Source organism: Alosa sapidissima, chromosome 1 (assembly GCF_018492685.1).
Source record: "Alosa sapidissima isolate fAloSap1 chromosome 1, fAloSap1.pri, whole genome shotgun sequence".
In the NCBI taxonomy this organism is placed as follows: domain Eukaryota; kingdom Metazoa; phylum Chordata; class Actinopteri; order Clupeiformes; family Clupeidae; genus Alosa; species Alosa sapidissima.
Genome location: NC_055957.1, coordinates 55,408,611 through 55,911,659, shown reverse-complemented (window position 1 = coordinate 55,911,659; position 503,049 = coordinate 55,408,611). Strand labels below are relative to the sequence as shown.

The 503,049-nt window shown below is 40.5% G+C and overlaps 5 protein-coding genes and 8 long non-coding RNA genes across 23 annotated transcripts in view; 5 read left to right on the top strand and 8 right to left on the bottom strand.

The window, feature by feature from the left end:
* Positions 1-24,574: 24,574 nt before the first annotated feature.
* Positions 24,575-386,551, bottom strand: hfm1 (helicase for meiosis 1). The gene is made up of 37 exons (XM_042091457.1): positions 386,247-386,551; positions 376,605-376,710; positions 369,306-369,381; positions 335,675-335,716; positions 326,689-326,759; positions 326,470-326,602; positions 325,934-326,085; positions 311,313-311,390; positions 299,615-299,764; positions 299,328-299,528; positions 276,758-276,846; positions 276,605-276,648; positions 276,197-276,298; positions 248,530-248,675; positions 248,290-248,384; positions 227,582-227,715; positions 227,440-227,487; positions 215,788-215,868; positions 215,605-215,696; positions 203,591-203,697; positions 203,466-203,513; positions 203,252-203,349; positions 202,559-202,693; positions 197,892-197,977; positions 172,392-172,475; positions 131,383-131,540; positions 131,141-131,244; positions 114,590-114,799; positions 111,790-111,867; positions 111,577-111,701; positions 98,074-98,138; positions 97,771-97,874; positions 80,635-80,826; positions 40,903-40,969; positions 40,789-40,816; positions 25,168-25,247; positions 24,575-25,071 (listed from the first exon to the last, which is right to left on the bottom strand). The coding sequence occupies exons 1-37, from the start codon at positions 386,549-386,551 to the stop codon at positions 25,005-25,007; spliced, it is 3,981 nt and encodes a 1,326-aa protein (XP_041947391.1). The 3' UTR covers positions 24,575-25,004.
* Positions 133,149-134,234, top strand: LOC121714041. The gene is made up of 2 exons (XR_006033019.1): positions 133,149-133,237; positions 134,122-134,234. It is a non-coding gene; the product is annotated as an uncharacterized LOC121714041 (long non-coding RNA).
* LOC121713873 (zinc finger protein 862-like) lies at positions 192,864-196,705 on the bottom strand. 3 transcript variants are annotated; one of them, XM_042099026.1, is made up of 7 exons: positions 195,592-196,705; positions 195,158-195,497; positions 194,805-195,053; positions 194,375-194,640; positions 194,161-194,299; positions 193,663-193,982; positions 192,864-192,899 (listed from the first exon to the last, which is right to left on the bottom strand). In XM_042099026.1, the coding sequence occupies exons 1-6, from the start codon at positions 195,747-195,749 to the stop codon at positions 193,695-193,697; spliced, it is 1,440 nt and encodes a 479-aa protein (XP_041954960.1). In that variant the 5' UTR covers positions 195,750-196,705; the 3' UTR covers positions 192,864-192,899; positions 193,663-193,694. The 3 variants fall into 3 exon arrangements, with proteins under 3 accessions (XP_041954960.1, XP_041954873.1, XP_041955045.1); XM_042098939.1 differs by lacking the exon at positions 192,864-192,899 and having other exon boundaries at positions 193,543-193,982; XM_042099111.1 differs by lacking the exons at positions 192,864-192,899; positions 194,805-195,053 and having other exon boundaries at positions 193,543-193,982.
* A 5,964-nt stretch (positions 386,552-392,515) lies between the features above and the next one.
* Positions 392,516-397,117, bottom strand: LOC121720264. Its single transcript, XR_006034474.1, has 6 exons — positions 396,997-397,117; positions 395,691-395,784; positions 395,074-395,146; positions 394,437-394,551; positions 393,448-393,536; positions 392,516-393,351 (listed from the first exon to the last, which is right to left on the bottom strand). It is a non-coding gene; the product is annotated as an uncharacterized LOC121720264 (long non-coding RNA).
* A 277-nt stretch (positions 397,118-397,394) lies between these two features.
* LOC121720270 lies at positions 397,395-399,561 on the top strand. 2 transcript variants are annotated; one of them, XR_006034476.1, is made up of 3 exons: positions 397,395-397,714; positions 398,224-398,289; positions 399,341-399,561. It is a non-coding gene; the product is annotated as an uncharacterized LOC121720270 (long non-coding RNA). The 2 variants fall into 2 exon arrangements; XR_006034477.1 differs by having other exon boundaries at positions 397,405-397,640.
* A 1,214-nt stretch (positions 399,562-400,775) lies between these two features.
* Positions 400,776-402,515, top strand: LOC121720256. The gene is made up of 5 exons (XM_042106251.1): positions 400,776-400,864; positions 401,026-401,645; positions 401,729-401,738; positions 401,796-401,889; positions 401,935-402,515. The coding sequence occupies exons 2-5, from the start codon at positions 401,177-401,179 to the stop codon at positions 402,085-402,087; spliced, it is 726 nt and encodes a 241-aa protein (XP_041962185.1). The 5' UTR covers positions 400,776-400,864; positions 401,026-401,176; the 3' UTR covers positions 402,088-402,515.
* A 3,352-nt stretch (positions 402,516-405,867) lies between these two features.
* LOC121723913 lies at positions 405,868-406,275 on the bottom strand. Its single transcript, XR_006035077.1, has 2 exons — positions 406,174-406,275; positions 405,868-406,005 (listed from the first exon to the last, which is right to left on the bottom strand). It is a non-coding gene; the product is annotated as an uncharacterized LOC121723913 (long non-coding RNA).
* Positions 406,276-406,319: 44 nt separating this feature from the next.
* LOC121723921 lies at positions 406,320-410,341 on the bottom strand. 6 transcript variants are annotated; one of them, XR_006035082.1, is made up of 7 exons: positions 409,591-410,338; positions 408,438-408,488; positions 407,553-407,646; positions 406,888-406,976; positions 406,710-406,790; positions 406,503-406,585; positions 406,320-406,376 (listed from the first exon to the last, which is right to left on the bottom strand). It is a non-coding gene; the product is annotated as an uncharacterized LOC121723921 (long non-coding RNA). The 6 variants fall into 6 exon arrangements; XR_006035081.1 differs by having other exon boundaries at positions 406,503-406,790; positions 409,591-410,341; XR_006035080.1 differs by having other exon boundaries at positions 406,336-406,585; positions 409,591-410,331.
* Positions 410,342-411,542: 1,201 nt separating this feature from the next.
* On the bottom strand, positions 411,543-442,759 carry gtf2b (general transcription factor IIB). The gene is made up of 7 exons (XM_042110092.1): positions 442,648-442,759; positions 425,505-425,611; positions 425,257-425,390; positions 422,985-423,131; positions 418,170-418,299; positions 416,826-417,107; positions 411,543-412,313 (listed from the first exon to the last, which is right to left on the bottom strand). Exons 1-7 carry the CDS (start codon positions 442,662-442,664, stop codon positions 412,180-412,182), a joined length of 951 nt encoding a protein of 316 aa, XP_041966026.1. The 5' UTR covers positions 442,665-442,759; the 3' UTR covers positions 411,543-412,179.
* A 26,993-nt stretch (positions 442,760-469,752) lies between these two features.
* Positions 469,753-472,604, top strand: LOC121723933. Its single transcript, XR_006035087.1, has 8 exons — positions 469,753-470,023; positions 470,187-470,258; positions 470,361-470,481; positions 470,762-470,963; positions 471,448-471,607; positions 471,813-471,923; positions 472,046-472,129; positions 472,501-472,604. It is a non-coding gene; the product is annotated as an uncharacterized LOC121723933 (long non-coding RNA).
* An 11,937-nt stretch (positions 472,605-484,541) lies between these two features.
* ca8 (carbonic anhydrase VIII) overlaps positions 484,542-503,049 on the top strand; it is a 108,781-nt gene continuing 90,273 nt past the window's right edge. For both annotated transcript variants that reach the window (XM_042110110.1, XM_042110101.1), the window contains exons 1-3: positions 484,542-484,983; positions 485,891-486,082; positions 486,267-486,391. In XM_042110110.1, the coding sequence (XP_041966044.1) occupies positions 484,908-484,983; positions 485,891-486,082; positions 486,267-486,391 (393 nt within the window). In that variant the 5' untranslated portion in view covers positions 484,542-484,907. The remainder of the gene's footprint in view (positions 484,984-485,890; positions 486,083-486,266; positions 486,392-503,049) is intronic.
* On the bottom strand, positions 493,365-493,788 carry LOC121723915. The gene is made up of 3 exons (XR_006035078.1): positions 493,739-493,788; positions 493,521-493,591; positions 493,365-493,394 (listed from the first exon to the last, which is right to left on the bottom strand). It is a non-coding gene; the product is annotated as an uncharacterized LOC121723915 (long non-coding RNA).
* Positions 494,063-495,820, bottom strand: LOC121723940. 2 transcript variants are annotated; one of them, XR_006035096.1, is made up of 4 exons: positions 495,546-495,820; positions 494,680-494,748; positions 494,413-494,539; positions 494,063-494,298 (listed from the first exon to the last, which is right to left on the bottom strand). It is a non-coding gene; the product is annotated as an uncharacterized LOC121723940 (long non-coding RNA). The 2 variants fall into 2 exon arrangements; XR_006035093.1 differs by lacking the exon at positions 495,546-495,820 and having other exon boundaries at positions 494,064-494,298; positions 494,680-495,116.

The following is a 503,049-nucleotide window of genomic DNA, read 5'->3' as shown; positions in this document are numbered from 1 at the left end:
TCTCTAGACTGCAGTCTACAAGTAGGCCTACTAACATCACTTACAGAAGGCCCATGTTAACGTTGGATCCTCCGGGTTGGTCTGAAGACGCAGCTGTGCGCCATGTCATTGCCATTGGACTGAGTTGGACTAAGTTAACACAGAGTTTTCTTTATTTTAATTTCTTATTTATTTATTTTATTACTTGTTCATTTTTGTTTGTTGTCTGTCTTGTATGTATACCGTTAGATGTCTCGGGTACGCTGGCGATTACGCCGCTCCATCAGGAATCTTTTGTCTTGTGCGTCAATTGTAATTTTGTAAATTTGTTTGTTTGTCTTGATGTCGCGGGAACGCTGGCGACTACGCCGCTCAGTCCGGCATCTTTTGTCTTTTTGTTATGTGTCGTGTTTGTGGAGCGCTTTGTGTTGCACTCTGTGCATGTTAAATGCGCTATAAAAATAAAATTGACTTGACTTGACTTGACTTGACTTGACTTGGAATGGCTGAACAGTTAAATAGTTGGATAGTTTAAATTGTTGAATTATTTAATAGGGAATTATTGTAGTGAGGACTTTTATTTTGAAACAGTTGTGGGCAGAGGAAACAGTTGGCGGGAGTCATAGTGTCCATTGTTTATAAGTGAGTATTGTTTATGATACTGTTTAGGCTGAGAATAGTGGTCAGCTAGCCTGACGAGCCAGACCCACATTAAAATGTAGGGTCTGGGCACTCACCGTTGGCAGTGCTCAGTCCGAGGGGCAGGATAATCGGTTGTCTTTCAAATTCCCTCTACACGCAATAGGACAGCGCTATGAGTCCCATGCGTTTTCCCACCAGCGGAGCTAGTTGGCTAGTTCAAACTAGTTCAAACTTCTTTGTTTTCAAGTAGCAGTGAATTCAAGCCAAACCGTTGCAACTCTGCCATTATTATGTTAAGCCCGCCTTAACGTCTCTATACACGATTTGATTGGCCTGATAGAAGTTTAATTTTTCCAGCTCACAAGCCAACGGAGAGTTGCTAGACTAGCCCTGGCAGCAAATGTAATTTCTAGGCTAGTGGTTAGCACTATCACCACCAGCATGTGTACTGGTCTGTTGGCCTTCACAATAGTTTCTTCAAGATAGCAACATCGCAAGCAAACATAATAATAATAATAATATTATAAATGTTTAGAAACACTGTTATTTATTCATTCTCCATTCATGTTTAGATCCCTAATCTTAAAGGTTGTATCAGCAATTGCGGGGTAATGTCACTTCTGTTGACATTGAAACAAAACAGAGAGCTAGCTAGCTACTCCCTCCCCCTCCCTCCCATGCAATTGATAATCTCCTAAACGCACATCTCATCGGTGATTGGTTGGAACACTATTTATTTTGGTTTTGAGTGGTTGGGAGCATTCTATTGCAGGGGCCTGTTGCACAAAAGCAGAATTAAGACATCCGGGATAAGTTACTGAGCTGCGCTCAATGAATCCAAAACAAGAGCGTACAGGCTTAATTGGTTGCACAACGAGCAAGCCAGGATGAGCAGACACGGATTCATCAAGCCAGGTGAAACCTATCTTGGATAAGTCCGCGCTCATGGCTCCCTCAAATAGACCCCGCCACCGATCACAGATTCACTGATTCACCATGGCAACTAGAACGGCTTCATTGCTTCTTCTACGGTGTGAAGTAGGTAGATAGCCTTCTCACAACAGCAACAAACAGCAACACCTCTGTTAAGGAGAATATTGCAACTAGTTCCGCGACCACCACGCGTGAAATGGTTAGGCACTCCCGTGACGTCACATTGTCGCATGACAGGTCGGGAATGGCGAGTATGTAAAAGTTAATTAATGATCACAAACGTTTAAATAATGACAGTGGGTCTAGGTATATGTGATAGCAATGTGTAGTGGGCAGTGGAATAACTATCGGTTTCCGTTAGACTGCTGACTGAGATAAGGGATGAGATGAAATAGATCCTGGAACTTAGCCTGGTCTGGAGCAGGCTAGCTCCACAGAATAAATCACCATGGTGATTTATACCATAACATATCCTGCTGCCCCCTATCCCACTTTTGTGCAACTGGATCACGGATAAATTGAGCCAGGATATCCAAGATATCCCGGCTTAATCCCTTATCCTAGTTTTGTGCAATAGGCCCCAGGTCTATTGTTTTTGTGTATAGATCTCGGAGCCAAGGCTGCCTACAGAGACGTATTTTTTTGACAGCCTGCTTATGGGGCGGGCAGCTAGCGGACTGTGAGGAAAGATTAGATGAATGTGATCATATATGTTTGGGCCTGCAATCGCTGATACAACCTTTAAGTGACAGACTAATATTTTCCCCTAGTTTATGAAATTCTTACGTTGTGATTTCAGAATACTGTAAACTTTTATTGAGGTAAATTAGCTTTTTTTGCCAGATTTTCTCAAAGCTTGCGAATGAGTCAAGTTGATATGAAGACTGATGCCATTGTGAAAAGCTCAGCAACTCTCTCAAAGATGTCATCCACTACAAGAAGAGTTTGCAGGCGTGCTATGAGTCATTATGACAATGAAGTGGGACAGCGCCTTGGAGATGAAAGGGAGTTTGTTGCCATTGATGAAAGCCACTTTCGCCATAAACTAAATGTATCAGGACTGGCTTCCAATTTGTTCATTTAAAACTGTCTGGTACACTTTTTTGTTATACCATGGTATCATATAGAATTAAAATAGGTAATATAACACACAAACAGACAGTGAGACATTGAAGGCCAATCCAAATAGTATGCTTATCAGACTGGGCCCTATCTTTGGGCCCAGACAGCAGTGCACAAAGGTTGTGTTGGCCAGAGGTGGAAAAAGTACGAAAATATTGTACTCAAGTAAAAGTACCAATACCTTGATAAAATATTACTCAAGTACAAGTTAAAATACCGATCTGAAAATGTACTCAAGTAAAAGTAAAAAGTAGTTAATCTAAAATGTACTTTAAGTAAAAGTTACTTAGTTACTTTTTTTTTTTTTGGGGGGGGGACCAGAACAACCAGTTTTACCAAAGACTTTCTAATGAGGAGATACAGCACTCAAAAAATCCTCCATAGTAATGCATGGGGTTAGTTTGTAACGCCAATATGGCAGTTGTCTACACATCATATGTCTACACATATTACAACCCTTCCGCGACAAAACGTCGACATGTGAATACATTGAGCCAATCATGTGGTGTGTTGTAAAATACATTGAGCCAATCATGTGGTGTGCTGTGAAGACATCGTGGCAATCATCTGTTGTGATCTCGCTGCTGGAGCAAGATTGGTGTCGTGAAGCCTTACGCACACGCATTTCTGCTGGAATAGATGCACGATAAGTGCCCAAAAAGTGTTGCAATATGGCCGCCGAGTGGAGGTACTTGCCTGAAAAGGACATTGAGAAATGGAGATCTATGTGAAAAATCACCGGAGTTCTCCTTTAAGTTTGAGCAGTAGTTGATTTTCAAAGTTAGTTGCACTCATCCTTGGGTCGCTTTGCAGTGAACAGTAATCCAGCACAACTGAAAAGCCCCTCACAGGCAGCTGAGGCAGGCAGGCCAATATTGAGTTGCAGAGAGTTTTTTTAATATTTGGAAACGAGCAGAAGGTTCAGCAGATTAAAGGGCGTCGTACTGGGGGGGAAAGTGGGAAGTATAGGGCCCCAATGGAGGAGAGGGCCCGTGAAAAGTGGAATACAGGGGGCACAACATTTTCACCAGGCATTAGTAATAACTCAGGTAATCCACACATAAAAAATCCAAACAACTCCATAAGTAGAGTCATGTAATAAAGTGGAATAACACAGGGGAAAAGTATTGAACACGCTAAGAAAAAGCACTAAGGCAAGGAAAGGGAAGGAACGAGCTGGAATCTGTATAGAGAGTAGTTATCCTTTCTATCTGTGCAAATTAATATAAGCTTGGTTAGTAGCCTACATATTGATGGGCTATAAAAAGGTTTTTCATTACCAAGGTGTCACACAAGAAACATTTCATGATGGATAAAAGCAAAAAGCTCTCCCAAGACCTTTGCAACAATGGGCCAAAATCAGACCTGATACTGCGACCAATAAGTTTTGTCATACAGGAAATGTCTTGAAGCTGTCTTTACAAACAAAGGCTTTTCCACAAAGTATTGAAGAAATTTCAGTAGGCACGTTCAATACTTTTTTCCTGTGTCATTCCAACTCAAAACTCTTATGTTTGGATTTTTTATATGTGTGTTAATATAATGTGTGGTGAAAATTTCGAATAGACTCACTGGAAGTTCAGGCTAATTACTGAAAAGAAAATTAAGCGTTCAATACTTATTTCCACCATATATTTATTTTACCTGAATATTTTAACTTCCAAATTAAATGTCAAAATGAATGTCAGATGAAATTTAAAGTTTGACTGACTGGATTTTGTATACAAAACATGGTGAAAACTGTGTAAGGTCACTCTCACTCTCCCTTGCTAAAGAGCTAAATGGTTTAGTCCGCCTGCACGATTCAGTAGTCTCTTTTGTTTATTTAGTTGAGCATCGCTAGTAGTGGACCGCTAATTGTTTTGCTGCTGGTGCAATGTCTTTCTCCAAGAAAGCCAAGTCAGGTTACTAAAAACAAAGGCCAAAACAGGAAAAAGAGAGACATCAAAATGAGGGGAAACAACTGCTAATAAACTTCTTTCCAAAGAAAGGTGAGCACAAACGTCAAAACACGAAATCCCATGGTGTTTGCTTAAATATCTCCTCAATCATTAGTGCTAAAACGAACTGAGACAACCGATTGGAATAGCGAATATACACTTTCATAGGTTAGGCTAATCTGATGCATTTCGTGATCCAGTCTCCATCACTTTCAGAAAGACTGCATGGCGCCAGCTTGATTCATGTCCTGTTGTAGGCTACATGCTGATCATTATCACTAGGCTAGTGGTTTAGGGCGCGATTTTTTTCTCTCCCTTTCCGTTTTCATTAGTCTTAACTTTTTTTTTACTCAAGTAACGGATGGGATTTTTGATGTAGCGAAGTACAATACTTCACTCAAAATGTAATCAAGTAAAATTTAAAATACCGATTTTATAAACTACTTAAAAAATACAAAATACACAGAAAAACGACTCAATACAGTAACGTGAGTAAATGTATTTCGTTACTTTCCACCTCTGCCAAGAGGTTACAATGGCTATGGGCCCTATCATGACAGTCAACAGCACGGCGCAAAGCGTATAATCATCACGATGCAACACTATTCTACTTTAGAATATTGTACACTATTGTACACGTATTGTACACTATTGTACACGCACCAAAGGGTGTGGCAATTAACGACCTAAGGAGGGGTCTAGCTCAGGCGCGCCTGCAGGTGTAGGCCCTACGTCCGTACGCACTGTGCGTACCATCAGGCTCAACAACGAGAGAAAATTTCCCTGTGTGTGTGTAATGTGTATTCACACCAAATTGGCCCACCATACCTTCCCAACTATACACAGTATCCCATTAGCTGCCATCAGACTATTTACAATTTTCTATTACGTAATTAGAGAACACGTACACGTGTACACCAACACGTTGGTGTGCGTACCATAGCATTAATTCCTGCAGGCGCCCCTGGTCTAGCGCATTATCTAAAAATCGCTCTTACACTACCTAAAACGCATTACGCCACTGACCAAGAAATACCTGGTCAGAAATCCATGGCGAGTTGTTTATATGTTATTTTAAAGGGACACCAGGCAAGCCTGATGCTTTTTCTCTACAAAACTCCCACACGCTCGGTCTGAAGCTCTTTTCCTTTTTGTTTGCATTCTTCCGTCAAGGGTTTTCGCTGCTTCTTTATATATTTAGATATAAAAATATTATATGATCACACATCATATAATATTTTTATATCTGAAAATGTTCAGGGCTCCAAACTTTCACATATCCCCTGTATCCCCTTCACATATCCCCTGTACTATAAAAGTTCAATAAAACTGCAGCTTTTCGCCATTGACCTATGCACACATAATTCCAATTTTGACAATGTTCCACCACTTGGATTTTCATGGACTTTTGGTATGTGATATGGGAAGGTTTCATGAACTGAATACAACAGGTATTCCACTAAAATATGCTTTACTAAAACCAAGCAGAGTATAGCCTACACACATCTGCACTTGTGTATTATTTGAAGTCATTGTCAAAGTGAAACTAACTTCTCCGTGGTATCATAGTCAATGACAAAACAGTTATACACAGTTAAATACTTTTACTATTGACTGACAATATGTTACCATTGACAAAATAGCCTGAAAAAGGCAAAACTTACCCCAATAGTGTTTAAATAAATAAGAAACCTAAGGACATTTATCCTGCAGAGGAGTTGCTTACATCTTGTGACTTTGCAAATGATGGTGAATAATTACTCATTGTGGGACGTATTTCCTGATATCTTTATTATAATTATGTTCCCCATTGTAATCGTGTAATTTGTAATGTTTTACATGGATGTGCGCTGGTGCACGTTCCTGTGGACGAGAAAAACAGGGTGTAATTGTGCACTCGCCCATCACTGTTGATAATAAAGGGACACCAGGCAACGTTTAATTACTCATCTTCGTAAGTCGGTATATGGTTAAAAAACTCTCTCGGCCGCCCTATACTGCCTGTAGGAAGAATATTCCGCTTGCAAGTTCAGTGTATCGTACCCGCCGACCGAAGCAGGATCAGTTTACATCCTGCATCCACAGCACATGGGCAGGCTAACGAAACGCGATTGTTGCAAACGTGTGTATAATGGCAGAGCCGGCGAAGAAGCAGCGAAAACCCTTGACGGAAGATGCAAACAAAAAGGAAAAGAGCTTCAGACAGAGCGTGTGGGAGTTTTGTAGAGAAAAAGCATCAGGCTTGCCTGGTGTCCCTTTAAAATAACATATAAACAACTCGCCATGGATTTCTGACCAGGTATTTCTTGGTCAGTGGCGTAATGCGTTTTAGGTAGTGTAAGAGCGATTTTTAGATAATGCGCTAGACCAGGGGCGCCTGCAGGAATTAATGCTATGGTACGCACACCCGACCCATCGCCCCCCCAGCAAATGAAATACGCGTGGACAATATTTGTCCGTTTCCCGGTTTAGCCGTGCATTGGTCAGCAAAAAAATAGCCTACATAGTATAACAACATCCACATGCATGCAATAATACAACAACAACGTCTACTATGACCTATTCATTTGGACAACTTGATACAGCCCTATACAGGCTAAAGTTACCTTGTTTTGTTCTTGACGTCTGGCTTCAAACAGCTGTAATGCAGTCTAACGTTCTGACAAGCACACCAATTGCCTACCTTGTTCTTGCCCATCTGGAATAACGCCTCTAGCTTTGCTGCCTCCATACTTTCTGTTGTTTAAACTTGTGATCAATCATGAGTATTGAATTAGTGAATTAGCTCAACATTGTGTGCTGATAACCATATATAGATAGATAGCCGAGTAAAAGAAAACAAGTAGCCTACGTATCTGCATGCATATTGTGTCTCCTGCTCAAACAAAATGTGTGCGCGTTAATTTTTATAAGTGTTCTCTAATTACGTAATAGAAAATTGTAAATAGTCTGATGGCAGCTAATGGGATACTGTGTATAGTTGGGAAGGTATGGTGGGCCAATTTGGTGTGAATACACATTACACACACACAGGGAAATTTTCTCTCGTTGTTGAGCCTGATGGTACGCACAGTGCGTACGGACGTAGGGCCTACACCTGCAGGCGCGCCTGAGCTACACCCCTCCTTAGGTCGTTAATTGCCACACCCTTTGGTGCGTGTACAATAGTGTACAATACGTGTACAATAGTGTACAATATTCTAAAGTAGAATAGTGTTGCATCGTGATGATTATACGCTTTGCGCCGTGCTGTTGACTGTCATGATAGGGCCCATAGCCATTGTAACCTCTTGGCAGCCATTTTGGTGGCCATCTTAAAAATGACCCCTTTCTCTTCATAAAAAAACCTTTTGTATCAATTTTTTTGATGTTGAACCCTATATTGACCCGCCTAAAGTTACTCTACTTGCACTGGATCATCTTCCTGAATGTCAATATTATCACAGGTGTGGGCAAATTTCTAAGTCAGCACCAGTCAGAGGCTACATTCAATGTTTTGCACTTTTATGTCATCACATAACCAAAAGTATTGGTTTTACCAAAAATAGTTGTCAATATTTTAAACTACAAAAATACATACCTATAAAGTATTTTGATACAAAATACGAAGCCATTTTATTCAACCCAGTCAAATACAAATTACGAATATACGATATATGTTTGTATTTGAAATATGGAATACATGTACCATAAATACTGCTCATCCCTGTAGGCATCACTTGTTCTGAGATACCATGTTTGGTTCAGGAGATATAATGAAGAATATAGGTGTAATTCAGTTATAGTGGAACATTTAATGGTTGCCACGGCGACCATTAGGGTTTTTTGATAATTTTTTTATATCTGAAAATGTTCAGGGCTCCAAACTGTACAAGTTTACCAAGTTTCATGCTTATATGAAAGAATTTGACCTAATTTTCACATATCCCCTGTACTATAAAAGTTCAATAAAACTGCAGCTTTTCGCCATTGACCTATGCACACATAATTCCAATTTTGACAATGTTCCACCACTTGGATTTTCATGGACTTTTGGTATGTGATATGGGAAGGTTTCATGAACTGAATACAACAGGTATTCCACTAAAATATGCTTTACTAAAACCAAGCAGAGTATAGCCTACACACATCAGATACAAATATATTTCAGATATAAAGCATATTTTAGTGGAATACCTGTTCCATACGGTCTCGCATGCAAGCAGATTCCTTCAAATCCGCCGCTGATTATCAAAATATCGATGCGCTTTTTGAAGTCGCACTGCTTGCTGTTAAAGGGAATGACAGATGTCACTCTCATTAGTTTAAAGGATGTTACGCCCAAAACACACCCATGACTAATTAAGAAACATAAGATCCACCTTTTTGTCGGACTTTTGAAAACAAAACCACACCCAATGTGGACTGGACAAACCCCTAAGCTATTTGCTAGTGACCATGTGTATTAGACAAGTATAGCCCTATATCTCAATTACTATTCAGCTCACAGGGGTGAATCTGAGGACAAATGATGGTCAAATTAAACAATAATATGATTTTAAAATGTTAACATTGAACATTTTTGAATGCTCTAGCTTTTTCAGCGATATATTAAAATCAATGTGTTTTAATACAGAGTAAATGCAATACAGGAATATGTACCATGTCCAAGGCATGGAGGAAGATAATACTTAACTGGTATTATATCTAATCTAGAGGGCATATGCTTTTAGAAAATATATAGTTTAGGGTGGTTAATCTGTTTTCCCTGGACATTATAGGCCAAAATGTATCCACTTTACACTAGATTCAGCTTTACAGAATAGAGGGCAATGTATTGTGGAAGGAATGGAGGAAGATGGGATGTCTGAAATTGTGTAATATCTCTTCTAGAGGGTATATGCTTTCAGAAAATATATAGTTTAGGGTGTTTAATTTGTTTACCCTTGACTGTACATGCCAAAATGTATCCACTGTACACTAGATTCGCCTTTGCAGAATAGAGGGCAATGTGTTGTGCATGGCATGGAGGAAGATGAGACACGTCTTAACTGGTGTTATATCTCATCTACAAGTAATATGCTTTCAGAAAATATATAGTTTAGGGTATTTAATCTGTTTTTCTTAGACAGTATAGGCTAAAATGTATCCGCTTTACACTAGATTCGCCTATACAGAATATAGGGCAATGTATGTGCATGGCATGGAGGAAGATGGGAAATATCTTAAATGGTGTTATATCTCCTCTGGAGGGTTTATGCTTTCAGAAAATATATAGTTTAGGGTGTTTAATTTGCTTTCCCTAGACAGTATATGTTAAAATGTGTCCGCTTTACACTAGATTCGCCTATACAGAATAGATGGCAATGTATTGTGCATTGCATGGAGGAAGATGGGACATGTCCTAATTGGTGTCACATCACTTCTAGAGGTTATATGCTTTTAGAAAATATATAGTTTATGATGTTTAATTTGTTTCCCTTAATAGTGCAGGCCAAAATGTATCAGCTGTTCACTTGATTCGCCTATACAGAATAGAGGAGTATGTATTATGCATGGTATGAAGGAAGATGGGACATAAGTTGATTAATGCTATATTTCATGTACAGGGCATATGCTTTTAGAATATGTATAGTTTGGGCTGTTCTATTATTTTGGTAAAACCATGACCCATGCATAGGCATGCATTTTAATTATTAAGCTTAAACTATATTAGTATAGCATGCACCTTTTGCCAGACGTCAACAGTCACCTCTTTGGAGGCTAGCTGCAGTTATCTGCACCTTTCTGTCGAATTTGGACATTATCATGTCCATCTTCATTTTTGCCTTTATAATTTTCCTTCATTCATTCACTTACATAAACATACTGTGCTGTCTGATTACTGTTTTAGCCAAAATTGTGCAAAGTAAAGAGGCATCATACAGGCCCCTCTGATTGGACAGACAGTCTCTCAGTCAACCCCCGGGCAAGATGTCAATTACTATAAGTCTATAAGTCTTGGAAAATGATGGACTGATACTTTCGTGTGATAGGCCTATACTGTATATGATTCAGTGGCCTCTAAATCAGACCACCAAAAACACTTTCCTAGGCTAAATAATGCTTACCTATGTGTTTGTACAACTTTAACATTGTGGAACACTTACATGCAAAAACACACTGGCTCTATTTAAAGACTCAACAACCATTTCCATTGATTCAAAGGGCCAAAATGTAAAAATAGACACCAATTAGCAACAAACCAGTCTGAAATAAGCCTGAGAAATGTACTAACCTTTTTGAAAATAAAAGAATGTTCCTCAACAATGCAATATTCTAAAATTCCATGTTAAGTTAGATGGGGTCAGATATTCTTTAGAATGCTTAACATTCTAATTACAGTTTTGTCAGTATTTGCTGAAGGATAATGCATAAAACAACCCTCATTTTAACATATTTCCACCAACTGGATTTTCATGGACTTTTACTATGGTGTTTAGATCACCAATTGAAATATAAAAATGTGAAAATAAATTCTGTTGCAATTAGTTTTGGGTCAGACCTTACTTTGCCTGGACTATAGGCCTACAGCTGTCTGTAACAGTTCATATTGGTAATGTGATGATAACCGTAAGCAGCTAATTAAAGACTTTAGGTGGTCATGTTTTATAGCGGACTTCTACTATTTGTAGCAGGGGCACTGTGGTGTCAACCGCCAGCTATGGAGACCCATAATGGGGAAATTCTACTAGGCTACAAAGGCTACTCGCGGGCTCTGTTGTAGCCTAATGACCGGTTTCCACTATCTCCTGGATTGTTGACTTAACTGTGAGGTCTAGAAGTCAATCGAAGCACATCACAGCGACAAGCTCCCAAACAATTACAACACGTAGACCTACTGTTGGTACAAATAGGCTACTGCGTATTAGTAGTATCGCCTAATACCCACCCAATACAATAAGGTTCCCTCTAGCGCCCGATGGGCCTCACCATATAACCCACGCGCACACCAATGATGCACACAACGAGGTAAGCTTTGATACGGACTATGAAACGAGAGACATAAACAGTGTCGTTCACGATGCTCAGCTTCTCAGGTTATGTAGCCCAGCTCACACCGTTCGCGATAAACACCACAGCTCTGCATACACTTGGACCTCAACAAACACTCAAAACTTCGCCAAACATTCAGCTGGACGATGTTGGCAAGGGGCCTGTACAAACACACACAATCATCTGCTCTCCCACCTACAGCCTACCTAACGGGGCTATAACCAGGTGCACTGCAATCAATGAGATTCCCTCTACGTCACTACAAGCGACACACCTCCCGACGTCATTCCCGGGGATACCTCATGTCACCACACTATGTTTTTGTGCACACAATTTAAATTTCTTGGAGCCCACGTTTTAATTATTTGTGGGTGCGTTTTAGTAGATCGAGATCTCGAATATAGGGGAGACCGGGGACAGTTGCAACAGGGGATGGTTGCAACATGTCAATTTTCTCCAATCAGAAACAAGGTAGAGTGATGACACTCACACTGCATATGCTCAGTTGGATGCCCCCCTTAGCAGAGAAAAAGCAAGGAGATTCCTGAACTGCTCCAGGATTTATTGTAAAAAACTGTTTTTTAGGTATGAAAGTATTTATTTTCTTGAGCTTTGTTTCTGTTAAACTGCTGTCACTGTTTTTGTGATTCAGCTCAAACTTATATGATTTAAATGAGTGATATGTTAACTTTAAGCTACTATGGTTAGCATGTGTCAAGGTCCCCTTGTTTAGCTAGCACATGAGGTTTTATCATGGCTGACAGGAAAGGGGACAGTTGCAACAACTGTTGCAACTGTCCCCGTACAGTCCCGTACAATACATAAATATGATCATATAAAATATATATTTTTAAAAACGTGTTTTACATGACAATAATCTAAATAAAAGTGAATTGCCTCCCAAATTGTTCCATTCTTCCTGTCACTAAAGTCCTACTGTATTTTATATCAATTTCAATATTTGACATCTGCACATAAGGCCTACTCATCTAGACAAATCTATAATTGTCATCTTATCAAAGCTGGTGAATAAATAACACTAATATTATTGTAACTTACATAACTTGTATTTACATACAAAAATAAGCATTTTGCTGCACTGACATATATTGTAATATATTGTATTTTTAACATGTTGCAACCATCCCCAAACAATGTTGCAACTGTCCCCGGGCCCGGGGTCAGTTGCAACATCTGACTCCTTACATTCAAATGCAAATTGTGAAAAATGTAGATTCTGTAATTATCTTTAAATGGTTTAGACTATTAACAGACATATGTAAGTGTATTGTATAAAAAATTGGTTTGTCTAATCCAAACCGTCTCTGAGTAACAGAGCCAAATGCAAAAAGCATTGCAACTGTCCCCGGTCTCCCCTACTATAACGTGCTCGTGTTTACATGTGTCAAGACAATATTGAGTGCACGTTTTACAAATTGTGGCCACGTTTAAGTAGATCGTGCACACAATGTTCTATAACCATGTTCACAAATTGTGCTCTCGTTTTAATAAATCGTGCCCTCGTTTTAGTAAATAGTGCACTCATTTAATAAATTGTGCCCTCGTTTTACTATGCTTAAAATGAGAGCTCAATTTAGTAAAATGAGCTCACACTATGGTAAAACGAGAGCACAATATAGTAAATTGTGCACACGATTTAGTAAACCGAGCGCACAATTTAGTAAAACGAGCGTACGATTTAGTAAAACGAGTGCACAATATAGTTAAACGAGGGCACAATTTAGTTAAACAAGAGCACAATTTAGTAAAACGAGCGCACAATGTAGTAAAACGAGCGCACATTCTCTCAACATGCAAAACATTTTGCGATGACCCCTCTAGGGCTCCGTAATGAAGTGTTTGAAATGGTGTTATATGAAATGCAGAGAAATGGACATCCTGTTTGTTTGGGGTCCGAAATGAATAATATTACATGCGCTACCAAATGTAAATAACGTTCGATTTTTTTTGCTTGAGGAAAAAGTTTGGCAGCTGCTAACATGAACATGAGAATACATGCCTAATAGCTAACGCTACCTTTTTGTAGTTAATGTGAGCTATCATTGCAAAGTTATTAACCACTATTCTGAGTTTATTTGATTCATGGGCTTCGCATGAATTCTGTCTCAAAGTGTTAGGACAAGGAGAGTTTCATTGAGATAAATTGGTTAAATTTTCTACTCTATTCACTCAAGCTTTATATGATTAAAAAAAAAAAAAAACAATAACTGGTTTTACAGTTGCCAGACGACATGCTGAATACAAGCGTGGATTTTGTGACACGCATTTGTGTTTCACCTAGCCTACAGACTGGGATGGCGCAGGAGCTGGTGACTTCAACCCACAGTCAGAACCACCAGTCACCAAGCATAGCTGCTCCTAATGGTATGATGCTATTTCCTATTGCCACTACAGTGAGCATATTTTGTCATTCATTTTAGAAACGCCAGGTTGACAATGGGTTATGAAAGTTAATAACAATTAAGTTACTCAAACTTGTTTCATTTTCTTCTCTCCAGACATTTCCCATTCTAGAGCAGATGGTTCTGTACAACCTCTCCTAAACTGGTATTCCGCAAGATGCAGCACGGAAATAGGAAAAGGCCACTCAATGACTTCTGATACAAAGACATCAAATGGTAGGAATATTCCATCTTTAGTGTTTTGCTACCCCTTCTGTAATTTTTTCGCTTTCAAATGACCCATCGTCAGTCTTCAAATCAGAATCAGGCTTTTCTAACTGGAAGCAAGACGGTGGCTTCAAAGACCATTCCAAATCAAACCATTGTAAAAATAGTTGTTGAAAAAATTGTGTAAATATGATGTAGTTGTTGCTCACATGCTATGTGTGTGTACTGTGCGTGTGTGTTTGTTTTAATGTACGCAAACTGGCAGTGAAAGTGGTTTCTCTTATCAACAAAAGGGGAAAGAGTTAAAGTAAAACTTGTTTAATTGAACGAAAAATGTGTGTATGATGATGTATGATTTTTGTTTAAAATATCAATGTATTTCCACTGAAGTGTCTATTATATTATAGTTTTATATTGTGTTTTCAATGCACATTATAAATAAATGGGAAAATTGTTAAGAATTGTATTGGCTTTTTTGTTTTTTAGCATTTAGCATTCAAGTATTTGAACAAGGTAAGACTGGTGAAATGTATGCACCTTACTGCTGTGATGTAGTCTAGTTAGCTGTAGTGGGTATACTGTGATCAACCCCAAATATTAATACCTATCCTTGTCTGTTTTAAGTGGGTATACTGAGATGGTGATGCTTTTTAAGTGGGTATACCAGAGACTTTCTAATGAGGAGACACAGCACTCAAAAAATCCTCCATAGAAATGCATGGGGCTAGTTTGTAACGCTAATATGGCCATTGTCTACACATATCCCACCCCTTCTTCGGCAAAACTTCGACATGTGAATACATTGAGCCATGTGGTGTGATGTGAAGACATCGTGCCAATCATGTGTTGTGAACTTGCCGCTGGAGCAAGATTGGTGTCGTGAAGCTTTGCGCACGCACATTTCTGCCGAATAGGATGCCCGATGAGTGCCCAAAAAGCGTTGCAATATGGCCGTTGAGTGGAGGGACTTGCCTAAAAGGACTTTGGGTATACTGCGTATAGTCCTGCATATCACGTAGACTACGTGCCTCTGCCTTACTAAACAAGGGATTTTCTGTGTATTGATGTTGACCGGTTCTTGGCCCCTCAGTGTATGATGTGGCCCCTTTGTGGCCCCTGTCTCAGAAATATCCTAGAACCGCCACTGGGCTATTATGACTGGCCTGCCCCCACTGCTAAAAAAAATCTAGAGGTCACGGTCATCTCATTTATATGGTGGGAACATCAAATGTAACAAGTAGGCCTATAAGTCAGAAGAGCTACATATGCGACTGATTACACATTATTTCACCTGAACAGTGTTTGAATCATGGGCGTAGATTTAGGGTGGGACGCTAAGGGTGTGTCAACGACAAGTTACCAGGACTGTCTGCCAACACATACCTTGTATCCTTGTATCCCCATAAAAGGGCAGAGTAAAACATTTTGATATTCCCTTTGCCCTTCAGCATGTACATGTTTGCCCCTTTTTGTGGTTTGTAGATTTGTAGCTTGAATTTCCCCTTGGGGATCAATAAAGTGCTATCTATCTATCTAGATCAGCTATGCCACCCAAAAAGAAGAAAGGGGACATAATTAATAAGCTTTTTTCATTATGCAGACTCTAAGTAGGCAAAATAACTAGCCATACAAACTGGTAACCAGGCTTTCATTTTACTGTGTAAAATAACATTCGCTGTTAGGATATTACCCAGGATATTGTCACAGCTAAACCTAGCTTCTGTAATCTTTCAACCAAAGTTAGGAGTCATGTTGAATAAGGGTGTGCCGCACGGATAGTCGCATAGGCTAGCCTATATCACAGAATATAACTCACCATCACTGACGGTTAATTGGGCTACCAATCTGGCAGTTGCAATAAACAATGGATCCAAGACATTTTCCTGTTCCTATATTCTGTTTATGTAGGCTAATGTATTTGTGAATGTAGCCTGCACAATGCAAAGAAATAAAAGATAAACTATGGTGCATTTCCATACTCATAGAAGTGAACATTGCGAGACACCAGATAGCCACTACAGATACCCTAGCGACACTCTAGTAACCACCTCAAGTACCCTAGCAACCACTTCCATAATGACACCCTAGCAACCAACATGATTACGCTAGCAACCAACATAGCAATCACTTTTGATAAAGCAGTAACCACCATAATTACCATAGGAACAACCTAGCAACCATCTCAAGTACCCTAGCATCAATCTAGCAACCACTTTTTATAGCATAGTAACCATTATAATTACCTTAGCAACACCCTAATAGACATCAGAGGGTGAGGGTGAACAGTGAGCTCTCCAGTGAGTTAACATCATCCACCTGATCCCCACAGGGATGTGTCCCGTCTCCTCTGTTGTACACCCTATACACCAACAACTGTAGTAGCCATCATGACAATAGGCACATTATCAAGTTTGCTGAATACTCAGTTATTGTCAGCCTTCTCAGTGCACATGATGGTCCAGTGATTTTGTTGCCTGGTGTGAAAATGCCTTTCTTCATCTAAACATTACAAAGACTAAGGATATGCCCATTGATTTTAGATGTCTTCCCAATTTCCCCTGCACTAGTGTTATCAAGGGCCAGGACATCAACATGGTGCCATGTTACAATTACCTGGGCACCTTGATTGATAATCAGCTTAAATTTGACCTGAGCACTGCTTCTGCACTGTGCAAGAGAGGCCAACAACGACTCATTGCACTCAGGAAGCTTGCCAAATCCCAAATGTTCAAAACATTAATTATATTGTTCTATAAAACATTTATTGAGTCTGTCCTGAAATTTTCTATCAGCTGCTGGTATGGCAACCTCACTACCAAGGATAAAAATGCGCTTTCAAAAATTGTGAATGTGGCCAGCAAGTGGGTATGAAGTTCAGTAGCCTTTAATAAAGATTTTTTTTAAAAAGCCATGTCTATTTGCAAGGACACCACTCACCCTCTGTATCTGTACAGGCACTTAACTCAGCTAAGAGGAGGTGATAGCCCTTGTTTTTTACATTAGTGACTCCCCCCCCCTTTATCTCTATCTATTTATTTAATCTTTATTAGTATTTATTGGTTTTTATTTTTATTTTTATTACTTGTATTTTCACTCCAACACAACTCTGCAACTATTACTATACTTATTATTTTACTCAGACTGAAGCTGCTGTTTTCTTATCAGTGTTAATTGTGGTGTAATCTGAGTACCCAGAAGTTCGCATCATGCTGAACGAACTTCTGGGCCAAAACCTTCACAACCGGAAAACAGCTACTTTCAGAGACTAGTGCGAAAAAGCTGCCGATACAAACGTAATTGAAGCATGTTTAAAGTAGATTTTTGAATAAATTGAAGTTCGTAACAACAGTTGCTTTAAACCTCTGTAGAAGTTGTCTCATTTGCCTAAGCAAAGGCTAACCAGAGATGGCAACAAAGGCAAACTAAACGCCATCGTTTTGGTTATTAGTTCACTGGCGGCGGTATTTTCATGAAAAACCCAGTACATGTGCATACTTACAGTGGGTCCAAGTTCAAAATTGACACTTCATTCACGATCAAGGTGATTCACGCAGCTGGGTGAAATGTAAGTACAACTCCAGCCGCTTGGGGGCAGCATAGTCCGCTGTGGCGTTCTGCGGACGAACCAGACAGCAAGAGGCTGTGATTGGCCGAGCAAGGGCTGTGATTGGCCGAGTTTTCAGTTTGTTTCTCTGTGTTTTTAGCAGCCCCTGCAACATGCTAGTCCACTGTAGCCTACAAGCTTTGTACATAATGTTAAACATAGCTTTGGATTCAGTGGCAAGATTTCTTAATTGTACAGTGCCTGTCTCTCAGTAATGTTTTAAAATGAGAGCTTCGTCAGCTGGCATTAGACTTTATCGGCAGTCATGAGAAGTTCGCTTGCTAACAGAACATAAATATGCTGCCCAGAAACCTCGTGAATAGTTCTGTTTTTTTTTTACTACACTAACGAGGTTGAAATATAGCCTTTGTCTACAGCATCTCCTTAACAGTAATGTTAACAAAATGACAGCATTCATATGACAAAGGACAACGAATTCGGTCACTCAAGACTGTGCCACAGCAACCAGTGTAGGCTACAGTCCTACCCAATAGGCCTACTCGATGTCTGACGGTCGAGTGGGTTAATGCACGTATTTCCAGAACAGGTCTGCAACTTTCAGGCAGTTCTGAGTTGAATGGGGTGCGAGGCCCTGTGCGAACTTGACAGATGCAAGGCCCTTTTCACTTACGTGCATGAAATCATGCGATAGCTTACTTTACACATAGCCAAGGCTACCGTCGGTGTATTTTAATAGTAGCCTAGTCTAATAAGCTACATCAGCTTGTATTTAAGAGGGGAAATTCAATTGTATAGCCTATAACATTAGCTGAGTCACATATTTGGCCATATGGTGTTTATCATAGGCTACATCACAAAACCAAATAGTGTAAGAAAGGCGAAACACTTTAACAGGGGGAATTAATTGGGCATGAATCATTGTGCTGAACGGTATTTGTCAATGAGCAGTAACACACACGGCACTCAAACTATTGATAAGATGTAGGCTACTGGTCTGTAGGCTAACATTGGACAAATAAATGACACTGACTCGCCATATCCTGACTCAGGAAAAAAAAAAAATTCTTGCTTTGCCGCAAACTCAGCAATGAAATCATAGGCCAGTTTGCAGGTAGCCTATAACGTCTTTTTCAATTCATAGAAGGGAGAGCCCAGTCTCTCCTGTGACATGGAGGTGCGCAAATAGTTTTTAATAGCTTGTTCAACTTCAAAAAGCTTTGTTCACCCGATGCCAGTCACTGGTCGCAATTTCAAAGTTCTGGAAGCTTCGTTCAATCTTTTTAAGTTTTAAGTGCAGTAGGCCCATATCTGCCCCCTTTGGAATTATATCTCGAGCCTATTATAAGGTCCAGTGCGTTATGTCCTGGGATTCGGACGTGCTCAAAAAGAGAAGAAAAAACACTTTTTTATAGATGGTTATGAGGAGCAATATGAGAGAGAAATTTGATGATCATTGATCGTTGTTTTGGGACGTTAAGCCTTTTCCATAGGCGTCAGTGAAGGAGATTGAAGAATGCCATTTTTTATACGAAAATATTTCTTAACTTCAAAAATTAAGATTGAAAAAAGCTTTGTTCGAAATCAGAGACATTCCCCCGCCCTATTTTCCCCTGAATCCAGGCGTATTCCTCTAGACTAACTGTGGTGTGATTTATGTTGTATGTCCTTCACGTGATATCTTCCTGCTGCATCCAAATTGCCCTTTTTGGGACAAAGAATAAACTGAACTTAACTGAACTAAACTAGTAACCACCTTAAGTACCCTAGCAACTATCTAGCAACCACTTCCATAATGACACCCTAGCAACCACCTTAGCAACCAACATGATAACCCTTGCAACCAACCTAGCAACCACTTTTTATAGCATAGCAACCAGTATAATTATCCAAGCAACAGCCTAGCGAGTTCATTTTCTCCAGGTAGGTCCTCAGGGCTCTGACCAGACACAAGTCCATAAGCCATGGCTCTTCCCGCGAGGCATCAGGGCAAAAAGCGGACAGCTCGATGATCCTTGATCTCGCTGAAGAGGACAGGATCTTCGGCTGATAAAAGGGGTTGGGGTGGAAAAAACCTTTTAATCATCCACCACAAATTGTAGGCAGGCAGGGCTAACCAATGGCACGGTGAGGTCACTTACTTACTCATGATGTCCCGCCATCACCTCACGCCCTGCCCCCGCCTGATGCCTCCTTGCCTGTGCCTGTTGAGGTGTCCATGACCATGGCATTAAGGAGGTGGTCATCCCCCAGCCCCCACACCCCCTCACTACCATCGCAACACTCACCTCCACCATCACAGGCTACCGTACCCCCACCATCACTGGATATTGCACCCCCTCCCCCACATGGCGACCACGAACAATGAGGTGACGACTTCAGTCAACAGCCATCAGACACACAGACCCCAGATGCACCCCCCCCCCCCCCCATCATCACAGCAGATCAGGTAAGACATCAACTGAAGAAACTTCGCCCTAGAAAGGCAGCCGGGCCTGACAGACTGTGTCCAAGGCTACTCAAGGCCTGTGCTGCTGAACTGGGCGAGCCACTGAAGCACATCTTCAACTTGAGTCTCCGTCTCGGACAAGTTCCAACACTGTGGAAGACATCATGTCTCACCCCCGTCCCTAAGAAGCCACACCCTAGTGAGCTTAATGACTACAGGCAGCTGTGGCCTACTGGTTAGCGCTTCGGACTTGTTACCGGAGGGTTGCCGGTTCGAACCCTGACCAGTAGGCACGGCTGAAGTGCCCTTGAGCAAGGCACCTAACCTCTCACTGCTCCCCGAGCGCCGCTGTTGTTGCAGGCAGCTCACTGCGCCGGGATTAGTGTGTGCTTCACCTCACTGTGTGTTCACTGTGTGCTGAGTGTGTTTCACGAATTCACGGATTGGGATAAATGCAGAGACCGAATTTCCCTCATGGGATCAAAAGAGTATACTTATACAGGCCTGTCGCTCTAACATCACATGTGATAAAGACAATGGAGCGGCTGGTCTTATGTATGCTCAGACCCCAGGTACACCATGCACTAGACCCCTTACAGTTTGCATACCAGGAGAAAGTGGGTGTGGACGATGCAATCACTTATCTTCTACACAGGACACATTCTCACCTAGACAAGGGGAAAAGTGCTGTGAGAATCATGTTCTTTGATTTCTCAAGTGCTTTTAACACCATCCAACCCCTCAGACTGGGAGACAAGCTCTTGCAGATGAGTGTGGATGCTTACCTGGTATCCTGGATTACAGATTACCTGACGGAGCGACCACAGTTCGTCAGACTGAAGAACTGTCTCTCTAACACTGTGATCAGCAGCACCGGAGCCCCACAGGGAACTGTGCTCTCTCCAGTCCTGTTCATCCTGTACACATCGGACCTCTGCTACAATACCGAGTCATGCCACATGCATAAGTTTTCTGACGATACTGCAATTGTGGGGTGTATCAGGGATGAGCAAGAGGAGTACAGGAGCCTAGTGGAGGACTTTGTGCAATGGTGCAAACTCAATCACCTTCAACTCAACACTTTAAAGACCAAGGAGATGGTGGTGGATTTCCGCAGGTCTAAGCCCGCTCTGCTACCAGTCTTCATTGATGGGGTTAATGTGGAGGTGGTAAGCACCTACAAGTATCTGGGTCTCCACCTGGACAATAAACTGGACTGGTCAGCCAATACTGATGCACTCTACAAGAAAGGGCAGAGCAGGCTGTACTTCCTGAGGAGGCTGCGCTCCTTCAACGTGTGCAGCAAGCTCCTCAGGATGTTCTACCAGTCTGTTGTTGCCAGCGTCCTCTTCTATGCAGTGGTATGCTGGGGAGGAAGCACAAAGAAGGATACTGGGCTGGTAAGGAAAGCTGGCTCTGTAGTGGGAGCTGAACTGGAGTGCATCACTTCAATATCTGACAAAAGGACCCTGAACAAACTGATCAACATTTTGGACAATGAGTATCATCCACTCCACAGCACTATTGCAAAGCAGAAGAGCCTGATCAGCTGGCGACTTCGCTCACTGCCTTGCACAACAGACAGACTGAGGAAGTCTTTTGTCCCCAGGGCCATTAAACTGTTCAATGCTTCACTTAAGGGAAGAGGAGAGATAGACTTCCTTGCATAGTCTGTCTGCCTCTCCACCCTCTCCATATTTGTGTACTGTCTGTCCACTAGCCACTTTTTACTGCTTCACTGTTTGAGTGCTATATTAGCACATATGCATAACCCCTCCCTCCATCCCACACTTATGCATAACCTCTCCCTCCATCCCACTTAATATATCTATATATATATATATATATATAGATAGATAGATAGATAGATATAGTTTTTTTGTATTACCTTGCCTACTCTCTTACAGTATATGTCCATATTTATTTTATGCTGGTCTCTAGACTTATTCTTGCACTGTTGGACTTACTCATTTGCACCATCACCATGACACTCACTCTCACAGAGCACCTTACCTTACTATGCACAGAGAATCACAGGCTCAGTCCCTGCCTCAGTCATTGCAAGCGTCTCATGCTAAATCACCCACTATGTGGTTACTGTTTTAGACTTGATTTAGATTTAGTGTTATTTAGTATAATTTGTATTTTAGTATATTCTTTATCTTCTACTGTCCTTATTGCTTGTTGTGTTTTTTATATTTTATACTTTTAATTACTTTTTCTGCTGTTAGTGAATGTTGTGTGTGGATGTATGTATGCTACTGAGACCTTGAATTTCCCCTTGGGGATCAATAAAGTAAGTGTGTGTGTGTGTGTGTGTGTGTGTGTGTGTGTGTGTGTGTGTGTGTGTGTGTGTGTGTGTGTGTGTATCTATCTATCTCTCATTGGCTCTGTACCTGTACTCTGCTAAATGACAATAAAGTTGAATCTAATCTAATCTAATCTAATCTAATGGATTGAGTATAAATTGTACATCTACACTCTCTATTTGGCCTTGTCTGCCCTGTATGCCTGGGTGACTGACGGCAGAGATCTGTGTAAGATATTATCTCTGCTTCCTGGATCTCTGGTTCATCAGGAACTAGCCTCGGTTAAGTGACGGTCTATGTTCCTTGAAAGGAGAGCAGTACCCTCCCATGTGGGATGGATGCCGTCTCTTTTCAACAGTCCAGGTTTCCCCCAGAAGGAACTAAAGTTATCTATGAAGCCCACATTGTTATTGGCACACCACTATAACAGCCATCGGTTGAGGTCTGAAATTCTGCTACGCATTTCATCGCCTCTTCTAATGGGTATTGGTCCAGAGAAATCTGTTGTGCGAACCTGCGCACAGAGATAAAGTTTTGTATGGTGATCTCCAATTGACGCAATCGGACATCATTAGTGTGGATGACTATTTACGCTTAGCTTTAGCCAGCACTTTCAAATTTGATTCGATGTCGTTAGCTCGGGCCCCAGATATAGATTTTACTAGCATCACATTTCGTACAGTAGATGCGCCAATGACCAGAGTAGCAGGTTTTCCCGAAGCTAGCTAAAGGGGAGAATCTATTAGAAACGTGAATAGGTTGGTAGTTAGCAGTGGGCTTCCTTCTTTGGATTTAGATCCAGGTGAAAGAAGTTTAGTGGACTTCTTTCGTTTGGATCTAGCTCCCCTAACAGTCACCCAAGAGCTTTCCCTTTGCAGCAAGGGGGCTGTCATGGTCCATGTATGCATCATGTAATCCTTCTGCCCCATGGTATAATGTCACAGAGAAGGAGATGAGGACCTTAATTGGTTTTAATATATTGATTGATCATGTCGTGTCAACTGAGAAAAACGGGGTTTTAGGTTCTCAAACGTCACATTACGCGCCAGAAAATGCTTAACGTCATGTGAGCGCCCTATGTTTACAGTTTGTTTGGCTAGTACTGATTATGGATGCTATTAAGGTGGTACTCATTTTTACGTTTGTGCAAACGCTTTAGGCCTGTTTGCATTTGCAAATATAGTTCAAAAGAGAAATAGGAAGTGATTTGTTTCTGTTGTTGCTAATTTCGGGATTCTGATTGGCTAATGTGGGATTGAGCTTTTCCTTACACAGCTGATTAAAAAAGCAATGCAACTGATCTCAGCTTCAAAACAGTTTAGGCTAAGGCTACAGCACAAACATTTCCATCTATAGATAAAAATAAGTCTAACCTCTGAATTTGATCGATGCATTTAAACGTTAAAATATACACAATTTTCTTACGGGGGACCATGCTCTCGGACCCCCCTAGGGGTGCAGGGGTCGTGATACTCCTGGTACAAATACATGGCAGCTGTTTTGACTGACAGAGGTGACCAAGATACTAGCAATTCTTGTCAAAAAAAGTATTGCTACACCACGATACTCAATATATTGTCCAACGGTGAGTCACTTTTCCCTGCTGCACAGACACTGGATATCAGGGTTCCCCCACCTGCTAAATACCACTTTAACCACTGCTAGCAAACAACATAGCAACCACTTTATTTAGCATAGCAACCACCATATCTACCCTAGATAAATAAATGAAGAAGAAAAATAAATGTGTATACATTTAAAGCGCTATACCGTGGTAAGAAAAAATCCATACTGTTCCAGCCCTATTGTGAACACCATTGAAATTCAAGTCAATAATTAATAAAGATTTATGAAGTACTAAAGTAAATATACATAGAACAGTGTTTTTTAGCCTTGGTCACTCTAGTGCTGAACTTTGTCCACTGTCATCAGTGGTCATTTTACGTAAATAAAAACTAAACAAGACAGCAAGCAAAACAAATCTCACAATGATAATTAGTGAAAAGATTTTTTCAATACAATTATGCAAATGTATGGCATATTATGCAACTTGTGGTATTTTCCCCCTCCAACAATACAGAACAGAAGATGTAGTCATTTACATTGTATCAAACTACAATTTGATTCACGTTCAATACTTAACAAAAAAAATTATTTTAATCATAGGATAACATTCATGAGAAAAGACAACAATTAAAAAAAAAATGCATATGTCAGTGTTTACTTTGTTAATGGACTAAGTTATTCAGTCATTATAAGACAACTAAAATTAGGGCCTAATGTGATCTCTTGTAAAAACAAAGGGGGAAAAGCCTAGTATAAAAATATGAAAACATACTAGCTTTTTGAAGAAATCTTAACAACTCCAGGGGTTCACAATAAAAGTAAAACAGTGGTGTAAAACAACCATGTTGGTGGTAAAATCTAAAGGAGTCCATCAAATATTCCAAGAAAATCTTCAAATTCTGTGCAGTCATTATCGCCCAGTAAGCTGAAATTTTGTACAAATTAATTGTTAACTGTTGCTCTCTACATTCCCTAAGAAATGTTAAGCTGCAAATATGTGAGTTTCCAAAACAGGATTTACCTGCACTTGATGCCACCTCCTTTGGTCCTCCTCTTTGTAAAGAAATTCTGCGTTCCATTACGGATATCATTTGCATGATTCTGTAAGAGAAGTACTTTTTATTGAGCATATGATACAAATGGACTATCATTATATTGTACATTCCACACAGAATAATTTAGTCATATATCATATAGTCGATTAAGAGTCAAAAATTTGTTTTTGGAATTTATTCTATTTTTGCAACAATTGATAAAAATAACTTGTAAGAAACTGGACTTCAACTTTGGGTCAGTTACCACAGTAACTATTTCTGTGAACCTAACCTGCTCGTTACTAGGTTATCTTTAGCAAACTCAGTGTTTCTCCAGATCTCATCCCTCCTGCTAAGTATAAGTATAGCATAAGTACAGTGGGCATTACTTCAAATTGGCCAGCTTCCCTCAAGGTCCGCGCGTGACATCACGCAACTTTAATTTGTATTTCTCCAGTGACGCTGCAATGATGCTGCAACAACCCAAACAACCGGCAGATGGCTCTTGTGAGCAGGGTGTCTCGTAAAAAGAAATGGAGCCTGGAAAACCCTACACAGACTTCACTACAGAGTTTAGCACACTGGTTTAGAAATAATTTAATAGCCAGAAATATGCCTGCCCTGCCCTAATAAAGAAATATTTGGTTAACTGCGAGTGAATCCCGTTTGCAGCCGTAGAAGAAACGCAGGACGAATTAAACGTTCCGGTTTTTACTGAGTGCAATATGATAGACAGACATCATTTAAACAAAATATAGAGCATATTAACCTCCATTGCTCAGCTAAATGCCTTCCTGTTATCACGGAGTAACAGACGATTTTTGATGGTCACAAGTTTACTTCATTAGCGGTTTATTTTTTTGATTATTAAAGAGTGTTTTTCATTTAAAGGTTTGACTTCATGCTTATTCAGTAGAACATTTAGTGCTCTCCCCAATCCCAGATGTTCACATTGCATGTTTGTTTGTAATGGATGCAACCAGGCTACGCGCTTCACCATGGCGGCAATGAATTGCAGAGATGGCAAAAGTACTCACTTCCCTTACTCAAGTAGAAGTAGAAATACTTGTGTTAAAAAATACTCTGGTAAAAGTAGAAGTACCGATTTAACTTCTTTACTCAAGTAAAAGTAACAAAGTACAGGCTTGGAAATGTACTTAAAGTATAAAAGTAAAAGTAGTCTTGTGAATGACAACCATTTTTTATAACGGTACCTGGACCACACAATGTTACTAGAGTGCAAGAGTGCCAGTCTATGACTATAACTATGATTTCCGTGATCACGGTAAGGTGGACTGCACCATGCGGTGTTAGATTTTTAGAAAAGGCATTCAAAACATGTTTGATGATGGTGGAGGTTATTGTCCAATGTTTATAACGATACAAGTGGCATTAAGTGGTTCATAGGGTGTTGAGTGTATATTGTTAATGATGTTTTATAAACAAAGTTCGGGTGGAGCCTTCGGGATGATTGACAGCAATTAACTCACCCACTGCCGCCGCAGGGTAGGCCTATTTAAGCCGACCTCCTTTTCCATACGTCACACGCGCCGACGTTCGCGAAATCATTCAGTCTGCGTATTGTTCGCATGGACAAGACAGCTCTCATGGAACTGGAAATCCACCCAGCGCCAGCAAGGCGTTGACCCTACCCACTGGACAGTGGCTCGCATCCGCAGCACTCTCCATTCCCGCGGCATCACGTTCCGTATGTCGGATAGGAAGTTCCATCTCCTCCGCCTTCTAACGCAGTTGGATAACCCGGTCTTTTCGCCCTCCCGCTCCCTCACTTTGTTTTCCTCCCCAGACCAGGAAGCAAGCTGCTCCTTCTGGCATCCCGACGCGGTTCCTTCCGCCGGCCATTCAGCCGGACGAAGCACACACCACCAGCCACCTCGCGAACCGGGCACGCCGACAGCACTTTCCGGCACCACACGCTTCAGAGCGTATCATTCCGCTGCTTCAGCCACAGCCACTGCCACGTCAGCGGCTCAGGCCCATTCCCGCCGCATCTCCGCCGTATTTCCGGGTCCAACCCCACTTCTCCAGACGGCCCCGGTAGCGACAGCGTCGCTACTCCCCCCCACTCCTTCTTTCCCTCCCCCATCCACCTCCCCTAGCCAGGACTCGGTCCAGGCCTGCCCCACCTCCAGTCGTTCCGACGACTGCTCCCTCCCTCCCCCCTCTCCCCCCTCCCCTTTCCATTCCGGGAGCCACGTCTGTACAGCACGCCTCAACTCACGAAGCGTCAGTTCGAAGAGTCACCTCACTAGCTCCCCATTTCTCTTATGAGTTAGCGAGCACCTGGTCTCAGCCGGCGCCGATAGCGACAGCGTCGCTACTCCCCCCTAACCCTCTTTCCTTCCCCGTCCCACTTCCCGCGACCCTGTCCCAGGTTGCTCCCCTTCCGGTCGCGTCAGCGACCGCTCCCTCCCTCCCCCCTTTTCTCCCTTCCCATCTCTTCCCCGGCTCCGCGCTAGACCAGCCCGCAGCAGCGGGTCATCAGCACTCAGCGAGTGCTTCGGACCACGACGTCCCGTTCCGGCAGCAAAACTATTCTTTAGCCACAGCACAGGCCCTGCCACCGCCTCCTCACGCTGCAGCATTCGAACTACCACCCGTCACAGCGTCCACCAGGAACCTCATCTTGTCAGGTGCAGACGTAGACCTTTCTACCATTCTTCCCTCCCTTCCTATTCCCTCTCATAACCGGGATCTAGTTTGCGGCGAACTGGTTTTTCTCTAAAAAATTCTGGCCCAGCATCAAAAACCCTGTCATTTCCCGAGTTCACCGTAGCTTTTACCAACTACACAGAAGTCGTCTGTTTCGTGTTCTCCAGTCGACGCAAATGACTAAGCTAAATGACTACCAGGCCATCATCGCCGGCCTAGCCGTATCCTACGGTGGAGCTCATTTTCATACGTAGGCTACCACCGGCTGTTTTCAGCAAAATGCGCTGCCAGAGTCGGCCTCTGGAACTAAAACCCCTACTGGGGCGCGCTCGATATGGAGCTCCATAACCACGTTTTCCTAGGACTTAAGCCATCTTGTCCTCTCTGCAATAGCCCCAGTCACGGCGCGGTCGAGTGTCCACTAGTCAACTCATTCCCCAGGGCCGCCCTTTCATCTCGCATCTCCTAAACTGCGCTCAGCAACCCCATCTCTCGAAGACGTCGTATCTCTAGATGCCCAGTGTCTGGCCGATATCAAACTCTGGAGGATGTTTTAGACGAATGGAATGGTCTGTGCATGTTCTACGACGACTGCCAATCATCTCCAGAAGAGCTCCAGTTGTACACCGACGCAGCCCCCTCAACAGGCTTCGGAGGTTTTTTCAAAGGGCGCTGGTTTGCATCCCCGTGGCCACTAGAGTTCAGAGAGCTAACAACTGGAAACGAATCGTCAGCCGTGTTCGAACTCTACCCCGTAGCCATCACGGCCCTACCTGGGGGAATGAGTGGACCTCCAAGAGTGTGATAATCCACAGCGACAACGAAGCCGTAGTGCACGTCATTAATAACTCGAGCTCAAAATCGCCTGCGCTTTTCCCTCTTATTAGGCGTCTAATCTGGATAGCAGCCAGCTACCAGCTTATTATAAGAGCCGCGCACGTCCCCGGTTGCCACAATGGAATTGCTGACTCTCTCGCTCGTCTTAAATTCCAGAGATTCAGAAGCTCGGCTCCAGAGGCGGACCCGTACCCTACTCCACTCCCCAGCTTTTCGGAGACCATCTTCCCATAAACCACCCCCTCAGCTATCTTCAGCCCATCACGGCCGACCTAGCCCTTCAAGCCCTCGCACCCAGGACCATGCAGTCCTACTGGACTGCTTGGTCGTGCTTCAAACAGTTCCACGCAAAGCACTCACTACCATTTCCCAGTTTCGATGCAGTCACCATATCATCATTTATCACCTACACCCACACTTCACTCGGGATCAAAGTTTCTTCCATTAGAGTCTACCCTAGCTGGCATTCATTTCTTCTACAAACGCCCCCACGGCTCCGAATGCCCCTTCTCCGACACCAGGATAGGCTTGTTAATTAAAGGTATCCGTAGGCAACATCCAGTCCCCCAAGACTCCCGCCTTCCCATTACCTCAAGCATTCTCGCCACCCGCCTCGCTACCCTTCGCAAAGGGTCATGTCACCGCATTCCGATTCCACCATCTCCGTTATGTTTCTACTGGCTTTTTTGGGCTGCTGAGATGTAGCGAGTTTACATGCCCTTCGTCTCTCTTCATTCCCGATGTCCACCCGTGCATCGCAGATCTAGAGCAGCTAGACCAAGACACCATTCGATTTACCATCAAACAGAGTAAAACCGATCAGTCCCGAAAAGGACACTCCATATCCATTTAACTCCGCCTCAGATCTTCAGCCTTTCCAATACCTATCTCACTACATCTCATATCGGTCAGCTCAAGCTTCGTCTACTAGCCCGCCCTTCGTGTCAGACGAAGGGCTACCCATCACTCGCCACAGATTCCAGACACTCTTAAAAACCATTCTAGTCAAATCTGGTTTTCCCGCGGATCGCTACTCCGCACACTCCTTCAGGATAGGAGCTGCCACAACAGCTGCGCTCAACGGCTTATCGGAGCAACAAATTAAAATACTGGGCCGTTGGTCCTCGGATGCCTACCAGTCTTTCATCCGCTCCAATCTAGCGGATTTACGACTCGCTCAGCAAGCACTTATGTAGTTGGTAGCGGCCTTTCTCTGTGATCTTTTGGGGTGCAAGCGGTCATCGCTCTATCGCGATATCCGCTCCAGGCACTCCAGGACCACGGACAGCTACCTTGCCAAACACGCACTTCTCCCATACATTCTAGTCTAGCTGAAGCAATCATATAGAAGGGCGAACTAGTGAAATGATGTTTTATAAACAAAGTTCGGGTGGAGCCTTCGGGATGATTGACAGCAATTAACTCACCCACTGCCGCCGCAGGGTAGGCCTATTTAAGCCGACCTCCTTTTCCATACGTCACACGCTCCGACGTTCGCGAAATCATCCCCCCTCCTCCCCCTACTCCTCCATTTCACCAATTGCCCTGTTACTCATCCTCCTTACACAGGGGGGTGCAAGCGGTCATCGCTCTATCGCGATATCCGCTCCAGGCACTCCAGGACCACGGACAGCTACCTTGCCAAACACGCACTTCTCCCATACATTCTAGTCTAGCTGAAGCAATCATATAGAAGGGCGAACTAGTGAATTGTGGATAATAGAGTAGTGTGCCTTTTAAATGTAAACAGTTGTAATTGGTGAATAAACTCTTTTGAGAGGTGGATAAACTGTAATAAGAGGTGGATAAAGTATTTCTGAAATTTCAGAGGTGGGTAAACTGCATTTAGCCTCCACTATATCCCTGTTCAAGCCCCGATGCTGCATCTACTTATTGCTAATAGGCTACAGTAGGCTACACTGCAGCTAGAAGTTAAGCGGCAAAAGCGAGAAGAGGAGGAGGGCACTTTTGACTAAATTTAATTGAGACATACTATTACGTGCTAACGTTAACGTTACTGCCATCAAGCTGCAATGATTTGCCACAAATGAATGCCTCCCAAATCTGTCGAGTCATCTTTGGTGCGTCAAGTGCAACGTATATTCCCATCCACTATTGATTATGCGAATAACGGTAACTCCACTGAAATTATTTGAAACTAAAGTAACGAGCCAGTTTTGTGAAATGTAAGGAGTAGAAAGTACTGATATTCATGTTAAAAATGTAAGGAGTAAAAGTAAAAAGTCGCCTCAAAAATAAATAGTAAAGTAAAGTAAAAATATCTGAAAAATCTACTGAAGTACAGTAACAAAGTATTTGTACTTCGTTACTTCCCATCTCTGAAGAATTGTTAACAGACATGAACCAAGACATATAACCCAGCAGCAATCTATCTAAAATAACACATACTTGAAGTACCATTCATGATATGTTATTGAAAATATTGAAGTTGTGGGAAGTCTAGATAATTTAAGCTGTAGGATGTTTAATTCGTCCCCCATGCTGTTTCATTTGTCCCAGCCAGGAGGGACGAATGAAACAAAAAACACGTTCGTCATAGTTCGAATTACAGGGGGTACTGGGGGGTACTATACCCCCCAATGAAGACCCAGTACCCCCCAAAGAGACAGAAATATCAGTTGTGGAGGTCAGATAATTTTTCTGATATTGTGAAAAAATATCATTACCGTTACAATACAAGTCAACTCCTATTTTCACTGTAATAACATTTTAATGTAAAGCGATTTCAGACACCCCTATTGTGGACCGTACCATTTTTAAACACCGTGGCGCTAGAAGCAACTGAGATGGAGAACGACTTTCTCAAGCAAGTGTCAACATTGAATGACAAAACGCTAGGTAAATTCCTCCAGTAGGCTAAATTCGGTTTGCTGCTGACGTGCATGGGTAAATGTAAGTTGCTAGCTGACGTCTAGCTTGTTGAAAATGTGTTATTTTACAACCTTCATTTATAAACGTGTTTTGTTCTTTCATAGCTCATGTCACGTCTTTATATTACCGGTAGGCCTATGCACAAGAGGGTCTGATGTAGCTAAGCCTACATAACATCAGTGAAACCTGTGAAAACATAAAAAGACCCAAGTAGCTTAGAGTAAATAGCATGTGCTAGTATTTGAATTTGTTTTTAATTGGTTGGTATTGTTTTTACATTCTATTATTTCATATGTTTAGTTTGATAAATGTAGTTTCATCTGAGAACTCTGATACTATCTTAATGAAACTAGGATTTTATTTTATTCAAAGAGACACTATGAGGAAAAGGAAATGGCACACATCAGGCACTTTTTTGGTGCTAAAAGAGTAAGCAGGAAATATTAACACTAAGATCTACAAACAATTACATTAAAAGTGTAGGTGCAGTTAGGTTTTATAGCCTACACTGTTCATATGTGTTAAGGAAAGGGGTGCTCAGCAGACAGGAGAGGCACAGGATGAAAGCCGTGAGCAGGCCACAGGGAGACGACAGGATATATAAGAATGATGAGATATTCTGTAGCCTACTGTTTGTCGCATGTTTAGACCGTGTATGTGTGTTGCACAACACATGTTGCACTTGGCGATCATGGTGGGGATTGATATGGTAGTGGACCATGATGGTCAAAAGTGAAGGAGCAGTACCCCCCAATTATGGTGGGGTAATTCGCACTCTGTTCGACTTCTCCTTAAATAACTCTTGAACGGTTTTGTTCAGAGCTATACATGCATATGTATTTGACAAAGGACAGATGTATGTTGCTAGTGACAAAATATTAACTTTCAGTGTTTTATGATGTCTTTGTAAATTATGTTTAATTAAAAAGTGTTTCATTCGTCCCGGTTCTCTCCCCTATGCTCTGGCTCATAGGCGCCGATACCGCGGGTGCTCCATCGCTCGAGCACCCACGTGTGCCAGCTTACAGTCCCGGCTAAATTTACATTAATTTAAAATCAAACATCGCAGTTGATGTTAAATTCAGCATCTCTCATAATGTGATTGGCTATGTTGCTGTCAATCCCCTACTCCAGTGGTTCTTAAACTTTTTGTCTGGCGACCCCACAAAAAAGTATGGTGAGGTCTGGCGACCCCACTTTCCCCAAACCCATTCTAAGTCCTTACTCAAATACCCCCCTCAAACGTTAACAACTAAATCAAGCAAAAACTAGAAAGCAAAGTCATCTTACTCCATATGAACAAGAACCGAGAAAACCAAACAATCACGATTAAACAAGTGTAGGCTGCCGCCATATCAGATCAGAGCGCTATGTGCGTAGCGCGCGCGCACACACAAGCACGCACACATACCAGCATTAGGCCTACAACGTTACATTAATTATATTTATGGCGATAACAATAATAGTATTTTTTTATTTCCCTTTTCTGGTTTACTATCTTTAACAATTTCAATGGGAAGGGTGGGCATGCTTCCGTGAACATAGCAAGTTAATTCTAGGAGGAAATGCTGCATACGGCGACACAGAGATTTTCCTCCACGGTGCTGAGCCGACATCTGTATTTTGAGATGTCGTTTCATTTTGACAGGTTTTAAGCTCTCATTCGCCAGAACATCTCTGCAAATCACACATTCTGGGTGGTCGAGGTTATCTTTAACTTGGCAAGTGAATGCATATTTAAAAAATTCTTTCTGATAAAGCCGACGCGCCGTTTGTTCTTTTTTATTCTTACCGGCCTGTAGACTTGTCCCATCTGAGGATCACGGAGTAGACGCACTGGTAGATGGCACTACTGAGCTTTTGTTCAATTTTTTAAGCAGCCACCTGTCCATTTTGGTTAGTAGGCTACCTATGTTTTTTGTTTTGTTTTACTTAAAATAGCGGGAACAAGTTGAGTTTGCATAGTGGGAGCAGATTGTTTCTATCAGCGGACCAGTAGCCCATAGGCTGAACCAGATCTCGTTGAAAGACGAAAACATTTCTCTCTCTTCTCTTAACTGCGTGTAAATAAGAAAAGGGCAGAAAAGGCAAATATTATTTCCCTTTGTTTCACCTAATAATAATTTCAGACTGAATACAGAAAATAATTGGCGACCCCACGGAAGTTTTTGGCGACCCCTAGTTTAAGAATCACTGCCCTACTCCATATCCTAACCACCAAGCAGAGGTTGGTGTGAAAAGGAAGAGGACTTTTATTTGGTCCAGTAAACAATACAAAAGTAGCCTACAAAAGTGTCAGTAAACAATGCAAAAGCACAAATGGCAATAAATGGCAATAATAAAGTGTTGACAATAATAAAATGTCCATAAGGCTAAAGGCTCTTAAATTTGCAGAGAGAATCCTTGGGATTGGGAAGTCTTGCGTGTTGTACGCAGCAATTCGTTGATCTTGTCAACACAGTCTTTCATTTCCTTCCTGTCCACATCCTGTCCATTTTGGGTAGGCCTAGGAGTTGCGTGACCAACTTTTAAACATTTCTCGGGGGAGAAACCCCTGAATCTCCTCTTACATATGACATTTCATGTCTGGGCTTAAGGGCCCTATCATGACATTCTAAAGTGCATCGTCACTCGTCAAAAGTCTATTCAAATTTAGTAGGATGTCCAGTTCACATTGGGAGGGGTTTCGTTATCAAAAGTGGAGAGCATGGCGCAACAAGGTGTTCCTAGGTTTTTTTAATCAGTCATATGGGTGTGTTTGGGGCGTAACATCATTTTAAACCAATGAGAATGACATCTGTCATTCCTTTTAACGGCGCAAAGGGCGATATGTCAAATAAATGCATCGGTATTTTGGCATTCAACGGCGCATTTGAAGGAGGCTGCTTGCGAGACCGTATGGAATAGTCATTCTTAAACCATGCTTTACTAAAACCTAGCATAGCCTTCACGCATTTGCACTCGTCTATTATTTATACTCATCGGCAAAGTGAAACTAACTTCACCAAGGCGTCAACGAAGACAGTTATATGCAGTTACTTTCACTATTGACTGACAATTGGTTACCATCGAAAACAGAGGCTGGAAAAAGCAACACTTACCCTAATATTGCTCAAATGACTGAATAAAACAACATTTATCCTGCAGAGGAGTTGCTTATATCTCGTGACCGTGCGTCTTCAGCTGTGCTCCATACGTATCTCTCGCCTCTCCCCTAATCACTTTTAACCGTCATTACCAATTTGCAAATGATGGTGAAGAACTACTCATCATGAGATGTACAGTATTTCGTAATATCTTTATTCTAATTATGTTTCCCATTGTAATCGTGCAATTTGTAATGTTTTGCATGGACGTGCGCTGGTGTGCGTTCATGAATGATAGAAGGATGGTGCGTGCACCTGCCAATATGACTGTTGACAATGTGCTCTTAAAATAACATATAAACAACTCGCCATAGACTTCTGACCAGGTGTACAATAGCGATTTTTAGACAATGCACCAGGCCCCTCCCTAGGTTGTTAATTGCCACACCCCTGGGCGCATTGTTTAAAAAATAAACGTGCAAAATACCGAATTAAACTTTGCGCCATGCGCTGGTGTGCAAAATACAGCCCTATATCTCCTACATCCACACACACCCATGAGATCAATGAGGTCATCTTACCAACCACTATTGTTAGCCACCCCTTCCTCAAGATTAAAGAGTAGGGGGGATCGTGCCTTTGCAGTCATTGGTCCTAAACTCTGGAACGAACTCCCCATTCATGTAAGGCTTTCCCCCTCAGTGCCTGTCTTCAAATCCCTCCTGAAAACTCATTTTTTTCTCCCTGGCTTTTCCCTCTGGATGACTACATTTCTCTCAATACCACCATGGCGACAAAGAGGAAAAAATATGATTTGACATTTAAGCTGACAGTTGTCAAATTTGCTGTACATAATTCGGGAGAAGCAGCGGCAAGATATTTCTCGGTTGATCCGAAGAGGGTGCGAGAATGGCAAAAACTGAGCGGCAACGTCTGTCCGAGGAAGATGGCAAAAGGGCCAGAATGCGAGGTGGAGGGAGGAAGAAGGCCAGTGATGAGCTGGAGGTGAGCGTGTGTGAGTGGATCCATAGCATGCGGGCAAAGCATCAGTCTCTCACGTAAAATGATCAGGGCCTAGGCAAAAGAAATGTATGCCACAGTAAGTGACGGCAGGGATGAGGAGAGTTTTACTGCAAGCGCTGGCTGGCAGGACAAATTCCTGAAGTGCAACAACTTTTCGGTCAGAAGACGCACTACTGTGGCCCAGAAAGACGCCAGGCACTTCATTGAGAAACTTGTGAATTTTGTCACATATACAACACGGATTAATAAGGCAAAGAAAATACAGCCGAATAACATTATAGCCATGGACGAAACAGCCAAGTGGTTTGATATGGTGAGGTCTACTACGGTAGATGCGAGAGGTGCACGCAGTGTTCCACTGAAAACCACAGGCCATGAGAAGAGCCACTTGACTGTGGTGTTGGCTGCAAAAGCAAACGGGACCAAATTGAAACCTTACGTTGTCTTCAAAGGGGGGGATCAAGGAGGTGAAATCAATGCAAAATATCAGTGGGGTGGTGGTGGCCACATCCAAAAATGGTTGGATGAACGAGGAGCTGACTGCATACTGGCTTCAGAGAGTGGTGGGAAAGCTCAACTTCGCCCCTCGTTTCCTAGCCTGGGATTCATATCGCTGTCATATCAGTGCAGCGACTAAAGCGGAGCTCAAAAGGGGCTACAACATAACCACGGCTGTGATACCCGGTGGCTGTACAAAGTACATACAGGCCCCTGACGTCGTATGGAATCAGCCTTTCAAAGCCAGCCTGCATGAGTCTTATGACAGCTGGATGTCAGGGGATATATACAAGGAGTACACCGCTGGAGGAAATATGAGGGCCCCATCTCGCCGTTTGTTGTTTGCCTGGGTATTTCAAGCGTGGGAAAAGCTGGACACGGAGCGGCTGAAAAATTCCTTTAAGGTCTGCTTATGCGCAGCGTGTGTGTGTGTTTGAGTGAGAGAGAAGAGATAATTATGTCATTAACTTCGGGATGTTGTCCTTAGGTATGTGGCCTGATAGTAGCTTCTCATATCCATTGTTTCAAAGATGTACAGCCCTGCGCATCTGGGCGGGAGCTGTTAGCGCAAGCAAGGCAGGCAGAGTTAGCGGAGGCCAGAGAGGGAGAAGTGGAGGAGAGCGACGAGGATGAGGAATTCGCCAATGAACTTGTAGTTGAGGATCGCGGTGATGATAGCGATGAACAGGGTCATTTTTAACTCATTGAGTGCCAAAAACGTAATATTACGTTTTTCCTTCCCATGCGTTGAGTGCCAAAAACGTAATATTACGTTTTTAGCTTTTTTTTTTAAATTACGAAACTAGACACTCTTAACACACCTTATATGTGATTTTGGGAACTCTGTGATGAATGGAAATGAAATATATGACGATCGAAAACTCACAATCTGTTTTTTATCTGGACATTTTATCATAACTCGGTTGCCGCTTTGGGTCGAATCAGTGACTCATGCACGTCAGCTCAAAACCAGGCCATTTTCGTGGGTCTATCACTAGGTGGCAGTCTCGCCAGGTCTTGTTGATCACTTCCCGGAAAGTTTACAGGCAACACTTCATATTTCATGAAAGACGTTATATCTCCATTTCTAGAAAAAAAACAGCGATTTTGATGAAAACTAGCCACTGTTTAGCTTGGGATTTCTCAGGAACAGAGGCGTGTAGAAATACACGGTTTGCACCCACTGAGAGCTTAAAGTCTCACCTTTTAAACGAGCCATTGTATGTGTTCATAGCTATAACACAGAATATGCTGTGGCTGTACAAAAATCATCAACAATGGTCTAGAGTGCTGGCACTCTAGGACAAAGCTTCCGAAAACAGCTTGGCATTCAATGAGTTAATCACATGATTGCAGTCGTTTTACAGGGTAGCATTCATTCTTTCTTGTTGATGTGTTTTGGGCAACAAGTTCATATGCAAGTATAAGTATAAGAAAGTTTCTATACTCTTTTGATCCCGTGAGGGAAATTTGGTCTCTGCATTTATGAAACACACTCAGCACACAGTGAACACAGTGAGATGAAGCACCTACAACAGCAGTGCTTGGGGAGCAGTGAGAGGTTAGGTGCCTTGCTCAGGGCACTTCAGCTGTTCCTACTGGTCGGGGTTTGAACCGGCAACCCTCCGGTTACAAGTCCGAAGCGCTAACCAGTAGGCCACGGGTATTGTTCAGCCCATGGCTGTCACATTGTTTCGTTTTTTTAAACTGCCAATAATCTAAGATATATTATAGTAGACTAATTCTTACATGATCTGATTTGTGAAACACATTTGAATTATAAATAAAAAATAATATGATGTGGTAACCTCCTGCTGTCATGCTTTCCGTCTATCAGCTTATGCTATTGGGTCGTTATTTCTAGGCCTACACTCAATGAACATCTCAACACTAAATTAAAGGCTTGTCTCTTATAGATGCCTGTCTCAAATCAGAGATGGGGACTCGAGTCTGAGACTTGGACTCAAGTCGCACTTAATGGCCACCTTACACCAAACAACTTTGACAAGATTTCGGAAAAATTCTTGAAAGATTGTAGTCTTTTAACTAATGCCCCCATTCAAGCTTTACTCAAAAGACTCCAATCTTTCAAGAATCTTTCCCAAATCTTGTCAAAGTTTTTTGGTGTAAGGAGGCCATAAGTTGCACAAACAGTGACTTCAGACTTGACTCGGACTCGAGCTTCAAGACTTGCGAGTCGTGAACAACCTGTAATTCATGCAATTATTGCTTTTTTAAATGTACATGTATCCATGTATTTCTATTTAATTGTATTGGTACATACGTTAGGGAAACGTAGCGGTCCCTTTTGCCATAATGTGCAATGTACATGCGCTATGTGCATGCACTCACAGATCAAAAATGCCTTGACCATGGCGACACCAAGTCCTGCCGGAGTTGTGCTTTTTTTGTCACTAGCTACTTTTGGTTACAAAAACTTTGTGCACAGTGAAAATAAGTGAACAGCTACATGCAATGTGTATGACACCAGGATAATGTTGCCGGTTCAACAATGTCAAATTTCATCAGCCATCTCAAAATGCACCCAGATAGGACTTACTGATGTGAAAGAGACGTTAAACTTAGCATATACCACAGGTGACGTTAAACTTAGCATATACCACAGGTGACAAGCTAAAAAAGTGTTGTGCTAATGCTGGGTACAGGAAGGTAGTTGGCTATATGTGACAGACTATATATTTCACCAGGTCCGAGGGCTAAAGGGATGTGTTAGCATTAGACTATATGATGTCCTAAATTCGAGACCCAATGTAAGTTCTGGATGTAAAGAAAATGAAGCTAACTCCATTAACTCATTGAATGCCAAGCTGTTTTCGGGAGCTTTGTCCTAGAGTGCCAGCAATCTAGACCATTGTTGATGATTTTTGTACAGCCACAGCAAATTCTGTGTTATAGCTATGAACACATACAATGGCTCGATTAAAAGGTGAGACTTTAAGCTCTCGGTGGGTGCAAACCGTGTATTTTTACACGCCTCTGTTCCTGAGAAATCCCAAGCTAAACAGTGGCTAGTTTTCATCAAAATCGCTATTTTTTTTCTAGAAATGGAGATATAACGTCTTTCATGAAATATGAAGTGTTGCCTGTTACTTACTTGTGTAAACTTTCCGGGAAGTGATCAGCGAGACTTGGCGAGACTGCCACCTAGTGATAGACCCACGAAAATGGCCTGGTTTTGACCTGACGTGCATGCGTCACTGATTCGACCCAAAGCGCTAACCAGTAGGCCACGGCTGCCCCCAAACATGCATGTAGGCTATTTGAATTTCTTAAAGCTGAACTGTGCTTAAATTGTTCAATACATGATTTCATAACAGGCCAAATAGAAAATATTTTTTTTAAAATATAGCCTAGATATCTGTAAATATTAAAATCAGATGATTCTGATCATATTCTATGTAATATGTCATGTTTTTGTCATGTTTCATAGTGATGCAGGTCTACTGTACCCTGGACATCCAGAGTTCTTGCGAAGCACAATGGAATTGTCTCTGCGAGACACTCTGGCAATGAGCAATGAAGCATGTTACTTTTACCCCAACATTCCGGGCTCCGTAGTTATCCAATTGCGTGCAGTGAGATTTTTAAATGCATGCTTGTTGCCGCCCCTCGAGTTGGGCCATTACATTGTTCATGGCCAGACCCTTAATCTTTCTAGATTACCAGGGTCTGGATTTTCCAGGCTAGGTCTACTGCTGTGAATAGGCTAAATACAACTTTGATAATTTTTATGTAGAATACTGTATAGTTAGGTTTGGCCTTGGTGCCCTGACGTGTGGCCTTTGAGCCCCCCGCCAAATATGCCCAACTGGCCTTGCCCCTAAAATTATGAAATTCCAAGCTTGCACATTGCAGTATTAGAATAATTTCCCCCCACTACACATATGTCAGTTGTATCATGCAGATTTTATGAGTGGCAAGCAAAATAAACATAGTTCTTAATTTGTGTTTCTTCAGATTGCAGTGCAGGCAAAAACCCCATGAAGTTATCCTACAACTGATTTTGATACTGTACTGTATGGATGGTAGCTACATACGATTTAACAATAGAGTGTTAGGGAGAAAACAGATGGCCAAAGACTTGAAACTTGACTTGACCTTGCCCCCAAAGACTTGAGACTTGACTTGGACTTCCAAAAAATGACTTGTGAACATCTCTCTCTCAAATACAATACAGTGCATTTTGGCGATTTGGGAAAATAAAAGCCTGGGCTATTATTTTTGAGTTTTACGGTACATACATATTTTTTAGTTTTTTTGCTCATGTTTGTGTATATAGTTGGTTAAAATTAAATGACAATACTTTAATCATATTGCTTAGGTTGTGCTGAAAAAAAGGATATAAGATAGTCAGTATTGCACTTTCCTGAGACCTCTATAAAGTCATTAAAACATAGTAACGCAAAAACCTGCTGGAGTTGTAAGGGTTATCTATATTCTTGGCTTTATGTGTGCCTGAAGTAAGTCCTAATGCTTTTTTCTTCCTTGTCATGACTTGTAATGTGTTTCTAGCATTAATGGAAGTACTAATCACTGCCAATAGATTTTTAATTGAAATCTGGAAAAAAAGTTACTCACAGATGGTGATGTTTTGATAGTAGCAGCACTAAGGATGGAACAGAAATAAATGTTTCACACTTTTTCTAAAGAGCATGCAGAATTACTTGTTACATTTCACATGGTTAAACTTACCATGGTGGAGCATTTGTAAAGTCTCCGACAAGCATTTCTTTTGCAGGACATAATGATGTTCGATGATCTAGAAAATAAACAAAACTTAAACTAAAACAAGTCTCATTCCAAATGCACATAATGTACATGGTCTTTTCACTCAAAATGTCAGAGCAAGTGACACAAGAGCAGTGTGGCCACTCACACCCATCCATCATTACAAGAGCAAATCCACACCAACACAGAGAAATATGTGTTAACCCTATGAGGCCTGATCTATTTTAGGGCATTCTCACCATCTTTAAGCAATAAGCCCCGAGAGGCTCTGGTGAAAATTACAAATGACGTGGAAGCAAAACCGGACTAAGATGTGTTAACCCTTAGAACCCTAAGCTGTTTTTAGGTCATTTTCACTACCTTTATTCATAAGGATTTATTCTGGTCATTGTAAGTGCCACACACACATATTATATATTGTTTTTTTTCAGCATTTCATGTATTAGTACTAGCATTGATTTTATTTTGATTTTTAAAGAATTAAAATATAAAAATCATATTATAAAAATTCTTATATTTTGACCTATATCTCACCACAGCAAGCTCATAGCTCTACATGCATTTCATGTGTGTGTAGGGCAGGCTGTCCTGAAACGGGCAATATAATTGCCATGTTGGAGGGATACTCTGGGGCTGAGCCATTTACAGAAATATGTGGTGTGTGATTTACGGAAATAAATGCCATTTTTTATTTAGCGATGAAAAATGACCATTCTGCGCTCCATATCTGTGACACGAACTGATCTGACCGGACTTGACCCAAGTTTGCCTGTTAGCATGTGTGACTATGGTGTATGCACTCATGATGATTCTCAACTTTTTACTGCATTGCCATGAACAAAGTAAAGGCAAAAAAAGGTGTTTCTTTGTTGAACAAATTGGGATGCAATGTGAGCCTTGAATTGGATGCCATGCAGGAATCTCGCTAGGATCTTGCTAGGATCTCAAAACCGGATTATGAACATGTTTTGCCATAGAGAAACACACGATAGCATTGGATTATAAACATGCTTTGCCACAAAAACAGACAAAAACGTGGGGTAAGTCCAGCTATATGAAGTTATTATTTTGCTGTCACTTCGTCTGTTTTATAATCCAGAAGGATGTATTTGGTATGAAATGATAGCTGTGTCTCCTCTTTCATCTAACATACGTGGCATATATATCCGATCACGGGTCCGCGAGTAATTACTCCGAGAGTAATGGGTGTGCAGCGTTGGTTTGCGTTAATATTTTGCAGTCACTTCGTCTGTTTTTATAAGCCAGAAAGATCGATATCCATGGTACCAATGGATAGCCCTGTTTCTCCTCTTTCATCTGATATGCTTGCCATATCTATGCGATCACGGGTTCGCGAGTAATTCAAACGAGAGTAATGGGTGCGCGGGTGAACGCAGAGAAGTATAGACTTTAAATATGATGCAATTTTATTTAATTTCATGATTTTTTTTAATTTTCATACTTGATCGTACAGGCAAGTGCGTAGTCTCTTTGGAAAGCCCCACTTCTTCTGTCATAAAATAACAGTGTGTTACGAACATTGTGATGAACAGTCGCGGAGCAATGTAACAGAGAAGAAAGGGTGGGTTTTTTGACGCACTTTGCATCAATCGGGTTCTAAGGGTTAAGAAAGGGAAACGTTCCCAGGTTTATTACAAGCCGGCTCGGAGGAGAAACATGAAACAAGTTGCCTCAAGTCACCTCACGATTGTCGTTTCTCACAGCCTTATATTCTGTTAGCAGGCCCTCTCTCTGCTCCAGTGAAAAAGTTCAAACACGCCCCGGACATATGCGTGCTTAATTGGCGCCGACCACCTATGGTGAAGTCTGCCATAAGACAAAAGCTGGGTCGTTGTACATGACAAAAGACTTGATTTGCAAATGGTCGAGGTGTGTCTTCACCAAGCACAGCAGTTAATGCAAATATGAGGGAGACAGGCTGATTAAGTTAAAATTACATTTGTATAGTATCTTCTTACAAATAATTTTTACTACAAGGCCGTTCTATATTGTGAATATAGCACAGCTGAGGGGTGTGTTAGGGAAGGGAGCGAAGCAAAGCTGAGTGCCGTTAAAACAACCCTCAGCTGTGCTATATTCACAATATAGAACGGCCTCTCGGGGCTTATTGCTTAAAGGTAATGAGAATGCCCCGAGAAGAATAGAATAGTTCCACCGCTTGTAGATTCTTAATGGAATTGTTGCTCAGCAACTTTGAGTTGTAACCGTTATGCATTCTAAGCACATTAATATAGAACAATGGAAAGGGAAAATATACAACGGCTTCGAACACAGTTCAACCAATCATAATCAAGGACCAGAACTATCCGTTTTATAATTAGTTACCGGTATTTATCCTGGTCATTGTAAGTGCCATTCACACATGCTATATGTTGTTTTTCAGCAGAGTCTAGGCTACCCAAATCTCACCACAGCAGGCTGCCAACTGGACATGACTTTCATGTGTGTGTGTGTAGGCCAGACTGTCCTGAATTTGGCAATATAAGAACCATGGTGGAGGGAGACTTTAGGGCTCAGCAATTTACAGAAATATGTGGTGTGTGGCTTACAGAAATAAATGGCATTTTTTTATTTAGCGATGAAAAATTACCTTTCTGCGCTCCACATCAGTGACACAAACTGATCTGACCTGACTTGACCTGAGCTGTGTGTTTGAACCTGCCGCTATTCTGAATGCAATTCGTGTCTACACATCCTTCTTTATTGTAAAGTGCTGTATCACTAGGAGCCACACCCAACCAGGTCAGTGTAGACATTAATTACATTCAGAATAGCTGCAGGTTCAAACACATCTGGCTCCACAGGAAACAAACAAGCTCACAAACAAGCATATAGTTTCAGCTACACACACCAAATTTGGTAGGTGTATGTAACTCCCCAAGACAAACATTTTTTGTATATACATTGCATTAGCCATGCCCAACAGTAAGTGAGGTAATTGAGATTTTGTGCATTGTGGACATGATCAGTTTTTACACACTTTTCCTAGATGATTGATCCAATTCATGTCAAAGTTGGTATATGATGCCAAGATGTTCCTGATTCTAAATTGTGAAGCTTTTTTGATGTCTTTTTTTATATATATGGCAAAACTATGAATTTCAATACCCTGTCACATTCAATAATTGTGTCATAAATTCACCATGCATTGCTTGACATGGCTTGAATTTCACAAGTTATTGAATACCATGGTAATGAGGATATTCACATGCCCATAATGCATATGTGGCATACGCAACAGAAAGAATGACAATTTCACTGATGTCACATGATCAATTTTAACATATTCCTCCTAGACGGTCAAATTCATGTGAAATTTGGCAAACATGATGCCAAGATGTTGCTGATGTTAAAATACGAAGGGATTTTTGAAATATGAAATAATGGTAACACTTTATATTAAGACACACATATTCACCATTAATTAGCTGCTTACTAACATGTATATTAGTAGCATACTAGCCATTTGTTAGTCATTATAAATCACTAATTTATACCTTATTCTGCAAGACCTTATTCTACCCTTACTAAACTTGAAATATGAAATAATGGTAACACTTTATATTAAGACACCCCACCCCACATCATTAACAGTGCAACACTCACCCCCACTATCACTGGATATTGCACCCCTCCCCCACATGGCTACCACGAACAAAGAGGTGACAACGACCTCAGTCAACAGCCATCAGACACACAGACCTCAGATGCTGCCCCCATCCCCTCCCTTTCCCCCCTCCATCATCACTGCTGATCAGGCTATCGCACCTCTTCCCCACATGGTGACCACGAGCAGTGCGACAACAATGGCTTCAGCCAATGGCCATCAGTCTCTAGCCACACGACAACCCTCACAGAAGCACCCCTCCTCCTCCTCACCCTCCACTCCCCTCATCCCCCCAATCATTTCAGCGGATCAAGTAAGTTATCTTTTAAAAAAACTCCATCCTCGTAAGGCAGCCGGGCTTGACAGACTGTGTCCAAGGCTGCTCAAGGCCTGTGCTGCTGAACTGGGGGAGCCACTGAAGCACATCTTCAACATGGACTCTACGTCTCGGACAAATTCCAACACTGTGGAAGACATCATGTCTCACCCCCGTTCCCAAGAAACCACACCCCAGCGAGCTTAATGACTTCAGGCCTGTCGCTCTAACATCAACAATGGAGCGGCTGGTCTTAGGTATGCTCAGACCCCAGGTACGCCATGCACTAGACCCTTTACAGTTTGCATACCAGGAGAAAGTGGGCGTGGACGGTGCCATCACTTATCTTCTACACAGAACACATTCTCACCTAGACAAGGGGAAAAGTGCTGTGAGAATCATGTTCTTTGATTTCTCAAGTGCCCTCAAGACTGGGAGACAAGCTCTTGCAGATGGACGTGGACGCTCACCTGGTAACCTGGATTACAGATTACCTGACCGAGCGACCACAGTTCGTCAGACTGAAGAACTGCCTCTCTGACACTGTGATCAGCAGCACCGGAGCACCACAGGGAACTGTGCTCTCTCCAGTCCTGTTCACCCTGTACACATCTGACTTCTGCTACAACACCGAGTCATGCCACATGCAGAAGTTTTCTGATGATACTGCAATTGTGGGGTGTATCAGGGACGAGCAAGAGGAGGAGTACAGGAGCCTGGTGGAGGACTTTGTGCAGTGGTGCAAACTCAATCACCTTCAACTAAACACTTCAAAAGACCAAGGAGATGGTGGTGGATTTCCGAAGGTCTAAGCCCGCTCTGCTACCAGTCTCCATAGATGGGGTCAATGTGGAGGTGGTAAGCACCTACAAATATCTGGGTCTCCACCTGGACAATAAACTGGACTGGTCAGCCAACACTGATGCACTCTACAAGAAAGGGCAGAGCAGGCTGTACTTCCTGAGGAGGCTGCGGTCCTTCAATGTGTGCAGCAAGCTCCTCAGGATGTTCTATCAGTCTGTTGTGGCCAGCGCCCTCTTCTATGCAGTGGTATGCTGGGGAGGAAGCACAAAGAAGAAGGATGCTGGGCGACTTGACAGGCTGGTAAGGAAGGCTGGCTCTGTAGTGGGAGCTGAACTGGAGTGAATCACTTCAATATCTGACAAAAGGACCCTAAACAAACTGATCAACATCTTGGACAATGAATATCATCCGCTCTACAGCACTATCAAAAACCAAAAGAGCTTGATCAGCTGGAGACTTCGCTCACTGCCATGCACAACTGAAAGGCTTCGCTCACTGCCATGCACAACTGTTCAATGCCTCACTAAAGGGAAGAGGAGAGATAGACTTCTCTGCTTAGTCTGTCTGCCTCTCCACGTCCATGTTTTTTGAGTACTGACTGCCCACTACTGCTTACTACTGTTTTACTACTCTTTTACTATTGTACACAGCCTAATGTTTTCACTACTGTTTTACTGCTACACTGTTTTTCATGCTATATTAGCACACATGATCAATGGCTGCGGTCAGGCTTCTGATACAATACTGAATGAAAGGATGGCTATAACCCTATTACCTCAACCTGTTCTTGCACTGAAATAGTTTTTTATTTTACCTTGTCTACATTACACTTGCTCTCCTATTTGTCTATATTATTTATGCTGGTCTCTAGACCTTACTCTTGCACTGTTGGACTAATGTTGTACTTCTTTTTGCACCTTCACCATGACACTCACTCTCTTGAGCACCTTGCCAGGCAAACATAGCTAAGGACTATGGTTGGACTACTGTTTGCACCTTCACCATGGCACTCACTCCCTTTAGCACCTCACCAGTCCTGGCCCTGTCACTACAAGCGTCTTATGCTTGATCACCCTCAAGCACATTGGACTTTCTTAATTGAACTTATATAGTGTATTTAGTATTTAGTTTTGTTAGTTTTCTTATCGGTCTTATCTTCTACTGTCTTTATTGTACAGTGGAGTTTAGTTATTTGTTTATACTTATACTTATGTTTACCATTTCTGTTGTAAGTGCATGTTGGGTGTTATGTCTGTATGCTACTGAGACCCTTGAATATCCCCTTGAGGATCAATAAAGTATCTATCTATCTATCTATCTATGTAGGAGCCGCATTTATGTTTTTTATATCTTATGATTATTTATACTTTTTCCGTTTTTCTGGGTTTGTGAGACTGCACCCTCTACAGGTGGTGATGGTGCCACCCGATAAATTTACGCTGGTAGCGCATGATGAGGAGAAGGCGGGCCAGCGCATACAGTCATTGACCTCTGCTCGGCTGGTGGAACGCTGCTGCAAACTCGGCCTGTGTTTGGCGTCTAGGCCTTTGAATTGCTGCCTGCTTATTCAGTTTACCACAAAGACTTTATTGCAAACCATTGCATTTTTATTTTGTATTTTTGTTTATTTACAATAAATTATCGACAACAGTTAAGTCAAGCTCTCTCTTGGATTACTTGGATACGAGTTGTGAGTCTGACAATGCACCACCTGCTTTCTCCTGTGGTTGAAAACAAAGACAAATGGAAATAAGATAATATAAGAAAACTGTTTTTCGCCACTACAATACGTCAATGACTTGGTGTGGATTCTTTTTGAAGAAAACTTGTGGAATTACTCGCAACGGAGACAATAGGAAATGTCGGCCTAACGCGCGGAAAGCTGAAGAAAGAAACATTTCGTTGGAGGTATGTGCGTCCAAATGCTACAATATTGAAGATTTTTTCGTTGGACAATGATGTTTAAAGTATGTAGAAGCAAGTTGGACTAATAACTTTTGCGAAGGATAACCGAGATTTTTATTTTTCCGAAATAATTGCGGCCCGGCCAAACAAATGAAGCGGTGAAACCGCGGCCTACTTGGAATGAGCGAGAGTTTGATTTTTGAAAAGAAAATATGAACTGCTTTTGAACTTTTTGAGTACTGATGAATTAAGCCAGGAAGACATAGTTTGTGTGATTTGCGCGCAGCAAGATCAGGGAAAATGTCTCATTTAACACGGAGAATGAACATACTGAACAATTTAATGACTGTTAAGGAGTTTATTGAGGAAGTCAAAGAAAACATGCTTAAGTTTAATGGATTTCTTGAAGAGTTTGAACAGTTGCATGCATCATACGTTGAAAAGCTTGATGAAAAGACACGTAATGAAGACGAAAAATGGTATCAGCCTCGACATTCGCAAGTAGCTGCTTTTATTTCGAACATAACAAGATGGATTTCAACCGTAGAAAATCCTACTTCCCCTAACGCAGATGAAGTCACTACTTCTGCCACACAAGTGGAGCCTTCGTTATCGTTGATTGCTGAAGAAGCAGACGCAAAACTTGAATTCGACGCACAATCGTTTAGGTCAGGTAGTTCCGCGTCTTTGCGCATTACCGCCGAAGCCGAACGAGTGGTTTTACTGACAAAAGCCTCCAAATTGCAGGAGAAACATGCTATTGAGGAGCAGGAGGAATTATTAAGGAAACGAAGAGAAACCTTGGAACTGAATGTAGAAATTGAAGCCACTAATGCGAAAATAAATTATCTGAAAGAAGCTGAAAAGAATGTGAATGCTCCTGTTCCATTTAAGTCAGTCTTAACTCACACACCTGTATTAGGGGCAGAAGCACCCGACCCTGCACAGTTGGATGATGAGCTGCTTTCTTTTCTTGAAAGTGACCCAGTAGTCAGACCAAAGGCAGACACTCAAGTTCAGTTTCCCCTGCCTTTTCCTGGTCCAGATAAATATCGCAGTAGGCATGTTTTACATCCTAGGCCCAGTCTCTATAGTGGTATTTGGCCACAGGTGCAACCCACCTCATCCTATAGTCTTCCTACTGCCACTATGTCCTCTGCCATTGCCACGATGCCCTCCGCCACTGCCACTGCCACGATGCCCTCCGCCATTGCCACTATGCCCTCTGCCATTGCCGCTATGCCCTATGCCAGTTCTTCTGGCATTCCTGCCACTACTCCAGCTGCCAGCTCAGCCCGAGGCACACAGTTTACTGTACCTCCACCTCAGCCTGGAACACCCTCCACACCCAGCTCTCCGTATGACACCCATATGATCAGAGTCTTGGAAAATCATAGTGAGTTAACGAGAATGCTGATGAAACAGCACATTTTATCCACCTTACCACAAGGTAGTATCCCAATCTTTGATGGCCAAGTCTTGGAGTACAAGTCATTCATTCACTCTTTTCAAAATATGATAGAGCGTAAGACTGACAATGACAGAGACAGACTGCAGTTTCTTATTCAGTATACTAAGGGCCATGCACAAAAACTGGTTAAGAGCTGTGAATATATGGCCCCAGATAGAGGCGATCAGAAAGCCATGCAGTTATTGAAGGAAAAAAGATTTCTTGTGCTTATTTGGAGGCTCTGTCTTGGCCACAAATAAAATCAGAAGATTCTAAATCCCTACAGGATTATGCCATGTTCCTCAGGAGCTGCTGCAATGCAATGGAAGAAACATCATACATGGAGGAGTTGGACACTGTGTCCACGATGAAAAGCATTGTCCTAAAACTGCCTTATAGGCTCCGAGAAAGGTGGCGCAACAAAGCTTATGAGCTGCAAGAACAGCATGACCGCAGGGTCAGAATTTTAGACCTTGTCTCCTTCATTGAAAAGCAGGCTCGCATAGCTGCTGACCCGTTGTTTGGTGATCTTCAAGATCAGACAGCCATTAAAGGAAAGACTAAAGCCCCAGTTAAGACACAAACCTCTAAGTCATCTGGCAGTAGCTATGTCACCAGTGTAGCACTTCCTCATAAAGACGCAAAGCCTGAACCCTCCTGTCATTTTTGTAGCTCCAAGCACACACTGGACTCATGCAAGATGTTTATGAAAAAGGCCCATAGAGATAAGCTCAGTTTTTTAAAGACCAAGGGCATATGCTTTGGATGTCTCTCCACAGGGCACATCAGCAAAAATTGCACAAGGCGTCTGACCTGTAATATGTGCAAACGAGCCCATCCAAGCACCCTCCATACTGAGCCCAAAGACAGTGCAACCAAGGAAGCTACAGGTAGCGCATCAGCTGAGTCATGTGGTCATATAGGGGCCGGAGACCAAGACAATGTGCTCTCTATTGTTCCTGTCAAAGTCAAGGCAGCAAAAGGCAGCCAGGTCATAAAAGTGTATGCACTCCTGGATCCTGGTTCTTCTGCCACCTTCTGTTCTGAGGAGCTCATGTCACGTCTCCACATTAGGGGCAAAAAGACACAAATTCTTCTGCGCACAATGAATCAGGAAACGAATGTTCCAACTCATGTTGTATCAGGTCTGGAAGTTTCAGCACTGGACAGCAACACTTTCTTGCCCCTCCCTGACACCTTTACTCAAAAGGAGATGCCAGTAACCACCAGCAGCATCCCCAAGAAGAATGACCTGGCTCATTGGACACACTTGAGTAAGGTGACTATCCCCTCCATTAGTTCCAAGGTAGAGCTGTTGATTGGCACAAATGCTCCAAACCTACTAGAACCATGGGAGGTGATTAATAGTCAAAATCGGGGTCCCTATGCAGTTAAAACCCTATTGGGGTGGGTTGTGAATGGGCCGTTGAGAAGTGTGTCTGGCGGTGGTGACTGTGAAAGTGTGACTGTGAATAGGATTTCAGTGGCGAGTTTAGAAAAGCTGTTGATCTCACAGTACAATCAAGATTTTCATGAGGTTGCATCAGAAGAAAAAACTGAGATGTCTATAGAGGACAAGATGTTCTTAAAGATGGCCAATGAGGCAATGCTGAAAGATGGGCATTACAGTCTAAGATTACCCTTTAGAAGAAATGATGTGCTCATGCCAAGCAATAGGCAAATGGCAGAACAGCGCCTCCACAGCCTAAAAAAGAAAATGAACAATTTAAACAGGAGTATACTTCATTCCTCAGTGACATCTTTGAGAATAACTATGCTGAGGAGATACCACAGGAAGAACTTGCACAACCGCCTGGAAAGGTATGGTACTTGCCACACCACGGGGTCTACCACCCCAAAAAGAAAAAAACTCAGAGTGGTGTTCGATTGTGCTGCTTCTTTTCAGGGTGTGTCCCTCAACACAGAACTACTCCAGGGGCCTGATCTGACCAACTCCCTCGTCGGAGTGATCCTGAGGTTTCAAAAAGAGCCAGTTGGAATCATGGCTGACATCAAATCGATGTTCCATCAGGTTAGAGTGGCAAAGTCTGATGTTGATTACCTAAGATTCTTGTGGTGGCCACAAGGTGACACCAGACAGACCCCGAAGGAACACTGTATGCTTGTGCACATCTTCGGTGCTGTGTCATCCCCCAGTATTGCAACTTTTGCATTGCAAAAAACCGCTGCTGACAATGAAAGCTGCTTTTCCCCTCAGGTGGCTGAGACTATTCGTCACAACTTTTATGTGGACGACTGCGCAAAGTCTGTGTCCAAGGAGTCTGACGCCATCCAACTAATAAAGCATCTCACTGCATTGTGCAGTAAAGTCAAGCAGTTACTACAGGAGCTCTGCCAGAGGGGCTTTGGATGGGATGAGCCTTTGCCACCGGCCGTATCAGAGCGATGGATAGAATGGACCAGCAGCTTGGAAATGATCAGAGGCTTCAGCATGCCACGCTGCCTGAAACCGGATGGCTTTGGGGAAACCAGACGTGCTGAGCTGCATCACTTCGCCGATGCCAGTGAGAGTGGCTACTGTTCTGTGAGCTACATTAGACAGGTGAACAAGCAGAACATAATACATGTCACTTTTGTCTTAGGAAAATCCAGAGTTCTTCCCCTAAAGAACATTACAGTGCCAAGACTGGAGCTGGCGGCTGCTGCGCTGCTGGTAAAAGTGGACAGAATGCTGAGGAGAGAGTTCCACATTGACTTGAAGCCCTCAGTCTTTTGGACGGACAGCCAAACAGTGCTAAAATACCTGGCGAATGACCAAGCAAGATTTAAGACTTACGTGGCAAACAGGGTCGCGTTGATCCGGGACAACACAGAACTGTCTCAGTGGAGATACGTGGGCACTAAGGACAATCCAGCAGACGACTCTTCAAGAGGATTGAGTGCAAGAAAATTCATGGAGCAGAGGAGATGGATCCATGCACCTGAATTTCTGTGGAAACTAGAAGAAAGTTGGCCAGTAGGAGAAGCACCGGGCCCCATGCTTCAGGATGATGAGGTTAGGAAAACCATTACTGTATGCACAGCAGTGGTGAAAACTGAAACGCCTACAGACCAGCTTATTTCTTTCTTTTCAAGTTGGATCAGGTTGCTAAAGGCAGTAGCCTGGTACCTCAGACTGAAGACTGCTTTGAGGCTGATGGTGAAAAGAAGAAAAGACCTCCCCTCATCTCAAATCGGCACCAGTTTAACCATTAAGCAAAGGTGGAGCATTAAGTTGGAAGATTTCAGAACCCACTTTGGTGGACAGCTCCTCACGGCAAAGGATCTTGCGGATGCAGAAAAGTCCATCGTCATCTTTGTTCAGAGGCAAGCTTTCTTTCCTGAAGTTGCATCCTTGCAGATGACCCCGCCTAGAGTACACAAGAACAGCCGGTTGTGCAGGCTTGATCCTGTACTGGACGGGGGCGTTCTCAGAGTAGGTGGCCGCCTGCATAGATCGGCAATGCCTGAAGAGACTAAACACCCCTGTATCCTGCCCAAAGACTCTCATGTCTCACTTCTCTTGGTAAGACACATTCACGAGCACAGTGGACACAGTGGTAGAAACCACATGCTTGCAGAGCTCCGCAGGAGGTACTGGGTCGTAAAGAGCAACACAGAAGCGAGAAAGGTGCTCTCAAAATGCGTCAAATGTCGCCGTGCAAGGGGCAAAGCAGGTGAGCAGAAGATGCCTTTGGAGAGAATTCTGCCAGACCTCCCACCCTTTACCAACGTCGGATTGGACTACTTTGGCCCGATTGAGGTGAGGCGAGGGAGAAGCGCAGTCAAAAGGAGAGGCCAAGTGAAGCACATTAGGTCCGACAATGGGACGAACCTAGTGGGTGCACATGCTGAACTGAAAAAGGCCCTGATGTCCCTCAACGAGAAGAAAATCCAAGATGCGCTACTTCCTGATGGCATTGAATGGAGTTTTAACCCCCCAGCTGCATCACACCACGGTGGAGTCTGGGAGAGGCTCATAAGATCCGTTCGGCAGGTACTCAACTCCACTCTGCACCAGCAATGCATCGATGACGAGGGCCTTCATACCCTGTTCTGTGAAGCAGAGGCCATCCTGAACAACCGTCCTCTCACCACAGTGTCCTCAGACCCCCACGACCTGGAACCATTGACCCCAAATCATATCCTTTTACTGAAAACCAATCCCATTCTGCCCCCTGGACTCTTCCTTAAATCTGACCTCTATGCCAGACGCCGCTGGAAACAGGTCCAGTATATGGCCGATCTTTTCTGGCACCGATGGACCAAGGAATACCTTCTTCTGCTTCAAGAAAGGCAGAAATGGATGGATGTGAAAAAGAATATGAACATTGGAGACGTCGTCCTGGTGGTCGATCCCACTGCTCCACGAGGGTCCTGGCCATTGGGCAGAGTGTTAGAGACGAGACCTGATGGAAGAGGCCTGGTCCGGTCTGTGAAACTTCAGACCAGACTTCAGTCCTGGAGAGGCCAATAACCAAACTGTGTCGCATCCTTGAGGCTGATGAAGGACCATGATGTTCCTGATCAAATTACAAAGGAATGTAATGTATGCCTAGTTTCTTTACATATACAGAATTAAGTGCTAAGTTATTAATTATGATGGCTCTGTTTATGGCTCCTTTTTTCTATTTATTTAAGTAATTGATTCTGTAAGAACAATTAGGGGCCGGAGTGTAGGAGCCGCATTTATGTTTTTTATATCTTATGATTATTTATACTTTTTCCGTTTTTCTGGGTTTGTGAGACTGCACCCTCTACAGGTGGTGATGGTGCCACCCGATAAATTGACGCTGGTAGCGCATGACGAGGAGAAGGCGGGCCAGCGCATACAGTCATTGACCTCTGCTCGGCTGGTGGAACGCTGCTGCAAACTCTGCCTGTGTTTGCCGTCTAGGTCTTTGAATTGCTGCCTGCTTATTCCGTTTACCACAAAGACTTTATTGCAAACCATTGCATTTTTATTTTGTATTTTTGTTTATTTACAATAAATTATCGACAACAGTTAAGTCAAGCTCTCTCTTGGATTACTTGGATACGAGTTGTGAGTCTGACAATCCACCACCTGCTTTCTCTGTGGTTGAAAACAAAGACAAATGGAAATAAGATAATATAAGAAAACTGTTTTTCTATCTATCTATTCACCATTAATTAGCTGCTTACTAACATGTATATTAGTAGCATACTAGCAAGACCTTATTCTACCCTTACTAGACCATTAATTAAGAATTTCTCCCATGTACAGTGGGCATCGCTTTCAAATGACCACTTCATTCGCGCATTACGCGGCGTGAAGCTGCGAGAAGCTTTAGTACCACTTTCAGCCACTGTGCGTCGCTCTGCCACTGTACATCGCTCTGCCTGCCGTCCCTTACATAATTGTTGCCGAGAGTAATCCCAGCCTACGAATTCAATAACAAAATAAATCATGCATAATTAAACATTACCTCGATTTAGGCTACTTGGGTATGGCTTAAGGCTTGACTACACGAAAATCGAAATCGAAATTTGCCGTCTACATTATTGTCAGTGTTGGGGTTAACGCAACTACACAAATCAAAACAGTGGTGTGATAATTGAGCTAGTAGAGAAATAACTGTTCAGAATTAATCTGTAGCCTTGGGTAGGCTTCTGCAGAAAACAATGTTGTTGCCGATTTAATACTATCTGGCGACGTTTTTAACAGGCTACGCAATAGAGGCTTAGACAACTATGACCCACGTTTTGGTTTTGTAAATTAATTTGCCCTACTTCTTGACTGCAATGTAGTCAATTGACTGCTTGACATGTCATTTTTATTTTTCTGTAAACAATTACATCTGCTTTATGCCGCAGAATTACATTCATATTTGGCTGACTGCAGACGTGCCACTTCCCTCCCCATATTCCAATATTAAGATAGTAGCCTATACAAAAAGCACTTTATACTATCATAAAAAAAAAATAGTTAAAACGAATAGCTATTTGCAATTTGACAAAACACTGGTCCTCATTTTGCGAATGCGAGGACGATATGAGCCTGTTGCATTTGGTTAGATGTCCGAGTCACACATAATGTTTGAAAACCACTGGCTCGTAATCACAATAATTTAACACACGACAGTTGGATAACCTACTTCATCATGTCCCCATGCCTACATTTTTGTGAGTAGCATAGAGATCGTTAAAAACAATAAAGTATGGCTCTCCGTTTGGGACATCGAAAACTTTTTTTAATTTTTAATAGACTACCGTCGAAGATGCTGACTTACAAAAGCCTCGGGATAACACGTTATCTCCACTATCATCAGTCATGCCCCTTGATCAAAGTGGGGAATGAAATAAAAGTTTGATAACCACTGGCTTAACAAGTTACCTGCAGTCCAGAACACAGAATCTATTGCAATATTCTGATGATCGGCGATGATATCTGCAAATGTTTGTTTTCCAAAGTAAGAATTTCACTTCACCATGCACCTTCGACAATACCTGGCCTACCTGGTATCATTACAAACATTATTCTGTGTCCTAAAACTGGCATATTTTATGGCATTGTGTCATGTAAGTTCGTTGCAAAATCTAGAGAAATGTGTGAGGTGGTCAGCGGGGGACAATTGAGACACACATTGGATTGTGTTATTACTTGAACATTCCACACTATCCACAGCTGTGGTAGGCCTATCAGGGGCAGGAGGATTACTGTCAGCGCAGGCTTTATATAAAATTCTTCAACAGAAGGCCTCGAATGTTGTCTTGTTTGTGGAGCGCTTTGCTTCGCTTCTGTAATTTCGGCTTCATTGAAAATGAGGGCTTCCCTCAATGACCCTCCGAGAATAAATAAAGGTTGAATGAATGAATGAATGCAGGCTTGCCCAAAATAAAGGCATGTGGTTTGCGCAGCCTACAGTAAATAACAGACCCGCCAGAATGTGCGTTATGATGCTTTTTTACGAGCAAGATGTTTTTGGTACCCTACGCACACTGCATGTTCTTAAATAACAATGATCATCAGTAATATTCGACCATTAATTTGGGTAAATGGGCAAGCGTGACCACCTTGATTGGCTGATTGGCTGATGATTGTAACGCGGGCATGATTCCAAACACCTCCCTTACGATGATGAGTGACAGGTCTCAGAATGCGTGCGCTACACAAGGACGGATGATGAATAACTGGGGCCGTAGGCTATTCACAAAGGCTTTTATCTTACTACTAGGAGTAGGCTACTCCTAAATCGCACTTAAAGATTTTAGATTGGAGTTTTCTCTTAAAAGTTATTCACAAAGCCTTTCAGACAACTCCTAAACTAGGAGTGAGTCTTCGTGGCTATGGATGACGTCATTACTCATGCACGAGCTTGACTGAAGTGACCACCTTGATTGGCTGACGATTGTAACGCGGGAATTCCAAACACCTCTCTTCCGATGATGACTGACAGGTGACAGGTCGGAGAATGCGTGCGCTACACAAGTAGTGTGAAGGACGGAAGATGATTAATAACTGAATAAAAAGGCCTAGCCTAAATGAATAAAGAGTAAGGCAAAACAAATAGCTTAGTAGCCTAATGAAACATAGGCCTATGGATTGATGCAGTAGCCTACCTTTGCAACATTTATTAAATTAATCTGTCACCATATCCCTAGGCTACGTTTGCAAAGAGGAGAACATTTTAATTTGATTCACAATGAAACGTTACATTTCATTTCCATGTTAACAATGAGTAGTTTGTGTTGTTGTTGGTGGCGTTATTGCATCCCTTTTATGAATGCAAAATTGTTCCCTCGCAATTGGAAGCTCCTGTTGCTCATAGGCTATTTCAAAACATCGCAACGTAAAATGCCACAAAAAAGCTGTTTATGAATAGGTCTTCGTGAGTTAGGAGTCCTCTCGACTTAAGCTGTCCCAGACTTGGTGCTACTTTTAGGTCTAAAATGCTTCGTGAATTACTTTTTGTGCAAAAATTAGGAGTCCTAAAGTTAGGAGTGACACGCCCATTATTTTTAGGAGTTGCTCCTAAATTCGCCAGTTAGGAGCTACTTTTAGCCTTAAAATTCTTTGTGAATATGGCCCCTGAATAAAAAGGCCTAGCCTAAATGAATCAAGGCAAAACAAATAGCCTAGTAGCCCAATGAAACATACGGATTGATGTAGTATCTTGTAACATTATTAAATTATTCTATTACTATGCCTACGTTTGCAAAAGAGAACATTTTAATTTGATTCACAATAATGTTACATTTAATTTACATGTTGACAATGACTAGCCTAGTTTTGGTTGTTGTTTGCGGCGTTATTGCATGTTAGTTATGCCTACAATGCAAAATTGCTTCCTCGCGATTGGAAGCTCCTGTAGCTGCATAGGATTTCAAAACCGCAGGTTTGTGAATAGGTCTGTGAGTAAGGAGTCCTCTTGACTTCTTTTAAGCTGTCAGAGGTGGGAAGGTGTGATTTTTTGGGGGAAGGGCCGGATTAACTGGGCACAATTGTCTGATGGCCCCCCTTCCCCCCAGCCAACGTGAATCGGGTGGTTAGTTAATAGGCCTATCGTGAAGATTTTTCCTGCCATCTAAGGCACGAGCGCATCTGTGAGGCCAAGCCTCACCAAGTAGCTCGTTTGTTTACAACTAACATTCCATTTAATTAAACTGCTTTATAGGCTATGCCGAAATAGTTTTCAACATTTTGAATATTAGTGTCGGGTGAATTGAAATGTTCTCAAAGTAGCCTTATGGCTGAAAGCTGCTTGGGACCCCCCCCCCCCCCCCTTCCTGCACTCATTGTTTCAAAAGGAGTAATTTTGGCTTTGTCAGAACTGAAGAGCTGTGGACGGCACGGCACGGTATGCCCAATGAAAATAAATTAACGCAAAGCAACACAACACAACACAGACCCCGCTTCTCTCGCGTCAGTCACTGACATGAACGAAACACAGAACCCGCTTCTCTCACGGCAGTCACTGACAGTAACCTAGAATAAATGCATGGGGAAAAACACTTCCCCATGACAAAGACATCGTAAAACACTGAAAGTTAATATTTTGTCACTAGCAACATTCATCTGTCCTTTGTCAAATGTATTATGTTCCAAGTACCCTATGCGTAATTCTGCTTCATAAAGTTGAACAAATACATTTGCTTATTTCACAGAAAAATATAAATAGCCAGTCTACAGTGCAGAGTTGGTAAGTTATGGTAGGCCAACTTGCAGTGAACATACAAAGAGGGGAAATTATTTCTCTTGCAGCTGAGTAGCCTCAGGTGCGCACGTAGACATAAGGCCGAACATACAAGCGCCAATGAATCGTGCTCTCACGGCAATCGCGCCGTTAAACTTAAATAGGTTAACATCACTCTAAGTTCGCCTTCAAGCAAGGAAAACGATGATTTGAAGACATCTGTTTCGTTGGAAGGGCAATGGGTAGCAACAGGGCAACACAGAGACAGGCCCGATGGCAGGGCTGTTATGAGAGTATTAAAATATAGGATATTCTACGGGAAAACATTAAAACGGCAAGACAGCGGGGAAAGTTAAAATACGTGATAAACACGGAAAAAGTTGGCATGCATTGTTTCGGTCCCCGTGCACAGGGATTATTTGTCATACTATTAATCACATATGATTATTTGTGAAATTGTGCAAACAGGCGCAACACATTTGAAAAGGAAGGACTGGTAGCATGCAAGCTCACGGGAAAGATTGATTTAAGAATGTTATCACAAAGTGTGTGGTTGTGGCGCGGGCGGAAGACAATTGGCAGGGGAGGGTCATGTCTTTTTTTAACAATTCTGTCGGAGGGTCATTGAACAATTCCTAGCAGGCAAGAGAGGGTCATGCAAGTTCCAACTGAAGCACTCAAAATTCCTCCGGTGGCCCCTTCAATAAATAACGATCAGTCCCTAGATTGCTGCTGGGCTATATGCCTATCTCGCGGTTGCATCCATTACAAACAAACATGCAATGTGAACGTCTGGGATTGGGGAGAGCACTAAATGCTCTTCTGAATAAGCACGAAGTCAAACCTTTAAATGAAAAACACTCTTTAATAATCCAAAAAAATAAACCGCTAATGTAAACTTGTGACCATCAAAAATCGTTTATCGCTCGTAACTCCGTGATACCAGGACGTAACAGGAAGGCATTTGGCTGAGCAACGGAGGTTAATATGCTCCATGTTTTGTCCAAATGATGACTGTCTATCATCGTTGCACTCGGAGAAAACGAATGTTTCATTCGTCCCCGTTTCAATCGTCCCGGTTGTACCTACTCAAAACGCAGATAGAACCTTATTATTCTAAGGTAGCGAAATAGCGTTCAGCATGATTCATGCCCAATTAATTCCCCCTGTTAAAGTGTTCGCCTTTGTAGTTTGGTTTCGTGATAGCCTATGATAAACGGCTTATGGCCAAATATGTGAAAACGTTAAAATACAGTAGGCGATAAACCCGGAAAAAGTTGACAGTGATTTTTTCATAATCACTTTGGAGGCTCATAGAAAAATGTATTGCTGGCGAGGGAGGGTCACGTCTTTTTGGACTAATGCTCCCCAAACTCCTCCGGTAGCCCCTTAAATAAATAACGAACAGTCCCTAATGAAGTAAACTTGTGACCATCAAAAATCGTTTATCGCCTGTAGGCCTAACTCCGTGATAACAGGACGTAACAGGAAGGCATTTGGCTGAGCAACGGAGGTTAATAGGCCTACTCTATATTTTGTCCAAATGATGTCTGTCTATCATCGTTGCACTCGGAGAAAACCAGAATGTTTCATTTGACCTGCGTCTCTACGGCTGCAAACGGGATTCACTCGCAGTTAACCAAATATTTCTTTATTAGGGCAGGCATATTTCTGGCTATTACATTATTTCTAAACCAGTCTGCTAAAGTCTGTAGTGAAGTCTGTGTAGGGTTTTCCAGGCTCCATTTCTTTTTACGAGACACCCTGCTCACTTGAGCCATCTACCGGTTGTTTGGGTTGTTGCAGCGTCTCACTGGAAAAATACAAATTAAAGTCGCGTGATACCGCGTGATCCCACGCGCGGACCGCGAGTGAAGCTGGCCAATTCGAAGCACTGCCTACTGTAAGCTCCTAATTACCCCTTATTCATAGCTATTAAATAAGTTGTTGCATATGAATTATGACCTAAATATGCATGGCTCACTATGGGGCTTGTAAGGTGGTAGTACCACAAGAACAGTTATTCACCCCTAATCAGTGACGGATTAAAAAACGGCCCTGGCATTTTCACCAACCAGCGGCCCACACGGGGACGCGCACGCACAACACACCGATATAACTTCACATGCACAGGAAATAACACACACGTTTGTAGCCCCATTGGTGATATACTCTAACTTTACTAAACATAAAGACTGAACCAAGAACATGGATATATCAATGCACAACTCCAAAAAAATGAATGCAATATGAAAAATGAAAATGAAAAAAGAATAGCCTAGAATAGATCATCAGAGCAGCCGCTCCACAAACGTGTCTTAATTAACGTCATGCAGTTAACAAGGTGCGAAGGAGCTTGCTCTTCTCCGCAACACTGTCTATCACGTCATCAGCATCCAAGTTTATTACGACCTCTTTCTCTGTCGCCATCAGCATCAAGGCCTCCAAACTATCCTGTGACAATTGTGTCCTTAGGCGATTCTTGATGAATTTAAGAGTGGAAAAACTCCGTTTGCATGCCACTTGAGTACATGACAGTGTTAGTAGGAATTTCTATGCTAACCATATGTGACCCTGCAAGGCCAGTCGTCTTGTGCACAGTGCTATTTTGAGAACATCCATGATAAACAAACGGACGGGTTAAAATGTCGAATTTCACGTTTGTGCATAATTCGACAGTATACAGTATACAACAAATTTCACGGATAAACATACGTTTTGACTGTTAAACCCTGACTTTATTTAGGTGAAGATTAAACACACTAGCAGTCATTCCATTTGTCCACGCTGCTATAAGGTTTTACGGTAGAGCTAAAATGTAGCCTACTCATTACTCAATGTGCAAGCTCTCTATCGTTCTTTTATATATATATATATATAACCGAATATGAACGTGAAAGACTTGCCTTTCAGGGCACGAACGGTCAAAAGCACAAACTTTTAGAAATATCCTGGCGTCATTTTACGGACCAGAAGTTTTCCATTGACGTAGCAGTAGCACATTTTAAAAGTGGGCTTATAGCCTACACAATCTGTGTACATAGAACTTCTTCTCCCCTTACTTCCCCCGAAATACATTAATTATATTCTATAGTGACACCTTATGATCGTCCCTGGTATTAACTAGGGGGCAGAAAAAGACACTCACTCGGTTGATAAAACTGGACATAGTCAGTCATCTGCTACCGTAAGGCAAATAATAGCTGTGTCCTCACACTATCGCACGTGACAATTTACTTCAAAAGGTGATTTTCTCCTCTTCTGGCGTATCGTGACAGGAGAACCATGCCAACTTTGGATGCGGTTATCTTAGCGATACTTTTTGCAATACCCTCAATATACATATCGTTGGAAAGCGTAGTCAATGGCCGTTCATGTGAGCACATTAACTTCATTTTGTTAATTTTACCAAAACAACTGGTTTCGCCTTGCAGGGTCACATATATTGTTGTAGGCACAGGTAAAGAGGTTTAACTGCTGGAGAAGGAAATAGCAACAGATTGCACAATTCTTGCAGGTAGCACATTTATTGCTCACCAGGTTTATTTCTGTATCTTCCTCGATCTCCGCAGCATCATCAAAGTCCGACGCTCTGACTGTGTACTCGTTTAGAGGAGACTTTTTCAGGCTGTCCCAGTGCGTAGCGAGGTGTGTCAATTCCGACTGTAGATTTTCGACTGTAGCATCTTCACTAAATTTAAAGGACAATTCCGGCGCAAAATGAACATAGGGGTTAATAACACATGTGTACCGAGTTCGACTGTTCGCTGGGATTTGTTTTCATGCTAGTCGAATGTGACCAGTTTTATTGCAAACCGCAAATTAGTGAATTTCTATACCACTAACAAGACTCAAAATAGCACCACACTTACACAGTAGCATAATGAGGGTCTCTACATGTAAACCGAAGCATTGAGAACTTTGTAGGTGTACAGGCAGTTTATTAAAGGAGAATTCCGGTGTGATATTGACCTAAAGTGTATTGAAACATGATACCGAGTGTGAACGTATGTCTCATAGCCTATCTCGGCTTGTCCCCTGCACTCCAAAATCTGGCGCTAGTTAGCCGATGCTACCAAGAGCCTTTTCAATAGTGGTGCTTCGGCATCGGGCTAGCCATGCAAATAAATCACTGTTTTACACCCATTTACGAGGCTCAATGTATCTCCACACTTCATTGGTAGACTTCCGAGGGCCCTGACATTTAAAACGAGACATTGAGAACTTTAAAAAAGCACTGGTAGTTTACTTACAAGACGATTTATACAGACAGTATCTTCACGAAGTTTAGCGTTTGCAGCCATCTTGAATTTAGTCACGATAAGTCGAGCAACGAGTAAGAATTAACAGGTATGATAAGGGATCAGATTCCAAAAATAATTTAGGGGAAATGCATGGATTCCAGTTGCTGCTACTGGAAGAAACTGGAATCCATGCATTTCCACTGAATTAATTTTGGAATCTTGCGATGAAGGGCCGACAAGCATGCCGCCCCGTGATTGGTCGGCCCAAACCACCCACGAGTGGCATCTGCCCAAACAGTCCAGTCGGTCACTGTCCCTAATAATACTTATCAAAGATGCTCTTTTCAAATGGAACTAGACACTAAACCACTAGTGCTAATAGTGTACAAATAACTCATAATTAAGTCTTTGTAATGCAGAATATGTTCCCTATCTAAAATCTTTTTTTGTATTTGTGCTAACTTTGCTTCTTGTGTGCGCTGTAATGCACTTAATAAGTGTGAATAGGAGGCAACTTTAGTTTAGGGAACACATGGGGGTTAATAAGTGCCAAATTAATTGTGAATTAAATGTAAACAAAGACTCAACTTTAGAATAGGGCACATATTCTGCATTACAAGTGGGCAGCCGTGGCCTACTGGTTAGCGCTTCGGACTTGTAACTGGAGGGCTGCCAGTTCGAACCCCGACTAGTAGGCACGGCTGAAGTGCCCTTGAGCAAGGCATCTAACCCCTCACTGCTCCCCTAGTGCCACTGTTGTTGCAGGCAGCTCACTGCGCCGGGATTAGTGTGTGCTTCACCTCACTGCGTGTTCACCGTGTGCTGAGTGTGTTTCACTAATTCACAGATTGGGATAAATGCAGAGACCAAATTTCCCTCACGGAATCAAAAGAGTATATGTACTTATACATACTTCTACTATTACAAAGACTTAATTATGAGTTATTTGTTACACTATTAGCACTTGTGGTTTTGTGTCTAGTTCCATATGAATAGACCATCTTTCATAAGTATTATTAGGGGTGAATAACTGTTCTTGTGGTACTACCACTTTATAAAAGCCCTATGCTAAGCCATGCATATTTAGGTCATAATTCATATGCAACAACTTACTTAACTAGAAAATGCAATTCCAGGGAATTACAATTGCATGTGCCTAAAAGCTGCTGTGTATAACATTATATTACTTACAGTATGATTATTCAGAATACACAGTCTTACAGTATTCTTGAAAACGACTTACTTGGTTAGATGTTAGCTTAGGGTATATGACAGTCAGTAAAAATAAATGGTCAATTCAATATTGATCAACATTCTTTGTTTTAATACAGCAGAATGATACTCAGAATACACTAATGAACACTTACCAATGTAAGCTTGAAGTAAAAATCACAGTTGTGTGTATATATATATATATACACATACACATACAGAACTTGATAATGCCAATCATATTATCCTAAGACAGATCTATTTATCAGTGGTAACTCTGAACTGGCAGCAACAGCTAGAGGCCTCAATTAATGGTATTAGGTCAAATTTGATGGTGATATATACACTGAAGAATAAAAGAGTCAGCCCTTCAGATGATCAGTTTTAGACAGAACTTAGGTTAGAATCTTATTTTTCACACAGCACAGCTCAGGTCTAAAAAGAGAGGTCTAACAGCACAGCTATGTTTCACAGATGTTACAGCACAGGAATGATTCAAAGGTATGAATGATTGACAAATATGATTCACAGGTATACATGTTCTATATAGTTAATGAGTATAGTCCTCACACAACAATATAGTTCTCAGAATGTCTCAGTGTAGATCTCAGATAAGTCTCAGTATGGTTAAATGGTATGTGCACAGATATGGTTACATGTTTGTAAGAATGTATGTTAGTATGTTGCTAGCAACATTGTCAGAGATGTATGGTTGACAGGTGTGCACACAGACAGACACACACGTAATGTCATGCATGGTCATCACCACTGGTCTGGTCTGGAACCTAAAAGACAAAAGCAAACAAGTTTAACAGTTATGCCAAAACAATACAAAGAATGTCTGCAATTGTCCTAACAGTAGCCTATTCATGGCTTTCATAAGGTCCCTTTCCACAGGAGTATAATCAAGCACCAAATGCATTCATAATCTAGGTGCTTGATTGTATACACCTGTGGAAAGGGACCTGATGAAACCCATCAATAGACGAACTGTGATAGTGTTTACTTAGGCTACGTAAGAATCAGGAGCATAGAATTAAAATGTAGCCATGGCCTATTTGATACACAAACAAGCGGTGAACAACGTTACAAATTTGGTAAAAATAAAAACAGGAGCATTTGTTAGCTTTAACTAAAATGTGAACGGTGGAAGCTATAACGTTATGACCATCAACAATGAGTCACGTTATTCATGCCCTTCATGACACCCATGATGGGTTTCATCAGGTTCCTTAACACAGTATAAATCAAGCACCAGTCTGTATTCATAATCTATTCTAGGTGCTTGATTCTATACACCCGTTTAAAGTGACCTGATGTCGAATAAAATCAGAGCCATAGTATCTGTAGGCCTACTTACTTCTCTGGTTTATGTTAACGTTTAACGTAGTTAAAACGCTGCTGGTTAGTAGGCCTAATGAACAAATGTAACGTTAACGTTACATTTAGGCCTACGTTAGGCCTACGTTTGATTGTCGTTATCTATCGAAACCTACAGCTAACCGGTCGCTGTAACGTTGACGACATATTAACGTTGATTAACAGTGGGTTTCCTTACATAATCAACGTAGCAAGGTGCTAACGTCCACTAGCCTATTTCACTAATGTTAAAACGTTACCGTTACCTAACGTTATAACGTTAGTGTAGTTTATGTTTCATACATTCATACATATATAATGCTAACGTTACATAATGTTTGACGACATAAATGACTCAAATACCAAAAAACGGAACACTTACCTTGTCTGTAATTAGAGAAATGTGCCTCTGAATGAGAGTTTCACGAGCAAATAAAGTGACCACGGCACAGCAGCCGAAGACGTTCAGCAGATTCACAGCTCTAGGTAGCTTACTGTTGATTGCTTTCAGGTGGAGGTCACGTCATAATGCTAAAAGTTGCCGCCACGGCGGTCAATGTTTAACTCTATGAGAATTTCTTGCTCTTTTATCGTAAATATCTCAAAAAGTATAAAGTTCACAAATGTAAAAAGACATTGTACAATTGTCTGTTACAAGACCTTTGTAGGAGTGTTTGAATTACGTCAAACGGTTCAGTGGTTTTAGAGCCTTTGAACGTCAAATTTGGTCGGAAGAAGAATAATAACTAGAAAAGCATTTCCTGAAGGAAATACAGTGCATGAAAATGCAAAAATATTATGTAAAATATCATACAGAGTAAAAACAAACTATATTGGTTGCTAGGTAGATGAGGTTTAACCCTTTAGGCGCCAGTTTTTTTTCTCGAAACGTTCGATTTTGACATCTTCATTTCAAAAGGCTATATCTTAAAAGTGATAAGATAGAGACTTTCTGTAAATTAGAGAAATATTAAGGATGACCCAAAGTTTATGTAGAGATTAAATGTTTATATCTAATTTGCATATGATGACGTCATATGGTGGCGGCCATCTTGGATTATAGAATTTTCATGAAAAGTTGCATGTTTGAATGATAAAATGCACCACTTCTTTTCCCCCAAAATGTCCCTCACCTTCTGTATGCTATATTGCACAATACTGAATGCTCAGGTAAATAGTAAGTAGTAAACAAACTGTATAAATCATTACTAATAAATGGCAGAAACTTTGAGGCTGGCCTTTTGCTGTAGAGATTTTCCATTTACTACATACAGTAGGCACTCTGATTCCATGTATGGGGCACATATATATTATTCAGATGACACACAAACAGAAGTAGACAAGACCTGTTTAGTTCAAAAGCTCACTTGCCACTGCAAGGCACAGATCAGGAGTGAGATGACGAGACAAGACAAGAGACAATGTTAGTATTTGTTTTCTTTTTGTTGTTTTTGTTGATGTTTTTTTTGTTGTTTTTTCTTAGCTGACAAAGACACACACATCACAAGGACATGAACACACAAAAAAGAACACATGTCCTAAATGGTCAGGGAAATAGATAATCAACAGTGTAAATCATTACTAATAAATGGCTGACAATTATTTTTTTTATGTAGCAGGCCTTTTGCTGTAGAGATAATGACTATCCATATCCATATCCTATCCATACAGGGCCGGCATTCCCATCATCTTGTGATAGACTATGCATGGCCTAATGGCTCTCCTGCCCCGTGTCACCACCTCTGCTCCTGTTGCGAGCAGCATGGCCAGATCTGCCTCCCGCTCGCGTCGAGTGGAGAGAATTTGCGCAGCTCGGACTAGGCCTACTGTCATTCTCATTGCGACTCCCCACACTGCCTCTACGTTCCCCCCTAACTGTCCTATGAGCACTTCGACCTCGTCTAACATACCCAGTGGCATTAGACAAAGGCTCCATAGACCACTAACACCCTGCTGACTTGCCGATGAACACTCCGAACCCGTGAAACATTATTCCCACCACATTGGGCAAACGATTCAACGTTTGTGCTTGGTGTAAGCTAAACTATGGAGTAAACTCTCACTTTGTCCAGCTGCATCATTGCAAGGCAGGGACGCATCTGAAGCCTCACTAAACGAATCACCGTAATTTTCTGAAGGCAGATATTCCCCTTCAGAATCAGGGTCCGCGAATAGAAGACCCAACACTTCATTTCAGGTAAACTTTTTGATGCCATTAGACAATAATCTAATGCAAATACTCGCTGACGTTGACAATATCGCTCTGACAAAGTGGCCCACACGCACACTAGCTCCGGTATTTCACGCACTGATTCAATGCGCTGTAGCTAGAAAGTTTTGTTTAAAGCATGCCGTTTTTTCGACTCGGGGATGACGTATGACATGTCTGCCATCAAGTGGAGTGGAGGTCGAACGAAATATGACACCCTATTTGACTAAATCGGCCGTTTTATTCAGTACCGCATCTTGTCGAGTAAACTCGACCGTGGCGCCTAGAGGGTTAATATAGTTGGAATGACTGAACAGTTAAATAGGTGGATAGTTTAAATGGTTAAATTATTTAGGTAGATAGTTGACGATAACTGACAGTTGGAATGGCTCTAATGTTTGCTAGCAGTTATGCTAACTATGTTAACAAAGATAATAATGTTAACCAAGTTTCTATGCTAACTAGCATGCTAACAATGTTAAAATGTTAAGTATGCTAACCATGTGACTTAGCTAACTTAGCTAATCATTTTTAGCAGTTATGCTAACTAACATGCTAACTATGCTAATCATGTGACTTAGCTAACTTAGTTAATCATTTTTAGCAGTTATGCTAACTATGCTAACTAGCATGCTAACTATGCTAACCATGTGACTTAGCTAACTTAGCTAATCATTTTTAGCAGTTTTGCTAAAAATGCTAACTAGCATGCTAACATGCTAGCATGCTAACTATGCTAACCATGTTACTTAGCTAACTTAGCTAACTAGCTACAGTGGGTAGGAGTCATAGTTGATGACAAGTAACAGTTACAATGGCTGAACAGTTAAAAAGTTCAGTAGTTTAAAGGGTTAAATTGTTTAACAGTGAAATATTGTAGTGAGGACTTTTATTTTGAAACAGTTTTTGGCAGAGGAAGCAGTTGAACAGGATGTGTAGTCTTAATAGGGCCAGTTTGTATGCTTAAAGCCTGAGACTGGCAGTTGGTCCAGGTGGCCGAACACCTGCCATAGGATTCTAATTGCTTAACGGCTCTATTGTGATGTCATCAGCCCATGTTAAGTCTATGGGGAAATTTTGACTAGTTTTTAATTAATAGTTTAAAAAGTATAAAAGTTAAAGCTGAAAAATACATAGCACCCATGTCCCAAGTAAGACCTACGTAACATAGTTTGAATGAAGTTTCTACGTTAAACGGTTGAAGCTGCATTAAATGCGTTAGAAGAAGAAGAAGAACTAGAAAAGCATTTCCTGAAGGAAATACAGTGCATGAAAATGCAAAAATATGATGTAAAATATCATACAGAGTAAAAACAAACTATATTGGTTGCTAAGTAGATGAGGTTTAATATAGTTGGAATGACTGAACAGTTAAATAGGTGGATAGTTTAAATGGTTAAATTATTTAGGTAGATAGTTGACGATAACTGACAGTTGGAATGGCTCTAATGTTTGCTAGCAGTTATGCTAACTATGTTAACAAAGATAATAATGTTAACAAAGTTACTATGCTAACTAGCATGCTAGCATGCTAACTATGCTAACCATGTTACTTAGCTAATCGTTTTTAGTAGTTTTGCTAAAAATGCTAACTAGCATGCTAACATGCTAGCGCTAGCATGCTAACTATGCTAACCACGTTACTTAGCTGACTTAGCTAATCGTTTTTAGCAGTTTTGCTAAAAATGCTAACTAGCATGCTAACATGCTAGCATGCTAACTATGCTAACCATGTGACTTAGCTAACTTAGCTAATCATTTTAAGCAGTTTTGTTAAAAATGCTAACTAGCATGCTAACATGCTAGCATGCTAACTTTGCTAACCATGTGACTTAGCTAACTTAGCTAACTAGCTACAGTGGGTAGGAGTCATAGTTGATGACAAGTAACAGTTACAATGGCTGAACAGTTAAAAAGTTCAGTAGTTTAAAGGGTTGAATTGTTTAACAGTGAAATATTGTAGTGAGGACTTTTATTTTGAAACAGTTTTTGGCAGAGGAAGCAGTTGAACAGGATGTGTAGTCTTAATAGGGCCAGTTTGTATGCTTAAAGCCTGAGACTGGCAGTTGGTCCAGGTGGCCCGAACACCTGCCATAGGATTCTAATTGCTTAACGGCCGTATTGTGATGTCATAATCATAATGTTAAGTCAATGGGGAAATTTTGATTAGTTTTTAATTAATAGTTTAAAAAGTATAAAAGTTACAAAGTTGAAAAATACATAGCACCCATGTCCTAAGTAAGACCTACGTAACATAGTTTGAATGAAGTTTCTACGTTAAACGGTTGAAGCTGCATTAAATGCGTTAGAAGAAGAAGAAGAACTAGAAAAGCATTTCCTGAAGGAAATACAGTGCATGAAAATGCAAAAATATGATGTAAAATATCATACAGAGTAAAAACAAACTATATTGGTTGCTAAGTAGATGAGGTTTAATATAGTTGGAATGACTGAACAGTTAAATAGGTGGATAGTTTAAATGGTTAAATTATTTAGGTAGATAGTTGACGATAACTGACAGTTGGAATGGCTCTAATGTTTGCTAGCAGTTATGCTAACTATGTTAACAAAGATAATAATATTAACAAAGTTACTATGCTAACTAGCATGCTAACACGCTAGCATGTAAACTATGTCAACCACGTTACTTAGCTAATCATTTTTAGCAGTTTTGCTAACTATGCTAACTAGCATGCTAACATGCTAGCATGCTAACCATGTGACTTAGCTAACTTAGCTAATCATTTTTAGCAGTTTTGCTAAAAATGCTAACTAGCATGCTAACATGCTAGCATGCTAACTATGCTAACCATGTGACTTAGCTAACTTAGCTAATCATTTCAAGCAGTTTTGCTAAAAATGCTAACTAGCATGCTAGCATGCTAACTATGCTAACCATGTGACTTAGCTAACTTAGCTAATCATTTTTTGTAGTTTTGCTAAAAATGCTAACTAGCATGCTAGCATGCTAACTATGCTAACCATGTTACTTAGCTAACTTAGCTAACTAGCTACAGTGGGTAGGAGTCATAGTTGATGACAAGTAACAGTTACAATGGCTGAACAGTTAAAAAGTTCAGTAGTTTAAAGGGTTAAATTGTTTAACAGTGAAATATTGTAGTGAGGACTTTTATTTTGAAACAGTTTTTGGCAGAGGAAGCAGTTGAACAGGATGTGTAGTCTTAATAGGGCCAGTTTGTATGCTTAAAGCCTGAGACTGGCAGTTGGTCCAGGTGGCCCGAACACCTGCCATAGGATTCTAATTGCTTAACGGCTCTATTGTGATGTCATCAGCCCATGTTAAGTCTATGGGGAAATTTTGACTAGTTTTTAATTAATAGTTTAAAAAGTATAAAAGTTACAAAGCTGAAAAATACATAGCACACATGTCCCAAGTAAGACCTACGTAACATAGTTTGAATGAAGTTTCTACGTTAAACGGTTGAAGCTGCATTAAATGCGTTAGAAGAAGAAGAAGAATAACTAGAAAAGCATTTCCTGAAGGAAATACAGTGCATGAAAATGCAAAAATATGATGTAAAATATCATACAGAGTAAAAACAAACTATATTGGTTGCTAGGTAGATGAGGTTTAATATAGTTGGAATGACTGAACAGTTAAATAAGTGGATAGTTTAAATGGTTAAATTATTTAGGTAGATAGTTGACGATAACTGACAGTTGGAATGGCTCTAATGTTTGCTAGCAGTTATGCTAACTATGTTAACAAAGATAATAATGTTAACAAAGTTACTATGCTAACTAGCATGATAACATGCTAGCATGCTAACTATGCTAACCATGTTACTTAGCTAACTTAGCTAATCATTTTAGCAGTTTTTCTAAAAATGCTAACTAGCATGCTAACTATGCTAACCACATTACTTAGCTGACTTTGCTAATTGTTTTTAGCAGTTTTGCTAAAAATGCTAACTAGCATGCTAACATGCTAGCATGCTAACTATGCTAACCATGTGACTTAGCTAACTTAGCTAATCGTTTTTAGCAGTTTTGCTAAAAATGCTAACTAGCATGCTAACATGCTAGCATGCTAACTATGCTAACCACGTTACTTAGCTAATTTAGCTAATTGTTTTTAGCAGTTATGCTAACTATACTAACTAGCATGCTAACTATGCTAACCATATGACTTAGCTAACTTAGCTAATCATTTTAAGCAGTTTTGTTAAAAATGCTAACTAGCATGCTAACATGCTAGCATGCTAACTATGCTAACCATGTGACTTAGCTAACTTAGCTAACTAGCTACAGTGGGTAGGAGTCATAGTTGATGACAAGTAACAGTTACAATGGCTAAACAGTTAAAAAGTTCAGTAGTTTAAAGGGTTGAATTGTTTAACAGTGAAATATTGTAGTGAGGACTTTTATTTTGAAACAGTTTTTGGCAGAGGAAGCAGTTGAACAGGATGTGTAGTCTTAATAGGGCCAGTTTGTATGCTTAAAGCCTGAGACTGGCAGTTGGTCCAGGTGGCCCGAACACCTGCCATAGGATTCTAATTGCTTAACGGCTCTATTGTGATGTCATCAGCCCATGTTAAGTCTATGGGGAAATTTTGACTAGTTTTTAATTAATAGTTTAAAAAGTATAAAAGTTACAAAGTTGAAAAATACAAAGCCCACATGTCCTAAGTAAGACCTACGTAACATAGTTTGAATGAAGTTTCTACGTTAAACGGTTTAAGCTGCATTAACTGCGTTAGAAGAAGAAGAATAAGAAGAAGAAAAAGCCTTGGAATAACAGTACAGTGCATTTTCATGCACTGTAACTAGAAAACGCAATTCCAGGGAATTACCAGTGCATGAAAATGCAAAACATATGGTGTGAAATATATTGTTAAAACAGATGATGTGCTAATTGGCAACCAACATGATGAGGTTTAATATAGTTCAAATGACTGAACTAGGTAGATGAGGTTTAATATAGTTGGAATGACTGAACAGTTAAATAGGTGGATAGTTTAAAAGGTTAAATTATTTGCTAGGTAGACAAAGTTTAATATAGTTGGAATGACTGGACAGTTAAATAAGTGGATAGTTTAAATGGTTAAATTATTTGCTAGGTAGATGAGGTTTAATATAGTTGGAATGACTGAACAGTTAAATAGGTGGATAGTTTATATAGTTAAATGATTTGCTTGGTAGATAAGGTTTAATATAGTTGAAATGATTGAACGGTTAAATAGGTGGATCATTTAAATAGTTAAATTATTTAGGTAGATAATTGACGATAACTAACAGTTGGAATGGCCCTAATGTTTGCTAGTAGTTATGCTACTATGTTATCAAAGATAATAATGTTAACCAAGTTTTTTTGCTAAAAATGCTAATTAGCATGTTAACTGCTAGCATGCTAACTATGTTACTTAGCTAACTTAGCTAATCATTTTTAACAGTTTTGCTAACTATGCTAATTAGCATGCTAGCATGCTAACTATGTTAACCATGTTACTTAGCTAACTTTGCTAATCATTTTTAGCAGTTTTGCTAAAAATGCTAACTAGCATGCTAACACGTTAGCATGCTAACTATGCTAACCACGTTACTTAGCTAACTTAGCTAATCATTTTTAGCAGTTTTGTTAAAAATGCTAACTAGCATGCTAACATGCTAACTATGCTAACCACGTTACTTAGCTAACTTAGCTAATCATTTTTAGCAGTTTTGTTAAAAATGCTAACTAACATGCTAACATGCTAGCATGCTAACTATGCTAACCACTTTACTTAGCTAACTTAGCTAATCATTTTTAGCAGTTTTGCTAAAAATGCTAACTAGCATGCTAACATGCTAGCATGCTAATTATGCTAACCACGTGACTTAGCTAACTTAGCTAACTAGCTACAGTGGGTAGGAGTCATAGTTGATGACAAGTAACAGTTACAATGGCCGAACAGTTAGTAGTTTAAAGGGTTAAATTGTTTAACAGTAAAATATTATAGAGAGGACTTTTATTTTGAAACAGTTTTTGGCAGAGGAAGCAGTTGAACAGGATGTGTAGTCTTAATAGGGCCAGTTTGTATGCTTAAAGCCTGAGACTGGCAGTTGGTCCAGGTGGCCGGAACACCTGCCATAGGATTCTAATTGCTTAACGGCTCTATTGTGATGTCATCAGCCCATGTTAAGTCTATGGGGAAATTTTGACTAGTTTTTAATTAATAGTTTAAAAAGTATAAAAGTTACAAAGATGAAAAATACATAGCACCCATGTCCTAAGTAAGACCTACGTAACATAGTTTGAATGAAGTTTCTATGTTAAACGGTTGAAGCTGCATTAAGTGCGTTAGAAGAAGAATAATAATAAAATGCCTTGGAAGAACAGTACAGTGCATTTTCATGCACTGTAAGAAGCCTAGGAAGAACAGTACAGTGCATTTTCATGCACTGTAATAAGAAGAAGCCTAGGAAGAACAGTACAGTGCATTTTCATGCACTGTAATAAGAAGCCTAGGAAGAACAGTACAATGCACTGTAATAAAATGCCTTGGAATAACAGTACAGTGCATTTTCATGCACTGTAATAAGAAGCCTAGGAAGAACAGTACAGTGCATTTTCATGCACTGTAATAAGAAGAAGCCTAGGAAGAACAGTACAGTGCATTTTCATGCACTGTAATAAGAAGCCTAGGAAGAACAGTACAGTGCATTTTCATGCACTGTAATAAGAAGAAGCCTAGGAAGAACAGTACAGTGCATTTTCATGCACTGTAATAAGAAGCCTAGGAAGAACAGTACAGTGCATTTTCATGCACTGTAATAAGAAGAATAAGAAGCCTAGGAAGAACAGTACAGTGCATTTTCATGCACTGTAATAAGAAGCCTAGGAAGAACAGTACAGTGCATTTTCATGCACTGTAATAAGAAGCCTAGGAAGAACAGTACAGTGAATTTTAATGCACTGTAATAAGAAGCCTAGGAAGAACAGTACAGTGCATTTTCAATTTTCATGCACTGTAACTAGAAAACGCAATTCCAGGGAATTACTAGTGCATGAAAATGCAAAACATATGGTGTGAAATATATTGTTAAAACAGATGATGTTCTAATTGGCAACCAACATGATGAGGTTTAATATACAGTAGTTGGAATGACTGAACTAGGTAGATGAGGTTTAATATAGTTGGGATGACTGAACAGTTAAATAGGTGGATAGTTTAAAAGGTTAAATTATTTGCTAGGTAGATGAGGTTTTAAAAGGTTAAATTATTTGCTAGATAGATGAGGTTTAATATAGTTGGAATGACTGAACAGTTAAATAGGTGGATAGTTTAAAAGGTTCAATTATTTACTAGGTAGATGAGGTTTAATGTAGTTGGAATGACTGAACTAGGTAGACGAGGTTTAATATAGTTCAGTTCTGCATTCAACACCATAATACCGCAACAACTCATCTGCAAACTTGACAAACTGGGACTCAGTACCTACCTCTGCAACTGGCTACTGGACTTCCTCTGTCAGAGGCCTCAAGTAGTACGTGTTGGCAACAATATCTCAAGCAGCATCACACTGAGCACGGGGGCCCCCCAAGGCTGCGTGCTCAGTCCGCTGCTCTTCACCCTGCTGACGCATGACTGCACTGCAACCTACAGCAACAACCACATAGTGAAATTTGCTGACGACACAACTCTGGTGGGTCTCATCACCAAGGGCGACGAGACTCAATACAGGTTGGAGGTCGACCTTCTGACCACGTGGTGCAGGGACAACAACCTCCTGCTGAACGTCAGCAAGACCAAGGAGATTGTTGTTGACTTCCGTAGAGGTCACACCCAACACCTGCCACTGACCATCGACGGTGCTGTGGTGGAGAGAGTGAGCAGCACCAAATTCCTGGGGGTGCACATCAGTGAAGACCTCTCCTGGACCACCAACACTGCATCACTGGCGAAGAAAGCTCAGCGCCGCCTGTACTTCCTGCGGAAACTCAGGCGAGCAAGTTCTCCACCAGCCATCATGACCACATTCTACCGAGGCACCATTGAGAGCATCCTCTCCAGCTGTATCGCTGTGTGGGGCGGAAGCTGCACTGAATACAACAGGAAAGCCCTGCAGCGCATAGTGAACACAGCTGGAAGGATTATTGGTGCTTCACTCCCCTCCCTGAAGGACATTTACACCTCCCACCTCACCCGCAAGGCGACCACAATTGTGAGTGATGCAAGTCACCCCGCTCACAATTTGTTTGATCTACTGCCCTCTGGGAAGAGGTACAGAAGCCTGCGCTCCCGCACCACCAGACTCACCAACAGCTTCATACACCAGGCTGTTAGGATCCTGAACTCTCTCCCCCCTCTCCCCCCTCCACCCTTAGCTACATAACATCCTGGACTTTTAGACCCACAATGGCTGCCTTGCACTACTCCACTTGCACTACTCCACTTGTACACTTGCAACTTGTTGTTGTTGTCCTGTTGTCCTGAACACTTCTGCTGCTCTTACATAACTTGCACCACTATGCCACTTGCATACTTAGGTCAAACAAAACTACCTCAGCCATTTATTGGCCTGACTTTTGCACTATTATATTGACTGTCTACTGTATGCACAATTGCACAATTTCTACCAAATTTTGCTGCTCTTATTTCTTCATTGTATGTGCCTTCTTATTTTTACTTTTTATATTGTTTACTTGAATGTTATGTTTGTCTGTGGACCTAATTGGTAAAATATGTCTTGTCTCCACCGTGGGATAGTAGGAAACGCAATTTCGATCTCTTTGTATGTCTTTGACTTTGAATATAGTTGGAATGACTGAACAGTTAAATAGGTGGATAGTTTAAATGGTTAAATTATTTGCTAGGTAGATGAGTTTTAATATAGTTGGAATGACTGAACTAGGTAGATGAGGTTTAATATAGTTGGAATGACTGAACAGTTAAATAAGTGGATGGTTTAAAAGGTTAAATTATTTGCTAGGTAGATGAGGTTTAATATAGTTGGAATGACTGAACAGTTTCTCAGGCTTATAGCATAGAATGAGACTGTATGCTTAAAGCCTGAGAAACTGACAGTTGATCCAGGTGGCCTGGCCACCTGGCACAATATTCTAATTGCTATGATGTCATAAAGCCTGAGAAACTCAGTTGATCCAGGTGGCCTGGCCAGAGCCATATATGGTGATCCAGGTGGCCTGAACACCTGGCATAGGATTCTAATTGCTATTGTGATGCCATAAGCTAATGTTAAGTCAATGGGGGAATTTTAGTAGTTTTTAATTAATAGTTTAAAAAGTATAAAAGTTAGAAAGTACATAGCTGAAGTCACATAAGTAAGACCTACGCAACACAGTTTGAATGAAGTTTCTATGTTAAACAGTTGAAGCTGTATTAAACGCACAAAAAGCGTTAGAAGAAGAAGAATAACTAGAAATGCAATTCCAAGGAATTACCAGTGCATGAAAATGCTAAAGTTGTGATGTAAAATATCATGTATAGTTAAAACAGATAATACAGGGATGGTTACTACGGTGATGCTAGGATAGACATGGTGGTTGCATAGCTTAATAAAAGTTGATAGTTTAAAAGTAGACTGTTTAAAAGCTGAATGTAGATAGTTTAAAAGTTGTTGATAGACAGTAGATTGTTTAAAAGTTGTTGATAGACAGCTAGTTTAATAGATAGTTTAATGATAGTTTAAAAGTAGACCGTTTAAAAGTTGAAGGTAAATAGTTTAAAAGTTGTTGACAGACTGGAAGTTGAATGAATGTTGATATTCAAATAGTTTAATGGCTGTGTATAGGTAGATATTTGACGATAACTGAAAGTTGGAATGGCTCTAATGTTTGCTAGCAGTTATGCTAAGATTTTTAACTATGCTAACCATGCTACTTAGCTAATGTTTTATAGCAGTGCTAGCAATGCTAACCATGCTACTTAGCTAACTTAGCTAACGTTTTCTAGCAGTTTAAGGAATGTTGATATTCAAATAGTTTAATGGCTGTGTATAGGTAGATTATTTGACGATAACTGAAAGTTGGAATGGCTCTAATGTTAGCTAGCAGTTATGCTAATATTTTTAACTATGCTAACCATGTTACTTAGCTAATGTTTTATAGCAGTGCTAGCAATGCTAACATGCTAACCATGCTACTTAGCTAACTTAACTAGTATAGTATAGTATATATACTTTTTTGATCCCGTGAGGAAAATTTGGTCTCTGCATTTAACCCAATCGGTAAATTAGTGAAAACACAAACAGCACACAGTGAACACACAGTGAGGTGAAGCACACACTAATCCAGGCGCAGTGAGCTGCCTGCTTTAACTGCGGCGCTCGGAGAGCAGTGAGGGGTTAGGTGCCTTGCTCAAGGGCACTTCAGCCGCAGCTCACTGGTCTGGGCTCGAACCGGCAACCCTCCGGTTCCAAGTCCAGAGTGCTAACCAGTGGGCCACGGCTGCCCACAACTAACGTTTTCTAGTAGTTTTGTTAAACATGCTAACTATGCTAGCAATGCTAACATGCTAACTATGGTAATTATGTGACTTAGCTAACCTAGCTAATAATTTTTAGTAGTTATGCTAACTATGCTAACTAGCATGCTAGCATTCAAGAGAAATTGCGTACGGAAAAAGTGGTAAGCGGAATAATAATAATAATAATAATAAGTTGCCTAGGAAGAACAGTACAGTGCATTTTCATGCACTATAATAATAAGAAGTTGCCTAGGAAGAACAGTACAGTACATTTTCATGCACTGTAACTAGAAAAGCATATCCTGAAGGAAATATAGTGCATGAAAATGCAAAAATATGATGTAAAATATCATACAGAGTAAAAACAAACTATATTGGTTGCTAAGTAGATGAGGTTTAATATAGTTGGAATGACTGAACAGTTAAATAGGTGGATAGTTTAAATGGTTAAATTATTTAGGTAGATAGTTGACGATATCTGACAGTTGGAATGGCTCTAATGTTTGCTTGTAGTTATGCTAACTATGTTAACAAAGATAATAATGCTAACCAAGTTACTTAACTTAGTTAATTTAGCTAATGTTTTCTAGCAGTTTTTTTTATGTTAATAATGCTAATGCTGTTAACTATGTTAACAATCTTAACTATGTGACTTAGCTAACTTAGCTAATAATTTATAGCAGTTAAGCTAAAATACTAAGAATGTTACCATGCTAACCATGTGACTTAGCTAACTTAGCTATTAATTTTTAGCGGTTATGCTAACTATGCTAACCATGTTACTTAGCTAACTTAGCTAATGTTTTCTAATAGTTTTGTCAAAAATGATAACTATGCTGACAATGCTAACTAGCGTGCTAATAATGCTAACTATACTAACCATGTGACTTAGCTAACTTAACTTATCATTTTTAATAGTTATGCTAACTATGCTAACTAACATGCTAGCAATGCTAACAATGTCAACCATGTGACTTAGCTAACCTAGCTAATCATTTTAGTAGCTATGCTAACTAACATGCTAACATGCTAACTATGCTAACCATGTGACTTAGCTAAACTAATTATTTTTAGCAGTTATGCTAACTATGCTAACTAACATGTTAGCAATGGTAACACGCTAACTATGTTAACCATGTTATTTAGCTAACTTAGCTAATCATTTTTAACAGTTATGCTAACTAGCATGCTAGCAATGCTAACATGCTAACTATGCTAACCATGTTACTTAGCTAACTTTGTTAAAAATGCTAACAATGTTAGCAATGCTAACATGCTAACTATGCTAACTAGCTACAGTGGGTAGGAGTCATAGTTGATGACAAAAATGTGTTTCACTGCTGACTACGGTGACATCAAGCCAGGTATACTGGCGGGTATTGAGAACAGTATCAATGGTATTAAATAGTTTATGGCTATTGGTAATGGTATTGAGTGGTTTATGGCTGTTTTGTAAAACAATATTAGACAAGTATTTAGTCTTTTCTGATTTAACAGTTTTTTGGTATTTTTGGTATTTGGTATACCCGTTTGAGGCCATTGCGAAGGAAATCGTGTTTGTTTATTATTTGTTATTCAAATGTATTAGCGGACGCTTTTGACCAAAACAATGCACATAATATTTTAATCAAGGACCAAACGAAACACGACAGAGAAGTAATTCACCCCTATCTTCCCAAACTCCATGCAGTGTTTCGTTTTTATTTGGGGGGCAGGTTGCCCTCACTTTGTTTGTTTTCAGTTTTCAGAGCCGGGACTGCTTACAGAGACTGACGGTGCAGATCCACTAGCACTACACAACATTTTGTCGTGTCGCATTCCACTCTATTCCTATGGGTGACGTCAAGCGACTTTAACGCGCCCGCAAAGCATTCCGGGAAGGCAGCGCTACATTTGAAAAAAATGTTGCGCGTCAAAAAGCTGGCCGATGCCCATCTTTATGCAAATTAATCCGTTGAACGCAACGCAACTATCCAATGAAAGCACGAGGTTGTAGGTCCTTTGTCCTACCACAACCACCTAGTAGTCCATAAAACAAACTAGGATTTGGAGGAATACATTGACTGTTGGTGTTTCTGGTGAGGATTTGAGATTGCATTGAGTAGTTTAAATAAAACAAGATTTCGAAATGGCTTGCATAGTTTGTATAGGCTATTAATGTGTTGTATACTGTTAAGTACATACTTATTGTAGTCCTATTGTGGAAAAACAACGAAGTGAATATGAGCTGCTGACATATTAAACGAAACGCACACACACGACTGAACGAGGGGAGGCAGCACGACACCATGCGTATGTCGTGTCGTGCTAGCAGATAATTGCTGAATGTGACAAAAATGTTATGAGCTTGAAACTGCGTACGATCACTGACTGCACTTTAAAATTTTGGAAGATTTTTTTCTCTCTTTTTTAATATTTTGCCCAATTGATTAATTTTAACTAGCATGTACAACTAGCTTCTATCTGGTTTTACCTTGCATTATAATATATTATTATTATTATTATACTCTTTTGATCCCGTGAGGGAAATTTGGTCTCTGCATTTATCCCAATTTGTGAATTAGTGAAACACACTCAGCACACAGTGAAGCACACACTAATCCCGGCGCAGTGAGCTGCCTGCAACAACAGCAGCGCTCGGGGAGCAGTGAGGGGTTAGGTGCCTTGCTCAAGGGCACTTCAGCCGTGCCTACTGGCCGGGGTTCGAACAGGCAACCCTCTGGTTACAAGTCCGAAGCGCTATCCAGTAGGCCATGGCTGCCCTAATGATAATTTAAGTGATATTGATTACATTCTAAAAAGTTAGACCAGTCTTCCCTTGGCAAACAGAGCGCTTCAGTTATGTGCCTGGTGTCAGTTCAATTTGAGAAATGCACTGCCAAAAACAGGTAGACCCACATCCTGGACCCAGCTTGATAATACTAAAAACAGTTGTCAATGACCACTACTAGTCTGAAAGAGGTATGAAGCACATGGAGACCTACTGTTGTACAAGTGCTCAATACTGTGATGACTCCAGTCTTCCACTCCCAGGGCAAAATTTACAGAGAAAGGGTCAGATGAGGGGTGACTTCCATTGTGATGAATAGATTTGGAGTTGGCACTTTCAGAAAAATGATTGGCCTCCCAAGTTCTTGTCACAGCGCTCTGATCTTCTTGTGTACAATCTGAAACATCTGAACATTTGCAAACAACAAAATTTACATCTAGATCTATCTATATTTGTACAGGTACAGTATGTTTCTATGTGATAACTCAAGATCATCATAAATTATATTTACACACAAGGCAACCTAGTAGCATACCTAGTTCCCGTCCAATAACTTTTAGTATAACAGCAAGATTTTCAGTTGCAGAAAGCATGAAACTTTACACAGACATACTACTACCGAATCTTTATTAAATATGGTCACCAGGGAACCTCAGGGTGCAAGTGGGTATTTAATAAAATCTTCATGATGATACCATGCACCCTAGGTTCCCAGGTAATAAAAACAGCCCCACATCATCACAGACTCTCCACCATACTTATCAGAAGGCAGGGGGTTCTTTTAGAGGCAGGGGGTTCCTACCTTGAGTGTTTGTTGCCAAAAAGCTTAATTTTCATTTTATATCATCATAGAACATGATTCAAGGCAAGTCCAAGTAGCATTTAGCAACTCCAGCTATTTACATTGGTAATTAAAAGACAAGAAAGGTTTTTTTTTTCTGGCATGAGTGAAAGGGGTTATGGGAAATTCACCTTTCAGTGAATTTAGCTCAATGAAAAGCTTAGACATGCATGTTCTGTGGAGCACATTATTTGTTTGAGGTGGCTACACACTACTGGAATAGCCCTTAAACTGTATAGAAAATGTTTTCTTTAAAACCCAAAATGTATTATGCCACTTAGAGGTTGTATCAGCGATTGCAGGCCCAAAGAAGGCCCAAACATAAATGATCACATTCATATAATCTTTCCTAACGATCTGCTAGCTGCCCGCCCCATAAGCAGGCCGTCAAAAAGTGTTGCCAACCACTCAAAGGCAAAATAAAGTGTTCCAACCAATAACCGACGAGATGTGCGTTCAGGAGAGTTTCAATTGCACGGGAGGGAGGGGGAGGGAGTAGCGAGCTAGCTCTCTGTTTTGTTTGAACGTCAACAGAAGTGACGTTACCCCGCCATCGCTGATACAATCTTTAAATGCACTGAGTTTACAACCCCAAACTGACTCCTTAGATGAACGAAAATATCCATGACCTAAAAAGATCTAGTAGAAAAGCTGAGAGAACATGGAGAAGAACCAAGTTACAGGTTCACCGTTCTATTCTATTCTAAAAGATAAAAAAGCTAATTATAATAGAGCTATTTGGAATGGGAGAAGGATCCACTTCTCTAAGGTAATTGCTGAAAATAGTGGAAACTCCAGGATGTTGTTCTCCACTATTGATAGGCTACTGCATCAAACACCTTTTGACACACTCAGTCAGGCATCCTCTCTAAGATGCAAAGAATTTGCAGGCATAATACATTACATTACATTACATTTGGCTGACGCTTTTTAGCCAAAGCGACTAATAAGGGACTGTTCGTTATTTATAAACGGGGTCACCGGAGGGATTTTGAGTGCTTCAATCAAAAGTTGCATGACCCTCCCCAGCCTGCAAGAAAATTTTCAACGACCCTCCAGCAGTCTTTTTAAAAAAGACATGACCCTCCCCGGCCAATTGTCGATATCTTCCGCCCACACTGTAAAGCGCTATGAAAAGACATCGACTTAAGCAATCTTTCTAAACTCACCCTCTGCTTTCTGATCTTACACATCACACTTCACCAAGATAGTAGATTTACTCACTAACATTGTTGTGGAAACACAATAAGCATGGTAACTAAATGCACACTTCCTGCAACTGCATACCTACTTGAAATAAGTTACTCCTCTAGTAAGTATTCACATGAAATAAAACAATAAAACATTGAGACCATTCAACAAAGCACACTGGGTAATAACAAATTCAACACATGAACTTGTTGCTATGGACTTGTCTCTAGGCCTTCTTCAGTCATTGTAAAGCTGCCGAAGCTGAACATTGTCCAAAACTCAATTTCTCAGACGAGCGTCAATTTGGGAGCTTGACTACACTCCTTCTTTCTCAAATGACTTGAAAATGCCGTTTGCACAATTTCACAAATAATCACAGGGACCGAAAAATACCTAACATGACAAATTTTTCCGGGTTTAGGCCTATCATTTGAACTTTTCCCCGCTGTCTTGCCGTTTTAATATTTTCCCGTAGAATCTCCCATATTACTGTAATACTCTCCTAACATTAGTCCTGCATTCTGGCCTGTGTGTTGTCCTGTTGTTACCCCTTGCCCTTCCAGAGAAACAGATGTATTCAAATCATCGTTTTGCTTGCTTAAATGCGAACTCAGAGTGATGTTAACCTACAGTAGGCCTATTTAAGTTAACAACGTGGTTGTCGTGAGAGCACGATTCATTGGCGCTTGCAGTGTTCGGCCGTATAGGCTATGTCTATGTGTGCACCTGCCAGGCTAAGAGCCAAAGAAATCCCCCTGTATATTCACTCCAAGTTGGCCTACCATAACTTACCAACTCTACACTGTAGACCATAAACTGGCTATTTACGTATATGACCAATGTATTTGTTCAACTGTATGAAGCAGAATTACGCACTACTTGGAACGCAACACATTTTTGTTGGCAGGAGAGAGAATGACAGCGATTAACAAATTGCACTTGTTGCTGGTTACCAATAAATAGGGCCTACTATATATTTTTTTGCAAACAACAAAAACAGAAAGGATGGAGACAGCAAAACTAGAGATGGGCAGGAACAAGGTAAATTGGTAGAAATGCTTGTCAAAACGTTAGGAGCTGGATGTGTGGATGAATGAAGCACAAGTATGCTTTATAAGCATGCACACTGTTTAAAGTTAGGCTAGGCTACACGGTAAACTAAGTAAACCAAAGTTAAATTTAGCTTTTTTAGGGCTGGATAAAGTTGACCAAATGGATATAGGCTGTTAGGCGTGAATAAAGTAGGCTACTTTGTTGCTCAAACCCTTCCAACGTGGGGACGGATGTTGACATTTTCCGTATTTTGCGTGAGAAACCCGGGAAATCTCCCTTATTTTCATTGTTCAATGTTGACAGAGCTATGGAACGAATATGGCGACAGAAATCAACAATCAAACAAGCCACTTTGATTTTTTGCTGTTTTCATTAATACAAAAGATGGGTGACCCCCCCTCCTAGACAAAAAAAAGTTAGGTGACCCTCCCCTCAACAAAGAATAAAAAGACATGACCCTCCCCTATTTTCCTCCGGTGGCCCCGTTTATAAATAACGAACGGTCCCTAAACAAGGAAAGTTGCGAATTTACCATGGGCGCAGCAACACAATGTTATCACGCAGCACCTGAAAATAGTTCCTGTAGACTGTTACTCCTAGCAACAAGTTTGAGCTACAGCAGATTATTACGCAGGAATGAGTATAGTTCCATGTCAAATCAGCCTAGAAAATCGCCACGTTTTATTTTTCATTAGTCTTATTACACTTTCTAACTTAAGAGACCCGTTTTAAATAGGAAAATTACCGGAAATCGTAGTCACTTTTTTAAAAGCTTAAAAGCGTGATGCTAGCAGGCAAGATCCTAATGGTCTAATCTAATTCAATGATCTATGCTAGGCTGGAGCTAAAAATGGTATTGCCAGACTCACAGAACAGCTGGATGAACTGGAGAAAGGTAAAAATCAATTAAACCAACTCGAGGGGAGTAATTCCCCAAATGGTGGAATATCCCTTTAAAAAGTCAAATCTTGACCATACTATCCTGAGTAACTACAGGCCTATATCAAACTTACCTTTCTGAGCCTAGTACTTGAAAAAGTTCTAGCTATACCTTCCTCAACGAAAACAGTATCCTTGAAAAAATCCAATCAGGGTTTAGATCAAATCACAGCATAGAAATGGCCCTACTAAAAATAGTCAATGATCTTAGACTGGCTACTGACTCAAACAAAGTCTCAATCCTTATTCTTCTACATTTGAGTGCGGCATTCAACACCATTGATCATAGCATCCTAATTCACCGCTTTGCGGAGTGGGTGGGTCTCTCTGATAATGCTCTAAACTGGTTTCAAACCTACATTACTGGCAGAGATTTTTATATCAGTCTAGGAGATCATGTATCTGAAAAACATGACTTGCCTTTCGGTGTGGCCCTGGGGAGCTGCCTTATAATCACACATAAAAACACATACTAAGGAAAACCGCTTAGAGTCCACATCAACAGGGCCTAAGCATTTGTTAGATATGTATATGTGCAGCGAGATGCTAGAAATCCTGAGCCTGAACTTTTTTCCCTGGGAGGTAAGCGGGCCTTTAAACCAAGATATATACCCTGATCAACATAATTGTCAAGCGGGATCCAGGGGTGTGCTCCCCTGGAAGAAGATTTTGATAAATAGTCCCTTAGATGATAGATTCTGGTGACTTTTGTGGATATAAAAGGACATCATTCAGACATGAGATAAACAAACCCAATACAAGCCTATATTACAGTAGTAGCTTTGTGTAGAGCACCAGAGCTCCTGGGACCCTGGGCCTGGTAAGCCTGTTCATTAATCCATCCCTGCTTTTAACTGGTCATTTACCCGCATACTTATTGCTTGTATAGCATTGTAGGCTGCTACTTTTTATCTATGGTTGCTGGTTATCAGCACACAATAAACTGATTTAAGCTAATTCATTTACTCAAGACTTCAAGGCCATCATGGATATAAAACGTTTTTGAAAACAACGAAAGGATGAAGGGAGCAACGGATGGAGGCAGCAAAGCTAGGAGTTATTACAGATGGGCAAGGTAGGCAAAATTGTGGTGCTCGTCAAAACATTAGCATTACAGCTGGAATAATGGTTATAGGCTGATGTTAAAGCTAACACAATGTTTAAAGCCATAAACAACCATAAATTGGGACAAAACTAAAGGCAACTTTAGCCTTTATAGGGCTGTATAAAGTTGTCCAAATTATTAGGTCGTTATTAGGCGTTGTTGTAAAGATATTGCATGTGGATGTTGTATATAGGCTACTTTTTAATAATAATAATAATAATAATAATAATAATAATAATAAGCTTTATTTGTATAGCACCTTTCATACACAGAATGCAGCTCAAAGTGCTTTACTTTTGAAGCATGTAACACAATAATAGTCAGTCAGTCATTATCAATCACTTTTCGTCATTGCTGGGGCCGTTTATGATCCACTCAGCAACATATCAAAAATATAGAAAATAACATGTCATAAGACTGGCAGCCTTAACCCTTTACCCCCCACAAGCACACCTGTGCACAACTGTGGCAAGGAAAAACTCCCATATTCCAGGATCTGCTTCTGGCTGGCTGCGCCCTCCAATAGCAGCAGATGTAGAATAATTTGAAAAAGTAGTCTACAGGATAAGATGAGTTAACTAAAAGCTTTCCTGTACAGGTATGTTTTCAGATCTTTTTAAAAAATATTTACTGAACTCGCCTGCTTGATGTACAGAGGCAGGGTGTTCCATAGTTTGGGGGCATAATGGATAAAAGCAGCTTCTCCACTTTGTTTGTGGAGCACTTTGGGTACGATTAAAAGATTAGAATTGGATGATCTAAGTTTCCTTTGTGGTTGATAAGATATTAAAAGCTCAGAGATATATGAAGGTGCTATGCCATTCAGAGCTTTGTAAATAATTAACATAACCTTAAAATCAATTCTATAGGAAATAGGGAGCCAGTACAGTTCAGCCAACACAGGGGTGATGTGTTCTCTCTTCTTAGTCTTAGTTAAAAGTCTAGCCGCAGAGTACTGTATGAGTGCCAATTTCTTTAGATGCTTTTTGGGAAGACCAGTGAAAAGTGCATTGCAGTAGTCTAACCTGCTAGTGATAAAGGCGTGAATTAGTTTTTCTGCATCTTGTTGAGTTAAAAAGGGCCACACTTTGGCAATGTTTCTCAGGTGGAAATAAGCTGCCTGAGTAACTTTACTGATATGGGGCTTAAAACTTAACTCTGCATCTAAGATGACACCGAGGCTTGTTACTTTTGGTTTGACCTGGTGCGCCAAGTTCCCCAGATTACTAAGAACAATATCTCGCTTTAGTTTTGGTCCAACCAAAAGTACCTCTGTTTTGTCATCATTTAGTTTCAAAAATGTTTTGCTCATCCACTGATTAATGGAGGTTAGGCATGCAGTGAGGGAGCAAAGGCCATCTGGGTTAGTTGGCTCCACAGAAATATACAATTGGGTATCATCTGCGTAGCTGTGGAAGTTTACATTATGCTGACTTATGACGTTTCCCAACAAAAGCATATATAGGGAAAATAGCAGGGGACCAAGGCAGCTCCCCTGGGCCACACCAAAAGGCAAGTCATGTTTTTCAGATACATGATCTCCTAGACTGATATAAAAATCTCTGCCAGTAATGTAGGTTTGAAACCAGTTTAGAGCATTATCAGAGAGACCCAACCACTCCGCAAGGCGGTGAATTAGGATGCTATGATCAATGGTGTCAAATGCCGCACTCAAATCCAGAAGAATAAGGATTGAGACTTTGTTTGAGTCAGTAGCCAGTCTGAGATCATTGACCATTTTTACTAGAGCCGTTTCTGTGCTGTGATTTGATCTAAAACCTGATTGGAATTTTTCAAGGATACTGTTTTCGTTGAGGAAGGTATTTAACTGATTACAAACGACTTTTTCAAGTACTTTGCTCAGGAACGGTAGATTTGATATAGGCCTGTAGTTGCTCAAATTGGTATGGTCAAGATTTGACTTTTTAAGTAAAGGTTTCACAACAGCGGTTTTAAAAGCAGTTGAAAATATACCTGTTTCTAATGAGGTATTTATTGCCTTGAGAATAAAGGGAGCTAAGCCATCATATACTTTTTTGAGGAATCTAGTAGGGATTAGATCCAAAACACATGTTGAGGAGCCGGTTTGAGTTATAATTTTACTAAGCTCAGATTGAGTAATAGTGCTAAAGAACCTTAATTTTGGGGGGCTGTTTTTGGGTGTACTATCAAACATATTACTTGTGTTACCAATAGCCTACCTTATAGAAATGACTTTGTTTTTGAAGAAGTCTGCAAATTCTTCGCATCTTAGAGAGGATGCCTGACTGAGTGTATCAAAAGGTGTTTGATGCAATAGCCTATCAATGGTAGAGAACAACACCCTAGAGTTTCCACTGTTTTCAGCAATTACCGGTGAACCTGTAACTTAGTTTTTCTCCATGTTCTCTCAGCTTTTCTACATGATCTTTTTAGATCATGGATATTTTCGTTCATCCAAGGTGTCAGTTTGCTACAGGGCCTTTTTTTAGTCTTTAAGGGTGCCACTCTGTCAAGCAGAGCGCCTAATTCACGATTGAGAGCCTCTACCATTTGATCAATGGGATGATGTAAAATATCTAAATTTATGGAGTCTATAAGAGCTGATCAATTAGGTGACCAATGCACAAACTAAACCGGGAAACGGACAAATTTTATCAATGCTTTGAATGTTTCAGTGCGTGCACAGGGGTGTCTATAGATGGGTGTGCATAGCATTCATTCATTCCTGCAGGCCCACTGTGGCCATGCATGCACCCTTAAAATAGCATCTGAATAACGCGCCACTGACTTTAGACTAGGTTTTTCCTGGTCTGTGGCGGAATTGTTTTCTGAATCTGCAAAATAGCACCAGGGATAGTTTACGTCGAGCATAGTTCGAATTACAGGGGGTACTATACCCCCCCAATGAAGACCCAGTACCCCCCAAAGAGACAGAAATATCAGTTTTGGGGAGGTCAGATAAGTTTTCTGATATTGTGAAAAAATATCATTACATTTGGCTACAATACAAGCCAACTCCTATTTTTACTAGGAAAAATTTAATGTAAAGCGATTTCAGACACCCCTATAATGGACCGTACCATTTATAACCACCGTGGCGCTAGAAGCAACGGAGATAGACTTCTTTTACTGTCTATGGATAGAGAACGACTTCAACTTCTCAACCAAGTGTCAACTTTGAATGACAAAAATGCTAGTTAGATTCCTCCAGTAGCCTAGCCTAAATTCGGTTTGCTGCTGACGTGCATGGGTAAATGTAAGTTGCTAGCAGACATCTAGGTTGTTGAAAATGTGCTATTTTACAACCTTCATGTATTAACGTGTTTTGTTCTTTCATAGCTCATGTCACGTCTTCATACATTTAATTACCGGCTGCTTACCTGCTACTTAGGCCTACCCACTGAGGCTAGTAAAGTGGACCTTGGTTAGTTACCAAGGTTAGTTAGCAAGAAGCAAAAATTATTATTTTACATTGTAGTGATGTAAAATCGATTGTCATTTCCAAGGAGATGAACTCCAGTCCATAGCCTAGGTGTCCATTCTCATTTTATCTTGAATAAATTATTGTGCCCTTTTGAAATTAGTTTGGCACAGATCCTGTGTTGTTTTTATATTATGCACAAGAGGGTCTGATGTAGCTAAGCCTACATAACATCAGTGAAACCTGTGGAAACATAAAAAGAGCCAAGTAGCCTAGGCTAAATAGCAGGCCTACATGCTAGTATTTGAATTTGTTTTTAATTGGTTAGTATTGTTTTTACATTCTGGTTATCAGATTCTTGTAGGTTACCACTCTGTAGTTCGTCTGTGGTAGGCTAGTATGTTTTTTTTCATAGTATGCTCCTTAATCACATTAAAGATTGCTCAGGTTTCACATATCTCTAGACAATTGTGTTGATTTGACACTGACTACCATAGATTAGATTACCTAATTTAAGGACCTGCGTCTGTGGAGCGAAAATTCTGCTGTGCGTTCAAAACAAAATAGGAATGATACAAGCGCCAGTGTATGAAGTCAATTGCGCTACGTGCTACATAGAGCCCTGTTTGTGTAGGCTACACGGGTTAAAAATGTATAGGCACACAGTTTAATTTCCCTATTTTGACAATCGGCTAGCCTATACTAACAAACACATTTAATTTGAAAAAGCAACCTGGTCAGTCGCTAACAAGTGCCACTAGGCTAAAGCTCTATTAACACATCCAAAAGGGCACTGCACTTTTGCCTATTTAGGCAATTTGTTTGTTTTTGTTCTCTCTTGGGTCGTATTGACTTTTCCATGCTGGCTATAACAAGCTACGGCACAACTAAGGCTAAGCGATGTTGGCAGCAAGGGCTATGTGAGAACTGAGGAGTCTGTTTTACTATTAACACCATAAAGTTATCATATCCTACTAAACCCCACAATTATCCTGAAAATGACTCCTGTGTTCTTATGCCTTGGCGCACAATGCAACGAAGTCTGCTGTAGCTTACCATGGACAGCGCCAGTTTGACAAACAGTGCGCTGATTTTGGCAGAACCTTCCAGGCCTAAAGTAGGCCCTATTTATATAATAATAGTAATGGCCTACCCATAACGGTTACCCATTTCATTCATTTAAACCCCATACAGATGATAAAGAGAAAGAAAGGCAAAGAAAACAAGCGGGACACCAACGACGATAAGAATGTAAATTAATGATTCATGTAGTGTGTAATTTTCAGGCACTCGATTGTCACAATCAAACATATACATAAATACATCATCAATGTGATGATAAACAACAACTAATTGTGGGAACCGTCTTATTAGGTCAACAAGTTAGCAACACTGGCAACAATAGCAACACACTGGCAACTCAGCCCTCTCCATGTCGTTGCAGACCATGAACGGCAGAACAGCCTCAGGGGTGGTAAATTGTAATTCCAAGTCGTTGCACATAGCACAAAATGAAATAAATTCATCCAAAACCATCTCAGATGGTGACATGTCTCCAGCATAAAAGTTGGCTAGGTTGAGGATATGGTCTGATGCCTCATCTGTGTAAGTTTTGGGGATTCAGGGCAGAGAACAGTTTTACCAGTTTGCGAAAATCCTCGAAACGCCTTAAAAATTGTTGGAGGAGAATGTCCAATACACCCTGAATTGCACTTTGGGCTCCTCTATCAACTCATCCTCTGCCATTTAATCATGGAAGCGCTTTCGTTTCAGAGTTCTCCCCCCTGCAAAGTCAGTGTCAGATCCGCATCTCTTTGCCATATCTTGCCCCGTTTTGACCAAGTCCTCGAAAGACTGATCGGTGCGCATTTCCCTCTGCTGCGCTACACAGGAGTCAATTGGACAGCGGTGCAGATATTCGGAGAAGCTCCTCCGATGTCCACTTAATTTGTTTCTTGTTTTAATTTTGGAAATTGCCTGCCTGTCGTAGGCTACTCGTTCATGACTAAAACTGACAGCTGTTGACAGTTGGCCTTTGCTAATTTGGCAACCCAAATAGGAGGACGCGCCAGCCCATTATTAATACGCTATTCTAGAATTAATCGTGCCCAGTAACTCTTTTTTTCACAGGTTTTACGGGGTTTTAGTAATGTTGTCAAATAAGCCATTACTTTAATTCATCGTGTTTCCTTACTCTCTGACAACATATGGTGACAATTTTTGGAATGGTTACAATTTATTTTCCATTATTTCCTACATACTGGTCCTTTAATTTGAATCCGAACGAGTCCAATTTCTGAAGACCATCCGCTTCAGACACTGTTTCTGGAGACTCCTACCCTCTCCAAGGCTGCAAGATAGCAGGTAGACTAGAATCACTGCTTCAGTGGCCTGGTTCCTGGATGCCAACCTGGTGTCTAGGGTTGGGTATCGTTTGGGTTTTATCCGATACTGGTGCTAAATCGATACTTTTAAAATGTTGCTGGTGCCGAAACGGTGCCTGAACCGGTACTTTGTTTTTATTGATGACAAATTTGAACATGAAATTAAACTGTTATATTCAATTTACTATCAATATCTCATTGCTCCTACGCATAATACATTTACATGTTAAAACAGCTTGCCATGGATGCACACACAATGGTAAGCTCTGCTTTCAAGTTTACCCAGTGTAGGTGGTTTGCCATAAGGTATGCTATAACCGCTTGCCATAGAACTGCCAGGTCATGGACAACGGCATTTGCAAGCAAGCTAATCTAACAGGTACTCTACTTTTCAGTTAATTCAGTATGTTCCCAAATGCTTCAAGAAATGTCATGTCTTCCCCCATAACACGCAATAGTTTTGAACATATTAGGCTACATTATGTCGGTGTTGAAGTGTTGATTCCCAGTGCTAGTAGTAGCCATTTTAACAGCAACTATGGCTATAACACCAGTCAGCTGAGTTTAATTAGCGATAATGTACGGAGATGGTTCCGTAGCCTCTTTGACAGCTCAGTGACATCAGGTATGTAACCTGTTTATGTTTTTGCCAGCTAACTTTTAACATGATCTTCATATTCATTGTGATGCTATATGGGCCTCATGCACATGAAAGATTAATATCATGCCATTGTGTTGTTTAGAACACACTGTGAAATAGTGAAATGTAAGTTTTCACCTTACAACTTTGCTGATAACAGTTCAAATAAATGCCAGTTAGCGCATTAGCAAGGATATTGTGTAACGTATACTGTTGATGTTGTTTCATAGCCTTTTGCTTGTGTGTAGTTAGGCCCACTGCTAGATTTTGACAGGAGCTCGTGAAATCTTTAAAGTAAGCTACTTGGGCTCACGCAAGCTGTCAAACACTGTCCACTCGCCTATGTGGTGCACCCCTCTGGTTTATACATCCAGTGTTTATGTTATCTAACTGTATCTGGATGTGCTGCTATCAAAGCAAGACGTTAGAGATGGCGCATGACATGCAGTGATGCCTCGTATAAAAAATAAAAAAAGACGATTTAAGCACCGAACGAAATGACACACCGAAATCCACGTTGTTATTCGATGCAGTTACTCCCGTTTGCGCCGGCACCGGTGCCATATTAGAACCGTGTTTCGGTGCCCAACCCTACTGCTGTCTGACAGACTTTTTAGGGTCAGTACAGTTCCCTCCAGTTGCATGCTGGCATGTTCCTCCTCTAGAATCTTAAATCACGGGAGGCTGGAGGTCAGAAAGCAGTACAGCAATTCAAGTGTGCCAAAAAAAAGTTTTGCGCTGCACAACGAGCATGCTGCATCTAGAAGGATGAGATTTAAAGCTGCAGTTGGCAATATTTTTTTTGGATCATATTCACTGAAACCAACACTATGCTCCGACAGAACAACATAAATCAGCTGGTTTTAGAAAAAAAACTGCACTTCTACCTCTACCTAGAGCCTGTTATTTGTTTTGCAAAAATCCACAGCTCCCGGTTCTTCTGGTCCAATCAGAGCAGGGCTGTGTGAGATCTGACTGTCAATCAGTCTGGTGCGCACTGACGAGCACAAACTTGATGAAAGGGTGCTCTTTGGCAGTGGGGGAGAGGCATGAGAGTGGCAAACATTCAAAATTCAAGTCCCCTCAATCTGTCAGACTTGCCAACTGCAGCTTTAAGCTGTGCGCACAGCAATGAACTTAGAAAGCTTTCTGAGGGCACTGCTGTTTCACTCTTGTCTGCAAGCCAGATAAGTGGCCAGACATGGTTCTTGCCCCATCATATGCCTGGCCACGGATCAGTGCTACATCCAGACCTAATGCGTTAAGAGCAGTGACAAGCATATTGTAAAATGTCTCTGTGTTACTCTTCGAATTGGATAAAACAGACATGTCCAAGTCAAGGATCCGGCCCGCGAATGAATTATCTACGGCCCCCGGGATGATATTTGATTAGTATTAGAACCGGCCCGCAGGCCACAGCCGCCGGCTGCTGTTTTGCACACACCAATACTCCATTTCCCACAATGCAACGGTAGCCCACAAACTCACTGCGGCGCCACAAGTGGGCCTCGGCTTCATTATTCATCAGTATTCAGTCAGGGCAGATGTCAACTTTCAGCTACCCCCCTCCCCAGTGTTGTGCCTGAACACGTTCATTGAACTCAGCGAACGTGAACTGAACGTAGGCTACTGTATTAGCCTACTACTGCCTGATGAACGTTACGAACTCGTTCATTCTGGTGTCTGTAAACGGCACGCTCTTTCAGTTTAACTTCGTTGAATAGGGTGTCAGATTACAGAGCCTTCCACGCAAAAACCCGGCTAAACACACCGTAAAAATGCCTTAATACGGCAGCATGCAGGTCACCATTTGTCAAACTATGGGCCGCGGTCCGCAATGTGGACAATGGTCTGCAGCAGGCGCGCCTGCAGGTGTACGTCCGTACGCACTGTGCGTACCATCACTCAACAACGAGAGAAAATTTATCTTGTGTGTGTGTGTATATTCACACCATATTGGCCTACCATACCTTTCCAACTATGCACAGTATCCCATTAGTTGCATGCCATCAGGCTATTTACAATTTTCTATTAAATAAAGTTAGTGAACACTTATCAAAATTAACGCGCACACATGTTTGAGCAGGAGAGAATATGCACGCAGGCACGCATAGGCTACTTGTTTTCTTTTACTCGGCTTTCTATATGGTTATCAGCACACAATGTTGAGCTAATTCACTAACTCAATACTCATCATGGATATCACAAGTTTAAACAACGAAAACAGAAAGGATGGAGGCAACAAAGCTAAAGGGGGGGGGGGGGGGGGGGGGTGATGGGTGTGCGTACCATAGCATTAATTCCTGCAGGCACCCCTGGTCTGCAGAGTGAAATTATTCCCCGGGCCATCGTCTGATAATTTGCTGCTCAATTGATCAAGGCGGACAGAAAAAGAAAACAAACATTTCTGCAATTAGTAGGAAATACTTGTTTGCTGTTATTAAGCATAGAGGCATAGAATTAAGTCGTGGTATGGGCGTTTATTCAATGCATGCGTGTGCACGTTGGTAGCAAAGCTAAGCTTCAACCTATTTGAAGGCTATTTAATTATGAAACGACATTTAATAGAACGACGTGGATTTATGCAACTTCCATAAAAAACAGAGCACAGCGCTATGAGTCCCATGCGTTTTTCCACCAGCGGAGCTAGTTGGCTAGTTCAAACTTTTGCCAACTTAAAAAAGCTTATCTCGTGTCACACTGTTCGCCAACAGCAACATCCATCTTCTTTGTTTTCAAGTAGCAGGAAATTCAAGCCAAACCGTTGTAACTCTGCCATCAATCATTATGTTAAGCCCGCCTAACGACTCTATACACGATTTGATTGGCCTGATAGAAGTTTAATTTTTCAAGCTCACAAGCCAACGGAGAGTTGCTAGACTAGCCCTGAGAAGAACACGTCAGGTTCATTAAAAAGCATTTTCTATGTGTCACGAAAGGTTTCAGAGGGTGGGTTACAGTTAACACAATATACCCAAATTTCAATAGGCACAGAATGGACTTTGTATATGTTTTAGGAATCATTAGCCTACATGCTTTAGGCTACTTCAGGACATGGCCACCGTCACCAGTATTGCCACGGCAATACTACTTTTCAAAGTAGGCTAGTATTGCCTGGCAATACTAGTTTTCATACATGAGGTTACACTAACAAACAACGTCACAAAACTTATGCTGCGCTGCGCTTATCATCGAAGTGTTTTTTTTCCCATGCATTTATTCTACTGTCAGTGACTGCCGTGAGGTAAGTGGGTTCTGTGTTGCGTTCATTTCAGTGACTGACGCGAGAGAAGCGGGGTCTGTGTTGTGTTGCGTTAATTTATTTTCATTGGGCGTGCCCTGTCCACATCTCTTCAGCACAGTAGCAGCAATATGGCAACTCTTCGTTAAACTTTTAAGTGGTGTTCAATGGTGTTGCTAAGTAAGCCGAGTGAATTAGTTATTGGATGATATTAAAAAGAATCAGAATTATTTGTGGTTGACCTGGAAATTTAAACTTGGTGATCAAAAAGTTTTGGATTTCATGTTGACGGCGACTTCAGAGCATTGTTACGTTGTGTCAGTGTAAAGTTAGCTAGCCTAGTCTAACCAAATATTTGTCTTACTGCCATACAAATCTAAACCACAGTAGGCTCACGTTAATCTAATGGGCTTTGAGACATCTGTTTTGTCTTGTGACAAAGTCTCCTGGTTCAGTTGTTTCCAGTTTCATAGAAACGAGGGTGTTATATTTGCAGTAGCCTAACTACAAAATCCAACCTAATAACATTAGGCCTACCAAGGCACTGCGTTGATGTTTCTCCATTTCTTGTTCTCTTCACCTATCAGGCAGCCAGTGACATTGGAAGTGGGGGTGCAGCCACCCCCGAAGCGCACTAAGACATTTTCCATGTAGACATACCCATGGTTACACTAGGCAGGCAACTGTGCTCTGTTCCCAGAGCATGCTTTCTCTGTCTATGATCTGCAGGCTTATAGGACCTCCTCGACGAGGAGATTGCTAGTCCGCGGATAATGTGCTGCAATTGAATGGTAGCTTATGGAACTGCGGACCGAAATAAAAATAAACTAAACATATTCCTGATTAGAGAATATTTCTTAATTTACTGTTATCAAATAAAGAGACATGCAATTAGGGGGTAGTGGTGTCAGCGCTCATCCAATCTGCGCGTCTGCTGCGCAAGTAAAAGTGAACCACTGGAGATTGCGTGTGCAACAAACAACGTTATTTAAAACAATGAAGCGGGTTCTTGAAGACACGGTTTTGATTTGCCTAGGGGAGGTGTGGGCTGAAGCCAACCTGTTTGAGGGAGAGCGGTGCAAGGAGAGAATGTGTGTTCTATCCTGCGCATATCTCTACAATGAAATAATGTGTCTAGGCTAATGTATATTTTCAATAAGCAATCACTGCATGCCTATGGAAACAATAAGTCAATATATTAGAGATATCAAGAGTAACGCAGGAATGGACGTTACAGTTATTCAGTAACTGTAACGAATTACTGAAATTTGAATTGTACTTTGTAACGCGTTACCCCCAACACACAATAACGTAGACAGCTAATTAAGATATTTTTTCGTTTTGTGGAGCGGCACCGGTAGGCTATCAAAAGCAGATTTCGATTTTCGTCAACCACTGTGTGGTAGCCTAAATCAAGGTCATTTTTAATTATGCATGATTTATTTTGTTATTGAATTCTCGTAGGCTGGGATTCCTCTCGGCAACAATTATGTTTAAAGGTAGCCTCCTACTTTTTCAGAAGGGGCGGCAGGCAGGCTACTGACAAAGTGACGTAGAGTGGCAGAGCGACGCACAGTGGCTGAAAGTGGTACTAAAGTTTCACACAGATGCGCAACAGAAGTGGCCATTTCAAAGTAATGCCCACTGTACAGTATGTGCAGCTAAATTCTGGAGTACTCCATGTACCTTTGCCAGATTTGATATCCAATGAGACATCTGCCACAATCAGCTCCACTGTTCCTATGTAAGCAGCCGAACAGGCTAGTGAAGGGTAATCCTATGTCCCTCAGGACACTGTACTGCACATCGCTCATCCTTATTAGACTGATATTCCAGCCCTTACAAGACTCAATAGCAGGCTGTTATTGAAGGTCCCCCAAGCTCATACTGTGCTGAGTAAAACTGCTTTTAACCTCTATGCTCCATCATCCTGGAAAACCATACTGCAAAAAATGATTTTGACGAACACTTTGAAATTTGCTTGTTTTTAGGACAATTTTCCTTAATGCACTAGCAGAAAAAATTGCTTGTTTTCAGGATGACATGTCTTAAAATGAGCCAAACTTTTCTTAAATTAAGTCAAATGATTTCACAAGAAAGCGCTAGGTCTATTTATACTAAAAACAATACAAACTATTTTTTTTTATTTTGATATAAGATTTATAATCCTGGTTAGATTTTATTAGATAAGCAGTTTTTGCAGTGCATGCAACACACCCTTGGAATTGATTTTTTGGTTTTCTTTGGTCATTTTAAAACTTTGCTTAAAAACTATTTGGCATAGTCATGTACCTCTATCTATGTGTCTATTGTTATTGTCATTATTATTATTGGTACGGTTATCTCAAGATCTCTATTTTTTTCCATTTCATCACCTGTTTTATTCTTGTATTCCACCTACTCAACATCATTTTAAATGATGGGACTGGGGTTCGGTTCCAGCCCATGGTCATTTCCCGATCTCACCAATCTTTTACCTACTACCATTACAACTACTGTTATTAGATTATTTCCCCCCCGACACATTGTTAGAGGTTCATATTACCCACATACCTTGGTGGAGTTCAAGATGAAACATATTTTCTGCTGAAAGAAAGTCCTCTGAAAAGTCTACAGCCTGGGATCTAATTTCAGTGCATCCATGTTTCTGGTCAGATCTTTAAAAAAAAAAAAAAAACAATCAGTAAAAATCGAGTACAACAATCAATGTGAGCAATATATTATTTTCACTTGCTTGTTTCGAAAGTTAGAAACCATATGGAAATGTTTAGTTTATAAAGTCCATAACTTCATGTGTTATACAACTTCATATTTTCAGTGCATCACAACAATGGTCCCAACAGAGGGCAATTTTACCTTGAGGCAGCGGGCAAAATGTACTGTTGTACTTTTGCTGTTTCACTCCTGTGGTGCATTCTCATCTAAAACAAGATGGTTAACAAAACAGACAATGAGAAAAAAAACATTAAATATGTTAAATATGTAATGGGGGGGCTAGCAGTCTAGTTGGATGTTGTTGCCATGGAAATAGTGAGGTAGCAAGCACTCACAACAAGTTTCATGGCAATTGGTCAAAGAATGGATTATATATAACCTCACTTCCTGTTTGGCAGCGTCACTGTCCATTTTGATTGGCTGCATTAGGTGAATGCCTTCGTAAATCAAAATAGCAAGAAGTAACTTTTGTGACGAATGGACAAAATTTGTCACGTGTGTAATTTATCACTGCAAAAAAGTATATCTTACCAAGTGTTATAACCTACAGTATATTAAGATAAAAAAATCTAGTTAGTATTGCTTTTAGTATAAAGATACTTACTTTGAGCTTTCTTATAAGATTATTTGGTAACACTTTATAATAACTACACACAATTCATCATTTATTAAGCCTTTGTTACTTATTAGTTAATGGTTTGTTCATCATTGGTAATTTCTTGTTCATACATAATTTATCATCAGTAAAGCATGTGTTGACACAGTTATAAATGGTTTGTTCATAGTAAATAAGTCTATATCTAAAATATGTTTATAAATTATTGTTAATACTTAATAAATGATGCAATATTATTTTGTTGATTAAGTAATATTTCCATTGTGTACTGCGTACAGGCTTAATTGGTTGCACAAAGACCAAGCCAGGATGAACAGACACGGATTCATCAAGCCAGCTATCCACCAAGATATCCCGGCTTAATACCTTATCCTAGTTTTGTGCATTAGCCCCCTGGATGCAGAATTTTATTTTCAAGACAAACAAATCAACGGCTATTTGCTAAAAGGCATTACTGTTTATTGCAGTGTCCTCTAGAGGCCAAATGATGCCCATTTTTTGTGCGTCCTCTCAATCAATTACTTAGCCCCTGTACCAAGTTTGGATTTGATATATCAAAGTTTTGCTGAGATATGAGCATATTTCGGAACACCTATAGTAGTGCAGAACACCTATCGGAACACCTATAGTAGTGCAGCAGATTAGTAAAAAATCGTTCACTTTGGTATACAAGCATGAAATTTGGCACAGATACTCACTAAGAGCCACTATTTTGGAAAAAGGCGTTGGCCACTCAAATTCAATATGGCGGCCATTTTTCAAGATGGCCGCCATTGCTATTCAATGCCTATTATATCAATTATTCAAACAGTGATCCAAGCGTAACAGTTGACACAAATACTCTCTAACGGACATGTTAATGGAAAAAGTTGTCCCTCAAAAATTCAAGATGGCCGCAATTTTTAAAGATGGCCACCGTTCTTGTCGAATATTAATTATTTCAATTTTTCAAATGGTGATGCAAGCATAAAATTAGGCAGAAATACTCTTCAAGGAACACTCTTTTGAAAAAAGGTATGTGCCACTCAAAAATTCAGGATGACGACCATTTTCAAAATGGCCACCATTTCTGTCAAATAGTCATAATGTCTGCTTTGTCTGCCTCCTCTCCTTTGACCTGTCCGGCTAAACTGGCCAGGGATATAAAATCCCTGCCGGCATAGCTCTCAGGTTCATTGGAGTACACAAGCCTCTATACCACAGCAAGATGCAGTCCACAGAGAGGAAAGTCTACTGTTAGAAAAAGGAAGTGGCCAGTAAAAATTCAGGATGGAAACCATTTTTGAAGATGATTGCCATTCCTGCCCTTAGTTTATTGCCGCTGTTTCCAAATAGTGATACAGAAAATATGGCACAAATATTCATGTTAATGTTAAGTCCAATTTTTGGACCCACCTCCCCATACAAATATGTACAAAGATGGCCACGCCTCCCACTACTCCTCTGTCATCCAATCCGGCTCCAACAGTCCCAAGACCCTCTTCTCCACCATCAACAAACTCCTGAAACCGAGTGACATGATATCCAATGACATGATATCCACCACCTCCACATGTGATTCCTTCCTTTCCTTCTTCAAACCCAAGATTGACAACATCTATAATCAATTGGTTCACTGCTCATCCTCCTTCACCCCTGGACCTCTACCCCCCCTCCTCCAACTCTTCTTGCCAAGGCCTGCCTCCCTTCACTTTTCCCACTCATCACCAACATCATCAACTCCTCTCTGGCCTCTGGCATTGTCCCCTTCCCCCCTCAAGCTTGCTGCCAACACCCCATACTGAAAGAAACTGGTCTTGACCCAGACATCCCCAACAACTACTGGCCCATCTCAAACCTCCATTTTCAGTCCAAAACCCTGGAACGAGCTGTTGCTACCCAACTTCAAACCCACCTCAACTCTATGGACCATTTCAATCCAGCTTCCGCTCCAAACACAGCACCAAAAATCACTAATAACATCCTTCTTTCTGCTGACTACACCCCTCACCTGGTTCACATCTTATCTTTCTGACAGACAAGTTACATCTCCATAAACAACTGAAATGTCTCCACCACCCCTGTCACTCATGGTGTTCCCCAGGGTTCAGTTCTTGGCCCTTCTCCTCTTCATCCTGTACATCCTCTCCCTTGGACAGATTCTCCGCTGCCATGACAGCATTTGGGACACTAAACTTAGCTATACTATTACTACAAGTCAAGAGCTACAGTATAAGTAAAACTAAATCAGCAGACACTGAACCTCATGCTAAGTACCACAGCAGTGAAGTCACCAGTGTGTCCTGGTTGTGTAATGATGTTCACTCTATTAAACAAAACCTTCCTAACACATTACATTGAGCTATGACAGAAATGGTGGCCATCTTGAAAATGGTTGCCATCTTGAATTTTTGAGTGGCACACATATTTTTCCATGAGAACGTTCCTTGAAGAATATTTGTACCAAATTTGATGATAGCATCACCATTTGAAAAAAAAATGATGTAAGGATTCAAGAGAAATGGCAGCCGTCTTAAAAAATTGTTGCCATCTTGAATGAGGGACAAGCACCGTTTTCCAAAAAAACATTCTTAAGAGAGTATTTTCATAAAATGTTATGTCTACTCTGTTTGAACAATTGACATAATGAGCATTTGACAGAAATAGCTGCCATCTTGAAAAATGGCCGCCATGTTGAATTTCTGGGTGGCCAACGCATTTTTCCCAAAAAGTGACCCTTAAAGAGTATCTGTGCCAAATGTCATGCTTGTATACCATTTGAAAAAATATAATGTCCGCAACACTGCTATTGACTCCCAATTATTTATTGCAACGTTTCAACCCTGCTGGGTCTTCTTCAGGCAAATGATGGACACATTTGGTGAAAGGATATATATGTAGGCCTTACAATCAACTGACATACCATGTGATGTCGATTGGTATGATTGGGCCTAAGAGCCCCACTAGTCACTCAATTAAGAGAACACTTACAGGTATTACACAAACCTATACATTTCAAAAAGGGGCTTACAAAAAACAATATCCCCAAAGGAGTACATGGTATTGCTATCAACAGAAAAGAAAGAAAAAGAAGATGCTTGAATACCATAAACGAATAAACGGCTCTGCTCTCTCCTGGTTTGAATCCTACCTCACAGGACGTTCATTTGGACAGCTCACCACAGGGGTCCCCCAGGGCTCAGTGCCCCCTTCTGTTTGCTATCTACACAACCTCCTTGGGACAGATTATCCGTTCGCATGGCTTCTCATACCAATGCTATGCAGACGACACACAGCTCTATCTGTCCATTCCACCTGATGAACCCCTGGTCTCGGCACAGATCTCGGATTGCCTCTCAGACATATCTACATGGATAAAGGCACAACATTTCCAGCTAAACCTCTCAAAAACTGAACTGCTGATCCTCCCAGCTAAACCTACCATAAATTATGACATGAACATCGACTCCCTGTCTGCGCCTACCAGGACTGCAACAAATTTAGGAGTCGTTCTTGACAACCAACTAACCTTCTCCGATCATGTTGCCTCGGTCACCCGGTCGTGCCGTTTCGCACTTTACAACATACAGAAAATCAGGACTTACTTGACTCAAGACACTGCCCAACTCCTGGTACAGGCAATAGTCATCTCACGACTTGACTACTAGAACGCCCTCCTGACAGGTCTCCCAACCAGCACAGTGAAACCCCTTCAGATGATTCAGAACGCAGCAGCGTGTCTGGTCTACAACCAACCCTAAAGAGCATGTTACCCCGCTGCTCATCCAGTTACACTGGCTACCTATGGCTGCTTGCATCAAATTCAAGTCTCTAACGCTTGCCTACAAAGTAGTCTCTGGTTCTGCTCCCACTTACTTGAATGCCCTCATACTGGCATATGCTACCTCCAGATCGTTGCGCTCCACAGACAAATGACATCTAGCTCTGCCACTGGTAAGCTCAGGCCAATCCAAACTTTTTTCATCTGTTGTTCCTCGTTGGTGGAACTCACTACCAGTTCTTACTAGAGCAGGGACATCCCTCTCCATCTTCAAAAAACTCCTGAAGACCCAGCTTTTCAGAGAACATCTACTCTCGTAGCACTACTTACAACTAGTCTTGCTGATCTTAGCACTGCTGATTTTACCACCTGACTAGAACTGACTCTCAATTGTTTAAAAAACAGCACTCACGGATGCACTTATTCTTAATGTACTAGACCTTTTTTCTAATTGTCCTAGAATTGTACATGAAAATTACAGTGCTTCCTCACCACAATAATTCACTGATAAACAATTTAACCATTTAAACTATCCACCTATTTAACTGTTCAGTCATTTCAACTCATCTACCTAGCAACCAATATAGCAACCACCTCAAGTACCCTAGCAACAGCCTAGCAACCATGTTAAATACCTTAGCAACAGCCTAGCAACCACTTCCACAGTTACAACCTAGCAAACAATATAGCAACCAATGAGTTTAACCTAGCAACCAGCATAGCAACCACCACAACTAACCTAGCAACCACCTCAATTACCCTAGCAACCATGTCAAATACCCTAGCAACAGCCTAGCAACAACTTCCACAGTTACTACCTAGCAACCAACATAGCAACCAATGAGTTTTACTTAGCAACCAGCATAGCACCCACCACAACTAACCTAGCAACAGCCTAGCAACAGCCTAGCAACCATGTCAAATACCTTAGCAACAGCCTAGCAACCACTTCCAGTTACAACCTAGCAACTAATGAGTTTTACCTAGCAACCAGCATAGCACCCACCACAACTAACCTAGCAACAGCCTAGCAACCACCTCAAGTACCCTAGCAACAGCCTAGCAACCATGTCAAATACCTTAGCAACAGCCTAGCAACCATTTCCACAGTTACAACCTAGCAAACAATGAGTTTAACCTAGCAACCAGCATAGCAACCACCACAACTAACCTAGCAACCACCTCAATTACCCTAGCAATAGCCTAGCAACCATGTCAAATACCCTAGCAACAGCCTAGCAACCACTTCCACAGTTACAACCTAGCAAACAATATAGCAACCAATGAGTTTAACCTAGCAACCAGCATAGCAACCACCACAACTAACCTGGCAACAGCCTAGCAACCATGTCAAATACCCTAGCAACAGCCTAGCAACCACCACAATGTCAACCTAGCAACCACCATAGCAACCAACAGGATTACCCAAGCAACCAGCATAGCAACCACTTACTTTGGCATAACAACCAACATATGTACCCTAGCATCACTATTGCAACTATATCTGCATTATGCTTATTCTTCTTCTAACGCAGTTAATGCAGCTTCAACCGCTTAACGTAGAAACTTCATTCAAACTGCGTTGCGTAGGTCTTACTTAAGATTAAAAACTACTCAAAATTTCCCCATAGACTTAACATTGGGCTGATGACATCACAATAGAGCTAGCTAGCTCTAAACGCCAACATTAGCGGAGATGCTATTTTTTGTAACGGCAGGAATAAACACACATGGTAACAAAAATATTCGAAACATGTCTAGCTTCACTCAACACATTAACACTATGATACAGTGTGATTGTAAAGTTGTATGGTTCACTGTGTTCAAAGTCGATCTTATTACTACCCTCTACATCTTGACCAACTGATGGTTGTTATGGGAAACTAGTTAGCTGTCGTTGTCAGGGCCGGTGAGGCCAGGTGAGTTACTGTGGAACCAAAAGCAGACTCAGGAAGCAGAGAGTATATTTAGTGGGTTTTAATGACAGAACACAGGAATCGGCAGCCAGGCAGAGTGACTTGACAAAACAGTGCAAACTCAAAAAAATCCAAAAACGACAGAGGTACAGGCAGGTTTCAGTCAAAATCCAAAGTGGCAAGAAAGGCACAGTTCGGTACACAGATTGGCAGGCAAAAACACAGGCAGCAGTACAGGCAAGGTTAAGTCAAAAATCCAAGGTGGCAAAAACAGGCAGAGTTCAGTACACAGGAAGAAACACAGGCAACAGTACAGGCAAAGTTCAGTCAAAAATCCAAGGTGGCAAAAACAGGCAGAGTTCGGTACACAAGTAGTGATGTGCCCAATGAAGCGAGGCTTCGGAGCTTGTGTCGAGCAGAAAGGGGCGTGGCAGATGAAGCCCCGGTTCGAGGCTTGTTGTTTCCATAAAAATCACGTGACTGATGACAAACGAGGCCTCGGTTTGTGAGTGTGACGTCTGAAGCTTCGTTTGGGACACACACCCACTTTGAATTGCGCGAACCAGGGAACCCGCTCTAGTGTCAGAATGAGTTGTGTTATATTGCAAGAGTCAGGCGAAATTTGTGGGTAGCCCTGTTTTATATAGGATGCTTTCTCTGTTTGGGAATTTACGTTCTTTTCTTTCCGGAAAATGTCCATAATATATCATGCACATAGAAATAAAGAAGAAATAGCCTAGGCCTAGCCTAAAGCTTTGCCATTTAGAAAAATGACATTAAAACGTGTCTGTGTTGCAATCTTGTCTCAACTTCAATCATGTAATTTAAAAGCAATACAGGCTAATAATTTCTATGTAGGCTTAACAATAATGGCAACAATCATATTTTATTGTATTGAATTGAGACAAACAGAAATGCAAATTTCTTGCAACACTTTTAATGTAATGAATGAGAACATTTCGAAGCTTTGGCATTGTGTTGAACGTTGTAAGCATTCTTTTCAATAGTTCGTGGCTGCGATAATTTATGCAAACCACCAGATGTCGCTGTGTTTTCCTTGTCTTCCATGTTTCGAAGCTTCGGCACATTTACTCGGCACATTAGGGAAATGTGTCGAGTAGCGCTCGAGGCTTCATTTACCCATCACTATACACGAGTAGGCCAAGAAAAACACAGGCAGATGAATCAAAGGGGCTAGGCGAGACTCACGTGGTTGAACAGGCATAGGTTGGCAACAAAAGAACGCAAGGTCCAAGCAAAGGTTTCCAAAAGGGTTGAGTCCAAGTCCAAAAAGCAGGCTTAGGTCAAAAAACAGTAATCCAAAAGAGCATGAGCATAAGCGAGAATCCACTGTGAAAGACGTGACAAAGAGTGTTTCTCCTGGCACTGCTTAAATGCTATGGCTGACAAGGAGAGTGGCAACAGGTGTGACAGTGCAAGCACTGATGATTGGGCAGCTCCCCTGTCAGTCAACTAGGAGCCTGGACAGAGGGAAAACCTGAAATGGAGTCCAGGGACAGCAGAGGCATGACAGATCACAGACTAAGTGGGGATTCTGGGCCGGACTGTGACAGTCGTCTAGCGGAAAGTTGTAGTCCACAAAGTGCTCTCACACAAAGTTTAACCGCATCAAACTTCTACCCGCTCAATTGTAGCATTCTTTACACGAAAATAAATTGATATTAAAAATTCACAGACAACATATGTTCACATTCATGGCAAAATTCAAACAGGACCAGAAAATAATTATTATTATTCTCACATTTACTTGCATTAACGATTTTTCAATCTAGAGGTCCAGCGGGGATAGCAGAAAGGGCGGGACTTACCAGCTCTATAGTGGGTGATTAATCAAGAGGCACTTGCAATGACTGAGGCAGGGACTGAGCCTAGTAGTCCTACTGAGCCTACTCTGTGCATAGTAAGGTAAGGTAAGGTGCTCCATGTGAGTGAGTGTCATGGTGATGTTTCAAATGAGTCTAGAGACCAGCATAAAATAAATATGGACATATCAGCGAGTAGGCAAGGTAATATAAGAAAAAACTATAGAAAAAACTATATCTATATCTATATCTATATATATATATATAACTATATTAAGAAAAGGTATAAGTGTGGCCACAATTCGGCTGTGGCATGGAGGGAGGGGTTGTGCATATGTGCTAATATAGCACACAAACAGTGAGGCAGAAAGACAGTGGTAAAAAGTGGCTAGTGGACAGACAGTACACAAACATGGAGAGGGTGAAGAGGCAGACAGACTATGCAGAGAAGTCTCTCTCTCTCCTCTTCCCTTAAGTGAAGCATTGAACAGTTCAATGGCCCTGGGGACAAATGACTTCCTCAGTCTGTCTGTTGTGCAAGGCAGTGAGCGAAGTCTCCAGCTGATCAGGCTCTTCTGCTTTACAATAGTGCTGTGGAGTGAATGACACTCATTGTCCAAGATGTTGATCAGTTTGTTCAGATAGAAATAGTCTGTTCCCATATTCGCAATAATGATGCCCTGACGACTTTACATTTTGATACCACATATGTTTATAGATCGCTGAATTGGTAATGGCCAATTAAATGAACGCAACAGTGAAATGCACACAGATGCGCACTTTCTTTTGACATGGATTGCGCTTAAAGTAACTATGCAAATAAGATTAATGGAAAGGTGTGGTCTCTCAACAAACCAGCGACCAGTTTAGGCCTATTAGCAATTTAAGTTCAGAGTGAGCTGGCTGACACAGTCAGAAAAATAAGTACAGTAACGTAGGCCTAGGCCCAGGCTGCAGTAGTAATTTGGCATCATGACAGTGCTATAATATTGAATCCTGTAATATAAAAACGTGCTAACACTGTTCTCCCCTACACCACCAATCAAAACAACCACTGATCAAGAATCACTTTATTGTTGATAGGGTGGCAATTCAGTGTTTTATAGAGATCCTTAAAACGAACAGCACAGCAGAGGCTCATTCACAAAACGTAAACGAACGCAATAGGGGGAACATGGTCATATCGGCACTGTAAGGGGGCAAGCGGTACCCCGTGTGCGGGTGAGGCCAGACTGGACAGTTGAAGGTGAAAGAGGCAAGGGGCAACAGTGTCCAAAAATAGTTCTTTGTTTTTATTTTAAAAATAGTCCAAAATTGTCCAATAGTGCCAAACGCCAACAAACTAACCAAACTAAGAAAAAATGTAATAAATGTCCAAAAAGTGTCAAAAGTAATAATAGACGCTGTTAATGCTAGCTACTAGACCCGGTGCATACGGCTGAGCATAGTCTTGCAAAGCAAACAAAAAAGGCATTGGCAAAGAATAGCAGGAACTTACAGCATCACGGCACATAGCTCCTCTCCTGTCGCTCTCCCTACACAGACTGAGGTACCCCCATATAACCCTACCTGTTACCCTAAGCTTGGACCAATCAGAAACGACCGGCCCATACCATTTAAAAAAACAGTAATCATCCCCCCAAATAAAGTATTTACAATGGCCATAACAATAAAGAAATCAAAGTAAACATAATAACAATGTTCCCTCACCCACATAATATCATCACATAATCCCAAAAAGAAAAATAAACATTCATAATAAACCAAAATAGATCTGATCCCCCTACCCGAGTAGAATGCTTGTGACCGTGCTTCCGACGGCAGGTAGAAAAACACTCAAGCGGCAAGCGCGCTTTTGCTATGGAGAGGCTGGAGCTGAGAAATGGGTGAGTGTTTTGAGGTTTGTGTTTGAAACTAGGTGAGGGAAATACTGGCGAAACGTGTGTACACTAGATGTACCGCAGAGCGGTACAAAATATGACCGCCGCTAGTGTTGTCACGATACCAAAATTATGACTTCGATACGATACCTGCCATAAATATCACGATGCTTGATACTGAAACAATACTACGGCGAAATCCTAAGATATCTGGAAAAGGACTCATACCTCCTCCAAGTGTATTGAATCATTTGTGTTGAATTCGGTGCACTTTTGTAGTGTGCAGGTCAACTCTGGGTTCTAAACTTCCTACATAATTATCATTTTTATTGTCAGTAAAATAGTAGGCCTACTTTGTGTGATTAAGTCCTTTATTGTTTGTTATAGTTCATTTACAATGTGTAGTTTTGGCAATAAAGTAGCTTTAAATAGGCAAACTAGGCTAGATCAAGGTCAGTGTTGAAATTACTGCATGCAAATCACTGAATGCTATGCAGAGGGGCCTAATCTTTAGGCCATCTGATGTACAGTATAGGCTACCCTAGGCCTTCCCATGTTCATGGGATTTCTTTGACAGTTGCAAAGGTAAAAATGTGTCTTCTTAGTCTTCTTTGCGCCCAGTGTACAAGTATGACATTCCAACCACTCAGGTCTTCGTCAGATAGGCCTACACCATTAGCCTACCTGTTGCAATATATCTGTGTGCATTCCTACATTACGTCTATTTCTTTGATAACATGTTTTGCTACCACGTAACAATAAGCCGCTATTATTATTAGGACTCAACACGCTTTGGTGGTATTATATGCTGTGGGCTTTAATTAGTGCATTTCAGGTATCCTATCCTACATCTGGCCAATAATTATTAAACAAATTGCAGTCTACATGCCAAAGGTGGACCTCCTAGGCCCTACGGTTCTCGAGATATTCACAGAAAACTGTCTCCGGCCACCTACAGGCCAGTTGGTGTATAGTAACATAAATTAATTTATTGTGTGGCCCCCCCATGAACGAAATTCCACGAAACTTGGCGTGCATTCAGAGGGTGTCATAATGATCCTACACTTCCAATTTCGTGCAGTTTTAACTATGTTAGGTCACAGATACCTGCGAACACCTCATTTTTACTTTTTTGTGTTTAACTAGGTGGCGCTATACATGAAATGAGTGGTTATGGAATGGGTTGACATGGCCCCTTGAGATCTACATACAAAAAAAAAATGGTCCTCCTAAACCTTACAGTTCTCGAGATATTCACAGAAAACTGTGTCTGCCCTACCCTCCTTTCGTAGGGTGCAGTCCAGCGGGGGGGCTACAGATCAAAATGAAAAACGATGGTTCCATGCTATACATATGGGGTTACATGCCCACCAAGTTTCGTCTACCCCGGTCTTTCAGTGTCCCGGGAATCCTTGACGAAAAAAAAAAAAGAAAAAAAAAAAAATCTGACTAAACCTATATGACCGCTGCTTCGCTGCACGGCGGTCATGATAAAACATGGTAGTGGGTACCTACACTATATGTTGGCGATGGTGTTTTGTTGCAAAGTATGACGGGGGGAAAATGATTAGTGAATGTGTTTAGCTATCGCGGGCTCTGTGTTTGAAAACGCCAAAAGCGCACTGCTTCCCTAATGGTGTTAGAGCAACAAACATTTCCCGACTCCTCCCCCCAAAGTTCAAACACTTCCCCGTTGTCTTTCCCCAATCCCACAGTCATTCAATCACCGTCCATAATCACAACAATGTCCATAAACATTCCGGTGAGGTTTGTGTGTGTGTGCTTGTGAACCGAGTCTCTGTGTCTCCTCCCCGCGCAGGCAGAAAATCAAATCTGCCGCGGAAAGTATCAAACCATCGCTACTCGATAAAGAGTTCCCAGCGTAGCACGTGAGGAGGGGGAAGTCACCTCCTCACAGGCACAAACTTAGGGCTATATAGCAAGGCTATATAACTACAGGCAAAACACGGGGACACAGGCATTTGTATTCTTTAACTTAAGCCTTGTGTGCACAAGATGGAATTTTTGGTAGGCTACCCAAGCCTATTCCCGACACTTGTCAAAAATGCAATGGTCGGATTAATTAGGCTTCGGAGCAATGGACTTATATGTTGTCGGAAAAATGAGAAAAGTTGAGGTTTAAGATAATGTTCACTCACTGTGCTTTCTTTCACGTTTCTTCCTCAATAGCACTATTGCTTTATTTCTTCATTTAGAGCTAATGACAGTCAGTTGGCCTTTGTGTAAAGAAATAGGCCATAGCCTACATTTGAACACTTTCAACTCCTTGCCTATGATTACAATGAATTTTGATTAAAATACACATTGTTATGCTGTTCTTATCAATGAAGATGTCAATTTTGGTTGGTTATTACATAATGCACCATATTATTACATTTTCGCCCATTTTTTTTCCACAGCACCTGCATTTTGTAAAAACAACCGCAATATGTTAGTCTGACGTAGTCATACTCAATTCTAGTCAGAATATGAGTCTGATACTGCTCCATTGGGACATAATTATGGGGCGTGTTTCAACCGATACAGGGGGGGAATGCCTCTGCACTCAATTGGATAGACCTAACCAATCAGAGCAACGAAATAGCTTACCGTGAGGTGTAGGAAGAAAACACAAGAACCATCCTTCTTCTCCACAAATGCCTTAACAATGTCGCAATGTTGTTAAATGTCGCAATGCAACAGCGCTGTTTTCCCTTGATTAAAGTGAAACCACGAGTTTTCCTACATGTCAACTTTGGCCAAAGTTTTCAGAAATAATTGTTTTTAGTGATAAAACCTCATTAAATAATATGCATTTTCCATATGGGGTCTTAAAAGTCATGTATCCTTCTAGCCACAGCGTTTTTGTTTCAAACATAAGCCTAATCTAAGCGTGTTCAGATGACGTGATAGACCAGGCGCTATCCAGACCAGGCGATTTGATTGGTCCACCCGATCTAGGGCGAGCATACTTGCTCCACAATGGAGCAATGCCAGACCGAACTTCCCGACCTCAAATGTTGTGGGCGGGACTAAGTTCAATATGTAATAACTTATTACATAATGCGCCAAAATGTATTACATATTGCATTCAAGCAGTTTATTACATAATGCAGCAGATTATTACATAATGCGGCAGTTATTACATAATGACATGAAAATGTATTACATTTTGTCGAGTTATTACATAATGCGGTGTTATTACATAACGTGTTGTTACATACCCCAACGGAAGGGTGCCAAAAAATGGTACGGTAGGGTCAGTTGTTTTCATAAATTCTACCAATGGAAATGCAAAAAATTGTGTACCGTACGTTGTGTTCCACTTGTAGGAAAAACACTATATGTAAGTATAGTATGTATATATAAGTACCAGCCCAGGTAACACTGTCCCCACCTCTCATATCCCTCTGCCTGTCTCACCTGTGTACTGTGGTTCACCTGGGTTTTCCTGCATTAGCCAGATGTGAGAGCAGGTATTGTGTTTTTGTCCTCTGAAAATGGCCCTGGTTTGGTCTCTAAAATCTTAGGGTTAGGATTATGCTTTCCCTCCATGAGTTCCCTTGTCACATTAATGCTTTACGAACTGTTTATATCATCACAGAGTTGCATTCAGAGTCTCCAGATGGAGCTCTCTGAATAAACATACCTTTAAACGTTTGACGGGAGTTTCCATGAATGTCTCATTTCTGCTCACAAGGTCTCTGAGGTAAGATGAAAAGTGCAATACTGGTTTTACTGTTCTTTTTAGTACAACCTGCACACCCACTTTACCTAAATGAGAGGAAAAGTGCAAATGAATAAACACAAATTAATATATAAAGTATAATGCATTCAGAAGCTGCACAATCAGTGAACTCACAACAGTCATGACCACACTGCTCCTTGTTCTTACAGAAGTGGTTGCATTGTCGTTTTTCTATTTTCAGCTTTGGGGAATCTGTATCAGTGGACGAACAGAATATACAGGTGGATTGTGAAAATGTGGTAGATTTGAGATCTGACACTAATTTAAAGGTTCATTACATCAACATTCATAACAAATTCATACTTTAAAATGTTTTCACCATTATCACAACCACGGCATTACATAAAGTCAATTAATTAAACCACTATAGCCCCGTACATATAGGAGAAGAGCAGCGACATCAACCTGGGTTCTTGCCAGGATAGTGCACAGTAGACCAGAGAGATAGGGAGTGGATTTGGGAAAGTACCCCAGGATTGACTTGAACTTTGGTCAACATGCAAAAAGTTTTTGCTACCCTTTTTCTTGAGTCGAAACAAATGATCTGAGATTTCCTCTATACACTCAAAATGTTTATTTGTTCACAAATACAATAAAAGTATTAGTGGGCACTTCACCTTTCAGTTTAGAGACAAGTGCTCTGGTGGATATTCCTACAGTCAGCATTGCCAGTATGTTTTGATTTTGCTGCTATTGTTTTCGGTAAGCCCTATGTCTACTGAAAACTGGCATAACCGAAGGCTTCTTGGCAGCATGTGACGCACATCGACGTCAGCGTTTAAAACATGTTTCATTTCTTAATCACAAAGTCCATGGAAATTACCGTATTTTCTAGTAAAACTGCACATTTCATCCTAGAAATACCTAGATCTAGATAATAGAAATACCTAGCCTACCGTTTCAAACATAAGTTAAAAGGACACCAGGCAACGTTTTCGTGTTAATTAATCATGTTCGTAAGTCGGTATTATGGCTAAATGACTCATTACAGGGCGAATGAAGGCTCTCTCGCCCGCCCCTACTGCCTGTAGGAAGAATATCCCACTTGCAAGTTCGGTTTATCTTACCCGCCGACCTTCAGTCTCACAAAGTGTCGCGAGAAGCAGGATCAGTTTACATCCTGCATCCCCAGCACAGAGGTAGGCTAACGAAACGCTAGCGATTGTTGCAAACGTGTGTATAATGGCAGAGCCAGCGAATAAGCAGCGAAAACTCTTGACGGAAGATGCAAAGAAAAGGAAAAGAGCTTCAGACTGAGCGAGGGCTCGCACACGTATCGACAAGTACAGACGGTTGGGGGAGTTTCGTAGAGAAAAAGCATCAGGCTTGCCTGGTATCTCTTTAACGAGAGTGCTGTTGTAGGCATGGCTTTACCCCCTTAACAACTTGTTGCCACTTGTAAACAAAACTAACGTTACATTTGTAGCAGATAATTCGCTAGTCAGATTCAAATGGCACTTTATACAGACTATGAATGGCAATGAAAGGTGTGTGTCTACTCTGTCATTGAAACGTGGTTTCATCGTTTAAAAGTATTAACACTGTTGACGAATGATGCAGGCCTTTCTTATCTAAGAAGTTCTTAAGTGAGAAAACAAAGAAGTTCCTAAGACATACGACAGTTCTTAAGAACATATTGGTGAATAGCATATAAGAACATTAAGAACTTCTTATTTTTTTTCTTAGGAATCTACTAAAGATTTATCTTAAGATTTTTTTTGTGAATACGGCCCCAGGTGTTAACAAATTAGATCAGTGGTTCTCAAACTTTTCCTGTCATTCCCCACTTCAACCCCCACCTGACCATCACCCAGCAAAATGATAACGTTAAAATATTATTGTCACATTTTTGTTTCACGTTACATTTCCCGCCTCAGTCCCCTGGATCTGATGGTGATTTCATTTATATGTAGGCCTGTTTATGATGCCTATGTTTATGTGTGGTATGTATGTTATGATCTTCCTTGTCAAAAAAGAAAGGCATTAATAAAGAAGAAGATAACAAAAAAAGACACATTTCTGTCAGCTTGTGGCGCCCCACCTGTCATGTCTCCATTCCCTACTAGTGGGGCCTGCCCCACACTTTGAGAACCACTGAATTAGATTGTTACCTCCAGAACCTGAGTGGGCGGTGACTGTTGAGCTCTTTAGCATATTTGTTGTTTTTCTAGTATACCATGTAGAGCTGCCAGATGTGTGCAGTCATTGTTGCTGCTTTTGCTTGCATTGTTGCTGCAGCATTGTTGCTGCTCAAACTATTTGGAATGAATATCTGCCGATAATAGTTGACTGCCGATCGATCAGAACATCCCTAATATTAAGGCCATTCACAGGGTAATGAAAAATTCTATGTTAAATACATTATAAGTCTTTCATGAGGCCACCTTTGATCTGAAGTGCTGCAGGCGTGATCATAGAGCCTAAGGAAGAATATAAGGCCTTGTTCAAAACGCTAATGGATGTAACTGGAGGCACAAAAAATATTTGCACGTGAATGGGAGAGCATGGCCCTGAGTATGGCCTCACCATCATCATTGTGTGTGAATATTCTATATAACGGGATGTGCAGTATGGACACAGTAAACACAAGGTGGAAATGGGTTGCATGTGCACTGTTGCTAAGATATGTTATACTTAGCTAACTAAGGCATAGCAAAGACTGTTAGCTGACTTATTATCGAAAAAAAAAAAAAAAAACAAGACCTAAAAAGTCAAAACTACTTTATGCTGTTATTCCCATGCATTATGTTTTGACAATTGACAACAATTTAAATCAAGCACCTGGAGATAATACAAAACATTTCATAAACGGTGCCTTACTTGCTAACGTGCAAAATTTTTCACAGAGCACATTTTTTTTCTGGGGTAAAATAGAAAATATGTTATACCTTTAATAATAATACATTTCATTTACCTTTATGTAAAGCATCTGTGCAGTTCACATTGTTTGTGAGAGTTGTGGTCTGTGCTCTGTGATCTTGACTGATGACTTCTACTGGGTCATCCACAGTCATACTGGTTCCTTTCGAAATTGAGGACAGAGAACTCTCACGGCCAGAGTTTCCAACTCCAAATGGTTTTGCAGAGTAGAAAACACTAACTCTTTGGTGAATATCTAGTCCAACTTCAAATAAAAATCATAGGGCATGCATTATTGAAAGTTAATTAATTAATAAGAAAATAGACAGCATATAAAAGGCAACAACAAAGCATTTGCAAGCCATTCAACAATCTCTGATACAAAACAAAAATGAGGCCTGCCAGCCTTTAACCCGTTTACTGCCAAGGGTGAATATGTGCGTCCAAGGAGCATTATCATTGCCGCCATAACATGTAGCCAATTAAAACATTGTTACTGTGCTGTTGCTATGTTGACATGATAGTAAACATATTATAGACAGATGATGATTCATTAATATTTACAAATATGCTAATTATGTCATTCACAAACAAAATATCAAAGCTAAAGCTAACAACAATAATTTCCGGTTTTGGGGAGGATTCAAATACCATCCAAAAAAACTTGTTGTGTAGTACAATATTTTTATACAACAATCCATTTAATAAACTAGACATATCAACGATATAAAAAAAACATGGTTGTGTTTTGTTCTACCTCGGGTGAAGGTACCTCAAAAACTAAGGCCTTTTTGTCTCATATTCGGGCCAATACAGTATGTTTCGTGTGTGTGAGATGAAAAAGAAAAAAGATGCCTTTTTCTCAGAGATCAAGTGCTTTGTTTATTGCCGTTTTTGAATAACATGTAGTCTGAATTGTTCATAAATGATTTCACGAGAAAGCGCTAGGAAAACAATACAAACTAGTTTTTTTTATCTTGATATAAGAGTTGATCTATCCTATTCAAAAGTTTAAAAGCATTTGTAAAATTGGCTGCCTATTACCGGATGGCCTGGTTCGCTTCCAGAATAGGCTAGGCCAGAGATTCCCAAATTAAAACTGCCGAAGCCCAATTGCAACTCTGATGGGGGGGGGGGGGGGGGGGGTGCTGCCGATTTTGAACAGCTCACCCGGAGACTGAAGGTACAGTGGGTTCTACGCTGGCGAGACACGCCGCTCCGTCTGGCATCATGTTTTTGTTTGATTTTCTGTAATGTTCTGTTAATTTTTTGTATTTATTTTTCTAGTTAAATGTAATCACTCTTGATTTATGTTATTTTCGATCGTTTTTGTGTTATTCTTAGTCCTTTTTTCTGATTAACAAACTCTGCTGACACCATCAACGTCAAGTTAACGTTAACCAGCTTCCATTGGGCTGATGAGCGCCTTGGCTAGCCTGCCTTATGTCTCTGAAGTCCCTCATTCATCCGGATTGCTCAGCAAGGGTGCCTAACGTTAATCTGCAAGAGATCTGCAGCTGCCACGACCACCGAGCTGCGGCTGACATGCGAGCTGCCATGCTAGCATCTACCATTAGGTGCCTGGAGTCTGGATTGAGTGCTAAGGAACTCTGATGACAGCGTCAACCATGAAACAACAAACAACAAATTGTTCTTCCAGTGCTCTCCAAACTGCCAGTGAATTCTCCGGGTTGGTCAGTTATAAAGAACTTTGTTGGCGTTGCATCGGTTGTGAAGTCACAGCTGTGCGCAGTTTTCACACGGGTCATCATTGCCCTTGGACATTTTCAGCTGGTTTGGAAATTGGACTAATTTAACATGATCGAGAGAGAGAGCGAGCAGCACCAAATTCCTGGGGGTGCACATCAGCGAAGACCTCTCCTGGACCACCAACACTGCATCACTGGCGAAGAGAGCTCAGCGCCGCCTGTACTTCCTGCGGAAACTCAGGCGAGCAAGTGCTCCACCAGCCATCATGACCACATTCTACCGAGGCACCATTGAGAGCATCCTCTCCAGCTGTATCGCTGTGTGGGGCGGAAGCTGCACTGAATACAACAGGAAAGCCCTGCAGCGCATAGTGAACACAGCTGGAAGGATTATTGGTGCTTCACTCCCCTCCCTGAAGGACATTTACACCACCCACCTCACCCGCAAGGCGACCAAAATTGTGAGTGATGCAAGTCACCCCGCTCACAATCTGTTCGATCTACTGCCCTCTGGGAAGAGGTACAGAAGCCTGCGCTCCCGCACTACCAGACTCACCAACAGCTTCATACACCAAGCTGTAAGGATGCTGAACTCTCTCCCTCCTCTCCCCCCTCCACCCTCAGCTACATAACATCCTGGACATTGGACCCACAATGGCCGCGTGCACTACTCCACTTGCACACTTGCACACTTGTACACTTTACAACTTGTTGTTGTCCTGAAAACACAACACATCTGCTGCTCTTACATAACTTGCACCACTATGTCACTTTCTTTCTTACTTAGGTCAAACAGAACTACACAAGCCTTTTATTGGCCTGACTTTGCACTAGTATTTTATTGACTGTCTATGCACAATTTCAACCAAATTTTGCTGCTCTTATTTTTTTTCATTATTATATGTGCCCTCTTATTTACTTACTTTTTTGTTTACTTGAATGTTATGTTTGTCTGTGGACTTAAATTGGTAAAATATGTCTTGTCTTCACCGTGGGATAGTGAGAAACGTAATTTCGATCTCTTTGTATGTCTGGAACATGTGAAGAAATTGACAATAAAGCTGACTTTGACTTTGACTTTGATGATTTTTTTTCTGTTTTGAAATTGATTTTTTTAAAACTTTTTATTTGTTAATTTGTTTTTTGTCTGTCTTGATGTCACGGGCACGCTGGCGACTACGCCGCTCCATCCGGCATCTTTTGTCTTTTTGTTATGTGTCTTATTTGTGGAGCGCTTTGGGTTGCACTCTGTGCATGTTAAATGCGCTTTAAAAATAAAACTGACTTGACTTGACTTGACTTCTACTTTCAATTGTCCGGCTTCACGTGTGATTCTCACGTGACCTCAGAATGAAGAGCATGATGAAATCCATCCTCAGTAACAGGAGCCACCCGCTGCATGACACTGTGGTTGCCCAGCAAAGCAGCCGCAGTGACCGACTCCTCTCCATGAGCTGCAGGACTGAGAGATTCAGGAGGTCATTTGTTCCGGCCGCCATAAGAGTACATAACGGACCTGCTTGAAGAGTATTAATTATTTACTACTAATGATAGTAGCTTGTTTTGGGACTCTTTTATTTTATTTTTGTAACTGTTTTTATGAGTGTTTTGCAGTGTGAATGCTTGTTGGTAGACAACACACAGCTGCTGGACATCTGAATTTCCCCTGCGGGGATAAATTTTTTTATCTATCTATCTATCTGTCTGTCTTGTAAGCAGGGTTAGGATACAAGGATACAAGGACATTTATTGTCACATGCATATAGTTACTGGAAGTAAGAAATGCAGTGAAATTATGTCTGGTGTCAGCCTATTTGTGCATTTATGGGGGAGGGGGGGTAAAAAGTGCAGTAGAAGAGGGGTTTAGTAGATTAAGTGGCAAGGGCTGGATAAGAAAGGTGGGGGAGGATTGGGATTGGGGGGGCACCAACAAGGAGCATCGGCTTTTGCCGCTTTGAGTCTATGCGCACCAGTATGCTATGGACAACATATTTACCCAACGTTTTTTCAGTTGTTTCCACAATATTACCGCCTGATTAGCTTTAATTTAATTAAGGAAGCAGTTACGAGAAACTTTCTTCTAACAGCCGGCAGCTCTGTTTAAAAAGTTTCTGTGTGATTATCAACTGTGATGAAATGCGTTCATATTCCACTTTTTATATCATAAATGTAGCAAGCCTATCAAAAGTCTTAGCAGTCTTAGCATTTGCATCAGTAGTCCAATGGTCAATCTGTTGCTTCAATTTGTGTTTTATGTGACGCGCCGATGCTGGGTTCATGCAGTTTAAAATGTTTAGCCGACTTCGTAATTCGTCAGCTATGATGAAATTCGTTCAATAAGTTTCACTTTTCATGCCGATGGTAAGGCTTTGCAGTTGTCCAATGGTCAATTGACTCAATTGTGTTTCATGTGACGCGCCGAAGCTTCATGCATTTGCTCCAGTTGAAAATGTTTCTACGTAATTTGTCAGCTGTGATCAAATGCATTCAATAAATTCCATTTTTATGTCATAAATATAACATGCCTATGATTAATGTTTGTATGGTGTTTCTAATATAGGCCTCTCATGTTCAATCAAATTGCCTTTGCCCACCCGTTTTTTTCTTGTGTTCCATTGGAACATTTCTGGCTACGCCACTGATACAAGGATACAAGGAAGTTTATTGTCACATGCATATAGTTACTGGAAGTGAAGTGAAATGCAGTGAAATTATGTCTGGTGTCAGCCTATTTGTGCATTTACGGGGGGGGGGGGGTAAAAAGTGCAGTAGAAGAGGGGTTTAGTAGATTAAGTGGCAAGGGCTGCATAAAAAAGGTGGGGGAGGATTGGGATTGGGAGGGGGCACCAACAAGGAGCACCCAAGAGCAACAGGGGCAAGGAAAAACTCCCTTACCAAGGAAGAAACCTTGGGCAGATCCACGGCTCAAGGGGCTAACCCAACTACCAGGGGTCTTGGTGTGTGTGTTGGGGGGATGACAGGGGAGATGGGATAGTGTGCTGTGTATGTGGGGAGAGGGCAGTGTGCAATGTAGTGCATCACTTCAATATCTGACAAAAGGACCCTAAACAAACTGATCAACATCTTGGACAATGAATGTCATCCGCTCTACAGCACTATCAAAAACCAAAAGAGCTTGATCAGCTGGAGACTTCGCTCACTGCCATGCACAACTGAAAGGCTGAGGAAATCATTTGTTCCTAGGGCCATTGAACTGTTCAATGCCTCACTAAAGGGAAGAGGAGAGATAGACTTCTCTGCTTAGTCTGTCTGCCTCTCCACCCTCTCCATGTTTGAGTACTGACTGCCTACTACTGCTTTACTACTGTTTTACTACTGTTTTACACAGTAGTTTTAAACAGTTTTACTACTGTTTTAATGTACACAGCATAATGTTTTCACTACTGTTTTACTGCTACACTGTTTTTCATGATATATTAGCACACATGATCAATGACTGCGGTCAGGCTTCTGCTACAATACTGAAATGAATGGCTATAACCCTATTACCTCAACCTGTTCTTGCACTGTATGTGTGTGAGGTGATGACAGTGATGATGACAGTGATGATGTAAGTGTGTGTGTTTTTTGTGTGTGTGGGGATGGGGGCAGAAAGGCTAGGCAATCAAGGACATGGATAGATGGAGGATAAATCAAAAATATTAAATAAAAAGTTCTATGGAGATGTGCAAAAGTTGGAGAAAGTCAGATATAGTGTGAGTTCAGAGTTCGGATGGCCTGGGGATAAAAACTTCTCCTGCGTATCTCAGTTCGGGCTTTGTGACTACATAGGCGTCTTCTTGATTTCAGCGGTAGGAATAATCCATTGTTAGGATGAGGAGTCCTTCAGAATCTTTTGGGCTCTTAGGAGTACTCTTCTGGAATAGATATCTTGTAGAGCAGGGAGTTGAGTTCTTATAGTACGTTCAGCTGAGCGCACTACTCTCTGCAGAGTACTACAATTTCTAACTGTGGAGTTCCCATACCAGGTGTTAATGCTACCAGTTAGAACACTCTCAACCGCTGAAGTGTAGAAGGCCTTCATGATGGATGTAGAAACTTTGAATTTCCTTAGCTGACGAAGGAAGTAGAGTCGTTGTCTAGACTTCTTCAGAACATAGAGTGTTAACAGTCCATGTTAAGTCTTCAGTAATGTGGACACCAAGGTATTTAAAACTTGTGACTCTCTCTACAGGTTGCCCGCTGATCATTAGTGGGGTGTAACTGTAGTTCTGCTGCTGCCTTCTGTAATCCACTACCATTTCCTTGGTTTTATTGATATTTAGTGTCAAGCTGTTAGATTGAAACCACTGTGCCACCTCGTCAACCTGATCCAAGTAGAGCTGTTCATTGTTGTTACTAATCAGGCCCAAGATCACTGTGTCATCTGCAAACTTGATGATGGAGGTATGACTACTGTTGGCTTTGCAGTCATGTGTGTAGATGTTGTACAGCAGTGGACTCAAAACACAGCCTTGGGGAGCACCAGTGCTGATGGTTAATGAGTCAGATGTCAGACCCCCCACTCTAACCACTTGTGAACGGTTGGTGAGGAAGTCAAATATCCAGGGACACAGGGTGGTGTTCAGTCATAAGGCCTTCATCTTTGTGACCAAGGTGAGAGGTACTATCGTGTTGAATGCTGAACTAAAGTCAATGAACAGCATCCTCACATAATTCCCATTCCCCTCCTCCAGGTGAGTTAAGGTGGTGTGCATGAGGTTTGAGATGGCATTCTCTGTAGACCTGTTGGCTCTGTAAGCAAATTGGAAGGGGTCGAAGAAGGTAGGGAGGGATGAGCAGATAATGTTTTTCACAAGCTTCTCAAAACACTTCATCACTGTAGACGTCAGGGCTACTGGGCGGTAGTCATTCAGACATGATGGACTTTTGTTTTTCGGTACTGGAACAATAACAGACTGCTTGAGGTGAGTAGGAACTGTCTCTTGAACCAATGATGTGTTAAAGATATAAGTGAACACAGGAGCTAACTGAGCAGCGCAGGATTTCAAAACCCTGTTAGAAATTCCATCCGGTCCAGCAGCTTTTCTACAATTAACCCTCCTAAAGGCATTGCTCACATCAACCTCAGAGACACAGAAAGGTGCATCCTCATTTGCTTCACATGCTGCAGCTAGTGCAAGATAGTCTGTGTTTTTCATGTCAAAGCGAGCATAAAAAGCATTAAGTTCATCAGGGAGGGCTTTACTCACATTCATAAATCATGATTTAGTGTTATCAAATAAAGAGACATGCAATTAACCCTTAGAACCCTAAGCTGTTTTTAGGGCATTTTCACTACCTTTATTCATAAGGATTTATTCTGGTCATTGTAAGGGCCACACACACATATTATATATTGTTTTTTTCAGCAGAGTCTAGGCTATCCAGATCTATCTATCTATCTATCTGTGACACAAACTGATCTGACCTGACTTGACCCGAGTTTGCGTGTTAGCACTCATAATGATTCTCAACTTTTTACTGCATTGCCATAAACAAAGTAAAGGCAAAAAAGGTGTTTCCTTGTTGAACAAATTGGGATGCAATGTGAGCCTTGAATTGGATGCCATGCAGGAATTTGCTAGGATCTCAAAACCGGATTATGAACATGCTTTGCCATAGAGAAACACACAATAGCGTTGGATTATAAACATGCTTTGCCACAAAAACATACAAACGTGGGGTAAGTCAAGCTATATGAAGTTATTATTTTGCTGTCACTTCGTCTGTTTTATAACCCAGAAGGATGTACTTAGTATCAAATGATAGCTCTGAGTCTCCTCTTTCATCTGACATGTGTGGCATATCTATCCGATCACAGGTCTGCGAGTAATTTAAACGAGAGTAATGGGTGTGCAGCGTTGGTTTGTGTACATGACGTTATTATTTTGCAGTCACTTCGTCTGTTTTTATAAGCCAGAAGGATCGATAGACATGGTACCAATGGATAGCCCTGTGTCCCCTCTTTCATCTGATATGCTTGCCATATCTATGCGATCATGGGTTCGCGAGTAATTCAAACGAGAGTGATGGGTGCGCAGGTGAACGCAGAGAAGTATAGGCTGTAAATATGATGCAATTTGATTTAATTTCATGATTTTTTTAAAATGTCATACTTGATCGTACAGACAAATGTGTGGTCTCGTTGGAAAGCCCCACTTCTGCCCTGTCACACTATAAAGGTTTCATCTCGCTGAGATGAACAGTTCCGGAGCAATGTAACAGAGAAGAAAGGTTGTGTTTTTTGATGCACTTTGCGTCAATCGGGTTCTAAGGGTTAAGGGGTAGTGGTGTCAGCGCTATGTCTGCACAAGGAAAACCAAACCAAATCCAAAAATGGAAATAACAGGTCTTTGAATTGGCACGCAAAATTAGACTGTTGTAGGCCTATAGCCTATGTTAAAAGTTGAATGGGCATAAGTCATGACTTGTTGTAACAGAGGTAAATATCGTAGCAAATAGCCTATGGTGATGACACAGCATTGTTGTTCCCACGAGAACTGTACGCTGCTTTCCAAACAACAAGCCTTGGATAACCAGCAATGTCAAGACCCTTCTCAATAGGAACAGCTCAAGGTCTGTGCTGCTGAACTGGGGGAGCCACTGAAACACATCTTCAACCTTAGTCTCCGTCTCGGACGAGTCCCAACACTGTAGAAGAAATCATGTCTCACCCCCGTCCCTAAGAAGCCACACCCAAGTGAGCTTAATGACTACAGGCCTGTTGCTCTAACATCACATGTGATGAAAACAATGGAGCGACTGGTCTTGTGCATACTCAGACCCCAGGTACGCCATGCACTAGACCTGCTACAGTTTGCATACCAGGAGAAAGTGGGCGTGGATGATGCCATCACTTATCTCCTACACAGGACACATTCTCACCTAGACAAGGGGAAAAGTGCTGTGAGAATCATGTTCTTTGATTTCTCAAGTGCTTTTAACACCATCCAACCCCTCAGACTGGGAGACAAGCTCTTGCAGATGAGTGTGGACGCTTACCTGGTATCCTGGATTACAAATTACCTGACCGAGCGGCCACAGTTCATCAGACTGAAGAACTGTCTCATTGACACTGTGATCAGCAGGCAACAGGGAACTGTGCTCTCTCCAGTCCTGTTCACCCTATACACATCTGACTTCTGCTACAACACTGAGTAATGCCACATGCAGAAGTTCTCTGACGATACTGCAATTGTGGGGTGTATCAGGGACGAGCAAGAGGAGTACAGGAGCCTGGTGGAGGATTTTGGGCAATGGTGCAAACTCAACCACCTTCAACTCAACACTTCGAAGACCAAGGAGATGGTGGTGGATTTCCGCAGGTCTAAGCCCGCTCTGCTACCAGTCTCCATTGATGTGGTCAATGTGGAGGTGGTAAACACCTACAAGTATCTGGGCTTACACCTGGACAATAAACTGGACTGGTCAGCCAATACTGAAGCACTCTACAAGAAAGGGCAGAGTAGGCTGTACTTCCTAAGGAGGCTGCGGTCCTTCAATGTCAGCTCCTCAGGATGTTTTACCAGTCTGTTGTTGCCAGCACCCTCTTCTATGCTGTGGTATGCTGGGGAGGAAGCACAAAGAAAAAGAATGCTGTGCGACTAGACAGGCTGATAAGAAAAGCTGGCTCTGTCGTGGGAGCCGAAGTGGAGTGCACTACTTCAATATCAGACAAAAGGACCCTGAACAAACATCTTGGACAATGAATGTCATCCACTTCACAGCACTATTACAAAGCAGAAGAGCTTGATCAGCTGGAGACTTCGCTCACCGTCATGCACAACTAACAGACTGAGGAAGTCATTTGTCCCTAGGGCCATTGAACTGTTCAATGCTTCACTTAAGGGTAGAGGAGAGATAGACTTCTCTGCATAGTCTGTCTGCCTCTCCACTTTCTCCATGTTTGTGTACGTACTGTCCACTAGCCTACTGTTTTACTGCTACACTATTTACATGCTATATTAGCACATATGCATATCCCCTCCCTCCCACAGCCTGGATTGTGGCTGTACTTAATACTTATTATTTAATACTTGACCAATGGCTGTTACCTCAACCTATTCTTGCACTGATATAGTTTTTATATTACTTGTCTATATTATTCTCTTATATGTCCATATTTATTTTATGCTGGTCTCTAGACGTTATTCTTGCACTGTTGGACTTACTTATTTGCACAATCACCATGACACTCACTCTCATAGAGCACCTTACCATGCATAAGGAACTACAGGGTCAGTCCCTGCCCTATCACTGTAAGCGCCTCATGCTTGATCATCCTTAAGCATACTATGTCAAATATTTAGTTTTTTTAGTATATTTAGTATTTAGTATTTTTTATCTTCTACTGTCTCTACTGGCAGCTGGCTGTAGTTTCCAGAGTTTGTTAGCTTATGGAAACACCCACTATGGCTACGAAAACACAACAGAAGAAAATACCCTCTGCGAGAGCAAGGGCGCAAGAAGACTCATCGATGGACACTATGGTAACAGACCCTGGACCGGAATCGACTACAAAGTTACATCATACCATGGGTTGAGGATTCATCAGGGGAAGAGAAAGTGTTTGGGAAACCAGGGAAAGGGGCCTCGCATTGACTACCTTCTGCCAAAGGAGTCAAGTCAGTCGAATGATGCACAGCAACCGGACCCAAACCACAGCTTGCAGTGCGTCAGCACCACTGCCATGGAGGAAGTACCCTCAAGCACAGAGATGGCAACATTAGAGAATCCCACCCAACTTTCCAGACCCACGACCGAGAGGAGGCTGGTCGGGCACAGACCGTGTGAAATGGCCAGCTGCGGCTGACAAAAAACAATGGGAAGCAATCGACAGCAATTTGTCCCTGACCTTAGAGCAACTTAAAGGTACAGTGGAAAAGAAGTTGGAGAATATGGGGGACATCATCCACCAGTATGGACCAGAACGCTTTGGTATACAAGAAGGGGAAGGCCGGAAAAAGTCTCCAACTGTGCCAACCTCTAGAAGGCAACAAGAGATCAAGCGACTCATCCAACAGAGGAGGCAACTTCGGAAACAGTGGAAGAAAGCCTTGGAGGGGGAAAAGAAAGACATTGAAGTGCTTCAGGTTGACATTAAAAACCGATTGAAATCCCTCCGCAGAGCAGAAGACCTACGGAAACGCAGATGGAAAAAAGAAAGATCTAGAACACAGTTCTACAAAGACCCCTTCAAGTTTCTAAAAAGCCTTTTCATTAGAGAGAAATGTGGAGCTCTGAAGGCAAAAAGGAAAGACCTGGAAGATCACCTGAAAATGACACACTCTGATCCAAGACGGCATGAACAGGTGACCATTCCTCCAGACATCCCACCAATCAACTCCCCAGAACACCAGATGGAGACTGGTTCTCCGACCTGGAGAGAGGTGGAAAAGGCAGTACAACACCCAAGGGCGGCATCAGCCCCAGGACCTAATGGAGTCCCATACAAGGTGTATAAGATGTCCTGAGGTGTCTTTGGAAGCTCATGAGAACAGTGTGGCAGAGGAAGAGGGTGCCCAAAGTGTGGCGTAGGGCAGAGAGGTCCTGATCCCAATGGAGAAGAATGCAGAGAACATCAGCCAGTTTCGGCCAATATCCTTACCAAATGTAGAGGGTAAAATCTTCTTCAGCGTCATTGGTAAAAGGATGTCCGAATACCTTCAAAGAAATAAGTACATTGATACATCGGTACAGAAAGCTGGAATCTCAGGTTTTTCTGGATGCTTAGAACACTCTAGCATGATCTGGTATCAGATCAAGACCACAAAGGCCAGGAGAAAGGACCTCCATGTTGTCTTCTTAGACCTTGCTAATGCCTTTGGATCAGTGCCCCATGAACTCCTGTGGGCCTCCTTCACTTTCTTCCACATTCCGGACACCATTACAACCCTGGTCAAATCCTACTTCCAAGACCTGCAGTTCTGCTTTACCACAGCTGATTTTACCACGTCATGGCAATCCTTGGAAGTTGGCATCATGGAAGGATACACCATCTCACCCCTGGCCTTTACAATGGCAATGGAGGTCATCATCTGGGTGTCAAAATGGGTAGTGGGTGGGAAGCGGCTTAACTCAGGCACACACCTTCCTCCCCTCAGAGCCTTTATGGATGATATCACTACTCTGACCACCACTGCTCCATGTACCAGGAAACTGCTGAAGGATAAAGAGCAGATACAACAGCTACGGAAGGAAATCAGAAGTGGGCTCCAGGCCACCAACAACACTCAGCTGCCTGGAAGGTTGAAGGCCTGGTGTTTACAGTTTGGCCTTCTTCCCAGAGTGCTATGGCCCCTTACCATTGTTGAGGTCCCCTCTCAGCAGTTTCACAGAGGAATTGCAAGTGTGCTAAAATAAGACTCAATGGTGATGCGATGGTGAGGAACAACGCACCAACATTGGTGGCAGGCCCGAATGGAGACCAGCCAGTGTGGTGGAGGAGGCAGCAGCCGCTCTCAGACTTGAGGACATAGTGGGGCATGTCCAGCAGGGAAGGGGGGACCTCAGGCTAACAACTAAGCTGCCAGCCTGGAATACAGCCACGGCACCAGAATGGAGGAAATTGGTGGTGGAGGAAATAGACCGTCAGGAGAAAGCAACACGCTGGGCCAAAGCAGTTTCCCTTAGTAAACAGGGACAATGGACACGTTGGGAGAGTGTGGAGAGAAGGAGTATCAACTGGAAGGAATGAGGAGCATGGAAGCGAAGCGAATCAGCTTCATCATCAGGGCTACATAAGACATTCCTCCAACACCTAGCAATCTCCATCAGTGGGTGGGTGAAGATCCAGGGCAGGTTCCCTCAAGCACATACACTGCAAAAAATGAATTCTAACCAAGTGTTATTGATCTTATATTAAGATTAAAAAATCTATTTGGTATTGTTTTTAGTATGAAAAGACCTAGCACCCTCTCAAAAGATCATTTTGACTTAATTTAAGAAGACTTTAACTTATTTTAAGGAGTCTTATCAAGACAAATTTGCTCAACGCACTGGCAGACAAATTTGCTTAACGCACTGGCAGACAAATTTGCTTGTTTTCAAGATGAGATGTCTTAAAATAAGTCAAATTGTTTTTAAATTAAGTCAAATGATTTCACAAGAAAGCGCTAGGTAAGTCTCTTTATACTGAAAACAATACCAACTAGTTTTTTTATCTTGATATAAGATTAATAACACTTAAGGTTAGATTTTGTTAGATTAGCAGTTTTTGCAGTGTACAGACCGGGTGTAGAGTCGGCCTCACCCAGGGACGTTACACCTGGCGGCACAACCAAATCCTTAAGATCCTCGCAGCCACCCTGGAAAACAAACGGACTGCTTCTAACTCCCTACCATCATCAGCTGCGCCAAGACATCAAAGCAATGTCTGAGGCAGCTGAGACAGCAGTGGCTGTGGATAAAGAGACAAGACTCCTATTGGGCTCTGGCTTGATTGGGTGATTGGGGGGATAAACTGCGGGGACTTGATCACCCCCGTAGGGCCTTCCTCAGCCGAGTAAGTTATAATGGCCGAAACATCCAATGAAGCCTGAGGTGTACTACTGATGATGTGTCCTTTGGATCGCCAATCAAGGGAGGGTGCTCACCTGAAAACTCCACTGTATCAACTACATTACTAAGGTCAAGTACATTCTCTTGGTACGCGCTTGTACTTGGTGGATTACATAGGGTGGATTACATCTCGTCCTGTGTTTCCTGAAAAAAAAATATTGTGCAGTGGAGTTTTTTTATATTTATATACATAAATGACTTTTTCTGCTGTAAGTGCATGTTGTGTGTGATGTCTGTATGCTACTGAGACCTTGAATTTCCCCTTGGGGATCAATAAAGTATCTATTTATCTATCTATCTATAACATTGATTTCACTCTCGCTGGAGTGAACGCATAATGGGCTCACGCATTGGGCGCCCTGTATATGCCTATCGATATCTTCATATAGCCAATCTATACAAAATATCAGAAAATGGTTTTGCATTAGGCTTATAGCCTAGCAGATAATAAGACTACCAAATTAATTAAACAAGGAAACTGCATGTGTCTTTCTTTCCTCCGATTGGAATGAATGAAATTACTGCACAAAGTGGAAAGGGAAAAAAGTGTGAGATTTTGCAACATTTGTTTATGTTGTAAGAACATGAAATGAATAAATATCAGAACAAGCCAATTAGCCAAAAGATAAACGATAATGCGCCATACTGTAGCCTATAGTTGGCTAAAGTTTGTGAAATGGAAAGAGGAAAATAGCATTTAAATGTCCATTTAAATTATAGCCTAATCTAATGCACTGTTGTGCGTTTTAAATCCAAAATGAGAAGGAATGTGAGGAGACTGCTATTAACTTTAAAGAATATAGGCCTATCTACAATTGAAACTATCGGTAGGCTATCTGCAGCCTTTGCAAATGTAATAGCCTTATGTCCTGGTCTATGGATGTCTGCTTAGTTGTTGACAGCACGTTTTTTTTACAATTTAAAATAAAAAGATAAATATAGTTTTTCTGTTCACAAAATCACCTTTCTACTGCTGTCAGGCTCCATTATTCCTCCTCCTCTTGATCGGTAACGTCTGTGTCGCTATCACCGACATATTCGGCACTCTGGCAAGGACGTGCCCTCTTGCAAACGCGACTCGTGGTGGAGATGGAACTCCCTCCTCAGCACGGTGATCAGTTAGGCCTACTCTTTCTAATGTTTTGACCTGGCGTGTGGTGCCCTAACAAGACCTGGCAAGACTGCCACCGATAAACCCACGAAAATAAATGGCCTGGTTTTGACCTGACGTGCATGCGTCACTGATTCCACCCAAACCAGCTGAGTTATGATAAAATGTCCAGATTGTGCGTTTTCATGAGTTTTCAATCGTCATCTATTTCAAAGCTAGATCTGCCAGATGTGTATGATTGTAAACACGAGTTGTCACAAGAGGTAGAGAGCCTAATTTTAGGGTGATGTCAGTGTGGTTACAATTGTTTTTCTGGGTGGTTCACTAGAGCCTGCAGGTCTCTCATCAAGTATCAAGGATTGAAACCTAATCGCCCGCCACTGCTTAGATTATTATACCATCAAAGAGGGAATCCGGTGTCGGTGAGCAACTGACAATTCTCTCCCTTTCGCGAGTTTGTGAGGTGCGAGTTTCACCTTGAAATTTAAGATAGGGTTAATCGGCTTATATGTTATCTCTGATTGTCGTAATTAGGTCCGGATCTCAAATGGACTCAAGTGTTTAAACATGGCCTTCATACACGGATATAGTTCGGGTGGGACTTGTTCATACCTGAAGTAAATATTCCGGGTGGTTTAAGTAAGGGGAGGAGGTTGAAATAATTAAATATGTCTTAAAGTTAAGTATAAGTATATATAAGTATACTCTTTTGATCCCGTGAGGGAAATTTGGTCTCTGCTTTTATCCCAATCCGTGAATTAGTGCAACACACTCAGCGCACAGTGAGCACACAGTGAGGTGAAGCACACACTAATCCCGGCGCAGTGAGCTGCCTGCAACAACAGCGGCGCTCGGGGAGCAGTGAGGGGTTAGGTGCCTTGCTCAAGGGCACTTCAGCCGTGCCTACTGATCGGGGTTCGAACCGGCAACCCTCCGGTTACAAGTCTGAAGTGCTAACCTGTAGGCCACGGCTGCCCTTAAGTTAATTCATAAACTAACTTTCTTTGCATTCATTTGATTCCCAATCAAGATACACTGCTAATAATTTCTTTACATTGTTCTTATGGACTTCTGGAAAGCTCTGAAATGCAAAATAATAGAATTTTAATCATGTGATAAAATATGCGAGTAATTGCGATTAACTAAAGAAATTCAGAGATTAATCGCGATTAAGACAAAAATAATCGTTTGACAGCCCTAGTTATATGCATAAACATATCGAAATTGGTTTGACACATTGGGTTTGTCCCTCGTACCCAGTGCTAAATGGATTTTTCGAATGTGTCGAGTATCCAACGTCCAATATAAAATCAACTTTATTGTGGTTGGTGCATAATACACAGAACAGTAGCCTCCATCGGAACTTCCCGTCTTTGCAAATTAGTACCAGTCTTTCATGGACAAAAATTAATGGATGTTATAAACTATAGGTAAAGCAAGTGGACACCATCAGTTTTGCACAGCAAAGGTGTGAATTTACCCGCGTCTTACCCTTCTGTGTTCAGACATACGTTCACCCGCGTAACCTCCAGACTTAGTACTAGGGGCCTGGTAGGGTAAGACCCGGGTGATGTCTAGACCAAATAATTCAGACATTTGTGTTCATACATGCAGCCCACCCGCGTGCCATCTGGATTCCAGTGTATGTCTGAAAGCGGCTTAAGCAAAATGCACCCTAGCTAGCTCAGCCGGCAGGTATATTCTTGGGTTGCCAAATTAATCAACCAACTTTTAATGGTGCAGATACATGGCAGGGAAGTGAAGTTTGTATTACACTGATTTTCAGTTTGGGACAGGTGATGGTAACAGAAAACAGCGATTTGGGCGAAGTGAGGGGGAGTGGCTAGCGGCGAAAGCCAATGTGTGATTCTTTTACCGATATATTTAACGATATATTTTACATTTCTTATTCAAGCAACGTCAAATTTGGCACTGCACTTACTCATGCCCGTAGCAAGACACCTGCCACGTTTGAAATCAGTCTGACAAACGGTCAGCGAGATATCCGTGCCACAGACACACACACAGACGCTTCTTGCTTTATAGATAGATGAATAGCTTAGACATTTAATCCTAGGCTTAATTTCTTAATTTGAGGAGTGCCAGTCCTGATATAAAGACAAGTAACTGGATAGCCAACTAGCTGGCTAGCTAGCTAATCAACTTGCTGGTTCTGTCTGTCACACCCTCTTCACTCATCAGAACACACCCACAGAGAACTGACCATATTCAGAGCTTATTAAGTTTACGCTGATTTCCCCTCCTTTGGCAGCCCTTGCAATGCAAATTTTCCTTGACCAAGTTCCTGATTTCATAAAAACAGTATCACTGAAAATAAAAAAACACATATTTGTTAGCATACAGTTTGCACAGTATAGTTTGTCTGTGCAGTCTAGCTTGCATTTTTTCAACAACACAACTGTCAACTGCTACAACTCCACAAATATTTTTCAAACGCAATCTTACGAGAGTTTCTGGAAGAACACCACATTATTGTCACAATCTCCAATGATGACTGTAACGTAATGGTGGCTCAGAGGTGTTTTTTTAGCAATCAGCTGATCAAAATTTCTCATGTTCACAGTGACTGAAATTTCTGCTGCTGAGTTGCTGTACACTGGAAGCTGAAGACAAAAAAGAAAAGAAAAACACAAAAAGTGAAAATATGAAAAAGAATTACAATTGGCAATTCTCAATAACACAACATTCCATAAACAATGTTAATCCTCTTGGTTACTATATTTGATAATTTTAATATATCTAGAAATAACTGAAGCTCAGTTTTGAAGAGGCTGAGCTAAAGTATTGATCGTTCATCCAAACTGAACAAAATCAAGGTTGAAACAGGTTACTTGAAATTGAGCTAAAAATGGAATATTCATGTCAGCTAAAATATAAGGATCCCTTTAAAACTAAATAGTATTATGGAAAAACGACAAACTCTAAGGCCCCTACTTTAGCGATCTAAAACGAATGGTCACTAGCGAATAGCTTCATTAAATTTAGTGGCTTGTTCAGTCCACATTGGGAGTTTTGTTATCAAACATCGGGCGTATGGCGCAACAAGGCGTTCCTATGTGTCTTAATCAGACAGGGGTGTGTTTTGGGCATACAGTAACATCATTTAAACCAATGAGAATGACATCTCTCATTCCCTTTAACAGCAAGCAGCGCAACTTCAAACAGCGCATCGGTATTTTGTTAGTCAATGGGGCATTTGAAGGAATCTGCTTGCACGCAAGACCATATGGAACAGGTATTCCATTAAACCATGCTTTACTAAAACCTAGCAGAGTATGGCCTACACACATCTACACACGTCTATTATTTTGGTCGCTTAGCAATGGGGACGCTGGCTGCAAACCGCTCCGTCTGACCAAGATATATCTTCCTCCCAGCTTTCTGAGGTGGTCTCCATATGAAATCTACATCCTGCCACTTAGATGTTTTACCTGCACGCCTTTTTAAAGAAGTTTTTACCATCATCTGCCCTCTTGTATTGACCATAATTACTCACTAACCAATGGAGTGGTCCCCTCAGGTTTTAAACGTGCAATTGTGCAACCTTTACTGAAGAAACCTAGCCTTGAGCCCAGTGACCTGAAGAATTATAGGCCTATTTCTAAATTACCTTTTCTGTCAAAGATACTAGAAAAGGTTGTCCTCTCTCAGGGTTCTTCTTATCTGAGTGAGTTCAATATACAGTGGGCATCGCTTTCAAATGACCACTTCATTCGCGCATTACGCGGCGTGAAGCTGCGTGAAGCTTTAGTACCACTTTCAGCCACTGTGCGTCGCTCTGCCACTGTACATCGCTCTGCCTGCCGTCCCTTACATAATTGCTGCCGAGAGTAATCCCAGCCTACGAATTCAATAACAAAATAAATCATGCATAATTAAACATTACCTCGATTTAGGCTACTTGGGTATGGCTTAAGGCTTGACTACACGAAAATCGAAATCGAAATTTGCTGTCTACATTATTGTCAGTGTTGGGGTTAACGCAACTACACTGTAAAAAATGACACTACATCTTACTGCAGTAACACAAGTATACTTTACTTACTATAGGCTGACCTAGTGTTCTTACTAGAGTAACATTAGTAATGTGCCGAACTTGCAACAATGGGGTCTAAAACTTGAGATACACGAGTAAGCTTCACAACTCAGACCTGAGTAAACTGGACTCACGCAGTGCACACGCGCACAGTTAGCAGAGGGAGCATTCTGGATTCCACAGCCAACGGTCGGCAGTGTTACGGTGGTGCTGACTTTTGGGATGGGAGTGTAACGCAGCTTCACCAGTGACTTGCTCTGTCCGGTAAGTTTACAGTATGTATTAATGTGTCAAATGTTTACAGTATAGGTTGAACTAACAGCATTTGTGCAAAACTGTACATTCGGTTTCATTAACAGCTGGGGTAATGTTAAGTTCAACTTGCTAAGTGGCCGATATATGCGCTAGCTGCTAACAGTTTGCAGCTAACTGATAGCAGCTAGCTTCTATGCGAGTTAACACCAAAGATCTTTGTTAACACTGCCTCAGACCATGCAGAGCAGAAAACAAATATTCTAGGTATTCAAGCCCTTTGATATTTTTTATGTTATCGAAGTTATGAGGAAGTGGTGGCGCCTGGGGTCTAGAACTAGGCTGTATAAATTTGCCAATAGCAGTTGTCTTCATGAGCTCTCTTAATGAAGTTTAGTTCTAACGTTTTCTCATGAGAAACGCTTGCTAGCATGCTAAGTTGATTCAAAACGTGTAAAGATTAAACTGTGTATGGTTTACGTCGATATTCCTACTGTATTGATAAAACAATTAGGATAATTGGACTCATAACCTTACTGACTGAGAAAGCCATGGTCTTTTATCTAAAATCTTTCGTTGTGATTTAGCAAGAGGACTTACTGTAGGTTGCAGTGTGTGGAATTTGAACGAATGTGCCGTTATTGAGGTGCAAAATGGCATCCATATAATTCCAACGTATGATTGACATTTTAAATTCTATTGTGATAAATGTACTAGGCCTGAAGCAATAGAGAAAATTAAGTTGCCAAATCATAATATTTTTAGCTTAACAGTATTAATTAGGTCTCTGGAGAAATAATTTAAATTAACATTTAATGTGATAAACTTAATCAGCTGTTAAACATGGCCAATAGATGCATATTGATAATAATTTTGCCCTCTTTTTCTTTTTGCAGTTGGAAAACTGAAAATGCAGAGCAATGAACTGGACATGTAAGTTGTGCTTGTTTGGATGTGAAGTCAGAGGTCAGTTGCTCAAACACTACTGATTGAAACATGGAGGTTACACCAGAATACGGCCGAAAAAAACTGCAGAGGGTGGTGAAAACTGGCCAACGCATCACCGGTTCCTCACTCCCCTCCATCAAGGCCATCCAGGGCAAGTGATGCTTGCGTAAGGCGCGCAGTATCATCAGAGACTGTTCTCACCTCAACCACAGACTGTTCACCCCACTCCCCTCTGGGAGGCGTTACAGGTCTCTCTGCACCCAAACCAGCAGGTTCAGAGGAAACTTCTTTCCTGCGGCTGTCACCCTACTGAACTCTAGCTCTGCATCCCGGTGACAACCAACCAACTAAGCCCCCGCCAAATTCCTCCTTGCCTGTGCCTGTTGAGGTGTCCACCATGACCATGGAAACCTTGACGGGGGACACCCAACCCCCGCGGACAATTGCACTACCCTATTCCACCCATAGTGTTCTATTTATTTACAAATGTACATACTGTAATTACACTTATACCTGGCATTTTCTACTGCTCTTCATACTATTCATCCTGCACATACACGTATTCTTACTACTGTTATAATGTTACTGTTTCTGCACTACAGTACTGTTACCACACTGCACATAGCTGTATACTGTACATATATGTCTATATGGTTCATACCGAATATCCATATTTATTCTGCTAATACACTGCACATATTTATACCTAATTTATATTACTCTAAACCACCTTCTGTAAACCAACTGTATACTACTGTTTACACCGCATATTTCTTATCCTGTCTATGCACCACCTGTCTTTGTATATCAGATTGCATTTTTCTGCTTTTTTTGCACTTCTAGTTAGATGCAAACTGCATTTTGTTGTCTTTGTACTTGTACTCTGCAAAATGACAATAAAGTTATCTAATCTACACACTAGTTATCTATCTAGTGCCAACTATTTGTGTATATTCTGCAAGTAAACTTTACTATCCAACATAAAGTACCCTTTACAACTTAAAGTAAGGGTAACTCATTTAACAGTAGTAAATACAACTTTGTTTCAAGTAAGCTTTACTTGAGGGCATGAAGTAAACTTTACTAGTTGGAAGTAAGTAACCAGAACTTTAAAGTCTTAAGTAAGGATAACTTCTTCTAAGTAAGCATTACTTGTAGACATCAAGTAAACATAACTTGGAAGAGAAAAGTTTTGTTTACTTAACTTATTAGGCAACGAGTTTCCACCCTTTTTTCAAGTAACCATTACTTATTATTTTTTACAGTGTACGCAAATCAAAACAGTAGTGTGATAATTGAGCCAGTAGAGAAATAACTGTTCAGAATTAATCTGTAGCCTTGGGTAGGCTTCTGCAGAAAACAATGTTGTTGCCGATTTAATAATATCTGGCGACGTTTTTAACAGGCTACGCAATAGAAGCTTAGACAACTATGACCCACGTTTTGGTTTCGTAAATTAATTTGCCCTACTTCTTGACTGCAATGTAGTCAATTGACTGCTTGACATGTCATTTTTATTTTTATGTACAATAAACAATTACATCTGCTTTATGCCGCAGAATTACATTCATATTTGGCAGACTGCAGACGCGCCACTTCCCTCCCCATATTCCAAGATTAAGATAGTATGAAGTGCTTTTTGTATAGGCTACTATCATAAAAAAAATAGTTAAAACGAATAGCTATTTGCAATTTGACAAAACACTGGTCCTCATTTTGCGAATGCGAGGACGATATGAGCCTGTTGCATTTAGTTAGATGTCCGAGTCACGCATAATGTTTGAAAACCACTGGCTCGTAATCACAATAATTTAACACACGACAGTTGGATAACCTACTTCATCATGTCCCCATGCCTACATTTTTGTGAGTAGCATAGAGATCGTTAAAAACAATAAAGTATGGCTCTCCGTTTGGGACATCGAAAACTTATATTTTGAATAGACTACCGTCGAAGATGCTGACTTGCAAAAGCCTCGGGATAACACGTTATCTCCACTATAATCAGTCATGCCCCTTGATCAAAGTGGGGAATGAAATAAAAGTTTGAGAACCACTGGCTTAACAAGTTACCTACAGTCCAGAACACAGAATCTGTTGCAATATTCTGATGATCGGCAATGATATCGGCAAATGTTTGTTTTCCAAAGTAAGAATTTCACTTCACCATGCACCTTCGACAATACCTGGCCTACCTGGTATCATTACAAACATTATTCTGTGTCCTAAAACTGGCATATTTTATGGCATTGTGTCATGTAAGTTCGTTGCAAAATCTAGAGAAATGTGTGAGGTGGTCAGCGGGGGACAATTGAGACACACATTGGATTGTGTTATTACTTGAACATTCCACACTATCCACAGCTGTGGTAGGCCTATCAGGGGCAGGAGGATTACTGTCAGCGCAGGCTTTATATAAAATTCTTCAACAGAAGGCCTCGAATGTTGTCTTGTTTGTGGAGCGCTTTGCTTCGCTTCTGTAATTTCGGCTTCATTGAAAATGAGGGCTTCCCTCAATGACCCTCCGAGAATAAATAAGGTTGAATGAATGAATGAATGCAGGCTTGCCCAAAATAAAGGCATGTGGTTTGCGCAGCCTACAGTAAATAACAGACCCGCCAGAATGTGCGTTATGCTTTTTTACGAGCAAGATGTTTTTGGTACCCTACGCACACTGCATGTTCTTAAATAACAATGATCATCAGTAATATTCGACCATTAATTTGGGTAAATGGGCAAGCGTGACCACCTTGATTGGCTGATGATTGTAACGCGGGCATGATTCCAAACACCTCCCTTACGATGATGAGTGACAGGTCTCAGAATGCGTGCGCTACACAAGGACGGAAGATGATGAATAACTGGGGCCGTAGGCTATTCACAAAGGCTTTTATCTTACTACTAGGAGTAGGCTACTCCTAAATCGCACTTAAAGATTTTAGATTGGAGTTTTCTCTTAAAAGTTATTCACAAAGCCTTTCAGACAACTCCTAAACTAGGAGTGAGTCTTCGTGGCTATGGATGACGTCATTACTCATGCACGAGCTTGACTGAAGTGACCACCTTGATTGGCTGACGATTGTAACGCGGGAATTCCAAACACCTCTCTTCCGATGATGACTGACAGGTGACAGGTCGGAGAATGCGTGCGCTACACAAGTAGTGTGAAGGACGGAAGATGATTAATAACTGAATAAAAAGGCCTAGCCTAAATGAATAAAGAGTTAAGGCAAAACAAATAGCTTAGTAGCCTAATGAAACATAGGCCTATGGATTGATGCAGTAGCCTACCTTTGCAACATTATTAAATTAATCTGTCACCATATCCCTAGGCTACGTTTGCAAAGAGGAGAACATTTTAATTTGATTCACAATGAAACGTTACATTTCATTTACATGTTAACAATGAGTAGTTTTGGTTGTTGTTGGTGGCGTTATTGCATCCCTTTTATGAATGCAAAATTGTTCCCTTGCGATTGGAAGCTCCTGTTGCGCATAGGCTATTTCAAAACATCGCAACGTAAAATGCCACAAAAAAGCTGTTTATGAATAGGTCTTAGTGAGTTAGGAGTCCTCTCGACTTAAGCTGTCCCAGACTTAGGTGCTACTTTTAGGTCTAAAATGCTTCGTGAATTACTTTTTGTGAAAAAATTAGGAGTCCTAAAGTTAGGAGTGACACGCCCATTATTTTTAGGAGTTGCTCCTAAATTCGCCAGTTAGGAGCTACTTTTAGCCTTAAAATTCTTTGTGAATACGGCCCCTGAATAAAAAGGCCTAGCCTAAATGAATCAAGGCAAAACAAATAGCCTAGTAGCCCAATGAAACATACGGATTGATGTAGTATCTTTGTTTAGTATTTAGTATAGTTTTCAACATTTTGAATATTAGTGTCGGGTGAATTGAAATGTTCTCAAAGTAGCCTTATGGCTGAAAGCTGCTTGGGACACCCCCCCGTCAAGCAATATAACCATACAAACGCGCTTCCTGCACTCATTGTTTCAAAATGAGTAATTTTGGCTTTGTCAGAACTGAAGAGCTGTGGATGGCACGGCACGGTATGCCCAATGAAAATAAATTAACGCAACGCAACACAACACAACACAGACCCCGCTTCTCTCGCGTCAGTCACTGACATGAACGAAACACAGAACCCGCTTCTCTCACAGCAGTCACTGACAGTAACCTAGAATAAATGCATGGGGAAAAACACTTCCCCATGACAAAGACATCGTAAAACACTGAAAGTTAATATTTTGTCACTAGCAACATTCATCTGTCCTTTGTCAAATGTATTATGTTCCAAGTACCCTATGCATAATTCTGCTTCATAAAGTTGAACAAATACATTTGCTTATTTCACAGAAAAATATAAATAGCCAGTCTACAGTGCAGAGTTGGTAAGTTATGGTAGGCCAACTTTCAGTGAACATACAAACAGGGGAAATTATTTCTCTTGCAGCTGAGTAGCCTCAGGTGCGCACGTAGACATAAGGCCGAACATGCAAGCGCCAATGAATCGTGCTCTCACGACAATCGCGCCGTTAAACTTAAATAGGTTAACATCACTCTAAGTTCGCCTTCAAGCAAGGAAAACGATGATTTGAAGACATCTGTTTCGTTGGAAGGGCAAGGGGTAGCAACAGGGCAACACAGAGACAGGCCCGATGGCAGGGCTGTTATGAGAGTATTAAAATATGGGATATTCTACGGGAAAACATTAAAACGGCAAGACAGCGGGGAAAGTTAAAATACGTGATAAACACGGAAAAAGTTGGCATGCATTGTTTCGGTCCCCGTGCACAGGGATTATTTGTCATACTATTAATCACATATGATTATTTGTGAAATTGTGCAAACAGGCGCAACACATTTGAAAAGGAAGGACTGGTAGCATGTAAGCTCACGGGAAAGATTGATTTAAGAACGTTATCACAAAGTGTGTGGCTGTGGCGCGGGCGGAAGACAATTGGCAGGGGAGGGTCATGTCTTTTTTAACAATTCTGTCAGAGGGTCATTGAACAATTTCTAGCAGGCAAGAGAGGGTCATGCAACTTCCAACTGAAGCACTCAAAATTGGCCCCTTCAATAAATAACGATCAGTCCCTAGATTGCTGCTGGGCTATATGTCTTGGTTCTGTTAACAACTCATTGTCAAACGCATAGCCTATCTCGCGGTTGCATCCATTACAAACAAACATGCAATGTGAACGTCTGGGATTGGGGAGAGCACTAAATGCTCTACTGAATAAGCACGAAGTCAAACCTTTAAATGAAAAACACTCTTTAATAATCCAAAAAAATAAACCGCTAATGAAGTAAACTTGTGACCATCAAAAATCGTTTATCACTTGTAACTCCGTGATACCAGGACGTAACAGGAAGGCATTTGGCTGAGCAACGGAGGTTAATATGCTCCATGTTTTGTCCAAATGATGACTGTCTATCATCGTTGCACTCAGAGAAAACCGGAATGTTTCATTCGTCCCCGTTTCAATCGTCCCGGTTGTACCTACTCAAAACGCAGATAGAACCTTATTATTCTAAGGTAGCGAAATAGCGTTCAGCATGATTCATGCCCAATTAATTCCCCCTGTTAGTGTTCGCCTTTGTAGTTTGGTTTCGTGATGATAAACGGCTTATGGTCAAATATGTGAAAACGTTAAAATACAGTAGGCGATAAACCCGGAAAAAGTTGACAGTGATTTTTTCCTAATCACTTTGGAGGGTCATAGAAAAATGTATTGCTGGCGAGGGAGGGTCACGTCTTTTTGGACTAATGCTCCCAAAACTCCTCCGGTAGCCCCTTAAATAAATAACGAACAGTCCCTACTTGTGACCATCAAAAATCGTTTATCGCCTGTAACTCCGTGATAACAGGACGTAGCAGGAAGGCATTTGGCTGAGCAACGGAGGTTAATACTCTATATTTTGTCCAAATGATGTCTGTCTATCATTGTTGCACTCGGAGAAAACCAGAATGTTTGATTTGTCCTGCGTCTCTACGGCTGCAAACGGGATTCACTCGCAGTTAACCAAATATTTCTTTATTAGGGCAGGGCAGGCATATTTCTGGCTATTACATTATTTCTAAACCAGTCTGCTAAAGTCTGTAGTGAAGTCTGTGTAGGGTTTTCCAGGCTCCATTTCTTTTTACGAGACACCCTGCTCACTTGAGCCATCTACCGGTTGTTTGGGTTGTTGCAGCGTCTCACTGGAAAAATACAAATTAAAGTCGCGTGATACCGCGTGATCCCACGCGCGGACCGCGAGTGAAGCTGGCCAAGTCGAAGCACTGCCCACTGTATGTGATAAATTCCAGTCAGGTTTTAGATCTCTGCACAGCACTGAATCGACCTTGCTTAAAATCCAAAACAACATTCTCTTAGCAGTTGACTCTGGATCTTGCACCCTCTTGGTTCTTCTTGATCTGAGTGCAAGATTTGACACCATCGACCATAACATCCTATTAAAACGCTTGGAGGATGAAGTTGGTCTCCAGGGTTCTGTTTTGCATTGGTTCTCTTCTTATCTTAGTGATAGATAATTTTCAGTTAGTTTAGGCAATTTCTCCTCTTCCTCTGCCCCTATAAAGTGTGGTGTTCCTCAGGGTTCCATTTTGGGCCCTCTTTTATTCTCTCATTATATACTACCCCTTGGCTCAATTTTTAATAAGTATAACATTCAGTATCACTGCTATGCAGATGACACTCAGTTTTACCTGCCTGTTAACACTGATGGCATTTGTTCATTGGAGAATATTTTTAACTGTCTCAGGGCTGGATGGCAAGAAATTTTCTTCAACTGAACGAAAGTAAAACGTATATAATTATTTTTGGCCCTCCAAGTGATGTTTCTATCTTGAAAATGCACTAGGACCTCTCTCTGTAAACTGCCACAGTGAAGTCAAGAATCTCGGGGTTTTCTTTGACTCCTCTTTAGATTTTAATAAGCAAGTAAATAGTGTGTTCAAAGGCAGCTTTTTCCAGTTAGCCATTGCAGAACCATTGCAAAACTGAAGCCCTTTCTGTCCATCTAGACAAGATTATTGCAATTCATTATATGCAGGCCTGACCCACTCCACTCTCAACAGACTTCAGCTAGTTCAATATGCAGCAGCTAGATTATTAAGTGGCTCTAAGAAATGTGAGCATATAACTCCTGTGTTGGCTAAGCTGCATTGGTTACCTGTGGAGCACAGAGTTAATTTTAAAATTTTACTTTTTGTCTTCAAAGCCCTCAGTGGTTTGGCACCTAACATACAGCGATGGCCAAAAGTATTGGCACCCATGCTAAAGTTGACTGAAAAGAGGAATATAAAATCATCTTTTGTAAATTGATCTTAATGCCTTAAGTGAAAAATTAGGAAATATCTAACCTTTAAGGACACCAATTTTCTTAGTGAATGAATAATGTATCATAAATAAATAAATGTTCTTCCTTAAAATACAGGGGTCATAAGTATTCCCACCCCTATGTTAAATTCCCATAGAGACAGGCAGATTTGTATTTTTAAAGGCCAGTTATTTCATGGATCCAGAATACTGTGCATCCTGATAAAGTTACCTTGGCCTTTGGAATTAAAATAGCCCCACATCATCACATACCCTTCACCATACCTAGAGATTGGCATGGTGTTATTTCAGTTAGCCTATTAGCTGGTTTGATTTGCATTGAGCTCAATGAGCATCAAACCAGCTAATAGGCTAACTGAAATAACACGCAAGAGAGTGGGCAGCCCTGGCAAGTGCCACGTTCGAGGGGAAAGTAATCAGAGTAGTCATTATTTGTGCGAACGCGAGCATGGGGGGATGTATACAGAAGCTTTACCCATGAAATGAATGTATTCCCAAAACCAAAACTCTTCAATAATAGTCCATGGGCCAGAGCAGAAGTTGGTATCACCAATGGTGGCAAAATCTAGCAATGATTTTCGGAATCCTCTATGTCTGAGAGATATGTTTTGGTATGATAACCTTTTCTAAGTGGTAGCTTAGTTGTATTTTTACTGGCTTTTATACCCATACCCAGTACAATTCACAATACATGCCTATGTGTAGGTATAGGTGTATGCAAGTGTGTGGGATGATGCAATATGTCTTAATCTATGTTATATCATATGTAGATGCTTTTAGAAAATATACAGTTTAGATGGATAATTTAGCTTTCCATGAATTACATAGGCTTATATGCATCAGTCATACACTTTTTCACCTATATAATATAGGAGTAGATAGAGGCAAAAGACTAAAAGTGGGTGGGTCAAATCCAAACTCTTGCTATATCACATCTAGAGAGTATGGGCTTTTAGAAAATATATGGGTTAGATAGCTGAATACACTTTACACAGCTATTTTAGACCCATAACTAATAGCTTTCCATTGAAAATCAATGCATTTTAATGTAATGCAAAATACATTACAGAACTAAGGTACTGTATAGTGGTATGGAGGAAGTTGGGAGATGTTTCAATGCACATTATATCACTTCTAGAATATATAGACTTCTCAGAAAAATATATTTTAGGGTAATTAATCTGTTTTCCTTAATGATACCAGAACTATGATCGGACATGCCATGATATTTCAATTCTAAAGAGAATGCATGTAGATCCTGGATAACTATTAGGCCTAAATTCTGTTTTTTCAATTTGTCTGGAACTAGATTTGTTTTCTGAACATTCTACAGTACAAATATAAACTGCCAACTTTGTGTGTGTTGGTCAGTGTTGCCAGATTGGGCGGGTGCCCGCCCAATTGGGCTTCTTTTGATTTTGTCAGGTGGGGGAAAATCAGCTTTAGGCGAGCAAATAAAATTTTGAGTTGAATGGTTCTTTATAATCATTGTTGGGGCGGTTTTTTGCTGAAGAGGGCGGGTTTTTGAGCGTGATTGGTTTGAGTGATTTCCGCCCAATCTTGCAACACTGGTGTTGGTGTTTGCTGGGCCACAGGGCCAGTACGTGGATGGAAGCTGTTTAGTTAGGCTACAGAACAGTAGTGTCAAAAACAAATTACAAGATGAGTCCTGTTTATTTTTATTTGTGTTTTCACAAATAAAGATTCAGATGTGTGAGAATGAGTAAGGATATGACCAATGACTAGGCTACTTGTGAAAGACTAGATATAATAACTCAACCGGTCCAAGTAAGGTACTAACATCATTATCAAGCAATGATGTCTGCTGTAAACTGTAGACTTCCCCAATTTGTGTGTGAACAAAAGAAAGGACAAAAATAATATACAGAGATGTAGCCTACAGTGACCCTCGGGGACGCTGGCGAGACGCCGCTCCGTCTGGCATCATGTTTTTGTTTGTTTTTATGTAATGTTCGTAATTTTATGTAATGTCATGTTTATTTTTTTGTATTGGTTTGTCTAGTTAAATGTTTTCCCTATTTATTTACGTTATTTTTGATAGTTTTCGTGTTATTCTTAGTCCTTTTTACTGCTTCTAAGTCAGCTGAAACGTCGTTGACGTTTGTCAATTGGGAGCTTGCTATGGCTAGCTTTTGCCCTAGCTGGGCATCGGATATCCTTCCATCCATCCGTGAGCGGTGCTGCACTTCACTGTCTGGTCGAGGGGATCTCTCAGGACAGCTGGACCTAGGCTAGCTACTCTGCGAGGGATCTGCCGTGGCCGCCGAGCTCTTGCTGGCCTGCGAGCTGCCATGCCAACTGCAGACTAACGTTAGCCTAGCGGTGAGGAGCTGTAGTCTCACGGAGTAACAGACAGTCGCTGTTAGAAGTCCACCGAGTTGCGGATCTACACGATCACCCACTACTTCAGACTGTGCTTCCAGTGATCTCCAGACTGCAGTCTACAAGGCCTAACATCAACGTGATCTCCAAACTGCCAGTGAATTCACTGGGTTGATCATTAAAGAACGTTAAAGAACTTTGTTGGCATATCGGTTGTGAAGACACTCTGTGCAGTTTTCACGGATCATCATTGCCCTTGGACATTTTCAGCTGGTTTGGAAATTGGACTAATTTTAACATTACCTTTCCCCTTTTTAAATATATTTTCTTTTTTTTTTCCACTTTTTATTTGTTTTGTTGTCTGTCTTATATGTCTTGGTGTCACGGGTATGCTGGCGACTACGCCGCTCCGTCCAGCATTTTTTGTATTTGTTATTTTTTAAATGTATTTGTCATGTCTTGATGTCATGGGCACGCTGGCGACTACACCGCTCCATCCTTCATCGTTTGTCTGGTTATGTGTCTTGTTTGTTGGAGCGCTTTGGGTTGCACTATGTGCATGTTAAATGCGCTTTAAAAATAAAACTGACTTGACTTGACAGTATGTGTGAGAGAGCAGTTTCAGTTGGTAGGCTAACTGAATTTACTGTATTTGAATTTGGAATTTTGAGAGACAGAATACTGATGATGCAGTCAAGCCACAGCTCAAGCCACTGCACATACTTCACATACACAAACATGTTCTCTCCCTCACATACACTGCAAAAACTAAATTCTAACCAAGTGTTATTGATCTTATATTAAGATTAAAAAATCTATTTGGTATTGTTTTTAGTATGAAAAGACTTACCTAGCGCCCTCTCAAAAGATCATTTTGACTTAATTTAAGAAGACTTTAACTTATTTTAAGGAGTCTTATCAAGACAAATTTGCTCAACGCACTGGCAGACAAATTTGCTTGTTTTTAAGACAAATTTGCTTAACGCACTGGCAGACAAATTTGCTTGTTTTCAAGATGAGATGTCTTAAAATAAGTCAATTTTTTTTAAAATTAAGTCAAATGATCTCACAAGACAGCGCTAGGTAAGTCACTTTATACTGAAAACAATACCAACTAGTTTTTTTATCTTGATATAAGATTAATAACACTTGGTTAGATTTTGTTAGATAAGCAGTTTTTGCAGTGTACAGTACACACACACGCTCTCTCTCTCTCTCTCACTCACACACACACACGCTTCATATTATTATATTCCCTCTGCCATATATTATATATTCCCTCTGTCTCTCTCTCACACACACAGTCACATACACTGTTGCTGAGTAGGAAAAGGCCTCATTTTAGCACATCATTCATGATATATCTCTGTTGCTTTCAAATTGTTGTACATCCCAGAGAAGAGAAGCATGGCAGAAGGAAGTAGTGGTATTCAGGGGGAGTGTTTAATACATTGTTCAGATGATAAACCTTGTGGCACCTACTGTATGAACAAAGTCATGGAACACACTACTGAGAGCAGCTGAAATAAGAGCCTATCGCCCCATCCTTGATCTTGCTAAAGGTCTCCCTGAGGGTAGAATACCATCCATATTGTATCACAGAAAATGCCGTAGCATCTTTACTATGAAGAGACTGCTTGACAAGATCCTTGCAAAAGACATATCTGCAGAACCGTCTGTCACAGAGGACCTAATAAAATCTGCAAGGGAAGGTCCAACGACTTTAAGGGTTTATGAGGCCAAATGTATACAGGTGCTGGTCATATAATTAGAATATCATCAAAAAGTTCAATCATGTCAGTAATTCCATTCAAAAAGTGAAACTTGTATGTTATACTCATTCATTACTAGGGCTTTGACTTTTGCCCAAAAATCATATTCGAAGTTCGTTTGTTTATTAATATTAAAATTCGAATATATTCAAATATGTATTAATAATATTTTAACCATTAAATGTCTTCAGTAAGGTCAATATTGGTATCAAACTTAAGTTCTATATGTTCTGTCCATCAGAGGGCAGTGTATCAGTCAATGTCAATAGACTACGTGCATGAAAGGCTGAGTATTTATGCGTGTGTTAAAATTTTTATTATTGAGCAAGGGCTGCGCGATAAAACTATTAACGTTTTTCATGTGACGTATTCTAGGTTCTATAGCTTTGTTTACATCCAGCTGGTAGGCAAGGGACAAGTTGAACCCATTGAACATCGTTGTCTGCAGCTGCCTCTCAGTAGGCTACATCTCTGTATTTCAGCAATGTCAACATTTCAGGCATCAATAAAGGTGATGATGAAACGTTATCCCATTGTTCAATATTTGATAGCCTGTCACAGGAACGTTGTTTCGCTAAAATCGCCCTGATTTGGTGCATTGATCTGTATCGGAGAACCTGCATGTAGCCTAATGGTAGCCTTACTTTTTTTCTCTGTTCAAAACTCGGTTTACACGAAGACGATAGCCTTTCTTAGAAGCTGTGAAATTTGACCAGAAAGGAACATGTCTTCCTTCTGAAAGCTGACACAAAATCAAACAATATTTGATCATTTAACTTCAACTGAACAGCGACAGGTTTTGGTAGGCAGTAGACTCAGCAGACTTTAAAACGGTAGCCTAGAAGCTACTGTTATAGCCAGCGTCAGTCAGCATCATAACATTAATGGCGTTAGTCATGAATCCTGTAACATATTATATCATATAACAGCGATGGCTTATTCCAAGACGATCTGCATGGATATATAACCACCCAGAAAAACTCAGAATGTGAGTGATAAAGTTCATTAATTGTGTGAAACTTTTTATTAGTTATCCATTGCAGCATCGCCTATATTAGGCTGTTATGCTAGCTCAGCCTTTAAATATGTTGTTATTTTGGTCATGTGGACTTGATTAAACGGGTAAAGATAATTCATAAACTGCTTATTTCTTACATGACTGAAGCAGTAGCCTAGGTTCAACAGTGGTGTTTGAGGTTGCTGTGTTAAGTTGTTGTGTGTGATCGCTAAACTATTAGGATCAAATCAGTTTATTTTGACATACGGGAGTTAGCCTAAGTGACCTGTAACGTTAGCCTATAGCACAAAAGCCTATTCTGTTTTCATTTATTAGCATTTGTTGTGATTATATAATCAAATGACACACATGATAACTTGAAATAGAAGGACAGAAGATAGGTGATTGATGTCCACAAGCACGAATTTCACGAGACAAATTAGAACAAACTGTTCCGGTAAAAATAATCTTGCCATGTTTAAAATGCTGCACTTTTTCCCTTCATAGCCTGTCTCTGGCAATTCATTTTTGGATGACTGTAGATAGTTGTATTTTAGCCTACGTCTTCGTAGACAGTAGGCTACACCATTAGGCTATCTTGAGAATAAAAGACTTCACAGCTGCTAACGATCATCCTCCACAACCACGAGGATAGGTAGGCTAAACGGTCGTTCGTCGCCTTTTTGCTTCTTATTGTAAAACCAACTGTTAGGGCCTACACAAGTGGTCGGCATCCCGGTCAATATTTGATATTAAAATTTAAATTTTGAAGCTATTTGTAACTATGTGTAGCCTATGCAACCCGACTGTTGTAGGCTTGCCTACCACTCTCTGCAGTGCCTTGCCTACCATTCTTGCCTACCACTCTAGTTGTAAACAAACGGTCACATGACATTATGACGTAGGTGCAAAACCTTAATAGCAATATGTATCGCAATAGACATGTAATCGATATCAATAAAAAATACGTTCGATAGAACATTCATAATTAAAAGCAACACACACCTCCTGCCTTACGTTGTCCATAAATAAATAGGCTAAATATATCTTGCATTGTAGTATGTCAAACTCTACCAGAGTAGGCGATAGAAGTAGGCCTACCTCAACACAGACTCTCCTTGCCCTGTGCACTCTCTCTCTGTCCCTCTCAACAGGCGCATCCCTCCTCAGCATGCACATGTAATCCAAACATTAATCATGCAAGACGACTGGCTAAATTGCTATTAAATCCGGTTAGCATCATTAGAACGCTGCACGAATTTGTTTAAAACTGTTGCATTCAAATTGACTGCTAAGTTCTAATCATCTCAATCCCGATGCAAATGGAAAAGTATTTTCCAAGACTCAAACGGGCCTGTCCCAAGGAGAAAAAGTATTCATTTGAAACTTAAACACACGTAAGGAAACTGAACAGTCTAACCAGACTATGATAAACTAGCAAATTAAGCTAACGTTACTTTGTTTACAAGGCTTCAACCAGTGCTGCTTTTCATTCGGATTTATCTGCACATTTATTTATTTGAGTGTTTTTCATGATTGTTTTGCCATTTCTTTTCCCTGTTTGCTTTGATTGATAACTTAGGTGATTAAAAACAGAGGAAAGTTTAAAATAAAAGTGTCTATTATGTCTATGTGTGAGCTCACTAAGCGCGAACCAGCCAGGATGCTAACGTCACCTACAGGAGCCCAGATGACCAATAATAGCCTTGCTAATGAGCTTGTGATTTTACTTCACCAGGTGTGAAAAAAACCTCGGAATCTGAATTGAAAACAACGTTTACAACCAAATACATTTATAGAAATTATCTCCATAGGCTACAGGTTCGAATATGAGAAGATCCCTAAAATTCGTTCGAATATCTTTAATTTTTAAAATAATCGAATTATGTTTGAATAACGAAGTTCGGAGTCAAAGCCCTATTCATTACACACAGACTGATATTTCAAATGTTTAATTCTTTTCATTTTGATGATTATAACTGACAACTAATGAAAATCCCAAATTCAGTATCTCAGAAAATTAGAATATTACTTCCAACACAAAAAGACCAACACAAAAAAAGTTTTTTTTTAGAAATGTTGGCCAACTGAAAAATATGAACATGAAAAGTATGAGCATACAGCACTCAATTCTTAGTTGGGGCTCATTTTGCCTGAATTACAATGTGGCGTGGCATGGAGTCAATCAGTCTGTGGCACTGCTCAGGTGTTATGAGAGCCAGGCCCGGGGTGGGTAATCGGGAGAATCGGGAGAATTCCCGGTGGGCCACTTCACTTTTGGGCCGGTCGAGGAAAAAAATATTGACATTTGTCACGTTAGTCTAACTTCTCTTAAAGTAGGCTACACGTTCCGCATTCTGTGCATGGCACCGTTGCCACTGCATGGGTTGAAGCCTACCATGTGAGGCAGTTCTCCCCTCCCAAAAAGAGTTGGTTGGGTCCATATAGCCCGTCTTTTCCAAAAGGTTTTCTCAGATACGGATAGCCGGGCCGGCCCTACAGTAGCCATAAGCGTCAGGAAGGATGGATGGTAGAAAGAGGCCAGGACGGACTGAAACGGCCAGGTAGATGCAGCTAAATGGGCAAAGCTTCTAGATTAGGCCTACAGACAAAAGTACAAGTACATATACTCTTTTGATCCCGTGAGGCAACTGGTAAAGAGAGATAGCCTATAGGCAATGATTATTAGCAGTTATTGGGCTAATATTGGACGTTTGTAGCGTTGTCAAGCTATTTGCAAGCAACATATTAAATTACTTAAAATATTAGCCTTTTGTATCCGATTTATAGACTTTGCGGTATGCAAATATAACAAAACTGAAGTTTGATCTGTGTAGGCCTATGCGGTAAAAATTGTATCCTCTGAGCAGCATATCAACCAGTCGACCACTGAAAATGATGAGCCCGAAATTAGTGATGAGGAGGCCATGAATACAGGGACAAGTAGAGAGGATAAATTAAAGTTATTTAATGTAAGAAAGAGCAATTATGCTACATGATGAACCTATGCCTTGTTGCTTAGAAGAGGGTATAGTAAAGGACAACAATATAGCCTACCCATGCAAAAAACATGTAGCCTAAACATTAGTTCAATATGCCTCTGTGGAAGCGTGGGATAGGCTACATTTAAAAGGCTTTCTTTCTTTCTGTCTTTCTTTCTTTCTGTTTTTGTTAACTTGTGGAATAGTGGAATATTTTTTGTTAACTTCTCAGTTGAAGTGAATTATTATATAACCTTTACACATTTGTTGAACCATGGTACTAATAAAAACTACAGGATAGCAAGAGCTGAAATGTTGTTTCATTTATCCAGTTTCCACCACTATGGAAAACGTGGGCCGGTCTTGGGCCTGAAACTCCCGGGCTAAAAAGTGGCCCCACTCCGGCCCTGATGAGAGCCCAGGTTGCTCTGATAGTTTGCTTCAGCTCTTCTGCATTGTTGGGTATGGCGTATAACATCTTCCTCTTCCACAATACCAATAGGTCAGACGAGTTTGCTGGCCAATTAAGAACAGGGATACCATGGTCCTTAAACCAGGTACTGGTAGCTTTGGCACTGTGTGCAGGTGCCAAGTCCTGTTGGAAAATGAAACCTGCATCTCCATAAAGCTGGTCAGCATGAAGCAAGCATGAAATGCTCTAAAACTTCCTGGTAGACGGCTGCGTTGACCTTGGACCTCAGAAAACACAATGGACCAACACCAGCAGATGACATGGCACCCCAAACCATCACTGACTGTGGAAACTTTACATTTGACTTCAAGCAACGTGGATTCTGTGCCTCTCCTCTCTTCCTCCAGACTCTGGGACCTTGATTTCCAAAGGAAATGCAAAATTTACTTTCATCAGAGAACATAACTTTGGACCAATCAGCAGCAGTCCAGTCCTTTTTGTCTTTGCCCAGGCAAGACGCTTCTGATGCTGTCTCTTGTTTAAGAGTGGCTTGACACAAGTAATGCGATAGCTGAACCCCATGTCTTGCATACGTCTGTACGTGGTGGTTCTTGAAGCACTGACTCCAGCTGCAGTCCACTCTTTGTGAATCTCCCCCACATTTTTGAATGGGTCTCTATTAATGTGCTTGGACACAGAGCTCTGTGAACAGCCAGCCTCTTTAGCAATGACCTTTTGTGTCTTGCCCTTGTCTTGTGTCAATGGTCGTCTTTTGGACAACATGTCAAGTCAGCCCCATGATTGTGTAGCCTACAGAACTAGACTGAGGCCTAGTCCACACGTACCAAACCGATCTTTTTTACCTCCGTCTTCCCTGGAACCGTATCAAGAATATTTGCGTCCAAACGGATCCATCTCAACACGACTCAACACGTTACTTCATACCCCAGGCCTATAGGTGGCACTGTTTCTTTACAGAAATTGACGAAAACTTACGCTTTACAAACAGACAGAATAGGCTACGACGAAATGGCTAGTGCAAGGAAACCAGATTTGTTTGTGTGGACTGATGGTGAACTGTCAACTGTAAAACTAATAAACTTTATTTTACTGTTTGTGAAGGGTGCAGTCCCGTCCTTTATTTGGCTAAAGCAGGTAAGCCTTGGTTGTAGGATAGTCCGTGATTCACATAGTTTTGGCTATCACCGCAATTAGGCTACTAAACGCAAGGCTTACCCAAGTTCTAGGCTATTCTGTCGCCACATTTATAATATTGCTATAAAACCTTCGTTAGTAACAGTCAATACTTTTGCCTGCATCAAATTGCGTATTTGCATTTAGTGTGCTACCATCGGCTTAACGTGAGTTCTAAGCGTCTTTGTATGCTTATATCTGATTTAACTCGACTGTGAATGCATGTATATATGTTGTAAGACATGTAAAATAAATGAATGACACTGGCACTACGCAAAAATTAATGTAGCCTAAACACCGCACTTTCCTAATAACTTAAGTTCTCTCGCGTCACTGACAGTAACTAGAATGCATTAAAAAACACTGGGAAAAAACAGTGTTCAGTCCACCAAGTCATAAGCTATCGGTGCTGCTCAGCACCAGTTGTGATATTTATCTTACGGAGTGTAATCGTAGGTAATGTCATGTATGAAAACTAGTATTGTTAGGCAATACTATAAGTGCAAGTCCAGGGCAGCTGAGGTGTGGCGATGACATCATCGATACGCAAGCAGGATGTGCGGTTTCGCTGTCTAAACGAATTCAAACGGGCTACGGTTTCAGATTTTTCCACTCTGGGACCAGGTTTCAAAAAAGTGCGGTTTCGGGCAGTGCGTTTACAGGATTCGTTTGGACGCTCGGCGAAGACGAAGCAAAACCTCTGCGTTTAACCTAAAAAGCGTCTCCGTGTGGACAGGCCCTGAGAGACCATTTGAATGTCTTTGCAGGTGTTTTAAGTTAATTAGCTGATTAGAGTGTGGCACCAGGTGTCTTATATTGTCAATATTGAACCTTTTCACAATATTCTAATTTTCTGAGATACCACTTAGAGAGGGTTATCATACCAAATAATGTCCCTCAGGCATGGAGGATTACAAAAATCATTGGTAGATTTTGCCACCTCAGGTGATACTGATATGTGATTTTTTAGGTCCTGGCCTATGGACTATAACAGGTAAGACCACTCTACACGGTCAAATTCCTTCTCAGCATTCAATGAAATAAGCAGCTCAGGGGTGTCAGAGTGTGTAGGTGTGTATAAAATATCAAATAAGCGCCTGACGTTGTGAAAAGAATGTCTGTCTTTAACAAATTCTGTTTGGTCTGGGGAAATAATAGTTGGTAGGACAGATTCCAGACGTTTAAAGCCAGCATTTTGGCCAACAGCTTGACATCTGCACATAGCAAAGAGATAGAGCGATAATTACTGCAACTAAGGGGGTCTTTGTCCTTTTTTAATATTAGAGAGATAGTGGCCTGTTGTAATGTAGAGGGGAGTATGCCATCTCGCAAAGATTCATAAAACATGTTTAGTAAAAGTGGGGATAATTTGTCTGCAAAGGCTTTTAAAAATTCAGCAGGAAAGTCATCAGGGCCAGGGCATTTCCCATTCTGCATCAGCATTAGAGAATTTCTAAGGTCAGCAATAGTGAAGGGTCCATCCAGCCTAGATGATGCTTCAGGGTCAATGGAGGGAAGATCTAAAGAATTAAAAAAGTATTCGTACTGCGTCTCATCATTTAAACTTGCCGAAGATTATAATGTGGCATAAAAGTCCCTGAACTGATTGTTGATTATCTGCGGGTTGATAGTTGTTCCATCAGTAGTATTAATCTGGGTAATATTCTGTGACAAAGACGATTGTCGGATTTAGTGAGCAAGCAGTTTACTAGGTTTATCTCCAAACTCAAAATATTTATGACGTGTTTTTAACAGTGATTCTGCTGCCTCATTGGAAGCCAGGACATCGAATTCAGCCTTTTTTTTGAAGATCTGCGTCAGGTGAATTTACGCACTTTGACTGCAGTTCTGATATTTCATTGGAGAGGCTGATACTCTGGGCAGTGGTAACCTTTTTCTGGTAGGCGGAATAGGATATTGCTTCCCCTCGCAAGTAGGCTTTGCATGTCTCCCAGATTGTTGCTGCAGAAACATCTGGGTTAACATTGGTGGAAATAAAAAGATCAATGCGGCTCCTAATTGTTGTGATAAAGTTAGGGTCAGAAAGTAGTAAGGAATTAAAGCGCCAGGGGGAATGAGATACAGATCTGCCAGGAAGAGAGATGTCAAGAACGACTGTTGCATGGTCTGATATCACAATGGGGCTGTATGAGCATGATCTGACTGATGAGAGGAGCATATTATCAAGGAGAAAGTAATCAATACGGGAGAAAGTGCCATGGACCGGAGAGAAAAAAGAGAACTGTTTCACACTGTTATTGAAAAAGCGCCAGGCGTCAGCGACTGCATATTGCTTCATAAACGTCTGTATGACTTTAGATGATTTGGAGACAGCAGAGGGCTTGCTGGATGAACGATCAAGCGAAGTGTCAAGACAGCAGTTAACCCCTCCCCCCCCCGCCCAAGGATGAGCTGGTGAGAATTTAAGTCAGGAAGAGAGAAAAAAAAGTTTTTAAAAAAGTTACCATTGACCTGTGATAACAACAAACCGCCCATTTGTATATGATATAATGTTGGTCACGGAGAATGGTACTGATTTATGAATAAGAATAGCAACCCCCAGGGGGGCGCTGTGGCACAACAGGCTACAGCGCTCATACCATATACGGGTCTAAGTGCCCACGGGGACCCAGGTTCGAATCCGACCTGCGGTCATATCCCGGTCTCACCCCATCTCTCTCTCCCACTTACTTCCTGTCTCACTCTTCACTGTCCTATACGAATAAAGGCAAAAAGGCCAAAAAATATCCTAAGAATAGCAACCCCTAGAGCCTTACTTGAGAATGAGGAGTGGTAGAGTTGACCAACCCACCCCCTACACAGCTTAAGGTGATCAGATGGCTTAAGATGGGTTTCTTGTAGAAATGCTATTTTAGTATTTAAACATTTTAGATGATGTAATACTTTGTTACGTTTGACAGGAGAATTCATCCCTCTAACATTCCAACTAGTAAATCTTAAGGCACCAACACGATGTAGGCAAGAAGCTTAAGTTTGATGCCATATGATAGGCTTATTTTGAGGGTGTGTGCAAGGAACAGATTTGTTTACGTCGATCGCCACCAACGCCCCCCACCTGCAGCCCAGCACCAACAAAAGGGAGGAATGATCCTCTTGATGATAGACATATTGGGTAAACGAAGCAGCACGCCAACAAAAGCGAAGAAAAGTGAAAAAATACACACAATGAAACCTAATTAAAAATACATTAAACAAATACCCCTCCCCCACCCAACCCATTCCCCCACCCCAAATCCAAATCCAATTGCTGCCAGAGTCAGCAACATGGAACGCTCTGATACACTGATCAGCATAGTGAATCTACCTAACACAAACTGCGCAGTTCCGACAACACAATAAAAAAACATTAAAATGTTAACACGTTTTTAACCATTTTTACTTCAAGTGTAATATGGTAACAGTTGCATACAGGCGTAGGCAGGGGCTATGCTAGCCTAACATTAAACAATCGACCTGCTTTGGCTAATACACCTGTTTACCATAATGTAACAGTAAATCTGCATAGCCAACAGATTGTGAAATGAAAGGGGGAAAACGGACATAGCGAGAGCAATGTTGAAAACAATGTTGAGGGCATACGTTTTGAAAGAGAAAAAAAAACAGGCATCTTAGGCCTGTTAGACGGCATGTAGCCTACCTCATTGTCGCCTGTAGCCTACCTCATTTGGCAAAACTAGCTCAGACTTAGCCTACTCAGAGAGCGAGCGAGACAAACAAGCAAGTAAAAAAAAAAATAGCGTGTCACAGGCATTATCATTAGTAGACTAGAGAGGCAATGACATTGTTTAGACATTAACAGTGAAGCTTATCAGCTCATTCGCTTACATACCTTACAAGTCACACAAGTCTTACATTATCTTAGCCTACAAGTCCTGGACAAACTTGGCTGCATCCGATGCAGACAGGAGCCATGCCTTATCGCCGCTGGGCAATATGATACGGAGCCTGGCTGGATAGAGGAGAGCCGGCTTGTGTCCATGCCGGTAGAGCTTCTTGAACTCAGCACGCTGCTTTAACAAATCGGGTCTGTAATCATCGTAGAAGCGGATCTTATGGCCCTGGTAGAACAGGTCGCCTCTTTTACGCGCCTCGCGTATGACCAGGTCCTTCGTTTGGAAGCGGTGGAACCATATCATTACAGGACGTGGCCTTACTCCTGGAGCAGGCTTAGCTGCAAGGCTTCTATGGGCACGGTCAAGTTCAGGGGAAGAAGAGAGGATCTGTGAGCCAGAGCCCTCAGTGTCCTCAGGTAGGCCAATGATTCGGATGTTTTATCAGCTGTCTGACTGCTCAGCTAGTGGCTGCCTGTGGGGGGGAGCCCTCACTCCCTCCCAGGTCACTGCTGTGGCCCAGCTGAGTGCAGACAAAATGGTGGGACAGTGGGACGTGTCCGCTGCGCGTGTTTGGTCTGGGGCAACCAACATCACCCACTTCACCAACTGCAATCCCTGGTCCACGGCAGCCTCAGCAAAACTCACTGTCTGCCAGCTAGTGGCTAACCAGTTACTTGCCACCATCAATATCCTATCTGGTCTTCTTGTCTACCATAACTCAGCTCCACCTTGGATTATCAGTTCTGCTACTCCAGTCTCTTTCAACCCTTCCCCCTACTCCATCAACTCCTTACCCTCTCTACTCTGCCGCTGACCTCCACCGGCCTGAATAACAAAAGTCACTGTCTCCACGCTGCTGCTGCCACTGCTGCAAGCCAAGCCAGGATCCTTCATCATTCACGTTACATCCACCGAGGTCCTGGCCTCACTCACAATCAACACCTCCCCCACGGCTTAGCTATCCCCTCGATCTGGACTACTTCTCGACCCCTTGTCATCCCCTCCTGCCGTACTGCCAACCTCAACAACCTCCGTTCCCCCTCCCCTGCCCCTCATCCATCTCCTTTGCACTACTGAACTGTCGCTCCCTCCAATAAATCACCTGTTATTTCTGAACTGCTACTGGACAATAACATTGATCTGCTTCTCCTCTGTGAAACATGGCAACAGCCCCTGGACTACTACGCCCTCAATCAAGCCACTCCCTCCAACTACAGTTACATCGCCAAACCTCGCCTCTCTGGTCGCGGGAGAGGCATTGCCACCCTCCATAGAAAATCCCTGTCCGTCACTCAATCTCAACCTCCCATCTATCTCATCCTTCGAATACCTTGCCTTCTCCCTCCCCAACTCTATCACATCTGTTCTAATTTATCGTCCCCCGAAGCCACATTCTTCTTTTCTCTCTGATCTTGCTGAACTCTTCACTGTTGCATCCTCTCTTTCTTCCCGCCTACTACTCACTGGTGACTTTAACATCCATTTTGACCAGCCCAACGCCCCACTGACATCTGACTTCCTCTCCCTTCTTGACTGCTTCCATCTGACACAACACATTGACTTCCCCACCCATACCAAAGGTCATATCCTTGACAGTCTGCTCCTTCTCCCTACCCATATCCAACCCCCATCCTCTCCCCTTCCCACTCTCTGACCATCTCTGCATCACCTTCTCTGCCCCGCTTCCCTCACCCCATAATTCTAACAAACGTACCATCACCTACCGCAATATCAAATCAGTGGACCCACTCTCATTCTCCCAGCTCATATCCTCTGCCCTCCCCCCTCGGAACCCTCGAACCCTGTTCTCCACCATCAACAAACTACTCCAGCCGCCGGACATCAACCCACCCTCCTCCCCGGATCTCTAACTCTTTTCTTCGTGCCTTTAACAATAAAATCACCCAAATCAACTGCTCCCTGACTGCCCCTATCGGTACTGCATCCTCCAACCCCCCCTAATCTCCCTCACCCTCCCTATCCACCCGCCCCCTCCTTCTCTCACTGCCTTCTCCCCTGTTGACTCCTCACACATTTTGGATATCATCATGGCATCCAAGTCAACCACTTGCTCTCTCGACCCCCTCCCAACTACTCTAACCAAAGCCTGCCTCCCTGTCCTCATCCCCCACCTCACCACCCTCTTCAATCAGTCTCTATCCCTTGGTCATGTTCCCGCTGTCTTCAAACGTGCCTCAATCACCCCCATCCTTAAAAAGCCCACCCTGGATCCAGCCAACCTCTCCAACTACTGCCCCATTTCTAATCTGCCATTTTTCTCCAAAACACTTCAAAGTCATCAACAACCTCCTCATCTCTGCAGACTCCGGTGCCCTCAACATCCTGCTACTACTCGACCTCAGCGCAGCCTTCGACATGGTCAACCACACCATCCTCCTGGCAAGGCTGCGCCTGCTGGGTGTTGAGGGCACTGCACTCGGATTGGCTCACTTCCTATCTCACAAACAGGCAACAGTTTGTCTCCCTCTCTGGCCACTCTTCCACCCTCTCTCCTGTTACGCAGGGGGTCCCCCAGGGTTCAGTCCTTGGTCCCCTGCTCTTCATCTGCTACCTTTTCCCCCTTGGTCACGTCATCCGCAAACTCAACCTTGACTTGTTATGCAGACGACACCCAGATTTACATCAGCACCAAATCCACCCAAAACCCTCCCCTAAGCCACATTGAAACCTTTATCTCCACAATAATAATCATGGCTGACCCACAACTTCCTCCAACTCAACAGTGACAAAACAGAACTCCTCCTCTTAGGCACCAAATCCACCCTCAATAAAACTGGTCCCATCTCACTCACCATCGGCACGCAATCTTGGTGTCACCCTGGACCCCACCCTCTCCTTTGATCCCCATGTCAGCTCCATCATCAAGACCTCATACTTCCACCTCCGCCGCATCGCCAAGATCCGACACTGCCTCTCCCCCTCTGCTGCCGAATCTGTCATCCATTCATCTCCTCAAGTCTGGACTATTGCAACTCCATCCTCTCTGGTATCACTTCTTACTCCCTCCATAGACTCCAAATGGTTCAAAACTCTGCTGCTCGCCTCCTCTCCCACACCCAGTCCCGTGAACACATCACTCCTGTCCTCTTCGCTCCCCATCAAACAACGCATCACCTTCAAAATACTCCTCCTGACTTTTAAAGCCCTCCATCACCTGGCCCCGTCCTACCTGTCCGATCTCCTCACCCCCAATCGACCCTCCCGAGCCCTCCGATCCTCCTCCACACTCACTCTGATCACCAAACCATCAAGACTCAAAACCTTCGACGACAGAGCCTTCTCCTCAGCAGCACCCCGACTCTGGAACTCACTCCCTCAATCTGTCCGTGACTCCCCCTCACTTTCCACATTCAATTCCCATTTAAAAACATACACAAGCCTACGACCTCCCTTACCCACAACCATAACCATCCCCACCCTTGCCCTTTCCCCTCCTCATACCCAGTCACCCCTGCCCCTACCCCGCCACCCTCCCCCGCAACTCGACCCTCATTGTGACTGTTATTGCTCATGTCTTGTCCTGGATGTCTGTACTATTATTATTCATTCCTCATTCCACTATTGCTCTTGTCTTTGATGCTTGTGCCATTATGATTTATTTTTTATTCATCAATTCATTTCTGCTCTTGTGTGTGTGTGTGTGTGTGTGTGCGTGTGCGTATGTGCGTGTGTGTATGTGCGTGTGTGTATGTGGTACTGTTGTCCTTCTTTGTATCCCCATTCTGTAAGTGACTTTGGGTCTTTGAAAAGCGCTATACAAATAAAATGAATTATTATTATTATTATTATTATTTATTATTATCACGCGATTTAAGCTAATAGAAACAATTAATTCACATGTATTCACAGTCTCGCCCCTCCTCTTCGTTATTGTCCAATGTCTATAACAATACCAGTGGTATTACATGGTTCCCAGAGTGTTTATGAGTGTACATATATGCGTTATACATATACACTTATGTGTTATGGTTTGTATATTATAGTATTTATTTATTTTCATTAGGCTATTGATTGAGTTGACGTTGTTTATTATTGTTATTCTCCTTATGTAGTCTTAACAACTTTTTAATTGTTCACTGTTAAATTTAACTCTTGTATCTGTATGTCACTTTGGATAAAACCGTCTGCTAAATACCATAATCATAACATATTGTGAATATGGAATACAGTGTGATTTTTGAATGTTAAACGTTTTTACTTTTTTACTTAGTTTACTTGCGTTTAGCCTCCATTACAGCCCTGATTGTGTTGTCCCCCAAGGTTAAATTTTGAGCCTTATTTTATTTGCATTGTGTAACGAATGAACCTCAAATGCAGCAAGCAAATTGATTTAATAAAGTTCACGTAGCTGGTCACAAATCCAATAAACAATCCACGGGAGAATCCAAAGAGTAATCCAAGTTCAGGCAAACAGGTCAAAAAACGAGAGATCCGAATCAAATCTTAGGCTATACAGGCTTAGTAGAGTCACAAACAACAATACCTCACGTTGGTGTGAGGTGCTTCAAGTGAATATAAAGGGTGAGGTTAATTGGTGATAGTCCCAGGTGTAGCTAAAACTCCGGGGAAGCTGTGCAGGGCTGAAGTGGGCGTGTCTGTTCAGAACGTGCAGCTTGCACAGTCTCAGGTCTTACACATTGTACATGCTTCACATTTGAATCCATCTTTGAGAAATTCTATATTCAGTGTCATTTATGCAGCAAGAATACACAGGAGATATTCAATTCCTTGTGCTGTTCGTAGGGGACTTCTCACAGTGACCAATTAGCGCTAGAATTCCCAATAATTTAAACTACTAGAACTGCCAAGTTGGTCCTTTTGACCCTTAGATTTAAAATGTGATATTCAACCAGCAGGATTGCTTTTTCCTGAACGAAGTCATTGCACATGCAACTTTTTAAACGGTCAAAATGACCCGTAGTGATGACCCACTTATTTTAGCTGCAGGAAAACCCTTCAGCCATCACAACATTGCAAACATGAGTATCATCATCATCATCATCATCATCATCAACCATTCTTTATTCAGAGGAAATTGACTGAGCATTCAGTTCTTTTACAGCTATGCCCTGAGTTTACAAACAAAGAGAATCAAACAATAAAAATATAGGCGCAAGTGGCAATGGCGGGCCCGAGCACCAGCGGGCCGCAACCCGTGACATTTCGGAACCCAACAAAGCACCGACATGGTGCATTTGCGAAATGTGCATATTTGATGCGTGTGGTATTTGTTTTTGCATGTTATTTCCTGGCACATTTACTTGCTTGGCCAAGTGGAGGCGCAATGCAAGGCAGGCTCATTGGGTGTCATAATAATCATAATATATGTTAACCTGAGAAATTTCAGACCATTCATTTTAAGCAAAGAACATTTCTGATACACTTTTTGGTTGGCCAGATGGTGGCGCTATGTTAAGCATGTGAATATCAGCACAATAATAATATTTAATATTGTGTAAAGTTTCAGATCAATAAGTTAAGGTATTGCCCATTTCTGGCACATTTCCTGCTTGACCAGGTGGTGGTGCCAGCAAAGCAGGCCGATTGGGTGTCTAGATATTATCATAATCATAATATCTATTAACCTAAGAAGTTTCAGGGTGTTCATTCATATTACATTTAACTGTGACGGCATTCAGTAGTTGGCGCTGCACTACAATTACATGGCTATGAAGATGCGTCTGAAAGAGACAAATTTACCATGAACATTTTGTGATCTACAGTGCAACGGTTGAGAAGTGATCCTAAAAAGTTATTTTCATGTTACCGGATGTGGGGTGGTGGGGAAGGGGGGGCATTATCCCCTTCATGTTTGCCTTAAGGCTGTTTCATGCTTCTGCGTCGACTCCACGCAATGACTACGCCGTTGTCTCTACTGCTGTGCCGAAATATTAATCTTATTTGTTTGGCCTTTTCCTATTCTATTCTTATTTCCTTTTTCTACTAATGTCTGTATGTGTGTCTGTCTCTGTGTGTATGTGTGCTTGAGTGTCTGTGTGTGTGTCTCTTTCTCACTCTCTCTCTCTCTCTGTGTGTGTGTCTCTCTCTTTCTCTGTTTGAGTCTGTGTGTGTCTTTGTGTTTGTGTGTGTGTGTGTATACATATCAGTGTGTGTGTGTGTACGTGTGTGTGCATGCGTGAGGTGCATGTGCATTCATGTATGTGTGCAGATTTTTCCTATGTTTGCAATGTACAGGCAGGTCAGTGTTATTGTGTGTGTGTGTGTTTGTTTGTGATACATGTGAATATCATCACAATAATGATATCTTACATTTTGTAAAGTTTCAGATTAATCAGTTGAAGCATTACCAATTTCTGGCACATTTCCTGCTTGGCCAGGTGGTGGCACTATGCCAGGCAGGCCCATTGAGTGTCTAGATATCATCATAATCATAATATCTATTAACCTGTTAAGTTTCAGACCATTTATTCAAAGCATAGAACATTTCTGGCACATTTCATGCTTAGCCAGATGGTGGCGCTATGCTAGGTATCTGAATTACACATGTGAATATTATCACAATAATGATTTCTAATATTTTATACCTACCAAGATTCAAATATGTCAATATTTCTGACACATTTCCTGTTTGGCCAGGTGGTGGCGCTATGCCAGGCAGGCCAATAGGGTTTCTGGATATTCTCTTAATCATAATATCTATTAACCTGAGAAGTTTCAGACTGTTCATTCAATGCACTTTGACTTTATTGCACATTTCCTGTTTGTGTGTAAGATATTAAAATCACAACATATTACAACATATCAAAAATCAAAGTTTTTGGGAGTTACATACACCCACCAAATTTGGTGTGTGTATCTAAAACTTTATGCCAACCACAAGTTACAGTGACATAAGGGGGCGCTATGAGGTTCCTGGGCCACGCCCAGTGCCAAGGCTTTTCCCCTGTGTATTCACAGTACCTCTTGATGTGTATGTCAAATTTCATGCGTTTTCACCCATGGGAAGCACCTCTTTTGGCATCACAATTTATCATATTTTAGTCCGCACAAAATCCCAAATACCTCACTTCTTGTTGGGCGTGGCTAATGCATTGTACATACGAAAGTTGTTCATCTTGGGGAGATACACACACATACCAAATTTGGTGTGTCTAGCTGAAAGTATGTGCCAACCACTGGATCAATCACCTAAGGGGGCGCTACTGAGTCCCTGGGCCACGCCCGGGGCCAAGCTCGACTGTCTCGACTTTTCTGACTCGTTTTGAATCGCCTAACACCACTAACCACTCGGTGAGTTGCACAGTTTTGAAAATAAACGTTAAGGGTTGTTTTAGGACATGTTAGAGCATGGCTGTTGGCAGCCACTGTGAGGATGAACTAGAGTGGTGGACACCGAAATTTTGACGATTGGTCCTGTCTCGACTTTTCTGGTTAGTTTTGAATCGCCTTTGACTCCAAAACAAACCAGAAAAGGGACTCAAAGTGCTAAATACCGGAATTTTCCTTTAACTCATTGAGTGCCAAAAACGTAATATTACGTTTTTTCTTCTCATGCGTTGAGTGCCAAAAACGTAATATTACGTTTTTAGCTTTTTTTTTTAAATTATGAAACCAGACACTCTAACACACCTTATATGTGATTTTGGGAACTCTGTGATGAATGGAAATGAAATATATGACAATCGAAAACTCATGAAAACGCACAATCTGGACATTTTATCTGGACATTTTATCATAACTCGGTTGCCGCTTTGGGTCGAATCAGTGACGCATGCACGGCAGCTCAAAACCAGGCCATTTTCGTAGGTCTATGACTAGGTGACAGTCTCGCCAGGTCTCGCTGATCACTTCCCGGAAAGTTTACAGGCAACACTTTAGACGTTATATCTCCATTTCTAGAAAAAACAATAAGCGATTTTGATGAAAACTAGCCACTGTTTAGCTTGGGATTTCTCAGGAACAGAGTTGTGTAGAAATACACGGTTTGCACCCACTGAGAGCTTAAAGTCTCACCTTTTAAACGAGCCATTGTATGTGTTCATAGCTATATCACAGAATATGCTGTGGCTGTACAAAAATCATCAACAATGGTCTAGATTGCTGGCACTCTAGGACAAAGCTTCCGAAAACAGCTTGGCATTCAATGAGTTAAAGAGTGGAATTATCAAAGGGTCCTTGAATTGTTCTTTTTAAAATCAAGGAGGATGCCTGTAGCGATGCTGTCAGCTCTGCCATAAGCAGTGAATCACCTTTGCACATTTGGAAAATGTTGTTTTGCACTTTCTTTTGCACTTCAGTGTTGTATAGTTTGTATATTGTTTGTTAAAATTGCACACATTAATTCACTGTTCTTATTTGTAAATAATTGTATAGTGTCGTATATATAGCACCGTAATTTCCGGGCTATAAGCCGCCATTTTTTTCACACCCTTTGACCCCTGCAGCCTAAACAACAATGCGGCTAATTTATAGATTTTTACGGGGTAACGACCTCCAGAGGTGCTTTAGCAGGGACCGCAAGAGGGAGACAGACAGGTGGAATAGATAATGTGCCGAGGAAGATGGAAGTTTGATAGAGTTTTGAACAGTAATTTTTGTGCATCATGCATACACCCTCATCATGGAAAACAAAGGAAGACTGCTGCATATGATGCAGCTTTTAAGTTAAAGGCCATCGATCTGGCTGTAGAAGAAGGAAATAGAGCTGCTGCAAAAGCCTTCAGGGGTCAAAAGAAGATTGAAGATTTTAGAGGTAGGCCCTCGTGGTGTCTCAGATTCATGAGACAAAAAGGCCTGTCCATCAGCGCACGGACAACTCTGTGTCAGCCACTCCCTCCCGACTATGAGGAAAAAGTTAGAAACTTCCGCGAATTCACTCAAACAAAGATTGCCGAGAATTCCATCGGACCAGACGACATCATAAATATGGATATAGTACCTTTGACGTTTGACCTGCCTCTCACTAGGACCGTTAACAAGAAAGGTGAATCGTCGGTCACGCTGAAAACAACTGGCCATGAGAGAACGCATTTCACTTGTGTTCTGAGCTGTACAGCATCTGGACAAAAGCTTCCACCTATGGTGATTGGAGAGGATGGAGAGGATGACTATGCCAAAAGAAACCCTCCCAAAAGAAATCGTTGGATGGAAGGGTGGATGATGGAAAGCCTAATGAAGGAATGGCTTACATGGCTATCTATGGCAAGAGACCGGGAGGATTTTTTCACAGAAAAAAAGCATTGCGTTTTAGACAGCATGAGGACCCATATAACAGATTCTGTGAAGGCAGCCATCAAGAGGACAAACTCAATTCCAGCTGTGATTCCTGGGGGCACAACAAAATATTTGCAGCCACTCGACATCAGTGTGAATCGTGCATTTAAAGCAGCGCTCCGAGTTGAGTGGGAGGCTTGGATGACTAGTGGCGAGAAATCATTTACCAAAACTGGCGGCATGCGAAGAGCAACTTTTGCTCAAGTCTGCCAGTGGATCCTGACAGCGTGGAGCAGTGTGAAAAAAACCACGATCCACGATCACCAACGGGTTTCGAAAAGCTGAACTGCTGCGTGATGAAGAGGACAACACAAGCTCAAGGGTGGATTTGCATTGAGACGAGAGTGACGTGGAGAGCGACAACGAAAGAGAGACTAAGAAAGTGTGTGATAAAGCCATTCTGAGGCTGTTCAACTCCGACACTGAAGAAGACGACTTTGGTGGTTTTAGTAAGCAGGAGGAAGACGAAGATATTGATCAATGACTTTTCTGGTAGGTTAAAGTATTTTTTTGCTTTTTTTAACCAGTTGCCTTATTTTTAAATTTTTTTCAACCAGCTGCCACTGTTGCTGCTGTTCGGAAAAGTAAAAAAAAATCTTTCTGTGTACCATCGTTCTGTTTAAATATCTCATGTCAACGCGGCTTATAGACAAGTGTGGCATCTATATGTACAATTTTTTTATTTCTTTTTAAATTTAGTTGGTGCGGCTTATACTCAGGTGCACTCATTAGTCCAGAAATTACGGTAAATGTAGTATATACAGTGGGCAGTGCTTCGACTTGGCCAGCTTCCCTTGCGGTCTGCGCGCGGGATCACGCAACTTTAATTTGTATTTTTCCAGTGACGCTGCAGCGACGCTGCAACAACCGGCAGAGGTCTCAAGTGAGCAGGGTGTGAAAGAAATGGAGCTGGAAAACCCTACACAGACTTCACTACAGACAGTTTAGACATAATTTAATAGCCAGAAATATGCCTGCCCTGCCCTAATAAAGAAATATTTGGTTAACGACGAGTGAATCCCGTTTGCAGCTGTAGAAGAAACGCAGGACAAATTAAAGTGCAACGATGATAGACAGACATCATTTAGACAAAATATAGAGCATATTAACCTCCGTTGCTCAGCCAAATGCCTTCCTGTTACGTCCTGTTATCACGGAGTTACAGGCGATAAACTATTTTTGATGGTCACAAGTTTACTTAATTAGCGTTTATTTCTTTGATTATTAAAGAGTGTTTTTCATTTAAAGGCTTGACTTCGTGCTTATTCAGAAGAGCATTTAGTGCTCTCCCCAATCCCAGACGTTCACATTGCATGTTTGTTTGTAAAGGATGGAACCGCGAGATACGCTTGTCATAGGCGCCGATACCGTGGGTGCTCCGTCTCTCGGGCACCCACTGAAAACATCGAGCACCCACGTGTGCCAGCTTACAGTCCCGGCTAAATTTACATTCATTTAAAATCAAACATCGCAGTTTATGTTAAATTCAGCATCTCTCATAATGTGATTGGATATGTTGCTGTCAATTCCCTACTTCATATACTAACCACCAATGAGAGAGTCTCTCGTATGAAAATTCCTGACACTTCCCACCTGAAGAATTAATGCAAGGCTTTGTCGGGTCTTCAGCCCCGAATGTTTAAAATGTATATAGCCCTGAATATCATTTTAAAAGTAGTCTGACAAAGCTTATTGTTTTGTGACACAGCTAAACACTGGTACCTCATAGAACGTCTATAACATAGCCTAGGTGGTCGCAACTCACAAAAGTAAAGCAGATAGAAAGAACTCACGCAAATCTAGCCTACAACACGCAGACAGCTTTATGCGCAGGGGAGAGAGCGCGCGTGCACTGTGCTTTATGATTGTTGGCTTCTGATGGTATCTTGCTAATTCACTGAACTGCATTAGGTGACACAAATGGTATTGCCTTTATCTTATACTGTAACTCCTTGTCTGAGCGACTACCAGGCCTATGGTTTTTAAAAGTCAGATGTTCCCTGACAAAGACATTCGAAAATTAAAAATGTTTATTGACTTGAAAAATACACTAATTTTTGCAAACTCCCTTCATTAAACCCTTGAAGACATCGCGGTCTGGTGCGCTATGTAGATCGTTTCTCGTACCATTTATTTCTCAGAATTTAGGTCTACTAGGCCTACAATAACGTCATCACCAAATACATCTTTTATTTTTAGTTGATCAACCACAAAGAGTAGCATAGGCCTACTGTGCACAGTGCACTGACGACTGTAGCAGCCCAAGGTAACCAGTTGTTGTAGATGAGAGGCAACCCCTTGTTTCAGATAGCCTGGACAACATGTTACCTGGGTGTTGCCTACGTTATTAATTAATGGTAGCCTACAATAGTTAATTGATTCGCGTAACATATTAGTTGGCTCAAAGAGTAGGGAATCAGGATGGAGAGAGTCACGCGTGTGTTGCTTTTGCGGGATCGAATCCAGTTTAATGCTAGTTTTCAAAACATATATTTTTTACATGTCTTTTGTCTGAGTGGCTGTAATGTAGCCGAGCGCTCATGGCGTATGAAAAGCGACTTCAAACCGCCTAAAACAACTTGTTCGTGAATGTCTGACAACTGCTGCAGCACATGCACGCGCAAGGAAACAAGTAGGTGGAGAAACCAGAAGGCACACAACACCGGAACGATTTTAAGGCTATTTCGCAACTTTCCACCTCTGAGACAGCTGAAAAGAAGTCTAGAGGACTCCTAACTCACTAAGACCTACTTACTGTAGGCTGCGCAAACCACAGGCCTTTTTTTGGGCAAGCCTGCATTCGCGGCAGGCCTTCTGTTGAAGAATTTTATATAAATCCTGCGCTAACAGTAATCCTCCTACCCCCCCCACCACAGCTGTGGATAGTGTGGCATGCTCATGTCAGACGGGATAACATGGTAGCTGTTAAACGTTGCTTATAGCATTTTGATTGATTTGTATAGTATAAGTATATATACTCTTTTGATCCCGTGAGGGAAATTTGGTCTCTGCATTTATCCCAATCCGTGAATTAGTGAAACACACTCAGCACACAGTGAACACACAGTGAGGTGAAGCACACACTAATCCCGGCGCAGTGAGCTGCCTGCTACAACAGTGGCGCTCGGGGAGCAGTGAGGGGTTAGGTGCCTTGCTCAAGGGCACTTCAGCCGCTTCCTACTGGTCGGGGTTCGAACCGGCAACCCTCCGGTTCCAAGTCCGAAGCGCTAACCAGTAGGCCACGGCTGCCCTTAAATTTGGCACCTTAAATGTTGATTGTGATAAAGGGCACCTTGATGCGTTTTTCAGAATTGCTGTGCTTATTGTTTCCATGACAATTGTAGTTCTGTGACATTATACACGTGTGGTTTGTTTACACGGGTGATGTGGGGGGGAAGTGACTATTAACTGCTACAGGTGTTCTCCATGAACTGAACTATTACCACACCTCCTAATCATCCAAATTACGGGACCGCTGCCCAATAAAAAGTCACCGAAAACTTACCTGGCCGCTGACCCCGGGTGCCGACGAGCCGTCTCCTCACTGTTGTTGTGACCACCAATGAACCTCCGAATACGCCGCTACTGACGCCGACAACCGTGTTGCTCCTGCTGACCGTCCGATCGTTCTACGCACGCAAGTATCCTCATTCAGGGACGTTCTTTTTCTGTACCCTCTAATCCTGACCATTGGATGCTTGTTTAGAAGCCCAAGAGGCATTGTATTGAAGAGTTTGTTCTTCTCCTATCCGGACTGTAGTGTCAACGCTGCTGAACCGTTGTATCCGGGCATCTCCGTCGGAGGTTACAGCGACCAATGTGGAACAGCTGATGAGCACTCTGCGGCCTCGGCAAAGTAAAGTAATCTCCCCAAGCTATGTGTGTGTGTTGGCCTACTAGCTAGCTCCTCTGCCTGCTCGTTGGGTGTAGCTAATTATCTTGCTGGTCTTCTGTCTCCCCGAGGTTCACGCTGCACGGTGGCACTTCCGGGTTAGCGTTGCGGGCCCTCGACGTCCCTCACGCAGAAACGTGGAACCACGCCCCCACAAGGGATTCCCCGTGCTAACCACGCCCCCGGCCTGGGACTGCAGCATTGCCCTTAGAGTGAATGGGTTTTATTCGGACTATTTAATGCAGATGCATGTATTGCTGTTTCCTGTTGTATTTGAGGTGGAAATTGTGTATTTATTATAACTGTTATTACTACTATGCTATTCATTCAAGGTGCCCTTTTATTCTGAATATTTAATAAACTGTTTTGTTTTATATCTTAAATTCGCTGTTTGACTCATGCTCTTGGGATTCATAGAATGGAAGAGGGTAATTCCGACACTCACGCTTTATGTCTCCTTCTTGCAAACTAGGCCTATAGCCCAACCATTTACGTCTTCAAAAAATAACAACTTGCCAGATATGCCTTCATATCTTTGGGCTTCATTCAGCATTTTGTTCTTCCACTGGAAATGACTCTTCTACATTTGCTGCCTGCTGCATCCTTTCTGTTTGTATTGTTTAGAAAATGTTTGACGTCTTGAGTTAATGCATTAAACATTGTTTGCTGGTAACCAGCCACAAATAGCCTACAGATTCTTGCGTGCGTACATTCTCTATTCTCTCCAAAATGTGCCCGTTCTATAGGCTGGCCAAGTGCGTAATTCTGCGGCATAAAGCAGATGTATTTGTTTATTGTACAGAAAAATAAAAAATAACCTGTCAAGCAGACATTGCAGTCAATAAGTAGGGCAAATTACGAAACCAAAACGTGGGTCATAGTTGTCTAAGCCTCTGCTGTGAGGCCAAACCCATGAACAAAGACTCATTGATATCTGCAATAGTTTTTTTTTTTTGGCGAAACAAGCTCACAGCCGAACGAGTCATAGCACTGAAGGGAGAGGCAACTGGCATGTGATCTCCCCACGGGCCAATGGATGTACAAGTTTTCTCCTGTGCCTACGATATTTAATCCAGTGTTTTGTCAAGTTGCAAAATGCTATTCATTTTAACAAATTTTTATGATAGTATGAAGTACTTTTTGTATAGGGTACTATCTTAATTGCTTTATACTCAATACTTGACCAATGGCTATTGTATCTGTCTATTGAAAGTGAGAATGTGGCATGTGATCTACTGTGTACAAGCTGATCTGGGGTGCGTTTCCCGTACAACTACGGAGGTTAGCTTTTTACTAACAGGATGCATCGTTAAACTAACCAACATGTAAGTTACGACTGTTTCCCAAAACTGTCATACTTACATTGTACTGTAAGTTTGGACCATGATAGTTTCCAAACTTCAGTAGTCTGGACTAAGGTGGTTAATGACATTTAGTAGCACGTGAACGGGCACCTGCACATACTTCTGTGGCGCATTGCGTTAAGGCCGGCAGATGACAGCCGCCGTTGCACAGCAGTTACCAGTCCCCTAGCCAAGAGTTCGAATCTGGGTTCGAAGATTTTGACAACAATATTGAAATCGTTGTTTACCTAAGTTTATCTTTTGTGCAGATCATATTATCAAAATCAGAATCAGCCTTCTTGGCTTGGTTTGCGTAAACTAACAAGGACCCCCCCCCCCCATGAAAATCAAAGGCTACATATTCTCAGCTGACTCGTCAAAAAGTGCGCACCACCTTATTATTATCTGCAGGTGTGTGACTTTTACTTACGTGCACATGGCTGAAAATTGACTTTTAATTTATGTATTTTCTGCCTTGGGCATTTTAAAATATGGATGTATGGTGGTTAGAAGTGTAAATATCAATTAGAAACCTAAATAAATTTATAATTATTAATTTGCAAACAAATAACTGGTGTCAGTAACGTCTTTGACATGAAGATCCCTGGAACTATGCTTCTACTAGCATTCTACCACAGGTCGAGAGGTGTAGTTGTAACTACACAACTTTACGATAGTGGTTGCGAACGTTAGTTGCTAGTATGGTTTTGGGAAACACTAACGTAGTGTAACGATGCATTGGACTATGTAAGTTCCAAATATGAATGTAATTCTGCGGCATAAAGCAGATGTATTTGTTTATTGTACAGAAAAATAAAAATGACATTTCAAGCAGTCAAGCGGACCGTTTGATACCAAGTACATCCTTCTGGGTTATAAAACAGACGAAGTGACAGCAAAATAATAACTTCATATAGCTGGACTTACCCCACGTTTTTTCAGTTTTTGTGGCAAAGCATGTTTATAATCCGACACGATATGGTGTGTTTCTCTATGGCAAAGCATGTTCATAATCCGGTTTTGAGATCTTAGCAAATTCCTGCATGGCATCCAATTCAAGGCTCACATTGCATCCCAATTTGTTCAACAAAGAAACACCTTTTTTGCATTTACTTTGTTCATGGCAATTCAGTAAAAAGTTGAGAATCATTATGAGTGCATACATCATATGCACGCAGGCTAACACGCAACCTCGGGTCAAGTCAGGTCAGATCAGTTCGTGTCACAGATATGGAGCGCAGAAAGGTCATTTTTCATCACTAAATAAAAAATGGCATTTATTTCTGTAAATCACACACCACATATTTCTGTAAATTGCTCAGCCCCAGAGTATCCCTCCAACATGGCAATTGTATTGCCGGATTCAGGACAGTCTGCCCTACACAAACATGAAATGCATGTAGAGCTATGAGCTTGCTGTGGTGAGATACATGTTAAAATATAAGAATTTTTATAATACGCTTTTTATATTTTAATTTTTTAAAAATCAAAATAAAATCAATGCTAATACATGAAATGTCAGATGGCAGATCTGGATAGCCTATACTCTGCTGAAAAAAACAATATGTAATATGTGTGTGTGGCACTTACAATGACCAGAATAAATCCTTATGAATAAAGGTAGTGAAAATGCCCTAAAAACAGCTTAGGGTTCTAAGGGTTAATAATGTCTATAACATGACCAGTTCAAGTACTGCAGTAATTATGCTCAGAGCCGGACAGTAACGGAGTACATTTACTTGAGTACAGTACTTGAGTACAATTTTGAGAGATCTGTACTTTACTCGAGTATCATTTTTGGGGAGTACTCATGACTTTACTCAAGTACATTTGAGAGGCAAATATTGTACTCTTTACTCCACTACATTTCTATCCATAACCATGAGTACCCGTTACTTCTTCTAAAAAAAAAGGAAAAAAGAAAAATCTCGGAAACCCTCAATTTGTTACCCTCCCAAACGTGATTGGATTGTGCAGGCGCCACTGATTGGGACAGCCCATCAGCAATCACCTTTAGCTTTCCGCCAAAGTCAACTCCATGGTCAGATTTAGATAAGAGACGAAACCATGGACGAAACAATGGATGAAGACGCAGCAGGTCCATCCCGGGAACCCCGGTCCAACCTGTGGCCCCACCTCGCCAGACAATTTCAATTTGCTGGACAAGTTATTGATAGTTTTCGCTTCAAGTGTTTCAATTACAAAATAGTATTTTGTATTTGAAATACATATTTTAAATACATGTATTAGAAATACTGCCCATCCCTGGCAACATGGTAAAAAGATGGAAATGACTTGATTTTACTTTCAATTCCTTTTACATTCTCCAAGGAATTAACATTAACATTTTTCATAACTCCATGTAGGACGTTTCTATACATAAATGTGAGAACTGTGGCAGTAGTAATGCAATATTTAGAAAATGTACTCTTGTACTCTTGATGCTCAAGTACTTTTAAAAACAAGTACTTCAGTACTTTTACTTAAGTAGACATCGGACTGTTGTACTTTTACTTGTACTTGAGTAAAGTTTAGCAAGGGGTATCTGTACTTTTACTCAAGTAATGAAGCTGTGTACTCTGTCCGCCTCATGCTTTCTTCCAGATGGGCATGCCCCTGAACCCCATTAGCCGAGTTTGGTTTACAATTTCCTACAATTAACAGCACTGCTGCTGGAAAAAAAATTAGGGTAAACACTGAATATCCTTCAACAAGCCATAATCCAGACATAACTTACAGCTTTCTTCACCACCCATTGACTGAGGTTCTGTGAAGTTGACATTTGGAGTACAATTGAGACACAAGTTGTTTCATGGTACACACCTGTTCCAAGCGAAGTTCATACTTTGGCAGTGAAAGTATGCGCTCTCTGATTTGGTTTCCAAAAGGCGGATGTCTGTTGACAATCTGAAAACATCGTAACGAAAAACAGCGTATTAGTAAAAGAATGCCAGCATTTTTGACAAAGATTGCTTCAAGCAACAAATTGTAATGATGACAATGTGAAAATTAACTTTCAATGTGGTCAACGATGTGACTTTTGCAGTTCTGCTCATTGCTATTTAAGCAATAAAGTCGACATTAAACTCGAAATACAGTTTAAACATACAGTTTAAGCTATGTACACTTCCCACAACTTCAAAATTTGACAATCATGAGTGGTAGGCCTAATGGTGTTATTTCAGATAGATTGCTGCTACGTCTTGGTGAATGTCTGTTACAACTCATTGCAGTCATCGCAAAGCGCGTAGGCTAGGCCTATATCTCATGGTTATGGAAATACCATGCACTATGCCATTTATAGCTAGAATAATACATGTTTCCAATGATATAATGTTTCTATCGTACAAATTGTTATTTCTCTCTGTTTTTTACGTGGGAAAGGCCACAGCACATCCAAATAGCTGCCCTTTATGACCCACAGGCCGTCTGTTTCCATAGGTGAACATGGCAAAACTTATTTTTCTAAAACTACTCCATGTCTCACCTGCATAAAATATAGTATAGACACGGATATGTGTGCATTTACTTAGAATGCATGGGGTTGCTTGGTCGGGACGACATTCATTCGCCCCTCCATAGACATTCAGCAATTGCCTAGGCTGTTTCGCATCCATTACAAACATGCAATGTGAAAGTCTGTGATTGGGAGAGGACTGAGTAGTCTAGGCTAATAATCATGAAGTCGAACCTTTAGATGAAAAACACTCTTTAATAATAAAATAAATAAATAAACCACTAATGAAGTTTACTTTTGACCATCAAATTTATTTATTTTATTTTTATTTATTTGGCTGAGCAATATTAATATGTTTGCTGTTTTGTCCAGATGATGTCTGTCTATCGTTGTTGCACTCAAAGAAAACTGGAATGTTTCATTAGTCCTCCTTTTCAATAATCCCGGTTGTAGCCTACCCTTTGGAGCGGTCGTTTTCTCTCCAAACTAGTTCTGATGGACATGTCAAGATGAAATGTCGAGATTAAAGCCAATTTAAGTTTCATGTCGACATGTCGAGTTTAATCTGGTCATGGCAAAAATATTTTTCTTTTCATGTGTGGCCCTAATAGTTTAATATTTCTCAATTAGAATTGGGAGGATGCCTATGATATACCTTGGGCAATTTCTATATTCAACTCTAAAGTTGACCTAAATAGCGATTTGTCCACAAAAATGACAATTTCATTACCCTTTTGAAAGGACAGCATGAAATGTAAACCCATTTTCTCTTGTAGTAGTATAGTCCAGGCAAAGTAACTCATTTTGGAGCCAAAAATAGAACTAATTGTAAAAAAAAATTTTTCAGCATAGATCATATCTATGAGGTGTCCAGAACAACAGGGCCGGAGTGGGGCCACTTTTCAGCCCGAGAGTTTCAGGCCCAAGACCGGCCCAATTTTTCCATAGTGGTGGAAATTGGATAAATGAATGTAGTTTTTATTAGTATGGTTCAACAAATGTGTAAAGGTTATATAATAATTCACTTCAACTGAGAAGCTAACAAAAAATATTCCACTATTCCACAAGATAACAAAAACAGAAAGAAAGAAAGAAAGCCTTTGAAATGTAGCCTATCCCACGCTTCCACAAAGAGGCATGTTGAACTAATGTTTAGGCTACATGCGTTTTTGCATGGGTAGGCTATATTGTTTGGTGATTTAGCCTAGGCTACTCCTTTACTACACCCTCTTCTGAGCAAACAAGACATATAGGTTTATCATGTAGCATAATTGCACTTTCTTACATTAAATAACTTTAATTTATCCTCTCTACTTGTCCCTGTGACATGGCCTCCTCATCACTAATTTAGGGCTCATCATTTTCAATGGTCGACTGGTTGATCTGCTGTTCAGAGGCTACAATTTTTACCGCAAAAGCCTACACAGATCAAGCTTCAGTTTTGTTATTTGCATACTGCAAAGTCTATGAATCGGATACAAAAGGCTATATTTTAAGTAATTTAATATGTTGCTTACGAATAGCTTGACAACGCTACAGCGTCCAATATTAGCCCAATAATTACATTGCTAATAATCATTGCCTATAGGCTATCTCTCTTAGTCTCTCAGTTGCCACTTTTGTCTGTAATCTGAAAGCTATGCACATTTAGCAGCAATCTACCTGGCCATTTCAGTCCCTCCTGGCCTCTTTCTACCATCCATCCTTCCTGGCGCTTATGGCTACTGTAGGGCTGGCCCGGCTGAGAAAACTTTTTGGAAAAGACGGGCTATATGGACCGAACCAACTCTTTTTGGGAGGGGAGAACTCCCTCACATGATAGGCTACAACCCATGCAGAAGCAACGGTGTCATGCACAGAATGCGGAATGTGTATAGCCTACTTATAGACTAACGTGACAAATGTCAACATTTTTTTTCCTCGACCGGTCCAAAAGTAAAGCGGCCCACCGGGAATACTCCTGATTCTCCCGAATTACCCACCCCGGGCCTGCAGAACAACGTACTAAAAGTCCGGTAACACTTACCGAATGTGTTATGAACAGGTGAGTTCATAACACATTCATAGCAGCTGTCATAAACTGCACATAAAGCATTCATGACTTTCATGAGACATGACTCAACATTCATACCAAACCTTTCATGAATGTGGAAGACAGAACGACAACAACTTGTCAAAATAAAAGTCTAACAATCGCAAAGCAGCTCTTACCTGATCACGTCACATCTGAGTCAATAGGCTAGTCCAGTGCCAAAAAGACAAACATGGTCTCCTTATTTTTAGTACATAATACAAAGGCATAGTACAGTATCTGACAAATAAGGGTCAAAGGTCAACTTTGAGCACAAGATGTTTTATATACACACATTTGTTCATCAGGGCAACAAGTCACCAGATTTTCATTGCTCTTCCTATAATACATTTGTGTAGACAAACAAAAATATGTTCGTCATTTTCTTAGTTTGACACTCTGGTCAGTTACTGCCTTTTGCCTTTGTGGGGCAGTATGGTTTTGGGAGTTACTGTGAACACAACCCTCTATTTCTTCAAAAAAAAAAACAGTCAAATTGAGTATAGATATGTATCCACATGATAAAGGAAGTCTTTAATATCCCAATAATGACAATAACTCATTTTTGACCAAAAATGCAGTTACTGCCTTTTGCCTTTGTAGGGCAGTATAGTGTAGTGTTGGCTACCGTATGCATTTACATCACCTACAATTCATAAAATTCACGAGGCAAATCCTATGCAGGGGTGGCACTATAAAAGGGCCTTATGCCAGGAAGAACATTTTTGAAAAATAACCCCTTAACCCTTAGAACCCGATTGACGCAAAGTGCGTCAAAAAACACACCCTTTCTTCTCTGTTACATTGCTACGGAACTGTTCATCACAGCGAGATGAAAACCTTTATTGATTGTCTGTACGATTAAGTATGAAAATTAAAAAAAATAATGAAATTAAATCAAATTGCATCATATTTACAGTCTATACTTCTCTGCGTTCACCTGCGCACCCCTCACTCTCGTTTGAATTACTCGCGAACCCGTGATCGCAAAGATATGGCAAGTATATCAGATGAAAGAGGAGACACATGTCAATCCTTCTGGCTTATAAAAACAGACGAAGTGACAGCAAAATAATAACGTCATGTACAAAAAACAATGCTGCACAAGCATTACTCTCGTTTGAATTACTAACGGACCCGTGATCAGATAGATATGCCACGCATGTCAGATGAAAGAAGAGACACAGAGCTCATCATTTGATACCATGTACATCCTGGGTTATAAAACAGATGAAGTGACAGCAAAATAATAACTTCATATAGCTCGACTTACCCCATGTTTTTGTCTGTTTTTGTGGCAAAGCATGTTTATAATCCAACGCTATTGTGTGTTTCTCTATGGCAAAGCATGTTCATAATCCGGTTTTGAGATCCTAGAAAATTCCTGCATGGCATCCAATTCAAGGTTCACATTGCATCCCAATTTGTTCAACAAAGAAACACCTTCTTTGCCTTCACTTTGTTCATGGCAATGCAGTAAAAAGTTGTTGTAGAGAATCATTATGAGTGCATACACCATAGGCACACACAGGCTAACACGTAAACTCGGGTCAAGTCAGGTCAGATCAGTTCGTGTCACAGATATGGAGCGCAGAAAGGTCATCACTAAATAAAAAAAATGCCATTTATTTCTGTAAGGCGCACACCACATATGTCTGTGTCAATGATATTGTCGGATTCAGGACGGTCTGCTCTACACACACAGTCTCTAAGTGCACACGGCCGGTACAGTGAAACTGCGAATGGCTCATTAAATCAGTTATGGTTCCTTTGATCGCTCCCACCCGTACTTGGATAACTGTGGCATTTCCAGAGCTAATACATGCAAACGAGCGCTGACTGGCCCCCTTCACGGGGGGCTGCGGATGCGTGCATTTATCAGATCCAAAAACCCATCCGGGGGCCTCGTGCTTTGGTGACTCTAGATAACCTCGGGCCGATCGCGCGCCCTCGGTGGCGGCGACGTGTCTTTCGAATGTCTGCCCTATCAACTTTCGATGGTACTTTCGGCGCCTACCATGGTGACCACGGGTAACGGGGAATCAGGGTTCGATTCCGGAGAGGGAGCCTGAGAAACGACAACCACATCCAAGGAAGGCAGCAGGCGCGCAAATTACCCATTACCGACACGGTGAGGTAGTGACGAAAAATAACAATACAGGTCTCTTTCGAGGCCCTGTAATTGGAATGAGCGTATCCTAAACCCATGGGCGAGGACCCATTGGAGGGCAAGTCTGGTGCCAGCAGCCGCGGTAATTCCAGCTCCAATAGCGTATATTAAAATTGCTGCAGTTAAAAAGCTCGTAGTTGGATTTCGGGAGTGGGCTGGCGGTCCCCGGATGTCCCGTACCCCTGCCTCCCAGCGCTCCCCGGATGCCCTTAGCTGGGTGTCCGACGGGGCCCGGAGCGTTTACTTTGAAAAAATTAGTGTTCAAAGCAGGCCGCAGCACGCCTGAATACCGCAGCTAGGAATAATGGAATAGGACTCCGGTTCTATTTTGTGGGTTTTCGGAACCAGGGCCATGATTAAGAGGGACGGCCGGGGGCATTCGTATTGCGCCGCTAGAGGTGAAATTCTTGGACCGGCGCAAGACGGACGAAAGCGAAAGCATTTGCCAAGAATGTTTTCATTAATCAAGATCGAAAGTCGGAGGTTTGAAGACGATCAGATACCGTCGTAGTTCCGACCGCAAACGATGCCGACCCGCGATCCGGCGGCGTTATTCCCATGACCCGCCGGGCAGCGTGCGGGAAACCACGAATACTCGGTTCCGGGGGGAACACGAATACTCGGTTCCGGGGGGAGTATTCTGTGGGTGGTGGTCAGCAAGTCAAGGCTGTGCAAGTTGAGCTGCCAGCTTGCAGTGGTGAGTAATAAAGTAATACGCTTTTTGTATTTTTATTATTTAAAAATCAAAATGAAATCAATGTAAGTATTAGTACATTAAATTGTGGCAGATTTGGGTAGCCTAGACTCTGCTGAAAAAAACTATATATAGCATGTGTGTATGGCACTTACAATGACCTTCTAACTAAAGGTAGTGACTAATGTTTACTAAGCATGCCAAAGCTTTGATCTAGCACTGTCACTATAATGTTACGTTTTCTCATGGTGAGATGGCCATCCCGAAATATGTTTTAGATGACATGGGGCGCAAAGTTCACGGAGGTGAACGGCTGGACAAACGCTAAATGACAAGGTGTTAACTAAACAATTTAGTAGGCATAAGGTAGACAATATCTGCATCACAAGATTGCTATTATTATCGGAAAATCCTGACAGATCAAACTGGACGTGAACCCGATGCAAAGCCAAAACGAGAAAAAAACTTCATAAATGATGTCTTTTTAAATCAATTTGTTGACATTTTGATTTATGGCTTCTGCTGAGAAACTAGTTCGCCACACACACTGAACTTGAATCAAGCATTCTTCAGAACGCAGCTGATCAACCTGTCTACTTTCACTTTCAATGAAATCCACTACTGAACGGACTAGGCTACTTGCGGTGTGATATTCTGAAAGGTGTAGCACAAAACCTGTTGTCATTATCAGTGGCCTGTTATACATAGCAATGGTCTGTGTTATACAGAAATATAGCCTACCTCGGACTGACAGACCCCCCCCCCCCCCTTAAAAAAAAACTCAGTGGATCTATACAAATTGCGTGGGTCTCATTTTCAGGTCGAAAAATCCGGAATTCCGGATTAAATTGGAGGAATCACACCCCTGTATACACGAAAAGTAACATTTTTGTTTTATACGTTTCTTGGAAAAATCAATTTTAAATATGCAAATGAGCTCAACACTAGGCATAATTGACTTATGGCCAAAAAGCCATTGGGTCCTATTTTCGCCCTGGCGCATGGCGGAAAAGGGGTTATTTTCTTGCCGCAATATTTAAATTATTATTTTGCACGTCTCTTTTTTTTAACAACGCGCCAAGGGGTGTGGCAACTACCGACCTGAGGAGTGATCTGGTGCATTGTCTAAAAATTGCTATCGTACACTACTTAAAACGCATTATGCCACTGACCAAGAGAAACCTGGTCAGAAGTCCATGGCGAGTTGTTTATATGTTATTTTAAGAGTTATTTCAACAGTGATATGGGTGGATGCACAACGCACCATGCTTCTCTCATCCACAAATGCACACCAGCACACATCCATGCAAAACATTACAAATTACACGATTACAATGGGAAACATAATTAGAATAAAGATATTATGAACTAGATCTCACAATGAGTAGTTATTCACCTTCATTTGCAAATAGACAATGACGGAGTGGCAAATATGAAGCACAGCTGAAGACACACTTTCACGAGATGTAAGCAACTTCTTTGCAGGATAAACGTTTTTTATTCAGTCATTCGAACATTATTGGGGTAAGAATTGCTTTTTCCAAGGCTATGTTTTCGATAGTAACCCATTGTCAGTCAATAGTGAAAGTAATTAACTGTGTATTTACTGTTTTCGTTGACTGACACCACAGTGAAGTAAGTTAAACTTTGCCAATAAGTTCAAATAATAGACAAGTGTGTGTAGGCTATACTATGCTAAGTTTTAGTAAAGCTTGGTTTAGTGTAACTAAATAGTTAAAAAGTAATAACTGTTCCATACGGTCTCGTGTGCAAGCAGATTCCTTCAAATGTGCCACTGACTATGAAAAATCTGACTATCAAAAAGTATACTTAATTAATACTTAATTAAAATACCAATGAGCTGCTTAAAATTGCGCTGTGAGCTGTTAAAGGGAATGACAGATGTCATTTTCATTGGTTTAAATGATGTTACGCCCAAAACACACCCATGACTGATTAAAAAACCTAGGAACGCCTTGTCCGCCCGACGTTTGATAACGAAAACACTCCCAATGTGGAATGGACATGCCACTAAATTTAAATAAGCTTTTTGCCAGCGACCATGTGTTTTAGACTGAACGAAAAGTAAAACTGATATAATTATTTTTGGCCCTCCAAGTGATGTTTCTATCTTGAAAAATGCACTAGGACCTCTCTCTGCAAACTGCCACAGTGAAGTAAAGAATCTTGGGGTTTTCTTTGACTCCTCTTTAAATTTTAATAAGGAAGTAAATAGTGTGGTCAAAGGCAGCTTTTTCCAGTTAAGAACCATTGCAAAACTGAAGCCCTTTTTGTCCTTCTCCGATCTTGAAACTCTTATACATGCTTTCATAACATCTAGACTAGATTATTGTAATTCACTATATGCAGGCCTGACCCACTCCACTCTCAACAGACTTCAGCTAGTTCAAAATGCAGCAGCTAGATTATTAAGTGGCTCTAAGAAACGTGAGCATATAACTCCTGTGTTGGCTAAGCTGCACTGGTTACCTGTGGAGCACAGAGTTAAGTTTAAAATTTTACTTTTTGTCTTCAAAGCCCTCAGTGGTTTGGCACCTAGTTACATAGGTGACCTACTAATTCCTTACAGCACTCCAAGATCACTTAGGTCTTCATCTCAGAATCTTCTCTATATCCCCAAAACACGCCTTAAAACTAAGGGTGATAGAGCCTTCTCTGTTGTTGCCCCCCAACTCTGGAATAGTCTACCTGTACATATTAAGTCCTCTCCAACCATTGACTGCTTTAAGTCTAACTTAAAGACTTTCATTTTCTCCCAAGCTTTTAATCTACCTTAATCCCCCCCACACACACACTCTTTATTTTATTTTTGACCAATTTGTTTATTATTTCAATTATGTATTTATTTTTCCCCCATGTTATGTTATTATTGTTGTTGTACCATTGTCATTGTTTTATGTTTGTTTGTAAGCACTTTGCTTCAACTCAGTTGTTTTTAAATGTGCTATAGAAATAAAGTTGACTTGACTTGACACAAAAAGACCTTATATTGACCTTAAAGGATAATTCCCGTATTTAGCACGGAGTCCCTTTTTCTGGTTTGTTTTGGATGAACTAGAGTACCACTCGAACACCACTAACCATTTGGTGAGTTGCACAGTTTTGAAAACGAACGTTAAGGGTTGTTTTAAGGACATGTTTGTGCATGCCTGTAGGCAGCCACTCTGAAGCAGTAAAGACGATTCAAAACGAGTCAGAAAAGTTGAGACAGGACCAATTGTCAACATTTCGGTGTCCACCACTCTAGTTCATCCAAAACAAACCAGAAAAGGGACTCAAAGTGCTAAATACCGGAATTTTCCTTTAAGAATTGTTTGCAGAATCTTGCCTCCAGTTGCTTTCTAAAGTTTTTTTTTTTATTTGCCAACACATTCCCCCACAGATAACACCAGAATAAAGTCAGGATAGCCATCTTCATCCAATTATCCAACATTTTGGGCTGGTAGATTTACAAATGATTGGTATTGTTGGTAAGATTGCGAGATTACAGGCAGAAGGATGTAGATTACATTGGCAGTAGGATGATTGGATGAAGATTGGTCTGATGTATTTGTCATACATATGAATGGTGTTTCTGCCTATGCAAATTAGGACATATTCAATAAGTGTGGATCTCATGTGCATATTCAAATTCATTTTCAAAGAAACTTGTATACAAAAAAGTTACTTTTCATGTATACTTTTACTATTTAAAGTTTTATTGTGGTAGGAGTAAAGGAGTAAAAAAATAAGCCTATTTGGAGTAAAGAACACCTCATAGAAATGATCTAAGCTAGACTAGACTAGTATGCCACATTGTGACCAGCTAAAAAGTGTTAGATCTAACTCTTCTCTTTTACCATCCCCTCGGGACATGTCTGAAGTGTAAAAATGAAAAGAAAAATCAACTAAGGGAGCCAAAATGGTCAACTTTATCACCCTTTTGTAAGGACAACATGGGATGCAAACCCATTTTTTTGTTTGTGCCAATTGTATGTCATCCTGTAGACAACTTCAAAACATTAGATATGTCTTTTCTGTTTTATCATCCCCTTAGAACATGTCTGAACGTTGAAAAAAACTAACTAACTTCAGAAGCTTGAATTGTCAGATGTGTCAAGTGCTACTGGACTAAAAATTGAACATGATACATATACTGTAAGATACTGAGGTAGAACATTTGGACATTATGACCCATATGACCATGGCCTTGAGTACCTAATAGCTGATGTTCATTCTCATTCCAGTTTTAAAACACTTAAAGGAGCATATCACCACAAGGAAGATGAATGTGTATTTAAATTAAGGTCCCTATCATAACATTCTAAAGTGCATTGTCACTCGTTAAAAGTCTATTCAAATTTAGTAGGATGTCCAGTTCACATTGGGAGGGGTTTCGTTATCAAAAGTGGAGTGCGTGGCGCAACAAGGTGTTCCTAGGTTTTTTAATCAGTCATATGGGTGTGTTTGGGGCGTAACATCATTTTAAATCAATGAGAATGACATCTGTCATTCCCTTTAACGGCGCAAAGCGCGATATGTCAAATAAATGCATCGGTATTTTGGCATTCAACGGCGCATTTGAAGGAGGCTGCTTGCGAGACCGTATGGAATGGTCATTCTTAAACCATGCTTTACTAAAACCTAGCATAGCCTTCACGCATTTGCACTCGTCTATTATTTGAACTCATTGGCAAAGTGAAACTAACTTCACCAAGGAGTCAGTCAACGACAAGACAGTTATATGCAGTTACTTTCACTATTGACTGACAATGGGTTACCACCTAAAACATAGGCTGGAAAAAGCAACACTTACCCTAATGTTGCTCAAATGACTGAATAAAACAACATATATCCTGCAGAGGAGTTGCTTATATCTCGTGACAGTGCGTCTTCAGCTGTGCTCCATACTCTCGCCTCTCCCCTAATCACTTTTAACCGTCATTACCAATTTGCAAATGATGGTGAAAAACTACTCATCATGAGATGTACAGTATTTCGTAATATCTTTATTCTATTGTAATCGTGCAATTTGTAATGCTTTGCATGGACGTGCGCTGGTGTGCGTTCATGAATGACAGAAAGATGGTGTGACTGTTGACATGCGCTCTTAAAATAGCATATGAACAACTCGCCATTGACTTCTGACCAGGTTTAGGTGGTGTACGATAGCGATTTTTAGACAACGCGCCAGGCCCCTCCCTAGGTTATAATAATAATAATAAGCTTTATTTGTATAGCACCTTTCATACACAGAATGCAGCTCAAAGTGCTTTACATTTGAAGCATGTAACACAATAATAGTTTGTTAGGTTGTTAGGTTGTTAATTGCCACACCCCTGGGCGCAATATTTAAAAAATAAGCGTGCAAAATACCGAATTAAACTTTGCGCGGGTGGAAAACGAACTTTACGCCATGCACTGGTGCCCAAAATACAGCCCTAGGTCATTTATGTAGTAGAAATTTGGAGTCATCATTGAAAACAGTGCCTTCTTGACCGAGAAAAAAAAAAAAGCCAAAGATGTATTTTTGGCTCGTGTGGATGAAAGCCAACAACTCCTAGAATTTCTTGCCCTTCACTGCTCTTACCCTTCACTGCTCTCTGTTTGCACGAAAATCACACATTTGACATATTTCCATGTCAGATGCCCCGCAAATTGACAACATAGGTTAGCATATCCGACATTTAACTAATATCCAGCAGCAGCGAAATGTGCTCGGCCTATTAATTACAATAGTTGTGCCTGCTCCCCGCTCCAGGGAGAAAGGGATCCCCGGCCGCCCCACCTCCTTCCCCTTCTCATCTTCTGTATGTGAGACCTTCTTAGCAATAAGCACAGGTGCCTGCAAGGTATAGGGTGTCCACTTCCCCCACAGTGACATCAGTTTTCTATCGCTCATCAAGTCAATCATATTAGCGCAAATGAAAGCTGACTTTTGTTTTTGTTGTTTTTTGGGAAAGCTCGTGCCGCCTGCCTATACTGCCCATATGAAAAACCGCCCCTGATTTAGGATGTTGTGAAATATATAAGTTGTAGGACATTTACATAGGTTAAACTACATATGTGTAGTTTAAGGCAGGTGAAAATATAGTTTTTATGCACTGGCCAATTTCTAGATTTTGGGGGTGGTTTGCTACCTTAGCATGTACTCTTTCAAACTACTACAACAACAAAGTCCAATTTAAACATTTAGGTGTTTATTTAATTAGATTTTGCCTACTTGCGCCTATATATTTCTCCTAAATTCACCAAAAGTTAGCATTCTAATGTTTCATGCACTACCGCAACAGTTGTCCGAAAAATATAATGTGTAGTAGCACTAGAAAGCTCTGTTTTTCCTGCATGCTGTGCAATCCAAATATGGACACTTCCTTTGTATCAGCAACCAATCGCGGAAGTTCAAAGGTGAGTCTAAGCTGAGAACGGAACCTCATTGGCTGTGTTCTCAAAATGAGTTTCCTCTCCCACTCTGAGCACGAAATCTTCACTTCAGAAGCACTTACATACTCCAAACTTTCCAGTCTTATTCGTTTCGCTTATTCGGAACAAACGTCATGTGAAGTGCCTGTAGACCTATTTGTTTGGAACATGCTAATGTTTGGCATTACATTTGTGAAGTCTTCAACTCCTGATGCCTTTCAAAGTAGGCTACTCGACAGGTTTATCTTTGAAAGGGGTGCTTGGTTTCCATGTGACAATTTAGTTTTGATGGTTTCATGCTCTCATGCCATGCATGCACTGCACACCACACACTGGGGTTTCTGTCCCATTTTGTCCTCAATTTAAGTAAATCCATATCCTACTTTAAATATTATAATAATAATAATAATAATAAAGCTTTATTTGTATAGCACCTTTCATACACAGAATGCAGCTCAAAGTGCTTTACATTTGAAGCATGTAACACAATAATAGTCAGTCAGTCATTATCAATCACTTTTCTTTGCTGTTTATGATATACTCAGCAACATATCAAAAATATAGAAAATTACGTCATAAGACTGGCAGCCTTAACCCTCTTACCCCCCACAAGCACGCCATATGGCAACTGTGGCAAGGAAAAACTCCCATATTCCAGGAAGAAACCTTGAGCAGAACCTGACTTAATAGGGGGAGCCCATCTGCTTCTGGCTGGCTGCGCCCTCCAATAGTAGCAGATGTAGAATAATCTGAAAATGTAGTCTACAGGATAAGATGAGTTAACTAAAAGCTTTCCTGTACAGGTATGTTTTCAGATCTTTTTTTTAAGGGTCGAAGCTTGTGTTTACCGCTAAAATTATGTCTAACATGACCTGGCTGTCACATAAACATTGTCTATCTACTGAATGTCCATGGCAATGACTGACATATGAATAAAGTCTATCAAAATAAAGGTCCAATATTAGATCTAATAATGTAGCATTTTAAATGAACAATTTCTTCTTTTTTAACACAAGCTCCGCTACCCACCAGGAACGGTTCCGCGACCCACTTTTGGATCCTGACCCACCACAATCACAATCAAGACTTTGGCAGTTAGAGAGTTATGGTTTGGTCTTTATCTTGTAAGAAATCCCTTAAACTGTTGCACAAACGACCTTAGCAGCCTAACTAAGGCGAAAAAACTAATGGACCTCTGACTCTACCCTAACCATATTATTAACTGGGTTGGTGCTGATAAATTAAGCATTTTAACTACATTTGACAATTGACAATAAAACCTCTCTGCTAGTATGCTTACTCTGTCAAATAGGCCTATCAGAAACATGCCGTATTGTTATTGTGCAGTTTACATAACGTTAGTGGTAGGCTAACGTTAACAAAATTCATGTGGATGTCTTGTTAGCCTACCATGAGCTTCGGTTCGGTTTGCTGGGCAAAACCTTAACAAAAAATGTAACGGCATCACCTGACGCCTACTAGCCAGCTAGTTACAGGTGTTAAACAATCCCCGTGGAAACTATAGAATTTCTGTGCTGGAAAATCCCTTTCAATGCAGTAAATCCCTTAATGTTTTCCCTTAACTAAGGAAACCATTTAAGGTATTCTGTGCAACACCCTTAAGTAAACCCCTTCCCCAAGGACAAATTAAGCCTTAGCAATATGCTAGATATACAGTGGGCAGTGCTTCGACTTGGCCAGCTTCACTCGCGGTCCGCGCGTGGGATCACGCGGTATCACGCGACTTTAATTTGTATTTTTCCAGTGAGACGCTGCAACAACCCAAACAACCGGTAGATGGCTCAAGTGAGCAGGGTGTCTCGTAAAAAGAAATGGAGCCTGGAAAACCCTACACAGACTTCACTACAGACTTTAGCAGACTGGTTTAGAAATAATTTAATAGCCAGAAATATGCCTGCCCTGCCCTAATAAAGAAATATTTGGTTAACTGCAAGTGAATCCAGTGAGCGTCCACACTGAGGCATTGACATTCTGTAGAAAATATTACAGATTCACGCCCCCCAGGTATTGATTCGAATGGCATTATACATGTGGATGGGTCTGAGAATGTTTTCTGCAGGGTAACATACAATACTACTACCATAGATCAAGCTGCGTCATGCAATAGCATGACTTATGCTTATAGTTCTATTCCAACGTTGATTTCTACCCAACGTATAGTAAAAAGAAAAGACAAATTTAAAACTAGAAACCTAACAAATATTCTTTCCATACCTCAGCATATTCCTCAAAAGCCAGAGGCATTTTCAGCTAACATGGGTTTACTAAATATAGGTGCACTTACTACCAAAACCTTTGCAATCAATGATTTTATTAGTGAAAAAAAATTGGATTTTCTGTTTCTTGCTGAAACCTGGCTGACTTCAGACAGCGAAGCTGTTCTTGTTGAGACTTGTCCCCCAAATTATAATTTCTTCCACTCAATTAGACAAGGCAAACGAGGTGGTGGAATTGCCTCCATTCTCTCAAACAAATATAGTTGCACTAGAGTCAACTTTGGCGAATTCGCTTCCTTTGAGTATATTGCCCTCACTCTGAAGGCTGACCCAGCTGTACTTCTATTAACCTTATACCGCCCTCCTAAACTATGGACTGGCTTTCTCGACCAGTTTTCTGAACTTATGTCGCTCATCATCACTAGCTATGATCGGATAATTGTAAATGGCGACTTCAATATTCATGTCAATAAGACAACTGATGCTAAAGCCAGTAAGTTCCTTAATGTGCTGGACAGTTTAGAGCTAAAGCAGCATGTTACAGGACCCACCCACAACCTTGGCAACACCCTCGATCTAGTCATTTCTAGAGGGATAGAAGTCACAGACTTATCAGTAAATGATATAAATATGTCTGATCATCATTGTGTATCTTTTAATATAGTACTACATACTCCAAAAATTCATCCCGAAATTGAAATCAAATCGCGACTCTTGGACATTAGAGCAGAACAGCAGTTCATAGCTCTTATAGACTCCATAAATTTAGATATTTTACATCATCCCATTGATCTAATGGTAGAGGCTCTCAATCGTGAATTAGGTGCTCTGCTTGACAGAGTGGCACCCTTAAAGACTAAAAAAAGGCCCTGTAGAAGACTGACACCTTGGATGAACGAAAATATCCATGATCTAAAAAGATCATGTAGAAAAGCTGAGAGAACATGGAGAAAAACTAAGTTACAGGTTCACCGTGCCATTCTAAAAGAAAAAATAGCAAATTATAATAGAGCTATTCGGAATGAGAGGAGGAACCACTTCTCTAAGGTAATTGCTGAAAACAGTGGAAACTCTAGGGTGTTGTTCTCTACCATTGATAGGCTATTGCATCAAACACCTTTTGATACACTCAGTCAGGCATCCTCTCTAAGATACGAAGAATTTGCAGACTTCTTCAAAAACAAAGTCATTTCTATAAGGGAGGCTATTGGTAACACAAGTAATATGTTTGATAGTACACCCAAAAACAGCCCCCCAAAATGAAGGTCCTTTAGCACTATTACTCAATCTGAGCTTGGTAAAATTATAACTCAAACCGGCTCCTCAACATGTGTTTTAGATCCAATCCCTACTACAGTCCTCAAAAAAGTATATGATAGCTTAGCTCCCTTTTTTCTCAAGGTAATAAATACCTAATTAGAAACAGGTATATTTCCAACTGCTTTTAAAACCGCTGTTGTGAAACCTTTACTTAAAAAGTCAAATCTTGACCATACCAATCTGAGCAACTACAGGCCTATATCAAATCTATCGTTTTTGAGCAAAGTACTTGAAAAAGTTGTTTGTAATCAGTTAAATACCTTCCTCAACGAAAACAGTATCCTTGAAAAATTCCAATCAGGTTTTAGATCAAATCACAGCACAGAAACGGCTCTAGTAAAAATAGTCAATGATCTCAGACTAGCTACTGACTCAAACAAAGTCTCAATCCTTATTCTTCTGGATTTGAGTGCGGCATTTGACACCATTGATCATAGCATCCTAATTCACCGCCTTGCGAAGTGGGTGGGTCTCTCTGATAATGCTCTAAACTGGTTTCAAACCTACATTACTGGCAGAGATTTTTATATCAGTCTAGGAGATCATGTGTGGCCCAGGGGAGCTGCCTTGGTCCCCTGCTATTTTCTCAATATATGCTTCCATTGGGAAACGTCATAAGTCAGCATATTGTAAACTTCCACAGCTACGCAGATGATACCCAATTGTATATTTCTGTGGAGCCAACTAACCCAGATGGCCTTTGCTCCCTCACTGCATGCCTAACCTCCATTAATCAGTGGATGAGCAAAAACTTTTTGAAACTAAATGATGACAAAACAGAGGTACTTCTGGTTGGACCAAAACTAAAGCGAGATATTATTCTTAGTAATCTGGGGTACTTGGCACACCAGGTTAAACCAAAAGTAACAAGCCTCGGTGTCATCTTAGATGCAGAGTTAAGTTTTAAGCCCCATATCAGTAAAGTTACTCAGACAGCCTATTTCCACTTGAGAAACATTGCCAAAGTGCGGCCCTTTTTAACTCAACAAGATGCAGAAAAACTAATTCACGCCTTTATCACTAGCAGGTTAGACTACTGCAATGCACTTTTCACTGGTCTTCCCAAAAAACATCTAAAGAAATTGGCACTCATACAGAACTCTGCGGCTAGACTTTTAACTAAGACTAAGAAGAGAGAACACATCACCCCTGTGTTGGCTGAACTGCACTGGCTCCCTATTTCCTATAGAATTGATTTTAAGGTTATGTTAATTACTTACAAAGCTCTGAATGGCATAGCACCTTCATATATCTCTGAGCTTTTAATATCTTATCAACCACAAAGGAAACTTAGATCATCCAATTCTAATCTTTTAATCGTACCCAAAGTGCTCCACAAACAAAGTGGAGAAGCTGCGTTTATCCATTATGCCCCCAAACTATGGAACACCCTGCCTCTGTACATCAAGCAGGCGAGTTCAGTAAATATTTTTAAAAAAGATCTGAAAACATACCTGTACAGGAAAGCTTTTAGTTAACTCATCTTATCCTGTAGACTACATTTTCAGATTATTCTACATCTGCTACTACTGGAGGGCGCAGCCAGCCAGAAGCAGATGGGCTCCCCCTATTAAGTCAGGTTCTGCTCAAGGTTTCTTCCTGGAATATGGGAGTTTTTCCTTGCCACAGTTGCCATATGGCGTGCTTGTGGGGGGTAAGAGGGTTAAGGCTGCCAGTCTTATGACGTCATCTTCTATATTTTTGATATGTTGCTGAGTAGATCATAAACAGCAAAGAAAAGTGATTGATAATGACTGACTGACTATCATTGTGTTACATGCTTCAAATGTAAAGCACTTTGAGCTGCATTCTGTGTATGAAAGGTGCTATACAAATAAAGCTTATTATTATTATTATTATTATTATTATTATTATTATGAATCCCGTTTGCAGCCGTAGAAAAAACGCAGGACAAATTAAACATTCTGGTTTTCTACGAGTGCAACGATGATAGACAGACATCATTTGGACAAAATATAGAGCATATTAACCTCCGTTGCTCAGCCAAATGCCTTCCTGTTACGTCCTGTTATCACGGAGTTACAGGCGATAAACGATTTTTGATGGTCACAAGTTTACTTCATTAGCGGTTTATTTTTTTTTGATTATTAAAGAGTGTTTTTCATTTAAAGGTTTGACTTCGTGCTTATTCAGTAGAGCCTGCGCTAACAGTAATCCTCCTGCCCCTGATAGGCCTACCACAGCTGTGGATAGTGTGGAATGTTCAAGTAATAACACAATCCAATGTGTGTCTCAATTGTCCCCCGCTAACCACCTCACACATTTCTCTAGATTTTGCAACGAACTTACATGACACAATGCCATAAAATATGCCAGTTTTAGGACACAGAATAATGTTTGTAATGATACCAGGTAGGCCTACGTTTAACAGTAACAAGTGTAATGAGCTATTCATTGTTGAAGGTGCATGGTGAAGTGAAATTCTTACTTTGGAAAACAAACATTTTTTTATGATGGTATGAAGTGCTTTTTGTGTAGGCTACTATCTTAATCTTGGAATATGGGGAGGGAAGTGGCGTGTCTGCAGTCAGCCAAATATGTATGTAATTCTGCGGCATAAAGCAGATATATTTGTTTATTGTACAGAAAAATAAAAATGACATGTCAAGCAGTCAATTGACTACATTGCAGTCAAGAAGTAGGGCAAATTAAGACACTGTTTTGATTTGCGTAGTTGCGTTACCTCCAACACTGACAATAACATAGACAGCAAATTAAGATATTTTTTCGTTTTGTGGAGCGGCACCGGTAGGCTATCAAAAGCAGATTTCGATTTTCGCTACCACCGTGTAGTCCAGCCTTAAGCCATACCCAAAGCTTAAGGTTTGTTATTTTATCCCATATTAGTTGTGCAGATGTATAGTCCATTTTATACACACCAATTGAGTTGAAATAGAAATTTTTGAAATTAGAAATTGCAAAGATTTATATTTTTGTGTAATTATTCCATATTTAGTGTAGTCATTCCATATCAGAACCCCTGAAGAACAATTTAAATGCAAGCATGAAACCTCAAAGTGTTAGATAGATGATAGATAGATAGATAGTTACCTTTCATTTGAGACCAAGATTATGCTTCTACATAAAGGGGTTCATAGACAGTAAGCATTTGATTGTCAGTATGCATTTTGGATAACCAAAAGCCCTATGGGGAGTTTCTATAGGGCATTTTACAAAACGCATGAGCATACCTTGGCAAATAATGGTCTAAAGTACTCATTTTTTCATTCTATATTGATCTACTTTTGAATACAGCTTCACAAGACCTTGTGCTAGGTCTCAGTTGTGTTTCTAAGTCATCAAGTGACCTAAAGGGCTGAAATGTGGTGAGTTCAGAGATGCTTGTTATCCGGCAGAAAGAAAACAACAACATTCTAGCCTCTGTAACTCTGTGTCAGTACATCACACTGTTCTTCTGATTGTTTTCCAAGAAACTACAGTGTTTGAGCTTTCCAAAGAGGTCAAGCATTTGATTATAGGCCAAACTAGGTCGGAACAGTGGTCTCTGAAGCAGGCGCTGTGCAATTTCAGGCAAAACCTGGAAATTGGTATTGAGAATTAAGCTTTAGGGGTCAAACTTAAGGGTCAATTGGCATCATGCTCAATTCCTGATCCAAAGTGCTGCTGCTTGGCGGGTTCGAGTCCAGGCGTGTGCAGGGCTGAACTGCGCAGGTTCAACACAACACAGATTACACGAGGATGACGCAATTTTTTATGGTAAGTTGGTCTCAAGGGCCCGCATCAACCTAGCATCCTAGGGCCTGCATCAACCTAGCCGAACCTAGCCCATAACCACTAATTTGTGATTTGCACCCCACCAGTAAAAAAATTAAATGCAATATTATACCAATTTAATCGCCCCTAAACTGTAGAGATGAACTTGTCACTAATCATGTAGTGGTGTTTTCTATAGCCTATTCGTTAACCTGCCGTTCTCTGAACTCTTTAAAAATGTTGGGATATGTCTGCGAGGTGCTTAGCCAAGTTCTATGTGTAGGCTAGCCTACTGCTTTTGAATGACTTTGAAACATATTTTACAAACAGGCCTTTGTGTATCTGATGGCTTGCCTTCACTATCCGCAATGTATCCGAAATAGTTCCAGATTTCACCTTTTGTTTTATCCACAAGACAAGGACTGTCGGCAAAGAACTATGTTGACTTTGCTGCGCACTCACTCAATCAGAGCTGCCTGCTTGACACACCCACTTGCCTAGATGCATGCAAGGAGCATGGAGAGTGGGAGCAGTCCACACAGACACAGAACGTTATTATTTTAAAAAAGTATCGATTCTAAAAACGTTGGAAATCGTATCATTTTTTGCGTGGAGGCATTGATACCTTTCTAGTATCGATACACCGTGCAACACTACGCCCCGCCCACACACACACAAATTCACAAGTGTGATTTATTTTTTTATATTTAGATTTTATATTTTGCAGAGAAAATTTTGCAGAAGCATTTTAATATATTTGGAAACAATAATGCATATTAATATTGTTTTACTCAGCGTTTCTAAACATTAGTGCAGTGTTGTCATCGTCTCGTCTTAGTCATGGAAAAAAGGCCATTGACGAACATATTTCGTCTTGTCTCATCTGACGAAATTAACAATAGACTTTTAAGTTCACTACAATGTAGCATATTATTGCATCAAAAAGTAAAAATGGGTTTGCATTTCATGCTGTCCTTCTAAGAAGGTAATCAAATTGATGTTTTTACAAAAAAATTATGTAGGCCAACTTTAAGAGCTTATTACTTTTGAATAAGACAAATAATCATCTCAAAACCTCCTCGGTATATACCTTCCCTCATGGACTCTACTTCTGCAAGGTTTTGAGAGTGTAAGTGCTCCACATTGAAAATCACTTGAGAACAAATATATGCATTTTCCAGTTGCTGTCAGGGCTCTACACTAACTTTTTGAACCAGGAGCACTGGTGCCCCTAAATAAAAATAATTAGGAGCACAGACAGATATTTGGGAGCTGTAGAAATCTGGGGTATTTCTGTATGTATTCTGATGTGTTCATCTGTGTTACTTTTGTGTTACTTTTTGTGTGTAGTAGAGACGTGGAGAGGTACATGCCATTGTTTGTGTCTGCACATAGGATTTACCATCAACAGGTCAGACTGCCATGTTCCTGGCCGTAGTCATAGCATGGGCAGAATGAGATATCACCTTGTTATTCTGTTTTCAGGGCTAGTACTTTTCCTATTATTTTTGAGCTATGGCTGGTACCTTCCACGTTGGCATGATTTACGTTGACATGATTTTAGTATAACAGGCTTTGTCTCAGGTTTGGACTTCGAGACGGATCGAGGAAGCGACTAGGGGAGCATCTTATGCCAAGACGCTCAGCAGCAGCCCGCTTCTACTAACTACCACACCTGTTAGACTCTGTGCAGTTTTACTGTTTGAGACTTAGCCTGTGCTCGGTTAGGGAGTGTTGTACCATCTACAATAAATTCTTTTAATCACCGATCCTGATCCAGCCGTCAAGCTTTATTGACCATCTTCAGTACAGACATCAGAACTAAAACACAACGCAAAACGATCGTGAATCCAACAGAGCACAGTCATTTTTGTTGTATAAGTTTATTATTATTGTTATTAACAATAACACATTACAATACTTGTTGTAAGGTTAAGAACATCAGACCAAAACTGTCAAACAAAACGTCATGTAGATTTCATTGTATATTTATTATTGTATGTAGGCCCTATGCATGTTTCACATTTCATCTGAAATGAAGATCATGTCTGAGTCACTTGGCCAAGCTTTGTAGCCTGGTCGCCTTGACCTCTTTCCAGCAGACAGCCAATTTTCAGCACATTTTGTAGGATCAAAACGTTCCAGGGATGGTCCCTCTGTGCTGATCCGAATCAGGTCCACAGTAGTAGATACATGCAAACTACTTCTTAAAGAGCTCTTGATGCGCTTTTGTGCTGAGAAACCGCGCTCACACTGCGCAGCAGAAATGGGCAGAATCAATAGGATCTCAACTAGGTGCAGGAGGTTCTGTAAAACAATTAAGTCATTTAAATAGGAATTTATACTGATTGATTAAACAAATAATTTTGTTTAGTGAGCTAGCTCTCTGTTTTGTTTGAACATCAACAGAAGTGACATATCCCCGCTATCGCTGATAGAACTTTTAAGTGTTTTTGGTGTTGTTGAACTTTGTGTATATTATTACCTTGTAGTCTGTTTTATATGGCTCTTTAGTCAAAAGCATTTGCCATAAGCTCCTGTAGGACTTGTCCTGAAATGTGTGGCTTATGAGTGCCTTAACACTCTGCCATTCCTCTTGTATAGCTTCAAGTTGGCATCCAAAGCTAAAGAGAGAATAAAGTTACTGATCTATCTCGTACAATGATAAACTGTTCAAACCGTATATGATCACAACTTGCCTAGTAAGCACATCACTAAAGTGTTCCACGAGGGCCTCCACCTTGTCAGATCCATAGTTGAGGAGCTCATCACTATTTTCAGGCCATGTGTCATGGTTGAAAATTGTGAAACAATTTACCACAGAGTAGTCTTGGGTTTCCGCATTGATCAGACTACCAAAGCGAGTATTCAGGGCTTCCACAGTGATGGCAATCACAGCAGTCATGTTTTTTTTTAGTTTCTGATTGCCTAAGTTACCCGTCACATCACCAGAGAGTGGCACACCCTGATAGGAGCAAAGAATGAAGAGAGAGAATGTAAGAGACATTGCTTGTGTACTGTGGTGCTGTAGAATACAACTTTATGGTTGTAAATCACTGTTTAGCAAAATGCAGTCTCAGCTACGCTAATGTATTGAGATGTATGCTATCCTCTGTACCCCTAACAAACCTGAAATGTGACTTCTTCCATTTGCTGTCCTGGAAGAGAAGCCAAAAACTGGCATAGTATGCCACCTCTCTTAGGGGTTCCCTGCATAGCCTGCAGTACCATGACTGTCTTCCTAATTTCTGAAACTGCTTGAGGTAGAATGAGATCATTCCTCTGAAGGATGCAGCTGAGTGAGGCCAGCTCATGAAAAACATCAGCCAGGAAATGGCTAAATGCACAGAAGTTAACTTCATGCATTTCCTTCCTAATCTAAAAAAGGACAGGAGTTCAAGGAAAAAAAACATTTTTAAAATGTTCATTCATATCAAGTCACCCTCAAAGCAGTGTGTACTGAACAGTTTTACAAAACTCACCTTTTTAGCACGACCTTGTATGTCTGCATTGGCTGCAGATGAGGCAAGGTGTTCCATGTGGTGGTGAATGGCGGCATACTGACCACTGTCAGTTGCCAGATTCCCACCTCTTCCAGCACGAAGGAGCACATTAAGTGCTCTGTGGACATGGGGAATCCACCTTGTTCCTTTTACACTTGAAGGAGTGCAGATCCCCACTCCAAGCTCCTCCCCAATTGTATTCAGCTCACGCCTGGATTTAGGGCTGAAGTGGTAGGTCTTCCACACAAGATGGAGAAGGTCGTATACTTTTGTGACCATTGCATCCTTGCGCTGTAAATTCAGAATGGCCAACTCCAACCTAGCCATTGAAAACAAAAAAGCTCAAATGTGCTAATGTCAGACATACACTCATGAGCCCATATTAAATTGTTGAAGATATTGAGGATACTGACCTGTGTGGCATGCAGTGGATAGGGATAACATGGTTTCCCACATCCCTCTTGAGTAAGGCAATTACTCCCCTATGGACACCCATGTTAACTGCTGCACCATCTGCCCCAAATGCAACACACTTGGTTTTCAAGTGCATCAAAAGCAGCACTGGTTCCATCCAGAATACCTAAAATGACATTAAAGTTAAGTTTCACAAAAGGCAATAAACAACATCAACACAGAAAGACAGTACATTATTGCATGATTAAATCAAATATAACTTAAATAACTTCATGTTCTCCAATTGTGTTTAAGCTTTCATTATGCATAACCTACTCTTTCTTATAGAAGCAGACATGCCTTAGCCCTTGTTTCCTTTTATTTATTTATGTATTTATATTGCATCTTGACCATTGGAAATGTTACATATATTTTTTATTATTATTACTACTGATTTGTTCAGATAGATTTCTTAACTTTCCAAAATATCAAGTATTATTGGGTAGAATTAAAACTGCAAAACACTTACCTTGTGCATGGGCCTGTTCTATACTCTGTTGACCAATGAGGCGGGTCACGGGTCTCCCATCCTCCAGGAATCGCGCATAGACAATCTCACATTCGGTGTTTGAGATGTCAGTTTGAGATGTCAGTTTGAGATGTCAGATGTCAATCAGGACTGACAGGTAACGGCTCGCTTGCATCTGGTCAGCCAGAGCGTCCCTTATGTCTTCAGCTATTTGCCCAATCATTTCCGCACACCTCACATCGTTATCATATGTAGGATTAATGTCAACTCCGTTTTTGTGGTGAAGTGCGATCATTGGTCCGAATTTGGTAAATGGTACTTCTTCTTTGGCAATTAGATAGGCGATGTTGAATTTAATTTTTAGCTGACGAATAGCTTCTTGGTTACTTAATGCTACCTGCCTGCTAACAGCGGCTTCAACCGTACGTGGATTGCTGGGCTGTGATTTGTTGATGAATACATCCCTGCAGCGAGAGTGCCGAGTGGATGTCGAGTGTTTCACCACAGCATCCCTCTTCAGATTCGGATTACCGGAGATAAAAAGTGAGGAACCTGCGAGTGACAGCGGGGCTTGTTTGCAAAACTTGCAGAACATTAGCTTCGTCGATGCCTGGTACTCTAGCCACTCGAAATCCTTTAGCCAATCCTGGTTGAATTTGTAGATTTTTTCATCCGTTTTAGCCTTCTTTTTGACACTTTCTTCCTCGCTCGTGTTTTTGTTTTTTTCCTGTCCATTGGGTGGTTTAAAAAAGGCACTTATGCTCTGCATTTTGTCAAAGTTCTCCAAGCTAGACTAGCCTACTAACGTTAACGTTAACTAGGCTTACTTGTTGATATGATATCAGAGGATGTTTTAAGAAAGAAATGAATTCGTGCTGTTTTGAAATAGTTGGTGTGTGGGCAATGTAGTTTTTTTTTATGATTCTCACTCCCCGCGGCCCGTAACATTAACAACTACATTCAGGATAGTAGACTACAGACTAGATAAGATTTGAATAACTGATCTCCCCGTAATATAGTGTCCTACTTTCATCATGATGTATTTGCAACTGTTTCTATAGAAAATATATACGTGTAAAATGCTGTGAAAAGTCACTCGCACGAGTGCGCCTAAATATTTTTTCACGTTCGCACGCCGAAATATTTAGTCGCATATGCGAGTGAAATGGGCGCACTGTAGAGCCCTGGCTGTACATCTTTTTTATCTGGATTTGTTTCAGTCAACAGGTTTCATGAAGTAATTCCAGTGTGAGATTAGAAATCTACAAGTTACTAGTCCAGAGTGTACATTTTTGACAAAAAAATTGGTTTTGTTTAGAGATGAGAGGAATATTTTAAAAAGTGGTACACATACAATACTGTGCATTCAGTGCAGTTTTTTTTTGCCATGTCAATCCGTAGTAAAAAGGCATATCTCAGCAACAAAATAAGATGTCAGGCTGAGAGTTCCTATTATAGTCATAGTCATAAGACAGGGGACTGTCTTGGACAAAAATATGTGTCCAAAACTCTTAGACTATGGTGTCGAATTCAATATTTTTCTTTTGAACTGACATGAAGAAAAATGACCCTAAAAAAATGCTTTGAATGGGGATGAGATGTATGTTACTTGTTATACGTCATATGATATATGTGCTGTGTGGATGGGATATACTGTATGTCTCATGGGTGGATGGGATATATGTTATATGTGGTGCTGTGCTATGGAGCATGAAATGTTAATGTGTGGAAATTAAAGAGTCTATCTATCTATTGACATTAGTGAATATAAACGGTTAAAGATGTCCTTACCAGTTCAAGCTCTCTGGTATTAGTCTTCTCAATCTTAGAAAATGTTGTCAGTCCTGCATTCACCATGGCTGTGGCCAGGGATAGCCCTGCAATGTGTGTTTTCATTTTGCAATCAACAAATATGATTACTTTGCTGAAACAATGTCAATGCATTTTCATCACATAAAGTAGCTCAAGACATTGGGCCTCATTCACCAATATCTTCCTAAGAATTTTCTTAGGTTAACTGTAATCTTAACTGTGTTCTTAAGAAGGTCCTACGAAAACTCACAAAGGTGTTCTTAAACCTCAGAATCGTTCACAGTTATGTTCTTTTCATGCTGAATCCAATTTCTTCTTAAGTTGACAGGGTGTGCCAATTGTTCTTAATTCGCCTTATTCACCCGGCGGCCAGAACGAGGCTAAAGGGTACACTTGCCATTACACCTCAGTCCGGCAGATGGTGGTGGTAATGCACTCCATTTGCAAACTGCCAAAAAAAACTCACTGAAGATGGGTTCACTCATAGATATAGTTGTATAACACATCTGCGATGCTATCATAGACCCATTTCTAATGGATGAAGCCTTGGCCTGAAAGAGAGGTCGTCAGGTGGTCCCCAACCTTCTCTGGGTGTTTCGACCCTTAACCACAACACCCTCCAGTTGGCGGGTCAGCAGTGACTGGCCAGGTCACTGCCCCTCTCCTCCAGGCTTCCAGCTTGTGTCCTCTCTTTTGTGCCAGAGCCAACAGGAGGCTCTCGCATACGCTTCTCCCAGCCTACGTACGGCTGCTTTCCTCAAGTGGCCTCTCAGTCCAACCTTTGTCAATAGATCCCACACGGATTGAGCTGGGAAACCTCAACATCCAACTTCCACTGTCAACAGCCATGTTGCCCACCCCTTGTCCCGACAGTCTTGGACCAGTTGCTGGTATTAGGCTTTTTTCCTCTCTGCAGCTTCCTCACAGCCCTCCTCCCACGGCACCGTCAACTCCACCAGGATGATCTTCTTTCCCTCTGGAGACCACAGTATGATGTCAGGCCTTAGAGTTGTGGATAGTACCGCCTCGGGGAAGTGGAGTTTCCTCCTGAGGTCAACCTCCATTTCCCATCCCTGGGCTGACTGCAGGAGATTCTGCCTGGCTTGGCTGTGGACAACAGGAGTTTGGCCCTCTTTCACAAAGGCGATGGTGCTCAGCAGTGGTCGTGCTTTGGCTGGTTGTTTCTTCCTCCTTTCTTGCTCCAGGATGTCTGCAAGCACTGCCAACACCTTGTCGTGGCGCCACCTGTATCTTCCCTGTGTCAATGCGATCTTGCACCCTGACAGAATGTGCGCCATTGTTCCTTTTTCACCACACAACCTGCACAGTGGGTCCTCCCACATCCCCCACCTATGCAAATTGACTGGGGTTGGTAAGGTGTCATACACTGCTCGGAGTAGAAAGGATATACAGAAGGGCTCCAGCCGCCACAGTTCACTCCATGTGATTGTCCTCTTGGGGAGGTTCCACCTCGTCCAGGCGCCTTGAGTTGCAAGCTCAATGGATTTTGCTCTCCTCCCTTCTTCCTCAAGGTTTCGGACTTCATCCTGGATCATGGTTCTCTTCTCCCTAGGGGTGGACTTTGACCACTGGTGGAAATGTGCTGTTCCTAGACCATGTCTTCCAATGCAAGTGTTTCCAATGATGTCTCTGGTCTTGAGAGAAGTTTCTGCCTGGTTAATTGCCGTGCTGGCGGCCCACTTACGGCCAGAACTCGTTCTGACTCCTGCTTCCCTGGTGAGTTGGTCTAGGGAGTCCCTATATGTCAAGGACAGTCTGAACTTGGCAACTTTAAACTCCTCCATCACTGATGACAGGGGAAGCTGGAGCTGGCCTGACCTTATGTAGAGCCCCAAGGATGTGAAGCTCGGGGGTATTCCCAACCATCTTCTAAGGTGCTTGTTGAACTTCCTTTCCATTTCTTCAACAGTTGTTAGGAGCACCTCATGTACAGTGAGAAGCCACATGAGTCTCGGGAGCAGGCCATGTTGGTAGATCCAGCACTTGTATTTCCCAGGCAGGCCAGACTTATCAATCTTCTTCAGCCACTCATCAACTTGATTTCCAGTGCTGGAGATGCTGTTCTTGTCTGACAGGGAATCATCATACCACTTTCCAAGACATTTAATTGGGTTCCCCTGGATGTTCGGTATCACTTCCCCTTGAACAAATAGCTTGAACCTTTCAGTTATTTTGCCCTTTGGGATTACCAGGCTCCTTGATTTCTTGGGCTTGAAGACCGTCTTTGCCCAAGTGGCCATGCGATCCAGTTCTGCCAGGACCCATCTTGCCTGCACGTGAGTTGGTGTTATCATGGTAAGGTCATCCATGAATGCCCTGATTGCTGGCTGTTGACATCCTGCTGCGGTCTTTGGCCCCCTTGACATTGTACTCGCTGCAGAGATGATCAGGTTCATTCCCATGATGAACAAGATGGGAGAGATTGTGCATCCTGTCACTATCCCCTTCTCCACTGGCTGCCACTTTGTTATGAACTTGGTGGACTGGAATTGCAGCTTGATGTCTCTCAGGTAACTGGTGATCATGCCCTGGATGTTATGTGGGATGTGGTAGTAGTCCAAAGAAACTTGGATCAAGTTATGGGGAATAGACCCATATGCATTTGCAAAGTCAAGCCAGACGACTGTTAGGCTGCCTTTCTTCTCCTTTGCTTCTTGGATAAGTTGGCTGAGGACCCCTGTATGCTCCAAGCACCCGGAGAACCCTTCAACACCACCCTTCTGGATAGAGGTGTTAATATATCCATTCTGGGTCATGTACGCGCTCATTCTCTTTGCAAGCACAGCAAAGAAAATCTTTCCCTCCACACTAAGTAAGGAGATTGTTCGGAACTGGCTGATCTGTGTGGATCCCTGTACTTTAGGCACAAAGCACCCTTCCACCCTTCTCCAGCTTGTTGGAGTGGTTCCCTTGGACCAAATTACCCACATAAGCTTCCACAGCCTTCGGAGGAACTTAGGGCATTTTTTGTATACTTTGTAGGGTATACCACTGGGACCTGGAGCAGAAGATGATCTTGTATGCTTGACTACCTCTTGAACCTCTCTCCATGGTGGACACTCTGTGCTGAGGGATGTAGTAGGTGGGTCGATGTTAGAAAGCCCATGATTTCCTTCCAGGACATCGTCTCGAAGGGTCACTGAATGCCTCCTCCACAGACTGTTCCACCTCCTCTTTGGAACTTGTTAGAGTACCAGATATTGCCTCCCCCAGCAGTGATTTGGTAAAGCGGTAGGTATTTTACAAACTGCACTCGTGCAGCTTCCTGCTTTTTCTGTCTCTGCTTGAACCTCTCAGCTCTTCTTGTTCTGATGAGCTGCTCGCGGAGGCTGGCTGTCAGCTTTTATTCCTTCCCTTTCTCCTGTGCTTGCCAGTTTGAATTGCTTCCTCAGGGTTTTGATCTCCTTTCTAAGTTGTTTGATCTTCCTTTCTCTTCTGTTGTACTGCTTTTCTGGTTTTGGTTTCTTATCTGTCCTTGGTACTGTTCCAAACCGTTCCTTTGCCATATTGTAGGTTATGGCTGTCAGTGAATCCACTTTCCTTTCCGCTGATCCTGCTTGAACCGCTCCAAGCACTTTGTCCAGATCTTCATCTAACATGGACCACTCCTTCTCATCACCCATTTTTGGACACTTGATTCTTTCCCTTTTTGGCTGGGGTGGGCTTTCTGGAATGGCGTTAAAGAGGCTCTTGCGTGATCTTGGAGGATAGCATGCACTGAGAGATCACTAGGGCTATGGTGTGCTTCCTGCCTAGGGTTCTTCTGCGTCTCACCAGACGGTTTGTCTGAGCAGTGTGCATGCATCCGTCCTTGTCCACACGCAGACTTGCGTATTTTGAGCCCTCTTGTGCCTTTGCCGATCTTTCCACAACTGCATATATAATAAAGGCTAATATATATAATAAAGGCTAGATGTCTCGTCCGCGCTGCTGGGCAATGGAGGTCGACGTCCGCACCTTGCAGCCATCTTGCCACAGTCAGCTCGCTAACTTATAACATTGTGTTTCAATTAGCATGCCCTGTCAATCACCATAAAAGGGCATGATGCTGCAGGGCCGTGTGCACACAAATTGAGACTGAGGCACCAGCTTTCATTTGTACCATAGAGCAAGTAAACTACATGAGCAAGACAATTTGATTACCGTATATGACACATACTTTGAAGTGAAAGCACTGCTTCAGGAAATTAACAGTAAATTAGTTGTTATGAGTCATATTTAGTAGCTAGTGTAAAATTGAAAAAGTGTTATTTGTTGTGTTAATTATTTGTTCTAAAGCTTTGTAAAATAGTGGAATTATTTTATTTAAAAAAAATAATTATATTTTTATTAAAAAAAATATCCTAAATGATAAAATATATAGTTGTCAATTAAATTCTATTATATTTTACACATGATTAAAATAACCATTGATTTTTCACAAACAAGTCAGTTCTCAAATGTGCATAAGTGCGCTCTTGAGTGTTCGTAGATTCTGTTCTTACCTAAGAACAAGACATTGGTGAATACCATAATCTTCGTAAAAACTGCGTAAGTGGGTTTTATGAACAAATTTCTTCGTAAGAACGGTTGGTGAATGAGGCCCATTGATGTTTAGTAAAAATAACACTAGTCTATCAGCATACCAATTTTATCCAACTGCCTGGAGACATAAGGAGAGTTTTCCCACAGCTTTGCCCGAAAGCACTTTGCAAGTATCAATGCACTCAGCAGTGCTGAAAAATTCCTTTGAGGAAGGTGATAAAGAATGTCTGCAAGACCTAGGTATAAACATGTTTTTTTTGGTAATTATCATTCACTTTGAAACTTACTTTCCAACGAGATACATACTGTTATGTATGGGAATCGTAACACCAAAGGTGAACACCCTGGAAGACTGTCAAGCCAACTGGCACATGCCCAAAACATGAGACGTTGACTATAAAAGCCCAGATTCTTCCTTTATCTTCGTAATTTGATTATGTATAGTGCTCTATAAGTATGTCTTAGTCTGTAAGTCAGAGGACAGACAGCACTGATACAGGCAAACATGACTGACGTGTCTCATACATTGGCAAAAAATTGCATCCATTCAGTTGTATTTTTCTCCAATAGTGGTAATAAGCAAATGTACATGGTGGTAATTGGATAGTTTTTCATAGCACAATGTACCACAATGTCATTGTACTCCTAGCCACCCATGGTGTTATCAGTCCCATTGTGTATAACACAATATGTATCTGTGGAGAGATCATTCATTGTTCCATGATAGAAAATAATGATATTCTATTGATATTAATTCAGGTTATTTAAAAAAGGGAAATGAATTGAATAATTACATTTGCTCACTCTAACACCATTTTTGAATATTTTACTCATGTCCTGTGAGAGTCCAAAGTCCTGGACAGGGATGCACCCTAGTTGGGCCTGAATCAGGCTTCAGTAATAACAGTAAGATATAAAAAAAAAATGGTAAAACCTCATTATGAATAGTGGTGCTGTTACAAAATATTTTCACAAATATTTTTCTCACTCATCAAAAGTACAACTTACCAATTCACTTTCATTTCATTGTTTTTTATCTTTCCCTCCATAGGAAACCTTAATAAAAAGAGAATAACACTGATAAACCTGAAGATTTAAATTCAAATTGCAAAATGTCAAAATATCTTTCTAACCTGATTGTTATCCTGTTCTTATCCTTATTCAATGTGTTCAGGATGCGTTTCTCGTTCACTCTCAGCTGTATATCACTGAACTCCTTACTCTTAGACACCATGGTAACCTTATGTGAAAAATGTATTAATAGAAATGTGTTTCCTCAAAAAACATGTCAAATGCTGTTATGAGGAGGTAAAAAGGATACACTTACACATGTATACATACATATGCTGGTGTATTTCCATTAGTGTTATTTATGATATTTGTACTGTAGTATCTGCTGAGACAATAAGTGTGCAGCTGATGGTCGTTTGGTGGGGCTAAACCCTCTTAACTGCAATAATAAGGGGACTTGACGGGTGACAACTAGAGCATAGCAATGAGTAAGTAACTCAAGGAAAGGTTTGAACAGTAGATGTTGGTCTTAATGATACATTTCTCTCAAATTTTGTTCTCAAATTTGTTAAAATTTGTGCTTCTGAGCACCTTACATTTGCCAAGATAATCTGTCCACCTGACAGGCGCTGATTAAAAAGTGCTGATTATAAAACATGACTGCACAGATGTGCTTTAGACTGGCCACATTAAAAGGCCATTTTAAAATATGCTGTTTATATGCTTGAAGAAAGACCTTTATTAGTTTTACTTAATAGTAGGGGTGGCACGGTTCATGAAAAAAAATCCGAACCGTTCGGTTCGCTTGTCTCGGTTCGTGGCATGTGTGCATCATACGGTTTTGACGGTTAATGGCCTAAGGTAGCCTCATGTCCATATTTAGTGCAACATTGTGCAACATTCATTATGCTATACAGGCCCGGTGTGGCTAATCGGGAGCTTCGGGAGGGTGGGCAGGTATGAATATCGTGAGCTTAAAGCAACACCAAAGAGTTTTTTGTACCTTAAAATAATTTTTCCAAAATTGTTTCAGTGGTTCATCAACTCTCTATAGGGTGAACAGCACTTCTGCATTCGCTTCGTGGCCCTCTATCGGCTATAACCGCACTATGTACAGTGGGCATTGCTTTCAAATGACCACTTCAGTCGCGCATTACGAGGCGTGAAGCTGCGTGAAGCTTTAGTACCACTTTCAGCCACTGTGCGTCGCTCTGCCACTGTACATCGCTCTGTCAGTAGCCTGACTGCCACCCCTTCTGAAAAAGCAGGAGGCTAGGCTACCTTTAAACGTAATTGTTACCGAGAGGAATCCCAACCTACGAATTCAATAACAAAATAAATCGTAATTAAACATTACCTCGATTAAGGCTACTTGGGTATGGCTTAAGGCTTGACTACACGGTGGTAGCGAAAATCGAAATCTGCTTTTGATAGCCTCAGTGGCGGAACAAGTCAGAGCCGGGCCGGGGGTGGGGCACATGACCGGGCCCTTTATTAAACTCATCATAACATAATTTTACAACATAGGCTACACATGCCCGCAACAGCGGGTCTTACAAGCGTCAGCGCACTTTTAATGGTCTTTTACTTGGAGAATGAGCGCTCAGAGGTTGCAACGGGAACGGGAAGAGTCAAAAATAAAATTAGGGCGGTGCAAATCTCACTGAATGCAGAAGTTACTGCTGGGTGGTTGCATTGGCGGAGCGAGGGGGTGGCTTCGGGGGCTCAAGCCCCGAATCTCTTTTTAAAAGCCCCGAATCTTTTTTGTATGTGTTTTCAATTTCCAACGATTTCTAATTTAACTTCCCCTCGGTTTCTCTATAAATGTTACAAAATGTAGCCTAGGCCTACTATTAGGCTACTGAGCAAATATCCCTTATTTTCAAAGCCCAATATTGACAGATAATCTGATTTCCCACACGATGAGTTTAGGCAATGCCAGAGCCGAGATGTAGCGGTTTACCTGGCAGGAAAGTTCAGAGCGGCGCAGTCAGTTTAAACAGCAAGCCAGTAAGAAAAACTATTGTCAAGACATTAGGCTACTGTACCCCAGAATACAAAAATAAACTTCAGAAAGACAAAAAGTTTGTTGTACTGTATTCTGTAGTCTGTATTCTGTAGTCTCAATGACCGAATCAGTAGATATACCTGTTGTCAGTTGAGTTTGTTCAATTAATTTATTGTAGGCTAGTAGCCTAGGCAAATATGAAACGGAGATGTAACATACCGGCGGGATTTTGAACTTGCATGTTTCATGCATTTTAGGGCAAACAATACCATGGGATTGATGTGTTCTCCATTTGAGGAACGTAATCAATTGCGGACGTGCACAGACAGCTCAGACACAGAGCGCATAGGCCTAGGTTAGGCTACTTTCACTTTCTAGAGCGCATTCATTAGGCTACGTAAAAGATGCGTCATACTAAAACAACGATCAAACATTTTCAAATGTATCTTGACGTGGTGTCACAAAGACTTTAGAAAATCGAAACCAAAATCATGTAAGTGTAAGTGTTCTCTCATTGACGCCTGTAGGAGACAATATCGTTGATCCAATTTTGTAAATTTGCACGTCGTAAAGTTCAATATGAGAGTTAAAATAAAGCCAGTCATACAGCAGAACATTTTATTCAATATTTTACACCTACTAAATCATCAAAGTAAATTTCAAAACTTTTCAGCAACCGTGAGTCATAACTCGTCCTGACTGGGGCAACCTATAAGCCTAATACGTCCCACTCTGATGAAAATGATTGAAAAGAAACCGTTTGCATGATCTTAGCTCCTCCGGCCTTGTGCCGTGGGAGAGGCCCGTCCCACCATACGGAGGGGCGCCCTCGCACCGGGCCCCTGCGGGTCCCGGGCCGGGGGTGTGCCGCACCCCCCCAAGCTCCGCCCCTGGATAGCCTACCGGTGCCGCTCCACAAAACGAAAAAATATCTTAATTTGCTGTCTATGTTATTGTCAGTGTTGGGGGTAACGCAACTACGCAAATCAAAACAGTGTCTTAATTTGCCCTACTTCTTGACTGCAATGTAGTCAATTGACTGCTTGACATGTCATTTTTATTTTTCTGTACAATAAACAAATACATCTGCTTTATGCCGCAGAATATTACATTCATATTTGGCTGACTATAGACGCGACACTTCCCTCCCCATATTCCAAGATTAAGATAGTAGCCTATACAAAAAGCACTTCATACTATCATAAAAAAATCGTTAAAACGAATAGCTATTTGCAATTTGACAAAACACTGGTCCTCATTTTGCGAATGCGAGGACGATATGAGCCTGTTGCATTTAGTTAGATGTCCGAGTCACGCATAATGTTTGAAAACCACTGGCTCGTAATCACAATAATTTAACACAAACAGTTGGATAGCCTACTTCATCATGTCCCCATGCCTACATTTTTGTGAGTAGCATAGAAATCGTTAAAAACAATAGTACAAAACAAAAGTATGGCTCTCCGTTTGGGACATCGAAAACTTATATTTTTAATAGACTAGGCCTACTGTCGAAGATGCTGACTTGCAAAAGCCTCGGGATATATCACGTTATCTCCACTATCATCAGTCATGCCCCTTGATCAAAGTGGGGAATGAAATAAAAGTTTGAGAACCACTGGCTTAACAAGTTACCTGCAGTCCAGAACACAGAATCTGTTGCAATATTCTGATGATCGGCGATGATATCGGCAAATGTTTGTTTTCCTTTTTCCTGAAGAATTTCACTTCACCATGCACCTTCGACAATGAATAGCTCATTACACTTGTTACTGTTAAACGTAGGCCTACCTGGTATCATTACAAACATTATTCTGTGTCCTAAAACTGGCATATTTTATGGCATTGTGTCATGTAAGTTTGTTGCAAAATCTAGAGAAATGTGCGAGGTGGTCAGCGGGGGACAATTGAGACACACATTGGATTGTGTTATTACTTGAACATTCCACACTATCCACAGCTGTGGTAGGCCTATCAGGGGCAGGAGGATTACTGTTAGCGCAGGCTTTATATAAAATTCTTCAACAGAAGGCCTCGAATGTTGTCTTGTTTGTGGAGCGCTTTGCTTCGCTTCTGTAATCTCGGCTTCATTGAAAATGAGGGCTTCCCTCAATGACCCTCCGAGAATAAATAAAGGTTGAATGAATGAATGAATGAATGAATGAATGCCCAAAATAAAGGCCTGTGGTTTGCGCAGCCTACAGTAAATAACAGACCCGCCAGAATGTGCGTTATGATGCTTTTTTACGAGCAAGATGTTTTTGGTACCCTACGCACACTGCATGTTCTTAAATAACAATGATCATCAGTAATATTCAACCATTCATTTGGGTAAATGGGCAAGCGTGACCACCTTGATTGGCTGATGATTGTAACGCGGGCATGATTTCAAACACCTCCCTTACGATGATGAGTGACAGGTGACAGGTCTCAGAATGCGTGCGCTACACAAGGACGGAAGATGATGAATAACTGGGGCCGTAGGCTATTCACAAAGGCTTTTATCTTACTACTAGGAGTAGGCTACTCCTAAATCGCACTTAAAGATTTTAGCTTGGAGTTTTCTCTTAAATGTTATTCACAAAGCCTTTCAGACAACTCCTAAACTAGGAGTGAGTCTTCGTGGCTATGGATGACGTCATTACTCATGCACGAGCTTGACTGAAGTGACCACCTTGATTGGCTGACGATTGTAACGTGGGAATTCCAAACACCTCTCTTCCGATGATGAGTGACAGGTGACAGGTCGGAGAATGCGTGCGCTACACAAGTAGTGCGAAGGACGGAAGATGATTAATAACTGAATAAAAAGGCCTAGCCTAAATGAATAAAGAGTAAGGCAAAACAAATAGCCTACTAGCCTAATGAAATATAGGCCTATGGATTGATGTAATAGCCTACCTTTGCAACATTATTAAATTAATCTGTCACCATATGCCTAGGCTACGTTTGCAAAGAGGAGAACATTTTAATTTGATTCACAATGAAACGTTACATTTAATTTACATGTTAACAATGAGTAGTTTTGGTTGTTGTTGGTGGCGTTATTGCATCCCTTTTATGAATGCAAAATTGTTCCCTTGCGATTGGAAGCTCCTGTTACGCATAGGCTACGCATTTCAAAACATCGCAACGTAAAATGCCACAAAAAAGCTGTTTATGAATAGGTCTTAGTGAGTTAGGAGTCCTCTCGACTTAAGCTGTCCCAGACTTAGGTGCTACTTTTAGGTCTAAAATGCTTCGTGAATTACTTTTTGTGAAAAAATTAGGAGTCCTAAAGTTAGGAGTGAAACGGCCATTATTTTTAGGAGTTGCTCCTAAATTCGCCAGTTAGGAGCTACTTTTAGCCTTAAAATTCTTTGTGAATACGGCCCTGAATAAAAAGGCCTAGCCTAAATGAATCAAGGCAAAACAGTAGTAGCCTAATGAAACATACGGATTGATGTAGTATCTTTGTAACATTATTAAATTATTCTGTTACTATGCCTACGTTTGCAAAAGAGAACATTTTAATTTGATTCACAATAATGTTACATTTAATTTACATGTTGACAATGATTAGCCTAGTTTTGGTTGTTGTTGGCGGCGTTATTGCATGTTAGTTATGCCTACAATGCAAAATTGCTCCTCACGATTGGAAGCTCCTGTAGCTGCATAGGATTTCAAAACACGGCAAAATGCCGCAGGTTTGTGAATAGGTCTGTGAGTAAGGAGTCCTCTTGACTTCTTTTAAGCTGTCAGAGGTGGGAAGGTGTGATTTGTTAGGGGCAGGGCCGGATTAACTGGGCACAAATGTCTGATGGCCCCCCTTCCCCCCAGCCAACGTGAATCGGGTGGTTAGTTAATAGGCCTATCGTGAAGATTTTTCCTGCTATCTAAGGCCTAGTCCACACGTACCAAACCGATCTTTTTTTCCTCCGTCTTCCCTGGAACCGTATCAAGAATATTTGCGTCCAAACGGATCCATCTCAACACGACTCAACATGTTACTTCATACCCCAGGCCTATGTGGCACTGTTTCTTTACAGAAATTGACCAAAACTTGCTCTTTACAAACAGACAGAATAGGCTACGATTTGGTCTCTGCTTTTATCAAATTTGGTCTCTGCTTTTATCCAAATACGTGAATTAGTGAAACACACTCAGCACACAGTGAACACACAGTGAGGTGAAGCACACACTAATCCCGGCGCAGTGAGCTGCCTGCAACAACAGCGGCGCTCGGGGAGCAGTGAGGGGTTAGGTGTCTTGCTCAAGGGCACTTCAGCCGTGCCTACTGGTCGGGGTTCGAACCGGCAACCCTCCGGTTACATGTCCGCAGTGCTAACCAGTACCAGGTAACCAGGCCAAGGCTGCCCCTTCAGACCGCGCTTCAGAAGAGCTTAAGACCGAGCGAGGGGGAGTTTTTGTAGAGAAAAAGCATCAGGCTTGCCTGGTGTCCCTTTAAACTTCTCCAAGACCCACTGATATTATAGCTGCAGTTGGCAAGTCTGACAGATTGAGGGGACTTAGCCAAAATTTTGAATGTTTACAACTCTCATACCCCTCCCCCACTACCACCGAGCACCCTCTCGTCACCAGACTGTGATTGACAGTCAGATCTCACACAGGCCTGCTCTGATTGGACCAGAAGAACCGGGAGCTGTGGATTTTTGCAAAACAAATAACAGGCAGTAGGTGGAGGTAGAAGTGCGGGTTTTTTTTCTAAAACCGGTTGATTTATGTTGTTCGGAGCATAGTGTCGGTTTGAGTGAATAAAAAAATCTTGCCAACTGCAGCTTTAATTAAAAGATGATACCTGGGTCTGGTAAATTAAGTTAAGGGGAAAAAATGTCTTTTCCACATTAACCCTTAGAACCCTAAGCTGTTTTTAGGGCATTTTCACTACCTTTATTCATAAGGATTTATTCTGGTCATTGTAGGTGCTACATACACATATTATATATTGTTTTTTTCAGCAGAGTCTAGGCTATCCAGATCTGCCATCATTTCATGTATTAGTACTAGCATTGATTTTATTTTGTGATTATTTATTATTTTGTGATATAAAAATCATATTATAAAAATTCGTATATTTTGACCTGTATCTCACCACAGCAAGCTCATAGCTCTACATGCATTTCATGTGTGTGTAGAGCAGACTGTCCTGAAACGGGCAATATAATTGCCATGTTGGAGGGATACTCTGGGGCTGAGCAGAAATATGTGGTGTGTGATTTACGGAAATAAATGCCATTTTTTATTTAGCGATGAAAAATGACCATTCTGCGCTCCATATCTGTGACACAAACTGATCTGACCTGACTTGACCCAAGTTTGCCTGTTAGCATGTGTGACTATGGTGTATGCACTCATGATGATTCTCAACTTTTTACTGCATTGCCATGAACAAAGTAAAGGCAAAAAAGGTGTTTCTTTGTTGAACAAATTGGGATGTAATGTGAGCCTTGAATTGGATGCCATGCAGGAATTTGCTAGGATCTCAAAACCGGATTATGAACATGTTTTGCCATAGAGAAACACACGATAGCGTTGGATTATAAACATGCTTTGCCACAAAAACAGACAAAAACGTGGGGTAAGTCCAGCTATATGAAGTTATTATTTTGCTGTCACTTCGTCTGTTTTATAACCCAGAAGGGTGTATTTGGTATCAAATGATAGCTCTGTGTCTCCTCTTTCATCTAACATACGTGGCATATATATCCGATCACGGGTCCGCGAGTAATTACTCCGAGAGTAATGGGTGTGCAGCGTTGGTTTGTGTACATGACGTTAATATTTTGCAGTCACTTCGTCTGTTTTTATAAGCCAGAAAGATCGATATCCATGATACCAGTGGATAGCCCTGTTTCTCCTCTTTCATCTGATATGCTTGCCATATCTATGCGATCACGGGTTCGCGAGTAATTCAAACAAGAGTAATGGGTGCGCAGGTGAACGCCGAGAAGTATAGACTTTAAATATGATGCAATTTTATTTAATTTCATGATTTTTTTTTATTTTCATACTTGATCGTACAGACAAGTGTGTAGTCTCTTTGGAAAGCCCTTCTTCTCTGTCATAAAATAAAGGTTTTATCTCGTTGTGATGAACAGTCGCGGAGCAATGTAACAGAGAAGAAAGGGTGTGTTTTGTGTGTCAAAGGGTGTGCACTTTGCGTCAATCGGGTTCTAAGGGTTAACTTCTCTTCAAACTGCCCTTTAGCAATGCTAATTGCTCCCTGGCTAACATATTTCTATCAAATAGTCAGCAGATGAATTGCATGTGAAGTAGTTTGTAGTTTTATGAAAATAAAGTAAGGCAAAAGGATTAGATTAGATTAGATTCAACTTTGTTGTCATTGTGCAGAGTACAAGTACAGAGACAAAGAAATGCAGTTTGTGTCTAACCAAAAGTGCAAAAAAGCAAGTGCAATGTGACAAAGTAGGTGGTGCATAGACAGGACAAAAAATATAGTGCAGTGTATAGAGTAGTATACAGTTGTTTTCAGAAGGTGGTTTAGAGTAGTATAAATTACATTTAATATAAGTATGTGCAGTGTATTAGCAGTTACCTTATAAGAGCAGAATAAGTATGGCTATGTAATATGAACAATGTATGAACAACATGTACAGATATGTGCAATGTAGTGGCAGTACCATTAGTAGTAAGATGGTACAAGATATATGCAGTCTATTAACAGAATAAATGACAGAAAAACTGAATAAATATGGATATTTAGTATGAACCATATAAACAGATATTTACAGTATGTACAACTATGTGCAGTGTGGTAACAGTACCATTGTAGTGCAGAAACAGTAACATTATAATAATTTATTAGTAACTTATTAAAAATAAGTGTATGTGCAGGATGAAGAGCAGTAGAATATGGCTATGTATCAGTGTAATTACAGTATGTACATTTGTAAATAAATAGACACTATGGACAGGATAGGGTAGTGCAGTTGTGGGGGGTGGGGCTGGGGGATGTCCGCCTCCTTGATGGCCCTGTCAAGGTTGCCATGGTCGTGGACACCTCAACAGGCACAAGCAAGGAGGCATCAGGCGGGGGCGGGGCGAGGGGTGATGGTGCCGTAGTTCGTTGGATGTCACCGGGATGCAGAGCTAGAGTTTAGTAGGGTGCAGCCGCAGGAAAGAAGCTTCCTCTGAGCCTGCTGGTTCGGGTGTGGAGAGACCTGTAACACCTCCCGGAGGGGAGTGGGGTGAACAGTCTGTGGTTGGGGTGAGAACAGTCTTGCAGTCTTGATGATCCTGCGCGCCTTACGCAAGCATCGCTTGCCCTGGATGGCCTTGATGGAGGGAAGTGAGGAACCGGTGATGCGTTTGGCATTTCAACACCCTCTGCAGTGCTTTCCGGTCATGGGCAGAGCAGTTGCCATACCAAACTGTGACACAGTTGGTGAGGATGCTCTCGATGGTGCAGCGGTAGAAATTCACCAGGATCTGAGGAGACAGATGGACCTTCTTTAGTCTCTTCAGAAAAAAAGAGATGCTGGTGAGCCTTTTTGATCAGGGTGGAGGTGTTGAGGTTCCAAGAGAGGTCCTCAGAGATGTGGACACCCAGAAACTTGAAGCTGGTGACACGCTCCTCCTCAGTCCCGTTGATGAGAATGGGTGTGTGTGTGCCAGCTTTAGACTTCCTGAAGTCCACAATGAGCTCTTTGGTCTTCTTGGTGTTCAGAGCCAGGTTGTTATCAGTGCACCACGATGTTAGGTGCTGGACCTCCTCCCTGTAGGCCGTCTCATCGTTGTTGCTGATGAGACCAATCACCGTAGTGTCATCTGCAAACTTGACAATGGTGTTAGAACCATGTACAGGTGTGCAGTCATAGGTGAAGAGGGAGTAGATGAGAGGGCTCAGCACACATCCCTGTGGTACGCCGGTGTTCAGGGTGATGGTTGAGGAGGTGTGGTTATCTAACCTAACAGACTGAGGTCTGTTGGTTAGGAAGTCCAGAATCCAGTTACAGAGGGAGGTATTGATGCCCAGTTCACAGAGTTTGGTGATTAGTTTGGAGGGGATGATGGTGTTGAATGCTGAGCTGAAGTCAATGAACAGCATTCTTACATAGATGTTGCTATTGTCAAGGTGGGACAAGGCAGAGTGAAGTGCCGTAGAGATGGCATCCTCTGTGCTCCTGTTCTGACGGTAGGCGAATTGGAAGGGGTCCAGTGAAGGTGGTAAATAGGTCTTGAGGTGGGCAAGGTCCAGCCTCTCAAAGCACTTCATGATGATGGGGGTGAGTGCAACTGGACGGAAGTCATTAAGGCTTGTTGCAGTGGAGTGTTTTGGCACCGGCACGATGGAGGTGGTTTTAAAGCATGCGGGGACAGCTGCCTGGACTAGATTAAATATGTCAGTCCAAACCTCAGTCAGCTGCACTGCACAGGCCCTCAGTACGCGTCCGGGGATACCATCAGGACCAGCAGCCTTACGTGCATTAGTCCTGCTCTGTGCCGCACACACATCGGTGGTAATTTGCAGAGACCACAGCCTTGATGGCCACCTCCTTGTTGTCCCTATCAAAGCGGCCATAGAAGTGGTTCAGCTCATCAGGCAGGGAGGTGTCGTGACAGGGCAGGGTGGAGTTAGTAGTTTTGTAATCTGTGATGGCCTGGATGCCTTGCCACATGCGTCTGGGGTCAGAGTTTTTCTTGAAATGATCCTCAATCTTTAGCTTGTGGTTGTGCTTGGCCTTTTTGATTCCCCTTTTCAGATTTGCCCTGGATGAGCTATAGGATTGAGCATCACCAGATCTGAATACGATATCTCGTGCCTTCAGCAGGAGTCTGACCTCACTGTGAATGAACCAAGTTCTGTGAAAATCGGATTCAATTTGTGACCGCTGAGAAACCCCAGAACCCCCGGTAATATGATCAGCAGCACCTCTCACAAAATAACTAACTACATACAACCATACTTGCCACCAGTCCGTCAGAAATATGACAACTTTTGTCCGGTCTGTGTAATGAAGATTATGAAGGTTGTTAAGAACAAAATGATTCATACCCCTGGCAAATATTGATTTAATGCTCAGGATAACTCAAAGCATTGCCGAAATGTTAGCCCACTTCCTGTTTGTCGGCTTAGCCGCCATATGTTATTTGCCCTCACAGTGAAATAAATTTGAATTTGACAAATCTGCCGTAAAGTTTGTGCGACTTGGTCTGAAGATCTTCTCCGCCAAGCTCGGTTGAAATTTGTGACCGCTGAAACTTTTCGTAGAGTTTGGACTAAATCCAACATGGCGGAGGTCCAACATGCCGGAAAGTGACGTAATAGGGGTCATTGAATTATAATAGGGGTCATTGAGGTCGGTCCAGAGATTCCAACGTTGCCTGATTTGTAAAAAATCGGAAGCACCATTCAATGGTCACATGCATGAATGCGAGTCCAGTTTCAACCCATTAGTGGCACTAATACTGTTGGGCATAGAGTTCTGTAAATTGATTAGAGTGATCATGGGACGGTCCTGAGTCAGTGCGCTGAATTTCGACCCGGTTCAATTTTCAGCCAAATTTTGACCCATTTGGTGGCGCTAGACGGCTAGGTTTAGAGGTCCGTAAATGAGTGTGAGTGGTCAGTGGAGTGTCCCAAAACTTTCTGCCAAATTTCAGCACTTTTTACCCAGGCATTCTATGGGCTGCCATAGACTCCAATGGCAGAAGTATAATAATAGGAAAAGCTAGTAATTCAGTGGGTGCCTTTGGAGCTTCGCTGCTAAACCCCAATAATAGGAAAAGCTAGTAACTCAATAGGTGCCTTCGCAGCTTCGCTACTAGGCCCCCAATAAAGAGAAATGTACTCTCTGTTGGCTTATGAAATAGTTGGCTAACTTCCCTGGCTAATTAGTTAGCTGGTTCATATCTGGCTACAATGAATGGTGTAATGAATGGTTGTTGTGGCGAGTTGCAGCTCATCTCGTTGCAAATCTTTGATGTGAATTGGGTTTTAGACATGGCATTGAGTATGCATAAAGCACTCACAGCTTTCACTTACATAGCATTACAATACAATGGTACTACAGTAAGCATGGCACTATTGGCATCATGTAAGCATGGATAATACAATTTGCAGAAATAATGATACCTTGTACAACCTTAGAGTGTAACAAGACTTACCAAATCAGACAGAGATTCCATGCCAGATATACTTGTGAAATATTTAATGGTGTCAAATGCCACACAGTATCTTGCCATCAGTTTCCCCGTTTCTGTGTATCAATAATTTTAGTGGTTTCAAATCAAGGTCAAAATCATGGTTTTAGCATAACGTGAACATTGACTAAGAACAACGGGTTATACCTGTTGGTTTAATGTTGACATCCTCATCCATGGTAATCAGACCAACATCAGACAGTGCCATCAAATTTTTCAAACACAAATCTAAAAGTGTTAATGGAGATAAGAACTATAGTTAGATGGATGCACACAACTCATGGATGGATACATATGGAACTGAAATCGTCCATCTAGAGCTACTAAACATTTGGAAATGTATAGGGCTGTCAGTGGTAACCCGTTAACTCTGCATTATGCCTTTTCTGGATTCCGGGTTTTTAGGAGCTTCTACTTCAGCTCTGTTCAAGTTATTTCGCACGGAACTCTGCGGAAGTTATTTCGCACGGAGTCTGAACCAGATCTGATAAATCCTTTTCCACCAATTTGTTATGTTTGAATAGTAGGGTTCAAATTTGATGAGGGTAAAAATTAGGATTTACATCTCCTCAGCCTACCAGCGGGCGTTATGTACAGAAAGAGAATCTCTTTTAGTTAGGAAGACTAGAGCTGTTTCCACCCCGCACATTGTGACGTCTACAGAATACACTCCTTTGGCAGGTAGAGTCAAAAACATCATTCATAAACATTGGAAGGTCGTAAAAAGTGATCCAACAATATCAGCTGCTCTCCTCCTCTGATTACATTTAAACCTTCACGAAATTTGAGACAGACTGGTTCATTCGGAAAATTAAAAACACACTTAATGTGATCTCATGGCTACCCAATCAACCTAAAGGCTTTTTTCGTTGTGGCCATTGCGCACAATGTTCAAATTCTTCAGACATTAAACACTTTACATCCACATACCGGTAAGAAATATCCAATCAAGTCTTTCATTAATTGTAATAGCACACATGTTATTTATATGTTAAAATGTCCGTGTGGCCTGGTCTATGTGGGCCAAACAAAAAGAGGAATAAAAATAAGAATTTCTGAACATAAGACCGCAATTAGGCATATTCGATCTACGTAATAATCAGGTAATAACGTTCGCAGCGGCCATTTTGTTGATATAGAAAATGCATAGGTAGGTCTATTTAATGCAGATGTCAATTGACAAGCGTGACAGCGCCGGTATTATCGCTGTAGGCTATTTATTTATTTGTAAAGAATTTAACGTGATGGTAGGCCTATGTTGTGCAATAGGCTACAGGCCCTAAACAATAGCAATACAGCCCGTTCTAACAACAGCAAAGAACCCTAGAGCAGTGTATCTCAAACTATGGGCCTCGGACCGGCACCGGTCCGCAACGTGGAGACTGCTGGTCCGCGGAGCCGTGGAGTGAAATTAGGCCTGGTGCTTCGTGTGATAATTTGCTGCGCAATTGATCAAGGAAGACCGACAGAAAAAGAAAACAAACGTTTCTGCAATCAGGAGGAAATGCTAATTCGATGTCATTAAACATAGAGCCGTACAATTAAATGGTGGTATGAGCGTGTGCGCGACAGAAACTGAAACTACCCGATAACGTTGGTAGCAAAGCTCTGCTTCAACCTGTCGGAAGGCTATTTAATTATTTAACGGCATTTAATAGACCTATGTGGATTCTTGCAACTTCCATAGAAACAGAGCAGAGACTGTATAATTCACTGTCTAGCACTGAGTAGGCCTCTGAGTATAGTCAAATTTTAATATAACGTGGCCAAAAGCTATTGTAGCCTTATTAGTATTCCTATTAAAGATCTCCAGACCAGAGATTTACGCTTATCTGCTCCGCCGTTTACCATACACAAAAGCTGGTATTATGTTTCCTGAATCCTTACATTCAGGCATTCAAATGAAATGTAAAAAGCATGTACATTTTTTCTCCATTTGCCTACCAGTGTATGATGCTTACATGAGGGAAACATTCCAAAATAATAGCACCCATATAGTTGCTGTTGTTTTGAGAAGTATTTCTCATGCAAGCATCATGCAACCATGCAAAAGCAATTAACTATTGTAATTATTATATCTTACATAAGTAAAGCAGTCCTCTGATGTGCATGTTTTCACAAACATTTTGTGAACAATGTCACTTTAAACATTGACTGCTTTGAAGTGAAAGTGCATGGATAACAATATAGCAAAATAATAATTGTAATAATGATAATCATCATGATAATTTTATGGGGGGGGGGGGGGGGGGGGGGGGGGGGGGGGTACGTGTAGGTGGGCCCTATGACCCCAAAGTCGGTGCCTTGACCGGGCCTCAGGTCAAAGAAGTTTGAGAAAGGCTGCCCTAGAGTCACCCACTGTCAGAAACATACCTGTCAACTTTTTTCCAGCTGTTTTCCTGTTTTAATATTTTCCCGTAAAATATCCCATATTTTATTACTCTCATAACATTAGCCCCATCGGACTAGTCCGTCTCTATACTGTTGTCCTGTTGCTACCCCCTGCCCTTCCAAAAAAGATGTTTTTAAAGCATCATTTTGCTTGCCTGAAGGCGACCTTAGAGTGATCAAAACAGTGTGGGAGATAGCACGATTTGATGCCAAACTTTAAGCAAAGACTTTAAAAAACTTGTGGCTAGATAGGATAAATAGGCTAAACTTACAGCCAACTCCTCACATCCATCGCCATTATTATATTTGTATTATTAATACTATATTATATTGTCCTCTATTGGCTTAAGTACGTTTTAGACAGTACAGACAGCAGACAGCTGCCCCTATGCAATATGCGGAGACATCAGCAGTAGCCTGATGTAGTCGCCTACCGTAGATTACCTTTGGACATATTGCATTTGCATAGATATCATTGCTAGGTAGGCAATGTTAGCCAACGTTTTACAGTAGCCTAGGCTAATATATTTATTGATGGTGCGCCCTTCTCAGCTTGTCTTAGGCTATGCACGGCAAGTGGCAAATAGTAGGAACAAACTCAGCGGAGAAAGATAACAGTAGATAAGTCTGATTTGTATAATGCTTTGTTCACTTGGATTTTGGAAATGTAGAAAAATATGTTAGCCTTTTCTGCCTCCAGACCATATAGTTTTATAGATCCTCCTGTAGCCTAGAAGTTATCAGACAAGAACGATCACTGGCTAACCCACTTTAAACTACTTTATCAATAACAAAGTCCTTGGATGCCGGTTGTGAGCAACAGGCAAACGCAAGATACAATTGCAGTCCAATGAGATGCAGCTTAATTCTCTGCGATCATGGCAATGATAGATAGATAGATAAATAGATAGATAGATAGATAGATAGATAGATAGATACTTTATTGATCCCCAAGGGGAAATTCAAGATGTTCAATGTTAGACGATGTCGTTGGTGGAACAAATATAAGTTCGCCGACCTTGACTCAAGCGACTTGAACTCCTTCAGCTGCATACGTGTGCCGATGTACAGCTGACAGTAATGACAGATCTTTACTTAATGCTATATTGAGTCTATTAGATATGGGTCCACAAAGATTAAGTTTATCTACTTGATATTGACGACATGAAGCCGTTAGGCTACTCTGCTCAGCTCAAATCTACGCGCTGCAGGCGATTGTCACATAGACTAGCCTATAGAACTGGAATGTCATATCAACAATATGGCTGCGGCAGTGTTTGCGAATAAGCCCTATCTGTACATGCAACATGGATTATGCCATGGCATGTCATTATGTACAAGCTAACCATGGCTCAGCAGCCACTGGGGCATAGAGAAGGTTTCACCCCCCTCTAGGGGTGGAAATGTAATTAACCATCTGCTTTCTAGAGAAGCCTTCTGGATATACACTCTAAACTCAGTAGAACCGCTTGGCATTAGAGAAGAACTGAATCTGTCCTGCTTTCTATGAACTGTAACTTTTGTATGTGACTGTGCATGATGTTTGATAATGTGCTACTTCTTGTTTTTAATTATATATGATGATTTTAATCTAAGAAGTGACCTGTTTTCTGTGTGCCAATTGTGTTGGCCTTCACCCTTGATTATATTCTGATGTTGGGGGGTGTGACCTAATGACACAGTGATGAGACCAATTACATCTTAGCCAATCCAGCTGAAATCCTGTAATTGTTCCAATGATCTGTTTTCAATATATTGGGTGTCTCATCTCTAGTCTCTAATCATTGACTCTAACGTTTCGACACATCTGTGTCTTCCTCAGTCTGTTTGCACCAAAATAAAAGACTGCAAGTAATCAGTGTGCTCCAGCTCCCTTCCTTCAATTCAAAGCTTCTTTTCCTACTGAGAAGCACCTGACTGCACAGTTTCCAAAGGATGATGCGTGGAATACCCTACCTTAAATAGGTCAAAATGAGTTTGTGACCTGTGTGAGTTTGAAATCTATGCAGTTTGTCTGCAATAGGCAAATGTAAGGTAAAGGCAGAAAAATTGAGCCAATCTGCCTAATTAGTATTCATGGTCCTGCCCACTTGGTTGGTTCGTAACCACCCAAGAATCTAGATTGAGTTAGTGCTACACATAGGGTAAGACTTTATAATAACTATACGCAATTCAACATTTATTAAGCCTTTGCTACTTATTAGTTAATGGTTTGTTCATCATTAGTAATTTATTGTTCATACATAATTTATCATCCGTAAAGTTAATGGTTTGTTCATAGTACTAGTACATAGTAATCAGAGTTCATACACATTTCCACCGGAGAATTTTCATGACTTTTCCATGACTTTTTATGCCTTTAATGACAGTACAGTGAAGAATGACAGGAAGCGAGTGGGAGAGAGAGAATCGGGGTGGGATCAGGAAAGGAACACGGGGCGGGAATCGAACCCGGGTCGCCGGCGTACGGTGCAGGTGCCCCAGCCAGTCACGCCACGGCCGGGGCCAACTTTTCCATGATGTTTTGACAAATTTCCATGACCTTATATTCCCAAAAACATCAACTAGCCTACGAAAATAGAATTCCATTCTTTCAAAACAGTCCTTGGGAAATTTGTTCTCCAGCACTATGTATTTCTAATGCATACAAAATGTAGGCCAACACTGACACACCAGCAGGCACATAAGGTTATATTTCAGCCCTACATTATATTAAGCAAAGTTGTGCATTTAACTTTATGTGATCGCCTACTGTAGACAAATATCCTCCACACATTGAAATCCTGATTAATGTAATAGCCTGATCATTTACTAATCAGCTCTACTTCAACTCTGTCGGTTCATAATGACCACGTAATTGCGTGTTTAAATCACGCAGTTTGTAGCGCCGCACACACTGGCTAGTAAGATGCAATGGGCTGTAGCCACCCAGTAGGCTACCGCAAACCTGCGCCTACATAACATGCTGACGACACATCCACGTTTCTGAATCTTCAGAAAATTGACTCTGCAGTGAAAGAGATTATCTCAATGCAAACAACGTGGAATGGGCTACGTGTGCATGACATTGACTGAAATATTTTCGGTCCTTGCATGACTACAGACCTCAGATGCTGCCCCCCTCCCCTCCCTTCCCCCCCTCCATCATCACTGCTGATCAGGCTATCGCACCTCTCCCCCACATGGTGACCACGAGCAGTGCGACAACAATGGCTTCAGCCAATGGCCATCAGTCTCTAGCCACACGACAACCCTCACAGAAGCACCCCTCCTCCTCCTCACCCTCCACTCCCCTCATCCCCCCCATCCCCCCCATCATTTCAGCGGACCAAGCAAGTTATCTCTTAAGGAAACTCCATCCTCGTAAGGCAGCCGGGCCTGACAGACTGTGTCCAAGGCTGCTGAACTGGGGGAGCCACTGAAGCACATCTTCAACTGGAGTCTACGTCTCGGACAAGTTCCAACACTGTGGAAGACATCATGTCTCACCCCCGTTCCCAAGAAACCACACCCCAGCGAGCTTAATGACTTCAGGCCTGTCGCTCTAACATCACATGTGATGAAAACAATGGAGCGGCTGGTCTTAGGTATGCTCAGACCCCAGGTACGCCATGCACTAGACCCTTTACAGTTTGCATACCAGGAGAAAGTGGACGTGGATGATGCCATCACTTATCTTCTACACAGGACACATTCTCACCTAGACAAGGGGAAAAGTGCTGTGAGAATCATGTTCTTTGATTTCTCAAGTGCTTTTAACACCATCCAACCCCTCAAGACTGGGAGACAAGCTCTTGCAGATGGGTGTGGACGCTCACCTGGTAACCTGGATTACAGATTACCTGACCGAGCGACCACAGTTCGTCAGACTGAAGAACTTCCTCTCTGACACTGTGATCAGCAGCACCGGAGCGCCACAGGGAACTGTGCTCCCTCCAGTCCTGTTCACCCTGTACACATCTGACTTCCGCTACAACGCCGAGTCATGCCACATGCAGAAGTTATCTGATGATACTGCAATTGTGGGGTGTATCAGGGACGAGCAAGAGGAGGAGTACAGGAGCCTGGTGGAGGACTTTGTGCATTGGTGCAAACTCAATCTCCTTCAATTTAACACTTCAAAGACCAAGGAGATGGTGGTGGATTTCCGAAGGTCTATGCCCGCTCTGCTACCAGTCTCCATTGATGGGGTCAATGTGGAGGTGGTAAGCACCTACAAGTATCTGGGTCTCCACCTGGACAATAAACTGGACTGGTCAGCCAACACTGATGCACTCTACAAGAAAGGACAGGGCAGGCTGTACTTCCTGAGGAGGCTGCGGTCCTTCAATGTGTGCAGCAAGCTCCTCAGGATGTTCTATCAGTCTGTTGTGGCCAGCGCCCTCTTCTATGCAGTGGTATGCTGGGGAGGAAGCACAAAGAAGAAGGATGCTGGGCGACTTGACAGGCTGGTAAGGAAGGCTGGCTCTGTAGTGGGAGCTGAACTGGAGTGCATCACTTCAATATCTGACAAGAGGACCCTAAACAAACTGATCAACATCTTGGACAATGAATGTCATCCGCTCTACAGCACTATCAAAAACCAAAAGAGCTTTATCAGCTGGAGACTTCGCTCACTGCCATGCACAACTGAAAGGCTGAGGAAGTCATTTGTTCCTAGGGCCATTGAACTGTTCAATGCCTCACTAAGAGATAGACTTCTCTGCTTAGTCTGTCTGCCTCTCCACCCTCTCCATGTCCATGTTTTTTGAGTACTGACTGCCCACTACTGCTTACTACTGTTTTACAACTGTTTTACTATTGTACACAGCCTAATGTTTTCACTACTGTTTTACTGCTACACTGTTACCCCAACCTGTTCTTGCACTGAAATAGTTTTTTATTTTACCTTGTCTACATTACACTTTACTCTCCTATTTGTCTATATTATTTATGCTGGTCTCTAGACCTTACTGTTGCACTGTTGGACTAATGTTGGACTACTTTTTGCACCTTCACCATGACACCCACTCTCTTGAGCACCTTGCCAGGCACACACAACTAAGGACTATGGTTGGACTACTGTTTGCACCTTCACCATGACACTCACTCCCTTTAGCACCTCACCAGTCCTGGCCCTGTCACTACAAGCGTCTTATGCTTGATCACCCTCAAGCACATTGGACTTTCTTAATTTAACTTATATAGTGTATTTAGTATTTAGTTTTGTTAGTTTCTTATCTTATCTTCTACTGTCTTTATTGTACAGTGGAGTTTAGTTATATGTTTATACTATACTAATGTTTACCATTTCTGTTGTAAGTGCATGTTGTGTGTTATGTCTGTATGCTACTGAGACCCTTGAATTTCCCCTTGAGGATCAATAAAGTATCTATCTATCTATCTATCTATCTACTAAACAACGGATTAAAAGGCTAATGCACCAAACGTAAGCTGACAATTATAAAAAAACTGTTTTATTTATCCAAGTAAAGCTAGACGTGATTAAATGAATAGACCTATTTTCCTGATATTAGCACATATCGTAGGCCTATAACGTTGAATTTAAAAATGCAACCGAAGACAATTAGGCTTTCCGCACTCTTAGGCAATGGATAAAGCGAGTCGAATGCGTAGAGGGAGGGCAGAGTAACTCCTTTTAGGAAAGGCCGATCTCTGGCGTGACAGACACAAGGAAATATGCAACATGATCTGCCGAAACACAATATATTTCTCAGTTGAATTGCAATGGGTCACGCAAATTTCCATGACTTTTCCAAAACTTTCGGGGTGTTTTTCATTTTCCAAAACTTTTCCAGGCCTAGAAATTGCCATTTTCAAATTAAATAACTTTCCCAGGTTTTTTCAAAACGTACGAACCCTGAGTAATGGTTTGTGCTGGCCAAGTATTTATAGCGATGTCACTTTTTAATCCTTCAATATGAGGAATACCAATAATTACTTAACATGACCTAGGCCCCTATTTTCGCACAGGCGCATGGCGGAAAACTCCCAGCGCAAAGTTTATTTTTGTATTTTTCACTTTCTCTTTTTTAAACAATGTGCCAAGGGGTGTGGCAATTAACAACCTAAGGAGTGGTCTGGTGCGTTGTCTAAAAATGATAGACATCTTACACTATCTACAGTAAAACGCATTATGCCACTGACCAAGAGAAACCTGGTCAGAAGTCCATGGCGAGTTGTTCATATGTTATTTTAAGAGCACATTATCAACAGTGATATGGGCGGGTGCACAATGCACCATCCTTCTTTCATCCATGAACATGCACCAGTGCACATCCATGCAAAACATTACAAGTTACATAATTACAATGGGAAACATAATTAGAATAAAGATATTACGAAATACATCTCACAATGAGTAGTTATTCACCATCATTTGCAAATTGGTAATGAAGGAGAGGCAAATATGAATCACAACTGAAGACACAGTCACGAGATGTAAGCAAGTCCTCTGCAGGATAAACGTTTTTATATTCAATCATTCGAACATTATTGGGGTACTGTAAGTGTTGTTTTTTCCAGGCTATGTTTTCGATGGTAACCCATTGTCAGTCAATAGTGAAAGCAATTAACTGTGTATAACTGTTTTGTCGTTGACTGACACCACGGTGAAGTTAGTTTCACTTTGCCAATGAGTTCAAATAATAGACGAGTGCAAATGTGTGTAGGCTATACTATGGTAGGTTTTAGTAAAGCATGGTTTAGTGGAATAACTGTTCCATACGGTCTCGCAAACAGATTCCTTCAAATGTGCCGCTGACTATTAAAATGCATTCTTTTAAGTTGCGCTGTGCGTTGTTAAAGGGAATGACAGATGTCATTTTAATTGGTTTAAATAATGTTATGCCCAAAACACACCCATGACTGTTTAAGAAACTTAAGAACGCCTTGTTGCGCCATCTGCCCAACGTTTGATAACTAAAACACTCCCAATGTGGACTGGACATCCCACTAAATTTAAATAAGGTTTTCACCAGTGACCATGCATTTTAGACTGTCAAGATAGAGCCCCTAAATTTAGACCATCAGGAGACAGGTTTGTTTTATCCTACTGATGATGTGTTGCTCAGAAGAGAAAAGACGAACAGCAGGTTCAGACATTTGGTTTGTGCGCTTGGCTGTAGAGCCAGGGGTGCAAAGCTGTCACCTGCTGGATCATGACTAGTCTGGTCACGATACCAAAATACAATACCTGCCATAAATATCTCGATGCTCGATACTGAAACGATACCATGGTGAAATCCTAAAATATCTGGAAAAGAAAGGACGCAGACCTCCTCCAAGTGTAATGAGTCATTTGTGTTGCATTTGGTGCACTTTTGTAGTGTGCAGGTCAATTCTGGGTTCTAAACTTCTAAGCTTCCTATATAATTATTATTTTTATAGTCAGTAAAATAGTAGTTTGTGTGTGATTAAATCCTTTACCGTTTGTCATAGTCCATTTACATTGTGTTGGGATTTGGCAATAAAGTACCTTTAAATTTGCTCCATCTTTGCTAGATCAAGGTCAGTCTTGTAATTACTGCATGCAAATCACTGAATGCTATGCAGACGTGCCTAATCTTTAGGCCATCTGATGATAGGCTACCAGGCCTTCCTGTGTTTATGGGATTTCTTTGACAGTTGCAAATAGTCAGGGGGCCTATGTGATTTCTGTGGGTTTGAAATGTTAATTTTTGGAGAGTGGTTGGACTGTCTTTAGGGGTCACTGAACATGGAGAAAAATTACATCTCCATTTTTTTTTACCTGTTTCAACCCTATTTTTCTGAAATTGTACATTTCACTGTAATTAACACCATACATTTCGGCCAAATCACTGGCTATGTTGAATAAAGTTCACAAAACAGTTATTTTCAACAGTATGATTGTATGTCAGTATTATGCTTGTATGTCAAACAATTAGAGATAAGATCAATAACTAATCAGTTTCACCAAATACACATACTTAATTGCTGAAAGATAGAGAAAACATAGCAGAATCACAGATGAGACCTCAAACAACATTTAATTCATTTACATATACACAACAAATTAGACCTCACCTCCACAATTTCCTCATCAAAATCTACAACTAGTCTACTAGACCCTATTCCTACTCACCTTCTTAAGACTGCTCTCCCCTTCCTGGATAATGTTTTGCTCCAGATAATAAATAATTCAATGCTATCAGGGCATGTACCGTAGTCCTTTAAGACATCTGTTATTAAGCCATCCCTCAAAAAACCTAGCCTTGACCCTAACAACCTGGCCAACTATAGACTTATATCTAATCTCCCTTTCATGTCAAAATACTAGAAAAAATTGTGTCCAAACAAATTGGTGCCTTGTTACATATGAACAAAGTCCAGGTATTATATCAGTCTGGCTTCAGAGCTCACCACAGTACTGAACCAGCATTAGTTAAAGTTTTTAATGACCTCATCATTGCTGCTGATAATGGATATGTATCAATACTGGTCCTCCTGGACCTCAGCGCTGCCTTTGGCACCATAGACCATGACATACTACTTCATAGGCTTGAAAATTTGATAGGCATTAAAGACTAAGCACTCGCTTGGTTTAGATCATGCATTCCTAACCGTCGACAATTTGTACAGGTCCATAATAAACCTTCTACCCAGACTATGTTAAAATATGGAGTGCCTCAAGGCTCAGTACAGGGGCCCCTGTTATTTTCTCTTTATATGGTTCCCCTAGGCTCTGAAATTATGAAACATGGCATTAATTTCCATTCTTATACAGATGATACACTATACAGATACAGATTATACAGATGAACTATACCTCTCCATGAAACCTGATGAATTAACTCTGTTAGCCAAACTTGACACATGTATAAGAGATATAAAGACATGGATGACAAATAATTTCCTGCTTTTGAACTCAGATAAAACAGAAGTCATGGTTTTAGGTTCTAAAAAGATGAGGGAAGTCCTTATCCTTACCACTATAGTTCCAAATTTCACTTCACCTTTTGTTTTATCCACAAGCCGAGGACTGTCGGCAAAGAACTATGTTGATGTTGGCTGCCCACTTACTCACTCACTCAGAGTGGCCTGCTTGACACGCCCACTTGCCTAGATGCGTGGAAGGAGCATGGAGAGTGGAAGCAGTCCACAAAGACGCAGAACGTAATTATTTTAATAAACTATCGATTCTAAAAACGTCGTAAATAATATTGTTTTTAGCGTGAAGGCATCGTGATACCTTTCTAGTATTGATACACCGTGCAACACTAATCATGACTGAACGCGAATGAGTTAGAATGCCTCATAGAGATAGAAATATCCATGTGCATAAGTGTTTGGGCAGAGTAGCTGGGTCCCAGTGAGCAGAACTGTTTGTGACCCGATAAGGTAAGAGTGGAGTAGTTGAGTTAAAAAAAAGAATTTAGAATGTCTTGCCTTGCAATTTTGCTTCAATTCCAAGTTTATCCAGGTCCGAAGTGAATCCTGAAACATAAATAAAAACAATTATTCAAAAACATTTAAAATAGAAGAGACCTGTCTGTTTTACCAACTTTTAATATGCAGTGCATTTGTTTACCATAGTGTGCAGGATTTTTCATGGCACGGAGATACAGGAATGTGGAGCGGATCCAATCCAGTGCCATGTTTACATTAGAGATGGTGTGAAGAACTATCTCGGCGTTCAGGTGTTCCAGCAAGTTTAAGTGCAAGCTGTATAGTGAGGAAAAATAGGCATGTGAAAAATATGTGCATGAAATCTTATACATCTTATATACTGCAGGGCTCAAAATTAGCACCCACCAAGCACCAATGATTTGTAGACTTTTTTTGTTGGTGGATGACTGATTGGATTGAGCAACAGGCAGACACAAGACTGCTTCACTTCGTGGAGTGGCAGCTTTATTCAATGACCAGCAGTTCAAACTATGTATTTGCTGCAAGTCTGCTCCACTAATTCTGCTTTGGTTGGAGTTTCTTCTTTCAGCTTCTAATTCCTCTGAGTTTTCTCACTTGCTTCCACTCACAATATGCATCAAAGGAGCATATCCTAAAGAAACTACATCACTTTTATAACGAAACACTAATAGCACTAGATTCTACGTACATATAGGTGAAGCACCACCACTTAGGTGCAGTAATGCGCAATCACTGTGCCCAGGTATAGTTCAGAGGATATAGTTCAGAATATGTATCTGCTTAGAAAATTGATGTCTCTCATTTCACATTGTTATCTCTACACATGGTAAATGCAGGTCACAACATGTAAATGGGTCATTCTATGAAACTATAGCCTAGAAATCTAGACGCACCCAAATTTAATTTGCTGCCAGGGGTAGTCTAGCAACTCACCCTTGGCTTGCGAACTGGCAAAATCAAACTTAGATAGGGCCAATCACATCGTGTAGAGTCGTTAGGCGGGCTTAACATAATGATTGATGGCAGAGTTGAAACGGTTCGGCGTGAATTCCCTGCTACTTGCATTGCATGAAAAGTGTGATTTTCGTCCCCGTAAACGCCCGGAGATCTCCCTCATTTTTGGCAGTTGCCGACAATTTGCAACCCGCGATTGCCGCGTTTGTCTGTGCCACAAATTGTTGGAACCGTACTATGACGTATGTGGAGAGCTCGCAGAGTGCTAATGGCTCTAATTAGAATATGAATGCAGCGAAAACGCGCCTGGCTTGAATATCCTTACTCAGTATTGGATGAAACCACTACTTTCAAACAATAAAAATCACTCGTGAATGGGAGCAAAACCACACCTGGCCAGGCCAGGCTTGAATTTCCTTACTCAGTATTGGATGAAACCACAACTTTCAAACAAGAAAAATCACTCGTACAAAAATCAAGTAACTATAATCAGCCCAGATTACAATAAAAAATCTGTGTAATCAGATTACAGTTACATTGTTGGGGATTACCTGATTACATTTTATCATGCAAACAATACAACTTTTTATGATAGCCTAGCTATCTTTTCATTTGACAAGCGGTTCATTCGGATGTTCACTGTTTAGACTTTTTAAAGATATAGTTAAGAACAAAATTATTCATACCCCTGGCAAATATTGATTTTTCTCTTGACCAATATGTTTGTTCTTACTTAAAATGACACTTGCACGTGCCAAAAGGTTGCAAAACAATGTGGTAAAAACATGGAATCAAAAAAAGTGTTTTTATCTTTTTTAACATTTTTATGAAAAATTGCGTGATCAAAAGTTATTCATACCCTTTTTAAACAATCACTGAAAACATCTTTATTTACCACCACAGCTCTCAAAATGGTTCATATAATACCCACCAAGCCTCTTCATGTCTCCACAATGATTGTAGACTGCACCTTTTTAGCAGCAATCTGGGTTTTGAGGCAGGAACAATTATTTGCCATCACTTTGGCCTTGTGCTAACTTTTTTGACGGATTGAGGTCTGCTCTAAAATGTTGATATTGTTCTCTGTTAACCATTTATTGCCTTGTTTGGCTGTACAGTATGTTTTGGACCATTGTGTGGTTTAATGTTCAAATGCTGCCTTTTGTGGCAGCCATGGCCAACTGGTTAGGGCTTCGGCCTTTGGGCTTGCCGGTTCGACTTCACTAGTTCACTGACTGGGATAAATGCAGAGACCAAATGTCCCTCACGGGATAACAAGATATACTTACTTACTAACTGACATAGGCTACTATTGGGGCAGGACTCTCGGCACACTGCCTGATCTTTTCCCCCTAATCTTAATGTAGCCTCTTGTTTTAGTGTTACCGTTTACTTGGAGAAAGTCACCAGGTCTCCCTGGTTGAAAAACATCCCAAAATAATAATTTGCTCACCCCCACAATTGAAACGGACGGATGGGTTTAATGCTTCCCTTTTTTATGCCAATCTCAGGCCATGTCCCTGGGTCAAAAAAATCCAGCGAAAGCTAAATTATTTGTCCAGGTGTGCCCTTATAAAGGTTAAGCCGAGTTGTGCATGTTTGGAGAAGAGTGGAGAAGAAAAATAGAATGAGAATTCTTTCACCAATTCTGTGATGGTGTCTTTTACTTAATGGGGATATTTATCGAAGTAATCTAAAAGTAATCAGATTACGTTACATGTTTTTGGTAATCCAACTGATTATGTTACTGATTACAAAAATTGCCATGTAATTTGTAGTCAGTAATGGGTTACATTTCAAAGTAATCTGACCCAACCCTGTTTATGCAGTGGGCAGTGCTTCGACTGGCCAGCTTCCCTCGCGGTCCGCGCGCGGGATCACGCGGCATCACGCGACTTTAATTTGTATTTTTCCAGTGACGCTGCAACAACCGGCAGAGGTCTCAAGTGAGCAGGGTGTCTCGTAAAAAGAAATGGAGCTGGAAAACCCTACACAGACTTCACTACAGACTTTAGCAGACTGGTTTAGAAATAATTTAATAGCCAAAAATATGCCTGCCCTGCCCTAATAAAGAAATATTTGGTTAACGGCGAGTGAATCCCGTTTGCAGCTGTAGAAGAAACGCAGGACAAATGAAAAATTCTGTCTTTCTCCGAGTGCAACGATGATAGACAGACATCATTTGGACAAAATATAGAGCATATTAACCTCCGTTGCTCAGCCAAATGCCTTCCTGTTACGTCCTGTTATCACGGAGTTACAGGCGATAAACTATTTTTGATGGTCACAAGTTTACTTCATTAGCGTTTATTTCTTTGATTATTAAAGAGTGTTTTTCATTTAAAGGCTTAACTTTGTGCTTATTCAGAACAGCATTTAGTGCTTTCCCCAATCCCAGACGTTCACATTGCATGTTTGTTCGTAATGGATGCAACCGCGAGATACGCTTGTCATAGGCGCCGATACCGTGGGTGCTCCGTCTCTCGGGCACCCATTGAAAACAACGAGCACCCACGTGTGCCAGCTTACAGTCCCGGCTAAATTTACATTCATTTAAAATCAAACATCACAGTTTATGTTAAATTCAGCATCTCTCATAATGTGATTGGATATGTTGCTGTCAATTCCCTACTTCATATATATACTAACCACCAATGGTTAGTATGAAAATTCCTGACACTTCCCACCTGAAGAATTAACGCAAGGCTTTGTCAGGTCTTCAGCCCCGAATGTTTAAAATGTATATATAGCCCTGAATATCATTTTAAAAGTAGTCCGACAAAGCTTATTGTTTTGTGACACAGCTAAACACTGGTACCTCATAAAACGTCTATAACATAGCCTAGGTGGTCGCAACTCACACAAGTAAAGCAGATAGAAAGGACTCACGCAAATCTACTGTAGCCTACAACACGCAGACAGCTTTATGCGCAGGGCAGAGAGCGCGCGCGCGCGCACTGTGCTTTATGATTGTTGCCTTCTGATGGTATCTTGCTAATTCAATGAACTGCATTAGGTGACACAAATGGTATTGCCTTTATCTTATAACTCCTTGTCTGAGCGACTACCAGGCCTATGGTTTTTAAAAGTCAGATGTTCCCTGACAAAGACATTGGAAAATTAAGAATGTTTATTGACTTGAAAAATAAACTAATTTTTGCAAACTCCGTTCATTCAACCCTTGAAGACATCGCGGTCTGGTGCGCTATGTAGATCGTTTCTCGTACCATTTAATTTCTCAGAATTTAGGTCTACTCCCAGAGGAAACTTTTGCTTCTCATTTGTATCCCTTCTGTTGCTAAGGAGGCAAAATGGTGATTCTCTTTTAAGGATCATTTAAGTATTACCTTTGTCACAATTATTTCTCCTAATTTTGCCTTAGGAGAAATAAAACAAGCAAAAGATGAGACACATAGCAATAGGACAAGTAGGAGTCACATAAGAGATATTAGTTTGAGAAGCAGGAGAAGTACAGGAGATCTCTTATATGTTTGAGTGTAGTCTCACTTACAACTTGTTTCTCCTTAGGAGAAATAATAGAGCAGATGGAGTCACATAAGAGATATTAGTTTGAGAAGCAGGAGAAATACGGGAGATCTCTTATATGTTTGAGTGTAGTCTCATTTACAACTTGTTTCTCCTTAGGAGAAATAATAGAGCAAATGAGGAGACATTGCAATGAGAAACTTTTGAGAAGTAGGAGTTACAATTGAGATATCAGTTTGAGGGTCAAAAAATAGGGCACTCCATAGCATTTCAAACTTTTATTTTATAAAACAAAGCAAAACAGTTGTACTTTAAAAATGGACTTTAAGCAATAGGAGCTTGCACAGTTGCAGTTTAAAATGGACTTCAAGCAATGGAAGCATGTTAATGCCTTGATATGTTCTTTTTAAAAATTGTGTATTCTTATTTTTAATTTTTTTGTGTGTGTGAGTGTGTATGTGAGTATTATTTTTAAAAGCTGCACAAGCAAATTGCATTGTACGGACCAACTGCACAATGACAATTTAAGTCTATCTATAAATCATACAACATAGAGGAATGAACTAATAAACAATAACATAAACAAACTGAACTTGTGCCAAAGCGTGCCATACTGTGTACAATGGTGGATGAAAGCGTGGGCTGGTCAATCTGCGTCTTTTATCCTGGTGGTGGAACCAACCAAAGGGAGGAGGGAGAGAAGAGCAGAAAATAGAACATTGTTAGTTTGTGAGCCACTCAAAAATACAAAGTAAGACATTTGTTTGACCGTCTGCTTTCATAACTGTGGGAATTTTGATACAGCACAAAGATCAGACACACCTTATTAATCACTTAAACACAGAATGGGGAATGTGATAGCTACCACTCACATTTGCTATATGTTGCCCAATTGAAAAACAGATTGTATTGATATATTTGTCAAGCTTAAACAAGTTTGTTGAATTCCCTCACCTCATCTAGTGAGTAAACTGTATTGTCAGGCTAGGATTAACCTCTATCCAGCTTACCACTAGGCAAAACCTTGTTTTGGTTGGACTAAGCCTATTCAGTGTAAAAAAAAAATGGGCATCTGAAAATAGTTTAGTTCAGAGTCCTGATGTCAAAAAAGTAATTTGGGCAATTTTTTTTGTCATCTGGGAGCTGGCTCCATAGTCAGAACGCATAACAACTAAATGCAGTGTTGCCTTGTTTAGTTCTGATAGTGGGTTTCAACAGGAACATTTCTCCTGTGATCAGTGAGGTTTAAGTGATGAGTATTGCTGGAACATGTCACACAGTCTCATTGAAGGGCAAATCTGGTGTAAACTGATTCAAAGCCTTGTTGTTCGAGCTCACCAGGCACTGTCCAAAGGACAAAGAACAATAAAATGTGTCATAACCTAGACAAGTTATGGACAAGAAAGTAAAGCTGACTCAATATGGCAAAAATGCCTTCGGTATCTTCTTTCCATTACAGGGTTTCCCCAGGTTTAACCACCCCAAATAAGACTTTTTTAAGACCACTTACATGAAAATTAAGACCTACATCACACCCATTATGCGGTTGTAAAACACCAGATCAAATCCATAATGACAATTAAAACAACACTTCCCCATGATGTGCTTTCCTCTCCTTTCGACTGATTATGTTGATTCATTGCTGCCGGTGCGAAAACCCAAAGTATTGTTTGCGCATATCCTAAGAAATTAGACTAGTGTAGTTGCCACGATACCAAAATTATTGTTTCGATACTGATACCACAACCTCAAGAATTACGATTTCGATACTTCTTCGATAATTCTTAAAAAATGTATTTGATTTGGGGGCCCAGACGACCTTGACATCATCAGTAATATTGAATATAGTGTTATCATTCACACCAGTGGGCATCCTAGATTCTGCTTGACTCTTTCCACACACACGGAAAATTATGGCTTATTTCATATGTTTCTATTTCATATACCTTCGAATTCATATAAAGTGTACAGTTAATGTATAGTATTTTTTAATCTGCATAATTACTATTAATCTGCTTAATTGCTAAACATATTTAGTCATTTGAATACTTAATATTTATTTTTAAACTATTACACCTAGACAAATTTTAATGTGGTGTGTAGGCCTAGGTGTATAAAAAAAATGCATAAGGATATGTGGATGCAATTCATTGTTGTCTGTCATTAGATAAAATAAATTTAAATGAAAAACTATCAAGTTCATAGAAGGGATCATGTTCAATAATGATTTTAGCACTAATTACGAATGACATACATGACCTGAGCTAGCAGAATTAGTTAGCAAGGAGCTCTCTCCAGATGTAAAAGTTTGCAAAGGTTGCGCTGCCTATTTCTAAATGACATTAAACCCAATAGTAGACCTACGTACATCTCATAGCCTAGGTAGGTTAGCAACACAGTTGCTACACAAGTTGAGAGGTGCAAGTGAGCAAATCAACTTGATATTAGCCTATTATTATGTGTTACCACAGAATCACTTAAGCTAAACTAGCAGCCATGTCTCGCTGTTTATGGCACGACAGTTGCGCATATGTGTGTGAGGAGAAAAGACGCACAGCCACAGGCTTGGGGAGGAGGCACTAGAAGCATGCCTTGTGCACACAAACAAGAACACGGTCATTCTTAAAAGTATTGATACTAAGAAAATTAGGTATTGTGACAACTGCTAATAGCTATTGCGACACTTTTGTAGTATCGGTGCACCGTGCAACACTAAATTAGATGATCTCTGACGTTAATCAACCCTATGTTGAATTTTCACATTGTTGTTTTTTCCTAGCCTAGAAATCTAGACGCACCCTAGCGGCGGCAAATTAATTTGCTCAGCCTGTACGTCTAGTATCAAACCATAGAGATTTCTATTGGCTGACGCCGTGGACGTCATCCAATCACAGCGCTCTATTTTGTTAGAGAGTCTTAAGGCGGGCTTAACAGGATGGCGACAGTCCTGCGACAATGAACAACAAGGAAGGTGGCTATGGCAAACGAAGAGCGGTTGTTTGAATCGGCGTTGGCGTCAAGTTTGGAGGAGTTGGCTTTTCTTTGAAAGTTGAGCAACACAATGCACTTAAGTCATTCCTTTCGAAGAAGGATGTATTTGCCGTTTTGCCGACCGGATACGGATATGGTCGTAGCGCTGGCCTATTGCATGCCTAGGCAGTTTGAAAGACAATTCTCTGCCCGCCCCTTGGATTAAGCGAGGTGAATGGCTCGATTCCAGACTATACATTTCAATGATATAGGATGGCCCGCCAGGCTAGTTTTTTCCCCCATTTCACCTTGCTTGCAGGCTAGTATAATTAAAATTGAAGACCTTCGTTTAAAAAATTAAGACTTTGGCAAAAGACTTTTTCAGACCTTAATTAAGGAACATGACATTTAAGACCGTTTAAAGACTTTTAAGACCCCGCGGCTACCCTGCATTATGTCAGGAATACCAAAAGTACTTCTATACGGCTCTGGGCTATACTTCCCTGTCCATAACTCAGAATTGGCTGTGCCACATTTTCTTTTTCCTATGAACAGCACACAGTGATTTCCAACAAGAGCTATGGATCAATTCATACCGGATTTGTCCTTTAAGTGATTTGTAAACAAGGAGTGCTTTAGGGTCAATCCGGTAAATCAAAGACAATGACTCAATATTACATCTAAATTAGCCCAAAACATTTAGCTCTGATCACTCAAGAGACACTGACAATTGTCAAGAACAAAAACAAAATACAGAAAATACAGTATACACCAGGGGTATTCAATTAATCTTCAGCAAGGTCGTTGCGGAAAATTTCCTCAAGCAAAGGTCCGGAGCATCATAATGTTTAGGCTATGTATATGTATGTATGTATAATATATATACAGGGGCGGAGCCAGAGGGGTGGCTCCGGGTGGCACAGGCCACCCTTGAGATTCGATTGGCCACCCCAGGTGCCACCCCAAATCCTAGTCTACGATTGGCCATTAACATGGTGTAAGGCGGGACCTTTCTTGATGCACTTGCAGCAGTGTGAAGTGTCAGACGTCAGAAATGTAAGTGGCAAACACACTTGCCTTTATTGGCCTGCGGCACAATTGAACTGTGGAACGAAAGGTTTCCCCGATCAGGAAATACTCCTTAATACGCAACTTTGTGTAGGCTTAACAGAGGTAGCCTAAATATCGTGCCTATGACGATGACAGCTTTAAAAAAAAAAAACATTTATTTCACTTGTCTCGCTGGATTAAAGGCAGAATGTGGGCTGTTGCGCAAATAGATGAATGAGGGTCGGGAGATTCCGTTAACAAAAACCTAAAGTTTTGCTAACATTTTCTCCATTATTATCGTAAAATATGTCTCCATGCAGGGCAGGGCTGGTTCTAACCTAGGCTAGGCTACTATATTTGGGTGGGCTGGTAGAAATTTTGGGTGGGCAACATAGCAAAGCTGTCAAATTGGATCAAAACTAACATAAACACAAAACAAAAATACAAAATAGTATGTTGTCATTTTTATTTTATTTAGTTGGAAAAAAATGGCATCATATTTTGTATCAAAATACTTTATAGGTTTGTAGTTTAAAAATAGTGCCAAATTATTTTGGTAAAACCAATAACCTACTTTTGGTGATGTGATTATAAAAGTGCAAAACAATGAATGCAGCACTGGTGCTGACTTGTAATTTGCCCAGAGTTGTTGTGATCAGAATATTGAGATTCAGGGAGATAAGTTTCTTGAGAACTTTAGTCATCCAATTCAAACACATGGAAGTCATCCAATTCAAACACATGGAACCGGTTATGTGGTTGCCCTGCAAGAAGTTGCACCATGTGCAACGTGCACAATGTTTGCACACATCCACAATACACTCCTTCATACCAACCTCAAGTTTCTTGAGAACTTTAAAGTTCTGAAATTCACATACACAATACACTCCTTCATACCAACTAGGGTTGCAAAATTCCAGGAATTTTCAAAGTTGGAAACTTTCCATGGGAATTAACGGGAATATATGGGAATTAATGGGAATAAACTGGGAATTTTTAATATGGCAAGTTAGTCTATAACAGGGAACTTAATTGTAGTGGACAAAACCCCATCTTGCAGCATAATACTAGTTAAAACAACCTGATTTAATGCAATTTCAGTCAAATTTCTACCCTGCACATATGTCAATCCCATGCACACAGCAATCAGCATAGGCTACTAGACGTAAAGGAAACTATGGTGCGTTCATGTGGACAGGGAAAATAAATTCCCAGTGAAAACGTCATCTCATGTGGAAATAACTCGTGTGAAACTGGGAGAAGTTTGCGAACAGAGTTGCCCAGTTATGGGCTTTTCGTCACTTTTGTCCTCATTAAAATGGGTGTGTCATTTTGCACTGTAATTAAACTGTAATGGGACAATTAATCTGTCTGATTAAGCTTGACAATTTATATATAACTTACATAATCTATAAGGTTTGGTTGGGGTTTTGTAATTTTTTTCCCTTGTTTTACCATTTTCTGGGATTCTAACTGAACAAACTGATAGTCAGTTTATGGTTCCAACCAATCGGATTTTGTTGTTGAGTGGCGTGGTGTATCTTGGGCAGTTCAGTAGTTTCAGTGTTGCTGGCTTAGCAAGCTAAGTGGGGGTCCGCATAGGCAGAGAATGGGATTCCTGCTAGCATGGTAGCTAGCTTTGTATGCTAAGCTAAGCGAAAATATGAACAAACAAATCATATTGGTTATTATGAAACAAAATGTTAATGTTTGTATATGAAAAAGTAGGAATTACCAATAATTCCCAGTTAAATTCCTGTAAATTCCCATTAATTCCCATAATTTCCTTTAATTCCATGAAAGTTTCCAATTTGGAATATTTCCAAAATTCCCCAGCTTAACTTCCCATGGAAAGTTTCCAGTTAGTTTCCGGAAATGTACCGGAAATTTTCCGCCCCTTTGCAACCCTAATACCAACCTCAAGTGTCTTGAGAAAATAAACAAATAGACAAAAAAGCAGGTCAAATTATTGTAACAGCTACAAAAATAGATGGCCATAGAGTGGGAGAAATGTCTTGGATGAGTATATTTTGTATATCTTCATTTACAGTTATATAATAAAATTGATTATATTTTAATGTCTCCATGATGGAATTTGTTTTAGAACAGCATAGCCCAGTGACAGACATCTTAGATAATTAACTTTAATATGTTTGTATTTGAATAAAATTTAATACAAAGACATTTTATGTGAGAGTAAGGTATTTGTGTTTTTTTGTCCTACAATTTATGAGTGTGGTGTTTGCATCTGGTTTCCCTAATGTATTTGTGCTAATTTCACATCTTGAGCCTGTTTCTGTTTATCTGGATGTTTTGCCTCCTGCCACCCTTGAATCAGTGCCTCACTAGTGCCACCCTTGTTAAAAATGTCTAGAATCGCCACTGTGTATATATAATATTAGGATGGATGGATGGAGCCTAGTTGTAGATAGATAGATACTTTATTGATCCCCAAGGGGAAATTCAAGAAGATTGTAGGCCTAGGCCTAATGTTTAATGTGAAATAAAATAAGTAGCCTAAAAGGCAACATTCGAAATGAGGAGAAATAAGGCAAGATAAGAGTGATTGGGGAGAAAAACTGAGTAGCCTTGGCTATTTTAAAGATCTTAACGTGAACTTAAAATAAAATTTGAGCTGAGACAAGGCTGGTTCCTTGAACCCATTAATCAGCAAGTTTAATTTTTTTTAATTTTTTTTTTTTATGTTGACCCGAAATCCTGGAAACCCAGGAACATCACGTTGTTGGGCAGTGAATGCATGTCGGCTTAACTAGATTGTGGTGGATCAATCATATTGCCTTTTTAAATCGTAAAATATTCTGTGGTCTCAGTTCACTGTTGAATGGGCCTAGCCTACCCTATGCTTGCTCAATATGCTTTGTCTAGTAGAGGTGCTTCAAATTGGCGCTTTTAAAAATCGCCTGTCTCAGAATAGAAGAGGTCCAGGTCAATTCTGCGCAAAACTGTCACATCCATATTTAGCCTAGTTGGCGTTATGGACGTGACAGTTTTGCGTGGTATTGCCCCCGTATCGTTATATAAAGCTCTGTTCTCGCTGTCTAGCTTCCTCCTCTTTGAGCAATCGATGATTTGAAAATAACTTACTTATCGTTAACTTAGATATCCATCTGATTGTTTCTCGTCCCGTCTCCTCTCCTCGCTCGTTTCAGGCTATCAGTTTCTTCCCCATAGTAGGCTACTTTACTCACTGACTCGACTTTATCAGAATTCACAGATTTCACTGGCTGAGTAGCAGCAAGCGAAATGATGGTTCCTGAAGCTCCTGAAGTAAATGCTGTTATCCTAACCAACAAAACATTTAGCGCAGCTTTGAATTCTTTGACTATATTGCCCTTCTATGCTTTTATTTGTTATTATTGTTTGGTTTTGTTTATGTAAAGCACATTGAATGACCTCTGTGTATGAAATGTGCTATATAAATAAACTTGACTTGACTTGACTTACGTGAAAATCTAAATTAGGCTATTATGGTCTGGGTCCGGATAGGATCACGTCACGGTCCGGACTCGGATCGCGGTCCGCCATTTGGTGATCCCTGGTATACACCATACAACAAATATTGTTGGTGAGTTAATCATTTTTTTTACTTTTGATGTATGTTCAGCCCATCTGTAAAATATCTTCATAAAACCTAGTGGAAATTTTGCCTCTATCATTTCTATGACAATGTGATTTTGTAGCTTTTGTAGCTACACAGTTTGATGTTAACTGTATAAAGGTTGAATAATTTTAGTGCAATAGAGGCCTACCCTTTATAAAAAGCCCACCAATAATGCTCACCACAATTGGAAATAATTTAAAATAAGAGAAAATTACCCCAGCTTCATGGATGTTTTGGAACCTCCAGCCCTCGTAACAAATACCTTCTTGACCTTTGCGGATTCCACAGCTGTCCATCCGCAGAGCGTTCCACAGTGCATAACGTAGGCTGCAAATAAAAAGCAAAATCAATCTATCAGTGTGGTAATAATAGCTCTGAAACTGACAGTTTCAGTCATCGATTTTGATTAGCTGAAACGTGTTCCTTTCTGTTGTAATTCCCAAGTTACACAAAGTTACACAAGGTTACACATCCTTGTGTACACATCCCTACGCAAAGAATGGTAAAAAATGAAGTTGTTACAAGCTGTGGCCAATGTTCCACTTACCATTGTGTGACAGTCTACATTAACTATTTATTGGTGTAGGGGTGTCTTTATAAAACCATCAACTGTGCATAAGTTAAGACAACCAGAGGAATACAATAAATCATCTGTTGGAAAAATCTTAATGCCTCAATTAAAAAATAAATGCCTCAATTAAAAAAACACACCAATATTCTTTGTGAATGAACCAGGTATCGTAAATTAATAAATGTTATTCCTTAAAATACAGGGGGCATAAGTAAGGAACCCCCTATGTTAAAATCCACAAGAGGCAGGCAGATTTTTATTTTTAAAGGCCAGTTATTGAATGGACTCAGGATACTATGCATCCTGATAAAGTTCCCTTGGCCTTTGTAATTCACCATACCTAGATATATCATGGTTTTATTTCAGTTAGGCTAATAGCTGGTTTGATTTGCATGCTACAGATTCTATTAATTGCAAAAGAAATGTTGACTGGTAAGTTATTCATGACTGCAGATGCTGACTTGCCTATTTCTCGATCCCTCGACCGCAGCAACGCTACTTCCTAGTTTACCTGGGTTACAAGAATGCCCTTTCACTCCTGTTACAATATGCTGTAATTTATAGCAGGTTAAACAAAAGTGAGAACATATTGTGGGGGGAAATATACTTACCATTTTGGTACGCTGTTTGTTCAGCAATTTGATCTGATGGTCTAGCGTAGTCTTCCAATTTTTTAAGAAGCTGCCGGCCTCTTTTCAGTGGAATTGAGCTGGAACCAGTTTAAACCAGTGGCAATAACGTTAGCTTCGTCATCTTGACTGACATCCCAAAGACATTTTAAAATTCCGTGCATTTTGGCTACAGCATGGCTTAACACCATTCAAAACATACAGACTAAAGCTGTATAAGGCAAAGTAAGCTAGCAACGTTAAATTGTCTAACGTTAGCTTTATATACAAGCAGCACAGCCAGTGATGTAACTTAAAGGTAGCTAACATTAACTAGCTAGCTAACTTTATGCGCTGCTTCGTCAGGTTGTTCAATGATATATTGAGTCTGAAAATATGCAAGAACGTTAGCAAATTACCAAAATGTTAATGTACCTTCTCTGAGTTTTCGTGGTGGCAAGTTCTGCACAGTCCTTCATACCCACACACCGTTTCACTTGGTTTCACTGGACGCCAAATCTAGACTGCATTTTCTGGTAGGAGTCTTCTGCACGCGAGTTTGTCACGTCCGACCATCATAGACCTCTGGAGTCTAACTTGATTTCTCTAACTTGCTAACAAGTCGCAAGTTAGCTCTGGGGTAGCAAAAATCAAATTGTGCCGCCTTCACGTACCATTGATTATAATATCTACTCGAAGGTTGAAGACAAAAGTGCGTTCAGGAAAACGTCTGCGTCTCCGATTTCGTCGTCTCCCTGCGCGAGAATTTAACAGGTGATCTCCTTATATGGGCATAGATGGTAGCTTTTTTGTAGGCGAACTTCAGAGGTCTGTCAGAGCATCGTCATGTGTGGTGGTCACATCACGTGGTTAGGCCTACTGTTTGCAAATGTGAACTTGAAAATATGTGCAATTAAAACAAATAAGCCAATGAAAATCATTTGAGAATTGTTGTACAACAGCTAGAGCTCTTACAGATCAGACTAATTTATAAAACAAATAGGTCTGGATGAGCATTACATTAGTTCACTTAGAGAGCTCTCTGATGAATAAGCCTGAGTAAAATATGAGATATATAAATTGAGCAAGTCTGAGTATTGTATAAGCCTTTGCTGAGATCTCTTTTGTAAATCAAAAAAGGACTAAACTTTAGATGACTAGAATGAGAACGGTTCAAGCTTGTGAAGAGATCTCTTTTACAGAACTGATGGAGCCTAATCTGAGATTTACCAAAAAGATCTGAAATGAGAATTGCATGAGTTTACAGAGAGAGCTCTCTGGTGGATCAGCCTGAGTAAATGAGATGTATAAATTAGACAACACTGAGCATTATTTAAAATATTGATGAGATCTCATTTGTATATTAAAGGGAGTCTACACTGAGATAACTTAACTCTTTTGCTCCAGAGACAAACCTGAGAAGCAGGAGACAAAAGCAATCTCATTTTTATATCACTGTGATCTCATTATTGTCTAGGAGAAACAATTGAGAAAGAGAGGAGCTCTCATTTTAACATTTTCTTTCCTCTGGGCTAGGCCTACAATAAGTGTCATCACCAAATACATCTGTTATTTTTAGTTGATCAACCACAAAGAGTAGCATAGGCCTACTGTGCACAGTGCACTGACGACAGTAGCAGCCCAAGGTAACAAGTTGTTGTAGATGAGAGGCAACCCCTTGTTTCAGATAGCCTGGACAACATGTTACCTGTTGCCTACGTTATTAATTAATGGTAGCCTACAATAGTTAATTGATTCGCGTAACATATTAGTTGGCTCAAAGAGTAGGGAATCAGGATGGAGAGTCTCACGCATGTGTTGCTTTTGCGGGATCGAATCCAGTTTAATGCTAGTTTTCAAAATATATATTTTTTACATGTCTTTTGTCCGAGTGGCTGTAATGTAGCCTAGCGCTCATGGCGTATGAAAAGCGACTTCAAACCGCCTAAAACAACTTGTTTGTGAATGTCTGACAACTGCTGCAGCGCATGCATGCGCAAGGAAACCAGTAGGTGGAGAAACCAGAAGGCACACAACACCGGAACAATTTTAAGGCTATTTTGCATAGGCTACTCAATGGTGCTATTTCACACGCATTATAGCGACCCCCACTCACCGGGGTTAGGTGGAAGGTGTTAATACCTTGGCGTAGCCTACAGTGGACTAGGGCTGTCAAAATTGCTCAAAAATGACGTTCGAATATCCCCTCTAAAATAAACACATGTATTCGAATATATTGGAATATCTAGGCTATATTATTTGCGCATTATGTCAGTGACGCGCATCATGTCATCTGTTTTTAACTTTTTGTATGGTTATTGCTTGACAGGGGGGATCCCAAGCAGCTTTCAGCCATAAGGCATTTCCTAAATCACCCGACACTGATATTCAAAATGTTGAAACTATTTCGGCATAGCCTATAAGCAGTTTAATTAAATGTAATATTAGTTGTAAACAAACAGGCTACTTGGTGAGGTTTGGCCTCACAGATGCGCTCGTGCCTTAAATGGCAATACAAATCTTCACGATAGATATTAACTGACCGCATGTGATCTCCCCACGGACCAATGGATGTACAAGTTTTCCCCTGTGCCTACTATTTTTAATCTAGTGTTTTGTCAAGTTGCAAAATGCTATTCGTTTTAACGAATTTTTATGATAGTATGAAGTATTTTTTGTATAGGGTACTATCTTAATTGCTTTATACTCAATACTTGACCAATGGCTATTGCATCTGTGTATTGAAAGTGAGAATGTGGCATGTGATCTACTGTGTAGGCTTCATAAAATAAAATAAAAAGATTGCTAATGGCCTACAAGCTGATCTGGGGTGCGTTTCCCGTACAACTACGGAGGTTAGCTTTTTACTAACAGGATGCCGTTTACTAACAGCCGCCGTTGCACAGCAGTTACCAGTCCCCTGTCCAAGAGTTCAAATCTGGGTTAAGATTTTGACAACAATATTGACATTGTTGTTTACCTAAGTTTATCTTTTGTGCAGATCATATTATCAAAATCAGAATCAGCCTTCTTGGCTTGGTTTGCGTAAACTAACAAGGACCCCCCCCCCCCCCATGAAAATCGAAGGCTACATATTCTCAGCTGATTCGTCAAAAAGTGCGCACCACCTTATTATTATCTGCAGGTGTGTGACTTTTACTTACGTGCACATGGCTGCAAATTTACTTTTAATTTATGTATTTTCTGCCTTGGGCATTTTAAAATATGGATGTATGGTGGTTAGAAGTAAATATCAATTAGAAACCTAAATATATTTATAATTATTAATTTGCAAACAAATAACTGGCGTCAGTGACATCTTTTGACATGAAGATCCCTGGAATATGCTTCTACTAGCATTCTACCACAGGTCGAGAGGTGTAGTTGTAACTACACAACTTTACGATAGTGGTTGTGAACGTTCGTTGCTACTATGGTTTTGGGAAACACTAACGTAGTGTAACGATGCATTGGACTATGTAAGTTCCAAATATGAATGTAAGTCTGCAGCATAAAGCAGATGTATTTGTTTATTGTACAGAAAAAATAAAAATGACATGTCAAGCAGTCAATTGACTACATTGCAGTCAAGAAGTAGGGCAAATTAATTTACGAAACCAAAACGTGGGTCATAGTTGTCTAAGCCTCTATAGCGTAGCCTGTTAAAAACGTTGCAGAAACCAAGGCTACAGATTAATTCTGAACAGTTATTTCTCTACTGGCTCAATTATCACACCACTGTTTTAATTTGCGTAGTTGCGTTAACCCAACACTGACAATAATGTAGACAGCAAATTTCGATTTCCGTTACCACCGTGTAGTCAAGCCTTAAGCCATACCCAAGTAGCCTAAATCGAGGTAAATCGAGCTTTTTCAGAAGGGGCGGCAGGCAGAGCGATGTACAGTGGCAGAACGACGCACAGTGGCTAAAAGTAGTCCTAAAGCTTCACGCAGCTTCACGCCTCGTAATGCGCGACTGAAGTGACCATTTGAAAGCGATGCCCACTGTATATTATATATATATATATTTATTCCTATTATATGTTATTATGCTGTATATTCATGTCATGTTATCCTATGCTACACTATTATTACCATCAAGGACATGAATGAATTTATAGAGGAAAGGAACATTTGCCAGGAACACATTTATGCAAAGAAAGAGCTTTATTAAAACAAACACACATGTGTAAAGCGAGGATCTGCCCACACAACATATGGGTAGCTCAGGAGCAGCCCAAAAGCTACAACTCCGTGAACTGGCCGCCTCGGGGAGTCTCGAATCAGTGCCGAGGCATCAAAGCACAAGTGAAACACTGCTTCGAAACGTGGTTCAAAACAGCCATGTCATGTGACCACTGCTTCGAAACATCGTTCAAAATCCCCATGTCATGTGACCAAAGTTAAGTGAATCTTCGGTGCCGGTGTCAGCAGGCGTGCCCGCACTTTCACTGTGTTCAACAGTGTAGATTTTTCTTAAACAGTAACCATGATGGTCTAGTGGTAAGTGAGGGTGTTTTTTGCACGGTAGCCAAGGCTGTTTGATTTGTAAGGTATTGTTTCAGATCTATCTGTTTATATGTTTTCTTACTTCATCATTAACCACACAATTTCAACTAAACTCTTAGAATGGTCAAAAAGCAAACACATTGCGACATCGAGAGTTTTTATAAGAAGAAATTGTTAGAGAACACTAGCAGCAGCAATAAGATTCTTTTTCACTTCATGTGGTCTCCCATCCAGTAATTGACCAAGAGCATCACTGCTTAGCTTTTGACAAAGACTGAACACAGGTAACACAGCGAGCCACGAACTTTAAAGACTACATTTCCAATACATTCCAGTATTTGACAGATTTGTTACACCCTAAACAGCTCTGAGGTGTCGGAATTGTTTCGAAGCTTCGGAACAATTCAGCACAATCGCTTCAAACGTTTCAGTGTTTCATAAAGCCTCGCTTTGCCCATCCCTACAAAACAGGAGTACACTTACGATAAAGGTGGCACACAGGAGAACTCTCAAACAGGTGGCACACAGGCTCTTAAATACCTAAATAGGCTCTTAAATACCCTGATCCATTAACAATCACAGGTGTAATCACTCAAACACATGAGCCGAAAATTACAAAAAAAAGGTGCAAATGAGGACTAGTGGCCAAAAGCAGTAACTGCAACTGAAAAGTCCCTGGTAGAGATGCGCGGTTCGCGGTGTGCAATAAGAAAGTAGAATAGGCTACAGTGCAAGTTGACCGATGATTCATCTCCCATGTCGCGTCTCGTTGCAGAGCCTTGGTAGGCCACTAAGCAAATCTGCAACCTATGAGCCCAGCTGCCAGTATTGGAGGAGGCCTAAACATCTCGTAGATGAGACTGACTGGGTTATTTTGTTTCGATATTATATATAAAACACATAGTCATTGTAGCCTACCATTCAGGGAATAGGCATTTAAAAGGGAGACAGATTATGGAGTGATATGACTCAGAACTGACATCGGGCAATGGCAGTGCGAGATGCTCAGAATGTAAGAGCTAAAACTTCTACAAGCTCAGTAACATCCACAGTGGAAAAAAGAAGGTAAGAAAAATAGTCGGAAAACTTAGATGTGTAAGGCAAGCAAGCAAGTTTGGCGGTTGTTACTAAAAATGTGAACATGCACGTTGCACTGCTGTGCGGTGGACTTTCGGAATGAATAGAGTCGGCTTTTCTTTAATATCGAGGCGCCATAGTTTGTCCGATCGGCCTGCTGGTATAAAATGAATTGCGCTGTCTGTCTGAAAAAGACGCACTCTCTTCCCATGCAGTCAAAATGAATGGGAGTCTTCTTCAGAACAGGCTTGTCATAGTGTCACCCTGACATGACAGTGCGTAAAGTAGCCTATAATGTGAATGACTTGTTATTTTATTAAGGATTTCTTTCTTTTTGCAAAAAATAAAGTACAAAAATAAAGGACATCAGGTCTAAGGTGGCGGACTTCCAAAGTCACACTCTGTCTCGATTCCAGCAGCTGTAAAAACAATGTGGAAGGTGCTATATATGGCTGCTTGGTAGAAAAAGAGAAGAAACTGAGAAAAGTGTAACTTTCAGGTGTTGCATTGTAACATACTTACCCCGACTCAGCCACAATGAAGGTCTGCTTACAATAAGTGAATGGAGCAGGAATTAACTGTTTGCAGCACCCCTATTGGACCTCCAAACACTGAGATGGCAGCCTGGAAGCCAGCCCAAATTTAACCCTGTCCACAAAACTTGAGGGGTTGTATTTTGCACACTGGCGCATGGCGTAAAACTCGATTTACCACCCGGCGCAAAGTTTAATTCCTTATTTTGCACGTTTATTTTTTTTAAAAATGCGCCCAGGGGTGTGGTAATTAGCAACCTAGGGAGTGGCCTGGCGCATTGTCTAAAAATCGCTATTGTACATCTGGTCAGAAGTCTATGGCGAGTTGTTTATATGCTATTTTAAGAGCGCATTGTCAACAGTCATATTGGCGGGTGCACAACGCACCATCCTTCTATCATCCATGAACACACACCAGCGCATGTCCATGCAAAACATTACAAATTGCACGATTACAATGGGAAACATAATTAGAATAAAGATATTATTAAATACTGTACATCTCATGATGAGTAGTTCTTCACCATCATTTGCAAATTGGTAATGACGGTTAAAAATGATTAGGGAAGAGGCGAGAGACATGTATGGAGCACAGCTGAAGACGACGCACTGTCGATATTTTAAGCAACTCCTCTGCAGGATGAATGTTGTTTTCCAGCCTATGTTTTGGCATTGTCAGTCAATAGTGAAAGTAACTGCATATAACTGTCTTGTTGTTGACTGACACCATGGTGAAGTTAGTTTCACTTTGCCAATGAGTTCAAATAATAGAGGAGTGCAAATGCGTGAAGGCAAGCAGCCTCCTTCAAATGCGCCGTTGAATGTCAAAATACCGATGCATTTATTTGACATCACGCTTTGCACCGTTAAAGGGAATGACAGATGTCATTCTCATTGGTTTAAATGATGTAACGCCCCAAACACACCCATGACTGGTTAAAAAAATCCCTCCCAATGTGGACTGGACATCCTACTAAATTTGAATAAGCTTTTGACAAGTGACGATGCGCTTTTGACTGTCATGATAGGGCCCGAGGTCGGGAAATTTGGTGTGGACTTGCTCCATTGCTTCTATGCCCGTGTGAAACTCGCTGACCAATCAAATCGTCCGGGTGGGCTTCATACAATGATGGACAGATTAGCAATGGTGCCTATTCATTAATGTGACCTGAGCGTACTTCGGCCAACTTTGTTTACAACAATAAGCTTGCCACTAGAGAAGCTACAGTAGAGGTTTAGGTGTCGCTATTGCGTCTGTTGTACAAGATATTGACAGCGCATTAACTCTAGAAAACAACGATTCCCATGTATCAGTTGAAACACACCCCATTATCACGTCCCAGTTGTGCAGTATCAGACTCACATTCTGAATAGAATTGAGTGCTGGGAAGTTTCTGCAGTATTCTGGAGCCATACATGTTCTGTACAATTAGCAATCCATTTACAAGGACATTCTAAAAAGATGCTGAGATGCTCCAGTAAACATACCTGCTCTCGATAGTCTCTGCTCCACTTAATACCTTGGTGTATTTGTCTTTTGTTTGCAATTTTGTCATAATCACGGCAGTTGCTGAAGTGTCAAACTAGAAAAAAACAGCACAGTTTTGTTACTGTAAGCATACTGCAAGTACAGACTCAGTAAACATAACACATTTAAAAAATCAGACATGTCATTCTAATATTAGTGGTTGGGCATTTGTACAAGATGTTTTAGACATTATCTCTTACCTGTGGTCTGCCTGCTCTACCAGTCATCTGAAGAATATCTGCCTCACTGTACTCTTGGCATGTACCCCCTACATAGTGTGCCGTGGATTTGATCACCACAAGATGAGCTGGAAGGTTCATTCCCATTGCCAGAGTGCTTGTAGTGACTACAATCAGGTAACATGAAAGTGATAATAATGATTTGCTACATGTAAACCTTTCTCATCATATTTATGTTGAGACTTTTACACATCCATCTGCATTATCACAAACAAATATAGATAATTATTAGCGGCCCAAGCAGCTGGATGAACCGTATTGCTTTCATACAGATTATTAGGGCCCGAGCACCGACGGTGCGCGAGGCCAGCACGGCCTTGCGCACCGAGAGGTGCGAAGCCCTATTGTTTTTGAAAGGATTATTATTATTATTATTTGTTCACCTTTTTGCTATGTTTGAGATGGTTACCATGGATGAAAAGACTTGGAATTTGGCACACACATCTGGTATGACAATGGCTACACAGGCATAAAGGCTTGGCCCCGGGCGTGGCCCAGGGACTCAGTAGCGCTCCCTTAGGTGATTGATCCAGTGGTTGGCACATACTTTCAGCTAGACACATCAAATTTGGTAGGTGTGTGTATCTCCCCAAGATGAACAACTTTTGTATGTACAATGCATTAGCCACGCCCAACCACGCCCAACAGGAAGTGAGGTATTTGGGATTTTGTGCGGACTAAAATGTGATGAATTGTGATGCCAAAAGAGGTGCTTCCCATTGGTAAAAACGCATGAAATTTGGCACACACATCAAGAGGTACCGTGAATACACAGGGGAAAAGCCTTGGCCCAGGAACGCCATAGCGCCCCCTTATGTCACTGTGACTTGTGGTTGGCATATAGTTTTAGATACACACACCAAATTTGGTGGGTATGTGTAACTCCCAAAAACAATCAACTTTTGTATTAACATGCCATTAGCCACGCCCACAGGAAGTGAGGTAATTGGGATTTTGTGCACTGTGGACATGATCAATTTTAACGTACTCCTCCTAGACGGTTGATCCGATTTATGTGAAAGTTGGCATACATGATGCCAATATGCTTCTGATTCTAAATTGTGAAGCTTTTTTTGATATGTAATTTGACGAAATGGCAAAACTATGAATTTTAATACCCTTCCACATAAACAATAAATGTGTCTTAATTCACCATGCATGGCTTGAAATGTTTTAAATTTCACAGGTCTTTGAATACCATGGGAGTGATGATATTGACATGCCCATAATGCGTATTTGGCATAGCGCCCCCACCTGGCAACAGAAAGAATGGCAATAACACTGATGTCACATGATCAATTTTAACATACTCCTCCTAGACGGTTTGTCAGATTCATGTGAAATTTGGCAAATATGATGCCAAGATGTTGCTGATGTTAAATTGCGAAGGGATTTTTGATATGTTGTAATATGTCATGATTTTAATATCTCACCATATAAACAGGAAATGTGTCATAAAGTCACAGTGCATTGAATGAATGGTCTGAAACTTCTCAGGTTAATAGATATTATGATTATGATGATATTCAGACACCCAATGGGCCTGCCTGGCATAGCGCCACCACCTGGCCAAGTAGGAAATGTGCCAGAAATGGACAATGCCTTAAGTGATTGATCTGAAACTTTATAAAATATTGGATATCATTATTGTGATGATATTCACACATATAATTCACATGCCTAGCATAGCGCCACCATCTGGCCAAACAGGAAATATGCCAGAAATGCTCTATGCTTTGAATGAATGGTCTGAAACTTCTCAGGTTAATAGATATTATAATTATGATGATATCCAGAGACCCTATGGGCCTGCCTGGCATAGCACCACCACCTGGTCAAGCAGGAAATGTGCCAGAAATGGACAATGCCTTAAGTGATTGATCTTAAAGTTTACACAAATTTTGGATATCATTATTGTGATGATATTCACATGTCTAATTTCCATGCCTAACATAGCGCCACCATCTGGCCAACCAAAAAGTGTATCAAATGTTCTTTGCTCAAAATGAAGGGTCTGAAATTTCTCAGGTTAATATATATTATGATTATGGTGACACCCAATGGGCCTGCCTTGCATTGCGCCCCCATCTGGCCAAGCAAGTAAATGTGCCAGAAAATAAAATACAAAAACAAATAACCCACGCATCAAATATGTACTTTTCACAAACGGACCACGTCGGTGCTTTGTTGGATTCCGAAATGTCACGGGTTGCGGCCCGCAGGTGCTCGGGCCCGTCATTGCCGCTTGCGGCTATATTTATTCTTTCTTTTTGTCTTTTGTAAATAGATGGGCAGCAAAAACTATACTTGGTACAAGCAGGGTGTAGCATACAATGGGCCAGTTGTGATGGGTCCCCATACCCCGCCCCAATAAATAAATAAATAAATAAATAAATAAATAATAAAACATATTAACTGTAATGCTTAAAGTAGGTTAATAATCTGTGATGTGTGCTCATGTCTACACACAACTCAAACCTCCTTTCCTAACATTTTCTAGCCTACTTTACTGTGGTTACTAAGGTTAAGTTTAAGCTACATGAGTTACATTAGTTAACTACATTTGTTAATTTATCTAAAATGCATGGTCACTGCTAGGGGTTTGTCCAGTCCACATTGGGGGTGGTTTTGTTATCAAACGTCAGGTGCCTGGTGCAAAAAGGCGTAACATCATTTAAACCAATGAAAGGGACATCTGTCATTGCCTTTAACAGCAAGCAGAGCAACTTCAAACAGCGCATTAGTATTTTGATAGTCAGCGCCGCATTTGAAGGAATCTACTTGCACGAGAGACCGTATGGAACAGGTATTCCACTAAACCATGCTCAGTGTTGGGGAGTAACGGAATACATGTACCGGCGTTACGTATTCAGAATACAAGTTATGAGTAACTGTATTCTCATTCCGTTACATTTTAAATAGTTGGAATTTAGAATACAGTAACATTGTTGAAATCAATGTAATACATGATGATACTTCTGTTTCACAAGTTTATTCACTCTCTAAATAAATTAAGGTATCTCCCTGAAACCCCAATATGAAAACGAAAAAATTAGCTATTTGTGTGATAAGTCACAATACTCAACACCCAATCGTCGCCCTGGCACACCTAAAATATTTTCCACCTAAATATACTTTCACGCTTACCATTACTTTGTCCATTCTTATCATTCTAACCTGCCAAACCAAATAGCTTATCTGAATAGCAAGCTATGATGAAAATGTTTCCATGTTAAAATCTAAGCTTCGCCGTCTTGCACTAGCCTGACATTGCACCCGTTAAAACACCAGCGCGCATTATGGACGCGCCATCAAAAGAAAAGCGGTGTTCAAAGGATATTTTCCCAAGCATTAATAGCTTCCTTCGGCCAATCGGTTACACAGTCACCTGGGGCCTCATGTACAAAGACTTGCGTGGATTTCATACTAAAACATTGCGTGCGTGCAAACCTGAAAAGTATCCAAAAAAATCCTGATGTATGAAACTGTGCGTACACAGCATTCCACGCAGCTTTTCTTTGTACATCCCAATTAACGTGAAATTAAGCGCACATGCACGAGCATTACACTCCACCGTTTCTCCTCCCTCAATCACACTCATTTTAATATGATAACTATAAGGCCATTAGAGAGCGCAGACCTCCGCAAAGACAAAATGGCCTATCCCACAATATTAATAACAATGAAAACTCATTTGTGGATCAATTCATACTCGAACCTGCTCCAAAGTTTAATAATTGAAATCATCAAATTAATTTAAAGAAAGTTAATCTCCAGCGAATGCGAGGTAAAAGTGCTTATCCATCGAAATGGCAAGAATCTTACGCCTGTATCTTCTGTAATTAATAACAAAAAAACAGTAGTGGCAGAGCGTGACAGTGGCTAGGCTATAGGGATTACAACACAACTGCACTAATTAAAAAATCATTAGCCTACAGTGGGCAGTGCTTCGACTTGGCCAGCTTCACTCGCGGTCCGTGCGTGGGATCACGCGGTATCACGCGACTTTAATTTGTATTTTTCCAGTGAGACGCTGCAACAACCCAAACAACCGGTAGATGGCTCAAGTGAGCAGGGTGTCTCGTAAAAAGAAATGGAGCCTGGAAAACCCTACACAGACTTCACTACAGACTTTAGCAGACTGGTTTAGAAATAATGTAATAGCCAGAAATATGCCTGCCCTGCCCTAATAAAGGAATATTTGGTTAACTGCGAGTGAATCCCGTTTGCAACCGTAGAGACGCAGGACAAATTAAACATTCTGGTTTTCTCCGAGTGCACCGATGATAGACAGACATCATTTGGACAAAATATAGAGTATTAACCTCCGTTGCTCAGCCAAATGCCCTCCTGTTACGTCCTGTTATCACGGAGTTACAGGCGATAAACGATTTTTGATGGTCACAAGTTTACTTCATTAGGGACTGTTCGTTATTTATTTAAGGGGCTACCGGAGGAGTTTTGGGAGCATTAGTCCAAAAAGACGTGACCCTACCTCGCCAGCAATACATTTTTCTATGACCCTCCAAAGTGATTATGAAAAAAATCACTGTCAACTTTTTTCCGGGTTTATCGCCTACTGTATTATTTTTTTGGATTATTAAAGAGTGTTTTTCATTTAAAGGTTTGACTTCGTGCTTATTCAGTAGAGCATTTAGTGCTCTCCCCAATCCCAGACGTTCACATTGCATGTTTGTTTGTAATGGATGCAACCGCGAGATAGGCCATGCGTTTGACAATAAGTTGTTAACAGAACCAAGACATATAGCCCAGCAGCAATCTAGGGACTGATCGTTATTTATTGAAGGGGCCACCGGAGGAATTTTGAGTGCTTCAGTTGGAAGTTGCATGACCCTCTCTTGCCTGCTAGAAATTGTTCAATGACCCTCCGACAGAATTGTTAAAAAAGACATGACCCTCCCCTGCCAATTGTCTTCCGCCCGCGCCACAGCCACACACTTTGTGATAACGTTCTTAAATCAATCTTTCCCGTGAGCTTGCATGCTACCAGTCCTTCCTTTTCAAATGTGTTGCGCCTGTTTGCACAATTTCACAAATAATCATATGTGATTAATAGTATGACAAATAATCCCTGTGCACGGGGACCGAAACAATGCATGCCAACTTTTTCTGTGTTTATCACGTATTTTAACTTTCCCCGCTGTCTTGCCGTTTTAATGTTTTCCCGTAGAATATCCCATATTTTAATACTCTCATAACAGCCCTGCCATCGGGCCTGTCTCTGTGTTGCCCTGTTGCTACCCCTTGCCCTTCCAACGAAACAGATGTATTCAAATCATCGTTTTCCTTGCTTGAAGGCGAACTTAGTGATGTTAACCTATTTAAGTTTAACGGCGCGATTGTCGTGAGAGCACGATTCATTGGCGCTTGCATGTTCGGCCTTATGTCTACGTGCGCACCTGAGGCTAAAGAGAAATAATTTCCCCTGTTTGTATGTTCACTGCAAGTTGGCCTACCATAACTTACCAACTCTGCACTGTAGACTGGCTATTTATATTTTTCTGTGAAATAAGCAAATGTATTTGTTCAACTTTATGAAGCAGAATTACGCATAGGGTACTTGGAACATAATACATTTGACAAAGGACAGATGAATGTTGCTAGTGACAAAATATTAACTTTCAGTGTTTTACGATGTCTTTGTCATGGGGAAGTGTTTTTCCCCATGCATTTATTATAGGTTACTGTCAGTGACTGCCGTGAGAGAAGCGGGTTCTGTGTTTCGTTCATGTCAGTGACTGACGCGAGAGAAGCGGGGTCTGTGTTGTGTTGTGTTGTGTTGCGTTGCGTTAATTTATTTTCATTGGGCATACCGTGCCGTGCCGTCCACAGCTCTTCAGTTCTGACAAAGCCAAAATTAGTCCTTTTGAAACAATGAGTGCAGGAAGCGCGTTTGTATGATTATATTGCTTGACGGGGGGGGGGGGGGGGGGGGGGGGGGTGTCCCAAGCAGCTTTCAGCCATAAGGCTACTTTGAGAACATTTCAATTCACCCGACACTAATATTCAAAATGTTGAAAACTATTTCGGCATAGCCTATAAAGCAGTTTAATTAAATGGAATGTTAGTTGTAAACAAACGAGCTACTTGGTGAGGCCTCACAGATGCGCTCGTGCCTTAGATGGCAGGAAAAATCTTCACGATAGGCCTATTAACTAACCACCCGATTCACGTTGGCTGGGGGGAAGGGGGGCCATCAGACAATTGTGCCCAGTTAATCCGGCCCTTCCCCCAAAAAATCACACCTTCCCACCTCAGCTTAAAAGAAGTCAAGAGGACTCCTTACTCACAGACCTATTCACAAACCTGCGGTTTTGAAATCCTATGCAGCTACAGGAGCTTCCAATCGCGAGGAAGCAATTTTGCATTGTAGGCATAACTAACATGCAATAACGCCGCCAACAACAACCAAAAGTAGGCTAATCATTGTCAACATGTAAATTAAATGTAACATTATTGTGAATCAAATTAAAATGTTCTCTTTTGCAAACGTGGGCATAGTAACAGAATAATTTAATAATGTTACAAAGATACTACATCAATCCGTATGTTTCATTGGGCTACTAGGCTATTTGTTTTGCCTTGATTCATTTAGGCTAGGCCTTTTTATTCAGGGGCCGTATTCACAAAGAATTTTAAGGCTAAAAGTAGCTCCTAACTGGCGAATTTAGGAGCAACTCCTAAAAATAATGGGCGTGTCACTCCTAACTTTAGGACTCCTAATTTTTTCACAAAAAGTAATTCACGAAGCATTTTAGACCTAAAAGTAGCACCTAAGTCTGGGACAGCTTAAGTCGAGAGGACTCCTAACTCACTAAGACCTATTCATAAACAGCTTTTTTGTGGCATTTTACGTTGCGATGTTTTGAAATAGCCTATGCGCAACAGGAGCTTCCAATCACGAGGGAACAGCCACCAACAACAACCAAAACTACTCATTGTTAACATGTAAATGAAATGTAACGTTTCATTGTGAATCAAATTAAAATGTTCTCCTCTTTGCAAACGTAGCCTAGGGATATGGTGACAGATTAATTTAATAATGTTGCAAAGGTAGGCTACTGCATCAATCCATAAGCCTATGTTTCATTAGGCTACTAAGCTATTTGTTTTGCCTTACTCTTTATTCATTTAGGCTAGGCCTTTTTATTCAGTTATTAATCATCTTCCGTCCTTCGCACTACTTGTGTAGCGCACGCATTCTCCGACCTGTCACCTGTCAGTCATCATCGGAAGAGAGATGTTTGGAATTCCTGCGTTACAATCGTCAGCCAATCAAGGTGGTCACTTCAGTCAAGCTCGTGCATGAGTAATGACGTCATCCATAGCCACGAAGACTCACTCCTAGTTTAGGAGTTGTCTGAAAGGCTTTGTGAATAACATTTAAGAGAAAACTCCAAGCTAAAATCTTTAAGTGCGATTTAGGAGTAGCCTACTCCTAGTAGTAAGATAAAAGCCTTTGTGAATAGCCTACGGCCCCAGTTATTCATCATCTTCCGTCCTTGTGTAGCACACGCATTCTGAGACCTGTCACTCATCATCGTAAGGGAGGTGTTTGGAATCATGCCTGCGTTACAATCATCAGCCAATCAGCCAATCAAGGTGGTCACGCTTGCCCATTTACCCAAATTAATGGTCGAATATTACTGATGATCATTGTTATTTAAGAACATGCAGTGTGCGTAGGGTACCAAAAACATCTTGCTCGTAAAAAAGCATCATAACGCACATTCTGGCGGGTCTGTTATTTACTGTAGGCTGCGCAAACCACATGCCTTTATTTTGGGCAAGCCTGCATTCATTCATTCATTCAACCTTTATTTATTCTCGGAGGGTCATTGAGGGAAGCCCTCATTTTCAATGAAGCCGAAATTACAGAAGCGAAGCAAAGCGCTCCACAAACAAGACATCATTCGAGGCCTTCTGTTGAAAAATTTTATATAAAGCCTGCGCTGACAGTAATCCTCCTGCCCCTGATAGGCCTACCACAGCTGTGGATAGTGTGGAATGTTCAAGTAATAGCACAATCCAATGTGTGTCTCAATTGTCCCCCGCTGACCACCTCACACATTTCTCTAGATTTTGCAACGAACTTACATGGCACATTGCCATAAAATATGCCAGTTTCAGGACACAGAATAATGTTTGTAATGATACCAGGTAGGCCAGGTATTGTCGAAGGTGCATGGTGAAGTGAAATTCTTACTTTGGAAAACAAACATTTGCCGATATCATCGCCGATCATCAGAATATTGCAACAGATTCTGTGTTCTGGACTGTAGGTAACTTGTTAAGCCAGTGGTTCTCAAACTTTTATTTCATTCCCCACTTTGATCATGGGGCATGACTGATGATAGTTGAGATAACGTGTTATCCCGAGGCTTTTGCAAGTCAGCATCTTCGACGGTAGTCTATTAAAAATATAAGTTTTCGATGTCCCAAATGAGAGAGCCATACTTTATTGTTTTTAACGATCTCTATGCTACTCACAAAAATTTAGGCATGGGGACATGATGAAGTAGGTTATCCAACTGTCGTGTGTTAAATTATTGTGATTACGAGCCAGTGGTTTTCAAACATTATGCGTGACTCGGACATCTAACTAAATGCAACAGGCTCATATCGTCCTCGCATTCGCAAAATGAGGACCAGTGTTTTGTCAAATTGCAAATAGCTATTCGTTTTAACTATTTTTTTTATGATAGTAGCCTATACAAAAAGCACTTCATACTATCTTAATCTTGGAATATGTGGAGGGAAGTGGCGCGTCTGCAGTCAGCCAAATATGAATGTAATTCTGCGGCATAAAGCAGATGTAATTGTTTATTGTACAGAAAAATAAAAATGACATATCAAGCAGTCAATTGACTACATTGCAGTCAAGAAGTAGGGCAAATTAATTTACGAAACCAAAACGTGAGTCATAGTTGTCTAAGCCTCTATTGCGTAGCCTGTTAAAAACGTCGCCAGATAGTATTAAATCGGCAACAACATTGTTTTCTGCAGAAGCCTACCCAAGGCTACAGATTAATTCTGAACAGTTATTTCTCTACTGGCTCAATTATCACACCACTGTTTTGATTTGCGTAGTTACGTTAACCCTAACACTGACAATAATGTAGACAGCAAATTTCGATTTCTATTTTCGTGTAGTCAAGCCTTAAGCCATACCCAAGTAGCCTAAATCGGGGTAATGTTTAATTATGCATGATTTATTTTGTTATTGAATTCGTAGGCTGGGATTACTCTCGGCAACAATTATGTAAGGGACGGCAGGCAGAGCGATGTACAGTGGCAGAGCGACGCACAGTGGCTGAAAGTGGTACTAAAGCTTCACGCAGCGTAATGCGCGAATGAAGTGGTCATTTGAAAGCGATGCCCACTGTACATATATCGTGTCCAAGTACCACGCATTGCGCACTCGAAGTGGAATAAACTAAGTTGATCCAAGCCACAACATTACGATTTCTGGATCATATACCTATGTGAGCACTCGTAAAATCTGTTTAGTGTTTATTACTGCACTGTTTAATTTTTGTCACTACAATGACCACAATGCTTTGGGTTTGTCATGGTTATGTTGTGATGGAATACTGTACATGTCAACCAATCAAATGTCTTTGTTTGTTTGCTTTTATTTGAATTGTATACTCAGCCAATGATTAGGACCCTCTCGAAAATGAGATGCCACATCTCAAGAGGCATTCCTCTTTAAATAAATAATAATAATAATTATTATTTGTTATTTGTTTATGCCCGCGAAATCACGGGTAATGTGAAGGCTCCATCTCCTCAGAGAGGAGAAGGCTCATCATTCCGAGTTTGCACTGGAGAAAGAGAGGATACTTTGCTGCCTGTAGCTTACTCCGTAACATCGGCGCATCATACTTGTTTACTCCTTCTCTTTTAAGTTACCGGTCAAGTGCCGGTCAGACTTTCCGTTAGCTATTTGTCAGTGCTATTTTGTAGCTAAAGCTATCCTGACCTGGGTAGCTGACTTGCTAGCTCCTGTTGCATTCTCCTTCGGAGACGGACTTGATTTGTGCTTCGATGCTGGGCCCACCGGAGCCAGACCTCCCAGGGACGACTGCGTTTTGCCTCCGGTGCTGGGCCCACCGGAGCCAGACCTCCTAAGGACGACTGCGTTTTGCCTCCCACCGGAGTGCCAACCGCCAACTACCCGCTGCTGCTTTTGAGGTGTGCAGGCTGACTGCAGCAACATCCTCCACCGGAGTCGCATCCTCGGCTAGCTGGGACATAGCTGCCTCCCATTTCTCTGAGTCAGGACTGAGCGGAATCTCCCGGTTCTGAGTGATCGGTCGTGAGTAACGTCAACTGCATTTACACTGACACGGTGTGACGGCCCACGTCTCGCCTGTGCTCAGCTGAGAGTTACCAATTAACAATGGCAATCGTCAGTCCAGGTGGGGGCGGTTATTGTAATTAAGTCAGTGCCACGGCAGAGCTAAAAGATAGTTGGATGCAGGCAATGGAAAGAGAGAGAGAGTGAGAACGTAGCCTACAGCAACACTATAATCCGTTTCTTTTGAGTCTTAGAAAAGTGCAATCAATACACACAACTACGACAAAGAAAAGCAAACTAAAGCATAGTAACTGCTAAAAACACGTCTCTTCGTGAGCCTACGCTGTCAAGTCCATGACGGCTTTAAATTGAGATTCCCTCGCTGACGGAAGATCTGGAATTTAAACTTACCGCGGAGCTGCGACGTTCACTCCTCCGAAGACCGCTGTCTTCCTACCTGAGTCCGGTTGCCTACGGAGCGGCCTGCGCACCTTTTCCTGGGGCTGTAGTCCACAACCAGCCACATACCGAGAGGCCTGCATATCCGAAGGTAACTCCGGCGGTGACATTACCGCTGGAGCAGTGTTTCCAAAGCCCCGCTACGCACACACCAACGCACACATCGCACCTACACTGATCGTTTGCCAGAGGAACTGTTTTCGTTTCACAAACACTGACTAATGCCCACGTTTCCCCGTAACTCCGAAATACTCATATATTTTTCAACCATCCTTTTTGAAAGAACAATCATCCCCGTTCCAAAACTGAACTCAAAAAAAGTGACGTCTAAGTGTTTTGTTATATTTACTGCCGATGAACTCACGAACTATGGTATTGTTTTGTTGAACTACGGAGTACTAAATGGGCCAAAACTCAAAAGGACATTTGAACATTGGGGTTTTCCTGTTATCTGTCATTGTGCTGTTTCAACTGTAGAGTGTTTGAATTCATGGTGATTTTTGATGTTTATGATGAGTATGTGAATATTGTGGCGCTTCTGGTGAGGGCCAGACAAATTTATTTAATTTGATTCTGAATTCACTGTTTACTGAAGGGGCTAATGGGTTAATGTTATAACTGTGACACTTCCTCTGTGTGCTCCTGTAACGTTTTGTGTTGGAAAGTGGCAGCTTATGCTACCTGGCACGCCTTAAAAAAATAATAATTATAATTAACTACTTGGAAAATAAAACATAACTTTAAACCAGCTAAAGAATCGTTACAGAAAATGGCACCCCAGATGGGACAAAGTTAAAATTAACAGTGAATATTAGACTACTAAGACCAAAAGCTCACAATTAAATTAAGAGAATAAAAACAAATGAACTCAACAAAAGCAATCCCTTGCTACCATTTTTAAACTCATAACGTCAAATCATATACTACAAATAAACTCATGGACGGCACTATGCCCTTGTTTGCAGACCATAGCATAGATGAGGACCACCAGAGTGAGCATGGCCACCAGCAACCTTATAGCGGACAACCAACCAATGATGCACAAGCGCAGGCTAGGCTTACCACTGCTGAATCTGTCAGCGATGCTGGAGACTTTGAAGATGCTATGCTGGAACCTGAGCAAACAGTTCAGCAGGAGTGTACCTCTGGGAGCTCCAGGGGTGCCCCTAATGAGCTATCTTTACTGGAAAGAGTGAGTGCACTCCAACAAGCACAGCAGGATTCCTCCATGCTCCTCCTTCATAGAATTCAGGTCTCTCATGAAGAACCAAATTAAAATGGATGCCTTAACACAACGGCTGTATACAGTGGAGAATCGGATTGTAGCCCAATGTGATGAAGTGCGTAAGAACATCCTCAGTGTCCTGCAGTCTGATTTGAACTATGTTCGAACCCAGGTGATGGATGCATTACAGTGGCACCTGCAAAAACACCACTCTGAAGTCCTCAATGATGTCAATTCAGCTTTTACACCATTTGATCTAACTTTGGACAACCTGCAAAGAGAAGTCATGCACACCACTCAGCGACTGGACTCCCTTGTTACAGAGGTGGTCTCGGTAAAACAGCAATCACTCCATCTTACCTCCCTGATGTCCACCTTAGGCCACGCCCCTGAAACCAGCTGTTTAGACAGTGGGACCTCTATCCTGCCTCACTCCAGACTACCCTCACCTGTGCAGGTGGCGTCTTTGGAGAAGGAGGTAACAACTCCATCTCAACCCAGCCGTCCTTATCCGCATAGTTCCACCCTCTCTGTTCAGACCGGTGAGCCAAATAGACGTACTGCTAAAATGCCCATTAAAATGGAGTTCCCCTCATTTGGCAAGAAGGGCGACAGTTCTGATCCTCTGCTGTATCTCGAGAGGTGCAAGGATTTTCTTACCCTACGCCCACTTAGTGATGAGGAGCTTCTGGCCACCATGGGTAATGTTCTGCATGGCACGGCACGAGACTGGTGGGACGTTGAAAGGCATACAGTCAGTAAGTGGTCAGAGTTTGAAGCCCAGTTTGTTACTGCTTTCTTGGCAGAGGATTATCAGGAGGAGTTGGAAGATAGAGTGCGAACCCGACTCTAAGGTGAGTCAATCCGGGACTTTGCGTACAGTTATCATGCTCTCTGCCGCAAGTGGAAGGCTGGCATTGGGGAAGAAGAAGTCATTAAGCTGATTCTAAAGAACATCCACCCCCGCATGGCTAGCCAGTTGACAGGAAGAGTCAGCACAGTAGGTGCCCTTGTACGACTTGGACAGCAGCTGGAGAAGGATAAAGAGAAGTTTGAACATCGTCAAAAGCCTGCATTTAAGTCGACCCCTAAATCAGAAAATGTGAGACAAGAAGCACCACCTCCAAAGGAACCTACTGTGTTCTGCTGGAAATGCAAAGAGGTTGGCCATCCACCAGGCAACTGCTCAAAGCACCCTACCCAAAAAAACTACAAACCAGGGAAGCCTCCAGTACACCTCCATCAACCCAGACCGTCATCAGACCCGCAGTTCTCTCTGGTCACGCATGCTGACTTGGACAACAGTGATCTCTGCTGCTCCGCCTCTGAACCAATGCCCTTCACTCACGGTATATTGAAGGTTCCCCGACAGCTTACAGTGCCTCTGACCATAGGAGCCTGGAGTGGAACAGTCACTTTGGACACTGGAGCTTCTTTCTCCCTGATGAACAAGCGCCTGTGGATAGACCTCAGAACCTCTACAATGCTGAATCCATGGTGGAATGGGCCATTATTCTTGGCAGATGGGTCTGCAAAGCAACCATTAGGCTGGATTGAACTTACCCTCTGTGTCTCCGGCCATTCATGTGTTCTGCCTTGTGTTGTCTGAACAAGCGCCTGTGGAAAGACCTCAGAACCTCTACAATGCTGAATCCATGGTGGAATGGGCCATTATTCTTGGCAGATGGGTCTGCAAAGCAACCATTAGGCTGGATTGAACTTACCCTCTGTGTCTCCGGCCATTCATGTGTTCTGCCTTGTGTTGTCTTACCTGCTCAGTCTCTTGCTTTCCCCATGGTATTAGGCCTTGACTTCTTATCTCGTAGTGGCATACAAATCAATGTCCTGGAACAGCAATACTGGTTCCCTTCAAGACCCCAAGAGAAGTTTAACTTCATGTTGCAGCCAGTCAAAAGTTTAGCCTCTGTTACCTTCGCCTTCTTTTCAGCAGTGCCGCCATCTGCCATGTCGGCTCAGTGGCAGCAAGAGGACACATGGGAGGAAGTGATTGATCAAGCACAGCTCAACCCGGTTGGGAAAAACCTGTTGTACAACCTGCTCCAGACTAATGATGATGTGTGTACCACTAGGCTAGGGCGAACCACGGTGCTACAGCACAAAATTCTTCTCACCCATGAAATGCCCATCAAGCAAAAACCCTACAGGCTTTCTCCAGCAAAACAAACTGTTGTCAAGGGATTGGTCCAAGACATGTTGGACAACGACATTATTGAACCTTCATCATCACCCTATGCTGCTCCAGTTGTTATTATACCACATAAAGTGGGCAAGTTTTGCGTAGACTATAGACGATTGAATGCTATCACTCTCCCAGATGCCTACCCACTACCCACCATCCACGAAATACTTGAATCCTTAGCAGGAGCCACCATCTTCTCCACCCTTGACCTAAACAGTGGCTATTTGCAAGTGGAGATGGCGGAGGAGTGTCGGCTGAAAACTGCTTTTGTATGCCGAGAAGGCCAATTCCACTTTAAGGTTATGCCGTTTGGACTGCGGAACGCTCCAGCCTCGTTCCAACGTTTAATGGAGACAGTCTTGGCTGACCTTAAAGGAAAAATCTGCTTTATGTACCTGGACGACATCATTATTTATTCCAGAGATGTCCAGCAACACCTCCAGAACATCCAGCAGGTTCTTGATGCCCTCAGAAAAGCTGGCCTGACGGTGAACATGAAAAAAAGCCAGTTCTGCCTAAAGTCTGAAATTTCTGGGACACCCTGTATCAGCTGAAGGAATCCAGGCAGATCCGGGGGCAGCCGTGGCCTACTGGTTAGCACTTCGGACCTGTAACCAGAGGGTTGCCGGTTTGAACCCCGACCAGTAGGCACGGCTGAAGTGCCCTTGAGCAAGGCACCTAACCCCTCATTGCTCCCCGAGCGCCGCTGTTGATGCAGGCAGCTCACTGCGCCGGGATTAGTGTGTGCTTCACCTCACTGTGTGTACACTGGGTGCTGTGTGTGTTTCACTAATTCACAGATTGGGATAAATGCAAATTTCCCTCACGGGATCAAAAGAGTATATATACTTATACTTATACTGTATAAGTATATATACTCAAATCAAAGCTGTGCAAGACTTCCCAGTTCCTACCACTCTTAAGGCTCTTCAGAGATTTGTCGGGATGGCAGGGTGGTATCACCGGTTCGTCCCCAATTTCTCCCAGATTGCTGTGCCACTCGATGCATTGAAGCGAAAAGGGGTCAAGTTTCGGTGGACCCAGGAGTGTCAGCAGGCTTTTGAGGAGCTCAAGCAGCACCTGGTATCTCCTCCAGTATTGGGCCATCCTAACTTCAATTACCCGTTTATAGTCTATACTGATGCAAGTGAGGTGGGCTTGGGCGCAATGCTTACCCAGAGAACAGGACTTGGGAAGGAAGAAGTGCTGGCTTTTGCAAGCCGCTCCCTTAACTCCGCTGAAAGGAACTACTCTGCAACCGAACTGGAATGTCTTGCCGTGGTTTGGGCCTTGGAGCGTTGGCGATACTACCTGGAGGGTCGTCACTTTACTGTGGTCACCGACCATGCCTCCTTGGTCTGGGTCTTTCAGACTAATAAACCAAGCTCAAGACTCATCCACTTGGCTATACGATTGCAAGAGTTCTCTTTCTCAGTGGAGTATCGCAAGGGAAAATACAACTCATTCCTGACGCGTTATCCCGGGCTCCTCTAGAGGGTGATGGACTACAGGCTACCTGTGCCACTGTCCAGACTAGAGCCCAGACGCCCCAGTTAGAGAAAATGGAGGTTCTTGCTCTTTATGAATCTTGGAGGATGGGGAGAAATCCATCAATGCCGTCACAAAAATGGCCATCCTGGAAGATAAGGTCTACAGATTCCTTGAGCTGTCTCATCGTACTTTGTATCAGGCCTATGTGCCAGCATCGCAGTCCACAGTTACTGCAGGCTTACCATGATGATCCCCTAGCTGGTCATCTAGGCAGATTTAAGACCTACCGCCATTTACATTCTGTGGTGTACTGGCCAAAGCTGAGTCGAGATTACCTATTAATTAATATCAATTACCTACAGAATTGTCAGACCTGTCAGATGTACAAACCAGAGGGTCGGAAGGCTGGTGGAAAGCTCCAACAAACTGTCACCTCCAGAACGTGGGAGATGCTCGGGGTCGACATCATGGGACCACTTCCCAGAAGTTCTAGACTGAATGAATATCTCCTCGTTTTTGTGGACTATTTCTCCAGATGGATTGAGCTCTTCCCCTTGCGCCAAGCCACCGGTGAAACAATCAGCAAGACCCTGGTGAATGAAATACTGACCCGCTGGGGGGTACCTGAGTACCTCTTATCAGATCAGGGCTCGCAGTTTGTAGCTACCGTCATAAAGGAGACCTGTAAAGGCTGGAGTGTCCATCAAAGGTTTACGTCTGCGTATCACCCGCAAATCAATTTGACGGAGAGGGTGAATCGTACTTTAAAAACTATGATTGCCTCCTATGTTGGTCTAAATCATAAAAGATGGGATGTCTACCTACCTGAATTCCGGTTTGCAATTAACTCTGCTGTCCAGGAGTCTACTGGTGTCACTCCGGCTGAGCTGAATCTCAACCGTGTGTTACAGACACACTAGACTACCCACACACTGGGTTATCGCCTCAAGCGACCGGTGAGTCGGACGTTCATCGCAGCGGTTGCTGCCCTGCCTGCAGCTAAGGAGCTGGCATTCTGTGCACCAACGAGCTCCAACGGCAAGCGCTTGGGGGGTTGGGTTATTTTATTATATATGATTAATACTATTGTTGTGATTTGTGTATGGTGATTTAATTTGAGTTGTGTAACTTATATTGTATCGTCTCCCATACTGATAACTGTGGCTTAAGCTAACTGTGTTGGCTAACCATTAACGAACGTCGTTAAGGTTAGCGTTAACGTTCGGTTTTGTCCTGTTCCACTTGAGTGAATTGTTCGCTCGCTGGGTTGTTACTTTTATTCCGTGGCTATTATTATGACCGCCGCTAGCGAAGCGGTCAAATAGGGATTGTCAAAATTTTTTTTTTTTCCCCCCCGTCATCTACTTCCTGAATTTTTGTTCAACGATACCCGGGACACCGAACCACATGAAATTTGGTGGGTATGTAGCCCCACTAGACTTTTACGGAAAAATTTTGTTTCGTCCCCGGGGGCCACTCCCCCCCCCGCGCTGGGCCCCCCGAACCGCAAAAAAAGCAGTTTTTCCTAAATAACTACCTGAACCGTGGCACTGAGGATGAAGAATCTTTTATGGTATGTTGGTCTCAAGGGCCCACATCAACCTGGCCCATAATCACTCATTTGTGATTTGCAACCCCCCGGTAAAAAATGAAAATGCAATATTATTCTCCTTTAATCGCCCCTATCTTCAGTTAAGATGTTCAGAACTGCACCAAATTTTATAGATTGACCTGGCATTCTCTGGGGGTATGCCAAGTTTCGTAGAATTTCATCCATGGGGGGGTCTAAAAAAAATTAGGTGATGTGTACATTTAGTGACTGTACACTCATTGGCCTGTAGATGGCGGTGCACACATATACACATGCACACACACACATGCACCCACATACTATCGGTATTAGAACGGCCGATACATAATTACAAATTCAGTAGGATTAAAAGAAAGCCAAAATAAATATTAATCATCATCATCATGGCTGCATTTCCAGTATTGGCGATAAGTAGTCGTTTGTCCACTAGATGGTGCATCGTTGCAGTGAGACGTAATTTTGTTGGAAGTTAAAAGTGGGTTGAAAAAACAATGGACGCTTCCTACAAGGACTTAGTTTACCGCAGAGAACGTCTAATAAGGATAGGACGATGTTCACATGAAATGTAATTCCCATTTCTTATTGAAGCGGAAATAAATCTGAGGATGTTTATCGGACATGCTTGGTTTTTACTGCAGGTACGTTAATCTTATAATATCAATATGGACCTAAGTAATGTTACCGTTAGCGTTGGTTGAGTGATGGAGGCCAATTTGATTGATTGCATTTGTAGAAAACTATAAATGCGGTTATATCAAGCAAATTGATAGCAGCACTGTAATTGTATCTTTCGACTGTCATTTGTTGCACGTGCTACAAAAATCATTCTGTGCAATGGAAGATTTACCAACGTTACACCGGTCTGATAGTTTTGCCTATACATGCGTGAGACTGAGACGCCTGTTTATTTTGTTTTAAGTGCGTGCAGGGTGTGAGAGGGGAATCGATGTGCTTTGATTCCAGCTTGGTAGTTGTAGTCTGTGAAATTAAAAAGCATGTGTGTGTGAAGTATCCAAACAATGACACCTTCATTTCATTATGGCTGCTTTAGCAACACACCTTAAGCTACTGTGTAGTGGGTCCCATTTAGAAGTGGCTACTTCATTCGCGCTTTCCTTGACTCATGGAGCTACGTGAATTTTATTACAACTTTTCGCCACGATATGGCAGTTTAAGTCCGCTTGATACTGTAAGGCGTAAGCCATTGGTTTCCAAAGTAGATTTTATTTGTGTCGCCAGCATAGCCTATTGACAATTTATGTTGTAAATAGGCCTACATTATAAGCCTACCTGTAGCTTAGGGAAGCTAACAGCTTTCTATTAGGATCTAGTTTGTTAGTTACAGTTTTGTCATAACTCCCTGATGCATTTTTGCATTTAGAATAGCCAGAGCGTGGATATCTCAATCGGAAAATTAAACAATATCGGGTGCCTATGGACTAGGCTGGGTGAACCCAGCCTGATCTGCCCGCTATTTATTTTTTGATTTCTTAAAAGATTGAGCTTGGTCTGGTGAAAGCCAGACTAGCCATGGACCTCAGTTACACAATGCAAGGGAATATGAATCAGCCTATATTTGCACGAACAATAACGGACAACAGCTCTTCAACTTTGGCCCGTTAAAATGTGTATGAACAGTCTAGCGACGCATTTCATCAAGGCCCATTTGGACATGTCAGTTATTTGCACCACTGGTTAGATGTAAAACAGCATTTCGTTTCAGACTACTGTTACTTCATTTGTGCATTAACAATAACATTTCAGACTACTGTTACTTAATTTGTGCATTGACAATAAAGTATTACATGAACTAAAGATGACTAAAATCTTATGTAGAAGAAGAAACATTCACAAAAAATCCATCCATCCAAAAATGACCTTTGTTTTTGATAGCTGTTGAAAACGGCATGGAACTGACAGAGATGTTTTTGTTTATAAATAAATAAATAAATAACATTATGCTGATACCTTTTGCTTTTCCCAAATACAATGTAGCTTACAGGTGTAAGTGACCTTTCATCAATCCAGTTGCAATGGATGAACTGTGATGAACTGCCCTACTTGTGATTGTTTAGAGATTTTAAAGGTTTTATAACAATGCTATATCTTTGGCTATTCTACAATCTATTCACCTTTTCAGCACCAGTAGGCTACTTTCTGTGCAGCCGCACACACACACTCAGGCATGCCAAACAAGCATACACAAAAGTTTCAAGAGTGGGGGATGGAGTAAAATATGGAGCCAAATTGAAGTGTGATTTTTTTTCGCGGAACGGATATATAGGACTGAGTGGCGGTCATATTTTGTACCGCTATGCGGTACATCTAGTTATTAAATAAATATTTGATTATTATATTAAATTATTTCCAGGGTGTATTGGCAATTCATTGTGACTGCATTCACCACTAGTGTAATTACACATATGTAACCCAATGAATTGCCACTTCCCATTATGATGCGCAATAATTCCCTGGTAGCCCCTAGATGCGTGCACGAGACAAATGTTAAAAAACAACAGAAAACCGTCAATCGGTAAATGAAGAAGAAGTAGCACTACGTCTGATGAGAGACGGAGAGAAAGATTGAGAAGATTTAAAATACGGACGACTTCGAAATCATAATAGATACTTGGAACTACGGACACTTGGACACTTGGATACTTAAAAACGAACATTGGAAAACAATATAAAGATCCTCTTTCCCCCCGCACAAAGCTTTGGTGAGTCGCAAGTCACAGCTGAACGCAAACAGATTTACATGTTCTATGTAATCAGAGCCAATTATTTAGTACATCTTAATTTTATCCGAAAACAGATAATCACCCTTTGAAAAGAAAAGAAGAAAGAAGACTTTTCCCTTGTATTTTGTATGGTACTGGAATCCTGGTGAGCAAACCTTGAACACTTGAAACCTAAGCTAGCCCAGCTAAAATTGTATCGGTAATTCCAATTTGATTGCTAGACATTTAAAACCAGTCAGAACACCCGATCTATAGATCAACCATAGAGTTTATTTAATGTATGAAATTTAGACAATTTAATATAATAATGTGCTTGTTAAAAGAATTGTAAGCTCCGGTTGCCATTAGCCACCGACTCAGGCTACATGGTGTCCACGGAAGCCATAGCAACCAAGCTAGACGTGGACAGATTTAATAACGCTGTCTGGCTGTCATGCAGCCTGGCTGCAATGACATTTATTAGACTGCTCCTACAGCAATATGCTGCTGCTGTTAATCAAACTCAGAAATTAGTTATATTTAGTATTTTGTGTTATTGTATGATAGGGATTGAAATGAATAAGGAATCTGTACAATTTTGTGCAGACTGGTTTTTGTTGTACTCCGAACAAACCCCGTTGCCTTGCCCTGGAACTCTTGGATACCTTCTGGATTTCCCTTATCGTCCTGGATTTGGATTCACCGTCGTCACCATCTACATCAACTTGCCCCTTCCTTTTGGACTGCCTGTTAGGCTACACATCCCCTTACCCTTGTGATTGTGGTAGGATCTGGACATTGCACTTTGCACAAGTTGGACTGAACCATTTCCCCTTTTCATTTATTTTCTTTTCTTTATTATTTTCTTGAGTGCACTCACATTTTGTTTTGGGTTGGGTTTTATTTTGTTTAATTTATACTATATAATAATATTGGATAATAAATATAAGACAAGATATTAGGTAATATAGTATAGTATAAGGTTAGGATAATATATTAATAGTATTTAAAAAGGAAAATACAATTAGACTTAGATATTAAATAGAACAAAAATCTAAAGTAGTACATGGATATATAAATACAATAAATAGAATATTAGAATAGAACATATAAAATAGCATAATAGAATAGTAAACAGATATAACACAATACATCTCTTTTAATATTGATATTGAAATAACTTGAAAACTGAATTGAATGACTTTGACCTGTGAAATAAACTATATATTTTTATTATAAACTTTATCCATGAGTGCGTGTGTTGTCTTTGGGGTGAGTACTAGAATCTGGTTTAGTAAAAACCTACACCAATCGCCACTGAACCTAGATATTAGACTATAGACTGTCCCTGCACAAGTATAGGCCATTACCCTGTTGTGCAGGTTGCAGAAAGTTGGCGAGCCAGCCAGGCAGGGCTCTACACTAACATTTTTTTCCAGGAGCACTTGTGCGCCCAAGTTAAAAAAATTAGGAGCACAGACAAAAATTTGGGCGCACAGTCAGTTCTGTACTTAACTTACACATAATCTAACATTATACTGCAGCTAACAGTTAAACATGCCAGTGCACCAATTGCGAATATCAAGAATGACTGACAACATTTAGGCTACAGGAAACAGGATTTTAAAGATCAGTGCCTACATTATTTTGAGTCTGTTCTATTTCCCTACATTTTGTTAATGTAAAATAATATAATACATTGCCATATTTGCATTTAGCCTGTATATCAAGTATCCTGCCAAATGTAGGCTAATTTATTTATTTGTGAATCCATCTGAAGCTAATCCAAATATGCCCATGGTGACCTATCTGACTGCATACTGCCTAATACTACTACAGTGGGTCCCAGTTAAGTTTGGACGGGTTCCTTCATGAATCTCGCACCCCATTTTCTCAGCAGAAATGGCACAAACTGCAGTTGACACAAACAACCACAAGGTGTCACTTAGGAATCTACCACTACTATTTTTGATGCGATTTGACTTAACTGCTTCCATGACGCAGTGAGCCATTAACAAACATATATGATAATACAATAGCGTGAGTTTATATATCTTATACCCTATTTGTCATGGTTACTTATAGATTTGATAGTGTAACGATAAGCGCATGAGATTTTCAGCGGGGGCACGGGAACTTAAATTGATCACGGTAGTTTAAGCTTACACTTAAACAGACAAAACCTTCTAATATGAAAATGTAGATGCAATTGTAGTAAAATGGTGCAGCTCCTCTAAGAAAGCCCCATGCGCAGGGATGGAAAGAGAGAAAGCGAGAGGGGATGTGTGTTAGAACTTAGATGCGTGTGGAAAAAGTAGACGTGCTGTTGAGACTGGAGCGAGTCATATTCAAAATAATGCAAAAAATAAATCCGCAGATAAAACCAATTATCCTCATTCATTGCAACCGCAGCATGCCTGCTTGCCGACGTTCAAACGAAAAAGATATCAAAGCACCTTTTGCGTTTGAATGTAGCACAATTTTTTTTTAAACAGCTGGACAAATGATTTAGCTAATTGATTATAGCCTGCACACCAGTAATTGTTGAACATTTACCTGTACAGTAGCCCAGCCTAAAAAGCATGTTGCATGTTCCTACTGTAGAAATTTCACTTAAATTGCAACCGCAACATGCCTGCTTGCCGACGTTCAAACGACAACGAAAAAGATATCAAAGCAACAAGAGGGTTGAGTCTGAATGACACGGAGTTCAGACTCATATTGCTCCTCATAACCATCTATAAAAAAGTGGTTTTTATTTTCTTTTTGAGCACGTCCGAATCCCAGGACATAACGCACTGGACCTTAAAAGGCTCGAGATATAATTCCAAAGAGGGCAGATAGGGGCCTACTGCACTTAAAACTTAAAAAGATTGAACAAAGCTTCCCGAAATTTGACATTGCGATCAGTGACTGGCATCGGGTGAAGCTTTTCGAAGTTGAACAGGCTATTAAAAACTATTTGCGCACCTCAATGTCACAGGAGAGACTGGGCTCTCCCTTCTATAAATTGAAAAAGACGTTATGCTACCTGCAAACTGGCCTATGATTTCATTGCTGAGTTTGCGGCAAAGCAAGACAATGTTTTTTCAGAGTCAGGATATGGTGAGTCAGTGTCATTTATTTGTCCAATGTTAGCCTACAGACCAGTTTCCATAGTGCACATCTTATCAACAGTTTGAATGTCGTGTGTGTTTCTGCTCATTGACAAATACCGTTCAGCACAATGATTCATGCCCAATTAATTTCCCCTGTTAAAGAGTTCGCCTTTGTTACACTATTTGGTTTTGTGATGTAGCCATGATAAACACCATATGGCCAAATATGTGACTCAGCTAATGATATAGGCTATACAATTTTCCCTATTAAAGACAAGCTGGTGTAGCTTATTAGACTAGGCTAGTAAAATGCACCGACAGTAGCCTTGGCTATGTGTAAAGTAAGCCATCGCATGATTTCATGCACGTAAGTTCATGCATCTGTCAAGTTCGCACAGGGCCTCGCACCATCTGTCAAGTTCGCACAGGGCCTCGCCCCCCTTGCGACGTCCCTGCAGCTCCTCCTAAGACAGCGAGGAAAAAGTTAAAATACTCGATAAACCCGGGAAAAGTTGACAGGTTTGTTTCGGTCCCGGTGATTATTTGTGAAATTGTGCAGACAGCCTTTTCAAGGCATTTCAAGGAAGGTGTCGTAGCATGCAAGCTCCCAAATTGACCCAGTAGCCTACAGAAGGCATCAATAAATTGTTGGGAGGGGAGGGTCATGCGTTTTTTCTCAATCACTTTGGAGGGTCATAGAAAAAAATCTTGCTGGCGAGGGAGGGTCACGTCTTTTTTGACTAACGCTCCCAAAACTCCTCCGGTAGCCCCTTAATTAAATAAATAATTGATTAATAGCCTAGGCCTACACCAGCAATTGTTGAACATTGACCTGTACAGGACATTGACAGTAGCCCAGCCTAACAAGCAAATGTTGCAAAATACATCAAAAGACGCAATTAATCAGAAATAAATAATGTAATCTGCATCGCTTTATTTAACAAACTGCAAGCAACAAGAGCATTGAGTTCGCTGTAAGGCCAAACCCAAGAGCAAAGCCTATCTGTTAAGGCAGTCGATAGGCTATATAACGAGCTGTGTGCCTGGAAAGACGATAGATGACGGCTCTGGTCATCCCATACCCTCCCCCCACTTCCTGTAGCCTACCATTATGAAGGCCTGTAGCCTAAAACGACTCGTTGCCGTTTTGTGACATTAAGCTTTTTCACGTTAAGCCCCCCTCCCCCATCCCCTTCTTTCACAAGCAGTGGGGGAGCGCGGGGCACAAAGTAACACTTTTTGGTAGACAAAGGAGGGTTTTCCGCGCTTCTGTCGTTTGGCCACAATCCGTTGCAACCAGGCCAGGACAGATATTTTAGAGAGGAGAGACGCCGGTGCAGCTCAGATGTCTTCTTAATTTTCTTTATTCTTCAGTAAAAGGTGCAGAACATTATTAAACTTTGACTAACATTTCGATGTGTCGATGTTTTTGACTAACGAACAACGTTAGTCAAAGTTTAATAATGTTCTGCACCTTTTACTAAAGAATAAAGAAAATTAAGAAGACATCTGAGCTGCACCGGCGTCTCTCCTTCTCTCTAACACTTTTTGGCTTTGGCTAAATATTTCTAAAATCATTTGAGTTTCACTAGTCACATGTTTTAACAAGCAACACTTGTTATTGAACTAATAACAGACGTGTGTCGAAAATTGACTTTATTTTCCATACGGAGAAATAACATATGCAGAGTCTAACCAAGGTCAATCTTACCAAAAAAGCCCTCAAACCTGAAAACACATGAGGCAAAAGTGCAAAACATCACAAAACTAACTAAACTAACACGCGCATATTTTTGTATTGCAATCATTGTAGCCTACATTTGTAACAGCGCGTAACAGTCGTTTTACTCCCCAGATGCGCTCATTATAAAGAATGTTTAACGTGTCCCAAAAACAGCTATCAATTAATCACCAAACGTCTTATAAACAAGTATTGCCAGGAGCAACACCTTGCAAAAAATGATAACAATAGGCCTAGGCCTTTATATGGCTCTGCTCCTGCCTAGATTCGAGCTCAGAACTACCTGAAAGTTGCAGACCTGTTCTGGAAAATACGTGCATTAACCCACTCGACCGTCAGACAATGCTATCTGCTTCGAGTAGGCCTATTGGGTAGGACTGTAGCCTACACTGGTTGCTGTGGCACAGTCTTGAGTGACCGAATTCGTTTTTCTTTGTCATATGAATGCTGTCATTTTGTTAACATTACTGTTAAGGAGATGCTGTAGGCAAAGTCTATATTTCAACCTCGTTAGTGTAGTAAAAAAAATCAGAACTATTCACAAGGTTTCTGGGCAGCATATTTATGTTCTGTTAGCAAGCGAACTTCTCATGACTACCGACAAAGTAGCCTACTGCCAGCTGACGAAGCTCTCATTTTAAAACATTACTGAGAGACAGACACTGTACAATCAAGAAATCTTGCCACTGAATCCAAAACTATGTTTAACATCATGTACAAGGCTTAGGCTACAGTGGACTAGCATGTTGCAGGGGCTGCTAAAAACACAGAGAAACGCACTGAAAACTCGGCCAATCACAGCCCTTGCTGTCGAATGCGCCGTCTGGTTCGACCGTGGAACTCCACAGCGGACTATGCTGCCCCCAAGCGGCTGCAGTTGTACTTACATTTCACCATTCACCATGATCGTGAATGAAGTGTCAATTTTTAACTGGGACCCACTGTAACAGGAAGGCATTTTGCTGAGCAATGGAGGTTAATATGCTCTATATTTTGTCCAAATGATATCTGTCTATCATCGTTGCACTCGGAGAAAACCAGAATGTTTAACCAAATATTTCTTTATTAGGGCAGAGCAGGCATATTTCTGGCTATTAAATTCTTTCTAAACCAGTCTGCTAAAGTCTGTAGTGAAGTCTGTGTAGGGTTTTCCAGGCTCCATTTCTTTTTACGAGACACCCTGCTCACTTGAGACCTCTACCAGTTGTTTGGGTTGTTGCAGCATCGTTGCAGCGTCACTGGAAAAATACAAATTAAAGTCGCGTGATACCGCGTGATCCCACGCGCGGACCGCGAGTGAAGCTGACTAAGTCGAAGCACTGCCCAGTGTACACACAGAAAGTGATGGTTGTCATAGGTTTTCATATTTTGGAATTCATATGAATTTTTTATTGTTATTACTAATAGCTAAACATATTTAGTAATTTGAATACATCATATTGATATTTAAATTATAACTTTTCTTTAATATCATCACATTTGTGGTCTGTAATTGACCTAATTGAGTGCCTGTCACTTTAAGAGGAAAGTAACACAATTCAGTCTCACGGTTTTAGGCAGTGGAAAATAGTTTTGCATAGTGCAAGGATATGTAGATTCAATTCATCATGTTTGCTATGTCATTAGATAAAATTAAAGTTCACATAAACAAGTCAAAGTCAAAAAAAATCTTTCTGGGATGAGATCATAGATGAGATAAGTGTCTCGCGATGTTAATTTCTAGAGTATGGAAATGTACCATAGTTTATGTTTTATTTCTTTGCATTGTGCAGGCTACATTCACAAATACATTAGCCTACATAAACAGAATATAGGAACAGGAAAATCCATTGTTTATTGTGACTGCAAGACTGGTAGCCCAATTAACAGTCAATGACATGGTAACTTTTATTCTGTGCTTTATGCGACTGTCCTGCAGCCCACCCTTATTCAACATGACTCCTAACCTTGGTTGAACGATTACAAAAGCTAGGTTTAGCTGTGACAATATCCTGGGTAATATCCTAACAGTTAATGCTATTTTCCACAGTTAAATCCGCATTTGAAAGCCTGGTCACCAGTTGCCAGTTTGTATGGCTAGTTACTTTGCCTATTAGACTCTGCATAATGAAAAAGCTTTAAATGTTCCTTTTCTTCTTTGGTGGCATAGCTGATCTACAAAGCACAAAAGGGGCAAAATATGCATGCTGAAGGGCAAAGGGACATCCCTGATAACTTATACCGACACACTCGCTCACTTTTCTGCCAATGTCACCACAAAGTGAAGTAGGCCTATGCTATGCTTTGACGCTGTTGTGCCTGTCAGATAAACCCCTTCGGTTTCAGCCGGTTTCACTAAAATATTGGTGGGGACATTTTTGTCATCTCAAAATATTGATTAGGACAAGTCCCTAGCGTCCCACCCTAAACCTACGCCCATGGGCAGCATCCCCTATAGACTGTATTTCATGAAAGTTGACATCCAGAAGTTGTTGTAGTGATCCAACATGTCAAATTTATGACTTTCACTAGGTGGTGCTACACCATGTATGTGCTATTATGGGCTATGTTGATGCATGTCCCAAAGACCAACATACCACAAAAACGGTTGTCAAGTTATTCCACAAACACTGTGTGGCCCCAGAGGGCCTCTATTCCCTTATCAGTCTAGTGGGGCTAAATTCCCACCATGTTTCGTGTGCCCCTGTCTTTTGGAGTCCCATGAATCGATAATCAAAAATTTGTGGGGGAAAATAACATAATAGTAATATAAAAGTCATAATTATAGTGAAACACTTACAGAGTACAGGTAGATCTCCCTTTGTAAAAGCATCTTCAATCACTTTCCTGTCAGATACATCAATGCCTGCATGATGATATCCAACACCAAACAAAACTAAATCTGAAACAGATTATGTACATTTGATTAGGAGGATATGTTAACAATGCACAGCAAGTAAACAATACATTTCTCACAATCCACTTGTCAGCAAAATCAGTTAGTAGTTTACAACTTAAAACTTTCACAGAGTGAGTTCACAGGTGAGACGAGGTCAGATTCTTGACTGGTCAGTTTTGTGGTGTTACACAGTATGATTAAATGTGGAACTAATTTCCAGTCTTGGAACATCTAATAAATATATTTTCAACAGAGTCTAGTGCTCAGCTACTTGAATAAGTTTAAACTCAATACAGTGAATTCACTAACCTTTTAGTTTAGAGTCAATTAGAGAATCTGCATATTTGACCAGCCTGAAATACAGCCAATGATGATCACTTTAATTAAAAAAAATGGAAAAATGCATGTATGAAATGAAATGGGTATGATAGTGTAATTATTTTACTTTAAAAGATCATTTACCTTTCTTTATGATCAATGCTCATAACGAATCTGGCATCCTTGGCAAGTACCTCTGCTGACTGCTGAACTCCTTTTCTTGTAGAACAAAACTATAACAAAATGAACATGTACCATTTAGTCCTTAAACAGAGGGGCTGGTAGGTACCATCTGAGGGGAATACGTCTCATAGTGATTTTTGGTAAGGTACCGTATTTTCCAGACTATAAGTCGCATCGGTCAAAAAATGCCTGATGAAGAGGGGAAAAAACATATCGCACCGGACTACAGTATAAGTAACATGTATTTAGAAATTTATTTCACAAAATCCAAGACCAAGAACAGACTATGTAACTCGACACATAGAGGCCAAAAAGACTGAAAATTCTACCGGGAATCTTAATGAAGACGAATGAGTGAATGGTGGCAAGCTGAGGCGAACTGGTGTGTTGACTTTTTGTAAGTTTCCTGATAAGATACCTTACACCGTGCGCCTACACCGTACGCCAGCGACCCGGGTCTGATTCCCGCCCCATGGTCCTTTCCGGATCCTACCCCGACTCTCTCTCCCACTCGCTTCCTGTCATTCTCCACTGCCCTATCTCATTAAAAAGCATCAAAACAAATGTCCCGGTTTACACCAACCACTATTAAGTAATGTATAGAATGCTGGTCATTATTGGGAAAATAAGTCCCGACAGGGCAAACCGGACCCCGACGCGCAGCGGAGGCGTTCTATACATTATACTGCTTACTACAGGGCTACTTGCCAAAACGAAACAATAAACTCTCCAAGCTAGGCTATAGCCTATTTGTTACCATTCATCGTGGCTTTTGCTGAGAAACAAATAGTTTGCAACAACACACGCTGAACTTGAATCAAACATTCTTTAGAACACAGCTGATCAACCGTCTGCTTTTCACTTTTGAATGAAGTTCCAGTAGTTGCGGAGTGATATGAAAGACCTGAATTAGAAGCACAGACTCAGTTGCCATTGACAGCAGTCATTATTTTTTTCAGAGGTCCTCCGCTAGAACTTTGGAAAATCCCATTCAAGTCAATGGAGCGTTCTACTTGCATTGTGAAGAGCTGTGTAATAAAGTGTGGTATTATTATAGCCCGATCATTAACTAAACCCATGTAGAAAGACTATAGTCTAAAGCAGAGGTCGTCAAATGGCGGACAGCGGTCCGAGTCCGGACCCTGACGTGATCCTATCCGGACCCGGACCATAATAATTTATATTTTCACGGAAGATTTTAAAGCTGCGCTAAATGTTTCGTAGCTTTGGATAGCATATACTTCAGTAGCTTCAGGAATCAAATCACTTGCTGCTACTCAGCCAGTGAAATCTGTGCATTCTGAAAAGTCAAGTCAGTGAGTGAAGTTACTATGGTGAAGAGACTCACTAGCCTGACAGGGAAAACGAGCAAGGAGAGGAGACAGGACAAGAAACAATCAGATGGATATGTAAGTTAGCGATAAGTAAGTTATTTTCAAATCATGGATTGCTCAAAGGGGAGAAAGCTAGACAGCGAGAACAGAGCTTTATATAACAATTACCAAAGGCAATTACCACGCAAAACTGTCACGTCCATAACGTCAAATAAATAGGCTACCATGGCATTGTGTTGGCATTGCGTCAAATAAATAGGCTACCGTGACAGTTTTGCACGGAATTACCCTGGACCGACTCTTCTTCATATTCTGAGACAGGTGATTGTTAAAAGCACCAATTTGAAGCACCTAGCGGCAATTTGAAGCTAGGCCTACCCATTCAACAGTGAACTGAGACCACAGAATATTTACGATTTAATTAAGAGGGCAATATGATTGATCCACCACAATCTTAAAGAAGCCCTATGCAACAATTGTAGCAAAAATGACCTTAATTATGCAGGTTGAGAGTCGTTCTGATGGTTCTACAACACTTTTTGGGTCGTTTGGTGGGTGCTTCGTCTCCCCCTAGTGCTTCTTCGCAGAAAAACCGAATATGCAACTTTCTGGTCCAGTCCCGAACGAATCCAGATGTGACTCAGCGGAAGTATCCAATCGCGTCTCGAAAATGTAGTCAGATTGTAGTTTCTAAGAAGACTGCAAAACAGACTCTGACTTGGCTTTGTTGCTGTTGAAATTGCAGAGGTGGAAAAAGTACGAAAATATTGTACTCAAGTAAAAGTACCAATACCTTGATGAAATATTACTCAAGTACAAGTTAAAATACCGATCTGAAAATGTATTCAAGTAAAAGTAAAAAGTATTTCATTTAAAATGTACTTTAAGTAAAAGTTACTTAGTGACTTTATTTTTTTTGGGGGGGGGGGGGGGGGGGTACCAGAACAACCAGTTTTACCAAAGACTTTCTAATGAGGAGATACAGCACTCAAAAAATCCTCCATAGTAATGCATGGGGTTAGTTTGTAACCCCAATATGGCCGTTGTCTACACATCATATCATCATATATCTACACATATCACAACCCTTCCGCGGCAAAACATCGACATGTCAATACATTGAGCCAATCATGTGGTGTGCTGTGAAGACATCATGCCAATCATCTGTTGTGATCTCGCTGCTGGAGCAAGATTGGTGTCGTGAAGCCTTACGCACACGCATTTCTGCTGAAATAGATGCACGATAAGTGCCCAAAAAGTGTTGCAATATGGCCGCCGAGTGGAGGTACTTGCCTGAAAAGGACGTTGAGAAATGGAGATCTATGTGAAAAATCACCGGAGTTCTCCTTTAAGTTTGAGCAGTAGTTGATTTTCAAAGTTAGTTGCACTCATCCTTGGGTCGCTTTGCAGTGAACAGTAATCCAGCACAACTGAAAAGCCCCTCACAGGCAGCTGAGGCAGGCAGGCCAATATTGAGTTGCAGAGAGTTTTTTTTATATTTGGAAACGAGCAGAAGGTTCAGCAGATTAAAGGGCATCGTACTGGGGGGGAAAATGTGGGAAGTATAGGGCCCCAATGGAGGAGAGGGCCCGTGAAAAGTGGAATACAGGGGGCACAACATTTTCACCAGGCATTAGTAATAACTCAGGTAATCCACACATAAAAATCCAAACAACTCCATAAGTAGAGTCATGTAATGAAGTGGAATAACACAGGGGAAAAGTATTGAACACGCTAAGAAAAAACACTAAGGCAAGGAAAGGGAAGGAACGAGCTGGAATCTGTATAGAGAGTAGTTATCCTTTCTATCTGTGCAAATTAATATAAGCTTGGTTAGTAGCCTACTTGGTTAGTAGCCTACTGCTATAAAAAGGTTTTTCATTACCAAGGTGTCACACAAGAAACATTTCATGATGGATAAAAGCAAAAAGCTCTCCCAAGACCTTTGCAACCTTATTGTTGCAAAACATATCAATACAACTGGTTACAGATGCATCAGAATCTTCCAGTAAGCAGCATGGGAGCCATTATCTGCAAGTGGAAGAAACATCACTGCATCATCAACCAGCCATGCACAGGATCTCCTCGTAATATTTCTGACCAGGGAGTCAGAAGGATAGTCAATTCCAAGAGCCAAGGACCACTCTGAGAAAGCTCCAGAAAGACAGCCAATTCAATTAAATAGTTCTGGAAGTAACTAAAGATCAGGATTCACAAGAGGGACCCCTGGAATCTGTTTAGAACAATGGGCCAAAATCAGACCTGATACTGCGACCAATAAGTTTTGTCATACAGGAAATGTCTTGAAGCTGTCTTTACAAACAAAGGATTTTCCACAAAGTATTGAAGAAATTTCAGTAGGCATGTTCAATACTTTTTTCCTGTGTCATTCCACTTTAATACACAAAACTCTTATGTTTGGATTTTTTATATGTGTGTTAATATAATGTGTGGTGAAAATTTCGAATAGACTCACTAGGCTAATTACTGAAAAAAAAAAAAAAAAGCGTTCAATACTTATTTCCACCATATATTTATTTTACCTGAATATTTTAACTTCCAAATTAAATGTCAAAATGAATGTCAGACGAAATTTAAAGTTTGACTGACTGGATTTTGTATACAAATCATAGTGAAAACTGTGTAAGGTCACTCTCACTCTCCCTTGCTAAAGAGCTAATGGTTTAGTCCGCCTGCACGATTCATAAGGTAGTATAGGCCTATCTTTTGTTTATTTAGTTGAGCATCGCTAGTAGTGGACCGCTAATTGTTTTGCTGCTGGTGCAATGTCTTTCTCCAAGAAAGCCAAGTCAGGTTACTAAAAACAAAGGCCAAAACAGGAAAAAGAGAGACATCAAAATGAGGGGAAACAACTGCTAATAAACTTCTTTCCAAAGAAAGGTGAGCACAAACGTCAAAACACGAAATCCCATGGTGTTTGCTTAAATATCTCCGCAATCATTAGTGCTAAAACAAACTGAGAAAACCGATTGGAATAGCGGAAAGTACACTTTCATAGGTTAGGCTAATCTGATGCATTTCGTGATCCAGTCTCCATCACTTTCAGAAAGACTGCATGGCGCCAGCTTGTTTCATGTCCTGTTGTAGGCTACATGCTGATCATCATCACTAGTGGTTGCGATTTCCCTGAGACAACCGATTGGAATAGCGGAAAGTACACTTTCATAGGTTAGGCTAATCTGATGCATTTCGTGATCCAGTAGAAAGACTGCATGGCGCCAGCTTGATTCATGTCCTGTTGTAGGCTACATGCTGATCATCATCACTAGGGGTTGCGATCCCTTTCCGTTTTCGTTAGTCTTAACTTTTTTTTTTTTTTACTCAAGTAACGGATGGGATTTTTGATGTAGCGAAGTACAATACTTCACTCAAAATGTAATCAAGTAAAATTTAAAATACCGATTTTATAAACTACTTAAAAAAATACAAAATACACAGAAAAACTACTCAATACAGTAACGTGAGTAAATGTATTTCGTTACTTTCCACCTCTGTGAAATTGTAAGTAGCCTACCCTTGGGTGAACTTCGTTTTTGTAATGTGGTTTGATAGTCTCTTGAACAATGTGTTTGCTCGACCGTTTTATTGTGAGCCCTGTAAGTGTTTAGCTTGGTTTCTTGATGGCTAGCTCGCTAGCTAGTGGGGGTTTAGCGTAGCAGTCACTTGCTACCGAAGCTACAGGGGGAGCTATGTCGTGAAAAATGCGATCCCAAATCAGGCGAAAACCCAGAAACAGCGAAGGAATAACCAGACCTGCATAGGGCTTCTTTAACACATCCATGCACTGCTCAACAACGCGATGTTCCTTAAAGGTTTCCAGGATTTCGGGTCAACATAAAAAAAAAAATAGAATTAAACTTGGAACCAGCTGTGGAATATATCCATCCTTGTCTCAGCTCAAATCTTATTTTAAGTTCATGGTAAGATCTTAAAATAGCCAAGGCTACTCAGTTTTTCTTCCCTAATTAGGGCCTACTCTTATCTTGCCTTATTTCTCCTCATTTCGAATGTTGCCTTTCAGGCTACTAATTTTATTTCACATTAAACAGCCATCCATCCATCATCTATCCATCCAAATATATATATAGGCCTACATAGCCTATAAACGCATGTTAAACATTATGATGCTCCGGACCTTTGCTTGAGGAAATTTTCCGTAACTGGACCTTGGTGAAGTTTAATTGAATACCTCTGGTCTAAAGCCTCCGGCGTATATTGTATGTGTGTGTGTGCGCGCGCGAGTATCAATGGTAACAGTCTGCATAATCTTACCAATCTTACCAACCTTATCTGCCTCATTTTAACAGTTAGGACAATGCTGAAGAGAGTCATCATTCTCAAATAACCTATGGCTGAGTTTTGTTTTCAAATGTTTTCATGCATGTCTGTTTAACGGGTGAGAAATGTTTAGGAGACAGACTAGTAAATCCTCAAATTATGGCCGGTCTTTTATTTACTAAGGCTGCGCAAATCACAGGCCTTTATTTCAAGTGCATTTTGTTGCCTTCTCTTTTATTGTGAGACATGCATTTCATTTGGAGCACCTTAATTTTAAAGCATTTTAAAAACATGTAAAATTTCACCGCGGCCGGAATGTGCCAAAGACGTTGCAAAAATATAATAGCGGGCGAAAAAAATCACAAAACAATGGCCATAGGCGTTTGTATGGAAGCAATTTCCTGTCCATGGATGGGTAGATTAACTAGATCAGCAACAGCACCATCTATCCATAGATCGTAATCCACCCATTGACTTTATTGACATTATAGAAAGTAGTGTGAATCCTCTATATCCGCTATATTGACTGTTGACCAGGGTAGGAATTTCAGGGTGGCCACGACGGCCATGGCCCCTTGCGTTGGTCGTGATGCCCCTTTGAAAATCAGAGGTTTACAGGCCACGGTGGCCTTGGCAGTGTCGGCGCTCCGCACACGCACATCACGCACTGCGCGTATCTGGGTCGTGAAAAATCATCACAATAGGCTACCCAGATAGCAATTTCCTTTGGGCCGGATCCGCATAAAAGCCTTTAGATCCGCCTGTAGCAGACATACGGTATCTGACTGTGGGCCAGATCTGCTCCTGATAGCGGTTTCAGCTCTGCTAGCAATGTTGTTTTATCACCGGTTTACAGATTTGTCCCAGGTCCGATTTCCGCAACTCAACTGGAAGTCAGGAGATGCGTTTAAAATACAAAACACTGATTTGGCCCAAACCTGGATTACGGATATGAGCCGAAAGACCATTTTTTCACAGCAGACCCAGGTGGTAGGCCTAATGACATTAATTAAGGTGCTGATTCTGCTAAATTGACTGTCCTTTCCCTACTTCATTGTCAACTGGCTGCTACAGAAAAAAAAGGTATTTTGGAATGGCACAAATTTAGAAACCATGGGGGTGCACTTTGTTCCCATGGCCACTTCATTTCTACAGTAAGGCTGGAAAAGAAGATATAGTTGACTCAATATTGATCATATGCTCGTTTCATTATTTTTATTATCACCTAGCAGTGGTAAAAGTAGTCAATTGTTGTTTGTGTCAGATCTAACAGTGCTATGAGACAACCCCATATTCTTGCCACGCATGCAGAAGTCCAAGCAGTAACGTTAATCAAGGATCTTTGGTTTGCTCACTATCAATCTTTTGCCATGATTTGCCAGCCTGCGGTTGGACTAGGACGAAGCCCAACTTTTCAAAGTAGGCTATCTGCTTTTTTATCAGAGACAACAACAAGCAGCCAAGCGATTGATAACTTTACTGTAAGGTTAATGCTATTATTTTCCAGCAATATACTAGCTTAGCTTGAGCGAAACATCCATCATAATAACTATTTTGGAAAAACAGTGATAACGCTAACAGGATCACTGATGATAAAAAACGAGTGTAATTGTGACTTAGCCTATTTTCAAAAAGGAATAAATGGCTGATGTTTATTTTGTGTTGTTTCATATTGACCATGGAGATGACTGAGGAAGACTGAATATTGATGAACAGTGGAATTAACACGACTTAAACTTTGTCTGGGATTGCACTTCTACAGCCAGGTTGTTGAATAAAAAATAAGACACTTATGTGTAAAGTTTTTTTCCCCCCCTATTGTGTTTGTAGCCTAGCTTATGTTTATTAGTTGAGCTGTTGGGAAAACGTTACGAACTTTAGCCTGGGTAAACCTATAACGAGCCTGTTAGCAAATGTGTAGCAAACAGATTTTCAGGATAATTAATTACCAATCACATTTCACATGTCAAATAAAGCCGGCTGATATCTGATAAACGGTTCCGTACCACACAAAATAAGCGGACCCGTATTGCATATGATAAGCAGATCTGGAACACGTCAGTAACACAGACCATCATACGGAACTGGGCCAGTCTTAGCCCTTGTTGGCACGGATCGAGACCAATTTTGGACCGATGTGCGTTTGGACGTCGGATCAGGTCCATTATGCAGATCCATGCTGGACATTTTCGTAGGTGTGGCCCAGTTCCGTCCCAGTGTATTTTTGCTACCTGGGTACTAGTATAAATAGCAAATAAAATATGTCTAAAGCATTTAATATGCAAAAGTCTCCGTCTGGTGCCACCCTCCCCCACCTCCCAGTGGTCTGTTCGATTATGCCTCAATCTCAAATTTGACACCTAAGACATGGCCTTGAAAAGCACCAAGCGTGGGGCGGAAAAAAGGAAAAAGAAGAGACAGCGGGATGATGCTCGCGCGTCGCTTGCAGGTAAGACAATTGTTTAAATAAAAAATGTTAGGTTTGTAGCCCTTGCATGGCCTCGAAAAGCACCAAGCATGGGGGCGGAAAAAAGGAAAAAGAAGAGACAGCGGGATGATGCTCGCGCATCGCTTGCAGGTAAGACAATTTTTTAAATAAAAAATGTTAGGTTTGTAGCCCTTGCTTGCATGTCTATGCTTATGCCAGGTAGTAAATAAACTTTGTAACGTAAGGTCCTACTAGTCATGTTTATGTTCAAGTGGTGTTAAGGTTGCAAATTATTAATGCTGGCTAGCTAGTTATTTTACGTTGTGGATATGGATATGGATTATGGGTTATTGAATGCAATTTAACACTCGGCTGTTTTCTGTTAACGTTAGCAATCAGTGCATATCCTTGCTCAGGTTGCTAGCTAGCAATGCTATTTCTGATTATGCTTAAACCGGGCTTGCTATTTCTTTTAGCCATCAGAGATATAGTCAGGTAACGTTAGCCTATTAGCCTAGTTTGCTTTGCATTTCAGGACATGTTTTTGGCGTTTGTTATCAATTATGATCAAAAGTTCTAATTGTGTAGTGAAAAAGTGATGTTACAAGTGACACTTTTACAACATAATGAAATGATGAGTGGGAACTTTGGAAAAACCCTGAAACTGAACGTGATGTGATTTTGCCAAATTAGACAGCTTTAGATAAGTTTAGTTGTTGTTCTATGCGGTCATTTTCAAGAGGTTCATAGGCCAAGGGCGATATGGTGAAACTGCAATTAGAAAAAAAAACACAATCTCAGTGTTTGTAGATTTACATATTCAGAGTTGTCCAATTATGTACAGAATTATTATATTGTGCCTCATCAGACCTCTTTTAAAGGTAAAATAGAGTTTTAAATGTTCCTGTGACACATAGGCCTATATAAACTTAAAAGACTAATGTGTGCAATATTTTTGTATGATGGTTCAATCAAAAAATGCATTTTTGATGGGATCTGGGAAAACCCGTCGGATGTCGCGCTGTCACGTTTCGAGGAAATAGTAAAAATAGGTCGATTGTCATTTATTTGGCAAAATTGTGTTTTCATTAAATTATTATTATATAACATCTTGTCTATAATTCCTGAAAAATATCTAGGTGAAATTCACTAGTTTTATACATTAAAAATTGATTTATATTGGCCAAGCTGCCTGAAAGATCATCTACATTTGAAACCGCGAACGGCGGAGGTGCATAAAAAATCTCCTATAACTTGCTTTGCCAGGCTATAAACACTAGGCTACAAAGACGGTTCACCAATCAAAGCCGTAAAGTAACCAACCACACGAATAAAGTCATTTCAATGCACATGTTCCCGCTATATATATACATTGTAACACTGTGATATGTTTTGATAAACCTAACGTTAACGTTACGTGAGGATGTCAGTCTTGTGAGAGTCTACAGAGATGGCGGAGCTCAAGAGAAGGGAGTCTGAGGTAGCTGCTCACTTAAATGATGCTGCACGTCTCAATCTGCTAAATCCTGGTGATGCCAATGCCCTGAACGACGTGATCATGGATTATTTCACATCCAGAGATCCAAAAGATGATGAAGGATCGGCTTATAATGAATTTACAGAAGGAGTCCGATGAAGGTAAGCTAGCCATGCTATTCTTAATGTAAGATACAAGGTGCTTGCTATTTTAAATGACTAGTTATCAAAAACCTACAAGGTAACGTTACGATTAAAACATCCATAGACTGCACTAGTAATAAAACAATAATAAAACAATTTACTTCATTTTAAAATCCCCCTCTGGTGGTAATTTATCTCCTTGTGTAACGTTAATGATAACCGTGATGTAGGTTAGCCTAGTGTTATTCCTGACAGGCTAGAGTCAGTTCCCTGGAAGATCAGGGTTGTTCTTTCAGAGTAACTTTATCCATTACGTTATCATGTTCCCGTTATACATTTCTTTTGAATGGTAACACGAAAGCTTAAACCTAAAACGTCAAGTTAAAGCCACAAACTATGGCTGGTAAGTCCAGCTGACATGTGAGTTTAAAACGGAGACTTAACGTTCGAGATGCAGACTGTAGCATTAACGTTAGGTTAATATACTTGGTGATGTTTATGATTGCTCCATGCTAGTGACATTCAAGACTGTAGCCTTGCATTACTGACGGTGAAGACGGTTTCTTCACTCTGTGACATATTATGCAATTTAAATGTAAGAAATATAAATCTTATTTTGGGAATGAGAGATTGAGCCATATACGATAGCTTCTTGTCAGCATGCTGTGCAAGCCTGCACGTAACATGTTCACTTTTTTTATTAGTAGGCTACACCTTAACATAAAGTTAACTTAGTCGTACCTACATAATCTAATCATGATGATCATTTTTTTGAGTAATAATAGTAGTACTACTATAGTAGTAGCCTACACATGTCTTATGGGCATAGACTTGCAATGGTGAAATAATTGTGTGATGGATTCTCAATGTTGATTATTAGTAATAATAATTCAGCCTTTTTTATATAATACATGTTATTAATTCTTCCTCATTTCAGGTGATGACCATCCCACATCTATTACTGAAGATGTAGCAGAGATACTACCACCTGTTCCACATCAAGAAGATAATGGTGATGTGCAAGAATAACAGTCATCCATGTTCAACACGTTTCATGCAAGAGGAGCTGCAGAGGATTCGTTACTGTTTCTTGGAAATGACAAGGGATGAGCTATATATCGCCATTTTAGCTAAACTCTTGTGTGGAATGCATCTTTCTCAGCTACCGTCCCGCACCCATAAAAAAGAACAGACAGTTCGGAAGTCCCAAAGAACTGATTTCTTTCGCCATGGGGAGAAAATATGCAGGGATACGTTCAAATATCTCTATGGCATTGGGCAGGTCAAGCTACAGTGGGCATCGCTTTCAAATGGCCACTTCAGTCGCGCATTACGCGGCGTGAAGCTGCGTGAAGCTTTAGTACCACTTTCAGCCACTGTGCGTCGCTCTGCCACTGTACATCGCTCTGTCAGTGGTAATTGTTACCGAGAGGAATCCCAGCCTACGAATTCAATAACAAAATAAATCGTAATTAAACATTACCTCGATTAAGGCTACTTGGGTATGGCTTAAGGCTTGACTACACGGTGGTAGCAAAAATCGAAATCTGCTTTTGATAGCCTACCGGTGCCGCTCCACAAAACGAAAAAATATCTTAACTGGCTGTCTATGTTATTGTCAGTGTTGGGGGTAACGCAACTACGCAAATCAAAACAGTGTCTTAATTTGCCCTACTTCTTGACTGCAATGTAGTTAATTGACTGCTTGACATGTCAATTTTATTTTTCTGTACAATAAACAAATACATCTGCTTATGCCGCAGAATTACATTCATATTTGGCTGACTGCAGACGCGCCACTTCCCTCCCCATATTCCAAGATTAAGATAGTAGCCTATACAAAAAGCACTTCATACTATCATAAAAATTTGTTAAAACGAATAGCTATTTGCAATTTGACAAAACACTGGTCCTCATTTTGCGAATGCTAGGACGATATGAGCCTGTTGCATTAGTTAGATGTCCGAGTCACGCATAATGTTTGAAAACCACTAGCTCGTAATCACAATAATTTAACACAGGACAGTTGGATAGCCTACTTCATCATGTCCCCATGCCTACATTTTTGTGAGTAGCATAGAGATCGTTAAAAACAATAAAGTAGGCCTATGGCTCTCCGTTTGGGACATCGAAAACGTATATTTTTAATAGACTACCGTCGAAGATGCTGACTTGCAAAAGCCTCGGGATAACACGTTATCTCCACTATCATCAGTCATGCCCCTTGATCAAAGTGGGGAATGAAATAAAAGTTTGAGAACCACTGGATTAACAAGTTACCTGCAGTCCAGAACACACAGAATCTGTTGCAATATTCTGATGATCGGCAATGATATCGGCAAATGTTTGTTTTCCAAAGTAAGAATTTCACCTTCGACAATTTCACCTTCGACAATGAATAGCTCATTACACTTGTTACTGTTAAACGTAGGCCTACCTGGTATCATTACAAACATTATTCTGTGTCCTAAAACTGGCATATTTTATGGCATTGTGTCATATAAGTTCGTTGCAAAATCTAGAGAAATGTGTGAGGTGGTCAGCGGGAGACAATTGAGACACACATTGGATTGTGTTATTACATTCCACACTATCCACAGCTGTGGTAGGCCTATCAGGGGCAGGAGGATTACTGTTAGCGCAGGCTTTATATACAATTCTTCAACAATTAGGCCTCGAATGTTGTCTTGTTTGTGGAGCGCTTTGCTTCGCGTCTGTAATCTCGGCTTCATTGAAAATGAGGGCTTCCCTCAATGACCCTCCGAGAATAAATAAAGGTTGAATGAATGAATGAATGAATGAATGAATGCAGGCTTGCCCAAAATAGGCTAAAGGCCTGTGGTTTGCGCAGCCTACAGTAAATAACAGACCCGCCAGAATGTGCGTTATGATGCTTTTTTACGAGCAAGATGTTTTTGGTACCCTACGCACACTGCATGTTCTTAAATAACAATGATCATCAGTAATATTCGACCATTAATTTGGGTAAATGGGCAAGTGTGACCACCTTGATTGGCTGATTGGCTGATGATTGTAACGCGGGCATGATTCCAAACACCTCCCTTACGATGATGAGTGACAGGTGACAGGTCTCAGAATGTGTGCGCTACACAAGGACAGAAGATGATGAATAACTGGGGCCGTAGGCTATTCACAAAGGCTTTTATCTTACTACTAGGAGTAGGCTACTCCTAAATCGCACTTAAAGATTTTAGCTTGGAGTTTTCTCTTAAAAGTTATTCACAAAGCCTTTCAGACAACTCCTAAACTAGGAGTGAGTCTTCGTTGCTATGGATTACGTAACAACACATTTGAAAAGGAAGGACTGGTAGCATGCAAGCTCACGGGAAAGATTGATTTAAGAACGTTATCACAGTGTGTGGCTGTGGCGCGGGCGGAAGACAGCAATTGGCAGGGGAGGGTCATGTCTTTTTTAACAATTCTGTCGGAGGGTCATTGAACAATTTCTAGCAGGCAAGAGAGGGTCATGCAACTTTTGACTGAAGCACTCAAAATTCCTCCGGTGGCCCCTTCAATAAATAACGAACAGTCCCTAGATTGCTGCTGGGCTATATGTCTTGGTTCATCCATTACAAACAAACGTGCAATGTGAACGTCTGGGATTGGGGAGAGCACTAAATGCTCTACTGAATAAGCACAAAGTCAAACCTTTAAATGAAAATAACTCTTTAATAATAATAAAAAAAAATTTAAAAAACGCTAATGAATTAAACTTGTGACCATCAAAAATGTTTATCGCCTGCAACTCCGTGATAACAGGACGTAACAGGAAGGCATTTGGCTGAGCAAAGGAGGTTAATATGCTCTATATTTTGTCCAAATGATGTCTGTCTATCATCGTTGCACTCGGAGAAAACCAGAATGTTTAATTTGTCCTGCGTTTCTTCTACGGCTGCAAACGGGATTCACTCGCAGTTAACCAAATATTTCTTTTTTAGTGCAGGGCAGGCATATTTCTGGCTATTAAATTATTTCTAAACCAGTCTGCTAAAGTCTGTAGTGAAGTCTGTGTAGGGTTTTCCAGGCTCCATTTCTTTTTATGAGACACCCTGCTCACTTGAGCCATCTACCGGTTGTTTGGGTTGTTGCAGCATCTCACTGGAAAAATACAAATTAGAGCCGCGTGATACCGCGTGATCCCACGCGCGGACCGCGAGTGAAGCTGGCCAATTCGAAGCACTGCCCACTGTAGATGCTCTTATTAAGCATTATAAGGAGCATGGTGTTACTCCTCGAATTCATGGCAACAAAAAGAGTCAGCCTCCTAATGCACTGGAGAAAGAGGACAATATGTATGTCACACATTTCATTTTAAACTATGCTGAAACTCATGGCATGCATCTTCCAGGGAGGGTACCAGGCTTTTGGAGGAGTGATTTGAAACTTCTTCCAACTAACTGTACGAAGGTGAAGGTGTACTCTGATTACTGTGTGGCAGTTGCTGCAGCGAATCAGAGTGTGGTTTCTGTAGTTACGTTTCGCCGTATCTGGCGGGAAGTGGTGCCATTTGTGGCCAGCAACTGACCGGTCTTGGACATGTCAAAAATATCAAAAACACATTAGTGAGGCTGCCAATAAGGCAGATTCAGAAAAGGTAGAGCTGCATCGTCTGGCCACTGAACATCTAGAGAAGGCTAGAGTAGAACGTACACACTATCAGCAACTTTGTAAGGATTCAAAAGCAAACTTGCCTGCTGGGTTAGAGTTAGGTCCACACATTCCTTGTAGCTATGAGGGAATGGTACATTATAGCATGGACTTTGCACAACAGATTCACTACCCCAATGATCCCCTCCAACCAGGGCCGATGTATTTCAAAACACCACGTAAGTGTGGAGTTTTTGGTGTAGCATGTGAGGCCTTGCCAAAGAAGGTTACTTTCTCGTTGGATGACTGGTAAAGGTAGCAACTGTGTTATTAGCCTTTTACAGTCATATCTTGAGAATTATGGACTGGGTGAAATGCACATGCACCTTCATGCAGATAACTGCGCGGGACAAAACAAGAACTCTTTTGTGATGTGGTATCTGATGTGGCGTGTCTTGACAGGTCGTCATGTGTCAATCAAAATGAGTTTCCTTCTTGCTGGGCACACAAAGTTTTCCTGTGACTGGTGCTTTGGGCTCTTTAAAAGAAATTTTAGGAGGAATAAGGCTGACTTCTTGGATAACATTGCCCAAGTAGTTCAAAACTCAAGTCCATCTGGAGTCAATGTACCATGTCTTTGTGGTAGAGAGGATGGCACTGTTCTTGTACCAATGTACTGTATGACTGGAGCACATTCTTGGGTACATACTTTACTTTAGAAAATTACCCACCATTAAAAGCTTTCATAATTTCTTATTCTGCTCCACATTAGTAACAATGAAAAAATTCCTTAATACAGTGGGTCCCAGTTAGAAATTGACACTTCATTCACGATCATGGTGAATGGTGAAATGTAAGTACAACTGCAGCCGCTTGGGGGCAGCATAGTCCGCTGTGGAGTTCCACGGTCGAACCAGACGGCGCATTCGACAGCAAGGGCTTTGATTGGCCGAGTTTTCAGTGCGTTTCTCTGTGTTTTTAGCAGCCCCTGCAACATGCTAGTCCACTGTAGCCTAAGCCTTGTACATGATGTTAAACATAGTTTTGGATTCAGTGGCAAGATTTCTTGATTGTACAGTGTCTGTCTCTCAGTAATGTTTTAAAATGAGAGCTTCGTCAGCTGGCAGTAGGCTACTTTGTCGGTAGTCATGAGAAGTTCGCTTGCTAACAGAACATAAATATGCTGCCCAGAAACCTTGTGAATAGTTCTGATTTTTTTTACTACACTAACGAGGTTGAAATATAGACTTTGCCTACAGCATCTCCTTAACAGTAATGTTAACAAAATGACAGCATTCATATGACAAAGAAAAACGAATTTGGTCACTCAAGACTGTGCCACAGCAACCAGTGTAGGCTACAGTCCTACCCAATAGGCCTACTCGAAGCAGATAGCGTTGTCTGACGGTCGAGTGGGTTAATGCACGTATTTCCAGAACAGGTCTGCAACTTTCAGGTAGTTCTGAGTTCGAATTTAGGCAGGAGCAGAGCCATATAAAGACCTAGGCCTATTGTTATCATTTTTTGCAAGGTGTTGCTCCTGGCAATACTTGTTTATAAGACGTTTGGTGATTAATTGATAGCTGTTTTTGGGACACGTTAAACATTCTTTATAATGAGCGCATCCGGGGAGTAAAACGACTGTTACGCGCTGTTACAACTGTAGGCTACAATGATTGCAATACAAAAATATGCGCGTGTTAGTTTAGTTAGTTTTGTGATGTTTTGCACTTTTGCCTCGTGTGTTTTCAGGTTTTAGGGCTTGTTTGGGAAGATTGACCTTGGTTAGACTCTGCCTATGTTATTTCTCCGTATGGAAAATAAAGTAAATTTTCGACACACGTCTGTTATTAGTTCAATAACAAGTGTTGCTTGTTAAAACATGTGACTAGTGAAACTCAAATGATTTTAGAAATATTTAGCCAAAGCCAAAAAGTGTTAGAGAGAAGGAGAGACGCCGGTGCAGCTCAGATGTCTTCTTAATTTTCTTTATTCTTTAGTAAAAGGTGCAGAACATTATTAAACTTTGACTAACGTTTCGATGTTCGTTAGTCAAAAACATCGAAACGTTAGTCAAAGTTTAATAATGTTCTGCACCTTTTACTAAAGAATAAAGAAAATTAAGAAGACATCTGAGCTGCACCGGCGTCTCTCCTCTCTAAAATATCTGTCCTGGCCTGGTTGCAACGGATTGTGGCCAAACGACAGAAGCGCGGAGAACCCTCCTTTGTCTACCAAAAAGTGTTACTTTGTTACTTTGGGGGAGGGGGGCTTAACGTGAAAAAGCTTAATGTCACAAAACGGCAACGAGTCGTTTTAGGCTACAGGCCTTCATAATGGTAGGCTACAGGAAGTGGGGGGAGGGTATGGGATGACCAGAGCCGTCATCTATAGTCTTTCCAGGCACACAGCTCGTTATATAGCCTATCGACTGCCTTAACAGATAGGCTTTGCTCTTGGGTTTGGCCTTACAGCGAACTCAATGCTCTTGTTGCTTGCAGTTTGTTAAATAAAGCGATGCAGATTACATTATTTATTTCTGATTAATTGCGTCTTTTGATGTATTTTGCAACATTTGCTTGTTAGGCTGGGCTACTGTCAATGTCCTGTACAGGTCAATGTTCAACAATTGCTGGTGTAGGCCTAGGCTATTAATCAATTAGGGACTGTTCGTTATTTATTTAATTAAGGGGCTACCGGAGGAGTTTTGGGAGCGTTAGTCAAAAAAGACGTGACCCTCCCTCGCCAGCAAGAATTTTTTCTATGACCCTCCAAAGTGATTGAGAAAAAACGCATGACCCTCCCCAGTCCCAACAATTTATTGATGCCTTAGGCTACTGGGTCAATTTGGGAGCTTGCATGCTACGACTCCTTCCTTGAAATGCCTTGAAAAGGCTGTCGTTTGCACAATTTCACAAATAATCACCGGGACCGAAACAAACCTGTCAACTTTTCCCGGGTTTATCGCGTATTTTAACTTTTTCCTCGCTGTCTTAGGAGGAGCTGCAGGGCCGTCGCAAGGGGATGCGAGGCCCTGTGCGAACTTGACAGATGCAAGGCCCTTTTCACTTACGTGCATGAAATCATGCGATAGCTTACTTTACACATAGCCAAGGCTACCGTCGGTGTATTTTAATAGTAGCCTAGTCTAATAAGCTACACCAGCTTGCCTTTAAGAGGGGAAATTCAATTGTATAGCCTATAACATTAGCTGAGTCACATATTTGGCCATATGGTGTTTATCATAGGCTACATCACGAAACCAAATAGTGTAACAAAGGCGAACACTTTAACAGGGGGAATTAATTGGGCATGAATCATTGTGCTGAATGATATTTGTCAATGAGCAGAAACACACACGACATTCAAACTATTGATAAGATGTACTGGTCTGTATCTATAGGTTAACATTGGACAAATAAATGACACTGACTCGCCATATCCTGACTCAGGAAAAAAAACATTTTCTTGCTTTGCCGCAAACTCAGCAATGAAATCATAGGCCAGTTTGCAGGTAGCCTAACGTCTTTTTCATAGAAGGGAGAGCCCAGTCTCTCCTGTGACATGGAGGTGCGCAAATAGTTTTTAATAGCCTGTTCAACTTCGAAAAGCTTTGTTCACCCGATGCCAGTCACTGATCGCAATTTCAAATTTCGGAAAGCTTCATCTTTTTAAGTTTTAAGTGCAGTGGCCCCTATCTGCCCCCTTTGGAATTATATCTCGAGCCTATTATAAGGTCCAGTGCGTTATGTCCTGGGATTCGGATGTGCTCAAAAAGAAAAGAAAAAACACTTTTTTATAGATGAGGAGCAATGTGAGAGAGAAATTTGATGATCATTGATCGTTGTTTTGGGACATTAAGCCTTTTCCATAGGCGTCAGTGAAGGAGATTGAAGAATGACCATTTTTTTTATACGAAAATATTTATTAACTACAAAAACTCAGACTCATTCAGACTCATTCAGACTCAACCCTCTTGTTGTTTTATTATCTTTTTCGTTGTCGTTTGAACGTTGGCAAGCAGACATGTTGCGGTTGCAATTTAAGTGAAATTTCTACAGTAGGCCTACAACATGCTGTTAGGCTGGGCTACTGTCAATGTACTTGTACAGGTAAATGTTCAACAATTGCTGGTGTACAGGTTATATAATCAATTAGCTAAATCATTTGTCCAGCTGTTTAAACATTTTTTCGTGCTACATTCAAACGCAAAAGGTGCTTTGATATATTTTTCGTTTAAACGTCGGCAAGCAGGCATGCTTTGGTTGCAATGAATGAGGATAATTGCTTTTTTTTTGCATTATTTTGAATATGACTCGCTCCAGTCTCAACAGCACGTACTTTTTCCACACGCTAAGTTCTAACACACATAGGCCTATCCCCTCTCGCTTTCTCTCTCTCCATCCCTGCACACGGTGCTTTCTTAAAGGAGCTGCACCATTTTACAACAATTGCATCTACATTTTCATATTAGAATGTTTTGTCAAGTGTAAGCTTAAACTACCGTGATCAATTTAAGTTCCCGTGACCCGCTGCGTCATGGAAGCAGTAAGTCAGTCGCATCAAAAATAGTAGTGGCACCCAAGTGACACCTTGTGGTTGTTTGTGTCAACTGCAGTTTGTGCCATTTCTGATGTGAAAATGGGGTGCGTGATTCATGAAGGAACCCGTCCAAACTTAACGGGGACCCACTGTAGTGACTAAAATAAGTGTGTGCCATAATAGAGTAATTACAATTTAACATGTGATATTTGATTGTGGTGATTCTATTTAGAATGTCCATCTTTAAAGCTGTTTTTCTCTAAATTCCATTTCATAAAACCATGTTACTAAGCTGACTTCAGATAATGATAACATTTGTTACAGACATGCTATGAAAAAAAGGAAAACAGATTTGAAAGCAGCTTTAAGGTGGTATCAGAACCTTAAAGGAGAATTCCGGTGTGATATTGACCTAAAGTGTATTGAAACATGATACCGAGTGTGAACGTATGTCTCATTGCAGGGGACAAGCCCATCTCGGCTTGTCCCCTGCACTCCAAAATCTGGCGCTAGTTAGCCGATGCTACTAACAGCTTTTTCAATAGTGGTGCTTCGGCATCGGGCTAGCCATGCAAATAAATCACTGTTTTACACCCATTTACGGGGCTCAATGTATCTCCACACTTCATTGGTAGACTTCCGAGGGCCCTGACATATAAAATGAGACATTGAGAACTTTGTAAAAGCACTGGTAGTTTTCTTACAAGACGATTTGTACAGACAGTACCTTCACGAAGTTTAGCGTTTGCAGCCATCTTGAATTTAGTCACGATAAGTCGAGCAACGAGTAAGAATGAACAGGTATGATAAGGGATCAGATTCCAAAAATAATTCAGTGGAAATGCATGGATTCCAGTTGCTGCTACTGGAAGAAACTGGAATCCATGCATTTCCACGATTTCCTAACAGGAAGATAAGGTATCTCTTCTGTGGTTCTTCATCTGTCGTTTCTAAGACTTGGGTTAGCGTGACTTTATACTGAAGGATGGTAAAAAGGTCTCCAGTCTTTAAAAACCTAAGCAAGAAGTAGCCTATAACCTGTGTCTCTAGATAATCTCTAAGGTCAAACATCTTTGCACGTTGGCCAACTGTCCGAGACCTAGGCGTAGTTACTCCTTATTTAATAACTTCTCAATAGGTTATCTGCGCCGCAGAGGGAAGACGTGCAACTTTGTTCGACAGTAGGTCCCTGCTACCTACAATAACCTCTTGGGGGGTATCGTGGGTCTTAACTGCCTGGGCCTAGGGTTACGTCTGAGAAACGTCTGACGTTGACTAGGTTCTGGGGGTTACCTGCAGGGGGCAACACACACCATGTGATGGGTTTTCCCAGATCGCATCATATTTCAGTAGAATCCCTGAATATTTTGTCTTGTATTTCTGAATGCAGGGTCAATGCTAAGATACCTGCAAGGAGCAACTCAAGGCCAGGAGGAAGAATTAGATCAACCATCAACCAGCAGTTCTAATCCACAACACCAGCCACCAACCAGCTCTGCAGACTCTACAACAGCACTCAGCCCTGACCAACAATCATCAAATAGCCCAGGTACAGATACAAGTCGGCACACAACCGCATCTGCTTCTGAAGGCAGAGTGAGTCCTGTCACTGAGGGGCCATCAGCAAGTGACACTGCAGAGACATATGTGCCCCCTCCAACTGATCCTGCTCTATGGTCAGCTCACATTTTAGATGCTGTTCGTGTGGAAATGTTTGCAGCAGTTATTTTGGAAATAAAGAGAACCTAACTAAGAAATTCTGAATGGTTGTTATTCCTCTGGTGGTGGTGGGTGGGTGGTTGGTTGGGTGCGGGGGGGGGGCACCCAAATGGCTAGTGCTTAGGGCACCCAAATGGCTAGTGCTTAGGGCACCCAAATGGCTAGCGCCGGCCCTGGGCCTTGGTGCCCCCTTCTTTCAATATTCTGCTTTGCGTCCGACTAATAGCGATTTTTATTTAGCCTATGGCCTGTCAAAATAATCTTAGCATTCACAGCGCAAATTAATTTAGTCTTTTACGCAGTGGAGAAAGTGACAGCGCACGGCAAGAAAGAAAGTGCAGCGTCCAAATTCACCCATTCTTCTCAGTTGAACTACTCGCGAAGTAGCCTACTCATCAGACAGACATCACAAGTATGACATCACATGAAAGAGCTTTTCATCTTTTAAACGGTGTTAGCCGCTAATTGCTGTGGTGAACATTTCGCGGGAAAAGTAAATAATAAATTACATTTAATCATAAATTCTACTGAAGGTTCTGCGCCCATCTCCCCTCCCTTCATCTCGGTGGAATACTTAACGAACCCTTCGTTCAACACATGACAAACCATATATCAGAATAAACAGCAGACCTTACCGAACGCAAAGGTGTAAAGCAGTCCCCTGTACAGTTAGCCGTTCCAGAGTAATCCAGTTTTGGGCTTTAAGTTATACAATGTGTTTAAATTGTTCTACATGATTTCATAACGGGCCAAATACAAAATAAATGTTACAAATTTCGCCTAGATATCGGTAAATCAGAGGACAGCTGACTAAGAGTTTGTGAAAGTAGCCTTAATGATTACAAAATGCAAAGCATGCATCTAGGCTATTTGAGTTTCTTAATAATAATAATAATAATAATAAAGCTTTATTTGTATAGCACCTTTCATACACAGAATGCAGCTCAAAGTGCTTTACATTTGAAGCATGTAACACAATAGTAGTCAGTCAGTCATTATCAATCACTTTTCTTTGCTGTTTATGATATGCTCAGCAACATATCAAAAATATAGAAAATGACATCATAAGACTGGCAGCCTTAACCCTCTTACCCCCCACAAGCACGCCATATGGCAACTGTGGCAAGGAAAAACTCCCATATTCCAGGAAGAAACCTTGAGCAGAACCTGACTTAATAGGGGGAGCCCATCTGCTTCTGGCTGGCTGCGCCCTCCAATAGTAGCAGATGTAGAATAATCTGAAAATGTAGTCTACAGGATAAGATGAGTTAACTAAAAGCTTTCCTGTACAGGTATGTTTTCAGATCTTTTTTAAAAATATTTACTGAACTCGCCTGCTTGATGTACAGAGGCAGGGTGTTCCATAGTTTGGGGGCATAATGGATAAACGCAGCTTCTCCACTTTGTTTGTGGAGCACTTTGGGTACGATTAAAAGATTAGAATTGGATGATCTAAGTTTCCTTTGTGGTTGATAAGATATTAAAAGCTCAGAGATATATGAAGGTGCTATGCCATTCAGAGCTTTGTAAGTAATTAACATAACCTTAAAATCAATTCTATAGGCCCAACTTAAAGCTAAGCTGTGCTTAAATTGTTCAATACATGATTCCATAACAGGCCAAATATAAAATAAATATTAAATATAGCCTAGATATCTGTAAATATTAGATGATCAGATGATTTACAGTTCTATGTAATATGTCATGTTTTATGTTTTTGTAATGTTTCATACAGTGATGCAGGTCTAGCCTACTGCTGTAAATAGGCATGTGTACTGTGAATAGGCATGTGTACATAGGCACGGTGCCCTGGCATGTGGCCTTTATGCCCCCCACCAAATATGCCCAACTGAAGGCCAAGTGGCCTTGCCCCTAAAATGGTGAAATTCCAAGCCTGCTGTTGACTGTAATGCAGTTTTATAGGGAAATGCTACACATGTTGTCAAAAGACAATGTTTTTTGACAAAGATTTCTAACTTACCACAAGTGATGGTTTCTGGTCTGAATAGGTCTGAATGATGTTGGCCATTTTGTAGTTGAGGGAAAGATCAAACTTGAACTCTGTTTGACTGTTGGAACATGGAAAACCCAACACCACTTTCCTGAGTTTTACCGGCCTGTGGCTCTCATCCATTTCGAGACAAGTTGCAGGCCCCACACTGTCAGATAACCAGCATGCTATCTACAAAGCAAAAACAGTATTCAGGGCACTGCTGTAGAATACATAGATTACACCATTCATAAAATGTGTGTGGAAAGCTGGCTTACATCTAAAATATTTGGAATGGTAGCAGACACAGCAACAAATCTTGTGTTTGACCTTTGATCTTCAAACCCACGGCAAGTGTTCATGGCTTTCATTCTGCTAATCACTGCCTCCAATGTAGCTCCACGTTGTGTATCTTTTACCACGTGTACCTATAATTAAAACAATATTGTCGCTGTCCAATGAAAACCACAAATCTACACTTTTTTGTGTGACATTTAAGCCTAGCCTATTTTATGTCTTTGACTTCAAGCAGTGCAAAGCAGATGTAGCAGTTGGGAATAGATTGGAAATGACTGCTTTTCAGCCACTTGATGCTCATTCTGGTGTAGGCTATGACAAGATAGTAGGTCTATAGGCCTACAGAAGTGAGTGTATCAATTATTAAATTCCAGTCTTGTATTTCAAGTACATTAAATAAATGTAAATAAAAATATCAAATATATTTAAATTAAGCTCATATAGTTGCATTTGAGTAGTAGAAGAGCAAATAGGTGTGAAGGGAAATTAAAGGGCCATTCACCTTTTTTTTTTTGGTGGGTGGGGGGGGGGCACACAACTTGCTGACGTCATTGAAATGCAAATGAGTGTGCGGCGTCATCTAGCTGCATTTAGCGACTTTTGGAGCTGGTTTTAGCTACTTTCCATTTTAAATAGTAAAATAGCTAACAGTAGTACCATATAAAATATGGAACGCAAATAAACACGCAAATAAAATCAGCAAAAATATTTCCTCCAGTGTGCGATGCATACTTTTTTTTGAGGATAAAATATTTAATAGTTGGGAAAATATGATGGATGTACCTACAGTGGGTCCCAGTTAAGAATTGACACTTCATTCACCATACAACTGCAGCCGCTTGGGGGCAGCATAGTCCGCTGTGGCGTTCCACGGTCGAACCGGACGGAGCATTCGACAGCAAGGGCTGTTATTGGCCGACTTTTCAGTGCGTTTCTCTGTGTTTTTAGCAGCCTCTGCAACATGCTAGTCCACTGTAGCCTATAAGCTTTATACATAATGTTAAACATAATTTTGGATTCAGTGGCAAGATGTCTTGATTGTACAGTGCCTGTCTCTCAGTAATGTTTTAAAATGAGAGCTTCGTCAGCTGGCAGTAGGCTACTTTGTCGGCAGTCATGAGAAGTTCGCTTGCTAACAGAACATAAATATGCTGCCCAGAAACCTTGTGAATAGTTCTGATTTGTTTTACTACACTAACGATGTTAAATATAGCCTTTGCCTACAGCATCTCCTTAACAGTAATGTTAACAAAATGACAGCATTCATATGACAAAGGACCCAATAGTCTACCCAACCCTACCCAATAGTCCATACCCAGTCCTACTCGAAGCAGATAATAATAATAATAATAATAATAATAATAATCTTTATTTGTATAGCACCTTTCATACACAGAATGCAGCTCAAAGTGCTTTACATTTGAAGCATGTAACACAATAATAGTCAGTCAGTCAGTCATTATCAATCACTTTTCTTCATTGCTAGGGGCCGTTTATGATCCACTCAGCAACATATCAAAAATATAGAAAAATGACATGTCATACGACTGGCAGCCTTAACCCTCTTACCCCCCACAAGCACGCCATATGGCAACTGTGGCAAGGAAAAACTCCCATATTCCAAGAAGAAACCTTGAGCAGAACCTGACTTAATAGGGGGAGCCCATCTGCTTCTGGCTGGCTGCGCCCTCCAATAGCAGCAGATGTAGAATAATCTGAAAAAGTAGTCTACAGGATAAGATGAGTTAACTAAAAGCTTTCCTGTACAGGTATGTTTTCAGATCTTTTTTAAAAATATTTACTGAACTCGCCTGCTTGATGTACAGAGGCAGGGTGTTCAATAGTTTGGGGTCATAATGGATAAAAGCAGCTTCTCCACTTTGTTTGTGGAGCACTTTGGGTACGATTAAAAGATTAGAATTGGATGATCTAAATTTCCTTTGTGGTTGATAAGATATTAAAAGCTCAGAGATATATGAAGGTGCTATGCCATTCAGAGCTTTGTAAGTAATTAACATAACCTTAAAATCAATTCTATAGGAAATAGGGAGCCAGTGCAGTTCAGCCAACACAGGGGTGATGTGTTCTCTCTTCTTGGTCTTAGTTAAAAGTCTAGCCGCAGAGTTCTGTATGAGTGCCAATTTCTTTAGATGTTTTTTGGGAAGACCAGTGAAAAGTGCATTGCAGTAGTCTAACCTGCTAGTGATAAAGGCGTAAATTCGTTTTCTGCATATTGTTGAGTTAAAAAGGGCCGCACTTTGGCAATGTTTCTCAAGTGGAAATAGGCTGTCTGAGTAACTTTACTGATATGGGGCTTAAAACTTAACTCTGCATCTAAGATGACACCGAGGCTTGTTACTTTTGGTTTGACCTGGTGCACCAAGTTCCCCAGATTACTAAGAACAATATCTCGCTTTAGTTTTGGTCCAACCAAAAGTACCTCTGTTTTGTCATCATTTAGTTTCAATAGCGTTGTCTGATGGTCGAGTGGGTTAATGCGCATATTTCCAGAACAGGTCTGCAACTTTCAGGCAGTTCTGAGTTCGAATCTAGGCAGGAGAAGAGCCATATAAAGGCCTAGGCCTATTGTTATCATTTTTTGCAAGGTGTTGCTCCTGGCAATACTTGTTTATAAGACGTTTGGTGATTAAGTATATCTACTTTTTTGATCCCTTGAGGGAAATTTTAGTTGATAGCTGTAGTGTCAGACGAGACGAGAGGAAATATGTTCGTCAACGACCTTTTTTTTCATGACTAAGACGAGACGATGACGAGACGGCAGTAATGTCCTGAAACACTGACTAAGACTATCTTAAGATGCATTATTGTTGACGAAAAAAGACGAGACTAAAATGTTTTGCATGAAATAAAAACTAAGATAAAATCTCTCTTCATTTTCGTCTACAAAATGAGAAGACAGAATATCTAGCTGTTACGTTTTCAAAATATTCCGAATGAGTTCATATACGCAACAGCTTTCCTGTAGGCTAGTCTACGTGCTGTTGCTGCAACCCTGTGGCTGCAACACGAAACTACATGGAACAAGAACACTGGAGATTTCTGCCAGAGCAAGCTAACTACCTAAGCTTTATGCCACAATGCTATATATGGGTAGATGACAAATAGCAGAATTCAGACTGTCCATGTGTCACACACTTATAAAAAATGGCAATTGTTAAGAATTGATATGGAAATGTTGTAGGTCTGGTAGGTTCAAGTTCTGTCATATTAAATTTATTGGATTTTTATTTCACTTTTGACTTAAAATAATCATCCAAACATAAAAAATGTCATATGGTGTGACTGTCCACCATGTGTGCGAACTTCCTAAAAAGAGTGTATATCCATAAAAAGTATAATTACTTTAAAGTTTTACCATGCATATAAAATAATTGGATGTTTTTTACAACCACAGAAAGTTTTGATGTTTATGCATGCTGTCCAACTAAGTTATAATCAAATATGTTTTGTCCATAAAATGGTTGTCATATGGCGTGACACTATATAGTATATTTTGACCGGGCATTCATTTGGACATTATTATTGGGAAGAGGACCCTGCTTAATCAGGAAGTAACAATAGAATGTCAGGAGTAATTGGCATGGTCAAGAAGCGAGTTCTGCTTTTTGGATTTTTATATAAAAAGCTTTGAATTGGACATCATCAATCGTGGCCAAATTTTAGTGTCTTATGGTGTGACATCATTTGCCTAAAAAGTAGCTATTTTCCACAAATATTCTTCATGAATTCTTAAAAAGCACTGCTGCCATGTGGTCAGTTGCATGCTAAATAATAGTTAGCTGTATTTAACTGTCTAGAAAATTAGCTTAACTGTCAAAATGTCATATAGTGTGACGCTGCATCATATGGTGTGACAGCTTTTTTCAAGTCACACTATATGACATTTCTGTCACACCCTATGACCAAATTGCATTTTTACATAAAAGTTCTTGTAAAAACATTATTTAAATTCAGATATTATATGTTTTTTGTTAAATCTGTGATAATTGGGAAAAAAAATGTATCTGTACAATTCATATTTCTCATACTTTTTTCTTTTATGTTACCATGCCATGTAAGTTTAAAAAATAAATACTAAACTTTCATCTATTTTGCTGTTACACGCATACACCATTCATACAGTGACTTCAAAATTCATTGTTAATGATTTTATTGTCATTAAAAACCCTGTTTTGCTCTGACACATGGTGGAGTGGTGCAGTTCATCATATGGCGTGACACTATGTCATTTGGTGTGACATTAAATAATGTCACAAAAAAGACTTTATAATTGAAAAATCATTAAAACATCAATAGCACACAAAGGAAATGGTATCTGCAAGAACCTCAAGAATTTTGAGTGAGTTCTTACAAGAAATATTAGAATTAAGCTAAAATATCTGGTTACACTTAGGAGCATTCTCCACCTTGACAAAATAACTTGTTAAATTTTAGGTTTTTCTTCTAAATATTCACAAGGAAATGTTGCATATCAAAGCAAATGTGATTAAAATGTACAGTGACATAAATTAAAGTAGAAAAAAGTATCTAATTTTCATTTTATTTCAAATTATTTTCACGTCACACCATATGACAATTTTAGGCACTAACATGACAAATTGACATATAAATATATATTTCACTTTTTTTTTTTTGAAAAAAAAAATATATTAGTCAAGTTTAGAGATACAGCAACACATATAAACACTTTTTAGGGATGATATTTGAAGTTTTTTTAAATTCCTTTTTTCAGGCTTATTTGTCATCCACCCATATGCAGAAGAATGTTCATCATGTAATGTCAACTATTTAACTAGTTAGACTGATGATGCAAAGTTTGCTAGCAAGTAAGCTAATATGGAAAGTTCGCTAGCAAGTTAGGTATGGCTAAGATGGAGAGTCTGTTTGGGGAATGTGTTGTGTTTGGGCGCATATCGCCATCTAGCGAGGCAGAGTTAAACATTAATACTTTGGCCTACGACAGTGTTTCTCAAACTTTTTCAGTTTCAGGACCACTAAACTAACCCTAGCTAAAAAAAAAAAAAGATTAGACCTACTTCAACAGTAGCCTACAATTAGTCTACACTATAGGCCTACTCACTGAACCACCTTGCTTATTGTCTTTGCACTTTGCTTATTGTGTGGATTCATACTGTATGATTTAAACTGGCATACTGTATCTTACATAGACAGTGTTGCAGAACTGTTTTTACATACAAGTTGGTTCAATATTGCAAACAACTCATCTATATTATATTTTACCACGTCTGCTCACGGACCACTTGGGATAGCTTGCGGACCACCAGTGATCCCCGGACCACACTTTGAGAAACACTGGTCTACGAATATGACAGTTGTCCAGTCAAATCTTTTACTGTCTATGGTCAAATCCCAGCCGAGCTATAACTGTAGCTCGACTTACCTGTACATGTAAACATACTGACTGACAAAAAATCAGAATGAGTAATTATAACAGACGAGTAGCCCTGTGGACACACAATATTGTTGGAAAATTGAGATGTGTGAAACACTATTTGACTCAAATGGTAATCAGAAATAATTTGTTATAAAAAAAAAGACTAAAACTGACTAAGACTAAGATACCTTTAGTTTTCTTTTGACTAAAACTAGACTAAAATGACGAGACCTTTAGTCGACTAAAACTTGACTAACAAAAATGATATTTGAATGACTAAATATGACAAAGACTAAAAAGGACATTTCATCACAAGACTAAGACTAAGACTAAATTAAAAATAGGTGACAAAATTAACACTAGATAGCTGTTTTTGGGACATGTTAAACGTTCTTTATAATGAGCGCATATGGGGAGTAAAACGACTGTTACGCGCTGTTACAACTGTAGGCTACAATGATTGCAATACAAAAATATGCCTGTGTTAGTTTAGTTAGTTTTGTGATGTTTTGCAATTTTGCCTCATGTGTTTTCAGGTTTGAGGGCTTTTTTGGCAAGATTGACCTTGGTTAGACTCTGCATATGTTATTTCTCCGTATGGAAAATAAAGTCAATTTTCGACACATGTCTGTTATTAGTTCAATAACAAGTGTTCCTTGTTAAAACATGTGACTAGTGAAACTCAAATGATTTTAGAAATATTTAGCCAAAGCCAAAAAGTGTTAGAGAGAAGGAGAGACGCCGGTGCAGCTCAGATGTCTTCTTAATTTTCTTTATTCTTTAGTAAAAGGTGCAGAACATCATTAAACTTTGACTAACGTTTCGATGTTCGTTAGTCAAAACCATCGACACATCGAAACGTTAGTCAAAGTTTAATAATGTTCTGTAATCACCGGGACCGAAACAAACCTGTCAACTTTTCCCGGGTTTATCGCGTATTTTAACTTTTTCCTCACTGTCTTAGGAGGAGCTGCAGGGCCGTCGCAAGGGGGTGCGAGGCCCTGTGCGAACATGACAGATACATGAACTTACGTGCATGAAATCATGCGATAGCTTACTTTACACATAGCCAAGGCTACCGTCGGTGCATTTTAGTAGCCTAGTCTAATAAGCTACACCAGCTTGTCTTTAAGAGGGGAAATTGTATAGCCTATAACATTAGCTGAGTCACATATTTGGCCATATGGTGTTTATCATAGGCTACATCACGAAACCGATTAGTGTAACAAAGGCGAACACTTTAACAGGGGAAATTAATTTGGCATGAATCATTGTGCTGAACGGTATTTGTCAATGAGCAGAAACACACACGGCATTCAAACTGTTGATAAGATGTGCACTATGGATACTGGTCTGTAGGCTAACATTGGACAAATAAATGACACTGACTCGCCATATTCTGACTAAAAAAAAAACAAAAAAACATTGTCTTGTTTTGCCGCAAACTCAGCAATGAAATCATAGGCCAGTTTGCAGGTAGCATAACGTCTTTTTTAATTAATAGAAGGGAGAGCCCAGTCTCTCCTGTGACATTGAGGTGCCCAAATAGTTTTTAATAGCCTGTTCAACTTCGAAAAGCTTCACCCGATGCCAGTCACTGATCGCAATTTCAAATTTCGGGAAGCTTCGTTCAATCTTTTTAAGTTTTAAGTGCAGTAGGCCCCTATCTGCCCCCTTTGGAATTATATCTCGAGCATATTATAAGGTCAGTGCGTTATGTCCTGGGATTCGGACGTGCTCAAAAAGAAAAGAAAAAACACTTTTTTTATAGATGGTTATGAGGAGTAATATGAGTCTGAACTCCGTGTCATTCAGACTCAACCCTCTTGTTGTCGTTCTTTTTTTTGTCGATCTTTTTCGTTGTCGTTTGAACGTCGGCAAGCAGGCATGTTGCGGTTGCAATTTAAGTGAAATTTCTACAGTAGGCCTACAACATGCAACATGCTTGTTAGGCTGGGCTACTGTCTTGTACAGGTAAATGTTCAACAATTCCTGGTGTGCAGGCTATAATCAATTAGCTAAATCATTTGTCCAGCTGTAAAAAAAATCGTCCTACATTCAAACGCAAAAGGTGCTTTGATAGTTTTTTCGTTTGAACGTCGGCAAGCAGGCATGCTGCGGTTGCAATGAATGAGGATAATTGGTTTTATCTGCGGATTTATTTTTTGCATTATTTTGAATATGACTCGCTCCAGTCTCAACAGCACGTCTACTTTTTCCACACGCATCTAAGTTCTAACACACATCCCCTCTCGCTTTCTCTCTTTCTATCCCTGCGCACGGGGCTTTCTTAAAGGAGCTGCACCATTTTACAACAATTGCATCTACATTTTCATATTAGAATGTTTTGTCTGTTTAAGTGTAAGCTTAAGCTTAAACTACCGTGATCAATTTAAGTTCCCGTGCCCCCGCTGAAAGTCTCATGCGCTTATCGTTACACTATCACATCTATAAGTAACCGTGACAAATAGGGTATAAGATATATAAACTCACGCTATTGTATTATCATACATGTTTGGTAATGGCTCACTGCGTCATGGAAGCAGTTAAGTCAAGTCGCATCAAAAATAGTAGTGGCAGAGATCCAAAGTGACACCTTGTGGTTGTTTATGTCAACTGCAGTTTGTGCCATTTCTGCTGAGAAAATGGGGTGCGTGATTCATGAAGGAACCCGTCCAAACTTAACTGGGACCCACTGTATCCCCTGGAACCAAGTTTTCATTACACTATATGAAACTACACTCAACTGATACTGTTAAGCCTACTATGTCAAGTCCTATGTGGCTAATGCTTAGATATGTCAGCTTACTGTGACATTTGGGGCAAGACAACAGACATAATCAGTTTATTGCAACTGATACTTTGCACATGGGAAACGACTCATATTTTCTTGTCTTCCACTCTCAGTTCAACAGTGGAGATGATATTAACCAGGACTGTGGACTTCCCCCGGCTTAACAAATTTGTTTTAATCCATGTTAGTTGGCATTCACCTTTGCCAAGATAATAAAGCACCTGACAGACACATAGGGGGGATTAACACAGTGGTGGGTTGGTGGGGGGGGGGGGGGGGTCATACATTTTACAAACCAAAATCGCATTATCCTTTTACAGGCGTCAATGACAGAACAACACAGTCATAGACTTTGATTTAGTCTTTACTTACATGATTTTGGTTTTGATTTTCTAATAGGAGTAAGTGTTTGTGACAACACATGTAAGGATAAATTTGACAATGTTTGATCGCTGTTTTGGTATGAAGCATCTTTCACGTACTGAATGCGATTTCTAGAAATTAAAAGTAGCCTAACCTAGGCCAACGATGTGCTCGGTGTCCGTTACTGTCAGTGCACATCCGCAATCGATTACGTTCCTCAAATGGAGAACACATCCATGTTCCTTCGCATCTCATGGCCACTCTATGTAATACTTCTGTGTTTGCAAAATTCCTGACAGTTCCTGATCGCTAAATTTTTGTTTCCCTTTCCTGTCGGTTAGCAGTTGATGTAAAAGCACCTAGTGTAACGGAGGCGAACTGAGCTAGCCTGCTAGTTGCCCGTGTAAATCCTCACAGCCCTAACCTTTAAGAACGCTTCTAAGCGCTGAGTTGGAAGCCTGGGCTTTTAGCTCAGTGGTTAGAGCATTCAACTCCCATGCTGGTGTGTGTCGAGGTGGCGGGTTCGAGGGCCTTGAGCGGCGGACAAATTACTATCTCTGTTACACTAGCATAATTTGACTTCAGCGGTGACAAGTCCTGCTGCGAGAGAGAGAGAGAGAAAGAGAGAGAGAGAGAGAGAGAGCGCACCTGTGTGTCCCTGGATGGGGTTACGTTCGATTCAAGTCAGAAGTTGGTCTGTCCGGTCCTGCATTCACGCTACTCCCTTATTAGATTAACTTTATCAGATAGCGCTGTAAAATGTCTGCTGGAATTTCTCGCATTATGATGGCTAGAGTTGTGGGACTTGAAAAAATTATGCACTATACCTGCAATCAGTAGCGGCTCCTGGTTTGACAAATAGGCAGGGCAGAGTCTGATGATCAAGTTTAGAAAAAAAAATTGGCATAGTTCCAGGTCACCGGCAGCTAGACGCACACTAAGGGCGGTCCACTGAGATTTTGTACATTTTTACGGCTTTTTTTCTATGGCTAGGCTATGAGCGGAAACTGGGGAATGGAATCCCATAATGTTACCACTTGCGGTCAAAACACCGTTTTGTTCATGCATTATTAAGCTATGGTTAGCCTACTTAATGTTATTTTATTCATAAGAAGTGAAGTTTAAAATTTTGAGATTCCAGACAAATAAAAGCTACAAGGTAGGTACCGGTAATCAGCTCATTAGCTCAGATCAGTGGAGAACTACTTTGGGGGAAAAACTCAAGAGGGAAACAAATTTACCGAGAATTCGTTGCGAAATCAAAATTCCACTGGAGCTCCAAGAGTAGGCTTCGCGCCGCCTTACACCACTCTCTCATAGTCAAGTTCAAGTTGTTTATTGTCATGTAGGCCTACTCATAAAATAAATTATAAGTAACGAAATTATTGTGTTCAAGAGCTAGCTCAACTTTAAAGAGTAAATTAAAAGTAGGCTATTCATTAAAAAGGTAAATATTCTGTGTGTATGGGGGTGGGGGATGAGTGCTTGCGTGTCCACCGTGGTTTGTATAGAAATTAATATTAAGTGACACATAGCCTATAGGCCTACACGTAAAAGGGCGTTTTTTTTACGAGATCCTTGGAGAATGATTTGGAAAATTTGAGGAAGCTTGAACTAAATAGGATGGAGGCAGACAAATGGCCAAGTGAATGAAAATCTGTCGGTGGCAGTAACTATATGATTGTCACACACTTCATAGACAATTTGCGCAGCATTAGGCCTACACTATAGGCCTAGCCCTCATCGAGTTGTGCTGCAATATTAGCTTTCCCCAGCATGGCTAATTTACACAACTCAGATGCTAGCTTCATGTTTTTTGCCTTCTCTGAAAAATGTTTCATGTCACACACACCTACACTAGCCTACTGCAAACATCCCCTTGTCCCCCAGAAGATCGGAAAAGCAGGCATGAAAAAAAGAACAACCAGAGCTTCTTATCAGACATATGGCCTACTATGAACGTGAAAATGTCCGATTAAATGACCGACTCTTGTCCTTTGTTTGTTGGTACCCTATACGATGTTAATGTCGGGCTGATCAGGTCCTAGGTCTTTGATAGCTAATTTAACTACAAACTCAGGTCTTTCGAATTAATTCTTTAAGAGAAACTCCACACTATTGCACACACGCTGTTCACTCGCCATTTTTCAAAGTCTGTCTGACATCACAAACTTCGTGCGGATACAGTAGGCTAACAGTAGGCATATTACAGTAAGTTCTGACATCGTATAGGGTGGGCAGTGGCATTATCTGCCCACCCAACCTTCTACTAACCGCGCTCTAGCTGGAGTTCCTACTTGACCCCAATAGGCCCACAAACCACTACCGCCAGATGGCAATCATATCAGAGGGCCGAACGAGCGAACCGGGAGGAACAAAGGTCCGTTAAATTCTGTCAATAATTGCAAAGGCCTTTGATCATATTGTAGCGCCGAGCTTAGTTGCAGTGTGATGTTCCTGTATGTTGTATGTGTGTGTGCGTGTCTGCACGCAGGTGTCTCCCTCCCGTGTCATAGGCCTATGTAATGTGTCCAGAAAACCCACAAAACGCAACAGCGACAGAGCAATCATAGTATCATGATATGATTGCCATCTGGCGGTAGTGGTTTGTGGGCCTATTGGGGTGAAGTAGGAAGCCCAGCAAGTTCCAAAAGTAGAAAAAAGTTTTGCGAGATCCCGCAAAAGTACATCGTTTTTTTTTTTTTCTTCTTCATGTTTTTTTTCCCCATTACTTTTTTTTTTTTTTTTAACCCATGTTTTTTTCCCCCATGTCACCCGGAGGGTTCCGTACAATGCCACTTGATGTTCACAAGTTTGGGGGAGCGTACAATTGGCATGCAAGGTTGTCTGTGAACTGCGAGGCCTGTGAACTAAGTGAAGTGCTCCATAATTTGGGTTTTACTAAATTTCTGAACAAAGTTTAAGACACCTTTTGTGTGCATGGAAGAAGTCTTAGATATTGTACCTCAACTAATGAAAAACTGTATGTGTTATTATTACTGTTATTATTATTATTATTTTGATTATTATTAATCACAGGTTAGAACCCTATTCACACAGACTTTGTGGTATGAACACTTTCATAATAAGTATCAGGAACTTGTACCTCATCAATGAGAAACAGCTGTATCAGCTGTAAATAGCAGTTGTCCTTCCACTTTCTCGTCATGCTGTCCCATTTTTCCTTTAGAGATGATTAGAAAAGCAATAAGCCCCTACGTATTTTTAAAATTCACTTCTTACTTCACATTACTACACATTAATTAAAAGTGGTTGTTAACCTGCAAGTTGCTCTTTAAAGCAACACCAAAGAGTTTTTTGTACCTTAAAATAATGTTTCCAAAATCGTTTCAGTGGTTCATCAACTTGTGATCAGTGGGCCGAACGAGCGTGAACAGCACTTTTTGCTTTGCGGCCCTCTATCGGCTATAACCGCACTATGTAAGTTTGCCAGATCGGGTAGCGGATCTGTAGTTCGATGGAATGAGACATAAGAAACTACAAATTTGACTTGCATCTGATGTCGCAATACATCGTACTTTAATAAATCGTGCATAAATCTTGTCTGTGGACATTGTTATTTGCAAAGCCAGTGCTGGATAAACAAATAGCGTGCCTGCGACAGAGGGAAAGTTCTTTGGTGTTGCTTTAAGTAATCAGAATTAGTAATCACATTTATTGGCAAGTAGGTTTTCAGATACAGGGAATTTGCTTTGGTCTGAAGGTGCATGACATACAATAATCAAAATACATAAAATACAATAACACAATAAATAAACAACATGTTAGGCGGAGACAGACAACCATAAGTGACAACAAAGTGGAAGAGATATGCATCTTTTAATGTAATGCTACTCGTACACAGCATCTAGGACACTTCAGGCTGCACGGTGCATGGAACATTGTGATTGTCACACACAAGCGCAAACACATACACACACACACAGACAGTTTTCGGGAGTGCTTGATTTTGTTTTGAAGCGGAGCAAAAGCGGCACATTATGGGGCTTGATATGAAAAGTTTAACCTGCCTAAGGAGCTGCTCACCACTTTCTACTAAGCAATCATTCAATCTGTCATCTGCACCTCCATCACTGTCTGGTTTGGGCCAGACTGCAAGGGAAATTAGGGCTACAGAGAGAATCATCGGAGCTGACCTTCCCTCCACCCAGGACCTGTACCAGGAAAAGGGCAGCAAAAATCTCTGCAGACCCCTCACATTCTGGTCACAAGCTGTTCAACCTTATTCCCTCTGGTAGGCAATACAGGGCACTGTTCGCCAAAACCAGCCGATACAAACACAGTTTCTTTCCCCATGCAGTCACTCTGTTGAACGCTCAGAAATAGCCCCTACCCTTACACTGATCAAAGACAAATCACCACTGTTCTGCTCATATTCTCCTCTTGTATACTTTCATCTTACAATTACAATATTGTTATTAATATATGGGGTGTGCCACAACGAAATGAGTCCAGTTTGACAAAATAAAAAAATGGGTTTATTGGATATTCATAATCCACAGACCTAAGGGTTTAAAACAAGGGGTCATTTGTTCAGTTCCGTTTAGTCAACCCAGAAAATTGGCCAAAACAGGAAAAAACATATATAAGTCACATTTATTTAGAAATGTATTTCACAAAATCCAAAACCAAAAACATAGACTATGTAACTGGACTATTGAGGCCAAAAAGATTAATGTTAATGAAGACGAAGGAGTGAAGGCAGTGAAGGCAGCCAAGAGGAGGGCCGGAAGGTAATTGTAAAGCAATTTAGGCTACAAAGAGTTCACTGAAAGAAAATGCGATGTAGTACACCAAAATGTAGCTAAAATGTGGAGAATACAATGCAATTAAGCATTTTGGGCGATGTGGAGTCACAAGCTGGCAGCAGATTAAATGCTCGTGAGAGAGAGAAAAAGATGCGGTTTTAAAATGACGTGACCGAAGGGAGGCAAGCCAGGCGATAGGCCTATAGGCCCGACGGTAATTGTAAAGCAATTTTCAAAAGATTCACTGAACAAAAACCAAACGATTGTAAGATGAATCGTAGAAAACCCTCGTACCCCTGTGTGTATCCATCGTTACCGGGAAACCGGGCCCTGGTAAGTTTCAAATCAATCGGACGAACGCTTCGACAGTATGCGGTAGAGCCCTGTGCGGGCCTGTTTTCTTCATCCCGCTCCCACTGAATTTCTGACCATTACCGCCCGCTCCCGCAACGTGTGTGTTACACTCCCGCCCGCTCCCACAATATGTATGTCCACTCCCGCCCGCTCCCGCAAAACTCTGAGAATTTATGCCCGCGCAATAATAGAGATGCATTGATTTTGTGTCTTCTCCCATCCCGCAGGAGAAAACACTTCATTATTAATAAAAAAGATTCATGGGGATGTTTGTTTCTCCATCCTGTCGCTAGTGTTAACCTTTCCTGATTGCTTTGTTTCTGACCGTGGTCAGAAAACCAGGGGAGACTCGTTACCTCCAGGGCCGACGTTATAAAATAAATAACGTCAGGGTAAAATCCCGTTTCTAGTGAGCTTGGCTTTTAGCCTGAGGTTTATTTTGGACACTGCACACCTAAAAGACTTAAACTTATTCCACCATCTCTGCTCTGGTCGTATATTACGTCTGCTAGTGCTGCTAGGAAAATTAGCCCACCTCTCCTCTTTTGTCAAGCCACATGCCAAAACTCTAGGTGTCATCCTTGATTCAGAGCTCTGTTTTAAAAGGCAGATTAGCTCTGTTATCAAGAGTAGCTTCCATCAGCTGAGAATTGTCTCCCAAGGACTTAGAAACAGTAATTCATGCATTTGTTACATCCCGGTTAGATTATTGCAACTCCCTCTATCTTGGTCTCCCCCACTCCCAACTTTCTCGTCTGCAATTAGTACACAATGCAGCTGCTAGGTTACTTACTGGCACCAAGAACATCACCCCTGTACTGGCCTCCTTACACTGGCTCCCCATTAGTTTTAGGGTCCACTTCAAAGTCCTTCTGATTGTTTATAAGGCACTGCATGGGTTGGCTCCCTCATATATTTCAGACCTCCTCCATCCCCTCTCAGCATCCAGGTCCCTTAGATCTGCTGTCTTCCCTTAGATCTGCTGTCTGCCCTTAGATCCCTTCTGTCTGTGGCCCGCACCCGCCTCAAGCAAAGAGGCGATAGAGCTTTTGCGGTAGCAGCCCCACGTCTGTGGAATTGTCTGCCCCCAGATGTTAGACTGTCTCCCTCCATCACCACTTTTAAATCAAGACTTAAGACCCACCTTTACTCCTTGGCCTTCCCTGCTTCCTAGCTGTCCATCTCTCTCCTCTATTCTTCATATTCAAGTGTCTTCTGTACTGTTGCTATTTATTTGTTTAGGGCTGTCTATTTGTCTATTGTATTTCTGTATTTGTCTTGCTTACTTTCTCTGTGCTTGCCTTTTATATTTTGCTTGTTCTGATTTGCTTTTATTTTCTATTTTTAGCCATATCCTCTGTACAGCACTTTGGTCAGTGGAAACTGTTTTAAATGTGCTCTATAAATTACTTACTTACTTACTTCCTCTTTCTCTCTATTCCTGCTCTACCCACTTCCCCCCCCCACACACACACACACACACAGATGGAGCTTTCTTAAAGGAATTATCCGGAGTAAAATGCACTTTAGATCAATTTACGGATGATTGGGAGTACATACAGTGGGCATCGCTTTCAAATGACCACTTCATTTGCGCATTACGCGGCGTGAAGCTGCGTGAAGCTTTAGTACCACTTTCAGCCACTGTGCGTCGCTCTACCACTGTACATCGCTCTGCCTGCGGTCCCTTCTGAAAAAGCAGGATCTACCATTAAACATAATTGTTGCCGAGAGTAATCCCAGCCTACGTATTCAATAACAAAATAAATCATGCATAATTAAACATTACCTCGATTTAGGCTACTTGGGTATGGCTTAAGGCTTGACTACACGGTGGTAACGAAAATCGAAATCGAAATTTGCTGTCTACATTATTGTCAGTGTTGGGGTTAACGCAACTACACAAATCAAAACAGCGGTGTGATAATTGAGCCACTAGAGAAATAACTGTTCAGAATTAATCTGTAGCGGTAGGCTTCTGCAGAAAACAATGTTGTTGCCGATTTAATACTATCTGGCGACGTTTTTAACAGGCTACGCAATAGAGGCTTAGACAACTATGACTCACGTTTTGGTTTCGTAAATTAATTTGCCCTACTTCTTGACTGCAATGTAGTCAATTGACTGCTTGACATGTCATTTTTATTTTTCTGTACAAGAAACAAATACATCTGCTTTATGCCGCAGAATTACATTCATATTTGGAACTTACATAGTCCAATGCATCGTTCGACTACGTTAGTGTTTCCCAAAACCTTAGCAACGAACGTTCGCAACCACTATCGTAAAGTTGTGTAGTTACAACTACACCTCTCGACCTGTGGTAGAATGCTAGAAGCATAGTTCCAGGATCTTCATGTCAAAGACGTCACTGACGCCAGTTATTTGTTTGCAAATTAATAATTATAAATATATTTAGGTTTCTAATTGATATTTACACTTCTAACCACCATACATCCATATTTTAAAATGGCCAAGGCAGAAAATACATAAATTAAAAGTCAATTTGCAGCCATGTGCACGTAAGTAAAAGTCACACACTTGCAGATAATAATAAGGTAGTGCGCACTTTTTGACGAGTCAGCTGAGAATATGTAGCCTTTGATTTTCATGGGGGGGGGGGGGGGGGGGGGTCCTGAAGGAGATTCTGATTTTGATAATATGATCTGCACAAAAGATAAACTTAGGTAAACAACGATGTCAATATTGTTGTCAACGTCTTAACCCAGATTCGAACTCTTGGACAGGGGACTGGTAACTGCTGTGCAACGGCGGCTGTTATCTGCTGGCCTTAACGCAATGCGCCACAGAAGTATGTGCAGGTGCCAGTTCACGTGCCACTAAACGTCATTAACCACCTTAGTCCAGAATACTTAAGTTTGGAAACTATAATGGTCCAAACTTACAGTACTATGTAAGTACTACAGTTTTGGGAAACAGTCGTAACTTACATGTTGGTTAGTTGAACGATGCATCCTGTTAGTAAAAAGCTAACCTCCGTAGTTGTATGGGAAACGCCCCCCAGATCAGCTTGTAGGCCTTTAGCAATCTGTTTATTTTATTTTATGAAGCCTACACAGTATATCACATGCCACATTCTCACTTTCAATAGACAGATGCAATAGCCATTGGTCAAGTATTGAGTATAAAGCAATTAAGATAGTACCCTATACAAAAAGTACTTCATACTATCATAAAAATTTGTTAAAACGAATAGCATTTTGCAACTTGACTAAACACTGGATTAAATATCGTAGGCACAGGAGAAAACTTGTACATCCATTGGCCCGTGGGGAGATCACATGCCAGTTGCCTCTCCCTTCAGTATGACTTGTTCGGCTGTGAGCTTGTTTCGCCAAAAAAAAAAAAAACTATTGCAGATATCAATGCGTCTTTGTTCATGGGTTTGGCCTCACAGCAGAGGCTTAGACAACTATGACCCACGTTTTGGTTTCATAATTTGCACTACTTATTGACTGCAATGTAGTCAATTGACTACTTGACAGGTTATTTTTATTTTTCTGTACAATACACAAATACATCTGCTTTATGCCGCAGAATTATGCACTTGGATAGCCTATAGAACAGGCACATTTTGGAGAGAACGCACGCAAGAATCTGTAGGCTATTTGTGGCTGGTTACCAGCAAACAATGTTTAATGCATTAACTCAAGACGTCAAACATTTTCTAAACAATACAAACAGAAAGGATGCAGCAGGCAGCAAATGTAGAAGAGTAATTTCCAGTGGAAGAACAAAATGCTGAATGAAGCCCAAATTTATGAAGGCATATCTGGCAAGTTGTTATTTTTTGAAGACTTAAATGATAGGGCTATAGGCCTAGTTTGAAAGAAGGAGACATAAAGCGTGAGCATGCCACACTATTCACAGCTGTGGTAGCGGGGGTAGGAGGATTACTGTTAGCGCAGGATTTATATAAAATTCTTCAACAGAAGGCCTGCCTCGAATGCAGGCTTGTGGTTTGCGCAGCCTACAGTAAGTAGGTCTAGTGAGTTAGGAGTCCTCTAGACTTCTTTTCAGCTATCTCAGAGGTGGAAAGTTGCATTCGTTGGGGGCAGGGCCGGGTTAACAATTCATAGACCCTTGGGAACAAATGTCTGATGGCCCCCCCTGCCCCCCAGCCAACGTGAATCGGGCGGTCAGTTAATAGGCCTATCGTGAAGATTTGTATTGCCATTTAAGGAACGAGCACATCTGTGAGGCCAAGCCTCACCAAGTAGCCCGTTTGTTTACAACTAACATTACATTTAATTAAACTGCTTATTTGCTATGCCGAAATAGTTTCAACATTTTGAATATCAGTGTCAGGTGAATTAGGAAATGCCTTATGGCTGAAAGCTGCTTGGGATCCCCCCTGTCAAGCAATAACCATACAAAAAGTTAAAAACAGATGACATGATGCGCATCACTGACATAATGCGCAAATAATATAGCCTAGATATTCCAATATATTCGAATACATGTGTTTATTTTAGAGGGGATATTCGAACGTCATTTTTGAGCAATTTTGACAGCCCTAGTCCACTGTAGGCTACGCCAATCGTCTATTAATACCTTCCACTAACCCCGGTGAGTGGGGGTCGCTATAATGCGTGTGAAATAGCACCATTGAGTAGCCTATGCGAATTAGCCTTAAAATCGTTCCGGTGTTGTGTGCCTTCTGGTTTCTCCACCTACTGGTTTCCTTGCGCGTGCATGCGCTGCAGCAGTTGTCAGACATTCACAAACAAGTTGTTTTAGGCGGTTTGAAGTCGCTTTTCATACGCCATGAGCGCTCGGCTACATTACAGCCACTCGGACAAAAGACAAGTAAAAAATATATATTTTGAAAACTAGCATTAAACTGGATTCGATCCCGCAAAAGCAACACACGCGTGACTCTCTCCATCCTGATTCCCTACTCTTTGAGCCAACTAATATGTTACGCGAATCAATTAACTATTGTAGGCTACCATTAATTAATAATGTAGGCAACACCCAGGTAACATGTTGTCCAGGCTATCTGAAACAAGCGGTTGCCTCTCATCTACAACAACTGGTTACGTTGGGCTGCTACAGTCGTCAGTGCACTGTGCACAGTAGGCCTATGCTACTCTTTGTGGTTGATCAACTAAAAATAAAAGATGTATTTGGTGATGACGTTATTGTAGGCCTAGTAGACCTAAATTCTGAGAAATTAAATGGTACGAGAAACGATCTACATAGCGCACCAGACCGCGATGTCTTCAAGGGTTGAATGAAGGGAGTTTGCACAAATTAGTGTATTTTTCAAGTCAATAAACATTCTTAATTTTCGAATGTCTTTGTCAGGGAACATCTGACTTTTAAAAACCATAGGCCTGGTAGTCGCTCAGACAAGGAGTTATAAGATAAAGGCAATACCATTTGTGTCACCTAATGCAGTTCAGTGAATTAGCAAGATACCATCAGAAGCCAACAATCATAAAGCACCTGTGCGCGCGCGCGCTCTCTCCCCTGCGCATAAAGCTGTCTGCGTGTTGTAGGCTAGATTTGCGTGAGTTCTTTCTATCTGCTTACTTTTGTGAGTTGCGACCACCTAGGCTATGTTATAGACGTTCTATGAGGTACCAGTGTTTAGCTGTGTCACAAAACAATAAGCTTTGTCAGACTACTTTTAAAATGATATTCAGGGCTATATACATTTTAAACATTCGGGGCTGAAGACCCGACAAAGCCTTGCGTTAATTCTTCAGGTGGGAAGTGTCAGGAATTTTCATACGAGAGACGCTCTCATTGGTGGTTAGTATATGAAGTAGGGAATTGACAGCAACATATCCAATCACATTATGAGAGATGCTGAATTTAACATAAACTGCGATGTTTGATTTTAAATGAATGTAAATTTAGCCGGGACTGTAAGCTGTCACACGTGGGTGCTCGATGTTTTCAGTGGGTGCCCGAGAGACGGAGCATCCACGGTATCGGCGCCTATGACAAGCGTATCTCGCGGTTGCATCCATTACAAACAAACATGCAATGTGAACGTCTGGGATTGGGAAGAGCACTAAATGCTCTACTGAATAAGTACGAAGTCAAACCTTTAAATGAAAAACACTCTTTAATAATCAAAAAAATAAACCGCTAATGAAGTAAACTTGTGACCATCAAAAATCGTTTATCGCCTGTAACTCCGTGATAACAGGACGTAACAGGAAGGCATTTGGCTGAGCAACGGAGGTTAATATGCTCTATATTTTGTCCAAATGATGTCTATCATCGTTGCACTCGGAGAAAACCAGAATGTTTAATGCGTTTCTTCTACGGCTGCAAACGGGATTCACTCGCAGTTAACCAAATATTTCTTTATTAGGGCAGGGCAGGCATATTTCTGGCTATTAAATTATTTCTAAACCAGTCTGCTAAAGTTTGTAGTGAAGTCTGTGTAGGGTTTTCCAGGCTCCATTTCTTTTTACGAGACACCCTGCTCACTTGAGCCATCTACCGGTTGTTTGGGTTGTTGCAGAGTCACACTGGGAAAATACAAATTAAAGTCGCGTGATACCGCGTGATACCGCGTGATCCCACGCGCGGACCGCGAGTGAAGCTGGCCAAGTCGAAGCACTGCCCACTGTACGTTGAGTTGACATCCAAATCATGTCATTCGGATGTGTTTTGAGAAAGTTCAATGTTACCGTTTTTAGTCAAAGCTCGTTAGCGTGGAAGTGAGAAGGGCATATTATTTTGCCGCTACAAAATGCTATTTTTATACCTCTTCTACAGTTCCAAACAACATTACACTTACGTGGTAGTGAGTACACGCGGTTTGACTTGCGTGGATTTCATACTAAAACATTGCGTACGCGCAAACCTGAAAAGTAGCGTACGCACAAAAAAATCCTGATGTATGAAACTGTGCGTACGCAGCATTCCACACAGCTTTTCTTTGTACATCCCAATGAACGTGAAATTAAGCGTACATGCACGAGCATTACACTCCACCCTCTCTCCTCCCTCAATCACACTCATTTTAATATGCTCACTACAAGGACATTCGAGAGCGCAGACCTCTGCGAAGACAAAATGGCCTATCCCGCAATATTAATAGCAATGAAAACTCATCTGTGAATCCATTCATACTCAAACCTGTTGCAATTTGAAAAGTTTAATAATTGAAATCATTAAATGAATAAAAGTTTACTTCCAGCGAATGCGAGGTAGAAGTGCTTATCTGACGAAATGGCAAGAATCTTATGTCTTTATCATCTGTAATTAATTAATAACAAAACAAAAACAGTAGTGGCAGAGCGTGGCAGTGGCTAGGCTGAGACCGTGGCAGAATTATTGGTCAGTCTGCAAGTAGGTGACAGGGTTCGCATAACTGGGTTGAATGCATTTGGACCATGACAACATAACTGCATTTATTAAAAAATCATTAAATAAATCATGTCCAAGTACCACGCATCGTGCACCCGAATGGAATGAACTCAGTTGATCCAGGCCACCTCGCCACAACATTACGATTTCTGGATCATATCCCTATATGTGTGACAATAATGCAAATGCTTACTCAAGGAAAGTCAAAGTAGCCATGCAGTCAATCAGGGAAATATCTTATATTCGCACTTATTAGTCAGCCTTTCTATTCACATGCATGATCCTGTCCCATATGTATTTCTTTTAAAATGAAAACTATCGGAGATATGAAGGGAAAACACTCGGCAAATGTTAAGGCATGGGCAAATGCGTGAAGCCGACCCCATTTATCACAGGTTTTGTGGAAAGCTCTTCAGAATCTGAAATGTTTGATAACCAGTCATCAACAATCGCGTAACCAAATATCAGGGCTGTGTAGGCTATGTTTCACATTCCCTTTTAATTCTTATCCTCTAATAAGTCTACAGTTGTCATCATAGATAGGTTGTTGCATAACTTAGTAGAATTTGCGCATGTTGCATGTCCAAATTTAGAAACAGGCCTATTTTCGAAGTGTTATCATTTTTAATAACCCACATTTCACAATATACTGTGCAAATAAAGGCCTAGACTCGCGATCATATAATGTTGTTGCACTGCATTGCCTCTAAGTGTCACCAACTGACGATACACATTAGAAATTTGCGTACGCCAGACATGAAGTTTGCGTGGAGGACCGCACATTCTCACGTTCAAGTCAGTCTTCGTACATCCGGACGTGAGCGTGAGAAATGGCGTACGCAGCATTTTTGTGCATACGCAAGCTTTGTACATGAGGCCCCAGAAAGCTAGACAGCGAGAACAGAGTTTTATATAACGATACAGGGGCAATACCACGCAAAACTGTCACGTCCGTAACGCCAACTAAATATGGATGTCACAGTTTTGCGCAGAATTGCCCTGGACCTCTTCTACATATTCTGAGACAGGCCATTTTTAAAAGCGCCAATTTGAAGCACCTCTACTAGACAAAGCATATATTTTGATCAAGCATAGGGTAGGCTAGGCCCATTCAACAGTGAACTGAGACCACATTTTTTTACGATTTAAGAAGGCAACATGATTAATCCACCACAATCTCGTTAAGCCTACATGCATTCACTGCCCAACAACGTGATGTTCCTGGGTTTCCAGGATTTCGGGTCAACATAAAAAAAAAAAAAAAAAAATTAAATTAAATTTGCTGATTAATGGGTTCAAGGAACCAGCTGTGAAATATCCATCCTTGTTTCAGCTCAAATTTGATTTTAAGTTCACGTTAAGATCTTAAAAATAGCCAAGGCTACTCAGTTTTCTCCCCAATTACTCTTATCTTGCCTTATTTCTCCTCGTTTCGAATGTTGCCTTTTAGGCTACTTATTTTATTTTAGGGCTGGGCGATATGGACCAAAACTGATATCCCGATATTTTGGGGCTGATTGGCGATATACGATATCGATACGATATTGATATTTCAAACAGAAAGAGCGAAGTGCTTCATATATTCACTCAACACAACAATTATGACAACACAGCCGGTTTTAATTATATTCATTTCAGACTGTTCTAACAGAGCTGTGCAAAAAGGTGTAAACAATAACATATACCAATAGGCATACAGTTGCTCTGAGGGCTGTGCAAATAACAATATTCGGTCGACCCTGATTGGCAACACAGGCCTACAGCTTTACAATAAAGGTAACACAAAACATAGGCTACCGTTAAAAGCCAATATAATAAACCAATTGGCATACAGATAGAGCTGTGCAAATAAGAAAAAAGTAGGCTTCACAGCATATACCTGTTTGTAAATATTTAACTGCACAAGGAGTAGGGCTGGGCGATATGGACCAAAACTGATATCCCAATATATTTTGGAGCTGATTGGCGATATACAATATATATCGATATTTTAAACAGAAAGAGCTAAGTGTTTCGTATTCACTCAACCAGTTTTAATTATAATGATTTCAGACTGCTCTAACACAGCTGTGCAAAAAAGTGTAAACAATAACATAGGCCTACAATAGGCACAGGCTACAGTTGCTCTGATAAAGCTGTGCAAATAACAAAAGACCAAAAGTTGACCCTGACTGACAACGGAGGCCTACATTGTACTGCACAATGCAATATTTTGGGCACAAAAATATTGAAAAACCTGCAGTTGTGTCACACAATGCAGTTTTTTTACCCGTTAGGGTTTGATAGGGCCTAGATGACAAGCAAATGTAGCCTATGATGGCCTAGACATGTTGCTATCAACAACAAAAATAGTTTTAAACAATTAGGCTACTTAAACAACGTAACTGAGTCACTCATGAAGAGTGTGATAGACGCTACCGTTTTGTATGCGTTCATTTTTTCATGTTCCGGTTCGTAAGAAAAATCCCTATGCACGATTGAATGGGGTTTCAGGAATCATAAAAAATGATGCCCCTAACTGCTCGCGAGTCCCCGCGTGCATATCCTCTTAATAAAATCAGCATGTAGGTTGTCTCCCTGAGGACTTTAGATCTGCTACTGTATATCGCTAAACGCAAGCATTCATCAGTGTATTTAAATTAGCTAGGCTATGTACCAAAAATGTCATTTTACCGTGAGTCGAAGAGCTGTAAACAGTGTTGTAACTTAAATCTGCGTGTACAAAACCGCTTGGAGCTCCATTGGAATTTTGATTTCACAACGAGAATTCTCGATCTAGCCGTTGATGTGCCGACGGAATAGGCATCAGCACCAACCTCTGATCAAGGTAAACAAAATCTGACTCAGTGTCCGTAATGTTTGAAAGTTTGTAGTGCTGCGAGGGAGAACGTGCACACGCAGGGGTGCAGTTGAGCATCTGAATGGTCTGAACACAGAAGAGCAAGTGGCTTTGATAAAATGGCCCATTATTTGACATAATACCGGTATTACAATATTGTCTCAACTACATATCGTTTTCAAAAATATATCGGTCGTAGTCGTAATACCGATATATCGCCCAGCCCTATTTTATTTCACATTAAACATTAGGCCTAGGCCTACAACTAGGCTCCATCCATCCATCCTAATATTATATATACATAGGCCTACATACATACATGCATACATAGCCTAAACACGCACGTTAAACATTATGATGCTCCGGACCTTTGCTTGAGGAAATTTTCCGTAACTGGACCTCGCCGAAGATTAATTGAATACCCCTGGTCTATTCCATAAAATGCCTTTACCTGATGTCTAAAAACCCCTCTGGTATTTAAAATTTTGAGGGAAAGTGGCAGATTATTTCACAATATGTAGAAAAAAGCACTTCTGGCTGCATTGTTGACTCTGGGCACTTTACAAGAACGGACACTGGCCTTAGTATTATGATTATGCTGTGTATGAACCATTTATATACGAGTGTGTAAATATTTGGGAACAGAGCCATTTATGACATTAAACATATGATTCAACTTTAACTGCTCAACTCTAACATGTACTGGCAGCAGTCCTACACTTTTGAAAGCATCTTTACCAATGTGGGTCCGGGGGGGGGGGGGGGGGGGGGCATTTAATAGGTAGCGGATAACATTATTTTGCATCACCTGCAGTCGGTTTTTGAGTTTAACTGATAACCCACAGTACCAGGCAGAACATGCATAATCAAAATGACATTGAATTAGTGACACAACCAATATTTTTTTGATAAAAAAATCCAGATGCCTTGTCCAGCGATACAGGAATTTTAATTTACCGCCACACTTTGATAATATTTTGTCAGCAGATGTACAGGTTAATGACTGCTCTAATGTTAACCCCAGATATGTGGCACTATTTCAGTGCCATTACAAGAGACCTTTAGTGCATTTGTTCTAGACAACTTCCTTTTTGTTCCAAATAGAATGGACTCAGATGTATAGAAAGCCTGTTGTCTATGAGCCACTTGCTAACACTATCTAATTCATTAGAGTCTTCTCAATCTCACTGATATCACTCCCAGAGACCAGTAATGCAGAGTCGTCAGCATATAAAAGCAGCTTACATTTCACTGCAGCTGGCATGTCATTGATATAGATTAAAAATAAAAAGGGGCCGAGGATTGAACCTTGGGGAACCCCACAAGTGATATACCGAGGTCCCCTCAACATCACAAACTTGAGTTCTTCCAGTGAGGTATGAGGTAAACCATTTTACAGCAGTATTTCTGAAGCCTATACTTTGCAACTTTGATAGTAGTATTGCATGATTTACTGTATCAAAGGCATTTTGCAAATCAAGAAGAATCATGCCTACATACTTTCCTTCATCAAAGTTGTGACGGATATAATCAAATAAATGAATAAGACAGGTTTCCGTAGAATAAGCTGCTCTAAATCCGGATTGAAGTTCATACAGTAAATTTTGACTGACAAGGTACTCTTCCACTTGCTCATACACAAGACGCTCAAACACCTTCAATATAGCTGACAGAATTGATACAGGCCTATAATTACCAACATCTGATCTGCTACTCTTCTTAAAAAGGGGGACGACCCTGGCCTTTTTCATGTCGCTTGGAAAGATTCCCTGCCTTAGAGATACATTTATTATATGGTGGAGTACCTTAGAAGTTACATTGGCACTGTCGCTCAGCATTCTGGAAGGAATCAGGTCTTGACCCGTGGCTTTGTTAGCTGACAGTGTGGATAAACACATTCTCACCCTCTCCTCTGAGACAGGGCCAATCTCAAAAGCACCAGGAGTAACATGTTTGTTGTTATAAAAGGAGTTTACAAACGGTAGGCCATATATACCTGACACACACGGCAACTTATCAGCCAGACTGGCAGCAACTGTTGTAAAAAAGGCATTAAAATGGCAAGCAACCTCGTATTTGTCAAAAATCATCTCATCCTCAATAGATTTTGATTTCCCTTTGGAGCCCATATCAGTGAGAACTTTCCAAAGCTTTTTGGGCTGATGTGAGTTTGCAGTAATAGCATCAGCATAAAATTCAGATTTTGTTTTCTGTACCTTATAACTAGCCTGATTACGAAAGTATATATATTTATCTTAAAATCTGCAATCACACCCAAGCAATCAATCAATATTATCGTAATCTCCAATAGCCATAAAATTATAATTATAATTAAAGGTTGGAAGTCACACTAGAAAAAGTTTTGTAAAAATATGATGTGAAACATCAGATTGGCTTTGTAATACATACCGGTGTTGTCATGATGAGATGAGAATTTTGAATCTCAAAGAGGTCATCTACCTCTGTGTCTCCAGTTAACTCCTTACAGTTGAGTCCTAACCTTCCAAACTTTTGTTTCCAGTTTTCATATTGCTGACTACATAGCGCTTTAATAGGTGAAACTAAGAGATACAAATATATGAGATGTACATTTTCTGTTCACACAACACATTTCGTTTCATACTTAAATCTTAAATCATTCTGTTGGTCTGACTATTTAGCATGTATCCATGCTATTACATCAGTAGTAAGTAGGCATAAATTGTCACATTTTCTATGAATTGCCTGAAAAAAAGATCATGAACATCTTCAAAATTGATCACAATATACACAGTAAAATCATTAGATTGTCAACCCTTAGGTCATAAATATTAACCCTCAGGAATATCAATTGTTAAAAAATTATTTTCAAATACATATAAGCGTGCATAGTCAACTATGTTAATTATAAAAGATGATCCATCGAGATATGATATGCAGAAACTGAAAAAAATACAGATACCCACTGTATACTGCTTTCACATTCTGCCAAGGCTCAGTAGATTCCATGAGTAATCGAATGATAGCCAACTCAAAAAGTACAGTTTTCCCTGACCCCGTGGGGGCAGAAGCAACAAAATTTCTATTGGTATATAAAATCTGAAAAAAAGTGTGTATTAATTTAAATTGCAATTAAAATGGAATTACCAAATCATTAAACATTAAACATTAAAAAAGGGCCTCACATCATCTAAAGCATTTGACTGCACATAATTGAAATAGGGAAACTGGCTGAAAATACATCTGAATCTTGCAGCTATGTTCAAGTAGTTAAGGCCTTTTCAGTTTGATACATCTATACTGTTATTATTATTATTATTATTATTATTATTATTATTATTATTATCAGGGCTCCAGACTAACTTTTTTCACTAGGAGCACAGTGGCCCCCAACTGAAAATTTTAGGGGCGCAACCAAAGAATGTATGGGCACACACCGTAAATCTACATGCTAACCATATTCACATTTCTACTAATTTCCACTGTTACTGTACACTGTAAAATACTTTGATAATAGATGCAGAAATTACAATGTGCTGTTTCAAATTGAAAAGTGTCACATTTTATTGTACACTTTTGAAGCTCTGATTTACAGCCTCTTGTCTTCTAAAAGCAACTGGCAGTGGCAGAGGCGTATCAAGCTTTTTAAAAGTGAGGGGGTTCTGGGATAGGGAAGTATTTTCTGAGAGGGGGTGCGGACGATATTGGCGGGTATCTGGCGGAAATTTAAAAATTCTGGTTGCTAGACACACTATTTTAATGTAGTTTGGGAGGGACAGAACAGAGCAAGCAGCACCCTTCTTCTGTGTGGCTCATGTGACATGTAGGCTTACATTATCTACCTGCTATCACTTCATTGCTTGACACTACCCTACATGGAGACATATCTCATGTTATCAAAGAAGAAAACATTTCAGAAATTATGTTTTGTGCAAATGGGTTAGCACAACCATAGCTTTAGGTGAACGGAGATGCAGATCATCTTACTAATTAATTTATTTGTACAAGCCCATGGTCTGCGTTCACGCCAGCAAGACAAGTGGATGTTTTTAAAGCTGTTACCGCAATAGGCTATAGTGTTGCACAGTGTATCGCTACTAGAAAGGTATCATGATGCCTTCACGCAAAAAACGATACGATTTCCGACGTTTTTAGAATTGATACTTTATTAAAATAATAACGTTCTGTGTCTGTGTGAACTGCTGCTCTCACTCTCATGCTCCTTGCACGCATCCAGGCAAGTGGACGTGTCAAGCAGGCAGCTCTGAGTGAGTGAGTGTGCAGCCAACGTCAACATAGTTAGTTCTTTGCTGACAGTCCTCGGCTTGTGGAAAAAACAAAAGGTGAAAAGTGACAAAATAGTGAAGGCAAACCATCAGGTACACAGAGGCCCGTAAATGGTATGTTTTGAAGTTATTCAAAAGCAGTAGCCTACGCATGGAACTTGGCTAAGCACCTCGCAGACATATCCCAACATTTTTAAATAGTTCAAAGAATGACAGGTTAACGAATATGCTATAGAAAACACCACTACCAGATTAGTTCTTCTGTTAAGTTTTAGTCTAGCCTAAGTGAAATCAGGCCTGGATCTAGGCTGCTCAGATTGGGGGGGCAAATAGAAATTTGAGGTGGGCACAATGAAATGTCACAATGTTAACAAACTAACTGGCTAGATCAGGGGTGGGCAAACTGCGGCCCGTGGGCCGGATTCGGCCCGCCAAGCACTTTCATCCGGCCCGCTGAGCATTTCATTTGGTTATCAGGCTGCTCGCTATTTTTTTCCTGCGATATAGACGACGTTGGTTAGCTTTACTGCAAACTGCTTTTCACTCTCCTTAGAGAACGTTTACAATGTCAATGTCAAAACATCATGTTAAATAGAGATAACATCATGTTAAACTAAGTTCTTAGTTATCTCCTTTGCAGCAGATCTAACGTGAACATGCGATCCATTTAATTGGGAACGCGTCTGCACTCACGAGAGGGAGAGAGAGCCGCAGGTTCCAGCTGGCTTGTCATTGTTGATAATTGATATCTCCTTATAAGAAACTTTTAAAAGGAAATCATGAACGCAGCAGTAGTTCCCACTACTGACCATTTAAAAAGTGTGAGAGGGCCATACCGTAGCAGACAGAAGATCATTGAAAAATAAACGTGAATTAAAGCGACTGTCTTAAAGCGACAGTGCACAATTTATACATTTGTTAAACAGCATAAAATTAGCAGTATTTTTAAGCAATTAATATTTTAAAAGAAATATTTTGTCATACTAAATTATAGGCTATAAAAAATGTATTTTTTTTATGTGTGTCGTGGGGGGGGGGGGGGGGGGGGGGGTTGTTGTGCGGCCCGCCGGCCAATTTTCAAAACCCAGTGTGGCCCTTGAGCCAAAAAGTTTGCCCACCCCTGGGCTAGATCACCTTAGAAAGCAACATGCACATTAGCTAAAACTACAGTTAAAGGTCTTTATTTAAACCAGCAAAAATAATCTATATTAGGCTACATCTAGTAGCCTATAACCTTTATGGAAATATAGCTAAGCCCTCTCTACTGAAGTATGAAACAGCAAGTGATGCACACAGTGTGGAATGGTAGGGGAACGCTGCTGCTCCGGTATTTATACTATCCAACCAGCAAATCAGCACCCTCGAAATTCAGACGGGACGAATTAGAAAAGTGTGATTGGCAGATTCAATTGCTGTCAATTAAAATTGACCAATTAGGCGGGGCAGAAGAAATATTTAGGGGCCCTATTCTAGATCCGGCCATGAGTGAAATGAGTATGGTTCTCTGGGATAAAGCGAGAGGCATGTGCATCTGGATGTAAAATTCAGTCGCACACTCTCAAATTTTGGTTGCAAAATGTGACCATTTGGTTGCAGTCTGGAGCCCTGATTATTATGTAAATGTAATGTAAAAATGTAAAAAAATCAGGTTTATAGGCCAAGTATACTTGCGTATACAATGAATGTGGTCTCTGCATTTATCCCATCCATGAATTAGTGAACACACAGAGAACCCAGTCAACACACAGTGAGGTGAAGCACACACTAACCAAGAGCAGTGATTTGCCTTGCTACAGCGGCACTCAGGGAGTAGTGAGGGGTTAGGTGCCTTGCTCAAGGGCACTTCAGCCGTGGATGTGGGCATGGAAAAGCAGTGCTCAATAGGGCTGGGCTATATGGCTGAAAACTGTATCACGATATAAGTATTTTATATCGCTCGATATCGATAGTTATTGATTTTTTTTTAATCTATTTCAGATAAGGACCAGAAGGGGGAAAAAAGTTAAATTTAAACATTTTTATTTTAAACTTAACCTTCCTCTGATTTGAATCACCTCAGTTATCAATCAAAGCAAACAGGGAAAAGAAATAGCAACACAATCATGAAAAACACTCAAATAACTAATTGTGCACATAAGTCTGAATGAGCAGCACTGGTTGAAGCCTGGAAATATTGTAAACAAAGTAATTTGCTAGTTTATCATAGTAAGTCTACTGGTTAGACTGTTCAGTTTCCCCACGTGTGTAAGTCAAAGTCAAAGTCAAAGTAAGAGCAGCAAAATTTGGTTGAAATTGTGCATAGACAGTCAATAAAATACTAGTGCAAAGTCAGGCCAATAAAAGGCTTGGGTAGTTCTGTTTGACCTAAGTAAGAAAGAAAGTGGCATAGTGGTGCAAGTTATGTAAGAGCAGCAGAAGTGTTGTGTTTTCAGGACAACAACAAGTTGTAAAGTGTACAAGTGTGCAAGTGTGCAAGTGGAGTAGTGCAGGCGGCCATTGTGGGTCCAATGTCCAGGATGTTATGTAGCTGAGGGTGGAGGGGGGAGAGGAGGGAGAGAGTTCAGCATCCTTACAGCTTGGTGTATGAAGCTGTTGGTGAGTCTGGTAGTGTGGGAGCGCAGGCTTCTGTACCTCTTCCCAGAGGGCAGTAGATCAAACAGATTGTGAGCGGGGTGACTTGCATCACTCACAATTTTGGTCGCCTTGCTGGTGAGGTGGGTGGTGTAAATGTCCTTCAGGGAGGGGAGTGAAGCACCAATAATCCTTCCAGCTGTGTTCACTATGCGCTGCAGGGCTTTCCTGTTGTATTCAGTGCAGCTTCCGCCCCACACAGCGATACAGCTGGAGAGGATGCTCTCAATGGTGCCTCGGTAGAATGTGGTCATGATGGCTGGTGGAGCACTTGCTCGCCTGAGTTTCCGCAGGAAGTACAGGCGGCGCTGAGCTCCCTTCGCCAGTGATGCAGTGTTGGTGGTCCAGGAGAGGTCTTCACTGATGTGCACCCCCAGGAATTTGGTGCTGCTCGCTTTCTCCACCACAGCACCGTCGATGGTCAGTGGCAGGTGTTGGGTGTGACCTCTCCGGAAGTCAACAACAATCTCTTTGGTCTTGCTGACGTTCAGCAGGAGGTTGTTGTCCCTGCACCACGTGGTCAGATGGTCGACCTCCAACCTGTATTGAGTCTCGTCGCCCTTGGTGATGAGACCCACCAGAGTTGTGTCGTCAGCAAATTTCACTATGTGATTGTTGCTGTAGGTTGCAGTGCAGTCATGCGTCAGCAGGGTGAAGAGCAGCGGACTGAGCACGCAGCCTTGGGGGGCCCCTGTGCTCAGTGTGATGCTGCTTGAGGTATTGTTGCCAACACGTACTACTTGAGGCCTCTGACAGAGGAAGTCCAGTAGCCAGTTGCAGAGGTAGGTACTGAGTCCCAGTTTGTCAAGTTTGCAGATGAGTTGTTGTGGTATTATGGTGTTGAATGCAGAACTGAAGTCTATAAACAGCAATCTCACATATGAGTCTCTTTTTTCCAGGTGGGTGAGGGCTGGGTGGAGGGCAGAGCAGATTGCATCCTCTGTAGACCGCTTGGCTCGGTATGCAAACTGGAAGGGGTCCAGGGTGGGGGGGAGAATGGATTTGATATGTGACATGACAAGCCGCTCAAAGAACTTCATGATGATGGGTGTCAGTGCCACAGGGCGGTAGTCATTGAAGCAGGATGGAGCAGTTTTCTTCGGCACAGGTATGATGGTGGCAGCTTTGAAACATGATGGGACAATGGCTTGCTTCAGGGAAGTGTTAAAGATGTCTGTGAAGACATCCTTAAGCTCCCCTGCGCAGTCCTTCAGCGCACGACCTGGGATGTTGTCTGGACCTGTTGCCTTACGGGTGTTGATAGCAGCAAGTGTCCTCTTCACACTGTCGGCAGAGAGGCACAGGGGCTGCTCATGTAGAGGGGGATGGGTCTTCTGTGGGCAGGTGCTGTTTTGTGCTTCAAAGCGAGCAAAGAAGCGGTTCAGGTTGTTGAGCAGAGGGATGTTGCTCTCACAGCTCTGTGGCGCAGGCTTGTAGTCCGTGAGGGCCTGAATGCCCTGCCATAGGCTTTGTGCGTTCCTGCTGTCTTTGAAGTGGGTGGTTATCTTGTGAGTGTATTCCTTTTTTGCTTCCTTGATGCCACGGGACAGGTTGGCTCTCGCTGTTCTCATGCCAGCTTCATCCCCAGCTCTGTAGGCTTTGTCTCTGGCCCTCAGCAGCCTGAGGACATCCCCTGTCAGCCATGGCTTCCAGTTAGCCCGAGTGATGATGTCTTTTGTGTGGGTGTACCAACCACTTGATGCACTTGGTGATGTAAGAGGTTACAGTGTCTGTATACTCCTCTATGTCTGTCCGGTTGTTGTAAGTGGCTGCCTGCTTAAACATTTCCCAGTCTGTTGTGTCAAAGCAGTCTTGAAGAGCATCGGAGGCTCCCTCAGGCCACACTTTTACCTGCTTACGAACCGGTTTGTTCGCTTTTACCCTTTGTCTGTATGCGGGCATTAGCATAACAGTGATATGGTCTGAAAGTCCAATGTGGGGGAGGGGGGTGGCTTTGTATCCTCCTTTGTGTGTAGTGTAGACCAGATCCAGGATGTTATCTCCTCTTGTTGGAAAGTTTTAAGATCAGCATGGTTAAAATCTCTAGTGAAGATGGTGAAACCGTCTGGGTGTGCTGTCTGTTGTTCGCTGACAGCCTGGTACAGTTCACTAAGAGCCGCGTTCTTATCGCTGTTGTTGTTGGTAGGCGGGATGTATACTGCGACTAGCAGAATCGCAGTAATTTCCCTTGGCAGGTAAAAAGGACGGCACTTTATGATCATAAACTCTGCCAGTGGTGAGCAGTGTTTGCATACTACTACAGTGTCCCGGCACCATTCGTCACGGATGTAAACACAGATTCCTCCTCCTCGTGATTTACCTCCCTTTACAATGGCCCTGTCTGCTCGATAGCATGCTAGCTGCTCCAATTGTACAGCAGAGTCCGGAATGTTGTCATTTAACCAAGTCTCAGTGAAGACGAGCACACAGCAGTTACTTACTGTCCGGTTCGTTGATCTCAGCAGTCGTATGTGATCCATTTTGTTGTCCAGTGATCGTACATTTGCCAGGAGAATGGATGGTATGGCTGGGCGAGTTGGGCTGGCCGCTAGCCTGGCCCGGACGCCTCCGCGCTCGCCCCTCTTCTGCTTCCTCGCACACCGCTTCCGACGCTTTCTTTCCGGGGGAGGAGTAGCAGGCGAGTCCGGTGTTGTTGCAGGCCGGAGCAGTCCGAGTTCCTTTAGCGTCTCTGTTGCAAAGTCCAGAATGCTGCAAAACTTGCTTTTGCAGATGTCAATTAAAAACTGCCTGCTGTACTTGTAGTACGACGTAGTAAGACGAGACGAACACGTAAAACTTTCGGACAAACACTTTTTAAACGAACAAAACACCGTACGGTTGGGACAGAGAGAGGTCGCTGCGTGTGTACGCGCCGCCATCTTAAGTTTCAAATGAATACTTTTTCTCCTTGGGACAGGCCCATTTGAGTCTTGGAAAATGCTTTTCCATTTGCATCGGGATTGAGTTGATTAGAATTTAGCAGTCAATTTGAATGCAACAGTTTTGAACAAATTCGTGCAGCGTGCTAATGATGCTAACCGGATTTAATAGCAATTCAGTCGTCTTGCACGATTGTGAATGTTTGGATTACATGCGCATGCTGAGGAGGGATGCACCTAGAGAGAGAGAGAGAGAGAGAGAGAGAGAGAGAGAGAGAGAGAGAGAGAGAGTGAGCGCACGGGGCAAGGACTCATTGAGAGTCTGTGTTGAGGTAGGCCTACTTCTATCGCAGTGTTTCCCCTACAATGTATTTAACAGCGGCGCAGCGCCGCCGCTGGATTTTCAGCGCCGCTGCAACATAATATCACGAGATTCACTTAACACACTGTAAAAGCACAACGGCCAACGTCATCTCGAAATTGTTTTCTGAAAGTCTTGAGTAAGTTAAGTGCATCAAATCCGCACTTAGCCTCTCATTATTCAGGACATATATGCGGCATGATGTGTCAGGTGATTACAAGCCCAAAGACAAGTCTGCAGCCCATATGGCTAGCCTACGTTCTGAACACGGTTACATTGTTTAGCTATCCGACTGATGGGGTCTTGCTCCGCCACAGTGTAGCCTATGGTGTCATCGTTCACTTGTAGGTTACACAATAAATAGCCTACTTATAGGCCTGGTGACAATAAAAAATGATATTAGTTATATTTCATCACGAAGCTGTTTGTATGCCGTGAATTCGCTTGTAGCCTATGCCATATGTTAAGCTTGAGCAATTCCTCTGATCCAAAGCCTGCTTTGACACATTGACACTAATGTGAAACATGCATCCTCCTCTCCTAGCCTACATCAAATAAAAGAAACCAATTCATGATTACCGAAATGAATTTAACATGGGGGGAAAAAAGTTTGTTGCGATTTAGCCTACTGTTGTGATGCGGTTCTTTCTGCTGATTGGATTTACCCCCGTGTCGTCAACTCTGAGAACTCTTGCTCCGGCTGACAATTTTATCCAGAGAGCTGATTTCCCAAAGATGAGCCTCCATCAACATTCAACGACAAATTATTAAAACGTAAGTAATGCAATAGAGTAAACCAATGTGCTACAAGGTGTATGGTCTTAACGTTAATTGTAGCCTAGACTTGTAACGTTAGCGTAGGGCTATATGTAATGTTTGCATGGGAAAGCTAGGCGAACACAGTCTAGGCCTGTTTAAACTGTCGGATAGTTAAAGGAAATATGAGCATATGTTGGCATATACGTATAGCCTAAATTCTGTCCACTTAGCTATAATAGGCTATCACAAACAGACCTTTTCTACGTTTACGGCATTAGACATATAGGAGCCTACATTCTCTTATCAGAAAGACGTGTTCTCATAACTTCAGCGTTCTCTTGACGGTGAGACGAACGGTCGCACTTCAATCAAGTAGCCTAGGTCTTTTTCGAGTTAATTGTGAGTGAGTTGTATGGTAACTGTGGGAGTGATGTAGAAGAAAAGTGAGTATTTACTTTTTTATACGTGGGTTTGTTGTTTTGGGACTGAGAAATAGACTACAAGGAGAGCATCTGGCTACGTGCATGCGTGTCAGCATTAATGCCCCCCCCCACAATTCAATTCAATTACCAAAGAGCCTTAGAGATGTTCTTTGAAAAGCCCAGAAAAATTAAGTGCTCGCAGATTGGGTGTGGTCTTTGCCATTAAGACAAATTTAAATAAATTGTAAATAATCTTTTTCTGGGTTGTGCCATTTCATTTTTCTTCTATCATTTTTAACCTATAATGTAAAAGAAAGCTGAAAATACCCCACCCCCGCCCCCCGCCAAGTAATAGCACCGCTGCTGGAAAAATTTCTAGGGGAAACACTGTATCGTCTACTCTAGTAGAGTTGCACATACTATCTACAATGCAAGATATATTTAGCCTTTATATTTATGGACAACGTAAGGCGGGAGGTGTGTGTTGCTTTTAATTATTGAATGTTCTATCGAACGCATTTTTTATTGATATCGAACATGTCTATTGCGATACATATCGCTATCGTTTTATCGCCCAGCCCTAGTGCTCAACCACATCCCCTGCCCACATTTTTTTTCCTACTGGTCAGGGATCGAACCGCCAAACCTTCAGTTTCAAGCCCGAAGCCCGAACCAGTAAGCCACGGCTGCCCCTATTATTATTATGATGATGATGATGATGATAATGATAATGTGTTAAATTTAAAAAACATAACTTGTTATGATCCACAATAGACATAGGTTCACATAAAGAGAGCAAAGCAAAATGCCATCAATCTCTTGCCAAAGGATACGTATTTCTGTCACTGAGCAAAGCATTCCAGGACCTGATGTGCCTTGAATTAACGGGGGAAAAGAAGGTAAAGTTAATATTTCTACTATATTTCAGTTTAATTTTCATGCCTTTTCCATTCCATTGTGCAAAAAGAAACAATAAACTACTGTATGGGGGTGTAAACCAGGGGTAGGCAAACTCCGGCCCGTCTAGCACTTTAATCCGGCCCGCGGTAGAGCATTTAATTCGGTTATCTAGCTTAATAGTTAGGGAAAGTTAGGCATTTTTTCGCCAATCTGCAAAAAAAATTCTTACCAATAGCTTTTTTTCACTATGTGTTAGTTTGGGGTGCCCAGAGGGTCTGGGCAGAATAATGAAAACATTTTTTTTTTTATGTCATCTCTATATTTTGACATTTTATCAAAAGGACTTCATACCAGTCCAATCCCAGGTGGTTTCTATTTTAAATTTGCTTATTACACGGCTCTTCAGAGTGCTGCAGAAAGTTCCATTCACATGAATGGGTCTTCCCAACGTTCAGGCCTATGTTAAATCTATATAAATCACCGGCAAAGTATATAATCACCGCTGTCAATGGCAACGGGTTGATTAACGTCTTTCATATCCCTCCGCAAGAATTCCGTTCGCTTATTGCTATGGAATTTCATTGAAAGGGAAAGTAAGCTATTAAGACGTTGCCACGCAACACCTGAAACTGTCAAGTTCTATCTGTGTGGCGAACTATTTATTTTGTCAGCGGAAGACACGAAACGGTAGCAAAATCATTTTTAAAGATTCATTGTGTTAGGTTTCTTTACTCGTTTTGGCAAGTAGCCGTGTAATAAGCGGGATAATGTATTGTCCGCCGGTAATTATTAGAAAATAAGTCTCTTCAGGTCGAAGCAAAACCCCTCCGCTCAACTCTAGGGACTATAAAGACTCATTTACTATTCAATTCCTGCAGTGCTTTCACTTCAAAGCATATATGGTAATCAAATTGTCTTGCTCATGTAGTGTATAATATACGGTAGAAAATTACTTGCGCTAGCCTAGCACCTGCGAACTCTGCAATTAGAAGGACTGGATGAAACATGTTGAAAACGGTCTCCACTGATAAATATCACACTTGCTTACTTGGAAATGAGGTCCTACGTCCAAAATCCTGAACCACCCCTTTAAGAAGAAATGGGATTCAGCATAAGAACAAAACTGTGAACGATTCTGAGGTTTAAGAACACCTTCGTGAATCTGTCTAAGAGTTTTTGTAGGACCTTCTTAAGAACAGTTAAGAAAATTCTTAGGAAGATATTGGTGAATGAGGCGCTTTGACTCTCTCATAAATACATTCACAACCACAAACTCATGAACTAATAACAGACGTGTGTCAAAAATTGACTTTATTTTCCATACGCAGAAATAACATATCAATGGAAGCAGAGTCTAACCAAGGTCAATCTTGCCAAGAAAAGCCCTCAAACCTGAAAACACATGAGGCAAAAGTGCAAAACATCACAAAACTAACTAAACTAACACGCGCATATTTTTGTATTGCAACATCATTGTACAGTTGTACCCAGACAGTACACATTAATCTGTCCGATGTCGGTTTCAGATCAGCATGGAATCCTCCCATATAATAATGTCTCAGGGGTATCGGCCTGAAGTCGCTTCCATGTATGTTGGCTTTTGATCGTTCCCACTACCCAAAGCAGATCCCGCTATCTGTTTTTTTTTTTTTTAAAAAAGCGATTTTCAGGTTGGTAAATTCACTCATGTAAATTGTCAGAAAGTAGGCATTGTGTCAATTGTATGACTGTTTATATATTTACCTGCTAGGCTAAGCCATAACTTGGTGTACATTACTTTATAAAGAGCTGTTTTGGGGTAATTACAACTTCGTAATTCACGTTAGCTAGTTGAGCTAACACTGGAAAATATTTTAAACCTAGCTAGCGGCTATGGCGAAATGTTAACACTACAGCATCCATGATTACCGTAGGTACAAGGACAGCAATATGATTGGGTGTAAGAATAGCAAGTTATTATTTGACCGTGAGACTTAACCCAGGAAAGGCTGTCGTTTTTGTATGGAGAGGAGTGGAAGTAGGCTATTAGCTAACGTTAACTGTCTTGGCTGAGCTAACCTGCCAGTCATGTCATCATAACGCCTTTGCACAGAGGAAATGCACAGATATATGCACCAGCCGAAGTTCCCAAAGCAAACGTAGGCTACGTTTCAGTCCCAACTTTCTCTCGTCACTCCCAGAGTTTGTGTTTTGGCCGCCGTTAGCGCGCTAGCCAAATAAACGCCATTAGCTCGCCTCTGCTTAATTGAATTATCGGCTGAGGTAACGCTATTGGTTTGAAATCTATTTCTCCGAGCTCGGTCTGTGGTTCTCTGCATCTATGAAAATTCATTAAGAGCAATTCGTAAGGGTAGACTTAAAAGATGAATGTGTTGCAGTGAATTAATTGTTGTTTGTCTCTTGCAGGAGAAGAACCTGATTTTTGGGGAACATTTTCTAACAGCATTATTTCATTATTCATACTTTTTTAAACATTCAATAAAATGAAATGAAAATATTTCTGGCATCTTTCTTGTGTCTTTATAGATCTAGTCCAGTGTTTCTCAAACTTTTTTTCTGGGGAACCACTTTTTAAAAATGACAGACTATCGCGACCCAACTCGTGACTGTGGTATTTAACAAACTAGAGGGAGAGCAGCTTCACAGAAGAGAACTTCTGACGGCAAATTTGAGGAAAAGTTGGTAAACCACCCATCTTACCTAATTTAAGGGAACCACTTTTTAAAAATGACAGACTATCGCGACCCAACTCGTGACTGTGGTATTTAACAAACTAGAGGGAGAGCAGCTTCACAGAAGAGAACTTCTGACGGCAAATTTGAGGAAAAGTTGGTAAACCACCCATCTTACCTAATTTAAGGGTGCTGATTCTGAATATTTTGTTTACCAAGCTCAATTCTGAGTTCTAAGCCGCATAATCAGCATTTTAACATAAAATAACGATTATTTTTGCTTATTTTTCCCTAAATTGGGTTGATTTCAAAAGTAATCACTAAAAACAAATAAAAGTGTTCTCTAAATACATGTTTGAGCATTAAAGAAGCAATACTATAGTTTATTAACGTATTTAATGGGAACATGATTACAGTTAACATGTAATAAACTCGGAAATTCTAATCAAAAAACAACCATATTTTTATTGCTAACATAGTGAGTCACTCGTGGTGTTTAATGCATTTCATCACAATAACAAATTGCACAGATAACCTTCAACTCAGAATATATCCTACAGTACATATGAACTTAGATAGCGGGAATAAACTTAATGCAGAACTGCATCTACCGTCAGCAACGACAACATTTTACTTCTAGTAACACTGGATTTGGTATATGTGCTTGCCTCCATACTAGAGCTTGATAATGTGCTCTTCTAATATGCCATTCACTTGTTGGTGGTAGAGCCTCCAATCCTCGACATCTAGAAAACAGAGTGGCTCTGGCATAGTGTTGTCACGATACCAAAATTATGACTTTGATACAATATCTGCCATAAATATCTTGATACTCGATACTGAAACGATATCCAAATCCTAAAATATCTGGAAAAGAAAGGATGAAGGCCTCCTCCAAGTGTATTGAGTCATTTGTGTTGAATTTGGTGCACTTTTGGTCAATTCGGGGTTTCAAAATTCTAAACTTCCTACATAATTATTATTTTTGTAGTCAGTAAAATAGTAGTTTGTGTGTGATTAAGTCATTTATTGTTTGTTATAGTATATATTTTCCGGACTAGAAGTCGCACTTTTTTTCATAGTTTGGCTGGTCCTGCGACTTAGTCAGGTGCGACTTATATATGAAAAAAATTATATAATTGAACATGTTTTTAAATGTTAATTTATATTAACTGACATGAACCCTACATGAAACATTATCATCTACAGCCTTGAGACAGCGCTCTCAAATGCACAAGTCGTGAAACACACGTGCATACTTAAATCCTCAAATTATGGCCGGGATTCTATTTAGCTGGGCCTCAGATTCGGACAAATAAAAGCCAGTATAATTTTGTTTCAATTTAACTCATAAAAGAGCTCTTCTTAAAAATGTATATTGTGGGTTGGTTTAATATTGTTGCCAACGAAGTCATCGTCCTACACCATGAGTCTCCAACACGTTGCTCTCAAGCTACCAGTCGCACGCAGCCCCAGGTTAACCTACATTTAAACACAATTGTTGCTGCCAGGCATCAGCCTACGAATTTTATAAAAAAGTAAATCATGCATAATTTAAAAAATAACTACATTTAGGCTATCTTAGGCCTCTTTGGCTATACAGAATAAGGTTTCCCTTGCAGCACAGCACACGTTCCATGAATGAATGAATGAATGAATGAAAGCGGATGCCTTATCTCGCAATAAGCGGATGGACATCCCGACACTCTTTCATACATGAAACTTAATAGTGAACCATTGCCATTGATAGCCTACCGGTATGCTACTCCAAACGAAAAGTATAGTATATTTGATGGCTAGCGTTGCGGGACTTTTATTAGTATGCTCAATACTTAGTAATAATTTATGCGCAATCCCTGAAATGTAGGCCCTGGTTTTAAATGCGCATCTTTTTTTCTCTCGCTCTCTCGGCGAGCATTTGTTCTGCTGACAGCTTGTGCCAATAGCCTATATCGTCCAAAATGCTGGATTGCATTGCATTCTCCACATTTTTAGCTAAAATTTCATGTACCACATCAGCATTTTTGTTCAGTGAATCTTTTGTAAATTGCTTTACAATAGCGTCGGGCACTTGTCACTATTCACTCCTTCGTCTTCAACATTCCCTGTTGTATTCTCAATATTTTTGGCCTCAATGTGTCCAGTTACATAGCCTGTCTGTTCTTAGTCTTGGATTTTGTGAAATAAATGTCTAAATAGGCCATCACCTGCTTGCTGCAGTTTCGGTCTGCACGTCCTTTTAAAACCGCATATTTTTCTCTCTCAAGCATTTAATCTGCTGCCGGCTTGTCTCTCCACATCGTCCAAAATGCTTGATTGCATTGCATTCTCCACATTTTTAGCTAAATTTTCATGTACCATACAGTGGGCAGTGCTTCGACTTGGCCAGCTTCACTCGCGGTCCGCGCGTGGGATCACGCGGTATCACGCGACTTTAATTTGTATTTTTCCAGTGAGACGCTGCAACAACCCAAACAACCGGTAGATGGCTCAAGTGAGCAGGGTGTCTCGTAAAAAGAAATGGAGCCTGGAAAACCCTACACAGACTTCACTACAGACTTTAGCAGACTGGTTTAGAAATAATGTAATAGCCAAAAATATGCCTGCCCTGCCCTAATAAAGAAATATTTGGTTAACTGCAAGTGAATCCCGTTTGCAGCCGTAGAGACGCAGGACAAATTAAACATTCTGGTTTTCTCCGAGTGCAACGATGATAGACAGACATCATTTGGACAAAATATAGAGTATTAACCTCCGTTGCTCAGCCAAATGCCTTCCTGTTACGTCCTGTTATCACGGAGTTACAGGCGATAAACGATTTTTGATGGTCACAAGTTTACTTCATTAGGGACTGTTCGTTATTTATTTAAGGGGCTACCGGAGGAGTTTTGGGAGCATTAGTCCAAAAAGACGTGACCCTCCCTCGCCAGCAATACATTTTTCTATGACTCTCCAAAGTGATTATGAAAAAATCACTGTCAACTTTTTCCGGGTTTATCGCCTACTGTATTTTAACGTTTTCACATATTTGGCCATAAGCCGTTTATCATAGGCTATCACGAAACCAAACTACAAAGGCGAACACTTTAACAGGGGGAATTAATTGGGCATGAATCATGCTGAACGCTATTTCGCTACCTTAGAATAATAAGGTCCTATCTGCGTTTTGAGTAGGTACAACCGGGACGATTGAAACGGGGACGAATGAAACATTCCGGTTTTCTCCGAGTGCAACGATGATAGACAGTTTGGACAAAACATGGAGCATATTAACCTCCGTTGCTCAGCCAAATGCCTTCCTGTTACGTCCTGGTATCACGGAGTTACAAGCGATAAACGATTTTTGATGGTCACAAGTTTACTTCATTAGCGGTTTATTTTTTTGGATTATTAAATAGTGTTTTTCATTTAAAGGTTTGACTTCGTGCTTATTCAGTAGAGCATTTAGTGCTCTCCCCAATCCCAGACGTTCACATTGCATGTTTGTTTGTAATTGATGCAACCGCGAGATAGGCTATGCGTTTGACAATGAGTTGTTAACAGAACCAAGACATATAGCCCAGCAGCAATCTAGGGACTGATCGTTATTTATTGAAGGGGCCACCGGAGGAATTTTGAGTGCTTCAGTTGGAAGTTGCATGACCCTCTCTTGCCTGCTAGGAATTGTTCAATGACCCTCCGACAGAATTGTTAAAAAAGATATGACCCTCCCCTGCCAATTGTCTTCCGCCCGCGCCACAGCCACACACTTTGTGATAACGTTCTTAAATCAATCTTTCCCGTGTGCTTGCATGCTACCAGTCCTTCCTTTTCAAATGTGTTGCGCCTGTTTGCACAATTTCACAAATAATCATATGTGATTAATAGTATGACAAAAAATCCCTGTGCACGGGGACTTTTTCCGTGTTTATCACGTATTTTAACTTTCCCCGCTGTCTTGCCGTTTTAATGTTTTCCCGTAGAATATCCCATATTTTAATACTCTCAAAACAGCCCTGCCATCAGGCCTGTCTCTGTGTTGCCCTGTTGCTACCCCTTGCCCTTCCAACGAAACAGATGTATTCAAATCATCGTTTTCCTTGCTTGAAGGCGAACTTAGAGTGATGTTAACCTATTTAAGTTTAACGGCGCGATTGTCGTGAGAGCACGATTCATTGGCGCTTGCATGTTCGGCCTTATGTCTACGTGCGCACCTGAGGCTACTCAGCTGCAAGATAAATAATTTCCCCTGTTTGTATGTTCACTGCAGGTTGGCCTACCATAACTTACCAACTCTGCACTGTAGACTGGCTATTTATATTTTTCTGTGAAATAAGCAAATGTATTTGTTCAACTTTATGAAGCAGAATTAGCATAGGGTACTTGGAACATAATACATTTGACAAAGGACAGATGAATGTTGCTAGTGATAAAATATTAACTTTCAGTGTTTTACGATGTCTTTGTCATGGGGAAGTGTTTTTCCCCATGCATTTATTCTAGGTTACTGTCAGTGACTGCCGTGAGAGAAGCGGGTTCTGTGTTTCGTTCATGTCAGTGACTGACGCGAGAGAAGCGGGGTCTGTGTTGTGTTGTGTTGCGTTGCGTTAATTTATTTTCATTGGGCATACCGTGCCGTGCCGTCCACAGCTCTTCAGTTCTGACAAAGCCAAAATTACTCCTTTTGAAACAATGAGTGCAGGAAGCGCGTTTGTATGGTTATATTGCTTGACGGGGGGCATAAAGTAGCCATAAGGCTACTTTGAGAACATTTCAATTCACCCGACACTAATATTCAAAATGTTGAAAACTATTTCGGCATAGCCTATGAAGCAGTTTAATTAAATAGAATTTTAGTTGTAAACAAACGAGCTACTTGGTGAGGCTTGGCCTCACAGATGCGCTCGTGCCTTAGATGGCAGGAAAAATCTTCACGATAGGCCTATTAACTAACCACCCGATTCACGTTGGCTGGGGGGAAGGGGGGCCATCAGACAATTGTGTCCAGTTAATCCGGCACTTCCCCCAAAAAATCACACCTTCCCACCTCTGACAGCTTAAAAGAAGTCAAGAGGACTCCTTACTCACAGACCTATTCACAAACCTGCGGTTTTGAAATCCTATGCAGCTACAGGAGCTTCCAATCGCGAGGAAGCAATTTTGCATTGTAGGCATAACTAACATGCAATAACGCCGCCGCCAACAACAACCAAAACTAGGCTAATCATTGTCAACATGTAAATTAAATGTAACATTATTGTGAATCAAATTAAAATGTTCTCTTTTGCAAACGTAGGCATAGTAACAGAATAATTTAATAATGTTACAAAGATACTACATCAATCCGTATGTTTCATTGGGCTACTAGGCTATTTGTTTTGCCTTGATTCATTTAGGCTAGGCCTTTTTATTCAGGGGCCGTATTCACAAAGAATTTTAAGGCTAAAAGTAGCTCCTAACTGGCGAATTTAGGAGCAACTCCTAAAAATAATGGGCGTGTCACTCCTAACTTTAGGACTCCTAATTTTTTCACAAAAAGTAATTCACGAAGCATTTTAGACCTAAAAGTAGCACCTAAGTCTGGGACAGCTTAAGTCGAGAGGACTCCTAACTCACTAAGACCTATTCATAAACATCTTTTTTGTGGCATTTTACGTTGCGATGTTTTGAAATAGCCTATGTGCAACAGGAGCTTCCAATCGCGAGGGAACAATTTTGCATTCATAAAAGGGATGCAATAAGCCACCAACAACAACCAAAACTACTCATTGTTAACATGTAAATTAAATGTAACGTTTCATTGTGAATCAAATTAAAATGTTCTCTTTGCAAACGTAGCCTAGGGATATGGTGACAGATTAATTTAATTACAGAAGCGAAGCAAAGCGCTCCACAAACAAGACAACATTCGAGGCCTTCTGTTGAAGAATTTTATATAAAGCCTGCGCTGACAGTAATCCTCCTGCCCCTGATAGGCCTACCACAGCTGTGGATAGTGTGGAATGTTCAAGTAATAACACAATCCAATGTGTGTCTCAATTGTCCCCCGCTGACCACCTCACACATTTCTCTAGATTTTGCAACGAACTTACATGACACAATGCCATAAAATATGCCAGTTTTAGGACAGAATAATGTTTGTAATGATACCAGGTAGGCCAGGTATTGTCGAAGGTGCATGGTGAAGTGAAATTCTTACTTTGGAAAACAAACATTTGCCGATATCATCGCCGATCATCAGAATATTGCAACAGATTCTGTGTTCTGGACTGTAGGTATAAGCCAGTGGTTCTCAAACTTTTATTTCATTCCCCACTTTGATCAAGGGGCATGACTGATGATAGTGGAGATAACGTGTTATCCCGAGGCTTTTGCAAGTCAGCATCTTCGACGGTAGTCTATTAAAAATATAAGTTTTCGATGTCCCAAACGGAGAGCCATACTTTATTGTTTTTAACGATCTCTATGCTACTCACAAAAATGTAGGCATGGGGACATGATTAAGTAGGTTATCCAACTGTCGTGTGTTAAATTATTGTGATTACGAGCGTGGTTTTCAAACATTATGCGTGACTCGGACATCTAACTAAATGCAACAGGCTCATATCGTCCTCGCATTCGCAAAATGAGGACCAGTGTTTTGTCAAATTGCAAATAGCTATTCGTTTTAACTATTTTTTTTTATGATAGTATGAAGTGCTTTTTGTATAGGCTACTATCTTAATCTTGGAATATGGGGAGGGAAGTGGCGCGTCTGCAGTCAGCCAAATATGAATGTAATTCTGCGGCATAAAGCAGATGTAATTGTTTATTGTACAGAAAAATAAAAATGACATGTCAAGCAGTCAATTGACTACATTGCAGTCAAGAAGTAGGGCAAATTAATTTACGAAACCAAAACGTGGGTCATAGTTGTCTAAGCCTCTATTGCGTAGCCTGTTAAAAACGTCGCCAGATAGTATTAAATCGGCAACAACATTGTTTTCTGCAGAAGCCTACCCAAGGCTACAGATTAATTCTGAACAGTTATTTCTCTACTGGCTCAATTATCACACCACTGTTTTGATTTGCGTAGTTGCGTTAACCCCAACACTGACAATAATGTAGACAGCAAATTTCGATTTCGATTTTCGTGTAGTCAAGCCTTAAGCCATACCCAAGTAGCCTAAATCGAGGTAATGTTTAATTATGCATGATTTATTTTGTTATTGAATTCGTAGGCTGGGATTACTCTCGGCAACAATTATGTAAGGGACGGCAGGCAGAGCGATGTACAGTGGCAGAGCGACGCACAGTGGCTGAAAGTGGTACTAAAGCTTCACGCAGCTTCACGCCGCGTAATGCGCGAATGAAGTGGTCATTTGAAAGCGATGCCCACTGTATAAGCATTTTTGTTTAGTGAATCTTTTGTAAATTGCTTTACAATTACCGTCGGGCCTATAGGCCTATAAATTGCCTGGCTTGCCTCAGCTTCGGTCACGTCCTTTTAAATCCGTCTTTTTCTCTATCGTGAGCATTTAATCTGCTGCCAGCTTGTGACTCCACATCGCCCAAAATGCTTGATTGCATTGCATTCTCCACATTTTTAGCAACATTTTCATGTATCATATCAGCATTTTTGTTCAGTGAATCTTTTGTAAATTGCTTTACAATTACCGTCGGGCCTATAGGCCTATCCCTGGCTTGCTTCAGTCACGTCTAAAACTGCATCTTTTTCTCTCTTGTGAGCATTTAATCTGCTGCCAGCTTGTGACTCCACATCGCCCAAAATGCTTGATTACATTGTATTCTCCACATTTTAGATACATTTTGGTGTACCACATGGTATTTTCTTTCAGTGAATCTTTTGCTTTGCAATTACTTTCCTGCCCTCCTCTTGGCTGCCTTCACTCCTTCGTCTTCATTAACATTAATCTTTTTGGCCTCAATAATCCAGTTTCAGTCTCTGTTTTTGGTTTTGGATTTTGTGAAATACATTTCTAAATGAATGCGACTTATAGTCCGGTGCAACTTATATATGTTTTTTTCCTGTTCATGATGCATTTTTTGACTAATGCGACTTATACTCAGGAGCGACTTATAGTCCAGAAAATACGGTATATTGGATGATGTTTTGGCAATCAACATACACAGTCATTAGTTTCCAAAAATCAGAATGCCGAGACACTCTGACATTTAGGGGAACTTCTTTGTTTACTATTTTTCCTTCATCATTAACCCTTAGAACCCTAAGCTGTTTTTAGGGCATTTTCACTACCTTTATTCATAAGGATTTATTCTGGTCATTGTAAGTGCCACACACACATATTATATATTGTTTTTTTCAGCAGAGTCTAGGCTATTCAGATCTGTAATATATTTCATGTATTAGTAATAGCATTGATTTTATTTTGATTTTTAAAGAATTAAAATACAAAAAGCGTATTATAAAAATTCTTATATTTTGACATGTATCTCACCACAGCAAGCTCATAGCTCTACGTGCATTTCATGTGTGTGTAGGGCAGACTGTCCTGAATCAAGCAATATAATTGCCATGTTGGAGGGATACTCTGGGGCTGAGCAATTTACAGAAATATGTGGTGTGTGATTTACGGAAATAAATGCCATTTTTTATTTAGTGATGAAAAATGACCTTTCTGCGCTCCATATCTGACACGAACTGATCTGACCTGACTTGACCCGAGTTTGCGAGTTAGCCTGCGTGTGGCTATGGTGTAGGCACTCATGATTCTCAACTTATTACTGCATTGCCATGAACAAAGTAAAGGCAAAAAGGTGTTTCTTTGTTGAACAAATTGGGATGCAATGTGAGCCTTGAATTGGATGCCATGCAGGAATTTGATAGGATCTCAAAACCGGATTATGAACATGCTTTGCCATAGAGAAACACACGATAGCGTTGGATTATAAACATGCTTTGCCACAAAAACAGACAAAAACGTGGGCTAAGTCCAGCTATATGAAGTGATTATTTTGCTGTCACTTCGTCTGTTTTATAACCCAGAAGGATGTACTTGGTATCAAATGATAGCTCTGTGTCTCCTCTCTCATCTGACATGCGTGGCATATCTATCCGATCACGGGTCCGCGAGTAATTCAAACGAGAGTAATTAGTGTGCAGCATTGGCTTGTGTACATGACGTTATTATTTTGCAGTCATATCGTCTGTTTTTATAAGCCAGAAGGATCGATATACATGGTACCAATGGATAGCCCTGTGTCTTCTCTTTCATCTTATATGCTTGCCATATCTATGCGATCACGGGTTAGCGAGTAATTCAAACGAGAGTATTGGGTGCGCAGGTGAACGCAGAGAAGTATAGACTGTTAATATGATGCAATTTGATTTAATTTCATGATAATTTTAATTTTCATACTTGATCGTACAGACATGTGTGTAGTCTAGTTGGAATGCCCCACTAGACTACAGCAATGTAACAGAGAAGAAAGGGTGTGTTTTTTGACGCACTTTGCGTCAATCGGGTTCTAAAGGTTACTGATGAATGCTTGCGTTTAGCGACAGTAGTAGATCTAAAGTCCTCAGGGAGACAACCTAAACGCTGATTTTATTAAGAGGATATGCACGCGACTCGCGAGCAGTTAGGGCATCATTTTTTATGATTCCTGAAACCCCATTCAATCGTGCATAAGGATTTTTCTTACGAACCGGAACATGCAAAAATGAACGCATACAAAACGACGGTAGCGTCTATCACACTCTTGATGAGTGACTCAGTTACGTTGTTTAAGTAGCCTAATTTTTTTAAACTTTTTTTGTTGTTGATAGCAACATGTCTAGGCCATCATAGTCTACATTTGCTTGTCATCTAGGCCTTATCAAACCCTTACAGGTAAAAAAACTGCATTGTGTGACAAAACTGCAGGTTTTTTCAATATTGTTGTGCCCAAAATAGCCTATTGCATTGTGCAGTACAATGTAGGCCTGCGTTGTCAATCAGGGTAAACTTTTGGTCTTTTGTTATTTGCACAGCTTTATCAGAGCAACTGTAGCCTATGCCTATTGTAGGCCTATGTTATTGTTTACACAGCTCTGTTAGAGCAGTCTGAAATTAATATAATTAAAACTGGCTGTGTTGTCATAATTGTTGTTTTAAGTGAAAATATGAAGCACTTCGCTCTTTCTGTTTGAAATATCAATATCGTATCGATATCGTATATCGCCAATCAGCCCCAAAATATCGGGATATCAGTTTTGGTCCATATCGCCCAGCCCTAGCTTGGAGTTTTTCTTGTTGTGTGTTTACCAATACACATTTTCACCATGTGAATGTGACTGGCCAACATGTAGGATTGACAGTGCTCAGTGGGATAATGCCTTGTACTGGTGATACTTACTGTAGGTTGAGAGTTCAAATCCCACTTGAAGCATTAGTGTTTGAATGCTGTTGGGTTGTGGAGGTTAGCACACTATAACATTACAGCTACTTGTCAATATGGACTTGTAGTGCAAGGCAAGTATAACTGTATAATTATAGGCTGTTTATCTTATTGACTCCAACACAGAACCCACCTACCCCTTCACCTACCACCACAAATTCACACAATTCAATTATCTGGGAAACACTGCCTTCCATTATCAAACCCTTCATCTTATCCACAACAAATAAATAGTCCTGTAGAATCAAGTATTGTTAGAATACTATTGGGTTGTAGAGATTAGCACACTAGAATAGAGTACTGTTAGAATACTGTTGGGTTGTGCTGGTTAGCATACTACAATAGAGTATTGTTAGAATACTGTTGGTGAAAAGACTCCCTAAGTTTATATATATTATTATTATTATTATATTGTTTCTCATTTTCGAATGTACACTTAAATCTGCACAAAGTCCTTGAGGTAAAAGTGCTGTGGAGAAATTGCAGGATTGTTTGGCTCTGCCACCTAACCACGCCCAGTTTACCTGCTGGAAAACCCTGTAGCCCTGTAGCGCCCTCAGTTCACTCTTTTGTTCATCTCAACCCAGCACTCTAGTGTGTCCTGCTTTGTGTGAGTCTTTGAGTTAACGTAAGTCATCACTTTAATGACCCTCACTATGACTTTTGTGATGTTTATCAGTTTGTAGAGTAGCTCTGCCATCATGTGTAAAGTTAAGGACTTTGTTTGTTGGTTTGGTGTGTTGGAGTCCCATGTGAGAGATGCATGTGAGAGATGATTAGATGATGTTGGTTGACTTGGGATGTCAAGTATTGTTTAGTTGTACCTTATATAGCCATATGATTTCAGTTTATTGTTGTGAGTTGGGATCTGTACTGATTTACCCCATTTCACTGATTACTCCATTTTCTGTTTGTTTCCTCTTTGATGCAGCACACATACAAGTAAACAACAAAAGAACAGATGAATTGAAACTCAAATAAAGTTCACTTGTGTTGGACCGAAACCTGCCATCTCCGTGTCATCACTCCATACCATTGAGCCTTCTGACCGAGGCCCTGCCTGCTCGCCACACACTCACTCTACCTCAACCCACATCGCCCACTACAGTTCCTTCAGTTTGGTTGTGGAGGTTAGCATACTAGAATAGAATACTGTTATAATACTGTTGGGTTGTGGAGGTTAGCACACTATAACGTTACAGCACAGGGTAATCCTAATTTTATGGATCAAATTTATCGCCACGTTTCATGTTGTGTGACCGTAGACATTTTTATCAACTACTCGTGCAACTGTATTTAAGTTGGGAAAACGTGGATGTTTTTGATTACTTCTACGTCTGGCTACGTCTGAGCCCGCTAGCATAGCAACATGCTAACACAGTCGCGCCGCGCACCAGAGCGTTTGAGTGCACGTACCGACACGGGAGAGGTATGACTCAACTCGTGAAAGTTAAGGTAATATTGGTTAGACTCTGCATATGTGATTTCTCCGTATGGAAAATAAAGTAAATTTTCCACACACGTCTGTTATTAGTTCAATAACAAGTGTTGCTTGTTAAAACATGTGACTAGTGAAACTCAAATGATTTTAGAAATATTTAGCCAAAGCCAAAAAGTGTTACTTTGTGCCCCGCGCTCCCCCACTGCTTGTGAAAGAAGGAGATGGGGGAGGGGGGCTTAACGTGAAAAAGCTTAATGTCCCAAAACGGCAACGAGTCGTTTTAGGCTACTCCCTGCAGGCCTTCATAATGGTAGGCTACAGGAAGTGGGGGGAAGGTATGGGATGACCAGAGCCGTCATCTATCGTCTTTCCAGGCACACACAGCTCGTTACCATATAGCCTATCGACTGCCTTTAAAAGGCTGTCGTTTGCACAATTTCACAAACAATCACCGGGACCGAAACAAACCTGTCAACTTTTCCCGGGTTTATCGCGTATTTGAACTTTTTCCTCGCTGTCTTAGGAGGAGCTGCAGGGCCGTCGCAAGGGGGTGCGAGGCCCTGTGCGAACTTGACAGATGCAAGGCCCTTTTCACTTACGTGCATGAAATCATGCGATAGCTTACTTTACACATAGCCAAGGCTACAGTCGGTGTATTTTAATAGTAGCCTAGTCTAATAAGCTACACCAGCTTGTCTTTAACCCTTTAGGCGCCAGAGGTTTTTTTCCGAAACGATCAATTTTGACATCTTCATTTCAAAAGGCTATATCTTAAAAGTGATAAGAGATAGAGACTTTCTGTAAATTAGAGAAATATTAAGGATGACCCAAAGTGTATGTAGAGATTAAATGTTTATATCTAATTTGCATATTATGACGTCATATGGTGGCAGCCATCTTGGATTATAGAATTTTCATGAAAAGTTGCATGTTTGAATGATAAATGCACCACTTCTTTCCCCCCAAAATGTCCCTCACCTTCTGAATGCTATATTGCACAATACTGAATGCTCAGGTAAATAGTAAGTAGTGAACAAACTGTGTAAATCATTACTAATAAATGGCAGAAACAAACCAAATGCATGTAGCAGTAGACTGGCCTTTTGCTGTAGAGATTTTCCATTTACTACATACAGTAGGCACTCTGATTCCATGTATGGGGCACATATATATTATTCAGATGACACACAAACACAAGTAGACAAGACCTGTTTAGTTCAAAAGCTCATTTGCCACGGCAAGGCACAGATCAGGAGTGAGATGACGAGACAAGACAAGAGACAATGTTAGTATTTTTTTTCTTTTTGTTGATGTTTTTTTGTTTTTTTTCTTAGCTGACAAAGACACACACATCACAAGGACATGAACACACAAAAAGGAACACATAGTGTACTGTATGTCCTAAATGATCAGGGAAGTAGATAGCAAATCAACAGTGTAAATCATTACTAAATGGCTGACTTTTTTTTTTTTTTATGTAGCAGGCCTTTTGCTGTAGAGATAATGACTCCCTATCCCTATCCATACAGGGCCGGCATTCCCATCATCTTGTGATAGACTATGCATGACCTAATGTGTGTGTGTGTGTGTGTGTGGGAGAGGGAGAGAGCGTGTCACCACCTCCACCATGCGAGCAGCATGGCCAGATCTGCCTCGCGCGCGCCGAGTGGAGAGAATTTGCGCAGCTCGGACTAGGCCTACTGTCATTCTCATTGCGACTCCCCACACTGCCACTACGTTCCCCCCTAACTGTCCTATGAGCACTTCGACCTCGTCTAACATACCCAGTGGCATTAGACAAAGGCTCCACCACGTTACTGTCGCCGCGATTGTGGAGAGGCACACGTTCAGAAGACAGAAGCTAGCGCTATGGATATTAGGCTACCTCCAGCCTCGTTCGCCACACCACTAACACCCTGCTAACTTCCCGATGAACACTCCGAACCTGTGAAACATTATTCCCACCAGTGACATTGGGCAAACGATTCAACGTTTGTGCTTGGTGTAAGCTAAACTATGGAGTAAACTCTCACTTTGTCCAGCTGCATCATTGCAAGGCAGGGACGCATCTGAAGCCTCACTAAACGAATCACCGTCATTTTCTGAAGGCAGATATTCCCCTTCAGAATCAGGGTCCGCGAATAGAAGACCCAACACTTCATTTCAGGTAAACTTTTTTGATGCCATTAGACGATAATCTAATGCAAATACTCGCTGACGTTGACAATATCGCTCTGACAAAGTGGCTCACACGCACACTAGCTCCGGTATTTCATACACTGATTCATCGCGCTGTAGCTAGAAAGTTTTGTTTAAAGCGTGTCCTTTTTTCGACTCGGGGATGACGTATGACATGTCTGCCATCTAGTGGAGTGGAAGTCGAACGAAATATGACACCCTATTTGACTAAATCGGCCGTTTTATTCAGTACCGCATCTTGTCGACTATAGTCGCCTGTGGCGCCTAGAGGGTTAAGAGGGGAAGTTCAATTGTATAGCCTATAACATTCGCTGAGTGACATATTTGGCCATATGGTGTTTATCATAGGCTACATCACGAAACCAAATAGTGTAACAAAGGCGAACACTTCAACAGGGGGAATTAATTGGGCATGAATCATTGTGCTGAACGGTATTTGTCAATGAGCAGAAACACACACGACATTCAAACTATTGATAAGATGTACTGGTCTGTATCTATAGGCTAACATTGGACAAATAAATGACACTGACTCGCCATATATGTAGAGTCAGGAAAAAAATAAATTCTTGCTTTACCGCAAACTCAATGAAATCATAGGCCAGTTTGCAGGTAGCCTAACGTCTTTTTCATAGAAGGGAGAGCCCAGTCTCTCCTGTGACATGGAGGTGCGCAAATAGTTTTTAATAGCCTGTTCAACTTCGAAAAGCTTCGTTCACCCGATGCCAGTCACTAATCGCAATTTCAAAGCTCAGGAAGCATCCTTTTAAGTTTTAAGTGCAGTGGCCCCTATCTGCCCCCTTTGGAATTATATCTCGAGCCTATTATAAGGGCCAGTGCATTATGTCCTGGGATTCGGACGTGCTCAAAAAGAAAAGAAAAAACACTTTTTTTATAGATGGTTATGAGGAGCAATATAAGAGAGAAATTTGATGATCATTGATCGTTGGTTTGGGACGTTAAGCCTTTTCCATAGGCGTCAGTGAAGGAGATTGAAGAATGACCATTTTTTTTATACGAAAATATTTCTTAACTTCAAAAACTCAGTGTCATTCAGACTCAACCCTCTTGTTGCTTTGATATCTTTTCGTTGTCGTTTGAATGTCGGCAAGCAGGCATATTGCGGTTGCAATTTAAGTGAAATTTTTACAGTAGGCCTACAACATGCTGTTCAGGTAAATGTTTAACAATTGCTGGTGTACAGGCTATAATCAATTAGCTAAATCATTTGTCCAGCTGTTTAAACATTTTTTGTGCTACATTCAAACGCAAAAGGTGCTTTGATATCTTTTTCGTTTGAACGTCAGCAAGCAGGCATGCTAAGGTTGCAATGAATGAGGATATTTGGTTTTATCTGCAGATTTATTTTTTGCATTATTTTGAATATGACTCGCTCCAGTCTCAACAGCACATACTTTTTCCACTCGCATCTAAGTTCTAACACACTTATCCCCTCTCGCTTTCTCTCTCGCTTTCTCTCTCTCCATCCTTGCGCACGGTGCTTTCTTAAAGGAGCTGCACCATTTTACAACAATTTCTTCTACATTTTTATATTAGAATGTTTTGTCAAGTGTAAGCTTAAACTACCGTGATCAATTTAAGTTCCCGTGCCCCCGCTGCGTCATGGAAGCAGTAAGTCAAGTCGCATCAAAAATAGTAGTGGCAGAACTCCCAAGTGACACCTTGTGGTTGTTTGTGTCAACTGCAGTTTGTGCCATTTCTGCTGAGAAAATGGGGTGCGTGATTCATGAAGGAACCCGTCCAAACTTAACCGGGACCCACTGTACACAGTAAAAATTGAACAACCAGGTCACATCAAAAAAATTACAGAAAAAAATTATTTTGGGAAGGTCATACAAAGCTATAGGCTACAACGTTTTATTTTATTAAATGCACTGATCGCTATAGGCGTATGGATTTGCTTTTATGAATAAAGAGTATGCCTACCTAAAGAATAATGTAGCCTTGCATGTGTGTCTCCTGAAATTGGCTAGGTTATTCCACTGAGCTCTAGCTGTGACTATCATGAGCCACATAACATGTTCATTAGAGATGTGCGGTTCGCGGTTACAGCCGCGGACTCCGTGGTTAAACCGCAGATCGGGCGGATGACATGAAGAAATATAATATTTTAATTAAATTCGGGCGGGTGGCAGTTGAACCAATCAAATGGAAAAAATATATAGTCTATACATTGTTAAATTATGTTACCTACATCCGAAAAAAAACGAGCACAATTTGAAATAGTCAAATTTTCCTCAGGCAGTATTTAGGCCTAGTTGCTTCATGCTGCTTTGTTTAGGCCTAGGCTACTATCAGAGATGGTGTTGCGGAATAGGTGTATTCCGATGTTTCACTGAGCAACCCCTCTCATGCACGCACACACACAGACACACACACACACTAAAGGTAACAAAAAGTGTAAATTAAGTAGCCTATTGTAGCCTACCAGCATTTCTTCCTCTCCAGTGTGCAATAAGAAAGTGGAATAGGCTACAGTGCAAGTTGACCGATGATTAATCTCCCATGTCGCGTCTGGTTGCAGAGCCTTGGTAGGCCTCTAAGCTAATCTGCAACCTATGAGCCCAGCTGCCAGTATTGGAGGAGGCCTAAACATTTCGTAGATGAGACTGCCTGGGTTATTTTGTTTCGATATTATAAAACACATAGGCATGGTAACACTTTATTTTAATGTGTCGCTGTTACAGTGTACCTACCTAATTAGGTACAGTGGTACAACCTGTGTAACAACATGTACTATCAGGTACTATCATTGTACTTGCATTATGTATTTGTGGGTACCTACATATAGTTGTTACATTGTAATACTGAGTGCTTTTACAAAACTTTGCCAATTTGTCTAAATTTTCATCAGAGGCAAAGAGCTGACCTGAGACCTGCTGGATGGGGTAAATCTGGTCATGATAGATTTGATACACAAATCATTCTTAGCTCCAGTCAAGGCCTCATTGTCTTCAGTGTACATGTAACAGCTGTGCTGCTACAACCTTGTTACTCTTTGATACAGTGGAATAAACCTATTAAGTGTACCAGTTAATTACTTACATGTACATATGACATGTATGTTATGTCTTCGATGTCTTGGAACAGGTCTACTAATTCACATGTTCTGTGTGGTGTAACAGCAGACATGTTTCAACACATCAATTACAGGATGCATGACATCATTGACAGGATGTATATAATATGTATGTACTTAACTGGTAATGTAAGTACTTAACTGGTACACTTTATTTTAATGGGTTTATTCCACTGTATCAAAATAGTAATAAATGTGTACCAACACAGTTGATACATGTACTACAGTATGTAGGGTAATGGCAGACATGTTCCAAGACACCAATGACACAACATACATGTAATATGTAATTGTAAGTACTTAATTGGTACACTTCATTTTAATGGCTTTGTGCCACTGTATCAAAGAGCAATAAGTGTGTACCAACACAGTTGATATATGTACTATGTAGTGAATTAGTAGACCTGTTCCAAGACATCGAAGACACAACACAACATACATGTCATATGTACATGTAAGTAATTAACTGGTACACTTAATAGGTTTATTCCACTGTATCAAAGAGTAACAAGGTTGCAGCAGCACAGGTTGGAGCTAAGAATGGTTTGTATATCAAATCTATCATGACCAGATTTCTAGATAACTGGTCTCAGGTCAGCTCTTTGCCTCTGATGAAAATTTAGACAAATTGGCAAAGTTTTGTAAAAGCACTCAGTATTACAATGTAACAACTATATGTAGGTACCCACAAATACATAATGCAAGTACAATGATAGTACCTGATAGTACATGTTGTTACACAGGTTGTACCACTGTACCTAATTAGGTAGGTACACTGTAACAGCGACACATTAAAATAAAGTGTTACCACACATAGTCATTGTAGTCCACCATTCAGGGAATAGGCATTTAAAAGAGAGACAGATTATGGAGTGATATGACTCAGAAATGACATTGGGCAATGGCAGTGCAAGATGTTCAGAATGTAAGAGTTAAAACTTCTACAAGCTCAATAACATCCACAGCGGAAAAAAGAAGGTTTCTGCTGGTAGGCTATAAAATTAATTGCGCTGTCTGTCTGAAAAAGACGCGTTCTCTTCCCTTGCAGTCAAAATGAATGGGAGTCTTCAGAGCAGGCTTGTCATAGTGTCACCCTGACATGACAGTGCGTAAAGTAGCCTATAATGTGAATTACTTGTTATTTTATTAAGGATTTCTTTCTTTTTGCAAAAAATAAAGTACAATAGGCATTAATTAGTAGGCTAAATAGCAGCATGTTGAAATTATGTGCCAAATTGCGTTTTTTATTACAATGATAAAATTGTAGCCTACAGGCCGATGTGCGTTTTATTTGGAGACTGTTTTTTGCAAGACAGAGACCGAGTTTGCTGCTGATATTCTGGGATAAGGCTACAACATAGCCAATGTAGGACTTTAGCCTTTTAATATATTTGCTGCATTGGATCAGTCTTTCTAGAACAGGCAAGAGCTTTCTAGCCTCACGTCAGCAGCGCCGCATCACCCATATACATTAAAACAACCAGCGGATGGCGGGCGGGTGCGGTTTTGAAAATTGGTCAAAAACGTTGGTGCGGATGGATGATAAGTTTTGCTATGCAGTTACGGTTGAAATAATAGCCCATCCGCGCATCTCTAGTAAGCATATCTGCATCCATGGTCTGGAAGTTATGGGAAGTAAAAGCTTTACACCCAGATCGATGCACAAGGAGGACCTGTGGAAAACTCACATTCTGTACACAGATGTAGGCTACACGACTACCTTTCACTCACTCATCCAGTTCATTTATTCAACCCACAACAATGCAATACCGCCAGTGACCATGGTGAAATAGCCTTTTTCACAACAAACAAACAGCCCATTTCTCCATATCAGAGAGAGAAGAATCTTGCACTCTCAAGCCTCGGGAGTGGAATGTTTGGATGTGTACAGCTATGTTACGTTCTGATGACATTCTTAGACAAACGGAAAAAGCAAGGTAAGTCTTTGATACATCAGTTTGATACATTTGTTACATCAGATAGTGAGGTCTATTGCTGTCCTTGTGAAATTAGAAATTGATGTTAAACTATTACCTACATAATGACTACCAAAATAACGGTTATCAAAACATTTTTTATTATTAGTTAGCAGTATTTAGTAACAGTTATGCTAATGTTACTAAAGCAATAGAAACTCCTCATTCAGACATACACAATTGTATGAGCTTTCTGGCTTGTGACTGCAGCAATGTTTCGATGAAGACAAACTGGAACGTTAGCTAAAATTTGTTCGTAAAAAAAAGATGTCATGTAAAACATCCGATCCAGCAGAAACAGTACTAAAAGTCAGTAATGTTAATAGCTACCAGATAACACTGCTCCTCATAAGTTAGCTATAGATATGCTAGCTATCTTGTAATGGTTTGAGTTTACCTGCTCCCATGAAGTCTGTCCACTCAAACAGGATAAATGCTTGATCCAATTTATAATCCAAATTCACGTTTGTTGATCTCTACGTATATCCTTTAGCTATTTCGAATGCAGTGACAAAAATACCATTCATCAACATTTGACACTTGCTACATTTACGGAGACAGCAAGGAGTACAGCTAAATGTTCATGTTGTAATCCATTAGTGTTTTCATTATTGCTCTGGGTTAGCGTCATGTGACGTTAGGGCTGCCTCCTTGAAACCTGCGGCCAAGATACAGAAACTGTACAGGAAATACCTTTTATTAGTCTTTTATAAGGGTCAGCATAAGAGCTTAGTCTAATTATTGGCCAAGTTAGAATAAGGTTAATTATGATTAATTATGTCACATATAATATTATTAATTATTAGATTAATTAGGTCACATAATATGTTAAATATCCTAATATTCATTTGGCTGATGAGAATGTTGTATTGACACCTGAATAATAATAATAATAATAATAATAATGTCAGTGTGTGCTTTTCTGGGCCTCAAAATGGACCTTGGAGGACGTTACTAACTGGCTACAGAGTAATGGATTGGAAGATCACAAAACAGCATTCCAAGGTTTTTAGTTTGTGATCCTGTGTTCTTTATGTGTTTTCACTGATCACTGATAAAACACAAACAAGACTGTAGACGACATGGCCAATTTAACTGTCCCATGTGTAACAAAAGCTTCTTTTCAGTCATCAAACAGATTGAGCACATTAGACTGTATCACCAAAATAAGCCACATTTTTCATTAATGTGTGGTCTGGATGGATGCATGAAATCCTTTCTTTGCTTTGCTTCATACCGATCTCATGTATATAGAAAACACAGAAATTTAGTTGGTAGGCCTGCCAATCATTCAGATCCTGATTGCTGTATGGATTTTGACGATGATGCAATGGAGATCGGTGATCTGCACTGGCAATGCTGCTCATGAGCCGCCACAAAATGTAGTGCAATCTGTAAACCACAAAACTGAGTACTTGCTCAATGGCCTCAGAAGAAATCTTAGTCTTTTTTCTCTTAAAGTGAGAGAAAAGCACTGTGTTCCAGCTGTGGTGCACGCTAGCATTATAGAGAATTTCATTACAATATTTGATTCATTGTTGTCAGATTACACTGAAGCAATTCACTTTCACCTCCAGAGAATCAACATCAATGTTGATGATGATGATGATGATTTAAGTGAACTTTTAAGTCAAATAGACTTGCTTAAAGAGTGTGTTGGAGCCATTCAGAATGGAAACAGGAACAGTACTGCTACAGTGAATTAAGAATGGTCAGGCCATTGGAGATTGTTTTGAGAGGTGATGGTGACACAAGCCCTATGGCAACATTTCAGTATATCCCACTCCTTGCTGTCTTACAAAAAGTGGCTGAAAATGAGGATGTCTGGGCAATGCTAAACAGAAACATTGACCCTACTGAAGAAGATGAACTTAAGGACTTCTCTGATGGTGATATTTGCAAGAGCAACCTATTGCTTAGTCAAAAGAACACTATTCAGCTAAGATTTTACGTGGATGAATTTGAGGTTGCAAATCCGCTTGGTTCTAAGAAAGGAAAACACAAATTGACAGCAGTGTACTACAGACTTGGAAACCTGGATTGTAGATTTTTATCAGAACTTCAAAACACATACCTCTCCATTCTTGTGGAGTTTTTTTGTGGTGTGGTGGGGAGGAGAGGGTCTTTCGGGGAACCATAGCTACCTTCACAGCTGACAAATTTGTTGTTTTGCACTTTCTTTTGCATTAGTTCTATAGTTTGTAATAGTCTTTGTTAAATGTACAGAGTCTGTAGGCTACTGTATCGCACAAACAAGACGCCAGCACCCACACTCCCCCACCGGTCGGACCAACACCATAACCCCCCCACCCCGGTCGGACGGCCTACCACGACCTCCATTTGTACACTGTGCATGAAGAGCTTTAATGGAAAGTGGTGTCACCCGGTGAAGAGATAGCTTTTCATGGCTTGGATAGCTACATCAATTCAGATGGAATTCATACAGTGTCTTTGCGACATTGGATATAAAGGTTATTCATATTGAAAATGGAAAAGAAAATTGATAATAATGAATTGATGACAGAATGGTATAACACTCTAGCTGTTTGTCATTTGCAGAGCACCTCATCGATGGTAAGACTATAGAGCATATACAGCTATGGCACAACTGGCTGGGGCACCTTCATCGTATGCCGGCGACCCGGGTTCGAGTCCCACCCCGTGGTCCTTACCGGATCCCACCCCTGCTCTCTCTCCCATTCGCTTCCTGTCACTCTCCCCTGTCACTATCATTAAAGGCATAAAAAGGCCAAAAAAATATTTTAAAAAAAAAGAAGACATCCCAACATGCACCATGAGGTATTGTGTTTAGTTAGAATCATAACACATTTTACTTATCAATAAACCTTATGAAGATTTAACAGACAAAACTAATCACGCACGTTTCAGTTCTTTCAGTTCGCAGGCAATTAACTCCCCAACATGGCTCCATTCCATCCACCTCCCGGAATTTCCACCATTACTTACACGTAAACTGTCAGAGGAAAAGTCCTGATTTCCACACACCTGCATACAGATCAAAGTGGAGGTCCCAAATAATCCAAGTGCTTTTTGATTACAATACAAGTATGTGTGTGCACACCTGGTAAGTACAGCCAAAAGTATTGTTTTTCTAATGACACTCTGTGATGGTCTTTTATATACATAACACAATCCCTTTTCAGTGGTTATTGTACGGCTTGCATCTTCCAGTTATTAAAATAATTTTCCCTGCTTAATTTCAAAGGTACCCAACCAGTAGACAGTATCATCACATTTGTAATGCAATGTAATCCAAACATCCTTTTCTACGAGACCGCACTGGACAAGGATATCATGAAACAATACGTAAAAACAATTGAAATACAAGACAGAGCTATGCATAGTTCATGGAGGAAGCCACATATAGCCATTTGCTGACAATTAGTCTCATAATGTCTGTGTACCATCTTTCTAGGACAGTTGGTTGGAAATGCTTAAAAACAAATTCAAGAAAGAACGAATTCCACTTAGCACTCCTGAAACGGAGTTTTACAGATCAAGGTATGGGAAAACAGGACTTGTCCCATCACAGGTAAATCTGAAAGTATTTTTCAAAGAGGTTTTGTGGTCACATACATTAATACTGGATGTTAAGACACTTTTGGGGTGGGTGTGTGTGTGTGTGTGTGTGTGTGTGTGTGTGTGTGTGTGTGTGTGTGCATGGGGGGGGGGGGGGGGGGGGGGGTATAGTTCATAGAGTGCAGTGTGGGAGACAGATGGTTTCTGATTTTCTTTTATTGTCCTATGTAACAGTCTGCTTCCAAGGATGCAACTCAAGGCCCATCAACTGTAGCCACAGCTCTGCAAAGTGTCAGCTCCATAACCTGTCAACCTATTGACAACCTGTCAAGTGTAAGTTTGCACTCACTGTTCCTACATAGACCACATCTTGCCTCATGGCATTTAAATTCATTAATTAACCCGTAGTGTTCAAAGCGTGTGTAGCGTTTTATAATCCAGAAATTACGGTAAATTCTATTCCAATTAAATATTGACAAATTACTAAATGTTGAGGATGACAAAAGATAATGTTTACAGGAAAATGAAGATCGCTATAGTCTGGGGATGCACATTGCAAAAATAAAGGAGGAGTGCAGGAAAACCAAGCCCAATATTGGTAACCTCAGCAATAGAACGAAGAGAACTTTCTCCGAGAGAGTGCATTTAATTCAAAGCCATTCCACCCAGGAGATTCTGACGGAATTCCCAGCTTTACATTATATTGAAATTGTGAGTTCAGATTTTACGCAGTTATACATGGGCTAAATTATGAATTATTTAATTGAGTTTGTCATCTGTTTAAATACTGTACTTTTATTTGATTTTGTGTGTGTGTGTGTGTGTTTAGATTTTTTAGATTTTCTCTGAAATTGAGCATGCTTACAATGTTGACGTGGACCAGATGTTGCTGCAGGGTTTTGGGAGGGCATCAGATAAAATCCTTACACAGGCCAAAAAAAGGAAGTTAGGGAGTGAGCTAATATCCCAGTATGAGATGGCACTGAGTGAGACAAGTGAGGAGGCACACGAAGGTAATTGAAGCTTTATTTTACATTCAGATTTATTTTGCCTTTGTTATGCAAAACTTATCCAGGGTATTAATTACTTTAGGACTCAGAGTTTATGCTGCTGCCCTCCTGCTTCCTCTGCTGTTTGACGAGAACCCAGACAAAGTCTACGTCATTGACAAGGTAAGAGTACCACTAGTTATTCATAGTGTTTACATAGCACAATCATAGCAGATTTCATAAATTCTTCACAATGCATTAATGACTGTTTCATAAGATATTTATACCCAACCATACATGTATGTATTAGGGCTGTCAAAATAACTGATTAATTTTGATTAATTAATTTGAGAAAAAATAACTGATCAAAAAAAATTAGTGCAGATTAATCAATTCCGTATGACCTTTGACCCCGGGCCATTCTAGTCAGTAAAAATTAGACTGTGAAATGAAGGAGAGAGAAGAAAACGTGCTGCCTGGATCATTGATTGGAACATTTACTTTTAAAAAACGGCCTGATGGTGTTGATAAAAAATAAAGTGTTGAAAATAAAGTCCTCTGCAATGAAAAAAAAAACTTCTTCCCGAAGCACTTTTGAATTTATTTCCTCAGCATATTAGGTCATATCATAGATTATTATGGCAATTACTTGAACAGTGAAAATAATAATAAAAGAGTTTTTGAACTTTAATGTCACTAATGCTGATTAATCAATGTGGTAAAATATGTCTTGTCTTCACCGTGGGATAGAGAGAAACGTAATTTCGATCTCTTTGTATGTCTGGAACATGTGAAGAAATTGACAATAAAGCTGACTTTGACTTTGACTTTGATTCATTTGAATTGAAATATTTAAAAATACTTTCACAGCAAAAATTAGCCGTGGCCCACTGGTTAACACTCTGGACTTGTAACCGGAGGGTTGCCCGACCAGTGGGCTGCGGCTGAAGTGCCCTTGAGCAAAGCACCTAACCCCTCACTGCTCCCCGAGCGCCGCCGTTGTAGCAGGCAGCTCACTGCGCCGGGATTAGTGTGTGCTTCACCTCATTGTGTGTTCACTGTGTGCTGTTTGTGTTTCACTAATTCACCGATTGGGTTAAATGCAGAGACCAAATTTCCCTCACGGGATCAAAAAAGTATACTTATAAATTATGCGATTAATTTAGATTAATTAAATCACAGAGTATGTAATTAATTAGATTAATTTTTTTAATCGATTGACAGCCCTAGTATGTATACAATTTCAATGTGGACTGTGATAACCAGTGGTGTAGTCTACGTAGAACGCAAGTATACGCCGTATACCCACCTCAAAATTTTGGTTATTTCAGTATACCCACCTAAAATGTTCAGTATACCCACTTAAAATTAATTTTTCAATATTTAGAATAGCACAGCCACGTTTCATCAACGGCCACTTCTCATGGAAGCCTTGTAATTTAACAACACAACGATATTACACTTTACAATATTCATTCGGAGATTGCAGCAGTCAATCTCCCATGGATTCTCCGTCAGTTGTTTCCAGATATGAAACCATGCAGCGTTGACCACTGGCACTGCTTTCTATGGGGACGAATGGCTGAATGTCAGATCACCGCCATGTTTAACTGGTATCACATATTGCCAGCATCAATCAGCCTTCCCCCCGACCCCAAACTGCCAGGTTAAAGCAGCAGCACAGCAGCGTTCCAGGTTTTTAGTTGGGGACGACGAGGATGGCCAGGCGCAAAAGACAGCAAGACCTTCGGAACTTTTTTTAATAAGGTTGCCCGACCTGACGTTTCCGAAGGTAAGTTAAGAGTCAAAAACATCATTCACGCTTTTTATTAGACTTGTATTGCTACCAAGATACCCTTCTAGGTTGTTTAATTTGTGGACATAGCATGGTAATAACACATGCTAGTCATGCTGTAGTCTAGCTTTTGTTCTTCTCTCAATACTAGAAAGCTAACGTACTCTGATCCACGTTACCCTACTTAGTTTTAATTTCTGGACGTTTGTTTATCTGGGATTCTTCTTTGGGAATAATTCCTAATCGCCATGTCTGTCTGTAAACGATCTACATGATGTGTACTGTGGCTGTCTGGATTAAGTATCTATCATGAACTTTATTTACTAGCCAGAACCATGCTATCTCCATGGTATGCATGGATGGAGAGATATTATCTGTACTTATGGGTAATAACATTATCTACCACACTGTTACTGCGATATAATGCCAGATGCAAAAACCTTTAGTGCATGTGAGGAGTTTACAAAACAGGCTATATTTCTATTGACCAACATTTAAAAATCAGATAATCTAATTTTGTTTGGGCTTGACTTGCTGTAGACCTACTTGATAGTAACATTTTTGATTGTCATAGATGAAAATGCTTAAAAATTAAACTTAAAATTGGCCTATTTTTGTCATAGCTTTTAGAGGGCTTTGCATCTGAACTCTTTGCATCTGAACTCATATGAAACAGAGTTGTTCATTGTTTTCTCTAGATGGCAGTGGCAGTCAGCAACAAGGTGCAAGGGGAGCTGAAGGGGACCTTGACAATGAGATGGTAGACCAGCAGGAGCAAGCAGGAACTTCAAGAGCTGGAGAGGGTATTTGATGATTATTTACTATTGGTTTTGAAAGTGAATTTATGCTGTCCCTCACGCATGAAAGGGGCAGGTAAGTGCAAATCTGCGACCCCCACAAACATTTTTGTCCCTTACTATTGGTCCCGAGGGGTCCCGAGGGGTCAAGTCCCGACCCCTAGTTTGGTAACCACTGAGCCCATTACTGGCCAAAATATTCAGTATGCCCACCTCAAAAAAGTAGACTACACCACTGGTGATAACTTGTCAACATACTGTACAAGTCCCAATGTCTGTGATGACTTCACAAGTTCATGAGTTGTATAGTAAAGTGACATTTGAAATAAACTTCAGAAGATATTAATGAAGTATTAACAAAGGTTGGATTATTTAAACTATGACAATTACCTGTAAAAGCCTCAGGACATTTGTTACATATCATTTACAGTAAGGGAAATAAGTAATAAGTAAGGACACCAATCTTTGTGGTGAAAGAATGATGTATTGTAAATAAACAAATGTTCTTCCTTAACCCTTACAAGCCCGACCGTTCTAATTTCGTTAAAATTTTAACGATGACCAATCATCTAATATCTCAGCTGTCCAATGACTGATTTTATTTCTGAAATCTTCCCCGTAATGCTGACAACATAAGCTTCAATTTGATATGATTGGTTAAGGGGTTTATGGCGCGAAATGTTTTGGATACTTGAAGATGAGTCGTGAAAAAAACTTTTCACTTCAGTCGTACATTTTAACATGGACCGCCAGATGCCACCTGCACTTCGTTGGAGTTTACCTCGACTGGAAACCACACAGCTGGATAAGCTGAGGTAATATATATTTTACATCATTTCTAGTTATGGTTAATCTTAATTTGTAGTCATAAAATCATGTTATTTGACAGTAATATGCTTTCTCATCAGCGTCAACATTATGGCATAGCGGGGGCTAAGTGCATCGTCATGTAACTTTAGCTAGCTGCATTACTCTGAACTGCTTGCAGTATTCTCGTTTGCTTTTGATATCAGTTATTTTCATTTGACAATTTCATTTAAAAACCTGTTAGTATATAACCTGTAAGTAAGTTTGTTTTCTAGTACCAATTTGCTTGTTAGGTAAGCATTACATTGGCAAGTCAGTATAGCATACCAAAGCTGAATAAATCAATGGGCGCCGCGTTTCTAAGTTGCGTTCTCTTACATGAAATAAGTTGAGCGATATTTTTACTCCTCTCAATATGTAGTTGTAGAAAACAAGATGTGAAATCACGGATTCTGTCAGAAATGTAGTGCTAATTAACGTATTGCCTCTCATCGGGTTGTTACCTCGCTAGGCAGTTTGTAGTGAATTGTTTCCTTGCTTCTAAATGACAAACATCAGACGTGCTTGTCTCAACATTTTCTAAGATGGCATGACTTGATATTCTACTCTTCTCAATATGTAGTTTTATAGAAAACATGATGTGAAATCACATATTATGTCAGAAATGTCATTATTGCATTTAAGCAGTTAGTTACTAGGTGAAATGTAATCTGTCTTTATCTTAATGCCAGCCAGGCAATCAGATTTAGGGTAGCTAAACCCATGTGTAATAAAATGACTTTTCATACTTCTAAATATTTTTGAGTTACTCAAAATGCTTCAATAGTTTAGGCTACCTCTTCTTGTGTATGTATGTGCACACACGCACACATCTGTAGTTTTGTGATTTTATTTTTTAAATTAATAAATGTATTACATTGTATGATTTTACTGTTGTTTCAGATGGAGGATGACGAGACCTACACAGACCTCCTTGCAGGCCTGAAGAGGTAGCTGACTGCTGATGAGCTTGCGCTCACAATGATGAAGACCATGCGAGGATGGAGGAAGAAGGTATAGATTTAGGTGGCGTGCGTAGGGTGGTGTAGACTGCCACTAAAACACTGTGAAATAGACTTGTTATGTTGATTTTTATGTTGTTGTCCCAGGCATATGTGGTTTTACCAACCGGAACGGGTGGGAGGTTGTGCTTAGTAGGCCGTCGTATGCAAACACACAGTGCAGGGGCATGGGACGAAGAGACCCCAGAAGAGTTTCACAGTTTTCTGGGATTGATCATTGACATGGGACTTCACTTCCCTCCCTAATATCCATTGCTACTGGGGAACCAAGTCTCTGAAGGGATCAGGGAGCGTTGACCAAATGAGAAATACATATTGTGTACACTTTTTCTCCATTGACATTGCTGTTTCAGTAGTTTCTTATTATTTCAAGTTTGGCAATGCAGAATCTGGTGTTGAACCTAGGTTTGGTAGCTACAGCCAGAAAGACTTTGGCGAAAATCTATCACAACAGCTGGCAGGCATTTCCGTCAAAATTTCAGCCTCGCCTTCAGCTGCTCCAACTACTACTCTGTCATCTTTTCATCAAGTATATATTCCTGTACAGCAGGAGCCAAAGAAAAATTGTTGGCTTTGTTATAAAAACAATACATAATAACACTAAAGTAGCTTGTATGGCCTGGAGTTTAGCGGTAGGTGACTGCTTTTTTGGTAAACAAAATTGCTGTCAGATTTGGCATTCTACAGAAGGGGATGCGTTTCGTTATGAGTCATAGGTCTTCTGTGTTTAACCTTCAGGTTCCCCACCCCACCTTTCCCTATCCTCCTCTGTGTGTGTGTGTGTGTGTGAGTTTGTGTGTATATGTGTTTATGTGTTTATTCTCAACAGGCTTGTTCTATGTAATCCACTTTCAAATGTTTAGACACATTGATTTTTGAGTGATGTTGAAGTTGATTGTATTCGTAGCTTTTCATAAATAATACATTTTATAGATGTATATCATTTTCATATTACACTAATTTATATAAGGAAGTTGTATCTGTTGAATCAAATGTATTCTATGTCTCTTCAGAATTGATCTTCAATAAATATACAGTATACTTACTTCCTGTATTACTTGTAAGGTACATGTTTTTCTTTTATATATCATTATTGTTGACTGTAGCATTTGCTTATATACAAATAAATGGTTTATTCTTATGGACCAAATAAATCTAAACCATTGTGTCTGACTTCATTATTAGTTTTTATGCATACTTTTATGTTGTGAGAAAGAGCATGTGAATTCTGTCAACATTCTAAATCCCGTTTCCTGCATTTTTTTACACTTATCACTTAATTTATCATAACTTTTGAAAGGTTAATGCTATTCCAATTCAGTCTTTTTTGTTAAATAGCCCACAACTTGCTGAACATGTCATACACTCTATATCTTTCTCTATCTCGTATAGAAATATGATGAAAATTCATTTTTATGCGAATGAAATTCAATTTTAACGAATTTCGGTATACATTTGGAGAGGATTTTCAAAGACTGTTCATTACTATATCAACATTACCATATGTATTTTACATCATTTGATAGAACTGACCCTTCTGATTACAATGGTATGTATATCCCATTGATGGTATGTATTATACTCAAGAAATAAGTTTTTTTGTGTAAGGAGGTCATCCAGCACCAAAAATGGAATGTTCGGCACGGGCACGAAAGGGTTAAAATATATGGTCAATAAGTATTTGAACCCCTGTGTTAAACTCCCATAGAGGCAGGCAGATTTTTATTTTTAAAGTCCAGCTCTTTCATGGATCTAGGATACTATGCATCCTGATTGAGTTCCCTTGGCCTTTGGAATTAAAATAGCCCCACGTCTTCACATACCCTTCACCATATCTTGGGAATGGCATGGGATAATAAGATCATCCAATAAAATCATCCCTCAATGAAAATCAAACCACTTTTTATGACCCTGACACACACACACACACACACACGATGTTGGCTGTTGTGCATGGTTGGTGGCAGCTAATACGTCAATTACACCATGCCAATCTTCTAGGTATGGTGAAGGCTATGTGATTAAGTGGGGCTACTTTAATTCCAAAGGCCAAGAGAACTTTATTAGGATGCGTAGTATCCTGGTTCCATGAAATAGCTGGACTAATTATTATTGACCCTATAATTTAAGGAAGAACATTTAGTTATTTACAATACATCATTCTTTCATGACAAACATTGGTGCCCTTAAAGGTTGTTCATTCCCTCATCTTCTAAATTAAGAGATTAAGATACATTTTCATAAGATTATTTTTATTCCTCTTTTTAGTCAACATTAGTATGGCTTCAAATACTTATTTCCCTCACTATAAATTACATGCTTGCTCATGTTTTGACTCATCCATAACACTGGACTGCCCATACAGATTCACTCTGATGTGATCAGGTAACAGGTTAAAAACCAAAATGGTAATGTTGCTTTGAGACTTTTGTTTTGATTAAATTATCTCATTCCACCTTCCACATTCATGTAAGGTTGGGTATGAATGTTGAAACAGTTATACATGCTTTGTGGGTAATTTAAGGGAGCTGCTATGAATATCACCCATAGGGCTGGGATAAACGATTATTTTTTAAACGATTAATCTAGCGATTATTTTTTCGATGCATCGATTAATCTAACGATTCATTTTTTCAAGTTAGACTAAACATTAATTTGACAACAGCAAGTAAATTTAGCTAGCCTAGCATTTGAATGAGTTTGTAAGTCAGACAGTACGATGTACATAGACTGTAAACATGACCGAATTTAATGTAGTACACTTTTACAATAAAACATTATCGTTTGATAAATAAATGCTTGCTTACCATTAAGGAGGAGTGAACTTGACAGAGAGCTGAACACCCCCGTTGGTCTGACTGAACTGTTGCTGAAAATGATCTCCTGGACAGTTCAAACGTTGTCGCGCGGTCAACTATAAATCCACTACTTTTCAATAACCACCTTAAGATTTCCCAGTCAACCACAAATCCATGACTTTTCAATATCTTTTAGTGAACTATGTATCTATGCTCTATCAATTATGGCAACATAAACTATAAACCAATGTTGTTTCGATATCTCTCTTATCGATATTCATGCACTGTCGGGTTTTTGTCAGGATTGTAATGCTGATTCAATGTCTATTTACCATTGAGATTTCAATCTCAACCAAAATTATGATTTGGATGGAAAAATCAACATCATATCAATGTCACCTTGCTATCTGGGGTGTTGTAAGGCTTTGTGTACAAAACCGCTTGGAGCTCCAGTGGAATTTTGATTTCACAATGAGAATTCTCGGTCTAACCATTGATGTGCCGACAATATGGCCAGCCCAGCACCAACCTCCGATCACGGTAAACAAAATCTAACTCAGATTCCATCATGTTTGAAAGTTTGTAGTGCTGCGAGGGAGAACGTGCATACGCAAGGGGCACAGTTGAGCAGAGCTGCGGCTGCTATGAATGGTCTGAACACAGAAGAGCAAGTAGCTTTGATAAAATGGCCCATTTTTAAACATATTATATAGTTATTAAACATATTATATAGTTAGTTAGTTTATTAGTTGTCCCCTTAGGGAAATTCTTTTTCACATTTTCCGAACCGCTTTTCATCCTGCATGGTCACAGGCACAGAATGGCACATGGTCACAGACATAGGAATGATACACATTACATACATCATAGGCATTTGACACAGACTTTTACATACATGAGTCAATGACGGATAAGGTTTTTCAACTGGCCAAATTTAAAATTCTAAAAATAAGAATTTCTGTTTCAATTGTTCAAACATTAAGAATGTTGGGTATATGAAAATCCATATTAAAATTTCAAGTAATGTGATTTTAGTGTTTTTTCATGAGAATTAATTGGTTGCGGCCTTAAAAAATGTCATGTGGTGCGACCATAGATTATCTTAAAATTAAATGTATTTCCTTAACATGCTTAAAAGTTTGTTTGAAACTGTTTAGAATGAACTGTTTAGAAACAAAGTATTTACATTTCTTTACTTTTTGTGAATATTGCACTGATATTTTTGTTCTATACCGTCATTGTCACCTTATAAAATATATTTAGAACCCTTATTTTTCCTGTAAGTTTTATAAAACTGATGGAAAAGTCTGAAAAATAGCATTGACTTAAACATATTATATGACTGATTAATAATTTAACCACAGAAATTTAATTTTTCATTTTGAATTTAACACAGTTATTGCTATTATTGGTTGCACCACATGATGAATGGTCGCACCAAATGACTCAAGGATCTCATATTGTTAAAAATATAAGTAGAGATTAATAAACTGTTATATTTTCATTTCATGAGGGTAATATAGTGCTTGCAAAGCAAAAAACAACAACAATTAAATAAAAAATAAAAGTTTTACACAAAGTAAAAGATTTTTAAGTTGCTAATAATGTTGAACATGTCCATATATTGGTAAAGGTATAAAAAGATAAGCTTTGTGAGGGCATTTGAAATATAGAAGGTGATGAAAACAAACACACATAGAAAGAAACAAATAAGTGTAGACAGCTTAAGGGAGAAAAGGAGGTAAAAGTGTGTGAGTGATCGAGGGGATAAACAGAAGAAATTCAGGACGTAAATTCTTTTTTTCAGTATATAGTCTCTGCTAAATTTTTCGGATTTAGCAGATGATTTTAAGAGATGGGGCAGGAGAAGATATTAAGATAGACAAAAGTGTATGGTTGGATGGAAAGGAAGAGATAATAAAAGATAAAGAAATTAAAAGACAGACAGACAGACAGACTAACAATGGCAGAATTAAAGCTTTTTTGAGTAAAAGAGTGAGACATAGAAGTTAGGCTAACTACATGGGGAGGCTAGAAGACAGACAGATGATGGATAAAGATAGATAGATAGTATGATAGATAGGTAGTGTGAGATTGATAGTGTGATAGATAGCATGATTGTGTGATAGAGAGTGATCTGTGATTGATAGTGTGTTAGTGGGATAGTTAGCGTGATAGATATATTGTGATAGATACAGCGATGAAGAGAGTAATAGGCCTAGTGTTTAACAGATAGAGATAGAGGGAGAGAGTGAGTGTGTGTCTGTGTGTATGTGAGAGAGAGAGAGATTGTGTGTATGTGTGTGTATGTGTGTGTGTGTGTGTGAGTGTGTGTGAGAGAGTGAGAGAGAGAGAGAGAGAAAGTGATACAGAAATGAAATGGGGAAGTTTTCAGAGCAAACATACTTAAACAAAAAAAGATGATTAAACAAATTTGATGATGTTGCCCAATCATCACTAATAATATAACAAATAAAAACAATAAAATAAATGTGAAACAAAACAAAAATAATGGTAATAAAATCCTATATTACAGTGTTAACGCCCCTCACAGCCACATACATAGTGATAGCCTATTTTTATGATGTTGATAAGTGAAATATATCTTTCTTGCTGAACAGAACACAGTGGGAGGGATAAATGATTAATAAATGTACATTTACCAAAGTAACCTTACATGTAAAATGATTTTTATTTTTATACATTTTTGTCATTATAATGTACCAAGAGTATATGTAAACGTTTTTTTCTGAAATCTTTGAAAATGTACTCTGAATGTATAAAAATTGATTCCATATAACACTAAAATAAATTGCATAGGCATATAAATCCTAAATTAAATGTGAAACCACACAAAAAAGCATTTTGTAATAGTCGCACCACATGATGTTTGGTCGCACCACATGACATTTTCAACTTGAGATCAAATTTACAGGCACAAAATTGACCACCTACTCATAACAAACTTGATTCCTCTAAAAGGTTACTATTTCATTTCTAATCAAAAAATAAATTTGAACAAATAAATTAATATTCATTGTATTGTTGAGGTCATACCACATGACGTCCAAATTTGGCAACTTCTTGCCAGCTGTTATTTAAGCTATGTTTTTCCAAATATAAGAGATAATTACAAACTTGTTTGCTGCCCCAATGGGTGCCTGGCAAACTAGTTTATGAATGCAACTTAAGATCTTTTAATTAATTTTAAAATAAAAGTCTCAAAATGGCAGTTTCTTGATGGTTGCACCAGATGATATTTGATTAAGTTGACATCTTCGGACAAAGTTTGTTTGTATAATAGGATGGACATAAAAATAAAAAATGCTGTGTCATTTTCTACAGAGCTACAAAACACTTTTGAAAAAATGCTAGATAGAGCAGAACGCACATTTGAATAGATTCAGTGTAATTTTAAAGAAGTTTCCCAAACTGCAGTCATGGTCGGACAGTCGCACCACATGATATTTTGATACTTCACATAAGAGAAAAATTAAAAATACCTAAAGATTTTTCAAAAGGTAAAGTGGTTACAAATATGGGAGTACTCCCACATATACATGGTGTGTATTCAGGCATTCAAACCTTTTATAAACTTAAAAAATGCTGTTGGACAGAAAATCTAGACGTCACGTCATTGACCCACATATCGGCGTGAAGATATTGTCTCAACTACATCGATTTCAAAAATATATCGGTCATATACCGATCGTAATACCGATATATCGCCCTGCCCTACCAGAAATACTCTGACTGGGAATGAACCAAGGCCCGCCGGTGTGTCAATGGTCTTGAGTGGGACGGCTAACTGTGACTGTGAGTAACTCCTCGCTCCCGCTACACATTCATACCTTTTAATCATACCTGAGATATCTGTCATACTTAGCTGTGCTGTTAGACCTGAGCTGTGCTGTGTGAAATTAAGATTCTAACCTAAATTCTGTCTAAAACTGATCATCTGAAGGGCTGACTCTTTCATTTTTCAGTCTTTATCACCATCAAATGTGACCTGTTACCATTGCCTGAGACCTCTAGCTGTTGCTGCCTGTTCAGAATTACCACTAATAAATATGTAAATTAGGATAATATTATTGGCATAATCAAGTTCTGTAAAAATACAAATTCAGTAGACATCTGGTTTCTCCCTGACAATTAATTATTGGTTAGCTTTTTTAATTGGTTTGACTTAATATTGATCAATCTCAGTAATCACACTGTAAGTAATTTGTATTTAAACTAATACAATGTTTTACACAGCAGCCTTTTTGCATGTACTGCAATGGTAATTCCTTCCTTGGAATTCATTTTTATTAAAGCAACACCAAAGAACTTTTCCTCTGTCGCACTCACGCTATTTGTTTATCCAGCAACGGTGTCCATAGACAAGGTAGAATATGTTGCATTATTTTATGAAAGTACGATGTATTGCGACACCATGCAAGTCAAATTTGTAGTTTCTTATGTCTCATTCCATCGAACTACAAACCCGCTACCTGATCTGGCAAACTTACATATCAGAACTCCCGCTATTACCGTCGGTCCCGTATTTCCACCGTCTTGCGTGTATGTGTCACTTAATATCAATTTCTATACAAACCAAGACAGCAGACTCCTAAAGAAACGCAACCACCCACACCAGAGCCATATAAAGCTAGAGTTGCGACAATGGGTGTTAAGGTCACGTGGTTCATGTAAACTTCAAATAGTTCCCGGAGGTGATTGACAATGGATTAGAATGCATTAAATAGGCTACTGTTCAATGATAGACAGAGCCACGATTTTGGTTAATTGACAGTCAATAAATGCATTGATATACAATATTTATAACACAGTGTAATTATTGTGTAAACTATGTAGTTATCCTACCATTACAACAATATTAAATTAAATTCCAGACCTTATATCTTAGCCTGCTATATAAGGTGACGTTTTTTTCCGCCCTTTTACGTATGTGTCACTTAATATTAATTTCTGTACAAAAGAAGAGATTCTTTAGAAAACGCAATTGCACCCACCCAATAAGTGTATCTAAATTATCGCTATATAAAATAAATGACCTCGTACAGTGACTCGAAAAGCTGTAAACAGTGTTTTTGAGACTGCGTGTAGCCTACAAAAGCGCATGGAGCTCCTGTGAAATTTTGATTGCAAAGAGAAACTGTAACACAGCTAGTCTAACATTACTTGTTTGAGCTTTCTACCCCACGTTTCCTCTGGTAGTCACTGATCTGAGCTAATGAGCGAATTACCTAGCCAAGCCTAGCCTATCGTCGCGGCAGAATAAAAAAAAGTTTAAAAGTTTTTTTAACATCTCCAGTGTAATGGTGGGCATTCTAAGTTAACCGTAGCATTATACCTACCTATTTAGTAACCCCATGGTAATGCGAGTGATCATAATAAAATATAAAACGTGACATGTAAGTCCTTCGATAAATAACCAGGATATGAACTCATAAACATGAACAGCATTTTGTCATCGTTTGTCATTCACCGTGCTGTGAACAGCAGATGCTAGGCTAAAGAGCTTGAGATTCAGACAGGTGAGCACCTGGAAATCGTGTGCATTGTGTCAGAAAATAGCAATTTGATCAGTGATCATGCATCATCAGCGCAAGCTTGGTTTGAAACTTTCTGGGGATGGGGATTTTACACGATCCTTCATCACTGGGCTAGCTGTGTTGTGTTAATATGACCTGCTGATGCTAACAGCTGCAGCTCCCTCAAATCTAGGTTCTCGCATGCATAGGCTAGCTTTTGCCAATGAAAATGAATGCAAAATAAAAAAAAACAGTCCTGCTCCTAACTGAAGAAACGTTTACGTTACCAACAATGTTAACAACAAACTCAGTTTCACTGCTGCAAGTAGGCCTACAAAGTTGGCTGTAAATATGCTTCGCCATATTTAACGAACCAGCTAGCTTTGTGATAACAAAATCTTACCTTTTATGTGTTTAGTCCACTGAAAGTTATCCACATATCAAACGATTAAATCCACAGTTATGGAGGAATTGTTTTGGGTTAGCAGTTGCACTTTATCCCACTTTTGCTGCCCTTTTTAAAATTAAACCACTTAAATCCATAGCCTAGATGAGCATTGCATAACGTTACAACTATGTTGACATGATGGTAAAGCTAAATGCCCAAGACACGTCACGTCATAAAAGTTGTAGGCTACAAACTTAATGACAGCTCGTTTGTGGTGTTGCCTAGTGCTGCCTAATTGAAATGGTATAGGCAAGGTTTATCTTATATTAGGTTATTATGTGTGGCACATTTATTGGGCTTTAGCCTCTTTTAATTTATTTGATAAGGGACTGATAAAAACTGAGCAGCAGAAAAGCTGTCATAGTCGATACATAAATAGTGTATTATTATAATTAGGTTATTAATACTATTACTTTTCTACTATTACTGTTGTTACTGTTATTATTATTATTATTATTATTATTCGGATGAGCCAATAATGTAAATCTGAGTCTGAAATGTTGGCTACAAACAGTCTTTAACTGCACTGCTGCTATTATAAATTGTTAACTTTCGGGAACTATTTGAGGCTTCCATTAGCCGCCATTGTTGATTAATTAGCTATGTACCAAAAATGACATTTTACCGTGACTCAAAGAGCTGTAGTGTTGTAAGGCTGCGTGTACACAACCGCTTGGAGCTCCAGTGGAATTTTAATTTCACGACGAGAATTCTCGGTCTAACCGTTCATGTGCCGTTGAAACTGTGTAAATAGGCGACCCATCAGGCCAGCACTATAACTCCGAGCGTGGTAAACAAAATCGGATATTTCAGGCAGTAAATGCTCCCGTTAAGAAACAAAAAAAAGAAGCACTGCTTCACCTGTAGCGTTATGCCTTCTCTGATTGACATGTTCTTGCCCTTCACATGTAGACCTAGAAGCTAGCTAGAACTGTTAACTTTTGAAGTAAACGTAGGCTAAACCCTGGACAACGTAAGCTAACAAGCTAACGTTATCGATGATAATTAAGTAATAAAGTTAAGGTTACATTAACTTACCAAAAATAATATGCAGTGACTTGACAGATGACCTTCCTGTACTTAACGTTTAATTGTACAAGGAAACCACTGAATGAAATGATGATCAGTTAAGTAAGGAAGGGATAACGACCGCTGAGGTGCCATTATTGGAATTAATGGACGAGGGGGGAGGCAAAGACCTACCAGACGCGCAGCGGAGTAGCCTATTTCTTCTCTCTGGGTGATAAGTTACCTTAATGACAGAGCACACTAACTTTACCATTAAACTATTATGGTAAGATGACAGAATGATAGAATGCTTACCTTAACCTTACAGCGTTGGCTAATTTCAGTTTTGGTCCAAGTCGATGTGGCTATTGCAGCTCGCGACCCGCTGCATGCGGCGGGAAATTCACTGCCTAAAATAGGCCTTTATCGCGTCACAATTGAAAGCCGGTAGTAGCACCAAAGATTGTTAAGGCGGAGCCATAGACTGTATATATAGAACTGGACAGTGTGCCATCTGTTAAGAGTGATGCGAGCGTTAGTCCAGAGCCCCCTGGTGGCTGGCTGCAGTACAATGTGTAACTCCGCCCATCCCCATGTATTTCAATGGCCAAGTAGCCAACTTTCCGTGTCACTTTTCTCACCTAAAACTATTTTTGTATCAACAACTTTTTATTCGAAAAAATAGTTGTCAAGATGCTTCAATACACACAATTTTTCTTTTCTCGCTGAAATTATTTTTTTTTATGTTATATTAACAAATCTAAAAAGGGCGTGTTTACACCTATGATTGACAGCTGGCTGGCTGCAGACACGACGCTTTGTCCATTATGTTTTACCGTCTAGGCTGCAGACACTACCACGCCATCGCTCACTTATTTTAACGACACCTGATTTCGACACATAATCTAACCTAAATAAGTGTTGCTGTCATTATCATTAGGCTATATCTTATCACAGTCTGACTAAATACATATTGATAGTCATACATTGTGTAGTTGTTTGTAAGAGACATCGTTGTTAGTTGTTACAGATTCTTTGTGAAAAAAGATGTGCTGTTCTTTCGTAGATGATAAGTATATTAGCTCATAGCATGCTACATCATGCTAGCATTAGCCAGTTGATAGGTAAAGTAAAAGGGCTCTGCTATATTGATCCGAAGTGACGTTAGCCATAGTCCCCATAATTTACAGTCCTACTTGTTTCAAATGGTTTAACGTAACCAGTGATTGCCGCCATCATCGTTGCAACTTCATTTGAATACACTTTGTCACTGGAGAAGGCGATGTTCAGTTTCATTAACGTTAACTCTTGCTTAGTTTTGCGAATGGCAATAAACGCCACCTAGCCTGCTAGGTCGACAACCTCGGTATGCCCATTTATGAATCAGCCCGACAAATAACTTTACTTGTGTTTTAGTGAACACATTATTGGACCATAGCTTAACGTGAGGTAGGATTCAAAGTTACAAATGGACAATTTGCTTAGTATGCTCATAACAGCGGTATCTGAAAATGCTGAGTTAAGGTATCGTTGTTACCTGCGATTGCACTGCTGGAGAAGCATTTTGCATTGGTATGATTTGATCAGGTATTCCCAGTGATGTGTAAATCCTCCCATAGACGTACCCCATTTCAAAATAATACGTCTAAATTGAAAACTGTGACAACTCATTGATAGGCTCTCTCAATATGTCTGTAATCGTATGCCTCTACCACAGGCTTGCTAGTCTTTCACCAGAGAGGGTGCTCCATTATAAATAAAAAATGTAATGCTGCAGCCTTCATGTCAGCTGTAAAAATATGAGAACATGGACCTACTACATCAGGATACTCTGTAAACATTTTACACATAATCAGGAAGCTACTTTGCTGTTCAGTGTGTGATGTGTTTAAAGTGGTACTACGTTTAAAGAAACATTTTTATTCTTTGTTTCAAGTGCATAAGAAAATACATTATGATGATGATGGTTATGGTTACCCTTAACAAATACAAAACAATATAATACTTAAAACAGGGATCAATCAATAGCCTAATGAAATAAACAATGAGGGGGGAAAGCAATAATAAATAATAATGCCCATTCAATCAATAATATCAAAAACATGGTAAGACTACATTAAAGAGAATATCAATAATAAAAATGTAAAATTAATCAACAGCCTATAATGAAAATAAAACAGTACTACTGCACACAAACCATAATGTATAAGTGCTTAAAAGACCAAAAACTATCACAAGAACGAAGAGCACTGGGCAACTCATTCCACCAACATGGAACCACTGAGGAAAAGAGTCTTGAATTTGACCTAGCGTTTAAGACTGAAGCTCATCAGAAGACCGCAGTGGGCGGTTGGGGATGTATATCTTGATCATTGAATTAAAATAACAAGGAGCAGATCCAGTCAGTGTCCTATAGGCCAAAGTGAGAGATTTAAATTTAATTCTGGCTACTGTAGGGAGCCAATGGAGAGTAACTAGGAGAGGAGTTACGATGTGTCCTCTTTGGCTGATTGAAGACCAGTCATGTTACAGCATTCTGAATGATAGATCACACAAAAGAAATAAAAAAAACATTCAATATTGATTTAGTATCAACAAATAATTATTATTTTAGTAACGTCTACATCTTTGTGTAGGCTACAGTTAAATACTAAGCAATGGCTTCTGATTTAAATACCAAGGCAGTTAAATGACCGTGGTATGGTATAGTCTACGTAAACCCATTTAAAAAGCATCATCATCTCAGTATACCCATTTAAAATAGGCAAGGATACGTATTTAATAACATTTGGGGTTGCTCACAGTATACCCACCACTACAACTAACTAACTAGACTACACCACTGGTTAAATGGCGCATTGCAATTTACAATTTGTGTGAGTTCAGGGGCATACAGAAAGTTGAAGTTTGGGTGACATCAATAAAGAAAATAGAAACAAAGGGATGTGTACAGACTCTAGTATGAATGATGTCACATTAACAGAAGGTTCAGAGCAGCGGCAGACTTTTCTTGGTGCCACGCAAGTTATTGAAAGTCATGTGTTTTCAGAACGTAGTGGTGCTGTGCCATGTCCCATGTATAAGGGGCTTCATGTTGATCCAGTGACGGTGGGTGATGATGTCAGGGAGATGGATGTCAGGGGACTTGGAGAAAGGGGGGAGGTCATGCCACCTCAGACCACTCCAGCCAAACCACTTCACGTAGGCATTCCCTTGCTTGCAGACTAATGTAGATCATGGAGACCACCTTGCCGCCACCTCCAGTACATTCAGCCATCACCCATATCTTACCTGCAAAAAGGAAAGTTACAATAAAGTTAGTCAGACAATTTTACAACATTACAAAGCATCTAATCAGGCACTCAACACCACTAGTAATACCAATTAATTAAATATGTGTGTGCAATAAACTTTACAGCCTACCTAATGTTAACTACACATTTAAATATGCGGTGTGAATGTTATTAACTTGCGTCAGCTTGAAAAATAACGTTATCAGTATGACTGATCATGGACGTTAGATGACAAACTAAGGTCTTTCTCAAATGTTCACCGATATCCCTGGGAAGTGACTGGTTCTTGGCGTAGTGTTTAATGCAGGCGTTTCATTTATCGATCATTCACTTATGCGGTCTACAACTACCGACCTACCGATCTATTTTTTTTACAGTCTATGCTACCGACCTACCATCACAGAAGTAGCTCTAACAGGTGTCTGTCGTTAACGTTAGAAAAATGCAACGCTGGCAAACTGGCTAGTAGTTACATTAACATGACGGGTTGATGAGGTCCATACTTCACATTACGTTAACGTTAACTTGCGTTGCTTTATCACATCATACCGTTGCTTTATCACATCATATACTGTACTGACTGTCTAGTGTTATTAATCCCCATGTACAGTCAATGGTTACTCCATGTTGATATGGCATACATTAAGATTGAGAAAACAGCAACAACTAATAAAACCAAGTATATCATGCATCGACTGTTACGGGAGCTGTGTGCTAATCTTCACTTCAACGACTAACTTAGCCTCCCGTTAATGTAGCTGCTAACGTTAGCATCTAATTCGCTGTCCGTATTTCTGTTGTTAGCTCATTAGTATTCACCATACTAAATTGTCACAGTCTATAATCAACATAATAAGCTCTCTTAGACGTATTTAAGAACACCAATAGACAAAAAAAAACTTTTCAATTGATACGCAACACTTACCAGACAAGAACAAACCGATTGTTGTTTGTACTGTTTAGCTAACTCACAGCCGCAAAATTCATCCAGCCAGCTAGCCTTCTGCGCCGAGTCGACCTGCGTTGTGGAAAGGAGAAGGGGGCGGGTTTCACTTGACATGGGGCGTGTTTAACTCGCTGAGTGGCAACTGAGTGGGCGTGCCTGACCGCGACTCCTCTTCACTGCGCATGCTTCAACTTTTGCTGCGCAGCCGCACTTCAAATTGGCTCCAAATTTTCCAAGATGGCGTCGCCTCGGCGGCTTCAATTCCATAGAACATTGTAGAATGCAGCCACACTGTCCAGTTCTATATATACAGTCTATGGGCGGAGCAAGATGTTTCATCAGGAGCCACTTCCGGGAACCCGGATCGCACGAGGGGGGGTCAAAATCCCCCTTTATGCAGAGCAGAGGCAGCGATTGCTCCATTGAAGTCTATGGGCATAGCTCAGAATTTCACCACATATGCTAAGGTCTTGGTTCTATAGAGTTAGGAATGTGAATTCCGGGCACGTTTTCATGATCCTCAAACCCTTCTGAACATTTCAGGTACATATTTAGCATTTTTGAGCATTCCAGTCTGGAGAAAATCAACCTTATATCAGGTGTGCGCCGGTTATTTATGAAGCTGCTGTTGGCCGATTGCAACGTACGCTCGTCAATACGTCATCGACACGCCTCTTTATGCAGACAGGATTCGATCCCCATTTCGCGCCCATAGACATGAACTACGACGAAGTATCTTGCTCCGCCTTAACAATCTTTGGTAGCACCGCTGTCTCGCTATCCCGCTATCAGAGCCCGTCTATGGAGAGCCTTGCCACTCCGTATTAAGTCCCATTGTACCGAATTTTGGTTGCAGTTCCACCAGATTTCCACTGGGGGCGATTGCCATGAGTGCAGAATCAATGGGAGTCAATGGAGCTAGACGGCTAAATTTGTGTCTTTGTGTCTCTGTTTCCAGCAGCCAATGCGGCGTCTATGTATATTATGTCTATGCTTACCACCGTGACACCATGTCACATGGCCTTAAAATATCGCGGGAGTCTTAGCCTGCTGACAGATCTTGCAGTTGCCTTCCACGAGCTGCACGGGCTGAAACACGCCCTCATGATGTCAGTTCAAAGACGTGATAGGGCCATTTGGGAGGAATGTCCTCATGACGATTATGACGGGAGGCTCATGCTGCTTCCTTATGTTGGAATATGCGAAAATAAACAGAAATCGAAGGGATACCTTCTTATACGTGATTTCTGCAACAATGGTAGGCTAGCCTACTGAAAACGTTTGGATATTCTGTTATTTTCTGCTGTTGGCTAAATAGATAGACACACATATAGGGGAAACACTTGATATTGAATTTATGTGCTACAATGCAGGCCTGTTAACTGTATGACAGCAGTGGTTTATTTAAACTACATCATAAGAATTTATTTCGTCAGTCATAATGCTCATTTTAATGAGTAAAAATTAAAGTTCTGCTGTGTTTATTGCAAACAAAATTCCGCGATATCTCCCGCGATATCTCCCGCGATGTCTCACGCGAGTCACGTCAGGCAGACTGTAGCCTGCCTGTCCGGGATGAGCTGCCCTCTGTTGTAGCTCCTCCCGGCTAGCCTCTGAAGATCACGTTTACGTAGAAAGCCAGACCAAGTCAGACTCAGCCGAAGTCGAACAAGCCTAATGTCTAATAAGGGGAGAACCGCCACTCTCGGAAAACTTCCGGTTTCTAAACTGGTTGCAGTTCCTTTTCTGGTTCCACATGCAGTGTTGCCAACTATTTCGAATGAAAAGTAGCTAAAGCCAGCTCCAAAAGTCGTTAAATGACGTCACACGCTGATTTTTTGCATATTAATTATGTCAGCACGTCGTACCCCCCCCCCCCCAAAAAAAAAAAAAAAAACGGTAATGGCCCTTCAATTCCTGTTTGCTTTTCTCCTACTCATATAGGCAGCTTTAAGAGCCTAGTTTAAATATATTTGATTTAATATACTTGTATATTTATTTATAGGCTACACTTTACCTTCTGTAGCCTATCATCTAGACTACACTAGCATCAGGTGGCTGAAAAGCAGTCATTTCCAACCTATTCACTGCTGCATCTGCTTTGCACTGCTTGAAGTCTGATTATAATGTGACCATAGGGTCACATTATAATTAGGGTACATTGCTACACGCAATGTACCCTTACGCCAATGGCTATATTTTGGATATATTTAGGCTACATAATATAGGCTTAAATGTCACTCGGACAGAGCGATAGAATTTATTTATGCAGATCTGGCCATGCTGCTCGCATGGTGGAGGTGGTGACACGCTCTCTCCCTCTCCCACACACACACACACATTAGGTCATGCATAGTCTATCACAAGATGATGGGAATGCCGGCCCTGTATGGATAGGGATAGGGAGTCATTATCTCTACAGCAAAAGGCCTGCTACATAAAAAAAAAAATGTCAGCCATTTAGTAATGATTTACACTGTTGATTTGCTATCTACTTCCCTGATCATTTAGGACATACAGTACACTATGTGTTCCTTTTTGTGTGTTCATGTCCTTGTGATGTGTGTGTCTTTGTCAGCTAAGAAAAAAAAAACAAAAAAACATCAACAAAAAGAAAAAAAATACTAACATTGTCTCTTGTCTTGTCTCGTCATCTCACTCCTGATCTGTGCCTTGCCGTGGCAAATGAGCTTTTGAACTAAACAGGTCTTGTCTACTTGTGTTTGTGTGTCATCTGAATAATATATATGTGGCCCATACATGGAATCAGAGTGCCTACTGTATGTAGTAAATGGAAAATCTCTACAGCAAAAGGCCAGTCTACCGCTACATGCATTTGGTTTGTTTCTGCCATTTATTAGTAATGATTTACACAGTTTGTTCACTACTTACTATTTACCTGAGCATTCAGTATTGTGCAATATAGCATACAGAAGGTGAGGGACATTTTGGGGGGAAAGAAGTGGTGCATTTTATCATTCAAACATGCGACTTTTCATGAAAATTCTATAATCCAAGATGGCCGCCACCATATGACGTCACAATATGCAAATTAGATATAAACATTTAATCTCTACATAAACTTTGGGTCATCCTTAATATTTCTCTAATTTACAGAAAGTCTCTATCTCTTATCACTTTTAAGATATAGCCTTTTGAAATGAAGATGTCAAAATTGATCGTTTCGGAAAAAATCCTCTGGCGCCTAAAGGGTTAAGCTGCTGCTGCAGTCAACCTGGGCAAACTGAAGGATAACACATAGAGAAAACAAAAGTCGCCAGACACACGAAAAAGTCGCCAGATTTGTTGTCAGTCGCTAGATATACTTTTCAGTCGCCAGAGACGGCCAAAAGTCGTTAAATCTAAATTGGCAACACTGTCCACATGAGGGCGCTCACGAATAAGTGCAGAATGAATGGAGGCCTATGGAGCTGTACCCCTCAAATCCACTTTTCTCGGGATATCATTTTTTTCCCAGAAATTCGAATGTTGCAGTCGAAAGAGGGGGCAGAGAAAATACAAACCGCTGAGTATTATATTTTTGGAGTCACTTATTTGTTCTAAAAAGCCTTTCAAATGTGTCAATGACGTCATTCATTAGCAGAAAGCTAGTGTGTTGTGGGCAACAACGACCTAACCTGTAAGAAATCGAAAGGACGTGACTACTCGTTCATTCAACTTTTGACCTATCCATATTAAGCTTGCAGAAACCACAATCAAATATTCAATTTCTCAACGACAACCAGGTGAAAGAGACAAATTTAGCCGTCTAGCTCCATAGACCCCCATTGTTTTTGCACTTATTCGTGATCGCCCCTAGCGGAACTGCAACAGATTGCAGGTACAATGGAGTTAATAGGGAGTGATCCGGCTCTCCGTAAACGGGCTCTGTCATGACGTAGTGTACCTCCTCAGTTGTTACAGATGTGACCAACAACAGATCCCACGACCGCAGATTCGTCATATCAGTCCACTTAAATTCAATTGCAATGCTTGTGCTGCTAAACTTTGTCAATAAATGTTTGTATAACCTGCACGACAGGGTAATGGCCTATACTTGTGCAGGGACAGTCTATAGTCTAATATCTAGGTTCAGTGGAGATTGGTGTAGGTTTTTTCTAGACCAGATTCTAGTACTCACCCCAAAGACAACACACATACTCGTGGATAAAGTTTATAATAAAAAGATATATTTTATTTCACAGGTCAAAGTCATTCAATTCAGTTTAAATTATTTCAATATCAATATTAAAAGAGATGTATTATGTTATATCTGTTTACTATTCTATTATGCTATTTTATATGTTCTATTCTAATATTCTATTTATTGTATTTATATATCCATGTACTACTTTATATTGTTTTGTTCTATTTAATATCTAAGTCTAATTGTATTTTCCTTTTTAAAATACTATTAATATATTAACCTAACGTTATACTATATTACCTAATATCTTGTCTTATATTTATTATCCAATATTATTATATACTATAAATTAAACCAAAATAAAACCCAACCCAAAACAAAAAGTGAGTGCACTCAAGAAAATAATAAAGAAAAGAAATGAAAAGGGGAAATGGTTCAGTCCAACTTGTGCAAAGTGCAATGTCCAGATCCTACCACAATCACAAGGGTAAGGGGATGTGTAGCCTAACAGGCAGTCCAAAAGGAAGGGGCAAGTTGATGTAGATGGTGACGACGGTGAATCCAAATCCAGGACGATAAGGGAAATCCAGAAGGTATCCAAGAGTTCCAGGGCAAGGCAACGGGGTTTGCATGACAGCCAGACAGCGTTATTAAATCTGTCCACGTATAGCTTGGTTGCTATGGCTTCCGTGGACATCATGTAGCCTGAGTCGGCGGCTAACAGCAACCGGAGCTTACAGTTCTTTTAACAAGCACATTATTATATTAAATTGTCTAAATTTCATACTTTAAATAAACTCTATGGTTGATCTATAGATCGGGTGTCCTGACTGGTTTTAAATGTCTAGCAATCAAATCGGAATTACCGATACAATTTTAGCTGGGCTAGCTTAGGTTTCAAGTGTTCAAGGTTTGCTCACCAGGATTCCAGTACCATACAAAATACAAGGGAAAAGTCTTCTTTCTTCTGTTCTATATATACAGTCTATGCTACCAGGGAATTATTGCGCATCATAATGGGAAGTGGCAATTCATTGGGTTACAATCTCCCCTTCCCCTTCATCAGTCTCTGCATGCGTTTACACACGGCCTGATCTTGCGGAGGGCACCGAAGAAGTATCAGGAACATTTCTGCCCAAACTCTCAAAAAATGAAGCAATGGCTAGGACTAAAGGCCTTCCCAGTTCACCATAACAGAGTCTCTCAGGGGGATGTCTGTCTCTGCTAGATCTTCTGATCGGTTCACTCTCAGACAGGTTAGCCTGGGCAGTCACACCAGTGGGCTGTGCACTCTCAAGTTCTAGTGAGTTGTTCTCAGACGGATGTCCTTCAATTGGTCCAAATTGAGGTATAACAGTAATAGATGGCACAGTGTCTCCCTCAAGTAAGTGTCTTTTAATAGGTTCATCTGTAAGTATCTCTGTCTCATGCACAATTGATTCCTCTTCAAATAATTGATTCTGAACAGACTCAGGGGTATGGGGTACTGCTCCCTATGCGAAGCCTGGACGAGGAGAAACATTTTCAATATTTTAGGATGTCGGCGCCAAAATTTGATGAATTACTTTCACGAGTCGTCCGCTTTCTCCCGGACACGCACCAAAATCACCGCAACCCCATCGGGGTTTCTCAAAGGCTCGCAGTGACTTTGAGGTACCTCGCAACCGGCATCGGCCTGCAACCACTCGCGGCCAGCTACAAAATGGGCACCAGAACTGTTGCGGGCATTGTTGAAGAAATGTGTTGTGCTATCTGGGATGCCCTTCAGTCGGAGGTCATGGCCTATCCTTCGCGCAGTCAGTGGCAGGACATTGCGGAGGACTTTTGGAGACAGTGGCAGTTTCCCCCGTGTCTCGGGGCGATTGATGGGAAGCATGTTCGCATCAGAGCACCACCACGATCGGGCAGCGACTTCTACAATTACAAAGGTTTTTTTTCAATTATCCTGATGGCAGCTGCTGATGCGAACTATCGGTTCATTTATGTCGATGTTGGCGCATACGGCCGTGAGAGTGATGGAGGTGTGTTGGGCCGCAGTGCATTTGGTCCAGACTGGCAGAGGGCAATATCAATCTACCCGCCCCTGCTGTCCTACCAGGCACCACAACGCCCAGTCCTTTTTTTTTCCTGGGGGATGAGGCCTTTCCCTTACAGCAGAACCTGATGCGACCCTATCCAGGTGAGAATAAAAAATAATTGATAGCAGATGGAAATAAACGTAGGTCTCTTCGATCAAATAGCAGAAGCAATGAAAAAGAGAGAGCGCACAGGTCTTCTGGTGTTAGCTCGTTTATAGATTGTTATGTTTATTTTTTAATGACATTCATATGCCTATATTAGTCGGAAAAACTCATTTATAACGGGAAAATGCATAGGCTACTCAGGCTCACAGTGTGCGCAATGGCACAGTTGACCATTAGCCTATAAGCTATTAAACTAATCCAGTTGTTGGCGTCAGCCGTCATCTGTTCTGCCTAGTTCCTGCATGACACTTATTTGTCTTCTCATTAAAGGCACGTACCTGGAGGATATGAAGCGCATTTACAATTACCGACAGGCCAGGGCGAGCCGCGTTGTGGAGAACGCTTTCGGTATATTGGCTGCGCGCTTTCGCATTTTCAACCGCCCGATTGACCTCAAACCTGAGAATGCGGTGAAGATTGTGAAGGCGTGTACGGCTCTTCACAACTTCCTGGCATCCACTGAACGTGCCAGATACATGCCCGCCACCTTTGTGGATACCACGTCTGACACCGGCGAGGTCCGGCCTGGAGAGTGGAGGCAGCACGTTGCGGGGGACCAGAACATGTTCGACGGACCACGGTGTTCGGTCAGAAGTCAGACCCTCCCGGAGAGCGGCACTTGTCAGGGAGCAGCTGGCTGACTACTTCTTATCAGATGCCGGCGTGTTTCCCCACCAGTACAGTGTGTTACGAGTGGGTAGCACTGACCAATACATTTCTAAAAGGTCGCTTGGAAGCATGAGTTTTGATTTATTAGTTCACATAGCCTATGTTAACTAATTTGGTTTTATGTGAAAACTAATTATACAAAATGTTTATACAACGGGCTACTACCTTGATAGTGATGAATGAATCAAGTGTAGGCCAATTCTATAGAGCCTATCCACAGAAATTATAGGGTAGGCCTAGGTAACATTATTAGATAAAAAAATATATATTATTTATTATTTGTAAAAAATATTTATTTATCACACATATCGAGCACGTAACTTGACCCCCACTACCATACACATTAAAAATAGGCCTGCTGAACACCTCAGCCAACATTGAAATGGTAACAATGGAATAATTCATTTGGAGTGTGAACTTTGTGAACATGTTATCACACAGAACACAAATGTGAGTATAACAAATAACGTCAGCATTTCGCTTGTCGTCTGCAATATCGGGAGACAAAATAACATATTTCAGACAGAACAACATGACATAACAAATGTCAATAACAAATATATTATAAAATTCTAATACGTTATAACGCTGGCAACAGCATATCGCCACAATATCGGGAGACAAATTAAAAGGGCTCATACTGCCGCATGAGCTGCTTGATGTCGCGCATCAAAATAGCGCATTGTTCCTGCGGGAGATTTTGTAGAAAATGGCACAGGTAATTACAAAAAGTGGTATGTATGTCGCTCTTCCCCCCCCTCTCTCCCTCTCTCTCTCCTCCCGTATTTCCTGCAGCCTATCGAGGAGGGTAGTCTCAAATGGATCCATATTCGGCCTGACGCTTTTACACTTCCTTTTACCACCACGGGAGGCTGATGTCGGGGTGGTAGGGGATGAGATGGTATAACTGCAGAAACTGTCGTAGCCACTAGTGTCAGGGTGGTGGGACGGTGAGATGGAAGTGAGGTAGAAGCTACTGATGTCGGGGAGGTCGGGTTGGGGGTAGATGGTGCTGCCTGATCTCCCTGCGTAAAACTTTCCTCCTCATCATCACCATCGTCGCCCTCATCATCTCCCTCACCTGCCTACACAGAAAAAAAATGTAGGCCTACATTTGTTTCAATCGTCCTAGGCTACCAGCATACCATTATTCGCAAAGTGCTTTATACAATCAGGGTGTAGTGGAGGCTAAACGCAAGTAACCTCAACGCAGTTTATCCACCACTGAGATTTCAGCCTATAGTGTATCCATCTCTTATTAGAGTTTATCCAAGTTTCAAAAGAGTTTGATCACCAAAGCACATTTTAACACATTACACATTCACACATTATCCACATTCACAATATGTAGGCCTAGCTACACTCATCAACACCACTGATATTGTTATAAACAGGACAATAATCTCTCTCTCTCTCTCTCTCTCTCTCTCTCTCTTCACACACACACAACGATTATTCTTGCCTACCGAATAATTTGACCCGGTTATCCTATGCTTCACGAATTCGCTCAACCAGCTTAGAACTGTCAATATTTTGGGGTAGCCGAAACTGAGCTGCCCCGCACCACTTCTGCATGCCACCTTCCACTTCTTGTGCGCCCGTGTGAATTTGTCACGGACACTTTTCCAGTCCGCTTTCACTTTATCTACACTTTTTCCCATCGCGACTGCAACCTCCCTCCAGGCATTTTCTGCATTTTACTTGCAGTATCGCCCCCACCGACAACGTATAGTATTGCATGCGTCGGTGCGTCGCGTATCAAAAACTGGGATGACACATTTTGCTACACGCCTACGCATTATGGAGGCCGAAGCGTAGCGATGCGTAGCCTAGCGGGCGCGTATGCGTAGCGATGCGTTGACTCTGTAACGGCTCCCACACACAGCTGCGTTCCGTCAGCGCATTCCAGTGGGTGTTCCCGACGGTAGCTATGCAAATGACTTGAAGTAAAACCGTAATGTGATTGGTTGGTGCCGTCCGTAGATTGGCTTGATTGGCCGGTGCCGTCTGTCGGTGCAGCAACAGCTGAACTCCTCAACGCGAGCAGCGGGAGAAATGCGACGCGACGGACCCACAATTCAGTTCGGCAACGGATCACGTGAGCCCATTTAAAGTGAATGGGATGCGTCTCCAGCAACGCGATGCACGCAGCTGTGTGTGGGAACCGTCAGAGCCCATAGTCAGTGTTTCAGGACATTACTGCCGTATCGTCATCGTCTCGTCTTAGTCATGAAAAAAAAGGTCGTTGACGAACATATTTCCTCTCATCTCGTCTGACGAAATTAACACTACTGGGGAACACTGTGTGGGCAGGTGACTTTCCAAGCCTATGGAGTTTTTAATAATATTCAAACAAAGGTTAATCGGAATGATAAATACCGTTATTAACCGGTTATCTAAAATTGAAAATGACGTAGGTACTTACTTGACTGAGTCTTTATTGAATCAGATGGAAATGTTTTGACAGTCACAGTCATGGTTATCATTGCAACAATCCTGCATTAGAATCTTGTTCCAATTCAGATAACCTAAATCTACTGATGGCTTATATTGTATGACTAAATTTGTCCATATTCCCTCAAAACTCACTAGAAGACATCATTTGAGGGTGTTTTAAAAAAAATGTCTCCAGGGGAACATACCCCCAAATCATCAAAATCTTGTTTCAGTCCAGATAACCTAAATCTATTGATGGCTTATCTTATCTTATAAATGTGTCCATATTCCCTCAAAACTAACTAGAAGAAATCATTTGAGGGGTCATTTTTGTAAAAAATTATCTGGGGGAACATACCTCCAAACCCCCCTAGAATTGCTTTTTGACACTGTATAATTTCAGTACAGACTACACAGACTGTATAGTGATTACACAGAGAAAGAAATTCACTTTTTAGCGCACGTGGAACACTTAATTATAAAAAAAATAATAACACGCACATGTTGAATGAAATTTGCAATTAGTAAATCAATATACAAATATAGCTGCAAGCAGCAATGTGGGGGCCAAGCAGCTGAGCAGGAGTTGTCATGGCAACCCAATGTTGCTACATTATACACACACCCAATTAACCCCCCCAGTCCCACACACACACATATACACAGATAAACTTCCTCCCCCACACACGCCAATAGCTCCCCACACATACGCACACCTCAAACATCACCAAATGTATTGTGCATCCTCAGGTTGTAGTCACGAGTCCACATACCAAGTTTGGTGTCGATACGAGAAAGTGTTGATAATTATAGCGCCCCTAGTGTTCAAAGGTCACTAAATATATAGAGCGTCTTCGGGATGTGGCCCCGAGTCCATGTACCAAGTTTGGTGTCGATACGAGAAAGTGTTGCAAATTATAGCACCCCTAGTGGTCAAAGGTCGCAAAATTGATTGTGCATCCTCAGGATGAGGTCACAAGTCCATGAACCAAGTTTGGTTTTGATACGTCAAAGCATTGCTGAGATATGACCTAATCTTGTGTTACTCTAGCGCCGCCCTAGTGGTTGAAGGTCACCAAATTTATTTTGTGTCCTCAGGATAAGGTCCCAAGTCCATATACTAAGTTTGGTTTCAATACGTGAAAGCTTTGCTGAAATATGAGCCCACTTCCTGTGATAATAGCGCCACATAGTGGTCAAAGGTCATCAAATTTATTGAGCTTCTTCCTAATTGGGTCCTGAGACCATGTACTGAGTTTGGTGTTGATACGCGAAAGCTTTGCTGAGATATCACTTCACTTCCTGTTTTGTGGCTTCGCCGCCAAACTTGATTGGTTACCACGGGCGACGGGTTATCAATATGGCTCCAAAAAGCAATGCATTTCTGAGTCATGGTCTGAAGATCATCTGTGCCAAGTTTCATGAAAATCGGATGAACTTTGTGACCTGTGAAAACTTAATATAGTTATAATAATAAGTTATATTGATTAAATCCAATATGGCGGCCGGATCAATTATGTTCACGTCACAAAATCACATCTGTCATCCTTAGGGCCTCCGACAGACACCACTAGTACATTAACATTAACATTAACAGACACCAATAGCAAGTTTTAATTTCAAACACATTACCCGTTACAGGCCAAAATGTAATTTTGCTAATTATAGCGCCACCCATAGGTCAAAAGTCATCAAATTTATTGAGCCTCCTCCGTATTGAGTCCTGAGCCCATGTACTGACTTTGGTTTTGATACGTTAAAACTTTACTGAAATATTACTTCACCATTGGTCGTGACAGGCGACAGGTTTTGAATATGGCTCCAAAAACCAATGCATTTGTGAGTCATGGTCTGACGGTCATCTGCGACAAGTTTCGTTAAAATCGGACAAACTTTATGACCTTTGATTCCTTTTATGTGTTTTTGATTAAATCCAATATGGCGGAAGATCCAACTTAGCGGAAATTGACGTCATGGGGTGCGTTGAGTTCGGCCTCATCCAAGGATTCCAAGTATACCTCAATTTGTATGGTTGAAACTTTAAGCGCATAGATGTAATGCAAAATCTGACACATTGGGGGCGCTAGAGCACTTGACATGAAACTTAGTTCAATTAATCAAATGACTATACCGAATCAATGTGCCAAATTCCCCAACTTTTTACTGTATGGTTCAATGGCAAATTAGCGTTTCGTTATAATAATAATAACAAATCGGCCAGTGTTAATTTTACTCTATGGGTGTTAATTTTAACACTATTCCAGAGTTTATATAATCCTCACTCATCAGTGTTAAAATAACACTTGCCATAGTGTTGCCGTATTAACACTAGCCTAGTGTTTCATAATTAACTCTATCAGAGTTAAAATTAACTCTATTGGAGTGTATCATTAACTCCATCAGTGATTCATAATTAACTCTATTGGAGTAATTAATTAGTTTCTAGAGCCATATATTTATCAAAATAAACATATTAAACAAACCACAGCAAATTAATTACTTTTCTTTTTTTATTAACATTTGCCATGATATGGCTCAAATCAATGTGCAGAGGTACAATATATATGTCAAAGTTTGGTCCATAAGCATTTTGTTGAGCAAAGGCCTTATACTCATACAAATCATTGACTTTAACAATAAAACAATGTTCCTCACAATCCATAACCACATATGCATGAAAATGCTCTGCAACACTGAGTAAACATTTCATAAACAAGAAATAAAACAATATAATCAAGAGTTTTTTTACAATTTCACAAACTTGTGTTTTGCTTCAAACCTATTACTAGAGATGTGCAATAATGGGCCAATTTTCCATAAGCAAGACAGATAATGCACCATGAAGTGATGTTACATGTGGGTATACCCAAAGTCCTTTTAGGCAAGTCCCTCCACTCAGCAGCCATATTGCAACGCATTTTGGGCACTTTCGGCAGGCTTCACAACACCAATCTTGCTCCAGCGGCAAGATCACAACACATGATTGGCACAATCAATGTCTTCACAACACAACACATGATTGGCACAATCAATGTCTTCACAACACAACACATGATTGGCTCAATGTATTTACATGTCCACGTTTCGCCACGGAGGGGGGTGTGATATATGTAGACAACACCATACGTTACAAACTAACCCCATGCATTTCTATGGAGGATTTTTGGAGTGCTGTGTCTCCTCATTAGAAAGTCTACCTCCTTAAAAAGCTCATGGTGTTCATGTATTCCAAGGCTCCCGAGCTGTTCTTGACCAAACGCTGCGACACTCGTTGCTTTAGGCGCCATGCCAGATAGCCCGTCCCTCTTCCAGCATCGTAGAAGTGTTCCTGCAAAATAATGTGGGCAAGAACTATGATTATCCAGATCAATAGTTGAACATTATTATTATATATAACCTTAAATGGAAATGAGTAAAATCTTACATAGCCATTGGTGGAGTAAGGATCCCTGAGATTAGGAAACAGTCACAATGCCGAGTGCATATGTTTTTCCTTGACTTCGTACTGGTATCCTAAAAACAATAGGAAAATTATATTAGATATATTCAGACAACATTACAAGCTATAAAATGGAAGAGTGATTAAACATGGATTATGGATAAAATATAGACTTAACGCTTCTTGCCACTAAAATATGCTTAAGTAATATTACATTACATTAGGCTAACACATTTTTAACCAAAGCGACTAACATGGTAGCAGTTTAAGTTTTAAAGCAATTCTTCCAACAATTTTAGGACAATTTAAAAACAGTAGAATAAGTAAAGTAAGAATAAGTGCATCAGTGAGTGCTGTTTTTAAACAGTTGAGTATCAGTTCAAGACAGGTGGTAAGTACTAGGATCAGCAAGACTTGTTGTAAGTAGTGATTTGAGAGGAGATGTTCTCTAAAGAGCTGGGTCTTCAGGAGTTTTTTGAAAATGGAGCCACTGTGTAGTTGGTAATAGATATCCCTACAGCTAAGGTTCTACCTTATAGCATTTATCAACCCCACAATCACCAGTTCAATATTGTTTTTACACAGCAATTCTACTACCTAATACCTGGATTAAAATACATTAATTTAGGGTTTTCTTGTCACTCTGCAGGCAGGTTGTGTGAGGCTATATGTGCACAATAATGATTTTTCATTTTATTTCACATTACATTATTCACCCTATTACATGCACTCTATTTTTCTCACTCAAACAGTCAATTGTGATGTTATGTTACAATGTTCTCTCACTTTGAATGAATGGAACGATAACATTGGATCAATGTAAAAATGGCACTACCACTGAAAAGTCTGAGTAGGGATGTCCTGAGATAACCCCACCCATGGAATCCCTACCGTTTAGTCAGAAAAGAGTTAATAGTTTGACTGGACCTAACTGTTGTATACAATTAGATTAATTTATTCAAAACAAAACAAACCCATGGACCAGGATATTCAGAAGATGCCTTCTTGTACAGTGTGTCAAGGTGCTCTACTATACTCCTCCATTATTTCCTCTCCCATTTAACTCTTCTCCAGAACCTCCTGGACCATCTATGCGTAAAAAAAAGAAACAATAACAGTGATACACTTGTAAAGAGAAAACTTACATGCACCCTCTAAAAAGTGTAAATCCAGAGTACAAACAAGAAAGCTAAGGGGGCAGCTAGAACGTCAAAAAACAAATGCTATTTAATACCACTGATAGTGCTCAAAATATAATTACACTTCTGTGGTTGTGTGATGAGGGTCTCTACAGACAAACAGAAGTATTGTAAACTTGGAAAGTGTACAGAGAGATTATAACAAGACCTGTATCTGAAGGAAGCAAATTGCTTGGCTTCGTGTTCTAGTAGCATGAAATCAGTGGGATTTTGATCTTGCAGCACTGGATCTCCAAGCAGATCTGACTGAATCTAATAAACATACTTTACGTTCAGCCAGATCTGTGCAGAGCTGCAAGATTGAATGTGCCCACTGATTTGACACTACCGGAACACAAAGCCAGGCTTCTGCATTTTGGAGACGAGACAGACAAGGATTTCTCCTAGTGATATTTTAATTTTAAATGCTCACCTGTTTGGCCTTTTTCTGCTGAATCTCCTATGGCAGAGGTGTTCTCTTCTTTTGCACCAGTGGATTGATGTGCCTTGTTTGAAGAACAAGAAAAAAAAAATTGGAATCTTAAAGGGCTGCTTTAAGAAATTCGGTCTCCGATTTTATTTCACTTAATTCAACTAAAGGGTGACAAAATCTTTTTTTTTTTTTTTAACCATACCCACTTTATTTGGCGTGAACACCACATTTCACAATTTTCTTCATCAGGTTTGAACGTGAACCTAAAGCCTTCACGCCAAATAAAGTCAACAAAATATACCCTCCAGTGTGCGATTTATACTAGTTTTTGACTTTTTAATAATTATACTGCACACCATCAGCACCTGCAAAAGGGCTGTGCACAGGGATTTTGAACTTTTCAAATGTATTTCTTAAAAAGGATCATAAGGATCTGCATTAACTCCAGCCAGGATACAAAGTGTGCGTGTGAAATCATTAAGAAACATGCCTAAGGTCAGGCTGATTCATAGTCTAAACAAGCTAGAAAAAAGAAAGAAAAAAAAAGCTTTGCAATATGGCTGCCGAGTGGAGGGACTTGCCTAAAAGGACTTTGGCTAAACCACATAAAACCTCACCTTCTCGAATTAAACTTTGAAAGGAAAAACCAGGCTGCAGTTTGAGGTACTTTTTTCTCCATGGTACTGGACATTGATGAGCATTTTGCTGACCCTGTTAAAACAAAGAAAATGATTACATCAATACAAGAACAACAATGATTTGACTATCAGCAGTATATCAACTAACCAGCAAAGGACTTCTAAACTTTATTCTGACATTATTTACCACAGGTTACCAAATGTTTCAACCGCAAGTGTTTTGTCTTAAAATATGTTCATATAATCCCTACTTTTTAAGCAACATGACTGGTAATAACTTAAACAATTTCATTAGGCAGTAAACTCGTCTACATTTTACCATATCCATAAAAAAACTGCTCATAATTTCAGAGAATAAACATTTCTTACTCTGCTCAGCTGTAACGTTATGCCTGATGGACTGAATATCCTTATGCACGTGCTTGCAAGCTATTGAACCACAATTTCTACAAATATCTAAATTTAGTATCAGCTAGCTAACTTCTATACTCTTTGGCTTACCTGCACCCTTTATAAGTTAGGAAACAAAGAAATTGATCTAACCCAAATAAAGCCAACAAACTCTAACAGAAACTAATACCAGTGCCATACAGAGAATGGAGACTGCACCAAACAAACCAGGCTAATGGTTACCTTACACCTCTGTTTGATGCCTAACAGTTAAACGAATGCCCTCGTGGTCTAAGCTAATGTTAGCTAGCAGCAATTTTTTATAACCAAGCAATAGTGTTCAGTTCAACCAAACGTCAATGAGTCGACAGACTGTTATAATTAGTCAGTCAACAGATCCATTTGTGCCAGGTGAGCATTTGGCAGCACACTAACGTTAGATCGCTATGAACAGTGGAGTTCTGGCTGTAACTAATGTTAATCAGCTAGGCTACGTTAGCATGTTAGAGCTATTCCCTAAGTGGGTATTCAAATTCCAACCGCCTTTTCGAATTTCAGAAAGGACTTTAAGACGTTGTCGACTCCAATATTATATTAATATCAGTTTACAGTTTAAGTATTATAAATTAACATAAACTTAACCATTTCAATTTGATAAGGTTATAACCCACCGAAGTTATGTTAGCTTGCTGAATGTTTTACCAATAATTTTCTGAGCTAGCTAGTGCTAGCGACCTTGCTACTAGCTAGCGACCAAGCTAACGTCACCAATATTTCATAGTAGGTAAAACACGTTGGTATGAAAACATATATCTGTGATGTGACATTACTTAATTGTGTATTTGTCGTAGTTTTCATGCTAGCTTACAGAAGTATAGGGAACAAATTAATTTACCTTTTACTATCCCACGATGTACTTCAATGGCGTCCATCTTCTTTTCAAAAATCTCAACTGAAGGACCGGAAGTGTAAATGACTCCACCCCAGAGTTCGTACATTCACACCTTTCTTTTACTGTCTATGATTCACACCCACTTAAAACACCTAGGTTGTGAGTTTTAATTACACCGTGGGTGTACATGTTTGTTCAAACAACTCCCGAAGTTACACTAATTAACACTAATGAACACTGAAAAATATGTCTCTGAAAAATTAACACTTAATAACACTGTCAATTTTACTGTGTAGAATCACTATGGGTTGCCTCGCAGCTTCGCTGCTTGGCCCCCAATTAAGACAATAAAGAGACCAAAATATGGGTATGTTTGGAGTCGAAATCGACTAACCGGCCCCGTTAGAGGGCCCCAGTGAGATTGGTGGGCTGCAGTCACATGGTATACGCAACCGTCTCGTCTGATGATGATGCACGTAATCGACGTCCGAACAGGAAACGTTTCGTGGAATGTTTTTAAAAACAGAAGGAACGTGTTGTACCTTTTTTTTAACAAACAATATTTTGTTAGCTTTGATGATCGGTCCTGTGTCGTGACTTTTGCTTTGCTAAGACAACGGTCCAAACCAGCGATGGATTATTGAAATGTACATGGACAAAGCTAACAAACTATAGTAACATCACTTTAACAAACGTGGTAGCTCCGATTTCCAATCGATGTGTCAGTATACTGCCCTCAAATTTTATTTGTGGTTTCATTACAATCTTTGTGCAAACTCTAATGTTTAAGCTGATGGGTTTACAATCCTGCTGCACGGTTACCTCCCTTACGAAAAAAGTACTAACGTTATAGGAATCTTATAGTAGGCCTATTTTGGGACAAAATATTATAGGAATCTTATAGGAATACTATAGTATTTTAGGACATACTATATAGGTCTAAGTACTATAAGACTACTATAGAAATATTATAGCGTCTATAGAATAGTATAGAGGTATTACAACATCATAGAATTATGTTATGTTCCGCTTGTATTGTCCTGCTGTGGCTGTCTATTGTTGTTGTTGTTGTTCTGTGGAGTATGTGTTGTGTGTGCAATTGTTGTTGTGTGTTGTTTTGGTGGGCTGATGGTTGTTGTTGACTGTTATTGAAAAAAGAACACTAACTGTAGGCATAGTAATTGCTCTTGGATGGGGATTTAAAGCAAGGTTCCTATTGATCTCCTTCAGATAATGTGGCCTCTTCATTTTCAACTGGGAAGGACCTGCATGGACTTGAGAATACAGAGCCAATCGGTATGTACAGTATTAGACACACACTCTCGGAGGAATCAACGCTGTTACACCTATCCTGTAGATGTCAATTAATATGAATTAAGACATGTCACACCTTCTTATAATATGGCGTACATAGGCCCATATTCTAACCAATTGTACAGCTGATACAATTGTACATCTCATAACAGCGTCGGTGTGTCGTCATCGTCTTGCTGTCCCCCATCCGTTCTGTGATTGGTTCCTTCGTTGAGGTGACAATTGGGTCCATGGAATCCAGGCTGCCTAGCAGCGTGAATAAAATCTAGGCTAGGCAAATCCGGCTAGGCAAGGCCATTGAGTAAAATTTGATGGTTTTACCTTTCAGATTGATACCATAACATCAGTGTTGGGAAAGCTACTTGGAAATTGTAGTGAATGTCCAGACACAATGCTTTGCGTTACAGCTAGAGGGATGAAACTTTGCACACTCCATGTGGGTCATGTGCAGAAGGTCTGACTTGAATTTCAACCTCGTAGCTCCATGCTACCACCCAAAACTCCACCTCTGAAGTGGGAGTGGTCAACTTTTTTTATGTTTTTCCTTCACAGTTTTTTTTGTGGGTGTCTCAGAGATCCCACCTTTGGAACAGTTGTCAGGGGCCTCAAGGCTGTGTCGTGCCTCTTGGTCCCATCCCTCTAGCACCTAGCGTTACCGTGCCAGAAGAGGTAAACCTTGTACGTTTCGAACCGTTTATCTCCTTCCGGGAATAATCCACCGACTCCAAACTGATCATGGCTTGTTTGTGATGTCCCGTTGTTCAACATATTCTGATTTCATACTTATCGGACCAACATAAGTACATTTTTTAGCTAAAAATGTAAAAATGGCTAAATGTTAAATCGCCAAAAAAGTAGTTTTTGCCAGCACAATGCTTTGCGTTACAGCTAGAGAGATGGAACTTTGCACGCTCCATGTGGGTCATGTGCAGAAGGTCTGACTTGAATTTCAGCCTCGTAGCTCCATGCTACCATCCAAAACTCCACCTCTGAAGTGGGAGTGGTCAACTTTTTTTATGTTTTTCCTTCACAGTTTTTTTTGTGAGTGTCTCAGAGATCCCACCTTTGGAGCAGTTGTCAGGAGCCTCAAGGCGGTGCCGTTCGTCTTGGTCCCATCCCTCTAGCACCTAGCATTACCGCGCCAGAAGAGAGAAACCTTGTACGTTTCGAACAGTTTATCTCCTTCCGGGAATAATCCACCGACTCCAAACTGATCCTGGCTTGTTTGTGATGTCCCGTTGTTCAACATATTCTGATTTCATACTTATCGGACCAACATAAGTGAGTTTTTTTGGCTAAAAATGTAAAAATGGCTAAACGTTAGCAATCCCACTGCTTTGTTATTTTGCATAGCAACCACCATATGTACCCTAGCAACACCCAAGCAACCACCTTAATTACCCTAGCAACACCCTAGCAACCATCTTAATTACCCTAGCAACCACTTGAATAATGTCAAGCTAGCAACCACCATAGCAACCAACATGCTTACCCTAACAACCACCATAGCAACCATGTTATTTTTCATAGCAACCACCATATCTACTCTAGCAACACCATAGCAACCATTCAAATTACCCTAGCAACAACCTAGCAACCACCATAATATGACCATAGTAACCACCATAGCAACGCCATTACTGACCTGACCAACATATGTGTGTTTTTTGGCTAAAAATTGAAAAATGGCTAAATGTTAAATCGCCAAAAATGTAGTTTTTGCCAGCACAATACTTTGCGTTAAAGCTAGAGAGATGAAACTTTGCACGCTCCATGTGGGTCATGTGCTGAAGGTCTGACTTGAATTTCAGCCTCGTAGCTCCATGCTACCACCCACAACTCCACCTCTGAAGTGGGAGTGGCCAACTTTTTTAAAGTTTTTCCTTCACAGTTTTTTTTGTGAGTGTCTCAGAGATCCCACCGTTGGAGCAATTGTCAGGGGCCTCAAGGCGGTGCCGTTCGTCTTGGTCCCATCCCTCTAGCACCTAGCGTTACCGCTCCAGAAGAGAGAAACCTTGTACGTTTCGAACAGTTTATCTCCTTCCGGGAATAATCCACAGACTCCAAACTGAGCCTGGCTTGTTTGTGATGTCCTGTTGTTCAACATATTCTGATTTCATACTTATCGGACCAACATAAGTGAGTTTTTTTGGCTAAAAATCGCTAAACGTTAGCAATTCCACTGCTTTGTTATTTTACTATGGGGTGGTGGAGATAATCACGTACAAGAGGTTTCGGTGGGCATGGCTGTCGTTCCTTAAATTGGTGGACATCGGGTTGAGGGCTTTTGTTGTCCTCAATGCGGGCCTAATCCAAGGTTGGATTATCATCACCATGATCATCATCATCATCATCATCACTATTGCTATTATTATTATTATTAGTAGTAGTAGTAGTTATACTAGTAGCAGCATTACAATTGAACACAACTGAACATATAACAACAGGTATGTGCTCCTTGCAGGGCTGTGGTGTTGGATGGCACCACACTTGGTTATCATCGCCGGTTTGCCAAGCAGCCCCAGGCTACACCGCCCACTCAAGGGAAAGAAGGAAGATAAGTATTTTTTAACATTGTATATGTGTGCAATCCTTCAACTTTTTTGATATGTATTTACAAATGAACATCAGTCATAGTATGACATATGTCAAGATTATATTATACAAATATAATTATACAAAATAAATGACAGTCATCAATTTTGCTTTTCATTCCAATAGTCATAGTGATCGAATTCTGATCAAGTCCCCACACCTCAGGGAGGCCCTGAAGAGGTATGGGGAAGGTCTAACTGGGCAAGATGAATGGGCTCAACTTCTGGTGGTTGCAGAGAAGGAGGCCCCATTTATTTTGCCCCTTTTGAGGAATATGGCTGAGGAGGGCCACATCATCAAGCCTGATGAACCCTACAGGGCTCTTTTCAAAGAGCTGGCTAAGGCCACGCCAGCTTGTGCTCTGTGTCATTTGGGGCCTGAGATGGACAGCATTATTAAGTGCCTCATGACCGAGGACAATGTGACACAGTTGTCCTCTGTCATGAAAGCACTGGTGGACCATCATCACCACCCTTGGCCACTCCCCCCCCACTTAAGGCCTCCGCTGGAAGAGGTGTTGAGGGTGGCAAAGGCTCCATTCCAGCAAGTGGCTGAAGAGGAGGACATTATGGAGCCTAATGCTGGTGATGTGGATGATGCCGTTTTCCCCTTCCTCCCCATCCTGAGAGCCAGGGGTGTGTATGAGGCGGATATAAGGAGGAAAAAGATAAGGAGCTGTAAAAAGATTTCCCCAAGGCACTTTGCCCTCATCCCAGGAATCTTCACAGTGCTGTGCAAGCATGGTGTGTTTTCAAGAATCACATTTCACCATTTAAATGTGGTTAGTTATATTTTGCTCTATAACTTCATGTCATATTTACACTAGGTGTCTGCACCAGCATCAGGAGCGACAGCACCAGCAGCAGCATCAGCACCAGCAGCATCAGGAGCGGCAGCAGCATCAGGAGCGGCAGCATCATCAGGAGCAGCAGGAGCGGCACCACCAGCAGCACGAGCAGCAGCGGTAACAGGAGCAGCAGCAGGAGCAGCCGGAGCGGCACCACCAACACCAGCAGGAGCACCAGCAGCAGTAGCAGGAGCGGCACCACCAGCACAAACCATCACAGCAATTATGCTCAGTTTCATGATTATGACATTTATCCATGTCAACAAATCAACATCACATCTGGCCCACGCCTTAGCGCTTCAGCAGGTGATTTTCTCTGGGCTGCAACTAATGATTAATTTCATTGTTAATTTATGATCAATTGATTCATCAATTGTCACAGCTCTACATAGTGGGAGGCGTAGTGGTAGTAATCAAGAGATCAAACAGTGGCTGACAAAACAAACACAAAAATTTAGCACACTAAATAGTTGCTATAATATCATTATTGATTATGTTAAAGCAAGATATGGTAGTCATCACAATATGAAGATAGAGCTCATACAAGATTTTTTTTTTTATAGTAAAAAGTAAAAGTTATGACACCATCGCTCAGACCAGTACAAACACCTATACCCCTTGACAAAGAAGGTACAGAGAGAAGTACATACATAGTTCCCCAGAAGTGGTTGTGCCTTACCAAATTAAACAGACAAATTCACTGTAATTAATCTGTAATTAATGTTCTGTGTTGCCTTCTTGTGTATAATAAAGTGTATTTTTCCCACCTGCCATCTTTTCTTTGACTTTACACAAAAATATCTATTATATGCTGTAAAAGAAATATAATAATAATAAGCAGCAGTAGCACCACCACCAGCAGCTGCACTACCAATAGTTAGAATTCTATTGTCACACTTTGCTCATATATATATTTACCAGGGATAACACGGGGCAAACGGTTCAAACGTGACAGCCCTGCAAAGTACCATTCGGCTGCATTTTCTGACAGTTTTGGATGCACAAAAGTTCATGAATCAAACCAAGCACCTCATAACATCTATATTGTGCTTTTATCTGATATATGCAAGTGTTTTGATATGAAATAAACATGATTTGCATGACATCACCCTGCTGGTCAGTTTTGACCTACGCAACAGCCCTGCAAAGTACCATCCACACAGCCATTCGGCTGCATTTTCTGACGGTTTTGGATGCACAAAAGTTCATGGATCAAACCAAGCACCTCATAACATCTACATTGTGCTTTTATCTGATATATGCAAGTGTTTTGATATGAAATAAACATGATTTGCATGACATCACCCTGCTGGTCAGTTTTGACCTATGCGACAGCCCTGCAAAGTACCATCCACACAGCCATTCGGCTGCATTTTCTGACAGTTTTGGATGCACAAAAGTTCATGGATCAAACCAAGCACCTCATAACATCTACATTGTGCTTTTATCTGATATATGCAAGTGTTTTGATATGAAATAAACATGATTTGCATGACATCACCCTGCTGGTCAGTTTTGACCTACGCGACAGCCCTGCAAAGTACAGTACCATCCACACATTCGGCTGCATTTTCTGACAGTTTTGGATGCACAAAAGTTCATGGATCAAACCAAGCACCTCCTAACATCTATATTGTGCTTTTATCTGATATATGCAAGTGTTTTGATATGAAATAAACATGATTTGCATGACATCACCCTGCTGGTCAGTTTTGACCTACGCGACTGCCCTGCAAAGTACCATCCACACAGCCATTCGGCTGCATTTTCTGACAGTTTTGGATGCACACCAAGTTGGGTTGATGATGCCATCCCAAACCCTCAAAAGCTTCCTCTGCCTTTAAGTCCATGTGAAATGTTTTTTTGCCAAAGTTGAAACTATTGCTTTACGTTCTCATCATGTCATGCTCATCCAAATGTAGGCTACGCATGCATGGTCATATTTTGCCCAGTTGAGGAAAAATTAAAATATTCAGAGGGTGAAATAAAATAGCATATGTTGTTCATCCGGATGCAAGGAAGCATCTCCAAGAATTTTTAATGCCCAGGTACCCCGGTTACCTCAGTAGCGCCCCTCAAAGGTGTAAAAATGTAATATTTTGAGTTGCCAGAATTGTGGAACCACTGGTCAGATTTGTCTGAAATTTGGTATGCTTATTACTTAAGATATGTGTTATAAATAATGTTTCTGTCATTTGTGTACCTCATGTGCAAAAATGGGAAAATTACATTTATTTTAAAATATTACAAATGTTGCAAGCTTTTGACTTTATAGTCAAGCAGGTGATACATCTTAATAATTCAAGCATGTTTCTCATGTTATGTATAAAAATATTTTTGTAATTTGGAAATTATAGCTATTTCTGTAATTAGACTACATGCCCCATGACGTGTAGCGTTCATTTCAACGCTGCTTTATAACAATGGCGCCGAATTTGTAGTTCATTAAAACGGTTTTGTATTAAAACATAAACAAAATATTGTTAGGATGCAAAACACTGGCACAGACGACTTTTGCTGGGTATAATATGTATATAAATAGTTAAAGCAAGTTGGTACATGACTCACGACATTGGCATTCAATGAAAATGAGTATAATTCCACAAAATATCGAAAAACGTGTACTTCTGACCCTTGTTGCTAGGCAACGCCCCGTAGGCCTACCTGCTTGGCTGAAGAATAAGGAGGCTCGTTATCCTAATCTTTGCTGTTCAAAGCAACATAAATAGATAATAATAACACTTAAATTGAACAGGTAACAAATGAAGATGTTGGTCAGACTGTAATTAGGACCTTGAATTTCCCCTGGGGATCAATAAAGTATCTATCTATCTAGTGATGGGGACGAGACCGCCTATGCCGAGTCCGAGTCAAGACCGAGTCTTTGAAGGGTCAAGACCGAGTCGAGACCGAGTCTGTTGGTTTTCAAATACAGTCGAGTCCGAGTCAAGACCGAGTCTTTGAAGAAGCAAGTCCGAGTCGAGACCGAGTCCTTTAGGAGTCGAGACCGAGTCGAGACCAAGACCATAAAAAAATTTCAGTTTTAATATTCAGAATTTAATATCACCCCAGTTAATAATCAACAGTTAGGCCTACAGACTAAGCTAGATTGGGAATTGTTTAGAGGAGCAGTCTTAACGTCTTAATATGGACTATGCTGACCTACAGACACTCACCGGCAGCAGAGCCATAGAGATAAATAAACGGCTCTGACGGCAGTATCTTTGCATTGCACCATGGGATGTCATTTTCAAATAATGCCGGTCAACATTGCATTTTATTATTATTGTTGTTATGTGTTGTCTGTTTTTTTATATGAACATAAAAAATGCGTTGGTCTCGAGGACTCGGTCTGAAATTACGAGTCCATCTCCTCCCACTGTGGTCCGAGACCGAGTCAAGACCGAGTCTTTGAAGGAACGAGTCCGAGACGAGACCGAGAAAGCAGAAATTGGTCTCGAGACCGGACTCGAGTCCGAGACCGGACTCGAGTACTACATCACTATATCTATCTATCTCTATCTATCTAGCAATAGGCTAATAAACAAATGCCCATTCAATGATATAATAACAAGTTATAGTGCTTTACTGCTTAATGGACTAAGTGCATGTTGAACAAATGTGCCTTTAGACGCCTTTTAAAAACACTGTAAACTATCACAGGAACAGAGAGCACTGTGCAACTTATTGCACCCACATGGAACCACTGAGGAAGTCTTGAATCTAGCGTTCATGAGTAGGTCTAGACAGAACAAATGGTAATCAGAAGACAGCATGGCGGTTGGGGAAGTACATTTTGATCATTGAATTGAAATAACAAGCAGATCCAGTCAGTGTCCCATAGGCCAAAGTGAGAGATTTAAATGTAATGCTGGCTACTAGGCTACAGGGGGAGTGTAGGAGAATAGGCCTAGGAGTGGATATGCATGCCCAATATCCATACCCCATCTTCCTCCTTGCTGGAACAGTTGGCTACATATAATGTATTTTCACTGTAGGCCTATTGACACATTATCTATGTATCTATCTAATTTTAATTATGGTAGCCATACTGTAGTACATGTGAGAACACAACAATAATAATGAATGTAGTAATACAAACTAAAATGACTAATGAGTAAATGAATGAATGCCTTTATTGTTATTGCATTGGGTGTTTGTGCTGCTGTTGGTGCTGCTCCTGCCACTGACACAGCTGCAGCTGGTACTGCTACTGTTGCTGGTGGTGCCTCAACAAACTGCTGCACATTCTCTGACTAAGGGAAAAGCGCATCATTGTTAGATATGTATGTACAAATGTCTTTAAACACAATGGTTGCACTTGAAATCATTCATCCTTCTCTTTTTAAGTATTTTCTGTGTTTTTAAGGAATGAAGCAAAACTACAGCAATTTAGACAGCTTGATACAATTGTACATATATACCTGGAGATTGAAATCTGCATTAAAGGCTGGTAGTGGTGATGCTGCTGCTGGTAGTGATGCTGCTGCTGGTGCCCAGCGTCCTTGCCTCATGGGGGGGGGGGGGGGGGGTTGGAGGGGGTGAGGGGGGTGAGAGGCGCAGCAGGTGTTTCTGCTGCTGCTGGTGTTGCTGGTGATGGGGGTGATGGTGGTGCCTCAACAGACTGCTGCAGCTCAACAGATTAAAGGAAAAGCGCATTATTGTTAGATATGTATGTACAAATCTGTTTTAGTCTGTAAAACACACTGGTATGCAAAAGGTTTTAGACAGGTTCATACAATTGTATATATACCTGGAGATTGCAATACGCATTGTATGAGCGTACCACCTGCCTCAGCTTTTCAGCAGTGAAAGCGTTACGCCCTTCACCTTTTCCTTTAATGCATCAAAGTGTATCAAAATGACCATAGTGAGGAACAAAGTTAAAGTCAAATCATGTTGCAACAGCTGTGTGCATGCAGTTGAAACAGTAATAGCTGGTTATTCAATATTAACGTACCGTCACTGACTGAGGCAAAGGGCCACCAAGGCGGCCTGTGTTGTGGCAGATATTCAGGCCGAGACAAACCCTGACTCAGTGCTGAGATAGAAGGGTGTTAAAGTGTAATCAGATTCAGTAGTCTGCATCATTTTGATCTTTAAATAAGGAAATTGAAAACATAGAATGCCAGTCATACCATGTTCTTTTATCAGACGACCAATTGCCAGCCGGCGATGTGTGCCACTGATATCAGGGTCAACGTATGGCCTCTCACCCCCAAAGCATCTGTAAGACAGTACGCTCAGTGTCATTAAAACAAATGTTAAGGTTCCTTTTCTGAACTTCAAGAAAGGATTGACACAAAAACAAACCTTAACACCACTTTCATTTATACATACCACTTGACACACCCCTATTAGTGTACATGTTCAGACTTTCAATGGCACTACAGAGTGGGCTGATCTCAGTGCAGAAAAGCTACACGTTTATTGGACAAGCGCCACAAAATCGTCATTTCCAGGGAAGCCCGGCGTCTCTGGGAGTGAATGGGACAGTGGGATGGCCCGGACGCCGAGCTTCTGTATGATGATTGGAGGAACCGTCATAGAGGCTGGACAACGTTAGGTAGCGTGCTATGTAACGGTGTAGGCTACATTATGCCATGTCTGCCATGCCAACTCTAGCCTACTGTTTGGCCTATTCTGGGTTTTGGGATAATTTTTGCCCTCAAAGAACAATATAGCACCTTAATAATATTAATTTAATAATTGACCATTTTTATCAGAGCTTCCCCTGTTCCAAATAGCAGCAATCGCCACTGATCTAATCATTGAAATGTTGTTGAATAAATATTACATATACCTGTGAAATTGAAGGTGGGTGACTCACTGCTGAATTCAACCCATACGGCAAAAGCCAGGGGTGCTCCAGCCTCACCACTGCACCGATTCTTCATCTGAAAACAATATAAAAAAGATTATACTTTCCCTCTCTTTTAAAAGCAGCCTCCCTCCCTTTCTTTCTTCACTGTACCCAATATTAGCGGGTGCACATCTTTACCGTCTAGCAAAGTCACCAACTTTAACATTACAGCTACACTGTCAGGCTAAAAAAATAACCTGCCACTGATTGAACTCCACGAGGCCCGGCTGGCCCTCCTTCTCTTTTGCACCACCGTCCTCTGTCTCTTCAAACCTTTAATTATGAAGAAAATTATGAACATTTAACATGAATTGAGACATGTCCCACTGTATATATTCTGAAAGCCTGACCTACTTTCCTGCAGACTTTTGCATATCATACGATCAGTTGTAGGTGTGATTTAACATACAATAGGACATGTCCCACTTTCCTGCAAACTTTGGAGGACATAAATCTATACATGGCTCTATTTTACATAATGGCGAACGAGGTACACATATGATACGTTTCGAGCTCCAACTCAAAGGCAAAGCAGTTTCAGCCATGCAAACCATATCCATAACCATACCTACCATAACCATACCTACCGTAGATAGCCTAAATGATATATTTTTTGAACGCCTGTAGTGTGGAGATGTGATTTAAGCTATAATAAGTTATATTCCTCCCTTCTGTGTGATTAATAAAACCATATGCCAGGATGACACCACTGTTCAGAGTGACGTGACGAGCGCAGGTAGTTTTTAGTGCTTAATAAAACCATATGCCAGAATGAGATTAAGCAAACATAAGGGTGGAATATACTGTAGGTTAGACATGTCTTACCTTGACGAGGCAAAGGAGCAGCACTGCATACGAGAGATCCCTCTTGAACTTCTGCAGGATGTAAAGGTAAAACTGTTGAATATATGCTGGTGGTGTTGCTAGGGTAGATATGGTGGTTGCTATGCAAAATAACACGGTTGCTATAGTGGTTGTTAGGGTAAGCATGTTGGTTGCTATAGTGGTTGCTAGCTTGACATTATTCAAGTGGTTGCTAGGGTAATTAAGATGGTTGCTAGGGTATTGCTAGGGTAATTAAGGTGGTTGCTTGGGTGTTGCTAGGGTACATATGGTGGTTGCTATGCTAAATACCGTGGTTGCTATGGTCATATTATGGTGGTTGCTAGGTTGTTGCTAGGGTAATTTGAATGGTTGCTATGGTGTTGCTAGGGTAGATATGGTGGTTGCTATGCAAAATAACATGGTTGCTATGGTGGTTGTTAGGGTAAGCATGTTGGTTGCTATGGTGGTTGCTAGCTTGACATTATTCAAGTGGTTGCTAGGGTAATTAAGATGGTTGCTAGGGGCTAGGGTGTTGCTAGGGTAATTAAGGTGGTTGCTTGGGTGTCGCTAGGGTACATATGGTGGTTGCTATGCAAAAATAACATGGTTGCTATGGTGGTTGTTAGGGTAAGCATGTTGGTTGCTATGGTGGTTGCTAGCTTGACATTATTCAAGTGGTTGCTAGGGTAATTAAGATGGTTGCTAGGGGCTAGGGTGTTGCTAGGGTAATTAAGGTGGTTGCTTGGGTGTCGCTAGGGTACATATGGTGGTTGCTATGCAAAATAACATGGTTGCTATCGTGGTTGTTAGGGTAAGCATGTTGGTTGCTATGGTGGTTGCTAGCTTGACATTATTCAAGTGGTTGCTAGGGTAATTAAGATGGTTGCTAGGGTGTTGCTAGGGTAATTAAGGTGGTTGCTTGGGTGTTGCTAGGGTACATATGGTGGTTGCTATGCAAAATAACAAAGCAGTGGAATTGCTAACGTTTAGCCATTTTTACATTTTTAGCCAAAAAAACTCACTTATGTTGGTCCGATAAGTATGAAATCAGAATATGTTGAACAACGGGACATCACAAACAAGCCAGGATCAGTTTGGAGTCGGTGGATTATTCCCGGAAGGAGATAAACGGTTCGAAACGTACAAGGTTTACCTCTTCTGGCGCGGTAACGCTAGGTGCTAGAAGGATGGGACCAAGAGGCACGACACAGCCTTGAGGCCCCTGACAACTGTTCCAAAGGTGGGATCTCTGAGACACCCACAAAAAAAACTGTGAAGGAAAAACATAAAAAAAAGTTGACCACTCCCACTTCAGAGGTGGAGTTTTGGGTGGTAGCATGGAGCTACGAGGCTGAAATTCAAGTCAGACCTTCTGCACATGACCCACATGGAGTGTGCAAAGTTTCATCCCTCTAGCTGTAACGCAAAGCATTGTGTCTGGACATTCACTACAATTTCCAAGTAGCTTTCCCAACACTGATGTTATGGTATCAATCTGAAAGGTAAAACCATCAAATTTTACTCAATGGCCTTGCCTAGCCGGATTTGCCTAGCCTAGATTTTATTCACGCTGCTAGGCAGCCTGGATTCCATGGACCCAATTGTCACCTCAACGAAGGAACCAATCACAGAACGGATGGGGGACAGCAAGACGATGACGACACACCGAAGCTGTTATGAGATGTACAATTGTATCAGCTGTACAATTGGTTTGTCATTGATTTGGGCTACAGCGTAAAACTTTATCTAGCTTCATCTAACTAGTTTATCAGGTGACCAGACGGCAAAAATACTTGTTTGGTGCTGAATGAGACATTTTCCTGCTCAACAAAATTATTACATGTGGGCTTAGAGGGCAAACTGTAAGATTTTGCTTGATCTGTATGTTACCTGGCTGATGGGGCACGGGAGAAGCAGTCTGTCAGCGACCATGCCCGCTATCTGAAGACGCTTACTGAACTGCTATGGTGCTGCGCAACTGGCGTGCCCTGCACAAAGTGACAAAGGAAGAGAGCTAGGCTGGTCGGGTGTGCGCAAGGAGGTGGCTCATTTCGGGGCATTGTTTCAGTCGTTTTTAATGGCTCAGGTTTTCAAAAGATCATTTCAAAACCGACCTCAGTAAAATCTTAATAATATTAATAATTTAAAACAAGTTTCAAAAGGGCATTTTCGTTGATAAAGAGCAAACTTCCTAGTGCTTTAGCACCACCTAGTGTCTATGTATGCACGCCTATGTCTCCGATTTGCCTCTCACCTCGTGTAATGTAGTGTAGAGAACAAAACATATTCAATGAAATCCATAGAATTTTAAGTTTTGAATAATGTCCATGGCCCCCCTCCTGGAACCTCATGCCACCCCAGGAAAAAATCTCTAGATCCGCCCCTGGCTTGTAAACAAATCCATGTGCTTTATCGTTACCTTTTCCCACAGTTTGAAATAGCTTAATGCACAATTTCTCCAGCAGAGGGGGAAATCCTGCCTTTAAAGGCATAAAAAGCCCAAAAACATATACTTAATTTTTTAAAAAAACTTTTATCTGGATATTGCTAACAGTGCTTACCCACAGTTGTGTGCAGTGCAGTAGATGCATCTTGTTCTCATTGCTCCCATCGCCTTGTGCTGCACCAATGGTGAGCAACGGAAGGCACCAGCCAATCAAATTATGGTTATAGGCCTACTTAAAGGTAGCCTGGCTAGCGCCACCACTTCTCAATGAGACGTGGTCTGGGAACCAAACGTTCATTTTCTCGTATTTGAAAAAAATGCACAGATCCGTTTATTGGGTGCCACGGATGTCTATCAAATGCGTCTGTGCATAGCTCATCATCGTCTTGCTTTCCCACCTGTTCTGTGATTGGTTCCCTATCTCAGGCGAAAATTTGCTTCATGGTCTCCAGGCTGCCTTAGCAGCGTGAATCAAATCACGCGCAAGGCATCATGGGAACACCCAGGCTAACTTAAAGGCATTTGCATACTAGGCTACACACCCTCGACCATCAGGAACACCCACTGGCATGCGGTGACGGAACGCAACATCACATAGATATATAAAAATTGTACATGTTAATAGATCATCCCTTTGAGTGAATACATTTACACAGAAATATCTAGTATCCTTTATTAACTTTAGAAATTCAGAAAAATAATATTTAATGATTTATTCTGATGCCATCTAGTACATAACTCAATATGTGTACAAGGACAGTATGAACACTTTTTGCGTCAAGCACTAGTATTTACCGAATACAATCACAAATACAATTATCAAACTGAAAATGTTTTTTTTTTTTTTTTTTTATTATATATATATATATATATATATATATATATATATATATATATATATATATATATATATATATATATAAAAAACATTTATTATTTCATTATGTCAGGACAATAAGTCAACATCTTGATCAATACTACAAAACAAAACATGTATACAGTATGAAACCTGCTTATAGCAAACAAATTCAGTTCACTTACACATATATACAGTATATACACATGCACACATTAATTTGCTGCATCTCCTTGAAGAACAATATGCAATTCTGTTATAACTTTGGAATGTGTGTCCTTTAGATTTCTGTGCCCCTGCAGTATGATTCCTATCTAGATTTATTTTATTTTTTATTTTATTTTTATTTATTTTATGTAACTTTATTATTTTTTTTTAAAAAAAAAAGGGGAAAACAACTCCAAAAGTACATGTATATTTTTAGAATGCTTTTTTTTTTTTCAAAGTTGAGGCAGCTTGTCCACAGGTGTATCAAATTTGAAATCTGGTGGGAAAAGATCTGCTGCTTTTGGATAGATAAGACGGTAGGACTGCCGAATTGTTACATCAGCCACACCAGCGATATCACCAATCTCTGTAAGAAAACAAATATGCATATATTATTATTATTATTACAACAGTCAGGTAGAACCCCAGGATAGGTGTGACATAAGGTACTAATGCAATTTTTTTGCATAAATTGATAGTGTAGGGGGTGTAGACTCAGAATCTGAAGCCACTCCGGCACCCTTGAGCATTTTTTTTAAATGACAATTTGCCACGCCCCCTTTTTTTGACCATAAAAAATAACCAGATGCACATTACTGTATAAACCCATCATGTATGGTATCAAATGAAAGCTCTTCTCAAACAGAAATCAATGATGTCAATAAAAAACATGCTAAAAATGATTTCAAGTCCCTCCAGAGAACATAACTGTAAAGCCTGGTATGGTCACACCACTGAAATGGTAGGCTGAGCAACAAATTGTATCAACCCTCCACAATTAATCAAATAGACAAAGTTATAAGGAACAAAGTAGAACTCTCTCACAGATTCTGAAAGCAACTATATACAGAACATGTTGCCAGGATGGCCTTGTACACATCACAAACATCAAATGTCTCCTCCAAAAAAAACATTCAATCAGACATTTCTCCTTCGCCGTCATCAGTATCCTCCACTGAAAATGTAGCCATTTTCAAATTTTTATTTGCACACTGTTCACCACCTTTGCAATGGCAGTAGGTGGTGCATGGTAGTCCATCTGACTGACAGCTGCAAGTGGCCCTGGAGCATGCTGGCACTGCCTTGCATCCACAAGCAACAAGCTGTAGACCTGTTTTGGGTGCAATGTCAGTGTTGCCATGAACAGGCACAAGAATTCCATCCTCTATTTTCCAACCAAACAGGTATACATCATCAGTACACACTGGAGGTGTTTTTTTGTCAGCAGCTCTCCACAGAAGGACTTGCAGCCGTGCACGCTTGATGTGTTCCACTGCATATTCTCTTGTTGGAGGAAGACTTTATTTTAGGAGGGTCTCTTTTCTAGGTGAATAGCATGTACCTCAAGTTACTGAGGCTTTCAACAGTGTTTCCATAGTAGAGGCAAGAAAGGAAATCCATTCCTGCCTTCATGCTCATCAGCTTCTACAGTACATATGTACAATTCTTCAAATCAAGATTCCTCTTGAGCATCAAATTGATTGCTGAGGTTTTCCCTTTGCCATATGGATATGACACTGTCACAACCAAACACTGCATGAACAGCCAACGAAACATAACATTTGTCTAATTTTGCAGCCATTGCATTAATGTCAATTACTTTGGGCATCCATGGCCTACTGGTTAGGGAATCGGACTTGTGACTGAAGGGTGGCCAGTTCGATCCCCGACTGGTAGGAAAAATGTGGGTGGGGGGAGTGACTTCACAGCGCTCTCCCACATCCCACATCTGGATGAGGTGCCCTTGAGCTCCCCGGGCGCCAGATCAAGGGCTGCCCACTGCTCCGGGTGTGTATGTATACTCCTAGTATGCTCACTGCTCTAGGGTGTGTGTGTTTGAATGGGTGTACACTGTTTGTGTGGGTGTGTTGTACACCCCCGAATGGGTAAAATGCAGAGCACAAATTCCTTGTATCGGTGGGGTCAGCCCTATGTTCCCACATTTTTAGGGTTAGGGTTAGGCCTGAGGTGTGGGTTAGGGGACATAGGGCTGTGAGAACATAGGCATGCTCCCGTACTGGTATATGTAAGTATACTTGGGCAGCCATGGCCTACTGGTTAGGGCTTTGGGCTGCCGGTTCGATCCCCGACCAGTTGGGGGGGGGGGGGGGGGGGAGTTGAAGAGCACTGCTCTCCCATGCCCACAACCACGGCTGAAGTGCCCTTGAGCACCTGATCCCTCACTGCTCCGCGTTAGTGTGTGCTTCACTGTCCTCATGTGTGCTCGTTGTGTGCTTCATCTCACTGTGTGTTCATTAATTCACGGATGGGATAAATGCAGAGACCAAATTCCTTGTATATGCAAGTATACTTGGGCCATAAACCTGATTTACATTTGTTGTTATTTGTTGTTGTAATTCCAAATGATGTGTCATTCCTTGCAATACTGGAAGAAATTATTTTCTTGATTGTCCTCTCCTCCTGTAATCAACTTTACAGTTTTCTCTGTAATTCAGGGGGCAAATTCAAGGACTATCATCATTAATGTGCTGACTAACTGGCAAGTACCTCATAACTCAGACTAGTTTGTATCAATCCTGGATTGTGGTGTCTGTTTTTAAAGCATTAAAAAAAATGTTAGGATGAAAAATATTGTTGTCTAATTCTGGGGGAATATCCAAGGACAGTTATAACTAATGTGCTAACTACCTGGGAAGTACACAACATTGCTGTCTGAAATTAAGGCTGACTGATTCAAGGGAAATTAAAGCTAACGTGCTAGCTAACCCGCAAGTTGGTGAACTAGGGTGCATCAGACTTGCTATAATTCATATCAAAATGAATTACTATTGAATGATTGTATTCCTGTATGTATTAGGCTACATGGCAGTTCCATAATGTATTTAATTTAATACCAAACATGACACGATTTAGAGGTATAAGCTATTATGCAGCAAAAAGGAACCTAATTTGATCTTAAAGGTCACTTTCCAAAAGGTATTTTGTTCTCTGGAGGGACCTAAACTATTATTTTCTACTTTATTATGGTCAAAGCTGATTTCTGTATGAAAAGAGCTTTAATTTGATACCATACATGATGGGTTTATATGTTAAAGTCTATTTACATGATTTTCTATGATCAAAAAAAGGGCTGTGGCAGGTGATGCCATTTTAAAGAAAATGCTCAAGGGTGCCGGAGCGGCACCCGTCAGATTCTGAAAGGACACCCCCTTACCTATCAATTTATGCAAAAAAATTGCATTAGTACCTTATGTCACACTTATGCCCAAATTCCACAAAGTTCTACCTGACTATACGGTTTATTTTTCACAGCAATGGCCAAGGACGTTCACACGGAAGAGTGCTCTGTCCAGGACGGCACGCCGTGCATACGTTTTATTCAAGGGCGCCTCTGACAGCCTAACCGGGTAAGGTAAGAGTATGTTCCCATTGGTTAACGCCAAGTAGTTAGCCTGATGGAGAACGTAAAGGTTATGAACAGGACTAGAATGATCGCTATTGGCCGCCCCAGCTAATATATAACCGAGCCGATTCTCGCCAATAGACCTTTAACAGGACCTGTTAGGACTTCAGTGGCGATCACAAGGAGTGTATGGGGTATTCCCATTACCTTTTCACCTTTACATTCTAAATCAACATGGATTTCTCAGGCTCACTTTCTTCACAGAGATCCACTACAACAATCTTGTACTAAAATTATTCAGGTACGTTCCAATGTGTGTCCAAAAGCCAATGCCATGTCTAAGCTACAAGCTATCATTTGTGCCAATTCCAGTTTCATAGCAAAGGTTGGATTTTCCATTCCCATTTCCCCCCCTTCAAATACTGTGAAAACATTGTAATAGTCAGTTTTAGGAGTTTTCCCAATTTTATGTCTCAAGTGGTTCAATTTCTTTATGCTCCATGTTAAACCAATGACCATCAATACTCAATACTATTTTTAGGGCCTGAGCACCGAAGGGCGCCTCAAGGCCCTATTGTTTTTTGGAAGGATTATTATTATTATTAATTATTATTCTGATTTGTTATTTGTCTGCCGTACTTGTCCTTTTTTGAGGTGGTTAACATGGTCAAAAAGTCTTGGAATTTGGCACATACATCCGGGCATCACAACCCCTACTCAGGGACAAAGGCTTGGCCCCGGGCGTGGCCCAAGGACTCGCTAGCGCCCCCTTATGTGACTGATCCCGTTGTTGGCATATACTTTCAGCTAGACACACCAAATTTTGTAGGTGTGTATATCTCCCCAAGATGAAAAATTTTTGTATGTACAATGCATATGCCATGCCCAACAGGAAGTGAGGTATTTGGGATTTTGTGTACACTAATGGAATTTGGCACACACATCAACTTATCAGGTTAATAAATATTATGATTATGACATCCAGATACACAATGGGCCTGCCTGACATAGCGCCCCCACCTGGCCAAGCAAGAAAATATGCCAGAAAATAACATACAAAAACAAATAGCACTGTTTTATATGATGTCCTCTTTCACAGCATATTATCCTCTTAAATAAGCATATTATGTAATTGGGAAATCAACGTTTGTCCAACAGGGCTGACTTCTGTCTGGGTTGTTTCCCTTAATTGTCCCCCTCACTTATTCCAGTTGTTTATAATGCATTGTTGACCATATAGATTTACAATAATACATTTATTTATTATCAGCTTTATTCTTTATTATAGCTTTTATTCTTTATTATAGCTTTATTATTATTATCAGTCCTTCCCCTGCCTTTTCTGACAACGGTCGGCCGTCGGGTTGTTGTGCCAGAGCCTTTAGAAAACGCATTATTTCATGCACATTTATTTCAAGTGCATGTCCACTTTAACAGACCACTGATAAATTATAGTAACTTAACCCTTCAATTTTCATTTTAAATACAATTTTTATAGTATAATGTGTATTTTACCTTTTTGAGTCTTTTTCTCTGCAGAAGCCTGAGAAGCCATGTAGATGGCAGCAGCTGCCACAGAGATAGGGCTGCGGCCTGGCACCAAGTCCAACTCCACTGCTTTACGGGCAATGTATGTGGCAGCCATTTGCACTTGCTTGGGAAGACCCAGATTGGAACAGAAGCGAGACATGAAATCCCCTGTGGTGATGAGGTCGACACTTGTCTCCAAAGCCTTTAGAATGAGCTTAAAGCAGCGGCCAATCTCTTTCTTAGAGATCCTTGACACTGCACATATTTCTGCAAAGAGTCAAGCTGACAGAATTAACATTCATTCTCAATCACCACATTTTAGAGTTATGTTTTGTTACATTCTATAGTATTGCAACCAACAGGGGCCCGTGGTAAATACTAGTTGGGCAGACATTGGCTTGCTATGATTATATGAAATATTCGCCTTATTCACCCAGAGGAAGAGGAAGAAGAAGAAGATGATGTTTTTTTTGGCAGTTTGCAAATGGAGTGCATTACCACCATCTGCTAGACTGAGGTGTGATGGCAAGTGTCCCCTGTAGCCTCGTTCTGGATTACAATGGCAGCCGGGTGAATAAGGCGAATTAAAAGAAATCTCCGGCAGTTTTCAACATAGTACTCAGTGACCTTGAACAACTGGGTGCTGTCAGTAGGGGAAAAAAAAAAAAAAAATAGTACAAAAAAAATCTGACTGCCCCCAGCCAACTAGGCATTGTTGTTATACTGAGTCATAGGAAAATCCCTACCTACAGCACATACACCTCTACATACAACCCTACCTACAGCTTTAACACCTCTCCTGTGTATAGGAACTTGACATATTACCAACAGTCACGTATGTCCAACCTCTTACATGTATGAGTCACTTAATATTCATTACTATACAAACCAAGACGGCAGATTCCTAAAGAAACGCAAGCACCCACACCATACGTTTATCTTAATTAGCTATGTACCAAAAATGACATTTTATCATGACTCGAAGAGCTGTAAACAGTGTTGTAAGGCTGCGTGTACAAAAGGTTGGGAATAAGCACCCACCAGCCCAGCACTAAATTCCGAGCGTGGTAAACAAAATCGGATATTTCAGGCAGTAAAAGCCCCGGTAAGAACCAAACTAGATTTTGTTTAAATCTACACACCTATGGCTACTGAAAAATGTAAGGTTAATTTAGCAAATGTTATTTTGAAGTGTTAAAAAACATTGTTGTTTTAGAATTTTCGAACGAAATGGTTGGTAATTAGCAGGTTAACGATATATCTGAAATTACACACTTGACTATTACTACTAATGCTTTCATTGTACATTTCCAGTAAAAGGATAGTGACCTTTGAAAGTCCTGGGCACTCCTTCTTGTCTGCAAGCAATGTAGAGACAGGCTGAAGCAATTGCGTCATTACTCCGGCCCTTCAAGCTCTTCTGTTCATAAACTTGCTTGAACAAATTATTTGTCCGGTCCTAGGAGATGAAAATACTTAATTAGTGTTCATTTGTAGTTATCCCACTTTACTTACTTAAAGTGGTCATTTACCATTATCCACAGTCAGGCTTGGAATTTCACCATTCTGGGGGCAAGGCCACTTGGCCTTCAGTTGGGCAAATTTGGTGGGGGGCACAAAGGCCACATGTCAGGGCACCAAGGCCAAAGTTAACTATACAGTAGTAGGCTATAAAAATTATCAAAGTTGTATTTAGCCTATTCACTGCAGTAGACCTGCATCACTGTATGAAACATTACAAAAACATGAAACATGACATAACATAGAACTGTAAATCATCTGATCATCTAATATTTACAGATATCTAAGCTATATAACATTTATTTTATATTTGGCCTGTTATGAAATCATGTATTGAACAATTTAAGCACAGCTCAGCTTTAAGAAACTCAAATAGCCTAGATGCATGCTTAGCATTTTGTGATCATTAAGGCTACTTTCACAAACTCTTAGCTGTCCTCTGATTTACCAATATCTAGGCGATATTTGTAACATTTATTTTGTATTTGGCCCGTTATGAAATCATGTGGAACAATTTAAACACATTGTAAAACCTGAAGCCCAAGTTTGGAGACATCCATGTATGTCGAACTTTACTGCAAATTCAAAACTGGATTACTCTGGAACGGCTAACTGTACAGGGGACTTGCTTTACACCTTTGTGTTCGGTAAGGTCTCCTGTTTATTCTGATATATGGTTTGTCATGTGTTAAAAGGGTTCGTAAAGTATTCCACTGAGATGAATGGGTAGGGAGATCATGGGACGCAACGTTCAGTAGAATGTATGATTAAATTAAATTATATTATTTACTTTTCTCGCGAAACGTTCAACACAGCAATTATCGGCTAACATCGTTTAAAAGCTGAGAAAAAGCTCTTTCATGTGATACTTGTGATGTCTGTGTGATGAATAGGCTACTTCGCGAGTAGTTCAACTGAGAATGGGTGAATTTGGACGCACTTTCTTTCTTGCGCGGTCACTTTCTCCACTGCGTAAAAGACTAAATTAATTTTATTAACACAGGCTAAATAAAAATCGCTATTAGTAAGACGCAAAGCAGAATATTGAAAGAAGGGGGCACCAAGGCCACCGTGGCCTGTAAACCTCTGATTTTCAAAGGGGCCTCACGGCCAATGCAAGGGGCTACGACGGCCATGGCCGTCGTGGCCGCCGTGAAATTCCTACCCTGTCCACAGTAATTTCCCTGACAACCAAATATTAGCTTTTGCTGGTCTCAAATTAAGGCCAGGGATTTCAGTGTTAAATAACCATCTCGCACACAAAAACACCTATTTCTCAAATATATTACACCCCACCAATAAAATATACATAATTTTCCTCAGAAGGACTAGTTGTATTCAATGGTATGACATGCATAGGGTCATTTTGATACAGAAGGGTCTATGTAGTCTCTGAAAATCCTCTCCTAATGTGTAACCGAAAAAATCGTCAAAATATAATATATATTCACATAATAACCCATTTTTCGCTTATTTGTTGACGAGAGAGAAATGTGTTTAGTGTATTGAATGCAGTAAATATTGTAGATGATTAAACAAAATATAAATATAAATATATATATGCACAACTTTTTGTACACTGGTAACTTAAGAGCGATAGGACCTCATAACAGATACAATGGTTTGAATGTATTTGGTATATGAATAAACCATTTATATATGAATAATTCAAAAATGTATAAATATGCTACATATCAGCCAGTCTTACTTCCGGGGCGGTATGACCGAAAATGTATATGACCATATTTTTCACGGTATATGGGTACATTCAGACTAAGCGTCTTTTTCTCAGCTGCCGGCGTCCGTTTTACATTATAACCCTATGGAGTAGACAGTCGTGGGCTTCTTTTAAAACGTGACTGCAACCGTCTTTTTCTGCGGCTCAGAAGTTGAGAAATGTACGTCATGCTGTCTTTTTTACAGATGACCAATCACAAGCAGATTACACAGCGAGACCTGTGGTTTCCCATGACAACCAAGTAAAAAATGGAGAAGGTGACAGAACACTGGTCGAGAGACTCGTTTTAGTGTCTGAGCATAGGGAATTGTTTGACATGACTTCACAACTTTACCATAACATACCAAAAGCAATAGCCAACGTGAGTTTTCTCTTCCGCGACATTTTGTACACGTAACGTTAGTCACTTTGTCTATCGCAAAAAGACGCTTCCGGCTGCTTTTGGGAACAAGAACGCTGGCAGATTTTCTTCTTCAAACTGAAAAAGCGGTCTGCATAACTTCTTTTGTCAGAAAGAAGTCTGAACGTACCCTTAGACAGTATTTGGACAGGATTGACTTAGGATGGTCATGATGAGTGAATATTGTAGAATAATTCCACACTTGTAGTAATAACCTACAGGTTTGTATGGCCCCAGAAAAAGATGCAAAGAAGAGCCACCCATGATTCTAATGGATCAGAATGCATAAACAATCAGTCAAAATACAGAACTTTTACTGTGGCTGCCCCGTCGTTTTTGCGTTATTCCCGTTTTTCGGCGTTTTTGGCCCCATTGAAATGAATGGTGGAATGTTCAGGATTTGAATTTCGATGATGACATCACAGCTCTAACGGCTAAAGCTTGCACCTGGCAGAGTTCTAAGTAGTAGGGCGGTTAAGCGCAAAAATCGATCACTTTGCGATAAAAGCATGCAATTTGGTATGAAGGCTCAGAAAGGGGATCTGATCAGATTTAGGACTGTAGGATATGGATTTCATAATGGGAAAATGGATTGGAAAAGCTGCCAGAAACATAAAATGCAATAACATATTTCACCATAATTACATGTAAATATAAGCAGAATTTCACAAAGAAGGTCTTTAAACTTTAAAATATAAGATACGTTATAAAATGTGCTCCTGTAATACTAAATATTACTATACATGGGTTAATGAATTATCTGTAAATTCATGTTATGTGATCAAAATTATACATAACAATGACAAGTTATTTAGAGCTGATTTTTGTCTTGTCTCTACCAAAGCAATTCACGAATGGTGACACAAAAAGGTCAACTGTTTTTAAACAGCTGACATGGAAAGAGACACACTGGCTAATCCACCACGGCAAGGTGCCAGCTCATTAGGATTAGTTTTTTTTTTTTTTTGTCTTTTTAATGTAGGCCTGCATATAAGAAACAGAACAAAGAACCAGTAGTTCAACTCTTCAGCAGTTGAGCTTTGAATATTAACACAAGGTTTAAAGGAACCGTATGTAAGAAATGTATTTCAATTAATCATAAAATGGCCCTGATATGTCACTAGACATTAAGAAATCATGTTCATTTCAAATACTTATATCACTGACAACAGTAGTCCGGCCAGGATATTGTCATTTAAAAAGTGAAGTTGCAGCCCTCAACTGATGTTGATGTTGTGTTTTGGCCTGATGCGCCACCCTCCACCTATCTACTAATCACGAAGCCAGTGTTTCGGCATCCGGGTTGGCAACCTCGAGTCAGGGGGGGGCGGTGGAGGGGATACACCGCTCTACAGTAATTTGAAAGTGATTGCAGTATCAGTTTTGGCCACAATCTTACATAGGGTTTCTTTAATTAATAAACATAACATAATATTCTAAAATGCCATGCTGAATTCAATGACCACTTTTGTCTTATTGGCCCCAAATATGACCACCCTGATATGTTGCCCTTTTCACATGCTGTTCAAGAGCTGCACTTGTTGGTGGAATTTGGCGAACACTGTACCTTATTGAAAAAAGCTTTTACCTAGCCGTGTTCACGCTCTCACATGTACTGGTTCTGTCTTACAGCAGAACTGAACCTTTCAATTGTCTTTGATATCAGTGAGGGAATATCAGATGGAGCACAGCTCAATTCCAACAATGCCTGAGTAAGTTCGGGGAGGACTTTCCTTGTTGCTCATGCTGTTTTTTTCCCATAACCAACAAAGCTACACACTGAGTCACAACCAGTCAGAGCATGAAACATTGGAAGTGCGCGTGCCTTCTCAGGACCAAGGCTGTGTGCAATTTAATGTGCTGCAATGTGCCTAAAATCTTCCCTGTTCCAATTTCAACCCAGAGTTCAGAGTCACCAAGATTTTGCACCACAGAAACTGCCAGCACTACAACATCTGCATATCAACAGTTTGAATCATGATCTTTTGATGGCAATTTTGCGCAGCATGAAATGCATGCAAAATCATCCTGCTATCTGCTTCCTCATGGTTGCATGGAGATAAAGCACATATGTCAGGCAGCTGTGGCTTGCAAAGGATGTTACCTCCCTGAGTAATGACAAGTTTCTTCTCTCCAGGGTCAAATGACTTAACCAAAATGTTAAGGTATTGAAAAAGATCCGTTTTATTTTGATCCACCCTTAGAAAGCTCTGCCAGTTCGCTGGCAAAGCTGCTTTAGCACATACACGTCTGTGGATCCCTTTACCACACTTTGCTCTTGCAGTGCCTTTGATGGAGTCGGCAAAGTACCTGTCCCATACCAAGTTTTACAATTGTAAATGTGGAGATGACATTTTGGAAAAAATGTTTAGCAGTTTCTGTCAGATTCAAACTAAATCATAAGGCATCACAGAGTACAACACAGATTCACGTATATCTAAATTCAATAACCCCATTATCTTCAGATAGATACCCTATCACTTACAATAATGTTTCTGGGTAGGTTGATTCGGTCAGCCATAGTGGAGATCTCTTTGAAAGCATTCAGCATGGCACGATCAGAGCTGCTCATGGTCCTCCTGTTCTGGTACTTTGAGTTGCCAAACTCGTCGAAACTTGCAGCACCAGTTCCCTATATATATATAAATAAATAAATAAATAAATAAATAAATAAGTAAATGAGACTGTCAGGCTATGCAAGAACAATGCCATTTCTCCAATACACAGACAGGAACCTTGCGTTTCAAACAGAGGCACCACTACTTTAAAATTAAACAGAGTTTAAAACAAAAAACATGATATCCAACCTTCCGATCAAAGAAACAAAGAAATTCACTTCCTGACACAAAAACATCTGAGAAGTCTTGGTTTTCGAGTCCATGAGATTAGACTGCCTCAATCACAGTTCTGTCAGCTCGAACCAGTCCATCAACAGTTTCTGATACTTGGATCAGCCTCGTCTGGTAACAACAACCATGCTGCGTTCAAAGTTACTTAAATAACCTTTCTTCCCCATCTCAGTTTGAACTTAAGCAGATTATCTCAACCATTTCTACATGCCTTAATGAATTGTGTTTCTACCATGTGAATGTGATTTGCTGATTAAATATTTGTGTTTAAGAGCAGTTGAACATGTGTACAATAAAGTGGCCATTGTGTGTACATAGGTCTAATTTATTCTGCCGGGGAAAGGTGGAATCCCCATTTTGCCCACTTTGCCTGAAGCGAGGGACCGTGAAGCACATCCTCATTAGCTGTTTCAGAGACCTTGGCAAGGTGCGCTACCACTGGTGTCATGACCAAGTCCTCAAGGCCATAGTGAATACCATCTGCAGTGGTGCTGACCACTTTCCTCTTAAGGGGAGACACGGCAGGTGAAAACATTGTTTTTTTTCATGCACTGGTCAATTTTGGGCTAATTTTGCTCGAGATTTTGGGCTAATTTGCTACTTTAGCATGTATTCTTTCACACTACTACATCAACAAATTTACATATTTAGGTGTTTATTTCATTACATTTTGTCTACTTGCGCCTGTATATTTCTCCTAAATTCACCAAAAGTTAGCCTTCTAACGTTTCATGTTCTATCGCGACCGTCATACCATGTGTATCGTGTAGTACCGTTGGAAAGCACTATTTTTCCTGCATGACGTTGTAGAATCCAAATATGGACACTTCCTTTGTATCCGCAACCAATTGCGAAAGTTCAAAGGCGAGTCTAGGCTGAGAACGGAATCATTGGCTGTGTTCCAAGGCTGTTTTCTCAAATTGAGTTTGTCATTTTCCAGTATAAACATCTCAGCCTATGTAGAACCAATGTACACCAAACTTTCCAGTTATACACTTAGCAGTATGAAGATATTTACAGAGGGATTTGTTAATAAATCATTCCTGGCCTGATTTAGGTGACATTTTAATTTAAAAAAATGGCACATTTGCAAGGCTATGGACAGTACATTTTGATTTCCTAGGATAGATATTCTGCAGATATTCTGAAATCCCTCTGTAATTTTATTTTCATCTTGTGTGTAAACAAAATTGATAACAAGAGTTAATAACATTACAGTGAGCCGTTTGAGACGGGAAACCAAAAATAAATAGGCGGTCAATAGTAAAACGACTTCTAAAAAAAAAAGAATACCGTACTCAACCTGCATTTGGTGCTTAATGCTTCTTTGCACTTCTGGTTGGATGTCAACTGCATTTCATTGGCTCTGTACCTGTACTCTGCTAAATGACAATAAAGTTGAATCTAATCTAATAGTTTAGACAACATTTGAGATGTGTTTTGGGATTACAATAAAGGCTTTTTTTAGAATGTAGTGTCTTTTTCTCGCTTACTTTAACAAAAACCAAGCATTAAAAAGCCAAACAAATGATGTTTATCTACAAATAAGGCCGTCTTGGATCATCTAGACTACTAAGGTCCGGCGTCAAACTTCTGGTGAAGAAGCCTGAAGCTGGAAGGGGGCTGGTGTGTATGTACATTTTGGGGGCGTTACAAAGGCACAGACCAGAGCCAAATAAGGTGCAGCCGACAAGTTGTCATCATCGTTGCAATTCACCCGTTTTACGGCGGCAGTTTACAGCTTTAAGGACATTTGAGGACATTTTTAAAGGTAGCTGACATTATTTGAGCTAGGAATTTCTAGGATGTCACTTAATGTCCATTACTTTCCTTCAGCATGCCTTGGCAAGGACAGGTACCCAAAGGTCACCACTAAAAAACAATATTCTCCACACATTTTCTCTTCACCTTGCTTATCATTGTAGTTAGGTCTCCTCCATTTAGGAGAGGGTTCTGTGCATCACCAACACGAGAGGGGTCCTTAGTAGCTTTCTCATTTGTAAAGGTCCTCCACTCAGAACCCACATCAATCACTCTGTCACCTGAGAATGATGGTCACGTTAATCACTTAAGCACCTGAAAAATAAACATCTTCCACAACAATTACATGATGAATGAAAAATATGTATGTGAATAAAAGTACATTTAGAACATACCAACAACTAGGCCACACTCTGGGCATATCATATCCCCAGCTCTGTAATCCTCCACCAAAAGGGCATCAGGGTGGTTTGGGCATTGTACCTTAGGTAGAGAATCTCCACTACAGAAATAACAGTAAGATTACATATTTAAATGAACAAGCATAGTTTGCCTCACATTGATTGGTTTCAAACAGCCCTTTAAACAATATTCCACAGCACTAATTTGATGTAGGGCTGCCTGATTGTGGCAAAAATCATAACTATTTTGGTCAAAATTGTAAATAGTGACCCTGCAAGATCCCTAGTCCTTGCAAAATCATAGTCTGTGACTAAAAAAAACTTTATGACTTGTCTTTAGATGTGAGATGGCCTGAGACTGTAGTCTTTCAAAATCTATTTTAAATATTTCAGTGTAAGGAGTAGGGCTGGGCGATAAAAGCAACACACCTCCCGCCTTACGTTGTCCATAAATATAAAGGCTAAATATATCTTGCATTGTAGCTAGTATGTGCAACTCTACCAGAGTAGGCGATAGAAGTAGGCCTACCTCAACACAGACTCTCAATGAGTCCCTGCCCCGTGCACTCTGTCTCTTTCTCCCTCTCAACAGGTGCATCCCTCCTCAGCATGCACATATCCAAACATTCACAATCGTGCAAGACGACTGGCTAAATTGCTATTAAATCCGGTCATTCGCACGTTGCACGAATTTGTTCAAAACTGTTGCATTCAAATTGACTGCTAAATTCTAATCATCTCAATCCCGATGCAAATGGAAAAGTATTTTCCAAGACTCAAACAGGCCTGCCCCAAGGATAAAAAGTATTCATTTGAAACTTAACACACATGGGGAAACTGAACGGTCTAACCAGTAGACTATGATACAAATTAAGCTACTTTGTTTACAATATTTACAGGCTTCAACCAGTGCTACTTTTCATTCAGACTTTTATTTATTTATACTAACATCTAAAAACAATATATTTATGGAATAAAACTAGACAGGAACCTCGGATTAGCATTGCTGTTTATTGTTAAACTGCAATTATCTGCAGACAGCGGAGCGCATTTAATGCGTCTGGAAAATAATGTGCGTCTGCCCAAATTCTGAAGCAGTGGCCACTGCTACAAAATGAAGAGGAAACACTGGGAAGAATTTTTTTTAAATAGGATACATCAATAGAATATGTGAAGTGAAACTGGACGGGCCATAATAACTTCTGACTAGTTTTACTTATTGTCAAATTGCAATGTGACGATTAAGAAAGGCACTTTTTCAAGAGATGTCAATACAGCTCTTATATCACTGCTCTTAAAGAAAGATAAGGATCCCACAGACTTTGCTAGATACAGACCTAGCCTAAGTGAAACGAGTATGGTTCTCTGGGATAAAGCGAACCTTCCTTCATCAATGAATTTTGACGAGACATAACGAACTGTAATCATTTTGACGAGACATAACGAGCTGTAATCATAGGGTGCTAACGTGATGAAAGCGCAATGTTCACGCCAGAATAACATTACCATAACTTGTAAACAATCTATTTCATGTTCGGTCAGTACTACTGGTAATATTTGTCATGGCATGTAGACTGCAATTTGTTCAATAATTATTGCCCAGATGTAGGATAGGCTACCCGAAATGCGCTAATTAAAGCCCACAGCATATTACCACCAAAGCGTGTTAAGTCCTAATAATAATAGCGGCTTATTGTGACGTGGTAGCAAATCATGTTATCAAAGAAATAGACGTAGGCTAATGTAGGAATGCACACAGATATATTGCAACAGGTAATGGTGTAGGCCTATCTGACAAAGACCTGAGTGGTTGGAACGTCGTACTTGAACACTGGGCGCAAAGAAGACTATCCTCACATTTTCCCCTTTGCTTCTGTCAAAGAAATCCCATGAACACAGGAAGTCCTAGGGTAGCCTATACTGTACATCAGATGGCCTAAAGATTAGGCCCCTCTGCATAGCATTCAGTGATTTGCATGCAGTAATTTTAACACTGACCTTGATCTAGCCTAGTTTGGCTATTTAAAGCTACTTTATTGCCATAATTATAACAAACAATAAAGGACTTTCACACAAACTAGGCCTACTATTTTACTGACTATAAAAAAAATAATAAATATGTAGGAAGTTTAGAACCCAGAATTGACCTGCACACTACAAAAGTGCACCGAATTCAACAAAAATGACTCAATACACTTGGAGGAGGTACGAGTCCTTTCTTTTCCAGATATCTTAGGATTTCGCCATAGTATCATTTCAGTATCGAGCATCGTATCGAAGTCAGGGTTCCAGACTAACTTTTTGCACTGGTTGCACTGGTGCGCCTAACTTTTTTTCTTAGGTGCACCAGCACAAAAGTTAGGTGCACCCAAATTTTCAACCACATCGCATTTTCCCTTAATTACTGTCCTATATAGGTTGTCCTATGACTTATGATTTACAATTCTACAAGAAAAGTAACTTAATGAAGTGTTGGTGCTTTAAGTGCTTCACTGAGCTGAAATTTAAACTTAAAACATCTCAAGATGAATTAAATAAAAATAAGTGAGTAAATTAACAGTGCACGTCTTTTAAGGGCTTCAAACTGTACATCTCATGGCTCAATGTCTTACATACTATCCTTCATGATCTTTAGGCCTTGGCTAAACCAGCTCGCCATGCTAGCATCTTCCATAGAAATGTACAATTTAAGGAGATGTTCCAAGTAGCCTGGGGGGGTTTTATGTGATTTTGCAATGATGATTGCAATAATCATTTGACAGCCCCACAATGCAATTTACTTTTTAATTTTAGTATTTTTAAATATTCAATAAGAACATCACTATGGTTAATGCAGTAACGAAAGGGTAGGCCTATTAGTATAGGCTATTTCAATGACTTGCCATGATCGATCTAAATGTGTCCATTCAATTCACCGTACACAATGACCACAGTTATACATGCAGGGAATATTCGGGCTTTAAATGTAGCAGCGATATTCGGTTTGTGCCAAATACCGGATTAAATTGATTGATGCCATCAGAATGAGTTTACAACTTGTGCGCAAAAAGAATATTGCTGTTGAAAACCGGGTTAGCCTACTCCCTGCATGTCTGCGGTCAATGACGCACTCCTTTTCGGCGATATCTGTATCTCTGTTGTTCGGGAAGGCCTTGTATGCATTGTTCGCAATTTTAAGATGTCTTTTCATCTGCAATGAAATTTGGCGCAAGTGGCATTCCTGTACGTCGGGTTTACGTTCAAACTATTTTTCTGGTGAATAATTATTTCGGACTGAACTTGGTGAAGGGAAGTTTCACTAGGCCTATCGTAGGCAACGATAAACTTGATCATCATCTCGGGCTCGTCTGATCGGTTTGCTGCTGCCAGCCGCCGAAAGGCAGTGGGGAGAGGGGACATTTATCTCGGCCTATGTGACCACACTGTAATGCAACTACATCCACTCTGTTTATCTGATGGGTCTCTGACCTCTCGCCACGGCCAATCAGAGGGGAGGTCCCGCCCTTCACTATCTGTGATTTGTTTAAACGACGATATTGGCCAAATATGTGTCTGTTATTGAACCAAAGGTAGAGTTTCAATGCGCACACTTTTTTCCTCTCTCAAATAGCTGGTTGCATTTTTGAAAAATTAGGTCGCATATGCGACCAAATTGGTCGCACTCTGGAGCCCTGGAAGTCATAATTTTGGTATCGTGACAACACTACTATGGGGTTTGGCAAGACGTTCGTGAATTTTGACGAGCCATAACAACTGTGACCATAGTGTGCTAACGTGATGAAAGCGCAATGTTCACTCTAGTATAATACTACCATAAGTGGCAAACGATCTATTTAATATTCGGTTAGTACTACTGGTAATGTTTGTCATGCCATGTTGACTGCAATTTGTTCAATAATTATTGCTCTTCGAGTCTCGGTAAAATGTCATTTATGGCAGCGGTCCCCAACCACCGGGCCGGACATTCCTAACCGGGCCGTAGCCTACGACATGAGTTTTAAAAAAAATGCATGCAAACTAGACTAAATTTAATTCGCAATAATGTCACGTTTTTACATGGCATAGGCCTATATGCAGTTGTTTGATTGCACGCAGTTTGCATTTTGCAAGGTCTATTTTCTTACGTCTGTCTGTCCCGCCTTCAACACTTTTACATATTGCCTTCAGCGCTGCGCAGCCTCAGGTCAGCTCACTTCACTTGATCAGTTCTTGGCCAACGGTAGTGTCACACGAAGTTAGCTAAACTGCTAGAATGAGCAACAAAAAAACAAGCATCTTCAGCAGGTCACTGGCCAGAGTGTTTGAGTTGCGAGAGCCGCTGCAGAGATTTCTTACAGAAAAAAAAGTCACCGTTAGCTGCACATTTTAGTGATGAGGACTGGGTGTCAAAACTCGGGTTGCTTAATGACCTCAACCTGTCACTCCAGGGGAGAATGACGACTGTCTTTAAACTGGCAGATAAAGTCGCTGCATTTAAAGCCAAGCTTGATTTGTAGGGACGACGAGTGGACCGGGGTGTATTTGATATGTTCCAAAAAGTAGTGGGGGTTTTGGGAGAGACTGAGGCAGGGCCCTTTCTCTCGCAGCTGGTGCGCGATCACCTTGTTGCGCTCTCAAATGAGTTTGAGCGTTACTTCCCATCCTTCAAAGATCCACGGCAAACCAATGAGTGGGTCTGCAACCCATTTGTCAATATCCCGAATAGTCCTAACTTGTCAGCGCAGGAGGAAGAGCAGTTGATCGAAATTGCAAATGACGGTGGTCTTAAGAGTGTGTATAAGGAAACCTCTCTGGCAGGTTTTTGGATCAAAACCAAAGCAGAATATCCCGAGATAGCCGTAAAAGCGCTGAAAACGTTTCCCACCACGTATCTATGCGAGGCCGGGTTTTCGGCAATGACTGCAACTAGACAAATTGCGCAATCGACTGGACATTTCAAACACACTGAGGGTGTCACTGTCTTCCATCACCCCCAGATGGAAGCTTCTTGTTGCAGAGAAACACGCAGGGCTCCCACTGATTATATTCGTAATGCACGTTTAGTTCCCATGTTTTGTTCCCATATTTTGTTAAGCATGTTCACACTTATAGATGTAGCTTCAAGTTGTTCAATATTCATAGTGTTCAATTTTCACTTCTTCAAGTTCACGTTTTTCAGAAGAGATCGTTACCTTCACTGTTCATACATAACTGGAGCTAGTTCTTTTCAAGTAATGCATGCACAACACATATGGAACATGGAACCCCCAAACCCCCCCCCCCCCCCCCCCGCCGGTCCGTGAAAAAAAAATAGGAATCAAACCGGTCCATGGTACATAAAAGGTTGGGGACCCCTGATTTATGGTACATAGCTCATTTAGATACACATATGTTGTGTGTGCTCGCGTTTTTTGGAATCCGCCGTCTTGGTTTGTATAGAAATGAATAGGCTATTAAGTGACCTACACGTAAAAGGACAGAAATAGGTGACTGACTTTGATAGCATAGGCTACAGCAGTGGTTCTCAACCTTTTTTCAGTGATGTACCCCCTGTGAAATAATTTTTCAGCCAAGTACCCCCTAACCAGCGCACAAGAATTACCGCTACGCTTCAACCACGACTCCATCGTTTGAGTTTTGACAGTGATGGACAGGTGATGGCAGGTGGCATGTGACAGGTTGGGTTGAACCATCCAGGTATGGGGGGGGGACTCTGGGTTTTTAGGATAATGAAATTGAATAGCCTGCTGAAATATAAAACTAATTTTATAAACTCCTGAAATATTTATTAAATAATTGTTTTTTTAAAGTATTTTTGCATGGATTCTACTTTTAAATATATGTATATTTTATTTTTTTTCATGTTTTAGTACCAGCATTGATTTTTAAAGAATTAAAATATAAAAAGCATATTATAAAAATTCTTATATTTTGACATGTATCTCACCACAGCAAGCACATAGCTTTACGTGCATTTCATGTGTGTAGGGCAGACTGTCCTGAATCTGGCAATATAATTGCCATGATGGAGGGATTGTATGGGGCTGAGCAATTTACAGACATATGTGGTGTGAAATAGATAGATAGATAGATCAAGATAGATAGATAAGATAGATAGGAGATAGATACAGATACTTTATTTATCCCCAAGGGGAAATTCAAGGGTCTCAGTAGCATACAGACATCACACACTACATGCACTTACAGCAGAAATGGTAAACATAAGTATAACTCCACTGTACAATAAAGACAGTAGAAGATAAGAAAGATAAGAAAACTAACAAAACTAAATACTAAATACACTATATAAATTAAATTAAGAAAGTCCAATGTGCTTGAGGGTGATCAAGCATAAGACGCTTGTAGTGACAGGGCCGGGACTGGTAAGGTGCTAAAGGGAGTGAGTGTCATGGTGAAGGTGCAAACAGTAGTCCAACCATAGTCCTTAGTTATGTGTGCATGGCAAGGTGCTCAAGAGAGTGAGTATCATGGTGAAGGTGCAAAAAGTAGTCCAACATTAGTCCAACAGTGCAAGAGTAAGCAAGTAAGCAAGAGACCAGCATAAATAATATGGACAAATAGGAGAGTAAAGTATAATCGGGTTCTAAGGGTTAAAATCTCACGTACCCCCTGGAGTGCCTTCACATACCCCCATTTGAGAACCACTGGGCTACAGGATAGGAAAGAGATACACGACTTTCTGCTTATCCTTTTCATTGGTGACGTTTTCACAAGCGAGGGCGTGTCGAGGTGTAATGCGGAGAGGCTAATAGCCTGACAGTCTGAACACAAGTGTCAGGGTCATGAGGCTTGTAGCCTGAGCTACCATCACCAGGTGGCCCTGAAATTACCCTAGTCTGGCCTGGCTCGACGGTCTGAAGCCGGCTAATGATTTGCAAGCAGTAATTTCAACATGACCTTGATCTAGCCTACTTTGGCTATTTAAAAGGTACTTTATTGCCAAAAACAACACAATGTAAATAAACTATAACAAACACTAAATGACTCACACACAAACTACTGACTATAAAAAATAATAATTATGTAGGAAGTTTAGAACCCAGAATTGACCTGCACACTACAAAAGTGCACCAAATTAAACACAAATGACTCAATACACTTGGAGGAGGTCTGCATCCTCTCTAGGGTTGGGTATCATTTGGGTTTTATCCGATAACGGTGCTAAATCGATACTTTTAAAACGGTGCCGGTGCCGAAACGGTGCCTGAACCGGTACTTTGTTTTTAAAATATTTTAAATTAAAATGGTCTAAAGCGAATTGCTTTTTTTTTTTATTAATGATAAGACAAATTTGAACATGAAAATGAACTGTTATATTCAATTTACTATCAATATCTCATTGCTCCTACGAATAATACATTTAAATGTTAAAACGGCTTGCCATGCATGCACACACAATGGTAGGCTAAAGCTCTGCTTTCTAGTTTATTCAGTGTAGGCGGTTTGCCATAAGGTATGTTAAAACCGCTTTCCACAAAACTGCCAGGCATTTGCAAGCAAGCTAATCTAACAGGGACTCTACTTTCCAGTTAATTCAGTGTGTTCCCAAATGCTTCAAGAAATTTCATGTCTTCACCCATAACACATAATAGTTTTGAACATGATAGGCTACATGTCTGTCTTGAAGTGTTTAGATTTCCAGCGCTAGCCTAGTAGGCATTTTAACAGCAACTATGGCTATGCGCTAACACCAGTCAGCTGAGTTTAATTAGCGATAACGTACGGAGATGGTTTCATAGCCTCTTTGACAGGTCAGTGACATCAGGTATGTAACCTACATATTTATGTTTTTGCCAGCTAACTTTTAACATGATCTTCAAATTGATTGTGATGCTATATGGGCTTCATGCACATGAAAGATTAATATCATGCCATTATGTTGTTTAGAACACACCGTGAAATACAGTTTTCACCTTACAACTTTGCTGATAACATTTCAAATAAATGCCAGTTAGCGCATTAGCAAGGATATTGTGTAACATATAGGCTACCGTATTTTCCGGACTATAAGTCGCTTCTGAGTATAAGTCGCATCAGTCAAAAAATGCATCATGAGCAGGAAAAAAAACATATATAAGTCGCACCGGACTATAAGTCGCATTTATTTAGAAATGTATTTCACAAAATCCAAAACCAAAAAGAGAGACTATAACTGGATTATAGAGGCCAAAAAGATTAATGAAGATGAAGGAGTGAAGGCAGCCAAGAGGATGGCAGGAATGTAATTGCAAAGCAAAAGATTCACTAAAAGAAAATGCCATGAGGTGCACCAAAATGTTACTAAAATGTGGAGAATACAATGCAATCAAGCATTTTGGGCGATGTGGAGTCACAAGCTGGCAGCAGATTAAATGCTCATGAGAGAGAAAAAGATGCAGTTTTAGACGTGACCGAAACGATAGGCCTATATGCCCGACGGTAATTGTAAAGCAATTTACAAAAGATTCACTGAACAAAAATGCTGATATGATACATGAAAATGTAGCTAAACATGTGGAGAATACAATGCAATCAACCTTTTTTGGCGATGTGGAGTCACAAGCTGGCAGCAGATTAAATGCTCACGATAGAGAAAAAGACTGTTTTAAAAGGACGTGACCTAGCTGAGGCAAGCCATGGCAATAGGCCCGATTTGTAAAGCAATTTACAAAAGATTCACAGAACAAAAATGCTGATGTGGTACATGAAAATGTAGCTAAAAATGTGGAGAATGCAATCAAGCATTTTGGACGATGTGGAGATACAAGCTGGCCGCAGATTAAATGCTCGAGAGAGAAAAAGATGCGGGTTTAAATTGACATGCAGACCGAAGCTGCAGCAAGCAGGTGATATTTAGAAATGTATTTCACAAAATCCAAGACTAAGAACAGACAGACTATGCAACTGTACACATTGAGGCAAAAAATATTGAGAATTCTACAGGGAATGTTAATGAAGAAGGAGTGAATAGTGGCAAGAGGCAAGCCGAAGGCTGCTGACAAGGCCCGACGCTAATTGTAAAGCAATTTACAAAAAAAAAAAAAAAAAATCACTGAACTCAAATGATGATGTGGTACATTTAGCTAAAATTTAGCTAAAAATATGGAGAATGCAATGCAATCAATCATTTTGTACGATATATTGGCACAGGCTGGCATGCAGCAGAACAATTGCTTGGCTGGCCACCTCCGAGAGAGCGAGAGAAAAAAAGATGCACATTTAAAAGGGTCTAAATTCCAGTGCGGAATTGCGAATAAATTATTACTTAGTATTGAGCATAATAATAAAAGTCCCGCAAATCTAGCCATCATAATGCGAGAGATTCCCACACATTTTACCCTGTCTGACATTAATATAATAATGGAGCGGCCTGAGTGTGGGACTATTGACGGACCAACTCTGACTTCAATTGAACCCCATGCAGGCGCACGCGCGCGCAGGACCACTTTGGGGGTGCCTCTCTTTCGTTGCTCTCTCTCTCTCTCTCTCTCAGCAGGATTTGTCAAATTATAGCCTAGGTGCTTCAACATCAACCGCTATCGACAGGAAAGGAAAACAAACATTTAGCGATCAGGAACAGTCAGGAATTTTGCAAATACAGAAGCATGACCGCCTAGGCTATAACGTAGAGAACATGGATGACTTCTCTATTTGACGTTCGATTGCGGACGTGAACAGACAGCTACAGACACGGAGCGCACATTAGGCCTACTTTCACTTTCTGTGCGTATTCATTACGTGAAAGATAATTAGTAGCAAAACAGCGATCAAATATTACATGGCAGTGCGTTTTTTTTTCAAATGTTTTCATGCATGTCTAGATAACAGGTGAGGGATGTTTAGGAGACTCGTAAATCCTCAAATTTAGGCTGCGCAAAGCACAGCACCTTTATTTGGCCATGGCTTGTATTCGAGTCAGCTATAATATAGTCCTTTATTTCTTGCGTTTTATTGTGAGACATAGGCCTACTTTTCGTTTGGAGCGGCATGGGTAGGCTATCAAAAGCAGATGTTTAATTTGAGATTTAATTTGCGTTTGGACTGTGGATTATATTGCTAAATATCGGGACTGATGACCACTGCAATCTGTGGGGTATTTAATGGCTTACTATTAAGTTTCATGTGTCGGGAATTTCGATTGCCATCCACTTATTGCGAGATAAGGTATCCGCGCTTTCATTCATTCGTGTGCTGTGCTGCAAGGGAAACCTTATTCCGTATAGCCAAAGATGTCTAAGATAGCCTAAATGTAGTTATTTTTTAAATTATGCATGATTTACTTTTTTATAAAATTCATAGGCTGGTGCCTGGCAGCAACAATTGTGTTTAAATGTAGGCTTCAGCCTCTAGCTCAGAAGGGTGCAGCATGCGACTAGCTTGAGAGCAATGAGAGCAACGTGTTGGACTCATGGTGTAAATGACTTTTCATTGGCAACAATATAAAATATTAAGAGCAGCTCTTTTATGAGTTAAATTGAAGCAAAATTATACTGGCTTTTATTTGTCCAAATCTGAGGCCCGGCTATAAATAGAATCCCTGCCATAATTTGACGATTTAGGTATGCACGTGTGTTTCAGGCGTAGTGAAGTAGCTCTCTCGCTCTCTGTAGACGTAATGTTTCACGTAGGTTCATGTCAGTTAATATAAATTAACATTTAAAAACATGTTCAATTATATATTTTTTCATAAGTCACACCTGACTATAAGTCGCAGGACCAGCCAAACTATGAAAAAAAGTGTGACTTATAGTCCGGAAAATACGGTACTGTTGATGTTGTTTCATAGCCTTTTGCTTGTGTGTAGTTAGACCCACTGCTAGATTTTGACAGGACCTTTAAAGTAAGCTACTTGGGCTCACGCAAGCTGTCAAACACTGTCCACTGGCCTATGTGGTGCGCCCCTCTGGTTGTAGTGTTTAAGTTAGCTAACTGTATATGGATGTGTTGCTATCAGAGCAAGACGTTAGATATGGCGCATGACATGCAGTGATGCCTCGTATTAAAAAAAAAAAAAAAAAGCTATTTAAACGCTATCGTGTTAACACTAAACCCGATTGACGCAAAGTGAGTCAGAAAAAACACCCTTTCTTCTCTGTTACATTGCTCCGGAACTGTTCATCGCAGCGAGATGAAACCTTTATTGCGTATCAAAGCAGAAGTGGGGCTTTCCAACGAGACTATGCACTTGTCTGTACGATCAAGTATGAAAATAAAAAAAAATACAATCCTGAAATTAAATCAATTGCGTTCACCTGCGCACCCATTACGCTCATTTGAATTACTCGCGGACCCGTGATCGGATAGATATGCTACGCATGTCAGATGAAAGAAGACACAGAGCCATCATTTGATACCAAGTACATCCTTCTGGGTTAAACAACAGACGAAGTGACAGCAAAATAATAACTTCATATAGCTTGACTTAGCCCACGTTTTTGTCTGTGTTTGTGGCAAAGCATGTTTATAATCCAACGCTATTGTAACTTCTCTATGGCAAAGCATGTTCATAATCCTGTTTTGAGATCCTAGAAAATTCCTGCATGGCATCCAATTCAAGGCTCACATTGAATCCCAATTTGTTCAACAAAGAAACACCTTTTTTGGCTTGTTGTAGAGAATCATAGAGTGCATGTACACCATAGCACACACAGGCTAACACGCAAAGTCTGGTCAAGTCAGGTCAGATCAGTTCGTGTCACAGGTATGGAGCGCAGAAAGGTCATCACTAAATTAAACAATGGCATTTATTTCTGTAAGGCGAACACCACATCCGTAAATTGATCGGCCCCAGAGAATCCCTCCACCATGGCAATGATATTGCTAGATTCAAGACAGTCTGCTCTACACACACAAAGGTAAGTCGAGCTGCCAGCTTGCAGTGGTGAGTATGTCAAAATATATGTATTTTTATTATTTAAAAATCAAAATTAAATCAATGCAAGTCTCATGTTACTTGCTCTGCTGCAGCCAGGAGTTTCTGCTGGACGGTCTCCTGATTTATTTAATGTGTGGGGTTTCAATGAGTGTTTGAGTGGTTTTTCCCCCCAAAGTAATTTAAATACTCGGCTGTACAAAAAAATGGAACAGGTGAGCAGACAGATTCTACTTCAAGTCTAACTTCAGCTGCAGTATCAAACTATAATGCTTCACAGTGTGGGACATTCATTTCACAGACTAGTAATATAAATGCAAATGGTTATGGAACACCCATTTTTTTTCACCCAATATCCAACTAAAGATATAAGAACAATTTTCATGATACATTTTGAACATGCTACCATGGAACATATTTTCATATGCATTGATGAATTTATGGGAGGGCGAGGGAAAAGTGGGAGTAGACCATCACGCAAACACAGGGGAGGAGAAGTGCTAATAGCGATTAGGTGCTCCACCATATGAACAGCGCACGTCTGTTTTGCGGTGAAAAAGTTAAATCCAAATTCCGGTTAAATGCATCTATTAGGCTATAGAAACTTTCAGAGACAGCTGATTCAGTATTCAGAGCATCAGTTTTCTTTATTGTAGGCTACTATGTCAAAAGCAAATTTAACGTTTGTTTGCCTTTCTAATAGGCTATAGTTTGTTCACTTTCACGACATTGCCTTCTCAATCTGCTAGACTAGGGTAGCCTATTTTAAGGCATAGCCCTAGTCTACCTGCAGTAAATAGTTCGAGTATTTTTTTTTAAGTGGAGTAGGCCTAGAACTACTAGGGCTACTGTATGTCGCTGCTTGTTGACATCTTATTATCATGTAGCCTATGATCGCTAAACTTTGATTATTTTTAATGTCGCAATCGGTTATCTCCGTTCAGCAGCGCTTGTGGTTCAGCTGTGGGCACGCAATTAGCCGCAGGGACAGGCGGTGATGACCGATGTCAAAGTCCTTCTAGGCAAGTCCCTCCACTCGGCGGCCATATACCAACGTTTTATGGGCACTCATCGGGCACAGTCTTTGGGTCGAACTGCGCGTGCGCAAGGCTTCACGACACCAATCTTGCTCCAGCAGCGAGATCACAACACATGATTGGCACGATGTCTTCACAACACACAATATGATTGGCTCAATGTATTCACACCACATGATTGGCTCAATGTATTCACATGTCGACGTTTTGCCGAGGAAGGGGTGGGATGTGTAGACAACGGCCATATTGGCGTGACAAACTAGCCCCATGCATTTCTATGGAGTATTTTTTGAGTGCTGTGTCTCCTCATTAGAAAGTCTCTGCCGATGTTTACTAGGACTGGGCGATAAAACGATAGCGATATGTATCGCAATAGACATGTAATCGATATCAATAAAAAATACGTTCAATATAACATTCGATAATTAAAGGCAACACACACCTCCCGCCTTACAGTGTCCATAAATACATAGGCTATATTGCATGTGCAACTCTACCAGAGTAGGGATAGAAGTAGGCCTACCTCAACACAGACTCTCAATGAGTCCTTGCCTCTCTCTCTCTCTATCCCTCCCTCTCAACAGGCGCATCCCTCCTCAGCATGCACATGTAATCCAAACATTCACAATCGTGCAAGACGGCTAAGATAGCATCATTAGCACACTGCGCGAAGTTGTTCAAAACTAATGCATTCAAATTGACTGTTAAGTTCTAATTATCTCAAACCCGATGCAAATGGAGAAGTATTTTCCAAGACTCAAACGGGCCTGTCCCAAGGAGAAAAAGTAGCCTATTCATTTGAAACTTAAACACACGTGGGGAAACTGAACAGTCTAACCAGTAGACTATGATAAACTAGCAAATTAAGCTACTTTGTTTACAATATTTCCAGGCTTCAACCTGGGGGATATTCCATCAACCTCGCTAATGAAGGCGGCGCTTAACAGAAATAGCCTGGCTTGAACTAGCGTAGACTTCCACTTGGGGCTAAAGCCGTTCCATTAACTCAAGTTAGCGGCATCTTGGCCTCGTTTATTCAAGCGAGGTTAAAGTCAGCTTCATCTCTGCTCGTGCACGAGGTAGAACAGTAGACCAAAACAGTAGATTGACGAAAAGAGGATATATGTCGTAAAATTAAGACAATACTAGACAATTTCTGTTCGATTTGGCAAGCGCCATCTACAGGATTTTCATCAAAAGTCATCAAATTTAACATCGAGAAAAAAAAAATAGATTGCCTACAGAAATGGGAGAATAATGAAAGCATACATTTAAAACAACAATGCTAATGGTTTTGAAATCAATTGCGAGTTTGATTGGCTTCACTCTTGAACACATAGGTACAGTCTATGCTTCAACAAAACGAGTGAATGAATAAATAGTATTAACTCAAAAACAACTTATGGATATGCATATGGATATTCAATACTATCTATGGCCTAGCTTACGTTCTTAGATTAAAAGAGTTCACTCCAAATTATTGTCTAGGTGTAGGTGGTCATAAAATAAATTAGTATCAACATAATAGCCTATTGTCTCCCATAAGTCCCAAAGTGTTTTGAAATAAAATTATCTGAAATGCAATGGCTTTCAATTCAATTTATGCCTAATATTTCATCTGTGTAGCGCACAGTTGATTTGACATTCATGAACAATCGTCGACACATGAAGCAGTTTTAATTATTAGCTGGCTGCAGAATTATCCTTTGGCTTGCATCAGATAGGCTATAGCTGTAGCCCACTGGCAAAGCTGTCACTGAACAGCCTACCAAAATGTGCATGACCCTTTATCAGCAGTATGTCTTTCATCAAAGATTATAACTAAAAATGCCATTATCAAGGTGATAAACTATGGAGCCTTAATACTTCGAATGGGAAGCGAACCTGCGAACACGCAAGAATGTAATTCCTTTCCTATGCCGTCTTGCTGCACGTTACACCACCACCGAACGTAAGTGACGCAGAGTAGCACGATTCCTAGAACCACACGCATGTGAAGTTAAAACATGTTTAATCGTATAATCTTCATACATTCTTTGGAGGTAGTGAATGTGTAAATCCATGCTTGGTGCACTGTCGGAAAAAAACATTTCTATAGGCCTACTTCTATTTTTGAAGTTGTAGGCTACAGGTGACGAGAGCACAGGTTGACGGAACCATCTTTTTGGACTCGTTTTTCGACTGATTGGTCTTTTTTGCAACACAGCTTAATTTAGCTTGAAAGTTAACCTGCTACGGAGCAGGTTAGTTCTGTGGCATAAATTCCCATGGTTACCAAACTGGGATTCACGTTAACCTCATTAATGGAACAGACTTCTCACTAAAATTAGCAAGACTTATCGAAATAAGCCAGGTTTGGCCTTTAGCGAGGTTGATGGAATACCCCCCAGTGCTGCTTTTCATTCAGACTTATATGCACATTTATTTATTTGAGTGTTTTTCATGATTGTGTTGCTATTTCTTTTCCCTGTTTGCTTTGATTGATAACGGAGGTGATTAAAATCAGAGGAAGGTTCAGTTTAAAATAAAAGTGTTTAAATTTAACTTTTTTTTTCTTCTGGTCCTTATCTGAAATAGATTAAAAAAAAATCAATAATTATCGATATCGACTGATATGAAATACTAATCGTGATACAGTTTTCAACCATATCGCACAGCCCTAATGTTTACATAGCCTAATGAAGTGACAGCTTAGTAAATTCCATGCAGTATGGCAAAGCATAGTGTTCGCTGCATAGAAAAACTCAGTAGCCTATTAGCGCTTTCTTTGAAGTCCTACATCCAGCCCTGAGTGTTGGCCTGGTTGCTAGCTTCTTCAAACTTTGCAAACTCAGCTGGGTGTTGTTACAATTGCGGCGCGCAAATGCATTTGACCGGCATAAAATCGGCATGTCTCAGACTGACCGGCCGGTCGGCGGTCATGGCCGATCACGTGAAAATCGGCCAATTCCGGTCACCAGCCGATCTATCGGTGCATCTCTACTGTAGACGATATATTGCACACCCCTGCTACCCAACCATCAGTCAGTACTTTGACTATCCAAAAAAGTACATCTCAAAACATAAGAAAGCTTTAACTCACAGCTCTCAAATTGACCTATCGCTAAACGGAGGGGATATAGGCTCATCGGATCAGTTTTTGTCCTAATAGCCTACCCTACTATCTCTAAGATTTCACTATTGACGGCACAATAACTTTTACAAAAGACCAGAAAACAATGTTAAGGCATTTGTGGAGAAGAAGGATGGTTTGTGTGTTCTTCCTACATCTCATGGTAAGTTATTTTGTTGCTCTAATTGGTTAGAACTAGAACCCCCCCTGTATCGGTTGAAACACGCCCAATAATTACGTCCCAATGGAGCAGTATCAGACTCATATTCTGACTAGAATTGAGTATGGCTACGTCAGGCTAGCAACATCCAACTTTCCCACCTAAATATGTGGAATTGGGTAATATGAGGACGGTAACAGTATCAATGTTGGCAGGTATGCTATTATGATTTAATGTTACAATATATTTGACTTTACACTACTCATTTGTTCATAATGCTTATACTGTTTATTGTTGCAGTTGTAAGTTGCTCTGAATAAAAACGTACATCAACATAGCTTAAACCTTACCGTAAACCTGTAAATTTGCCAAAAAGGAGCTTGCTAGCTACTCAACAACTGTTAGGCCTAACTTCAGTTAATGGTTCTAGGCTACCAAACTCGAGCCAGATGCCAGTGTGACACTTTGGCCGTTTACAACCGAAGCTAGTTGAATTTCAGAATAAACCCCCCGGGTGGGGGGGTCCCTAATGTCAGACACTGTAACGTTAACGTTATTTGAAAGCTCTTATCGTAGACGTTGTTATTCAGGTAGAAAAATGCAACGTTAAGCTTGACCACAAATGTTAAATGTTCCTAAACTGCTCTGTTCCAGGGATTGTCAATGGCTAACGTTAACAACAAAAAATTGTATATTCTATTCATCATAATGTTAGTTAAATAACTATACCTCTCTATCTAACTTCAGAAAGCTCAACTAGACAGCAGGTTGTCATAGCTTTGTTCCCACAAGGCCACGATGCATCTCATCCATGCTAACGTTAATTACAAAAGGATAGCTAAATTGAACACAATGTCGAGTTAAAATACGTTAATTCTTGAAAGTATTCGACATTAGTATCATAATGTTACAACAGTTTATAAGATAAGACTGTACTGATCTCTCATTTCATAAATACGTTATCAATTGATACATACCGGCTCGTCGACGCCATACTACTTCTCTCGTCCCTTTGCCAGCTGAAACGTTACGACAGTGTGCAACCAGCGACGACGTTTCCTACTAGTGGCGCCGTCCGTTTTCAAAATAAAAGTCACCACCCATTCGTTTGTTTGTAGGGGAGGGAAAGTGAAAACCAGCGCCCCAAGTGGTCGTGTTCCTATCGAAGAGCAGCTCTATGACCTTTAAAAAAAATATCATGAAGCCAAATTAGCGAAGTTATCCACCAAAAATATTTTTCAGTGTGCATACAGCAAGAATCTACTCTGAAAATGTCAGACCTTATTTGGCCTTTTTTTTTTTTAAATAAACAAAATTGCTCCTTTAGTTTCATAAACAGAGTACAACTAGTAGCCTATATAATAATAGTAGTTGTACTCACCGTAACCAGAGGCGGGCACAAATACATCAAAAACTATTTTGTTACAAACTACAAATACTGGCTCATAAAATGTAACAAAATAAAATACAAAATACTGATGTAAAATGTATTTAATTAAAATACAAGTAATTAGTAATTTGAAAATACAAAAATATCCACACAATAATCATGGTATACCAACTTTTTTAAAAGAATTTACAAGGCATATTATTGAAAAGGTATCCCCAAGAGACAAGAAATACTATTTTCTGATTGGCTGGCAGAGGGCTATTAATTCTGTAGCCTACATTGGGGCTCCTATGAAGTAGATCTGGTAAAAAAAAATGTAAACAGCATCCCATATCGATGATTGAACTGAAAAGAAGCAAACCTCTCAACAGTGGAATCAACTGTAACATTATGGCATACTACCCACCATCATTTCCGTAACCAATGAATGTAGAACGACAAATTTAACAGGTCGACCTCTTTTTAAACTGAACTGCATTTCCCTTTTTATGCTATAAATGCATGCCTATTGCCTATATAAATGACTGGCAACATGGGGGACAAACAGAATAACATCCTGTAAGGTGTCCCGATATACAGAATTAATTAACTTGGTGGAGAAAACTCTTTCTGCATCAGGGAGGTCTTTGCGTCAGTCTCCTCCATTACTTCATACCTCGGCGGATGTTATCGCTGGCATAAATCCTCATGTCAAATCCATTAACCCTCTAGGCGCCACTGTCGAGTTTACTCGACAAGATGCGGTACTGAATAAAACGGCCGATTTAGTCAAATAGGGTGTCATATTTCGTTCGACATCCACTCCACTAGGTGGCAGACATGTCATACGTCATCCCCGAGTCCGAAAAAGGTCATGGTTTAAACAAAACTTTTGAGCTACAGCGCAATGAATCAGTGCGTGCAATACCGGAGCTAGTGTGCGTGTGAGCCACTTAGTCAGAGCGATATTGTCAACGTTAGCGAGTATTTGCATTAGATTATCGTCTAATGGCATCAAAAAAGTTTACCTGAAATGAAGTGTTGGGTCTTCTATTCGCGGACCCTGATTCTGAAGGGGAATATCTGCCTTCAGGAAATGACGGTGATTCGTTTAGTGAGGCTTCAGATGCGTCCCTGCCTTCAATGATGCAGCTGGACAAAGTGAGAGTTTACTCCATAGTTTAGCTTACACCAAGCACAAACGTTGAATCGTTTGCCCAATGTCACTGGTGGGAATAATGTTTACGGGTTCGGAGTGTTCATCGGGAAGTTAGCAGGGTGTTAGTGGTGTGGCGAACAAGGCTGGAGGTAGCCTAATAGCGCTAGCTTCTGTCTTTTGCCTCTCCACAATCGCGGCGACAGTAACGTGGTGGAGCCTTTGTCTAATGCGACTGGGTATGTTAGACGAGGTCGAAGTGCTCATAGGAGAGTTAGGGGGAAACGTAGTGGCAGTGTGGGGAGTCGCAATGAGAATGACAGTAGGCCTAGTCCGAGCTGCGCAAATTCTCTCCACTCGGCGCGCGCGAGGCAGATCTGGCCATGCTACTCGCATGGTGGAGGTGGTGACACGCTCTCTCCCTCTCCCTCTCCCACACACACACACACATTAGGTCATGCATAGTCTATCACAAGATGATGGGAATGCCGGCCCTGTATGGATAGGGATAGGGAGTCATTATCTCTACAGCAAAAGGCCTGCTACATAAAAAAAAGAAAATGTCAGCCATTTATTAGTAATGATTTACACTGTTGATTTGCTATCTATTTCCCTGATCATTTAGGACATACACTATGTGTTCCTTTTTGTGTGTTCATGTCCTTGTGATGTGTGTGTCTTTGTCAGCTAAGAAAAAAAACATCAACAAAAACAACAAAAAGAAAAAAAATACTAACATTGTCTCTTGTCTTGTCTCGTCATCTCACTCCTGATCTGTGCCTTGCCGTGGCAAATGAGCTTTTGAACTAAACAGGTCTTGTCTACTTGTGTTTGTGTGTCATCTGAATAATCTATATGTGCCCCATACATGGAATTAGAGTGCCTACTGTATGTAGTAAATGGAAAATCTCTACAGCAAAAGGCCAGTCTACCGCTACATGCATTTGGTTTGTTTCGGCCATTTATTAGTAATGATTTACACAGTTTGTTCACTACTTACTATTTACCTGAGCATTCAGTATTGTGCAATATAGCATACAGAAGGTGAGGGACATTTTGGGGGGAAAGAAGTGGTGCATTTTATCATTCAAACATGCAACTTTTCATGAAAATTCTATAATCCAAGATGGCCGCCACCATATGACGTCATAATATGCAAATTAGATATAAACATTTAATCTCTACATAAACTTTGGGTCATCCTTAATATTTCTCTAATTTACAGAAAGTCTCTATCTCTTATCACTTTTAAGATATAGCCTTTTGAAATGAAGATGTCAAAATTGATCGTTTCGGAAAAAAACCTCTGGCGCCTAAAGGGTTAAGTGGTTTTAATACTGTCCTGTAGTGAGAATGAACATCAGCTATTAGGTACTCATGGTCTTGGGGTCAATGGTCATATGGGGTCCATGTCCTAATGTTCTCCCTCAGTATCTTATCTGTATTGTTTTCCAATTTTAGTCTTGACTTGACACACCTGACAATTCAATCTCCTGAAGTTAGTTACTTTTTATTTATTTTTTTAACTTTCAATGTTCTAAGGGGATGATGGAATAGAAAAGACAGATATAATGCTTTTAACTTGTCTATAGAGTGACATTATATTGGCGGCGCAAAAAAAATGGGTTTACAACCTATGTTGACCATTTTGGCTGCCTCAGTTGACTTTTCTATTCATTTTTTCCAACTTCAGACATGTCCAGAGGGGATCGTAAAAGAGAAAAGTTGGTCACCTACGTTGGTCACAATGTGGCAAACTACTGCAAGAAAAAGGAAAAATGGGTTTACATTTTACGCTGTCCTTCCAAAAGGGTAATAAAATTAGTACTTGTATGGATAAATCAACTTTAGAGCTGAATATAGGAAATTGGCCATCATTGGACACCCACCCTATTCTTATGGAGTAACCCCTAGGCAACAAGAAACAACAAAGAAAAAAAAAAAAAACTTTAACCAACAAAACAAGGTTCATCATGATTCTGGCATTTGGCTCCCAGACTATGATAAGCATAGCGTATTGTAATGGTTAGTATATTTAACTGAGTGATGAAATGTTGGCTTATTAGAGAAAAAATGACAGATTTTTTAAAGTATTTAAGTATTTGAAATACTCTAAATACAATCCCTCAAAGTATGTTGTCACAAACTACATTAGATTTGTTCAAATCCTGCAAAATACAAATACTAAAATACGCTAAAGTAATTAAATACGTATTTAAGAATTAAAATACTGCCCATGTCTGGAGGTATGGAACCATTTTAAACAAGTTGTGGGCAGTGACAACATATGTGTTGGCTTTGTCGCGTGCATTAAGTGCGGCACGATGCTCGTCTGACAGCAAAAAAACGTGGACCCACGATGAAGAGACACATGAAGCAGGCTTGCCATGGCAGAAATAATTATAGTCAGCCTTCAATGTCCTCTTTTGTCACTTCTCCAAGCATACCCCTGAGAGCGAGGCAAGCCCTCACAGAGAAATGCATTGAGTTTTGCTACAGGGGCATAATTTTACGTTGTAAGTGGCTTACTGTACGTTTCTTCATTTGGATTCATTTGTGATCCATTCCTTTCTGAATAAACAAACAACGTAGCCTAGTTTGCATGCTTCGATTGATTAAGATTAATTAGATGAAGATTAACTAGAAAAGCATTTCCTGAAGGAAATACAGTGCATGAAAATGCAAAAAATATGATGTCAAATATCATACAGAGTAAAAACAAACTATATTGGTTGCTAGGTAGATGAGGTTTAATATAGTTGGAATGACTCAACAGTTAAATAGGTGGATAGTTTATATAGGTAAATAATTTACTTGGTAGATAAGGTTTAATATAGTTGGAATGATTGAACGGTTAAATAAGTGGATAGTTTAAATGGTTAAATTATTTAGGTAGATAGTTGACGATAACTGACAATTGGAACGGCTCTAATGTTTGCTAGCAGTTATACTAACTAAGTTATCAAAGATAATAATGTTAACCAAGTTACTTAACTTAGTTAACTTAGCTAATGTTTTCATTTTTAGTAGTTATGCTAACTAGCACTATGTTAACCTTGTGACTTAGCTAACCTAGCTAATCATTTTTAGTAGGTATGCTAACTATGCTAACTAGCATGCTAACATGTTAAGTATGCTTACCATGTGACTTAGCTAACTTAGCTAATCATTTTTAGTAGGTATGCTAACTATTTTAACTAGCATGTTAACATGCTAACTATGTTAACCATGTTACTTAGCTAACCTAGCTAATCATTTTTAAAAGTTATGCTAAGTAGCATGTTAACTATGCTAACCATGTTACTTAGTTAACTTAGCTAATTATTTTTAGCAGTTTTTCTAAAAATGCTAACTAGCATGCTAACTATGTTAACCATGTTACTTAGCTAACTTAACTAATCATTTTTAGCAGTTATGCTAACTATGCTAACTAGCATGCTAACTATGCTAACCATGTTACTTAGCTAACTTAGCTAATCATTTTTAGCAGTTTTGCTAACTATGCTAACTAGCATGCTAACTATGCTAACCATGTTACTTAGCAAACTTAGCTATTCATTTTTAGCAGTTTTGCTAAAAATGCTAACTGGCATGCTAACATGCTACTTAGCTAACTTAGCTAATCATTTTTAATAGTTATGCTAACTAGCATGCTAACATGCTAGCATGCTAACTATGCTAACCATGTTACTTAGCTAACTCAGCTAATCGTTTTTAGCAGTTTTGCTAAAAATGCTAACTAGCATGTTAGCATGCTAACCATGTTACTTAGCTAACTTAGCTAACTAGCTACAGTGGGTAGGAGTCATAGTTGATGACAAGTAACAGTTACAATGGCTGAACAGTTAAAAAGTTCAGTAGTTTAAAGGGTTAAATTGTTTAACAGTAAAATATTATAGTGAGGACTTTTATTTTGAAACATTTTTTGGCAGAGGAAGCAGTTGAACAGGATGTGTAGTCTTAATAGGGCCAGTTTGTATGCTTAAAGCCTGAGACTGGCAGTTGGTCCAGGTGGCCCGAACACCTGCCATAGGATTCTAATTGCTGTGATGTCATAAAGGCCCAATGTTAAGTCAATGGGGAAATTTTGAGTAGTTTTTAATTAATAGTTTAAAAAGTATAAAAGTTACAAAGCTGAAAAATACATAGCACCCATGTCCTAAGTAACACCTACGTAACATAGTTTGAATGAAGTTTCTACGTTAAACGGTTGAAGCTGCATTAAGTGCGTTAGAAGAAGAAGAAGAATAAGAACTAGAAAAGCATTTCCTGAAGGAAATACAGTGCATGAAAATGCAAAAATATGATGTAAAATATCATACAGAGTAAAAACAAACTATATTGGTTGCTAAGTAGATGAGGTTTAATATAGTTGGAATGACTGAACAGTTAAATAGGTGGATAGTTTAAATGGTTAAATTATTTAGGTAGATAGTTGACAATAACTGACAGTTGGAATGGCTCTAATGTTTGCTAGCAGTTATGCTAACTATGTTAACAAAGATAATAATGTTAACCAAGTTACTATGCTAACTAGCATGCTAACAATGTTAAAATGTTAAGTATGCTAACCATGTGACTTAGCTAACTTAGCTAATCATTTTTAGCAGTTATGCTAACTAGCATGCTAAAATGTGAACTATGCTAATCATGTTACTTAGCTAACTTAGTTAATCATTTTTAGCAGTTATGTTAACTATGCTAACTAGCATGCTAACATGCTAACTATGTTAACCATGTTACTTAGCTGACTTAGCTAATCATTTTAAGCAGTTTTGCTAAAAATGCTAACTAGCATGCTAACATGCTAGCATGCTAACTATGCTAACCATATGACTTGGCTAACTTAGCTAATCATTTTTAGCAGTTTTGCTAAAAATGCTAACTAGCATGCTAACATGCTAGCATGCTAACTATGCTAACCCATAGACTGTATATATAGAACTGGACAGTGTGGCTGCATTCTACAGTGTTCTATGGAATTGAAGCCGCCGAGGCGACGCCATCTTGGAAAATTTGGAGCCAATTTGAAGTGCGGCTGCGCAGCAAAAGTTGAAGCATGCGCAGTGAAGAGGAGTCGCGGTCAGGCACGCCCACTCAGTTGCCACTCAGCGAGTTAAACACGCCCCTTGTCAAGTGAAACCCGCCCCCTTCTCCTTTCCACAACGCAGGTCGACTCGGCGCTGAAGGCTAGCTGGCTGGATGAATTTTACGGCTGTGACTGAGTTAGCTAAACAGTACAAACAACAATCGGTTTGTTCTTGTCTGGTAAGTGTTGCGTATCAACTGAAACGTTTTTTTGTCTATTGGTGTTCTTAAATACGTCTAAGAGAGCTTATTATGTTGATTATAGACTGTGACAATTTAGTATGGTGAATACTAATGAGCTAACAACAGAAATGCGGACAGCGAATTACATGCTAACGTTAGCAGCTACATTAACGTTACCGGGAGGCTAAGTTAGTCATTGAAGTGAAGATTAGCACACAGCTCCCTTAACAGTCGATGCATGATATAATTGGTTTTATTAGTTGTTGCTGTTTTCAAATATCATGTATGCCATCTCAACATGGAGTTACCATTGACTGTACATGGGGATTAATAACACTAGACAGTCAGTACAGTATATGATGTGATAAAGCAACGGTATGATGTGATAAAGCAACGCAAGTTAACGTTAACGTAATGTGAAGCATGGACCTCATCAACCTCGTGTTAATGTAACTACTAGCCATTTTTTCTAACGTTAACGACACCTCTGTTAGAGCTACTTCTGTGATGGTAGGTCGGTAGCATAGACTGTAAAAAATAGATCGGTAGGTCAGTAGTTGTAGACCGCATAAGTGAATGATCGATAAATGAAACGCCTGCATTAAACACTAGCTGCTACGCCAAGAACCAGTCACTTCCCAGGGATATCGGTGAACATTTGAGAAAGACCTTAGTTTGTCATCTAACGTCCATGATCAGTCATACTGATAACGTTATTTTTCAAGCTGACGCAAGTTAATAACATTCACACCGCATATTTAAATGTGTAGTTAACATTGTAGGTAGGCTGTGAAGTTTATTGCACACATATATTTAATTAATTGGTATTACTAGTGGTGTTGAGTGCCTGATTAGATGCTTTGTAATGTTGTAAAATTGTCTGACTAACTTTATTGTAACTTTCCTTTTTGCAGGTAAGATATGGGTGATGACTGAATGTACTGGAGGTGGCGGCAAGGTGGTCTCCATGGTCTACATTAGTCTGCAAGCAAGGGAATGCCTACGTGAAGATGTTTGGCTGGGGTGGTCTGAGGTGGCATGTCCTCCCCCTTTCTCCAAGTACCCTGACATCCATCTCCCTGACATCATCACCCACCGTCACTGGATCAACCTGAAGCCCCTTATACATGGGACATGGCACAGCACCACTACGTTCTGAAAACACATGACTTTCAATAACTTGCATGGCACCAAGAAAGGTCTGCTTCTGCTCTGAACCTTCTGTTAATGTGACATCATTTATACTTGAGGCTGTACACATCCCTTTGTTTCTATTTTCTTTATTGATGTCACCCAAACTTCAACTTTCTGTATGCCCCTGAACTCACACAAAATGTAAATTGCAATGCGCCATTTAACTAGTGGTGTAGTAGAGTTAGTTAGTTGTAGTGGTGGGTATACTGTGAGCAACCCCAAATGTTATTAAATACATATCCTTGCCTATTTTAAATGGGTTTACTGTGTAGTCCTGTGTATCACGTAGACTATACCACGGTCATTTAACTGCCTTGGTATTTAAGTCAGAGGCCATTGCTTAGTATTTAACTGTAGCCTACACAAAGATGTAGATGTTACAAGAATGTTAATATCAGATTAATTATTGGTTGATACTAAATCAATATTGAATGTTTTTTATTTATTTTGTGTGATCTATCATTCAGAATGCTGCAACATGCCACAATCAGCCAAAGAGGACACATCGTAACTCCTCTCCTAGTTACTCTCCATTGGCTCCCTACAGTAGACAGAATTAAATTTAAATCTCTCACTTTGGCCTATAGGACATTGACTGGATCTGCTCCTTGTTATTTTAATTCAATGATCAAGATATACATCCCCAACCGCCCACTGTGGTCTTCTGATGAACTTCTGTTGTGTCGACCAGTCTTAAACGCTAGGTCAAATTCAAGACTCTTTTCCTCAGTGGTACCATGTTGGTGGAATGAGTTGCCCAGTGCTCTTCGTTCTTGTGATAGTTTTTGGTCTTTTAAGCACTTCTTATACATTATGGTTTGTATGCAGTAGTACTGTTTTATTTTCATTATAGGCTGTTGATTAATTTGACATTGTTTATTATTGACATTCTCCTTAATGTAGTCTTACCATGTTATTGTTATTATATTATTGATTGAATGGGCATTATTATTTATTATTGCTTTCCCCCCTCATTGTTTATTTCATTAGGCTATTGATTGATCCCTGTTTTAAGTATTATATTGTTTTGTATTTGTTAAGGGTAACCATAACCATCATAATGTGGTATTTTCTTATGCACTTGAAACAAAGAATAAAAATGTTTCTTTAAACGTAGTACCACTTTATTTAAATCACACACTGAACAGCAAAGTAGCTTCCTGATTATGTGTAAAATGTTTAGAGTATCCTGTCCTGATGTAGTAGGTCCATGTTCTCATATTTTTACAGCTGACATGAAGGCTGCAGTATTACATTTTTGATTTATAATGGAGCACCCTCTCTGGTGAAAGACTAGCAAGCCTGTGGTAGAGGCATACGATTACAGACATATTGAGAGGGCCTATCAATGAGTTGTCACAGTTTTCAATTTAGACGTATTATTTTGAAATGATGTACGTCTACGGGAGGATTTACCCCGCAAAATGCTACGGGAGGATTTCTCATGCAAAATGCTTCTCCAGCAGTGCAATCGCAGGTAACAACGATACCTTAACGCATTTTCAGATACCGCTGTTCTGAGCATATTAAGCAAATTGGCCATTTCTAACTTTGAATCCCTCCTCACGTTAAGCTATGGTCCAATAATGTGTTCACTAAAACACAAGTAACGTTATTTGTCGGGCTGATTCATAAATGGGCATACCGAGGTTGTCGACCTAGCAGGCTAGGTGGCGTTTTTTGCCATTCGCAAAACTAAGCAAGAGTTAACGTTAATGAAACTTTACATCGCCTTCTCCAGTGACAAAGTATATCCAAATGAAGTTGCAACGATGATGGCGGCAATCACTGGTTACGTTAAACCATTTCAAACAAGTAGGACTGTAAATGATGGTGACTATGGCTAACGTCACTTCGGATCAATATAGCAGAGCCCTTTTACTTTACCTATCAACTGGCTAATGCTAGCATGATGTAGCATGCTATGAGCTAATATACTTAGCATCTACGAAAGAACAGAACATATCTTTTTTCACAAAGAATCTGTCACAACCAACAACGATGTCTCTTACCAGCAACTACACAATGTATGACTATCAATATGTATTTAGTCAGACTGTGATAAGATATAGCCTAATGATAATAACAGCAACACTTATTTAGGTTAGATTATGTGTCGAAATCATAGGGTCGAAATCAGGTGTTAAAATAAGTGAGCGATGACGCGGTAGTGTCTGCAGCCAGCTGTCAATCATAGGTGTAAACACGCCCTTTTAGATTTGTTAATATAACATTAAAAAAAATAATTTCAGCGAGAAAAGAAAAATTGTGTGTATTGAAGCATCTTGAAAACTATTTTTTCGAATAAAAAGTTGTTGATACAAAAATAGTTTTAGATGAGAAAAGTGACACGGAAAGTTGGCTACTTGGCCATTGAAATACATGGGGATGGGCGGAGTTACACATTGTACTGCAGCCAGCCACCAGGGGGCTCTGGACTAACGCTCGCATCACTCTTAACAGACGGCACACTGTCCAGTTCTATATATACAGTCTATGTGCTAACCATGTTACTTAGCTAACTTAGCTAACTAGCTACAGTGGGTAGGAGTCATAGTTGATGACAAGTAACAGTTACAATGGCTGAACAGTTAAAAAGTTCAGTAGTTTAAAGGGTTAACTTGTTTAACAGTAAAATATTATAGTGAGGACTTTTATTTTGAAACAGTTTTTGGCAGAGGAAGCAGTTAAACAGGATGTGTAGTCTTAATAGGGCCAGTTTGTATGCTTAAAGCCTGAGACTGGCAGTTGGTCCAGGTGGCCCGAACACCTGCCATAGGATTCTAATTGCTGTGATGTCATAAAGGCCCAATGTTAAGTCAATGGGGAAATTTTGAGTAGTTTTTAATTAATAGTTTAAAAAGTATAAAAGTTACAAAGCTGAAAAATACATAGCACCCATGTCCTAAGTAACACCTACGTAACATAGTTTGAATGAAGTTTCTACGTTAAACGGTTGAAGCTGCATTAAGTGCGTTAGAAGAAGAAGAATAAGAACTAGAAAAGCATTTCCTGAAGGAAATACAGTGCATGATGATGTAAAATATCATACAGAGTAAAAACAAACTATATTGGTTGCTAAGTAGATGAGGTTTAATATAGTTGGAATGACTGAACAGTTAAATAGGTGGATAGTTTAAATGGTTCAATTATTTAGGTAGATAGTTGACGATAACTGACAGTTGGAATGGCTCTAATGTTTGCTAGCAGTTATGCTAACTATGTTAACAAAGATAATAATGTTAACAAAGTTACTATGCTAACTAGCAGGTTAACATGCTAGCATGCTAACTATGCTAACCATGTTACTTAGCTAATCGTTTTTAGTAGTTTTGCTAAAAATGCTAACTAGCATGCTAACATGCTAGCGCTAGCATGCTAACTATGCTAACCACGTTACTTAGCTGACTTAGCTAATCGTTTTTAGCAGTTTTGATAAAAATGCTAACTAGCATGCTAACATGCTAGTGCTAGCATGCTAACTATGCTAACCACGTTACTTAGCTAACTTAGCTAATTGTTTTTAGCAGTTATGCTAACTATGCTAACTAGCATGCTAACATGCTAGCATGCTAACTATGCTAACCATGTGACTTAGCTAACTTAGCTAATCATTTTAAGCAGTTTTATTAAAAATGCTAACTAGCATGCTAACATGCTAGCATGCTAACGATGCTAACCATGTGACTTAGCTAACTTAGCTAATCATTTTAAGCAGTTTTGCTAAAAATGCTAAATAGCATGCTAACATGCTAGCATGCTAACTATGCTAACCATGTGACTTAGCTAACTAGCTACAGTGGGTAGGAGTCATAGTTGATGACAAGTAACAGTTACCATGGCTGAACAGTTAAAAAGTTCAGTAGTTTAAAGGGTTAAATTGTTTAACAGTGAAATATTGTAGTGAGGACTTTTATTTTGAAACAGTTTTTGGCAGAGGAAGCAGTTGAACAGGATGTGTAGTCTTAATAGGGCCAGTTTGTATGCTTAAAGCCTGAGACTGGCAGTTGGTCCAGGTGGCCGGAACACCTGCCATAGGATTCTAATTGCTTAACGGCTCTATTGTGATGTCATCAGCCCATGTTAAGTCTATGGGGAAATTTTGATTAGTTTTTAATTAATAGTTTAAAAAGTATAAAAGTTACAAAGATGAAAAATACATAGCACCCATGTCCTAAGTAAGACCTACGTAACATAGTTTGAATGAAGTTTCTACGTTAAACGGTTGAAGCTGCATTAAGTGCGTTAGAAGAAGAATAATAACTAGAAAAGCATTTCCTGAAGGAAATACAGTGCATGAAAATGCAAAAAATATGATGTAAAATATCATACAGAGTAAAAACAAACTATATTGGTTGCTAGGTAGATGAGGTTTAATATAGTTGGAATGACTGAACAGTTAAATAGGTGGATAGTTTAAATGGTTAAATTATTTAGGTAGATAGTTGACGATAACTGACACTTGGAAGGGCTCTAATGTTTGCTAGCAGTTATGCTAACTATGTTAACAAAGATAATAATGTTAACCAAGTTACTATGCTAACTAGCATGCTAACAATGTTAAAATGCTAAGTATGCTAACCATGTGACTTAGCAAACTTAGCTAATCATTTTTAGCAGTTATGCTAACTATGCTAACTATGGTAACATGCTAACTATGCTACTTAGCTAACTTAGCTAATAATTTTAAGCAGTTTTGCTAAAAATGCTAACTAGCATGCTAACATGCTAGCATGCTAGCTATGCTAACCATGTGACTTAGCTAACTTAGCTAATCATTTTAAGCAGTTTTGCTAAAAATGCTAACTAGCATGCTAACATGTTAACTATGCTAACCATGTGACTTAGCTAACTTAGCTAATCATTTTAAGCAGTTTTGCTAAAAATGCTAACCAGCATGCTAACTATGCTAACCATGTGACTTAGCTAACTTAGCTAATCATTTTAAGTAGTTTTGCTAAAAATGCTAACTAGCATGCTAACATGCTAACTATGCTAACCATGTGACTTAGCTAACTTAGCTAATCATTTTTAGCAGTTTTGCTAAAAATGCTAACTAGCATGCTAACATGCTAGCATGCTAACTATGCTAACCATGTGACTTAGCTAATCATTTTAAGCAGTTTTGCTAAAAATGCTAATTAGCATGCTAACTATGCTAGCATGCTAACTATGCTAACCATGCTACTTAGCTAACTAGCTACAGTGGGTAGGAGTCATAGTTGATGACAAGTAACAGTTACAATGGCTGAACAGTTAAAAAGTTCAGTAGTTTAAAGGGTTAAATTGTTTAACAGTAAAATATTATAGTGAGGACTTTTATTTTGAAACAGTTTTTGGCAGAGGAAGCAGTTGAACAGGATGTGTAGTCTTAACCCTTTAGGCGCCAGAGGTTTTTTTCCGAAATGATCAATTTTGACATCTTCATTTCAAAAGGCTATATCTTAAAAGTGATAAGAGATAGAGACTTTCTGTAAATTAGAGAAATATTAAGGATGACCCAAAGTTTATGTAGAGATTAAATGTTTATATCTAATTTGCATATTATGACGTCATATGGTGGCGGCCATCTTGGATTATAGAATTTTCATGAAAAGTCGCATGTTTGAATGATAAAATGCACCACTTCTTTCCCCCCAAAATGTCCCTCACCTTCTGTATGCTATATTACACAATACTGAATGCTCAGGTAAATAGTAAGTAGTGAACAAACTGTGTAAATCATTACTAATAAATGGCCGAAACAAACCAAATGCATGTAGCGGTAGACTGGCCTTTTGCTGTAGAGATTTTCCATTTACTACATACAGTAGGCACTCTGATTCCATGTATGGGGCACATATAGATTATTCAGATGACACACAAACACAAGTAGACAAGACCTGTTTAGTTCAAAAGCTCATTTGCCACGGCAAGGCACAGATCAGGAGTGAGATGACGAGACAAGACAAGAGACAATGTTAGTATTGTTTTTCTTTTTGTTGTTTTTGTTGATGTTTTTTTTCTTAGCTGACAAAGACACACACATCACAAGGACATGAACACACAAAAAGGAACACATAGTGTATGTCCTAAATGATCAGGGAAATAGATAGCAAATCAACAGTGTAAATCATTACTAATAAATGGCTGACATTTTTTTTTTTTATGTAGCAGGCCTTTTGCTGTAGAGATAATGACTCCCTATCCCTATCCATACAGGGCCGGCATTCCCATCATCTTGTGATAGACTATGCATGACCTAATGTGTGTGTGTGTGTGTGTGTGGGGGAGAGGGAGAGAGCGTGTCACCACCTCCACCATGCGAGCAGCATGGCCAGATCTGCCTCGCGCGCGCCGAGTGGAGAGAATTTGCGCAGCTCGGACTAGGCCTACTGTCATTCTCATTGCGACTCCCCACACTGCCACTACGTTTCCCCCTAACTCTCCTATGAGCACTTCGACCTCGTCTAACATACCCAGTCGCATTAGACAAAGGCTCCACCACGTTACTGTCGCCGCGATTGTGGAGAGGCAAAAGACAGAAGCTAGCGCTATTAGGCTACCTCCAGCCTTGTTCGCCACACCACTAACACCCTGCTAACTTCCCGATGAACACTCCGAACCCGTGAAACATTATTCCCACCAGTGACATTGGGCAAACGATTCAACGTGTGTGCTTGGTGTAAGCTAAACTATGGAGTAAACTCTCACTTTGTCCAGCTGCATCATTGAAGGCAGGGACGCATCTGAAGCCTCACTAAACGAATCACCGTCATTTCCTGAAGGCAGATATTCCCCTTCAGAATCAGGGTCCGCGAATAGAAGACCCAACACTTCATTTCAGGTAAACTTTTTTGATGCCATTAGACGATAATCTAATGCAAATACTCGCTAACGTTGACAATATCGCTCTGACTAAGTGGCTCACACGCACACTAGCTCCGGTATTGCACGCACTGATTCAATGAGCTGTAGCTCAAAATTTTTGTTTAACCCATGACCTTTTTCGGACTCGGGGATGACGTATGACATGTCTGCCACCTAGTGGAGTGGATGTCGAACGAAATATGACACCCTATTTGACTAAATCGGCCGTTTTATTCAGTACCGCATCTTGTCGAGTAAACTCGACAGTGGCGCCTAGAGGGTTAATAGGGCCAGTTTGTATGCTTAAAGCCTGAGACTGGCAGTTGGTCCAGGTGGCCCGAACACCTGCCATAGGATTCTAATTGCTTAACGGCCGTATTGTGATGTCATAATCATAATGTTAAGTCAATGGGGAAATTTTGATTCGTTTTTAATTAATAGTTTAAAAAGTATAAAAGTTACAAAGCTGAAAAATACATAGCACCCATGTCCCAAGTAAGACCTACGTAACATAGTTTGAATGAAGTTTCTACGTTAAACGGTTGAAGCTGCATTAAATGCGTTAGCGGAAGAATAAGAATAAGAACTAGAAAAGCATTTCCTGAAGGAAATACAGTGCATGAAAATGCAAAAATATGATGTAAAATATCATACAGAGTAAAAGCAAACTATATTGGTTGCTAGGTAGATGAGGTTTAATATAGTTGGAATGACTGAACAGTTAAATAAGTGGATAGTTTAAATGGTTAAATTATTTAGGTAGATAGTTGACGATAACTGACACTTGGAATGGCTCTAATGTTTGCTAGCAGTTATGCTAACTATGTTAACAAAGATAATAATGTTAACCAAGTATGCTAACTAGCATGCTAACAATGTTAAAATGCTAAGTATGCTAACCATATGACTTAGCTAACTTAGCTAATCATTTTTAGCAGTTTTGCTAAAAATGCTAACTAGCATGCTAACATGCCAACTTTGCTAACCATGTGACTTAGCTAACTTAGCTAATCATTATAAGTAGTTTTGCTAAAAATGCTAACTAGCATGCTAACATGCTATCATGCTAACTATGCTAACCATGTGACTTAGCTAACTTAGCTAATCATTTTAAGCAGTTTTGCTAAAAATGCTAACATGCTAGCATGCTAACTATGTTAACCATGTGACTTAGCTAACTTAGCTAATTAGCTACAGTAGGTAGGAGTCATAGTTGATGACAAGTAACAGTTACAATGGCTAAACAGTTAAAAAGTTCAGTAGTTTAAAGGGTTAAATTGTTTAACAGTAAAATATTATAGTGAGGACTTTTATTTTGAAACAGTTTTTGGCAGAGGAAGCAGTTGAACAGGATGTGTAGTCTTAATAGGGCCAGTTTGTATGCTTAAAGCCTGAGACTGGCAGTTGATCCAGGTGGCCCGAACACCTGCCATAGGATTCTAATTGCTTAACGGCTCTATTGTGATGTCATCAGCCCATGTTAAGTCTATGGGGAAATTTTGACTAGTTTTTAATTAATAGTTTAAAAAGTATAAAAGTTACAAAGCTGAAAAATACATAGCACCCATGTCCTAAGTAAGACCTACGTAACATAGTTTGAATGAAGTTTCTACGTTAAACGGTTGAAGCTGCATTAAGTGCGTTAGAAGAAGAAGAAGAATAAGAACTAGAAAAGCATTTCCTGAAGGAAATATAGTGCATGAAAATGCAAAAATATAGCGTAAAAAAATCATACAGAGTAAAAACAAACTATATTGGTTGCTAAGTAGATGAGGTTTAATATAGTTGGAATGACTGAACAGTTAAATAGGTGGATAGTTTAAATGGTTAAATTATTTAGGTAGATAGTTGACGATAACTGACAGTTGGAATGGCTCTAATGTTTGCTAGCAGTTATGCTAACTATGTTAACAAAGATAATAATGTTAACCAAGTATGCTAACTAGCATGCTAACAATGTTAAAATGCTAAGTATGCTAACCATGTGACTTAGCTAACTTAGCTAATCATTTTTAGCAGTTATGCTAACTAGCATGCTAACTATGCTAACCATGTGACTTAGCTAATCATTTTTAGCAGTTTTGCTAAAAATGCTAACTAGCATGCTAACATGCTAGCATGCTAACTATGCTAACCACATTACTTAGCTAACTTAGCTAATCATTTTAAGCAGTTTTGCTAAAAAAATGCTAACTAGCATGCTAACTATGCTAACCATGTTACTTAGCTAACTTAGCTAATCATTTTTAGCAGTTTTGTTAAAAATGCTAACTAACATGCTAACATGCTAACTATGCTAACCACATTACTTAGCTAACTTAGCTAATCATTTTAAGCAGTTTTGCTAAAAATGCTAACTAGCATGCTAACATGCTAGCATGCTAATTATGCTAACCACGTGACTTAGCTAACTTAGCTAACTAGCTACAGTGGGTAGGAGTCATAGTTGATGACAAGTAACAGTTACAATGGCCGAACAGTTAGTAGTTTAAAGGGTTAAATTGTTTAACAGTAAAATATTATAGTGAGGACTTTTATTTTGAAACAGTTTTTGGCAGAGGAAGCAGTTGAACAGGATGTGTAGTCTTAATAGGGCCAGTTTGTATGCTTAAAGCCTGAGACTGGCAGTTGGTCCAGGTGGCCCGAACACCTGCCATAGGATTCTAATTGCTTAACGGCTCTATTGTGATGTCATCAGCCCATGTTAAGTCTATGGGGAAATTTTGACTAGTTTTTAATTAATAGTTTAAAAAGTATAAAAGTTACAAAGTTGAAAAATACAAAGCCCACATGTCCTAAGTAAGACCTACGTAACATAGTTTGAATGAAGTTTCTACGTTAAACGGTTTAAGCTGCATTAACTGCGTTAGAAGAAGAAGAATAAGAAGAAGAACTAGAAAAGCATTTCCTGAAGGAAATACAGTGCATGAAAATGCAAAAATATGATGTAAAATATCATACAGAATAAAAACAAACTATATTGGTTGCTAAGTAGATGAGGTTTAATATAGTTGGAATGACTGAACAGTTAAATAGGTGGATAGTTTAAATGGTTAAATTATTTAGGTAGATAGTTGACGATAACTGACAGTTGGAATGACTCTAATGTTTGCTAGCAGTTATGCTAACTATGTTAACAAAGATAATAATGTTAACAAAGTTACTATGCTAACTAGCATGGTAGCATGCTAACCATGTTACTTAGCTAATCGTTTTCAGCAGTTTTGCTAAAAATGCTAACTAACATGCTAACTATGCTAACCATTTGACTTAGCTAACTTAGCTAATCATTTTAAGCAGTTTTGCTAAAAATGCTAACTAGCATGTTAACATGCTAGCATGCTAACTATGCTAACCATGTGACTTAGCTAACTTAGCTAATCATTTTAAGTAGTTTTGCTAAAAATGCTAATTAGCATGCTAACATGCTAACTATGCTAACCATGTGACTTAGCTAACTTAGCTAATCATTTTAAGCAGTTTTGCTAAAAATGCTAATTAGCATGGTAACATGCTAGCATGCTAACTATGCTAACCATGTGACTTAGCTAACTTAGCTAATCATTTTTAGCAGTTTTGCTAAAAATGCTAACTAGCATGCTAACATGCTAACTATGTTAACCATGTTACTTAGCTAACTAGCTACAGTGGGTAGGAGTCATAGTTGATGAAAAGTAACAGTTACAATGGCTGAACAGTTAAAAAGTTCAGTAGTTTAAAGGATTAAATTGTTTAACAGTGAAATATTGTAGTGAGGACTTTTATTTTGAAACAGTGTTTGGCAGAGGAAGCAGTTAAACAGGATGTGTAGTCTTAATAGGGCCAGTTTGTATGCTTAAAGCCTGAGACTGGCAGTTGGTCCAGGTGGCCCGAACACCTGCCATAGGATTCTAATTGCTTAACGGCTCTATTGTGATGTCATCAGCCCATGTTAAGTCTATGGGGAAATTTTGACTAGTTTTTAATTAATAGTTTAAAAAGTATAAAAGTTACAAAGATGAAAAATACAAAGCCCACATGTCCTAAGTAAGACCTACGCAACACAGTTTGAATGAAGTTTCTACGTTAAACGGTTGAAGCTGCATTAACTGCGTTAGAAGAAGAAGAATAAGAAGAAGAACTAGAAAAGCATTTCCTGAAGGAAATACAGTGCATGAAAATGCAAAAAATATGATGTCAAATATCATACAGAGTAAAAACAAACTATATTGGTTGCTAGGTAGATGAGGTTTAATATAGTTGGCATGACTGAACAGTTAAATAGGTGGATAGTTTATATAGGTAAATGATTTACTTGGTAGATAAGGTTTAATATAGTTGGAATGATTGAACGGTTAAATAAGTGGATAGTTTAAATGGTTAAATTATTTAGGTAGATAGTTGACGATAACTGACACTTGGAATGGCTCTAATGTTTGCTAGCAGTTATGCTACCTATGTTAACAAAGATAATAATGTTAACCAAGTTACTATGCTAATTAGCATGCTAACAATGTTAAAATGCTAAGTATGCTAACCATGTGACTTAGCTAACTTATCTAATTATTTTTAGCAGTTATGCTAACTATGCTAATTAGCATGTTAACTATGCTAACCATGTTACTTAGCTGACTTAGCTAATCATTTTAAGCAGTTTTGCTAAAAATGCTAACTAGCATGCTAACATGCTAACTATGCTAACCATTTGACTTAGCTAACTTAGCTAATCATTTTAAGCAGTTTTGCTAAAAATGCTAACTAGCATGCTAACTATGCTAACCATGTGACTTAGCTAATCATTTTTAGTAGTTTTGCTAAAAATGCTAACTAGCATGCTAACATGCTAGCATGCTAACTATGCTAACCATGTTACTTAGCTAACTTAGCTAATCATTTTAAGCAGTTTTGCTAAAAATGCTAACTAGCATGCTAACTATGCTAACCATGTGACTTAGCTAATCATTTTTAGTAGTTTTGCTAAAAATGCTAACTAGCATGCTAACATGCTAGCATGCTAACTATGCTAACCATGTTACTTAGCTAACTTAGCTAATCATTTTAAGCAGTTTTGCTAAAAATGCTAATTAGCATGCTAACTATGCTAGCATGCTAACTATGCTAACCATGCTACTTAGCTAACTTAGCTAACTAGCTACAGTGGGTAGGAGTCATAGTTGATGACAAGTAACAGTTACAGTTCAAAAGTTCAGTAGTTTAAAGGGTTAAATTGTTTAACAGTGAAATATTGTAGTGAGGACTTTTATTTTGAAACAGTTTTTGGCAGAGGAAGCAGTTGAACAGGATGTGTAGTCTTAATAGGGCCAGTTTGTATGCTTAAAGCCTGAGACTGGCAGTTGGTCCAGGTGGCCCGAACACCTGCCATAGGATTCTAATTGCTTAACGGCTCTATTGTGATGTCATCAGCCCATGTTAAGTCTATGGGGAAATTTTGACTAGTTTTTAATTAATAGTTTAAAAAGTATAAAAGTTACAAAGTTGAAAAATACAAAGCCCACATGTCCTAAGTAAGACCTACGTAACATAGTTTGAATGAAGTTTCTACGTTAAACGGTTTAAGCTGCATTAACTGCGTTAGAAGAAGAAGAATAAGAAGAAGAAAAAGCCTTGGAATAACAGTACAGTGCATTTTCATGCACTGTAAAAAGCCTTGGAATAACAGTACAGTGCATTTTCATGCACTGTAAAAAGCCTTGGAAGAACAGTACAGTGCATTTTCATGCACTGTAATAAGAAGAAGCCTAGGAAGAACAGTACAGTGCATTTTCATGCACTGTAATAAGAAGCCTAGGAAGAACAGTACAGTGCATTTTCATGCACTGTAATAAAATGCCTTGGAAGAACAGTACAGTGCATTTTCATGCACTGTAATAAGAAGCCTAGGAAGAACAGTACAGTGCATTTTCATGCACTGTAATAATAAAATGCCTTGGAATAACAGTACAGTGCATTTTCATGCACTGTAACTAGAAAAGCATTTCCTGAAGGAAATACAGTGCATGAAAATGCAAAAATATGATGTAAAATATCATACAGAGTAAAAACAAACTATATTGGTTGCTAGGTAGATGAGGTTTAATATAGTTGGAATGACTGAACAGTTAAATAGGTGGATAGTTTAAATGGTTAAATTATTTAGGTAGATAGTTGACGATAACTGACACTTGGAATGGCTTTAATGTTTGCTAGCAGTTATGCTAACTATGTTAACAAAGATAATAATGTTAACCAAGTTACTATGCTAACTAGCATGCTAACAATGTTAAAATGCTAAGTATGCTAACCATGGGACTTAGCTAACTTAGCTAACCATGTTACTTAGCTAATCATTTTTAGCAGTTTTGCTAAAAATGCTAACTAGCATACTAATATGCTAGCATGCTAACTATGTTAACCACGTTACTTAGCTAACTTAGCTAATCGTTTTTAGCAGTTTTGCTAAAAATGCTAACTAGCATGCTAACCACGTTACTTAGCTAACATAGCTAATCGTTTTTAGCAGCTTTGCTAAAAATGCTAACTAGCATGCTAACTATGCTAACCATGTTACTTAGCTAACATAGCTAATCATTTTTAGCAGTTATGCTAAAAATGCTAACTAGCATGTTAACTATGCTAACCATGCTAACTAGCATGCTAACTATGCTAACCATGTGACTTAGCTAACTTAGCTAATTGTTTTTAGTAGTTATGCTAACTATGCTAACTAGCATGCTAACATGCTAGCATGCTAACTATGCTAACCATGTGACTTAGCTAACTTAGCTAATCATTTTAAGTAGTTTTGCTAAAAATGCTAACTAGCATGCTAACATGCTAGCATGCTAACTATGCTAACCATGTGACTTAGCTAACTTAGCTAATCATTTTAAGCAGTTTTGCTAAAAATGCTAACTAACATGCTAACTATGCTAACCATGTGACTTAGCTAACTTAGCTAACTAGCTACAGTGGGTAGGAGTCATAGTTGATGACAAGTAACAGTTACAATGGCTGAACAGTTCAAAAGTTCAGTAGTTTAAAGGGTTACATTTTTTAACAGTAAAATATTGTAGTGAGGACTTTTATTTTGAAACAGTTTTTGGCAGAGGAAGCAGTTGAACAGGATGTGTAGTCTTAATAGGGCCAGTTTGTATGCTTAAAGCCTGAGACTGGCAGTTGGTCCAGGTGGCCTGAACACCTGCCATAGGATTCTAATTGCTTAACGGCTCTATTGTGATGTCATCAGCCCATGTTAAGTCTATGGGGAAATTTTGAACAGTTTATAATTAATAGTTTAAAAAGTATAAAAGTTACAAAGCTGAAAAATACATAGCACCCATGTCCTAAGTAAGACCCCAGGTAGCATTCTGACGTTGGCCCAACGTTAAATTTGGTTGGTTAGGTTGGGCTGACCTATGCAACGTATGCCCAACGTTGGGCCAACGTTGGTGGAGTTGGCTGTGTTTGGCTGACCTATGCAACGTATGCCCAACATTGGTGGAGTTGGCTGTGTTTGGCTGACCTATACAACGTGTGCCCAACGTTGGGCCAATGTTGATACAGTTGGCTATTTTTGGCTGACCCATACAACGTATGCCCAACGTACAATACCATATTATTATAATAATAATAATAATAATAATAATAATGATTAGTTTTATTTGTATAGCACCTTTCATACACATAATGCAGCTCAAAGTGCTTTACATTTGGAACATTTAACACAATTATATAAATAATTAAATAAGAATAATAATAAAAATACAATTTCCTTCGTCCTTCAGCCATTACTCTTCATTGCTGTGGCTGTTTATAATCCAATCAGCAACATATCAGAAACACATATGACTTGTGATACAGTATAGGCTTTGCTAACAAATGCTTAGGTCTTGATGTGGACTCTAAGCATCAGCCTTAGTATGTTCTTAGTATTTGTTGTGATTACATGAATTTATATACAGACGTTTAAGGAACACAACGACCGGAAGATTCAGTTTGTCTGTTGTGTTGTATCTAAATGCAATTTAACAATAGACCATATTAAAATCTTAAAATTTGGGGTAAGGTTGGTAAAGCCTATTCAAGTTTAAGTTTGCATATGTAATGTTGGTCTATGTTCATGCTTAATGAACAATGTCAACACAAATACAATTGTTATACTATGTAAAGCAGGGGTCTCAAACTCAAATGAGCTGGGGGGCCACTTCTGCCAACGTCATCTGATTGGAGGGCCACGTCAGTGTTAAAGAATAATACAAAAAAAGAATGGCTATTTCTAATAGTACACAAAACTTTTTTTTAAATCTTTTTAGACACCTGTGCTAGCAACCTTAGCTTATAGATAAAATAATGATAAAATAAATATTAATACAAATGATAAAAACAAACAAAAAGCATAAAAACAGGTATGTGTGTGTTTCACACCAGATAAAAAATATTTTCCTCTCATAACTTATTTAAACAAATTTTAGGTGGCAGGGTTAAGAAAACAACACCATTGGATTTTGACATCAAAATTTCAAAAGGCTTGAAAGTGGTCAGAGATAAAGTCCTACTGTAAATGTAAAAATCTTTGAATATAAACAAAAGTTTATGAAGGAGGAAAATGTACCCATCTAATTTGCCACTGGATGGCAAGCACCTCAAATGATACACCTTTCAGTACACTGGATGTTGCACATATTTGAGCAGGTTTACTTTCTTGTTTGTCATATTAGGTACCCACATAACTATTTAACAGGAAAACAGTAGGCCTAAGATGTAAACCAACAATAGTAAACTATTAGTATCACAAACCGCTATTATAGGCCTACAATAAAGTAGCCTGGTCAAATCAGTTCCTATCGTGGGTGACTTTGTAGTTCTTCAGAGCCTATTTTTACTACCCCTGCTGTCTGTACCACGTCCATTACGGACATTATCATCACGATTACCACTGCCAACTCCAGGTATATTGGGCAGAGGGTCGAAATAAGCATGGTAGCCTATGCCTGGACACCGTCGTATACACGCAAAGACGCACCTCCATCACTTACGCACCGTGACTACCACTGGCAATAGACGATCACTCATTATCTCCAAAATGCAGATATTCTCCTTCAGAATCAGAATGAATAGGTGAATAACATAGCCTACCCAAGACTTTATCAAACGTGAACGTTTTTTCAACATTTGGTGTAGGCCTATTTCTGCTTCAATTTATGCAAAAACTATGATCTGCATCGCTTCGGCGTCATTACAAACAAATGCACGTCTTGTCTTTCTCGCGTGTAATAAGTATTTCCTGAACACTTTGTACAGCGAATTTGGGCTTGAATCGGAGCTCTGGATGTCTAGCAGTGGATGAGAATGGGATTTGTCACTGTACTTGGATCTATCGTCTATTTTAATCAATGTTGTTGTTTGTCACAATTAAAAAAAATACCCTCAAGGGCCGAATTACATTATTATTTTGACATTAGGTCGCGGGCCGGTAGTTTGAGACCCCTGATGTATAGCTTATGCAGCAGATAGCAAGTAGGTCCTCAAATGCAAGAGCAGGCTAAGTTGAAATGATAACCGTTTAGACTAACATTTAGCCCATGGCCATATAAGTCTTTTTGTTGAACTTTGTTCATGTGTGTCTGTGGTCTGTTTTAGCTTACTTCGTGTTTCATACAACTAATACATTCCAGAAACATCTCATTGGTAATCATTGTAATAATAGTTGTATAACAAGTCATCTAAACCTCTCCCAGCAGCAGGTCCGTTTAACTTGCTATAGTAAACACACCGTATTGTATGGGTATCATACTCTGTCCTCGCTACATTACAACATGAAGACCACCTGAACATATGGATGCATTGGAGCATGGACCTAAAGAAGAGTGAGCTCTTCTAAGAGAACGGTGAGTGCGTGATATAGAATTGTATAGAAGCTACCGTTATCTTCAACCGTTAGCCTTCTTGCTGTTACGTTAGCCCAGCCAGCCAGTCCAAGGTAATCTGCTCAATTAAATATTTTTTTTACATATATATATATATATATATATATATATATATATATATATATATATATATATATATATATATATATACACATAAAACCAATTTGCTATCTTCACGCCAGCAATCTGATGTAGATGTAATCTTATCATTGGGCAAGCCAGCATAATTAAATGTAGATGAGCTAGCACCTACCTTAGCCTGCCAGCTGCTAACAGTTAACGTTAGCTATCTTACGTTAGGTAAACAATGGGCATTAACTTCCGTAGGCATATCAGCTGTAACTGTAATTAACGTTAAATGTTAGTTATTTGTTTGGCCGCATACTTACAGGGATACACACACTATCTCTGCAAACAACATTTATTCAGACAGAACACTTAAACGTCAGGCAAAGCGAAGGGCTTTCGATATCCTTATCGATAGTGAGGTTAACGTCAATGCTGAAGCTGAATCTGACGCAGCCGACGATTTAAATATACCGGTATGCCTGGCAGAAAACGCCCCTTCTGATGATGTGTGGTCAGATGCTGCATCTGATTGGCCCATGTCCTATGAATCAGAGTCTGAGATTGAGTTTAATGTTGTTGACGATAACGTTATTGATGAATTTTGGTCAGATGCTCTGACAGAAACTGACACAAGTGATGAAGAATCTGTTGAGTCTGCAGAGTGTCTTGGGGAGGAGCTCAGAGGTTGGGCAATAGACAGCCAAGTACCACAATGCCATCTAAATGGGCTCTTGGGCATCCTTAGAAAATATCATCCCTATCTCCCAAAGGATTCCCGCACTCTTTTAGGCACTCCAACTAATTATGAGGTCCAGCAGATTGCTGGTGGCACCATGCATTATTTTGGAGTTGAGAAAGGCATTAGGCATATATTACACCAGATAGACCCTCTCCCAAAGGCCATTCATTTACAAGTAAATATTGATGGACTGCCTTTGTTCAAAAGCAGCAATCAGCAGTTCTGGCCCATTCTAGGCTTGGTAGAGGAAGACAAAACAAAGCAACCATTCGTCATTGCTTTATATCTTGGGTCTAAAAAACCAGCGAATGGCAATCTGTTCCTGGAAACATTTGTGAATGAATATGGAAAGCTTAAATTAGAGGGTGTGGATGTTATTGGCAAATGTGTAGATATTAAAATTTCTAATTTTGTTTGTGATGCAAGTGCACGGGCTTTTGTGAAAAAACATTAAAGCCCACAATGCATACCATGGCTGTGCACACAGGAGGGAACGTGGGCCGAAAATCGCATGACTTTTCCTGTAGTTGATTCACCTTTACGGACAGATGCGCCTTTTTTTAATAAAGACGATGAGTTTCACCATAAAGGGACTAGTGTGTTGACAGAGGTTGGAATTGGTATGGTCTCCCAATTTCCATTAGATTTTATGCACCTTGTTTGTCTTGGGGTTATGAGAAAGTTGATTGGGTTTTGGATGAGAGGACCGCTTCCTACTCGTTTAGGTGCTCATCAGATAGGCCTAATTTCTGCAGCTCTTGTGTCCTTTGCAATGACACTCCCCAGAGAGTTTGCACGGAAAGGGCGATCACTTGTTGAGGTAGATAGGTGGAAAGCGACAGAGTTCAGAACTTTTCTCCTGTACACTGGTCCAGTGGCACTGAAAGACCATCTGCCGAATGTTCTATACCACAATTTTATGCTTCTGCATGTAGCCATTAGAATTTTATGCTGCCCCTCACTGTGCCTCCAGTACTGTGATTTTGCTGAAAAGTTGCTGATCACATTTGTTGAGCATTTTCAATCTGTTTATGGTAATTACGTTGTGTATAACATACACGGGCTGACACATCTTGCCAATGATGCAAAGCAGTTTGGTGCGCTGCATAATTTCTCAGCTTTCCCATTTGAGATCTTCCTCTACACAATTAAAAAAATGATTAGGACCCCTACCCAGCCCCTTCAACAGATCATCAGGAGATTGTCAGAAAAAGCAAGTGTCAGAGCGAAAAAAAGGGTTTTCAAGGATGGTTTTTACCAGGAACATAAGAATGGGCTTCCATACAATATGACGCAATTTACACAATATAAGCAATATATTAATGGTGGAACTTTGATTAGTTTATCAGAGGGAGACAACTACATTCTGTTCAATGGAGACATTCATATAGTTAAAAATATTTTAAAAGACAAGGAAGCATCACATTTAGTCTGTCTTAAATTCCAAAACAAATCATCTTTTTTTTAGAAGATCTTTAAAAGAAGTCATTCTTTTACAATATAAGTATGGGTTTGTGGCATATCCTTTACTGCATACTGCTTAATTGAGCTTCAATTATTGTATATAGTTTGTAACACTAGCTATGTTTGTTTGTTTGTTTGTTTTATACTGTAGATGTATTCAATTGTTGTTTTCACGGAAAAAAGAGAGAGGTTATACCAAGTGACTGGCTGAGCATCGATAACATTTTTTCCTTTTGGCCCCCATATAATACTACTAAATGTAGAAAAGCGGTTGAAAAAAATGAAACCCCCGATGAAGAATGGGAAGAATATATAACTGAATGTGTGGCTGAGTATGGTAAGTTATTGAGGAAGTTCCACAATGTGAAGAAATATAGAGAAATAACTTTTCAAATCTATTGCTCAAAATTAAACATGCTCCTTGTGAGTTATACCTATAAGCAGTTATTTTCAAATGTTCAGATAATAGGCTTAACAATGTTGTTTGTTTCTATATTTAGATTCCTATGAAAAAGCCCGAAGGAAGCTTGTGAAGTTCTGCAAAGGCAACTCAACAAGTAGGCTCCACACAGGTAAACAGCACAGATGAAAACATGACATGTAAAGAAAACATACAGTGGTCAAGACTTTGGAATATTGTGTACTGATTCTGTTTCTCACTGTTCCATATGCAGAGACAATGGAAAGACCAAAAAAGAAATTGTGCAATAATGGAGCCAAAAGCCAGACCTTGCCAGCCACCATTTCCATTTCCACCATCAACACCAGAGACAGTCCCAGATCTAAGACAAGATGGTACATAGAACTATTCCAAATATTTTATAATAGTTTACTTGGAGCTTTTAGTAATTACCTTTTTAGTCTATAAAAGGGATTAGAAACTCTTCAACAACTTCTTAACAATTAGCCTTAATATCTAATGTGCTTTGATTTACAACCACAATTAAGATAATAAAAAAAAAGAACTTGGGACATCATGTAAAATGCAAAATAAAAACAGAATGTAATAATTCAAATTGAGTATGCAAAACAGTAGACACATGTTATATAAAGTTATATACTTTGTCTGTTTCAGAAAGAGAACTCCGACTCTTTCAGATGCTAGAGGAGATAAAAGGCCAAGTCAGACAAAATTCTCTTCTGCTTCAGGCAATTTTGAGAAGAGACAGTGTCACTGAAGTCAGCAGTTTTCCAGATTTTGAGTTTCCTCTACAAAATATTAATGATATAAAAAAATGGAGGACCGGCTTTCTGACAAGGAAACACGGCGCTCTCTGGTAAGTTCTGTTTATGTTGTGTATGTAAACCTACTCTAGTTATTAGTAGTTCTCATAATCAATAAATATCATAAATAAGACAATAAATACATGAATAAATAGGAATACATACATAAATAGAATAAATAGTTTTAACTAGTGTTGTTAAAAGGATTGTATGTGAGTGATTCATCCGTTTCTTGGATACCGATAGTTTGATCTTCCTCCTTCACTCTCATTTCAATTCTTTCAATAAACTCAACTGTCTGAGTTATCCTAAATACTTCTTGAAATCACCTCTTGAACTCAACTCTACTACAGAATCACTAATGCCTTAGGGTCCTAGTAGTGAAGCTTTGGAGGCACCAATTGTGAGCTTTCTTGCTATGCCACTTTTCTTCTGTTATGGGAGTGTATGGTAGCCCATAGCACTGTGTAGTGCTTGTAGTTATGTTCCACCTTTTGACAAGCTTAATCATGTATGCACAACCATTTTATTTTATAGGTAAAACATCTCATGAGTTTGGGTGGGACAACAACAAAAGATATAATATACAGGATCATGCGTGAAACAATCAGCAATGATTTAGCGAAAAAGTTTAACTGGATGGGCAGGGGGCAGAAAAGTCCTTTCTCTGTGTTGAACCTGGCAAAAGTCATCATAGGTAGGCCTACAGCTCTTTTACAATTTCATTCAATGTTTATTCTACACACATTCTGATTGGTAGCCTGCTGTACACATCCAGTATATTATCTACCCTACACAACAAAACTTCACGTCATGTTCTAAATCAGTGGTTTTTAAACTGATTTTAAGAGTAAAATATTATCCTTCACTCTCCATTCAATTCCCCCAAATTTCCCACGCAGATGCTGCCAAAAAACAAGGGGCCACCTTAATGGAGGCAGAAGAAAAGATAAAAACATGGCTGAAATACAGCAGTGACCGAAATGGAGGAAGAAAAAGGAGATCAGAAAAGGGTACAGATTTCAACAACCAATCAAAATATATTTCTAATTGCCTGTATGTCTGTATTGTTGACTTTTATCATCACAGTTGTGAAATAGTAAGTAGTTAACTTGAATTTCTTTCCTCAATTTAGAGAGGCAGACGCATCCCCCATCACATCCTCCATCTGACATCAGCAGTGAATCCGAGGTGTTGTCGAGGTGAAATATCTGACATTGTAAGTTTTTTAGTCATTAGTGCATAGTCCTAAGTTGTTTTACCTTTTTGTCTCATCTTTTTATCTAATGCTCGAAATGAATAACTTCAAGCACTTGGAAATAAGTGACCTGAAGGCATTAACATCATTTGTACATAATTAAGAGAATGTTATAAAATAGGCCTCCATAAATTGTACATTGGCACCAGTTAATAAGATGATTGCTTGATTACACTTGGGAGACAACATTATAATATTACACATTTCGTAATCTCTTGTTAGACAAATTATCTGTATAATCTTCCTAATGCAGTGAAGTCTTATGAAGTCTTGAGCAAGCAAAACAAAATAATTTCTAAAAGTAACTAAAAGTAATTTCTGTTATTTTATAGGAGCAGAACTGATTGATGACCCATCAACCCTTGTGGATCTCACCACATAAATGTTTATTATTAAATCAATATGTATTATTAAATGTATTTATTTTAACCCTTAATCTCGTGTTGGTATTATATCACTATTAAGATTACAAGTTCAGGGCAGATTGGTAAAATCATTGTGATCAAGTAAGTAATATCTGTACTAACCATAAAGGTGGCCAAAATATCAAGATGAGAGTTCTGCTGAAATAAGAAAGTCATCTTAAAGTTAGAACGTTGACATAGTGTTGGTAAGGTGTAATTTTTGGGGTATGTATGCTATTTAAGTTGGCATATGGTTGAGTTGGGGTTGGCAAAAGGTTGGCAGTTGGTCTATGAAATGGTTGGCCCAACGTTAGAAAGGTAGGTTTCGGGTTGGCATAGCGTTGGTAAGGTGTATTTTGGGTTGGCTGGGTAGGCTTTTTAAGTTGGCATATGGTTGGGTTAGGGTTGGCCAAAGGTCTGCTGATGGTCTAATTAAATGGTTGGGCCAACGTTGGGCCACCGGACAAAATGACGTTGGGCCACCGTCAGCAGCCAACGTTGGGCCAACACAACCACTGACCTTGGGCCAACGTTGGCCCAACGTCAGAATGCTACCTGGGACCTACGTAACATAGTTTGAATGAAGTTTCTACGTTAAACGGTTGAAGCTGCATTAAATGCGTTAGAAGAAGAATAAGAAGAAGCCTAGGAAGAACAGTACAGTGCATTTTCATGCACTGTAATAAGAAGAAGCCTAGGAAGAACAGTACAGTGCATTTTCATGCACTGTAAAAAGCCTTGGAATAACAGTACAGTGCATTTTCATGCACTGTAATTAGACTACGAAATGGTTTACAATAAGCAAGGAAAGATAGTGGGTATAGCACATCCAGGTAGCAATTACGTTGCTAGATATAAGTCTGCCTGGGTCCGCCCCGTAATTAGGATGAACACAGCCACACCAATCCAGCACAGGGGGAGGGGGGGGAGAAGCAAATGAGCCAAGTAATAAGGTGTAGTCCAATCTGCTACACATGCCATGGTGGCCACTGATCATACCTGTGCTGGTGTTGACTACCCTTCACCATGCCTTAGTTATGCTGCTATAGCATAGTGCTGTCATGGACTTTTCATGTCTTGCCTTTCAATCCTCTCTCCCTCTCTCAACTCTCCATCTTTTGCCTTTTCTCTCTATCGTACAATATATACCATATTGTATTGTAATATATTGTAACGTCGGCACACAAGACATTGCGTAGCGTTCTCCCACGCAGGGCATGCTGGGATGCGGGAGCGAACATTTGGGGTTTATGTCTGTATTTCTCCTTAGTTTTGAGTGTAATGTTAGCGTCTTTGTTGTAACATGTTTCCCTTTTAGTTATCCCTTGTGTGTGATCCTCCCTCGTATGTGACAACTGTGTGTGTCGCTATCAAATTGTTACAATATGGTACCATTGATATACTTATTAAAGACAGAGGGGGAGAAGCTGTAGAAGCCTCATCTACAAAATAAGATGAAAGCTTTATTAATCAGTGTCAACATAAAAACTAAAGTTAGCTAGCTAGCTAACGTTAGGCTAGCATGCCACATACTAGTTGGTTGGGCTGGTTAACGTTAGCAAACGTTTGCTACTAAGTTAGTTACCAATTAACAAGATAAAAACTAGGCATGATAAGATACACCAGAAAAATATTTATTTAGTTAGAAAAGCAAGTTTACCTAGCTAGTAACATCAGTATTTACCTGTTATGAAGTCCATGTTACAAACACAAGCATTCTTGATGATCGCCTCCGTCCAGTGCTTTTTTCTGATTTAGCCATTGTTGCCATCTTTTTTTTTTTTGACTAACCGGTGGTATTCGATAGTATTTCAAATTCAACCGATGACTTTTTCGGTTCTGGCACCCGACAGCACAGCAAGATGACACCATGATAACCTTTAGCTTCCCAGCTGAGGTGATGGTTTGTTTTGCCTCCAGTGAACGTAGTGACGTAGGCTCAGAAGGTACCTATAATGACTGGCTGCAGTCTGCGGGACGGGGCGGGGACATCCATATCCACGTGCGACGTCACATGCTACGTCATTACGTAGCAACATTGAGTGTCCACTGCTTGGTTGAATTTCCCATTGTCCTGCATTCTTTACAACATGTATTAACTATATTATTTGCACACCTATGAAGTAAGTCCAATTTGTTGGCCGTACAACACTTATATTATATATGTGTATTAATTCGCCAAACTGGTTGTGTAATTTAAATGAACCAAACAATTTTGACAAGATTTGGGAAAGATTCTTGAAAGATTGTAGTCTTTCAAGCTTTACTCAAAAGACTCCAATCTTTCAAGAATCTTTCCCAAATCTTGTCAAAGTTTTTTGGTGTAAGGAGGCCATAACAATAGAGTACTAAAGTGAAAACGTCACGTTGTCTTGGCAACCGGATTTTCAGTTCTAAACAACCGAACGAGAGATGGCATTTTCCATTGCTTCGCTGTGTTCTTTCTTTTAAAACGAGAATAAATTAATTTCAAGAGGTGAAAATCACTAGATCGAAACATGTGGAGGCTTTTATATATTTTTCCAGGGTATTAAAAGGAAAAGTTTGCGCTAGTATGAAAGATAAAGTTTATAACGTAACAGCAAATTTGCCTAATCTGTTCTGATTACATAACGTTATTACTGTCAACCGGGGTGGCTTCGGACACTTTTTTTTTTTAAAAATTGGAATTTATTTACAAACCTGAAAAAAAAATCGGCAAGTATGAGACTCCAATGCCTGCATGTAGGGGCAAAGCACTGCACCATACTGACAGCAGTTTACACAACGTTGTTTATTTATTTTTTATTTTTTTAATGAAGACAATCTATTCTCAATATTACTTACATCATTGGTAAAGCAAACTCGCAAATCATTTCGCAAAAAATCGTTCCTTTTCCATAAAACGTTCGTGTGGCATGGTTTCCCCTTGTTAATTTGGTTTGTTTAGAATTGAAAATCCGGTTGCCAGGACAGTGTGACGTCACACTTGAGTACGCTATAGTATCTGTCTGCATCCTGCAAGACTACAAGACACGCCTACTACGAGATACGCCCACGCCCACTACCAGACACGGCCATACCAAAGACACGACACTTGGTTCATCAACCGACTCTGCCTACAGTACTTGAACGAATTGTCTGTGTCTGCTAATCGGTGTTTCACAACACAAACACAAAAACCACATATTGCTCAAACTTCGGAATTTGTGCAGTTTACCTCTTATATCCTCCATCACGTATGCATTAGGCTACAAATGTATTAAAGTTGTCTTTTGTCCCATTCCTTCAGGGGAATATACTGGAAGTTTGTAGTTTTTAGTGTTGACATAACACATCCAGGTTCCAAAAAAATCTATGAAAAAAAAAACAATAACTAAACATGCAGGCTGTTTCTCAAAGAAGGATCCATAACATTGTCCATAACAAAATGTTGCTACCGGTCCCGTTCATCCCTATGGCTAATGTTTGCAACATTTTGTTATTCTGAACTCAAGGCGTGTATACTACTTAAACGGCACCGACAATCAAAAAATCCAGTGGAAACTAGATGGTAGAAGTGTATAGGCCAATCTGCCCACCAGCTTTTTCCACTTTGTCACCTACAGAGGTACAATCTTTCAAAACGCCATGTTATTTCCCATAGACATTTGACGACCGAAGGTTGGATGGATACGGAAGTTACGGAGGCGGGACTTATTCTGGAGAGGTCTATGCGAAGCATCCATCTGGCAGAGTCAGGTTATTCAGTAGGTGGCGCTACACTACAATTACATAGGCTACAAAGATGCATCTGAAAGTGACCAATTTACCATGAAAATGTTGTGATCTATCGTGCAACAGTTAAGAAGTGATCCAAATAATGATTCAAATTAGTGCTGTCAGTTAAACGCGTTATTAACGGCGTTAACTTAAACCTATTTTAACGGTGTCAATTTTTTTATCACGAGATTAAAGGGAAACTTGGCAGGATTTCCCCCTCTGCTGGAGAAATTGTGCATTATGCTATTTCAAACTGTGGGAAAAGGTAACGATAAAGCACATGGATTTGTTTACAAGCTAGCGAACGGTTAGCATAAGTTTGGCAGAACTATGTGGATGTTACAAGGTAAGAAACACGATTTAAAACTAGTTTCTTGTTTCTCACTTCTCTTTCCGGGACGGTAGTCTCAATGTTGCAAGGTTGGTTTTTCGCCTGAGGACGCTAGGCGCAGCTGGGAAAGTCAACATTTTCACCGGAACAGGTCATTTAACCATCCAAATGATTTCTAAACGGGATTATTACGTTGAAATAGTTGCCAAGTTCCCCTTTAACGTTCTTGTTGGTGTAACAAACGCTGTAGTTTTTTCACATGCTGTTGCAACAACTAGTAATGTTAGAACAACTACAACACCACACTGGATCTAGTTAGACCGTATGTGCTGCATGTACACGCCCCCTTTTAGGGGAAAGCTGTGGAAACCTATGCTGCATTGAAGTGGGGAGCGAAAAGGGCTTATACTTACTAAATCTTGAAACAAACGTGAATAAAATGCACAAAATAAGGTTGGTGTAAGAGTTATCTGTGTTTTTTTTTTGCTCTTTTTTCAGTTTAGCCTACTAACAGGAGTGTCACGAATGTAGGCACAGTCAAACTGCCCGTGGCTGACTATAACTAAGTTCGACCAGCTTAACTTTACATGTCATAACATCAACATAAGTCAACACATTCATTCTATCACTTGTAATATGAACTTAGCCTTTTTCCTACAACTAGGTGAGATAATTGGCTATGCCTATGTTATACTGAAGTTCCACAGTTAGCTAGCTAGCAAGCTAACCGTTTTACATGAGATATGGTAACGTGCTGAATGGGTTGTAATGTTAGTTTCGACATGAGTAAGTTACATACACATAATTCTTCATAACTGCCGTGTTAGTAAAATGATTGAATGGCCTGTAAATTAATAACTAGAGGTAATGTCAAGGTGTGATTAGGCTAGCTGTCTTTCCCATTGGAATCAATGATATAATGTTAACTTGTTTTCCGCTAAAATGGGGCGTGATGCAGATTAAATGTAGCCTATCCTTATGATGATGCGCCTTTAGTTGGTTAGGTAAAGGCATGCTGCACACACTTGTTTGGGCTTACGAGCCGGCCGAAGAGTAGATTCGTATAATAAAAACCAACGCAGTTCTGAACTCCCGGTCAGCTGAATGGTGTTTTAAATTGCTGTGGACACCGATGCCGACATGAGTGCGATGCACTCTGCTTTTGACATTCATTTACTGTACATTAGATTCCATTCTTTTCAATACAACTCTGCACACTGCACACCACTTTGCCGCCGTGTAAATCACGATATTTGGTCGACGCCGCTCCATAAAATCCATTCACTAGTTCGCCCGTCGGCATGATTGCTATACTGAGGGCCAGATGTACGTACATTTGCGAACGTAGCGTTATCAGCGCCATGGACACACCGCAGATTGCGAGCGCTGTCAGACCCAAGTTTCCGTCGTATTTATCAATCGTTCAATCCTTAGTGTAAACTGCGCCTTTCTCTGCCCTTCTCCGCCCATAAACGCAATTTATGAACGTCCACAACTGAATGGCAGCGCCTACAAGCGCAGTTGAATGAAGTTAACTGATGACAACATTAAAAAGAATCAAACGTTTAGCAATCATGAAATAATACCATACATGATAAGATGTCAACAAGCAGGGAGATAATGAAGATCAGTAGTTCTACTCAAACTTGTGCACGTAGGCTATGGGAGATTGGTCAAATCTAGCAAGTAGGAAAGTTTAAGTGAATGACGTGAAAGTCAAAGTAAGACATGCGAAAGGCCAACGAAAGTTAAGGTTGCTTTTGGTAGTACAAATACTTTCACCACAAAAACTGGTGTTCTAAATAGCGATTCTGTTGTCTTTGAAAGGTTCTCTTATTGACGCATTGAACTGCAATGTGGATTAACACCTGCTTTTACAAGGCGGAAGTATTTAGGCGCAGAATAGACGTGCGCTTTCAGGAGCAGTCTTTGTACATACCGCGGAATACATAACTAGGCGCTCTTTACTCTTCCCCTCCCATCTTTTTACGCTAAACTGGATCCTCCCATGAATGCATATGCATGACATGACAATCGCAATCTGCCACTTTCAGCTCCCGCGACAGGCAGTTTGCGCTTTTACATCATTGCGGCCTGTTTGTACATACCTCGCAATGATTTTACACGCACATTGCAAAACAAATACGCCTGAAATGGGTGCAAAAGCGTTAGTACATCTGGCCCTGAGTGTATAAGCTAAGCGCGTGTTTGGCATGGTAGCTGGCCGTGGTCATGGAATGCCTGAAGCAGAGATCGCGATAGAGCGATGGCCGCTTGCACCCCCCAGTGTAAGGAGGATGCGTAACTGGGCTATCAGTGAAATGGAGGAGTAGGGGGAGGAGGAGGGATCATTTTGCGAGCGCCGCAGCGTGTGACGTATGGATAAGGAGGCCGGCTTAAATACCCTGGCGGCGGAAGACAGGTGAGTTAATTGCTGTCCCCTAAGGGCTCCTCCCGAACTTTGTTTAGAAAACATCATTTCACTAGTTCGCCCGTCGGCATGATTGCTATACTGAGTGTATAAGCTAAGCGCGTGTTTGGCATGGTAGCTGGCCGTGGTCATGGAATGCCTGAAGCGGAGATCGCGATAGAGTGATGGCCGCTTGCACCCCAAAAGAGCAGAAAGGAAGGCCACTACCGAAATTACATTAGCGCTTGCTTAGCAAGTCATAGATCCACTAGATGAAGTGGATGTACAGTAGGACTGATAGGCATCTGTGGACCAACGGCTCAGCTGCTCTGATAGGCCAATGCATGCAGCTGTAGTAGCAGCTCCTATCCTGAGTAGCGGTCTGCGGGAACCGGATTTGACAAGGATATATATTAGAGTCTGGAACCTGTGACGAGTGATGGGTACCCTTCATCTGAGATGAAGAGAGTGGGCTAGTAGGCAATGCTTGAGCTGACCGATATGAGATGTACAGTAGTGTGATGGGTATGAAAGCTGAGGATCTGAGGCAGAGTTGGATATGAATAGGAGTGTCCTTTTCAGAACTGATCGGCTTAGTCTGATTGGTAGTAAACGTATTGTGTCCTGGTCTAACTCTCAAGATCTGCCATCGGGAATGAAATGAGACGAGGGGCATGTAGACTCACTACATCTCAGCAGCCAAAAGGAGGCCGGTAAACATGATGGAGGGTGAATCAGAAGAGTGCTGTGACATGAACCCCAAAGTATAGCGAGGAAAGCGGCAAGAGTGGATTTTCGTTGCGCTTGCTCAGCGGCGGACATTCGTGTATTGCATAACCGTGGGAACGATGGGTGTCAGGGTTTAGTAGAGCTGCTGCCGTGAGGGTCTCGGGGTTCAGCCGAGACGCTGCTGCATGGTCTTGGGGCTCAGCGGAGCAGTCATTAGATGGGTCCTGAACCTTGGCGGAGCTGTTCTCAAATGGTCCTATGGGCTCAGCGGAGCTGTTTCTGCATGGGTCCTGGGGCTCGTTGGAGCCTTTGTTGCCTGGGTCCTGTGGCTCGGTGGAGCCGTTGTTACCTGGGTCCTGGGGCTCGGTGGAGCCGTCGTTGCCTGGGTCCTGGGGCTCGGTGGAGCTGTTGCTGCATGGGGCTTTGGGCTCGGCAGAGCCGTCATTGCACGGATCTTGGGCCTCGGTGTAGCTGCTGCTGTATGGGTCGTGGAGCTCGGTGTATTTGCTGCATGGTTCTGGGGCTCAGCGAAGCCATCGTTTCATGAGTCTTGGGGCTCGGCATAGCTGCTGTTGCATGGTTCTCGGGGCTTGGTGGAGCCGACGTTGCATGGGTCCTGGAGCTCAGTGTAGCTGTTGCTGCATGGTTCTCGGGGCTTGGTGGACCCGACGTTGCATGGGTCCAGGAGCTCGGCGTAGTTGATGCTGTAATGGTTCTCGGGGCTTGGTGGAGCCGACGTTGCATGGGTCCTGGAGCTCGGCTTAGTTGTTGCTGCATGGCTCTTGGGGCTGAGCAAAGCAGTCGTTGCATGGGTCCTGGAGCTCGACGCAACACATTCCCCTAACTCTCCATCTAAGCTAACTTGCTAGCGAACTTTCCATATTAGCTTACTTGCTAGCAAACTTTGCATCATCAGTGTAACTAGTTAAATAGTTGACATTACTTGCTGAACATTTTCGTATGGACATTCTGGGGGATGTTAATTTGTACAGTATATGTATGAGAGAAGCTTCAACTTCTGGGTATGTAGCAGACATCCCATCCTGCAAAAAGTCATTTCAGGAAGGTATCCTGAAGCCCCCACCCCCCACCCCAAAAAAAAGAAAAAATTAAAAATGAATTATTTTAGCCTATAGGTATACTTAGATACTGAAATACAGATGAATGTTTGTTCAATAATGTCTAGTCAGTACACCAAATAAGGAAGGCCTATAGATAGCAATTGGGATAATAAAATATGTAGATTTTAGTAGTTTGGTCTTTTCATGTAACCTTGGCAACTAGCCATTTAGTATAGGCCTGAATAATATGCACATGAAATGACACTTGTTCAACTCACCTCAGCATGTCTTTTGCAATCATTTAACCTGCCATGGGCAATAAAGTCACTGTTACAAACAGTGCATCTACAGTAACATTATTTTTTAATCTTATAAGACAAGGGTAGACCTACACTTTTGTGAAGTCTAATGTGAAATGGGTCTTAAATGTTCATTTTTTGGGGGTACTCTGACTCTGCCATGACGGACTGTTCCTAGATACACTGAACTGATTAATTTATTTAGTTCGGGATAAAAGACATAAAAGCCCAACTACATTGAAAACTGATTGGTTGATTTAGCAAAACATGGCAATCAGGATGCTGTCTTGCTTCAGGCACACACGCATCACCCCTCCCTCTCTTGTGATTTGAAGTTTCTTGCGTGCGCGCTTTAGCTCGCTCGCTCTAGATTCCGGGAGATTTTATCTCATTTGCGGGCATCAAGGAGCCGCTATCAATATGCCAAGTCTCCCGGAACTTCCGGGAGACTTGGGATGTCTGATGTAGCATTGTGGCATAAAGCTTAAGTTAGCTTGCTAACTCTGGCAGAAATCTCCAGTGTTCTTGTTCTATGTAGTTTTGTGTTGCAGCCACAGGGTTGCAGCAACAGCACGTAGACTAGCCTACAGGAAAGCTGTGCATGAACTCGTTCAGAATATTTTGAAAACATAACAGCTAGATATTCTGTCTTCTTATTTTGTAGACAAAAATGAAGAGAGATTTTATCTTTTTTTATTTCATGCAAAACATTTTAGTCTCGTCTTTTTTCGTCAACAATAATGCATCTTAAGATAGTCTTAGTCAGTGTTTCAGGACATTAGTGCAGTCTCGTCATCGTCATGAAAAAAAGGGTCGTTGACAAACATATTTCCTCTCGTCTCGTCTGACGAAATCAACACTAGTGTGTGTGTGTGTGTCTGTCTCTGTGTGTGTGCTTGAGTGTGTATGTGTGTGTGTCTGTGTGTGTGTCTCTCTCTCTCTATCTTTCTGTGTGTTGGTGTGTGTGTGTGTGTGTGTGTGTGTGTGTACTGTATGTGTGTCTGTCTGTGTGTGTGTGTGTGTCTGTCTCTCTCTCTCTTTGTGTGTGTCTGTTTGAGTGTGTATGTCAGGGTTCCCACTGGTCCTTGAAATCCTTGAAAGTTTGTGAATCTGGAAAAAAATGTTCAAGGCCCTTGAATGTTTTTGAAAACAGACATAAATAAATGGAGGTCCTTGAATTTCTTTTTGAGGAAAAAATTCCATACAATTCCGTCCGCTTATTAACATGTTTCCATTATTTTGCCACCACTTCTGTTGATATCCTATGCGTATGCCTAATTTACGTTGGTTAGAACTACAAAGCCAGTGTAGTTTTCTGCGTGTTTCCCGCTTGTAGTGTAGAGTTTAACTTGTTTAGGAAAATCTAGAAGTTTATTTCAGCTCAGTTTTATGCTAAACACAAACATGAAAAATAGAATAGGCCTACATCTGTCATATGACCAAAAATAAAAGAAAACTGTGACAAGGTATCCTTAGTCTGTTGAGGTAACATGATTTAACCATGTCCGAGCTTGAAATTTATTGACACATTAGGTCCTTGAATTTGAGGATATTGGGCCTGGAAAGTCCTTGAATTTGATCTTAACCAAGGTGTGGGAACCCTGGTATGTGTCTATGTCTGTGTGTGTCTCTATCTGTTGGTATGTGTGTCTCTCTTTCTCTGTGTATGTGTGTGTGTGTGTGTGTTTATGTGTGTCTGTCTGTGTGTGTGTGTGTCTGTCTCTCTGTCTGTTTGTGTGTGTGTGTGTGTGTGTGTGTATCTCTCTCTCTCTCTGTGTGTGTGTGTCTCTCTCTGTGTGAGTATAAAAAAAAATGTGATGTGTGTGGGTGTCTGTGTGTGTGTGTGTTCCAGATGTGTGAAGTCAGGACACTAGTAAGTTTACATGAATCTGACATCGATATCCAAAATAAATGGGGGGAAAATCCTTTAATTGCCAGTTGGTGGCGATATACCACACACATTAATTAGGCATATGAATATCATCATATTAATAATATCCAATATTTGTGAAAGTTTCCAACCATTTAACCAATGTGTTGTCAATGTCTGGCACAATTTCTTGTTTGGTCTAGCAATGGATAGTAGATATCATGATCATCTAATTTTTGTAAAATTTCAGATCAATCAGTCAAAGCATAGAGCATTTCTGGCACATTTCCTGCTTGGCCAGGTGGTGGCGCTATGCTAGGCAGGCCCATTCAGTGTCTGGATATCATGATAATTATAATATCTATTAACCTGAGAAGTTTCAGACCATTCATTCAAAGCATAAAACATTTCTAGCACATTTCCTGCTTCGCCAGATGGTGGCGCTATGCTAGGCATGTGAATTACACATGTGAGCATCATCACAATAATGATATCCAATATTTTTATAAAGTTTCAGATCAATCAGTTAAGGCATTGTCCATTTCTGGCACATTTCCTGCTTGGCCAGGTGGTGGCGCTATGCCAGACAGGCCCATTCAGTGTCTAGATATCATCATAATCAGTAGATTCTTGGCGTTATGTATACCAACTTTGACATGAATCGGATCAACCGTGTAGGAGGAGTATGTTAAAATTGATCATGTCCACAACGCACAAAATCCCAATTACCCCACTTCCTGTTGGGTTTGGCTAATGCATTGTACATACGAAAGTTGTTCATTTTGGGGAGATACACACACACTGACCAAATTTGGTGTGTCTAGCTGAAAGTATATGCCAACCATGGCATCAGTCATGTAAGGGGGCGCTAGCGAGTCCCTGGGCCACGCCCGGGGTCAAGCTCTTGTACCTAACTGCTTTGTGTGACTCCTGATGTTTGTGCCAAATTCCAAGACTTTTTGCCCATGTTAACCACCTCAAAAAAGGACGAATACGGCAATAGGACTCGTCGGTGCTCGGGCCCTAATTATAATCCTTACAAAAACAATATGGCCTTGCGCCTTTCGGTGCTCGGGCCCTAATAATAATAATCCTTACAAAAACAGTAGTACTGTATTGCTATTAAGCAATGTACAGTGCAAATAGATCTAGGAAATTAAACAGATTCAGTAAAAAATCTGCCATTTGTTATAAGGAAAGAATAGCTATTAAGTAAATGGCCCAATGTAAACTACTGGCACAAAGACCAGCTTATTTATCTAATTTTGGCTTGAGGTAATTGTTTTACAACCACACCTATTTCCTTTTCTGTAGGAGGAACCTCTAGTTTGGCCTTCCAAATGCAACATCTTTTCCAAGCAATCCTGCTGGCTGACTCAGTTGAAACTCAGTTTCTCACTAGAAACCAAGGCTTAAATACTATCTGGCACATCTATTCCCAGGGCTACGGAGTGCTGTGTACAGAGAGAGAGGGGAGGGGGCACAAAGACGGAGTGGAACAGATTTTTTTACACTTAGTTGGCACAGGTCTTACTGTGAACGAGAAGGAGTTTGGAGCCAGCAACCGAAAAAAACAAAGTGAGCATTGACGCTGTAAGGGAAAAGACAAGCACAGAGTTTATGCTTCAGACATAAAACTTCTCTTTTTAATTGGAATACAGTACAATTCTACAGGTTTTAATTTAGTTGGTTTGTCAGGAGTGCTGAGAGGAGTCAGACCAGAGAGGAGTTACTTGTTGTGAATTAATCAGGTGTGTCTAAAGTCTGAGAATTGTTCTAAGTTGACATCATTTACACCTCAACAAAGAAGAAGGCAAACAAGAAAAGGGGGACACACAAGGCATTTTATGTTGCAAGACTGCAGCATTCTTCGTACAAACCTTAACATTCCTTTATGATGGCAGACTGTGTGATAGAAGACTCAGATTACTACCCAGGAAAGGATGACTTGGACTGGGGATATGAAGAGGGTAAGAATATTGCCATTTTGTACTTAAAACTGTAGTCATACTTTATCATGTCCAGTGAAGTAATTTTTTTTTTGTCCAGAGACTGATGGACAGAGATAAGTAACATGATTTGTTGAACATTTTACATAGATTTGCCTGTCAATTAGGCTATATGGTTTGAGATTTAAAGCCTGTTATTCTTTGTTACTGCAAACTGTTTAGTTCAAATGTGTTTTATTTGGAGAGACCAGGTGCTTTCTTCTGGTGACTTCTGCTTATATTATAAGCATGCTTAAAAGGCTGCATGTTTTAATTCTCATAAATGTATGGATCATCCAAATACTGTCAGACAGATTTGTCCTTCATGAAGAGATAAGGTAGAAAAAACAAGATGAAATAACAGTAATGAGATCAGGGATTGGATGATAGGCTGCCAAGTAATATGATCCTGTGTGTAATTCCTTTGCAGCATAAACTGATACTGTGACTTGCAGTAATAAAAACATGTCTCACCACAAATACAACTTTTATTGCTAGTTTTTGTATTTAATTCACTGTGCAGCAGTGTAATTGTGAGACAAAAGAAAAGTGTTTTTAAAGAGAGGAGGGAGGTAGAAGTAGGTAGAAGGAAAGAAGAGAAATGGGAGAGGGAAAAAATAGCACACTCCATGTCCTCAGTGAGTGTTATTCCTGCTGGGCCTCCACTAATGACACTGAAGCCCCAAAACACCAGCAGACCTCAATTAGTTTCCTCATGAAAAACATCAAAAGGAGCACAGTGTAAAAATGTAAGACACAGCTCTGTTGGGAGGTATAACATGCACATTTATTAAATATGTAATATTGTCTTTATGATAAATTGTAAACTGTCCAATAACATTAAAATAATATAGAGATAAACACAATGACTGGCTGATTATGCTTCCAGGTGTGGAGTGGGGGTTGTTGTTTCCTGAGGCCAACGGTGAGAACCAGTCACCTATAAACCTCAACTCTAGGGAAGCATGCTATGACCCCAGGTTGCTGGAGGTGGGCCTCACACCAAACTATGTGGTGTGCCGAGACTGTGAGGTTATCAATGATGGACATACTGTGAGGATAATGCTGAAATCCAAATCAGGTAAAGATGATTTGGTCCTACACATATGAGAGGTATGCACAAAATATCTGTATATTGTGTTTCAGTTTAAAATATTTGCTATTTCCTGTAAACCATAACAAGAAATGTGTCATAATTTGTCATTCTGTTGTGGTCATTATTTCCTTCCCATCTTTGTCTTGTGTCCTTGGGGTGCCCAACACAGTGGTGACCGGGGGGCCCCTTCCAAGTGACCATGAATATGAGCTACATGAGGTGCGCTTTCATTGGGGCAAAGAGAATCAACGTGGTTCAGAGCACACTGTCAACTTCAAGGCCTTTCCTATGGAGGTCAGTGTTATCTTAGAATAGTCTGAAAGATGTCAGTGATGTATTCTATGCTATTGAACACAATATAGACTGTTTAGCTAAGGAGCTTATTTTGCAACATATACACTATGGGCTGTAATTTGAAACGTATGCTGCAAACAGATAGCCTCGTGAGACCATCCTGATCTCGCAAGCTTCAGTTTTCCACTCGCAGATCAGTCTGGCATCTTTCCGATAGAGAAAATTTGGAGCAGTTCGCCAAACGAATGGCCAGTCAGCATTGGTTTTGAGGCGGGTTTAGCTGTGACGCAACAAACAACATGACGGCATCCACAGGTGAGATGAGCGTAGCTATCGCGCAAGTTTTATCCAAATTAGAAAATATTCCTGGGGAAGCTGTGAAGCTATGAGTCTCAGCCATGCAGCTGGGAGGAATGAACGACACAGACATCCTCCACGGCCGATTCCAGTCCCTAATGGAGGAATATACTTTCTTCAGAAGTGTAGGGCCTACCGTGAAAACTTGGTGGGTATTGTCGTTGATGAGGTTCATGTCACACACAAATGGTAAGTTTAAAAACGTTAACATTAGTTGCGTTACCTAACTTAATTGTATGTTAAACCAAGGCATTAGAAGAACACTTTGTTCATCTGATTGGTTGATTTGGCCCATCGATAACCAACATAGGTGATAGACAGATGGTTTATCCAATCAGCTAACCAGTATTTTGGCCCCTTCCCAAAAGTTCTCCAACGAAAAATTCCCAGATGGACATGTAGAGCAAATGCAAAGCATCCATCTGCCGGAGTCTGGATAGCGAACAGGCTTTGGCACTGTGTGAACAGCCAGTAATATGATTGTTTTTTAGAAGTCTCATGGAAATGGTACGGATTTCAAGACATTAATTTACAGATAATTTATTCAATTTATTCATGTGCACAGACAGACATGTAAATGTTGCGTCGACCCATCCATGTTTGTGTTTGTGCAGGATCATGTGCATGGCATTAATTAGCCAAATCAGTTTTAATTTATGCTCAACAGACTTGTTACCATCATCCACATAGGACTATTTTGTTATGATCAAATTACACTTTGTATTTTCATATACAAAATGTACAGTATACTGTCTAATAATACTCATCTTAGAGATATCTTGAGGGATCTTAGGGGTAGGGGAGATGAGTTTTGTTCTGTGTTAATGAGAATCTAATCTGTTTCCTTTTCAAAACCTTCAAAGAGCACACCTGTCTTTTGCACCTGCTGTACAGCAAAAACCTAACTGTCCTCTACAGAGACACCTAGGACAAATAAGTAGCTCTTATCTGCCAAATGTTAGTTGTCATGGTAGGGAGTGCTTGGACATTTTTTTTTTTCAACAATGAATAAAATCAATCTGCACCTGTGCAACTGAGACATTCAATGTTTGCTAATCAAACAGAAGGGCTATTTTATACCCAGTGTAATGCAGTCCATAAACAGCCCTCTCGGGCCAAAATCCACTGAATGCTCAAATAAAACAAGTCACTTGCTTTCATTGTCCTTGATGTTAGGTCTTTTTCCTTTCAATGGACAGTTTAAGGTTGAGACAGAATCACAACTAATGAAGTAGTTTCCACATGGAATAATTTTCATAAAGCACCACTTCATGAACATTAGGTATTTCTTCCTATCTATAAATAAATAAATAAATAAATAAATAAATATTTACAAGATGTTATTTTTTTTTTCATTTGTCTGACCAAGAAAATTGTGTTACAATAGAAAAGAATAGATCTTTATTGTCATTGTCACAGGTACAATGAAATTTAAAGTGCTTTCTGGTCAGTGCATCATTCATATAGTCAATATATCTATAATAAAATAAAAAAGGAATATAAATACATTTTAAAAATAATAATAAATAATAAATAATTGTGCTAGTGCTAGTGTTACCTAAAAATAAATAGAAACATATAACATCATTAGCAGCATGCATACATAGTTAGCTTGAATGATTTTCCATACCAAGAAAAGTGTGTTAGCTTGAACGATTAATATTCTGGCAAAAGTGTCTTGAATATCTGAATAAATTATTCCTACTGAAATCCGTCGGCCTAACTTGGCCTGATTTTGCAGTCTGCCTAGTGAGTGTGACTGAACAATAGATGTTTTTGTAAAAATATGTGTATATAGGAAGTAACAATGCACTTCTTTCTAAACCATTAATTTATAGTATTGAAATGCATGCAAACTCCAGCAACTCCAAAAATCATCAATGAAAAAATTAGACATATTTAAATATCTGAATGCCTGCATACAAACTAAAATGTTATTTAATTAGACTTAGTAATCTGGGGAACTTGGCGCACCAGGTCAAACCAAAAGTAACAAGCCACGGTGTCATCTTAGATGCAGAGTTAAGTTTTAAGCCCCATATCAGTAAAGTCACTCAGACAGCCTATTTCCACTTGAGAAACATTGCCAAAGTGCGGCCCTTTTTAACTCAACAAGATGCAGAAAAACTAATTCACGCCTTTATCACAGGTTAGACTACTGCAATGCACTTTTCACTGGTCTTCCCAAAAAACATCTAAAGAAATTGGCACTCATACAGAACTCTGCGGCTAGACTTTTAACTAAGACTAAGAAGAGAGAACACATCACCCCTGTGTTGGCTGAACTGCACTGGCTCCCTATTTCCTATAGAATTGATTTTAAGGTTATGTTAATTACTTACAAAGCTCTGAATGGCATAGCACCTTCATATATCTCTGAGCTTTTAATATCTTATCAACCACAAAGGAAACTTAGATCATCCAATTCTAATCTTTTAATCGTACCCAAAGTGCTCCACAAACAAAGTGGAGAAGCTGCTTTTATCCATTATGCCCCCAAACTATGGAACACCCTGCCTCTGTACATCAAGCAGGCGAGTTCAGTAAATATTTTTAAAAAAGATCTGAAAACATACCTGTACAGGAAAGCTTTTAGTTAACTCATCTTATCCTGTAGACTACTTTTTCAGATTATTCTACATCTGCTGCTATTGGAGGGCGCAGCCAGCCAGAAGCGGATGGGCTCCCCCTATTAAGTCAGGTTCTGCTCAAGGTTTCTTCCTGGAATATGGGAGTTTTTCCTTGCCACAGTTGCCGTATGGCGTGCTTGTGGGGGGTAAGAGGGTTAAGGCTGCCAGTCTTATGACGTCATTTTCTATATTTTTGATATGTTGCTGAGTGGATCATAAATGGCCCCAGCAATGAAGAAAAGTGATTGATAATGACTGACTGACTATTATTGTGTTACATGTTTCAAATGTAAAGCACTTTGAGCTGCATTCTGTGTATGAAAGGTGCTATACAAATAAAGCTTATTATTACAGTACATGAAAATGCACTGTACTGTTCTTCCTAGGCAACAACTTCTTATTATTATTATTCCGCTTACCACTTTTTCCGTACGCTATTTCTCTTGAACAGTTTAACTTAGAAACTTCATTCAAACTTTGTAATGTAGGTATTCAAACGGACGAAGCTGCTATGTCTTTTCAACTTTGAAACTTTTATACTTTTTAAACTATTAAAGAAAAACTTTTTAAAAATCCCCATAGACTTAACATTGCCGATTGTGACATCATAATACGGCCGTTAAGCAATTAGAATCCTATGGCAGGTGTTCAGGCCACCTGGATCAACTGCCAGTCTCAGGCTTTAAGCATACAAACTGGCCCTATTAAGACTACACATCCTGTTCAACTGCTTCCTCTGCCAAAAACTGTTTCAAAATAAAAGTCCTCACTACAACATTTCACTGTTAAACAATTTAACCCTTTAAACTACTGAACTTTTTAACTGTTCAGCCATTGTAACTGTTACTTGTCATCAACTATGACTCCTACCCACTGTAGCTAGTTAGCATAGTTAGCATTGCTAACATTGTTAGCATTTTTAGCAAAACTGCTAAAAATGATTAGCTAAGTTAGCATGTTAACATTGTTATAGTGTTAATTTCGTCAGACGAGACGAGAGGAAATATGTTCGTCAACAACCTTTTTTTTCATGACTAAGACGAGATGATGACGAGACGGCAGTAATGTCCTGAAACACTGACTAAGACCATCTTAAGATGCATTATTGTTGACGAAAAAAGACGAGACTAAAATGTTTTGCATGAAATAAAAACTAAGATAAAATCTCTCTTCATTTTCATCTACAAAATGAGAAGACAGAATATCTAGCTGTTACGTTTTCAAAATATGCCGAATAAGTTCATACGCAACAGCTTTCCTGTAGGCTAGTCTACGTGCTGTTGCTGAAACCCTGTGGCTGCAACACGAAACTACATGGAACAAGAACACTGGAGATTTTTGCCAGAGTTAGCAAGCTAACTACCTAAGCTTTATGCCACAATGCTACATACCCAGAAGTTGAAGCTTCTCTCATACAAATTAACATCCCCCAGAATGTCCATACGAAAATGTTCATCATGTAATGTCAACTATTTAACTAGTTAGACTGATGATGCAAAGTTTGCTAGCAAGTAAGCTAATATGGAAAGTTCGCTAGCAAGTTAGCTATGGCTAAGATGAAGAGTCTGTTTGGGGAATGTGTTGTGTTTGGGCGTATATCGCCATCTAGCGAGGCGGAGTAAAACATTAATACTTTGGTCTACGACAGTGTTTCTCAAACTTTTTCAGTTTCAGGACCACTTAACTAACCCTAGCTAAAAAAAAAAAGATTAGACCTACTTCAACAGTAGCCTATAATTAGTCTACACTATAGGCCTACTCACTGAACCACCTTGCTTATTGTCTTTGCACTTTGCTTATTGTGTGGATTCATACTGTATGATTTAAACTGGCATATCTTACATAGACAGTGTTGCAGAACTGTTTTTACATACAAGTTGGTTCAATATTGTAAACAACTCATCTATATTATATTTTACCACGTCTGCTCGCGGACCACTTGGGATAGCTTGCGGACACTAGTGATTTCCTGACCACACTTTGAGAAACACTGGTCTACGAATATGATAGTGATCCAGTCGAATCTTTTACTGTCTATGGTCAAATCCCAGCCGAGCTATAACTGTAGCTCGACTTACCTGTGCATGTAAACATACTGACTGACAAAAAATCAGAATGAGTAATTATAACAGACGAGTAGCCCTGTGGACACACAATATTGTTGGAAAATTGAGATGTGTGAAACACTATTTGACTCAAATGGTAATCAGAAATAATTTGTTATAAAAAAAAAGACTAAAATGTGTTGACTAAAACTGACTAAGACTAAGATACCTTTAGTTTTCTTTTGACTAAAACTAGACTAAAATGACGAGACTTTTAGTCGACTAAAACTTGACTAACAAAAATGATATTTGAATGACTAAATATGACAAAGACTAAAAAGGACATTTCGTCACAAGACTAAGACTAAGACTAAATTAAAAATAGGTGACAAAATTAACACTACATTGTTAGCATGCTAGTTAGCATTTTTAGCAAAACTGCTAAAAATGATTAGCTAAGTTAGCTAAGTAACATGGTTAATATAGTTAGCATGTTAGCATTGTTAGCATAGTTATCATAACTACTAAAAATGATTAGCTAGGTTAGCTAAATCACATGGTTAGCATAGTTAGCATTGTTAACATGCTAGTTAGCATAACTACTAAAATGATTAGCTAGGTTAGCTAAGTCACATGGTTAGTATAGTTAGCACGTTAGCATGCTAGTTAGCATAACTACTAAAAATGATTAGCTAGGTTAGCTAAGTCATATGGTTAACATAGTTAGCATGTTAACATTGCTAGCATAGTTAGCATGTTTAGCAAAACTGCTAGAAAAGTTAGCTAAGTAGCATGGTTAACATAGTTAGCATTGCTAGCACTGCTATAAAACATTAGCTAAGTAGCATGGTTAGCATAGTTAAAAATCTTAGCATAACTGCTAGCAAACATTAGAGCCATTCCAACTTTCAGTTATCGTCAAATATCTACTTATACACAGCCATTAAACTATTTGAATATCAACATTCATTAAACTGCTAGAAAACATTAGCTAAGTTAGTTAAGTAGCATGGTTAGCATGTTAGCATTGCTAGCACTGCTATAAAACATCAGCTAAGTAGCATGGTTAGCATACAGACCCACACAGCAAAAGGACTCCGCGGCGGATCCGCCGCGGAGGTATGACGGCTTCCGGAACGGACCCGCGAAACGGACCCGTATCGGAGTCCAGATGCTCTCAGGAACGGATCCGCTACGAAGGCGGATCGCGGACCCGCCGTGGCTCCGCACTGCATCCACTCCGCATCCGCGATTAAAACCTTACCTCCGCGGCGGGTCCGTTTGGGATCCGCAAATCGATACATACATCCGCCGCGGACCCGCAACGGACTCAAAGGCTCATCTGGCCCGGGTCCGTTTTGGACCCGTTTATCTCATTTTCAAAATTCCTTCTGTTCTTGCTGTAGGATAAAACTAGGCAACTATAGGATAAAAGTAAAACTATCACTAGGCCTAGCCTAGGCTACTACAGCAATATAGGCCTACGATTAATCTGCATTGCCTCGTATTTTTAACTTAACAATACTGTCAATAAACCTAACAGAAAAGGTTTAAGTCAAGACATCAATTTACTGTACAAACGTGATCACTACTCAATGGAAATATAAAATGGACATTTATGGAAAGTTACAGCTTATAAGCTATTCTGTTTTTGTTAAGTAGCCTACATTGCCTAGGCTACTTTACATTCATTTTGTGGTCAAAACCTAATTTAGTGCTTTATAGGCCTAGGTCAGTGCAGACATGAAATATTTTATCTAATAGGCTACAACTTCAATGAAATACTGCGCTATGCACAGCTAAAATATCAGAAAATGAATAACTGGTGAATGACAAGAAGTTCAATAAAAAGATTGTTTAATGCTTATTTCTCCTATTACTCCATTTGTGTGGATGGAGGCGGAACACATCTCCTCGTTGCCCGATCCACCGCCGGTTGAAACCGTGTCACCATGTTTTTCCTCACAGCACCTGTAATCAAACAGACAGATATGTTTATGTTTATGGTATGTAGCATCCAAAGCCAAGTATGCTTACACAATACAATATATGAGATAGGTATTAAGGAGATTAAATTTAAAAAGAAACATGACTTACAAAGCTCCTCTGTTCGCTGCACGTTGAGGGCTGGTGTGGGGGTGGAGGGAGTTGAGGAGGGACTGCCGTTCCTGGCCCATAGTGAGGCGGGCGGTGTGCGAGAGGGGGAATTTTCTTTTATTAAATGGTAGTATAAAATTGTATTAAATCTGTTAACCATGACTGATAATACACATGGGGCCTTTCTATTCACTAATATTTCAGAGATCAGTCCCTACCTTGAGTAACTCTCCGTATGTTAAATGCAGGTGCAGGGAGTTGAGGTGGTGAAGAGTGTTGCGGTCCTGCCCCATGGTGAGGTGCTAAGGGAGATAAATGGTTGTGATCTGTTAACCATGGTAGGCTGAGAGCTACAGGGCCAAAAAATGGCAAACAAAAACAAATCTCTGGTCATGCTGGACATGAATTTGTATGTTTCAATATTTTGGTATGCACTATCTATATCAACTCCATGAATGGATTGACATTGAAATCAATGTGTTTCAATACAATCTGATAATAATGAATTAACTTTTCAGGCAATATTGCATGAATGCAGATGTTTTAACTGACAAAATATTTGGCTGAGATTTTGAAAGTAATGGATAAAGTATGCAGAAAATATCAGATGGTAATGCAGATGCAATCTGTTGATCTGAAATGGAGTGACTACTGCTGTGTTAATATAGATGGGGCCACTGTATTCAATATTATTTCAGAGATCAGTCTTTACCTTAACAGTTTTCTCCAGGTTGAGGGGTAGTGACTCGGCTGCCTGGCACTCGGCGAGATGGTGGAGCTGGAGGAATAGATACAAAGAGAGGGGAATGTCTTTAGCACTAAGAATGTTAACCATATCTCTAATATTAATATTATGATTTAGTTATTTCAATGTTAAGAGATTATTACTTACTTTGCCAGTGCAATTGGCTTGGGCTTGAGGGTTCAACTGACATACCAGGCGAGTTGGAAGGTACCTCAGAGATGCAAAGTCACCATTTTCTGGCTCTTCACTGTCATCAGAGTCCCCGAAACGATGGCTGTTACATAACGATATCATTATGGTTATTGCAATCCCAAAATTTCCAAATATACATATAGTACAAGCATCTCTGGTCTATTTTGGAATGCTATGGGAATGTGTTCACATTTCATTTTAACAACCCAGAAAGTATCTTACTTGATCAAGCAAACCCAACAGAGGCAATCGTAACGTTAGATGCTAGAATCCAGCCGATAAAAGTTGACGCTGCAGAACAAACAAAATAGAAGATGGGGACCAAGTTCCATACAGTTACGTTACGTTAGCATAATAAATCACAAACCGATGCCAATAGTTGTCTGAACCGACTTAAACAGTGATTAAAATGCCGAGGCTTTCATTACAAAGATGGCAGATAGACACTAAAGTTACGTATGAGACCACACTTGGCAAAATGCAAACGTTAATGCACAGCTAGCTAGAGGCTAGGGCTAAACCATTATCAGTGAGTCAACATGCTAAAGTTGTAGGTAGCTATCATAGCAGAGTGCTTCACTGACTTCATTGACTGAAATACCAGTGCCAATATCACCTTAATCAAGGTTTGCATCGCAAACGTGATTTCAATATATGTATAGCACTAATAGACATTAGCAATAACTTATGCAATTGCGCCTAGCAGCATGCTAGCTAGCAGCTATATGCCGCTAGCATAGTAGCACTATATGGACAACAGCGACACATTAAAACAGACAAGACCAGACTAATGTTAAATAACAATGTGTGTTTTTTAAATCACACTACCATAACATATTCTGTAGAAATTGCTATCCCATTTTAAATCAGATACGCTACAGACTCATATGAGCATCACAGCTAACAATAACGTTAACTTTGCACAAACTGTTGCACAAAATGACAAACGTCTCTGGTTGCACTAACGTTAACGTTAGTCCTAATATCAAACAACGTCATTACAATTAATAAACATGATGATTATAAAACCACAAAGGCCAATGTTTAGCTATTGTGAATGTCGCAATATATTAATAAATATCACTTACTCGAGAGGGTTCAGCGCAACCGTGTCCCAGCAAAGAAAATATCCACTAGTATGACTCTTCTTGGCTCTTGGTGTACAGTCATGTTCAACCGTTACAGTAAATGCGCGTCCGCGCCCGCGGATCCGAAATGGGTCCACTCAGGATCCGCTGTTTGACAGTAGAATTTACGGGGCCGCCTGGAGGCGGAGCTGATCCTCTGTGCGGCACCAAAACGAATGCGACAGTCACGCGGGTTTGGCGTCTTGAAGGCGGATCCGCCTAGGAGTCTACTGCTGTGTGGGGAGGGTCCCCGTTAAAAATTGACACTTCATTCACGATAATGGTGATTCACGCAGCTGGGTGACATGTAAGTACAACTGCAGCCGCTTGGGGGCAGCATAGTCCGCTGTGGCGTTCAACGGTCGAACTGGACGGCGCATTCGACAGCAAGGGCTGTGATTGGCCGAGTTTTCAGTGCGTTTCTCTGTTTTTAGCAGCCCCTGCAACATGCTAATCCACTGTAGCCTAAGCTTTGTACATAATGTTAAACATAGTTTTGGATTCAGTGGCAAGATTTCTTGATTGTATAGTGCCTGTCTCTCAGTAATGTTTTAAAATGAGAGCTTCGTCAGCTGGCAGTAGGCTACTTTGTCAGAAGTTCGCTTGCTAACAGAACATAAAAATGCTGCCCAGAAACCTTGTGAATAGTTCTGACACTAACGAGGTTGAAATATAGCCTTTGCCTACAGCATCTCCTTAACAGTAAAGTTAACAAAATGACAGCATTCATATGACAAAGGAAAACGAATCCGGTCACTCAAGACTGTGCCGCAGCCGTGGGGCAGAAGACGCTTGGTGGCCGTCCACAACGTTATAAACTTAACCTAAATAGTCGGCTGCTGTAAACTACAATCGGATTTTATTGTATACCCCTGTTGTCTCAATGATGATAACATCTCATTTCCGACTATATTTCAAAGTGTGCCGTTCATTTGCATTATTAACATAACATCGTATTTTGTCATTTTTGGCGAAGACATGCATTCCGTTAGGGATATTGAACATATTTAACATTCTCTAACCATCGTGATTTCGAATTGGTGCAGTTGTCAGCACAAAAACTCATTTTATTCTTTTGCTCTTTTGCATTGCTCTATGCTGTTCTATGGTGCTTTCTGCCTCTTGGTTGCGCACGCATGTTTTCGTGGCGTTTCATAGAAATCCATATATAATGAGCGCATAAAACGACGTTTTGGGACATTAATCTACATGTAGGCTACGTTAAGCTTTAAGGATTGTATGTCCTTAATTTATTTATATAGGCCTATTTAGGCTACTTGCGCAAACCCTGGATACTTTTATTGCCACACAACAATATTGGTGGTATTTGTTACATTAGCTTCAAAAGGCACCGCTTCAGAAAGCTGCACTGCTTGTGAAAGAAGGGGGTGGGGGAGGGGAGCTTGCAGCCAAGTGTCGGAAAAATGCATAGCCTACAACACAGAACCCGCTTCTCGCATTAGTCACTGACAGTAGACACGCTTCCAGCCTAATGACTTTCACACATTTTGAATGATTTACAGCAGGGGTCTCAAACACCCGGCCCGCGTCCTGCCCAATTCCGGCCCGCGACGTATGACAAAATAATAATGTAATCCGGCCCTTGAGGCTATTAATTGCGACAAACAACGATACTGCTTAAAATAGACGATAGATCCAGGTACGGTGACAAATCTCATTTGTAGGCCTACTCTACTCTTCAAACCCAAAATCGCTGCGCAAAGTTTTCAGGAAATACTTGTATTACACGCGAGAAACACAAAGACGTGCATATGTAATGACGCGGAAGCGATGCAGGCCATAGTGTTGCAGAAATTGAAGCAGAAATTAAGCAGAAATAGAACTACACCAAATGTTGAAAAACGTTCACGTGTGATGAAGTCTTAGGTAAGCTATGTTATTCACCTATTCTAATTCTGAAGAAGAATATCCTTTTGGAGATTATGATCGATCGTCTATGACCGTGATAGTCACGGTGCGTCTCTGAATGGAGGTGCGTGTATACAACGGTGTCCACTAAGCATACCATGCTTGTTTCGACCCTCTGCCCAACATAGCTTGGAGGTTGCAGTGGTAATCGTGATAATAGTGTCCGTAATGGATGTGGTACAGACAGCAGGGCTAGTAGAAATAGGACTCTAAAGAACTACAAAGTCACCCGCAATATGATGCGAACTTCTGGGTACTGCAGAAAATATTTCTTAACTTCAAAAACTCAGTGTCTAAAACTCGGTGTCATTCAGACTCAACCCTCTTGACGTTTGGTGATTAATTGACAGCTGTTTTGGGACACGTTAAACTTTCTTTATAACGAGCGCATAAAACGACTTGTTGTTTGGGACATTAAGCTACGTTAAGCTTTTTCACGTTAAGGATTGTATGTCCTTAATTTATTTATATATTTAGGCTACTTGCGCAAACCCTGGATACTTTTATTGCCACACAACAATATTGGTGGTATTTGTTACATTAGCTTCAAAAGGCACCGCTTCAGAAAGCTGAACTGCTTGTGAAAGAAGGGGGTGGGGGAGGGGAGCTTGCAGCCAAGTGTCGGAAAAATGCATAGCCTACAACACAGAACCCGCTTCTCGCATTAGTCACTGACAGTAGACACGCTTCCAGCCTAATGACTTTCACACATTTTGAATGTCTTTCTATAGGCTAAGCATATAATGGAGATAGAGTAGAAAACTGGATTTAACTAAACAAATGTAACTAAGTAAACTGATTGTTTACTCTACAGTAGGCTATGTTCCCCCTCTCAGGCTGTACAGTAGGCCTATTGAAAGTAGGCTAATGAGCTCAATAGACACGTTAGCGCTTCCATTAGGAAACTTTCGTTGCAGACTTTCACAACTGATTGTTTAGCCTACAGTAGCCTACTGTAGACCTACTCTACAGTAGCCTAGGCTATAGGTTATGTTCCCCCTCTCAGGCTGTACAGTAGGCCTATTGAAAGTAGACTAATGAGCTTAGACACATAAGCGCTTCCAGCCTAATGACTTTCACACATGAATGATTTACAGTAGACACATTAGCGCTCCACGCAGTGGCGTAACTAGGCCTAGTAGGTGCAGCAAGTGCAGTCGCACCAGGGCCTATGACCTCCGTCGCTACCCCCGCAATGCAATTGCTGGAAAATTCTATACCGGTCCTTTCTGACTACCTGCGTGCCTTTGACCAGGCCAAGGCTACAGCGCAGACACTCGCAAATAAATGGGGGTTCAGAGTACATTTGAAAATGTGAAGAGTGAAGCGTCATTTTGACGAACTATCGGAAGATAAACGCTTAACCGATGCAGAGAGATACTTAAAAGTGCAGGTATTTAATGCAACTCTGGACATCATAATCAGTCAGCTCTCCCAAAGATGTGCAAGCATGCGGGAAACTTGTTATGTGGTTGAGTCTTTACGTCCTATGATCCTTCAACTCGCCGGTGATGATGAACTGCTTGAAAAGGCAGTACGTTTTGTCAGACCATTATAGCATGGACATTGCACCGACATTCCCAACACAACTCCTCTCATTTAGGTCTTGCTTTAAAGCAGAGATTTCACAGAAGGCATGTATTTTTCAACTTGCCAAAAGGCTGGTGGTAGATTATGACAGTGTAACATCCACATTCGGGGAAGTGTGTACTGCTCTCATGTTGTTTCTACATTGCCTATGACTGTGGCAACAGCTGAGCGATCTTTTTCCAAATGTTCAACAATTGCTGGTGTACAGGCTATAATCAATTAGCTAAATCATTTGTCCAGCTGTTTAAACATTTTTTCGTGTTACATTCAAACGCAAAAGGTGCTTTGATATATTTTGTTTAAACGTTGGCAAGCAGGCATGCTGCGGTTGCAATGAATGAGGATAATTGGTTTTATCTGCGGTGTTATTTTTTGCATTTTGAATATGACTCGCTCCAGCACGTCTACTTTTTTGCCCGGTGCTTTCTTAAAGGAGCTGCACCATCTTACAACAATTGCATCTACATTTTCATATTAGAATGTTTTGTCAAGTGTAAGCTTAAACTACCGTGATCAAATTAAGTTTCCGTGCCCCCGCTGAAAGTCTCTTATGCTCTTATCGTTACACTATCAAATCTATAAGTAACCGTGACAAATAGGGTATAAGATATATAAACTCACGCTATTGTATTATCATATATGTTTGGTAATGGCTCAGCTTTCTCTGATTGTTCTACTGACTTGGAAACTGCATCATGGAAGCAGTAAGTCAAGTCGCATCAAAAATAGTAGTGGCAGAACTCCAAAGTGACACCTTGTGGTTGTTTGTGTCAACTGCCGTTTGTGCCATTTCTGCTGAGAAAATGGGGATCGTGATTCCTGAAGGAACCCGTCCAAACTTAACGGGGACCCACTGTAGTTAAAAATCTTAGCATAACTGCTAGCAAACTATAGAGCCATTCCAACTTTCGTCAAATTATCGTCAAATATCTACCTATACACATTCATTAAACTTCCAGTCTGTCAACAACTTTTAAACTATTTACCTTTAACTTTTAAACGGTCTACTTTTAAACTATCTATTAAACTAGCTGTCTATCAACAACTTTTAAACTATCTACTGGCTATCAACAACTTTTAAACTATCTACATTCAGCTTTTAAACAGTCTACTTTTAAACTATCAACTTTTATTAAGCTATGCAGCCACCATGTCTATCCTAGCATCACCGTAGTAACCATCTCTGTATTATCTATTTTAACTATGATACATGATATTTTACATCACAACTTTAGCATTTTCATGCACTGGGAATTCCTTGGAATTGCATTTCTAGTTATTATTATTATTATTATTATTTATATAGTGCAACCAATGTAAATTATATATTATTAGTAATACATGCATAATTAAAATGTCTGCTAATAAAACAAGGAGTTTGACGTACCAGGATCGGTTTTCTAGATGACAATTTACAGTATGTTTATTTTAAAACAACCACAAGTAGCCAAGGCTATCTGCTTAACAATTCATAGGCAAAGTCAGGTTAAATCACATAAGCGTGTAGGCCTAACAGACTATAACAATAAGTGTGTTATAAAACCACGAAGAAGATACAGAAAATGCAATGTAGTAATCATAACTTTTAATATAGCCTATTAAAGTCACAAACCATATTTAATAGGCTACCTGCACGGCGGCAGGGGTAACATAAACCATCATGTAGGCTTAACATAGAGCAATTAGTGTGTAAAACAAAAATGCAATGCAATAGCCTAATTACTTTCGACATAAAAAAAATCATAAACACATTAAATAAAAATATAGCTGCAAGCAGCAATGTGGGGACCTAGCAGTAGACTAGCAGGAATGGTGTTGCCATGGCATGAGCAAGCACTCACAGCAACTTTCATGGCAATTGGATAAAGAATAGCTGAGATATCAGCTCATTCATTTTGTTACAGTACCCCTATAGGCCAAATTACACCAATGTCCTTGTGCGTTCTCAGAATCAAATGCCAAGTCCCTGTACCAAGTTTGGCTTTAGTACATCAAAACGTTGCTGAAATAAGATAAGATAAGATCATCTTGGGCTTGGGCTTTAAAGTGCATTCGCTTTGAACAACAATCACATACAGGACAACAATCGCATACATGCAGGACAACAGTCACATGCAGGACATGACCCTAATACAGAGAGAAAATAGCCCTTACATTTTGTAAGAAGGCATAAATAAATAAATTGTGTTTCCTTCCTTTCCTATTTTGTGTAGTAGAGTCGCTTAGTTTATAAAAAGGAATAAATAGATTACTAAAAATTATGTTTCCTTCATTCCCTTGTTTTATTCTGTAGAGCCACCAATGCAGGGAGGAAGGACTGCTTAAAATGGTTGCTTTTATAGCTAATGGCCCTAAACCGCTTCCTTGATGGTAGTAGCTGGTATTCGGTATGAAGAATATGAGTTGGGTCATCAAGAATGTTATGTGCCTGATTTACCATCCCCTTTTAAAAAATGGATTGAAGGGATAGGTCATTCCTTCTAATTGCCTTCATTACCTTCATTGTTGTTTTTACTAATCTCTCCAAATTGGGTCAAACCAGTGGGCCATACCATATCTGATTAAACTTTCCAATACAACATTGTAGAAGAGTGTCATAATGTTGGTACAGTGGGTACTTCTTCGAATTGTCCGGCTTCACGTGTGATTCTCATGTGACCTCACACGTGAATCACACATCTTATTATTATTATATTTCCCCAGTGAAGCTTCAATGACCCATACAACCACTATGTGGCACTTGTGAGCAGGGTTAGGAACGTCGGTTTTTGCCGTTTTCAGTTGTTTCCACAATATTACCCCCTGATGAGCTTTCAATTCGATGGCTGATAGGCCTACAGTACGTCTCCTGCGTCAGTCCCAACATTTAGCACTATAATCAAACAATCCAAAATTGAATTAGGCCTAAATCCCGAAGCAACCTGAAAATCTGCTGCTTTTAATATAGCCTACCTATACGCTGCTCCAAACGACACACAGTTTCACAATATATATATATATATATAAGTTTGCTAATGGCCCACAAGCTGATCTGATGTTTGAAGTGCCCTTGGCCTGTCTCTGCTGGCTACTGTCATGGAAATAATCATATGAGGGGGGGTAGTAGGCTCCAGCACTGGGGTTGGTGGCTCCCATCTGAAACAGTTTTTAATTTAGGTACAACAGCAATACAAGGTGTGGCATGTGAGCGTCAGAGCAACATAAGGTGTGGCGTGTGAGCGTGTGAACGAATTGAAATGCCTGTGTCTCAGTGGGTGCCCTGTTTATACCTATCAATGTTTTCATATAGCAAATCTATACAAAATATCAGAAAATGGTTTTGCATTAGGCGTATAGCCCAGCAGACAATAAGACTACCAAATTAATTAAACAAGAAAACTGCATGTGTCTTTCTTTCCTCCGATTGGAATTAATGAAATTACTGCACAAAGTGGAAAGGGAAAAAAGTGTGGGATGTCCATTTAAATTATAGCCTAATGCACTGTTGTGCGTTTTAAATCCGAAATAAGAAGGAATGTGAGGAGACTGCTATTAACAAATCTACAATTGAAACTACGGGTAGGCCTATGACGCAAATGTACATATAATAGCATTTTGTCCTGGTCTATGGATGTCTGCTTAGTTGTTGACAGTTTTTTACGATTTAAAATGATACTTTTTAGATTTTAACAGGCCAAGTTGAAGAGCTGTTGTCCGGTATTGTTTGTGCATATCGCTTGTATATAGATATCCACGCTCTGGCGTCCCCTCTGCGTCGTGTTCGCCCCCCAGTTTCAGAGCTATTCTAAATGCAAAAATGCACAGAGGGAGTTATGACAAAACCGTGAGTCTTAACAAACTAGATCCTAATAGAAAGCTGTTAGCTTTCCTAAGCTATATAAGGTATAAGCTAGTCCTATTACACAACATAAATTGTCACTAGGCTATGCTGGTGACCCAAATAAAA

Excerpts from the sequence above, each read along its gene's own strand:
- LOC121713873 (XM_042099026.1), bottom strand. The coding sequence starts at position 195,749 with ATGGAACCAGTGCTGCTTTTGATGCACTTGAAAACCAAGTGTGTTGCA. Across the intron at positions 194,300-194,374 it reads TTTAGTGATGTGCTTACTAG|CTTTGGATGCCAACTTGAAG; the intron begins GCAAGTTGTGAT and ends TTCTCTCTTTAG. Across the intron at positions 193,983-194,160 it reads CATATAAAACAGACTACAAG|AACCTCCTGCACCTAGTTGA; the intron begins GTAATAATATAC and ends ATTGTTTTACAG.
- hfm1 (XM_042091457.1), bottom strand. The coding sequence starts at position 386,551 with ATGCTTCCCATCAATCGCCCCGAGACACGGGGGAAACTGCCACTGTCT. Across the intron at positions 215,869-227,439 it reads AATTGAAGCAAAATTGCAAG|ATTTGTGTTTGAAAAATTTG; the intron begins GCAAGACATTCT and ends TAACACTTTTAG. Across the intron at positions 197,978-202,558 it reads CAGGCAGTTGGATAAAATTG|GGCTATCCCTGGCCACAGCC; the intron begins GTATGCTGATAG and ends CACACATTGCAG.
- LOC121720256 (XM_042106251.1), top strand. The coding sequence starts at position 401,177 with ATGGCTGAGGAGGGCCACATCATCAAGCCTGATGAACCCTACAGGGCT. Across the intron at positions 401,890-401,934 it reads ACAGGAGCAGCAGCAGGAGC|AGCAGGAGCGGCACCACCAG; the intron begins AGCCGGAGCGGC and ends ACCAGCAGCAGT.
- gtf2b (XM_042110092.1), bottom strand. Across the intron at positions 417,108-418,169 it reads AGTGCCCAGGACTTTCAAAG|AAATATGTGCAGTGTCAAGG; the intron begins GTCACTATCCTT and ends GACTCTTTGCAG. Across the intron at positions 412,314-416,825 it reads AGAGAAAAAGACTCAAAAAG|AGATTGGTGATATCGCTGGT; the intron begins GTAAAATACACA and ends GTTTTCTTACAG.